General features: G+C 35.2%; 27 protein-coding genes and 1 long non-coding RNA gene across 71 annotated transcripts in view; 16 read left to right on the plus strand and 12 right to left on the minus strand.

Annotated features, from left to right (window-relative positions):
- LOC105229157 (ATPase inhibitor A, mitochondrial) overlaps positions 1-27,260 on the minus strand; it is a 443,346-nt gene extending 416,086 nt beyond the window's left edge. The window contains exon 1 of one of the 2 annotated variants that reach the window (XM_049453484.1): positions 27,256-27,260. The gene's annotated coding sequence lies outside the window, so the exon portion shown is untranslated. Of the gene's footprint in view, positions 1-8,544; positions 8,549-27,255 lie in introns of those variants that run through there. The other variant, XM_049453488.1, reaches the window with a different exon arrangement.
- Positions 1-60,685, plus strand: part of LOC105229164 (syndecan) — a 456,640-nt gene extending 395,955 nt beyond the window's left edge. For 3 of the 8 annotated variants that reach the window (XM_011209267.4, XM_029551479.2, XM_029551480.2), the window contains exons 4-7: positions 25,196-25,478; positions 25,917-26,600; positions 59,893-60,066; positions 60,171-60,685. In XM_011209267.4, the coding sequence (XP_011207569.2) occupies positions 25,196-25,478; positions 25,917-26,600; positions 59,893-60,066; positions 60,171-60,343 (1,314 nt within the window). In that variant the 3' untranslated portion in view covers positions 60,344-60,685. The remainder of the gene's footprint in view (positions 1-25,195; positions 25,479-25,916; positions 26,601-59,892; positions 60,067-60,170) is intronic. The other 5 variants (XM_011209271.4, XM_049453459.1, XM_011209272.4 and 2 more) reach the window with 4 other exon arrangements.
- An 8,732-nt stretch (positions 60,686-69,417) lies between these two features.
- LOC105229192 (probable peroxisomal acyl-coenzyme A oxidase 1) lies at positions 69,418-79,528 on the minus strand. Its single transcript, XM_049452070.1, has 8 exons — positions 79,243-79,528; positions 73,173-73,329; positions 72,771-73,063; positions 72,301-72,706; positions 71,732-72,238; positions 71,565-71,670; positions 69,883-70,035; positions 69,418-69,823 (listed from the first exon to the last, which is right to left on the minus strand). The coding sequence occupies exons 1-8, from the start codon at positions 79,367-79,369 to the stop codon at positions 69,563-69,565; spliced, it is 2,010 nt and encodes a 669-aa protein (XP_049308027.1). The 5' UTR covers positions 79,370-79,528; the 3' UTR covers positions 69,418-69,562.
- Positions 79,529-81,441: 1,913 nt separating this feature from the next.
- On the plus strand, positions 81,442-81,807 carry LOC105229165 (general transcription factor IIH subunit 5). Its single transcript, XM_049453951.1, has one exon. It carries the CDS (start codon positions 81,586-81,588, stop codon positions 81,805-81,807), a length of 222 nt encoding a protein of 73 aa, XP_049309908.1. The 5' UTR covers positions 81,442-81,585.
- A 76-nt stretch (positions 81,808-81,883) lies between these two features.
- LOC115065704 (zinc finger HIT domain-containing protein 1) lies at positions 81,884-155,138 on the plus strand. The gene is made up of 4 exons (XM_049453950.1): positions 81,884-82,465; positions 82,539-82,690; positions 123,973-124,057; positions 154,883-155,138. The coding sequence occupies exon 1, from the start codon at positions 81,884-81,886 to the stop codon at positions 82,346-82,348; it is 465 nt and encodes a 154-aa protein (XP_049309907.1). The 3' UTR covers positions 82,349-82,465; positions 82,539-82,690; positions 123,973-124,057; positions 154,883-155,138.
- LOC105229168 (probable peroxisomal acyl-coenzyme A oxidase 1) lies at positions 82,814-86,396 on the minus strand. The gene is made up of 8 exons (XM_011209276.4): positions 86,140-86,396; positions 85,342-85,498; positions 84,981-85,273; positions 84,512-84,917; positions 83,941-84,447; positions 83,478-83,583; positions 83,249-83,404; positions 82,814-83,190 (listed from the first exon to the last, which is right to left on the minus strand). The coding sequence occupies exons 1-8, from the start codon at positions 86,279-86,281 to the stop codon at positions 82,930-82,932; spliced, it is 2,028 nt and encodes a 675-aa protein (XP_011207578.2). The 5' UTR covers positions 86,282-86,396; the 3' UTR covers positions 82,814-82,929.
- On the minus strand, positions 89,193-93,501 carry LOC105229169 (probable peroxisomal acyl-coenzyme A oxidase 1). The gene is made up of 7 exons (XM_011209277.4): positions 93,201-93,501; positions 91,605-91,764; positions 91,251-91,543; positions 90,284-91,196; positions 90,118-90,223; positions 89,638-89,793; positions 89,193-89,574 (listed from the first exon to the last, which is right to left on the minus strand). Exons 1-7 carry the CDS (start codon positions 93,346-93,348, stop codon positions 89,314-89,316), a joined length of 2,037 nt encoding a protein of 678 aa, XP_011207579.2. The 5' UTR covers positions 93,349-93,501; the 3' UTR covers positions 89,193-89,313.
- A 138-nt stretch (positions 155,139-155,276) lies between the features above and the next one.
- On the plus strand, positions 155,277-175,784 carry LOC105229170 (diuretic hormone receptor). Of its 2 annotated transcripts, none has more exons than XM_049453949.1 (12): positions 155,277-155,799; positions 159,739-159,877; positions 164,438-164,639; positions 164,933-165,029; positions 165,176-165,269; positions 165,339-165,419; positions 167,838-167,917; positions 171,159-171,269; positions 171,600-171,788; positions 171,881-172,005; positions 172,073-172,123; positions 175,608-175,784. In XM_049453949.1, exons 1-12 carry the CDS (start codon positions 155,590-155,592, stop codon positions 175,639-175,641), a joined length of 1,413 nt encoding a protein of 470 aa, XP_049309906.1. In that variant the 5' UTR covers positions 155,277-155,589; the 3' UTR covers positions 175,642-175,784. The 2 variants fall into 2 exon arrangements, with proteins under 2 accessions (XP_049309906.1, XP_049309905.1); XM_049453948.1 differs by lacking the exon at positions 175,608-175,784 and adding an exon at positions 173,454-173,906.
- Positions 175,785-176,113: 329 nt separating this feature from the next.
- LOC105229171 (uncharacterized) lies at positions 176,114-177,463 on the minus strand. The gene is made up of 3 exons (XM_011209280.4): positions 177,308-177,463; positions 176,990-177,241; positions 176,114-176,403 (listed from the first exon to the last, which is right to left on the minus strand). The coding sequence occupies exons 1-3, from the start codon at positions 177,347-177,349 to the stop codon at positions 176,239-176,241; spliced, it is 459 nt and encodes a 152-aa protein (XP_011207582.1). The 5' UTR covers positions 177,350-177,463; the 3' UTR covers positions 176,114-176,238.
- Positions 177,464-179,028: 1,565 nt separating this feature from the next.
- Positions 179,029-180,179, plus strand: LOC125777325 (uncharacterized). Its single transcript, XM_049451839.1, has 3 exons — positions 179,029-179,175; positions 179,233-179,493; positions 179,869-180,179. The coding sequence occupies exons 1-3, from the start codon at positions 179,089-179,091 to the stop codon at positions 180,019-180,021; spliced, it is 501 nt and encodes a 166-aa protein (XP_049307796.1). The 5' UTR covers positions 179,029-179,088; the 3' UTR covers positions 180,022-180,179.
- Positions 180,180-187,066: 6,887 nt separating this feature from the next.
- LOC105229172 (probable beta-hexosaminidase fdl) lies at positions 187,067-232,820 on the minus strand. Of its 4 annotated transcripts, none has more exons than XM_011209286.4 (8): positions 232,188-232,820; positions 192,172-192,354; positions 191,343-192,103; positions 190,076-190,811; positions 189,792-190,015; positions 189,626-189,720; positions 189,127-189,221; positions 187,067-189,056 (listed from the first exon to the last, which is right to left on the minus strand). In XM_011209286.4, exons 2-8 carry the CDS (start codon positions 192,333-192,335, stop codon positions 188,897-188,899), a joined length of 2,235 nt encoding a protein of 744 aa, XP_011207588.2. In that variant the 5' UTR covers positions 192,336-192,354; positions 232,188-232,820; the 3' UTR covers positions 187,067-188,896. The 4 variants fall into 4 exon arrangements, with proteins under 4 accessions (XP_011207588.2, XP_049309005.1, XP_011207584.2 ...); XM_049453048.1 differs by lacking the exon at positions 232,188-232,820 and adding an exon at positions 231,342-231,365; XM_011209282.4 differs by lacking the exon at positions 232,188-232,820 and adding an exon at positions 227,327-228,445.
- LOC109579762 (transcription factor kayak) lies at positions 202,404-219,965 on the plus strand. 11 transcript variants are annotated; one of them, XM_049453060.1, is made up of 4 exons: positions 202,404-202,511; positions 207,895-208,419; positions 211,500-211,647; positions 218,206-219,965. In XM_049453060.1, exons 2-4 carry the CDS (start codon positions 207,926-207,928, stop codon positions 219,805-219,807), a joined length of 2,244 nt encoding a protein of 747 aa, XP_049309017.1. In that variant the 5' UTR covers positions 202,404-202,511; positions 207,895-207,925; the 3' UTR covers positions 219,808-219,965. The 11 variants fall into 11 exon arrangements, with proteins under 11 accessions (XP_049309017.1, XP_049309011.1, XP_049309014.1 ...); XM_049453054.1 differs by having other exon boundaries at positions 202,433-202,571; positions 207,774-208,419; XM_049453057.1 differs by having other exon boundaries at positions 202,434-202,571.
- Positions 232,821-233,711: 891 nt separating the features above from the next.
- On the plus strand, positions 233,712-237,131 carry LOC105229174 (cytochrome P450 4p1). Its single transcript, XM_011209288.4, has 8 exons — positions 233,712-234,092; positions 234,191-234,391; positions 234,543-234,624; positions 235,675-235,775; positions 235,886-236,150; positions 236,210-236,433; positions 236,507-236,821; positions 236,892-237,131. The coding sequence occupies exons 1-8, from the start codon at positions 233,894-233,896 to the stop codon at positions 237,056-237,058; spliced, it is 1,554 nt and encodes a 517-aa protein (XP_011207590.2). The 5' UTR covers positions 233,712-233,893; the 3' UTR covers positions 237,059-237,131.
- A 4,954-nt stretch (positions 237,132-242,085) lies between these two features.
- On the plus strand, positions 242,086-245,257 carry LOC105229193 (cytochrome P450 4p1). The gene is given in 8 exon segments (XM_049453063.1): positions 242,086-242,427; positions 242,560-242,754; positions 242,821-242,902; positions 243,263-243,363; positions 243,678-243,942; positions 244,014-244,231; positions 244,304-244,618; positions 244,673-245,257. Coding segments are annotated over 8 exon segments (1,536 nt in total). The 5' UTR covers positions 242,086-242,228; the 3' UTR covers positions 244,834-245,257.
- A 3,939-nt stretch (positions 245,258-249,196) lies between these two features.
- Positions 249,197-254,574, plus strand: LOC125777726 (cytochrome P450 4p1-like). The gene is made up of 8 exons (XM_049453061.1): positions 249,197-249,530; positions 250,928-251,125; positions 251,192-251,273; positions 251,352-251,452; positions 253,115-253,379; positions 253,448-253,665; positions 253,737-254,051; positions 254,120-254,574. Exons 1-8 carry the CDS (start codon positions 249,332-249,334, stop codon positions 254,278-254,280), a joined length of 1,539 nt encoding a protein of 512 aa, XP_049309018.1. The 5' UTR covers positions 249,197-249,331; the 3' UTR covers positions 254,281-254,574.
- Positions 254,575-257,937: 3,363 nt separating this feature from the next.
- Positions 257,938-262,211, plus strand: LOC125777727 (cytochrome P450 4p1-like). The gene is given in 9 exon segments (XM_049453062.1): positions 257,938-258,271; positions 259,843-260,040; positions 260,107-260,188; positions 260,267-260,367; positions 260,681-260,945; positions 261,014-261,023; positions 261,025-261,232; positions 261,304-261,618; positions 261,685-262,211. Coding segments are annotated over 9 exon segments (1,539 nt in total). The 5' UTR covers positions 257,938-258,072; the 3' UTR covers positions 261,846-262,211.
- On the minus strand, positions 262,036-264,841 carry LOC105229194 (uncharacterized). The gene is made up of 4 exons (XM_049453064.1): positions 264,483-264,841; positions 264,138-264,382; positions 262,476-262,586; positions 262,036-262,385 (listed from the first exon to the last, which is right to left on the minus strand). Exons 1-4 carry the CDS (start codon positions 264,621-264,623, stop codon positions 262,235-262,237), a joined length of 648 nt encoding a protein of 215 aa, XP_049309021.1. The 5' UTR covers positions 264,624-264,841; the 3' UTR covers positions 262,036-262,234.
- Positions 264,842-264,929: 88 nt separating this feature from the next.
- Positions 264,930-265,854, minus strand: LOC105229175 (uncharacterized). Its single transcript, XM_011209289.4, has one exon. The coding sequence runs from the start codon at positions 265,688-265,690 to the stop codon at positions 265,250-265,252; it is 441 nt and encodes a 146-aa protein (XP_011207591.2). The 5' UTR covers positions 265,691-265,854; the 3' UTR covers positions 264,930-265,249.
- Positions 265,855-266,103: 249 nt separating this feature from the next.
- Positions 266,104-269,178, minus strand: LOC105229176 (zinc finger protein ubi-d4 B). The gene is made up of 4 exons (XM_019991378.3): positions 269,109-269,178; positions 268,451-269,032; positions 267,972-268,244; positions 266,104-267,908 (listed from the first exon to the last, which is right to left on the minus strand). The coding sequence occupies exons 2-4, from the start codon at positions 268,839-268,841 to the stop codon at positions 267,061-267,063; spliced, it is 1,512 nt and encodes a 503-aa protein (XP_019846937.2). The 5' UTR covers positions 268,842-269,032; positions 269,109-269,178; the 3' UTR covers positions 266,104-267,060.
- Positions 269,179-269,354: 176 nt separating this feature from the next.
- LOC105229178 (uncharacterized) lies at positions 269,355-270,753 on the plus strand. The gene is made up of 2 exons (XM_011209293.4): positions 269,355-269,478; positions 269,544-270,753. Exon 2 carries the CDS (start codon positions 269,563-269,565, stop codon positions 270,355-270,357), a length of 795 nt encoding a protein of 264 aa, XP_011207595.2. The 5' UTR covers positions 269,355-269,478; positions 269,544-269,562; the 3' UTR covers positions 270,358-270,753.
- LOC105229177 (josephin-like protein) lies at positions 270,654-271,984 on the minus strand. Its single transcript, XM_011209292.4, has 3 exons — positions 271,705-271,984; positions 271,481-271,652; positions 270,654-271,408 (listed from the first exon to the last, which is right to left on the minus strand). The coding sequence occupies exons 1-3, from the start codon at positions 271,778-271,780 to the stop codon at positions 271,054-271,056; spliced, it is 603 nt and encodes a 200-aa protein (XP_011207594.1). The 5' UTR covers positions 271,781-271,984; the 3' UTR covers positions 270,654-271,053.
- A 290-nt stretch (positions 271,985-272,274) lies between these two features.
- On the plus strand, positions 272,275-273,454 carry LOC105229180 (ribonuclease kappa-B). Its single transcript, XM_011209295.4, has 3 exons — positions 272,275-272,538; positions 272,732-272,851; positions 273,029-273,454. The coding sequence occupies exons 1-3, from the start codon at positions 272,470-272,472 to the stop codon at positions 273,125-273,127; spliced, it is 288 nt and encodes a 95-aa protein (XP_011207597.1). The 5' UTR covers positions 272,275-272,469; the 3' UTR covers positions 273,128-273,454.
- Positions 273,455-277,542: 4,088 nt separating this feature from the next.
- LOC105229179 (guanine nucleotide exchange factor DBS) lies at positions 277,543-443,985 on the minus strand. Of its 12 annotated transcripts, none has more exons than XM_049453840.1 (19): positions 443,185-443,985; positions 394,658-395,209; positions 394,475-394,589; positions 394,325-394,415; positions 392,737-392,967; positions 392,494-392,643; positions 392,316-392,428; positions 389,388-389,616; positions 389,007-389,315; positions 388,733-388,942; positions 363,104-363,271; positions 296,322-296,447; positions 294,494-294,589; positions 290,682-290,867; positions 288,781-289,098; positions 288,504-288,701; positions 287,862-288,371; positions 280,475-280,601; positions 277,543-277,708 (listed from the first exon to the last, which is right to left on the minus strand). In XM_049453840.1, the coding sequence occupies exons 1-19, from the start codon at positions 443,519-443,521 to the stop codon at positions 277,593-277,595; spliced, it is 4,182 nt and encodes a 1,393-aa protein (XP_049309797.1). In that variant the 5' UTR covers positions 443,522-443,985; the 3' UTR covers positions 277,543-277,592. The 12 variants fall into 12 exon arrangements, 10 of the variants coding, with proteins under 10 accessions (XP_049309797.1, XP_049309798.1, XP_049309803.1 ...); XM_049453841.1 differs by having other exon boundaries at positions 389,388-389,508; positions 443,185-443,984; XM_049453846.1 differs by lacking the exon at positions 443,185-443,985 and adding an exon at positions 429,869-430,151.
- On the plus strand, positions 330,625-333,717 carry LOC105229196 (uncharacterized). Its single transcript, XM_011209310.4, has 11 exons — positions 330,625-330,810; positions 330,869-331,119; positions 331,220-331,376; positions 331,447-331,694; positions 331,771-331,906; positions 332,158-332,266; positions 332,321-332,398; positions 332,458-332,811; positions 332,870-332,972; positions 333,037-333,145; positions 333,209-333,717. The coding sequence occupies exons 1-11, from the start codon at positions 330,753-330,755 to the stop codon at positions 333,637-333,639; spliced, it is 2,034 nt and encodes a 677-aa protein (XP_011207612.3). The 5' UTR covers positions 330,625-330,752; the 3' UTR covers positions 333,640-333,717.
- LOC125777857 (uncharacterized) lies at positions 349,601-357,787 on the plus strand. Its single transcript, XR_007422426.1, has 2 exons — positions 349,601-349,767; positions 357,002-357,787. It is a non-coding gene; the product is annotated as an uncharacterized LOC125777857 (long non-coding RNA).
- On the minus strand, positions 416,214-420,165 carry LOC105231189 (uncharacterized). 4 transcript variants are annotated; one of them, XM_011212368.4, is made up of 6 exons: positions 419,900-420,165; positions 419,527-419,822; positions 419,258-419,461; positions 417,723-418,353; positions 417,467-417,660; positions 416,214-417,397 (listed from the first exon to the last, which is right to left on the minus strand). In XM_011212368.4, exons 2-6 carry the CDS (start codon positions 419,773-419,775, stop codon positions 416,693-416,695), a joined length of 1,983 nt encoding a protein of 660 aa, XP_011210670.2. In that variant the 5' UTR covers positions 419,776-419,822; positions 419,900-420,165; the 3' UTR covers positions 416,214-416,692. The 4 variants fall into 4 exon arrangements, with proteins under 4 accessions (XP_011210670.2, XP_019847941.2, XP_011210653.2 ...); XM_019992382.3 differs by having other exon boundaries at positions 419,527-419,827; XM_011212351.4 differs by having other exon boundaries at positions 419,894-420,165.
- A 4,294-nt stretch (positions 443,986-448,279) lies between the features above and the next one.
- LOC105231209 (glycogenin-1) lies at positions 448,280-484,893 on the plus strand. 8 transcript variants are annotated; one of them, XM_049452443.1, is made up of 8 exons: positions 448,280-448,432; positions 465,395-465,705; positions 465,780-466,069; positions 466,145-466,325; positions 473,977-474,849; positions 478,752-478,965; positions 483,215-484,020; positions 484,087-484,893. In XM_049452443.1, exons 1-8 carry the CDS (start codon positions 448,426-448,428, stop codon positions 484,399-484,401), a joined length of 2,997 nt encoding a protein of 998 aa, XP_049308400.1. In that variant the 5' UTR covers positions 448,280-448,425; the 3' UTR covers positions 484,402-484,893. The 8 variants fall into 8 exon arrangements, with proteins under 8 accessions (XP_049308400.1, XP_049308401.1, XP_049308402.1 ...); XM_049452444.1 differs by lacking the exon at positions 473,977-474,849 and adding an exon at positions 466,615-466,662 and having other exon boundaries at positions 483,215-484,893; XM_049452445.1 differs by lacking the exon at positions 473,977-474,849 and adding an exon at positions 466,615-466,662 and having other exon boundaries at positions 483,275-484,893.
- On the plus strand, positions 448,288-486,906 carry LOC109579193 (uncharacterized). The gene is made up of 3 exons (XM_011212389.4): positions 448,288-448,432; positions 484,951-486,174; positions 486,234-486,906. The coding sequence occupies exons 1-3, from the start codon at positions 448,426-448,428 to the stop codon at positions 486,299-486,301; spliced, it is 1,299 nt and encodes a 432-aa protein (XP_011210691.1). The 5' UTR covers positions 448,288-448,425; the 3' UTR covers positions 486,302-486,906.
- Positions 486,907-487,587: the final 681 nt, after the last annotated feature.

Genomic DNA, 487,587 nt, shown 5'->3' on the forward strand with positions numbered 1-487,587 from the left:
AAAAAATATATTTAGAGTTGCCACCTGCGTGAAAATATAATTTTATATAAAATATATTTGCTGTAATATAGTGCCAAAAAAATAAATTTTAAGTCACATGGAATAAATTTCAAGTTTTATAATTTTGTAACAAGGTTGCCACCTAATTGTTCTATGAAAAAATTGAATTCAAACTGTAATTTGTTATTTTGTGGCGCGAAAAAAATAATTTTTAAGTCACATAAAATTAATTTCAAATTTTATAAAAGTGTTGCCACCTTTTTGTTCTATCAAATAATTTTAATTAAAACTCATAAATATAAAAAAATAATGTGGGTGCAAATATTATGCAAACAATAAAAACAGTCATCATAGCCAAAATGTTATATTAACTAGCGCTAAGTAATATAAAACACGTAGGGTTGCCACTAGTTGTGTTAAAAAAGTTTTCTAAAACAAATATATATATTACAATAGAAATATATCTACAAAGATATGTACGTTATTCGAGAAATTATTTTAAATATTTTTTTAGGGTTGCCATATGGAATTTAAAAAAAAATTGAGATTTACTTTTAAACAATAAAATACAATAATTTTGTCTGAATCACAGAATCACATGTAATAAATTTCTAGTTTTATAATATTCCAACGGGGTTGCCACTTAATTGTTCCATAAAAAAGTTTTGTTTAATACAATAAAAATATTATGCAATCAATAAAACCAGTCATAATAGGCAACGTGTTTTCTCAGCATGAACTAAGCAATATAAAACACGTAGGGTTGCCACTAGCTTTATTAAAAAATAGTTTCTAAAACAAATATAAATGTATATGACAATAGAAAATTATGTGCAAAGACATGTATGTGGTTTGGGTAAAGCTTTTCAAATTCTTTCAGGGTTGCCACATGGATTAAAAAAAAAACAAATTTACTTTTGAACAATAAAATGCATTAATGTTATTAAAATCACAGAGAAAAAATATTTTTCTAATATTGTTTGTAGACAATGGCTCTCTATAAGGTTGCCAATGCGTTTCAAATTACATATCTAGTATACGCGAAAAAAATTAATTTAATTCAAGTTATACCGTAATTTCTTGACAAATTTCTCTTATACAAAAATAGTTTTATTTAGGAGTTGCCACCTAATTTTTTGTCAAAAAATGAGCAATGCCCCAAAAATTTTAAACACATTTTCTGCTGTCAATTCAACTGAACGAAGAACTATATATTGAGCAAAATTTAAATTAGCTCCTACTTACTGTAAATTAAACCGAAAGCTGTAGACAAGGGTATACCAGAAAGTTGTGCGAGTACAAAAAAAAAAACTCTTCCCATTTAACCTCCGTAAGCAAATTATCAGCTTTAAATTGTATTTCTTGCCAACGAGATTTTAATTGAATTTTTGATCATTGAATAAGCCCTGGTTTAAAATCGAAATAAACGCAAACGAAAAAGCCACAACCGTTGTTGGCCGATTGTTTGTGGCACATACGTAGCAAAATGCAATAAATATTTATGCCACTCGTATAAATATATTTATATAGCATGTGTATGTATGAGTTGAGTATTGTGAATTGTGAAATGTGAAATGAAAATAAACCGCAATAATTTTTATTGAATATGGTCGGAAGAGCAGTGAAGCAGAATGAGCAATAAAAATCCGATTTTTCCCCGCAAGCACAGCCAAAAGGAAATTAACCACAACAATATTAATGAAAACGTATGAAACGAAATAAATAAATTGAGCGAAGGGTGAATATAGTAAGGAAGCTGTTTTGCATAATAAAAAATGTCAGAATTCAAATAGCTGCACTCATATGTGGGCAGTAAAATGACCAGCCAAACAAAGTTGGCGTGGCGTATACGCAACCGGTTAGCAGGAAATTAATTGAGAGATGTATGTATCGAGGAAATTATAAAAAAATAAACAAAAATGGGGGATAAGTGATAAAAGAAAAGAAAAAAATTTATACACTTCACAGCTACATTTCTTATAGCATAAAATGTCATAAAAAGGTGTTTATCTACATTTTTATAAGTCCCTTTATATGGCGGCTATATGATATAGTCATCCGATTTGAACAAAATGTTCGCAGTTTGTAGCGTTGCTTTGAAGAATAATCTCTTTAAAATTTCGTAAAGATTTGTCTTCAAATAAAAAAGTTTTTCATATATGGACTTAATTTTGTTCGAGCAATTTATATGGCAGCTATAAGCCATAGAAGTCCCATGTAAATATTTTGTTCAGAGATTGTAGCATTTCCTAAGATAATAATATCCACAAAATTTTGTGATGATAAAAAGAAGCGATTTTTGATAAAAAGACAGTGTCCTCAATTTCGTATCGATATCTAAAGGACTGATTCGTTGCATTTGCGATATTTTAATAACATCTTTCACCCATTCAGTTAAAATAATTAAAATATTATCAGCTTCAAGCTTTCGTGTTATGAAATCATTTCTCTCTTACACCCTGTCTTTGTTTTGTTCTTTATTATTCGCTCATTCTAAGTGTTCACACTGCTCATCACTTCAATTCCCCTGTGTCTGCTTGAGTTATTCTCGGGTCTAAGTTCATATTTTTTTTCACGTCAACCGCTACTTACTAATTAGTCGCTGATACTTAAGGATTCTGGGAACTCGCGAAAGTTAATAAGTGCAATGCTTAGCACAAAGTGCGCGACATCATCGCCGAACTGGCACTTCAGCGGTGACAGTCAAGTTATTGCCATTGACTGCTCTTTGAAATTCTCCTTTGTTGTTGTTGCTGGTGAGTCACATTTGCGGCAGCTTTGTGAGGAAAATTCACGCTGGGAAATTAGATTATTTTTTTTTTTAATTTTATGCTCAACGTTTCTACAGAATTGCTGTCATTATATTTTTAGTATCATATTTCTTTCAAATTCTCATTTTTCAGCTGTTATATTCCGTATTTTTCCATGAAATGCATTAATTTACTGATAACCTGATGATATCCTTTTTCCTTTTATTTTAGAGTGTCTCATACCATTCGTTTTACCGCTCAACCGCGATTAGAAATGAAAGATTCAGCAGAAGACAAAACAATTAAAACAGAATTAACGCTTTTCTTTTATGTTAATTAACGTTCTTTCATTTTTATATTGCATGTTTGTCACCAGGCATTTTCAGGCAAGCCTTTTGAAGCCCCACCTGGCTTTTGCTGTTTGTTTGAAAAACATACTTTCAGGCGCTTAGTGGAATATATTTCGCTGAAGTTGTACTCAGCTTTTTATTTCCCACGCGTTTTGTTTTACAGCTATAAGCACATTTCTTCAGTGCGACCCTACTTAACATATTATATATGGCATTAATGAGCAGCTTGCGGCACGAAAACGCCTTAAAGTATGAAATTGTGCCCGGACGGGTGAAAAATATTTTTAATAATCTTTTGCATGCGTATCGTATGCATTTTTTTGTGCTCTTTCTTGGAAGCAATGCTCTTTTTATAAGCTTGTATTAAAATAATGTAATTCAAAAGAATTGTAAATGCGCGTAGGCGAAAAAGTCAAGCTCATAAAAGTATGCAATAAAAATTAAGCACCGAAAATTATGCTAAATACTTTTATTGCGCAAAAGTGAAAGGAAAATACAAAATTTTATTGCTTGGATTTTATTGCGTTGAAAAATGTATAATTTTTGGCAGCAGCTGCGCATTTAATTTGTTTTTCGCAAAAGGCAAAGAAAGTATTAAGTACGGTGGAATTTTTTGCCTATATACGAGTATAGGAGAAGCACAGTAGAAGAAAATGTAGTTAATTGAAGCTTTGACAGAAATTTTATAGCCTTTCGAAACAACACCAGGCATTTTTTTGTTTGAGAAGCATACTTCCAGGCGCTTCGTGGAATAAATTTTGCTGAAGCTTTGACAGAGAAGCTTCTAGTTCAGTATTGGAAGTAATTTATATTACTTTGAATACAAATATTCAAAATATAGGAAATTTGTGTATAAAATATTTCTTAAACATATAAACATTTTCCACAAACATTTTGTCCTTACTTTTTTTGAATATATTTTTTAATTTTACTTCTTACATTTTTTGCACTAAAGATTCGAGCTTTATTTTACTTAATAATTTTATCTACAAAATTTTGAGTTGAGTTCAGTTGAGTTGAGTTGAGTTAGGTTGAGTTGAGTTGAGTTGAATTGACTGGAGTCTACTTTTTTGAGTTGAGTCGACTTGAATCTTTTTTTTTTGGAGTTTAGTTGAGTTAAGTTGAGTTGAGTTGAGTTGAGTTGAATTGAATTAAGTTGAGTTGAATTGAGTTGAAAATCTGCTCAATTGGACAGAATTTCCTATATCAAAGCACTATATCATATACATAGCTGCCATACAAACTGACCCATGAATTGCATGTTTCCATGTATAGAAAACTTTTCTATTTAACAATTTTTCTTGACGAAATTGGGCACAGAATATTACCTCAAGTATATGTAGAATCTCCGAATATATTGTTCAGTTTGGCTTTGTATAACTTATAGCTGCCATACAAACCTAATCCAGCCACAATAAGACCTTGTATGGAAATTTTCTTTGTTTGACGAAATATCTCCAAGAAATTTGGCAAATAATGTTGTCCAAAGCAGAGCTACAATTTCTTAAAATATACCATCAGATCGCATTAATAGAAACATAGCTGTCATACAAAATTAACATCGATTAGAAGTAACATTGTTAACTAAGAAGGATATAATTAGTCTCTCAATGCCTTGTCATATGAGGCCCTGAAGTGATTATAAGCGAATTAAAAAATTAATTTTATAAAAGTGTAGTTAAAAAACCGCTACATGAGTATTTAATTATATACAAAATAATATCCAATTATGCTGCAATTTACCTTGAGCCATAACCTATTTACTCGACAGCGCTACTCTCTGAGGACACCACAAGCTCGCTGGCCCGCAGGGATTTAAGCTGCTGCAACTAGGCAGCGTCTACTACTCCAACCAACCACAACTGCGCACCAACAACAATAACAACACTTTTGTGAGTCATACAGCGCACATAAGCAAACAACAACCACTCATCGACCGCTGCCACTTCATTGTACTTTAGTACTTTAATGGCGCCTGCAGTACTTACAGAGTTGCCGAGAACAAAGCGAATCTTATGACGAAGATGCTTTTCGTTGGCAATTTGACATGCGCTGCTTATCCGCACTGCACGCAGCTCCACCGCACCACTCTACTCTCCTTATCACCGCTTCCCGCTGCTTTTGCCGCATTGTGTTTCATTCAGCTATTCTTCGCGGTTGCTTTTGCCTCAAATGTACGCACACACATGCATAGCTACAAAAGCGGTGATGGATGTATGTGTGTGTGTGTTGGTGCCGCAGCGTAATTGCGGTGCAGAAAACAATGGCATAACCGTTACGCAACGTTAATTGTTGTTGGCGGAGTTTGCTACGCCATTGTTGTTTCAACTCCTCCTCTTGCAAGTTCTACACTCTTCATTCCTTTTTCATCCGTTTTTCCTTTTTGTTAAACTTAATGTTGTCGCTTACACGCACACAGCCGCAACGCGCGCACAATACAATTGAGGTTAAGGTAAATATTCGCTAGTCATTGTTAGGGTTATCCAACTACTCACATTAACGGCGCCGGTTATTCAATGCATGTAGCATACTTTTGGGCTTAAGCTTGGAAAACACCTATTGTGCGGCTTAGCTGCAATGTTGGTGGTGCTTTTTTTCATTTATTTTTATTTGTTTTTTTCTTTTATTAATTTTTTTTGTTGGCCCACTACTTTGTGAGGCATTTTCTTATAACATCTGCAAAGCTAGGGCTGCTTATTGTTTGGTTTTTAAAGCAGAAAAGTAGGCTAAGTCTTTTCTTTTGAATTGTTTGTCGATGAGTTATCGTATTACTTAAACGTTTAAAGATTTTGTATGAATTGAATATGTACTTATTTAAAAGTGAAGAGGCGATTTAACAAACTGTGAGGGTTAAGTTTGGGCTCAGTTGAAAAGATTGTAGAGAAAGTCTTTCGAGTTGTCTGCAAAACTTTTGTCCACAAAATGTTGAGTTGAGTTGAGTTGAGTTGAGTTGAGTTGAATTGAGTTGAGTTGAGTTGAGTTGAGTTGAGTTGAGTTGAGTTGAGTTGAGTTGAGTTGAGTTGAGTTGAGTTGAGTTGAGTTGAGTTGAGTTGAGTTGAGTTGAGTTGAGTTGAGTTGAGTTAAGTTGAGTTGAATTAAGCTGAGTTGAGTTGAGTTGCGTTGAGTTGAGTTGACTTGACTTGACTTGACTTGACTTGACTTGACTTGACTTGACTTGACTTGACTTGACTTGACTTGACTTGACTCGACTCGACTTGACTTGACTTGACTTGACTTGACTTGACTCGATTATAATTCTCCCAACCAAATACTTAAAAAATAAACTAAAATCTCAAAAGACACCACAATAACTCAAAACAGCTCCTTATCTAAACTAAGCACATCAAACAAAAAGCTAAATATTTTAAATTCAAATATCCAATTACCAAAAAACGACTAAAAAAATTACTAAAGCAATTCATTTTCTCTCCACATTCCGTTTTGTACGAATTTTAAACTACCAAATCCCTAAAAGCCTTAATTCGATTGTAAATTCGTTGAGTTATATACTTGGTGGATGTATGTGTGTTCCTTGTGGAGATAACGTTATGTGTGTATAGCCAGCAGTTCAACTCCGCGCCTCTGGGCACTTTTAATTTCTTATTTAGCTGACGGCTGCTTAAGTATTTCGTTTAATAGCTTCATGCCCCGAACAATTGTAAGTAGCTTTTAGCCATCGCGAGCTACAGAAAGGATATGACGTTGATGATGATGATGCTGTTGAGGCCAGTACGTGCTAAGCGAAATTGTATACCAGGATATTAGCTCGCTATTTTCTCATTTATTTTCTTCGCTCGCCATCTATGGCGCTCACGACACTGTTGTGCAATAAAGGAGTGCTACAATTAGAGCAGCGGCCAGCGACAAGGACGAAAGATAAAAGGCAAAGACACAGGCAATGCAACTGAAATGAAGAAGCAGTCAATGAGAGAAACGACTCACAAGAAGAAGGCACTAAACGCAGCTGGATAAAAGACAAAAAAGCACACATTAAAATAGAGCCTTAAGGACAACGCTTGTATGTTGAGTTGCCTGCGCTGTTTGCGTCATTGTCTCCAGCGTGTGTGGCAATAGTGTGTAACGCTAGTAATCGACAAAATATTTATTGTCATGTCCTTTGCTCTAAGGCTCCGCACTAGCAGAAAGTCATGCACAAATACTATAAACGGCAAATAATTGCCAAAAGGGTGCTGGAGGGATTCAGCAGCCGGAGGAAAGCACCACTCAGCGTTATTAACTCGTATTGGCAATTTATTAAGCTTTGCCTTTTGTGTACGACAAGTATAAAATATTTCTATTTTCTGCCTTACTTTCTTCACTCGGTTAACGATTGTTGTGTTCTACCTCTCTTCCTCTCCAGCAACCTCCTCGTCGCACTGTGAGTATCTTTATTTGGCAATTTCTTTGCTGCCTTTGGCATTTGCGCTCGTCGACTCGTTTAAACATTTTCACGCTAAACAAGGATCACTTGGGATTAAATTAAGTGCCTTGTAATTTTAATTCCCCTGCTTAGTGCTGAAGCGTCAGCAAACACTTGGAGCGCATTTTGAAAGTGCTACTCACTGGTATAAGCACATTAAATATTTCGACTGAGTAGCGGAAGGGTGTGGAGGGTGCTTGCATTTATTTTTTATAAGCGGTTATTGCCCCAACTGTATGCTTTATGTTTGCATGGATTTAAAGTGAATGAAAACTTACTGATTTTTTCGAATTTCTGATATTTTTCTTAAATGAAAGATAGTTGAAGAAAAATATAGTTTTAATTCGACGAATATACATCTAGATGTGCTGTTGTTTAGAAACCTGACTATAAATATGTATCTTCTTTTTCCGGCATATCTTATTTCTTCATGAAATTATTAATATAAAAGCTTATAGTTGAATTTTATATAAAAAAAAGTATCGAGTTTAACTTTCTATGGATTTACTCTTCTTTTTACGTCTTCCTTCGAATTATTTTTATTTATAATACTTACAATATTTTTAAACAAGCTCTCAGTGGACTTATTCTTGTCACAGAAAAATACTTGGAAATAATATTGTTTTAAATTTTTTCCTATTGGCTCAAAAGCGAAAAACTACTCAATTACATAATATCACTTTATAATATTCATTATCAACGATGTCGACATTATATTACGGAAATGTGATATAATTTTGATGTTTTTTTGAGTATAACCTAAAGGAAGACTTCAACATATTCATCGTAAGGTCAGCTGGTCTTAAATACTTTTCTGAAATTGACATTTGGCAACTGATATTGCACTGTTACAAATTTTCAGTTGTCGATCTGCATGCGTAACATACAACATCTGTAAGTATGCCGTAAAGTTCTTATGACCCGATTACGTTTGGGGTCTAGCGTGAATAGCCATTAGACAACCGTACACAAAAATTGCTTCATGCAAGCAAACCGACTACTGAAAATTGGCAACGGTGTATTCTCACTTGTCAAGCTTCAGATTGAGACAATTTTTTAAGAACAGCTGTTTTTATGATTAATATATGTGGAAAGATTTCTTTAGGATATTCTTAAAAAATTTAATTTTCCAAATGTTTCAGAAAAATAAATTCGGTTTAAAAAATGTTACAAATTTCCAAAAAAATATTTGATATAACGTAACTCGATCTCACTTGAAAACATATTACTAAGCGCTATATGTTTGAAAAGTAATGGATTTGTCTCACCAGACATATTATTTGCTTTATTCCAGTATCCTCCTTATAACCACTTAATCCGGAAAAACGAGTCTTAGCGCGCCTGTTGTCACATATTTCAATCACAAAATTTCGTCTTTTCATATAATATATTTACGTGCCTCAAGCAGTCCAAACACACACATACTATATAAACACACATACTCAAAGCTTCTTTTCAATTTTGTCTATCGCCGGCTTTACCAGCTTTAACGCCAACAAATCATTTTCATGTTCACATTTCCTTCATATAAATTGCTTTCAATAACTCAAAATCTCTTGCAGTTACCCACTGGCCCAAATGGCCAATCACTTCTGCCCCTCTACTCAGTCGCCCATGCAGACGAGCACTCACCACAGTTGTGGTGAAAACTTTTGCTTAACGATGACATCAATAAATTTTGTGTGTGTGCCTTTGACAAGTTCGCCAACATGCGACGAACAAACACTTAAACGGCAACTAACTAAACGCGCAGCATGGCAAGTGGAGCGCTTTGGAGGGAGGGTGGGCAACTCAGAGAAGATGTGTGCTGTCGCTAATGGCCATGCACTGCTGCTGAGCGCCTTTGAATGCAATTTGTGACTGTGTGTGTGTGTGTTTCTTATGCGAACAATTCGCCAAGCTGGCTGTGTTAGCTTAGCTGGCGGGCTTATCCCAACTATTTACCCGTAGAGGCCTTTAAATTGTTTGCTTTGAGTAGGTGAGTGCCGAAACGGTCATTCGCAATCAACTAGCTTTCCAATAACAACATTTCGCAAGCAATTCACTAACGATTCTCAATCGATTTCAAAGTAATCTCCAGTGTGAGCGCATCTGATTGTAGTGGCACTTTTAAGTAGCCTTTGGCGAATTCACTGTCATCTCTTCCTGTCTTAAAACGCTGTGTCTGTGGCATTGCCCGCACGCAGCCCATAGCGACCTCATTTCAACAGAATCTAGATTGAACTGAGCGGAGTTTGTAGCTGGGTGTGTGCTCTGTGGTTTTTTCATCGCACAGCAGTTGTAGCCAATAACAAAGCATGCGGTTGGCTTTGTTAGTACCCTGTAGGAAATTGAACTTGTGAAGGGGGAGGAACGCTTCTAGTACAGAGGTCTTCAAACCTTATGTCATTATACATAAATAAGATCTCACTTACCTCAAGTGTATTGTTTATCACCTCTCTTATTGGCGTTGATATCGAAGATGTGGAAAAAGTAAAGAAATAATGGTTTGGAGATCTCTATAGAGACCAAAAAAGGAGACCTTTCGATTAAAAAGAACACAAAAGATATCGTAATTCATCCTTCTTATTTAATGGCAGGCAAATTTTATTTCCGAATTTTATTTTATATAATATAAATAAAATATAATTCGGAAATAAAATTTCCCAGGCATTAAAAAATTTCCCTCTTTTTTAATTTTTACTATCTCTTGGCATTACTTATTATACTATTTTCACGAAAATTTTAATGAAAAGTTCTTATTTTTTAAGTTTGAAAAAGGGAAATTTTTGTATGGCAGGGATATTTTCTTCCCGAATTTTTTTACATTATATTTCATTCATTTTATATAAAATAAGTTTCGGGAAGAAAATTTCCCTACCAAACAAAAATTTCCCTTTTTTAAACATTTCAAAAAAAGTGCTTTCCATTCAAAATGCTATAATAAATAATGCCAAAAGATAGTAAAAAATTATGTTTAAAAAACGATATAAATGTCCTTGCCAAAAAAGTTTAGGAAAAATCGTTTTAATTAATCTGATCAGCGCTTTAACGAAATATCCCCACTTTTCACATATACAAGTAAATATCCCTAATTAGCTTGCGATTTCCTACACGGCAACATAGTGCGTACGCATTTATACGCCTCAGCTGCGCCTTACAAACTGCTACATCTGCCGCTGTTCAGCCGCGTGAGTGAGTCCGTGGTTAAAAGCTTGTTGCGAACAATTTTCCTAATTTAACTTTGGCATTCACTGAATCGAGTCGAGTGATCTTGTCGATGTGCTTCTCGTCATCGCTGTCGGTCGCCGTTATCGCTGACGGCCCACTCAGCTTTTGTAGCCACAGTTACATAAGCATAGTGCACCGTTACAGAGTTGCATTGGCGGCAAATGCGCTGCTTGTTTGCTGCTGCCTTTGACTGCATTTGCAGGAAATGGAAAAAGTTTTTAATTTGGTTTGCTTGTAGAATGTTCACAGTTGCTCGCCGTGCACGGCCGCCGCAGCTGAGGCAAAGAGGCTTTTGCGAAGCGCGCATAAAACTGATGGACAAACTGCAGCAAATTGGCAAAAGCAGTGACGAGAGGGAGAAGGAGCGGGCAAGTGAAAGCGAGAAAGCAATAAGCAGCAGCGAATTGTACAGCGAAATCCCAACAAATATCGGCATTTGAACCGTTTGATTTCTTTCTTTCATTTTATCAGCAAATTGTTGGCTCAGTTGAAATGTATGCTCTCCTCCACAGCATCCTCCCTCTCCCAACCACTTTCATGATATACAAATGTATACATGGAAGCATGTTGAAAGCGAGGCTCAGCTGGCATTAAGGATATTCAATAAAAAGCGCATCTTTTATGCAACAGCGTATTTCACTTCGATTTCGATTGCGATTTCATTTTAACTACCAAATGTGCCGCTAGCCAACTTACTCAACCACTGTTGCCATTGAATGTGTGTCAGGCAAAGCAGTCAGGCAACAGTGGTGCGGCCGAATCCTCTTACAGGCCAGCCGCAACCGCAAAGTTGTGAAAATCAACCAACTAACTGCCATAGTTTCCAAATAGTGCCACCGAAATTGCATTATTTGCCAGGAACGCAAGGCAATGAGCAACAAAATCGAATATAAAAGCTGGCGAAAAATTGGAAAAATTGCGAAACAAAATAAAAAAGGAAATTATTTATTTAGTGAAATTGAATTTTTAACTCTGGTTTATTTTTAAACTTGTGGTATTTTCGTGCATTTACGGTTATGAGACTGCTCAACAGCCGCAGATGACAGGAAAAAATATTAAATTGGAAATTTATTGATTTTATGTCAAACGGAAGTGTTGAAATTCGGAGCAGAGATATGGGTTAGCAGGATATTTAGGTGTGTCGAAGAATATGAAGGGAAGAGAGTTTATTAAGACCTCATCTACGGTATTTGAGTAATGATGAGGAATGAAAAATAGTTATGGATTGAGAGAGAATAAAGTCAAGTAGTCGTGATTATATTCGTACTTAGCTAATACTTTTGCCTTGGACTTATGTGATGGCAACCCTGAATTACTTGAACTTACTCATCACCAAGCCTTTTGAAAATGCTTTAATTAAATGTTTTCTGCTCAAAATAGTTTCAAACTCAGCAAATACTTCAAATATTCGCTTCAAACACAAATGCAATACCAAATTATACTGGTTACTTTAACCAAAACAGCGTTGCCAGCCATTTAAAAATATTTACTGCACTGTATTATTGGATTTTGATGCTTAGACTCTGCAACTTAATGCATGCTTTCCACTGTAAAGCTATTATTTTGCAATTTTTCTAACGGCGTTGTCAGATGTTGGAAAATTTAAAGTTTTAAATATTATTATAACATTTAGAAAACATATTATTGGTAATTGCTAATCAAGTTGGGTGTTCAATATTTATCTGTAATCGATTTATAATAATTTTTTATATATGCAAGATTTAATACTTTAAAAAAAATGTTTAGGGTTGCCAACTGAAAATAAAAAATAATAGTTTCTACAATTTATATTGAAAACTTAATTAATTTTACTGTTATCCGTTAAAGTAATTATTGTTTTCATTTTTACAGAATTTATTGCCGTATGCGCCTTAAGAGTAGCCACTTCAGTATAAAAATTATTTAATTTGCAATATTTCTAAAATTTAAGTTCCCTAGCTTCATGAGTTTTGTAAAAGTGGCATGCCTTTTAGACATAAGCTATTTTTTTTTTAATTTTGAAGATAGTTTTTAGGGTTGCCAATTTAAAATAAATCATGGTTTCTATTACATTATTACAACATTACATTACATTATTATTGAGTTTCTCAGTACTCACACACATCCATTATAGTTCATAGTGATTTAGTTTAAAAAATTATATATGTAGTAGTATAGTTATTAGTTTTCTAAAATATATATAAATAATTTAATTTAGTTTTGAAGCACTTATGTACATTCGTGTAAGTTGTTTCCTTCTTTAATTTTTCTCTTTTCCAATTTAAGAGTTGCCACCATAAATTATAAAAATAATTTATTTAGTAACATTTTTTAAATCAATTTTACTAACTTAATTAGTTATACAGGAGTCGAGTGCTTTGAAATTATTAGTTTTTTGAATTTTTTAAAAAAAATTTTTAGGGTTGCCAATTTAAAATGAAAAAAAAATGGTTTCTAAAACTTATATCAGTAATTTATTTTAATTTTGAAAGGTTTAAATCCGCGTTAGGCATTTGCGTTTCTTATTTTTTAAATTTCTGTTATATCCATTTAAGAGTTGCCACCTTGAAAAATTAAAACAATTTACTTAGCTTACTTTTCCTATCCTAATTAGTTTGGCAGGCGTCACATTGGTTTTAGTTATTAATTTTATGATTTTTTAATAACATTTTTTATCAGAGTTGCCAATATAAAATATAAAATTAATTTTTAACTAACATTTTTTTTAAATTTTTGTCAACAACTAAAGTTGGTTTTGAGATTTTCACATCACTTTTATCATTTAGTTTTGGTTATTTAAAAAAAAAATAGGGTTGTCAACTTCAAACATAAAATATTTGTTTTATGAAAATTTCTAGAATTTAATTTCCAATAACTTATATTCTTTAGCTAAAACTTATAAAAAAAACTGATCTATGCATTGCTTATTAGCCTGTCAGAGTAATTTTTTTCCTTTTTTTGTTGTATTTGACATTTTTTCTTTTTGCATATCCACACAACCACAAATTTTAACCCAAACCTTAAAACTATTAATTTCCACCCTCATATATATTATAGCCTCTGGTAGTCTTTTAATTGCTTTAAACTATGATTTCCTTTGTGAAGCCACATTTTTTTAAAGTTTGCTCGAACCCTAACGGAACTCTGAATATCATAAAACAAAAAACTTAATTCAATATCCGCTTCAACAAAGCGAACCGCCGTATATACTTAATTACTTTTGCCGTTTGTACTATAAATGTGTAAATATATACAAACATATTCAAATAAATACATATGCCGGTCAACACACAACCGCTAACCGTTATTTAAAATTAATTAAAAAATATTTTAAATATTCAACTACACCACAACTCAACCAACTCCAAAGTGGAACAATTTAATAAAGATTTTCGCTGGCAGCTGGCAATAATTTAATTTGCGAAACAGTGATACACCCACACACACACACACACACATGTCTGACTTTAATAGAAAAGTAAGAAGGCTATGCAAAGGCAGCTGTCACAAAATGCCTGTGAAATGTGAGGGATGCTTGTGTGCATAAATTTCACATTTTATAATGAAACATTTTTGCAGCTAATTTTGTATGGACATGCGCATGCGCATATACATACATACATATATGTATATGTGTGTACTTAGATAGGCGCACTGCCCGGCCGAGTTGGAAAATTGCGAATTTTATCTGCGTCAGTTGCTTGCACTGCAGCTACCCACCGGCTTTTCATAAGCCACTCGCTCCAAGTTGCCAACTTCTTCTGTGAAATTTTGATTTTTGGGCCTTTGCCATTTGCCTGCGCACTCTTTTTAGTTGCTGCTGTTGTTATTGCTGTTGCTCATTTGCAAATCTGCCAGTGGTAAGGAAAACTTGTGCACTAGGCTTGCGCTCCAAATAGGTCATGTATGAATTTTAATGACGTCATTCAGGCGGCAACGCCATTAAGCTTGGCGAAGCAACCAATAAGCGGCGGCGACTGGTGGTGGCAAGAGGGGTCGGTAAAGCCAACTGGCAGATGCAGAGGGCGCAAACGTGGTGAAAGCCTACAGTGCCAAAGGCTTAGTGACATAGTTGATGGGAAAATTTTTTGGGCGAAGAAAAAAATTTGGTAAATGGTTTGACAGGCCAGCGGCAAAATGATTGAACCAAAGGGCAATAAACCAAATTTTTGCGAAAGTTCTTTTTCTACACGATTTTTGAGGCTGCATGCATGCTTAGGTGTGTGGTAGGGAGCTTTTTGGGTTAACAAATTTTCGACTTTTTTCTAAAGAAAAAATTTTTAATTTTGGTTTTGTGTGCTCAAAGCAGGTTTAAGCTCAGGCCGTGGACACAGTGGGTCAAAAAGTAGAAAAAGGGTTTCCAATATGTTCATGATAATTAAATCGAACATACTTAATGCTCTCTTGTCATCATAATTGGTTTTTTTTTCTGCTGTCAACGTTACAATGGCCCTAGTATGTGCCAAGCCTTAAGAAGTTAGTGAAAAATAATAAAGTAAATAAAATAATTTTTACAAGTTTTTCTTAAGACTTTATTGCTATTTCCCTACTTAGTGTTAATAAAAATATATTCACTTCAAATTTACGTCCCAATCTGGTAACTTTTACGCCTCCCAACTTTTCAATACCACAACATTTATCTTTACTCAAAACTTTACCTGAAACTTGAGTCACTTATTTTGACAGCTTTAAATAGCTTTGGCTTGTCAAATTCCGCGCTCAAATCTTAGAACTAAAACCAAAAAAAAATTTGAAATTTAACATAACGGCAACTTTTGGCACAGTCAACCCCAATCAGCACGTGACAGTTACGGCTTAGTCAGCCGACAAACGCCGCCACAGTGAACGTGTTCATATAAAATGTACAGTTATTTTTCCATTTTCTCGCTCGGTCGAGTTTGAGGCGGCATCATGACAGCAAAATACCACACCGTCGCGCCTCCACTCACCACTAATTTTATTTCTCTCATTCCATTTTTTTCAAGCACAGCCAGTCTCGCACTCCACTTCAACCCCTGCGCTTTCAATGGCTGTAGCTAAATTTGGCATATTTTAAGTGTTCGTCGTCGTTGCCAAATTAAATTTGCATGGAAGTTTCTATTTTCGGCGGAATATTCTCCGCACACCCCGGCGTTGTAAAACAAACATAAATATGGAGCATGCTCTGCTTTCAAGTTTTGCGCAATGCTTGCCAACAAAAAAGGGGAATTTTTGAAATGTTTGCCTCCCATAAAAGGTGCAAATTTCAAACTGCGTTAAATGTCACTCACGTTTTGGTTTCGCAAATTTACCCTCATTCATTCGCTCACTCACATTTTGCATAAATTTTGTTCTCGTTTGTATTTTGGTATATTTCTGAACATATTTTTGAGCCCTTGCCCGGTTTTGCACACTTTTTCTTTTCAATATATTCGTTTTAGTTTCTGCATTTCTGCTCACTTAAGTTTGTCGGTGTGGAAAGTTCAAATTTCTGGTTGAAAGTAAAAAATTTGCATCAAAATTCAAATGTTCTCCCTTCCTTTTAATGGAGGTTACTGTTTTGGTGTAGATTTTTAAGAAATTTTTTATTTTGCTGTGGTGACGCTCTGAGCATTATTGCTTGCTAAAAACTGTGTGAGACTTTTTTTCATAATTTTATTTCTTTCATAAATCGCAGTATTTTTTTAATTTTACTTAGTATTTTAGTTTGAGGAAAAAACCTTCAGTGCAATTCAATTTTTGGCACACTTTTTCTGAGAAGTGTTTTTGAAAGTTATCTACAAATAAGTGAGAGCATGTATCATTATCATTAATTCCTTATTTTTTGCCAAACAAAGATATCCAAAAACGTTTCTGGATAAACTATGTTAGTACATTATTAAAAAATTATATTCAACAGCTCTTTTTGAGGTGCTTTTCCTTATATATACATACCTTTATTACAGAAAATGTAATTGTGAACCGCATAAATTTTGTTTAAAAAAGACAGGAATCCAAAACAAAAAGCTTACAATATTAATTAGAACTATCTTGAGACATTTTTGCAAACCATTTCGGTACCAATCACTTTACAAATATAAAAATCTGTCAAAAATTCTATAAAAAACGTATGACTTTTATATTTTCATAATATTTTTACCATATTGCGTTTTATATTTTTTAAAGAGGAGTTTTGGAAAATTTTAGAATATTATTTTTCAGGCTAAGATGCCATAGAAATAATCCCATGAAATCAGGAGATTAAGAAGTGCAATTTTCTAGCATCAGTCAGAATATTTGTACTTTTAATTAAGCAAAGATGTGCTCAAAATCGCTTCAAAAGAGGGTATTTACTTTTCTAAGTGTGGATCTCAATATTTTTCTTTTTCTTTACTGGCGCAAACACCACTTATGCGGTTATAGCAGAAAGCAAATATTTGTATATTTTTGGGAAATGTTTTTGGACATTTTTTAGGATTTTTTTTTGTATAAAAAAATAACTTTTTTCATATTAAAATCATTCAATACAAACTTTTCAAATAAAAAAACCTGTGGGAAATTTTTTTTGTAGAAAGTTTTTACAACTTCGCAATATTATTGCATTTATTATTATTAAATCGCGTCATGAAACGAAACATACTTTTCTAAATGATATTTTAATTTGGAAGCTTGAACAAATTTTGGTACATTGTTTGGAACATTTTTTCATAATTTATAGAAAATTAGCATTGAAAGATACTTACATTTCAAGAAAAGATATTTTTCCTAAATGTAGAATTTTATAATACACATAACATAAATTACTTATAATAAATTGAAAAAAATATGGGAAATTTTTTAAGACTTTATTTTGCGAAATTTGTGTTAAAAAATATTAAATTTATAATGTTGTTGAATTTCCTGTTGTATAATTATTGAAACAGTTTTTATGCATTCCAAATTAAAATATTACCCTCCAAAGCCATTTGAATAAAAGATATTAACTTTACTAAGTGCGACTTTTAAAATTAAATATATATTAAATGATATACTTCGCAACTTGAAAAAATTTTGCGAATTTTTTAGGAATTTTTTGGGTCGTCTATTAGGATTTTTTTTAGGATATTTTTGGGGAAATTTTTGGGACATTTATTTGGGAAATTTTTTGTATGACTCATGGAAATTTTACTCCAAGTTTTACTACATTTTTAGACTTTATCGCAAGCATTTAATCAAAGGAGAAACCGAGTCCTAAAGTGATTTTAGAGAGTAAAAATACTTTTTTAATGCACAACAAATGCTACTCAAAACTTAAAGGTAATTTCGTAAGCATAGCTTAAATGAAATATTTCGAACAATTTAACGAACGGCTCTCTGGCATATGATATGACAAAAATCACGAAAAAATTCCTTTGTTGAATTTACTGTACTATGTTTGTATGTAAAGTGTGATTTTTGTTACCCGAAGCTTGCTTTCAATTATTAAATTATTTTTTCTGTTAAAGAATTAATATTTTTTAATTGGTAGAAGGTGTGCAGATATTTTATTTTCTTTTTTTTTGCTGAACAAAAGTATTTGCACCAAGCTCGTGTTAATTAATTGAAAATTAATGTTATACGAAGCGTTCTTCCTTTTTGGCTTGTTAGGCATATGTTTGACATGCAGTCATGTGAAAAATGATATGCTCTGATGACACTTCATATAAAAATATAAAAATTGCAATTTTATGAGGGCAAAATATAAATTTTTTTTTCGTATAAAATTCCAACATTTTTTATTAAAAAAAATTCTAACGCAAAATTTCAAAAATTTTTCAATAAAAAATATTTTTCTGACCTAAAATTTGATGCAGAGTTCGATATAAGCCGAAAACTGCTTGTAAAACTTTAAATGAGTATAATGTGAGCAAAAAAATTTCACGGAAAAAAGTTTACGGAAAATTTGAACGCAGTTGCAATTAGCGGTAAAACAATGTGGAAAACTGTAAATTTGGCTATAATAAATATCAGCTGTGAATTATAATGAAAGGTCAATAAAACGGCTATGTGGAAAAAAACTGAAGCAAACTTAGTTTTGGTTCAGCTGGCTTGCAGCGAAATTTATTAAATAAATTTTTGTCTTTTTTTGGAAAGAAATGGTTCTTCAAAGTGCGAACAAAACAGTTTTTCGGAAGAAAGCACTCTTTATTACAGATATTGAGACTAGAATACATTAAAATGGCATAGAAACCAAACAAGTAAAGAAAAAATTACAAAGAAAACACAACCAAAAATGAAGGAAGCCAAGCTCAACTCCAAACTAACGCAAATAAATCAAATCACGAAAATCAAAAATAAAATAAATAAACTTCAGCGCAATCTGGCATCCTTGTGTAAATCTTGTTAAGCACATAAACTCGTAAATATTTTTGTTCTTGTACATCTAATATTATTTAGACAGTTTGGTTTATGACCTGGCCTCGTTATTGCAAACATTTTGGACTTTCAAGTTGCCACCCGAGCGCCCTCGTTGCTCTTGCTGTTGCTCCTGCTGTGTGAGGTCCGTACAATTAATGTGATTTATACAGCAATTAAAGTTGGTTGTTCGACTTTCAGCGTCAAATATATTTCTTGTTGTTGTAATTAAACGATATTGTTGAGCTCTCCATAAAAAAATTATGTTGGCTGTAAAAATGTGATGACTGCCTTAAAGGCTGTGAGTTAAGCTGAGGCTAATTGTTTGGAAGCCATAGGTCATAAGTGACGATTCTGAGTCATAAGGCGATATTTAGCTGAATTAATATATATTTATGTTTATTTTTAACAGAATTGTAGGTTAGAGTTAAGAAATCAGGAACACTCAAAGCTAATTTAAAAATAACTCAAACATGTTAAGAACTATTGCGTTTTATTCAAGTTTTAAATACTATTATCGCTTAATTGTCAAAAGGAAACATACTCACTTAAACAAATTTATATACAAAATTCTTCCCAAGAAATAACTCAAGAAAAGAAAACTTCGAATAACTCATATGAACCTCCTTTGAATTCGGGAACTCATAAATATTAAAAACAAATTATTTTCACTCAAATTTTACTTAGAATAACTAATATCAGCTACCGAACTCAAAAAATAACTCAAAAAATTTTTCAAATAACTCAAAAATGTTAAAAACAGATTAGTTTCACTCAAATTTTACTTAAAAGCACTCACATGAGCCACCTAAATTAAAAGAAGAAACTAAAAAAATTTCAAGCTAGCTCTAAAAATAAAATTCTAACTCAAAAAATAACTCAAATTCAACTTAAAATTGAAACTCGTGCTTAAACTCAAACTCAACTCACACTGAAGTTGATGATACAGCCTTAATTCATCACTGAAGAAAAATCAGCATTTAAAATCAAACTCCAAGTTGAACTTAAACTCATATGTACTCAAATTCCGAAGCCAAAGGAACTCAAACTCAAACACAGCTTCTATTTGAATCAATATTCTAACTCACTCAAATGTTATCATCTGCTCACTCACTTTAAGACTCTCATTCACTTTAAAACTCTTACTCACTTTAAAGCTTAAATTAAAAATGAAAACCTTAACTCTAATTTGATTTCACATGCAAACTCCAACTAACACTCAAATTAGTACTCAAACTCGAACTCCCCTAAGCAACTTACTTGAACTCACTTTCGCACTCCAACAACAAAAGTGAAACTGCACAACTTTTTCTCGCATAAAAACTATTACAAACTAGTGCATATTTGTTGCCCTCTCTCTGGCCCTCAAAAGAAAAACTCTACATTGAGTGCGCCGTATTCAAACTCACTTCTAATTTTTTTTAGTTTTGCGCACATTCAAATATTAAAGCATGTGTATATGCTCACAAGTACGGCTGTTTGTACGTTCCGACACAAAACTTCTTCAAATAAAACTAAACTGTAAAAAATTGCTAATGAGCGCCGAGCAATTGGCCGCCACTTGGCCCATTGTGGCACGCAAAAACAGCAAGCACTTGAGCAATTGCCAACTCGCATGCAACTTGTGGTGCGGAAAAAATTTTCTAAATTCAAAAAATGAAGTAAAATGAATGCAAAATAGTTTCCTAAAAATATAAAACTAAAATGCGGCGGAAAGTGGGTTAGCCAGGGAGCTATGCGAGGCATACTCCTACTTATATGAAGCTGACACTTTTTTGCAGTTAATTTTAAATATTCACACACACACCGTCCACAGTTTTATTACTTGTTACATATACTTTGTATTATTATGTGCATATATTTATGTGTATATATATAAGCATGTACAGTTATGCACACATATATATTTCTTTTTTAAACAATTTTCTTTTTTCCCATCCACCAACTTTGCGAAATTGCTTTGTTCAAAATGCCTCCGGCGTAAGTCTCCGCTGGCACTTTGTAAGTAGCTGTTTATGGCGTGCAACAGCATGCACAATTGTTGCAAACAATAAATGTTGTGGAGAAATGAAAAAAATGCTTGTCAACATTCTTTCACTGCACGCGAGGGCTACCGGAAATTACGCTAAATTTTCTAAGTGGGCGCTAAAATGTAATATAAATATAACGGCATGTTGTTTCATGCCATATGTTGCAACATGCAATAAACACTTTTTTTAATTTTATTATAATATTTAGTTCTAAGTGAACGCCTAAGTGATTATTCAGTTCCTGGAAAAAACTAGAGACCTCGTGACGATTTAAGTTGAATTGGCCATGTTCATCTATCCCCTATTCATCACTGTATATACTCGTACGAGAACTAGTCCCTCAGTTTTTACGATATAGCATATATCTTTTTCTCCCCCCCATTTCGCATGCCTTATTGCCAAAGGCGACGCTATAATCTTCAAACACATATTTGTCATCTGACCACTATAGTGTATTCCCATAAGTAAAAAATAGTAAGATATTGTTTATAGTTTTGAAATTCTTAATTTTTTCCTCAAAATCTATGTCAACTCCCTGAAAGTAATCCCCTTTACCCCAATATCTTTACGTCAATGTTTTTTCCAAGCCCTGAAACAGTTGTGAAGTCCATTTCCGGAATAGCTTTCAATGGGATTCACATTTAACGTCTTAAATTAACTCAAAAAGGTTTCCTTGGAGCGGTCCTATGAGTTTGTTGACTATCCAGAAGTCGGACGGAGCTATATCAGGCGAACACGTTGGTTGTAGCACTATAGCTTCCCGCAAATGGCAGATAACACTCAAATAATGTTCCTTGTTAGTAGTTTGGGTAGTCGGAATCGAAGTGCATCAGACCTTGACAATCGAAGGAAACTGTCAATATAGTTATCTACCTTGATCTTTGACCTGCTTTGACGTGATTTTTTCGACTTCGGCTCAACTTTGCCAGGATATCCGCCTGATTGATTTCCGTGTCGTAAGAATGGATTCAAGACTTATTGGCAGAAGTAATACGTTTCATGACATCCTGTTAGTCGGAAAGCATTGTTTCACAGAAGTTAACGCGACACTGTTTTTCAAAAAAAAATTGTTTTAACTTTTCTTGAGCCCAAATGATCTTTCAAAATGATTTTCAGTCATCCTTCCAATATGCCAACGACATTTGCTCAAGACAAACAACTATCACCGAAGGCCTTTTTCAATTGTACATTTCGGCTCCATACATACAGAAGTATCAAGAAATATTTAGTAGCCCCCTAAAACGCCGAATACAGTCGAGCTTTGTCACATCGTCCGCAAGAGGGTTCCATTTCTTTTCTGAAAAGGATGTAAATCTATCAACTTTTACCAAAACTATTACGAGAACGAAGTACTATAAATCGATACCATATTAGTTGGAATATCTTTTGAGTAATTTGAGAGCAACTGGCGAACTACTCAATATCAATTATATTAAACGTTTGGAGGCCACCGATATTTTCCTGAATTTTAAAATTTAATTTTGGAATTCGAGTGCTATCCAGGTTATTAAAAAAGTATTGAAATATTGGAGGTTAGAAATTGAGTTTCGAAGCGTTTGTAGCTTAAGAATTTCTGTGCACCTTTGTCCGAAAAGACTTCGAAACCCAGCAATTATTGGAACATTATTCAATGAGAACACAGAAATTAAAAAAAAAAAAAATATACTTCCACTGTTCATAAGCACCCAAAGTATAGTATCCTCACTGAAATCGCTAAATAATATACTGCCAATAAAAATAAAAAATAAACAAAGTCTAGTATAATATTTCCGAAGTGATGCGGTTTAAAACTCCGCCAGCAAATTATGATCTCGATAGGAGATATCCGAAAAAAAAGTAGAAAAGTAGCTATCGTACAGACGCCTTAAAAAATTTTACATTCCTAAACTGCTTTCTATTCCTGTCATAAACTTGCTTTAATATTATCTTCTCTACTTTGTGTCTACTTAACTCCTGTTTCGACTTCTAATACACAACACTAAGCATATGCAATCGCTTCTAACTTAAGCCACTCCTTCCAATACTGCAATAAAACTGCATTAGACATTGCTTAATGCAAAATTGTAATTAAATTCAATTACATTCCATTTCCACGTACACTTCCTGCGTGCGAATGACACCGGATATGCGACGTACCCACCACAACTTAGACCAAAGTAAAGAAAAGCGCATAAAACTTTTGCAATTTTCTGCTGTAAGCGTAAAAGTTTTGCACGCGTCAACGGCATTGCCACGCACAAGAGCGCGCATAACGGACAACATAAATTTACTTTAACGCGCTGACGACCCAAACCATTTGCCGGGCATAAATTCATATATATAATGAACAAAGCCATGTATATACCGCATAAATATATATTAGCGATCGCATTATATTAGCGGCAGGGTAAAAGCTTCACGCGCAAATAGAAATGCGATTGCATTATTGCCACACAAACGCTTTGCGCCACGCACCAGCACAGTGACACAATGGCATACTGACACTTCGGGGACACATAAATTGCGGTTAGCCGGAGACGTGTCATGGATGCCGTTATTCGTTCAACTATTGCCTTGAAGCATTTGCGAAGCCTGTGGTAGCGTATTTTATCTAAGCAGCGTTTGTGTTGACCCTTTTCAGCGCTAGGATAAATATGTGCCACAAGGAGTTTGGCCAAACCGCAAGTGTTCTGCAGAGGTGGTGGCACAGTTAAGTTTGTGCTAAGAAGTTGGTGGGTTGAAACTTACTTGGTAACAGTTGTTGTTCAGTAAATGACTAGTGAAAATTAATTAATTAATTAATCATTTTACGCTTTAATACATTAAATATTTAGTTTACTGCTTTCCGAGAAAAAGCTTTTGTGTTTTTACAGTATCACAAAGCTATCGATTAATCGATAACAAAATTATATTCTATAATAGGTTTTAATCTACATGTTTTAAAAAATGCTTTTTGAAAAAAAATTTTAATATTTTTTCGATAATTTTTTGGCATCGGTTAATCGATATATTTTGTGCGTTTATAATTACACTTAAATTAAACTTTTTCAGTCTTTGACTCTTCAGCAGTTAATCCATAAAATGTGTGTGTAAACTACACATAAGTAATACCTATTATGCGCTTAGTATTAAACTCTGCAGAAGTTACCTTCCGAAGATTTAAAAATTTTTATATGTATATCGAAAAATCGTTAAAATTTGAATTCATATTTTTTTTGGTTTGCGAGAACAAACAATAGCTTGACACAAAAAATAGCTTGTTTAACAAAAATATCGATAATTTATTCGATTACACATTATCGGAACTTTACTTATCGATAAGCGGAGACAAATTCTGTAAATAAATAGTGAATAATTCACATATTAAATATTCCGCCTTTTCGATTTAATTTTTTTGCTACGATTTATCGATATCGCTTGTTTAAATATGTAATCATCTTCCTTTAAAAATCTGTGTAAGAAAACTCATTTTGTAAGCAACGACCGTTGCTACCTCTTTAACTGTATTATAAAACTTATCGATAAATTAATCGATTACAAGTTATCGAAATTTGATGTATCGATAGCAAAATTAAAATTTTAAAGAACTAATAGTTAATTATTAGTTGATTATTCCGTCTTTCCGATTTAAAATTGATGCCACGATTTATCGATATCACTTACTGAAATACAATATATGCGCAAATACATACATATTAATAATCTTCTTTTAAAAACTCGATGTATTATAACTCGTTTCTAAAACAGCGTGAGTTACTATCTATTTATTTGTATTTGAAAACTTATCGATAATATATTCGATTAAAAATTATCGATAATTTTTCGATTAATTTATATTTTGAACCATTTAAATGAGCAATGGTTATTTAATTCTTAATTACCCTACGTTTTCAACGAAAACTTCTACCGTTTTGTCGTAATGATTTATTTTATTTATTTAAATCACTTGCTTAACTAAACCTATCGATAACTCGAGCTTGACAAAGGAATTTCTATTACCGTAATACTATATTTGAAATTTCTTACCTACTTTTCTCTTTTTAATTGTCGATTTTAAAATATCGATAAATGTCATTTTATCGATTTAAATATATAAATCATTCAAAGTATTAATTATTTTTATATATTCTTCCTATCTTATTTTAGCTGCACGATGATTTAGACAAGGATCCCGATTATTCCGGTTCCGGTTTTGGTCCAGATGACGAAGACTCATCCACCGATCTACAGCCATCGCATCGCGGAAACAATATACACACACAATCGGGTAAACATAATACAGTTTTGACCACCGACGACAACGACGATCTCATCACCAGTAGAACTCATCATCAAACGAATAGTGGCACAATCATTGGCAGTAATAGCGGCAGCAATTCAGGCATCATCGGTGGCAATAGTGGTAGCAACACTGGCCTCAATACAATTGGTAAAGATCATTCGAGCATTTTCATATTCAATTCGTCTATATTCAACTACATATCATACATAAATCAATATCACTCATCATCGTCTTTATTTATCATCTGTTCATTCCAACGTATATCTTCTATGCGCTCACGCAAATTATCTCTCATATTCACTGTCATACTCACTCACTCACTCACTCACTCTCCACACAATTCACTATCAAAATTTCACCTACACACTTTTCTCACTCACACACTTTTGATTTTGAAATTTTTTTGTAACAAACCGTTCCGTTCCGTTAATGAGCGACAATACTTTCGGAATAAAAAAAACTGCACCACCTTTCCTTCTACTGAATAACGAAATTTTATCGAAATTCCCTAAATACATATGTACACACTTTAAAAAGACATTAATGCAATCAAATCAATATCATTGCCATCGTTCATATCAACAGCCACCACGACGAAACAAACGTCTCCATCCACCACCACCACAAATCAAAATACACCCACTCTCACCCACATCACCACCACCACAAGCTCTGCGACGGCGGGCAAAAATCGCGGCTCATACCTATATCCCAACCAAGTCCAACAAACCCACTTACCCGCAGCACCTCACTACCCTGCAGGCGGCGCTGCGCACACAGACGACGAAGACTTCGATCTCGGCGAAGGCGATGATGACGACGCCAAGCAACAGCTGGGCGGCGCTGGCTCATTTGCCGGCAGTGGTGATGGTGATCATGACGACGATGACGACGATCACACGGGCGATGTGGATGACGATGATGAGCACGAGGTGCTCATTGAGCGTCCACATCAACCCAAAAACGATTTCGGTTTGGGCAAAGAACCAACCGCTGCGGTGGAGAACGGCACCAGCACAAGCAGCACCACCGCAACGTCCACCACTACCACCACTGGCAGCAGCAGCGGCAGCAATGATCGTGATGGGGAGATCATTCGCTTGGATGAAGAGAATGAATTCGATGACACCTATGATGAGGATGACAAGGACGATGACGAGGATGATGAGGACGGTCGCGCGCATGAAGAGGATGACAATACCGAAGTGTATATTGACGGCACGGAGCCGAATACCAAGAGCGGCGGCAGCGTCGACCAGGACAATGAACGTCAGTGGCTTTTCTTTGTTTTCCAAATATTTTTGCTTTTACCTATTTTTAATTATTATTGGTTTTGTGCATTTTACCTAAAATTTGCTTAAGGGGTTTTGATTATTATTATTTTATGCTTTTGTTGTTGGTTTTGTGTTGGTTATCACTTAGTATTTGTTTTATGATTTTCCTGTGCGCTTTTTGTGATTTGTGTTTGCTCGTTTTTTTTTGCCTTCACTTTTGTTTTGTTTTGTTTTGTTTGTCACGCTAATGCAGCGCTCAGTTTGGTTGTCACATTGTCAATTAATTATTTATCCTTGCAGTAATTTAGTTTCTGTTCATCACATTTGTGTGCACATTTAAGCATTTTGGCCATGCTCTGGCGCATGCTGAACTTTTTCGTTTATTATTTAGTTGCAGTCATTATTTGTGAAATTTTTTGTCTTTGTAGTTTGTGTTGATTTTGTTTATTATTGAATACTTAAGTACTTATAAGTCTGATGAAAGAAGTAGAAGAGTAAAGAGAAGCAGCAACCGAGCAACAGGTTAAGGATTTCATATATTTTTTTCGAGAAATTTTTTAACACTTTTTTCATTAAAAAGGTCTGAGGTTGGAAAGGACCTATTATTATACTAAACTTTATTACGTAAAAATTATGTATTACCAGGCAAGTCACTTGTCAGGCTCTATTTACTCCGTATGTACAACAATCACAATCGATAAGCTAAGAGTATACAAAATATCCTATTCAAAAGAAAAAAAAAATTTTATTATGTAGGGAAATTTTTAATTTAATCAAGCCTTTCAAAGGTTCATTTTAAATACTATAATGTGATTTTAACCCTAGTACCGCAAAAATAGAAACACTTGAGCATCCTAAAGGTATACTTACGAAGAGTACATAACCTCCTAGAAATATGTTGAAAATTTCCAAACGAATTCATGTAAAGTCAAAACAGTTTCTCAAACAAAAAATAATAACACAAAAATATAAATTTTTGATCACTTTAAATCTAAATTTTCAAGGAGGATATAATCTCCTATAAGTATGCTAAAAACTTCTTTACGAATTCATTTAATTTCGGATTAGTCTCTTAAATAAAAAATAAATTTTAGTGCCTTATTCAACTAGAGTTATATTCAAAAACTCTCTTTTCTCTCTGGATGCCAATACATAGACAAAATAAAAAAACTGCCTGAAGGTATGCAACAATTTTTTATCATATCTCCTTCCTCTCTTGTACATTTAGGACCATTAACTCTCTACTTTTCTCGCAATTCTGGCACTTCTCGCACTTTCTTACGTCGAGCGAAAAATATTTCAAAAGACTAAGTTTTATCAAGAAGAATTAAAAAAAAATTATAATAATTTCCTTTAAAACCATTAAAAAGTTTAAGCTTTGAACCTTAATTGCGCAAAAATACAAATATTTGAGCACCCTAAGGCAATACATACAAAAATTATATAACCTCCTATAGATATGCTAAAAAGTCTTAACAACTTCACGAAATTTCAAACCAGCTGCTTAGCAAAAAAATCTGTTATATTGCTTTGTGTATTTAAAATCGTAACAAATAGCTGTCTTCTTTGCTTGTTGCCAAATCGCAACCAAAACAAAAAAACAGCCTAAAGGTATACTACAATTTTTTATATTAAGTAACTTGCCCGTTCGCATTTAAAATTTTTTTATTTACCATCTGCAATAGCTCTTAAACTTCTAAGCTGACCAAATATCTGCAAGTACTTTCGTCATACCTATAACTTTTACCAAAAACTTGGAGGCCAAGTATATAAGTTCCTAAATATATGCTAAGAATTACTTAACGAGCACGTGATATTTCAAACCAGTTGTAGTGCTCTGCTTATTTGAAATTGTATGGAAATTGCTCTTTTTCTCTCGACGCCAAATCACAGACCAAAGAAAAAACAGCCTAAATGTATACCACAATTTTTTTTGTCTGTAAGCAACTGTATATATCGGCATACGAATTCTTTTCATTATTAAAAATATTTATTTCTTCTACTCTCTTATACCTCTGAGCTCTTAAAATTTGTGTTGTATAACAATAGTTTTCAATATTGGCGCCTAAAACTATACTACTATATTCAATTACCTCCTTGTTTACAATAGGCCAAGCTCCATGTTGTGTATCATGCAACTCTGTAAAGAGTGCTTAGCACTTAGCTGTTTATATACACAACTTGTTTGCTTATACAACGAAGTAAATATTAGTCTGATAAACAATGCGCCTACAGCTATCATACAAATATGTATTTGCAGCTGCTCAGCTCTCAATATTTAGAAACAGAAGACAAACAGATTATGTTATGAGAGAGAGAATAGTTGAGGTAGAGAAAATTAATTATAAGTTGCGGAAGAAAAAATGTTTTTATTAAAGGAAATTAGAAAATATTTCATAAATTTTTTTAATTTTTTCTGAAAAAGTATATATTAGATAAACATTTTTGATATCGAAGGCAGCTTTGATTAGCAGTTGAGGCAAATATAAATTATGATTTTCTAAAAATATTTATTTCCCGCTATTTCTTATTCAAATTTAACTGTAAATAATTAAAATATAATTTTTATTATTTTTTTCTAATTTTTTGCACCTTGGTTATGACTATAAATCCATTTGAAAATTATATAAATAATTTTGAAACTGACAAACTGGCGTTCAAAAGTTACAACAAGATATAATACTCGCAAATGTACTGAAAAAAACTTCAAAATATCAAAAAAAAAAATACTCAAAAGCTAAGCTTCCTCTAAACGCGCGCAATTAAAACCAAAAAAAATTAAAAAAAAACTCTGTAAAACATCAGTCAACAGCTGCCTGCGCGCAGCTCAGCCAACTTCATGTGCCCTGGCTGCATGCCCTCATTTGCGCCTTGTCTAGCAAACTACCAAAAAAGCAGTGAATAGCTTCCTCTTTCACACTACTCACACTATAACAAGCAGTCACTCACACTCACCCAAAGCAAAGTGCTGAACAAAATATGCATAAAAGCAAAAAAAAAACAACAAAAACAAATTCATACTCACATTGACTAACTAAATATTTATGCCGCACATTAATCCCGTTGTCGATTTGTTTACACAATTACGCAGTCATTCATGCATTTGATTTACTCCACCATTGCAACACGGTCATTACAGTCGTTGCCAATAGTTGGTGTATATCAAACTATTTGTTTGCAATGTGTCCAGTTATTTGCATAAAAAGTATTTATATTCATAGCATTTATACACATACAAGCTCAAATTACTCAACTCATCAAACCGTTCATGCCGCCATTTTAGTCATACAAACAAACATTGCCTCATCTCATATATGCCTTCACCGGTCCGTTTTCGTTTCATATGTACATGTGTGTGCGTGTGTTCGTGTTTAGTGGTTCGTGTTTCCATTTCATTGACGCCAAATTATTTGCGGTTTCATGTAAAATCTCGCACTAAGTAGTCTCTCCATATTTGTGGTACATACTGTTGTGCGCACATTGTAGTTGTAGTTATAATACATGTAACAAATATTGTTGTAAAAGTAGTTGTTCTTATTGTAATTTGGTAATTGTAACACACACCGTATAAATTTGCTTGTCATACGCATCATTCGCAATTATTTGTAGCTAGTTAATTAGTGGTGTAGTTTTAATTTGTAATTTTTAGTGATTATTTGTGCATGGCAAATTAAAAATATTTGGATTTTTCAATACGAAATTTCAGCTGTTATAATATTAGTTATAATATTTCCACATCAATTGTTGTAATACGAAAATATTATTATGTTATGCTAATATTCATATTAATAGCGCATAAATTTTACTCATTAATAGTTTTGTTGCATACTTTTGGGCGCATTATCAGGCACCGTGGCTGTCATGATGTTGGCAATCAGTCACAACAATTTAATGTATTGCCGCGAAATTATTGCGCTCAATTAAAATAAGCCTATTTGCATTTAGCAATGCTAATGCAGCCTAAAAGTATGCTTTAAAATTACAATAATCATAGTTGTTAAGTGTTTAGGTGTAGTAATATGTTTACAACACTTATGATATGCAGCAAGAAGGTAAGTGGTTCATATTATCATGCGTTTTAACTATAATCCATATACATAAAGCTATATTTATATATAGTATACATATACATATATTTAGTATTAAGCTTATTAGCTGATTTGCTGACTTTTAAAGCAATTTTATACTCATATGTTAGTACGATTAAGATTTTTAAATTATTTTACGTCACTTAAACCATATTTACAATATTTTTTACAATACCGCCGCAAAATTATGAATAGCGCCTAAAGGTAGGCAATGCTTTCGAAATGATGTCTTATTCTCCGTAGAATAGTAAATCGGTTTCGATTAGTTTATTCAATGAAATCAATTAGATCTTTACAAAAGCGAAATGAGGTCATGAGAGCCTTATAAATTAAAATATCTTATTCTTCTTACTTGTTTGTCTATGCGTCAATTGAACCACTTGCATTTCTGAAAAAAAGATTTTATTGTTTTATTTTTCTAAAAGCGCATTTTATTTAAAAAATTAATTTCTAAATATACACTTACTGAATATAATGATTTCAATAATCGGTGGTTCATTTTGAAAATTTTGGATTCTCTTGATATTGTAGCATATCTTTAGGAGGATCATCAAAAAAGGCGGTGAAGAAGTTTTATACTGCCCAAAATTATTTTGTATTTAATCACCAAAGATTTGAAATATTTTTATAGATGAATAGAGGTTACTTTCGACAGACCAGGGAAAATTTTATTTAAGTTTTCCGCCAGGCTTCCCAAAAAAGTCGGTTTTGGTGGAAAAATTTACGTATTAAACTGATTTGGCGACTTCCCAAAAAGGTTTTTTTTACACGTATCTCATTCCTTCAATCATTACTTGCGAAGTAGGACTGATCAATCGAAAAGTCCCCGACCTATCATGCCGAAACATTTTTTTGATTTTTGACAAAATAATCATTTTTTTTTATTCAACATAGTTCCTTTCAAGGGTAATACACTGATTATACACTTTTCGATCCATTTTTGTAATAAGGTTTCTTCTTTTCATCAAAATAGGCCTCATTTTCGGCGATCAACAGAAAATTGTCGCTGGGATCTGGAAAATAACGTTGGCTGCGGAAGCAATTTGGAGGTTAATTCATGGATTTTTCCATCGTTTTCCCCGGCTTGTGAGAGAGTGTATTGTCTTGGTGAAACAGCGCTTTTTTCTTGTTGAAATGGAACCAAATTTCGCGATTTTGTGCTTCCACCGATCCACTAACACAATGTAATAGTCGCTGTTGTTGATCGTTCTCTTTTCAAGGTATTCAATAAAAATTATTCCATGCGCATGCCTTTTTCGACGACTGTTGCATTAAAGAAGAAGGAAAAAGTTCCCTCGGATGACTGTCGATTGGTCTTTTGGGTAAAATGATGGATGAAGATCCATTGTCACATTTCGCCGCATTAGCTTAGGTTTATTACGCTTGAACATCTCCAAATACTGCTGACTCGGATCAACTCATCGTTGTTTGTGACCAAAAGTGAGCCCGCGTGGCAGGGACTTTGCATAGAGCTTTCTCATACGCAAATGTTCATTCACAATATATTTACTACATATCTTTGATAACTTTAGAGTGTACTCTCGCTCAAGCAACTTAACTTTACGGGCATTCAAAATTGTTTTGGAAAGTTTTTTGATGTTTTCGTGGGTAACATCCTCTTTAGGGAGTTCACTACGTCATCCTCGGTGTTCATTTCGCTTCGTTCAAACTTAGCAAACTCCTTTTAACAGTTGATTTCCCTGATGTAGAGTCCAAATGATGTCGAGCAATGCAAACCTTGGCTTTTTTAGTATTTTTCCTCACAACTTGTCAAATCCAACCTAGCAGCAGAACACATCTCCAGTAATGCTCAGAAAACCTTTTCAATTCAATCTGAGTTCCTACGGTATGTTCCAAGTTTAAGAATAATAATGTCTTCTGTGTTATTTTAAACTTTATGAAGCTGTTAATATAACACACATTTCATTATCCCCACTATTTTCAGTAAAAGTTACACGAAAACAGATCAATATCCAACCCCTAGATGCTCAATAGCTGAAATTTTACCAATAATAACATTAATCACTCACTCGCTGTGCCACTCTCTTCTTAATTCTTTCCCTTTCGCCATTTCTTTTTATTATTGCCTGCAATTGTCAACAACTTGTCACCTTCACCTTTCGCCCTTGACTTCACTGACAGCCTTTGCTGTCGGCCGTTGTATGTAAGTGAGGCCATTTTTGACACAAAATTTAATCTGATTGTGTGCATATCAAAAGCATACTTATGGGCGCACAAGCGGAATATGAAATTACATATATGTACATAGATATATACAAATACACGGCATGTTGAGCCAATGCTGCTCATTATCAGGCGGCTGTACAAAGCAGAAGTCTCGAATGACGTTAGCGAAGCGCTGGAGTTGAGTGTAAGAAAGAGGAATGAAAGTAAAGTACACCGATACGTTTTATATGTATATTAGGGTGTGCGTTGTTTATCAAGTTGATTTTAAATTTTTGACAGACGCTGCTTGGAGTTGCAGTTTTAAAAAATCAAAAAGAAAAACATCAATTTCAATTTGTTTATTTTCAATGTAAGTCGCGCCTAGATCATATTCCCTTATTTATTTTTATTTGACATAAATTTTTTCGAATTTTTTAATAGATTTCATTAAACAAGTACACCGAAAACTTCGAAAATTGTATCTTCGTGCACATTTTTTGTCTAAATTTTTTTTTGAACATTTTTTAAGATTTTTTTTAAATCCTTTTTTCCAAATATATTTAAAATATTATATTATCTTCGGACACTTTTTTTAATTTTTCTTTAAATAATTTTTTTTTTCAAAATTATTTTTTTTAATTTTTTCTTTCAAAATTCTTTTTTTTTTTAATTTTTTTTTTTCAAAATTATTTTTTTTAATTTTTTCTTTCAAAATTCTTTTTTTTTTTAATTTTTTTTTTTTAATTTTTGTTTTATAAATTTTTTTTTTATAAAACCACTTCTTTAAAAGTTATGCAGAGTTAAACTTATACTTCAAATGTATTGAAGTAAATGTACAAGTCATTTACACAGAATGTGTTGCTCATACGACATGGTGTACCATTCACTTCAACTGTGCATAACGTTTAAAGGAAAGATTTTATGAAAAAAATTATTGAGACTTTTTTGTAAAGCAGAAAATTTAATATAAGATATCTTATTATTAAAGATATAGCTTCCTTGGTTTTGGGGATAAAAACTTTATTGAAAAAGTTAAAAAAATGCTAAGCAATATAAATGAGAAAAGTAAAATGATTTAGCCATTATTTAATAAGGAAATAAATGGCTTGTTCACTTTCAATACTGTTTTTGAGGGCAAAAGCTGAAAAAGAGGGGAGTTTGCTCAGAAAATTTCAACTTGGAAAATAAAGGACACCCTAATGTTTATATATGAAATGGAAAAGAGCAGACGCACACATAAATCTCGGCGCAAAATGAATTGCTCATTATAAACGCGCGCACACACACATGCGTTTCCATGAAATTATATCTGTGTGTGAATACTTATGTATGTATACACATATATGTATATATGTAAGCATATATCCATGTATGTATGTATTAGTATCTTCTACCGCCAGGCAAAAGCGCACATCATTAGTAATCAGCCACATCGATGAGTTGGAAAAATATATAACATACATACATACATACATAAAACTTCACTGAATATGCCTTTGAGTTGTTTGTGTGCGTTCGTAGCAGGCTTACAAGTGTATTTGTTATAAAAATTTCGCTTTAAGCGATGTGCAAACAATTGGCGACAATAACAATGCCATCAAACACATCATCAAGCAGCGATGAAATGAGTTAACAACAGTTGCAGCAGCAACACCTACGCTTTGTCGGCAACTTTTAGCAAACAAACACACACACAAAGTTATAAAAGTGTTTTTTTTTTCTTGTGTATGTGCTGGCAGCTGGCAGCAAGCATCACGACAAATAATCGATCAAAAGGAAAATGCGAGTAACTAACTGTGAAACAGGCTTATGCAAACACATATACACTTACAAAACACAAAGAAACTTATATATACATATATATTTGTACATATGTAAACAAAGACTTAACACAGAAGTATGAGTAAATAAATAAACGTCGCAGTCAGTTGCATGGAAAGGGTGCTAACAAAAGGTTACACAGCTGAATGTGCACGGAAAGGCTGTGAAAATGGATTTTCGCAGAACTAAGCGTAGGAAATGTGAAGAGACAGAGAAATGGAGCTGGCAAAGTTAGCGAAAGCTGACTTTTGTGCTTTGTTGGCGGCAACAATTGAAGGTTATGCAATGGGCAAACACTATGCACAATATGAATAAACAAAGTTGAAGTTCAGCTATTCAGCGAGTGTGGCGCACAATGGCTTCATAGACATATGACTGCTTTGTTGAAAGCTTTTGACGCCAGTCGTTGATGACTGCATTGCACACATGTATGGGTTTTTGTAATTGATGAAAAAAAACATATTTTTTTTAAATCAATAATAAAAGAAAAGAAAAAAATGTTAACTTCAGCTGCACCAAAGCTATAGCACCCTTCATAATGGCATTCTTCCTAACATAAAGGGTAAAGAAAATAAGAAAGTGTATGCTATCTGAACGAAATCTTCAGAGATTATAATGTTGTATTTGAAAATAGTTTTTGCCAAGTTTTGTGAAGATATATTGCCAAATATAAAAATTTCCATACAAGAACTGGATTTTCAATAGTCAGTTTCTACAGCAGCTGTGTGTTATTGTAGTCCGATCTGAAAGAAATCTTCAAAGATTGTTATGTTCCTTAAGATAATACTCGTAATCTGTGCAAATTTCTTGAAGATATGTTATAGTCGGCCGATACGAAAAAAATCTCCAGAGATTATAGCCCTTCTAAGAAAATAATTTTTCACTAAATTTTGAATAATGAAATTTTCATATATGACTTGATTGTTGACCGATATCAGCCATTCCGATAAATGAGCAGCTCCTTGAAGAGAACATAAAGTTCAAAAATATTTTTTTATGATTTTATTTATATATTATTTATTGATTTCTTGGAATAATTTGCCTCAAAAAAAGTAAACCTACTCATCGAGGAAATTTGTTTTAAAACCAAATAAACATTACTATATAAATCAGTGCAAAGGCATTAAACTATGACCAACTCTTTTTAAATACTTTCATACGTTATTTTCTGTCTCTATTGGCAATTTACAGCTTGTTTTGATTGACTTACACTCAATTTAGTTCAATTCACTTAATCTGATGGACATATGACAAACGCAATATATTACTCCAATAACTAATGTCCGAACAGCACACTAACACAAGATAAGTAATATCAAATACATAGCCACGAATGTTGCACAAAATCTCCACATACTTGTCAGAATACCAATAAATGTAGAGAAAAATCAAATTGAATTAACTGTTATGTACGCTATGAACCCCTTAAATTTTTGAGCACCTTTTACCATTAGATCATACAGCAAACATTCTTACCACAATATAACCTTGGGCTAAATGTAAAAGTAGCTAGCATTTCACAATCGACAATACTAAATGTTGGATTTGCTGCTTCCTCAACAACGCAGTTATAAAGAGAAGAGGGCTTAAAGGTTAAATTGTCGAAAAACGTCTGATAAATGACGGTGGACCACAAGAAAAATATTACAAAAGTCAATGAAAAACAGCGAAAGTAAATTTCAAACCCTTTTTATTGTTATTTTAAATTTTCGCTGAATCTTCACCCACACACTGACACCTACGCACACTCCCACACTCACATAATGGATGTAGTAAACGCTGACTTGACGCGTCTCTTCAAATCAAACCTGCCAAATCAAACATTTCAAATCAATCCTTTTCCTGATAAATGACTGAATGAATTTTGCCAGAGTGATGTGGATGAATGCTTGTGCGTATTGGTTTTGTTTTTGTACATCGTTTTCTACTTTGGTCGTATTTGCTCCGCTGTTAAAGTTACCTTATGCAGTGTAAACCATGGATGGTTTCTGGGTGTTAATGGTTAGAGTGGTATATTCATATAAAAGTATGTGTATACATATATATACATTTATAAGCATGTACATGTATCTGATATATGGTATCAATATAGAACAGACTTTTCGTAAGCTTCTTTGATTTTTCTCATTCGTTTGTTGCGAGCGAATAAATTGGAAGCGATTACTCAATCCATCCTTTTGTTTTTACCGCCAAAGTTAATAACTGTTATATGATACCATTCCGACGACAGCTTTCCGCTCAATTTGCTTCTTCAGAAGTCTTTTTGATTTTTTTGGCATTTTTTTGTTATCTTTTATATAAAATAGCTGTAATTTAAAAATTTTTATTATTAAAAGTCGATCGAAATACAGTTTTTGTAAGGAAAACTTTTTTATTTGTGGAGGTATCTTCAAGAAATTTGGAATGGATTATTATCTATGACAGTGTTATAATATCTAAAGAAATTTTCTTGATCGAACTACTATAGCATATAGCGGCCATACAACCTGAACGAACAAAATCCAGTTATTGTATGAAAAACATTTTTATTTGACGAGATATGTTCAAGAAATTCGGCATAGAATATTGTCTAAGACAGAGTTACAATATTTGAAGAAATTTTCTGGATCGAACTACTATAGCATATAGCTGTCATACGAACTGACTAAGTCCTTCGAGTCCTTGCTTATTCCGTCTTTACATATTTCTTAAGTTATTTTTTCGTTTATTATTTTTCTATTTAATTATAATTATTTTCTTCGTTACTGTATATTCTTTTATTTTCTTCTTATTTTTTAATTCGGAAATTTTTTCCAACATTGAAAATACTGCCATTATTTATTTTTTTTCGGTTTTTTTATATTTTTTTTCCTACACAATTCGTTACTTCGTTAAAATATTACACTTTCTACTTCCCCTCAGCGAACTCGCCATTAGCCACACTAAAACATTTTATGCCCACAAGCATAATGAGCCAACTCATCTTGTGGCTGCCGGCAACGCTTATTGCTTGTATGTCTCAGTTAGTCTCAGTTAGTTTGCCAGCGTGGTTCAACAGCCTTTCTATTTCCACTTCACCTTCACACTTTCATTCGGACTTTTGTTGTGCTGCCGCTGCTTAAAAGTGCTGATTACTACTTGTCGAGCGCTGCGCTGATGCCCTGGCTGCTACGTCACTTGCCTTAACCTTCGCTGATTATACGCGCACACAACTGTACAGCCATGTAAAAAGAGCGCTTTTCAAGCAACAGTGGGTTCAGCAACATTATCTGCTTGCGTCAGCTCGCATTTGACCCGACCTGCCTGCAAGGTAGCGTGCGCCAAAGCGCTGCGAGTCCTACTGAGTTGGCAGCTGAGTTTTGATGTGCCCGCCCGCGCGCAGCACCCTCGCTCTCGTTCGACTGCGCTGCCAAGGTCGTTACTGTCAGGCACTCAGCAGTGCAAAACGCTAGAGTGCACAAACACCGACCCCTTTCACGTCCCCGCATTCGCATTCCGGCACTTTGAGTTCCATGCGCGCCCTCCATAGCTGTTTCAACAACCTTAGACCTTCGACGCGTGCATTGCGGTAAACACAATTTTAAAGCACTTTATGCGGTTTTCTATTTCATTTTTGCAATATTCTCGTTGGTTTCTAGCAACTGCGCTTTTCGCTTATGAACCTTGACTCTTCAAAATGCATTAACGCGTTGCTACACCTAAAAGCATGCTATGATTTTTATTTCATTTGATTTTTCGCAGCGCAATGCAGTTTGCTAGCCGCAGCCTTTGGCGCTCAAATTGTCCACTATTAGTGAAATATTCCGGTTTTTACTCGGCAAAAGTGAGAAATATTTTTCAAAAAATTCGCACACCATCTGGCAATAACAAAACTATAGCGTGCATACTCGCTTTCGTGCATAAATTTACAGCTGCGCCAAAAAGCATGCTACAGCAATTATTTCAATGCACACACCGACACCCACACACACATGTGCACATAAATGAAAGAGTATTAATTGAGATATGTGTGAGTGCAAAAATTTACACTTCACCTGTGCCATGGCATCGGCACGCACATCCATTCCGTGCATGCCACACATACATATATTGGTTTAAGTGTGTGTTTGTGCCTGCAGAGCACTTACGTATGCATTATTCTGGTGTCTCTCTGCGTTATTGCGCGCATTTGTCGTTCTACATATTTGTGCCCCCTTCACTGCAGTTGCTTGCACTAAAATGCAGCCGCGCTGGCAAAACCAATACAAAAGCTCCTAAATTTATGCAATGCATAAATGCAAAAGTGCAGATAAAGGTATGCCAGCTGGTTGAGTGTTGGAAAAAATAACAATCCCCCTGCGTATTGTTTGAGATTTATGAGCGAAAATGCACATTTTTGTCGTTGGCATAAAGCTTTTCCTGCGAAATTCGTTTTAGCTTTGCTCTTTTCATTTATATCTGTTTGTTTGAGACTTTCGGCAGCGCCACGTTAGTAAGCATACTTAAAATATGTTGATTTGGAAGCATGTCCAAGCAAATGAGAATTTATGCAGACGTGATTTTTGGTTTTAATAGACATTCGGTTCGAAGTTTCTTATGACCAAAGTGTGTCGGTGCAAATTGATGTGGTGCAGGCGTTGCCATAATCGAATATTCATTTTAAATTTGCTGAGTTGTGCATTTGCATGAGCACGTAATTAACTGAGTTTGTGCTTCGACAGGGAAAGTTGGTTGATATTTTTCGAGTAAAATGAAAATTTTTAAGAATTCTTAACATTTTTTTAAATTCTGCAGGGTTTGGTGAATCATATAATACCGAATATTATATCAGAAGCACCTTAGATTTTTTCTACATTAAGTTCTGCATTAAAAACGTGCAAAAAAACCTAAACAAATAAACCAAAGCATACTTTTGGGCAAATTTTCATTTAAACATTCGAGTAAAATCGATTGAAGAAACTTTTTTAAGTTCTGCATAAAAGAATTTAAAATATATGTAGTATACCTTTAGGTGCATTTTCATTTAAAAAAGCATTCATTTAGGCGCATTTACATCCAACATTTATTAAAAATTAATAAAAATATATGTAGCATACCTTTAGGCGCATTAACCAGGAGCCACCGAGACTTGATAGCGAAGTTGTTTAAATAAAAAAAGACTACAACAAAATCCTCCTACAGATGGTTGCTGATGATTCAAAACATTGCCAAATAATGACTACTAAATGGCTTAGAAATTCTGTTAAGTCGTATATATTTCTAAAGTTTTTGCATGTATTCAAAATAATTAACAAAAAACGGTCAGCTCCCAATAATCGCCAGCAATTAGTTGGCTTAGTTAAAAGAATACATTTACAAAAGAGAATATATTTGTGATGGCGCCACAAATGAGTTTATTTCTTTTCAAAAATTGCCTTGACATGCCAACTACAAAGAACAGTAAGCATTTCATTTTCCTCTCAAATAAGTTTGTTTTACTAAGCCAAGCATACTTTCTCTCACCTTCCTGCTTTGTATTTCTTGTCTTTCCTGCTCTTCAAAGACATAATAGAAACCGAAAAAACTTCCTGAAGCTGTCATTAACGTACATTTTTCTATTTTTTACTTCTCCTTTTATTTTCCTACTATTGCGTGCATTTAATGCTAATGTCACTTTTGTCTGTCAGCTCGAATGTTGCTAACTCGTAATTACACTTGCTGTGGAAGAAACTTTTTCAATCATAATAAAAGTCAAATTGACTTTGACTTAAAGTAATTAAATGCGCGTGTGTGTCTATTTCCTAGAAATGGTTCAGTAGAGGGTGGAACATTTCAAAGCCAATATTGATATGCTTAAGGTCTTCCAGAAAATGTCGTCTAAAACGTAAGCAACATTTTTAAAAGATGTTGTTTTAATTTTCAAACATTTTTTATCCTATTCATGAATTTTCAAATATTTTAATATTATTAACGATAACACCATTCCATTATCACTCTACATCCTTTCCAAAATTTTTAGCAACATTTTCATCTATTCAAATGTTCGCTGGTATTTTAAATCAGTCCAGCGAGAGTCACACAACTTATTATTTTATAGTTATGCCTGTCATATGACTGTAAAAGTTTAATGGAGAAAAAAAATAAATGCTACAATATTGTGTTCCAGACAAAATGTATCGCAACATTTTTCAGACTTTAAATTTGTGTACAGCAGTGGATGATGATGACAACATTTCATTTTCTTCATTTTTTTCATTATTTTTGGAAATGTTAAAGTTTAAGGTGTTTAATTTATTTTTGCTAAAAAACTCATATTTTTCATGAAAACTTTTTAGCAACAATGCTGCGCAACAACGTATCTGCAACATGTTGCCAAGTTTTTTTTTACAAAAATTGTATTCTTAATTTATAAAAAATTAATTTTGCCTAATTACCTAATAAATATTGTTTAAAGATTGTGTATATGATAGTTTTTTTCTTTATTGGTGTTTCTGTTCAGCCATCATTTCTACTATACAATTTACGATAAAAATTTGTTGGCATTTAGAAGCCTGGAAGTTCAAAGTTTAACTTATTTTTTTTTTTTAATTCATATTCGCCGTGAATAATTTTTAGCAACAATGTTCCGCAACATTGGTATCTGCAACATGTTGCTAAGTTTTTTACAAAATTTCGTTTTTTCCATAAAAAAAGTATATTTAATCACATATCTATTAATATTTAAAGATAACTTATTCATAAATGTTTCTGTTGCAGCAACATTTGTACTATACAAGTAAAAATTAACAATTTTTTATGTACAATGTTTAACTGATTCTCGGGAAAAAATCATGCATTTTTAGAATACGTCTTAACAACAATGTTTCACAACATATGTATCTGCATCATGGAAAAATGCATACTTTCTTGAATACGGCAGCAATGATTCGCAACATTTGTATCTGCAACATGTTGCCAAGTTTTTCTCCAAAAATTTTGGCATTTAATTTATAAAAAAAATAGATTTTTATGATTTACGGCACTTTATGAAATAAATATTCTACCCAAAATCGGGCACTTCAAACCAATTGAAGCTCGTAATTCATCTAAGTGAAATGTCAACAATATGTCACCAGCTAAGAATTTCAGTTGCTAAAAACACAACAACAACAAACGTTTTTATGACGAAAAAAACCCTTACTTTTCCATCTTAACTGCCAGCAAAAGCAAGCAATGATTGCTTAAAAATTTTGCCCTCAGCAACAACATTACTGCAATTTGCGTTGTTGCACTGCATTTCAGTGTGAACTTCATCGTCACATTGCGCATACGTCACTCATTCATTCATTTTGTCGTTTCTTACACTGCATACGTCATATATGTCACAGAATTTGTTGCTGAAAGTTTCACTTGCAACCACATTCTTATGCCCTCAAACACATAGCCGACATGTAGCACTCTTGCTTGCGTCAGCAACATTAGAGCCACATTGTAGGTTAGCTGCGTCAGTTGCAGTAACAACGCGCCAACTTGGCACTTCAGCTGTCTGCACTGAACCGCACAGTCGAGCTGACTACTTCACTGCCAATCGTCAATGTGTGCTAAATCTTTGCTGTCACAATTGTCGTGCTATTTTGTTGTTGCAATTACCAAGTGAATGCAAAAAACGCACTCGATAAGATTTCAGTTGCCAGTGGTAGCTTTCGACGGCAATACATTTGTATTCATACAGCAACTTGCTGGCATTATTTGTTGCCTTCGATCGATTTTCATTATGTTGGCAGCGAGTTTTCTACGCGAATGGGACTTCTATGTGTTCCAAGATTGCTTGGTATTTAATAATATGTATTTTAGGAGCTATTATCGCTCTTGTAGTTGTTATTGTTAGCTATGTGGTTTAATTTGGAGATATTTACTTATTTCAGTTACTTTGTGAAACATATTACCGTATCTCAAATAAATTTTTTTGCCCTCCCTATTTTAGTTTTCGTATAAAATCCGGCTGAAATCGTTTCGAAACTGAATTTATTATATGAATTTTCACTTTACATAAGACATTTCAGCTTGTTTCTCAAAAAAATACCTTCAGTTGTATTAAAATATGTGCTCCGCGGCGTATACGTAATTCCAAATCAATATTCTTGCACTCTTTATCTTAATATTCTTATAAGATTCAGCTGAAATTGTGTTTTACTTATATTTATTGTCTTGATTCTCAGATTACATACGACATCTCAGCCTGTCATTCAACAAAGAAACCTTGTTGTTTTTAAATATGTGCTCCACGACGTATACGTAACCCCAAATCAATGCAAATCATGTTTGCGAGGTCAGGTATACGCCGTGCAGCTCACGTATACATACATACATATTATACCAGATAGTTACAGACAATCACTGTGCAATACTTCTGAAATTTCGAATTTTGAAGTTATGCACTTTTTATGAAACAACGAAGCTTTTGCTGGGAAATTATAAAAACCCAAAATTCGTAAAACTAGAAAAGAAGCGAAAAATAGATATGTATTCATTGTAATAGCATGACTTAAGAGCTTATAAAGGGTTGAGTTAATGATGAAATGTATACCAGTCAAAAATTTTATGATTGAAAGAGATATTTTACAAACTTTTGTCGAAAGCTTACGTCAACATATTGTACATACAAAAAAAAAAAAAAAAAAATTAAAAAAAATTTAATGTAATGAATTATAGTAAAAGTTTGTTAAATAAAATAATTAATCATTAAATTATAATAAAAAGTTTACTATTTCATAACTGAATTCTTGCAATTTCCGCAATTTCCCTTCTGTCGAAAACTTTAATGAACTCTTTATGAAATAATTTACTACATAGTTCTGCGCTTTTCCCTTGGTTTTTAGCTCTTAAACATTTAACGCTCTCTTACCAACACTTTTTTGTAATCTGCTGCATTTTATACACATTCTCGCCTTCAAAATACTTTTCTCACATTCTTTACTTTTAATAAGCGCGTTGATGCTAAAGTATAATTTATTGCATATCCCTGTTGATTTCGATGCTCCCTAAAGCAGCAATCGAAAAGTGACTAAACAAGATAAAACGAAAAAAAAATAGAAAAAAGTAATGGAAATTCTTGAATGAAGAAAATAAATACTTTTAGTTTGTGGAAAATTCAAGACAGCAAGCCGTATTATTTGTTTTAATATATGTGTGAATGCATGTTGATGCGTTGCTAAAACTTCTGTACAACTTTGACTTGCAACAAAAATAAGAAATATATAGTAGAAGTAAAAAAACCAAAAGAATAGTGAATAAAAATGGAATGAACTAAAAATAGAAATATATAAATTCAGTAATGCTCTCTTAAAAGCTGCGTTCGAAATTCTAAGAATGTTAATACAGCAATAACCACTGTTTTTATACACTATACAAACCTTTTGCTGAAAAGCATTATTTCTTATAGCCAACCAAATATCACTCATACGCCATGGATGCCCACAATAATAATTTTCCCACAAACTAATAAACCAACGAATTGTTTTTCTACAATTAGCAGCCATTTTGTCTTCTTCATAACGAAATTTTGCAATTTCCCCCATTTACTCATCATTGAATTCTATTATATTACTCATACGCCCCTCACTACCCTAGTAATAATCCCTTAAGCCATATATGTTATATCGAATTTCCTGGTAACTCGCAATTCCCTTTATGCTTTATTACGTTTTTGTGTTTTTGTTGTTTTCTCATTGTTATAGCCATTTTGTGCCGCAAACAATTATAAATATCCGCAGCGTTGAGCGGAACGAACCGCAATACAAAATTTATTGCGCAGCCAGTGGCGCTTGAAACCGCAGCGGAAACAGTAGCATGCGGTCAAAACAATTGTCCACGCTGCTTCCGGTAATAAAAAGATTTATATAATATTTTTCTCACATTCAATGCGTAACCTTTTGAAGTCGTTGGAGTAAAAAAAAAATTATTGCAAAAAAATATTTTCTTCAAATGTTTGTTTGTAAGGCACAAGAAGGCGTAGCTGTTTTGCCGGCATTGAAGTTTTTTCTTTTTTATTTCTTTTGTAGCTGCTGACCCACTTTATTACACCAGTTTTAATGTCTTTTCCATTTTTTTTGTATTCTTTTACAATATTCTGGCTCTGTATTTCTTTTCTTTCTATTTTTTCTTTCAAAATTTTTTTTGCTTTGTATTTTCTTCGTTTCACTTTCGCTTGTTAATTGAATGTCGCACCGGAAACCGGAACTCGTTCTGTATTTTTCGATTTCACTTAAAATTAAATTTTCATTTCCCCTTTGTTTTGCTTTCCGCAGAATGTACACTGCTTTAAGGTGAATTTAGCAAACTTAGTTTTCAAAAAAAGGTGTGCAGGTGTGAAGCTGCTGAGATGTGTTTAGGAAAGTCGTTGGAAATTAATCGCATTTTGGCTTGTATCTTATTATATTTTAAAAGTCGTTCTCAAGCGTTAAGCGTCAAGTGAAAAGTAAAGAATTTTTTTGCGGTTTCGAAGAAAATTTTGCAAAAAAGAACAGCCAAAAGCGTGAAGTAAAATTTTTTTATCTTAATTATAATTTTTTTTTTTAATTTTTATATATAATTTTTTATTTCTATATAATTTTTTTTTATTACAAATTTTTTCCTTATTTTTTTTAGTTTTTTTGTATTATTTTTTTCAGTTGAAAGCCGTGAAGTACAATTTTTGTCTTTTAACAAATTTTTATTTTTAATTTTTTCATTATTATAATTTTTTATTTAGTTTTGTTCGTGTTATTATTTTTTTTAATTATAATTTTTTTTTAAATTTTTGCATTTTTAACTTTTTTTTTATTTTTCATCATCATTTAGAATTGATTTCAATAATACTTTAATAAATTGTCAATAACAACTTGAAAGCCAAAAAAAAATTATTTCACAAAAAAATTTATTCAATTCATGAAAACTAATTTTTTAATTTGCTTTTTGATTTGCTTTCAAATTAAACACTTTTAATTGCCCACCTTTTGAAATCTCAATGACTTTTGCATTGCAATTTTGCCAAGGCCTTCAGCGCTAAATTGGTTTTATAATCAATGCAAATGCGATTTCACGACCTTCATTAACATATTGACGCACATTGCAACGGTACTTGCATACCGTCACTGCCACTGCGCTTTTCGCTCACCTACACAACCTTACATGACTCCAATATCGAATGCCGACGTGGGCGATGGTATGTGAAATAATTGCGTGTGTTTGTGTGTGTGTGCAGAATTGCATAAAATCAATGACGATTGGCAATTTCATTAAAATTGCTTTCCACACGGTTAGTTGAAAGTTTGCTGCCCACAGGCAATAAACACACACACACACATATTACATGTATGTAAGTGTTATACAATTGCAAAAATGTAATCCTGTTGGGGTTTATAGCTGTTATTCGCCTACTATATGTTGAAGGAACATATTTTTGATACTTAGATATTGTATGAGCTTATGTATTGATTATAATTATAAGCTTCATAAGTGAAAAACCAACCCCATATTCTATACAATTTTAAAGAGTTACGCCTTTTAACGACCGAAAAAATTTTATTTTCAGGAATTGTTTTTTTACAAAAAATTAATTAATTTATTACAAATTTTTAGCATATCAAAAATATATATATGTATGTATATTAGGGTGTTTTTTTTGAACTATTAACTTTTCAGTCCCGTCACGAAATTTTCCTGGAAATACCCTAAAAAAAATTCGCTGAAAATTTTAGCCCTTAATATTAACATTAAGAACTGGACCAAGGCCTGTAAAAATTTTCCATAGAAAATACACTACAATCGTGAGTTTTTATCTTTAAATTCTTGCAGATCAGACGTATTTTATGGCATCGCTTTGACTTTAGACTCATATTTCTCAGAATTGTTCACCCTACAAAAGTGCTCAGTGCAACAAAGTCATAACTCACACCGGCGAGGTATTACGGGACTCTAAGCCCGATTTTTCCAAGAATTTCGCATTTTTTTGTATATATCTCGCAAATGACAGGAGCTATAGAAAGAATTTAATTGACTAATTTGTAGGAAATTTTATTTGCTATAAAAAAGGTGGGAGGTCAAAATCACTATCATTAATACTTCTCGAGATATTTGGCTTTTTAAGTAAGGCTTTATAGAATTTTTATAGATAGTATGTATTAAAAAATCTATGAAAATTGCATACAGCCCTACTTAAAAAGTTGAACAACTCGAGAAGTTTTGAGCCCTTGAGCTGCTATAAGATGGTCAGTGGACTTTGAAAATACTATTTAGATATCACTTTAGTTGATATAGAAATGTGTGTAGCGGAATTTCTTACATTTTAGCGTGAATAAAACAAATGTGTCTCAATTGTGTTTATATCGAATAGATAGGTACAGAGTTGCCAACGTTTTGACATATTTTTTAATTTTTAGATTTTTGGTTTTCAATTTTCTCATAAATTGCCAGAAGTGGGAAGATATTTTTATAAAAAAAATTATGGCTTGGAAACGAAAAGTAACAAAAATTAAAGAAAAAGTAATTTTCGGGCGATTTGGTATCAACAAGAAGAAAATGGGGGGTGTGGTTAATTTTAAAGGTTAAAAACAGTTTATCTCAGTTTACGACAAGACTACGCGTACTATAAAAAAATTATATGATAAAGTTTTAGCTAATGAAAAGCTCTACAACTTTTGCGTTAGCACTCCTTTCACATGACCTCAAAATTTATAAGAAAATTTCAAATAACCCAGTTTTTATATTTTCAACTTTTATCTTAATTGAAAATTTATTTATTTGAGATTAAAAATATACGACGAAATTTTAGCAAAAATTCACAGAAATATCAGAGGGAAAAGTAAATTACCCCAATTTTTGTACATTAAACACACTTCAATAGCTCAAAAACGCCAAAGACAAAAAACACTCGGGGCATAGAAATCTATTTTATTTAAAGTCCAAACAAAAAGTTCTCCAATACAGCACTCAATTACAAAGTAGCAAAGTATTGAAGCATCTCTTGCAAGAACCGCTTGCACACATACATACAAGCACATACACAATTCAATATGCTACAAGCACATTCCTGCTGCTTGCGCTACGCTCCAACCGGAGTTAAAAGAAACACTATATATATGCCAGCTGCCAATATTCAATTGAGTTCAATTCAATTCGATTCATTTCATTTCATTACGACTCGTTTTGCGTAACTTTGAAATAATCTGAATTTACGAACTTGCATTAAGCAAGTACAAAGGCGTACCGAGCACGAGCAAGGAAGCAAGGATGCCACGAAGTGAGGAAGTGCAAACTTCAGGAAGCAAGAAAAGCAAGCAAACGAGTAAGCATTTGAAAATAGTTCGCAAAATTCGAGCGCTCTACTTGGACTTAAATAAGTTGTGATTCCAGTTAAATGCTTAGGAAATTCCAGAGTGATGCTTAAAGCAGCAGCAGCGTTGCTTTTGTTTCTTTTAGGGAGCATAGAATATGTGGCAGCGTCTTGTTTATCAAATATTTTATTTTTATTGTTTTAGTTTCAAATCTTTCTTAGTTTTTATTTTTTCCAGGATATAAAGATTGTTGCCAAGATTGATTTGTTGGAAAAGTAGAAAAAATTATTTCTCTTCAGCAATAATTTCTTATTTAGTTGCAAATATTATTGGAGATTTTATTATGCTTTCAGCTGCAAGCTGCTTAAAAGTTTAAATGATGCCAGAAAATATGCAAGTATTTTCTATTAGACGACAATTTGTGCTAATTGGTTGATGTTGCAGCAAATTGAAGTTATAAAAGGCGGTAAAAAGTAATTTTTACGGCCGTAGTAAATGACTTTTGTGTTTCGAAAACATGAATCAAGGCTTGAAATGTGAAAAAATTGCATTTAAAATTTTTGCTGCCTGAGGCTATAAGTTCAAGTTATGAACTGCAGAGTTAAGCTTGGATTGGAAACAGAATAGTTTAAATAGGCACCTATTTAACATAAACACAATTAAAACAAATATCTATTATTCACGCTAAATAATAAGTGCGTTATTGAGCATATTGCACTTTTTCATTTTCATAAATATAATTGACAACCCTATTTATTTTTTTATTTTAATTTTTTTATTGCTTTTTGGCTTAAAAATATTTTTTACGCTATAATTTTTTCTTAAAAATATATATTTTTGGAACTTTCATAAATATACATGGCAACTCTGTTTATTTTTATTTTTTAATTTCGCATTTCCTTTGGGCTTACATAAATTTTGTTTAAGTGGCAATTTTTTCCTAAAAATATATATTTTTGGAACTTCCATAAATATACATGGCAACTCTGTTTATTTTTCTTAAATTTAAAATTTTTTAATTTTGCATTTCTTTACATAAATTTTGTTTAAGTGGCAATTTTTTCATAAAAATATATATTTTTGGATCTTTCATAAACATACATGGCAACTCTGTTTAATTTTTTAAATTCGATTTTTTTTTATTTTTAGCATATCCTTTGGACTTATATAAATTTCTTTTAAGCGGCAATTTTTTCCTAAAATATATGTATATTTTTTAAACTTTTCTAAATATACATGGCAACTCTGCTTAACTTTGAAAATTGAAATATTTAAAAATATTTTATTGCGTTTTGGCTTATTTTAATATTTTGTTTAAGTGACATTTTTTAATTAAAAATTAATTTTTCGAATCCGTGCATCAAAAAGAGCTTGAAAAATTAAACTGAAAAAAATTAAAATAAAAAACGGTATGAACAAAAAACTTCAAAATTCAATATTTTCTGTGAGTACAGTTTTTTATTAATATTTTTTTAACGAAAAGTTTCTAATGGTTAATCTTGCTGCAGCTTCCAGTAAATATCTTTCTGAGCCACTTCAAAGCATTCAGTTAAATAAAGAAAGATCTTATCAAGGCCCTTGGATCAATATACCAGGACAGGGACCACAGCACCTCCATTGTACCCAGAAAGCTCCTGCAATTGTTCAGAGTGCTGGACCTTTGTGATCAAATTTGGTATAAGAGAAGGCACAATAGACCACAGGTCGCAGTGCAAAACCTCAATTGATTTCTAACAAGGATCGTTTGCTCTTTATTGTTGTTGTTTTTTCTCCATCATTAAATGACTTTATAGTTAAAAAATGTCTATGCTGATTATTAATTGAACTACATTTTACTTCCCAAGCACACCGTACCACACTCCACAATAATCTCAAAGAAGTCGAATGGTCTCCTAAAACTCGACCACATATCAAACAGTCAGTTGGTATAAGCATTCTTTTGAGCGCTCAAGTGATTTAGACCTACTAAACCAAACACGCAGGATAGTTTAGATAACTAACAACTCATCCAATATTAGTTTATAAAGTATTATATTTCAGGTATTTATAGGTATAATATTAAATTTATTAAAAAGAAAGAAAAGAAGAAAAAAAGAACAACAGTGTTTACTAGAAAAAAACTGATATAATAATTTAAATATTAAAATAAAAAATATAAAAATAAATATTACAAAATTTACTCGAAACCCACTTCGAATAACTAAAACTCCCTACACAACTTCCACATGAAAAATGTTCAAGAGAAACCTCCGTTGAACACTTAAATTTTCTTGCCTTTTGCTTGTTGGGCAGTCTATTCGGCATTATCTTTGCTGCTCTAATTGAAAACCGCAGCTCTCCAACCAAGCCTTGCTGGTGCACTTTCATGCCATAACTTCTCATTTAATTACCCAATCACTTTGCCTTAACTCGCGCGGTCAGCTCGGTCGCAAAGGAAAGCAAAGCAATGCCACCACCAACACAAACACATACATATAAATGCAAACATACATATATCCATCCATACATACATGCACTTGAGTATGTGTGGTTTTCTAAGGCTACGCTGGCACTTCAGCTGCCTGCTGATTATTGCCTTCTGACAGCCAGCGACTTCGCCATTTCGTTGATAATGCCGTGGTCACTTCATGGCCCGCATGTGTGTGCATCTCTGCTATCAATGTGTGTGTGGGTGCGTGTGTCCCAACCGACAAATGCAAATCAGGTGATTAACATGACAGGGGCATACAGGAGACTGAGTGGTGGCGGGAAGTGACCATAGTGTAGCCATAAGTTGTCTTTAGTATGTGTGTGTGTAGTTAGAGGTTCCTTTAGTGGTTGTGTGTGTAAGTGTATGTTGTTATTGTTGGCTATGTGTGTATAGTTCATTATCTATGAGTGCGCATGGAAATTTGCGCTGCGTCTCGCGCGTGCCTCAAAACGCAAGTTGTGCTGCATTGCGGCAGGTTATTAATTTGCAGCTGAAGCTGACAGAATTTGCTTTGCTGCGGCGGAGTTATGAATGAGCTATTGCTCATTGAATATTTGCAAATGTGCACAGCATATTGCTTGGGCCTCCAACTTCGTCTTGAAATATGTTTTACGAGGCTTGCTTGCAGAGTCGTACTATAAATCATTCTCACTGATGAATTTCGGCTATACTTTCTCTCATAATAATATTTGGTTTAAAATTTATGTTTTCCCGAAGCCTTTTTTCCAGTATCTTAACTTGAACTTAAGTCACAAAATTGAAATAATGCTTCTTAATCAATCTGCTATCCTCCAACTTCTTTGTCCTATATTACCATGTCCAAAAGCCCTTGGACCATGACTTTATAAAGTTTCCTTCCTTTATTTACACCATCTACAAGCTTCCACAATTTTCATCTGTCCGTAGTGTATATCCCTTAAAGACATATTTAGTGCCTTCAGAGCTTTCCAATTAAAAGACATCAAAACTCTCGGTATCTCTTGAGGTCTTAAACAATATTTTTCGCGGTTTGCTACTCTGGACAAGCTTACTCAAAAATCTCGCTCATGAGTCCCAATATGTTCTACCATATAAATTATTACCGCAGATACTCTCTGCCACCCAATTCTCTCACAATCTTTTTCTCTCTCACCACAGTGAGATCAACCTGACTCCGTAAAGCATTTCTCTTATTTTCTCAAAAGCGAATATATTCATTTCGAAAGTATGTAAGCATCAATCTGCTCTTCTAAAAAAGTGTTTCCTACTACAAAAATGAAATATAAAACCATCACACCTTCCTCTTGTACGCCTCTTCGCATGACACATTTTTCACATTTCTGCTTTCATTTTCACGAATTTCCCATTTCCACTTGATTTATTTTCGCAATTAAAATTATTTACATATTCGCTTTTAACTTTTATTGCCAAACAACTCATGCCCCGACACTTCTTCGTTGTAGCATTTTTGATTTATTTGTCTTTGTTTTTTGCTCCCTCTTGTATTTTTGTTGCTCACTTGAGTACGGTTGCGACGCACTCGAAGTTGAAGCAAAAGAGCAAAGCAAATTTTATATAAAATTCAATTAAAGCGGCATTTTTGTCCATCGGTGTGTCCTTGTTAGGACACACATAGATAGATGTATGTGTATGTGTGTGCATGTACACGTGGCTATAAGTGTATGTATGTCTATATTATGTGCTTGGAAAAAAGTATGCAAAAACGTTAGCTAGTAGTTAGGGAAATACAAACGAGAAAATATTTTGAAATAAATTCCTGTGATAAATGATACAACAAAGACCTACATACTTGCATATATATATTTGTATATAAATATGCGTACACTATATGTTATGTATAAACAAATCTGCTTACATAACTTTAGCAAAGCTTTGAAATATTTACCTAAATTAAGCTAACTTGAAATGGCAATGAAAAGTCAATTAGTTCAATTTTCATTTGGCTTAATTTAAGACACGTGATTGTCTATAACTACATGTGCATATTAGTATTTACATATATTGTTGAACTTATTTGTGATTTTTTGACTTTCATAAAATGCAATTTTGCTTATTTTCTTCACACAAGTTGCTTGATTTAGCAGTGCAATGAGTTAATATGCAAAGATATTTGGGATTTTGTTAATAATAATATCTCCAGAATATGTCAATTTCAGCGCGTTCTTACATTTTCACAACAACAAAAAAACTTTCTAGTCCTAAATTACCATTTAGGTATGCCAATAATGCACTACACAGCTCGTCTGTCCATAGTTAAATACTCTTAGTTAATTTAAATCGAGAATCGAGGAAGGAAGAGGTTTCTTCATAATTGGAAAAAATCTTTTTTTTTTGGAATTAATTCAAAAATTCTCAGTATTTCTATTCCAGTTTCCTACATTGACCCTGACCATGTCTCCTAAAATAATTATAGAACTTGATTAACAGATATCTAACTGGGTTTTTTACTTTTTACAGTACTCTCGTCACAATTTTAGTCAAAAGACTACACTACCTTCGCGAATGGATTTCGTTTGCTCGATTTCTAATGTCTACATGACTAGAAACATATCCAACAAAGGATTTTATCGAAAGCTTGTTGATTTGTGTGCTATCGAGCTTCGAACCCGGTCTCGTACCGACTCTTCACGTCCCGCAGTCAGCTTAAAAAGCATTTTCCCAAAAGTAGTGGTAACATTCAATCTCACCACGATTCTGATAAAACTACAAAAGATATTCAAAATCTATAAATCGATACTGATTCACAACAGATCTCATAACTTTTTGACATGAACTTGTTGGAACTATTTTTTTTTTTTTTATTTTTTAGTTTTTTAGCTTGAAAACATTTTCAAGAATGCATTTAGTAAACGTGGCATATTTAAGGAAGACTAAACGTATCATAACTGAGATTATAAAAATTAGTTGAAGTGTTTTTGCCTTGATCTGGTAAGAGCGGGATATTGGAGGAGGAAATATTGAGAAGATTCTATCTTATCTTCTTACAAATAGCAGATGGAACTGGCAACCGGTAAGATACTCAATCTTACAGCATGAATCCCGAGCGCACAATGTTCACTTCAAACTCCTTCTTCTATATTGACCTAGAAACCACTTACGCGGTAATAGCTGATATAACTCCAACAACCATTTAAACATGCAGCTTGCTGAGGCCGAAAATTAACTGAATCTTTTAAGATTTACCCTGGGTCAAAAGTCCTGCAACAGCACAGCTGCTGGTAGTTTACCAGCGCTTGCTGATTTGGTCTGAGGCCCTACAGTCCAGTACTGAACCGCATGACAGCAACAAAGCTTCTACCCATTTCTATTTTGCAGTTATTGAAACTGAAGTACCCGTCCAAGCAAGCTCATCGGCCTTAGAAATTCCTGTAGTACTACCGGACCAGGCACCCAAACCAGTCTAACCACATAAGAACTTGATGCCAAAGATAAGAAATCTGGGCACGTTTTTATTAATATTAAACGCAGAATCAGCAAACTCAAGGGTAATGTCGCTGCCCTACTATAGGGGTGGATAGTCATCGCTCTGAAGGAGGCTAAGCTCCAAAGCAGGAGATCTACTGCTACCTTTACAGCAGTCATCTCAGCTTTCAAGATGACACGGTGGTCATAATACTTAAAACTGGAGCTGTTGGAAAGTTCCTGACATTATACCCCTCTACCAACCATCCTCTCAAGCTTTGATCTATCCGTAAAAAACAGCTCCGCACCTCTTTTCCAGTAAGTCCTTTCCTTCATACGTCCATCGGAGTTATGTGAGAAGCGTCCACCAGGGCAAGGTTACCAAGTCGTCGAACCTAGCCGTGATAGTACTTAGTATTTTGAAATTAAATTATGTATACAAAGATTCCGGTGTGCCCACACTCGCAGTCATTCAAGTATCCAGATTCTCTTAGTTCGAGGCCAGCTTTGCGGTCATACATTTCGCAGCTGTGTCAACAGGTGCTAACTATTGCTGCAGAACATTCAGCGCCATATTTAGTGTGGTCCTTAGTACCCCACAAATAAAGTTTTTTTTTTGAATATGTAGTATTTTCCAGCGTACTCTACCAAACAAAAGTTTCGTACTAACTTTACTATGATTTAATAGAGCTGGAGAACTACCTTTGGTAATGGTCTCCACCTTTTGATAATGACTCTCCTTCAGCTGTATTGGATGTTTTTCTTATTTTTTCGCAAAGTGGGGCTTCCGCGAGTGCTTTCTGTCTCGGATGAGCGCTAAGTACTTAACTCTTTCAGCAGGTCAAAAACGTTTTCCTCCCACTGATGATATTCTGTACTTCCTAGTTTGGCTAGTATTTTTCCAGGCCATTTTCAGCAGTACATTTGCTTCCGATACTAAGGGTATCCCTGAGATAGCACGCACATGGTAATCAGAAAATTTTCCTCAAAGAGACCTTCTGGAGTGCACCTACTCACATTCCGTTATACCTGCGCATCCGCCACGATCTGTCCATTGCAGTTTGCAACCGAATATGAGTTGCTTAAAGTGTTCGATTCAACCCCAAGCCTTAATCATAGCTCACCACTACCCTGAAATAGTGAAATGCAATCATTTGTAAACATGTAAACATGCGACCTTGTAAACCAAAATATGAAATGATCACAAATCGAAGCGAAAACATATTCGGAGAAAGTTTAATTAATCTTCTTTTTATGGTGTTGTAATTAATGATAATATTCCCTATATATGAAATTGAATGATAAAGCTTACCAGCAATTGCGTGTGCCACATGTTTATACAATTTTTTGATAATAAAATCCCCTGCTTATAAGACTGTAATAATAAATCTGCGTGAATTGTGGCATTTCTACAAATTTCCCGTCATCAAATTGAGCCAAACTTGCCGCACAGCAAAAGCTTGCCAAAACAAAAACAAACAACAAAACTTCCACATTCCAAAATTGATAGATTCGACATGTCTTCCGCCAGTAATCAACACTGATATATCTTAAGCCACCGCAGCAAATCCATCATTAGTAATGAATATTTCGACTGCGTTGCTTCCTGTCTGCCATCTCACTCTCAGCCTTTTCTTCCTCTCTGCCTACTCACTCTCGACCAATACTTCCTCTCTGCTTTCTCACTCTCGACCAATACTTCCTCTTCGCCATCTCATTCATCTCACTCTGGACCAATACTTCCTGTCTGCCACTACACTCACAGCCACTCCTTCTGCATGCATGTCTATGCCTGTCAGCAATTCATCAATTTAGCGCTGTTAGTCTATTTGTTTGTTTGCCTGTCTGCCGGCGTCTTCTCATCCATTACAGCGCACGAAAGCAAATAAAGAAATTACAAGTTCCCCACCCACCACAACCTCACTCATCTCATGCATTTCCCAAAACAGCTAATGACACTGCTGATGATGACACTGATTGTGTGGTTTGTCTTTCAATGGCGGCGTATAAAAGTTTATGTGGCAAGTGGAAAAAAAAATTTGCTTCGAATTTTGCTTACTTCTCGCGAAGTAACAGCTGCAGTTGTACTTTTGATCTTGATAAAAAGTTTTTCCGTTGCTTAATGACCAAAAATGAGATACCGAAAGTGCTGACTGGAATGGTGGGTGTTTTGAGGTTAGGCAACCGGAAGTTGAATATTGTGCGCTTTTTTTTATTAATTTAAAAAGTGCTTTAAAATTAGTTGGGATTATTTGTATGCTAATTTTTGTAGCCGCAATCGACAGCTATTTACCCACTCTTCTTATGTCCCCATATATTCCTTTACGTTCTTCTCTCATTCTTAATATTATTCTTTATATTTTACTTTTTTCATTTTATTTCACCTTTTTCTTTATGTTTTATTTTTGATTTTTTTCTGTTCCTTATACTTGTGTTCTCATATCTTTTCTCGTTAAAACTTCTCACGATGCCATTGTATACGCATTTTGACCCTTTTTCGCGCATTTCGTAGGGATATCATCCCTACTGGTCTCTTAGCTACCCAGTTTTATTTTCCATAAAAGTACAGTTCTCTTATAAACTTTATCACGTTTTTAGTTTTACACTTCATGTTCACGATTTCACCTTTTCTCCTGTGGGACTTGCTTGCGTCAATAAACAAACAAAAATTGCATAAAATTCCTTTTGAATGACTATTACAACATTGAAAGAAGCACCTAGGCCCAGTAGGAAATTTGCTGGTATATGGTTAGTGCAAACTATATACATCATTTTCAGCTTCCGCAGTCAAATATAACCAATATATAACCAATATATAACCAGTATATAACCAGCATATAACCTATATATAACCATTTTATAACCAAAACTCAAGTTTTGTTTCAACACGAGCGGTTTCTATTACATCTTTTTTTTATTTCAAAATTTTTCCCAAAAATTTTTTTTAAAGTTATTAATCTCCTAATAACAAAAATAAAAAATTATTAATATTTTTTTAATTAAAACTCAAAAAAAGAACAATTTTTTCACCAAAACCTTCTTAATTAACTCACTAAACCACACAGCTATCACATTGCCATTTTCATATCAGCAGCAAAGTTTTCCTGCCGGGTATGCGAAAATAGTTGCCGTCAAACTGTGCTGCCAAGCTTTCATGGAATTTAACTTTACACGCTTTTGAACAAATTTTACACATTTATGTTTGTTTGTATGCCAAACACCTAGGACCTAGGAAACTGTTGTACATATAAAAATCGTGTCTAATGATGTGTAACTGCACACATACACGCACAAATACAAATATGAATAAACAAGTATGTGTAAATTGGGGAAACCATTAGAGGTGCCAGCAGCTTTTAACACGTGGCGTGTCTAGACAAAATTTACACGTGTCGTAAGCATTTTCGCCCGAGCTATTATTTGCCGATTGGACAAAGACAGTCAACGCTCGACCGAGTGTGAGCACGTGTCTAAACAACTGCACTGCCACACACACAAATTTCTATAGAATATATGCAAATGTGGTCTATGCTCTTCCAAAGCTTTGGTCATAATGGTCGCAGCAATAATTTTCAACATTTTTTTGTGTGCTTGCGTGGCTATTATGCGTCTGTTTACGTAATGCCGTTAACGCTTTATGCTTTGATAAGCTACAGATTGATTACCTAAGCAGTTGCAAGCGCAAATATTGCTTTTAAAGGCGTGTGTCCCAAATAGAAATTAGCTAAGAAGGCGTTTGCTATAATATTTACGTAAATGTTAATGCAATTTTGAACATTAGGGTGGTTTTTAAATATATTTTTGAGGCTAGTGTACTCTTGTGAAAGTTAAGAGGTCCATAAAAATATTATTTTAAAAGATATAAGCAGTTTAAGTTAGCATCAAAAGCACAGTGCATTCATGTTACGCATACGACATGGTGTACTATTGAAAACACATCAAAGTGACAAATTAAATTTAGACCAGACGTGTTACTTTCTGTTTATTGGAAGTCCACAAAGGGTTGAAGCCCAAAAGCATTGCCAAAATTCGTGAAATTTTGTTAGCTGACCAAAATGAATAAAATAAATTTTTCGTTGGGATTAATAGCGCTTGACATAAAAATTTAAGAATTTAAGAAAACTAGTGTTAACTAGTCCTTCACGTCTTTCAAGAAACAAAATATGTGTTCGATGGAAAAATATTTCATTCAAATGAGTTAAACAATATGAAAACCAAAGCCCGGCTTTAAGGTCATTAAGCTTCACTTTATCGAAGCCATATAAAAATGTTGGATCGCAAAAAGCTATAATTTTATTAGAAAAAATCCATCATTGTCAGCCACACTTTCCTATTTTTAAACTTTATATTGAAGCAGTCAACCCTTTTCATTCCCTCAGGAGCTACATTGAATATCTTCTTCTACATCTACATTGAATATACCTAGCGATAAATAGTTCTCATCCATATGCATGAGCTATCTGAACTTATAAAGCCATCGTGTTTTGATTCGTGTGTTAATTGAAAGCTTCTTTGACAATTTAAGCACAATTTCAGCTTTGTATAATTATGAATATAGAATTAACAGGCATATACAAGGAGTGTTTAGAAAATAACTCAAATTTTGAAATATAAAATTTCGAAGGTTTGGAGAGGCCACTATAATATTTTGCTAAGGTTAAGAGTCTTTTCATGAGCTTGGTATATGTTATTCTTTGTTCGATAGATCTCAATTGAACAGCTTTTGGTCCTGTATTAAATCTAAAAATTCCTAAAAAACTCAAAGCCGGTATAGCAGCCCAACTATCGAAGTGAGTGGGTCTGAAGGTGGAGGCACTTCAGAGTAGTATATCTACTACTAACTTCATGGCAGCCAACTCCAATTGAAAAATTGTATAGTAGTGTGGTAGCCTGAATTCAGAATTGATGGAGAGCTACCGAGGGAAGCTTCCGCCTTCTACTTGCTCTCTGAACTTCCATACCTCGGCCACTTATCTTTCGCCGGTGTTGGAGCACAGAACGAAACACCAGAAGAATATTTCGCGATGCACTGATCCACGTTGTCAGAATTTAACTGTGTCCCTGCTCGGTGCATCTCAAGTACCGATCTTCATATAAACATATATAAGAGTAAAAAAATATTTAAAAACATAAGTTTATGTTAAGTATATTTTTAAGTATGTTATTTTATAAAATTTTATTTTTATATTTTTTCGTTCTAATTTTGTTTTTATAAATATGTTTGTTGTAGATAACTATTTTAGTGTTTGTAGTCATTTTTAAGTAAACATATTTGAATTCACTTGTAGTTGTAGCTGTAGTTGTGTTGTAGAACTCGTGTTCTGAATGTGTGAAGCATCCTTAAGCATCTAACCAGCACTCATCACATTCGCATACCAAAACATCACCAATACTAACACAAATGACTGACAATGTGCTGTCAATGAGTTACAAAACTAATATTTAATTACAAAAAATTAATTTACTTTATTTTATTTTATTTAATAAAGTTTATTAAAATTAAAAATAAGATAAATTGGCATAATAAAAAAAATAATTAAAAAATATATTATTGGGTCTAAATTTTTTTGTTTATTTTATATTCATTTTTAATTTATTAATTTTTTTTTGATTTTTTTATTCTCTTTAATTAATTTATTTTTTTTTTGTTTTATATTTTTAGTTATTTTTATTTTGTATTTATTTTTTATTTCATTTTATTTTATTTTGTTTTTTGTTTTATTATATCCTTTTTATTTGTTTTGATTTTATTTTAATTTTATTTATTTTTAATTTAGTTTACATTATTTTATTTTATTTCATTTTATTTTATTTTAAATTTTTTGTTTTTTTTTATTTTTTTATATTTTTATTTTATATTTATTTCTTTTTATTTTATTTTGTTTTATTCTGTTTGATTTTATTTTTTTAATTTATTTTAAATTTTTTTATTTTCATTTATTTATTTTTATAATATTTTTTTATTTTTTTTATTATTTTTAACACATATGAAACCTATTAAAAGCAAAAACTTTTAGAAAATCTATAACAAATACAACAACAACTCTAAATAACACATCTCCCTCTCTCTTCTTCATCTCTTTGATACACGCTCTCGCATACACCTAACAGGAGGTACCACCAATCAAGGCAATACCATACACGAATTGGACACAAACAACGTAAATAGCCAACCGACAGACACTAAAGTGATCGAACACACAACCGGCAACGAAGTACTCATCATGAATACCAGCGACGACGATCGAACGGCGAGCTTCTTCGCACAACCCGGCATTTTAGCAGGTAAGTTCAATGAATTATCTAACACTGCCACTCACTCTCTCTCACTTTTGACACAAAAAAATTTTTTAAACTTATTTTTATTTTCTCTTTACTTTTTTTTATAGCTGTCATCGGTGGCGCTGTTGTCGGCCTGCTCTGCGCCATTCTCGTCGTCATGTTCATCGTTTACCGCATGCGGAAAAAGGACGAGGGCTCCTATGCGCTCGATGAACCCAAACGCTCGCCGGCTGTCAATTCCTATGCGAAAAACGCGAATAATCGCGAATTCTATGCCTGAGATAATTCCCAACGTTACTAGAGAGTAGACGCTGTGGCGCAGGCGGTGCGTGTAGGCGGCGTGAAGAGGGCGGCGAGCGCAGCAGCAGGAAGTATAGAGAAGAGTGTAGGCGATAGGTGCGCAGGAGGAGCAGTGAATGGGAAAAAAATAAAATAAAATTTAATAAAATGTAAGCGAATAAGTAAATAGTGAATAGTGAAACAAATTACAAAGAAACAAGAAAGAAGAGCGGAAGCAGCAGAACAACAAAACAGTATGAACGTGTGAAACGGAAGCGTAACGAAAACTGTAACAAGCAATTATTATTTTTGCAGAGAATTTGCGAATCTTTATTTTTTTTTTGATTGCTACACACAAAAAAGTTTGGAATTAAAACTCAGTTACACACACATACACAGCTAGACGCGCATTCGACATGCATACATATACGAAATTGTTGTTTTTGGTGTATAAAAGCGAAAATATTTTGGGAGAAGAAGCAGCAGAACTTGCTGAAAGCATAATAACGGTTATTTCGTGAGCAAAAAACAAAAATGAAAACAACTCGATAAAATGTAAAGTTTTTCTTGCTGAAATCGCCAGCAAAAAGTTTAGTTGCAAGTTTCTGTGTACGAAAAAGAATGTGAAACAAAGGCAAAAAAACAACAAAGCGTCAGCGAAAATGCGCTGCAGCAGAAGAGAAACTGAATTTTTTATTTGCAACAATTAAGTTATTTAAATTTAAGTAACACAAACAATAACAAAAACACAACAACGTAGAGCATATGTATGGCAAGCAAAAACAATTGCAACAACTGCAACAACAATTGTGTGTAAAGAGACGCTGGAAAGCGCGTGCAAGAAAATATCAAATTTAATTTAACGGGAATTTTGATTTCGAACGTTTGAAGAAAATTATGAAATTATATAAATTAATATATAAAGTAAACTGCATATAGACTTAGTAAACATAATTTAAAAAAATCAAAAAAAAAATATTAATATTAAAATAATATTAAATGGATAAAAGAAATACTTTATAAGGGCGGGACACTTTTCATAAATGTAGCAAAATTTATAAAAACAAAAGTGAAAACTTAACAAATACACACACACACACAGACACACATCTACAAAGAAAGCAACAAAAATGCAAGTAACACACGCCGTGCTAAACACACACACACACACAACTATTTAATAATTTAAGTAAATATATATGTGAATGTGTGTGTACGAGTCAGCACTCGCAAACATTAAAGAGAAATAAAGCAAAAACACTTGAAAATATAAATAAGCATAAATATGTATGTAAACTTTTAGTACCGAAAACATTTAAAAAACAACAACAAATAAATATATGAAATTGATAGTAAGTTAAACAAAAAATTAAAATAAATAATATTAATGTAGAAAAATATTATAAGTTTGCGAACGGCAAATATTATGATGTTTATAAAAAATAAATAAAAAAAATATGGCTAGAGTTATTGTTTGTAAGTAAAAGTTATAAATGTATTAACGGAAAATAATAAATGAGTTAAAAAAATTTAATAAACGAAATTTACAAAATAATGATAATAACAGCAAAGAAATAGTAAGGAAGGATAATATGTTGACTAAAAGAAAAAACTTTACGGTGAAAAATAATAGAAAATGGTAAAAAAATATATTTGCAATAACAAAATTTTAAAATAAAATAAATATATTTAAAATAAATTGAGATAACTCTAAAAAAATAATGTTAAATAAGTTTTTGAAATGAAAAAAATTAAAAATAAAAATAAAAATAAAAATAAAATAAACTAAAATTAAAATGAAAGAATTAATAAAAAAATTAAAGTAAAAATAAAAGAAAAACAGTTATGTTTGAAAAAAATATAAAATTGTAGTAAAATAAAAAAAAAAATATTTTTTTTAATTAATATAAATAATATTTTTGAAATGACAAACAAATAATATTAAAAATAACTATAAATTGAGATAAAAAAGTAAAATGTAAATTTAAAAAGTAATAATAAATGAAAATTAAATGAAAATTGCATAAAAAATATTTTTTTTTATTAATATAATTAATATTTTTGAAAAAATAAATTAATTAATTAAAATTGAAAAAATAAAATTGTAATGAAATTTAAGACATTTTTTTTGTAATTAATTTAAATAAAAAATTTGAAATGACGAAAAAATAAGTTAACTAAAATTGAAAAAACAAGGTAAATCAATATTTTTTTCGTTATTAATCAATCATATAATTATTTGTAAATGGCGAAAAGTAAAAATATATTTGTTTGTTTTTTTACTTTTTTTTATATTATAAAAAAAATATTGATATTTTTATATTTTTTTAACTATTATTTAAAAAATATTTTTGAATTGGCGAAAAAATAAATTAAAAAAGGAAATTAATTAAAAATGAAAGATGAAATTGAAATAATAATTAAAACAATTTTTTTGCAATTAATTTAAATAATAGTTTTGAAATTACGAAAAAATAAATTAAAAAGCAAATTAATTAAAATTAAAAAACTAAAATTGTAATAAAATTTAAAAAATTTGTTTGTAATTACTAAAAATAATAATTTGGAAATGATAAAAACAATAAATAAAAAATAAAATATATTGTAAATCAATGGTTTTTTGTAACTGAAACTCCAAAAAAATAATTATATTATTAATAATTAAATAATTTTAAAGTAATAAATATACAAAAACTTATAAAAAATATTATCATGTAACTAAATATTCGGATATATAATATAAAAAGTAAATAATAAATAAAAAAATAAAAGCTTAAAAATAAAAATATAATTAAAAAAATTTGTTTAAAGAAAAAAATTAATTTTTTTACAAATAATTATTTTTTTATAATAATATTAAATATGAAGAAAATAAAATAGTCTCATATAACTAGATATGCGCATTTATAATATAAAAGTAAATAGTAAAATAAAAAATATAAAATGAAAAATATAATTAAAAGAAAATTAAAAAAAAAATATTTCATTTAACAAATTATTTTTTTAATTTAATTTTTTTTTTTTTCAAAATAAACAAACCATAATAATATAAATAACCATAATTATGGAAGTGAAATAAATAAAACAAATAAAAGATACCTAAAGTTTTAGAAAAATAAGTTTAAATGTAAAAAAATTGATGAAAATTAAAGTAAAAGAAATTTTGTTTGAAAAAATATAATAAGAAGAATCAATAATAGTAACTCAACTATCAACAATTAATATATACTAAAATTAATAACAAAAAAAGAATAATAAAATAAAACTAAAAAATAAAAGTATGTTTAACTGCATAATTAAGCAAAATTATTGTAAAGAACAAAAAAAATTATGAACGAATATTTTCTTTATTACTATTTACTCTTAAATTTATGATTATTAAATACGCTATATATTAACAACAATTACGATTAACTAAATAGTTCGCTATTTAAGGATTTTTCTATTAACTTTTATACAATATTACGATTATTATGCATCTTATCATCATTTTTTGTTATTAAATTAAATATATTTTCTGCAATAATAAAAATAGTTTGAATTAAATGCAGTGTTCGTGGATTAAGAGAAGAGCAGAGTTGGGGAAATTATTATTAATAAAGCCGAAAATAGATGAATTGAAGATACTTTCAAGCAGTTGAGCGAGATTTATAAGCGATAGAGTTGCCATGTGAAAAATTGGAAAAAAAAATATCAAAAAAAAAACATTTTTGAAAACCCTAGTTAAATTTGATTGCAGCTTCATGCTAACATTGCATAAAAAATAGTAAAAATTATTATAGTTTATTTTTTTTTATAAAAATTTAATTTATAAAATGTAATAATATATTTTTTTATTAAAACAAATTTACTTGCTTCCATTCTAATGCACTGTGCTTCATAAAAAATGTTATATAGTTAAATATATACTGCATATTTTCATTGCTCACAATTTTTTTTTTAAATACTGTAATTAATTTTTTTTAACTTTTCGTATTAAAGTAAAAAAATCATTATTCTGTTAATATTATTATATTTAACAGCTTCAATCAAAATAGTTGTTATTTTTTAAAACACCTCTCTCTTTCTTATATTAATACACGTAATGAGCAAAATATTAAAATCAATAGAAAAACTGCGTTAACAGCTTAAATAGTTTGGTTATTTGCTTCGATTTATAACAGTTAATTCAAGTGCCCATTTATAGAATTTCTATGCCTTCTACTTATTTTTTTTATTTTTTTCAAGTACCTACATGCATTTAACTATAATTATTAAAAATATATATTAATTAAAAACTACAGTTGTTTCAGAAAAGTATATTTAATTAAAGTAATTAGTGCTAATTAATAATAAATTAATTTATAATTAAGTTGATTTTTTTTATTTTGAAAACAAAAATAAAAATTTTCCAAACATTATGCGGATTTATTTTCCCATATAGTCAGATTTTCTTAAAAATAATTATTTAAATATGCAAACTACATTTAAATAAAAATTGTATACAATTCTCCTCGACAAAAAGAATTACACAAAAATATTTTTTCTCTGTAAAATTTTTATTAGTTTTTTTGAAAAAAATATTTAAGTAAGTTTTAATTTTCCCCAAAAAGTAGAATTGCATAAGAAGGTTTTTCTCTTGCTCGAAGTATATAGACTAGTTTTCATCAAAAAAAGTTCAGTAATGTGTTCCAAAAATGCAATTTTCCATATCAAACCTTTTAAATATTGATTTTAATTTGTTTGTTGTTATTTTTTTGCATTTGAAACATTTATTTTGAACTGTTGTTGGACTAAATTTTCTTGTTTAAAAAAATTTTTTTGATAGATTTTTAAAAAATTTTCAGTATTTCAAAAAAGTCATTTCTTATTTTTTGAAAAATTTTCAGTATTTCAAATACGTAATTTTTTATTATTTTTTCAAAATTTTCGATACCTCAAAAACGTTATGTCTCATTTTTTCAAAATTCTTAATATTTCAAAAATGTCATTTCTTATTTTTCAATATTTCTAAAACGCCATTTCCTATTTTTTCAAAATTTCTCAATATTTCAAAAACGTCATTTTTTTATATTTTCAAAACTGTCAATATGTCAAAAACGTCATTTCTAATTTTTTCAATATTTCAAAAACGTCATTTCTTATTTTTCCAAAGTTTTTCAATATTTCAAAAAACGTCATTTCTTATTTTTTCAAAATTTTAGTATATTTTTGAAAATTGTTTTTTTTTTTTAACTATTTTTTATTGTCACTTTTTATACTTATTCTAAACAATTTTTTTATTACAAATTTTCAAAATTTATTTTTTAATTTTTTTTTCGCTAAAAAAAACCAAAAATATTTTTTTGTTAATTTTTCATTTAACTAAAAAAAAATTAAATATATTCTCCCATTATTTTTTTCAATCAACATAGTTGCCTTTACTTTGCAATACCCACACTACCACACATATACATGTTTTTGCATCTAGTTCTTTTAATTTAACTAGCAAACGAATCAACATATTTTTCTTACAAAAGCCTATAATTATTAAACCGTTAAGTGTCTCTTCTAATTGCTTAACTCGAAATAAAATATAAAAACGCAATCACAATGCTTCAAAGCAGTTAACAAAAACAAAACTAATGAAAATTTGACACGCGGAAAATTAAAAAAAAAACTAATAACTGTAAACTACTGCCGCTGACTTCGTAAGCTTTCGTGCGTCTAAAAATGCCGAAGAACATAGTTCGCAAAGAAACTGCATTTGAAAACCAGCGAAATCAATCAATTACGCAACGGAGCGTGCGGAAATCCTACGAAAGTGTTTATATTTAAATTGCAATATTGAGAACAACATACTTAAATACATACATATCGGTACGCCAGTTTGACATTTTACAAACAAACATACATACATATTTAAATTAAGCAATAATTTCTATAAAACAACAAAAAGCTAACATTAAATAAAGTTAAAAGCAACATTTAAGTTTTTCAAACAAAAAAGAAAAACTTTTTTACACTGAAAAAATTAATTTTGCTGAATTAAAATAATTTAAAATCATTAAATTGAAAAATTATTAGCCAAAACCAGCTTTATGCCATAGCAAACAAGCTACTCAACTGCGAGCTCGAAAAACAATAGCAACAACAACAACAAACACGCCACTCAGCCTAACATCTTCACTTTACAACTGCATACACTGTAAAAAAAATCGTGAATTATGCATAAATATTTTGTGTTTAGTCGCTAGCGTGAAGATTAATATAAAAATTATATACATATATACATATAATTAGTAGCAAAAAAATTAAAAAAAAAAAATATTATGTAGGCAAAAAAAAAATAAAGCATAAAAACATAACTGTAAAAGAAGCAAAAAATAATAATTAAATGTAAACAGTTAGAAAAGTGTCCTCTTCGAACGCATAACAACCGCAATTTGCATATGTTTATACACATACACACACACGCATACTTATAATTACATAATTCATACGAAATGCTTGTATAATTACATACATACATACATAGCGAAATATATACATAATGATGTACATTGTAAATTGTGTAACGAAAATCAGTCGCGCAAAGATAAGAATTTTCTTTTACCACACACACACACACACACACACACGAGATGGAAAAAATCTACAAGCTGCTCTTCTTCTTACAACAAGAAAAATTAAATATTATTAAATTGTGAAACATATTTACTTACGAAATCGTAACAATATATATATATATAAAAGCATATATATGTATATATATGTAAAACTTTATATATGTATATGTATAACTAGCAACTAATTTACAATTTTCTTTACAAATTTGTCTTTCCAATTTATGATTTTTTAGTTTAATATTAATAAATGAATTATCAATTTAATTTTCTTCTCAAAATATACATACATACATACATATGTTTATACATACATTGAACTATGGGTACACACAAAAATGTTTCTTTTTGCTTTTCACTTTTAAGCGTTTTCTAGTTTCATAGTTTGTAATGCTAAATGTACTGAGAGAAATTGGTTTTTCATTTGCAACAAATTAAGTATAACAATAAAAGTAATAAGAATTATAATAATAACAAAAACAACAACAAAGATTATGATAAACGTGAAAACAGTAAAGGCGTAAAGAAGAATAATTTCATTAATAAAATGGAAAAACTGTAACAAAAAACGCAAGGTGTTCTTATTTAACAATGGCTTATAGGGAAAGGAGGAGAAAGAGCTAGCGATGAGAGAGAAAGAGTGTATATTATGAGTTATACTATGTTGTAGCGACAGAAAATATTCCTGAAGAAAATTGGAAAACGCGTCTGCGTTAACCGGATAAAATTCGAATTTGTTCCTGTTACCTACCAATTTGTCCGGGGAACTTACTTGAGGTTTAGCAGTGGATTGGACATATCGAAAGAAAAAAACTGCAACAATACTGCTTAAGGGCAGATTGTCACCGGTAGGCAGAGTCAGTCATTGGAGTTTTGGACGATGGGCTGTTCGCAATATCGTGGCTTGTTTATGGACTGTGCTACTTATAGATCCGCTGTGGGTAGGAAGCAGCTACGACAGTCTCCTCCATACAGCTTTGTAAGATACTTGTCTATTTGCCTGTATGTCGCGTTGTCTCAACGGGTGCTATGCAGGTTTTGTTATATACAGCCCTCTCTTGATCTGATTCATACCGCGTACTGCTGTATTCCGATTAAGAAGGGACTGTGTCATTGCGAAATGCCTAGAATTTCGATGAAGGTGAGGAGAGGGTGGGAGTTCTATTGTGCAGAAGGCTTCTATATGATAGGGTCAAATGTAGGTGGCAAGACTGTTGGGACAATAATCCGGCTTGTTTAGGGTAACTTAGACTTCAGATTATGTCTGGGCTTTCTGCTTACGGTGTATGGGCCTCACAATGCATTTTTGCATCAGAGGTCCCTACTCGATAGGTCTGGGAGTTTTTGTGGGACGCTGATCGAGGACTATCTTCATGTAATTGCAGAATGCCCGATGTACACGGACATTAGTGATCTGGGTGGTACGAGTATTAACTGGACTGATGAGCGATGTTAACGATGTGATCTCCACTAGTCGGAATGCCGAACATTTAAGGTCGTTTGCGGACGGATTGTTTGGGCGCCGCAGGCGTTTAATTGGGAATTAGGGTTACCTGCTTATGTGAATGCTGTGTGTGTGTAATGTGCGTATCTAGAGGTTTCGGAAACGAAGTCCGACCGCAGACTTAATTCTGGAGCCACGGGAAGCAGGAGCTCTTGGAGTTCGCTCGGGAGTATCGTGGTGATTGTCATTAAAATCCGAAAGCGGGAGGAACCGACAATTTGTGAGTTGAATGTTGGTTTGAAATCGACCAAAGTACGGCAGAGGTTTTAGATGAGTTTCGAACTGTACCAAGGTGGTTAGTGTGCCCATTCCACACTGTCTATTGGTACTGAAAATACCTAGCATGTACAGGGTGCTGATCAACGCATTTATTTGATCCGCAGATACCCACATTAAACACACTGAACGTTGTCATGGGAACTCTAGATTCCCATTAAGTATCTGAATATCCCTCGAAAGGTTCACGTGATATGATATGTCAAAAATGACTAAGAGAAATTATAGATCTAAATTCGATTACTCCATTAGACATTTGTTTTAGTCGCTTCCATTAATCTTTGTGGGTTCTCCAATGTTATCTGGATAGAGTTTCGGTCATATTGCCAGTACTAAATCTTGAAATTTAAAACGGCAGATAAAACATTTTTTAAGGAAGAATTTTTTTGTGATTCCAAACATACCCTATGAATAAATTAAGAAGTTATCAATATTATATACGGCAGAAATTTTTAGTTTACTAGATTTTATAAGCTTAACCTAATAAAGTTGAAAAATAAAAGAAACATGTAAAAAAACCTAAGAAAACATTCTGGAAAATTCTCTTTTTTCGTCCTTCCAACCATATGTAACCCCTTAAGCTAAAGGTTCAACCAAAAGTGAAGTGAAAGTTCAACACAGACCCGCCCAATTCTCAAAAATACTACGTCCTCACACAAGGTGTGTGTCTTTGCTAAATTAACATTTTCTAAATAGTAATACAGAACTTTATTTCCTTATTTTTTTATTTTTTTCTTAGATATTTAATAACAAAATTGTACAATTAAATAATTAAATCGCCACACCAAATAACACCCACATCCACCCACACACCAGCTGAACTCATTCCCTTCCCCTGTTTGAAGTTCCACTTTTTTTATAAACTCGATCTCATGAATGGCTTCAGATGTTGCGCAAATGACGCCGGCACGTCTCTCTGGTTTAGTGGGCTCTTCTTAGCAGCCTCGAAGATACGTTCGTAGACGTTGCCATCATAGCAACCTAAAACGGAACTCAAAACTTTATCATGAAAATCGAAACCATCACAAATGGCAACGAGATTCGGGCGCAGCTCAGCGAGCACTGTTTCGAGGCGATCCTGCAGCGAGGTCAAATGTTCGTCTGTCAAATGAATAAACTGTAAATATTAAACAAGAAGTAAGAAAAAATTTGAGAATCAGAGTTTACAATAATAACCCGCAATATGTCAGCCATATGCCGTTGAACCGTATGCACCAGATACAGTTCGAGCAGCTGCTCCAACAAATTATTCAGTGATGCGGAACGGTTTTCACGGTTTTGGGTAACTTCTTCAAAGAAATTGTTGGCCACGAAGGCGCGCCCATGAAGCTGGAAAAATGTAGTAAAAAGTATGTAATTAGCAAATATAAGTTATGATTTTTTAAGAGCTTGATAACTTTTTTAAAAAAAAAAACGCATAAAATTTGCAAAATCTCATCGGTTCTTTATTTGAAACGTTAGATTGGTTCATGACATTTACTTTTTGAAGATAATTTCATTTAAATGTTGACCGCGGCTGCGTCTTAGGTGGTCCATTCGGAAAGTCCAATTTTGGGCAACTTTTTCGAGCATTTCGGCCGGAATAGCCCGAATTTCTTCGGAAATGTTGTCTTCCAAAGCTGGAATAGTTGCTGGCTTATTTCTGTAGACTTTAGACTTGACGTAGCCCCACAAAAAATAGTCTAAAGGCGTTAAATCGCATGATCTTGGTGGCCAACTTACGGGTCCATTTCTTGAGATGAATTGTTGTCCGAAGTTTTCCCTCAAAATGGCCATAGAATCGCGAGCTGTGTGGCATGTAGCGCCATCTTGTTGAAACCACATGTCAACCAAGTTCAGTTCTTCCATTTTTGGCAACAAAAAGTTTGTTAGCATCGAACGATAGCGATCGCCATTCACCGTAACGTTGCGTCCAACAGCATCTTTGAAAAAATACGGTCCAATGATTCCACCAGCGTACAAACCACACCAAACAGTGCATTTTTCGGGATGCATGGGCAGTTCTTGAACGGCTTCTGGTTGCTCTTCACCCCAAATGCGGCAATTTTGCTTATTTACGTAGCCATTCAACCAGAAATGAGCCTCATCGCTGAACAAAACACGCGCGCGAAACACATTTCGAACCGAACACTGATTTTGGTAATAAAATTCAATGATTTGCAAGCGTTGCTCGTTAGTAAGTCTATTCATGATGAAATGTCAAAGCATACTGAGCATCTTTCTCTTTGACACCATGTCTGAAATCCCACGTGATCTGTCAAATACTAATGCATGAAAATCCTAACCTCAAAAAAATCACCCGTTATAAGTTATGATGTGATGTCAGATGATGTCAGGTGATGTGATGAAAAGCACGGGTGGTTGATTGCATTAAAATAGTATTTAGAAATGTAAATTGCATTATGATATTAAAAATAAAAGATGTGATGTAATGTCACATGATGTAGGATCATGAGGAAGATGTTATGCGATTGAGGAAATGATTTGATGTGAATTAAAATTAAATAAATTTAGTTAAAAAAATAAATATTATGTAAAAAAGGGGACGTGATGTCTTATGGTTTGATGTCATGAGATGTGATCTTGTGATATGATTATGTGATGTGATCAAATGATGTGATCTAAAAATATGTAGTAAAATTTAAAAAAATTATAATAAGTGTTATAAAAAATACAAAAAATGAAATGAAGTTAAAATTTCTATTATAAAATCATTTATGATCAAATTATTTAAATTATATTAAAAATTACAGATTATTTGAAGTCCGATCACATAAACTAAATGAAGTCACAAGCATGAAATAGCAAATAATCGAATTTAAAGTGATTTAGTCCGTCTTAAGCCAATTTTCACCTACCTCAGCCGCTTGAGTCAACTCTATGCCAGTCACGTTGAACGCATCCGGTGGCGACAAGCCACTCTCCAAACGTCTGGTGTAACTTTTACTAGCGATTAGTGTCTTGCTAAGATAACAACATAACATTGGAGATATAGCAACTAAAGAAAATATAATAATAAGCTTACTTCGTAGCCGCATACTGCAGAGCCTGCACCAAGCATTGCCAATCGCCGGTCCATTCCGGAAACTCATGCCAACTGGCGCACACACCCAAATAAGCCATGGTAGGCATGAGCGGCTTCCCGCTCAACATATCGCCCCAGGTTTTCAACAAAATCTTACCCACTTGTAGATACAACACCGAATTCTCACCCTCATAGGTGCAAGCCGCTGTGGCCCAAGTGAAGATGTTTCCAAAATTGGCCGAGGCCAAGTAACCATGGCCGCCGCAGGCGAGCCGCAAGCGTTCAATGCCAAACGTTGAATCGTACGTGCAAGACGCTTTCAAGGTGCAGGCCAAGGCATGTAGCTCCGGTAGGCGCGAGTAATCACTGAGACCGACAGCCGAAGCGGTTTCTTCATACATTTTATTGAGCTTGACACCGGCCAAACGATACGCAATGGCTGTAACAATCTCCGGCACAATTTTCATCTGTTGCGTTACGTGATCCAGCACTTGCGGTTCCGGTTCACTTCAAGTAAAGAGTTTAAGGTTTAGTAATGTTAAAGTTGTATGGCAGCTACAGCCACTTACTCCGGTTTAATGGGACTCTGACGGCGCACAGCCGAGTAGCGTGTCGCTATGGTCGCCGCCATTGCATGAAAACCGCTGTTGACCAACACAATCATACAACGTACAAAGACCATGGGAAAGTAGGCCAACTGCGAGACTGGAGACTTAACAAAAGTGCCATCCGGCAGGACTTTGGCATTCTTCATCAACATATTTGTGCGCGGTATGCGCACGTTGGTCAAACCCAAATAGCCGTTATTCACGGCCTGCAAACCGATCTTTTTGCCAATATCGCCGATATCAATGCCCGGCAGTGCCTTGTGTGTTTGCTCATCGCGCACCTGCAAGAAAAATAACTGCAAACCCATTGGTTCGTCATCGATGTAGAGCTGTGCCACCACAATGCAATGGTTGACGGTGTTACCCACTGGTATAATGGCAAGTTGGCGGTAAGTATGCTTGGACTTGAGAGAAGGCTGTTTAATACTCACAACCACCGGGCCACCATTTGTACGAAGTCAGCTTTGGTGTGTTCAGCACAAATTCATCGGTTTGGCGATCGTAATCGGCGCGCGTTTCCAATCCCCGCAAATAGGTGCCGTGACCAAGCTCCGTTTGTACGTAAGTACCCAAAATCTCGCAGTTGTCTGCTCGACGTCCGAATTTCTCATACTGCTCGGGTGTACCTTGATTTTTAAGCGCACGTGTGAACATTAGAAAGTGCACACCCATCGGCGTGCCGCCGGGCATCAGAGTCGTACCCATTGGTCCAGTCATGAGAGTGCTTTTGAAGTATATTGAGATATACAAAATTACATATATTCGTAAGGCTCTTTTCGTAGAGTTTTCGTTAGTGTTTCGGGTACTTAACTTAGGTCGATATTTCTACTTACTGATAAACTTCTAAGCCGCCGGGATTCACGCGCTCTTGCATAGCTCTTACTTTAGTAATTGCGTTTACGCATTGCTCAACTGTACGATTGTAGTAATCTTCGTATGATAGATAATCCAATTCGACAGGATCGGGTAAGTCAGAAAATAGTTCCTCTTCTGCAAAGAAATAAAAGTTTAATAAAATAAAAATTATTACTTTGTCTTTCTATTCAACGAGTTCGCCGAAACCTCGGCACGAATTGAACTTAAAAATCGGGTTTTCATTTCAATTAGTCACCAGGTTCTATATAGTTTCGGAGAAATTTACAAGTTTTACGAAGTCTTTACTCACATGGAGCCGAAAATAATAATCTCTTCTAGATTGCATTGCTGAAATGAGGTTTCTAGGTGGAAATTATTATTTGATACTAGAAGTTATGACACCATATATAGTTGGCTTACTTTGGGCTCGTTCACTAAGGGACTCAACCTAAATCATAGAATTCAAAGAATAATCTAAATAGGAACAATTCCTCCCCCAGATTCATAATGTGTTTGACTAAACTAATGAACCTAAATTCGACTTAACGTATATTTTTAATGTCCGAAAATTACTCTTTGGATTATTGGGTGCATATTCCTAACTTATTCGATACCTCCAAAGATCATTCCGTCATAAGAAAGCTTTCGTCTAGTTGATTTGGCAGAAGATAGAGCCATGTGTAGAACTTCACGCAAGTGTGCAAAGCTCTCTAAACACCATTCACTTCGAAGTGGCCAGAAGCGATTCTTTTTCCTAAGGCCCAAGCAGCTCACGACCGATCTTAGACCAAGTATCCACTGGGTAGTCAAAAATCATCCCTTTGGAGGCGAGCTGAAGTGAGTAGGAGAGTCATCCTTCCCAGGGTTGTACGCTGAGTTTGAGACCCGCCACGTAAAAAAACACACCCAATGAAAAGATCAAAACAACCTCGGATGAGAGTTTTTATTCGACTATAACCTCGTAAGCGGTGTCTACGCCAATAAAGAAGAAGATTTGGCAGAGTTGATAATATCTATAACCATATTTCGATTGGTTTAGAAGAGATCTTCGGAGCTATTAGTTCTTTTCCATGACTGCAATTCAAATTTTTCGAGATACAAATGATTACAATTTGATAAATGCAATTTTGTTTTAACATCATTTAACAGCAAGAGTTTCTCTTACTCTATCTTTCTCTCCCGCTATATGGTAAGAACTTGCTGTCTGATTATCAGCAGCATTTAAAATGCATTGTTACTAGAGACGAGACTTGTTTTGACGCATACGATCCTGCAACCAACAACCAATCAAGCAAATATCGTACAAAAGGGTGAGCAAGACCGCAAAACTCACGGCAAGGTCAGTCTAAAATCAAGGTCACGTTGACAGTTTCCCTTTTTTACCATGGTGTGAGGCACTATTAATTTCTTCAGCCTTACACAGTAGTATTTTTAGAACAACAAGTTGTAATAGAATTAATGAAACAATTTAATGCTAGCAAAAATGTGGAATAAGAAAGCGAATCATCAAAACAAACGCCAAGCCTCATTTAAATTCGGAATAAACGGCACAAAGCCACTAAATTGCATGACTAGCGTTTTTTTTATATACTTACGTAGGTACTTTTTTGTAGCGTAGGCTCGAAAGTATTTCTTAATTAATTTATTTTATTTTTTTTGTTTAGTTAATTGAAGTTTGAGTTGTTGACTTTTGTCAAACCGTGTATGTACATATGTACATACATAGATATGGATATTTACGCGTGGCATTCACATGTATGTAAATATTTACCTCGTATCTAGAACTTTTTGAGTAAAGATTAAGAGTTCAATTGCTTAACCATGAAAACGCAAAAATCCAGGTGTAAACGCATATACATTTTTGTAATGGTAGCCTCATACGTAAAACAGAAGTTGACATATACACTATTACTCCCAAATACACTTTTTTTATGTAACGCAAACTCTTTCTCTCTTCTCATCTTTGACTACCGGGTTTTCGAATATGACATGATGTGATTTCTGAGTGCCTTTTGAGCCAAGTGTTGCTAAGGACCTCAATTTGTCGATTCCAAGACGTTTTTATGAATAGGGAATGTCTCAAACCACAAACTGTGGAATCTTGGGAGAATGTTTCTGTTTGCATCCGTATAAAATTATTCTCACTCAAGAACTGGAACCATTGGACCACCCTAAGTGACATGAAATTTTGCCTTGGAACAACTTGAAAATGATAACGATTTTTTAAGAAAATCATCTCCTCCGATGAAGCTCACTTTCATTTCAGTGGTGCGGTAAATAAACAAAACCGTCGATGCTGGTGCGAAGAAAATCCATATATTATTCATGCACAACCATTACATTCATCTAAATTGACAGTTTGGTGTGGTTTTTGGTCTGGTGAAATCATCGTTCTGAACTTCTTTGGAAATTAAGCTGGTGACACAGCTGTTAATGATCCGCTGAATAGATCGAAGATAACCAACTTTGTATGGCCACATTTGGAAGAAGTTGATCTTGACGACATCTGGTTCCAACAACTTGAGACTACATAGCACACAGTCCTGCTATAAGCGAATTATTGTGTGAAAAGTTTGAAGATTCGGTTATATCAAGAAATTCGTTTATGTCTTGGGGCGCTGATCAACGCATTGTATTGATCTACGTGCTTCTAGCAATAGAAAGCACCGTGAGGTATGCTGTCGACAGTAGGTACTCACATAAAACATAAGGATTCTCTGTATCAAGAAATTGTGACATTGAATGGCAACAAAGCAGTTGTGATTTAACACCATTAGACTACTTTTTGTGGAGTTATGTGAAGTCATTGGACTTTAGCAGTAAGTCTGGTTTTCTCTTCAAGCTTTAGAAGTCAATATTGAACGCTCTATTCATGACATATGACTAAATTTTATGTAAAAATTACTCGAAAATTGAGTTCATCGAATTCGTTCCTGCAAAAGAAGTCAAGGATACCAATTGAACAAGGTTATATTGTATCGATTGTACTTCCCAGTCAATAAAGAAACATTTGAATTTCCTTAACTAGTGAAAAGAAATCATATAACTTCTCTTGGAAAACCCTGTATAAGATATCAATTTGACCTAACTACCAAAAATTAACAACATTCATAATTTTATTTACAGAAGTAAGCAACTTCACTTTTTAAAAATTAATTATTTTTATAGCACGAGATCAGTTACAAAGTCAGCGCTATAAAAACTTTATACGTAAATGTAAAGTCTCAAAGTTCATTATTGCTAAAGCAGTTACTAATTACTTATTTTTTTAAATGTATCATAATCCTAAGCGCAGAGTGCAGAGTTGTATGTAAACAAGAAAGAAACGAACACAGAAATGTGATTACATTTTCAGTAATGAATCCGTGATTACAAAGCGCTCGTTGACTTGGTTGTTTTTCTAAATTCACTTAACTATGCACAGAGTCAAGCCCAACTATAAGAAACTTAGAGCACTTAACAGTTAAAACTTTAAACGGCAGTTAGTATTCGTGAGAGTTATGAGCACGTAAAGAACTTCTCTCATACTTATATGTATCTCTCTAATGACGTTTAGCAACGAGAAAGCAAAGTAGATCATCATGGCAGCTGTAAAAAAATTAAATTACCGCTACGTGTTTTCTGCGGGTCGACTTATTATATGTTGGTTTATAAAACAAGTTCCATAACACGAAAAGATTCGCGTTGTTTGCAGAAAAATCGTCGGATAGAGATCACGAAGGAGATATTGATCTAAACAAGCTAAAGCTGGGGTAGATTATGTGTCATATTTGGCTTTGAAGGCTAAAATAAAGTTGAGTTTTGTCTTAAAACAAAAATCAGTTAGAATGCCAGGCAACGTACGAGTATATACCATGTTATAAAATTTGATGCGGAACTGATCCATTTAAACCGAAGCAATATAGAATTTGTTCCTAGTTTAGTACAATATTTTCTTCATATGTCACTTAGCGTGTGTTAATTAGTTACTTGTTTTCGACGCCATAATTTTTTCTGGCGTTATTTACTATGGAAAAAGATTTGACAACGAGTTAGCTTGAAAAATTTTTGCTCCCAATGGCATCACGACTACAGAAGCGATGAAAATGTTGCTGAGGTGTTTGGAAGTAGAATCTACTTTATCACAAACACTAGTCTTTTATTGTCACCAAGCATTCAGTGAAGGCCGTAAAGTCATCGAAACCATGCCTCATGCGAGTTGTCCATCCATCTCTCTTAAAGGCGGTTACATCGAAAAAAGTTAAAGCAACAGTGCTTAAAATTCATTCTATTGACATCAGAGCGATAGCAGAGGATCTCAATATCTCTTATAGAACGATTTAACACATTTTGGTTATTGTTTTAGGTGTGAAGCGTGTCGAAGCTAGATTCATACCTAAAGTTCTGAATCTTTTGCAAAAACGATGTCGAGTAGAAGTCAGAAAAGAGATGCTTGACAAAGCAGTTAAGAGTTCCAATTTCATCAAACACATTATTACAGATGACGAAACGTGGATCTATGAATAGGATCCATTCTGTGGGCATCGGAAAGATAGCAGAGGATCTCTACATCTCTTATAGAACGACTCAATGCATTTTGGTTATTGTTTATTATTAGTGACGAAGCGTGGATCTATGAATAAGACATCCCAGCGGTCTAACAATCTAGCAACTGGAGCCCAAAAATGAGTTAAATTTGTAAAAACCACCTCGAAGTTGACCAATAATCAAAGTGATGCATTTCGTTTTTCAAACGGAATGTCTACATGAAGCGATACGACTTAAAAAACTGGCTTTCTGGGCCGAAAATGCATTGATTTTTCACGTTAATGTGCTTGATAAACTTTGCATGAATATAAAAAAAAATTGTCCGCGTCCAAACATAAATTAGTTATAAATTCGGTTTACGCGCGCAGTTTATAAATGGGCCTATCCGGGTCAAATTTGATCGAAGGCATCGGAAGGGTGATCCATTTCGAGATTTCCTACTTTTTTAAGAAAAAACACAGAAATTTTAAATTTAAGGAGAATGTTTATTATCATTCGATAGAACATTCTATGGCATTTTTTTTTTTTTTTTGAAGATTATCTCTTTCAAATGTTGTCCACGGCTACATGTCAGATAGTCCATACGTCGAGTCCAAATTTCGACGACTAGTTCGAGCATTTCGACTGGTAGCGTGTCTCCAAGGCCCGAATGCCAGCGGAATTGTCCGCATACACTTCTGACTTTACTTATTATATCCCCAAGGAAAAATATGTATGTGGTGATATTACACGATCTTGATGGCCAATCGACCGGCTAAAAACGTGAAATTATCTGCTCACCGAAGTGTTCTTTCAATAAATCTATTGATTAATTATATACAAATCTATTGGTTACTTTCTCAAACAAAAACATACCGTCATTCATGAAAAGAAAATTGGGTCCAGGTACATATTTAAGAAATCGTCATTATTCAACAGGGAACTGTTACCCAATTGTAAAATGTAAGCCCAAGTCGAAAAAACAAATTCAAGCCTTTGTATTATATGCAGGGATGTATTAAATTAAATACCGTTCGCAATTAACTAAGTACTGGCATAAATAAATAATGTAACCAAAGTCCATGAATACGTTTGCGAACTTATTACGGAAGTAAGTCAATTATTGTATAAAAAAAAGTTGTACATACTATATCTATTCCCTAATTAACCACTGATTATTATGTACTATAACACCCCGTAAGTAGTATTTGACCCAGTTATCACTTTTATAGAACCTTGTCAAGTATAATTTACGTACCATTGACAATACTTCAAAAAAATATTGTAGAATCTCGAACAACTTTGAGATGATTGCAATAATTAGAGCTTCACTTAGCAGAGGAGAAACAAACCAAAACAATGACAAGATTTGCATTGTAAGCCAAGCTTGTGTGCAACGGACAGTATCAACAAATACTAGACTAAGTGCATCTCTATACATATTTGTGTATATGTATGTATGTACTTGTATATATTTATCTAATGCTTAGTATAGTATTAAGAGCACATTGAACTCGCTATTTTGCTTTTCTAGCAACTCACCAGCTAATCTTTTCAATTGCAAGAAGCTTTCACCGTCATGAATAAAAGCGGTGAACTCCTCCACATCGAAAGTGGCCTTCTTGCGTTCATTCGCCAAATCGGGATTAACAGTTTTTGGTATAGTCATTTTGTTAACAAATTTTGCTGCACTACTTTTTTTGAAACAACAACAAAACTTCGAATCTTTTATTAAAATGATCACAAACAAAACACACGCAGAAAGTACTAAACACGCCGCGATCGAGCTCCAACAATCTACTACGGATAACAGCGTTCGACTGGCGGTAGCTGGCCGTGTTGAGATCGTTTATTGTGGCTGATGTTGCTCAAAGCCAGGAATATATGTGTGTACTTTTGTATTTTGTGTCGATATTTGGAGATACTTAAAATGCTCTTAGGTATTTTTGGAGCTTTACGAGCGTACTGCGAAGAGGCTGAATTGAGAGCAAAGCGTTGTGGCTTGTCTCCTAAACTTTTTATTTTATACATTTATGCATATGTGTTATATATATTATACTTGTATTAGAAAATTATTGATTTCAAGCGACTGCAGTTCTACTGGATGCCAGTTGTAAAGCAGTCGAGGGCAATGAGATAGATCAGTGATGAGATGGCCAAGTGTGCCGTACGACTGTCATTCAGAAACGTGACCGACGTTGGTAAACCCATGCATTGTCTATACGATGAACTGGACAAGACAACGGTAAGGAAGGTCAAAACGCAATGGCATGATCTAACGGTGTACAAACCTTCAACGACATTCGTATGATATAGAGGAAGATCCGAAATACGCGAAATTTCTCATGGCACTCGAAAGAAAATACTATACGACCATAACTCGAATAAGCACTGTAGGCCTGCAGAATAAGCTAAGAGTTCGAGATGACTGCAGGAAATATCAAGAGCAAGATACCAGAAAAACAATGGAACATCTCTTGTCCAGCGTTGGCAAAGCAACGCTTCAAACATTTGGGGACCCCTTACTTTAGGACACAGGGAGAGCTAGTGTTAGTAAAACCACAGAAACTGTTAAAATTCGCTCCAAGCGCTGACATTCTGAAAGATAACTACTCCTCTTGTACTTCGTGGCGGAATTCCATTTGGTATTGCTAAGGACCAAAACTAGTCTATACGTAACTGATAAGCCTATACTAACCTTATCATTCCATTTTCAAACACTCTTATATTTGGCGGCTAAAGAACAAAATATCTCTCAAAAGCTTGATGTTCCTAGTATGGAGAGGATATCTTCTCTCGAAGCAGTTAAGTCCTTTCACCAGTTTTTAGAGCTTACAAAGTCTGCACCAGGACCTGATGTAACTGCTTATTAATAAGCATAAGCCTTCTTGGCAAAGTTTCGAAGAGGATTTCGAATAACTAACATAAACTAACCTGTAACATAACCTATAACATAGGGTGGTGGAATGACCGACTTAATCAGACAGAAAAACTTTCATCAAAGCTACTAACCTTTCAAGCTTCCATCCATGGACTTATATCGGCAATTTAAACACTGGATACTTTTCTTTTTTTAAGCATTTCCATAAGCTGTAATGGCTCCAGATATACCATGATATGATGTTCATAAGATTTCTAAAAATAACAGCCGCTAAACAAAACTCTTAAATAAATCATGTCAACTGTCTTTCCATTTGCAGAGACGATATAGTGAAAGATATTGAAAGGAGGCGTCAGGAGGGCGCTGCCCTATCCCAAAATTGAAAAAAAACTAATAACTCGCATGTCACATCTACCGGAACTGCAACACATTGTGAAAATAAAAAACCCATAAATACCATTCAATTCATAACCCTATTTATAAGAATGGGAAAGACGATCATACGTTCACCGGAGTCTCGGTTAGACTCATGAATTCGGCACTAATAAAAAAAATCTTTAACAGAAGCCTCTGGTAGCGCTTTCAAGTAAATAACAAGTAATTTAATCGATAGTCGAGAACGTGTATCAAGAATATCTCGCAGACTGATCACCTACGTCATAGATTATCTGTTTATAACTACATGAATTTAACAGAGGGATGTCATTTGGGGTAACCAATCCACAACATTCGCTCCGTATTTCGGTACAAATGAAATAAATCGATTTTTTTTTTCAACGAGCTGGCAGCACAAAAATTACTGACAACTGTCAGTTGTGGATTACATGTGGAACGCAAGTAATTTGCGCTAATTTCCATTTTTTTCTGCAGACAATTGTAAACATTCGAGAAATTCCACAAATATAAAGCGAAACTGCAAGTAAATAACAAAAACTTCTACTGTGAAATACAAAAAACAATAAGCTAAGCAAATGTTCTAAAATCATTTTAATAATTTCGTAGCAATGGTGAATGTTATGAAAGGTGTATTTGTTGAATGTGATCCGGCTATGAAACAATTTCTTTTGCATCTGGACGAAACGCTCGCATTGGGACGCAAATTCATCATTCAAGATTTGGATGAAAATCATCTGTTCATTTCTACCGATATAGTGGAAACGTTGCAAGCACGTGTGGATGATTTAATGGACCGCATTAGTTTTCCGTTGCATGAAAAAGATCCTTAAATTTACACATACAATTTACTCTAAATATTAAAAACAAGTCTCACTATAAACCAATCTACTTTACAAAGCAACAATCATGACCGGACGCGAGTCCAATCGTATAAAGGATGCGGAGAAGAAGCGTGTACTTGATGAAGCTGCTCGACAACGGCGCGCACGCAAGGCGCTTGAAGCGCTCGAACAAGATAATTTTCACGAAGATCCACATGCAGATTTGGTGATGTCAAAGAAATTGCCGAAATTTCAAGATGGTATCAAAAACACTAAAGAAAAGAAGAGCAAACGTAAAGGTGCCGAATACTATAGGGCGAAGTATCGTAAAAATTTTCCACAGCTACTTGAAGAATGTAGGCAGAATTCTACGGATGCACCAAACTATTTGAATGCTTTGGCACCCGCACCAAATAAGCCTCCACGACGGTTTTGTGCTGTTTGCGGTAATTTTTCCAAATACACTTGCACTGCGTGTGGCACACACTACTGCTGCATTCGTTGTCTGGGCACACATCAGGATACACGTTGCCTCAAATGGACCGCTTGAAGCTTTCTTAATTTAATTGGATTATTATTTTAGAATTGTAAAGTATGATTTTATGATATTACCATGCGTTATGACAAGTTGTGAGTGCCCTAATAGTTACATTGGTCTTTTATAATGGTAAATATAATTAAGTTATAAATATAAAAACCGCATTTTTAATTATTTCGCAATTCTCCTGTTTATTTGGCAGCGCTTTAAAGTATGATATTGAACTATTAAATTATATGAAACCACAACCAAGTCTTCAAACAAAAATAAAGAAATTGCAAATATTAATTTTATATTCTGGCTACAACTGCAACAACAACATTAATTGTAGATTCAAGCGCTCCTGTGTGAAAGGTAAATTTTTGGTTACAACGAGAAATTGTAATAAAAATTGTAGGAGTTAGATTTGCTGAACCTCTTCTATGAAAATCTATTTTTGTACCCTGATGGGCTACGAAGTTTAGTTAACTAAAAGTATTTCCTAACTAGAAAGTTTGACCCAGAATCTGTACACCATTTTATTATTTACATAGATCACACAAAAAATTCGTTCAGACTAAATACAATTATTTACAAATATTACAAAAAAAATATTACAAGTTTGACTTCAGGAATGGTTTCAAAATCTTCTCAAAGGAGTCAGGCACCGGTTTTTGATTAAGTGGACTTTTCCTTGCCGCCTCCATCAAACGCTCATACACATTACCATCGTAGCAACCTAGAGTTGAGTTCAATACAAGATCATGGAAATCGAAACCATCACAGATACAGACAGCATCTGGGCGTAATTTCTTTAAAGATAATTCCAAACGATTTTGTAGCGATCGCAGATTGGCATCGCTGATTGCCGTGAACTGTGAAAGAAACAAGCAATTGGTATAAATTTGAAAATCCTTATACTAATCAATTTACCCTGAGAACATCGTGCATGTGACGCTGCACAGTTTGCACCAAATATAATTCCAAAATATTCTCTAACACGGAATTGAGCGCTTTTGAACGGTTTGCCGATTTTATGCCAGTAATTTGATCTAAAAACACTGAAGCGACGAATTGGCGTGCATGAAGCTGTTTTGAAGAAAAATTGGCAGGTTTGAAAAAAATACACGACTATAAAACGAAAAGCATTAAGATTTCTTACTTCGGCTGCCTGCGTCAATTCAATGCCTGTATTGTTGGCTGCCTCCTCTTGTGTTTGACCTTCAGCCACACGTTTGGTCAGATTCTCGAAAGCCACACGCGTTTTACTGTAATGGAAAAAAATATTGTTTTTATAACGATTTTTATAAACTGAACAAGATATGTACATATGTATGTATATTAAGTCTGCCACGAAGTAAATTTGCACTGTCGTACAAACTGAACGATAAAAATCAAGTTTTTGTAAGCAAAATGTTTTTATACGACGAGACATGTTCACGGAATTTCAGATAGATTATTGACCAAGGCAAGGCTATAATCTTAGACAAAATTTTTAGGTCCGACTACCAAAGCGACAACCGACCGCTAAAAATACAGCTCTTGTATTGAAACTTTATTAATTGTAAAGAGTATTCAAGCCTAGGTGTAACCGAAGTTAATGTTTTGTTTGTTGAATTACTTACTTGGTCGCCGTAAACTGCAACAACTTAACCATATACTCTAAACTGTCATTCCATGGTGTCATTTCACGTTTGCCATACATTTCCGCTAAATAGGCAGCCAACGGTGGCATTTGCTTGCCTTGTGTTAACTGTAACCAGGTCTTAACTAAATAGCGACCCACTTGCAACAACAACACTGTATTTTCGCCCTCATAAGTGTATGAAGCAACAATATTGCCATATATATTACTGAAATTTGTCGAGGTCAAATAGCCGTGACCACCACAAGCCAAACGTAGACGTTCAATACCGAAAGAGCCATCGGTACTTGAGAGCACTTTCAGACCACACGAAATGATATGCATGTCCGCCATACGCTTATAATCGCCATTGGCTATTTCTTTTTGTGTCAGATCATACATCTCCCACATATAGTGTACGCAAAGGCGATAAGCAATGCCGTTTGCTATTTCTGAGAAGAGTTTTTGTTGCTGCGTCACATGATCGATGATTTGCGGTTCTGGCTCACTGCAAAATATCTATTTATTAAGGAGAGGTCTGTCTCTAAAAACTATTTAAAAAATGCACTTACTTGGCATTAATCGGACTTTGGCGTCGCACCGCCGAATAACGGGTTGCTATGGTGGCCGCTAGCAACAGGGCTGTAGAGGAGATATCGACGATTAAACAGCGTGTATACACCATAGTCATATAGTTTAATCTGGACACAGGACTAGCGACGAAACTGCCATCCGGCAAGACTTTCGCATTACGCATTAGCATATTTGTACGCGGTATGCGTACGTTCTTGAAGCCCAGAAAACCTTGATTCACGCCGGCCATGCCGAGTTTCCTGCCAATCTCACCAATATCCACACCCGGCAACGGCATATGCGTCTCCAAGTCGCGCAGCTGCACTATGAACATTTGTATGCCATGATGTTCGCCATCGATGTAGAGTTGTGCCACCACCATGGCATGGTTAGCGGTGTGACCCACTGGAATATACAATTTCAACAACTTTATAAAAAATTACTATAGAGTTATTTGCATGCACTTACGCCCTCCCGGCCACCATTTGTAGGCCTGCAAATTGGGTGTGTTCAAGACGAATTCATCGGTTTTGCGATCATAATCGGCGCGTGTTTCAATGCCGCGCACATTGGTGCCATGCGCCAGTTCGGTTTGTGCATAAGTGCCGATTATATTACAATTGGCGGCTGGCTTGGCGAACTTTTCGATTTGCTCCGGCGTTCCTTGATTGAACAGTACATCAACAAACATGGTTATATGCGTCGCAAAGGGGTTGTTAGCGGGCATCATAGCCCACGAGACGTAGCTATAGAGTAGCTTGCTGTAAGCATAAATAATATTTAAATATAATGGTCATATTGGATGCACGGCTGGTTGTCTAGTGCTTACGGCCAAATGTCATTGCCCCCTGGATTGCGTATTTCTTGTAGCTTACGTAGCTTTACAGCTGCCTCCGTAACATCCTTTACAGCCAAGTGGTAGACATCTTCATGTGAGAGATAGTCGTGTAGGTGACCATCTCTGAGATCCTTGTAAAGGTAGGTTTCTATAATTAGATAATTGCATAAGTGAATTTGCCATAATTGTGCGTAACGTAGGCGTAAGTATTTTTTATTTAACGATATGATCTTACAAACTGGCCGATCAAAATCAAATTATTTGTTATTTGTGTGGGGTATTAGAACTTCGGTGTAGTCGAAATTAATATTTTTTTGGTTTTATTTAAGTTTCTATTATCTTTTGCCAGCAACTTTCTGAGTTACCCACGTACAAAAGTATGAAGGTACATTAAATTAATAAAAAAATGGCTTATCATTTTTCACCTTTGTAATTTAGAAATTATAAAAAAGCCACCTGTTTATGGTAATGATCAGCTGAGCCAATGTACAAACGCGTTAAATACAATTATTAATTTAAGCCGGCTTATTAAAAAACATTTAGAACGGAATATCGAAACATTAATCTACTTTTTTATGGTTCAAATTAATAAAAAAAGAAATAAGTTGTATTTATTTTCAATGGTTATTAATAATTAATTTAATTTTATTTTAATAATTATTAGTTATGCACTCATATTACGTTTTCGCTTATTCTAATTGATAATTTTCAAGCGACCGCTGTTACATTTCAACCACTCTACCCACCACCTGTTACACCTTTGACCCCGCAGCTTTCACTTTGACTTACCGATTTCCCGCTTATCTTTCAGTTTATCTGCGCCACCATACCACCAGTGCTGGAATTCTTCAACACTGAAGCTGGGCGACCTGCGTTCCTTCGCCAAATCGGGATTAACCCGTGCTGGTATGAGGCTCTTACTTGTCGGCATTTCTAATATTATATATATTAATCTATATTTTTATCGCAAATATTATATTTTATACTTGTTACTAAGATTCTACCACCATCACAGCGCATTCGCGCACAACAACTGCGGTCAGCGTTAAAATAGCCGCCAAGTTAAAGCAAAAATAAATTTTGAGTCAAAACTAGTTGAAGCTTTTCGAGGAGACCGCTCACTGGCGATAAAAACACGATCATTTGTTGCTCTTTGCTCAAATGAAGAGAAAGAGTGAAATGAGAGTGTGATGTCTTGTGCTCTTCTTTAAAGCTTTCTTATCACTGCATTATGGTTAAACAAATATTGTTTTGTATTCGGCGGGCCAAGGTTTATTTTTATACCCTGAACAGGGTATATTAAGTTTGTCACGAAGTTTGTAACACCCATAAGGAAGGGTCGTAGACCCTATAAAGTATATACTATATCAATGATCAGTGTGTTGAGCTGTGTGTCTGTATATATACGAACTAGTCCCTCAGTTTTTAAGATATTGTTTTGAAATTTTGCAAACGTCATTTTCTCTTCAAGCAGCTGCTCATTTGTCGGAACTGCCGATATCGGACCACTATAACATATAGCCTGTCATACAAACTGAATGATCGGAATCAAGTTCTTGTATGGTAAACTTTCACATTTCACAATATATTTTCAAAAAAGTTGGCACAGGTTATTTTCTAAAGCAACTATGTAATCTCCAAAAAAATTGTTCAGAACGAATTACTATAGCAGATAGCTTCCACATAAACTGAACACATAGTTACTAAAAAAAATGCACTTGTGAAGGGTATATAGCTTCGGTGCAACCGAAGTTAACGTTTTTTTCTTAATTTTTTTTTCGCTTTACCATGCGCTAGCGTTGCACTAATTTGTGATTTTGCAAGTCACCGTGCTTAAGAAAACATTATCATGTTGTTTTTGTGGTGGTTTTCTTGCAATAATGTTTATTTTTTGTATCTTCTTATTTAATTTATATTCTTTTGTTTTCATTCTCTATATATACATAAATACATTTATGTCTATTTTATGTACATATATATTAATTGCCATCGTTAGGGTTCTTAGATCTTATCTTGTACTTGGTTCTCATACAATTCTAATGAAAGGCCAAAGTTCCATTTCATTTGCTTTCTTGATAAGATTATATTACCCCATAACAAGAATCTGCCACAAAAACCAGTTTTTAATTTGTTTACCTTACCTTAAATGATATCTAAAGTTGTTGACACTGCTTTTAGTTACAAACCGACCGATATACTAAACTATTGTACCAACATGTACTATTATTAATAATATTATTATTGGAAAAGAAGTTATTTATAATGCTCTCATCCCAAAGAATTTGTGTCGCAAAAGTCTCTTCCAATTTTCTTGTACTCTCTAGTTTTTCTCTTTTAAAGTTCCTTTCAAAGATTTCCAGTCGAAGACTGACCGGTTTCGAAATGTATAAAAAAAACTGGATTATTTTAGTCCAGGTAATTGAAAAAATGTGCCGAGAACTTTAAGAAATTTATTGTCCACGTGACAGAGCTCATGAAGTATTATTAACAATAAAAAATGGCAAGGTTTTTCTATACAAAAAAAAAAACATTTCACAACAGAAACATTTATTATAAATTTGTCAGCTAAACTTTCTTTAGTTCTACTACTATAACATCAGTCTAATAATAGCTGGGTTATTATAAGCTACTGAATCTAATACCTCTTTAGAATTGCTCTGTTTTAATATGAGAAACGAACACACTTCAAAAATTCTATGAAATCTAACGATCCAAATTTTGCATTAATCAGCTGTTGTCAGTGTTAAGATCAGGTTAAGTTTACTGGTCGATCAAAAAAGAGGATTTCACTAGCACAACTTATAACACCGCTCCGTTGTGATGCCAAAAACGCTTATTAGAATTTATTATAACGACTGAGGCTATGTCAGCGCGTTCGCCGAAGATATGACTGCCGAGATGTTTCAGCCTTAGTCTCGCAAATGCTGCACAATGTAGGAGAAAGTGCCATTATGTTTCCACCTCACCTGTTATGTCAAACCTCCCGGAAGTCTCAAGTAAAATAAAATTTTCCGACAGAAGTCAATTGAGACATAAAGTTCATTAATAGGTAATAGCAACTTTTCAAGTAAACGATTTTCTGCTTACTCATAACCATATCGAACCGAGAAAGAGTTTCCGAGATACTCGTATTTGTAGGAATTTTTCTAACTTTGAAGGAGTTTCTCTCGAAGTGATGCTTTCAGAGTCGGTTAAGAAGGAGTTGTCGGCCCACACATTCGGTCGCTTTTTACGAAAAGCCTCATGCAAACCTTAACACTTAAGTAACCTTAATTTTTGACCGGCTTTGAGGTGGGTTTCTAAGTTTTGGCTCACCTTTGCCACGATATTCGGCCGATTGATCGTCTGTTTCCGCTTCGTTAGCATAGATCTAAGACTCATCGTCAGTAATAACACTTTTCATGACATTCCGGCAGTCGAAAAGCATTGTTTTACCCGTTAATGCGACGCTGTTTTTCGAAAAGATTTTGTGATTTTGGAACCAATCGTGCTCTCACTTTTCTTAGGCCCACATTATCTTTCAAAATAGTTTTCACTGGGCCTGCCAATGTCAGTAAGACCTGATCGTTAATCGTCGATTCCCAATCACCAATTCCTTTATTTTATAGACGTATTGATGGCCGTCCTGGACATGGTTCGTCGGCAACACGTTCTCTACCCTCTTTGAATATTTTAAAGACATTCCCTAGATCCTAATCGGTAAGATTTGAATACAATAGATTTCTCAGCCACTTCGCCACTATTCGATTTGAATACTTCTAGTTGCGTGAGTTCTAACTCATGATATTTTCAGGTGAAGCAAGCAACCTGTGGGAGCTAGACACCCACTTGTAGATAGAAAATATTTAATTTTATTTCTTTCAAGTACACACGATTTATTAAGAAAATTTTAAAGCTTTTTACAAAACACACTATATACAACCTAAACCATCTTCAACATCAATAATAATTACAAAAAATTGGTTATAAGTTAGACTTAAGAAAAGGTTTTAAAATTGTATGGAAAGACTTTGGCACGGGTTGTTGATTCAACGGACTCTGCTTGGCTAGTTCAAAGAGACTCTCGTATACATTACCAGCATAGGAGCCCAAGGTGGAACTCAAAAGGCGATCGTGATAGTCAAAGCCGTCGACAATCGCCACAGCATCGGGCCGCAATTTCTTCAACGCCGTTTCGAGACGCGTTTGCAGCGTACGCAAATCAGAGTCGCTTAAACTTATACACTAGAACGAGATAAGATCGTGTTAGTAAAAGAAAAATATGATGATAATTTGCTCTTCGCCCACCTGCATTATGGCACTCAAGTGACGTTGTGCTGTATGCACCAAATAGAGTTCGAGAAGATTCTGCAGCACACGATTAAATTCAGCAGAGCGCTCTGCAGCGGCAGGACCGGTTACATGAGCCAGGAATGTCGCGGCAATGAAGGAGCGGCCGTGGAGCTGTAAAAGTGGAAATTAAATTAAAGAAAATATATCTTATCTAAGTGCGAATATAGGAGTATAGTAAAAATAGAGGTTATAGTGCGGTATTCGACCACGAATGGAGATAGATATGAGTTTTATGCTGTCTAAAATGAACTAGTAGGATTATGTATTATGAGTAACATTTTCGGACAGAAGTAACTACATTGAATTTCCATTTGCAACGATTTAGTTCGAGCAGTATGTATTCTTCCCTCCAACTAAAACCCCGTTGGTTGCTTTCTTCTTAAATAAAGGGTACTGCCTTTCGCCAACATAAACCTTAATATCCTACGTACATACCTCTGCGGCTTGTGTCAACTCCAGGCCCGTATTGTTGGCCGCCTCTTCTCGGGTTTGACCCTGCTTCAGACGTTGCGCCATATTCTCAAAAGCCAAACGTACTTGGCTGCAAATATAAAACCATGTATTAGCCACGATCTGGAATTCCTTACCACCGCTGACTCACTTCGCTGCTGCATACTGTATTGCACTAACAATATTCGCCAAATCACCCGTCCATTTGCCGAACCCTTTGCCTTGCGCCGGCGCTGCTAAATAACTCGCTGTCGGTGCGAGTGGCTCAGCTTCTCTAGCAGCGCGCCATGATTTCATAAGAAAGCGACCGACCTGTAAGAGCAGCACGGTGTTCTCACCCTCATAGGTGCAAGCAGCCGCGGCAGACGCCACGAACATATGCAAATTGGCTGAGGACAAGTAACCATGACCACCGCAAGCTAAACGTAAGCGTTCGGCACCCGCATTTGCATCGGCTGTGCAGAGCGCCTTCAAAGAGCACGCCAAGTTGTGCAATTCCGGTAGACGTGTGTAATTACCACGCTCAATATCACCGTAAGTCTCATGGTATATTGACCACAACGACTTTGTGGCGAGTTGATGTGCGACTGCCGTAGCAATTTCGGGAAAGAGTTTCATTTGTTGTGTTACATGATCGATAATTTGTGGTTCGGGCTCATTCGGATTGATGGGACTTTGACGACGCACAGCTGAGTAGCGTGTTGCAATTGTAGCTGCTATAGCAAGCACCAATGCATTATCTGACGCAATCATACAACGCATCATCACCATGGTGAAGTAGGTGAGCACGGAAGCGGGACTCTTCACGAATGTGCCATCCGGTTGTACTTTAGCATTTCGCATCATCATATTCGTGCGTGGTATGCGTACATTTTTGAAACCCAAGAAACCGTTATTAGCGCCATGGAAACCCATTTTATGCCCGATCTCACCAATGTCGATGCCCGGCAGCGGCATATGTGTTTCTTCGTCGCGCACCTGCACGAAAAACATTTGTACGCCCTTCGGCTCATTGTCGATGTACAGCTGAGCCACCAACAAGCAATAATTACAGCAGTGACCCACTGAAGGTGAGAGATTAATAAACGAAAATTTAAATATTGAGTTTGTTTACTCACAGCCGCCCGGCCACCATTTATACGCGGACAGCGTCGGCGTATTCAGCACGAACTCCTGCGTAGTACGATCGTAGTCGGCACGTGTCTCTAGTCCACGCAAGAATGTGCCATGTCCTAATTCAGTTTGTGCATAAGTGGTTGTAATTTCGAAGTTCTCAACGCGTTTGCCAAAGCGTTCCCACTGCTCTTTGTTGCCTTGCATTTTGATCGCGTCCACCACCATCGCGAACTGAACGAGAAAGGGGTTGCCAGCCGGAGTGGCACCCCATACCAAAGTGGACGAAAAAAGCTTGCTGAAATTGTGAATGTTTTGAGCTCGCTAAGGAGACATAATTTAGTGATTTTTGGTCTTACGGCCATATATCATTGCCGCCAGGGTTGATGCGTTGCTGTATGGCGCGCAATTTTCGTGCCAACGTAAAGGATTGCTTTAACGCCAACTCGCAGATCTCTTCATATGATTTATAGTGTAGAAGTGTACTGTGCTCGGTCATATCGTTGAAGAGCTCTTGTTCTAGGTTTGAAAAAAATATAGAATAGTAAGAAAAATTACTTAACCGTAATTATTATAAAGGGTGTTTTGTAGACACGTGATTTTAAAGAAGAAATAAATGCATATAACTTAGTGTTATGGCTAAGATTTAGTAAGGAACTGCCGCGGCAGGCTCGTATAAATTCCAACCTTTTGAAGCAATTGTGTGGTCGTATGCCAGCAATAAGGCGCCGAATATTCTCTTCCTAGTCCTTGATGGTCTCAAATTTAACTGCGTAAACAAGCGTCATCTCATAACCCCACAAAAAATAGTCCAACGGTATTAAATCGCACGAAATTAGAGACCACGCCTAAAGTCCATGACGCAGCAACAGTTTTTCGTTTGATGTGCGCTATGTAGCGCCGTCTTGTTTGAACCAAAAGTCGCTCATATCAACATCTGCCGATTCAGCACGAAAAGTCAAAAATCATGGCGCTCTACTGGTCCCAACCGGTTGTTGTTGTAGCGGCCGAATTCTACCGAGTTGATAGTCGGACAGCCGGATAAAAAATCCGGGTCCGTTCCGGTTACTTAGACTCGGCTGTCGTGGGTACGGGATCCCAACTGGTCGTTGTGGTCGACTTTATTTTTATGAACCAATTATTTGATCCTCCCAAACAGTGCGGTTGTAACGAGGTTTCAACAATGGTTTGTGGATTATCATCACTTTATACGTTACGATTTATTTTATTAACCAACTAAAGATAAGCTTCATCATTGTACAAAATTTTCTTCGGGCTCGATGGTAATCTCCTTCCACGAAATGTTCCATAAAATACTCTTTGGTTACTTCCTCACTTCTTCCTCGAAGACCTAAGATGTCTGGCGGCGGTTTCGGATAAATTTTTGTCTTGAACGCGACAATGGTCCGAGGTTCACTCCTCACATTTTTCAATTACCCAACAAGAAGGAGTCAGATACCAGTAATCTGGTTAGCTAGTCAATACCTGTTCTTTTCGACATTCGGAATGACATGTCGTCTTTTTGAAATTAGTAACCGACCACATCTTTCACACACATATTCGGGAAGTCATATTACTGAGCCAACATCCATTAACAACGATTAAAAATTAAATTATTTGGACCTTTTTATGCCAATTCATGACGCTCATTGTAACAACAGTTAAACAAAAAACAACCAACGTATAATACGCAAGCACATAAACTAAAATTTTTATCCGATTCATTGAACTTTGGATTCATCCTCTGAGCTGTAGTTTTTTATTGTCTTTTTTGGTTTTTTACAATGACTTGCATCATTATCGATTAGCGGTTGCATTTCTTAATTGAAATATTATAATTTGCATACGCAGGTGAAAGTATATTCACACAGTCCAACAACATAGGTATAAATAACACATGTTGGAAATGCTCAAAGTTCAGCATTTCGAAATATGAAAACTAAAACACTCATTACCCAGTTCTCTCTTGAAGCGTAACTTCTCCGCCCCACCATGCCACCAACGCGCAAATTCGTCAACACGGAAGCTAGCTCCATCCCGTTCCTTTTGCAGATCTGGATTCACAACTTCCGATACTCGTACCAAATTCTGCTTGGCAGGCATTTTTCGCAATTATTTTTATAAAAATTAATTCAATTCAATGAAAAATATTTAACTGCAAACTATTTGTCACACTATTTATATTTGCTGAGTTCTTCCGCAATTTATAGTTTCGCTGGGCACGTTCGCGCACCAACTGATCGCCAAGCTCTTCAGTCAACCAACTCTTATGTACCTTCGACAGTTCTTTAGTGTGATTCGAGAAAAGCTCTTTTGCGGTACTAGTTGTAGTAGGTAAAGTGTGGTGTGGGCAGAGATGAAAGCAATCAGCTTGAGTACAAATGCAAAGAAGCGTGTTGGTAAACAAAAAGGAAAAAAGCACGATGATAAGCGAGAATATTGTGTATTCGATTTTTGTTTTGATTCATTAAATCTATAAAAATATACATATGTACATATAGTATTGTGAACTCAGTTCGATTTCAGAATGTGAGATCAAATGAATCCAAAGGGGAGGTCCAATGTGTAATATTTTTTAGGATTTTACTTTCTTAGCTATTGCTCAGCAGTTGGATAGCAATAAGTTATCATAAATCTCCAATCGAGAGAGGTGTAATAGTATAAAATAAGGAATTACCAACTAGACAAAGTTCTAGAGAAATATTTGCAAAGATTTTATTTCCCTACAACAACAACAATAATCATAACATTGCCGTGGACTTAACTGCCTATGTCTGTGCCGTGAATTCAGTATTTGGTAAATGCCTGTAAACGGATTATGAACCACGGACATTTTGTTTACTAAAATTTTGAATTATTTCTAATCTAATCCTTATCACTCGACCTCGCATGTCTCTCTTTTGTTTAGTGTAAATATGTATTGACAGAACATTTAAATGTGTTCATTTCCCAGCATTTATTTTCGGAATAAAGCCGGCATTCGGTGTGTTTTGCTGGCAAGTTCCACAAACAATGTTATGCGGAATGAGCATGAGTTTTTCACTCTCTTTAGATTAACAGTAAAAAAAAATGTAAGCGCGTCTCATAGCTTACCATAGCGATAAAATAAATATTTTAAGCAGTATTAACTACAAAAAAATTAAATTTTTAGAAAATTTTGCGGAATAAGTTTTACCAAAGCAACAATCAAGTTTTCTAAAATTGGAGAACTGCTAAAATTATCAACATACACATACATATAAACTCTTTTATATAAAACGTATTCTTAATTTATAGTATTTTTTTGTATCCAAGCTATGAAAAAATAATTTGTAATAAATTATTTTATGAACTTAAAGAGCCTAGAATCTTAAAAATTACTCCTGTAAATGTTTAGCATATCTTAACAGATATTTTGCGTTTAAATTTAAATAAGTTTACCGTAACATTTTTCAAATTTCATATGTAAACTAACTCTCATCTTCATATTAGCAGAATACATCGAAAATGCTTCTAACAGTAGATAATGTTAAACCAGAGCTGTTGATGAATTAATGTTAATGAATTCAACGACCTTCATTAACAGTCACTGACTTAGCAGTCAGCATAAACCACCCAGAAACAGCCACCACCCACTCAACAGCTGTCGCATCTAACAGCGATGGCTGTTAACGAATATGTAGTTTACAGCAACATGAACAACAGTATAGAATGTTATTCTCAGCCACTAACAGCGCTTAACACTATTAAAGAGTACACAGAAAAACGAATGGATTTGTAACATAGATAGCAGCGAAAGTGAAATTAATTTTAACAGTTGGTGTTGTTTAACAGTCGCTGGCTTGGCATGGAAAACTTTTGCACAGAAACAATTTGTATTCACTAATAGCGAATGTTGTGCCTACTTTTAACAGAAATATGTTAAGCAGCATAAAATTCGGATGTTATGTGCATACAAGAGTTTTAAATAATTTTACAAAATGAAAAAATTGAAAATAAATTGTAAAAATAATAATATTAAAATAATTTAAAAAATTGAAAATATTGAAAATAAATTATTATTTAAATATTGCAAATAAAATTCAAAATAAATAATACTTAAAAAATTATAAATATCAAAATATTGAAAAAAAAGTATAAAAAAATAATAATGCTAAAAATTAAAATTTAATATAAATTGCTGCTGAAAATAGCAGTTTTAATAAAAAATCGTATGTGAAAGTGTTTTGAAATGACAACTGATATGTAAAATTCTCTGAATTATTATTATTTTTTATTTTAACATTACTGCAAAACATTTACAGTATTTACTCTTATCGAAGGTTGTAGCAAAATATTTGCAGTTTCATTGCTTTTATTGAAGAATTCTATCAAATTATTTATATTTTATTTACATGCATCTGTATATGTTTATTACAAAATTTATATCTTATACTACAAAATTGTTTAATTTTATCAAAATAATTCCACTAACATCACTACTACATACTGCCAACAGTTATTTTAATTCTTACTATCTAATAATTGCTGCTCAAAGTCTCTCTCGTCTACTTGAAATGTTAAATGGAGCAACTCTTGATAACAGCAAAAAGCTTTTTCCGCTCCAATAAGCTAACATGCAGAGCCCACCACATCCACATTTACGCGCCACATACAATCCACCACCCACTATATTGGCTAATCTTTTTGTTTACACGCTTGTTATCATGCCGACGCCTGCCTGCCCGGCTGCCTACCCCAAGGCCGGCATGTGGATGCCGTCTACCAGCTGCTCGCCAGCTTTCAATTAAGTTCTCCACTGTCTGTATGTATGCACATGGATATTATCGCTTCACCTACTCGCGCTCAGCTGGTCGAATGAATGGTGACTTTCAGTAGCTGTTCGATATTCATTCTGTGCGGTTGCATTGGCGGTAATTGCAATAACGGTGCAGTATTTAAATGTTAAAACAAATACGTGTGTAGAAAAACTCAAACAAAACAGTGTCACGGTGTCGCTCATTGTTGACGTGTAAAAAAATCTCAAGTTAATCATTTTAACGCCAATTAATGTGCTTTGCATTACAACAATAAATGTCGCCGGCGTTGCATGCATAGCGGTTGTTTATCATAATATCTACATAAATGTGTGTTTGTATGGCAGTGATTTGTTAGCGAAATTTACGCGGGAATAAATAAATCTTTAATACAGTGTTTTACGAGTTTTGTAATTTTTTTACAAAAATGCATGTACAGTTATCTGCTAAAGGCATACATTGAGTAAGTGTGTGTTTTGTTCTACTTTATGTCAACTTTTTATTAAAAATTTCAAAACAAAAATATAATATGTGTTATTAGTAGGCGCTACTTAGTGTAGTTAAAGTTGAATATAAGTTACAGTTACTTGCCTCTTTATGCTTTCAACAACTTCTGTCGAATTTAATTAGAAACTTTTAATGAAAGCTTCAATGCTAATTTAAATTGACATGTGCCAAAGTGTGCTGAGGCAAAAAAATAAATAAAGAACAAAAAACTAAATAAATATACATATACGCAATATGTAAATAAATAAACATTTGTAAAAAATTTTAAGTGAACTGACAAAATAACCTGCAGCATAAAAACAAATTAATTGAGAAAAAACAATGCTTTCATTATTGAAATGCAAGCTTTAATTGTTTTTATATAGCTATCAATTAAATAAATTGATAAATTGCCAAACAAATTGATTCTAATTGACAGCGATTTTTATTACTTAATATATCCTTAATTGAATAATATATATTTTTAAACATGCATATTTTTCAGTATAAAAAAAAATCAAAAAAAACAAGAAGTTAACTTCGGTATAGAAAGAACTTTTTATTGTTTTTTATCGGTCATTTTGCATGGCAGCTATATGCTATGGTAGTTCGATCTGAACATTATTTTCAATAGACAAATGCTATAAGTTTTTGTCAGTCATTCATGCCCAATTTTGTGAAGATAACTTGTGAAATAACAAAGTTTTCCTTATAAGAGCTGCATTTTGATCGATCAGTTGTATGGCAACTATATGCTATAGTCGGCTGATCTAAAAAATTTACTCAGAAATTGCACTGATAATAATCTGTACCAAATTTTGTGGAGATATCTCGTCAAATACAAAAGTTTTCCATATAAAGACTTGATTTTAATGGAACAGTTTGTGTGACAGCTAAATGCTATGGTGTTTCGATTTCGGCGATCCCTACGTATTAACAACTTCCTGCGGAGAAATAAACTTACATATGTAAAATTTCAGATGGATATCTTAAAATTTGAGGAAACAGTACGGCTTGATTGTCTCAAGTCGTCACGCTGATCATTTATAATTCATATATAAAGGGTGATCCATTTCAAGCTTCCTTACTTTTATTTAAAGAAAAATCACAGAATCTTTAAATTTAATCGGGAATGTTTGTTATCATTCGAAAGTACATTCATTGGCATTTACTTTTTGAAGATTATCTCTTTCAATTGTTGGCCGTGGCGACGTCTCAGATGGTTTATCAGTTGTTTCTAATTTACAATGAGTCGTTCAAGCATTTCGACTGGTAACTGGCATATGACAAGCATGATGTTTTTCTTAAAGACTAAATCGAAGCGGGATTGTTCGCTTAGACTTTAGACTTTACATATCCCCACAGGAAAGAGTGTAACGGTGTAACAACACGTTCTTGGTGGTCAGTCGACCAGCCCAAAACGTGAATTTATCTGCTCACCAAAGTGTCCTCTCAAAAAAATGACTGATTACATATGCGGGCAGTGGGGCAGTGTTTTTGAAACTCAATGTCACCGAGATCACAAGCTTCAATTTCAAGCATAAAATATGTGATTATGGTGACGCGATAACGGTCGCCATTGACGGTTACGTCCAACCTACAAACCACATCACGTTGTTTATTTTTCTCGATGAAATGGCAGCTCTTAAATTTAGCAATTTTGCTTGTTTACACACTTATTGAGCCATAAATGATCCTCAACGCTGAACAAATTTGGCTTGAAATCATCGGATCTTCTTGGAACTTTTGGAACTCTTACAGAAGCTGTATTTTGTATGCTTTCAATTTAAGATCCCGACGTAAAAGTCGTTCCATACATCAGTCCGAGTTGCTACGAAGGGTACCGTATCGGCTCTTCACTGCCTTCGTGTACACTCTCAGCTACGGTTACTATATTTTCTTTACTGTGTGCTGGACGTGGTCTATTTCGTCGAATATTATCCAATAATGAATGCTGGGTCTCAAGGTTGGTGATGATGTTGCGAATAGTAAGCTCAGTAGGCCGATTATGTTGACCATAAGTTTAGCGAAGCGCGCGAAACTCATTCTTTACAGAATGTGAATTTTCGTAATAAAGTTGAACGATTTGTAAACGCTGTCGAGGCGCAAGTCTTCCATAATGAAATGCTTAACAATATTGAATAAAAATAGCATGACAGCTTGACAGCGTGAGTCGTCACGCGTTATCTTGCAAAAAATTCTATTGAAAAAAGTACTTGTTCAGGGTATAATTAATATTATAAACAATTCAATTAAATCTCCCATCAAACACAACTACATAAGCTACATACAAGCCTTAGATTGCGTGCGAAGTACAATAAAAAGGATTAAATTTCACTTAAACACAGTGTCTATCATCTTTTATGGCGGTTCGTAAACTTCGAATTATTTAATAAGAATTAATTACCTTTACCCACAGTTTTATTATCTTCATCCTTAAGAATTTATTTAAGTTAATATTTTTTATAAAAAAAAACATCTATCAGTTACTGCTTTTATTGGCCACTATAAAGCAAGCTTTCATATTGCTGCGTTTCCATTACTTCCATTATTTTTTTGATGAAAGCTGTAACTATGATTCCCTCATACATTTTGTGCCTTGACCTACCCAATGGCTTGAGAATTGCTCTCTTGAATTTTTTATTTCAAATAATCCCACAAAAAGAAGTTAACGAAATCAATTCTAGAGATCTGATCCAGACAATGTCACCGCTTTCTGACAACAGACAATTTGTCTCAGAAAGTGTATAATTTGATTGGCAGTGTGAGGCATTTTCCCGAAACTTGTAAGCAGAAAAATCTTGTCCATCTTCAGACCTCAAATGGCTTATCTGTTATCCAAAGAATGCTATTTTCCTTTTTGTCAAGGGTTTAAAATTATAATCAAATAAGTTTCCCAAAACATAAATAATCAATCCTGACTACTTGAACTATAGTTAGTAAAAGTGAAATTTAGTCATACCGTTATGGTAAAATGGTTGATATTAGATTACTATTCTACTGCGATTTCCACATAGAGGTAACATAGCACACAAAGAAAATTCGAAACAAGAAAATGTCATAAAGCGGACAAAACCTCTTAAGGACAGCGCAGAGCTCACAAGACTTCTTAGGATTCGTTTACTGGCCAAAAGGATCTTGCGACATCGCAAGAAATGATGATAGTCTTTAGTGCCTTCTGGTAGTTACATGCGATTCTCCTGTGGCCTGGCTACCTTGCTAGTCGTATAACGAAGTGATTCGATGTCGTTCATAGCGAGGTTAGGCATCCAGTAAGTGAATTCATGGTTATTGAACTCAAGACGTGTAACACTGCCATTTTATAAGAGTGGATAGTTATAACTCTGGCTATACTGGGTTTGTCTGGAAAGTAATAGGACTGGATTCGGTAGAGGACGTTCCTAGCTAACGAACGAGCGACTGGTCAGTTGTCTCCGAGCACCTGGAGAGTCAGGACAAACATTTTCGCATTTCTGTGAGTGGTGCAAACCGAAAATGCAGCGTTTGTTAGAGCTTAGGTACGCGATTAAATTCTGTGTGAAACTCGGTAAATCTGCGACAGAGACATAGTATGATATGATCAAGCAGGCTTACCCAGATGTTGCTTTAACAAGAAGTGGTGTGTTTCGGTGGCACCAGACCTTTTTGGAGGACCGGGAAGAGGTCGCTGATGTAGACCGTGCTGGGAAACCGTGTGGATTCCGGACTTTTTTTGTTTCCAGGCCAGAAAAGGTCGATGAAAGGAAAGCATTGAGCATTGAGACGACAGAGGGGATCCAAGCAATTGCCAAATATACAATTCCGTAACTTTTGTTAAAACAGCTTTATTTAAAACTGCTTTCAAGGACTAATATATATTACAATCTGACAATTAATGAATTATTACCGAAAAGCAAAAGATAATTTATCGAGTTGACAGCGATTAATCTCGATCATGTCTAAACTTTAATGAATCTGCCAATTTTGAATACCTACCTCAGACACACGTCATATTTGATCAAAAAAAATTTACAAAATCGTCTCACGAGCTCTATGACTCTAAGATTTTACGTTCACTCGTTGTTTTCACATCTTTTTGGCATTTACGGCAGTGGTTTAATTTAGTCAATTAACTAATAGTCTGTTTAGTAAAGTGATATATGTTAATTGACCCATTAGAGTCGCTATAAACTATTCGTTTGTTTTAACTACTGATTAAGTGAGGTTATGTTAGTTCAAATTAAAGAGAAAGTAGCTTGCTAAGAGTTTGATATTCGGAGATCTCGCAGAAGTCTTGTGAAATGGCTGCTTAAAAGCCAAAAATAAATTCAATCAAAACCGCTGAACTTCACTTTAGGTCTCTGCTTGCTATTTTCTTGAACCTTTTTGCTTTCAAGATTCCCGGTTCTTAATCTTTTTTTATGTAATCTAACTAGTCTAACTACAGCTACGCTTAACAATTTTTATTATTTTATTAAAAAAGCTTATAAATTACACAGCTTTTTACAAGCAAACAGTTACTCAAACAAGTGTTCACATGCTTTTACAACAGCGTCATTGTTCCTTATCTGATCTACAAAACACGTGAGTGCAAGGAAATAGGTATGAAGCAATAACAGTTGAAGTATTTTCTAACCTGATTGATATTTATTTATTTTTTTTGTTTAATAGTTGTTAAAGCTAAGCTTTAATAAAATACGCTTCCAACTCATTTGAACAGTTGTTTGGGATCAGTCCCTTTTGAGCACTTGATAGAACAAAGTGAAAAATTTATATAAAGATTTTTCTTATACTTCTTCACCGCCGTACTTGAATAGATCGGCCGGCAATCCACCGGCCCGCCGCTTTGTTACTCTTCAGACAGATAATTGCTATTCGAACTTCTTCATGGTCGGCTAATGGAACGTCTGGTCCATCGTCAAACACAGACGGGTGAGTATCTTCGCTGCAACAAGATAGTGGTTCGAGTCAATGTTAAAACCTCGGAGCGTACTCATGTCTAAAACACTGAAGACGTGTCTTTCGTCTATCACAACATAATCGGCTTCTCAATTAGCAGACAGCCAAGTAACTTGATGAATTTTCCTACGCTGGAACCTAGTACGACAGATAACCATATTTCGCCAGCGAAGTAGATCAGCCTCAACTGATTAAAGCTTCATACCAATTTTCCTGAAATCCTCTTTAGTTTAGTTTAAATGCAGTTCGACGAAACCACCTTGCAAACTTATTAACACTTGTTTGGATGACTATATTTCATTTGTCTACCTGCAGCCTGTTTTTTATTTCGTTCAAAGTTTAAAAGATATCAAAACAATTGAATATTTTTTATGATATTTACATATTTGCTTCTGAATTTGAATGCGCGTACCCTCGACTTATGATACGTAAACATAGTAGTAAAATAAAACTGTAAAATATTTCAACGTGAAATGCACATTGACAAACCACACACGGCCAATTAACGGTGAGGAACGAGTGAAAAACGAATGCGAGAGAAATGTTTTAGCTAGAAAGGCGAAGTGTTGATTTTATTACTGATTTATTGGCGGAACGCAGCTGGAAGTGCTAAGTCAAAAGGAAAAGAAAAAAACATTATATTATTTAATAAATATTTCATGTGTCCATAAAGAATGCGCATATTATAAACAGAAATGGACTGTCAACGGACAACGGCAACGGACGTAAAGCGCAGGTCACACATGCATATGTGTGTGTATGTATGTGTGCCAGGAAGTTTATGGCTTATAAAATATTTATTTAATTATAAATAGTTCGATAATTTATAAGGCGGGCACGGGATTATGATAGAGTGAGGCAAACTGATATTTAAAATTTAAATTTCAGTAAAAAAATGTTCACTGGTAATATGTCATGGGATTTGAAAGACCAGTGAATGAATTTAATTTTAAAATAATGACCTTTCTTCCGGAAGAAGATGAGAAAAATGGCCTTCACATCATCATTGTGTCGTCATTAAAACACTCTCCTCTAAGGAGTCTCACCCTTGGACCTTCTTCTCCTTCATCACCTGCATATAAGTCCAGTTTTTTAACCGTTTTCTGTGTAGTTCTTAAAGTTGTTTCTTGTTTTGAAACATGGTAGGTATAATATTGTCCACATTTAGGGGGCCGACCAAAGTGATCAGCCTACTTCCTAAAATATTCGTTCTCGTATCTGGCTGATCCATTCTTTTATGTTTTCGATTAACCCTCCGTCTATCTATCATGACGTCATTGCTCCTAACCAGCTTACCGTCTTTCCAAAGTATATTTATTTATGCCCTCTTTTGCGGTGGTGACATTTGTTCCTTGTTCTGTCAGCGTCCACATTTCCTTGGGCGTGCTTCCGCTTCGCCTGAACTTGTGCGGTATGTCGATACTAAGCTTAGATCAACTGTGGAATACACTTTTTCACGGCTTTACGTCGGTTATTTTTCCTTAATCAGTCTGTCCATAACTCTGCTTTGTAAGGCAAGACATTCAGTGTGATCTACATTACCAGCTTCTGTTTCTCCTGTGTCGGGCCTCCGACGTTGGCCAACACCCTGATAATTGGAAAGTTATTTTAAGCGTCTTTTCCGCTGTGGGTTGGATTCGTGCCCAGTAGGTAAGCCTGGTGTCTAGTTTTACATCCAGACAATTGACAATCTTTTGTGTGCTTGTAGTCACTGTTGTTGTCCGTATTTCAACTTTAATCGGAATATGCTTCTTTCTTAGCAATACAGCTCAGTTTTTTCGCTGGCAAATTTAAGGTTCCGCGTGTCAAGCTACATTTGGGTTCTAATTACAAACTGGTTTAACTTCCTGCGCTCATCTCGATATCGTCTGGGTAACCGTCAAAGTAAATCCCGTTATTACGAGGCTAAATATACTGACGTAGGTGACGTTTCAGAGATCTGGGACGAGGATTGATCCCTGCGTGGCACCTGAAATGACCTTTTATAATCGTGGTCCTTCAGATGTTGCATTACATTCTTATTTTGCTTGAGATCACTTCATGTTTTCATCCACCTTCCCTTACTTTGCAAAGCAATTTGAGGAATGTACTCAAAACAATCGTGTTTTAAACAGTTGTTAACTGGATCTTATTAGCCTTACACTTACACAGTCGTCGGAGCCAGGCGAAGGAGAAAGTAAAATAAGTGTTTGCGAATCACGACTAGATTGTATTATGTTCTGGAGATCAGATCTTAAAATTTCCGCATTGTCAAGCCTTCACTGCAGACCAGTTAGATATTTCACTGAGCATTTTAGAGTTAGAAATATAGACCCTAAATACCTTTGTTTGCCCTTTGCTTATCTAACACTAAGAAAAAAAAATCAGAGGCGCGTGTTTAACACTCAATGAGCCCTCACGTTTTATATATTTGCACTGCTATATAAATAAATAGCAAAAATAAATATATTCCAGTAAAGGGAGTAAATAACTGATATGTTAAAATATATTGAATTATAACGCAATCAACTCATTTACACTGCTCCTAGAAGTGCTAAGATTATTTACTCTTTATCTAGTAAATTTTGAAAAGCAAACATTAATTAAAAACTTACACCTTATAGCTACGAGAGTAGTTCGATAAATAAGTAACTTTTGAAGATACCACTGTGCTCTCTTAAAAGTAGTTAAAAAAGTCACGTTGACTACAAAAAGATTAAGTGAACTCTACAGAGACTCTGCTGTGTTGTACGGGAGTTTTCTGGAACTAAACTGAACTCTTTGTAGTGACATTTTTCTCTTGTTTAGTAGAAAAATGTTTTTTATTGCACCATCTTCACTTTTCACTCACTTATCAAACAAGCTCTATAGTTTTGTAATATAAATAATCACACGTAAATTTCGCCAGTCACCGCTTTGATCGTGTTTAGCAGATAAATAATGAAAAGTAGTGCTAATTACAAATCTCAAATTTTATAATTAACAACAGTTTAAAGTAACACCTGGTTTGAACATTAGTAAATAAATTGAAACATCGAGAAATTAATATCATAACAGTTAATTGGATAAGTAACACTTTAGTTTAAGTTTAGTGACAGTATAGTTTATGACGGGTGATCCAAGAAGAAGTCAATAGCCTTTTTTTGACAGATCACGCGTGAGTCATGCCAAACTGTCATGTTATCTTTGTTCATTGCGTGATGAGAGTGTACGAAGAGCGTGAGAGTCGACTCGGCGACGTTCGCAGCAATTCGTACTGACGTGTGGAATGACTTGGCGCATTTTACGTCGAGATCTTAAACTGAAAGCGTACAAAATACAGCTTGTGCAAGAACTGAAGCCGCTCACAAGAGCTGGGCTCTTTAAAGTTCCAAGAAGGTTCGACGTTTTCGAGAAAAAAATTGTTTGGCAATGAGGTCTATTTCTGGCTCAATGGGTATGTAAACAAACAAAATTGCCGAATTTGGGACGACAAAAAACCTGAAGAGATTCAATAGCTGTCATTTTACCTACAAAAAAAAAAAAACGGTTTGATATGGTTGGTGGGCCGGTGGAATCATCAGTCGATATTTCTTCCAAAATGATGCCGGAAAGTACATATGTACGTAAGCGTCAATGGCGATCGTTATCGCATTATGCAACGGTGCCACTTTTCTCACATCGCACCAATCAATAGACTTGTTGAGAGAAAACTTCAGTGAGCAGATAATTTCATGTCTTGCGCCAGTCAATTTGCCACCAAGATCGTATGTTATCACACCGTTAGACTTATTCCAGTAGAGGTATGTTAAGTCCAAAGCCTATGCGGAGTAAATGATATTTCAAACAAATTTGCTGATTTTGCTAAGTTGATAGGACTTTCCTTAACTACTAAGCCAAATATGAGCGCGAACTGTCAACCAGTTTGTTTACTGCAGCTGCTTAGGTCGGTACATCTCTGTAGTGTGTGTTGAGTACCGTAAATAGGTCTCTCTGGACATACTTGATCGAGTGAATTCCGATCTGACATGGATTTATGAGTTTGACATCCAAAGAAGTAAGCAATCATCGGGATGGAGGGAAAAAAATGAGCCAAAACTAAAAAAAAAACACCCCAAAACCGCTCAAAAATGAGGGTGATGCTCATTGCTTTTTTCGATATTCGTGGTTTGACGCATTATGAATTTGTTCCGGAAAAACAGAAGGTCAACTAGGAATTCTATTTGGCCGTATTAAGGCGTTTGCATGATACCATCGATTAACCCCCGTATTCACTAAATTTGGCTTCGTGTGAATTTTTCTTGTTCCGTACTCGTACAATGAAGTTGCCGTTACGTGGAACCCGTTTTCAATCGATCGAATAGATAAAACAAAGTTCGCTGAAGGAGTTGAAGGCCATCGCAAAAAGTGCTATGACAAGTGGCGAGAACTGGATTGTTGGCATAAGTGTCTTACATCTGGTGGGGATTGCATTGAAAGCAACAAAATAAATATTGATGAATAATTAAGTATTTTGTGTTGTATTTGCAATTTTCGGGTACTTTTTGTCACAATCTGTAGCTTGGTTAAAATCGCTAAGTATATTGCCATAAATTTTTTCGGAGTAGTTCATTCTTAGTCGAAATTACCAGAAGTGCCCTATTCGTACTAGTTATTTTTCAGACCAGAAGTTATAGTTGCAAACTAGTATAGTTTGGACTAGTTTCTCTATTTCTTTTAAGAACTCTGAGAATTTGCTGTCATAAAATCCGAAAGGATAGGCATTTTCGATTTTTCCTCTCATTCAACCTATCAAATCTGAAAGTTTATAAACAATTAGAAAATTTCCCTACCAAATTTGGCCATAATTGCTTTATCGCTTAAATTCCACAAAAATATTCAACGAACTTATATATATTATAGTTATTATTCCAGCACTGCCATGTAAACACCCACACTCGTAAAAATATTTAATAGCTTTTAATCGAGCAAAGAAGGCACTGTCGACACATTCAATTAACAGTATTTATGACTTAAAATCGGAATTTAAACAAAATTTAAATTTAACCCAAAAATCGAGTGAATAATATTTATGTACGTATTTACGCTTTATTATACGGTATTTACACACACAGTGAGTACTAAAAGTCTGCATACAAGTACACACTTGTGTTTATAAGTTGTCTGCATTGTTGTTGTTGACTCCGGATTATCGGCTTGAATGCAATATTTAATGGTAAACACTGTTTTGAATAAAAACGGAAGATGAAAACATGAAAAATCACTTAAACTAGCATTTAAGTAGCAAGCAATAGCGAACACGCACACACACATTAACATAGGAATATAGTAGGTAAAAAATCAGATATAAAATTATATATTATATTTATATTTAATGTGTGTGCACTTATAGCATGTTCTATTTTAATGCTAATTTATTTGTAAAATTTCTTCTTAATTGCCGGCATATAAATTTGGAGCACTTTCATAAATTGTTTATTTTTGTTTTTGCCAAGAATGTGCCAAACGATTTGCGCAAATATTTCTGTGTATTTTGATGGACTTCTGTCAGTGAACTGATTATCACACTCTGGTTTTGGCTGATTGTCAGTTGCTGTCCACTAAAAGCGCGAAATAAACACACTCGATGACATTGAGGCTCCAGCCGAGGGAAACAACCTGACATTTGTGAAGTCAATATCGTTTGTTTTCAAGGCGATCGCGTCTATAGATTGACTTAAGATTGGTTATTGACTCACCACTCATATTCCTACTATAGTGCCTTGGCTTAGATCTATGTATATTTTATGGAATAAATTCTAATATGAATTTTTTGTTATTTATTTGTGGAAATGATGAAACTGTTCTTAAAAAGATAAACCTAATGAAGCAACAGTTCCCAAGAAAGTCCAGTTCTTCTTTTCACTGAAGAAAGTTCATTTCAATTCTCATAAACCATGTGATCAAATTTTACCCAGACTGTAGGACCCTCAGCTACGTTGGCAATCAACTCTTTTGAGACCTTTACTCGTCGTTTTTTTTTTTGTAAAAGATTCTGGTATTTTGGTGCGATTCTAGGATTGATTCGTTTCGTATCTAAAACATTAAGTCGGTTGATAACAGATGTTGAGTTCCTCAGATATCTTCTCCGTGATAAAGTAGATTCCCCACAACACTTCTGTAACATTGGAAAATTTTTCAAACAACTCGTTGAAATATTTGTGAAGGATATTGTATGGGTTGATGCTTAGGTCCTGCTCAGTGGTGCGGTACGAGTTAGACATAAGGCACCTCTAAGTTGCCGGAGGACTGCAATGTATTTCAAGCAGAAGCCTTTGCCATTGGGAAAGCCGCGGAGCTAGGCTCTAATGTAGAAGCAGGCAACCTCTTAGTGAACATTTTTTTTAGAAATTGCTTTGGAAACTATCGCTAAGAACAAGCTATTTCACTTCTACTGAGGTTCAGATCACGTAGCTATCGATGGCTAAGAAATAGTGGACGAAACTGCAAGGGCGGTGTAGGGTTGTCTTCCAATAACGTGGCCGACATTGGTAAGTCCATGCATTGTCTTTACGGCGATCTGGACAATAGCATGGCAAGGAAGATTGAAATTCAATGGAAGATCTATCAGGAAGCAAAACTGCAAATGTCATGTGCAAAGTATTAGATCAAAGTACACAAAGTTCCTGCTCATACTTGATTTCAGCGGCTGCAGGAACATGATTGAAATACTCACTGGTCACAGAGTGGTATCCAGGAAACTCTACATCTCTTATGCGCTTCCCCTGCACTAGGCAATGCTTCAAGTACTTGTGTATCTGAAATACGCGCGAATCAGCGATATTTTGAAGAACCTCGCTTTGTTGCGAATTGTGGCTGAACGTTCATCCACCGGGGTGAATGCCAGGACTCGACGATGGAGTCTCTCTCCACTGTAGTAAATGCCACAAGGTCCTACTTGTTACACTTCTTGGACAGCGGTGATGTCAGCCTTTACTCTTACGAGGACATCAACCATCTGGGCAACGGCACCTTCCCAATTAAGGGATCGGACATTCCAGGTGCATGCCCTTAAATCGTAATCCTTAAAAAGTTTGCAGTAGTCGTCATCAAAAGGGTCCTAAACCCAGCGCACAACCCAGCAGAGGGATGTTACGCCTTCTCACTTTAGGTCACCTTCAAAGGGATGTTTTTTGGCTATGCAGAAAATTCTTGGTCTAAGACCGAAAATCGTGAGCTTCTTGAGTCACATGTAAAAGAATCGTTTCTGGCCATTCCCATGTGAATGGAATAAGGAGATTGCTTTTATTGATTAAAATTGTAGATTTCAATATTCTTCGGATAAAATCAAAACAAGGAGCTTGGTCAGTCATTTAAAAAAGGAAAGTCTGAACGGTAGTCAAATATATATATAAACTATCGCAATCAAACATTTCAATCCCAATCATGGCTAAATCTGAAAGTCGAATCGGGTACTGCTCGGGTTCATTAGAGACTCCAGTCTTTTACAAGGCTTGCTTAGTTCTTATTGTAAAGGCTTGACTCTCAGAATAACTCGTCGAATGATGTCTGCAATTGTTCTTAGAGGTTTGCACTTTTGTCCTATGTACTTCCTCCCTCCGAGTACATTTATAATATACACTCTCATTAACGAATCCAAAGACATCATACGATCGCATCTCTCATATACGAGTATCAAAATGCGCTCCGAGCATTTTTAGGTGCAAAACGAGCTTTTACTTCGTAAATCATTTATTTGCTCGCATTTGCAGTCATTTCACAAAATGCATTTGAATAAAAATATCATTTAATCCCTTCACCGAAATGCAAATATGCACCAAACAGATACAACAATTTCAATTGTTATTGCATATTTGCCGCTTTAGCGATACGACATTCAAAATAACGATAATATTAAATTAGGTAAATAAACGACAGTTAAATGGACTGTATTGAATTGAGGATTTACGGCGATGTCGAGCTGTCGTTAACAAAAGACGATGAAGTACCCGGCCATAATCCATTTAATTCCGCCAGCTGTATTCGATTTGTCAACGAGTATTAACTCGGCGGGAGAGCACAGAGAGCGCGAGCGGGGCAATGTGGGCGTCGTTTCGGTGATATGAAATTCAATAGTAAATTCGACGGGATTTCAACTAAAAGTGGTTATTGTAAAACTGTGTTCTGACTCATATAGATAAATATTTCAATTCAGTTGAATATTGCATATATTTGCACAGCCCAACATACACTCTCACATCCATATGTACTATACGCTCTCAGGCACCGGTGCAGATATAGGAAAACACGCTGCAGCTGGATAATTTATTTTTCACTCATCGGTTGTAACTTGCCGCTGGTTGTAATTGAAAAGTTTGCGGGCATTTTATCTGAACTATTTGCATATATGTACCAGAGGTAACTTTGTATGCGTATATGTGTGTGTAATAGTGATATATTTACTTCATTGGGTTAAGGAAAATATTGCATTTGCTGCGTGTGACCGATAACTCATTAATTTCCTGGCTGCAAACCATGTAAATCAATATAATTTAAAATTGGTTTCTGTTTTTCTTTTACTCCCCCACATTTAGCTATAAACTTTAGAAAGGCATGGTAATTTTAATAAATTTTTCTTCACTTTATTCTGGCAGATGAAATTTTATTTTCGAATTTATGAAGCCAAAAGGCTTTTAGTTAAGTTGAAAAATGTTTTCCTTATTTTACTGATAAAATATAATAACTCTAAGCTAGTAAGGAGAAAAGTGTATGGTTTTTTAGCTACTCAGACTTCCATTGCGTACAAAGCAAAAAGTTTAGTTTTTCCACTTAAGCAGAGTTTGGTAAACCTAAAAGTTGTTTGTAACGCCGTAAGGGGTTATATGGGTTTCCTCGCTGGAAAAACATTATTTTTTCAATAATTTTTTATAAAAAATAAATTTTATATAAAAAATGAAATATTTTATTAGAATTTTTTATTGTTACAAACTATTAATAAAGAAATTCTGAAATTTTGGAAAAACAATATTTTAAACTCTACCATTGCAACGCCATTTCCGATGATGGAAAAAAGATGCGCTCGCGTTGGCAAGATAACTCCTTACAGGATCATCTAAAGTAAAAAAATGCGTGCTTTAGTTAAAACCTTAACATATAACTTAGATGAAGCAAAAAAAATTGAGAATTGTATTTTTACAAAAAAATTAAAATTTCAGTGAAAATTTTGCGACATCTTTTTTGGAATAGTTGTAATCGAAAAAAATACTTCGTTCAAGTCTTTAAGAATTGTATCTCAAAAAACTCTTTGTGAAATTTCATGAAGATCGGCTGAGTTGCTCTCGAGACATATGTACCTTGTCAACCGATTTCAAAAACAGAGTTTCGAAAAAAACGCGTTTAAAACGGGGCACTTAGCCTAGCTGGCCTCGAGCGCTCAAGTTCTCAAGGCCATATCTCCGAAACTATTACTTGAATCTAGAGCTATTGTAGAATTTAACAACCCATGTAAACCCCATTAATCAAACGTTATATATATTAAACTGATCGTGATAGCAAGACAAATTGAATTTCGAGTCTGTCTGTCTCTCCGTTCGCTTGTCCGTTTCAGCGATAACTTGTCTAAGAGAATTGGCATAGAAATCGGTTTAAAACTTGTACAGAGAGCATTACGTTATTGAAATTTCTATAACATCAATTAATTAACTTAATTGAATCAATTTTTATATATATAGTACAATGCCTTTGAATATTTCAACCACAACCACGTCTACTTCCCATATGACAACGTCTGAAAGTACAGCATAATCTTGAGCTTTGCAATGGATAAACCAAATATCAGTGAACAGAAGAACACTTAATACAGCTAGTACTTCAAATCATTGTCAATTCACATCAGAAAATGGTCGAACTATACCTCTTCAAAAGCCCATATACCGAGTATGAGGAGCGGACTGCTTATACCGAAAATATCAGTTAATTTTCAAGATATCTTAGGCAACTAAGTAGAGAAAGTTTAATGATAATATTATAGTCAAGTGTTAAAAATTAATAAAATGGTCCCTTCACTACAGATGTCCTCTTGGAAGGAATATCACATCTACTCCCCAGTCTAGAAGCTTTAGTGTTGCTGCATAACTGCGCCATACTACTTACAGTAAGGGTACCTAAAGTAATGTCAAGGATCTTCCCTCTATTTCTTGTGACGAAAGTGGAATGCGAATTCTCTACTACATATAATACAATAGTAATAAATTCAAGAAGTGACTCAGACCTCTTGTTCCAGTCCGTTCTACCCCATTCTCTGTGGTGTGCTTTCGCATCACAACCTAGAATAAAGTGGAGCCTGATTCTCCTGCAGTCTTGAAAAATAGGAGAGCCGCTGCAGGAATGAAGTCAGACCCTTCCTTGTCTTTGGCCTGCACTGCGCTCAGATTCTGCGTTAGGAACTCTGAAATAAAAAAATTAACATCGTAACGAACCAAAATACAAGTCCGAAACTAGAGAGATCCCAGACACTTTGTTTGTTTCCGTTTTGAAGTCCTGAACCTCTCTGTAGCCCCATAGTTCCTGGATCAGTAAGATGCCCAGGTCGTTTGAGAGGAACCAGACGTCGCGCAGTGAAGGTTTACCTGGAAAACATCGATGTTTTTAACTATCACAGGATGGGTGTCATAAAGAACTGATCTTCACCATCTCCGTCTCCCGCATTGCTATTCTACATGAATAAAAGTTGCTCTAGAAACTCCTGCGTTGAAGGTAGCACCCTGTCTCTCCCCTCTTGTGTGTATGAAGGCTCGGTAAACGCTTTCCTTGTAGATACAGTGCTGCTTAGTGCCGCAATGAGTAGCGTCCTCGTCAATGCGGTATCTTGTCCACTATATATGGCACTATAGTGGTCCGATCCGATGTTGAAAACTTGTTCAAACATTATAGCATTGCCTTTGATAAAAATCCATGCCAAATTTTCAAAGATTTTTTCCATGCAAAGAACTGATTTGAATCGATCAGGTTGTATGGCATATACTTTATAGAGACGTCTCCTTCTTGGTGTTACAAACTCCGCTACAAACTACTGTTCTTACTACTAACTGTTAAGGGTATAGAAACTCTAATTAAGCCGTTCTTGGCGGTTAAACTTAATTTGATTTTGTCTCGATTCCAATTTAATCTCTAGTAACCTGTAATAGATTCATATGTTAGGCTTATTATTCAAATTGGCATATAAAATATTATCAACAAACAGTTCTAGAGCTGAATTCCTCAATATCAAATAGATATATGCAAATGGGGTGTAAAAATACTTCAGATAACTATTTGAAGCGTGCATATAAACTCTCTAATATCCACATAAATGCATAGAGAGCTTTTTATTGCTCACCACTAATTGCTAATTTAAATGCATTTGCACTTGGTACAGTAAATTATTCATGCCAAGCACACGCACACCGTACTTCCACTTGGCTTCCTGTGTTCTAATGCGAAGATACATATGTACAATTGCTAATGCATCCGCTGGCTCCCATTCAATCGGTACGTCGACTTTTTCCGTTGTTGTAAGACCATTCGTTTTATTAGTGTAATTGAAATTTAATAGTTTTAACTACTTTTGCGTTAGCGTTTATTGCTGCCGGTTCATTGAGAGATCGCCGCGAACATTTACTCACTCATTCATTCACTCACTACTCGGGCATCCGCACACCCTCAACACCCCGCGCCATCACATGCGCCAATGTCTACCTGCTCTTAAGCAGGTGTTCCCAACACTTCAACCACTGACGCACAAACACAAACATACATATATACAGATATCTCGACGCTGTGGGTGGTTTTCGCTTGATTGTTTAGTTTCGTTGATTGACTTCTTCAGTTGCCACTCTATGCCCCTATCTCTGAGTGTGCTACTTGCGGTACTATCGAAATGCTTTCATCTTCAGTATAGCGGCGTCATTAATGATGCTGCAGAAATCATTTAAAATGCATTAATTTTAAATTGAATCATTCGTTCGCTTGTAAGTGAAGTGAATTCGTAATTGAAAACGTAAGACAATCACTTGAGGTGCTGAGACAAGGTGTCGCCAAAGCATGCTGGCATTTTTACCAGTAGCCTAGATACTTACATATTCGGGAGCATTTATTTCTGCTTCAGTGATCGACTTGACAACTCTAACTTACTAATGTGCTTGACAGTTAGTGTGAACCAAGGTATGACATAATGTTGTCAATAATGAGAGCTAGAGTGCTGATATGTTTAGAGGAACTGCCAGCTAGATATCAACCTTCGTCTAACCCGTTGAAAACAAAACTATTAAACAAAGTTAATAGGTAAGGCCAAAAAATATCTCAAATTTGACAAGGACTGACTGTTAAAAACAACAACATTTTTACAAATTTTGAAACAAATATGTATTATCGCCTTCAAAATAAGTTCCTTTTGAGCGAATACAAGCAAGTCAATGTTTTATCGAATTTTCTGTGCACTTGTCTCAGCCTTCAGTGCCTCCAACGAATTTTTTTAGTGGCTTCAATGGACTCAGTGCGCTTTCCCCGAAGCATATTTTTGTATTTCGAACACAGAAATAAGTCACAGGAGCCAAATGTAGCAAATACGATGACTTTACAATGACTTTCGTATCAATCATGCATGAATTGTTTCACGTCGATGCCTCAAACTGACAAGTAAAGAATTTCTTGAACCACACCATATGAGCATCCCCTTGATTTTTGACCGACTTTCACGTGATTTTTTCGGTTTTAGCTCATTTTTGGAGCTCCATTTGTCAGATTGTTGGATAGTTTCGACGTTATAAGCCCATGTCTCATCACCAGTAATGATGTGTTAGCTAAATGTAAGATTCTCAGCTACGTAAAGCATCTCTTTTTCGACGTCGTTTTTGCAAAACATTCAGTTCTTTTGGTATGATTACAGCATTAGCACGCATCGTACGCAAAATATTAACCAAAATGTGTAGTCGATCCATAAGACATTTTGAGATCCTCAGCTTTCTCTCTGATGCCAACCAGACGATTTTCAAGTAGGAAATACTCGTATATGTTTAGAGGTTTAGAAGGTGAGCTTACTTCGAACTGATAATATACTGATTTCTCCTGAATTCCAGAAAATCGACCGACAAAACAATCTTTGGCTGATTTAGATTACGTCCGGTGGGTAAAGTCCACTGTTTTTTTGGTCTTTGACTTGTACCAATAGAGCCAATGTTTTCTCAACGGCCATGAAACGACTCAGAAAACGCGTCGGACTCTACTTGAAAATGTCAAATGCTGATGTTAAGTGGTTGTGCTTGTTGTTCGAAGTGAGCATACATTATCATCCATGGTAGACATTTTTGATATAACTGGACGTGAGTCATCAAAAACCGTTCGAGCTCAATAAACGAATTATTGAGATGACCATTGCTTTGAGTTGGTTTGCGGTATATATGTAGATATTGTAGTAATCTTGAATTTCGCGGCGTGATTTCCCTTCCAAAAAAGAGTGGTATGGCTGACAAATATTGATTAGGAAAAAGGAAGAGTCCAATTTGACTGAGTTCAGAGCAGGCGTTTATATTAAAATAGCTCTACAAAAACAAAAATGTTTCTTGTTGCCCTAGCAAATTATGACTTTATACATTAAAATATTGAATGCGATCTTGTTTTTAAAATGGCGGCATATCAGGTATTTTGATAATTCTCAGTTTGTTAGTAATATTAATTTAGGTTTCCAGTCATGATTAGTTCGCCTTTTTCGCTCATACAAACATCACCATCCTCAGGCTCCTTACGTATGATGAAACATCTATACCACATTTATTTTCTCAAGATAAATTTAATGATTTAATACGTTATCAAGTTAGGTAAGATAAAAAAATTTGTTAAAGTGTTGGACTTAAAAGGATATTGTTCTAGTGACATTTTCGAGCATTTACTGAAAGAAACAAATTGTATTAACCAGAATCTTAAAGTGATGGAAGAAAGGTATCAAGGTTGTTGAGACCGTTATACTACTATAAACAAAATAGTAAGACTTTGTTCATAACTTTAAAATTCTTAATCAATTCTTCAAAATCTATGTCGTTCCCCTCAAACTCATCCCTCCTTGGCACCAAAGTTTTTTCCAATCGTCCAGTTCTTAAAGTCAATTTCCGGAATAGCCTTTAATGCGCGTAGCGCTACACGTTTAATTTCTTCATTTGTCTCAAAACGGTTTCCCTGGGACGGTCCTTTGAGTTTGCTGAGCAGCCAGAAGTCTGACGGATCTAAATCAGGTGAATACGTTGGTTGTGGCGCGATATTGGTTGAAAATTTGTCGAAAATCTTACGAAGAATCAATAGTTGTCGGTCCATTCTTAGGCCCAAAAGATCTTTCAAAATGGTTTTCACTGATCCCTGCGATATTCCAACGATGCCAGTAAGATCTAAGACTGTTAATCATCAATTTTTAAACACCAATTCCTCATTTATTTCATTGATGTGTTGATCATCAGTTGTTGATGGACATCCTGAACGTGATTCGTCGTCAACGCGTTCTTGATCTTCTTCTAATAATTTGTGCCAGTCAAAAACACTTGCTCGCGACAAAAAATTATTACCGAAGACCTTTTCCAACATTCTAAGTAAATATGTTATTTGGTTTCAAGTTTTGCGATTTTTGTGGTGTAGAAAGGAAACAAAGATTTAAAAGTAAACGGAAGCAAATTTTACAAACCATTGATCGTTTCATCAGCTGTGGGCACAAATGTATCAAAAATTAATGATATACCTAGGGCAACAAAATCACTGTAGACCTATAAGCTATTCGGCATATGGAGTTTTTTTTTCGATACCAGTTGCGTTAGAAATTTCCAATGAATGTTTTACTGGAATTTATTAAGGCAAGTTTCAAGAAGAGTAAACCTATAATTTTATATAAGTAGAGTACTAGGTATATTTGAAACTGAGCCATCTCAGCATTCATAATTGAACATTAATGTAAAAATCCATACAGTGGAAGTGTCTTTAACCTTTGCACGCTCTAAATTGTAAGTAACGGCAAGCACAGTCACATTATTTTAGCTTTTAGGCATATTTTCGCGCTCGTCTCCCACTCCCGCGGTTTCCTTGACACTTTAGCTTTGTCAACCTATTTATTTGCTAGCAAATGAAATCCTCCATTACTCTTTATGAGTGCGGCACAATTTAATTTAAGCTCAATCGAGTTTTCCCCTACAAAAGCAAAGTGTAAAGCAATAACAACGAATGTGCTTTGATTTTATTAAATTCATTTAAGACATTTTTTGCCATAGATCAAACGTGAGAGTGAGTGGCTTTAAGATAGAAAAAAGAACAAAATTCTTGCTATATAGAATACAGAAGTATGCATGTGGCATGTACATATATGTATATGTATACCCGATTCAATACGGTATATGTATGTGTACCAATATACAAGTATGTGCATGTGTCTATCATTATATGTACTAACGTGTGTGTGTCGCCAATGGTAACATGGTGAGCCACAGCTTTGCAATTCAACGGAACTTCAACTGCCTGCAATGAAGTTTCCCGTTAACTTTTCATTAATTTTTTGCAATTTAATAAAACCGTACATTGTTGTTATTGTGCTTGTCTTAACTTTGATTACAGGCGTGCAAAGTGCAAGTTCAGTGCCAGCATTGTAATCATTACAGTTTGTCTTTTGTTTTTGCTGACTTTCATGTTGCCGCTGGCGCTACAGCACAGCCCGGCCACACACACACACACAGTCGCCGCTTTGCTAAGCTACACGCCAAGCTTCATGCTTTTGCTACGCTCTTCGATGCTCTTGCTTCTTTCGTGCCTTAAGTTACCTTCACCTCTCTCGCTTCTTTTGCTCCTCACGTTTCTCCCGCTTGGGTGCTTGTGGTTCGGTTTTGCCCGCAGGATAATGCGCATACAACTTCACTCAAGCGTCCTTACTTATCTCCGCCGTTCCTTATTCAATGAAGGCGCACAAGTTGCTCGGCTCGAGTTCTTTAGGTGTGTTTCTCCTGTTTTTCCTGTTGCAACGAGCATTGTGCGGCGACTGTCAGCATTTGTATGCGCATATTTTATTTATCTTCGACTGTTTTATTTATATTCTTTTACATATTCACCTTTAATAAATGTGTAATATATGCATTGGATTTGATTTGTTGCTTCTTCTTGGAATTTTTGTGTTTATTTCTGCTTGGCTTTGTTTAATTTCTACTCTGCTGGGCATTAATAAATGGTTTTAATGTTGGTAATTTTCGTGAATATTTCATTTGTTAGCGGGACTTGTGTCTTTTGCTTTGTTCCTTCAATTGAATTTCATCATATATACTCCTTATAATACAAAAATTAAGGCATACATACCTTCAAACACACATAAATGCTTGCATATCTAGAGAGCTTGACCAAGATAAGTTGGTATTAGCTACAGGCGCCTTTGCTACTTAGCAACTGAGCGCTGTGCGTCTGTGAGAAATGTAACAGAATTGTAGACAAATGTGTGACTCAGCATTAGACTAATGCCATTAACGTATTTATTTAATCTTAATGTCCTACAATAGTGTGGGCAGCTTTCTCTTTCTAAGTGTAGTTGAATCACCTCGTTTTCATTTATTAAAGCGCGAGTCGTAGGTGTCGAATTCCTTAATTACTTTTGATAACGCTCGAACATTCTTGAGAAAGATTTTGCGGTATTTGCGCTCACCTTACCAACCAGGTTTCTGTTAACTATGTGTTAGTTTGGGCCTACAACTGATACGTGAATTGAAGTTACTCATACGTCGTGGTGACCCTCTAAAGCATTTCAAACAAACAAATGCGTTTTGTTGGCAAAGATATCAGAAGATACATACATATGTACGAGTATAATTTGTAAGCTATTTTGAGGGGTGACTCGCTTTTACCTCAACAGCTTACAAATTAAAGCATCCGGAAATTGTAGTGCTTAAGTCGGTACACCTCAGTAGTGCGTTGCGATTTTTACAGTGGATAAAAATGTCGAACAAAGAATTTGTCTCAAATTTTGTATTTCTAACGAAATTTCGTATGTGAAATCGTTGCAAATGTTGGGAAAGGCTTACGGGGACTCAGTTTTATAAAAAAACATAAGCCTACTAGTGGTACAAAGCCTTCAGTCGAGAGATCGTTGCAACCATGACTGGTTCTGGACGACCTTCGACCCCTCAGCTGATTAAAATATTAAAAAAACTAAAGGATAGCGTGTTTCACAATCGTCAGGTTAGGGTTAGAGAGATGAAAAGAAAGCTCCGCATCTCTTGCGAGACCATTCGCATGAGTTTGGTGGATATTTTGGGTATGAAATGCGTTATTCCTTGACTTGTCCCAATACTTTTTTTTAAATTTTTTTCAAAAAGAGAAACGTAAACAGGTCTCTTTGAACCTGCATGTTCGTACGAATTCCGATCCCACATTCATGGAGAGCATTAGAACTGCCGATAAGACAAGGATTTATGTGTTTGACAAGCAAACAAGTTAACAGTCATCGGAATGGACCGCTCAGAAATCAATGTGATGATCAGTGGTTTTCTCGATACTCGTGGTTTGGTGCATCATGAATTCGTTTCGGTGGGACAGATATTTTAGTGAGAACATCCGTCGAAAACGTTCGCAATTATGGAAGAACAATTCATGAATTTTATTCTATGATAATGGGCCATCGCAACGAGCCACGATTGTGAGCGAATTTACCAACAGATTTGGCTCCCTGTGATTTTTGCTTGTTCTCAAACTAAAATTGCCGGTCCTTGAAACCTGTTTTCAGTCGATAGAAGAGATAAAACAAAATTCGCTGAAGTAGCTGAAGGCTGGCTTTTCATTTGTAGCATAAACAGTAAAATTCTTCACTCAAATATGACGAACTTTGTGCCTGAATAGTGTTTTGCCGTGAGTTCTTCTTCACTACTTTAAGAAGTTTATGTTGAACATGTACTAGCCAAGCGTATGTTCCAGAAGGAGCCTGTTTCTATGAAAGTGCTGATATTGGCTTGGAAGAACGTTGTGGGTTAGCACAGAGGTTTGAGAATAAAGAACTGGAAGCACTACTCGATGAAGATTTTTACCAAACACAATCAGAGCTCGTAGAATGATTGAGGATCACCCAATAACCATTTCAAAAGGTTTAAAAGCAGCCAAACACATTTAAAAGCAAGGAAATTGGGTGCGATAAAAATTGCAGCCACGAGACGTTGAAAGAAGATTTTGCATGTAAGAAATGCTGTTTGAACGCTATAAAAATAAGTTCTTTTTGCAACGAATTGTAACTGGTGATGAATGACTCAAATACAGCAAACCTAAATACAGAAAATTATATATGAAACCTATCCAACTAGCCAAATATACATATTAAGCAATCGATATCTGAACTGCGTGACAACATTAGCGACATAATTCTCTGTGCTTGGGGGCATCAGAAGACTTGCTGTAATAAGAGTTTCTAAATCTGTGTAAAACCATTAATAGGGAACGCTCATGACAACAAATCATAAAAAAATTTTCGGAGTTTCGGACTAGCCATGAGACAATCATTTTCCATCTTGAGAATGTGCGGAATTACGTTGAAATACCGGTTGAAAGCTATTTGGGAAACAGCGGACAGAAAATATTTTTTCAACTACCTTATAGCAGAGGCCTTTTTGCTTGTGACTACAATTTGTTTTGGTCAAAGCAGAAGTACCTCACTAGAATACGGTTCATATCAGACCATGCTCTCAAAACTTGGCTTGAGCAGGCGTAGTTCATTTTGGCTTTTCCGACCATTTTTATATGAAATTTTCTAACTACAGTTGCCAAGCTATCATTATTTTGGAAATATTGTTCAATAATGAAGACACGTTGTTCCAACATGTAACGCACAAGAAACGAAGCAAAGACGAAATATCTCCTGTCATGAAACAAACAGTCGTCGCACTCGCGACTTAGCTCCCAAGTCACTATTGAAAGTCAGGGCTTCGAATTCGTAGATAAATTCGTCTATCTTGGAACCATCTTTTATAACAACAACAACGTCAGACTCGAAATCCAACGCAGAATAACTCTTGCCAACAGGTACTACTTCGGACTGGGTAAAGTCCTCCCTCGACGAGCAGAGACCAAATTCCACAAACTATGGCATGGACGATGACAACATCTGAAGGATCGGCATTGCGAGTTTTGGAGAGAAAGAACGAAGAAGAAACTGTCAGCTGTCGATTTGTTTCTTTTTAGGGTTGTCAACATTTTACTACATAAATGGTGGTGAGCTTAATTCCGATCTTGCGTTAATTTTAGCACACAATTTATCTTCTATGAAGGTTATCGAAGAAGAATAAACATGAAACGGAAGCTTCCGTTTGGTGACAGCCTGACTGTCACCTAGTGAAAGCGAATATTGACAATATAATACAATAACTTCATAAGAGAAACCGAGAGATATACAAATTCACACTGAGGTTACACCTAAAGGCACATTTTGATGAAGTATTGGAGTATGGAGTGTACATATGCCATATGTGACTACATAAGCACCCTATTTATATCAAGTAAATGGCAATTGTACAACCTGTCTACTATTCACTTATAATAAGCACTTCTGGAGCTTTGTAAATCTGTTATATAAAAAAGCTGGCAGCTGTTCCTTCCTGCCGTCACATGCACGTAAACCCAAAGGTTGTCGGTATTTCTATTTTCACTTTCATTTTGAACATTTGAATGCACATTAACATCCAAAGTTTTCTATTGTGCTGCTTTTACCTTTGTGTCATGCTGTAGGGATATAGACATATACAGCACATACATACATACACATATCTGTTAAAGTATGTGTCTCTGTATCGAATGCTGTCAATTTTATTTATGCTGCTCTTTGCTCTGCACCTCACTGCATTGTCAAAAGTGAATAGACCAACGCATAATTCTCATTATCATTATGACTTTTTGTGCTGACTTTTGATCGACCGTTATAAAGCTCTTAGCATAACGCTCATTATTACGTACGCAGAATACTGACTGGAGTACCAGCTGTAACACATATTTGTTCACAAAATTATATTTGCAACTATATGTGTATAAACCTATGTAAAATTTGTAAGTATGTATGTGTGTATTGACACCCATCTCTATATTAAACGTGTCCGTTTTACGACAGTTGTCTTTGTCAATAAGACACTTGAATGAACGCATAATACAGAATAAACATTACTTGTTGTTGTTGTTTTGGAAAATTCACTTATTATCACGCTGCTGTTGTTGTTATTGTTGCTGAGCAAATAGTCACAGCAGCGATTCATTGAGCACATGCTTGTATGTAAACGTGACACTTATCACGTTGGGCGCCACTGAAGCTAGAGCGGTTAGACGGCCCTATTATCGCCTGTCTCTTACATGTGTCATCCAATAAATGGATTGGTCATAGACAATATACATACGTATGTATAATGCTTGCTTTATGGTATTTGTAGGTTGATGCCCGATAGATTTTCTAAGCATGTTTATGTGATACTAAAAATTTGCAGCATTAAACTTTTTATTTTGAACGCAGTGGCTTGCGGGAAATATCACTGACTATGAGGACCAAAAGCTCACTTAGATCTCCGTACATATGTACATACGTCCAGCGTGCAATGAGTCTCCACATGACACTAGCCACATCTTCGCATGCTCTGCTAACCCTACATATCTGACATCCTTCACCCTTTGGTCAGATCCCGAAGAAACAGCGCGTTTCCTTAGCCTACCATTGGATGATGTTGATGACAACTGATCTAATCCTTACCATCCTAACGGGGATTAGGTACCCATTACAACAATAACAACCAAAAGCTTCATCAGGATCGAAAAGGACTTCTCCGAGTCGTTTGATACCAAACGCGGTTTCAAAAAAGTGACTGCCTATCGTGCGAGTTCTTCAATCTCTTACATGCTACTGGAGAAAATAATTCGAGCTGCAGAACTTAATCGAGCAGGTACAATATTCTATATGAGTGTACTGCTGCTGGCGTATGCCGAAGACAACGATATCATTGGCCTCTACATCCCCGCCGTTAGTTCTACTTTCTCTAGACTGAATAAGTAAGCGAAGCAAATGAGTCTGGTAGTGAACGAGGGCAAGCCGAAATATGTATCTCCGGTCATGAAACAAACAGTCATCGCACTCGCTACTGGGCTCCCACGTCACTGTTGATGGATGAAAACACTTTAACGATGAGAGCATTCGACGCAGTACTCGCCGGGGGAAGCAGAAGGCGGGGAAGGCCTCATTCCACTGGAAAGATCAGGGAGAGAAGGCTGTAATAGGATTCTCCATTTGACGCTAAACAGCGAAAAAGAAAGAAGTCTGGCGCGCAGTTGTAAACTCGGCTGTAACCGCGTAAGTGGTGCCAATAAAGAAGAAAAAGATGAGGACACATATTTATATTAATTTTGTAGGTTTTTATGATATATACCGACAATTCGAAACAAGAATTCAAGTGCCGTTTTAATTGGTCAGCATTGAAGCTGATGAAATTCCTTTCCTTCAATTGCCACTTCTAGCTAAAGTCACGTCTATCATGCAACATGAAAAAGATCGTTTCAACGGTTCACAGATAATAATTTCGGTGTGCAAAATGAAGAACTTAGGTGACCAACAAAAAAGTTTGAAGACGCCGAACTGCAAGCAATATGGGATGAAGGTGAAACTTGGAATCAAAAGCATGACAGCTATTGTAAATATTGCACAATAAATCATTACAGACCGTTTGAAAGCTATGGGAAGGAGACAAAATTGTGGATATAGGTGCCTAACGAATTGAATGAAAGACAAATGGAAAACAGAAATATTTATGAAATTTTGCTTCAAAGACACGGTACAATGAAAAATTGATATATTTTAGGAGTATTATACAGAGAAAAGCATGGCTTATTCCGGTACAATCATCAACGTCGACTAGAAAAAACAGATCGTTTCGGTAATAAGGCAATGTCCTGTGTTTGGTGAATATGTTATATCATGATCTCCCAAAAGATGGTGAAACTGTTAATACTAATCGCTATAGATAACAAATGATCAATTGGAACTGTGCATTGATCGAAAAACGCCCAGAGTGGTTCAGAAGACACGGCACGGTAATTTTGTTATACTACAAGGCACCCGCAAAGAAGGCGTAATCTGTTTAGCATACAATCAAAGTGCTTGTCTTGGAACTGCTACCCCACCCGCTGTATTCACCGCACTTGGATTCTTCTTCGATTCCAATGCAGGAGTCACAAATTGGGTATCTGATTGGATTGCTTTAAAAAATATTTCTATTGACATGTAATCCACAAATTGCCAAACTTTTTATTTTTTTACTTTGCCATTCTTAATTAGTATTTCATTTTCCCATAAAACGCTTAGTTCGTACCGGCACACCTGTTCAGATCGGACTTCTACAGTATACAGTATAACTGTCATACAAATTGACCGGTCAAAATCAAGATAAATATCTTTTTGTACCCTTTAGGCTATAGAACACAATTGTGAAAAGTTTCGTAGTTTGTAAGCAGTCGAACTTTAAGGTTTTTCTTATTTTTTTTAGATATGGAAAACTTAATCCAGTTATTAATTAAACATTTTATTTTATATTTTTAGGTACATCTATTTATAAATAATCTGCAACGACCGCTACAACTCGCCTAAATTTGGTGAAAATTCTCTGAAAATTTATTTACTTTTGGTAAGTGAATTACTAAATTTAAAAGTATAATTTATATTTTAATAATTTTCATTTTTGACTTAAATGATTTATACATACCCTGAGATAACTAACCGAGCTTTCTAAAACTGGTTTATATTTTTCTGAATTTTTCTTCAACGAACATTGATGATCGAGCAGTACAATAATATTTGACTTTTGATTGATTTTTAGTGAGAACTACTTCATTCTAAAAGCTAACTTCTTCGTCAGTGGTGAAAGCCTCTACAGGTTATCATTCAACTGTTTGCCAGACGGTGCTGTAGTTTGCATATGATCCCATTATTAGATGATTAACCATAAGTCTATAATCTTCCTGCAGACATGATTTTAGGTAGGTTAGCTTATTTGGAATCACTGATGTCCTTCCTATCATGAACTTACTCCTCGAAAAGCTCTTTAAAATTTTGACAAAAATAAACCTGAAACTTTTACATAAACATTTTCTATTTTTAAAGATCCTAACAACACCTTAATCAGGCAGTAAATTTAACCACTAAATTCGGAATGTCAAGCATATAATATATTTTAATCAATCGATCAACTTCAGCAGAAGTCAATATCTCTTTACTTACTATTTCACAACTCTTAAGCATATTCATTATTAAAGGCAGTAATCATCTTCATAGTGAGTTCAACATCAATTTCAAAGAAATATTTTAAACAGTAGTTAGTCTGCTGAACCCCGTCATGACCGTTAAAAAAGTTAAACAACTACGTTGTCTCTTGATTTCCCCCTTTAATTTGCATATTATAAAAATATTAATTTACAAAGTCATTTCCTTCTCTTGCTTAATAAATGTATAAATATTTATATAGACCTTAAAATGTAACTGTAATTGTTTTGACTACGCGCCATCTGGCGCACGCGAGCAAACACTCGTAATAATTGTGGCTACATTTGTAATGGTCTCCCATGAATAAATTTTGTATTTACTTCAGTCGGAACGCAATTTCCTAACTTTCATGGCGGGAATATTAATATATGTACATAAATTAGAAACGAACAAACAGCTTTGCATTCCGGAATCGAAGACGTAAAACAGAATGTGATTATATTTAGCTTGAATAAAAATAATTAAGATGTCATAACGCGAAGATGGCTTGATGAGTCAACGACTTTTGATTGGAAATTGCCGTTTTTCCCTGTGCGAAGGATATAAAGTTTTTGTTGTGATTCATAAGCTGCTCGATTTTATTTCGAAGGTAGTCTGATTCTGACTACGAGGGTATTCAAACACCCACTGGGGCAGGCCTATTTTAAAATGCCGATTACCGACGCAATCCATGATTCCTGGAATAAAGACACGTCGTAGCCGCCCTGCTCTAAGTTGAAAAGAAGCTCGAAGAAGGCGATCTTACTTTTGTAGAGGACCCTCAGCTTCCAACGGCTTCATTTCCACTATTTTCCACCGCTCCCGTAACATTTATACTGCGGTCTATGAGTGCGACGGTCAAATGGCGTTTCGTAATTTCATTGTCTGCCGCTGCCTTGGACGTTGTCGGTTTGTCGTCTGCGTGCTTGACTTCTAGCTTCCCAGCTACGTCTTTGCAGTTCCTTCGACTCGCACTCCGTCGAACGCCACTTGTGGCCAGAATTGAAACACTCGGTAACCTGCTCGGGAAAGCAAAGAAGTTCTTCTTCCTTTTCTATGTTTATACTTACAGCGCTTGGTCTGAGTGTTCATGGACTATGGCAGTCATGCGCTGTAAAGCTGGTTTGGTAGTAGTACTACAACCACCACAAACCTGTTTCTGGTGCAATGGAGGTGTGGCCGCTTCCGATATATATACAGCAGTCCATCATAAAGGGATTATTGGGAAAATAAGTTAGCCTTCGCTAGGATCCGCCTGCTTGCAATGTATTGACTCTGACAGGAGGCAGCTTGAAACGAGGCGTTACAAACATCGTGGCAAAATTAATATATTCCGATTCTTAGACTGGGTGAATCCTTCCTATTAGTAGTCTGCAATAAAGGGTATTGTAAGATACCTAGCAAGTTCCTGTTCCTAACCGATACCACGGATCTTAGTGATCCTTTAAAAGTGAATTAATTTTCGGTCACCAATAATGGCAGAAAGGAGTAAGAGAGTGATATCTATACGGTTTAATACAAATACCAAAATGTATAATCGATTGGGAAGTGGTGTCTTTGCACCAAAACTAAATACCAGAATTGCCTTCCGACTGCCAGATCACTGCAGTGCCTTCCAAGTGGAGATCACAGCAATCAAAGAAAGTCTTGAGGGTGCTACTATAAGAAATATTGTATATTATATACATATATGTATATGCAGATAGCCAGGCAGCTTTAAAATCACTAAAGTTTCTTAGAGTTTCATTCAAGATTGTGATCTCTTAGAGGATCTGAAATCCTATATCCTAAAAGCAGAGTCGCGGAATATGTGCTGCATATGCCGACTATAAAAATTCGACTAACAACGGGTCACTGCCTAATTGGTGGGTATTATAGCAGACTGGTAATGCGAGGACCAATAACCTCTCCACCCATATTCTTGTCAAAATGTTTTCCAATGTGTTGGCTGCAAACATTTACATTTGTTCAATGAGTACTACAAAAATGATTACTTTACGATTCAGAATAAACAGTTATAAATTATATGCAAAAAATTTTCAACAAATCTTTAAATCAAACATTTTGAAGCACAATATACTCTCCAACGCCAAATTATCTTATAAACGTGTATACATACTTATACTATATATACAAACGCATATATCATGTGCAGTAATGAAATTCAGTCCGAATTGTTTATTGGCAAGGGGCATCTGCATTTGCGAATTATTTTATGCACTTCAATGCAAATCAAAGCTGATCGAATTTTAAATAACAAATATAAATGCATATGTATGTACTTGTGTGTATGTAGTGCTCGACTGGGTGCAATTCACATTTTGGCCACAATTGTTACGGAGCAAATATTTATCTCCACGCGCAAGACACAGGCGCCCATATACTTTCGTACATAATTACAACTGGAAGAGTTCTTAACGAAGCTATCCGCTGTATTTATTTTCGTATGCCAGCGTCAAAGCGCTCCTCCCAAATAAATATTGTATTAAGCTTGTTGATTTTCTTTATTTATTTTTGTTCATTTAATTTCCTTTCGTGTTTACTTTGGTTATCTGAAGGCAGGGAATTTTTGAACCAATTGATGGATATCGGAAAACGTGTCTTGCAATTGCATTTATATAAATAACGTAATTTTGAAGTAGTCTCTAGTATGTGTTCCATTTGAGGTATAAAGTCCATAGAGTTTATGGAAAAATGTTATAAAACGCTAAGCTTTTTAAGTAAATAGCAGTCAACCCATACTTTGTCGTTCGAACATAACCTCAAAGTCGAAAACGTGCACAAATTCCAATATTACAGCTTTTATACTCTTAGTGTCGATCTTATAGTGGCATCGATAGTTCACTTAAAAGACATTTCATTTATGCTTTCCTCTCTACAACGTTAGCACAGGGTATGCTCTATTTGTATAATCTGAAAATAAAAATGTTTTCCGTATAAAAACTTGATTTTGATTGCTCGGTTTGAGTGGCAGCTTTATCATAGGATGCCTTTCGGTTCCTTATCCTATAGTTTTACGGGGATCTTTGATCTCTCATCCGATGCCGTTGTACCCTATTCAGTGGGGGTGTCTTTTACGTGGCGGGTTCAAAGCCCAGCGCACAACCCTGGAAAAGTATGATTCGCCGTCTCATTTTAGCTAGCCTTCAAACAGATATTTTTTGACTATCCAGAGGATACTTGTTCTATGTTCTATTGTTATGTTGTTCGTGACTGCTGGATCCATATGTAAAATAATCGTTTCTGGCCATTTCCATGTGAATGGTGCTCAGAGAACTTTCCTCACTTGCGTGAACTTCTATACATCGCTGCATCTTCCTATTTCATGTAGTGGTCCAATATTTGGCGGTTCCTTTTTGAGTCATCTTCAAAGTTTCGAAGATGTTCAAAGATTCAATTGGAATCAATTCGAAGTACTTTAATTTAATCTACGTATTGAACAATCAGAAAATGAGCTGACGAGCTTTAGCTTATCTAACCGGGTTCTTAAATTTAAGTTCTTCTATAGCATTAAGACTGAACGGTCTAATAATGAGAGACTCCCATTATATTATAAAGAGCCTTGTTTCAGGAAATTTGATGGACTTTGCTAAAGACCAAGACAGTCTGCTTTTTCTTACTATAGTTGTGTTTTTTCGCTCTTGTTACCTAACAAATGCAAACTATTACAAACCTTACACTGAATCAAATATATTGATAGATTTTATTAGATCTATTTTTTGCAAAAAGTTCGATAGGGTGCTGAATATTATAATAAATAGTACTTTTTCTACCTTGTTAGACCTTAAAACTCAGCTACATCGACATCGCTGAATTCATGATTCATTATCGAAGTAATTGAGCTCAGACTCACTACATTTCTTAGAAATCTAAATACTGCTCTATGTTGGCGAAGATTGACTCTCCTTAAACGTTAACCCTTCTTAAGGGCCACACCGAGTGTGTCAGCCTAAAAACTACAATTTAACATACTTATTAGAATATATAGTAAAATTGATGAAGAAAAAAATTAAATTTTTGAGTGTAACTTCCTCACGATCCACGATGGCGCTAACAAAACAGATCTCTTACAATTGGAGCAAATTCCAGCATTCTACGTGGATAAAATGTAATAACAAGTCTCTCCTAGAAAATATTGTCCGTTCAATGACCTATGATAAAAAATTCAAAAAACTTACAAAATTGAAAAGAAAAGTTGAATTTTACCCAAAATTTAGATCGTTTTTGGATTTCGATGGAATTTCCGCTTTTTGATCAGATAAAAACTGGTAGGACAGTCTATGGAGTACTTTATAGTTATTGAACATGCAGAAAATTTCATAGTGACTGGATTTTGAGTTTGCAGCAAATTCGAAAAATGTTCTTGGGGAATAATGCGTTGAAAGATAAACCAATAGATCCCATTGAAGTGATTGAACTGAGCCGTTACAATTTAGAAGGCTGTGTTTCAAAAACTATTTGAGATACTGATTTAAAATTTTGGAATGAAAATGAATGAATGTAAAGGTGATACCTATGGAATCCAGATATGCATAAAAAAATATTTTTAAAAACATTCACACCACATGCGCTCTTACAAGAAAGTAAGGTAAAGGAACCCCTTCCAGACCCAGATATCTACAGCGCCATCTGTCGGAAAACTTACTTCTGCATGAAGTTGTTTATTAATCGTGACTTTCTGCTTATTTAAGTAGTTTTTTGTACAAGACTATATTTTGCACCAATAGCAACTAGTCCAAATGTAACCACTTACACACTAGTCCTTCTCGTAACCAAAAAAATTTTAAATATAATATTTGCAAAGGTATTAATGTTTATATATACAATATATAATATGTATCTATGTATATGTAGGTTAATTTTTCACACGTGCATAATTCTTCCACCAATTATATATTTCAATCAAAAGAAATGCCGCCAATAATACAATTAGTCCCCACATACCTGCATACAAATATATACTCAAGCTGGCACACTAACAAAAATAAATACAATTTTCGTTTATTTCCATTTAAATTCTTCAAATGTGGACTAATTTTAATTTCGCTCATATTTTTCGAAATATCGCTGCCAATTTTTTAATTGATTTATTTGCCTTGCTTTATCTGCATAATGTTGCTTGTATTTGAAATAAATTCAGTGAATTCAAAAGCAAAAAGAATTTATTTATATTTTTGTTAATTTTTTTTATTTTTACGATTTTCTTACAAATCATGTGAATCAGCGAGTTTTTAAAAAGTGAATCTGCCGCTGAGTTTTTGAGAAGAGACGAAGAGAAATATACTCTTAGACAGATATTTACGAAGAACAAAAGACTAGACGAATTTAATTATTTAAAACGTGAAAATTTTCCACAACGCTCGCAGATAAAGCGCACTGAACTTTAACTTTAAGTATATATATTTAGTCTTGCTACTTTTTCGGTGCTTATTCTAATACTCAAAAACATTTCTAGCATCTTAAATTTACCTGCTTACGGTACATTGATATCTCCATATGGCAGATGTGTGTGGCGCTCAAATGTCGACTTGTTGCCTTACGGCGTCGGCGCTTGTTGTTTATTTATGTATGTGTATGTATGCATGTATTTGTACATATGTATATGTATGTATGTATGTAAGTACTCTCTGCATATGTAAATTTTATTATGATTTATGCTTGTTTACATGCTTTATCTTCCACATTGCCGAATTGCCTCTGCATATCTTAATATGCCTTCTTCTTGTGTTTTTGTGCGTTCTTTTGCAAGCAAATAAAAAAGAAGACAGCAAAAAACTCTTTCTGTTTATCTCGTTTATCTTTCATGAGTGTCGCAATGCCAAAGAGCAGCTCATCCTTTTGTGATTATGCTCATAAACTTTTATAAATATGTATATAAATATTCATATTTACCTGAAACCAAATCTACATGATGTGCTTTTTCCAGCCCGTACCCAAGTTTAATGGGAAAATCTTAATGCCAACAATTTTGAGAGGTTTCTTTTTAAATGGCTGTAAGCGCTCTGTATTCGTTTAAATGGGCCGCCAATCACATACCGGGCGACATTTATGATTCACTCAGTTTTACCTTTTTTGTCTGTTTTTTTTTTAAGTGAAATTGTATTTGTTCAAGAGTTTAATGGGTTTAGGTTAAAAAAAGTAACGATTAACTTTCTGGTATTTTGTAATGCCAAAATATCACTGTACGTGTCCTCGACCTCGATCCATTACGAAAACGATATGAGAAGTTCTGATAATCCATCCTAAAAAACCATCACATCAAACTTGACCTATAAAGAGAGTGAAACCGAATCGATAAATTTTGGCTACAATTTTACAATATTTTGTATGTCAATTATTGTGTGTTTATCAGTGGTTTTTGTACGACGCGAAAAGTTGTCCGGTGATTTTTACTAAGGAAAATACAAACTGAACAGCGAGTTTGCTTGAAATTTTGTATTTCCAATAGAATCACGGCTTCAGAATCGTTAAAAATGTTGCAGCACTATTTTAAAGAGTTTACTGTATAACGAAGTGAAGTTTTATTCGAATAGCGCTAAGCATTTAGCAAAGATCGTGGAATCGACTTTTAATCGTGTCATCAACGTTACCTGAATGGCAAGACTTCTGCTAATAATGCCATAGAGAAATTTAAGAAAAAAGTGGTTGATGAACATGGCTTTGACATCAGAGATATAGTAAAAGATTTCAACATATTTTATTGATCGACTCAACTTAGTTTGGTTAATATTATGGGTACTTGTACCAAAAGACCTGAATCTATACAAAAACGACGTCAAGTGGAGGTTGCTATAGACATGATTGCCAACGTGGCTGAAAAATATTCTCAAGCACCTCTTGCAAACATCTATTCGACACTAAATTCATCCAACGCATTTTTACTGTCGAAACGGTCTAAGAATCTTGCAAATGACTCTAAAAAGAGCCAAAATCTAAAAATCCAAAAGTCACTGAAGACAAGTATACTTATTCATGGGCGAATCCAGAAATAGTTTTAAAATTATAAAAAAAAAATTTTTCATTATTTTATATTAAATATAGTAGTGTTTATACAGTTAAATATCATGGTGAAAAAAATTGAAATCGACCTTCTAATTTCAAATCTTGTCCATATTTTATTGCAATGTAAAATACTGTAGTCAGTTCGTGGAATAAGTAGAAAAAACGAAACGATTTGGGCCAAGTTTTGAGAATCTTTCGAAAACTTCTGTTGCAGTGAAGATAACTTCAATGTCATAGAGCGTGTGCAGCAATGCCAGGTCGATCAATCTATCTTGAAGCATGTTCATCCTCAGTCACGTTTTCATGAGACGAAGAGGCGAAAAAGAGCATTCAGAGCTCGCATTCGTCACAGGAAGTATGCAGAATATGCGAAGAAAACTATGAATTATGTAGGTCTACAACGTAGTTTTTCAACGTTTCCAATGCAGTAATCGGTAACTTACTGTATTTTAATTTTTTGCTTCAGCTCCTAATGACACTACCAGTGATCAAGTTCACCTTAGATCTTAAAACGTTTTCATTATCCAAAAGGCCTTTGAAAGGCCAGATTCTCGGTTTTTCTTCGTCAACTTTCAGTTCTGCCGCCATTTTCGGAACGTAACAAGCAGCGTATTTATCGTATTTGATGCCTATTATGGTGGAAAACTTGAAGGACAAATCACAGGAGAATGTATCAATCAAACAGATCCCATATAGAGCTGAAAGCAACATCTATTTTAAGTTCCCTATCAATCCGCGTCGTTTCAAATTTAGCACTTTCAGTTACGGATCTGATTGGATTTATTAGAAGACATTTTTGTAAATTTAAGAGAGCTAACTCTAGTAAGCAGTTGATTCGACGCTCTCAAAGTGTCTTCATCTTCCATAGTTTACGGTCCGCAGCTCAGACATTAGCATTCCCAGAAATGTAGCTGCATAAGAATCACTTAAGAGATTAAAGATTTGATCAGCCGATTAAAAAATATTTGATCATCCAATACAGGCAGCCAAACTTCAAATCCATCACAAGCTTACCATTCCACTTCGCTCTTTATTTATAATCATATAATCCTTCCAAGTTCCTTCTTTATAACCAGTGTTTTCAGTTCCACATTTCTTTTGTTCCAAGGTAATGTTTAATATCGAGCTTTCAGTGATCATTCTTGCAACTAGCTCGGTCATTGTCACTATGTACGAAAAAACCGAACGTGCGAATTCGCACATCGCCTACTTATTTAAGAGATCTTCCATTAATTTAAAAAGCCGGCTTAAGTTTAATACTATGAAAGAATAAAGCATACAATGTATTCTTTAGCAAGTAAGGAAGCAGAATATTCGGGCGAAGTCGAATACTTTAGAACTGAAATAGCAGTGTTTATGATCAATGTGGCTAAAGGGGCGAATCGATCAAACAGCTGGTGCTGGCCTGCACTAATACCACTTTAATAATCTAACGACATATTAGATAAGTCGATTTGTGTTTAAATTATTATCAAAAATCATATTCCCTTTATATTTACTTGACAAATATATCTAATATAACAAAAAAAAGAACTGCGTTTCGACAAAATCGCGTTTAAGGGGGTATTCTAGTCTAGAAATGCTATTTAACGGCATTTTTTAAAGTCCAATAAAAAAGAAACTAAGAACATTTTTACTATACAATTTTCTATCAGATATTTATTGATATTTTAAGAATGCAAAAAATAATAAAAAAAAAATTTTGTGATAATTTAATTAATTGCGGCGTGGTGGCGTGGCGGGGGTTGAAAATAAGGGGGCGACCTTCCCGACACGATTCCAACACTTTGGGTGATCCGAAAAAAAAAATAAAAAAATTTTTAATCAGTACAAATGCCGCTATCGTCTGAACTAGGATAAATAAAAAAAAAAAAAATTTTCAGTAAATGGCGACTGTTTGAATTTTTTGCCCGTTTTTTGGCAAAGATCAAAATTTTTTAAAAATAGTAAAAATGAAAAGTTTTTAATAATCCTAGTTCCAACCATAGAGAGATATATAAAGAAGGTCCACACCAAATTTCAAGTTAATTGGTTCATTAGAACTTGAGAAATCAAATCAGAAGTGTTGAAAATAGTGGTTCGAGAAAAACGCGATTAAAGTTTTACCTTATACGATATTCGCTTAACCGTTGCACGATATTCGCTCACTAAAATGGCTATAACTTTGAAAATAATTTGAGTTTTGAAAAATTCTTTTAGGGAGATATTTTTGAATATCAAAACTATCGAAATATGAAAAAAAACCGATTTTTTCAAATTTCTAGACTATAATACCCCATTAAAGTATTGGGAGCCAATTATACTCAATTAAAAAATTCTGGAAATATACTCATGTTTCAGAAACCTCAGTACAGCTGAAACTATTTGTCAGAGCAACTTCAAAATTTTGGAAAATATTCTCAAAAAAACTAAAAATACTTCTTTTTTAGCTTCACAAATGGATACAACTCATTAAAGAAGAAACCAAGCACTATATTGATAACATTCATAGTCCCATACTTGAATACATTTACTGTAGTCATTAGGGATTCCAACAAGAATCTCAAAATAACTTTGTGCAACAAGTAATGCTCGTGTATAAAATCAAGTTAAGCTCAAGTAAACTCATTTCGTGGGCTTAAATAAGTTACTTGTGTCGCCACGACACTATGTGCACGCCACCCACCCACCACATACAACGCTCGCACTCATATCCGTGCACTACTCGCCGGGGCCCGACACCTCAGTCGGTCAATAACTTAGCGAAAAAGCTGTCGCTTAGCAGATTGCTGTGGCGCAGATGTATGTAAATAACACTTAATCACTTAATAAATTTAATAGTACAAGTGTCATCATTACCAACGGGCGCAGTAACAACAACAACAACAGTAAAACAAACAGCAAGTGTGGCAGGTAATGAAAGCAGCACAGATTTGCATTTATCATACTTATATAGGATATACTATATAATATATGAATGTATGTATATATGTATAAAGTTGATATGCCGGCAAGCTTTTGGTTGTTGTTGTTGCTTTGGACACTTCGTCTGCTTTGTCTGCTTCCTACAAGTAAAATGCATTCAAGTACTTATCATCACACTTTAAATTACATGTAATTCAATTTGACGAATGCAAACAAAGTCTTGTGCGCACACACAGACTCGCAAATATAATATTAGGGTGGGACAAAAAAAAATTCTTCCTTAGCATGAAAATGTACATATACATATGTGTAATACGAAATACTTTCAACTATGTTATTATATTTTCAGTGTTTTTTGTCCCTTTTTTTCTATAATTCAATAATTTTCAATGTAAACTGCCTCCAAAATCAACTCGGGATTAAATTTAACTTCAGGCGGTAGAAAAGAACTGCTAACTGCTCCATTAAGGATTTTTCTTAAAATATAACATCAAGGATTTCTCTAAGACTCGTTAATGTAGGTAGACTTATAAATTTAAAACGACTAGTGTATGGAGCTAGACTTAACCTAGAGACCCATCGGAAATACCAAAAGGTAAAAATTAAAAATGATTGTGTACCGACTCTAACTCGTCAGATAACTAAGGTTCTATACAAAAGACCCATATTCCAATATAGGTTCAACTAAAGTTGTAAAAAGTGTTTTCGTAACATACATATCTCTAAATTCTGTAGACCAACGTTTAAAAAAAAACTGAAAAGACTTTTCACTTCCAAAACTATGATCAATATGAAGACTAAATTAAGCTCCCAAATAAACAAAGTTAAAAGCTTGCTCTGGTAAACATACTTTACATAAGGAGAGAGGAACGCAGATCTACGAGAAAGGCACATTTTCTTACGATTCTTGAGAATCAATGACAAATCATTTCTATCACACCAAGCAACCCAATTGTTTAAGTCTGTTTGCTACAGACACATTTCATTAATTGAACTACATGATTTAAAAGACTTAACGACGTCGGCATATAATAAAATATTTGAGAATTCTATGCCAGACGGGATATCGTTAATAAATAACAAGAACAGAATCGGGCCAAGTTGACTACCTTGTGGAATACCTGAAGAGACATTAATTGAATCTGAAAGAGTATCATTCGTTGTGTTCTATTATAAAGATAAGAAGAAACCCATTGAAGAAATCTTGTTTGAAAACCTAGAAAATCAAGTTTATGTACGAGAGTCGAGAGATTTACCCTTAAAATAAAAAAGATTTCATAGAAGAACTTGATTTCTATAGAGTACTTAGTTTGCATGACAGCTGTACGTTATAGTGCTTCGATCTGATGGATTTTTTCGGAGATTTTACCGTTGGTTTGGAAAATAATCCACGCCGAATTTCGTGAAGATATTTTGTCAAATAAAAAAGTTTTATCTACAAGGATTGGATTTTGATCGTTCAATTTGTATGACAGCTATATGATGTATTGCTACAAATCGGGGGTTGCAAAAAAATGGGTATTTATTATTCTTAAGGAGAAAAAAAATATATGCGGAACATTTCAGATCTATATCTCGTAAACTGTGGGACTAGTTCACGTATATACAAACAGCAGGCGGACATGGCTAAATCGACTCAATTTATCATGCCGATCATTTACACATAAAGAGTTCGCAAAGTTTCCTTCTGAATACTACAAACTTCGTGGCAAATTTAATATGCCCTTCATATTCAGATTTTATATCATTTATACATATATATTTTTTGTGAGATAAGGTGGAACATGTAAGGAAAGGCTAAGTTCGGGTTTTATACTCTTGTGACTTGGAAGAATCAAAGCCAGGGAAATACCTTAAGATGTAAAACGTTTATCAGAGGATCGGAATCTGAGCAATTGTGTATATTCATATACTATATTGAGCATGAGATTTGTTAAACAAGCGAAAATCATTATATGTATTAACATGTCACATCCTAAAAAAATGTTCCCTGGGTTTCATTAAGGTACCTCACATCAACACAATCAACAATCATATGGAGCAAAGTCAGCCGGATGTTCGAAAACCCTTATATTAGTTAAACGAGGGCTTGAACAAGTTTTTGACCAATTTTCGTATCTGTTATAGGCACAAAGATATAATGTTATGAGTAAAATGCGCCCTGTAATTTTCATTGAGATAACTCAAATATTTGTCGATATATGCAGCATAAGGTCACCAGGAAGTTCGAAAATCTTCGAAGTCGGAGGACTATTGTCTGGAAAGGATTCTATCTAAATTATTTTTTGTATATCATACACAATGACGTATATTTTCGAACTATAGATACGGGAGTCCACATATTCGTTACCTCGAAGAGTTTTGGTTGGATTTGGGCAATTTTTTTTTAAATGGCATACTTTAAGGGAACTATTATTTAAAAATTTTATCCCATTATATTAATCACTTCTTGATTTGTATACTGGTCAGTGAAAGAATCTTTCACCATTTCCAAGAAAAAAAGCATAAACGTTTTTTTTTTTACCCACCCTAATACATACTTACATTGTTGGCATTGTTTACAATTGGGGGCGTTCTGTTGTGTAAATATGCTAGTAAGTAAATAACTACAACAATGTAATTGTATTGTAATTCAACTAAGTTATATTTGTAAGTGGCAATATTGGCACTTGAAAATGGAACTGATAAGTGATCGCCCCAAAGCCTTTGATCGCCAGCGAATTAATATACTTGTGAACACCACATGTGCATACTCATACAAGTATTTGTTTGTCTGTAATTACATATGATTACCAACTATTTGATGGTGTGTAGTAATTTGTAATAGCGAAATTTCCTGTTCATAAATTATTTATACAATAAAAGTGGGCAAATATTATCAGTGAGATTTAAGTGTTAATTCCACATATTTATATAATTGTTGGCAGTCATTTATGTACTTGAAAGTAGCACATGCAATTACAAATACACATTCGCTATTGTAATTTCATTTATAGTTTCACCAGCAACAAAAGAATGACTGTAGAAAATACATAGCTATATTCAGCCATTATTTTTTGTTATCGAAGAGACAGACTGCAGACTGAAATTCTTCATACTATAGCTAATGAAATACTTAATCAGTTTAGTGTAATCATTTTAAGTCTTAATCAACTTGGAGACTTTGCACTTATCAGAAATTGTTTAAAAATAGTTATGATAACTTTATAAATATAGAGTCTCGTATTAAAGTGAATGTAGAATAAACTGATTCATTGACAGTTTTCATTTCAGTAGACATAATAACGATGTCTAAAAATATAAACGCTGAAACTTGCTATTTTAAGATAAGCACACTGATTCACTACGATTATACCGTCTGCGGTTTTGACTGTTTCTTGCATTCCAACGAGTATTTTGCTAATAATATGCGATGTGGTTTATCGTGAAAGTTTTGATTTCTAAGTTCTTACAAATTGCGCAATGGATCTTCTAAAGATTTAGGTCATTAGTCATCCACCCTAACGTCCATGTTCTTAGAAAGGGGAGACCTCATATAATCAGGTGGTCAATTTTCTGAGCCGTAAAGTGAAATAAGAAATTTCTCAGTCAAGTTGCATATATTCAAGTATAAATTCTTTTCTAGCAATTTTGTTAATTAATACTAACCGTCTTCGATCCGCCAACTCGCTTACCACCTTGAGAAAACTATGATATAAACGCTTGCTATTCTATCACTATTCGTATAGAACAGTCTTGTACCAGTTGTTAGTTCATTTCACTTTCTTAAAATTTTGGTCATAAAATACATATTCTGTAATTCATTTCAAATTAGTGACGAAAAATCTCCAATTTCTTCAGTTTGGGACGAGTCTGTGCTCCACTGTCCTCTGGTGCTCTTGCGTTAGATCTGCGAACCCTTCGTGAGCTTGTCAAGCCTTAGTCAGGAAATTGTCTGGCTACGAGTTCTTTCTAGCCTAAAGTAGCGATCCACTGAAGAACTTGTGTTTATCAAAGTTTATCTAGCTGCAATGGTAGAAATTCTGACAGGACACGGTTTACTATAGTCACATATGGTGAAGCTGAAGATATGCCGGATTCAAATTCCTAAAATTGTATGGATGAAGGTGAAGTAGAATTATTAAGACGCTTTCTTCTACAAAGTTTGCCATTTTTGCTGACTTATCATGGAAGGCACACCTTCGACTAACTATGCTGGTGAAGTAGCTGGGATTAATATTAGTCCTTTTATCTTATTTTTAATCTTAGAGGTCCAGCATACACTGCTGTAAAAGTAAGGTTCTCCGTTACCTTTGCTGAAAGGATCAGCTCAATGATGTAAGCTAAGCTGGGTACAATATGGATGATGTAGATTTTTCTTTCTTAAATTTTAATCACAGGTCAGACTTAGGAGAGTATTTCAGTCAAAAGAAAAGTTGGAGATCTCGCATGATGAACTGTGGTATATATGTATGTATACGTTTTCAGCGTGAGGTGTTGTAATTATTAAGCAATGTCCGTCTGTCTGTCTTCATATATTTTTATTTGTTTATATATCTTCACAAAATTTGGGATGAACTATTGTCAAACGTCACAATTTTCGAAGACATTTTTTTAGGTCGGACAACAGTACGTAACGTAGCATATAAAAGGTGATCCATTTCGGGGTTTCCTACTTTTTTAAAGGAAAGACACAGAAACTTCAAACTTAATAATTCGAAAAAATATTCTTTAGCATTTATTTTTTGAAGATCATCTCTTTCAAATCATGGCCGTGGCTATGTTTCAGATGGTCCGTCCGTTGAGTCCAATTTTCGATGGCGAATGACACGCGTGATGTTTTGATTCAAGGCCTGAATTGAATAGACCGTTCATCTCTCCACAGAAAAAAACGCTGTGATATCACACGATCTTGGCCCAAACCTGAAATCATATGCTCACCTAAGTTTTTTTTCAATGAATCCATTGATTGATGCGATGAGTGGGATGTGGTGACGTCTTGTTGAAACCAAATGTCACTGAGATTAGGAACTTCAATTTCAGGCACCAAATAGCCGGTTATCATGGCCCGATAATGGTCCCCATTGACGATCACATTCTGAACGGCATGACTTTTGAAGAAATATGGACCGATGATTGCATAGGGTCACAAGCCACACCAAACCAATGTTTTTTCTTCATTAAATGTCAGCACTTGAGTCTCTTAAGGTTGCTCATCGTCGCAGCAATTTTTCTTGTTTACATGCCTATTAAGCATGAAATGGGCTTTATCGTAGGACAAAATTTGGCTCGAAAGCGTCAGATCTTCTTGGAACTTTTCAAGAGGACATAGAGCAAAGCGATGTCGCTTGGAAAGTTCAAACGGCTTCAGTTCTCGCACAAGATGTATGTTGTACGCTTTCAATTTAAGATCTCGACGTAAAATGTGCCAAATCGTCCATACGTCAGTCCGAGCGACTTCGAACGTAGCCGAATTGACTCTCCACTCTCTACACTGCGTGCTGAACGTGACGTATTGGGTCGAGTACTATCCAATAATGAATGTTGGGTCTCACTATGGGTAAAGGTGTTGCGAATTGTACGCTCAGTAGACCTAATATGTTGACCATAAGTTGAGCGAAGCGCTTGAAACACGAACCTTACAGAATATGAATTTGTGTCATAAAGTTCAACGACTTGTAAACGTTGTTTAGACGTGTGTCCTTCCCTAATTAAATGCCCAGCAATACTGACAAAAAATAACAAGACAGTTTGAGACGACTCACGCGTGATCTTTCAAAAAACGATTGAAAAAGTAGCTCTAATTGGATCACCTGTATAACTATCAAATTTTACGGATTTTAATCCCTTTTAGACTATAAATCTGGCTAGCTGGCGCAAGTTAATATTTTTTCTTGCTTATGTGTAAAATCAAATCGCATCCTCACATCCGCTATTAAATCCTAAATGCAAATTTTCCTTTTCAAAAATTTACAACTTCCTTTCGAACTTTTTAATACAGCTTTGATTCTTTGCTTTGGCCGCACCACATCTAGCATTCAATATCTCAAACTCTAACAAACGATATAACATGTCTGCCTTAAAGTCATAAATTTATAAAACATTTCACATTTTGTGCTAATTTTAGACGATTTTTCGTTGGAAATCAAAAAAGTACAAAAATAAAAATAATTCTGGAATATCGCGTAACTAAAAAAGCGAGACCAAAGCAACGGATGCTGCGTTTTTTAAGTCACTAATGCATAAATATTTACATAAGCAGTTATTTTTGTTTCGAACTCTTTGCTTTTTCCCAGCAGCAACCACAATCAACCACAAAGGAAATATAAAAAATATATATAAGCATTTAAATTCGAAGCAAGTTGAAGATAATATATACGAAGTAATTCATTTTCGTTTACAAATGCCAAATGTATAAGCCACAAAAAACCACGCAAATATAAATAACCGGGCAGAGTAGTAATGCCTTTTAATTTGAAAAGTAAACCGAAGATAATATGGACACGCGAATTAGTGGTTTTTTGCTGCTGCTGCTGCTAGTTCGCTTGTTTGTGCTTTTCTTGCGCATTTCTGCACCTGTGTTATGCAAATAAGAGTCACGCCAATAAAAGCCTAAAATATACCCAATCACACATACATATGTATGTATATGCACTTACGTATGTGCACTTACGCACATACCAAAGATTAAAATATCCGTTGAATGTACATTAAAAGCGCAGAAAATCCATTGGCGAGCAAAAATAAATACACAAGCGGAATGAAATCAGGTGATCGTCACGCAAAAATTAACCACAAAATTACCAAAAAGTTGTACGGACGCAGCTTGATTGCTGTATTTTTATAAATATAAATTCACGAGTGAAAAAATTCTTTAATTCGTAAATGTTCTCACACATATTTAAAAATACATCTCTGGCTGCTCAACAAGCGAGACAAGCTGGTCATCAGCCAGTATCCGATTGCTTGAATAACAATGCAGACAAATGCCAGTACACCAACAGGTTACGTATACGCCCCGCATGCCGTCACTCTTTAATTTCATGCAAGCCGCTTACAAAGAGTTCTTTTCTTTGTATTTAAAAAGCAAAGCGTACTAATTTATATATGGTTCGTTGAGCCGACCCTTGGCAGTGCAATGCAATTTGTCCTCAGGACCATGACATTTGCTCACTTGCATGCCCATTGTCTGTTGCATTCGCTGAGTTGCATACCTGCACATGCTTTCCAACTGAGTTATAAGTGCTCACATGACTGTGTATACGTATATATACATATATATAAATATTCACAGTTCTGCTGTTGGCAGCTCTGTGTGCTGGCATGTTACAGGAAAAATCTCTGTCGAGCAGAGAAAAATCGTTTCCAGTCACAGCGCAGCGGAAATGTACAGGAATGAACAGACAGATTGAGGAGTGGTCCGTACAATGCTTAGAACTTCATATGCCACACACATATGCTAAGCATACTTCTCTTATTATATTTTGATTTATGTGTCCTTTGTGGTGTAATGTAACTGTCTGCAGCAAGCACCGAGCATTACACACAATCAGTTATCAGTTCATGTCATAATTCACTTCAGATTCGCATAGAACTCTGCACTTTTTAACTGGGTAAATGCATGCAATGCAAAAAAAGACTAAATGGAACAAAATTCAAGAAATAAAAAAGAAGTGTAGTAAAGAATTATAGTTAAAAAATACTCAATGCTAAAAAATAATATAACACATCATCTGATCAAATTTGACCCGGACTGGTCCCAAAGAGAGCTTAAAAAACAAATTTCAAGAAATACGAAAGTTAGTAGTATTCTTATTTGTAGTTAAAAAATACTCAATGCTATAAAATAAAATTATATCATCTGATCAAATTTGACCCGGACTGGTCCAATCCTAAAAAAAAGGAAATTTTCGGTCGCACCAAAGCTGTAATAATCTTCACAAATAAAACAGTGATTCCTTGCTCGATCTACTATTGAGAGGCAACACTATCCAGCGGTACACCGATGGCTCGAAAACACCGCAATTTGATGCTTGCCGAGCATCTTTCAAGCAAAAGTCTATAATTCAGTGTGCAGGAATCAATCTCCAACTTCAGCGATAGTTAAGCAGCACTAAAAAGGATCTCAACTAATGAAGTCAAATCGCTATAAGTGGAGGAGTGTATAAGAAGGCTGAACCGCTTATCAGCTTGCAACCGTGTATGCCTGATCTGGTCGCTGGGGCATAAGAGGGTAGCCGGCATTGAGTTGGCCGCCTAACTAGACCCAACATTTTGGATAAAGAATGAAATACACAATATATTATCGTCAATTTTATATACTATCGAGACCATCGGAATCCCAAAGCAAGTCCCATACTTTAACCTTGCACAAAGATAAAAGACTTAAAGCCTCTATCAAATTCCAGAATTGTTGCTCTCAGTAAATTGATGATCGAATTTAAATTTGAAAAACCAAACTACTATATTTTAAACACATATTTTTCTTTGTAAAACGACTTCAAAAATATTTTAAGAAAGTAGCAGTTCCTCCCTTCTGCTGAGAATTTTTTAATGAACTACGAATTCGTAAGCTGGGCTGAATGACTTCATAAAGCCATCGTCAAAAAATATTTAAATTAATTTTTATAGCACACAAATGTTGCCACTTTGTCTGTCTTGTCAACTTGTTGCTGCATTAATGTCTCTGCTACAGCTTTCTCTCCTGGACACATTACATTGTAGCAGACGTCTAGTGCAGCATGAATATTTGTTATTATGAAACGTCGTTAGATGTAACAGTAATACCTATTGTCGAGCAGGATGTATGTCCATTAGTCTACATATTTTTTTTACTCTTATGCAATATGTTTTACATACATAGATGTATAGCTGTAAAGGACAATATTGTTTTTGAAAAATGCATGTAATATTTTCTCATTTTTCTCCAAAGGCATATTTACATATGTATATTTCTCTAAGCAAATTTAGATATGCATAGAAGTGGTTTTAATACCAATTTATATGCATATTTTTCAAAGGGCGACTTAAAGTGCATCTATAGGAATATACATATATGTTTATTAGTGTAGTTTGCGAGGAAAAACATATTGTACACCGTATCACTATGCATCGTTCACATTACAGCAGAGCCGACTTCTCAAATGAGAAATCGAAAATGCTTGAAATCGATACAATGGCTGTCGTTACTCTAATTTATTTTATGTGGAATAAATCGGTTAGCTTCTGGCTTATTAAAGTAAAACAAGAAAAATCTTTCCGAAACACGAAATAAATCTAGACCCGTAGGTTAGGTTAGATGGTTGATCAAAAATCCCATGGACTACTTTTTGTAGTCCTTTGTGAAGCCATAAAAAATAAAAACTTCTGTGTTCTAAATTATACATCAGCAAAACGCTCCCAAGGCTGCCAAGGTGTTTAAGTCTTGACCTCCATAACAGGTGGAAAGTGAAGAAGGAAGTGGTGAGTTGTTTCCACCTCATCTTTTTCTATGCAGCTTCTGCAGATGGCGTCTGGTAAAACTTCTGGTAAAATTCCCAGCCCTATTGTGCGGACGCCAATATGGCACCAACTAGCGAAATGCTAGCCTTTCTGAGAGCAAAGAGATCACTAGATCTCTTGCGGTCGATCTTATCCCAAAAGTCTTTTACGACAGTGCATGTACCGATGGTGGCCCTGTTCTCCAACGGTCTATTTCCACCTACAACTCTTCCGCCAGTATATGAGCAGAGAAGGATCCGAAATAGTTCGGTTTGGCGACTCCATGATCCAAGTGATCCGGTATGAAGTCAAAGTGAATGAGGGTTTCTTTTGGGAATCCAGACTTTCTGAGTCTGATAGCAACTTTTGCAGCCATACACCTTCTGATAATATCTCCGTGCAGTGTGTGCAAGACGGCGTTAAGTGCTATGGTTGGAGTGGACCATTGAACGACTTCGAGAATCTCATGAAGACTCAGTACAACATAATGGACTTTACTATGGTGTAGTAAATCCAGAGGACCACTTTCGGTGAGAGAATTAACACAAAAAAACCTCATGTACCGGTGTCCATTTGTGCATCGTTGCTTAATCGCAAAAAAATCGATCCATTTCTAAAGCTGATAGTTACTAGCGCGATAAAGTGGATCACTTGCGACAACATCGAATGAAAACATTCGTGCTGGAATCGTGATGAGCCGGCATAAACGGTAGTCTAGCCGGTATTTATAGCTTCAAAGGACTTGCCGCATGTTTGGTAGGATTGGTAGGGAATCATCGACTATAAACTGCTTCCCTACAATCAAACTTTTTATTCGGACCGCTATTTTCATTAATTAGACCAATATGAATAGAATTTGTTCCATCACTACAACTCCAAGCCAAGTGACTCGTAAGAATAGGAGCTCAGTTGGAATGCTTTCATGCATCCACCTTATAGCTTGGATCTGGCATCAAGTGATTATTAATTGTTCCTACTTTTCGTGAATGGCTTTGCTGTTGAAAAATTCAGCACCAAAGAAGCTTATGAAAGTCGACACCTTCAGGTTTTTTGCTAATAGGACCCAGGATTTTTATGTCACTAAACACCTAAATTATAATATTCTTTTCCAAAAATCGGTTTTGTTATATTTCAAAATCCCTTGCCATCCTCCAAACTTCCTGTATGAGCACGTGATATCTACTCAGCTGATTAGAAAATATAAGAAAATCATCAATTTTTTATCGACTACACGACTCACTAACTTCCCACAGCCCTCGAGCAACTATTGACTTTTATCGTCTCTACATTTACCCCACTTATGGACATACTACGAGTATCTATGTCTGAAGCACTTGCTAAGAGCACTAAGGTCATGGCATAATAATTTCTTGATAAAAAACCGGCAAAAAGCGAGAGCAATGAGTGGAATTCAACTACGTAGTTGGTTTTTCTAAGAGCACAAAAGCAACAACAAATAGCAAGTGACATACTTCTACTATATATACATTTGTACATATGTATGTATGGATGTGTGAGCGTACTTGCGAGGTACAAAGGCGCTGCGTAAAAGAACACTCAGTTTAACGCAACACTTGACACTTTTACGGCGACACCCACTCATCAACTCCTCACGAGCTTCTGCTGCGACGCAGCAAAGAATAAAGTTGACACTTTCGGTTTTTGTTTTTGTTTTTGCACTACTTGTTTTTGTCTTTCTACCATGACACTTATTAGTCGCTGCGGTTGCACGAGTCTTGTCTTTTCACTACCTTACTTTGAGATCACATTGAAGAAATAATAGTTTAGATGAAGGTTGCGTGATGGCTGGTGACAGTGGAAGGGGTTTAATGGTGACTGATGAGATAAAAATGCTTATCAACTGGTAATGCTTGGCTGCTTGGTGTGCGGGTGGTGGTGGTGGTGCTGCAGTCATATTAGCACTTTGCAAATTTAGTAAAATGGCTGTCATCGAGCGAACTCACGACAATAATTACACATATGTACGCCCATACTAACGCACATGGTCCAACGTGCTAACCGCTCGCTAGTTGCTAAGGAAATAGGCGCGCTTAGTGTTGGCGCTCCAGCGGCCGCAGAGTAATCACACAAGTGCTAAGTTTGAATGCAGAAAAAAGTGTTGAGCGCGGGCGCGTGCCTAAACATAAATAAATCATATGTGCGAGCGCACTAGCTCTATGTACCTAGATAGTACTAGCATCGCATATATGTACATAAATGTTTTTATACGCATATGAAAATTATTTTTAGCCACTCGCTGTTGTGACAGACAACGTCGCGCTGTCACGCTAAACGGCGTGTAGCGAAAGTGCACGCTTCTATTTTCTTTTGGACACGCTTGGGCTTTTTATAAAAAAAGTATGGCAAGAAATATATGTATACTTAGAAATATGTATGAACGTTTAATATCAGCACAAAATCTGCACTGAACCAGCTGAAGACGATCAGTGTAAAGATAGAGGATGATAATGTTGATGTTTACCGTTAATGAATAGCTTAAGCAGAGGAAAGACATTCAAAAATTCATGAAATGATCTAGAAATATAGAAAATATAGAAGAATTAGTAATATGTATTATATTTTCTTAAATATCACGGCTTATCAACTTATATAATCGTCAGAAATCGCATTATGGGTCATCTTTATAAGTAGCCACAATGATAAATCTATTACATTAATCTATAAATATTGCTGAGGACCTCACTTTCAAAAACATACAGAAGTCATGAGGAATTAAAAGAACTACAAATTATTTCGAGATTATTTCTTTACAACTCAAATCAAAGTTGGATTCTTCAACATCTTGTTCACTCACAATCGCAAACAGTGAAGATCGTTGGTGTGACTAATGAGGCAGCAGAGAAAAGCGAAAGCAGCTTCTAAGCAATATAGCAATATTTCTGTAGAATTTTAAGGTGCTTCCTGATGCTACACAAAAAACGAATTAATCAATAATAAAATTTCTCGTTTGCTTAGAAATATACCTAAACTTCCGTGATTGCCCCTAAATTGCAGCAAAATTTCTTTCCATTTATTTTATTGACGGTTTAGAGCATTCAAATGCTATGCGAACCAGATCCCCAGTTGATTTTGAGTTCGTATACTCAAATATTCAAGAATTATCTTTCTAAAACAATATTTTGGTATATTTAGAGTGTCAACTACTTCTACTAATTAACTTATAGTCACACAAAATATTGTCTTTTTTGAGGTTTTCGTCTAACAGATCTTTTTGGACGTCGTTAGATTTATTGTCCGTTTGCAAATACTGAAGCTGTTGAAAAAAAAAACTCGTCTGGCAGTAGTTAGGATTGACTTAAATTATCTACAGGGTTTGTCCGGAAAGTAATAGCAGTAAATCGATCACTCAAGGAAACAAAAAAAAAGGTCCGGGGGTCACTCTGGGCTGTAGGGCGGCTGCGGAGCAATTGGGATGCCGGCCTTGGTTAGGTAGCTGGTAACAAGAAAGGTGATGTGAGCCGGGGCGTTGTCGTAATGCAACTGCGATACCTTATCGGACCCGGTTAACCCTTCGTTTCAATCTCTTGAGGATTTCCCAGTAAAACTTGGCGTTGACGGTTTGTCCAGAAAGAACAAGTTCATGATGGGCGATGTCTTTTATGTCAAAAAAGACAATGTTTTCACTTTGGATTTTCTCATTCTTCCATTTTTTGGACGAGGAGACATCGACGTGTGCCACTCGAAAGATTGCCTCTTTTTCTCGGAACCATACTCAAAGATCCGTGAAAATCAAATTTCTGGTGCCGGCGTTGGAGCCTTCGGTGATAATTGTTTGTTGCGAGCAAGTGTTTTCTACCAATCGAAAATAGTATTCAAAGAGGGTCGAGAACGCTTTGACAACGAACCACGTTCAGGACTGTCATATCGGAGAGATCTGTGAAACCTATCTTGAACGATTATTTTGTCGCAAGAAATGATTGGTTCCAAAATTACCAAACATTTTCGAAAAACCACGTCGAGTTAACTTGTGTCAAACAATGTTGTCCGACTATCAGTATATCATGATATATCTTATTAATGGCGATGAGTCTTGAATCTATGCTTACAACCCAGAATCGTGACAAAGGTGAAACGAACCCAAAACTAACGTTTTATCTTTACGGTATTCTTCGAGCTGTGGTGCACTTCGAATTGCTTTCTATAGACCAAACTGTCAACAAGGAATACTATTTGAGTATTATGCGTCGTTTGAAGCTATTCGTAAATAGGGACTGAAATTATGAGCCGACAACTCTTGGTTTTATTCGTATTCTCCCGATTAAGGTCCGCGTGGCTTCAGCAAACTCAAACGACTGCTCCGGGGAAACCGTTTAGAGTCAAGAGAAGAAATTAAACATGAATCGCTACACGCATTGAAGGCTATTCCGGAAATCGACTTTATCAACGGTTTCGAGGATTGGAAAAGACGTCGAATGAAATATATTGGAGCCAAAGGAGATTATTTTGAGAGGGGCGACAAAGATTTTCAAGAATAAATTAAGTATTTTAAAATTATATACAAAGTCTTACAATTTTTTGATCATAGTAGTAAATGATCAGCATGACGAGCAGAGTTTTGCCAACGTCCTTTTCACCGGAAACGCCGGTGTGAGACTACTACAGCTGCCATACAAGCTGAACGATCGGAATCAAGTGCTGGTAAGGAGCCTTGTTTTATTAATGAAGGCTTTTTTCATGGGTTCCTTCGCATCGTAGGGAGCTATTTGTGATCATTATGATTACCATGTAACCCCTATTCAACAGAAACTTATCTAACAGTGTCTCGGCGGTGCACCATTTGTTGACATGTTGAAGTGGGCTTGTCACTAGTATCTTTCCGATTTCGTGAAAAAAATTTTCGCTGTCAACAGCTCAAATATTTTGATGCACTCATTAAAATGACTAATATGTTTTATTTTTTTTTTTTGTTTTTTTTTACTTGCCAAAGTATAATGATCAGTTATCAAAAAACCAGCATTTTTTAATTGAACTCTTATTAGTCGCCTTACTGTTTGAACACCCCTCGGATGTGTACGTACGGTTGCTATCTAAGACCGCAGACAGCACGTTCCAGTAATACGCATTATAATAACCTCAAATTTACCAATTTATTTCTGTATGTCTTGTATTTTGGTACATATTCATATATTTTGTGCATACATATGTACATAATTAGAGCAAACTATTATCTGTGTAATCCTACTGGATATCTACATACGCATACTGAAATATATTTTCATATCTCTAAGAACAAAGTCGCATGCGATGGAATTTATGTTATGCAGCACTTAAAAAAATATATAGCATTTATAAGTATATACATATACACCTACATATTCATATATTTATGTATATGTATTTATATTTGCTGTGATTTACAAATTCCAGTACGCATTCAATAAAAACCTCTGGGTATTTCAGTCTAATTATAGACCACACTTACATACATACATACATACAAAGCATAATACCCACATAATGCCTTGTTAGCAGTTGGCGTACCTGTTGATAACAATTATAAGAATAGTTGTGTGTATATAACGGTAAACGTAACGAAAACTATAACTGAGATTGTTTTGATAAGATTGTACGCTTGTTTATAAATATTCTTCCGAAAACAACAAAACAATACGTAACCAAAACATAAACTCGCATGCGAGCAGTAAAACACGAACTACACACGGCGATATACGAGTGTATTTGCACAATAAAAAACTTATGAATGAAAAAATATTTTTTTATTGTTCTTCGAAATTTAGAATTACGTTTTTATTATTCTATTAAACACTTGCTTGTTTGTTAGCCAGTAAATAAATATGACTGTATATTAGGGTGGTTCATAAAAAGGTTATACTATATTGCTGAAAAACTTGGCAAAACTTTTTGGAAATTTTCGGTTATGACTGAAAATAGAATTAAATATGGTTTTTCAAAGCACCCTCATTGAAAAGAACACAAGAGTCTCGGATGAGAGACCCTCCTTTTGATACAATTGAAAAGAAAAGTACTTTTTCGATGAACAAAGACCAAACTGTACAGGTCCCTCGTCATTGCCGTCCAGCTAAGTATATAGTGTAGTATAGATAATGACATCATCTGATGAGTTAGTCTTAGGAGTGTTCGGGAGAATGATTTTGTTTTTTGCGAATTGATTACGACGACTACCGCAGTCGGTGGAACGATGAGCTATACGAGATATTTCAGTGAATTAAGAGACAGCAGCTACGATGACAAACAAATAGGATGACAACACTTCAGCTCTGAAATTATTCTACACAGTGCCCGCCAGGAGAAGCAGAGCAAGAGGAAAACCTCCCCTCCGTAAGAGAGACGAGGTGCAGAAGGACCTGGCTACACTTGGAATCTCCAATTGGCGCCAAACAGCAAAAGGACAAACGCCTGGCCCGCTGTTGTAATCTTGGCTATAACCGCGTAAGCGGTATCTACGCCAGTAAAGAAGAAGATTATTGCTCGGGGATGATTTTATATTATCTGCTTTCATTATACAAAAGAGTACTAAAATAGAAATTCAAATCGGTTTTCATTACTTTTTTTCCGAACTAAAAGATTTAACCGAACACGAAGGTTGCTGTAGGACTCTGAGAAGCTAGGTGTTTACTATATATAAAAGAGCCCAAACAGGAGCACTCTGAGATTGTCTTCCATTTCAACTGCATCCTTAATAACTTGGACCACTGTGTCGCAGAGTCTATTCCTGAGTAGCCGTAGACGTATTGTTCCAACCTGCAGCAACTTTCAGGAAGTTTTCCATTCAGCCCGACAGCAGGGCAGCAATGCTAGCGTTGAGCTCGCATCCTTAATAACTTGGACCACTGTGTCGCAGAGTCTATTCCTGAGTAGCCGTAGACGTATTGTTCCAACCTGCAGCAACTTTCAGGAAGTTTTCCATTCAGCCCGACAGCAGGGCAGCAATACGAGCGTTGAGCTCGTTCACTGCGCGCTCAAAATTAGTCAAAGCAGACACTCTTCGCCATGAATAGCATCAAGCTACTTTATTAACAGATTCGTTTGAATGTTTAGTCATAGCGGAATCCTCGGAAACTCTAAAGTCGATGAACTCGCCATAGAGACCCCGTTATCCCACTTACATGGCATTAGGTACGAGCAAGAATTAGGTACGAGCTCGGTCTCCGCTGTGATCTTGCTTTCTAGGCTATGAAACTCGCTGATACTTAGCAAACGGTTGACTAACCCCAACTCCTGGCTGACTACGATCCTCCCTTGTTCTATTTCGTTCTATCTTAGCAGCTCTTGGTCAACTACCACTTTCACTACGACTGTGAGATCCTTCTGACCTAGAGTAATGCGCAAGAGATCTTTTGAGCTACCTGCCCTTAGCAGGGTTCAACTTGCTGTAATCGTAGCAGATCTATTTCTGCGGTAAGACTAAACATTTATTGGACACAACATTTCAAAATTGTTTGAAGAATGGTAAGGTGGAGACATTCGTTGGTTTTCACCTTCCTCATACGAGTATACATAGCTTTTGCAAGAATGAGCTTGAAACAACTCGACAGACATACATATGGCGAACCAAGAGAGAGAATTCAAATGTTAAGATCAAAGCCATTTGTCGATTTTCGTAGGCTTTTATGATCAAAATATAGAAGTTTGAAACGGAACAGCGTGCTAAGCTGGTCAAACGAGACTCTTCTTAGAATTCGTAACAGGAATGAGCTTTTAACCTTTCCGGACTCGAAATCCCGATGTAGTTATTTTAGATGAAACATTTTAGTCACTAGGTATATGAAACGCCGAATTCCGTATGTCCTGTAAATCAAAATTTTTATAATAGAGAGAGTGTCATTGAAAATAGCTTCATAAGTTTACCATGTTAATTAATTGTCAAGGTCAAAAATTGTGAAATTTTCTTTAAAGCTAAACAATTAACGTCACTATCTATGAATGGTCGATTATTTGTGCTTTTTATTTGAGCAATCAAAACGTGATTATGTTTTTGGCCCGCCCAAATCGCATCAATCAAATAAATATTTATTTCATTGTATATTTTACTGCGAATTAATTATGGGATTTTCCTTGTCAAATTGTCAATGTCCATTTTCCCAAATTTGTTTGTCATTAATTTGTTCAATGGGGAATTTAAAGAACTTCAGACCGTTACGTGCCAATATGAAGGCAGGTTAGGTTCATTCTACGTATTATTCTGTCATGTTTTAGTTATCATTTGCGTTCTCAGAAAAATTCGCTTTAATTTAGGAGCACTTAAGGCGGCTCACATTTTTGCTGAATCATGCACGTATACCATATTTGTGGTAAAATATTACCCACGAGGTTGCTCCGATAAGTACAACATAAGTCCAAACGCTGATTTTTGGTTAAGAAAGCTTAACGCCTAGAGATTTCTATATCAAGTTTGGTTTCTTTCACTTTGAGCAAACGAGTTAAAAATAGTGTTACCAAATAGCTTCGCAAGATTTTCTTTTCATTTTATTTAAGCGTTTATCTCCATGGCCTCGTAATCGTGCACAGATTTTTAAGATGTTTATCAAAATAAAGATATCAAAGTTCAGATAACTTTTTTTCTTACTTTTCCTTAGAAAGTGTGTAATTTTTATTTGCGTTCCTGATATGAAACCAAGTTAATCTAATCATGCCTACTTAAAATTTTTAAATTTATGTCTGATTCGCAGATAATATACCATAATTCTTTATACACAGTATTTCACAATAGTAGGTATAGCGGCCGTTTGAGTTTGCTGAATAGCCAGAAGTCACACGGGGCTAAATAAGGCGAATACGGTGGTTGCGGCGCAATGTTAGACGAAATTTTAAAATTTGGCGAAAACTCGCGAAGAATCACTCACGTGGTGCAAAAACCAAGAGTTGTCGATCCATAATTCTGGCCAATAATACTCAACAAGTATTCCTTGTAGACAGTCGGAAGGAATACGAAGTGCACCGCCCCTCGAAAATCGAAGAAAACTGTCAACATATGTTTTTTCGGCTTCGGCTCACCTTTGATTGATAGTCTATTTCCGGATCGTAAGCATAGATTCAAGACTCATCACCAGTAATAACACGTTTCATGATATATGGGTAGTCAGATTGTTTTACAGATCTTAATGCGACGCTGTTTTCGAAAAAATATGTGATTTTAGAAACAGTCCAGCTTTTACTTTTCGTAGACCCAAATGTTCTTTCAAAATGGTTTCCACTGATCCTTCCGATAGTCCAAAGATGCAATTGAGATCTCTGACTGTTAACCGTCGATTCTCAAGTACCACTATCTGTATTTTATTGACGTGTTGATTATTATAAAAACAAAGTTGTGTAAAATGCTATGTACAGTCCTTTATTATGAAGCCAAACAAAAATTCTTGTAGTTGGATCTCTGCTATCGACAAAGCGCCTCGAACCTATTACAAATCTGCTTAGGTGCTCTTTTATTTCCATTATTTCATCTGGATGTTCAAAAATATGAGATTCGATGATGATAATTCGTAATCAGGCAAATACGAAACAAGAAGAAAGTGTCGATCCCAAGCAGGATATATTCGCGAATCCCAATCGGAAGTAAACTTTGCTAAGGCCAAAGCGCTCCCTAGACCACTTACGATTTACAGTCAGTCAGCTCAAAGCTTATATTGCTTTCCTACTATCGTTATAATTAGTCACCACTCTAAAGAAAGCTTCACCCCGTAAAAGTTGATCTACTACTACTTTATTGCAGCCACTTCCGCTAGGAAGAGGCTGTGATGTTCAGGAAGCCTAAAACTTGAATTGGTTCCCGACTATGTACTTAATCATCAATCCTCCCAGCAAGCTTTGATCCATCCGTAAAAAAGCACAACGTGACTCTCATCGAACAAACAGTCGTCGCAATCCCATCAGGGCTCCCACGTCACTGTTGACGATCATAATTTCGTTAATTTGGAATCAGTATTAACAGCAACAAAAATATCCACCTCGAAATCCAAATCAGAATAACTCTTGCCAACGAGTGCTCTTTCGGACTGAGTAGACAATTGAGAAGTAAAGTTCTCTCTCGATGAACGAAAACAAAACTCTATAAATCACTCATTAATCCCGTCCTGCGATGACAACATCCGATTAGAGAAATATTCTGCGAAAGATTTATGATCTTTTGCGCTTTTGCAACGGCGAATAACGCAATCGATGGAACGATGAGCTATGTGATGTCTATGACGACATTGTCATAGTGGCTCGGTGATGTCATCCGAATGGCTGAAAACACTTCAGCTCTGAAAGTATTCGAGGAAGTAGCCACCGAGGGAAGTAGAAAAAAGGAAGACATACACTCCGTTGGAAAGAGTAGGTGGAGAAGGACCTGGCCAATAATGAAGAAGAAGAAACGACAACCGGAAGTAGGCTCAACCTCTACCAACCCATGCAAGCTTTGATCCATCCATAAAGCAAAGTTCACCACAAGTCTCCTCCAGCCAGTCCCTCACTCCCTTAAGTCCCTTGAAGATATGTGAGCAAAGAAAAGACAGACTGGTGATCGTTAGTCATATAGGTAATACACCATATATAATGATGAGAACCGTTCATTGAAGACTCACCAGTTTCTTCACGATTGTGGTTTTTTTCTAACATGCAAAAATTTCGTTATAGGCTTGTCTATAGTTTGCCAGAGCTACTAGAGTTATTTCGAAATTTCCTTTGAATTATATTTTTTTGTAACCGCCCTTATCTGACCGACTGTATTCGTTCGTATATGAATGCATTAACCTCGTGGTTGCTACCGAGTGTTGTACTTTTGCTTACTCATATGCTTAAGACCTGTAAACTTTGTCTAATTGTATGTTTTTTTTTCTGTTTGCCACTTCTACTTTATTTACAGTTATTGTCCAGAGATAAGACGGAACGCAACGCCAGCTGCAAATAAAATTTCCTTTCGCTAATTTCACTTTCATTCGAATTTCGTGAGTGATATCGGTGGTGAGCAAACTGTTGCGGCTGGTTGTTAGCCACCACAAACATATTTACATACTGAGATACCGTTACATTAGAGTGTTACGAGATAACAACAAAAAAAAAACAAAAACAAATACGCGCATAAAGTCTAATTAACACAACACACCTTACCACCAGCAAAAACACGACAAACAAAGAAGAAGAAGAAGCGAGCAAAATACGCAAATAGTAAAGCACCAACAATGCGAATTATAAACGCACAATTTGCCGGGCAAATGGCTGCCACGCTCCAGAATTGTCGCCAATAAAGTCAGCGCTTGAGTCAACAGCGCTTACAACAACAACAATTAAACAACAGCTAACATAAGTAAATTGCAACAAAGTCAACAAACAACAACAAACAACTTAGTAATAGCAACTAATTGCCAACGGACTAAAGTTCAAAACAACAACAACAAGAAAATAAAAGCGGCGCCACAGCTGCGACACCAACAGCTCTTGTGGCTAGTAAGCCAAGCCAGGTGTACTGCACACGCAGACCACGAACATACATAACTGTATATCACACCTCAAATTATATACATATCGCCACGTAGATAGCGGCAAACACAGACTGGTTTGCCAAGGCCGAAAATGTCCAACACAGATCTGCGTGCATTGCTCGAGAGCTTGGATGATTCGGCAGCGGCGGCCGAGGCGCTCGATATCGAAAATATTATTGCCAATTTCTCAACGGAAATGCTGCGCATGAACAAAGATGTCCTTAATGCGACTGCAATGAACGAAATTTCCATAAACCAAACGTTGAAGGCGCTTTGCGAGCAGAGCGGCAGGCGCAACGCGGTGAGTACTATTTCACGTTTATACACATACATACATACAAACATAGTTATAAGTTCATAGTTAAGCCCGAAATTTATAGTGCTATTCCGGGCGCGTTGCGGCGTGCGCGTCGGTGTGTCGGCGCATGAAGTGGGCGACGCGTTTTAATAACACGAATGTGGAGTTATTTGCAAACACGCGTTCTTCATAGCTCTACTTGTGCTGAATATGAATTGTGTTGCTGAATTCGCGGAAAATTCCACAATTTCGTTCGAAGTGGGAAAATTTTGGTAATTATTATTTTTTGGCGGTATTTATTAACTGATTGGCGCGCAAAATATGAAATTGAAACACAATTCGGTCAATTTGCATGAACAAATTTCCAGAGCCCTCAGCCGCTGTGATGTTTTCAGCCTACTTTAGAGATAAAAGCGGTCAGCAAAACTATGAAATAATTTTGAGAACGAACAAATACTTAATAATTGATTAAATAAGTGATTTTCAGTAATTTATCCTCAAATTTTTAACAATTTATCAGACTGTAGGGGCAATTAATTAACTAATCGCCAAATTAAAATTGAAATTATATGAAAAACCTAAAACCACCTTGTGATGTTTAATGTGAAAAAAATCAAAACAAGTAAGGGAAGACCGAGTTTGGGTGTTACCGAACATTTTATACTGTTGCAACTGACAAGAATTAAAGACGGCGAAATATTTATATATATGGTAGTCGAAAAAGTCTTTTCGTATTTTGTCAATAGATGTCGTTGCAGTCGTATATCTCCAGTGCTACCTATCACATTGTGTGATACCATATAGTGTTGGAAAGCTGAGATTTAAGCTTCATTAAGCCAAAAAAGAATTAAATTAGCGGAAGTTGCAAAAAATTTACAGCTGTTAAAAATTACTGAAAATAATCAAGAAACTCGCTACATTTTGAAATTTTTGTGTAAAAGAGCGAAGAATGCCACGCAAGCCACCAATGAAATTTGTGTGGTTTTAAGAGACGATGCTGCATGAATTCATGTAGCACAACAATGGTTCGCTCGCTTTCGTTCTTAAAATTTCGATGTGAAAGATGCACCTCGCTATGGTCGACCTATCGTAGAAAAAGTCGATGAAATTATGGAAAATATTGATCAGGACCATCTCATAAGCAGCCATGACATCGCTAAGTAACTTAACATTCAACATTAAACGGTTTTGAATCATTTAAAAAAGGCTGGCTTCAATAAGAAGCTCGATGTTTGGGTACCACATGAATTATCTGTGAAAAATTTAATGGACTGAATTAACATCTGCGATTCTCTGCTGAAACGAAATGAAATCGAACCGCTTCTGAAGCTAATGGTAACAGGAGACGAAAAGTAGATCAAATATAATAATGCAATAATGTGGCAAAAAGATAAACTTTGTGAAGTTCAACAAATGGTCGTAAAACCAGGATTAACGCCTCGAAAGGTAATGCTGAGTATTCGGTGGGATTAGAAAGGAATCATCCACTACGATGAATGATTTATTCTGCATTTTACTGTCGAAAACTGATAAGGCTGTAGGAAGCAACCGAAAAAAACGGACAGAACTGATCAACAGAAAGGGGATCGTCTTCCATCAGGACAACGCTACACCACACACATCTTTGATCACTCGGCAAAAATTAGGAGAGCTTGGCTGGGAAGTTTGATGCATCCACCATATAGCTCTGACCTTGCCCCATCGGACTACCAGGGCATGTTTCGGTCAATGCAGAACTCCCTTGATGGAGTAAAGTTGGCTTCAAGAGAAGCTTGTTAAAATTACTTGTCGCAGTTTTTCGCCAAAAAACCAGAAAAGTCTTACACTGATGGAATAATGTATCTAGCGGACAATGGGCAAAAAGTGGTCGACCAAAATGGTACATATTTGGTTCATTAAAGTTCCTTACTTTATATATGTATAAAAAGTACGTGCCACGTTGTTTGTCCTCGATGGACTTCTAAACTACTGAACCGATTTTAGTAAAATTTAGCACACCATGTCCCGTTCGAACCAACTTAGAAGATAGGATAGTTAGAACAATTCAGAAATAAAGAATACAGTGCAAGCTCTCTTAAACTTACGCCCTATTAAGCGGACATCTCCTTTAACTATGCACACTGTTGATGTTTTTTAAGTACAATCTATTCAACGGACAACTCTATTAACTGGACAGAATGGCTGGTAACCAGACATTGAGAAGCTTTAAATTCGTTATTTTTTCGAATGAAATTTATTTGTATGAATATACTTATTCAAAATTAAACCTCAAGTGCAATTCCTTGGATTCTTCTACCTAAAAAAACGTGTTTGCCTTTATTCGTAACTAAATAATGTGTTATGGTATATGGGAAGCGTGGCGTGGTTGTCATCCGATTTCGCCTATTTTCGTACTGAAACTTAAAAATACAAGCATAATGTTATATGTATACCAAAAGTTGATCGAGTAGCTCCGGAGGTATGTGATTTCACAGAAATGTGAGCGGTGCTAACGCTCTTCGTCCAATTTTGACCTCGGCTCCTATAAAACCCTTCTGTATCATCGTGGGCTTAAAATTTAATGTTTCTGGCACATTTAATTATTTTTTTTTGTATATTTGATAAATATTTTCACTATTTGACAAATATTGTAGCTGATGATATCCCAAAAGTTAAATCAGGCTGAATTATATAAGATGATCTTCATGATGGCGTAACTACTTGTATAACAACCCAACTCCTGCAGAACGGCAAAGGACACCTCCAGACAATTTAGTAGGGTGATTTTAAAAAGCTTTAAAAATTATTGACTCGCCTGCAAAAAATAATCACTTATGTACTTCTGGCATATCTTCAACAATTTTAATGTCAATTTTCATCTTGATTTCTAATAAATTTCAATATCGTTTCAATGAAATTTTTAAATTTTATTCAATTAAAAACAATATTATAAACGATGCCTACAGTTTTAGTTAGTTTCATAAGCGGCGCGTGAACTCTACTTGGTAAATATACCATTAGATAACAAATTGTCTGCAATGTGCAATTTTATATACATATATACATATATGTATATACATATGTGGTGCATTATGTGTGTTCATGTATTTTCCGCAAGTGTATTAACCACTCTCAGCACTGCAAGTCAGCAAATTGCTACCACAAGCTAACGCAATAAAGTATACGCCACGGGTCACAAATTAATTAGTCCAATTCCCTGGTTGTGCTGTTTATAGCGATGCAGTACAGCATTTGCAGTAAATATTACTGCACATGTAGGCACACATAGGCGTTTATATGCATGAATACATACATGCATGGAGTGCATTAATACTTGAAAGCTACTGCAGTGCCTATATGAATATTGAAAGATTTTTTAAACAAAAACTAATAATAATTTTTTACATAACTCACTTGATGGACTCAGCGATCCAGTAATGTTTTGTGTAATAAGAACATATATTCTACTATATATTTTCTTCTACTGAACGGAATTGTTTGATAATAAACTCGCCTTTCTGACCTAGTCTCTTACTAGAAAATCAACTGAAGTAAATCTGGCAAAAATTCTGGCCACTCTGTCCACAGAACTGATTGTTATTCTGATTCATGACGATTTTATCTAATAATGTGTGTTGTTCTGATATATAATAATATATTTTTAATGATAAAAGGCGGTCGTTGCTAGTCTTCGCTCGGTAATAATGTTTCCACATATGGTTTGAAGTCAAGCTGACCACCTTCCGTTCCAAGTATTTTTTGTGACACCTTTACATTCCAAAACGAAATTTCCATTGACTGACAAAGTCAATAAAAGTTACTTGATTCGCTCGTTGCGTATTGCAAATATACTCAAGTCATGGGAAACCCGATGAAATCACGCTACTTAATTATTAATTTCCTCTCATCTGTATATATGTATATAAATTAATTTTATTTTTGTATTTATTTTAACTATTACAGCCACGCAATGACTCAGCCAACTACTTAACCTGCCCGCCCTCGTTTGACTCTGTGCTTTGTTGGCAAGAAACACTGGCCGGCACGACAGCCATACAACCCTGTTTTGATGAATTCAAGGGCATACATTACAACACAGCAGGTAAATATGAACTGAATGTAAATATTATTTTAGAACTCATAGCAATAATGAAATTGATTCCGAAGAGATCAAAGTATGATCTTCGAAAAAAATAAAGTTTTTATATTTCAATAAACTGGTCCACCTTTGAAGCGTTATCAAATTTTTACTATATTCTCGACCCGACTTCTTGCCATACTAAATACGAGGTATGACAATTAAGTAATGAGACTGATTCCATAAAAACCGTATATTGAAAAATTATTCTACAACTCTGCCATCCCCTTCAAAGTAGTTCCCTTGGGCAGCTATACAGCGATTCCAGCGCATTTTCCATGCTTCGTAACATTTCTGGAACGCTTCGAATGGGATGTCCGCGAGTACCCTCGTCACGGCCACCGATTTTGTTTTAAGAAACAAAAAAAGTCACAGGGTGACATGTCGGGCGAATAAGGCAGCTGTTGCAACATCCCTTTAGAGGCCAAATACTGGGACGCGCTGAGGGCGGTGTGGCACGGCGCGTTGTCGTGATGAAGGATCCAGTTACGAGCGATGTCTGGGCGCACCCTTTTGACTCGTTTTCGCAATCTTTCGAGTACTTGGCAATAGTAGACTTGATTCACAGTTTTCCCCGGTGGAACGAATTCTTTGTGGACGATTCCACGGCTATCAAAAAAGGCAATAATCATCGTTTTCACCTTCGACTTGCTCATGCGAGCTATTTTCGGGCGGGGGCGCGCGGAGACAACCATTGTGAGCTTTGGCGTTTGCTTTCACAACTAAGAGCACTGTCACCATACACTCTTACAATTTTAGCGTACGTTTCCGAAGCTGTTTCGCCCAATCTGGCGCAAAATTTTATCGCGACGCGTTGCTCTTGATTTCGTTTTTCCATTTTCGTGACGAGCACTACAAACACACGTCTACTCAACTTGACGCAGCAAAAGAACTAAACAAGCTAGAGCGATGGTACATATGTCAATGGAGAGGGGTATTTCAAGGTCACAGGTTTACCACAAGCCCGACAATAAAATAAGTCTCATTACTTAATTGTCAAACCTCGTACATATTTTTTTTATACGTAAAGTGCTTTGTTGGCTTTTGAAAATCTGAATGACATAAAAATAAGCGCTCATAGATTCAATACATATGATTTTTCATATAGAAAATTTATAGAAAATCAATGCTTCTTAATAGCAGCATTCACGCCCCTTTCATATTTGCCCGATTGGTGATCTGTCACTGTCATACTATTGTATATAAGTATGAATATATTTATGTGTTTCCTAAAGTCGTCTTGCCATTTATTGCTTCAATAAATCTATAAAGTCAACATGTTCTGATTTCGATGACAAATTGTTTGCTTCATAATAAAAACGGTAAATAAGCGTGCCAGTTTATATATTTTTTATTCTGATCGTGTACATGACACATTAGACTATTGAGCAGTGAAAATGACAAAGAAGAAAAAAATTCTTAGTTAAATGATACCCATCGGAAAGAAAAGGTAAAATAACAAACATTTAGGGAAAAATAGTTTAAGGGCGAACTGAAGTCGTGAAGAAGAAGGCGAGGGACGTAGCTGAATTTTTAATGGTTAAAAATGGTTTATCTGGGGTTTTGTTTGCATTTTCTAAAAAATGTATCATAGTACACTATTATATTTAATACCATCAGAGAGAGGAGATTGCAGCAATCAGAAGGCTTACTCACGTTAAAAAAAATACGAAATTTGGACTTTTTGGTTTTTTCCGATATTAGCTCAATATATATAAATAATTTATTACTACTTATTATACAACGAAGTAGTATCGAGTTGGAACTCCGCTATCCTCTTACGTTCATTGGAACTATGGACTTCACGTACACTTAGCAGTCGTTCCTATGGAACTGTGAAATACTGATGGTCTGGAATAAAACAAAAGAGATCTACTGGACTATTTGGCCTTAGTAAAGTTCTAACTAACGCAAATTGTCAAAATTGTATGAGAGAAGTTAAGGTAGAAACACATAGAATATTTCTTTTCCATTGTCCATCTCGGCAGTCATACCTTCTGCCAACCAACTCAAAACTGATCGGCGTTCTAAGCTGTCCATGTAAGTTGTGGCCGGACTCGACAATTTTCTTTGTTTTACCAATATTTTTGCATCGCCGATTGACTCTTATGGGATCAGGTACATAAACACTATTCATATATTAGCAACTTGACTTTCGTTTTCGACTTTTCGAAGAAAAACTGCAACATATGGCGTATTTTCTTCAAGTTGGTATCTATCTTTGACGCTTGCTTAAGTATTCAATATTGTCAAGGAATCACAAAGCTGTAGGAGAGGTCTTTTTGTACGAAATCTTATATTTTTAATGGTATGTAGGGTAACCCGTAAGATGAAATATCTCCTGTCATAAAAAAACGTCACTGTTGACAGTCGTAACTTCGAAATCGTAGATAATTTCGTCTATCTTGGAACCATTATCAACGCGACCAACATCAGCCTCGAAATTCAACGCAGAATAGCTGTTGCCAACAGGTGCTACTGGAGTCAGTAGGCACAACTATACGAAAGGCATTTCGAGTAATGAGAAGATGAAGAAAGAGCTTGTGAGGATTGTTTATAGAAATACATATTCTAGGCAAATTTCAAATTTTAAGACTTTGTTTTTGTAATGTCACTGTGTCATTCTGGTGGCCGAAAAGATCCCTCATAATAATTTTGTCAGCTCTGTTGGACTGTCTGTGATGGCAAATTGCATATGTCAATCAACTGCACATATACAATTATAAATTCATGCACTTGTGAGTTTATGTCATTTTCGGCGCGTCAGCTTAAAATTGACGTGCTGACTATGTTAAATATTGTCAAACTAAATCATTAAAATCCAGCTCGTTTGCGATGTCAACCGAAGTTGTGTCACAGCGCGGCGAGTGAGGCTGTCGTGTATATGATGAGCGCAAATATTTGCAAATGAAATTTTAATTACTTCACTATATTACTCAAACACCAATGTCAAAATATGTATGTATGTATACACACACACACACTCACTCACTTGTTAAGTAGACGGTATTTTATGCTTATGTGAAAATTACTGTTTCATTAGCGCTTTCACACGACTTCGTCACGCGTCTACCACACACTCACACACATTATGGCTCTACGTCAGTGAGTCAAATACTAACACTTTGGCAACATTATTTGCAAATATATGTACATGTATGGTGTATATTTAAGTAAAAGTCAGTGAAGTGCAGCGTGCAGCCTCGTGGGTGGTGTGATAAGTGGGAGTGTGAAGTGTGACATGCGAGATCAAATGAAGTGCTTGACAGTAAGTGGGGGAATAAGAAGAGCACCGGCACTGTGTCTAATTTGTAGATATGTATTCTAAATATATCAATACGTTAAAAAGTTATTAAGTTATTTTTTTTTGTGATTTAATGAAGGTTTAATTTGCACAAAGTAGTAGTAAAATGCCGTGGATGCGTCAAGCTGTGGATTTTATAAAAAGGAAAAAAATCAACTTTGGTTGCACTTGTAATTGCCCCTCACAATGATTACATTAGAAAGGCTAATCTGGTTAACATTTATTTCTCGATCCGATTATCCGTTTTCTATAGACAAATTCGTTTGTTTGCGAGAAGAGAGAGTAGTGATAAGTTGGAGATTAGGCATATGTACATATATAGATAGGACAACTAAATCTATGTAACTATAACTGATATGGATTTATGTCTCAACTTGAGCAAGATGTGTTGGTACTCGTACTGCGAAAACAACAACATTTTTGTTCAGTAGTATTGGAGAGTCATAGAGTACAATAAAATGTTAGGAATAAATAAACAATTAAGTAATATTGAAAAACCAGCAATAAAAAAGCTTTTTACAGATACATTTGAAAGAAATTGTTTTTATTTTTGTTTTCAAAAGTATAGTGCACAAACACCTGGAGCTTTATTAAGAACCTAAGAAAACTATTTTTTTCCTATTTAGAGGCATGGGTATCGAATCCCTAGCCCAACTAATTTTTAGTCTACATGCATTAGGGTCGGTAAAAAATCGATAATTTTGAATGGTGAAGATGACGAAGAAATATAAGAGACCAACATTTTTCATATGGTAGATACCGAGACATGAATTTTTCTTTCCGATAATAAGAATAGAATATGAAACGATAAAAATATCCTTGGATATATTTATACCCTGATAGTAATAGGTTTTTCACGAAGTTTGTAACACCCAAAAAGAAAAGTCGGAGATCCTTTTAAATGTATATATAATACCATATTATTGATCAGCATGACCTGCTTCGATTTTGCTATGTCCATCTGTCTGTCCGTCCGTCTGTATATAAATGTATACGCAAATTAGTCAGTTAGTTTTTGAGATATCGATCTGAAATTTCGCACACATCGTTTTTTCCCGAAGAAAGACATTCTGAACTATGGAAGTTTTTTTATAGAGTCTTTCGCATTTGTGAAGGGTATTATAGTCTACCAACCAGTGTTTCAGAGTATAAAGCAAAAAACATCGTCATTATTTTTGACCCACCCTAATATATATTTTTATATTTCTCTTGTTTTGCAGAAAATGTAACACGTCAGTGCCTAGCGGACGGCACGTGGGACAATTACACGGAGTATATGCGTTGTCAGCCGGCTACAATATTACCGCCACAATTGGCCGATCTTTCGCCCACAATCGAATTATCATCCTATATATATTTCATTGGATATTTCATTAGCTTAACATCGCTCATTTTAGCACTGATCGTTTTCTATTTCTTCAAGTGAGTAAACAATAAAACATTTACATATTTAACTTCACAGATTTTTTCACACACACATGCACACAAAGACACACATACAAATATATATATATATATATATATAGGTAATACATATATATACAAAACTGTTAATGTTGTTAAGCTAAACAAATGAAGGAAGTTTGCAGTAAATTTAATTTTGTTGAAATATTAAATAAATAATCAAAATTTAATTTTGTCTGCAATTAAAATTCTTCTGTTTTATTCATAAAACATCCGTTTATTTATTTGTCTTGTTTTTTATTTGGTTGCAGAGACTTGAAATGCCTGCGCAACACCATTCATGCGAATTTATTCCTCACCTACATACTCGCCGCGCTGCTGTGGATCCTCACGATGTGCCTGCATGTGGTAAGCCAAGCATTAGGCGAAATGGCATACGTCACTTGCTTTTGTTGTTTCTATTAAAAACGCTTCCATAATGCCTTAACCACAGGTGCTAACTAATGGCTGTTACTAATAATGGCTTTCTTCTGCTTTGCTCGTGCATTTTCCAGATGACGGAGCATCCCAGCGAGGCCGGCTGCATCACTTTGGTCATGATGTTTCACTATTTTAATTTAACAAACTTTTTCTGGATGTTTGTCGAAGGTATGCGGCATATACGACACTATTTTTAAATATCAACTAAATTATTGCTACGCGAATTTTTTCCTACAGGCCTCTATCTTTATACTCTGGTGGTGCAAACATTTTCCAGCGATAATATTCGTTTTATCATATACGCCTGCATTGGCTGGGGTGAGTTTTCTTTAAATAAAGAAAATACATTATAAAAATTCTTTCATTAAAATTTTTTTCAGTTTAAAAGTCAAATTTATTTGTTTGTTATAGTTATTAATGCCTTTTTATTTATAAAACTTCTCCAAACTGTTTTATAAAATACTTGTTAGAGGATAGTCCTTGACGAGTGAGGCAAAACTAAAAAACTGAAATACTTGTAGTTTTTAACTGGTATTTCGATAAGAGACCACGCGTTGTCTTGGTAGAAATTCATTGTCTTGTGTCTAGTCCCGAATTCCGCGCGTTTTTCCACAATCACTCTCTTCAATTTGATAAGTTGTTCTCGACAGCGTTCCCCGTCAATGGTTTCATTCAGTTTTAGATGCTCATAACACAACACGGTCTTCTGATACCGGGAGCTATCAGATATGTTTTTTGCATTTAGAATTGTCGTCATAGATCCATTTTTCATCAGCTGCAACAAACCGATGGAAAAAACGAAACCTTTTTGTAGCTCTCAAACAGCACTTCTGACATGAAAAATTGTCTTCCAACGTCTCTTGGATTCAATTCGTATGGCACCCAAGTTCCTTTCTCCTGAATGTGAAAGTTTTGAAATGGCTGCTTGAGTGACTCTCAAAGATTCTGCGAGCTCTTCTTGCCGGTTTACAACAGCGCCCCAATCGTTCTTTCTTTTTGCTGTTTGACACCAATATGAGCTTCCAAGTGAAGACATGTCCTTTCCACCTGATCGTTCCAACGTTCCCTTCCTCTGCTTCCCCTAGCAGGTCCTGCGCCCAGAGCGGGAGTGTTTTCAACCATTCGGACGAGATGACCTAGCCAGTGCAGCCGCTGTCCCTTGATTCGATGAACTATGTCAATGTCATTGTATATCTCGTTCAGCTCATCGTTTGATCAAATTCGGTACTCGCGGTTTCACGAAGGACTATATAGCTTCCCCAGAACCTTTCTTTCGAAAACTCGTAGAGCCGACTCATCAGGTGTTGTCATGGTCCAGGCCTCCACGCCATATAGCAGGACGGGGATGACGCTCAGCTAGAGCATGTCGATCATTAAGTTCCACCAAAATACTATTACTTTCGGCTGAGGTTTTCTTATTATTAGTCCCAAATAAAAGGGGAATATATCTATGTGAACATTCTTTGGCATTTATTTTTTGGAGATTAGCTCTTTCAAATGTTGACCGCGGCTAAGTCTCAGATGATTCATCCCTTGAGTCCAATTTTCAATGACTCGTTCGAGCATTTCGACTGATAAGTGGCGAATGACACGCACGATGTTTTGCTCCCAGGAGTGTTCGCATAGACTTTAGACTTTACACATCCTCACGGGAAAAAGTCTAACGGTGTGATATCACATGATCTTGGAGCTCAATCGACCGGCCCTGAACGTGATATTATCTGTCTACGTAAGTGTTCTCCCAGAAACCCAATTGATTGACGCGATGTGTGAGAAGAGATCACGAGCTTCAATTTCAGGCATCAAATAGTCGCTTATTATGGCGCGACACCAGTCGCCATTGACGGTTAAGTTCTCATCGGCATTATTTTTGAAGAAATATGGACCGATGGTTCCACCGGTCCACAAACCATACCAAAGCATTGTTTTTTTCTGAATGAAATGGCAGCTCTAGAATCTCTTCAGATTGTTTTTCGTCCCAATTGCTTGTCTACATACCCAATGATCCAGAAAAGGGACTCATCGCTGAACAAAATTTGGTTCGTAAACGTCGGATCTTCTCGGAACTTTTCAAGAGGCCACAGAGCAAAGCAATGCCGCTTGGGAAGATCGATTGGCTTCAGTTCTTGCACGAGCTGCATCTTGGTTGACCCGAATGCTTCGAACTTTTTTTTACTACTCTACAAGTTGAATAAAGCTTTTATAATCCTCAAGTGCACTTTAAGCATAAACGAAATTGTCTTTTTTTTTAATCCTAAACTGATCTAACCCCTTAAATGAAATATTTCCTTATTGACCATATTATTATTTAAAGATATTATTCATCTCTATTATTAGCTTAATACATTTATTTGCATTTTACTTAATTCAATTGCATTTATTTAAGCTTTTGTTTATTTTCTTTGAAATTAATTTTATATTTTCTTTCTTTTCCCCTCAATTTATCTCCTTATTACACCGAACTAACCACGAACACACACTACCTTTGCTTTTGAATTATTGTATTTACATTCGCATTGTATTTGTTTACTCAATTGTTGCAATTCTCTTCATATTTATTCAATGGTGCATTGTTAGTCTGTTTTGCATCTCCTTAAACCACAATCCATGCGCAAACATAGTTGCAACAAAAGCTATTAATTTATTAATAAACAAACACTTACGCACACACACCACACACATACACCAATACACATGCAGTTGCAATTATCTAAATGTTGCTGTTAATTTTTATAGGTTGCCCTGCTGTTATAACATTTATTTGGTCAATAGCAAAAATCTTCGCCACATCATTGGAGAGCGAGCATTTTAACGGTGTAAGTATAAATATTATTTCAGCATTTCCCAGATTTATTATTGTAATTAGCAATGTGCTGCGATAATGTAAATGCAATTTCCCCGCTTTTATTTCGGTTCATAATTGAAATTGCGCTCGTTTGCAGCTATCGTATTACCGATAGTTATGAGCATATGTACATATGTATGTATGTAGTATGCCGGACCGGATTTTTCACTTCAACGCTTTACGTCATTGCCGGACTATATTTATCTATCGTACTTTCTTTCAATATGGCCATATGGCACCAACTGATGAGTTGACCGAAATTTATCTAGCAGCGTTGGGGGCAGAGAGCGTATTTTGTTGTGGTCATATTTAACTTTTGAACAGATGTCACATGCTTTATACAGGGTGAGTCGCATTTTTTAGCGGCATGTTAGCATAGAAGTGCAGGCAGGTCCATCTCCACCTGATCTCTCCAACGGAGTGCGCTCTTTTTGTTTCCACCAGCGGGTACTGAATCGAAAACCTTCAAAGCTGGAGTTTTTTCTTTCGTTCGGACAACTTGACCGCTTAGCCTGCGCAGCCGCTGTCTCTTGATTCGCTGAACTAACGAACTAATCCCTCAGTTCAGACAGACGGACGAACAATCAGACAAACGGACATAGCTTAATCGACTCAACTCATCATGTAGATCATTTATGTACATATTTTATAGGCCTTAGATGTTTTTGGGTGTTACAAACATCGTGGTAAATTGTTCTGGGTATAAAAACGGATAAGGATAAGTAAGGATAGTTACTGGTTAGTTGTTTAGTTAAAACGGCAGCAGCTGGCGGCTGAAATTAGTTCATCATTAGGGCCATTGAACCCAGAAATGGTAACCAGTTTACTCAATTAACTTTGACAAAACATCTGAACTTTTTCCACCTCAGCTATCCAACGTCTTTATAGCAATGTTCGACTCATCAACCTCCGGGCCTCTACATTACGACGTTGACATGACGACTAAGTTTCTAAACATGGGATCCTAGAGGTAGGTGCCCTGTAGTTACCACTACAATGTTACTTAGTTCCCTTTTGTCTAAATGTAGAAATTTTTAGATCCGTCCACCATCAACACTACTCCAAAGTATATTTTTGATGTATGCTGTGTTGCTAGTGTTTCAAGACCCGAGGTTTTTCTTACAGTCCATTACCTCAAACAACTTTTTAAAGGAACTAAATGGTCTGTCTTTTCATTTTCTTCTATTGCTACGAGTATATGACTGGGCACTCAGATGACATTTACTAAGTATCCCACTAATGTAACCTGCTTGCATAACCTAACTCAGTAAGACTTAGTACGAGTATAGCCTTAGGTGGCGCTTGGCCTTAGTTGGTCAATGTAATTGCTGTTTACCGCAGAAACCTCCTTGGTGCTTTTTCTAATGTCAGCAATTTCAACCTGAAAGACTAAATGGTAATCGTTTACATCGAAGCTATCTTCTGCGTATAGATTGCTAAAGAAGAAGCCCTATAACGTTACTACTTCACCTTTTTATTTACCGTTGATTCGATTTTGTGATACATATACAATATTTCGCCGTTGAAACTGTCGCAGATCAAACCATTGGTCCATTCTTCACTATAGAGGCATGAAAACTTTCTGTTTACCTCCCGATGTATTCATGGCGGCATTGCCAATTCAAACCAAGTTCAGTAAAAAGGTCGAGTGTAGTGCCAGGTCTACAGTACGCCCATCGTATTGAAAACATATTTTTGTACACCGCATAAATGTAACGTACAATGAGTTGAGAAAATAACTTTGTCCAACACAAGTTGACCGTGTGAACGGAGTTCCCGATAAAATGCGAGAAAGTTTTCATGTATGAACGGGTTTTAGCATACTGACCTGAAGGAAGACTCACCCTGTATAATGCCAAGGGATAATTATATATTTACACTGTATGTAAATATATGTGCATTAAGAAACATTACACTTTAATAACCAACTATAATGTCGTAAATGAACTGATTAATGATTCAATTTGATAAACTGTTGTCGGTAGCGTTCCCCATTAATAGTTTTATCCGGATTTAGTAGTTCATAACACAACACGCCCTTCTAATACCACCAAATATAAAACTGGAATCATGTATGTATGTATATTTAGCATTGCCGTTCATTTGGCTGGTTAGGCCGTTTTCAGATACGACTTTTTGCTATTTTGTCGTAAGAGTTCCATTTTTCATGACCTGACACAATTCGATGCAAAAAACGACTCCTTTTTGTAGCTTTCAAGCAGCATTTCTGACATGAAAAATTGTCTTCTTATTGAATTGAAGTTAAAAACTACACAGACATCTCTCAAATCAATTTTTTTAGCTTTGAAGTTACCTTCCTACTCGCCATTTTCAGGAGTACCGTCTAATGATTATGACTATGGAACTATTGGAATCAATAAGGTAATCCTTACTACCAACAAAGCAACGATCTGTATTTCTCCGCGTGATAAAAAGCCAAGGACTTACGAACTTTATCGACCAGCTGGTCAATGGACTAAAAAAATTAATTTTGAGAGAGAGAGAGAGAGATAAAAATAAAAAGTCGAAGTGGGGCAAATATTTCTCAATTGTTTCGACTTTGTACCCTCAAACCCTTCGGCTTTATAAGCTTGACCAAAATATAAATCACTCAAATTCGAAATTCCAAAAAAAAATTACGATTATAGTGACTGACTTCGAAAAACGTTAGTCTAATTCTCTCGAAAACTAGTTTGGTCGAATATCAAGGAAAAGTCGATTTTGTCGCATAAGTTTATCAATACTAATGCCGCGAATAAAGAATTGAACTTAAATGCACCCAAAAAACGAATAAGCAAGGTGAAAGTGAAAAAGGAAAGCTACTGGCCATATTTGTATATTAGATCGAAGTGATCAATATTTCACGAAAATAATACCTTTAATGTATGTATGCGACCCGGCCTACTATACAACTGACTGTCAAAATCCCTTCAATAAAGTACACCACACATCGGTGGATTATAAAATATTTAATATTTTTTTAATCATTTCTGCGCAGTTCACGCAGATCCCAGCCATTTAAGTTTATGACTTGAAACCAATAATTCAGCTATATAGTATATATAATACCACACCGAATCCAGCTACATATAAGTATATAAATAAGCTGACTTAATGCGCAGTGCTTAATAATGTACCGATGGAAATTACTAAAATTAAGTTTTTATTCACACTTGCATTTAATTGAAAATATTTCTCGCTTTCCATTTCAGTTGTTCATTCAGTGCTCGTGGCTAAGGGAATCTCATATTGACTGGATATTTCAAGCGCCTACCTGCCTTGTATTAATACTCAATTTAATATTTCTCATACGCATCATGTGGGTGAGTATATGACTGCATTAAGAATTGATTTACATATATACTCTGAACATGCTTAGATAGTGTGAAAGTTAAATATGTTAGACAGGTGACCGGAACTGCCTTGGAAGCTGATCATAGCTCATTATTTACTTCCATCCATTTATATTTCTGCTTCTGCCCATAGATACAGATACAGAGTACCCTCAACCGATGTCAGGTGTAGCCGAAGTTAAAGTTTTTTCTTCTTTTTCTTATTTTCGTTAAAAATGGCTTAAAATTCCCTCAATCATAATTTAACCAAATTTTAAACCAACTCAGCTATAATGCCTATCACTTTTCTCTCTCACTCAGGTATTAATCACGAAATTGCGCTCGGCCAATACGCTAGAGACCCGACAGTATCACAAGGCTTCGAAGGCATTGCTTGTGCTCATACCGCTATTTGGCGTCACATATCTCATTGTACTATTTTGCCCTGGTGGCGAAGGTATTACACAAAACGTATTTGAAAATCTGCGCGTCTTTCTCATAAGTACACAGGCATGTATACCATACGTACTAGAGCCTCCATTAGTATTATATACACTTGTTATATATAAACTTATTAACTAAAAAAAATTGTAATTTTTTAGGGATTTTTCGTATCCTTATTTTTCTGCTTCCTCAATTCGGAAGTGCGTCAGGCACTACGTCATCGTTTCATGAGATGGCGGGACAATCGGAATTTACGAAATGGCAGCATACATCGTAATCGCCGGTTTGTTAATACAAATCTTAAAGTATTTAAAAATCTTTTACTAACAATATTAAGGTTTTTTTTTCAGAAATAGGCTATCCAAAGACTACTCACATCGTTCAAGAACGGAAAGTTTACGGTAAGTTATGACACGAAGTTGACTGGCTATTTTAAGAATATTTTATATGTATGTTTGTGTACACATTATATGCATTCACTATAAATATATAATTATAAATGGTGCATGTAACTGTACTAGTTTTTTTCAAATTTATTAATCTTCTCAATGGCCTACCTATACTCTAAAATTAGTCTTTTTCATTTTCTTTTGTATCGTTGAATCTCTTGCGATATATTCTTTTCTAAAAAATGAGGTCCACCTTACAAATATGTGAACAGTGCTTAGAATCCTTAAATAAATCGATAAATCAACCCTAATAGTCCTTTTTAAAGTCAAGTTTCGAAACATGCTCCAAGATTTATTAAATTTCCTCTTAAGTATTATGTTCCCTTGGTAGATAACAACAAACTTCAAAATGTCTATCATCAGCCACTATATGTGAGTTATTACTTGAATCTTAGCCTTTTTCCTTTCATCAATATATTTATTGAACTTAATCCTCCTAATCTAACTTGAAATATACCAAGGCACTCCAAGTACCAGTCGGTAAGAGTTTCAGATGTAACACAAATTGGTAATCTACAGATCAGAAAGTTGATTAACCTTCTAGTGGATAGACAAGCGGCTATTATGGCTATCCATAGTGCCAAAACTTAGTCTCACCGCGTTAGACTCACAGACTCTGTAAAAATTACTTGGGTACCCAATTATATAGGAATAGAAGGAAACGAAAAGACAAACGAGTTGACCGGTTCTTGAGCAGCCAGGAACGTAATTTCCCTAAGCTACCCTATACCCTTCAGCTTCGTTAAGAGTATTGCGATGATAAGACGCTGGAGGTATCCTATTCAATACTCCACCTTCAGCAAGTTAAAATGGTATATCTACCATAGCTCCCAATAGTCCAAAGTAAAATATGTTATCCACTGCTGGATAAGGCTTATTGGGATAGCCATCGGGAGCACATGGCCCCTAGTTCGATCTCCTGCCATCGGGTTCTGTCTTCACTGCTCATTCTTATACCAAAGTAAAGAGTAATTATTCTCCTTCTGAACAAAGTTAGTTCGGAGCATGTACGCTCTTACGAAAAATGAATCTCCTTTAAACATACGAGCATTGATTTAATGATATCGGAATACTTTAAACCATCCTGCAGTGACGATTTTGCAAATAGAGCCATAAATATTTGTGTTACCTTATCATATACACAGAAACTTCAGTATTTTGAACTTCCCGAATATTATTTACTTATGTGCATGTGTATGTATTTTTCTTTTTATATAATATTAATATTTTGTATTAATTAAATATTTTTTAAATTTTTGTTATCAATTATTTAAAAATTCAGGCTTACTTCAACGAGCCCGGTACCAAATGGATTCAATCATGACGAAAGCAAACTAAATCAACTGTAAACGAGTTGAAGGTCGTAGTTATTTGTTGTAGTTAGTGTTGTACTGACTATAAAAAAAATCTCCAAAGCACTGCTGCTAAGTGTCCACACATATTTCGGATGGTCCCGTTGGCTTGGCTTCAAATATTGTGGCCACGCATGCAGCTACCGTTATTATTTGCTATTGTTTTGCAAAGTGAACACAACTTCCGTTATTGAGATTGTTTAATCTTTAATTTTATTTATTTGTAATCTTGTTGTAGTCTTTTAAAGTAACTATTATATAATATTAAAGCTTAATGCTGACTTTATATCGTATAAGTTTGTATATATGTATGTGTGTAAATATTTTTTATATAAATATATGTATTTAAGTGACTGTGAAAACTTGTTTAAAATTTCGCTGTACTCGTTAGTTTTTTCTTTATCTTTATTAGTTTTTTAGTTTTACTGCAAATTGTTTAAATAAAATAAAAAATTAAAAGCCCAAAAAATTATAAAAAATAATTAATGTAAGGTGAAATAATATTATAAATAAAAAATAATAATAAATAAATACTAAAATTATAAAAAAAATATAAAATAGAAAGAATCAATAATAACTAAATAAAAATAGAAAAATGAGAAAATAGTTAAAAATATAAAAATAAAATAATAAAAAATAATTTAAAATATGGTAAATAATAAAAAAAAAATCTGATCAACAAAAAAATAATTAGTAAAATTTTTTAAAAGCTAAAAGAAAAAATATAAAAATTTATATAATAATAAAAAATAAAAAGAAACACTAATAATTGCAAAAATTAAAAAAAAATATAAATAATAATTAGAAAAGAGAAATTATAAAAATATTTTACTGTTTTTGATAAATAATAACAATAAGAAAAATATTTAAAAATAAAACAGAAAGTAATAACAAAAAATTAATATAAATATAAATAAAGGTTGCTCCATTTCGAGGTTCCCTACATTTTTAAAGAAAAACCACAGAAATTTTAAATTTAATAGAGGACTTTTTATTATCATTCGAAACAACATTCTTTGGCATTTATTCTTTGAAAACTATATCTCTAAAATGTTGACCGCGGCTACGTCTCAGATGGTCCATCCGTGGAGACCACTTTTCGAAGATTCGTTCGAGCATTTCAACTGGAAAATTGGGAATGACACGCGTGATATTTTGCTCCAAGATCTGAGTCGAAGCGCGATTGTCTGCATAGACTTTATCGTCTTATTGAAACCAAAAGTCAAATAGTCGGTTATCATTACTTTGGTTTTCAAAGCACATAATTTTTCTGGAAGCAGCAAACTCAGTTGAAATTCGTACAATACTTCTCTTTAAATTCGCCGAATGTGTCCAACAGAGGAATGTGCACTGAGACCCTTTAGTATTCTTCGCAAGTCCTCTCGCAGGAATTGTCGAATTTTGTTTGCCGGCCGCAGATTCTTGGTTTTCTTCGTCCACTTTCAGTTCTGCCGCTATTTTTTTCGTGTCTGAATAACAGGGAAATGTTCCTCAGCCTTTTTAGCCGATTAACAAATTAATAAATGAAGTTATGATATTCTACTTTAGAAACTCTTACCGGTTCAAATGCATATATCGTAAATAAATGTAAGATAACGTAACACCACTTTTCATAAGTTCATAGGCGAAGTAAAAACGATAACTATAATAGAAAGCACTCATAATGAAAAAAAATTGAGTTTTGGTTATAAAATGGTTATATATTGGTTATAAACTGGTTATATATTGGTTATAAAGTTGTTATATATTTCTTATAAAATGGTTATATACCGGTAATAAAGTGGTTATATATTGGTTATAAAATGGCTATGTAATGGTTATGTTTTCGAGCAGAAGCTGAAAATGTCTATGCTACATATACATACATACGTTACATCTTGTACTGAATCGTAAGCAATAAAGAACTCAATTTCATTTATTTTTTTTTGATGATAAACTGTTTTACATTTTAGGTGAAAATGTGCATGAGTTTATTTGTAAGGAATTCTTTGTTAAAGAACTGTATGTCTAGTGCCTCTATAGAAAAAATTACAAAACTCACGTTTCTTTCATTTCCTTTACATTTCACACATACATATGCACAGTACTGAGGAGTATATGATTTGTGTGCGGCCCTAGCACAGCCACAGTCACAGCTCCAGCTCAATGAAACGGCATCATCCACACTCAACACACGCACGCAGCGACTACGTTTGAAGATGCGCAACAACAGCTCGAACGTGCGAGGAACCGGAAAGACTTTCCCGAGTGCCATTTTGTCAAACTATCCAATGCTTGCTTTACACACAACGTTTGCTGAATCTATACTATTTACATGTACTGTATACATATATTTAGGCAAAAAATTGATATGCGGCAACAACCGCAGGCATTATGTACCTTAATATTTTTTAATGACTATGAAGATATAGAAATATTTTATTATATATGTATGTATAATGCAATGCAGCATTCACTCGTACATACGCCTATGTATGCATGTATGAGTGCATAAAAATGAAATCAATTTGCCATTTGACAACTACAAGTACTGTAATTATTTACAAATATTGCATAACAAATCAAATAAATATATATTGATTGTCCTAAACTAAACTTATTATTATTATTTTTTTTTAATTTAAGCTTATTTAAAAAACTTTATTAAACAAATCACATATTAATAAATTGAAAATTTAGAAAATCACTGTAATTTCACATATATATGTAACGGATTCAGTTTGAAAGTGGCTGGCTTATGGCTTTATTTATTATCTTCGTCAACGCTGTTCTCTTTTCTATGAGGCAGTTAAGAAAACTCACCTGGTCTGTCTTCATGTAGCACAGAGAAAAATCCACCTGATTGTAGAATTTCTGTCGTTCAATAAGATTTAGGGCATACTATATGCGTAAGGGAAGACATAATATAAATTTAAGCAGATAAATATGTGTGTATAATTATTATTTTTAGTTTCTGAAAATTTTATTGCAAATAAAGTACGCACAACCGTTTACTTCGGCTGCACCGAAAATCTAATGCTCCTTAATAGTGCGTTTCTTAAAGCAACCATTAGTATAGCTAAATCAGAAAACTTATATTCCATACTGATGCGATCTAAAGAATATGTTCCACGATTGTAGTATTGTGTCGGAAAGTAATTCATGTCAAATTTTAATAAGATATCTTGTCAAATAAAAAAGTTGACCATGCAAGCATATGAAATTGATCAATCGGTTTGTATGACAGCAATATGCTATAGTGATCCGTTAACGGTGGTTTCGACAAATGAGCAGCTAGCTTATTTGGAAGAAAAATCGTGAAATTTCAAACCGAACTTTCAAAAACCTTGCGACTAGCGTGTTCGATTCGTACTGTCTAACGCTACACCAGCAGTTCAAACAGACTGTAAGCACTTACGACGTACACTTGCGCCCTCTAAAGCCGGTGCAATTGTGCACAAAAAGCAAGAGCTTTAAGGATACTTACTTCGTTGTTCTCACATACTTTCTTTCCAGATTTTTTTGCCTCATAAGTTTGTATGGCTAAAGTAAATGCACGAAATGCTTGTGCTTCTTTTTTATACAAGCCGCGCAAATAAGGATTTTTCCAATATCTTAGACATTCTTCAGACAAGAAGTCAGACGTCATTGGGCTATAATACTCGGTAAGAGTATCATCAATAAGATCAAAATCACACGTATCAAATGGTGGTGTTTCATGAATGTTCACCGCAAGACTCTAAGAAAAAAACCATATAAATGTGTTTATAGGTATATCGGCTAGTACCACTATTCATTCGCTTACCCGCATGACAAATAAAATCAGTATGAGTGAGCAAATTTTCATCCTCAAAGACAACAAATAAAAATAAAATAATTGTTTTTTTGTGTTTTATGAAACAAAAATTGACAATGTAAATGAATTAATGAATGAAAAAAAAGATTAAGACATTAAACGCTTTTAAACTGAAAAACGAAAATAATTGCAGGAAATGATAAAAAATAAAATATTATTCGGGAGTTGCCAGATTAATATTTTTTTCGTTTTTGTTTGAGAAATTTATTGCACATAGTGGTTAGGGATATAAAAGCACATATGTTTTTGTTTTTTTTTTATTTTTTTATTTTTTTGGTAACTTATTTGGGTAAGGATTCCTACGGTAATCCGATTTTTAAGGATCCAAACATTTTGTGACTTTTGAGTACACATTTTACTCGGCTTCAATGCAAAGTGTTGCCACTGTATAAGTCGGTACGCCTGTCCGCGATAACTTGAGTAATAATTAGATATCTTAATGAATCTTAGTAGTTAGAGAGCAACGGAACATCTCTATAAAGTGGCATAACTAAGCCGATTTAGAATTTGGCACACCGAATCACATTAAAGAGGCGCACTTGTGGTTTGAAAATCTTTGAAAAATCGGCGAGGCTCCGCCCCCTAATAAGTTTAATGTATATAAGCTGTAGGCAAAAGAAGAGAGGGGCCGCAATGCGTGGGCATAAAGAGCTTGACAAGCTGGCCGACAGGGGTATTGCTCGAAAACTTTAGAATAGAACAGAAAGACCGGAGCTTGCACTAGTGGAACTCCCTGAGTTGATCTAGGTACTGATGCCCAGAGCATACTAAAATTATGGTGAGAACATTTCTACAGCCTGCTGAATTGCAGTGAAACGCCAGGAGAAGGTGGAGTAGATTCCCCAAACGATAACGCTTTAGCAGACGTTTCGTTGTCCGATCATGAAGAAGTTCGAATAGGAGTTATCCGACTGAAGAACAGCAAAGCGGCGGGGGCCGATGGATTGCCGCAAAACTATTAGGGCTTTGTTAACTGACGTTGATTGCTACCAAAATTATTAGTCCAAAAACGAGATTTCAAACAGCCCACTTATCGTGTGACTTCTTTAATCTACTGATGGAAAGAATAATTCGAGCTGCGGAACTTACTAGAGAAGGTCAATCTTCTACAACTGTTGTCGTTCGCCGATGACATACATAGATATCATTGACCTTAACAACTGCTCCGTTAGTTCTGCTTTCTCCAGGTTGGACAAAGAAGTGAAACAAATGGCTCTGGTAGTGAACGAGGGCAGACGAAATATCTCCTGTCATCAAACAAACAGTCGTCGCACTCGCGACTAGACTCCCACGCCACTGTTGAGAGTCATAACATCAAAGTCGTGGACAATTTTGTCTATCTTGGAATCAGTATCAACACCAGCAACAAATTCTGCCTGGAAATCGAACACAGAATAACTCTTGCCAACAGGTGCCACTTCGGGCTGAGTAGGCAGCTGAGATGTAAAGTCCTCTCTCGACGAACAAAAACGAAACTCTATAAGTCGCTCATTATTCCTGTGCTGCTATATGGTGCAGAGGCGTGTTTACGAGAGAAAGGTTTTGCGGAAGATTTTATTGATATCAATTAATTTCTGAGAAAACATTTATTAATCTGGCAACTCTCGAACAATTTTTAATTTTTTTAATATTTCGGACAATATTTTCGTTTCTCCGTTTAAAACCGGAAACAAAGCCAACTTCATTCATGTCTTAATATATTTTTCAGTTTCAATTGTTTCATAAAACACATGAAATTTTTTAATTTAAATTTTATTTATTTGTTGTCTTTGAGGATGAACATTTTTCCAGTCGTACTGATTTTATTTGCCGTGCGGGTAAGCGAATGGATAGCCGGTATACCTATAAACACACTAATATGATTTTTTTCCTAGTTTCTAGCAGTGCTCAGCGATGAAACACGATTATTTACGTGTGATTTTGATCTTGTTACCCCAGATGGTAAAGGATATACTAGCCCATTGTCGCCTCAATTCTTGAGCAGAAAATGTGTTGCTATCTACGACAAGAGGTTTACTGATAGGACTACGTACGATATGTATCTAGAAGAAGCCAGAGCATTTAAAGAATATCTGATGGCGATTGAAAGTTATGAGGCGAGAAAATCTGGAAAGGAACTGTGTGCGAACAAAGAAGTAAGTGTGATTGGAGTTGCTGTTTACTTATGGGCAATTACACCTGTTTTGGAGAGGGCAAGTGTACGTCGTACGAGCTTTCAGTCTGTTTGAACTGCTGGTCTAGCGTTCGACAGTACGAAGAGAACACGCCTCTCTGTCCGTCCGTGTTACATACATATGCGCGAGTTAGTCCCACAGTTTTTGAAAGTTTAATTTGAAATTGCACGGCACATTTTTTTTTTTGTATGGGGAGACCCTAAACCCAATTTTCGACAGTTTTCAAGCATAAAGCTTTTGAAGCTTCCCTATTGGAAAACCCATTATATCATATACATATAATACATTCATATTTATCTGTTTAAATTCACATTGTACCTTTCATTATGCATGTAGTATGCGCTCGATATCTGGGAACGACAGTTTTTCTACAAGCAAGTAGATTTGTGTGACTGCTACAAGAAGAACAATCAGGAAACTTTTCTGAAGTGCCTCACGGATAAACGACGTGAACTGGCGAATATAATAAATACTTCCGAATACTACTAAATTGGGTCATATTTGAAAAGCTTTATTATGATATAAACATGTATACAAATATTTTCGTACTGAATGCGATTTATATATGTGAAATTTTTAGTGAATGGTGTTTACAATATTTTTGAAATAAACTGTACCATTATACAAAATACAACATTTGAAGAGCGTTTCAGTGTGCACATAAGCACACAGGTATGTATATAAATGAATCCATTATACAATATAAGGTACAGGTGAGGACGTACAAGATCCCGTCGTGGAAACCCATAATGCTCAACGGAGTAAAGTTAACTACTAAGGATCATAACAAGAACCTTGTACTAGACTCAAGAAGTTTTAGAAGTAGCTATGGTCAACATGGAGCCTAACACACGTCCGTGGTGTTACTTACTTATACTCAAAACAATCTTGCATTACGGTGTTTTGGTGTGGTGGATTGCTTTCGGGGATATCTCGTGCAGGTGCCTATTGAAACGAATATAGCGGGAGCACTAAGAACCGCTCCAACGGCCGCAGTTAAAACGTTACTCCATCTACCTACAATTGACTCTGCAATGCACTATGGTCGGAAATTTCATTTCGTTGGCCAAAAGTCAAAATGTTTGCAGTCCCGAAATATGTTGTTGTTTCTGAAATCTAGTAGTCAACGCTCCAAAACAACCAAAAATGAATTTTGTTGTTGTAATATGCAATTCACCGTTATTCGGTGAGTCATCGAAGTTGAATTTGTTTGCTTCATTTGTAAACATAATTGCGTTCGGTGTTTTATAGTGCTTACTTCAATTGCTTGTTAAAGCTGAAAACAAAGCGTGTTAAATAAAAGTTTAAATGGAACTCGAAGGTGATGGTAAGTTTATTTATTTTGTAAAATATAATACTCAAAATTTGGATACTCTAAAAAATAAAATAACTTTTTCCAAAAGTCTTTAACATTTTGAAATTTATTTTATTTTTTAAGTTTGAGTAAGCTTAACACATTTTGTTTAGGAGTGTTAAGCATAAGATCAAAAACCAAAATTACTTAGAAGTGTTTAGTTTTTGAAAATGTTTATCTCAATTTGCGGTTTTTTGCGGTTTTTGAGTAAATTTTTTTTTCAGTCGTCATTTGTTTACAGAATTCAGCAGTTTTTGATATTTGGTTGACCAAGCAGAAGAAAGGAAAAAATAAGGACGCACTAATAAATTATTTTATACAAAAATGTGGAGCCGATAACATTTCAGATGAATGCTATAAGTATTTAACAAAAAAAAACACGCATGCTTAACAATAATTTGTCTGCAAAGTGGGAAAAGTATCATAGAAGATTAGATGATTTTAAAATTAAATATTCTGGCTGGCTTTGTTCAGAAACTGTAATAAACAGGCAAATAAATTTAGAAAACACTTCCACAGAGACTCAATGCACAGTAGAACTAAGCCCAGATGAAAAAATTGTATCACAAACTGGACGCCCGCAACTTAAGTACTCTGAGAAATCTAAACGAAGTAAGAGAAGACAAGCAGCAAACCTCTCGATGTCAGAACACAACGAAACAAATCTGTTAGTTCAAGCAGCATCAATTTCGGCTCGAAAAGAAGGACAAGTAGATTTGGCAGTTGTTTTAAAAGAAACCATCGAAAGTCCATCAAGACCATCCAAGATTAGGAAGCTATATGTCGATGATGTAAAAGCACCTATTGTAATGTCTGATGAGGAAGCGTTAGCATTTCTTCTCGAAAACAATTTTTCGAAGAGCCAATACTGTTCCATCCGGACTTCTAGCAAGGAACGTAACGCTAATATTTATCCACCCTATGATAATATATTAGCAATAAAAAGTAAGTGCAGACCCGATGGTGTACTTGTAGATGACAAATGTGCAAAGGTTCCTTTACAAATGCTTTTAAACCATACGGCTAAAAGAATTATAGATATGCAAAAGGAAGTATTTGCGACAATTACGGGTAACTTCATATCAACGGAAATGATATTTAGCTCCGGTTTTGACAGCAGCTCTGGTCAATCTCAATATAAGCAATCTTTCCTTGATCAAAGTACATCACGAAATGCTGATTCATGTCTTTTGGCCACAACAGTGATTCCCTTGAGACTCTTGAGTAGCGCGGGAGCCCCGATTTGGAATAATTGTTTTCCGCAGTCCACAAGATTTTGTCGGCCTTTAAAATTAGAATACACGAGTGAAACTAAGGAAGTGATAACAAGAGAAGCTGCTGACTTAAATAAACAAATTCAAGAGCTTGAAAACTTACGTGTTGAAATCGAAGCTGGTAAGATAATCGAAATAACGTTCAGAGTGTTTTTAACTGTTATAGATGGAAAAGTTTTGAATGATTTAACCGATACAAAATCAAATCAAAAGTGTCCAATATGCCATGGAACCCAAACTTTTCGCATTGATAATATTTTCGGTGAAATCGGTGAAACATGTGCGACTGAGAATTTAGAAAATATGGATGACGACGAGGGCGACGAGGACGATTATCCAGAAAAACTTCAACAGGAAAATACATTTCTGGATAATGAATTGTATTTAAATTAAAGAGTTTAATAAAATTTTAATATTTTCGTAAATACGTGTGTAAATTATTTTTTCAATTTCCAGAAACAACATATTTACTCGTAAGTATCGTATATTTTCTCATTTAGAACTAAAAAAAATAAAAACTCAGAAAGAAAAGAAACAAAAATTTTATGTAAACATTTTTTTTTTTAATTTTAATTCTAAATGTTGATAATTAAAAAAAAAATTAATTATTTTATATAAAAACACTTAAATTATACTGCAACATCAATTTCCAGTTAAAAATTCCGTTATTTTAAGTTTTAATAGTTTTGGCCAAGGAAAGTGATGTTTCCGACCATAGTGCAATAGCAAGCTCGGCAGTGAAATCAGCTGTATGATTGGCTGTGTTAGATGAATTTTCCACAAGAAGCTTCCGGCAGCGCTCTATAAGTAGGGAATCGTTGGATAAAATAAACCACATATTCGCACGTTACAGTAAAATAGTGTAGTTGCAGGCGACCTAATAGCGTATTTTCAACGTCTACACTGACGGATCAAAAATGGTTGATGTGCTTAAATGTATTGCGCAAAGCTAGATCTCAGGTGACCCTTAACGTTGCCGGAATACTGCACTATCTTTCAGGCAGAAGCCTTTGCGGTTAGAAAAGATGCTAAGATTGCTAAGAAAACATGAAATAATATAAAGATCAATATATACATATATCGATGGACAAACGGTAATTCAAGCAATAATCTCACATCACATACCGTTAGAGTGGGGAACAGTAGATGTAGTGGCTGACGAAATGTGACTCTATATATTCCGGGTTCTAGATGTAATGCCTTAAAGGTATGCAGAACGAGCGTACTCAGGACTCACTACTTACTGGCATCACATGCGAGCCGTATGGGGATTATTAAAGATAACACATGTGCTTTTATAAAGTAAAAAGAAGAAGACATGAGAGGACACTGAAAACCCGCCTCTGCTTCTGTACGGCCTTTTCTGTAGTCGCTTACCGACTTCGATATCTATGAGCTGCGCAGTTCAAGGGACTGGATGAAATATCAGAATTAGATATAAAATATCTATTAAGTTCAGCGAAAAGCATTGATGTCCTGTATAACGTAAGAATTGAGTATAAGTATAGTAGATCTATGCTTGGCGTAGTAGCCAGTATAACCTTATCTTACCTTACCTGTGTCCGAAGCTATAATACCCATTACAGGTTAAAGTTTCCCCTACAAGAACTTGCTTTTAAACGATTCGTTAATATGAAATCTAGATGCTGGTCCGGTATCGGCAGTTTCCACAAATAAGAAGCTTTAGCTTTTTGAGGATCATTTCAGATTCCAGCCCCATGGAACGCCCGGGTTTTACGTCATAACCATAAACTCATGATTTGTCACCAGTTAGCAACCTCTGGATCAGATTTGGGTCCTCGCGGACGAAGTACAACATCTCCAGGGTAATGTCAACGCGACGCTGGTTTTGGTCGAAAGTATGTAATTTTAGAAAAAATTTAAAGACGAGCCTAAACGCATCCAAGCAAAACCGCTGACAAAAATTAACTAAACATTAAAAATGAACGACCTTATCAGCATAAGCAAGAGATATGAGTACCAATATACCGAAAAAAAGGTGAAGTGTTCCACCAAAATAATACGAGACCTCACACAAGTTCGATGACTCGCCAAAAGTTATTGCAGCTTGAATGGGATGTGCTACTACACCCACCATATTCATCAGACTTGGCATCTTCGGCTTGTAACTTGTTACGGTTTCTGCAAAATTGTTTGGGAAAAACTTAACCTCAAAAATTTTACATAATAAAAAATCGTTTTTAAATTACAGAAAAAACAAAATTACTTAGCGAACAATAAGCTTAATTTGAGCTAGTTATGAAAGTTTTTAGAAATGCCTGAACCATCGACGGTAATATTTATTATAGTACTTCTATTCAGAATTATTTTAGTAAAACAAAAAGTCAATAAAAAGTCTGTACATTTTCAAAATTTAATGTTATTTAATAATCTGTGAATCACTTTGAAAAATTGTTGAACTCCTTTGTTTAGAAAAAAGCGGTATGAAATGGGGGTTAAGATACAAATGTGTTGGAAAGGAATATTTGTTGTGAACGAGCGTTAATTTTTTCTCTGTTTTTTAGCAGGTCATCTGTCAAACATATTCAATAACCATACAATCAATGAACAAACTACATCATACTATTATACATTTTCATAGTGTTGAAAATGTCTGTACCGAATTTGTGGAAAACTTTAATTTTTTGTTTTCATCGACTGCAAAAACAGAATAATTCGGTAAGAAGGCAATACTCTGTGTTTATTGGGAACGGTGTGGTATATCATGAGATTACAAAACCTGTCGAAACTATTAATACTAATCGCCACATACAAGAATTAATCAATTTTAACCATGCATAGATCGAAAAATTGCTAGAATGGGTTAGAAGATACGGTAAAATATTTTTTTTTATACGACTACGCACCTACATACAAAAGAAAATCAGTTCAGGATACAATCAAAGTACTTTGTTACAAACTGCTAGCCAACCAGCTGTTATCACCAGACTTGACTCTATCCGAGTATCATTTCTTTTCATCGAACACGCATTGGCTACCTACGCAATTCCTACGCAGAAGTCAAAAATTGGGTATCTGATCCACAAGTTGCCAGAAATGTGGTCAAAATGTGTAAAAATCAATGGGCAATAATTTGAATATTTTGGGCCTATTATTGGATGACCCTGATGACAACTTATCATCCTAGAGGGGATTAGCTACCCGTTACAACAACTCAGCTCATGCTTTTGCTTCGACAGTAGTAATATTTAACTTCAACTATAATTCCAAACTCGCATATTTCTCTTTTCAATAAGTACTTTATTTATCAACTACAATTACAATTTATCGCTTGTTAAAAAAAGAAAACAGTGTCACTGTATATCCGACTGCCTACGATTATACAATTCGCACATATTTTAAACGTACAAATTTTGTTTACATAAGTCAATTTGTATAACCAGTACTTAAATATTAAACTTATTTCTTATATATTATAAATATTTATAATTTAATCATTATACATTATGCAATTCATTATTTATGAGAATTCTATGCTGATTTTTTTTTAATTAATGTCATTACTTTCATTATGTATACGCAAAGCTACTGAAAACCATAATTTAGGTTATGTAGAAGCGCTAAAATGAATGCCAAATAAACACACGTCATATTTGTGGCACAGATGCCGCTTGAAACCTGTCTAAGAATATAAGGGACAGAACTGTTAGTACAAGCTTTCAAAGAACAAAAAAAAAATATTAATATGTGTATGTGCATTTGCGATTGCGAAAAATGATTGAACAGACATTTGACGGTAGAGCAATTCAGTTTTTTACAATATTAGCAAACATATTTTATGATTTTTTTTTTTATTTTTTGCCCGCTAAATATGCATAATTGGCTAAAATATCGGTGATATACCGGTAAAGTATCGGTTACATACCGGTAAAATATCGGTGATATACCGGTAAAGTATCGGTTACATACCGGTAAAATACCGGTAAACTATCGGTGATAGATAAGAAATCTGAGTTTGAATATGTTTTTGTAATTAAATAATAATTCTCATGACTTTCGAGTGAATTCGTTTTGATATGCGTAAAGCTATGTTTACAACTACAGTTGGTCTTTATAAACACAATTCAATTAGTTTATGCGTTTAATGTCGGTATTATGGTGTAATAATTTATTTAATTATGATTTTTGTTTTGTCATATTTTCACTTTTTCCAAATAAGGTCACATTGTATCACTAAAAATATCTTAAAACTAGTAGCTTTCCCCCTTTTCAATTTATGCTAATATTTATTATATTTAAATATATAAATTTTTTGCTTAGTTACAAGTCGTTATTCTCAGCATTTAAGAACGTGTCACTTACGCCTTAAGCGCGTAGATTAAATTAAAAAAACAAAAAAAAAACAAATGTGAGAACATTTGCTGTATTGGCCTAAAATGTATGTTTTAATTTTTTTTTTTTTGAGGTTATGTTCTCTTTTCTTTCATTTATATGCATCTAATAACTGTCATAGGGTTCTTAATTAAAAGACACATACATAATTATATAATAATAGCCGCTAGGCATATTTAAAATTTCGCTGGTAATTCGAAAATATACTTTTGTCACAGAAATCATAGTGTGAACACACTGTATGTTGCCAAAACGAAAAGCAATATTTTTTTAGCTCAAATAAGCGTAAGTCAAATACTTAGTTCACTTTGTTGAATACACTTTGGTATGTTGCTGTCATGTAATATGTCATGTAGGTATATACACACTTACATGTGTATTAGGGTGGGTAAAGAAATCGAATATTTTTTTTTAGCATGGTACTCTGAAAAATTGCTTCTTGGACACCTCTAAGAGCGAATGTTTTTATACACTGGTTCTTTAAAAAATTGGTCCTTAAACAATTCTAAGAAAGTCTCCCCAAGTGTAAGCTTTTAATTGTAACGGGAATGTCCTCCGCCTAACGGTTTTCAATTTTTCCTCTCTATCAGTTAGAAGTATTTATATCTCGCTGCCAACTACTTGAAAATATAACCATTTCATACATTTTTGTATTGAATGCTCTACCAAAAGCTCTCTAACGATTTTTGTGTAAACCTAACCCTTTAAAAGATATTAAAGATAAAAGTTTGTTTATTTTAAGGAAAATTAAAGCAATGAAAAAAATATATCTCTATTAAGCGATAAACTTATAGCTTGTAGGCAACTTATTGCCCTACAAAATGGTCTTTGTCTTTTTGCAGCGCGTTCAATTTCCAACAAAATCTATAAAACGCGATATTTTTGCAAGTAGCTGGAAGCGATATTAGAATTCTTCTTGGATAGACTTTTTAGATATGTATCTCTCAAAATCCGTTTTCAGGCTTTTTAAGAGATGCCTAAAACCTGTTTTTCATAACAAGCTAAAAAAAATATCAGATTTTTTTGACCCACCCTAATTTGTATGTTCCTTATCACAATCATTGCGTATGCATGCTTCAATATATAATATTTAAAAATATATACATATGTACTACACATAATAAAATAAAAAATATTAAAAATCCCCAACTTATACATATGTGCTACCAGGGTTGCAAATAACGTATTAGAAAAAATATAATTAAATTGATATTTTTATAGCAATTTAAAAAATTTAATTCCAAATACGCTATTAAAAAAACTTTAAACACCAAAACCGAATTTAAAATAAATTTTTAGTTTTAGATTTTCAATTATTAATCGCAAAATTTTTTATGTGGAAATTTTTTATTATTTATTTTTTTTCATTAAATGAAATTTTCAATTTTTAAACTCGAAATTTTTTTTTGTAAATTTCAATAATTTTAAAATTTGTTTAAATATAAAAAGTAATAAGAATTAAAAATTAATATTTTTTTAATTTTAGATTTTCAATTTTTAATCACAACATTTTGAATGTAGGGTTTTTTAATATTTATTTTAATCTTGAATTAAATTTTCAATTTTTAAAACCGTTTTTGAGATTAAATTGTGCTTTTTTTTGCAAATTTCAATAATTTTAGAATCTGTTTCAATAAAAAAAAAATTAAATTAATAAAAAAATTTAAAATCTAATTTTTCATAAAAAAATTTTTAATCAAAAAGTTGCAACCCTGCTGCTTACAAAACAGTTTGTCTTTCAACAGCTTAAAATACAGCAAATATTGAATTCGTTTTTAAAATTGTTGTATGTGCGTAAATATGTTACATAATATTCGATTGAATTCGAAAAACCAAATAATTTGCAGGCTTTTTCCTTAAACAGTTTGTAATAAAATGCTATAAATATAATTTATGTATGTATGTATGTATATTGGTTTAAATAAAAATACCTAAGTTAAATACAAAACAATTGCACTAATAGTTGTTAAAAACAAAACACGATACATATCTATAAATATCGCACAATTTGCTCAAAGGCGTCTCACTGCCTGCTAACAAAACTGCTGCACTTCGTCTTTCCTCTTCGTTTCCCAATGTTATGGTACTAGCTTCATACATGTCCAGCTTTACAGCAGATTTACATTGACTAATTTTATTAATCTTATGCTAGAACTAATATCAAGTGAGTAACTTTTTAACAAAAATTAAGCCGAAACCCGGACATAATAAAAAAAAACAAAAATCAAAAAGTAAAAATTCGACAACTCCGGCTTGAATATGAATTTTACACTGTTTAGGCACAAATCGATCCAAACTGAGTAATTCGAGATTTCTATATACCTGCGTATACGCGTACATACATATGTACAAATGCTGCTTAGGTCGGCATTTAGTAGTAATATCAAATGCATTCGCCGGGATGTTGCGCACAGAATTTAGGAAATATGGGCTCCGCCTCCAAGCCCAGCTCGACCAGCCGATTGCGAAACACGGACATGCGTTTGAAGACATCCTGTGGTACGGCATCGAACTCTCGATCATCTTCCAAATCGCTCCATAACCTAAAATTTATGCGTATTTTAAAAATCCAGTTACATTTTTATACTTAAGTAGTGTTAGTGGGAATTTTACCTTTCACCCAGCGCAGCAGCACGCGGCCATAATCGATTATCCAGTTGATACTCGTCGGTTTGCTCAGTCCACATGCAAACTTCGCCGCCCAAAACCTAAAAACAAACCATATTGGTAAATTGTGTCACTAAAACGTATTGAATATGTAGAAATATCTCCAAAACTACAAAAATATGTAGAAAAAAGGAAATTCCGTCATTGCGGACAAATTACCCCATTGATATTAAATTACCATATACTAAGGTATTTACTTAGTTCCACTGGGTTATTTAAATTTTTTTCAGTATGTTCGATTTATAGGATCCCGTGAGTAATACAGACCAATATCATCTATTTTGAGAAATTATATTAAACTATTTTACTAAGATGTCTCTCCTACCAAAACTAACAAATAGTGTGAAAATAATTACTTTCGGTAGAAGAAGGTAAGTTAAGAGACAATAGCGGTACTAAGCATATGTTCTCAAGTTATTGTTGTAGCGGTATATAAAAAGATTACCTGTTTTCGCTGCGCTTTAGTGAGACGCATGCGTTCCCATGGTCTGTGTTTGTAGACATTTTGCCAGGTGCGATACGGCGAGCAGGCGCCTTCGCCTGTGGATATAAATAATATATTTAATAATTAGCGACACACAATTATTTCACCACCGCACATGCATACTCACCAGTTGAACGCCAATTGCCAAAACCACAATCCAAATACCAGGCATCCACGTGCGAGAATATCACATTAAAGCCGTTATCAATGAGATCGTAATTCTCCTGCCACGTACTGCCACCCCATACTTGCACAGCAACACGGCTGCTTGGAAGACATTTGGTGTTGGTCAGACCGCTGGACCACACACTCACCACGCGCGGCTCCACATTATTATTGGCGATTTTCAAGCTGAAAACCAGTAGAAATATGAAAACTTCTATTTAAGTAAACATTAAGTGCACTACTCACCGCGCCATTGCATTTAGCATAAAATCGCACCACAAACCACGCAAATCGGTGTCATTGAAGTACTGATCCCAGCATTCCAAATTCACCTCATCGCCGCCGAGGTGAAAATAGTCCGTTGGACCGGTGGCATTTAATAATTCCTCATATAGGCGTTGCAGCACCAAATACGTGTTATTATTTTTAGGATTCAATTGCCCGCATGGCGGTTCACCACAGTAGAAACTCCACGGCTGTTGATTTATGCACAAACTCAACTCGCCAAGGCCACGTTTTGGTCCCCACTCCCAGCCGTTGCCAGCGTGCGCCGGCGCATCAATCTCCGGCAGCACCTGTATGCCGTGTACGCGCGCAAACGCCGCCACCTCTCGCACATCTTCGAATGTGTAGGTTTCATGCTCCGAGTAGGCGCCATGTATAGCCATTTCGGGGTAATTCTTCGACACATAGGGGAAACTCTGCGAATCGGTTATATGCCAATGGAAGCGATTGAGCTTCGCATGTGACATACCGACGATGGTACGTTTAATGGCCTCCACCGAGAAGTAGTGACGTGATGTGTCCAACATAAGACCGCGATAACGAAATCTGGGTGTATCTATGATTATGGCCTTCGATAGGATGTGCAACAGATTATCTTCATCGTCGTACCAAATCAATTGCTGTAGTGTAGAGAGCGCGTGACGTGCGCCGAAGAATGAATTTGCGGTGATGTGAATGTTAACGGTGCGACGCTCATCTGTATAAGATATGAAAAGGGAATCGTTAAGGTTTATTTGTTTAAAATATGTTTTTATACGATGAACAAGGTTTACTAAGTTTGTCAAGAAGTTTGAAATCCCCAAAGTAAAGGTCGGAGACCCAATAAAATAAATTTATAAATGATCATAGTCACATTCGACTGAGTTGATTTAGCTATATCGGTCTGTCTGTCCGTCTGTCTTTGAAATATTGATCTGAAGTTTTGCACGAGTTCTTTTCACACCAAGAAACTACACATAAGTCGGAACAAATTGACCGATCAAAATCGAATTTAGATCGAAACAGGACTCGAGGCCCTAGTCTAATAGTAGTAAGTCGAAATCGGAAAGAAAAAACCGTAATTCCTTCCCTTTGGCTCCCGAAAGTGTACATATGTATATATAGACTAAAAATAGGTTTAGTATACACCGTAGTAGGAGAAAAATATACGACAAATCAGGTGATTACGGGTATGCCATGTATCAAAAGAACTATAAGGCCTCCCGCCTTTATGCCCTTATTTACTTACGTGCAACAGATAGCTTGTAGCTCTCATCGGTATCCAAACTCAAATTGATTTCACCCGATTTATGCACTTCCACCTGCACGAGCAGCGTGTCCACATCACAGTGGCGACGTGTGTTGAAGACATTACTCAAAATAGCCGCCGGTGCCATATTGTCACCCAAAGTGTTGCCCAACGCTCTGCCAATGTCGATGTGACGACGCTTGTGCCGATGATGATAGGCGCCCGGCGACTCCGAATCCCCATTATCGGCCGCAGCAGCGCCGGCATGTGCGTGCGTATTGTGATGGCCAGCGTCAGCGGTGTCACGTCGTGCGCGACTACTATGATGTTGTTGCTGCTGCTTTTGTTGTTGCTGATTTTGATGACCACCCGAATTGACATCCGTAGCCTCTGCACGGTCAGCGCCACCTGCAACACCACCACCGACACTCTCAGTGCTCTCCTCCGCACTCGGTAGCCGTTGTATGCGTCGCAGATCGCTTAGGAAGTATGCGAACGCTTGCTTGAACTGCGTTTCTACTGCGCTGTGCGGTGTGTCCATACGCAATTGCACATCTTCCATGGTGAACTTCAACGATACCGAACTTATGGCAGTCTTTATTGTTGGATGTGGCCAAATGTTGACTTCACCGCAAGTCATGGCGCATGTCATGAATGGTATACGACGATTAGAGGCTGTGCCGCCACCATCATTCGTGGGATACGTATGCCGCACGCAGCGCTCATTTTCGCATTTGTAGGTCCAGAGTTTTTCGTCAGGTCTGCGGGGGAAGTAATTTAGTGGTGTTTTAGAATATTTTGTTATGTAAAAATTTCAAATTCAACTTACATTGGCGGCCGTTTATTAACATCAGCTCGGCGTTTCATTGATTTTTCAACTAAAAACGATTGTGGCTTCATGCCGTCCTGATTCCAGTACAAAACCATCAATATGAATATCGTTGCCATCAGCAGCAACAACAATACGCGCCGCAATGACACAGTTAAGGCCATTTTAAGGATGTGACGAAACCTGAAAAGAGTAAGAAGTTGAAATTTAGCAAAAATAAACAAAAAAAAATATACAAAATATGTATGTTTAATAATTAAGTAATAAAATATTATTAAGAAATTTACGAATATGTTGTGAGAATAAAAATGTTAGATATTGTTGGAGAGAATCTAAGATTAATTGTCAGAGATCTTACTGGCATCGTTGAAATATCGGTAGTATGAGTGGAAACCATTTTGAAAGATCATTTGGGCCTAAGAAAAGTGGAAAAAACGTTGGCACAAGTGTTTTGGTGGCAAAGGGGATTTCTTTGAGTGGTACGACATAGATTTTGAAGAATAAATTACGAATTTCAAAATTATGAAGAAAGTCTTACTATTTTTTGCCCATAATATATATTTTATAGGATCTACCTGTTCTTGGCATAAAAGTATGAATAATATTAGAGCGCACATCAATATGTACAGGCATACAAATAATCATGCAATATATAACCTATACCGTATACAAATATGTACATACATATGTGTGAATTCAGCTTCTTATTTGCAGTTCTATGCATAATTGTATATTATTATCTTCAAGCCGATCATTTAGAGCAGTGCAAAATTCAATGGAAATCAAAACTAAAAAACATATTATTGCAAACTGAAGCTGCTTCGTTCCATGCTGCGCTATCGCCTTAATTATGTGGGTGTATTTTCACATTTTGTTATTACTCATAGACTTCATATATACTTATGTATGTATGTATATATATCGATATATTTATTTTGCATATTTGTAGACTTTCTCAGAGGGAGATCTACTGTTGGAACAGAGTATTAGATTGGCATATATTTTTCGATTTTGGGGCACTCTTTTGAAAAATCGCAATTCTAAGAAATTTATATTACTCAACAAATAATATAAGCAAATAACAAGGTTTATTAAAACGAAAGGAAATTTCCAGAAAAACTGAACGACACCTGCTTTAATCCATCGCCCACAAACCTTTCAATCAACGAGGTATTTTTCTATAGCAAAATATATATGAACTCAAGGAAGGACTTCCCGTGGGTAAGCGACAGATGTTGTAAACAATTGGCCGCTTTATTGGCTGTTACCTTCAAGGTTCTCCTTGCGTCCGTGCATATGTTACAGAAATAATTAAAATGGCGGCATGTGAGCAAGGACAAGGCGACACTAATTACAGACGGTCTGAACTACATCAAATATGAATACAGTTGGAATTAAGTACATATAATATTAACGTAAGTAAATTTCTTAGGAAAATTAATTATATTTGAACTGGTGTCTGCACTACTGGAAGTTGTTATTTGACATTAATTTAACATATCACAAAGAAATAAACTATGTTCAAATTGGACTGGGTTCCCCTTTTTTAATATTCTTTAAGACACTGAATGCTTTAATATCACTGAATCTGGAATACGGGACTTTATATGCCCAGAATTTGTTCTTAATATTCTGACTATTTGTTCAATTGGTTCGCTTTAAAACATATTCACAGCACCACTGTGACCTTCGTGTTGATTTCATGCGATGAACTGAATTACGTGTCTCTGATCTGGCGTGGGAATAGCTGCCCTTTCTATATTGCGCTGAAAGTCAGTTAACAATTGTGTCAATATGTTTATTGAAACGACATTATTGTTTCTTTTTTTTACAAATAAGATATGATTGTTTATCTTGCGCATTTGTTTTATAAAACCATATATTTATAAATAAAATTATTTGAGAATTTTGGCATGAATTATATAAAAATTCAGTAAACTTTAAGAAGCAAATTAAACGCACACCTGTTTAGCCCTATCTTTTTTTACTAACAAGAACATTTCTTTCGAGACCAGTCTTAACTTGTCTACATATGTTATGTTAGAAAAACAACGGCAGTCCTAGGGAGGAATAAATTTTTAACAAGTAGCGTTGAGGTCTACACAAATGCTCTAATGTAAATTATATTGCTGTAATATCATCCAAATGCAATAATAAGTCATACTCTTAAGATTCATTGAATGCAGTTCCGATGGTTACAATGTCTATTGGTTGGTTATTTTGTCAGGTCAATGTGTGTTAACTATTTCGGCGATCATCCTTCAATGAAGAGAAAACATAGATAGTTTCAAAAATTTTCCCAACTAGGGGAGAGTTTCACGGATTTGCCTCTTCGTCTTATCAGAATCATACATATTACATATAGGTAGATGCAATTATTTTGACACCATCGCAAGAAACTCCAAGCATATTCTAGCCAATTTCGACGAAAATAACAACTACATTCAAAATCTATCGTTGTAATAGCTATCAGCACATATTTATGTTTCTGACAGCAATAACTCACGCTAATAGTAGAACAACCTTTTTAATGGCTTGCAACATCCAAAAGAACTCAAGATGGACTACAACTTAAGTATGAGAGAGACTCGAATTAATATATGCATTGCACAACTGACCTTATCGTCCATTTTCGAACCCTACGAGATGAGTTCAATGATCCTCTTTTTAAAAGTCGTACCGAGCCCATTTCTCGATTCCAGGTTATACTCCCTACATACAATGCTAATGATGTTAAAGATAAGATCGCCAGCAGCAATTTTTTATAAAATAAAATTTTGCGTCATATTTTACAAATGGATGTCAGTATTTTGGGAAGCGTATTCAGTAGTTTTTATTGACCACCTTGAAAGAGGAAGTACCATCACTAGCAATTGTTACATAGCATTATTAGACCGTTTGAAGGACGCGATCGCCGGCAAACCACCGCAATTTTAGAAAAGGAAAGTGCTCTTTCATCAAGACAATGCACCGTGTCACAAGTAGACGAAAACGCTGACAAAAATTCATGAACTGGACTTCGAATTGCTTCCGGGTCCACCGTATTCTGCAGATCTGGCCTTAGCGACTATTCCGTTTTCTCAGATCTCAAAATAATTCTCAATGCGAAGAAATTTTCGTTCAATGAAGAGGTGATCGGCGAAACGGAGGAGTATTTTGAAGCAAAGGGAAAGTCGTACTACAAAAAAGGTATCAAAAAGTTGGAGGGTAGCTATAATCAGTGTATCACTCTTGAAGGGGTGCATAATCAATTTTTAGTGTGCCCATAGTACTGGTTTGAAAAACACACACCTGAAACCTTTGCAGCACACTAAATGTTTTGGCTTATGAACAATAATATGCACAAAAATGAGTACGTGTATTCAGATATGTAAACATTGGGACAAAAAAGCGCCCGGAAATTGTAATTAAATTCACCGGGTAAATCATATTTCAGAATTTGATTTTGCTAAGTTGGTAGAACTGTTCTTAATTACTATACCAAATATGAGCGCGATCTGTCAATCAAGTGTTTACAGCAGCTGCTTAAATCGGTAGACCTCAGTAATGCGTTGCGATTTTAACAATAGATAACATTATCGAACAAAGAATTTGTCTAAAATTTTGTATTTCTAACCAAATTTCGTGTGCGGAATCGTTGCGATTGTTGGATGAGGCCTACGGTGACTCAGTTTTATCAAAAAAATAAGCCCACGAGTGGTATAAAGCCTTCAAAGACAGTCGAGAGAACATTGAAAACATGCAGGCATGTTCTGGACGACCTTCGACCTCTTCAGCTGATGAAAATATTTAAGAAGTGAAGGATATGGACTTGAAAATCGTCAGACAAGTGTTAGATAGATGGCAAGAGGACTTGAAATCTCTCGTGAGTTCATTCGAATGATTTCTGGATATTTTGAGTATAAAACGTGTTATTGCTCGACTCGTCCCGATTAAGGTTATTTTTTTTTCGACTCCTTACACATGCTTGATCGTGCGTATTCCGATTCCACATTAATGGAGTGCATTGTAACTGCCGATGAGACATGAGTTTATGTGTTTGACATACAAGCAAGTCAACATTTATCGGAACCCCGTCACCCGTTTTCAGTCGATCAAAGAAATAAAACGAAATTCGCTGAAGGAGCTGAAAGCCATCACAAAAAGTACTTATGAAAGATGTTTCGAGAACTGGAAAAATCGTTGGCACAAGTGTTTTATATCTGGTGGGGAAGGCGACAAAATAAATATTGTTGAATAATTAGATATTTTGCGCTTTAATTACCATTTTCGGGTACTTTTTTGTCATAATGTAAAGCATACATATGTATGTATAAGAGTATGGGTATTTTAATTAATTGTCGCTTAATGAATTTTAGGCACATATTTAATACATAATATATAATGAACATACATACATACATATATACATACATACATACATACACACAGACATACATACTGACATACAAACATAGAAATGCACATGCACCTTACCTTATATTGAAATTATACATATTTTCTAAATTTTTTTTTAATATTTATAATATTATTTTCAATAGTGAGAAGTATTGCTTGTATTGTTATTATTTATATTATTATTATTATTGTTAATAGTATTTATATTATTATTACTATTTTTATTTTTATTGTTGTTGTTGTTGTTTTTGTTTATTATTATTATTATTATTATTGTTATTATTAATTATTACAAAAATTGTTTTTGTTTTTTAGTTTTTTTTTCGTTTCTCAGCTGCACGCTCTTTTATTTCTGTCAGCGTCTATATAAATGATTTAAGCGCAATTTAAAGCTTTCGCTTCGCACATGATTTGGCATTATTAACACACTTTTAGTTTCACTTTTTTCCCTCCACAAAGCAGCTTCAGCTTCCTTTCAACACAACAGCAAAGGCATTAAAAAAATATCAGACATTTCTGGCGTTGCGTTTGTCTGTCACACACGCACACACACACACATACTAGCAAAAGGGAAAGCAGCTGCAACATTTCACTTTGCTGCTCCTGTTGCCACACTAGCGCCTGCCGCACTCAACAAACACTTTGTAACAGTAAAAACTAGGAGACTAGTGAAAAAAGCAACACTTCACTAGTGGCCCCTTCAGTCCAAACAGCAAAACGCACGAGGAATTTTCGCTCTTTTTTACAAACAAATGCGTGTATTCACTAACATCAACAACGCGTCTGCGGCACACATACGCACACATACAAATGTATAATAACGGTGCAAATGTTTAAATGTAGTGTGCTTCGACGAGTTTCGAGTCCTTGCCGCTGGTTGTGGTGCTAGCGAGTGCGCGCCTTATTTAACTTTGAGCACAACATCGACCCAACGGCGAAGCGATGCCAGCCAGTGCTTGTCAGACATCGCGTGCAACAAAATTACTAGCACAGCAAAACACCAAAAAACCGCACACAAACACACAGGCACAAAGCGGGACAATAAAAACATAAAAACACAGAGAAAAAAAACGAAAGCAAAACACACAAAAAAGCGAAAATTCTTGTGTTTTTCCTACAAGTGTATGCGAGTCAAAAGGCCAAATAAGATAAGTAAGTGTGCGTGTATGCATGTATTTAAGTATTTATATATATGTACATGTGTGCGTGTGCTTTTAAGTAAAAGGCGTAGCACCAAAACACAAGCAATAAACAAAGCTCCCAGTCACAATTGAAAGTTTTCGAGTGAGGCCCAAAACGTGGAACGCTGCAAAACCCCGGTAACAGGCTAGCAGCGGCGACATAGCAGCCGATGTCGTAATGCGAAAAGACAGCAGTAAGCGAATATAAGAATGTTGACCTCTGTGATTTGTACGTACTAGACCAGCTATAATGGTCTACCTTTGGGCAATTCTAATGGTGTTGCCAAGCCACTAAACTCATTTAGTCGGTAAGCCTTTCACCAGTACATTCTAATTTGTATGTATGTATTTAAAAAAAAATTTTAAGCGCACAAATCGGCTGCAGATTGACATAATTCAACAGTCACGGCTATGAAAGACATATTCTTATAGCCGAAACGCGCGAAATTGTTATACAAATATTTTTTCTTTACTAGCAATAAATTGTATTAAAGTTAAAAATTGTAAAAAAGTTTAAAAACAAGGAAAGCATGAACTTCGGCTACACTATAGTTATAATATCCTACACAGGTGCAATTCTTATAGCATTAAGGAGTATACAAAGACCTTTTTCTTGATTTTGATCGATCAGTTTGTATGGCGGCTATATGTTATAGTTATCCGATATGAACAATTTCTTCAGAGATTGTAAGATTACCTTATACAATAATTCACGCCAAATTTCTTGTAGATATCTCATCAAATGAAAAAGTTTTCCCTACAAACACGTGATTTTGTTCGATCAGTTTATATGTCAGCTATATGCTATAGTTGTCCGAACTGAACAATATCTTCAGAGATTGTAGCGTTGCCTTCTACAATACTCCATGCCAAATTTGGTCAAGATGTCTTGACAAATAAAAAAGTTTTCCATACAAGGACTTGATATTTTCGATCAATTTATATGACATCTATATGCTATAGTGGTCCGTTACCGAAAATTCCAACAAATTATAACATGTTCGGGGTAAAAAGGGCGTGTTCAAAATTTCAGATCGATATCTCGAAGACTGAGGGAACAACAAGACTATAAAATATTGCATCTATATAAATATAAACACATTGCAACCATGAGATATAGAGGTATATATTTTTATGCCTGCTAAATAGCACGCCAAGAACGCTCTTCACATCATTAAGTGTCCAGACTCATTTATACAACATTATTAAATATATTTCTGCTTAGTAATAATTTGATGAAGGGGCTTATAAGACATAAATGCTAAGCTAACATACAGATAACACCCTGCAGAAGGTATCGGCAATAAAAGTGTGTAATAAAAAACAACGCACAAGTCTAACTGTTGTCTTTCTTAATCTACGCTTATCGCGCCGACTAGATAGTCAGTATTCTTATATAATATTCTCAAGTGTTTCACAGTAACATTTTTTGATGTTTACAAACAAACAACTTTAAACTTTTAGTTCTAGGAAATTGTGGCGAGAAATAAACAAGATTAGTTTCTGGAAGATATAAAGAAGAAAGCGAACACTGTGAAACAATAATTGCCATCACAGTCACCATCCCGAAAGTCACAGTCACAGTCCCGAAATGTTTTTCGGATATATTACAATACTATTGCATGCTTCTAAGCGAAGATTAAACAAGTCGAATGTCTGTACTTATAAAGGCTGCGAATTATGTTTTGTGTAAAAACCAATAACAACTACAAAAAGCAGAAAGAGGGAGGACGTTTTTCAATAACGAGAAACACGCACATTGTACTTCATTTCGTAGAAGAGCGTCCGGATGGATCTGTTGAATAACACGGTATCTAGAACAACCCCTGGAAAAATTATTTAACATCCAATAAAATAATTGTTGTATAGACTAGACCAATATAGCACCCTGTAATAATTTAGAAATGGAAACTTTACCGAATTTTATATATCTTAAGGGGTTCCGGTGATCTAGAATTGGAATTTTTGGAAGGATATTCACATTATTTTAGTTTCTACAGCCGTTTTAGCAGGTAGAGCGCGGTCGAGGGGCTGGATGAATGGATGCTTTAAACTCATTTATCTCAAAACTATTTTTTTCGGCGTGCCGTTGATGAAAAAAAAACTATCCATCCGAAACACTTGAAATTTTAATATCATGTTTATAAGATCAATATCTATCGCTGGAAGTACGATCAAATTTTAATTTTAAGAACTTCGATTTTTTTCCGATTTAAAACTGCTCCAAAAATAGCTGTTTTCAGAATCTGAACTTCAAAAGCGCGAAATTAATTATCAATATTTTTTTTGTTTTGGTTGTAGTTCCAGCGATAGCTGCACTCCTACTGATTAATAATTTATTTGGTTTTTATGGTTCAGATGTTCAGAAAAGTCAAAATCAACAACGGCACCGGGAGTCTTTTTTTAAGATTGCTTTTTTGGACGCCATTTTTAATATTGTTAAAAAAAATGTTTATTAAAAAAAATATTTTTGTACTCTTAATAAGTGTATAAATAAACTGTAAAAATTTTAAATTGATTGCTATTTTTTTAAACCTAAAAAAAATCTAGAAAACACCCTTAATTTGAGCGTTCTAGACCACCCCTTAATAAGAAGCGGTCAATTTCGAAAAATTTTTCATTTCCTTGAACACATAGCCGAACTCCGGGTGACCTCCGAAAAAGGTGTCTGAACGTGAGGAAGATGTACACATACACAGATATACATGTAATCATCCAAGTTTCGATTTTTAACAGAAGGTCAATCCCTCACAGACTCTGAAATCTGCATTTCGAGAAAAATACATTTAAACTGGGGGAGGACCTAAATAAACCAACTTTTACAAATATGATCCTACTCCAAAACTACTTGTCATATTAACTTCAAATTGTCGAAGAATATTCCCAAATATACTATATACAAAAAATAGTATGACTCTGTTCATTATTTTAAACCGCGTCCTAAGCATAGATCCAAAGCTCATCGCCAGTAGTAATACGATTCATGACATCCTAGTAGTCAGAAAGCATTGTTTCACAGACGTTACGCGACGCTATTTTTCGAAGAACTTTGGTGATTTGGGAACCAATCGTGCTTTCACTTTTCTTAGGCCCAAATGATCTTTCAAAATGGTTTTCACTGATCCTTCCGGTATTCCAACGATGACAGGAAGATCTTTGACTGTTAGTCGCCGATTCTCAATCCCTAATTTCTTTATCTTATTGACGAGTTGATTATCAGTTATTGTTGACGGCCGTCACAGACGAGGCTTGTTTTGAACACGTTCTCGACCCTCGTTGAATAATTTTTTCCAATCAAAGACACTTTTTCGCGACAAACAATTATCACCGAAGGCCTCATCCAACATTCTGAGCTTTTCGGCATTAGAAATTTGATTCCGCACAAAAAGTTTAATGGAACTTCTTTGTTCCATAATTAATGAAATGATCGTAAAAATCGTCAAATGCACTTATGTACTTCAGAAAGACAAGCATATACATAAATCTAATGATAATTTTGATGTGACACTTGGCACAGATATCACTGATAGTCATACCAACCTATGTAGAAAAAAAAACATATTTCGACGAATGGCTTTTTGCGCGAAATTTAAATTAAAAAGTCTTACTATTTTTTGCCCACAGCAGTAACCCCTTAAAAGAATGGAGCAACTGAACATAAAACCTGCTGAGATTTACGATAAATTATGTTCTATGCAGGAAATTGATTTTTATTGGAAATTAAAAGGCTATTTGCGGAAAAACATAATAATAAAACATAAATACTTTAAATTAGCCTCATTATTATGAGCTTTTGTAGCGTAGGCCCTCGGAATTAATTCTTCTTTAACTGAGCGAAAATTGAAGAATTTTACTAAATATTTTTATAAGGATTTCATTACTCCGATGCATCACCTTAAATATTTACTAGAGAACAAATAGCATTTAAAACATTTTTATTACCGTTAAGGACACGAAATGTCCTTGTTTATATTTCAAGTGAACCAAATTTCTGACAGAAATCTTATGGCCAAATATATGCATAATATAGTTTGTTTGTGCACATGTCACAAACATGAAAACAAAATAGCTTATCAAGTAGTTAAATTTATGAGGAAAAACAATGGCAAATTGTGCTTGACGAAACTCTTTAACAGTCGCTTTGTGTGCCAACAAAAGAGAGCAGCTTAGCGTGTTTCTCTTTTGTTAGCCCAATTCGTACTAGCAAATAATCTGTCTGCTGTTACGGTACTTCCGAACCTACACTAAAATATGCTACTGTTATGCGGCAACAACAACAACAACAACAACAGCAAGCAAAAGCCGACACAGCAGTTTGTAAAAGCCGCAAGCGGCGGTGAGAGTGATTCGATTCGATACAGTTAAGTGTACGTAGTAGCCGATTGTTATCTGCAAGAGTTGCGTGTCCTTTGCGAATGAGCCGATTGCCGATGGGAAGGTCGTTGGGTGGCGGCCGGAAATGGGCGCCCTATGCATTTATGTTGTGTGCATATATTTTCAATGTAGTCGTGTTAGTAGAGCATATTTGCAAACTTATATGACGGAATGTGTGCGTGTGTGTGTGTGAGTGTATGTTGGGGTCTCTAGTATGCGCTGAAGGAATGTTTTTGTCTTTTCAGTATCGAAAAGCGTGGATCGTTCGCAATAATATTGTTGGCGGTCGGCAGTTTTCAGTCGAACAAATGGCGGCCAAGTGTCAAGTTGTACGAATTGATTTCGATAGGCTTCGATGTTCGTGCGAGTGAACTCTTTGTTATGACTGTGCGTGTTAATGCGAACGCTTAAGGTTACAGTGAGAAAAATTTTTGGGTGATTCACAAAGTTGGTGGCAAATTGATTTTACGGGATGTGTAAACAATTTTTTTAATTGTAACGGAATTAAAAAAGAAAATGTATGTTAAAGAGAAATTAAAAATTATAAAGAGAGAAATTGCAAAAAATATATAAAAATATTAAAAAAAAAATTATAAAAAAATTAAAAAAAAAAATTTAAAAAAAAATTAAAAAAATTAATAAAAAAATTAAAAACAAGTAAAAAACTTGCAAAACCAGATTAAAAAAAAATACAAACACATTTCAAGACTATAACACACAAAAATTCAAGGAACAAAAAACTAAATTTTTATATTACTACAATTTTTTTAAAAATCTATTGCTCAAAACAAGTTTTCTTAGAAACCATCTTCTCCCAAGTTCTTTTTGAATTTTTTTAACTCTTATTTACAGACAAATTTGCGCTTCAGTCATTGCAATATGTTGATTATTAGTAAAATGGCGGTGAAAATTTTATAAATTGAAGGGCTTTGCATGCTATTCAAGCATGCGCCTGATTGTAGGCAATTTTTTTAGAATAAATTTTAATAGCATAATAAATAATTTAGTAAATTTAAACCAAGCTGAATTATTACTAGGCAAAAATAATTTGATTTCTTGCGTAATTGCAAACCGCCATTGCTTAGAAATTGGTTTTCGGCAAAGCGCCTAATTGTATGCAATGTTTTGGTTTTTTATAATTTATTAAATAATTGCCGCTATAAAAATAAGAACTTTTTAAATTTATGTATACTTTTGTTTTAGTTCGGACCAAACTTTGCAAAAAAACGTTGCCTACATTTAGGATGAAGTTGAAAAAATTGCATAATCAAGTTAGAAGAACAGCTGGTTATCAAATTAGCGGACGATATACATATTTTTGGAAGATGACTCATGACATTTCGTCTGACCGCATTTCGCTGAGGTTTTCAAAAAAGCGCCTAATTGTATCTTTGTAAATTTATATTACTTTTATTTTAATTCTGCCATACTTTAAAAAAAAGTCGCATACATTTAGGATGAAACTGAAAAAGTTTCACAAACAACGCAGAAAAACAGCTGGTTATCAAATTAGCGAAAGATATGGGTATTTTTGGAAAAAATTATGACACGTGACGTTTAGTGTAGTCAAATCGTAGAAAAACGTTGCCTACAATTAGGACAAAGTTGAAAAAGTTTCACAATGAAGGTAAAACAACAGCAGGTTATCAAAATAGTGGAAGATATGGGTATTTTTGTAAGAATTATGACACATGACATATAGTATAGTCTAGCCGTACTCCACCGAGACTTTGAATAAAATATTCATATGTTAAAAAAATTAACCTAAAACGGATTTATTTTTAAATATGGAAAACCAATTGCTGTCATTCAAAAAATCTAAAAAATGTTTGACGTTGCATCTACGCCTTTATGAGGCCAATTGGGTCCCCTCTGCGGCATACCGTTCTTCCGATGAAGTTCATCGGTACAATTTATAAAAAAAAATAAAATAATTTCAAGCATGAGTAGCATTTTTAAGTGCATACAAATAAAGAAAGTGACGGCATAAATTTAAATTCAATTTAAAAAAGTTAAATTTGGAAAACTACTAATATATATCGTCTATTCATAAGTTAAACACGACATATTTAACTCAAACTCAACTTATTAAAAATTTAATTAGGGCATTCTGACGTCGAGTCCTGCATTAAATATTAATAACTACTCATTTTTGTTCTTCCCTAAATAGATTACTTTAACACGATATCAAATGCCATAAGTAGACCCCAAAGGTACAACAAAAAGTTACCATACAAAAAAGACATCACTTTACAAACTAAGCGTTAAATTGTGCAATTAACCGATGCATAGTATTATTTGTAATATTGGACCGTTATTTAGAACAGCGAAAGCGTCACACAAACGCCAAGTGGGAAAGTAGGAGTGTAAATGAAGCACGAACGCAATGCAGGTGGCAGGAGCCTTACGAATACAAACACACACATATGTATGCACACCTTCATTGCGTTGGTATTAGTTTCGTAACTGGCAATCGTGCTAGACTAGACTAGACTCGCTAGCACGTACTCTTTATCCTGTCCGACTAGTTCGGTAGATGTGAGCGAGCTGCGTAGTCGTGATGGACGACCGAAGCAAAATCGCAGGAAGAAAATCGTTATTTGAAAAGCATTTAATGCAATATAACTGTCAGTGAGCAAAGCAAGTGATTTTCAATTAACATTGTAATCTGTAATCACAGTTGAAGTCAGCGCTAAACAACGTCAAAAGAAGGAATAATAATTTTGATAAAAGAAAAAAATAAATAAATGAAATAAAGAAATAAATGATTTCTTTCAATTAAATTGCAACTAATAATCGTGAGTGTGTACTGTTAGATGGTGAATCGGTGAACTAATCGATGAATCTGACTTTTGTGTGTGTGGTTTAATTACCTAAAAGGGTTTTGTAATAATTCAGTGAAAGGATTTGTGGCATGTAAGGAATTTGCTTTGATTATATAAAAGGCTTTTTAATAATATTTATAAGAAAATCAAATTCAATTATCTACGAGACTTTAATTCTTTAATTGTAAACAAAAACTGTTAGAAAATTTTTCAAATATAAAATGTTATGTAATTTTGAATGAATACTAAAAGTGAAGCGTGTGCAAAATCGTTTTAAATATTATAAAAGATTATTTTTGCAGAATTTTTTATTTTCATTATTTTTTGTCCTCAAAATCGATTTTCAATCCTTGTTAGAAGGTAAAATTAATTTTTTTAGTTTAGAAGAATTTTTTTGTGCACTGAAAATCTCGGAATTATAGTATAACATTCGCATAACATAACCTAAAAAACGAAAATATTTTTTAAAATTTTAATATTTTTTTATTTCGAATAATTAAACACTTTTTGTGGGCATTGAAAATCGACATTAACTAGGAATTATACTATACTCGTACAACATAACCCAAAAAAAACCGAAAATTATTATTTTTTCAAATTTTTATATTTTTTTATTTCAAATAATTTAAGACTATTATTTTTTGCCTTGAAAATCAAATTTAACTCAGAATTATATTCGCACAAGACCTAAAAACCGCAAGTTACTATTTTTGAAAATGTTTTTTCAAACAATTTAGCACTTTTTATTCGCACAACTTAAACTAAAAAAAGCAAATTAATAATTTTAATTTTTTTTTACTTAAAAGGATTTTCTTGTTACCTTGAAAACCGAATTTAACTCGGAATTATATTTTATTCGCACTACATACCTAAAAAACGCAAAAAAAATTATTATATAATTTTCATATTTGTTTATTTATTTTTCAATTTATTTTAATGATTTACACAAGTGAAATATCGAATACTAGAGCAAATAAGCAGTAATCCTTTAGACCTTCACAATTTCATTCAAAGTCATCATAAATGTATGCTTCTACAATATTTATTTTTGTTTGACAATGAAGAGAAGAAAAAACATTGCCTACAAACAGGCGCATGGTAAAATTTTATATAGAGGATCAACTGCAAAGTTCGATAGCTTAAGTGTTATAAGAGTATATAGTTGTATTTTTTATTGCGTTTTCTCCACATTTATACTCTTGAGATTAATTCTTCCAAAATTCGTAAAGATCTGAGCATTAGAGCCAAAGTTACAGCTATCAACAGCGCTCTCCTCACATGAGCTTGGGTGCTCGTGCCAAAACTTTAAATGCTATTATCGCAAAATAATGTTCCTGAAAAAGTCGGGTTGCAGTGAGCACGGTTTCTCAAAGACCATATGACCTATCCATCTAATTTGTTGTCATACTTAAACGAAGAAAGAAGAAACTTATCATCAAAAAAATCTAAATTCACTTTTTATTGCTTACGATTCACTACATAAAATTTCAAGCATCACCAATATATAACTAATATATAACCATTTTATAACCAAAACTCAAAGTTTCGTTCAATAAGAGTGGTTCCATTATATCGTTTTTCCTTCGCCTGTAAGCTTATAAAAAGTGATGTTACGTTATTTTGCATTTTAGGTGACGATATGTACCTACGAATGCATACTTAGAAGTGAGAAACCCTTACAGAAATATAATAAAGTGACCAACGAGTCGTATGAGTAACATTAATTAATACTCACGACAATAAAAACGAACGAAGCTTCGAAAAACAAATGCTCATTACATACATATAATCAGTTAAAGATTCATTTTTGTAGCAACGTAAAAAATTCTTCAAACATATTTGTAGAATTTCTGCCGTGTCTATAGTTCTTTGCCTGATCTAAATCCAGATATGTTACGTTAAAGTGACAGTCGTGGAGACGTTATTTTAGCTATCATAGATTAACAATAACTTAAATTTTGAGCTTAGATATTATAAACTACACTTATCTATTGAAATTGTAGACTTTAGACTTAAAAGAAACCATTCTGTCTGTAGAGTTATTACAGGAATAATAATGAACAAATTCCCTCTACAGACAACCTTTCAATTATATAAAATCCAAATCCAAAACTGTGCCGGAAATATTGGAAAAATAAGAATTTAAAATGAAAGTTCTTTTTACTCCGAACAGGTTATATTAAGTCTGCCATGAAGTTTGCAACCACCGATAGAAATGTCGAATAGTTTGTAAGGAATATAAAAATGATCTGCGTGATGGGCTGAATCGATTTATCCAAGTCCGTCAGACTGTCTTTCGACACGTTTCCTATCTGCTTCTAATCTCTGCTCAAAATATTTCCTCAGTTTTTGAGATATTGATTTGAAATTTTGCATATGTCCGCTTCTTCAAAAGGAGTTGCTTATTTGTCTGAATATATCAATATCCGATCACTATAGCATATAGCTGCCACTCAAATGATCGACCAAAATTATGTCCTTGTATGGAAAACATTTTTAATTGACAAATCATCTTTACGAAATTTGGCACAAATTATTCTCCAAGGCAGCCTTACAATTACTGAAGGAATTGTTCAGATCCGACCAATATAGCATATAGCTACCATACAAGTGATCGAACAAAATTAAGATAATCATCTTTTTATTGCCCGTTAAGTCATAAAAATCCAACTGTTAAGGGTGTTAAGGGTATTATAGTTTCGATGCAATCGAAGTTAGCGTTTTGTTTTCAAGTTTTAGGTTATATTATGCGAAAAATTATATAGAAATACAACTATCATTAAAGTGGTTGCTTAAGTTATTTACTGTGCTTGAACTACCATAGGCAATTCATAACTACCTAACAACTCAACTAAAAGCAAACGTAAACAAAACGCGCAAATTCAGCCGATTTACGTCAGAAAAATATAATCACTTCTTGCAAAACAATTTTTCTGATTGTCTAGTGCGGCGTAGAGCCAATAACAAAGAGTCTCGATGATGTCCTTAAGACGTTTAGCAGTAATTGCACCGTTATCGCTCATGCACAATAAGCACAACAACACTTCAAATGTGGTTAATCTGACAACCACAACAACAGCAAGTGCAACAACAAATGTACAGCTGAAAAGTGCAAAAGACAGCACAGCAACAACAAATGTTGACTTTAAGCAAACACAAACAGCAGCAGAAACAACTACAACAATTGTTAACAACAAACACAATAATAAGCATCAAATTATCGACGATGTTAGTTACACCGATGATAGCGCCGCCGGCAATAGCAGCGATGACAGCAATGAGACATACACTAGTGTAATTAACACATACGCGGACGGCGGCAACGGATTGCAAACGATACGCGCCAGTTTCGGCGTGAGCGGTCTCTTCGGCCACAGTCCAGGTGGCATTAGCAGCGGCGGCAATATCGGCAGTGGCCATCAGTCGTATCCGCATACAATTAATGGAAATGCCAATTTACTGTTATGCGGGTGAGTTAGTGCAAATGCACAGTTATTAATCAGGCACACACATATGTATACACATACATACATAAGGCTGCACAAACGTGATTGCAAACAAAGAATGCTACACTAGCCCAGCCGAAGTATGTTATTTTAACAAATCATTATATTAACCGTCACTTAAGCGCTCATTCGATAATTTTCGAAATATGCCAATTTAAATAAAAAAAAATTTTAATTTTTATTATTTTAAATTATTTGTTTCCATAAAATATTTTAAATTTTTAAATAATTTATGTACATAATTTTCAATTTTTCGTACATTTGATTTTCTGTTTTCTGACAATTTTTTTAACTGTTATTTTTTTTTTGTTTTCTGAAAGTAAATAAAGTTTTATAAAATAATTTTGGATTTGAAATGTGAAACAGGGGCACTAAAAAAAATTTATAAAAAATAAAAAAATTTATTTTGTTCAGAAAGTTATCGAAAATAATCGAAAATATTTTTCTTGGCAGACGCAGGATTAAGTATTTTTTATTGTTTTAATAAACTGCAGCATTATACAATTTTTTTTATATGTATTTATTATTTTTTAATGAAGCTAATTATTAGTTTTGTACGTTTTAATAAGAATTTTAAAATTTATTTATTTGCTTCAATGACATCTCGTCATTTTTGACATCAAAATTTTGACAACCATAATTAATGAATAAATTTTCTAAACGAGCGATTAGTGGCTAACAATTAGAATATGAAATTTTTTTCAATCACACCTGCTCGATTTTTCAAATTTAAACTTATTTACCGCTTACCGCTATTTTGAAATTTATATACATTTTTTTGATAATTTTTAAGTCAACATTTTAATAATTTTTTTTCAATAAAATATTTTGTTGCGATAAAATATTTTTCCCGAATATTTTTCCATAAATTTTTGTATGCAATAATATTTTAAGAAATTTTTTAAATTTTTTTTTTCGCACACAAAACATTTTATCGAAAAAATTTATTAAAATAATTATTTTTGTTATCGAAAAAAAATTTTGAAAAAAAAAAATATTTATTTTAATAAATTTTACATGAAAAATAAAAATATTTATTTTAATAAATTTTTTTCGATACCTTCTTTTGCGATAACATTTTAATTATTTTTCCTTTCGATAAAATATTTTGTTTCCGATAAAATATTGCGATAAATATTGAATTAATTTTTTTCGTTGAAATATGCATTTTATTTTTACATAACTTTTTTGCGTTAACAACATTTTAATACATTTTTTTTTTGATAATTTTTTTATACCTACATTTTAATTATTTTTTTTTTATCAAATAAGTTGATTTTCGATAATTTTCTTGCGATAAAATAATTATTTTTTTCGATAAAATATTTTTTTCCATACATTTTTTGTGTGATAACAACATTTAATTATTTGTTCAATCAAATATATTGTTTTTCGATAAATTTTTGCGATAACAACGTTTTAATTATATTTTTTCGATAAAATATTTTGTTTGCGATAGTATGTCGTATCGATATCGATACAGTTTTTCGATAAAATTATTGCTATATTTTCTTATTGATCAAAATTAAAATGCACACATCTATTAAATTTCATTCGAATATCTCTAAAACTGCCGAGCACATTTTTATGATCCCTAAAAAACTTTGCCTTAAAAGTCGCTGACTCAAAATCAGTTTTAGACCCATAGCCTCTTATGCGCACTTATACAGAATGATTAGCATACCATTTCCCGCATATGCGATTTTTTCGTTTCTATGGCTACTTTAAAATTTTAAAATACTTGATGCCGTGTTTTTTAAATTCCCGGAAATCGTGCTTTTGGAATTGAGTTTTTTATTGCTTACGCTGTCAGATATAACCAATATATTGGGTAGTCGAAAAAGTATTTTCGTATTTTGCCAGTAGATAGCGTTGCAGTCGTGTATCTCCAGTACTATTAATTTTTTCATAGTGTTGGAAAGGTAAGATTTTAAGCTTCATTCAAACAAAAAAATGCGAAAAGACTTTTTCGACTACCAATATTATCGAAACATGTTATTTTAAGAGCAAATACGAAATATTGTCTGCGTTTGCATACACATTTACAAGTCTGTCAGTATGTTATGTTCAATTTAGTAAATTTTGCTGTAAATTGCAGAATTTTATGACCACAATAATAGTCCGCTAAACCAATAAGGATATTGGGACAATAGCAATATCTGCCCGTTTCAATTATATTAAATTACATGAGCGCACATATAGTACATACACTTATACTTGTACAAATGCATCACGTGTCTACCAAGCAAACGTAACTGTCATTTTAACAAAGCAATCACATTAATTTTTGGTATAATTTCGTTTGAAATGAAAAATGTAGCCAATATCTTTATACCAAAGTACAATTAATGCAATTTTTACTGAAATTGATAACTTGCAACTGTTACAACTCAGGCATTTCTCCACCTTATGCCCATACTCAAGAGTAATGACCGACTAATGACTGTTCGTTTGGACCATAAATATAAATGTAATTGTCCTAAATATTCAATAACTTTATTTACCGAAATTGGAAAGATACATGCGTTACGTATATAATTACATATACTATATATGTACATATACCTAAATGAGTTGCATGTTAAATGCGATTGACCCAAAGTGAAGCAGAAGTCACGCGAACACGCGCGCCGCTTTCACGTTGGCCACTCTATTGATTTTACGTTTATAATATTTATGAGAAACAAAAGAAGTGCATAAGTTTGAAACAATAAATATTATAAAACGTTAATCCAGAAACCATTTCAAATGCGAGTATAAATTTGCTCTTTTTCCGACACCCACGTTGTGGTTATTTATAGCAAACGAAACCCTCGTGGATATCAAAAATTTCTTCCAGCAAAAAAATCCATCACTTCACGTCACATCAAGTCTATGACGTCACTACTTGCATATTCGTTAGATTAACAGCTTTAACCCAAAATAAACGAAACAACTGTATTTCTTGCTTTAATATTAATGTAGCGCTCGTCTGCTTCTCCAATTTTCCCCATTTTTCGCCATTTTCTTATATTTATTTGTTTGTATTTGACCTTTTCTTGCAGCGCCATGCTGTCAGTGGTTACCACCATTTTATGCGTTGTTTGTTATTGTTGCCATCGCAACATAAAGAAGCGCACCGAAGCGGCATATCGCCAACAACACCAGTGGCTGGAAAGCGATCCCAACATGGAAATATATAGTGTGGAGCAGGTAAGTTGCCACTTAAACGCTTTAATGAGGGGCAGTGCTTTTTTTAATTGGGTATTAGGGGAGTTTGCAGTGTGTAATAGATAGTTTAACCTTTTGTAATCATTAGCAGCTGTGTTGGTTTAGTGGTTAGAGGTGCGTGCTGTCAGTTTGAAGCACCTGGTGGCGTTCCTAGTTCCGGTCAAAGCAAATTAGGTCGACTTAAGGCTTAATAGCTTAAATGATCTGATTTTATAGAAACTAATAAGTAAGTAAAAAGGTTATCCCTAAATTAAATAAGCTGGAAAATTTCACAAAAATTAAAAAAAAATTGGAACCCGGAGAAACTATTTAGAAATCTATGATTAGTTTGAACCAAAGCGTATTGTTTTATTAGCAGCTCTGCTTAAATTGAGTTTCAGTATTATCATTACCTACACTCTAGTCTTCGTTACTTTTCGTACCGAAACTGTTATTTAAAATATCGTAGAAAAGCCGAATGAATCATGGTGCACAACAAATTTCAATGAGCTGTGCCCATAGACCTTATAGAAAAGTTTTTTTGGAAGGATATTGGTTTGCGGGCTCACTAAATCCAACTCGTTCCACTTGAAGTCGAACGACCATCTAGCGCGAAAACGAGATGAAAACGAAAACTCACTCACTATTTGGTATAACCTATGGGCAAAGGGAATCATTGGTTCATATTTCTTAAAAAATTAACGATTAACGTGTTGGAAGAGAATATTCGACGCGTTATTGCTTACATACGACCCCAATTGTTACAAAGAGTGGGCGAAAATGAGGTCTTTCGGCTAGAGCAACTCCTGATCATTATATGCGTTTTATTTCTTCTTGAAAGCCATATGTCTAAATAAGCATATTTTATATCAAAATTTTCAATTAAAAAACAGTACAATAATTCTTGAACAAAATACTCAACTAGCTTTTCGAGGAAAGTATAGGTCATAAAGCAGATTTTTGAGAAAAGTATAGGTCACATAATAGATACCTGAGAAGCGGCTCATACTTTAAGAACCAAAAAACATACTCATTGTGATGTCAGGTAACTCCTGAAGTTCGATCTCAAGCAACGCCACAGTGCCTTGTACCGATCGCAAATATGCTTAGGCGGTAGTACAGTGCTTAGTTCCCCTGGATGGCCAGTGTCAGTTCCAAAGTGTTTTAACCAGGATTAAGACGAGTTTATCTCATCTTCTAAGAAAGTACTTGAACAAATGGCATCCCAAAAAAGAAACTCCTACAATCAAAGAACTTTGCTGAGAACCAGGAACACACTAGACTTCTAGCGAACTATCTAGAGTCAGAAGAAAATTGCCATTTCTAATTTTGAAGTGACAAATCTACAAAACGCCACGGATCGATCACCAATATGCTTAGACGATTTATTCCGATTCGCAAGTTTACCTGGATGGCGTCAAATCCATAATATTTCACCCTGTACTGCAAATTTCCCGAAAGCAGTTCGGCAACTGGTATCCAGTAATATTTTTAAACTTATCATGAGAATGTCAATTAGAAAATAACTGATGAAAACCCTTTTCAACTAGAAGAATTGAAATTTCGCTGAGAGCGCAGAACTCAATAGGCTTCTTGCGAATTGCCACTTGCGATTGTACTGTGACAGGACACCCACATTGGTTTTATCATGAAGTATGTATATCGATGCAAGAAAGCAGTATACCGAATAGTAATTATTTATTAAGTAAATCATATGCTTTATATACTCGTATATATACATAAAAGTGAAAATATTATCGATCCTTTGCGTATGTGCATATTTTTGTTTTGTGGCCACATATTTCATAAGAAGGCAACTAAATAGTTTATTTTTATAGCTCAAAGCTAAAGTAATCAATATTCGAATTTGGGATATCAAAATAATGAACATTGATGTGTGTGTAAGTGAGGCACTTAAGTAATTTGTTGGGCTAGTGCTCAGTGGAAAGGAAAAGGTGTTTCCTAAAATAGTTGACAATAGTTGTTACGAAGGCAGTGACAGTTGGATAAGTCATTTTATTTCCGATTTAATGACATAAGTTAATCACTAACGTACTAACGGTAAATACCATGAGTATCCAATAGGGAATCACAAATAATCATTTAGAGGGCTTTAAATGATTATTTTTTTGGTTAAGAAGTTACTTAATGGGTTACATGGGAGTCTCATGTAAAAGTAGCCTTTTTTCAAACGTTTTTTTTTTTATCATAAAAAAAAATAAATTCGAATATTTTATTGTTGTAAACATATTAACAAATTAAATTTTTGGAAAGAAATATTTTAAACTCTGTCATTGCGACGCCATTTCCGGTGACCCTTCGGAAAAAGATGCGTCAGCGTTGGTAGGATAACTCCTTAAAGGATCATCTAAAGTGAAAAATACGTGCTTTTAAAACCTTATCTTAGAACTTCGACGAAGGAAAAAAATTGAAAATTGGATTTTTGGCAGACATTTTTACAAAAAAAATTAAAATTTCAGTGAAAACTTTGCGACATTTTTCAAGATTCCAAGTTTTCAAGAATTGTAGATCTGCGTAAAATTTTAGGAAGACCGGTTGAGTAGTTCTCGAGAAATCGTTCCAATCGACTTCAAAAACACAGTTTCGAGAAAAACATATTTAAGAAGGTCGTGCAAAAATCTCAAAAATATTATTTTTGTTTGAGTGCTTCACTGACTTATCAAACTATTATCGTAGTTAGGCTGCAACTAGCCAGCTGAACCCCAAAACAAATGTTCATACATCCGCTCCACGAGTGTGTGCTGCTTAATAATAGTCATCCGCCATCAAAAAATATGTAATCAATACTCACTTCATATGCAGAAACTTAAGTATAGGATTTGACAGGACACTGGTCACTTACAAAATTAGGCGCGTGGATTAGAAGATAATGTCCGGCAGGTAATTAGTGGCAACTCGCCATAAATATTTTATATAGTTTACTCTACTTTTTAGACCATGTCTGCAGCTAATTGTAATTATATTTAAAGAAAGTAATAGGAAATTTAATGCAGTGATAATTAGTGCCAAGAAAAGTATAGGCGATCGCAACTAACAACAACTAATTACAGTGAATCATAACAAATAACATTTTCCACGCCACACCAATCCACACAGGCGTATATACTTTCCTTAATGTGACTTTACTACGGTCCGCCGTACTAACGTGTCACTATTTTTTACCGTTTCACTTTGGTCAGCGAAATTCGTCGAAATAGTGGTTCTTTACAAACCACACCACATTAAATCAAGCGCTTTTCTTGCAAGTTGAGCTGTCTTTCTTCGACTTTATTGATAGTACATATCTGCTAAGTAAACATAATTAAGTTTTATGCGACATTTCTGTTTGCCTTTGCCTTTGACTTTGCCTTTAAAGGCGGCGTCATGTCAACACCAGTTGCTGTGATAAGTTTTTGGGTTAAATCGGACATTTGCCATCATTAAATCAGTAAATTAATGGGACAAGCAAGTAAAGTGTAATATAGGACACTTGCTTTTTTGTTGTTTACTTAGCGCACGACAACTACAGTTACGCACATGCATTCATATAAATTGTAAGTTCCATATGTCAACACTAAATTGAAATCGATTAAGGTAGGACTATATATCCTTATTGATTAAAGTAGAACTGAGTGGGGAAATTATTAGTAAGTGGTGAGTTTGAGTAATTAATTGAAATGCTGAAATTTGTGGAGTTTCATATAAAAGAGACACTGTAATAACTTCTATAACCGAAATAAAAGAGGCGCAATAATTTTTTAAACCAAAAAAAAATAAACAAAAATGATAGTAGAAGGAAATCCATTGAAAAAGGAAGCGAGTATGGTAAAAGTTTAAAGAAAAAAACTAATATGCGGGCGATATGTAGTCGAGAAGTGGCATCTTTCAATCGTTTAGTGGTGTCTTTTTTGCATTTTCTGAGAAAACTTACATATTGTATGTATATGGTATACACCATATACTTTATTTAATTTCAATAAAAAAATGCTTGCTAATTTGAATTTTTCACGCAAATTATAGTGATCTATCGGCTGTAAATTATTTTTCATTTACTCTTTCCTATATTCGCTTCGCTAAATTTTCTACTTTTTACTATTTTTTAATGCTTCAGCTCTAGTCTAAAAGCCTTAGAAACTTGCTTATTGAAAATTTGTTAAAACTTTCATAGAAATATTACCAACGTATCATCAAAAAAATCAATATTGGGTTTTTATTGCTTACGATTCACTACAATATACTACATTTACACATGCAGCATAAAATTTTCAGCTTCTGCTCTCAGGCATAACCAATAACTAACCATTTTATAACCAATATGATAACCAACACATAACCACTTTATAGCCAAAACTCAAATTTTATTTCGCCTGTAAGCTTATGAAAAGTGATATTACGTTATTTTGAGTTTAAGGTGACGATTTGAACATTAGAACAACTAGTATACTAAAGTTTTAAATATCATAATTTCCATGCCATACCTGTTTTCAGCTCAGTTCAACCGAAGAAAAATCATACAATCTACTTTTATGCAACAAAAAATATTTACAGTTGCTGTATGTGAGTAAATATGTCAATATAAGGAAATGTTGATTGCTTCAAGTAGTTGGAAGAGCAACTAGGAAATAAATAACCAATATTCCTTAGCCAGTAGTTATAGGATACCAGGGCGTATGAGTAACGAAATTTGCTTATTCAAACAAAATTGTCCATTCCCACAACCGTTGCGCCGGAACGGACCCGGATTTTTAGCCGGCCAAGGACTCCGTAGATTTTTGCCGCTATAACAACAACAACAGTAACGAAATTTGCAACGATTTCTTATAAGAACTTACACCTTAGTTTTGCATATGATGTATGTAAATACATGTTTTTTAGTCATACATGTTTAGTTATGTATATACATATGTATGTGTGTGTATAAAAAAGTGTATACAAGTAAAATAATAATTTATTTCTTTGTAGGTATAATTATTTTGTTGATTGATGGTCATACTTCTGAGATTATGTGATAATTTAACGAGGTATTCCATACTTTCGGGTATTTAGGTTACTCAGGCATGATTAATAGCATACTAGTAGATTGGCTAATTTATGATAAATATTACAATTGGCATTAAATATGGTAATAAAATAAACTGCAGAAATATATGATTTATTGATAAGTCATATAAATAATAAAAGAAATGTATATAAAAGCCACATATTAAAAAATAATAATTAAATACATTGACTATTTCTATTTAAATTTATTTCATTTTCCATTTTTTTTTATATTAAGTATGTACTTATATTTATTAAATCAGCAACATAATTTTCCTGTTAAAAGTCATACCGTTATTTAAATTTACACATGTCGCATCAATAAGTAAAAATAATTTGAAAATATGGCAAAATAAACAACAACGTTAGACACCGCTTCAATTAAGTGTAAGTACCTTTTGAATATTTACCAACCCAGCACACTGCTAGTAATATTTACCCGTTCACAACCAATGAAGGCGTCGAGTTAGGTTTGTGTTTGTCAAATAATAACACACATAATCGTGCGAAGACAATATTTATCTATTTTTCATGAAATCAAATAATTTACTGTGTGCTTCCACACTTTTCGTTTGCTCAGTAAGTGTGTAGTAACAAGAAAAAGCTACAACTTCGGCTGCACGGAAGCAGTAATACACTTGGTGTACTTCTTATAGCATATACATAAGTGTAGAAAAAATCTTTATCGTTAAGATTTATTGTCAAATAAAAAAGTTTTCCATACCAACACTTGATTTTATTCGATCAGTTTATATGGCACCATGGTACAATTGTAGTCCGATCTGAAAAACTTCTTCAGAGATTGTAGTATGGGTTAAAACAGTAATCAGAGCCAAATTTCGAAAAGATATCTCATGAAATAAAAAAGTTTTCCTTACAAGGACTTTATTTTGATAGGTCGGTTTGTATAGCAGCTATATCCTATAGTGGTCAGATCTGAACTTTATGTTCGGAGATTGTAGCGTTGCCTTTTACAATTATCCATGACAAATTTTTTGTTGATATCTCTTCAAATGAAAAAGTTTTCCATACAAGAACTTGCTTTTGTTCGATCAGTTTGTATGGCAGCTATATGTTATTGTAGTCCGATCTGAACAATTTCTTCAGAGTTGCAAGCTGTATTATTTTTAGAGCCAAATATTAATTTAATTCCAAAAGAATGCGTATCATTTTAACTGGTTAAGAACTAGTCTTCAACAGACTGGTTGCATTTGGGTCAAAATGAAAGGAGTTCTATAACTAGTTTATAAAAATCTATGCGAGATATATATGCCATAACCCTAAATAACTTAATCCTTTTTAACTGGTTACGAACTAGTCTGTAAAAGACTAGTTGTTTTTAGGTCAAAATGAAAGCAGTTGTAAAACCAGTTTAGGAAAATCTATGCTAGGGAGATACATATGCCTCGAACTTAAATAACTTGCTTTTGGGTAAAACCGGTTTAGGAAAATCGATGCGAGCTATATATGCCTTAAACTAAGATAACTTAACTATATTACTTTCTTTTTGTTTCTTTACAGAGCTACGAAACCTCCGGGCTATTTTTGGGTGAATCCAGCGACGGTTTCACCACCTTGGCAACGTTGCATCACGAACCGCCACCTTCGTACGATGCCGTGGTGGCCATGCAAGAGCAACAATTGCTGCAACACCAACTCTACCAACAACAATGCCGCCTACAACAACAACAGCAGCAACATCAACAACAGCAAATGCATTTACAGCACAGTTCGCCGCCGCCCGGCTATCGCTCCACGCTCACCGTCAACGACATGCCAACACCGACCATATCCGCATCGGCCGCAACCAGCAACATGGCCATGGACACGCTGAACAACGACAGCAACGGCAATTTGAGCAGCAGCTGCAACATCAGCATCAGCGGCAACAGCATTGGCGGCAATAGCTGCAGCAATTTCTTCGCTTGCGGCAAGCCCACGGCGTCGGCTAATAGATATAACAGCAACAGTAACAGTGCGGCCTTTTTCAACATGAAGAAAGCGCTGAACGCACAATCATGCTGCTCGCTGCAGCGCGCCGAGGTCGAGAATATGTGGAACGCTGCCGCGGCTGCAGTGGCGGTGCGCGCCTCACATGCCACATCCTCGCCATGCGGTGCCGCCAGTCTGGCAGCGGCCAATGCAGCCGGCAGCAGCAATGGCAGTAACAACAACAACAACAGCCGCAGTCATATATCGCCCATGTTGCTGGCGCGCAAATCATTGCCGCTGCCATTGACGTTGCCCGCGAAATTCTCAGCAAAGTCGGGCGCACGTCGTTACCTCGCACATCAAAGCACTTATTATCGTCGCGGTTGCCCACTTTGCGGCAAATTTCGTTACGACGTCGATGATGCACTCACACTGTCAGTGGAGAGTGGATTGGACGTGCCCACAACCACTTCAACATCAACAGCGGCAGCGACAGCAGGGCGTGCGGTGGCGGCAGCAGCTGCTAATGACAATGAAACTGAGGGTGAAGCAAGCGTGTGCCGGGATTTGAGGTTAGGTGACAGCTGTCAGCAGCTAACTGCGTTAGACGATGTGGTTTTGAAGGACGGCAGGAGCGGATGTGAACGCCGAACGGCCGCAAGTGGAGCAGATACGTTGGGCCATGAACGGTTCGATAAATGTGCGTGCGTCGTCAATATTTTGGAATCCCCAACCACTGTAATTATTGATAGCGATAGCAATGGCAACAATAACAAAAGCAGCATCGTACGAATTAATGGCGCTAACAACCCAAATGCACAACCTAATGAGTTGCGCAACGAAACACCTGTTGAAAATCCCACAGAAACGATCGATCAAAATGCAAATGACCAGGCAGTGGCCGAGAATGAGAGCCTGGTCGCAGCTCAGTGCATGGAGTTGACCGAAAATGCGAATTCTGAAGCTGTTGCTTCAACCAACGCCAGGAGCGCGTCAAATCCTGACACCGAGGCAGCCACAAAGGTCGTTTCGGGTGATGTTTCGTTGCCTAATTCACCCGAGGATAATACTTTGGATGTTCTAAATGCCAATAGTGGCATCATCAGGGTCGACATGAGTAAGATCATCGATCAGACCGGGTTACCTACCTATGAAGCAGTCGCAAAGCTGGAATCTAGTGGCTATGTGTGAACGTACTGACGCTGCTTAATGAAAAGACAGATGTGCTTTATTAGTTTTAATTGAGAAAAAGTCAAAATATATTTTATAGTCACTAAAAGTGCATACGATTTATTGAATACACAGTACATATTTAACAAGAAAAATATCGTAAAAATAAAGAAAGAAATTATCTGCAACCAAAAAAATCGATAATTTTTATTTAAAATATTCAATTTAAGGCCAATACTGAGCAATTCGGGTCAAAATGTTTTTGTCTAAAATCCAGAGCAAGTATTCGAAAGCAATAGAGAGTACATGCTATTGGTATAAACTATCTAAAATCGATAACTAGTGCTACATATCGATAATATTATCGATAAATTTTCATATTTTAAGGCAATAAAGAGTACTTGCAATTGGTATAAAATATCTAAAACCGATAATGAGCTCTATAAATCGATATATTTTATCGATAAATTTTAAAACAATCGATAAATAGTATTTAGACTCAATGAGTTACCCTAAATCCATAAAGTGTGTTGTGTAAGTCTACAGCAACTATTTAAACCGCATAGTATCTAAGATAGATAAATTTTTCGATAAAAATATGCTCGTTACTTTTTGCCGAAAGGGTCATAGTAATGATTTTTTAAATGCAATCGATACAAATTATCTAAATTCGACGAATATTTGAAATCGATTAAACAAAGAGCACATACAATCACTGCAAGCAATCCGAGCTTCTAAAGTGAGTACCTGAAAACGATAAATTAGAACTTAGACTAATCGATAACCAATATTCAAATCGTGATAAGCAAAATTGAACAAGTGTAAGCATAAGTTCGGAAAAGTTAATGCAATCTGCACAAGTATCTAAAGCCCATAACGAATATGTAGAAACGATAATTTGTACTGCTAAAATTGGGATCGATTTGTCAAGAATCTATAATCGATAACAGGCAGCTTAAATCGTTAACTTGCACCGATGAATTGTTAATTATAATATATAAAAAACAATAGCTGAATATTAGAGATAGCGATATATGCTAATTAATCAATACTCTGTACTGCTAAAATTATTATCAATATATTTATCGAAAGAGGCACATACATCACGTACCCATTATAAAAATTCGATAACAACACAATCATTATCAAGAATCTACATATAATCGATAACATGCAGCTCAAATCGTTAAATTTCACCGATAAATTTTTAATAATAACATATAAAAACTATAGCTGCATATTAGATATCGATAAATGAAATATCGATACATGCCAATTAATCGATAAATTTTACTGAAAACAAATTGTCTTGATATAATTACCAAAAGAGGCACAAAGAACCGATACGAAGTATAAAAAATCGATAATAAATGATCGAAGTCGATAAAGAGCACATTTAGACAGTTACAAGAATCTATAAACGATAACAGGTACATGAAAACGATAAATTTTTAAATATAATATAGTAATTAGCTATAGCTGAATATTAAAGATAGCGATAATCGAAATATCGATGCACGACAGCTAATCGATAAACTATCAAAATACGAGTATCGATTGTTTTTATATCGTAGAGGTCTCCAGTTTATTACAATTGCTAAAAGAATGATATTTTGAGAAGCCTGAGCTCCAAATATATTGAAAATCTCAATTGATCGCCATCGAGATTATATAAGTAGATACAAAATTTAGGAAAACTTTTGAATGAGTAATCAGGGTGTCGATGCATAATTATAGAAATACTGAGACTCAGCGTAACTGGTCTATATACATATATATTCAACCATATATGTGTGAACATACATATGTATGTACATACTTCAGTATGTCATATCGATTTTGCTTAATGGCACCAAGCTTGAATGGCAGTCAATCGATAATGCCGCTATCTGCCACACTTTTTAAAATGGAAAAGTGCAACCCATAATTACCGTTTGCTTTTGATGTATTTATTCCCGTGTGCAGCGCCGCACAAGCGTTTATTTGTTAAGTGTAGCGTGTGTTGAGGATTAGCGCCGGCATATGAAGACTGTCAACTAATGATATTGAGTAAACAAATGGGAATATACTTACATCGACTTAAATATGTACATATGTGATGTTGTATTTAAGCAGAAAATTCGACAGTAATAACGGTAATTTTTGAAAACACTAAAGATCGGAAATTTTAATAACTGTTGAAGGGAAACATCTTGAGTTTGGTATTCGGTGTTGTATTGCAGCCAGAAATTCGACAATATGAATAAAAAAATATCGCGATGGTGTTATTGACCCACTCTAATGTAAAATTCACATGAACATATACATACATACATATGTGTGTGACGATGTAGCACGTGTTGGTTGTTGTTGGTCGGCTTTGCGTGGCAGGAGCCACACTGAGCGGCACAGTGGGTGGCATCGACTGAGAGGGACACTCGTCGAGTAATTGTAAGTGTACACATACGGAGATACAGGGTGATGCAGCTGAGCTAAACTGTCTAGCAAACAAAAGTTGCGATTATGGTGAGGGTGTGTTTGGTTATTAAGTGGATAAATTTTCACTGAACAATCAATAATTCTAACACACCAGTCAACATATAGATGGCGCCACCAGGGGGATTCTTGGTTACTTTGGAAAGCATCTTGTACAGAGGATAAATAATCTGCGTTTATAGCTTTCGCGGGAATGAACTTAATTGATATATTCTCTAGACGTGAAAATCGTACAATCGACGTACCGATAGCTGTCCCAAATCTCACAATATGTCACATTACGATCTTGCATTATTAGTTCGTGCACAGCAAGAATAGTTTCCCCAACACCGATTTTGACAACCTTCACGAAATCCGCTTGCGGTGTCCTGGATCATCATTCAACGTCAAAAATTGAACTAAGTTAATGGAAGCACTGTTGACATGGATTAAGTCGAAAGTTGTATAAAATAATAGCGCAAAAATATTCGCGATTTAATTCCATTTTTTGGCCGAGATGAATATTTTAAGTTACTGTAAACACCACAAGGAGCGCTCTTATGTCAAAACCTTCTGAGTAATTATACTTGTATATATTAAGTTGGAAAATCTCCCTTCCGCATTTTTGTCTCTTCAATTTCACGGCTATGTATAAAGCGCTACAGAGCCCGTAACTGGCAATATATGTATGATTAGTTTGGATATTGCGTTCAACACTTATAGACGCGTAAACATGGAGTTCACTAACGCCGAAATTCGCGCTATTTTAAAGTTTTCCTTCGTTAAAGGCAAATCGGCTAGAGAAACGTTCCGTGAGATTAATGGTGTTTTGAGGGATGGTACTCTATCACTGCGGAGGAATGGTTTCGACGATTCAGAGCGGGTGAAAACGACACCATGGATAAGCCAGCCGGAGGAAGACCTTTGACGACGAATACCGTTCAAATCATGGAAAACATCGAGTTAGACCGGCATGTGGCATCTCGTGACATCGCCCAGAAGATGGGAGTTAGTCACCAAACCATTTTAAGCCATCTGCAGAAGGCTGGAAACACAAAAAAAAACTTGATGTTTGGGTGCCGCATGATTTGACGCAAAAAAACCTTCTGGACCGAATCAACGCCTGCGATATGCTGCTGAAACGGAACGAACTCGACCCATTTTTGGAGCGGATGGTGACTGGCGACGAAAAATGGATCACATACGACAATATCAAGCGAAAACAGTCGTGGTCGAAGGTCGGTGAATCGTCCCAAACAGTGCCCAAGCCGGAATTGACAGCCAGGAAGGTTTTGCTGTGTGTTTAGTGGGATTGGAAACGAATATTCCACTATGAGCTGCTCCTATATGGCCAGACGCTTAATTCTGCCATCTACTGCGAACAACTGGATCACTTGAAGCTGGCGATCAACTAGAAGCATCTAGAGTTGGCCAACAGGAAGGGTGTAGTGTTCAACCAGGACAACACCTGGTCCACACACTTCGTTGATGGCTCGTCAGAAGCTACGGTAGCTCGGATGGGAGGTTTTATCGCATACACCATATAGCCCGGACATAGCGTCAAGTGATTACCACCTGTTCCTGTCCATGGCAAACGCCCTTGTTGGTGTAAAGTTGTACTCAAAAGAGGCTTGTGAAAAGTGGCTGTCCGAGTTCTTCGAAAATAAGGAGAGGAGCTTCTACGAGGGGGATATTATGAAAATCTCATCACGATGGAAACAGATTATCGGACGAAACGGCGCATATTTGAACTATAACTGTACGGTAACACTTTTTATAAAGCATTGAATAAAGAACAAAAAAGCGGAAGGGACATTTGACAACCTTATACATATATACAAAAGTATCGAATTTTCACAGGTGGATATAATTCCTTAAACAAATTGTTCTGGTTTAGATTCCAGGGTCACGAAACCATTTAAACATTAGCAAATTAATTTTATACACTTTCCAAAAAAAAAAAACTTAATAAAATTTCAGAAAAAGATTTTACAACCACATTAGAACACCCTGTATTCGAATTATAACATGTTAAGTTGGCCAAGGCGTGCGAAGCAGCCCCTTGCGTGTTTATGCGTTGTCCGACATAAAGCGACCATGATGTGTATATTTACATTTGTAGTGCTGTAAAAGAGACCACAAATCTAATTCGCTTCATTTGCATGCCATCTGCATATTCATTTGCATATTTCTGCGAGACGTTGGGCGCTGTCTAGTGGTTAATGGCAGCAAATCTGAAAAATATAAACACGAGTGTACAGAGCACAAGGCACAGTATTAGCGAGCGTGACACACACCCACACTCAAACACATGGAAGGCGAATACACGAGGGTCACATGACTTTTCTGTGCCAACACATATTGTCCAGTTTCTAATGAATCTGATTTGGCCGCATGCAAAGAAAATCATAACATACGAGCGGGTAAGTGTGCCAAGTGCAGGCGACGCCGGCAAACAGTGAGCACAGCCAAGCCGAGAGGACGGACGGACTTAGCTTAGCGGGTGTTGTTGTTGTTTGCAGACAATTAAATCGACGTTGCAGCGACGCTGGCCGACACAGGTGCTGCAACCTTGAAATGTAGGCCGTGCGCGCATGATTGCATGCCATCAAGTGCAAGCGCACTCACACACAAGCATATAAAGCTATCCCCCTATCCACCTAGGTACGTGATAAGGTGCAGCTGCTGCCGCGCACACGACAAATGTGACAAAAAGAAAAGCGGAAAAAAAAATTGAACACAATGCACATGCCAGCAATTTTAGTTATCCTTTCAAGGATAATAAGCCAATGCATAATGTGGCATACAATGCAGCCAACATACAAATATGTAGTGCCGTTAGCATTATAGCGGTTAATGCATGCAACATGCTTGTCAGCGCGCAGACGCTCAAGCGGATTTTCATTGTATTTGCTTTTATTTTATTACGATTATTATGTTTTTTTTTTTGCTGTTTGAGTGGCTGTGGAAAGGTACGCCATGGCGTATACATAACCTGCAGCTCACTCGTGTGTAATTTCGGCGCAATGACACAGCCAATCACTCATACCACGCGTACAACCCAATGGGTGCACCAAAAGCAAAAATAACAGTAAAAACAATGGGGCTGTGGCGTTGTGGCAGACGCGGTGCATACGATATCTTGCTGCAATCTGCATAATGCGGCTTAATGAAATATGCATGGTGGGTCATTTGACATACATATACATACATACATGCATAAGTACATATATGAAGTACTGTACATATGTGTATGCATTTTTTACCTACCTTTATATAGCAGCTCATAAGCAAAACATACATATGTATATGTATATATGGGACATCAAGAAATATAAGCTTAAACCTAAAATCGTTAAATATCATCTTTGCAATCATTGTTCAGACAAGTCAAGTTATTGGTGGGGTTGCCAAATAAAATTAAAAGATTTATTTGGGGGCTATTGTAAAAAATCATTTTTTTTATTTTCAAAGTTTAACTTTTCAAGAATATGTTTAAAAGAGGATTTTTCAAAAAAAAAAAAATAATAAAAAAAATTTTTACAACCTGCAAAATTACTTTAATTTTTTTTTTAATTAAAAATTATACTATTACTAAATAAATTATTATTGCGTCATAATTTAAAATTATAGTACAATTTATTTTCAAATTATTAATTAATTTATTTTAGGATATTATTATTTTTATTTTTATTTCTTATTATTTTTTATTGTTTTTCTTAATTCAAAAAATTTATATTTTCAGTTTTTTAAAGTAAAAATTCAATTTTATCAACTAATTCACTTTTTTTGTTGGTTGGTTTTGTTAATTAAAATAATTTTTCTAAATATAATATTGCTATTTTCGTTTATTAATATTTTTTTTTTATTTTTTTATTTTTTATATTATTATTTTTTCAAACAATATATTTTCAGCGGTATTTTTTTAGCAATAATTTAGCTGTATTGATATTAACAGCTAAATTATAATATGAAATAACTTATTTTAGGTGAACCGTTGTTTTTTATAATTAACTTTTAGTAAATATTTTTTTGAAATCTTCAGTTATCAATATTTTTTTATTTTTAAATTTATTATTTTTCTTATTTCGAAAAAATGTCATTTCAATGTTCTTTTTTTTAATGATTCAATACAAGAGTACAATTTGTTGTTAAATTATAAATAATTTATTTTAAAATATTTTTGTGGTTTTATTAATGAAATTTATTTTTGAAATGCGCATACTATATGTATATTTTTGATATTGTCAGGTATTAATATATACATATATGTATAATATGTATATTTTTTTGTTATTAACAGTATTTTTTATCTTTTTATTATTACTATTTTTTATTTATTATTATTATTTTATTTTTTTGTATTCTTTTTTATGGTTGTTCTTGCTCTTTATTAAAAAAAACTGTTTTTTAAGCAACAATTCAATTTTTTATGATACAAGTTTTGAAAATACATATATTTTTAACAGCTTCGGCTGCCAATATTTTTTTATTATTAAACTTCATTTGTTTTTCTTATTTTAAAAAAATATATGTATGTATTTCAGGACTGTTATTAAGTTTTATTCAGTAATAATTTAATATTATTAAGGAATTTAATTTATTTTATTTGTTATTTGAATTAATTAAATATATTTTTGACAGCTTCGGTTATTAATACTTTTTTTATCAAATATTTTTTTTTTGTAGAAGAAATATATGTATTAACAGTCGTATTATTATTATTATTTTTTTTTTGAGTAATGATTTAAAATTAAGTATTTTTTTTGTTTTTTATTTGTTGATTTACTAAGTTAAACTAATTTTCGTAAATCTATTTTGGACATTTTCGATTATCAATATTTTTAAATTTGTTTGTTTATTTGTTATTGTTAATATTTGTTTTCTTTTCTTAAGTTTTTCAGTAAATATATTGTAAGTGTATTTTTGACTTTTTCGATAAAAAATATTTTTATTTTCCGTTTTTCAAAAATATACACATTTTTATTTACATTTGTTCTATTTCCACATTTTCCACAGATTGATCACCTGTTTCATCACACAATTACAAAAACATGCAATGGGAAACTGTATATTTTCTGCCTACCTTCGCGCCAACAGCATTTTTCTCATCACTTCTTGCCGGTATTCGCCGAAAATTTCGCAAGCGCCCCCCAAAAAACAGCACGCACACACACACAAATAAACCAACGAACAATCGAACCCAAGTTAGCTGAAATTTAGCGACGTCATGCAGCAGCACAATAACTAGAACACGACAAAAGATGAATGCATGCGGTCGGCTCAGCAATGAGCTATCAATACACTAGCAAATCTACGACGAAGTGCCATTGTTGAGGAAGTAGTTACAACGACAATCACTACCAATTGGATTCGCACGTTAATTACAACTGAACTGAAACGTTGGCAAAATGATGCGGCACTAAAGCGGCCGATTCTATTAGTGCCACCAATGGCCGCAACACCTCAGTGCTAAAGTGGCGCAAAGTGAACGGACACAGCTGACGCGATGCTAACTTTGGCGCTGCCGCTGCCGTAAACACCAACAGCGACCGTGTCGTCATTGCAGCAGCCACTCACAAACGCCGCCACACAACGCCGTCTGGGGTGGGCAAATAAATACGCTCGAATAAGGTGAGCGGACGCGCGCACAATGTTGGTCACAACGGCGACAGCTGTTGTTGGCGCTAATAAATCCCCGAACGTACGGCTGCCGGCATGTTTTTTACACATTTTCATATACATATCACGTTTGTATATACATTCGAAACATATGTACATGCAAATTCACATAGAGATGTATGTACGTCGAATATCTAGTGCGGACAAGTGGGCTTAAATGTTGCGTCGTTGCAATCCATCGTATAATCACTACACACTAAGGCGCAAAGCTACACACACGCACATGCATTGTTTGTACATAGATATATGTATGCATGTATGTACAAGTCATACGTTTGTATGGGCGTCAAACTGGCACAATTTAAAAATAGCTGAACAAAGAAAAAAATGGATTAATAAATTTGCAATTGAAAAGTAAAAGATATATTGTGAAGGAAAAAATGAATATCGACTGAAATGAAAAACAAAAGCAGAAAGCATGTGAAGCAAAAGATCAATTAGTACATAATAATGAATGTATGTAGGTATGTTTGTGTGGGGAGTGAAAGTGGGTAGCTGATGAAAATAGATTAGCAAGAAAGCGAGCACATAACAGATGGGATTCTATACCGCACTCGCACAAAAGCGAAAAGGTGCTGAGTTGAAAGAAAATAAATTGAGGAATTTTGCAATAAGTCGGAATAACTCTTATGTATTGCAAATGAAAATAAAAAAATTCTAAAATTTGTATGTGCCTTTTATAACTTTCCAAGCATTACAATCTAATTTATGCTGCAATAAGGTTTTTAAAGCTCTCAACTGAACAATATGTTCGTAGATTGTGGCATTTTATTTGACAATAATAGATGACACGTTTCGCGAAGATATCGGGACAAAAAAAAAATACAAGGATTGGATTTTGATCGGTTGGTGAACTATAATTTTTACTTCACTGTCTGACATTTCATTGAAAACAACATAATATTTTCAAACCCAAACATAATTAAATTGTAGGTTTGTTTCTTAGCTGTTAAGTATTACTAGCTAGCCAAGTTTCTGCTGGTAAAGCGTGTCTTTACCTAAAAAACTAGCAATAGAGAGTAAAAGCAGAAGGAGCTATTGGTTTTAGCTACTTGTTGATTTTAGCTAGAGAAAAAGCAAATAGCTATAAGAAACAACTTTAAAACACATGGCACAAAATTGTTTAGTTTTCCATGTAATTTTTTTGTTTGGTTTTCCGTTTTTTTACTTTTTCGTTATTACGCACCGGAAGAAAGTTTTATTATGTTGCTGTTGTTGTAGCGGCAGAAAACATTGCTGAAGTATGTAGTTTCGAAGAATGGTACCCAGTTAACAGTACTAGGCTGGATAACAATCCGAGTCCGTTTCGATTTCTTAGATTGATTCCCTTTAACAGCTTGCAGCTACTTGCAGTTACGAAACAAACCTCAGAAAAGGTTATGTCAATAGCACAACAAAACCAATTGCATAAAATATTTTAGCTCATAATGGCAATATCAGCTGTTTTGCATGTTTAGTATACATTTTTTAAGCATTCCAGTCAATAAAAAATTGTTTTTTTTTTTAGAGAAAACAATATGTGTAGATTGTAAATCACACAAAATGATCAACATGTAAACAAAGAATTATAAAAAAACCTAAATTGTGCATACAAAAATGTTTGTAAGAATTACTAATTACTTTTGTTATTTTTGTAAGCATTACTTTTCATTTTTGTTATATAAATAAAATTCAAACAGTAAAAAAATATGAAAAATCTTAGCAGATAATAATTTCTTCTTTTGCCTTAAGCTCAATTTGTTCACATTTAAAAATATTAAAATTTAGAGCATTTGTTAAATCCCTTTTCATTCCGGTTGATAACGAATTTCCCTCATATTTAGATTTGCAATGTCCGACAGAGACATTGCAACAAAATTCCAAGAAATAAAAGCTTATCTGGAACAATATATGCAAGTATGCCTTCAGCAATATAAATAATCACATAATGTAAACATGAACGAATAAATTGCATTTATTTGTTGCAGAAATATGAATAATACGTACTTATTTAAATATTTAAATATTTAAAGATTTCTAAAATTATTAAAATATGAAAAAAGTATAATAAATGTATAATGTTTAATTTGCTATACTTTTTAACTCTTTTGTTCGTGTAGGGTATATGTGCTAAAGTATTTCAATATTAATAACAAAGCATGCAGTTGTGCATAACTACTGCAATTTTACCTGTGTGAGATAAAATGGCACGTGTAGAAACATTTTTTCTAATTTCGCTAAACAAAACAACTGGACTAATGACCTACTAACACACACAAGTAATATACATACATATATAAGAGAATAGACGACTAATATATTGTTTTATTAAAGTAAGCAGTTAAGTAGAATACAACTACAAAATATTAAGCAAATTGAGTGAATAACAATCAACACTTCATGTTGGTCCAATTTACTTACTATCGAACAAACAGAACGATTAAACATATTTATATAGAGTAATTAAATCACACGCAATGATTAGTCACATACAGACATTTGTGATAAATAAACACAATTCGCTTCAATTGGCGTTAAACGAAAAGGCACCAAATTTTTTTTGTTGCCTGTGATTTTTTTATGAGCGATTAGATACTATAAAGCCGCAATGTTATTATCTAAGCCGTCAACTTTATTAGCATTCCGCTGCGGTTGGGTTGAATGAACTACATACAATATGTATGTATGAAAAAAGCAGAAGAGGTAAACAAAAGCAAAGACAAAACCAAAAACTCAGTTAATACTTGTTTACTTTTTTTGTTTCTTGATTTGGTGATACAGGGTTGTTCAAATTAATGGCAACACCATTATTTAGGAAGTAAATAAAATTGATAAAGGCATATAAAATTAAGTACATATTTCAAGAGTAATCAGCATATGTTTTGTAGATTCTTATGAATGTATATTAAAGATTTTAAATATTCTTTATTTTCTGCTTTTTCGCTTGTTAGCTATTTTTACATTGTTTTGGCGGTTTTTTTTTTGGAGGTGCTTGTATAAGGAATACATCAGAATAGCTGATGAATGACAAAATAACCAAACACGCGACATTTTTAGAATGAATAATAATTGATAATTGTTAAGTCCGCTCGCATACAACATGAATTTTGGATTCAATAATGTTTATTTGTGCTCATTCCTATCCTTTGGCATATCACATTTGCAAGTGATTTTTCAAGTTTTTGAATTCTCTAATAGTATTCAGATCATAGAAGGAATTAAAAATAAAAATTATTTTAATAAAAATAAAGCTGTTTTAAATAAAATAAAAACCAGAGAGCTTTTCCCATGCGCCGTTTTTTTTGGAAGCAAAAAGTCACTAACAATTTAAACGCTTTTCAAGAGTTCTGCGTCATTCGAAGGTACAAATACTCGTATATATTTGTACTGTCTAAAACATCTTAAAATAATATAACTGTAGAACTATTCGAAATAATCACCAGCACTTAAACGCACGAACTCTTGTCATTTTTTCTTTTCTTATTTTTTGTTTTTGTAGGCTATAACATAATAAATTTTCTACTTTATTAAAAGAAACACATTTGGACTAATAGAAAAATAAGCCGGTGTGTTTTATATATGCTACTATATTATATCTATACATTCGCTATATATGCATGTATGTATGTATGTATATACATATGTATATTTGTATGGAAAATTCGAAGCGAAAAGGCACGTTGCAATCTAGTGAATAATAATGAAGTCAAAGCCTTTTACACATTATCAGCTAACCATTATTTTGCATAAGTAGCTATTCGTTAAAATGATTTATACTAATCGTAGGACCCGGTATGCATAAATTAGTTGAAAACTTACAAAATTAAAAATGCATAAATCACTTACTACTCAAAATTTTCAGTTATCTGAACTTTAAATTTTGCTAATTATCTCGATGTTACGGAATAACTGTAACTTCTATAATATAGACTTATGTATAAGAATTTTAAACATTATAAATTTATTTATTTTATTTTCTCTATCGAAGTAGATAACTAACTACATACTAATTCAATATTTTCTATGTATTTAATGTCATCTAGGGCTTAACTTGTACCATTAATTTATATGTAATACCCAACAACTGCAAAACTAATTGTAGATTTGTGCTTATAAAATATTAATTAAGAAGAAAACAGCTTTTCTTCCGCCGCATACATCTTTTTACTTCTATACATCTTCAAAAAATATTCCATTCCTCACACTTCTCATAGTTGCGGGCGTGATACAAAAATGACTAAGGTTTCGCATGCATATAAGCTATGTATACAATTTTGTATATTCACCTTAATGGAGTCAATTTGAGGCAGGCAATCAGAAGACGTTTTTCATAGCCTAAAATCTCACACTTTAAAGGCACTCTCCGCTGCTGGACTTCCCGTTTTTATTGCAATTATATCCTTGTGGCTTTGCTTTTTATTGCTGTCTAGGCAAAAACAAAGGCTGCTGTAATTTGGCACGAGATGAAATCTCCGTCACAGCGTTTGATCGAACTTTTTTATTACGTTTATAAATGATGGTTGTAAGGGTTTTCTATTTCGTTGGCTTGATTTGTAAAACTTGGTGCATTGTAAATTCTTAAATTGCTGCAAATGCAATTTTTTCACACTTCTTATTAAAACCGCATAGGAACGCCAACATTTAACAAATCGACACACCGGAGTAGATAACCGCGACAAACGTTGAATACACGATACACAGCATCTAAAACACTTGCAAACTCAGCACCAATTCACATATTAACGGAAGCATGCGTTTTCAGTTTTATATAAATTAATACATTTATTTCACTTCTGTGTCAAATTACTTAAACGCTAAACTATTACAAAAATTCCAACAGACACCACAATTCAGTTTTGCTTTACAGCAACTATTTGAGATTCTACAGTCGGGAGTTTGATATTTCGACAATTTGACAGTTCGCTTTGTGTTCACAATTCTTGTTATTGTTTTGAGTGAAATGACAGCTGCATTGCCGCTGCGTCGAGTGTTGCCACTTTTTATAAAAGTGAAACTGAAAGCACAACAACTTTTTGGGGTGGTTGAAAAATAGTGGGAATAGATACATAATGTTTTAATGGTTTTTGTTAGTTTTTTTTGTTCAATGTAGGCATTTGACTTGAATTGGTATATATATAAATTGCTAAAGAAAAAGTTTTTTATTTTTGTTTTTGGATAATAGAAATCGTATTTATCAAAACTTGAATGAACGATTTCGCGAGCTACATTTCCATACCCAGCTGTCAACTAGCCCAGTGATAAACCACTTCACAACCAGAACGCAAAAAGTATAGACTCTTTTCTCGTGTTTCTATGCCAACAACGTTCATTTTTTTCAATGTTAATATGATATGAGATGAAAATCGGCTCAGCTCTATATACTTTATAGGGTTTACGAAGTTTCCTTCTGGGTGTTACAAACTTTGTGAAAAACTTTATAAGTTTTCAGGGCATAAAAACTAGTTCTCTTTATTACTACATTAAAATAAATACAAAATTACAACAATAAACAGAAATTAAGTTAATATTTGCATATGTATTGTATGTATATCAATGCCAGTAATATTTACATACATACATATATACTTACATATGTACCTGTCTTCATATCCAACTGTCAGTCATAACTCATCTAATATTCAAATAGAGCAATCGCACCCCAGCCGCCCCATTCGCTCATAGTATACACACGCCAGCTTTTATTACCTGTAATATGTATATATACATACAGACATACAAACACACAGATGTACCTACTGTTACGAATTATCTCAAAATTCATGCAATACCGCAAAGCTTCTAAAACTAAGAGCTCAGTTATGTTTTGATCGCTCTGGCGCATAGTTAAATAAAATTGATACTCTCCTTAAAAAAAAGAAGAGATTTAATTGAAGCCAAACTCCGAAGCTTTGCTTGCGAGCTCGTAATACGTACCTGTGCTCATATATAGATACCTACATGTGCCAAGTAAGATAATTGTGGAGTTTGTGCAATGTGGCTCTACGTATTCATCATCGCTTTGGCTTTTCTTGCCGCCTGGTTCTACAAGCTAAATCGGGATTATTGTGTAATGGCATTTTTTGCCAAGCGCTTGAAGACCGTTGACGGCACACCGTTGGAGCATATTGTACCGCAGGCGAAGGCAGAGACAATATTCGCTAATGTTTTCGATTGTTTTGGCGCTGATAATGGTTAGAATACTAAACACATATACACACATACATAGCTACATATGTATGTATATGTAGAGAACAATAGATAATAATAATAATAATCAACAAAATTCCAGTTGTGCTCTTCGATAGCTGTCGCATCTCAGCGGCCACTCTGCGTAAAAGCTATGTGGAATACAATTTATTTACGACTTTCTACAATGTGATTACCGCCGAAGATGCGGAACTATTGCTGAATGATAAGAATCTGATTACGAAAGGTATTGCATACTACTTCCTCGAACCGTTCCTACACACGGGTCTATTGACATCAACAGGTAATTTGAAGGTCACTACTTGATAGCAGTGTGATTATAATGATAAAAAACGTCTGTATGACAAAATTTGAATTACAATGTTTATTTATCCGTTATCTGTTATTTTATTAAAAAAATTCTAAACTTTATCCAAAACAAATATTTTTTTTAGATAAAAAATGGCATACGCGCAGAAAAATGTTAACACCTGCCTTTCATTTCAATATACTTGGACAGTTTGAGGAGGTCTTCAAGTGAGTGATGACTAACAAGTCCATAAAACAGTTATATATTATAATCATTATCTACGTATAAATACATAAAACAATAATTACTGTAATCATTCATTTGCGATAAATCGGCGACAAAGTAAAATGAGTCAAATATTCCTTCTGCAGTTAAAGATAAAGTAATTATGATTCATTAAATATGCCTATACAATAGACCTTACAAAAGGTGATACATTTCGAGACTCCTTACTTTTTTTAAAGAAAAACCACAGAAACTTCAAATTTAATGGAGAATGTTTATTATCATTCCAAAGAACATAAGATCTCGTTAAAAATAAATCCACAATTTTTACATTAAAGTGAAGACTTTATTTAGCATATTTAGAAAGTAGGGTTAAGGTAAAAAGTGAACCGTTTTTGCTCAATAACTTGTTGCCATTTTGAAAGAAATTTCAAAATACCACTCTCATAGAAACCATCTTTACGATTGGTCAAAAACTTGGACAGCCATAAGCTTGTTCAAGAGCTTTTCTTAAGATGAATATTTGACCAGCAAAACCATTCGCCATAGACGAGAATAGGTGCTAATCACTAGGTGGCAGGTCCAGCTAAGGTCGCACATCTTTTGAAAAGCCACTTTCGAAGTGTATGGCGTGGCATTGGCCGGATAGAACACAATTCCGCTCCCATTGGCCAAAGCTCAGCAATTATTATACGTCTTTCAGACGACCGAATTGCTGACTGTACAGGCCTGAACTCGTAGTTTGGTCATTGGATAGCAGTTCATTGATTGGCAGAGTATCGCAAAATTTCACTGAACAAATACCAAAATCTTGCTTTTCACGAGCTCACCGTAATTCCAATATGTCCATAGATCGAGATACTTTTTGCATACAGCCTTTTTTGAATGGTTCAAAATGGGTTTTTGTGACTTCGATAAGATTATCCACTAACGTCCTTTAGTTTTTTTCTGTTAGAATTTATTTAGCTTTGTACTAAACCAGCCTAAAATTGAATATACAATAATAATTACGATTGGTTGATGTTACTTTTGTATTTCGTTAATATTTTTAGAGAGGAAAGCCAAAAATTCGTGGACCAACTGGAGGCCATAGATTGCGATTCAGTCACCGTAAATGAAATTATACCAAAATTTACTTTGAATAGCGTTTGTGGTTAGTCAGTATTTTATGTTTGACATATTGTGAAAGATCTAACAAATATTAAAAATCATATTTAATTCTTTTCTTCTGGTGGTTCTCGTAACACTCCTTTACACACGCAGAGGCCGCTTTGGGCGTCAAACTGGATGAACAACTCGATGATCAAGAATATCGCGCGAGTTTTAAAATGATTGAGGAAGCCTTTATTTTGCGTATCAGTAATCCCTTCTATATGATCGATACTATATATGATATTTTTATGGCACCTAAAATGAAGAAACATCTGGAAACCGTGCATGGTTTCTCCAGCAACATCATACACAAACGTCGACAGTTATTCAACGCAAAATTGGAGCAAAGTCCGGTTAAAGAGGCAAAGGATGAAGAGTAAACTTGCGCTTTTTCCTTTTATTTTTTTATAATAATTCTTACTTCAATATTAATAGCTTCGGCTTTACTAAAAAGAAGCGTTATGCCATGTTGGACACACTTTTGCACGCCGAACGTGATGGACTCATTGATCATGCGGGCATTTGTGAGGAAGTGGACACGTTTATGTTTGAAGGCTTCGACACCACTTCGATGGCGCTGATATTTGCACTGATGAACCTCTCGCTGTACCCAGAAATGCAGGAGTTGTGCTATCAAGAGTTAGTCGAGCGCATAGAAGGTTTGTTAGGCATTACATAGATCGAATATATGTACATGTATATGGATATGCTTTCTATATCTCTCACACGCAGATGATTTACATAAGCTTGACGTTAATGATCTTGGCAAACTGAAGTACCTGGAGTGTTTCATTAAGGAGACTTTACGTCTCTATCCTTCAGTGCCGGGCATAATGCGCAAAGTGATGCGTGATACCAGTCTTGCCAATAATGTCTTCTTGCCCGCAGACACACAAATCTCCATACACATTTTTGATATACAACGTGATCCCAAGTATTTTCCGGAACCAAATAAGTTCGACCCAACACGTTTTACACCGGAAAACTCGGAGGGCCGGCATCCCTACGCTTATATACCCTTTAGCGCCGGGCAACGTAATTGCATTGGTGTGTTTACTATTGTTTATTCGGTGATATCACATCAAGTACTATTTTGAGTTTTAATTTTTTTTTTCAGGACAAAAATTTGCAATGTTGGAGATAAAAACTTTGTTGGTCTATATGTTGAAGAAGTTTAAAATTTTGCCTTTAATGGATCCGAAAGATTTGCGATTTGAAACTGGCATTATTTTAAGGACACCAAACGCGATCAAAGTAAAATTGCAGAAGAGATCAAGTTCCTAATACCATCTTAGAATATATGAATGCGACAGAAATTAAATGAATTAATAAAAAAATGCAGTATTTGAAAATAGTATTATTTATTTATTCTTCTTTATTGGAATTGATATCGCTTACGCGGTCAAAGCCCTGTTTATAACAGCGCGCCAATCGTTCTTTCTTTTCACAGTTTGGCGCCAATTGGAGATTCCAAGTGCAGCCATTTTCCTCTCCCTTCTCTGCTTTCCACGCAGGGTTTTCATCCATTCGGACGACCTAGCCAACGAAGCTGCTGTCTCTTAATTCGTTGAACTATGCCAGTGTTGACGTATATCTCGTTTAAGTCATTATTTTATTGGCTGAGGTATTCACCGTTGCCAATGCGCAAAGGACCATAAATCTTCCGCAGAACCTTTCTCTCGAAAACTCGTAACCCCGAAGCATCAGCTGTTGTCATCATCCATGCCTCTTCATGCTCAGATCACGAGATATTAAATGGTTTTTATTGAGGTTAGAGAAATTCAGTCCCCAATATTGTGGAGGAATCCAGGGATAAGCATCTTTACGGATAGATCCAAATCAGATAACTGAGTGGGAGGTGGTGTCCAAGCGTAGGTCACAGCAAATAAAGAAATCCTTCTTGTTCTGAGAAGGGGTTTAGCTCACAACAAGGAATATTTTTTTATACAAGTACTCATATATATAGATAGACAAGAGGTTTTGAAATCACTTTGAAGTCTCTTAGGGTTTCGTCAAAGCTGATGAAATAATGCCTGGATCTACGTCCTATTTCACGATAAACCTGCAAGGAGTTCCAGGATATAGTGGTATTCCTGATTGATGACTATGAAGCAGACGAACTAGCCAAAACAGGCACCACTTCACATTGAGAATCCAGAAAAAAAGGAACTTGTATGTATCTGACTACTTGTATATACATACATATTTAAACGATGTTATGAATATAGCTGAGTCTCGTTGGATTTTTTGTCGAAGGCAAGTCTACCAAGAGCTAAAACATCCTCTATGCGACTGCAGGGCCTGGTTTATGAAAAGAATCGCAACTATCAGTAGAGAGCTTAGAAACCTATGTTTCGGAAGTTGCACAGATAAAACTGTTTGCACTGATTAGTTTCTTCGGAAGCACGAGGTGGTTCAGAGAGGAGACAATGGAGTAAAGAGATTTATCGGCAAACATTATATATCGTTATTATTAAAACATTCTTCGAAAAGTGAAATAAATGAAATGAACAAAATTCACCTTTCAATTTGATCACAGTAGCATATACAAGGGTTAAGCATATACAATCTATAAACTACTTAATTAGGAAGTAAATAAAGTTTACCGGCCGGCATTTGCACACATACTTATGTTTGTAATTGTACATATACAAGTATGTAGTAGTGTTAAATGTCTGAAATAGTAAATTCTCTGCTCGTTTTTATCACTCACTTACATATATTGTGTACCCGTTTGTTGACAAACACTTGTCACACTATTGATTATTACATTGTTTGTCTCCTTATCAACAAATATTTTATATACATTACACTATAAAATCAATTGTTTACTATTTAATCCCGTAAATACATACATATATATCAGTAACTGATTAATTTAATTACGTAGCGGCGTCATTCCCTATATTCTTGAACAGTTTCGATATCATATTCATAAACCCATGACACGACACCAGTAATGACGGGTTTGATGCATGTAAAGTCCTCAGCTATATTGTCAAGCATCACTTTTGCGACCTCTACTCGACGTTTGCAAACGATTTAGGACCATTGGTACCAGTCTAGCATTGACACGCTTCATAGCCAAAACATTTGTCAAAAGGTTGACAGTTCGATTGATAAGAGATATTCAGCCTCTCTGCTATCTTCCTGAAGCCAACAAGATGATTTTCAAGCAGTATTTCATTAACTTTTTCGATTTCATAGTCATTAACATAGTTGAATGGACAACTCACTTGAAGTAAGTTTTTGATGATTTCACGACCTTAGCAAATGCTTTGTACGACTCAAATGCTTGTAAATAAAAATATAATCTCCAAAACGGTACGGCAAAATGTTCAACGATTCTGAATACATACATAACTTAATAGAAAGCAATAAAATTCAAATTTACTCGTTAAATTCTTGTTTCATCATCCAAAATCGCCAGACAAATTTTTCGCTTCGTAAACACTCTAATTGACATGTAGAGAGCAAACATCATTCGACCATAAAAAAAATTTTACTAATTTAGAAACCATTTTCTTATAGATTCAATTTGCTTGCGCAACTTATATTGACCAGTCCGAATCAACTTTGATCATATGTTATATGTTATATGTTTCTGCGCCCTGCCAAGAGTTAAGTTAAGGCGTTCTGATGAAACAAGCTATTCAAATGAAGTTCAGCAGTAAAAAAAAATTTACTAATCGGCATTCATACCTGTATATTTATTCTACATATATACATATTAATAGCGCTATATATACATATGTATGTAATTGAAATGTTGAGTATAGTAAATAAAGCTCAGAATTAAATACTGAGTTATTGTCACGCTTTTGTGCACCCCTTGATTAACAAGTTTCAAAACAGTTTTTTACCTTGTATTTATTTTTGTTAACATATGTATGTTTTTATCATCGATAAATCTACGAATTACAAATTTCTGCAGGAGTTCCAGATTAGGAGGGCTTTGGAAGGGCTGTTCTCAGTGTGTTTTTTTTTCAGTAAAGTATTTTTTTAACTATGATAGTCCCAAGCTATTTGACAGAGCTCGAGAATACACTAGTTCTACACCTCGAAGAGGAGAAATTGAAATGCGAAATTTTGGTCTGTCTTAAGATATTTGTTTTCTCTGGATCGAAAGTTAGACGAGAATGACCACCCAGTTTGAAGAGTTGTCAAATGTCGATGCAATGAGCCTTGATAGGCGATTAAGATTCATTCCTATATATACAATCCTAAAGCCCTTCCTGTCGAGTAGAATTATTAATTCATTGTCTCCTTGTGGGTTTCCATCTGGTGAGCGATTTTTATACCTTCTCCATCGTATTTGGCTTGTCTATTGCTTAGCATATGACTTCACCAGGTCAGGAAATTCTGATTAATGTCATGTCATAGCCGCTAGGGTGACTTCTGGTCTCTTTCTGACGGTACCAACTTGGGTGAGTAGAACCACGGAAAACTAGTATATAAAGGGTGATTTTTTAAGAGCTTGATAACTTTTTTTTAAAAAAAAACGCATAAAATTTGCAAAATCTCATCGGTTCTTTATTTGAAACGTTAGATTGGTTCATGACATTTACTTTTTGAAGATAATTTCATTTAAATGTTGACCGCGGCTGCGTCTTAGGTGGTCCATTCGGAAAGTCCAATTTTGGGCAACTTTTTCGAGCATTTCGGCCGGAATAGCCCGAATTTCTTCGGAAATGTTGTCTTCCAAAGCTGGAATAGTTGCTGGCTTATTTCTGTAGACTTTAGACTTGACGTAGCCCCACAAAAAAATAGTCTAAAGGCGTTAAATCGCATGATCTTGGTGGCCAACTTACGGGTCCATTTCTTGAGATGAATTGTTGTCCGAAGTTTTCCCTCAAAATGGCCATAGAATCGCGAGCTGTGTGGCATGTAGCGCCATCTTGTTGAAACCACATGTCAACCAAGTTCAGTTCTTCCATTTTTGGCAACAAAAAGTTTGTTAGCATCGAACGATAGCGATCGCCATTCACCGTAACGTTGCGTCCAACAGCATCTTTGAAAAAATACGGTCCAATGATTCCACCAGCGTACAAACCACACCAAACAGTGCATTTTTCGGGATGCATGGGCAGTTCTTGAACGGCTTCTGGTTGCTCTTCACCCCAAATGCGGCAATTTTGCTTATTTACGTAGCCATTCAACCAGAAATGAGCCTCATCGCTGAACAAAATTTGTCGATAAACACATTTCGAACCGAACACTGATTTTGGTAATAAAATTCAATGATTTGCAAGCGTTGCTCGTTAGTAAGTCTATTCATGATGAAATGTCAAAGCATACTGAGCATCTTTCTCTTTGACACCATGTCTGAAATCCCACGTGATCTGTCAAATACTAATGCATGAAAATCCTAACCTCAAAAAAAATCACCCGTTAGTAATATTTTTTCAAATTCGTGATACCAAGTAGAACCAGGTCATTCTCTATCGGATCTGTCCAACGGTATTGAGGTCTTTCTGTTGAACATGACCTAGCCAACTTCAGCCAGCATTCGAATGTCATCGTATATCTCGTACAGCTCATCGCTCTATCGAACGCGATACTCGCCGTTGCCAACGCGCAAAGGCCACAAATCTTCGGCAAAGTTTTCTCTCGTACACTTCTAGGCCTGCTCTCCAGATGATGTTATTGTTCTCGCCTCTGCATAATAACGAACTTGTTGAGTTTGGTCTTTGTTCGTCGAGAGAGAACTTTATTTCTCAATTGTCTACTCAGTCCGAAATAGCACCTGTTGGCAAAAGTTATTCTGCGTTGGATTTCGAGGCTGACGTTGTTGTTTGTGTTAATGCTGGATTCCAAGATAGACGAAATTATCTACGACTTCAAAGTTACAACTGTCAGCAATGACGTGAGAGACAAGTCGCGAGTGCAAAGACTGTTTGTTTGATGACAGAAGATATTTCGTCTTGTCCTCCCTTACAACTAAACCCATGAACATCGCTTCCCTAGACAGTCTGAAGAAAGTAAAATTAACGGCGCGGTTGTTGAAGCTAACCAACGAACGCCTGGAGCTGTACACTCTAATAGAAGATTGTACCTTGTCTCTTTAGCTCTAAAGTTCGTTTTATTTTCTCCAGAAAATGATCGATCAAAATAAATTGTATGGAATCGTTTATATTTGTGAAGGGAAGGAATAGCATTACACGTGACTTTGAACTTTCGGCACTGACTAGATTAATAAGTATTAATATGTATTATACCAAATAAAAAAAAAAGTTTAGCAACATTATAAAATTGCATAAAAATGCAAATTTAGCACCACATTACATATATTTATACATTTTATGCAATATTATTAATATTGATTTTATTATTAGCGTTCATAAGATGTTATTAGTTCCGTACAATTTTAGTTACAATGTCGACTTTCTAACGAACACTTTATTTTTACTGATATTCATTTTGTCCTTCTAATTTGAATTGTAACTTATACGTCATGGTGTACTGGACGTTGGTGATTGGTGCGATCATAATCACTTGGCTCTACAAACTAAATAAGGATTATGTGTTGCTGACACTATTTGCTAAACGAGTGCGAACAGTTGACGGCACGCCTTTGGAGAATTCAGTGGCGCTGCCCAAAGGACGCACAATATTTGGCAATGTCTTCGATTTTGTATTAGCCTCTGACAATTGTGAGTTTGTGTGTTTATTTAGACATTATTTCAAGAATTGCTGTCTCATTAAAGAGAAATTGGAGAAATTGAAAATTATAATAAAAATTTAATTTCTACGGTGGATAAAATACATTTTTTATTTCTGCACAGTGTTCGACTTCGCGCGCCAACTTACTGGCGAATTGAAACGTAGTTATGTACTATATGGATTATTCAGGCCTTTTTACCAGATAATTACCGCTGAGGATGCTCAACTAGTGATGAACGATCAGAGTCTGATTAAAAAGAGTATTGTTTATAATTTTTTGGAGCCGTTCCTAAATAGAGGACTAGTGACCTCATCAGGTACAGCATTTATTTGGGAATATGTTATTTGGGCTAAATACTATGATAATTTCACCAATGTCTTAGGCAAAAAATGGCACTCTCGTAGAAAAATGCTGACTCCTGCCTTTCACTTTAATATACTTGGACAATACGAAGAGATTTTTAAGTGAGTTTTCTAATATATTTGGTATATATTGGGTCTATAAGTATACACGTGCGGTTTATCAAGAAATTGCGTAAATTAATTATTTTTTTATTGCTCCAATACTCGGAAAAAGCGTTGGAAAGCTGCTGTTTTTCGGTAAAGGTATGCCATTATTATTATTATAATTTTTTTTTAAATGTATGTACATTAAGAAAATAACATAAAAGAAACCGATTTTTCGAAAATGCTAACTGTATATAACCCCTTAAATAAAAGGCAGAATTAAAAAAAAAACGCACGAATATCGTATAGACAGAGCAACTGTAAATTAATAAATTTAAATAACAATTCAATAAATACATCTATGCACATTCCTTTCAGAGATGGGAGTAAAAAATTTGTGGAGAGCTTGGAAGCCGGCGATTTAAGTTCTGTGACTTTGAACGAAATCATACCGAAATTTACACTGAACGCCATTTGTGGTAAGCTTTAAAAAACAACATACATTTTTTCAAATATTTTTTAGTGATGAATTTTAATACCAGAAATTACCCGAAAGATACTTATTCTGTAATTTAAAGAACATACTCCAAATTAACCTCCAATAATTTTTATAATAGTTATGCTTTTCAATAAGCATACCTCGAAAGGTCCTAGAACTTGTTGTGGATTCATATTTTTAGAGCTTTGTATATCGAAACGTAGCTTAAAGTTCATCTTAAAAGAATCATTTCTGATTTAGGATTTACTGAGTGAAATGTGTAAATTTTTTACAATGCCTTACCTCGTTTTACAGAGACCGCATTGGGTGTCAAATTGGATGAGCAAATGAATGCTGATCAATACCGCGCCAGCTTCAAAATGATCGAGGAAGTATTCTTGATGCGTTTCCGTAATCCATTTTTTATGTTTGATCCCATTTATAAAGTATTCTTAGCGCCTAAAATTGCAAAACACATTTCAATTGTGCAGAATTTCTCCAGTGAGATAATTGACAAGCGTCGGAAACTATTCGCGGAAGAGTCTAAGCATAATGAAAACATCGGCCCGGACAATCAAGGGTAAGCGGTTTGAAACAAAATTTCAGAAACTGATAATAAAATAAAAACCATTTTACATATGCTTGCATTAGCATCTATACGAAAAAACGCTACGCCATGTTGGACACACTGCTGCGTGCCGAAAGCGATGGACTCATTGATCATGTGGGTATATGTGAGGAAGTGGACACATTTATGTATGAAGGCTACGACACCACATCGATGGCGCTTTTGTTTTTACTTATGAACCTTTCACTATATCCAGAAATGCAAGAGCGTTGCTATCAAGAAATACTTGAACATGTTGAAGGTTCGTACCCCCCCCTTTGCTTGGTTGTGTCTTTGCAATATGACATTACGTTTACTTATCATTCGCTAACAGATGATTTGAGCCAACTAAATGTTCAGCAGCTGGCTAAACTGAAGTACCTATAGTGTTTCATTAAGGAGACTTTACGGCTCTATCCCTCAGTGCCATTTATAGCGCGTGAGGCTGTGAGTGAAACACGCCTTGCCAATAACCTAATATTACCAAAAGGTACACAAATTTCCATATATATTTACGATATACATCGAAGTGCTAAGTACTATGAAAATCCGAACCAATTCGATCCGGAACGTTTCACGCCTGAAGCGTCAGCCGGACGACATCCTTTCGCGTACGTGCCATTCAGCGCAGGACAAAGAAATTGCATCGGTATGTATTCGCTGTTGTTCTTACGAATATGTATAACTGTATATCTTTTGGTAGGACAAAAATTCGTTTTGCTGGAATTGAAGACGATTTTAGTAAACATCTTGAAGACTTTTAAAGTTTTGCCTCTGATGAAGAATCATGATATAAAGCTCGAAGCGGGCATAGTTATAAGGACACCAAATGCCATTCGAGTTAAGTTAGAAAAAAGAGTTTGAAGTTTTATAAAAAGTAGATATGTTATGTTCTGTTTAGTTAAAGGAGTTGTTTGAAAAGGCCAATCTTCACAAGCAATTTTGAAAAATTGCTACTTAATTCTCTAAATTATTTAGTATTGTTTTTAAAAACTTGTAAGTTTTTGACAGCTGTTCAGGTGTCTTTTAAGGAATCATTCTTCTGGAAATAAGCTCGCTTTTTATAATGCTTCAAGTACATATTAGATGCTGTACATACTCGTATATTGTACATAATATATATAATACAATATTAATATTATAACAAATAATTTGGTTTTATTGTTTATATTGAAGTGTTCTGAAAAATATCTTTAATACTAAATATTATTTAATTCTGTCTAAAATGAAACTCGCCTGAAACCAGCTGAAAGAAGGTATATAACGGATGATCCAAGAGAAGTACTTTTTCATTAGTAGTTTGACATCTCATGCATGATTCGTGTCAAAATGTCATGTTATGTTTACTCAGTTTTGTTTGCCATTTTATCATGGAAAGACTTGCGACTGAACAACATTTACAAATCGTTCAACTTTATTACGAAAATTCACGTTCTGTAAAGCTCAACTTATGATCAACATAATCGGTCTAGTGAGCGTACTAATCACAACACCATCACCCATACTGAAACCCAGCATTCATTAATGGATAATATTCGACCTAATAGACGACGTCCAGCACACAGTGAAGAAAATGTAGCAGCTGTAGCTGAGAGTGTACACGAAGACAGTGGGGAGTCGTAAATGATGTCAGTGAGACCGACTATTTGATACCTAAAATTGAAACGCTTATTGCGTCATTCAATGGATTTTTTGAGGGAATACTTTGGGGAGCAGATAGTTAAACGTCTTGGGCCGATCGATTTGACACCAAGATCGAGTGATATAACACCGTTAGACTTTTTCCTGAGGGGATAGGTAATGTGTAAAGTCTATGTATCATTCGCCGGTTACTAGTCGAAATGCTTGAACGATTCATAGAAAATTGTACTCAACGGGTGGACCATCTGAGACGTAGCCGCGACCAATATTTGAAAAAGTTAATCTTCAAAAAATAAATACCAATTACTGTTCCCCATTAAATTTAAAATTTCTGTGCTGTTTTCTTTAAAAAAGTATGGAACCTCGATATGGATCACCCTTTATATTACTTCGGCCTAGCAAGGGTTAAGTGAATGCATTCTGATAAAACATGCTACAAAATAGAGTTGAAGAGTAAAAATTATACTAACCGGTTTTCAAGCATATATACAAATATATGAATGGCAGTGTACATATGCAATAAAATAAGTAAGGAGGGGCTTAGTAACGGGTGTAACCGAACATTTCATGTTCTTGCCACTTGCCAGGATCAATGTCGGAGAAATAGTTACTATATGGGGTCTAAGGTAAATTTTCGTACCGTTATAAAAAATACACGCACTCTCAATTTTATGAAAATAACTACCGGATTGGCCGATATTTTTTATATATATAGATATGTAGTATAAAGCCAACTGGTTCGAAATATTTTTTAGGATGTATTGATCGATTCAATCCAGTTTTGATTATTAGGAAACACATTTCTCGACTTTCGATAACATATCTCACAGATATACCGATATTTTCAACAAAAAGTTAGTCATATGCATTGGAGACTACATATTCGGGTCCAAATTGTGAGCTTGAACAGTTATGGTCCAAGTTGGCAATTGATTGCATTGGTACTTGACTTGTGACTAGAAAGGGAAAAATCATATAGAATTTAAATTGTGCTGTATGAAAAGTAGGTGTCGTGGGAATTCCCATTTTCACACTGTAACGTGGGTATGCCTAAATAGCTTTATGTACCGATTTTGAAATTGGTCGGTTGGTCAGGAGATATGTTATTTCACCTAAATAGAGGCGATGGCACTAGCTCCTATAAAGCCCTCATCAACATCATTTTCACGCGGTCGGTAAAAGTTCTTATATGATTTATTGTTTCCGAATTTCTTAATTCTAGCTTTAGTGGTTTAGTAGATATGTAGATTAAACCTACTAGAGGGTGGGGTCATGCCTCTTTTATGTATTTTTAGTTCACAGGCTATCCTTGCTACTGCAAGCCACTGTGCCAAATTACAGTTTTATATTTTAATTTCTATAGCAACATGTGGCCAGAGTATAAAAAATTTTTACAATAGCAAATCGTGTTCTTTGTTATCGGAATTTAATAATGAGTTAAAACCTGTTGTCACACTCTTCTGCACCTAATAATAACAAACTGTTACTTAACTACTAACTTTAGAGCTTTCTTATCAACTAGCATACCCTTCTACTTGTTTTTGTAAACATATGTTCTATACACCGACAAATGTATGAATTGAATACAACCAAGTCAACCAAATTGACAGATCTGATAAGGATTCGATCTTTAGCGGAACAATATCGTTTAGATATTATGAAAATGACCACGCCCACTTAACTATATAAATTCATTGTTACCATTATTGTTGTTCAACTGTTCATCCGTCCGTCCGCCCGTCTTCCGTAGGTCTGTCTGTGCAAACAATAACTTGAGCAAAAATTTATGAAACTTTGTGTTCCTTAATGAGGTTATTGGTATTGCATAAGGGTGGTATCGAACCAAGCCATCAAAATACGTTGGTCTCGCCTCCTTATAAGCTATTGTAACCTTATAACTTTCTGAGAAGAATTCTTTCTAACTTTTCTTTAAACACTGTAAAAATGTGAAAATAGGCGAAATCGGACTTGTAAGTTGAGTGCCATTCTCATCAGGTCTTAGATCAGGTATCCTCTGGGTTGCTAAAGACATCCGTCCGTCCAAGAAATGCGATAGACCGGCCAAGGACTGAGGCGAGTAGGTCCCTGTGGCATTTACTCCACTCCATATAAAGGAGCGTAAATTCGTTGTGGGATTCGTGGTTGGAGAGAACGTCTAGCCACAATCTGTTTCAAACTGAATATCTTTAACATATAGCTGATATGCGCCAATGCCGGAAGAGAAGGGCGATGTGACCAAAGATGTTTTGCCCAAAATCGTGCTTAGATACTGGGCAAAGAAGGTATTGGCACAACGGTCGGTGAATGCAGCCTCCAAGATAAAACATCCCCAAATGGGTTGAGGCTGTTTGACTTTTCCGGGGTCCGAAATATGGTTATCTGTAGTACTAAATTCCAGCATAAGAAAATTCATTAAGCCACCTGGCTGTCTCCGGATCGAAAAGCCACCAACCAGATCGATCACTTAGTGATAGACGGAATACATGTCTCCAGTGTTTTAGATGTGCGTACGCTCCAAGGTCCCAGCATTGATTCAGATCACTATCTCGTTGCAATTAAGATCCACACCCGCCTCTGTGAAGGAAAAAAACGCACGTCAACAAACACAAGAAAAAAGCTGAACGATTTCCTACTCGACTTTCCCTCCTGCTCTCCGCGATCACTCATCAGCAACTCGATATAAGTGAACAGTGGGTCCAATAGAGACTTAGTAAACGCGAGAATATGAAGAGTTTGACAAGCTGGCCGACAGCCATTGTGGTCGAAAACTCTACGAAAAGATGCGTAGACTAATAAAAGGTTTCAAGACCGGAGCATATTCTTGAAATCTCCAAATGGCGCCAAAAAGCGAAAAGGAAGAACGACTAGCGCGCTGAGTTAAACTCGACTATAACAGTGTAAGCTGTGTTTACGCCAATAAAGAAGAAGAAGAAGAGTAAACTCGTATAACTTAACCCTTCCTGACGGGTTTAAAAATGTTGTGTTTTGTATTTAAGAGGGTACTTGTTATAAATGGAATGTTCCACAAAAGAATTTCACATAAAATTTCGATTTTGTAATAAGCTACAAATAGCATTGCATTTCATAAATGCGTATATTTTGCTTCTATTTTTGGTTATGTTCATTGTTTCGAACAATCACGATGACCAGACAATTTTTCTATCACCAAATTTTCATCACGTTCATTTTAAAAATAAAATATGTATTATCTCCGGCTTAGCTTTTTATAGATTCTAAGAGACTTTGAACTAATGGCATAAAATATATGTATTATTGCTTTCAATCAAATAAATCAACGTGTTAAACGACTTCACAAAATTGCAACTCATCGCGCAGTCAATGTAACCGCCCGGCTGAGCAGTGGGTGAAAACAAATGAAACAGAACGCGAACACATATATATACACATATACATGTATATATCTACTCTGCAATATTTTGAGTTGCACACATATACATACTTGTATTTATATATATGCTTACACGCTTATCCATATCAAAGTAAGAACAAATGTTCTGGTTGCTGATAAACAATGGCACGCTCTTGATTTCATTGTTAGCGCTTACTAGACTTGATTAATTCTATGCGATATTTCAGTAGCAATTTTGCCTTCCAAGCGAGCACATATTATTTTTTTGGCTTTTCCTTAACTAATTTTGTTTATTGTCTTCTTCTTTGGACATTGTAAAATTGCATTAATTGGAATTGTAACGCATACGCCATGGTGTTCTGGACGTTAGTGATCGGTGCGATCATAATCGCTTGGCTCTACAAACTAAATAAGGATTATGTGGTGCTGACATTATTTACTAAGCGAGTGACAACAGTTGATGGCACGCCCTTGGAGAATTCAGTGGCGCTGCCCAAAGGACTCACAATATTTGGCAATGCCTTCGATTTGGCTGTATCCGGCGATGACAGTGAGTTTATGTGTTTATTTAATGTTTCAGAAATTGCTGTGTCATTAAGGAATGACTACACAAGCTGACTGCATTGTTAATCCATTAGGACTACCAATAGTTACTAAGTACCTGAGTTTTCATTGAACTTGAATGAAGATGAGTCGGCACTTTCAATTTTCATCAGCAAAGTCGCGGACTTTAACACCTAAAAAATACTCTTAAGGGTATACATATATATATATATTTCTGTGGATTAATGCGATTACATGAAGTAATCATCTAGTTTTATTGTTCATATTTTAATATTACAATTTGTAGTAATTGTGGTTGTCTTCATCACTGTTCAGCAATTGGATCAAAGTTCATACAGTTGATGTACATATGTATATAAATATGTAACTTTTAATTGAATCATTACGTCATCATCGATTTTGATATTTTTATTTTACTCGTTGATGACTGCTATTAAAAATGGCATTGTTTTGTGTTCGAAAAAAAAACAAGTTTGAAAAACTTAATTATCTAACCTGTTGACAAAGCTTGAAATTAAAAACTGTTGCGTAAGCCTACATTCATGACGAAACCGTTAATGACCTACAACAAAATTGGTAACTTATTCAAGTTATTAAGATTACCATATTCTTGACGTAGCCCCACAGGAACTAGTCTAACCGCGTCAAATCTCACGACCAAGGCGGCCAATTCACTGGACCATTTCGTGAGATAACACGTTCACCAAACTTGGTTTTCAATAAATCGATTGTGACATTCGCTATGTGGCTTGTGACACCATTCTGTTGAAACCACATGTAGTTCATGTCCATATCATCCAAATCGGGCCAAAAATATTCGATTGGCATTAAGCGGTAGCGATTCCCATTCACAGTAACGTGCCAGTCTTGATCATCACAGACAGTACAGAAGTACGACCCAGTGACGCCGCTGGCTCATAAACCGCACCAAACCGTAATTTTTTCGAGATGCAATAGTGACTCATGGAGTACGTGTGGATTGCTGCCTGACCAATAATTTTGCTTATTGTTGAAGCCACTCATCGCTGAAGATGGTTTTTCGATGAAAATCCAGATCATTTTCAAGTTGTTGCTCAGCCCAATTCACGAACATATGACGATTCTGGTAGTCAAGCGCCTTCAGTTCCTGCGTCAATTTGATCTTGTACGAGTAAATTCGTCACATTGACATTTTTTTGCAATGGACCGCTTCCTATCTGCAATACCAATTCTCTTGGATGCCAAGGAATACCTGTAATAATCTCTCATCTTTTTTTTTACTCATGTTATCACAGACAGACGAACGGACAGATAGACATATAATCACCTGGATCTCATCATCCTGATCATTTTTACATACTTTGTACATATATAACTCAGTACATGTTTTGAATTTCCGTACAGTCTTCGATTTCTCGCGCAAACTAGCTGTCGAAATGAAACGCAGTTATCTACAATATGGACTATTCACACCTTTTTACCACATAATCACCGCTGAGGATGCTGAACTAGTGATGAACGATCAAAACAATCTAACCACTAAGGGTATTATTTATAATTTTTTGGAGCCATTCCTAAATAGAGGACTGCTGACGTCATCGGGTACAGTATTTATTTGAGAATATGTTATTTGGGCTAAATGCTATGATAATTTCACTAATATCTTAGGCAAAAAATGGCACTCTCGTAGAAAAATGCTGACTCCTGCCTTCCATTTTAATATACTTGGACAATTTGAAGAGATTTTTAAGTGAGTTGTTGTTAGTGTGAATATATTTAATCTAAATAAATATATATTTATATATATATGTCTATACATTTGTTTCAGAGAAGAGAGTAAAAAATTTGTGGAGAGCTTGGAAGCCGGCGATTTAAGTTCTGTAACTTTGAACGAAATCATACCAAAATTTACACTGAACGCCATTTGTGGTAAGCTTTAAAACAACATACATATCTTCAAATATTTTTCAGTGATGAATTTTAATACCAGAAATTACCCGACAAGTAGCTATTTTCATATAACATGTTAAGTTTATGCCTGGGAAAATGAAAGAATGCAATGGATACATACATACATATACAGTCTGGCAAGTAAGTGCGTGGTCGACTTTACTGACAGAAGGAAACTTTGTCCTTGATGCATTATCAACAGAGGTTCAGTTGTCGTTGATCTTTTGAAAGAGAATCACGTTAAACGCCATGAGTGCTTAGTACGCGTCGCGCTACGAAGCTGTGTTCCTTTGCATCCACCCGAAAGGTTCAAAAATGTTGCAATCAGCGGCTGCTAAATATATGAGAAAGTCGAAGGCATTTGTACAGAAGTGGATACAGCGATATAAAATGGCTAAAAATGTCGATGATTTACCAGAACGTGGTTCGATAGGAAAAGTGAACAAAAAAGATGAAAAAAGAATAACGAATCTGTTTTCGCGGAATCCTGCTTTAACACTGCGGCAAGGACAAGCAAAATTAATGACAAAAGATTTAGATATATCCTACGAAACTATCCGAACCCTTCTTCATACTCATAATCTGAAATGGCGCAACACAATGAAGAAGCCTCTGTTGACTGCAAAACTTCTGACAAAGCGACTCGCTTGGGTGCATGAGAATATTGATAGAGATTTTGAAAATGTCATTTTTACTGATGAATGTTCTATATGGGCACGTTCTGTCCTCACGCAAGCCTGGTCAACTTCCACCAAAAAGCTTGCTCTGCGAACCGTAAAGCATAAAATAAAGTGAATCTTTGGGGCTGCTTCTAAAAGCAGGGATTGAGCAACCTAAATGCCGAGAAAATGATAAAAATCTACAAAAAGGCCTTACTGCTATCTGCCAAACGATAGTTCATCAGCAAAAATGATGAAAAAAATGGATTCTGCAGAAGGACAACGATCCTAAACACCACAGCAAGCTCTGTACTCAGTGGAAAACTCAATATAGACACATTGGATTGGCCGTCGCAGTCGCCCGATGCAAACCCTATTAAAAATGTGTGGGCACATATTAAACAGAAGCTTCGTGGAAGACGCACGTACACTTTGAAGCAGATCCTTGCCACTAGAATACGCCGTCAATTAGTAGAAAGCATGCCTCGGAGATGCCAGGCAATTATCGACGCCGGTGGTGACTGCACACATGTGTACAATGTATATATAAATATGAAAGTTTCATAAAATATTTGTTTTTTTAATTATCCCGACCACGCTCTTACTTGACAGACTGTAAGATAATGACGATACTTTGAAGCTTTCTTTATTGGCGTAGACACGGCTCATGCGGTTATAACCAATATTTCAAGTAGTCCGCGTCAAATTTGATTAGATCCAGGTAGAAAATCTATAATTCAAAGAACGAACTGCACATTAACTTCCAAGAATTTTAATAATAGTTAGGCTTTGAAATAGGAATTTCTCGAAAAATTATAGAACTTATTGTAGATTCATATTTTTAGAGTTATATCTATCGAAACGTTACTTAAAGTTATCAGGCCTTACAAATAACAGTTCATCTTAAAAGGATAATTTCTGATTTAGACTTTACTGAGTAATACGTTTACATTTTTTTTCAATCCTTTACCTCGCTTTGCAGAGACCGCATTGGGTGTCAAATTGGATGAGCAAATGAATGCCGATCAATATCGCGCCAGTTTCAAAATGATCGAGGAAGTATTCTTGATGCGTTTCCGTAATCCATTTTATATCCTCAATTCCGTATACAAAGTATTTTTAGCGCCTAAAGTTGCGAAACACATTTCAATTGTGCATAATTTCTCCAGTGAGATTATTGACAAGCGACGTCAAGTATTCGCGGAAAAGCCAGAGCATAGTGAAGACAAGGCGGATGACAACCAAAGGTATGTGGGTTTGAAACAAAATTTCACAAATTGCTAATAAAATAACAACAATTTTATACTCGCATTAGCTTCTATACGAAGAAACGCTACGCCATGTTGGATACACTCTTGCGCGCCGAACGCGATGGACTCATTGATCATGTGGGCATATGCGAAGAAGTGGACACATTTATGTTTGAAGGATTCGACACCACATCGATGGCGCTCTTATTTTCACTTATGAACCTTTCACTATATCCAGAAATGCAAGAACGCTGTTATCAAGAAATACTTGAAAATGTTGAAGGTTCGTATCCCCCCTTTGCTTTGTTGTGTCTTTGCAATATGACATTATGTTTATTTCTTATTCGCCAACAGATGATTTGAGCCATTTGGACATTCAGCAGCTGGCCAAACTAAAGTACCTGGAGTGTTTCATTAAGGAGACCCTACGTCTGTACCCCTCAGTGCCGATTATAGGGCGTGAGGTTACGAATGAAACCCGCCTTGCCAATAACCTAATATTGCCGAAAGGTTCTCAAATAATCATACATATATCAGATATACATCGAAATGCTAAGTACTTTGAGAATCCTGATAAATTCGATCCGGAACGCTTCACGCCTGAAGCGTCAGCCGGCCGACATCCTTTCGCGTACGTGCCATTCAGCGCAGGACAAAGAAATTGTATCGGTATGTATTGCAGGCTGCACTTTTCTTCCAATATGTATAAAAAATCATAATTGTATATCTTTTGGTAGGACAAAAATTCGCTATGCTCGAGCTCAAGACGGTTTTGGTTAACATCATAAAGAAATTTAAAATTTTACCTCTGATGAAGGATCAAGATATAAAGCTCGAAGCCGGCATAGTTATAAGGACACCAAATATAATTAAAGTGAAGTTAGAAAAAAGAGTTTAAAGTTTTATAAAAGGTATTAACATTGTGTTTAATTAAAGGAGTTATTTGAAAAGATCAATCTTCACAATCAATTTTGAAAAATTGTTGCTTAGTTCTCTAAATTATTGAGTATTGTTTTTAAAAACTTGTAAGGTTTTGACAACTGTCCAGGTGTCTTTTAAGGAATCGTTCTTCTGGAAATAAGCTCGATTTTGATAACGCTTCTAGTACACATTAAATGTTGTTCGTACCTCGCGTAATATTCATATATTGTATATAATATATATAATACAATATTAATATTATAACAAATAATTTGTTTTTATTGTTTATTTTGAAGTATTCTAAAGAATAAGTATATCAAATTGCTCCCAAAAAATGAAAAAAGTTCCATATCTTTATTACTAAATATTATTTAATTCTGTCTAAAATGAAACTCACCTGAAACCAGCTGAAAGAAGGTATATAACGGGTGATCCAAGAGAGGTACTTTTTTCATTAGTAGTTTGACAGATCATGCATGAGACGCGTCAAAATGTCATGTTATTTTTACTCAGTTTTGTTTGCCATTTTATCATGGAAAGACTTACGACTGAACAATATTTACAAATCGTTCAACTTTAAGTATTTCGAAAATTCACGTTCTGTAAAGCTCAACTTATGATCAACATAATCGGTCTAGTGAGCGTACTATTCACAACAGCATCACCCATTATGAAACCCAGCATTCATTAATGGATAATATTCGACCTAATAGACGACGTCCAGCACACAGTGAAGAATATGTAGCAGCTGTAGCTGAGAGTATACACGAAGACAGTGGGGAGTCGTAAATGATGTCAGTGAGACCGACTATTTGATACCTAAAATTGAAACGCTTATTGCATAATTCAATGGATTTATTGAGAGAATACTTTGGTGAGCAGATAATTAAACGTTTTGGGCCGATCGATTTGCCACCAAGATCGTGTGATATAACACCGTTAGACTTTTTCCTGCGGGGATAGGTAATGTGTAAAGTCTAAGCGGATCACGCGTGTCATTGGCCAGCTACAGGCGAAATGGCCGAACGAATCATAGAAAATTGTACTCAACGGGTGGACCATCTGGGACGTAGCAGCGGCCAATATTTGAAAGAGATAATCTTCAAAAAATTAATGCCAAAGAATGTTTTTTCGAATGATAATAAACCCTCTCCATTAAATTTAAAATTTCTGTGTGTTTTCTTTATAAAATTATGGAATCTCGAAGTGGATCACCCTTTATATTACTTCGGCCTAGCAAGGGTTAAGTGAATGCATTCTGATAAAACAAACTACATAAATAGAGTTGAAGAGTAAATATTATACTAACCGGTATTCATACATATATACAAATTATGAATGGCAGTGTACATATGTAATAAAATAAGTAAGGAGGGGCTTAGTTCGGGTGTAACTGAATATTTCATGTTCTTGCAACTTGCCAGGATCAATGCCGGGGAAATAGTTTTACCCGCTTAAGGTTTGTAAGTTACTATATGGGGTCTAGGGCGAATTTTCACCCGATTTTATTCACTCTAACGTTATTTCAATTTTAACAAAATATCTACCACGCCGATTACGCCCATTTATTAGATTTCATTAAAATATCTGAATTATTTCAAGTTATCGCTTTCATGGACAGACAAACAAACTGATCAACAGTCACTCGGTATTCAAATTGTCTCACCATCCTTATCATGTATATACTATATATAACTCCTTATCTATGTTGATTAGTTTTAGGTAATACAAACAACCGTTAGGCGAAAAAAACTATTATACTCTGTGTCAACATCTTGCAATAGTAAGAAAAAATTTATAAAATAGCAAATCGTGCTTTTGTTTTCGGAATTTAATAATGAGTTAAAACCTGTTGTCACACTCTTCTGCAGTAAACAAACTTTAGAGCTCTCTTATCAACTAGCATACCCTACTACTTATTTATGTAAACATATATTTTAATCACTGACAAATGTATGAATTAAATACAACCAAGTCAACCAAATTGACAGGTCTGATAAGTATTCGATCTTTAGCGGAATAATATCGTTTAGATATTATGAAAATGACCACGCCCACTTAACTATATAAATTTATTGTTGCCATTATTGTTGTTCACCTGTTCATCCGTCTTCGGTAGGTCTGTCTGTGCAACCAATAACTTGAGCAAAAATTGATGAAACTTTATGTTCCTTAATGGGGTTATTGGTATTGCATAAGTGTGGTATCGAACCAAGCCATCAAAATACTTTGGTCTCGCCTCCTTATAAGTTTAATGTGTATGTCTCACAAACCACTAAAGCTGTTACAACTTTATAATTTGCTGAGAAGAACGATTTCTAACTTTTCTTTAAACACTGTAAAAATGTGAAAATAGGCGAAATCGGACTTGTAAGTTGAGTGCCATTCTCATTTAGCTCAAGCAGCTCCCGACATCCGGTCTTACACCAGGTATCCTTTGGGTAGCTAAAAACATCCGTCCGTCCAAGAAATGCGATAGACCGGCCAAGGACTGAGGCGAGTAGGTCCCTGTGGCATTTACTCCACTCCATAAAAAGGAGCGTAAATTCGTTGTGGGATTCGTGGTTGGAGAGAACGTCTAGCCACAATCTGTTTCAAACTGAATATCTTTAACATATAGCTGATATGCGCCAATGCCGGAAGAGAAGGGCGATGTGACCAAAGATGTTTTGCCCAAAATCGTGCTTAGATACTGGGCAAAGAAGGTATTGGCACAACGGTCGGTGAATGCAGCCTCCAAGATAAAACATCCCCAAATGGGTTGAGGCTGTTTGACTTCGCCGTGGCTCGAAATATTGTTATCTGTAGTACTAGATTCAATCAAAAGAAAATTCATCAAGCTACCTGGATATCTCCGAATCGAAAAGCCATCAACCAGATCGATAATGTTGTGATAGACGGAATACACGTCTCCAGTTTTTAGATGTACGTACACTCCGAGGTCGTAGCATTGACTCGGACCACTATCTTGTTGCAACTAAGATACACAACCGCCTCTGTGAAGGATGAAACCGCACATCAACAAACACAAGGAAAAAGCTGAACGATTTCCTACTCGACTTTCGCTCCTGCTCTCTGCGATCACTCATCAGCAACTCGGTATAAGGGAACGGTGGGACGGCATTCCAAGAGAGACCTAAACCAGTGAATGTGAAGAGCTTAACAAGCTGGCCGACAGCCATAGTGTTCGAAAACTGAGAACTTCTGTAAGCATTATTTTAAAAAGAAAATACGTATTATCTTCGACTTAGCCTTTTATAGATTTTAAGAGATTTTGAACTAACGGCATAAAATGTACTCGTATTATTGCTTCCAATCAAATAAATCAACGTGTTAAACGACTTCACAAAATTGCAACTCATCGCGCAGTCAGTATAACCGGCCGGCTGAGCAGTGGGTGAAAACAAATGAAACATAAAGCGAACATATATTCATACACATATAAATGTATATATCTACTCTGCAATATTTTGAGCTGTATATTAGTCCCACTTACTTTACACACACACATATACATATATATGCTTGCACGCTTATCCATACCAAAGTAAAAACAAATGTTCTGGTTGCTGATAAACAATGGCACGCTCTTGATTTCATTGTCAGCGCTCACTAGACTTGATTAATTCTATGCGATATTTTAGTAGCAATTTTGTCTTCCAAGCGAGCACATATTCTTTGTTTTTGGTTTTCCTTGCGTATTTTGTTTATTGATATCTTTTGTTGGATATTGTAAAATTGAATTAATTGGAATTGTAACGCATACGCCATGGTCTTCTGGACGTTAGTGATCGGTGCGATCATAATCGCTTGGCTCTACAAACTAAATAAGGATTATGTGGTGCTGACATTATTTACCAAGCGAGTGAAAACAGTTGATGGTACGCCCTTGGAGAATTCAGTGGCGCTGTGCAAGGGACGCACAATATTTGGCAATGCCTTCGATTTCTCTGTATCCCCTGATAACAGTAAGTTTGTGTGTTTATTTAATGTTTCGGAAATTGCTGTGTCATTAAGGAATGAGCACATTATGATTATACAAGCTGACTGCATTGTTAATCCGTTACGACTACCAATAGTTACTAAGTACCTGAGTTGTTATTGAACTTGAATGAAGATGAGTCGGCACTTTCAACTTTTTTCAACTAATTCGCAGACTTTATTACCTAAAAAATTCTCTTAATACTCGTATACGTATATAGTATAAATATACTTTTTGTGGATCATTTGCTTTTATTGTTCACATTTTAATATTGTATTGAATTTACAATTTATAGTAATTGTGGGTGTCTTTATCACTATTCAGTAATTGGTTCAAAGTTCATACAGTTGATGTACATATGTATATAAATATGTAACTTTTAATTGAATCATTACATTGTCATCGATGTTGGTTTTTATAACTTTACACGCTGATGACTGTAATTAAAATTGGCATTGTTTTGTATTCGAAAAAACAAATTTGAAAACTAAATAATCTAACATGTTGACAAAGCTTGAAATTAAAAACTGTTGTGTAAGCCTACATTCATTATTTGACGAAACCGTTAATGGCTTACAATGAAATTTGGTGCCTTATTCACTATGTTAAGATCAGCGAAAAGTCTGAGCTTTTTGCATCGACCTTGCTCCAATATACTCGAGATTTTTAAGCAAACACGGTTTGAAATAATGATAACAAATGAAATTTTTTATTCCCGTCAAAGTACAATCGAGGTTTTTATGTATGAAAATCGATTTCTTTTGCATGCTGAACACAATTTTTGCCGGTTTTCAAGCATAAATCGGCAGACTTTTGGTATAGACCATAGACTTGATGTAGTCCTACAGGAAATACTCTAACGGTGCCAAATCGCTCGACCAAGGCGGCCAATTGACTGATTGACTGAACCATTTCGTGAAATATCACTTGTTTTTCAATAAATCGATTGTGACATTCGCTGTGTGGCTTGTGGCGCCATCGTATTGCAACCGCATATAGTTCATGTCCATATCATCCAAATCGGGCCAAAAATATTCGATTGCCATTAAGCGCTAGCGATTCCCATTCACAGTAACGTGCCAGTCTTGATCATCACAGACAGTACAGAAGTACGACCCAGTGACGCCGCTGGCTCATAAACCGCATCAAACCGTAATTTTTTCGAGATGCAATAGTGACTCATGGAGTACGTGTGGATTGCTGCCTGACCAATAATTTTGCTTATTGTTGAAGCCACTCATCGCTGAATCCGGATCATTTTCAAGTTGTTGCCAGCCCAATTCGCGAAGAAGACGATTCTGGTGGTCAAGCGAGCAAGATCTTGTAAATTCGTCACAATGACATTTTTTTGCAATAGACCGATTCATATTTGTAAAACCAATTATTCTAAGAGGTCAAGGAATACCTCTAATAAATTTCTTTAAAACATCATAATTTGTGCTCAAGTTATCACACACAGACGAACGGACTGATAGACAGACAGTCACGCGGCTCTGGTCATCTTCATAATTTGTATATATGCATAGAACTCATTATATGTTTTAAATTTCCCGACAGTGTTCGACTTCTCCCGCAAACTTGCTGCCGAAATGAAACGTAGTTATGTACTATATGGATTATTCACACCTTTTTACAACATTATTACCGCTGAGGATGCTGAACTAGTGATGAACGATCAAAACAATCTAACCACTAAGGGTATTATTTATAATTTTTTGGAGCCATTCCTAAATAGAGGACTGCTGACGTCATCGGGTACAGTATTTATTTGAGTATATGTTATTTGGGCTAAATGCTATGATAATTTCACTAATATCTTAGGTAAAAAATGGCACTCTCGTAGAAAAATGCTGACTCCTGCCTTCCATTTTAATATACTTGGACAATTTGAAGAAATTTTTAAGTGAGTTTTTGTTAGTGTGAATATATTTAATCTAAATAAATATATGTTTATATATATATGTCTATACATTTGTTTCAGAGAAGAGAGTAAAAAATTTGTGGAGAGTTTAGAAGCCGGCGATTTAAGCTCTGTAACTTTAAACGAAATCATACCAAAGTTTACACTGAACGCCATTTGTGGTAAGCTTTAAAAACAACATACATTTTTTCAAATATTTTTTGGTGATAAATTTGAATGCCAGAAATTACTCAAAAGATACTTATTCTGTAATTTAAAGAACATACTCCAAATTAACCTCCAATGATTTTAATAATAGTTATGCTTTTCAATAAGCATACCTTGAAAGCTCCTGGAACTTGTTGTAGATTCATATTTTTAGAGTTTTGTATATCGAAACGTAGCTTAAAGTTCATCTTAAAAGGATCATTTCTGATTTAGGCTTTATTGAGTGGAATGTGTAAATTTTTTACAATGCCTTACCTCGCTTTACAGAGACCGCATTGGGTGTCAAATTGGATGAGCAAATGAATGCCGATCAATATCGCGCCAGCTTCAAAATGATCGAGGAAGTGTTTTTGATGCGTATCCGTAATCCATTTTATATCCTCGATTCCGTATACAAAGTATTTTTAGCGCCTAAAGTTGCGAAACACATTTCAATTGTGCATAATTTCTCCAGTGAGATTATTGACAAGCGACGTCAAGTATTCGCGGAAGAGCCGGAGCATAGTGAAGACAAGGCGGATGACAACCAAAGGTAAGTGGGTTTGAAACAAAATTTCACAAATTGCTAATAAAATAGCAACTATTTTATATTTGCATTAGCTTCTATACGAAAAAAACGCCACGCCATGTTGGACACACTCTTGCGCGCCGAACGCGATGGACTCATTGATCATGTGGGCATATGCGAAGAAGTGGACACATTTATGTTTGAAGGATTCGACACCACATCGATGGCGCTCTTATTTTCACTTATGAACCTTTCACTATACCCAGAAATGCAAGAACGCTGTTATCAAGAAATACTTGAACATGTTGAAGGTTCGTACGCCCCCTTTGCTTAGTTGTGTCTTTGCAATATGACATTATGTTTATTTATTATTCGCCAACAGATGATTTGAGCCAATTGGACATTCAGCAGCTGGCCAAACTGAAGTATCTGGAGTGTTTCATTAAGGAGACCCTACGTCTATACCCCTCAGTGCCGGTTATAGGGCGTGAGGTTACGAATGAAACCCGCCTTGCCAATAACCTAATATTGCCGAAAGGTTCTCAAATAATCATACATATAATAGATATACATCGAAATGCTAAGTACTTTGAGAATCCTGATAAATTCGATCCGGAACGCTTCACGCCTGAGGCGTCAGCCGGTCGACATCCTTTCGCGTACGTGCCATTCAGCGCAGGACAAAGAAATTGTATCGGTATGTATTGCAGGCTGCACTTTTCTTCCAATATGTATGTACGTTAAATTATAAATCTTTTGGTAGGACAAAAATTCGCTATGCTCGAGCTCAAGACGGTTTTGGTTAACATCATGAAGAAATTTAAAATTTTACCTCTAATGAAGGATCAAGATATAAAGCTCCAATCCGGCATGGTTATAAGGACACCAAATATCATTAAAGTGAAATTGGAAAAAAGAGTTTGAAGAGTGAAGAAAGAGAGTTTTTAAATAGTCAAGCGACATCAGTGAATTTAGAAAAAATCAAACTTTATTTTATAAAATGTACAGTATTGTTTTTTGAAAATTTGTGTGAGTTTGACAGCTGTCAACTGATCAGCTGTCTGATAATCAATGCAACTCAGTGTTCATGTTTTCTGTTTTATATGTAAATATGTTTGTGTTTAATTTATTGTGGTTATTTCTTTATTTAAGTTTGCTCTGGAATTTGTTATACTTATACATATATCATTGTTTAAGAATTATATAATTTTTTAATGATGTTGAGACATGAATTTAATTAATATACTAATTTTAAAATATTCTTAATAAAATGTATGATTTTGAGCCAGATTTGAAATTAAATCTAAACATTTTCACGATTCCACTTTGAGCACACTTGATATCCAATCCAATATACTAATTTTACAGTTGTAAAAACTGCAATCGCCGGAACTTCTGCCGATCTTCTCTGCTTCTATATATTGTACACTTTGTGGCGTCGTTTGGTCAACGGAGCTGCTAGGACTAGATAAGCATTAAATTCAGTATTTTCTTATTATTATCTGTCTTAGTATTTAGCCAATGATAGTTATATAAAAACCGTAAGTTAAATACCTCAGCAAAATATGCACAATCTGTTCGAAGACACCATGAAGTCGTTGAAAACTCAGCGAGCTCGCTTCACATATCGCTTTAAGTACGCATTCAGTGCCGCTATAGCCGTAGCTTTAATAAAAAAAATAATATAAAATAAAATAAATAATAGATTTTTATATTACATATGGATCAGGTTTTAGAAATATGTTAGAGAAACTCTTATCAACCGAGCAATCAGATTTTTTAATTACGCCTTAAAAATCGCTGACCCAAAACCGGTTTCAGACTCATTGTCAATGAGGTAAAGTTGTTCAGAATGATCACAATTATGGTTCGTCGTTCCATCTTCTTCGATACTTATCGCTTACCCGGATGGCTCCAAAGGCTTTGCGATAAACACTTCCCTCGAGTACTCCAAATGAACTGAGATGTTCGTCATCGTCCACAAGAGACTTCTAGAGTTTAATTTTGGCTTTTCGAGATAAGGATCTTTTCAATTGCCTACCCATCCAAAAGTAGCACCAAGCTGTCTGATAATCAATTCAACTGAGTCACGAGTCATTCTGATCGCCTTGATCTACAGAGTTAGTTTTTTTTGTGAGACTTATGTTGGAATTTTGGTATGTAGCCTGCTGCTACTTTGTGTTACCCCCGTTCACCAATTGACCAACCTCTTTGACTTATTTATCTCGGCTGGAAAAGGTTGAGCTGACGGCTCAGTGTACGAAGTCAGTGTCAACTGCGCACTAAAATTGCATTGTCTTTTTAGGTTTAATAGTGCCACTGCGGTACAGATTAGCAACGCGTATTACTTATTTCAACATAATATTGAAGAAGCGCAAGGGGGGACCACACTGTCTAAAAACTCGTCTGGTATAAAATGGCTCGGAGAGGTCCTTCCCGAATTTGACCAAACCTATGGTTATGTTCAATTTTATTCTGCGTAGCCAGTTTTCGTAAGCAATCATCTGCTTAGAGTGCCACCGCCTATTAGCAGCATCAAGACATCCCTCCCTGATTACGTCGACGACAAAAAACCGAACAAACTACATACGCAACTAGCTTCAGTCATGTACTGAAGGCTTTGCATTGGAGCCGTTACAACCTTCGCCCACTCAATTCCAGTGAATAACGCATTTGGATACAAACCACCACCTATTGCAGGCGAAGAGCGGTTAACAGGTTAAACTTCAACACCGTCAGAGCCGACATTGACATACCAAACATACCTGCTCTTTTCATGGACAATAAATCCCACTCATCTAAAAATCCTCTGTATGTTTCGACTTCGTCGATGCAGCACTTTTCCTGGGATTCCCATCACCCCATTCCCTCAGTTTTTGAAATATCGATAATTGCTTAAAGTAGCATTACAAGCTCCAAAGATATTATGCAGATCGGACTACTATAGCATATAGCTGCCATATAAACTGACCCATAAAAATCGATCCTTATATGGAAAACTTTTTATTTGACGAAATATCATCACAAAATTTGGCACAGAGGCACGGTCCAAAGCAAGGCAACACCACAATCTCCGATGAATTTATTGAGATCGGCGCCATTTTTTACCACTTTATAGTACATTTATGACACGAAATGACCCTTCTGTGTGTTATAGCTTCGGTGTAACCGAAGTTTACTTTTTTTCTTGTTTTTATAAAATTTTTATAAAGTTACCTATCAAGTCGTTCAGCAATACACGAATACAAATTCCAACGCAGCTTCGATGATCGCGATTCCCAGCCATAATGATCATGATTACCATGATGTGTAGCATTGAATTCACTTTTATACTCCGGATAAAATGGATTCTCACGATAAGTAGTAGCGTTATAGGGCAGAAAAAATTGTGCCTTCAGGGTATAACCGACGGTAAGAGATTCATACTCCAGATCGGCTGGTACGCCAATGCCGGCAATAAACTAAATATATAAAATTTCATTAAAAAAGTGTAATATATACTAAAATTAATAATATTTGCTGCTCGTTAATGTCATTAAAAGGTGTGTGCTCATTACTTACAAGCAAACGCGTAGGCGCTTGTCGCGGATATATCAGCCACCGCTTACTCCTGAGTAATTTAGTGCTGTCAATCAGCATATTATTACTGTTGTTGAGTGCGACAAACACAAAAACCCAAAAGCTTAGAGAACAACCAACCATTGTAAAGAATTAAAGGCAACTGAAGCCACAGCTAAGCCAATCACAAATGTAGATTCTATGCAGCATTTCTTTCTGTACACATTTTATGCATAAACATACATAAATTTATGCTGAAATGGGGTGCAACATCACGCAGCCAAGGTGAGAATGCTAATTGCATGGAAATGACTTCACACCTGCGCACTAAACGACGCTTTTACTGCATTACTCACTGCTGGGCCAACACTTAAATTTAACGCTGCCTAAGTAAATGTTGATTAAAAAGCGTTAGGTTGTTGTTTTTTTTTTTTTTTTGTTTTTGTTACATTCATGCCACCATTTATTTTCGCGAGCATTCAAACTACTAGATTTTCACATACAGTATGCCCTGACGAGATGAAAACAGAAAAAAAGCTAGCTAAACAGCCGGTGAGTTTTTGAGCGCATGCGCAACTGCACACTTACATTGCAGACATTCTAGACATAGTGAGGAAAACATGCGTTATCTATTAATCATTAAAAAATATAGTACACTTAAGATTTGTTCACGCTCGAAAGGAAAAAAACATTGACCGATTACACATAAACGTTGTTGCACTAGCAGTTGCAAACCTTTACATCTGTGTGTGTGTGTAATTAACTACAATTTAATAGTTGCGCTGCAAGATGCGCCGTTTGGCCTGATCCTCCTCTGTTTTCAAACTGCTCTTTTTCACATGCAATTGCCAGGCGTCGCTCAATTGAAAGATGTCGACCAGCGTCTTGAAGGACACGCTCTTCTTCGGGTTATATTGACGATGATGTGCTTGGTTGTGACTGCGCTGTTGTGCATATGCTTGCTCATGCTGTTGTTGCAAGGCATCCGCTTCACTAACAAGGCTCTCTTGCTCATACTCTTCTTCTTGTACACACATATAGGTGGCAGAGTCGGCTTCCGTTACACGGTCTTCGTCGCTTAAAGTCTCTGCTGTTACAGTTTTCATAGCCTCTGTTTGTCCGTCGTCTTGTTGGTCATCATCTTGTGCTTGTTGCAATATCTGTTCTTCATGCCGTTGCAATTGTTGTTGTGTTTGCGTTTCGTCTTCCATAATAACTAAGCTGCTTAATATTTGTATTTCCGAATTTTTTGTTGATTTTATTTAAAAAAAAAGTGTAGGTTTAAACAACACAAATAATAATTGAGTTCATGAAAAGCAATTTTTTCAAATATAAAAAAAAATTGTTCGAGTTCAACGGTGAAAAGTATAAATAATACAACAAAAAGATTACGTGCTTGTTTGTGTGTATTCCCAATGGAAAATTGCGTTCAATCAAATTCTGAGTTTTGAAATTAAAATTTTTCGATTCAAATTTTTCATTAGAAACTTGCTTCAGGTAATGATTTGCTATTGTAATTGTTTCCAATTGAAGTAATATTGAGTATTGTATTACTATACCCTTAACAAAGTTTGCCACTCAAGTTGTAATAATTGATCAACAACCAAGCTTATTGTGTTGAAAGTAAGGATTTATTTTTATTAAGCTCATCATGACGATAATTGTGAGCGCATATTGCAATAAATATTAATGAGTTGCACTATATACCCATTTATGCGTACTTTCAAATATTTATACATATGTATTGGTAAATGGTTGTACAGCTGAATATTTATCATATTATAATTAAACTAATTTCAATAATTAAATTTGCAATTTTTGCCCAAAAATCGGAAGATATTTTGAATTGTAGCAAATTACAGTTATAAACTTATAAAATGTATATTTATTTATAATTGCGCATAGTTCACACATTACACTTACAAGTTTACTGAACTAAATACAAGTTGAGATTAATTGCAATACCATTTTCGTCATTACTTTTACTGTTCACATATAGATTTATCAGCCAAATTCAATATGATTTTAATTTATATGCACATAGAAACATATAAAAGCAAAATACTTGTATCGTGCCATTAATTGGGCTTTCCAGATACAATACTATTATATACTTCACGGTTAATAGTTGATTAAATTGCTTAGATTAGCGGCGGCATAATGGGCATTATATGACTAATTAATAATCTAAAACACAAAAAGTTGCCATTGTATGAATCTTTTGAACTTAAACTAAGTAAAAATAAGAAAAAATTACATGAAAGCTCTTAAAGATGTTGTGACGCTGTCAGTTGACATTTGAAAATTAAATTGAAAGAAAAATGTAATAAAAAAATGTAAACAATGCAATATGACGTTACTTCAAGTATTAATATGCGACAATACTGCACTTTTAACTTAAATCGAAAATATATATAAATGAGAAAACTTTATATATTTGTATAAGACCAAGTCGCAGTGCTGCGTTTTAAACAATTTCGTGCTCTTAATTCAACTCAGTCTATTTCCATTGTTGCTATTTACTGGAAGTGGTATTCATTATGTTTGTTTATATTTCGTTTTCCATTGCGTTTAAGCTTTATTATTTTTCATCCTTATGAAACTCATCCATACAAAGTTTGCAACTCCACGAACCCTCGGGCGGGGTTATTAATGGTGGTGACAAACAATACATATGATAGCCGCGATCACAATCGTCACAGAATAACAATTGATCATCATTGTCCGAAGTGCCACATATGGAACAATATTTGCATTCGATACATTGCCAGCGATAACGTTTCACCGAGATAATCATATTTGGCGTAAACTGTAGACAAGAGGGATGACCGGAACGTCCGCAATCCGAACATGACACTAATTCTTCGGGTAAATTTGTCTTTTTGTTCTCACGCTGATCACCCAAACAGAAATCGCAATAAGTTGATGGTGTGGCTACCTCGCGATCAGTGCGCAATTTATTTTTAAGATCTTTCTTTACGGCACCACCAGTTGCAATAACTGGCGCAGCAACACTTGCAGCCGCTGTCACAGGTGGTGTAACAGTTGGTGTGGCAGCGACGCTTGTAACACTAACAGCACTTGTACTGGGTAGCACAGGCGCAACAACATCAGTAGTGACAGCAGCGGTAGTAGCCACTACATTCGGTTCGCTTATGGTTTTATCGAAAGTTGTTCCCGCACTCGGTGCAGCAGTAGTTAGCATTACAATTGCCGATTGCGAAGTTTCATCATTGGTACCGATCGGCGAAGCTGAGTTCGAGTTGCTAATCTCCATGCTAGAAGCTACAGCACTAGCTGCTGCCGCCACAGCAGCAGCCGCGGCAGCTGCTGCCGCTGCGCTATTTGCATTGTTGTTGTTGGCATTATTGGCGCCACCACGTCGACGACCACCACCTTCACCATCTGCGTTATTGCGCCGACGACTGCCTATATAAGGAAATGTAAATATAAGCATTTGAAGTTTGTTCATCTTAAATTAATTTAACATACCGCCACCTTTACGGCCACGTTTTGGCGTGCCATCAGCAGTTGCTGTGCTTTTGCGAGCAGATCGTGAGCCGCGCTTACGTTTACCACGGCTGCTATACGCTATATCATCGTAGTCATTGTCTGATTCAAAATCTTCCTCGAAATCATCGACATGGTGATAGTGCGACATATCAATGTCCTCATGGAACCAATCCTTTTCTGGATTGGCATGCGAATCTTTGCTGTCATTATCACCTGAAGCACTCATAGAATTACCATCTGCTGCGACGATTGCTAACAAGTATACAAGTGATAACATAAATACAAAAACAATAAATATAATATTACTTAGATAAGTAGAAATTAAAGCGATTATTTACAAAACAAATACAGCAAGCACTTTTATTGGCAAGTTTCATTGATTCAGCTTTTTGCCATTGCAATGGGCTCAATATAACAACGCATTTCAAAAGTTATAAATATACCATAAATATGCCTACCTGCACTTTCTGTTTGATAATGATCGCGCCCAGAGGCATTGCCAGTGGATTGATGGTAGTGTGGTTCACGATACTGGTAGGCCCGGTAACTATGGTGATGATTAAGCAAATACTGACGTTTCGGTTTGCGCCAACGTGCTGATGGATAGGTGTATATTTGGCCGTCCCGAAAACCAGGCATACGTTGACGTTGTTTCATGAATAAAGCACAATGTGTCTGCGCAACACCAGTTTGCGGATCCAAAAATGGCATACGTAGACGACGTTCGATACACAATCGTGTATTGAAATTTTCACTATTTTCCAATATTTCCTTGTACGCTGAGTCATTTAGAAAATTCTGTATTTTCTCAAAGTTGTTGAGATTTACAACTTCAATTTCGGAAGCCATTATCCCTTTACTCTGCTTTTGAATTAATTCTCGACAAAGTTGAATGGACTACTTTTACGTATATTTGTATGCGTGTGAATCTGTGTGTTTGCACAAAACAGTCTGGCAGATATCGAAGGTTGTTTTATACCACCTTCGAAGTGTGTAATATTTCGAAACGATACCAGTAATTTGGTTTCGTTTTTTTAACTCTTTTAGTTACAATATACAAAAAGAACAATGTTTTTTTTATTAAAAATACATTTTTCACTTTTCACAAATGTATACCTTAAATAAAAGCAAAAACTTCAGGTGCGTCTCTAACAAAGCGAGTACACAAAGAAAACACAAAAACAAGATGCCATATGTTTGACAGAAATATAAAATATTTTGCGTGATTTTTGAGTTTCTTCATTTGATTTTTGGTGAGTGAGCGCCCAAAAGTATATGCACACAAAATATCCATACAATAAATATAAAATAAATCTAAAAAACTTTGTGGTCTGTTTAGTAAAAATATTGCACAAATAAAAACAAATACAGGAGAAAGGTTACATTTTCAAACATAAAACAGCTAATGTGGCAACTCTTGAAGCCAGTGTGTCATTCAATTTTTGATTTGGGCGTGGAAAAGGAACAAAAACAATTTTGTTTTCTAGTGAGATTTATATTTTCGTTAATAACTTTATTGTAGCATATTTAATTGGATTCTTTATTTTTAAGTTTGTGATATATAACCATCATGGGCGCCAGTAATCGCACAACACGCATAGCAGTTGGAATTTCGGCTATATCATTTATATTGTTTCTAATTGCATTCGTCACACCCTACTGGCTTATTACAGATGGTCGTATTGACAATCCTCGCTTTACAAATCTTGGACTATGGGAAGTGTGTTTCCGAAATTTCCAGGATATACACCGATTCTACGATACCGTCTTTACTGGATGCATGTGGGTATTCGAGGAAGAATATTACATTATACACGATTTTCTTCTACCAAGTTTCTATGTTGCTGTGCAAGTTTTTGCAACACTCTGCTTTGTGTTGTGTCTCATCGCTTTGCCGTTGACATTATCATTTTTGCGTACCTCTCGTGATGACGACCGTTATGTGTTCTTATTGTTAACTATTGGATCCTTCCAAGTACTAGCTTCGATATTCGGCTTTATCGCAGTTGTAATATTCGGTGCGAAAGGAGATTCCCGTGATTGGATGCCAGGATGGCAAAACAATGATATGGGTTGGTCATTTGCTTTAGCTGTGGTTGGTGGCGTCATGTTATTACCAGCCGGTGTATTATATATAGTGGAAGCACGTCGTGAACGTTATCGTCATTTAAATGAAATTAGTAATCGTGATATAAGTGAATATGGCGGTCCCACAGATGAGTTTTACCAACAACAGGCGCAACAATATTTTGCACCGGAACCAACTAGACCAAGGCGTCCACCACCCGGTCAGAGTACATCTGCCGCTGCTGCTGCAGCAGCTGCTGCACTACCCAAAGCAGGCGGAATACAAACCGACATCTGAAAAATATTTCAGTAAACTATAAAAACAGAAAATTTAAATTACGAACATGAATCTCGAAAATCCGTCCATTTTTTAGTGAGTTCAGCAAAATGGCCAATAATCATTCCATGTTACGTTTAGTTTTTAGTCAATTAGTATTTCTACTCCAGTACAAGTATCTACAAAGTTTATGTAATGTCTAAAAAATGTTTTTTAAACATCATACGTCCGTTTCGAATAAATATGTACATGAATATACATATCTTTTAATTTAAAAATCTAAGAAAATATATACATATATTGATTACACGATAAACTTTTGTCTTTTATACATTGTTATATTCGTAAATTATGTCTTTTATACATACATATATAATTTTTACAGAACTTTAATAAAGATTTTTACATACAAATTTATATATACAGTTATAGTTTTAATTCAATTAATTGAATAATACGAAATATTTGTATAGTTGACATTGCGCTTTTGTTCCACACTTGTACATTATTGGTTTCTGGGGTTTCGCAAAAGTTTGTTCGAGACTTATTATATTATCCTTAATCCTTAAGAATTACATGTAGAAAATAGTATCAAGCATTGAGAGAAAACATTTGAATTGCACGAAAGCCGTTGACATTTTAAGCTATCGCATTTTACTTAATACTTTTATAAGATGTAAACGACTAGAGAACACACAAAATTGTCTCAATCTTCCTTTAGGCTATATGGCCGGAGCCATTTCTGTCGCTTGGCGGTTTCGCTATTGTCTCAGATTTCAACCAATTCGCATTTTGTTGTTCGCTAGACGTTGACGTCTTCTCAACTATAACGAACAATTCCCGCTTGTTTGTTTCTAGTTGTGCTCTCAGATAGGCTAGTAAGTCAGTCTCGCCCCCAATGCATTCGGGCTCCCGCAATTTAGAGTCTAAATTGTAGTACTTGCCATCGATACGACGTACAGCTATCCAGTGACGTTTTTGCAATGGCAATGTGACGAATGCGAATTTGTAGTCCGAAGGCACGTTAAGAATGAAACCGACAATTGCATTCAAATCAATGCAGGACGGGTCTCTACACATGTGTAAATATAATGAAATAATGTCGTAAGCAAATAATTATGGTTAATTACTATTTTTCATTTACTTGCGTTTGTCAAACCAAACTGCTTCGCAGTTCCGTAATTGTAGTGCCGTCATAATAACATTAATGTCATAATTGCCTAAACCCAACGGCGAACGATGTGGATTGATCCAAACATTTGGACTTAGGTCGTTGCATATTTGATCCAATTGTTCTTTAGTGTAGGACTGTTCACCTATATTAGATGTTTCTAATATAAAATGTTGGAATAACAGAGAATATATTACCTTGAAAAAGATTATTGAGCGTATGAAGCGCGCATAGCTGACGCGTCTGTCTTTCGTGGTAAATATTTGTTGGCATTATCGGGCACTCACTGGCTACTTTATGATACTTAGCTGTCAATATCTCATTGATTAGTTTGCATTTATTTACAGTGCGTAAGTTTTTTGTGAACTTTGTTGTTCCCGTCGCCTTTATTTATATTTTTATTTATTTTCTTAATTGTATTGCACTTAAAAAGTCATTCATGATTTTTGTATAACTAATTGTGACTTACATACTATTAAAAAGAGGAAGCATGCGTTATTGTGAAACGAAAATTACAACAGTGATGGAAAACGCGTCGCGCGGAACAATTATTAATTAAAGCTGTTTTGAAAAATATTTATTTTATTGTGTATAAATTATTTTTTCATAACTGTTTTACCTACTCTTCATACTCACATTCACTACATTTTTCTTAAGCTTATGAAATATTAATCTTACATCTTATTTGGCTGTTTGCACAAAAATCCCTCAGTTCATTGCAGAAATCCATTAAAAATATTTTATGTCAATCGTTAAAGTCTGACAGCACTCGTCGCACTGGTCGAAGCTGTCATGTGATTATATTTTTCACCTGACTGACATTTTTCTTCGCGAATTTCTTCAACTTCAATTCGACGACGGCTGAAAATTTGTAAGTTTTCCTTGTGGAAAATTGTACGAGGTTCAAGAAGAAAAGTCACCGTATACCCTTCAGTGTAACATAAACAAATAAATCAGCAAAAATGAAAATTTGTGGTCCAAAATTGTCGCTCTGCGGTTTGATCATCTCCGTTTGGGGAATCATACAATTGGTGAGTAACCAGCACTTTGTGTAATATTAGTTATTGGCGATTTCCTCTACAATAGATAAGCCATACAAGATAAAAATGTGAAAATTAATGTAAAATATGTGACTACGTAATAGTTTAGCAAATTTGCATGTGCAGTTTGCATTATTTTCTTGAACTCCAAATAATTTGCAAAATTTTGTTTTCTTTGTTTCAGGTGTTGATGGGTGTTTTCTTCTTTATACACAGTGTTGCGCTAATTGAAGATTTGCCTATCAGTGAAGAATACACATCTGTAGAAGAATTCTATACTGCAGCCAATGCTGCGTATAACCAGGTATAGTGAAATAATTAATTGGACATACACGTACTTTCATTACTCGTGATATGTGTTCATGACCTTGATCACGCTACCATCACAGTCAAAACATTTTAGAATCTTTATTTAGCCTAATTTTTACTTACATTTTTAAATTTCGTTTACCTTCCACTAAATTTTAATTTTGTTTTTTAGAATGCCTACAATTGCTGGATTGCTGCCTGCATCTATGTGCTGACTCTATTGTTGTCCGCCCAACAATTCTATGTCAACAGCAGAGCAACTGCCAATTAATTTAAGAGACCGAGTAACATAAAACCTAACAAACCCAAAAAATCTACAACCACTTATTTAGTTCGTTGACGTATTATGTTCTAAATTTCGCCACCGTCATCTTATATTGTTGAAGTTGTAGCTAGCAGCCATCTCTAAATAAAAAAACGCAGCTCAGGTTGTGTCAAGCATTGCGTAGACATTAAGTGGGAGCAAATATGGAGTACTGCAACACAGTGTGTCACCTCAAGTTCATCAGCGTCGTCGTTATTGTTGATTTTTTTTTTAATTTTACTAAGCGGTGTCTGCAGTTATCATTGCAAGAATATAGTTTTACAAAACCATTGAGTAATTCTTTAACATTATTTGTGTACTTACATTTGATGTAAATAACGGAACATAATTTTGTTTTGTGGAAATTCCAGCAAACAAAATGTTCTTTGAATTCGAACCTTCAGCATGCTAAGTTTTTCGACAAGCATTAATAGACAATTTTCATCTTAAACTAAACACATTCCATAATCGTCCAAATCCTTTACGAAATTATTATTATTATTTCTTTCAAATTGATGTCTGCTATAATTCACTGTCTGGTATTGCTTCCACTTTGCTTTAGCAATGTGCGCAAAAGTATTCTTTTTATTTACTTGTATTCTGCGTTGAGTGTATTTCGCTGGACGTCACAATTTCACTTTACTTCAACACTTTGCACAAGCTTGCGCCACTTGTATAATAACTAAATATAAATATGCTACAATTTGCAAATTTCTTTTGACTGCTATTTGGATAAATGCACATCTTTTTACTTGGAAGAAAGCGTTTATAGTTCTACTTGTCTGCAATATCTTGCAAAATTCATCTACAAGCTACTTTCCGTAACTGTTTATAGTCTCCTCGATGTGTGTGTGTTTGCGTGTACACTGTACAGTAACGTGACGTTAAGTATTGCAATTTCTGCGTAAAAATTTGTGCATTTTTCTGTATTTTTCACATATTTGTTTTCTTGTAAATTTAAATAGTAACTTGTAAATTAAGTAAAAAATATAGAACTATATAGTAAATACTTGAAAAAGATTGATACATACTTACATACATATATAATCCGTATAAGGAGCACACCGCAAAAGCTGGTGAAAGTGTTGTATATCTTGAAAAGTTAAACTTCTATAAACAAAGTGTATATTGAATAAATATTATTTACATAATAAATAAAACTTAGAAAAAAACAAAAAAAGTTTCTAATGTGTGTTGTTACTGGTGGGCGTGTTTTTTTTTTCATTTTTAAAAGTTGTGGTTTTTTCAAATCTAAAATAAAACCGGGGTGAGCATCGGGTTTCATAACAACTGTCAATTCGGCAGCATTCTATTAAAAATGAGAATTATTTTATGCAACTACCACAACAACAAAGCAGTGTAGTTGCCTAAATGGTGCTCGCAGAAAGAGCATAAAAAGGAAAGGTGGGCCAATTGCTCCATCTACCGCCAGCCAGTAACCCCGGCGGGCCTGATGATGTTCGCAGCAAGGGGATGAGCGCTGCTAGCCTAAAGTGGTATCTGGATCGTCAGGCGAGGTAGCGAAAAGGAGCGTCTTCGACTATCCACACCCAAATAATACCACAGAAGCCTTCCAGCTCTAAATTTCAAAGGCTGAGGGTTCGCAGCGCACAGGTGGCCGGAGGCGTATGCGTATGTACATACATATGTGGATAATCTTATGACAAAACTGAGGAACTATTACGCTTATATGCAGTCAGATATAAAGACTGACAGATATAATAATTTACGAGTTAAATAATAAATTAAAAAATAAATAAAAAAATCGTTAAGTTTTAAATTTACGAGTTCTTAGTTCCATATTTAATAAAACAACAGCGCAATTGGATTTTGAACATATTTTATTTTAGACGCTTTTCGTTTATGATATTTTATATATATTATAATAGATGTTATTAACTTTAGAAATATTTATATTTAAGCAGGTATTTTTGCATACTTAATTCGATAAATTTTTCGCAGTTTTTACAATAAGTTAATAGTATATTTTATATATGCATTGTAGCTATATAATATACATACATATGTATGCCTGTCGAGACGTTTACTAGCGCTTTTATACATATTTATTGACTATAATTAATAATTTATATTTTTTAATATTTTTTTCCATAAATGTTTGTTTGTGTAATGTTATACCAACACTTCTTTACAATTATTTACTACTTACAAATAAAAAAACTTACACTTTAACCCTTGCAAACTGTTTTTAAGGTTATGTATGCATGTAGTAAACGCTCATATACATAAACGTACGTAAGTGCATGTTTGTATGCTTATATACATAAATAAATGAAACTAATGCTTTTCGTGCGCTAATTACAATAAGTACGTTAATGAAAATTATAAATATACATATGTTTATACAACTAAAAATTCAAAAGAAACGCACTTTCATATGCAATATTTTTTGCTTTTCAATAATTGTACAAAAATACTTAGCAATTTCAACTAATCTGCATAAATATGTATATATGTATGTATAAATATTTTATTTATATAATATTTAATTTTTCATTTTATTTTAAGTTTTTTTTATTTTTAATTTTGTATTTTTTGTTTTATCCAAATTTTTTTATTTTAATTTAATATTTTAGAATATTTTTTAAATTTCACTTACATTTTTTTAATTTAAACTTTTATAATTTAATTTTTTATAATTTAATTTTAACTTTTTTTCATAATTTTTTTTACTATTTTCTTGGTGTTATCAGTTTTTTTGTATGTAACTAGTTGTCTATGTATTATATAACTTTAGTTTTGCGAATAAATATGCTTAGAATTTAGCAATTGGTTGCTTATATAAATATTTTGATTAGAAGTTTGTTGGGCCTCCAAAGAAATTCAAGCAAATTGTATATACAACTGTGCTTATTTTAGTTATTTTTTATGCATAAAGTTTTATTTTTGTTTAGATACTTCACTTTTGCTTACATATTTATTAAAAAATTCTTTTTTTTTTACCAGCTGGTGTACATTTTTCATATTTTCCTAGTAAATTATTTCCAATGATATGTTAATAGGAAATTAAGGCGAAAAGTTATATAAAATAAATAAGGATTAACAGGGACTATAACTTTTTTACAATAATTAAGCTCATTGGTGTTTAAAATTTATAAAAAGAAAAAAAAATGCAATCAGAGTTAAAATAAAAATTGAAAAAACAATTAAAATTTAAATACATAGACATTCACTTTGGAAAAATCTAATTTACATAAAAATATGCTAAGAAACTCTGCATAAAAAAAATAATTTCATTTAGCATTTTTGGAAAAAAAACAAATTAAATAAAAATTTCTTTAAAACTAAAAAAAAAAAAAAAAAAATTAAAATAAATAAATAAATTTGATAATTAAAAAATAAAAGAATATTAATTAAATCAATTTTAATTTTCTTAAATTATTTATTAATTATTATTTTTTAATTTATTTAAATAAAAATAAATACATTATAAATTAAATACAAAAAAAATAGTTTTAAAATTTTAAATTAAAAATTATTTTTTTTTTAATTAATTATTTAATTGTTATTTTTTTAATTTATTTAATTAAAAATAATGAATTTATTTTCTTTTATTTTTTAATTATTAAATTTATTTATTTATACTATTATTTATTTATTTATTTTTTTTAACAATTTTTATTTAATTTTTTTTTATTAAAATTAAATTAAAAAAAATTACAAAAAAAATTAATTAAATAAATAATTAAAAAAACATTAATTCATAAATAATTTAAGACAATTAATTTAATTAATTTGTTTAATTTAATTATTTATTTATTTCAATAAATTAAATCATTTAAACAAATATAAAAAATAATTCAATAAATAATAAAAAAATTAATTAATAAATAATTTAAGAAAATGAAAAAAAGTAATTAAAATTAAAAAAATTTATATAGAAAATAAATAAAATTAATTTGAACAAATTAGTTTTTTTTTCAATATTCTCGTATGCACAGTTTATCTACTTTTTTGATTTCACCCCTGCAATGTTGAAGCTAAATATTGTTGAATTTAAATTTTTGTAGGTTATGGCGTTATTTTTTCTGCTCATGTACTATATATAAATGTAAAGCTTTAATATTGTATATAGTATATATTTTTGACTTCAATACAATTGTCCGCTCTAGCAAGCTATTTATGTACCTCGCATCCAAAAATCAAAAAGATTTCTTCAAAAGTGAAATTTGTATGTAAATTGTTTTGAATTGTTCCGTTAATTTCATTAATATCAATTGGATTCCTGTTTAGGTTTGCTTTGTTGTTTGTTAAATGTTAAATACTTATGTATGTATGTATATGTATAAATCTGTATGCGACTTCAATTCTAAGAATCTGCAAAAATTTCCAAAGGCCCGTTTTCTCCGCTTTTATCCTCGTACTTCGTACCGCTTAATAAATTTATGTTTTGTTTTTGTTGTTTGTTAATTTACTCAGCACATTTGGTTAAGTTTATTCGCTCCTGATTGCGGCTCGAGCTTCGAGAAGATTTTCGATTGAGCGGTTCCAAATATGCCGCTGGAGTCCAACCCTCTGCATTGGCTTCTGTGGGAATGAGAAAGGCGTTGAAGAAAAAAATAGTGAAAAATTAGATTTTATAAAAATTGTTTAATATTTATAGTAAATGCATGCTAAATTTAGTTTGTAATAAAATAGTTTAATATATTGCTTAAATATCTCACAATTTAAAATTAAAAAGTAATTATGTTTATTACACAAATATTATTAATATTTCACTGGCATCATATATCGAGCAAGTACGAATTAACAAGCTAAATGCAGTTTTTAATAAAATATTGTAATATATTTATTAAATATCTCACATTTTATAAAAAAAATATATTTGTATTAAAATTTCTTTTTAAATTTTTACTAATATCTGGCATCACCCCTGTTAAAGCAAGTGGCTAACTATCACTAAAAATCATAATCTTTAGCAGCATTATCAAGCAATAAATACGCCACATGTGCTATAAACACATCATCATTCTATCATATCAGGTTTTTCCTAATTATTAACCACACATTAATGTTTATTAGGGTGCAATTAAAAGTTAGGCAAGAGAAGACCGATATTTTCTTAAACAAGCTTTTAATATATATTATTGAAATTGCAGCAAACAATTTACTAGAAAACAAGAATTGTTGTCAAAATGTTGCTAAACATATATTTGTTGCTAGCAACATTGTTGCGCAACATTTACATAAAAATGCACCTATCTAAATTAAATCGTTTTGGCAACAAATAATTAATTATGTTAAAAAATTCTTCGGCAACATTGCTTAGCAACATTTCACGTTGAGATTTACAAATAGCGCCAATTTTAGACATTACTTGAATCACACACATGTTGCTAGTCACGGTTGGGAAATATGGAGTAAAGTTGTGACAGAAATGCTTCAAGAATTCGATGCCATATGCAGATGATGTTGCTCTGTATGGTTAAAGTAACATTTCTGGATACCGTTTACGAGTTAACACAAGAGTACCTCAATGTGGTACTTAGCTGTGCGGAAGAAAGCAGCCTGGCTGCCAATCCAAATAAACCTGAACTGGTTTTATTTACCAAGGTGTATAAAGCCACAGATGTACCTCTTCCTCCATTAGGAGGCTCTCGACTTATAATTTTGAAAAGCTGACTCTACCATGATAGAAATATAGATAACCAACATGAAAGCCCAATGTTGACGAAAGAATTGGTTACCTTATTATTGTTATAAAGGAGCTATTGGGAAGCGGTGGGATTGCTGAGAGATATGTGGCTATTGCGGAGCCACTGGAAAAGAGGTGCAGTGAGTTTTTTTTACGATTAGATTGAAGCTTAAGGAACAGGTTGGAAGGGTAATCTTCTGTCTTTAGCATTCAATCAACTCATGTTTCAGACTGCCAGACCGCTGTTTAGCCTTTCAAGCAGTTAACCGCTTCAATACATTTTTGACAGGCTCTATGCGTTTTGTCGATATGCTACGGTCTTTTTGATCCATACCTAGGAGTTCTGGGCATCACAACGGACAAGTGTCTCATGCAGTCCAAGTGGATTTGTGGCTTCACGAGAAATTAGCCTATTAACTAACCTAACCTAAAGATGTTGCGCAACATTTATGAGAGTAATTTGTATCTGGCAACATTTTTGTACCAATATTGTTGCTCGAAATGTTTTTAATATACATATTTCCAAAGCTACTTTTGCAACATTTGGGCATGAAAACAAATATATAATATGAAATAGAAGAACCTATCTTTAGTTAAGCTTACAAGTAACAGTTACGACTCAAAATTGATTTAACAACATTACTGTGGGGCAAATGCACAACTATTATTACAAATATATCACAACTACTTCCGCATAGGACGTTTTTAAGGGATCATTCGATTGAACAGAATAAAAAATTCTAGGTTTTTATACAAAATTACAACTCAAAACCTGTTGCTGGAATTAGAGGTCCTCGGAATATTTGCATACACATGATCAAAATTGACCCGAACTGTGCTTTTAAACTGCGTCCAAAAACTGAATGGACAAAGAAAAACCGTTTTTTAAGTTGGTACAACGTTTTTATGTTCGTTCGAAGTTTGCTCGGAAAACATAAAAGACTTTCTTTGGTGCTTTGGTTTGCTCTCCTTTTGTCAATAAGTGTTGGCTTGGCCAGCTGTTTCTTTACGAAGCGAAAACTTTGTTGGGCGATTTTTACTACAGTTCGCTTGGAATTTTGTGCTTAGGGCTACGGAATCGTTGAAAATGTTAGAGAAGAACTCATGGGAATTTCAGGAGCGTATTTTGGAAGTTATTTTGAACTTTTTTTGACAATCCGGTTCAAATTTGATCAGGTGGTATGTGAAAATGCAGAAGAATTAACGGCAGTTTCAGGAGCATGTTTTGAAGACTATTTTGAAAATCTTTTCGTCAATCCGGTTCAAATTTGATCAGAAATGAAAATGTTCCAGAAGAGTTTAGAAACATGTTTTGAAGGCTATTTTGAAAATTTTCGTCAATCCGGTTCAAATTTGATCAGATGCTACGTATATATGAACATATTTTCTTAGTATATATTTAAATATAAAATATCAATATATACATATAATACTATTAAAAAAGCGTAGAAGCACCAACACCACAACAAATATACATATATATACTGATATATCTATAATATTAACTATTCATACTTTCCATAAAACAGGTGCTTTGTTACAACATATTTACATATATGTATACTAAGCATTTACAAATTTACATAATTTATATATTGCATTATATACTTATTTTATGTATATACTGTACATATGGCACTAAAATACAATTGAATTACCTAAAACACGCACAAACCACCAGCCAGCACAGCCCACCTTCAACAATTCAATCGCATCACCTTCGCGCATTGAGACCTCCGAGTGTCCCATAGCCGCATAATCGGCAAGGGCAACAAATTTACTGCCCTAAAATTATATGATGAACTATTTTACAAAAATGCACGCCACAATTTAAGCGATATTTTATCAATAACTGTACTTAAACGCTACTTAAACTAAGCAACGTTGCATTTTTCAAATTTCTCAAATGTCGAATTTCTTGTGTTTTTGGTAAAATTTAGCATAAAATTGCTGATAAATTCTCTTAACCCTTTAGCTACGCGCTTTTTTGCGAATAATTTTCCACCAATGAAATAATTTTAAATTTTGTAGCGAAAGGATTGTGAGAAATGCGTTTGTGTCGTTAACAAGAAGCGTCACTGCAACAAGACAGCATTTACTATTTATTTATATATATGTATATACTTATGTGAAACGCTATGTAAATCAAAATGAAAAATGGCGTTGGCAATGCTTTGCACTAAATTAAGATTGCGTGGTGTTCGCAAGGCAAACGCGAAATGCAACAACTATGGAGAACTAGTAGAAATGAGCAACGAATGCCGCCGAGGCAAATACGATTTTATACATACATATATATGTAATATATAATTAATTATTGTTTATTGTTTAAATAAGCATTATTTATAAGCGCAAAACGTATATGTCAACACAACTTATTAATTATTTGAGCATTTTTATTTACTTTTTTAATTAATATTTTATAATTTGCAATAATTTTTATATTTTTTTTACATATCAACGTAAACGAAAATCAACGAAATTCAATTGAAATGAAACAAAATCTATAAGCAAAAATGTATGCACTTGAGGATATGCTGGTTTATGTATGTATATGTGTGTGGGGTGCGTGAACGCTTGACTTCTGTGCGTGGCTGTGAGGGTTTGTGCTGCTATGTGTGTGATTTTGTGGATGGGTGCGTATGTATGTATGTATAAAATGTGTATATACTGCATAATTATTTGGGTTGGTGATTGGTGATTGATTTATAACGGTATTATATTTGGTTTTATTGTTTGTGCATTTGGAGCAGTGCTTTTCTCGCTCAAACACTATTTTATATTGTGGATTTTCTAGTAATATATACACACATACATACATAGAATATAGATTGTCATATTGCTTAAAATATATTTAAAAATGTCGAATATGATTTTTTAAGGCTTTAAATTTTTCATGTATTTAAAAAACATTCCCAAATGATTGCTATTTCTTTATTTTCTAGGCTGATTAAATTTGAAAAATTTTAGAAATCAAACCGGAATAAAAAAATACACTTAAAAAAATACTTTAAAATTTCAAAAAATAAAAAAAATCTAGAAATCAAACCGGAATCGAAAAAAAATATTAAAAAAATGTTCTTCAAAAAGTCATCGCAAGCAGCTGTCAACAATAACGATATAAACAAAATTTTTGTATTAAAAATTATTTTTCGAAATTTTTGCGATATACTTTTGCCATTAACACCGTTGTGAAAACCCTAATTGCCTTCAATAAATATTATTTTCTGAACATTTTCTCTGAAACGTCATTTAAAAAGTAAAAAAATAATTAAAGTACACATTTTATAATTTTTTTTTTGTAAAAATATGAGTGTTAAACAGAATATGTTCTTTATCAAAAATTTAATATTACGTTAAAATAAAAATAATTTAACCGCAAAAATTAAGGTAAAATGTTTAACAAAAAATTATGTAAACCGATTTTTTTTTGTATAATAATAAATATGTAAATAATTATTATTTTTTTAATAATTGAAATATCTTTGGAGATTTTTTGCTTGCAAGCAATTATTGGTATATCTTTTCACACAAAGTTGATAAATGCTACTCATACGCATGGGCTACCCTGCATGGAGTATACGTATGAACAAAGGCATAAGACTTTCTGTCGTTTTGATGCCTTTGTTCAGTATGCTGTGGGTTTGAATGATCTCTTAATATATTATTTGAACAATTGAAGTAAAGTCGGTAAATTATACTAATATGTTTTCTTGCAATAAAAAACGAAAAAGCTTCATATCAGCAAGACCTCGTCCATACGTTAAGAATAAATGTTATTATAGAAAATATTTTATTAAACCGGGGAGCTTTTAATAACTGTAATCTTTTGACATTCTGTATGAGTACACAATATCCATCTTATCTCTGACTTAACTCAATATTATATTTTAAATACTAACGGGGTTTTTCAATAGGACGCCACATTTTTCCCCTTCTTTTGACATTTCTCTTCAGTAAGGTTTGCCATTTCTTCATGGAAAGATATACGATCCATCAACGAATAGAAATTATTAAAATCGGAGTCAGTGGCCTCAACTTTAAGAAAGCTACGTCTAATTTATGGTCGTTATAATCGTCCTGGCAGATCAATAATTGATCGGCTAGTGGAAAAATTTGAATTCAGTAAGACAAAGAAGTGCCCGTAGTGTCGAGAATAGTGTCAATTGAGGAAGACTCAAATCAGCCTCTCACACGTCGTTTTCAAGCGTTGAGCATTTCTGTGACGTCGTTGTGGCGAATTTTGGGAAAAGATCTTGACTTACGTCTTTACAACATCAAATTGACGCATGAACTGAAGCCGCAACAACTTGAAAATGATCCGGATTTTCATCAAAAAACCATCTTCAGCGATGAGGCTTATTTCTGGCTGAATGGCTCCGTCAATAAGCACACTATGCGTTATTGGTCAAGCAGCAATCCACGTACACTCCATGGGTCCCCATTGCGCCCCGAAAAAACCACGATCAAGGCCGGCACGTTACTGTGAATGGGAATCGCTACGCCTTAATGATAACCGAATATTTTTGGCCCGAATTGGTTGATATGGACTTGGACAATATGTGGTTCCAACAGAACGGCGCCACAAGCCACACAGTGAATGTCACAATCGATTTATTGAAAACCAAGTTTGGTGAACGCGTTATGGCCCAGTCAAATGGCTGCCTGGGACGTGCGATTTGACGCCGTTAGACTATTTTCTGTGAGACTCTGTCAAGTCTATGGTCTATGCCAACAAGCCAGCGACGATTGATGAACTTCGTACGAATATTGAAAGAGAAATTGCAGCAGTATCGGCCGATTTATGCTTGAAAACCGTCGAAAATTGGTTTCAGGGTCTGGACTTCTGCAAGCATGCCCGAGGTGCCCATGCACTTTTGTAGCGTTCTCATTGAAAAACTCGTTATACAATATAAAGGGTCTTTGAAGCTTTCTTTGTTTGTTTAGTGTCTTGCAGAATATACTTGCATGTAATTAAAATTTTCTAGAGTATGCTATATGACAATTTATATTCTATGTATGTATGGATGTGTAATACATTATAACTCCTCGACTTTTCTCTTTATCTTGTATATATGTACATATATTTTTAAATCTTGCTAAAATTCGTGCATTTTATATTTTTCTGTTTGAACTTAACCGCTGAACTTCAAAAACTCTACTAAAACACCTAAAAATACGCAGCTGCAGCCGATCGTAAAATTAAAAGAATTTCGAATGTGGAAAGCTGTCGGCATTCGCTCTAAAAATATTTCGCTTGTGAGAGGTTTTCTGATTTTCTTTGAGTATTTGAGCAGTGTGAGAGTGCGTAAGTTGTTGCGAGCGAATTTTTATGTTGTGAGTTGACAAAAATGCCCTGATATGGCAACATTTGTTAGTGGCATTCCTTTAAATATTTTATTTAGTTTGTGTAATTATAATTTAATTCTTTATGTCTTTATAAATTTTCATATTTTTCTGCAACAACAAATATTTGTGTATTTAAAAAACAACAACCGTTTGTTTTCAAACAACAATATAGCTAGTATTTAACTTAAACATACAGTTATTTAATCATTTGATTTAAAAACCAAAAAAACTTACGCAGAAATTAACTGACAGACTGCTTCCATTTTAGTTTTACATTTTGTTTTTGTAAACGGAGATTAGAATATATTTGATGATTTATAATGCATATAATGAAATAACGGTTGATGGCGACACGCAAACATGATGAACGATTGCGAATACGAATACGTTTACGAACACGATCGTTGGGTTGACGAGGTAGCAATAGAAAGAGAGCGATAGCGATATTGAGAGTGAGACAGAAGACGGGCAGGCATTCATTGAAGACGCTTGTACAACGAACAGTTCTATATGCGAACACACATACATACATACACATGTACATATAATATGAAGCGAGCGGGCGATTTTTGTAATACATACACACACGTGCGTGAAAGAGAGCAAATTATGTAGACACGCATGAGTTACGGGATTCGTACAAGCAGTGAGTATGAGTGAGAGAGTGTTGAAGAGCGTAAATACTTGTAGAGAAATGGCATATGTGTGTGAGTGAGAGAGAGAGATGTTACTGTATTGAATTTTTTCTAGTAAGCAGTGAAACGGTGTGTAAGTTGAGCTTTCGGAAATGAGCGGAATTTAAGTTTTGAACAATTTTTGTAGATTCTAACGGTTTTGCGATTTTCTATTTTTAATGCGTGCACTTTTATATAGTTTGTAGGCGATGTTTTATATAATGAGCTCACTTTTATTTAATGCATTTCTATTTTTACTTTCTTTACACCTTACTTTCTTACTTGTGGTACATATAAACACACTATGCAACAACACTATGATTTTTGGAAGTACTTTTTTCATAAGCAGTTTGTCGGAGGCACTAAATTATTTTGATTTTCTTCGCTGCTACACTATTTTTAGCGTTTTTATGGCATTTACTCATAGAACTAACTATTACTTTGTACTATAAATTAAGCGATTTTAATTTACAATTTTTGCTATTAATTTGCTGCGTTACTTTAAATTAGTTAGTTTAGTAAATATTTATTTACTTTATAGTTTTTTTTATTTTTGGTATTTCGTACTTTTTTCGTTTTGGTTTTGGTAATTTGTTGGTGCGCCATCCATTTTGTTGTTGTATGCTATTTTGTATTTTTCGGAATTCTCTGCTCTTGAACCTGGCTTACTCAGCTGCTCAGTGCTCGACGGAGACATAGAATTTGGAATTTGACTTACTGCTACGCGGATAAGAGCCACCACCATTACTATCGGCATTGTAGGTCCACTGAGACAGAAAATTCATAAAACGCTGTGGGGTTTGCAATTCGCAGGTTTCATTAAAGCACGGGTATGATTTTTTATTTTTATTTTATTTTTCAAATTTATTTTGTTTTATAAATTATTTTGATTTTTAATTTATGAAAATAGTATATAATTTAGTTTTATTTTATTTTTTTTTTTAAATATTATTATTTTTTTTTAATAAAAATATTGTTATTTTTAATATTAATTATTAGCATTATTTATTTATAGAATTTTTTTCATTTAATATGATATTTATTTGTATAAAGAAATTATTAAAAAAAGTTAATTATGAACAAACGAGATTAATTTTATTTTTTTGTTATAGTTAATTAATTCAATTTACGTTTTCAGCATATTTTTATTCAATTAATGGCATGTAATTATTTTTTATAAATTTATTAAATTATATCAATTTAAAAACAGATATTTTTATTATTTTGAATTTGTTATATCGTATTTTATTATTTTTTCCAAATTTATTTATTTTTTATATAATTTTTTATTATTATACATTTTTTTTTATTTTCGTTCATTAAAAAGTATCAGTTTAAAAATATTTTTTTTTTATTATTTTGAATTTTTTATGTTTTATTTTAAATTTGTTTCCAAATTTATTAATATTTTATTAATTTATTTATTGTTATATATTTTTTTTATTTTTATACATTAAAAATATCCATTGAAAAACATTTTTTTTTTAATATTTTGAATTTGTTACGATGTATTTTTAATTTTTTCCCAAACATATTTATTATGATTTTTTTCATACATTTAAAAATATCCATTTAAAAATATTTTTTTTTAATATTTTGAAATTGTTGTTGTATTTTTATTTTTTTTTGAAATTTATTTATTTATTATAAAATTATTTATAATTAATTTTTTTTATTTTTATACATTAAAAAATATTAGCATATAGTAAAAAAAAATTATTTATTTATTATAAATTTATTTATTGTTATAATTTTTTATTATTATTATTTATATAAGCAGAATATTTTATTTTATATTAGAAATATTTATGAAATATATAAAAATGTTCAAATCATTATTTTTTTATTTTTATTATTATTATTTTTTTTATTTTTTTATTAATATTTTTGTTTTCAGTAAATAACATTTATTTAATTAATTTAGTAAATAAAAATATATACATATATTTTATAGTTTCAGATAGTATTAGCATATTTCGAAATATCATAGTTTGCATAAATGAAAAAAAAAATCGTTAAATAAGTATTAATATTTTTTGTTATATTTTTTAAAATATTTTTCGCATTAAAATTAAAAAATAAAAAAAAATTAAAAAAATATAATTAAAAAATTAAAAAAAAATAATTAAAATATAAAAAAAGTCAATTAAAATTTTTATTAAAAAAAAATTAATTAAAAAATCAGAAAAAAAGTTGAATTTAAAAAAAAATTTCAAAAAAATTATTTAAAAAATTTAAATATTTTAAATTATTTTTTATGCATTTTTAATTTGTTATAATTTTATACATATTTATTATTATTTTTTTTTTTATAGTTTGTTATTATTTTTTTAATATTGTTTTTCAACCGAGTGCATTAAAAATTTAAATAATGTTTTTTTTTTTAATTCAGTTTTTATATACAAACATTTGTATAGACATTTTTTACAAGTTGCACGACACCATTTTTATGTTCATTTGTACAGGGTTGCATTTTGCAATTGCAGTTGTGGATATTATTATTGGAATATTTTAAGACAAAGTGTTTTGTGCATGAAAGTAAAAAAGAGAACCCAAAAAAATTAAATAAGACAAATAATATAAAACATATAGTAGAAGAAACTATGCAACATGATGGATGAATATGCGAAAAATAACAATAAAACAAACAGAAAGCGAGAAGAAAAATTAAAAAAAAAAAACAGAAATAAATTACAAAAATTACATAAATAAAGCAGTTAAATAATACAAAACCAAAACTAAAATAATAACTTTTAAATTAAATAACAAAATTTACATTGAAACCGAAACCAAAAATATACCAATATCTAAGATAATAAGAAAAACTTTGTATTTTTTTATAAAATTCGAACAAATAAATAAAAAATAACGGAAAAGTAACTTCGCTCCTTCCAAAAATGTATTTGCAAGTTTTTAAATTATCTGCTGTAGTATGTATAGAAATAGCAGAATTTACAAACATAAGTTGCGCACCTATGTATGTCGCCCCCCTTAAGCGTATAACGGAACATGACTAACTTACCGGCGCGCTGTTATCCTCAATGATCGACATTTCGTCCTCACTGTTCGAGTAGTCCGAGCTCCAGCCGCATGCTTCTTGCTGTTCCTTATCCACGCCGCTACCGCCGTTGGCATGCGCATGCGCGTGGCCATTGCCCGTCGTCGTGCTCAGTTGCGGTATGCCGTGCGGGTAAGCATCATCACCGCTACTGCTGCAGTTGGAATTGCGATTCGACGACTCCGAAGATGCATCGCAGCTGACGGCGCGCTGTGGCATGCCCAGCAGTATGTTGGGCGTGTCCCATGAGGTGGTCTGTCTGAGGCCATGATGATTCATGCTGTACTGTTTGATTTTCTCACCCTTCAGCTCTTCCAGCTGGTTCAGTAGCAGACGTTTGATTTCGGTGACCCACTTGTTTTTAACCTCTTCGCCGGGCGCTTGTATCGTGTGGACTTCTTGGCGTCCTTGCAGCCAGACTTCGAAGCGTGTGGAATCGCCGCGTACCGATTCGGTGAGCCCGATTTGTGACATCTGTGAGTGGTAGAGAGAGAAAGAAAATTTAAAAGTGAGAGAAAGAGTGTGAGTGAGAGAAAGAGAGTGAGAGTAATAAAAATACTCAATCAAAATACAACACTCAAATAATCATTAGATCCCTTTGCGTACCTTCAATTGATGCTTGAACTGATAAGTGCTCTTGTTGTGACCGGGCTTTGAGGTTTTCTTGCAGAAAATCATCGACTTTTGATAGAGAAATATGTGTCGCTGTTGCGGTTTCTTGCGCAGTCGCAAATCCTTTTTCGACTCGGTCCACACTTGAAAGGGATCCTGCAGCAGCAGTTCGCCTTGTTGCGAAAGATTGCTCTGTAAGGTACGGAATAAATAATGGTGGTAAGAAATTGTTACTCCACTCTCAAGCCAGCAGCTGTGCGCATTTACTTACCGGGAATCCCGTTATAGCCACTTGATGCATCGAGTCGTTCACACAACGCAACACAATCAACATGCAATCTAAGGCTTTTTGCAATTCTTTGGTACAGCTGCCGCTGTCGCTGGAGCTGAGCAAATTCTCGAGCAGTAATTTGTACTTGGTAATGCGCTGCACGGGCTTCAGCAGATAAGCGCCCAATGGCAGTTTGTGTCCCAAACGCTTTTGACATTCTTGCAGGAAGAGATGTGTATCGACGAGCGTCTCGCGCAATCGATCGGAGCGCGGTATATTTTGGCAGTAGAAAGAGTACAAACGATAGAAGGTGTCGCGCTGTAAATAGAGATGAGGATAAATGAGACTTGGAAGTAACAATGAAACTATAAAAAAGCAGAGGATAATGTCCCAAAAATCTAAAATTCACTCAAGCTTCTCTTTTCCCGAGATTTTCCACAGAATCATTTGTTATGAACAGGAAGAAGTAGTAACCACTTGGGGTCAGTTCGGGACTATAAGGTGTACGCATAAGAACCTCCCAACCAAACCTCCAGAGTTTCTGGCGAGTTGCTAATGATGTGTGTCGCCTGGCTTTGTCCTAATGGAACACACTTCCGCTGGAATTGGCCAAACCTGCCCGCTTCTGGGAGATATCTTCTTTCAGACGGTTCAATGTTGTCAGTATATGTAGGTCCGCATCAAGAATTTGATCGTAGGAGAGCAGTTCATAGTAGATGATCCCTACGAATCCTACCAAACATATAACAAAACCTTTCTGACCGTCAATCCTGGCTTGGCCACCGTTTACACCCCTCACCGCGATCCGGTCATGACCATTCATCAACAGTAAGCCTACGTTTCCCTTCCGAGACTGTGGTTTCATTATCATTGGAGCCATTTTTAACGTGGCGGGTCAAAACCCCAGCTCACAACCCTGGGGGGGATGGTTCGCCTTCTCTCTTTAGCTCGCCTTCAAACGGATGTTCTTTGGATACCCAGAGGATACTTGGTCTAAGACCGGAAGTCGTGAACTCATTGAGCCATATGTAATAGAATCGATTATGGTCACTTCCAAGTGAATGACAATCAGAGAACTATCCTCACTTGCGTGAACTTCTACATAGGACTCCATCCTATGACAGTGATGAAGAAAAACCATAGGCTTCAGAAATCGATCGATTTTGCAGCGATACAGATTTGAAAATGCGGTGATGAGATTTGTTTGCGTTAACTTCTGTGGTACTCAAAGTCGAGTTAGTTTTTATAGCCTGTCTTCTTGAAATGGATCCAAATGGTATTTTGTGCTATGTTTAGCTCGTGTCCGAAATAGTCAAACTCTACGGTTTCCATAATTAATTCATATTTTCAATAATTTATCTCCAGATAGTGGCGCCTCTTTGACTTCAAAATTACCCGAACGAAAGCGATTGCACCAAAACTACTTAGGATTGGCTGTTACAGTACCAGGATCATTAGTAACTTATACAACGCGAGATACAGATGAGTAAAGTCATGTAATGAAAAAATCTGCTATAAACTTAGGATACACTGATCGATTTTAGTTTCTGTAGTTGGGAGTTCTAAATAGATATTGTTTATATCCATGCTTAAGCAATCGAACCTAATTTCGAAAGATTGTCTCCCGGAAAGTTCTGGAAATATTAATTTTCAGATTTCAATTCATAAATACAAAAATTGCTTTCTCAGTAAAGCAAATTTCCTCAACTTATGGAACAGAAAGCTTGGTAAAGAACACCCCTTCAATAAAGAACAGACCATAAAAACACGTGATCTTAAGTATATATGTACCTCTAAGAGATATAACAGTTTCAATTGTTAATGGTTAACAACACCAATTTCGAAAAAAAGTTCGAAAGCGTTTCAGTTTTCAATAATATTTCAAACTCCTTTCTACTTACCCTCTGAACAAAACATAGCGCCACCAACTCTGTTGTTGATATACAATTTTCCAGATCCTTAAGGAAGATCTCATTATGAAACGTATATAATTCGTTTAAATTGCCGAACAGTATATCCTCTTTGCCTTGCAGGCTGGCGGGTACAAGATGCATCATTTCTTCAGATAGCATTTGATCACGATAGCCCTAAAAGAGAAGAAGAGAAATATATAAATTAAGGAAGGCTTGACTATACGAGTATCTAGTTTTTTTTGGAAACTATGAGTTTTTAAAATTTAAAAAGTATGCTAAAACAAAAATATATTGAAATATTTATATTCGAGTCTTTAATTTAAGAAAATTCTAAATTCGTTAATTAATTTTTTTAATTTTGTATACCATATTTCTATTCTCTTCCGCGTTGCAATTTTTATCCTCAACTATTCGATCGAATTCGGCGCTAAAGAATTGTCCGAATTTCGCCTCAACATATTCGTCAACATTCGTAAATCCCTGTGCACCGACGAATTCCCGCAAGACACGCTCGTAATTGGTTTGATCGAACTTCGTGTTCTTGTATTTTGGTAATTTGAAGCCCGACTTTCCTTGCAAACTCTCCGCGAAGAATTCTTGACAAAATTTCAAAGTCTCTTTGTAGGAATTGGCGAAAAAGTTTGGCTCGCCAAATTGCGCCTTAGCACCCTTTGGAGTTTTCTGCTTTTCAACGCCTTCATTTGTCGCATTATGCGATGTTGTGTTGCTGGTGGTTGCAGCACGCGACGTTGACCATTTAAGCGCCTCATTGCAGTCCACACTTGTGCGACAGGACTGACAAAGTTTTCCCTTGAATTGCCAGGTATCGCTGTCGGTGAAATGCAATGACTTCGGTGTGGCTAACAATTTGGTGCGACTCAATGTGTGCTTGCTCAACGCCGATTGAGCGCGTGCTACCGACGACGAGATCGACGTGAGACTTCGCGACTGCGCCTCATCTAGGTAATCCAGTATGTCGTTGTAGTTTTTACGCTGTAAATACTCCTTGAACTCCGCGTCGTTTTCAATCTCCGAGTACGTGTTGTACTCCAAGTAGTCTTTGACCAGGCGATATTCGAGTGATTCGTCGCAACTCGAGAGTTCGATGAGCTCTTTAAATATCGTCTTACGATCGTTCTTCAAACGCTGCAAACTATTCGACACGATCGCGCTATCGCTTAAGCTCTGTTGTGCTTCGAGCTCTTTAAAGGTGTTTATGATTTTGATTGTAGATTTACCGTTAAGCAGATTGTGCGTTGAGAAGTTACATAAATTCGTGCCGAAAATATAATTTTGCGGCGACTTATTGTCTGCCGAGTGGCTGTCGTCTGTAGCTGAAGAACGTGCGTAACGATAACGATTCGTACGCGGCTCAGTGGGCTTGTAACTGATGCTGTAGGTGCTGATTGTGGGCGTGGCACGATAACTGCCCGCACTGCCGTGTTGTTCGAAGAGTGAACCGCGAAAGGACACGGGCGACTCGCAGAAATTCGAATGCGTGCGCTGGCGTTGTAAAGCCTTCAGTGAATCGCTGATTTTCAAATTGAAGCGCCCGACTATGTTGCAGGCGGTGTTCTGTACTTTCTTCAGCCGCAAGGAGCCGTGCGATGAGGGCGATTTCGATTTTGATGCCTTACGTAGATCGTAACCGCCGTAACGCATATTTTTGCAAGGCGCCGCTGTATTTATCGAATGATTTCTACGACTTGTTTGCCAAAGTACTAAGCAAGAACTCTATAAATATTTAGAATCTAAAAACTTCCGACTCGGTACGACTGTTCGGCGCGATGCTTAAATGCGAAATAAAATACTTATGCTCATCAAAATTGCTTTAGATCTCAATAATATTGTGCGCTTAGCAATTTTTGCCGTAAACGAATTCTACTTTTGCAAATTGCCTGCCGGTGGCAAGTGGAAAATTATGCTCATATTTAATGCACTAATTGCAACCGCAGGCATTCAACTGTGGCCGAAACTGTTAACTGTAGGCGAAGCCGATAAAGTCGGCGAGAAAAAATAACCGCGTTGACTTAATTATTTTTTCTATGAGGTTTTTACCGTTATATTTTTGTTCTTTTTTCTGCCGGTCTGCTTGCAAACTGGTATATGCAGCAATGTTTTCGGCCGACCGGTTGCTGACCAACTTGCATTATGGCCACAAATATTGACTAATTAATTGCATGCGATATGGTCATGGTCATGATCATGGTTTCCTCTAGTTTGTTATGCTAACCGCCACATAATCGGTTATGAGCCTCGGCAAGTTCGTTTTCTTATATAAAAACAAGATACGAGGTTTAGCTATTGAACAACATTGCTGAAGAAGCTACAATAGGACCACGGTTTGCAGCATTTGTTTGGTTTAGGAAGTCTCTCCTTCTTCTTCACTCATTTAACAGCAAACGAATTGTCGAAACATAAAATATCTTGGTTATTTCAGAGAAGAATGCAAACCTTCAAAAAGGAGGTTTAATTTGTATCCAACATTACCGTCTCTTTAAATTCAGTTTGGATTGGCTTCAATTCGAGATTTTAAGTGTGACAAAATCTTTCTCCACCTGATCTTTCCAAAGGAGTGCTTCCTCTGGCGGGTATTGCGTCGAATACTCTCAGAGCTGGAGCGTTTTCATCCATTCGGACGACATGATCTAGTCAGTGAAGCCGCTGCCTCTTATTTCGCTGAACTATATCAATATCGTCGTATATCTCTTACAGCTTATCGTTAGATCGACTGCGGTACTGCCCGTTGCCAATGCGCAAAAGACCATATATCTTTCGCTGAACATTTATCTCGAAAACTCGTAATGCTGGCTCACCAGATGTTGACATCGTTCATGCCTCTGCACCATATAGTAGAGGATGATGAGTGACTTGTCAAATCTGATCTTTGTTCGTGGAGAGAAGAAATTACTTCTCAATTGTCTCGCAGTTAGAAGTACCACCATTTGCCAGGCTGACGTTGTTGTTAGTGTTGATGCTGGTTCCAAGATAGATAAAATTATCTTCGATTTCGAAGTTATGACTGTCAACAGTGACGTGGGATCGTAGTCGCGTGTACGATGACTCTTATTTGATGACAGGAGATATTTCGCCTTGGCCTCTTTCACTATCAGACCCATATGCTTCCCTTCCTTATCCAGCATCGGCATTCGTCAGCAGTTGTATACTCTTCCAGAAGATTGTAGCTTATCTATTCAGATCTGCAGCTCGAATAATTTTCTCCAGCAGTAGATTGAAGGAGTTGCATGATAGTCTGAAATCTCGTTTGGTATGGAACGGCTTGGAGAGGTCCTTCTCGATCCTGTCGGAGCTTTTGGTAGTAATCAACATCAGCTTAAAACATTGTATTTGGGATTATGATAAAAAATAAGTATAGACAATTGAATGTCTATAGAGTGGATCGTTCCTTATTTAGTTGTACATATTCCTTGGGGAAAAACAAAAATATTTTCGATCGAGCGCCCAGATCAACTAAACTTGCATGTAACTGGATATGTGAAAGACCTGAAAAATGGTTTTCAGAAACAGCTGGGAGTACTGGCATCCAGAATCGGTTATGAATATATACGATTCGCAAGATCAATTAAACGTAATGAGCTGTTCTGTGTATATACATTAGCTGTTTTCTTAAAGAATATATAAATAAATCCAATCACAAAAAATATTTTTTAGCATCAATCTAGTTATTCAATTACCACACCTTCTATTATTATCATCACACTGCTTTAAACAGTTTTATTAACGAAATAAGGCAGTAATTATAATACCAGTGTAAATATCTAAGTACAATAAGCGCATACCTTTAGAATAGAGGCCATTTCATTTACATAAATCCGTTCTGTTTCCAGTAGTTCGGTGAGTACATGACCTCGATGTACGCGTCGCGCTTCGGCGTCCTGGAAAAGGAATAGCAAATATTTAGTAATGGGTAGAATTTTGGTGAGCCGAATAAATTTAAGCTATGAGGACTATAACATTATGTGATTATAAAGATGATGGACAGTAATCTAAATTTTGGTTAACTTAGAAAACTCTTTTCGGCAGAAATTTCCACTTGACGCTTTAATTGGAAAGGTATCGATCGCCAAGAGCTTCACAAAAAATGTTGTAGATAGTTTTAGAAGTTCGAAAGATAAGTCAGAATACCTGCTGGATTATGGTTAATGCTCATGTAAATAATAATATATTTTAAGTGTAAAATTCCTTTTACTTTTATTATCTCAATCTGGTTGTGAATATCTAAACTTGATTAGCGAAGTTCTTTCTGGAAGCATACAATCTGAAGTGGTTTGGACAAGTAATTGTCTTCGCCAGGTCTACAAAATGCTATTGGCAGGCATACCTGGGCCACTACTGCTTCATTACCGTGCAATTGCAAGAAGAAGCAGGAAAGTTATCTGAACAATACATATCGAAGCTGTAAAGGCTTGCCTGTGTCTGCGCGTCAGGTGCAATGCCCAACCGCAGCACTTAAAGTTATGTAGGAGCTCACACTGCTACATTTTGTTATCAAGTAGGCAAAGAACCATACCATGCTACTCATGGCATCAGAGGGATTCGGCAAAAGGAAGTTAATGTCGTCTCAACAAATGAAGGCCTTAGGAAAATACATCACGGGTCCGTTTTTCAAGAGACGGTGTTACGAAGAGGGTAAACTTCAGAAAAAGTTAAAAGCTACACTCGGCAGTAAGGCGGAGTGCAGTGATTCTACGCCCGACATACTACTAGGGCTACTTTGCGGCTGAAAACTCGAAAACTATCCATATCCAATGGGATGTTTTCCAAGCATCTTTCAAGCAGAAGTCTTTGCTATAAGTCAGTGCGCAGAAATTAAATCTCCAATGCAACTTTTGCTATATTCAGTGATATTCAAGCGGCACTAAAAGCGATCTCAGCTTATGAAGTAAAATCGATATCACCGAGGGAGTGTGTAGGGTCTATCAGTTTCCAACCGGTACACCTGATCTGGGTCCGACCGACAATGAGCTAGCCGACGAATTAGACCACTCTGCGGCGGCTTCCACGATGATGGGAGCAGCACCATGCATTGCGGAGGATCCCACACCTTAAAGGAGTTGCTCCGCATAGAGGAGAGAGGGGGAAGAAAACGACACTGGCAACAGACAAGTTACTATTGGAAGGTTACAATATAGCACGGTTTAGAGATATGATCAACCTCCTACGAGGCCAATTCCATCTCCTTATTGCGCTCTATATTGGGCACTGCAGGCTGAAGAAATACTTGTCCACTTGTTTGGCATAGTCTCTTGCGCAAACTGCTGATTTTGAGACATGAAACCGGAAACTCCAGAGCACCTGATTCTAGATTGCCCAGCAATTTGAAGAAGCAGGCTCAAAGCTCTTGGATCCATCTGCGTGGACGGGGATCACATCACCTCCATCGCGCCCAGCAATCTCCTGAAATTGTTCAGAGTGCTGGACCTTTGTGATCATAGGTAATATAGGAGAGGGTACAATTGACTAAAGGTCGCAGTGCAAAACTTCAATTATTTTCTATAATTTAGAATTTACCAGTGGTTCAGATACAGTTCGGTAAATGAGGCAGACAAACAGTAAACACAAAATCTATGAATCGAACTATTTAGTTTTATATTTTTTGGGACTTACCTGCTGATTTTGTAAATGACTCGCACTATCTGGACTTGAACCGGTGGTATCACCATTTAATGAGCCCGAAGATGAGTCAATGACACCATCCATCGATCGTGGTCGAAATTCATGTATTAAATCAGCCTGAAAATAAAAAAAAAAACAATTATGTACAAAAATTGGTAAATTATATATTTTTTATGAAATTAATTAAACATTGTATATTTCAAGGACTAAAAATTAAAAAATTTTAAATCTTTGTTTTTACAAAATTTAATTTTTTTTGAAGAGACACTGAAATGTTCATGTATTGTTATCACCTATCGCTAGTAAATTTTCGAGAACAATATATTAAATATTAAAATATCTGCTATTAGCAAATGTAAGTTTCCGCTCTTGGATCGCTATTCAATAAAGATCAGCGCTGAATTTGGCACGCAGCAACTCTTTCTAAAAAATTTATTTAAAAATATAAAACATATAGAAAATCTTCCAGTTTCATTTCTTTGCTTTCTAAGAGCGCTTGAATACTGTTTTACAAGCATAAAAAAGTTAGAGAAAATCCCACAGAAATCTGAAACACAAAAAGAAACAACGGTTGACATAGATTCTTGGATTCTTCGCTCTGAACATTTGTAAAGAAGCAACAGACTGCTTCGATATAGTTGTGGAATGACTAGCCGGTGAATTGTTGAGTTTATGGCTGACCGACTGCGCATTTTGCTATTACTAAGCTTTCAAACAACAAAAACAACATTTAGTAACTGATAGCGCTGGTTGAGGGTTGCCTAAGTTGTTTCTTTGATTCAATAAGAACCGCGTTTCCGACACTTCTACTTCGCTGCTTCAATGTACAGTAATCTTCAATGACAAAATCTGAGTCTAGATATTTACAAGCACACATACTTTGGTATATAAATATCAACATATTCTTTATAATGATCAAGAAATTATATTTAAATTTTTATGTGAAAAACGGTTATTTTTGTAGTTGTTTTATTTTTGTTTTTTTTTTCGTTTTGTCGTTGTTTTTGTTGTTGTTTTGTGTTTTTTCCTTTGTTATGCAGAACACACTCGTACTATTATTATTATTATTGTTATTTTTATGTTTATATCTATCTTCAGTGTTTTTTGTGTGTGTTGTTGTTGTTCTTTCTGGACTCGTATTTCACTATTGCGTATTGCCGCAGCTGTTTTATCAAAGCGATATATTTATTTTTTTTGTGTTTCTTGTTGTCTGTTAGCCGTTTTGCTTTTACACATATACACTTATCTACAACAACAACAATTTACGCGTCGCTAACAGCAATGTTGCGATGGCACCACTTTCGCTTAATGACCACCGCGTAGAAAAGTCGAAACAAGCGATTTGCCGGCCTATACGCACACAAGCGCACAAAAGCCACTCTGCCTCACCTTTGTTATGCACACACACACACAAACACACACTGTAATTTTTATTTCTTAGAAATATTAGCAAAGTGAGATATGCTTTCAGCTTGTTGTTGCTTAAGAAGCGCACAGTTTTGTTTTTGTAATTTATGTTTTTTGTTGTTTTGTTGTTGTAGCATATGTTTTTTGTTGCCTTGTTTTTGTAAATTACGTTTTTTGTTGTTTTGTTGTTGTAATTTACACTTTTTGTTGTTTTTGTTGTTGTCGTGAATACCATATACTAGTGAGCATAAGCAAATCAGTAGGTGAGTAAGTCAGCCGTTCAAAAGCCTAACACCTTTTTTTATACCACCTCGTATCACCATGGGCAATACTAGAAATGTTTTCGTCTGGCTGTATTTATACTGTGAAATCACAGCTGCTAACAGTGGCGTCATTAACTTCGTTGCCGATGGCGTTGATGACTACTGACACCTCAGTGCTGCTCATGGCTATGACTACCAGCAATGTGGTCTGCATTATAGCAGTGAGATTATATGAATTATATACATATGTATGTATATTTATAATCATGTATATACCTTATACATACACATATTTATACCCAGCATGTAAATATGTATGCAAATAATTTCCTCAGCTGTGATTTTGAATTGCATGAAACTGACGTTGTTGTTATTTTTAGTCTTGTATGGTTTTTAAATGAGACCAACCAAATTGCAATAACAACAAAACCAACTAGGAAATGAAAACAAAAGCAACGTCAAATCATTAAACTAGTTGCTTACTCGCACGTTGTGGTGAGCGCGGCTTACAATGAAATAGAAAATCAAGAATGAAAAAAATATGCAACAGTCTGAAATAAGTTTGGAACGAAAAGCAAAGTGAACAAATTCACAAAAAACAAAATTCTAACTGTATTAACTGCTCTTATATATCAATAAGCCGGCGGTCACAGAAAAAGTAAGTTTTGCATAAACCAGCTGATCAAATTTGACACGGACTGGTCTATGTACTAAAAAACGCGCGCAAACCGAATATATGTATGTATGTTCGTGTGAAATTAGAACTCTACATCATAACATAAAATGCAAAATAACGTAACATCAGTTTTCCTAAGTTTACAGGCGTAGGAAGAATGTTATAATATAAACCAGTCACATTGAACAAAAAATTGAGTTTTGGTTATAAAATGGTTATATGTTGGTTAGATATTAGAAAACATTCATTTTGAAACAAAATTTGAATTTTGGTTATGAAATGGTTATATGTTGGTTATATATTGGTTATATATTGGTTATAAAATGGTTAGATATTTGAAGCCATTCATTTTGAAACAAAATTTGAATTTTGGTTATGAAATGGTTATATTTGGTTATGTTTGACAGCGGAAGCTGAAAATTTTATACTACATACTTATATAAATATACATATTTAAAAAAATATAATAAAAAACTAAAATTCGATTTTTTTCATTTTACGTTGTTTTGCATTTTATGATGATATATTATTATTCCAGTTAGCCGCGAGCTTTATTATAGCCGTACTTCTTTGGTGGCAGCTTGCAGCTAAATTTTGCAAATATTCCACAGGAAGCTGTCTCCAGGTATTGTAGAGTAGCCGAATGAAAAGTTTTAAATGTAACATAATTCAAATGGCCTCCACGACTTTTTTTGCAGGAATGAATTCCATGAACACAATTTTCGAGTACTTTTTCCCACTAAATCAAGTTGGATGCCATAGATAGCACATTGAATATTGACTTCTAAAGCTTGGCGAGAGTCTGGTTTAACGCTAAAGACCAATGATTTCAAATAACTCCAAAAGACGTAGTCTAATGGTTTTAAATCACAACATCTTTTAGCCCGTTCAATGGCACAATTTCTTGAAAAATCGAATCTACAAACTTTTCACGCAATAACTCGTTTTTTTGCACGTGCTGTGTGGTACGTAGCCTCGCCTTGTTGGAACCAGATGTTGACAAGATCAACTTCTTCCAATAGCGGTCATAAAAAGTTGGTTATCATCGATCTATACGGCTTTCCATTGACAGTAAACACTGTGATAACAGCTTTATTTCAAAAGAAGTACGGACCGATGATTCCACCAGACCAAAAACCACACCAAACTGTCAATTTAGGTGAAAGTAATGGTTGTTCATGAATAATTTGGAGAAGATAATTCTCGTAAAAAAATCATTATTTTCAAGTTGTTCCAGAGCAAAATCATCAATTTCACAAAGTTTACAGTGGTCTAATGGCTTGAGTGAGCACAATTTTAGAGGGATGCCAGCTCAAATCCTCTCTTCAAATCTGCCAGGTTGTGATTTGAGACAATCTCAATTCCTGAGAACGTGTGGGTATCGTAAAATTGCGATCTTCAGCTACACTTTTTCATTATTTCACACTTGAACATTATGTAAAGAAAATTGGCACTCGAAATTTTCAAAAATTCGACGAATAGCGAGCACACATAGACGACTATTACGACCATAAATGGCAAAAGCGCACAAAAAGGTTGCAATTGGAGAACGATTATATCATACTTAGAAGGTGAAACAAAACAAAACAATAATTTAAAATACTACAAGTCTAGTATGCTTCTTATAGTTATTATCATACTAATGGATTAAGTAGCGGGTATTTAAGGTGAACACAAAAGATAGCGATTTGGTGTAGATACATATGTATATTAATAATTAAAAAAAAGAATAATGCCTTTTTAAAATCAAATTCCTTTGATAAAAATAATTCTTTTTTGGCCTATCCTTTGCTAAGGTCTTTATCAGAAAGTAAGTTTTTTTTTTTCAAATTAACCGAAAAGTAGTAAATAGAAAACAATAGAAAGCATAAATACTGTATATTTATACCATATACTCATGCTCAATATACATATGCATATGTATGTCTGAAGCTTAGAGCTAATTACTTTTATTTAGCTTACTACCGAATAACAAATATAAGTCTGTAGCTTGAAAGCACATGCCTACATATCCAAGTACATAAATATATATCAAGATATACATGTATCTACATACATATGTATGTACTTATGAGCTAATTTAGTTGTTGCTAATGTTTTTGTTGACAGCCGATGCGTTAGTGAAAATCTTCAACTAGATGGGCGTACAATTAAAAGAAGATAAAGTGAAGAAGTGTTTATTGCCTCGCCAAGATCTAGCGGCGTAAGCTGAATGCCCACCAGAGTGTAACATAATAGGTTTATGGCTTTATTCCTTTAGACATACATATAAATATGTAGGAAGAAAAAATGTGGAAAGAAGTTGTATGTAAGTATGTGTGCATATATGTTTTCTTTCAGCAATTAGTGTGACAATTGAATTAACAACTTAGAATTAAGATGCTTACTATACCAGCTGAAAGGAAAAAATATAAATGATTAGAAAGTTGGAGTATTACTAACTCAATGGTGTCTGCAAAGCTGGCAATCAAATTTTAGAATGTGTTACGCTTGGCGTAGAAAAAAGATTTCATTGAGATACGAGTGTGAAATATTATAAACTCTCACTTTCAATAATTTTTTTTTGTTATAGAAAACGATGTTTTCAGAGGCGCTGAGCAAAAGTTCTGCGAAACGACGGAATTGATTGACTTTGAAATTTCAGTTTTATACCCTCGCAGTTTTTGAGATATCGATCTGAAATTTTGCTTACCTTCTTTTCTCCACAAGAAACTGCCCAAACTACTCGTTCTCTCGTTACTACTGTACATGTTTACAGTGTTTACAGTGCTTACAGTATTAATTAACATTATGTGTTTCCACGAATCTGTTCACACGATTAGTAAATCAGCCAAACTGCTTTTGTACTTTTTAAAAGCAAAAAAAAATCTCATACAAGTTATAAACAATTATTACGAAATATCATTCATATTCAACAATTGCTCCCAGGCAAAAAACAAAAACAAAACAGAAACAACAACACATTCGCCATGTGGTGCTGCGCTGACCAGCTGTTGAACAGCGAGATGCTCAGTGACTTAGCGCTTTTTAATTTCATTTTCTTAACCATACAATTGAGGAGTCAAGTACGTCACCATGGCTGGGGGCATAATGCACCCCAGGGTTCACTATAGTGTAAGTAATTAATTTCCATTACTTTGAGATTTAAAGGCGGCGAATGACAAAAATAAAATAAGAAAACATACAAAACAACAATAATAATAATTTTTGACTTACGCCACTATAAAAATAATAACTGAAAACAATCATAAAAAAATAATGAAAGTTGGCAATGTCACCCGCGCCTGGTCACGCGCGCCTTCACACTGGCGCGCAATGGTCAGTGGAGCAACCGCACACAACGACAGACAGGTGAAAAGGCGTACTTGAAGTCAGTCAAATCTCTTTTGGTCAGCGATTTTACATGCAAACAAAAATAAATAAATATTTCACTTGCATTTTTGTGTGATTTCATTTTCGTTTGCGATGCGACAGTCATTGCGCAGGCGCACAGTGCGCATGTGATCTATATAAATACATATTTATGTATGTGTCTGTCTGTGTAAATATATCTTTATGGTTTTGGGTAATAATAAATTATGCTAGTGTCACGCGGTCCATAATTGTGAGGGCAGGGCCCAACAGTGCGAGCACAGCATGGCGGTGTCAAGTATTCGGATATACATATACATATATTTATGCATTTATGTAGATAAGGTTTGTAAATATAAATAGGTGTAAAGCGTACTACTGTGCAATCACAACCTTAGTGATATTATAATAAGATTCTGCTTTGTCACTTGTTGGCAATATTTTATTTCTATTTTTTTAGTTTTTGCAATACTCTGTGCTGTTTGCCGATTTGTCACAGTTCAGAGGTATATTTCTACCCTGAACAGGTTACTATAAGTTTTCTAACAAGTTTGTAGCATCTATAAGAAAACGTCGGAGACTGTATAAAGTATATGTATAAATGATCGGCTTGATAAGCTGAGCCGATTTAGCCAAGTCCGCCTGTCTGTGCGTCTCAATATACTAGAACTAGTCGCTCAGTTTTTGAGATATTGATCTGAAATTTTGCACACATTCTTTTCTCATCAAGAAACTGCTTATTTGTTGAAATCGTCGATATCGGATCACTTTAGCATATAGCTGCCATACAAACTGAAGGGTTAAAATCAAGTTCTTGTATAGAAAACTTTTTTATTTGGCAAGATATCTGCATAAAATTTGGCGCAGATTATTGTCTAAAGGAAGACTACAATCTGCGAGCAAATTGTTCAGATCGGCTTACTTTATCATATATCTGTCATACAAACTGAACAAAAAAAATGAAGTCCCTGTATGAACAACTTTTTTGTTTGAAAAGATATCTTCACAAAATTTGGCAAAAAATATTATTTAAGGTAAGGCTATAATCTGTGAGAAAATTGTTCAGATCGAATTACTATATCACATAGCTGCCATACAAACTGCTTAAACAAAATTAAGTCCTTGCATGAACAACTTTTTTATTTGACGAGATAGCTGCACGAAACTTGGCATACATTATTGTCCAAGGCAAGGCTACAATTTGCAAGCGAATTGTTTAGATCGGGCCACTATAGCTTATAGCAGCCATACAAACAAATCGTTTAGATCGTGTTATTATAGCATATACATAGCTGCCATATGAACTGATTAATCAAATTCCAGATAAAAACCCTTTAAACGCTTTTATGCTATAAAAGTGCACCTATGAAGGGTATTAGAGCAGCCGAAGTTAACGTTTTTTCTTGTTTGGTCAAAAAATGTTATCTCATCGGAAGAAAAAATAAAAAAAAATCAGTTTATGTTTATCATAATTATATTAATTTTGTTTTGAAAGCATTACAAATATGTTTAACACTGTCAATCAGTAAATGCTTTTAACTAAAAAAACCCCAAAAAATTGATACACTAAATAGCGAAATTACAAATAAACAACAAAGTAACTGAGAAGGTGTGCATGCGTGTGTAAATATATATATATACATATATATAATAATATACCTGTATAATTTGAGCAATCAACCATATGATAAACTATTGTCAACGGCGACAACAATTGATCACTTTTGTATAGCTTTTGGTTTATTTTTTGCCTTATAATTCATATTTTCCTAGCGACGAATTGCAACAGCGAAAAAAGCACAACAAAAAATATTATACACGCACACAAACAAACGAATGCGTTGGAATTCGAACGACGCCAATAAAAGTGTGTGCTGATTTAATTTTGTTGACCGTTCCATCATATACAAATAAATGCCTACATAAATATATAGAAACATGTTTACATACATACATAGATATACATGTGCTTACTTGTATATTTTGCCTGAAAAACCGCACCGAAAACGACAAAAAGAAACTAATTTGCTGACTCAATGGGCCAAGCACAAAGTGGGTTTTCTGTCGTTGAACCGCTATTTATGTAAATATGTAAATGTGTGTGCTTGTATGGGTGTACGCAGTGTGTATTTGGTATCAACGTCGGCTGATATTGCATATTGGTAATGTGTAATCGGCATATGCAACAAACGGTTTTTAATGCGGTCAGTTTTTTTCATGGTTCGATGTGCATATGGCTTTAGAAAATAAAAAAAAAACATTTTTTCGTAATATTTGAATGACAATTTTACCACATTTCCTTACAGTTTTGGTGGTTGATATAGTATGAACAAAGTCTTACTATTATTTGCCCACAGTAGTATGTATTTGAAAATAGTGCTGTAATAGATGGCACAATTAAAAAATAAGGAAAAAAAAAGAAAAAAATGTACTCGTGTAGTGGAAAATTAAGCGATTGAAGGGACAAGAAACACCAATGAGTTGGGATTATGAAATAATAAAAATCATTATGGAAATATTACGGGTAATATTCATATACATACTTCAAAGGTAGAACAAATGAGATAGCAATAACTGCCTACATTTTGGCGAGATTAGAATTAGATGCTCAATATCAGCTCGAATAATTTAATTTTCCGATAGTTAGATATATCTAGTCGTTTCCAAAAGCAATCGATCCCAAACAAATAATTAATTTATGTTGTATGTAATAGAAATCCATACAAGAACCTAAAACAAGTACTTCAACATGAGCCTTAAGAAGCCACAGGTGTTGAATAGCAATCGATTCCTCCATTTCGATCCTCATATGAAAATTCTGAGCTCATTATTAGCTCGAACTACTTTAATTCTCGATTGTGTTTTTGAAATTTAGAAACTTTCAGAAATAATCGAAGTTTCTTGAGTTAGATGATTGTAGACTGTATAGCCGAAAATTTCTATGGGAACTGTTGCCTACATTTCAGCGTTAATATAAAATTTATAAGCTCCATTAGAATATTAATTTTTTATGCATAAATGTTATTGTGTGTATTGTTAAAATATTTTTAGATATTAGGGTGGGTCAAAAAAAATCTGGAAACGAGATATGAATTCTCCTACCTGATAATAAGAAAAAGATTAGAAACTTTCAAGGAAAGGGACCTTCCCGTTAAAATTAAGAGTTCATACTTGGTGAGAACTATTTTTAAGAGTAGAATGTAAAAAAATGACTATTAAAAAGTGAAAATTAAAAAAAAAAAATTAAAATGAATATTTCTTAAAAATTTTTAATAAATAAAAATTAAAAAATGAATATTAAAATTGTTTTTTATAAAATTAAAATTAAATAAAATAATTTTAAGAAATAAAAAATAAAATATAAAAATAAAAGTGAATATTAAAAAAAGTTTTAAAATTAAAATAAATTAAAAAATGAATATTAAAATTGTTTTTTATAAAATTAAAATTAAATAAAATAATTTTAAGAAATAAAAAATAAAATATACAAATTAAAGTTAAATATAAAAAAAAATTAAGAAAGAAAAATAAGAAAATAAAATTAAATATAAAAAAATATTTCAGAAATAAAAACTAAAAAATTAAATAAAAGTGAATATTAAAAAATTTTAAAAACTAAAATAAATAAAAATATGTTTAAAAACAAATTTAAATTAATATTAGAAAAAGTTTAAAAGTAAAAATTATAATAATATGAATATTAAAAAAAATTAAATTAAAATGAATGTTTAAAAATAAAAATTGTAAATAAAAATTAATATCAATATTAACACAAAAATATTTAAATAAAAATAAAGTGATTATTTAAAAATATGATTAAATTAAAAAATAAAAAATAAAAATTAAAACGAATATTTAAAAAAAATTTAAAAGAATAAAAATAAACAAAAACAATATTTCAAAATAAAATTTAAAAAATTAAAATTAATATTTACCAAAAAAAAAAATAATAATTAAAAAAATAAGAATTGAAATTAATATTAAAAAAAAATTAATGAAAATTATTATTAAAAAAGTTAAATAAAAATTAAAATGTTTAATTAAAAAAAAAATTAAAAAATGAGTATTTTAAAAGTAAAAATTAAAATATAAAAATTATTATTTTTTTTAATATTCATGTTTTGCACCCACTCTAGAAGACGTGCCTTACAATTCCAATAAAAATATATGCATTAGTTTTTTTGTCGTCAAACTTGGAAGGTAGCCTTAACAAACTATTTTTTTTAGCTATCTGGAAGTTCTTTAAGGCAGTTAAAGGTGGATTACATTGCATTAACACTTAGCTCGTTTTGCTATTGGTCTCTCAGCATTTACCTTATGGTCTTTCAGAATTGATCATAGCTTCTGCAGAGCTTTAAGCTTGGATAAAATTCTAAATTTTCATTCATAATATTTATAAAAAATATATATTTTTAAGAAAAATGTGAATTTTTTATAAATATAAATAAATGGTTATGGTAGAAATCCACCAAATTAAGTCCACACATATATATACATAATATATTTTATATGAAACTTATTTTTCGCGAAGAAACTTATTCATTAACACTTTGAGCTCCTCAGCTCCCCACTACTTCACAATATGTCTAGCACTATATTTTTAATCGCTCTAGCTGAGCCAAGGGTTCAACAGTTTATGATTTATGATTATTTAAATTAATATTAATTAACTTTTTGTATATTGATAAGTTTTTTACCTCGCTTTAATAACAGCAAATCAACTTATGTAGGAAAAAATAGAAAAAGTGCTACCATCCGCCTCTTTAGCCTTTCCTGAGAGATTTCACAGATTTCATAAGCCATGCGCGTCATCCTATTTTTCATGCATAGCGCACAGCAACAACTCTGCCACTTAATCCGACTGACTTATTTGTCAGGCCGTCAGACAGCGCGGCGTTGATGCGCTTGTGATTCGTGAAAGCAACATAGTTGTAAACTAGTTAAGCATAAAAATACGCAAATAGCTATAAAACACATAACTAACTCGAATGCAGGGGCAATAATTTATTAGCGCACGATTAGCATTTTTTGCAGACTTCCCGAAAAGTGGAAGGTAGCGTAATGCGAGCCGGGGAGTTTTTTTTTAATTTTGGCAAAACTTTTTATATTTTTAGCGGCGTCGTGTTTCTTATTTCTTATGCGTTATGTGTTTATATAAATATATTCGTTTTTTGTTTTTATTGTTATTTTTTTATTTTTATTTATTTGCTGAAGCATTGGTAATTTTGCACACTCTTCACATTCGCTTTCGTTATACTTTAAATTAGGCAGTTTTGTATTCACTGCATACTAAATTTGAATTTTGCTGATTTCCGGTTCAATTTTTTTTCTTACTTTGAAGCACATCCGAAAACTGCTTACGCTCTTGCTGTACTTCATTTGTTTTATTGCAGTAATTGAACTTACGTACTTTTACTTCTTTACTTTGTTGTTGTTTAATATTTACAACTTTCTACTATTTGTTTGGAAAGTGATGCTTATCTGTTGCATACGAATTCAGATGCTTTTCATCTTATGTAATTTTGAATATTTTTTTGTAATTTTTTTCTCAACTGTTCAAAATAGTAAGTACTATCATCACCATATATTGTTGTTGTTATGCCATGTTGCATAAAATTTCATAGCTGTTTTGCTTCATTTAATTTTGGTTCAATTATTTAAGTCACAGAGCGTAAATTTTTTGCCTGGGTATATGCTATACATTTTAAAACATATGATAGCACTTGTTATATAAGTGCTACAAATAATAGTTAGTTCCGGTAGATGTTGTGCGATATAAATTTAAATCGATGAAAAATAATTATTATTTTTATGGCAAGTGACATCTTTATTAGAATATATGTATGTATTAATTGAAGTCTTCAGGAGTAATTTTCTAAAACGCAAATTTTATATTTTGTATATTTGAGGTCGTTGTGGGGGCTTTTAACAGGCGCTATTGGCGTCCAAGCTGTTAGACTGGGAATCTTACCAGACGCCATTTGCAGAAGAAGAAGATGAGATAGAAACATCTCAACACCTTCTTTTAGACCGTACCGCGTTTGGGAGGTCAAGATTTAAATACTTGGGAGCGCATACCTTCAGACAACCCACCGAATCGATTACTAAGCGTTTTGTTAATTTATAAGTTCCAACACGGGATTTATTCTTTTCAATGGATTCACAAAGGACTACATATAGCAGTCTACGTACGATCTCTCTAGACCAGCCATCTTCTTACACGTATTTTCAAAAACGGTATACAAATACCTATACAGAGCACACATTTTGCCTAAGTGTCGAAACGGTAGTTTTGTTGATTGTTGTTTTGAAAATCTTGTTCCAGCAGTTTCGGCAGCTGTGGAATTAGTACAGTAACAGATCTTCGACTGCATTACTGCACCTAAAGTACTGACCATAACAACCAAATGACTAACTATAAGATTCAATAGATAAAAAGTTGATCTCAAATGCCTTATTATTTGCGAACTGTTGTACAAAAGTCAGAGGGTAGTTCGACCACAAAATTAATGTATGAAAAGTCTTTTACGATATGTATGCGTATGGTAGAACGAACCTGCGGCTTTTATCTAACATATGGAGAGTACTCACAGCTTTACGATCGACTCTGACACTAAGGGAACTCATGAGTACTTCGACTGGGAAGAAACGCAGACGGAGATCTGTTTTAGAGTTCAATAAGTTTATAAGTTCCCTTCGTGTCAGAGTCGATCGTAAAGCTCCATACACTAGATAAATGCCGCAGGTGCGTTCAACCAGAAAATTAATATATAAAATACTATTTAAGAAGATGTTCCATAAAGTTATATTACAGATCTCCGACTGAATTATTGTCCTGAAAAAACTTAACTTAAGTTTCAATGGTTTCAAAGTCGAACCGAAATGTTTGAGTACTCTTCAACTGTTGGATAAGAAAGAGATAAGAGGAGAGTTCAACCGGAAAATCAATATCTGGTATCCCATTAGCTTTGTTAATCTAGACTTGGAAGTATGCTAAGAAGATAGCCTTAGCGATCAATGAAAGCTCTCCAACTGAGTTCCTGTCCTCAAGACACTTCATATTATAATCATAAGATCCCATTGTGTCAGAGTGGATAGCAAATATGGGAGAACTCCAGACGGGAGTTCGACCAGAAAAATAGCATGAGGATGAGGTCGCTTAAATGTAAAATAATTAAACTTGAAGTAACTCCAAATCAATTGAATCCGAATTCATAACCATTGAACCTTAAGAAACGCGTGTTTTACTTCCTTTGAGAGAACTTTCATTAGTAAAATGTTAAATTTAAGAGGCTTTTGTAGCCGCAGCCATTCTAATCGGAAGGGTTTCTTTTTATATACAAATACGAGCTTCTAAAATAATTTTTAAGTTAAAACAACTATACAAGACACACATTTTGTTATTTGTCCAATTGAAATTGGCTTGAAGGGTGGCTCTATTTCCAAATAATAAATAAAAGTATAAATGACAGTATATACATATCGCTCATTTGCTGCAAGACCGGCATAAATCAAAAAACGTGATTTTTGAGTTAATGTTGCAGAATTGTTCGTTATATCATACTTCATGTTGAGTGAAAAATTCATATGAATACCTCTTATATGCTCCGCTTGAGAAGAGGTGTAAGGTTGGAGTCACCGTGTAAGGTTGTAGTCAGTTGAAAACTTTAAACGCGTTTTCTGGAGAATCGATTTTTTTGACTTATGCCGGTCTTGCAGCAAATGAGCGATATATTCGAGTTTAAAATTTCTAGAATAGTAATTTAGATATTTTGTAATAGTTTTGCTTTTGAAAATAAATATTTTAGAATTTTAGAGCCAAGGAAAGCAGTTTTTGGATATAACATTTGTGCTTTCTGTAGACCACATAAATACATAAGAACAATCAATGTATAGCTTAGATTAGATATATAGTACGAGTATATGTAGATGAGGATTGCACCGCGACCTTAGATCTATTGTGCCCTCTCCTAAATCACAAAGGTACACCTAGCACCACCATATTGATAAAGTCCAATAACTGCTGGATGTTAGTGAAGCAATGTGATTCCTATTTTTATATACGGATCCAAGGGCATTTAAATGCATATACAATATTTACTATATTTTTTCATCCATCATATAAGAAAGGGAGCAATATTTCTATTACTGTCGTCATAGCTGATCGATTTGCTAGCTCAGTTTCATACTCTTTTGACAAAAAATTATATGTGACAGCAAAAAAAAGTTCTTCGGTAGAAGAGTTCTTGCTTTTGCAGAATTAAAGTGATATAATCGCTTTCTATTCGCATTTTATTATACCAATTTATGTATTTTCTAGGTATAATTAATTGGTGCAAGAAGTGAAAAAGACAGTGGCAAATCCTCAAGGTAGACACTAATCTAGTAACGAAATTTGCATATTAAAGCAACAACAATGTTAGTGAATTGAAAATCTCTTATTTTTATCACTTTAAAGTGGTATAATCGCTTTCTATTCGACCTACATTTTATTATACCAGTTTAAGTATTTTCAACAATTTATTAGTTCGTAAAGTGAAGAAGTGTGTGGCGTATCCTCAAGGTTTGGAAAGAAGGTAGATACGAATCTTGACATGATATCTGTCTATTAAAGCAACGACAATGTTAGAAAAAGAAGAGCTCTTATTCTTGCCTCACTTAAGTGGTTCAAATTGTCAAAAAACATTTGTGTTACGGTATTATGCATGTCTGGTTGACTATTTTATTACGTTTATTTGGTGAATGTTTGAATACCGTGTTTTTACTTTTATCACTGATTGTGAAACATTTGTTCTTTTCCTCGATCGTTAAGAAACTAGTGTAATAATATTATTAAGTGGTTTTCTATATAAAAATTGATATTTCTACTTTCTAAAAAAGTCAGTCAAAAAAGCCGGAAAACAATTTTAACAATTAGTAGGAAGTTTAGAGGGTATAGCTCTTCTGTTAATGTATTTTATTGTGTATACATTTGTTAAACGAAAAATATTCCCAAACTAACCTCAAAGTTGCCTGAACTAATTTCATATTGTTATAGACTATTCTCTTAAGCAACGCTTAATTTCATAAACGACACTTGAAGAAAAATTTCTAAAAATTTGAAGGCTTCTCTTTCGGCGCCAACATTGCAAGTGCTTTGCTCATGACGCAATTCACAGTCTGTAAACGATATAATACTTATTGGCGCACCCTGTGCGTAGGTACGCATGCACATCTGAAGACATTTCAATGATGTTATGCAGACCTGTTGAAAAATATTATCTAATAGTCGCGTGGTGCGGCATCCCAAACTCATTCGCTCATGAATTTGTTGTACAAAAAACACGCAACCAAGTACAATTAATCGGAAAAAAGATTGGCATTTAGTAAAAGTAGTAAAACTGGCTCCAATGTGCAGGTTGATTTGCATATCTCAAGGTGATAAATAGTTTATCAAGTCAGCTCTTTGAGTGCCCGTTGGCTGAAAATGGCGGTTAATTATTGGCTTTGCGGCAAGTAGCAGGTGTGTATGTTAATAGTTGTTGGTTTTAATTGTAGAAAAGAATTTATGGAAATAACGGAGTGCCAACTGTGGGTACAAATGCAAAGGCAGGTGTATGATATAGGAGAATTATGTAGAACTAGTTTGCAACTTGCGGCAAAGAGGTGATGTTGAAGTTACATGGCTTCAACACAGCTTTAATTGAGTGCAATTTAAGTTTAAATGGAGGCGCATACATTTTTTCCTAGATCTTATAACAAACTTGATTTTAGCGCGTTATATAAAACTAATTACAAGTATCTGATGCATTTAATCTTCATTACAAAGTATATCTTAGACCAAACCAATCGAAAGCGTGCAGTTTTCGCACCAAAACACTTACCTTCCTCAACAGCTTTTTATTGCGTATCAGTATCTCCTCTGCGCTGCTGTTTCGTATGAATTGCATTTGCCGTTCGCGTTCGCGCATGCGTTGCCGCAGCCACTGCTGTTCCTGCTGTTGCTGTTGGCGCGCGGCATAGCGCTCACGCTCCCGCGCATGCTGCCGCTCCACCTCGAGCGCATATTTATCTTTTGCACTCGTTTTTTCCGCACAGTAATGACGCGCGTCACAATTACAAACGTTATTAGCAGCCACAACGCTTTTACTTTTATTGCCAGCTGCCGCTTTATAATCATCATTATTACTTTCACTATCGCCGCTCGGCGTATGCACGCTGGCGTGCACTTCGATGCGCGACACGCAATGATCATCATCCGTTTGCACACCGCCACCGCACTCATAGTAAGAACAATTGTCATCATCACAGCTAGTTAGACTGCAGCAGCAATGCTCGTTGTCATCGCTACTCGGTTCGCTGTGCTCAGCTGGCGCGCCGTCTGTTAAGGAGCGCTTTTTGTGTGGCACATTGCCAGCGTTCTCTAAAGTTGCATCAGCGTCTTGTTGAAAATATGTGTTATTCCAGAAGACGCCGTCAATAGGACCGTTGCTGCCTATGCTTTGACGGCTTTTTGCTTGCTGTTCGCGCTCATCGCCGCACGCAACGCAGCTAACCTCACTGAAGGTGCCCATTGAGGGCGTTGGTGAGGAGGCGCATGCACGCAACGTGTCGCTCTGTGTGCCGCGGCTACTTTTTGTACCGCCTGAGATGTGATTGTAAAAAATGCCTGCTTTATGCATGTGCTCTAGACTGCAATAGTAGTCGGTATCCTCGGATTCATCTGCTCGCTCGTCTAACTGATTTTTTGCCACCGCGTTGGCGTTACGCCGCGCTCGCTGACAATTACATTTGCCTTCACTACTCGAAGCGCTGCTCGAAATCGTTGTGTAGGAGCTGCCAGATGTTGACGCTTTGCTGGCGCTAGTGAGCGCAGAGGCTTCTGAATTCATCGAGCAGCCCGAGGTCTGCGAAGTGTATGAGCACATGGATACGGATGAGGCGCGCGCTGGATTGACGCCCACGCCGCCGCTGTTACTGGAGCTGCGCACGAAAATCTTTACACTGTGTTTATCGTTATCACCAATAGCGCTGTGTTTACCGTTGTTACTCGTGGCCTGTTGACGTGCGCTTGCCGCTTTGGAGGAGACGCGCAGCGGTGGCGATGGCGGCACCATCAACGAGTCCAAATCGCAGGTATTTTGTTGCGCGTGCAACCAATTATCATCGATTTTTATTGTTGTTGCACATAACGGTTGGCGTTCACTACCGTTCAGTTTGTTGCCACCACAACTGTGATTGCTGTTGTTGTTGCTGCTGCTGCAGCAACTCGTGTTATTGTAAATGCGCTGTTCGTTGATTTTGAGGTCATTTTCGATGTTGCACTGTTTGGTGTGGTTGGCGGCATGGCTGGCGCTTGCGGCCACAGTCCGGTTAGACAACTTATCAGCAGCGCCCACTTTGTTGCACATGTTGTTTTTCGCCACGGCCGCGGTTAATAGCTCATCCGTCGTGGCCTTTGTGAGATTTTTTTTTGCGAAATTTTGCAAATCGTTCGGATCGCCGCCGGGCGCTTTGCCGACGCGTATCTTAATTTGCCCCTCCTTCTGCAAGTCACCATCCAGTTCCTTCAGCTTTGGCACTGGCGCAGTTGTGGTTAGGTTCAGCTTGTGCTGCATTACGGTTGTGTCGGCGCTCGTTTGGTGTAGCAGTATTTTCACACAGTCCGCGCATTTCTCGATATTCTTCATGTTGTTCTCCTTGGTTTTGCGCTCCTTAATGTCGGTGGACGAGGAGACGCCAGAGTCTGAGCAGCAGCTCTCGAGCGACAGGCGCTTGCGCGTATTCAACTCCTCATCGGATTGCTGTGGCGTGCTCGTGCCGCTGCTGCCGCCAGCTGGCTTGCTCGCGGCCGACATGGGGCAGTTGGTGAAGGTGCAGTTCTTGTAGCCGCATGTGCGTCGGCTGGCGTCGTGCGTAGGCTTCGCAGCTGCTTCCTTCGTTGGCTTGTGTAACGCGTTGCATTTCGTTTCACGCATTTCGTGCGCGCTTTCCTCCAATGTTCTGTCGTTATTATCAGCTTTTGACTCATTGAGCTGATTAATTATAAGCAGCGGCTGGCGTTTCTTACGTATATGTACGCGCTCCATTTTGATCTTTTGAAAATTGGTCGCAACGTGCTGGCGCGTCTGCTTGGACAGGTGCTTATCGATCTTATCGAGCTCATCGCAGCTATCAGACTTACGCATATTACCGCGTTCAGGTTTATCTGCCGCTTCGAGTGCGTTCGATTTAGTGGCGCGCAGTTTTATTTTCTCACCCGCGCATTGCATGCGAAACTCGTCGGTAACTTGTCGCTGTAGCTGATGTGTGCGCGCCTGCTCATGATCGAACATTTGGCGTATGCGCCGTTGCAGTTGCTCATTTGCCTCATTGTAGAGCAGCGCGGAGTTGCTAGAGTGTCGCTGTTGTGGTTGTTGCTGTTGTGGTTGTTGCTGTTGTACTTGTTGTTTGTGTGTTTGTTGTTGTTGTTGTTCTTGTTGTTTTTGTGTTTGTTGCTGTTGCATTCGTTGCTGTTGTATTTGTTGCTGTGGCGCTTCACTTATGGGTTTCGGTATGCGCGACACTTGTTGCCGCTGTTCAGGTGACGAGCGCGGTAGGCGCGCTGCTTCAGCGTTAACGCGCACTTTTTGATCTTCGCTTGCGTTGTTATTACTTTCCAACATGCAATCATAGCAATCACCAGACGCGCTGGAGCGCTCGTCAATGCGCGGCAACATATCGCGCGCGCGCATGCGCATATTGGGTTCCTTTATGGGCGTTGGCGCCGCGCGTAATGGTTGCGTTACTGTAGTAGTTTGCGTTGCATTACTTGATTGCGGCGGTGCTGGCGCGCGATGTTGCTTTGTTGAACGCCTCTGTTCCGGTCGTTTTGCTTGCTCGAAGAGCCGATTAATTTGCGTTACAGCTGCCGGTATTGGCTTGCCGCCACCTTGCTGTGAAGCGGTTGGCACTGAGGCAGCTGCCGGTATTTGCTTGTTGCCGCAGTGTTGTTGCTGTGAAGCGGTCTGCGCTGTAGACTGCTTTTCACCAGCAACTAAACCAACCGTTGCGCTTTGCTGTTGTTGAGGCTCGGCGTCCGTTTTTTCAATACGCGCTATGCGGTCGGCGCGCGACTTTATACCAGCGCGCGCAATATCGCGGCGTATATCACAAGTAGAGATGCGCGCACGATAGTTCCAGCTATGTGATTTCTCGCAATCAGGATACACCGTAGAGGCGCCATCATCTAAATCTTCATCTGAGGAAGCTGAAGACAGCGTGGCAGATTCACAGGAGGAGTTGCAACACGACTGTACATCCACATAATCTTGATCGTCATCAGAGTGTGCGGCTTTGTTCGCGCTAGTAGTGGCATGTGTTGGCGCTTGCTGCGCCTGTAATTTGGAGGGAGGGGCAGTGCACGCCAACTTTTGTTGCTGTTGTTGCGGATATTGAGCTTTTGCTTGCGGCATTTGATGTTGCAAAAACTGCCACGACTCAATGGTGGGCGGCGGCAGCGGTTGCTTTGTGCGCGCTGACATATTGCTCTTAAGCGGTGCGACGCGTTGCGGTGCATTGAGCGCGCTCACATTTGAATTACATTGATGGTTTATATTTGCTTTGGCGCCAACAAACTGATTGTGACTACTGTCAATAGCCTCCTTGTAGCCTGGATATTTGGCGCCTACAGCCATGAGCGCGTGGCGCTTTTGTTGCGCCGTTGCAGCGGTGGGCCGCGGCATGCGCACTTCCTTGCACTGTTGCACATAGTTCACCTTGAGCAATTCCATTTGCGGTATTTCGGCGCTGGACATGCGCGAGTCCAGCGTACTATCCAATGCCATGCTGGCGAGCGTCTCGCTGGATGGCTTGCGCTGCAATTTGTTGTGTGGCATTTTTATTGCTCTGCACTAGTTTCTTGCACTTTGATATTCTTTATATTCTTTAATTGGCGCAGGCAATTTACATATTTATTTTCTCGCTTTGCACACTGTTGCAATTAATTGATTAATTTCATTGTATGGCAATTACACTTTGCACTTTGGCATGCGCCTGCGCGGCGCCGCATATAAATACACTTCGTACACTTTTTCGCTTTTCTATTATATATTTTATCGATTTCGTTTTCGTATTGGCTGATTTTTTTTCTTTGTCGTAGAATCGTAATATTTTTACTTATCACTTTAAACACAATAAACAAGTAATACGTTTATTTCAATATTTTCACAATTATATAAAACTCAATGAGACGGTTTGAAATTGGCTCGGCTTAATCAATAATAGAAACTAAGCATCATTGCGCCATAAAATTCAACACTAATAACACTACACACTTTTTTCTATTTGTTTTAGGATTTATTTATTTCATTTTATTATTTTTTTTAATCTTCCGATCACTGATTAGCCACTATTGCCCATTGTCGTTGGCGCAAGCGCATTCATCACTTATAGTTTACAATTAATTTGCTTTCATTTCTGCCCATCATTGTTGTTTTTGTTAGCTGTATACAACACTTTTTAGTTTCCACAATAACCAACACCATTTCAACCGCTCATCGTTGTTAACTCGTCAATGTTTCGGCTTAAACTGTTTGCTGCACTAAGCCGAGTTTGTGGTCACCAGCAGCTTTGGCTCTAAAGCGACGGAATAAACGAACAAACGGTCCGCATGTGTTTGATCGAACATGTACGAAGTATGAGTATGAGGGCGCTCAAACAGAGAATTGTTGCTTGTTCTCTGGCACAAGTTCGATTGCTGCAGAAGAAGTTGTCAAAGATTGAGCAAAGCATTGATTGCATGAAACTAGGATTTAATAAAAAATATGCTCTATAGTTATTTCCGTTGTTCTTCTTTTTTTCTTTTCAACTCAAGTAGGCTTTTCAATGGTCTTCTTTTTTTGCTTTGCGGTTCAAGTCAAGTAGGCCTTTCAATTCTCTTCTTCTTTCCTTTTGCGGTTTATGCCAAGTGGGCTTTTCAATTCTAACATAGTGTTAAGCTCTAGTCTAAGCCAATGTTTTATTAAACTGTTTCGTCTTCAACTCTTTCTTAACTTTATATTAGCAATTCACTGGGAGCAACATTTTGTGTCTATATTACTTTCCAAGTTCAAGGCGAGCTGCTAGTTTATTATTCTTGTTCGCTGAAAGTTTTATTAGTCTGAATTATCTAACTTCAGTCTAATGCAATAAAAGAGTTATAGAACCAGAAGTTTCTTTTCCAAAAAAATTTATTCTAATATGTATTCTTTCTTGGTTATACATTTAATTTTTTGTCTATTTTCTTCAAAAAAATAGTGCCGAGAATTTTCGATTCTGTCACCTCCACATTGAAATCAATAATTCAAGATTTCATGGCAAGTGGACGGGCGTACCATTCTCTACGTAACATACTTGCATCCCAGAATGTCAGCTGAAGATTTAGAGCTCCAGATGTCTCTGCTCATAAAACCGACTGTAACAAGAAATACTGCAGGCAACCATAAGCAAAGCACGACGCATTTTGCGGAGTGATTGAGGTATCCGACGTCATGCTGTTAGTGGCATATATCATGGCTGGCTTGTTTTTGACCAGTGGCACTTAGGATGCCACTATATGGTGTGTGTGAAGCAACCACGACAATGTCGGGGTGCCAAAAACTCTTCTCCATACAGCGTTGTACTTGTATGATGCTTGCCTGTTTGCCTGTATGACGACCCGTCTCAAATTTTGTTTGGTGCTCTTGACCTGATTATCATACAGCGTGCAGTTGCATTCAGGTTAAGTAGAAGCTTGAGTGTGTCATTCCTGCGGAATTTCTAGATTTCCAAAGATGATGTGGAGAGGGATGGATATCTAGGGTGAAGGAGGCTTCTAGATGATAGGGTCAGGTGTAGGTGGCAAGACCGTTGGAAACTGACTCTATCTGAGTCTGGGTTTTTTTGTTTACGGAGCATGTACCCTTGAATGCAGTTTTGCGTCAAAGGCACCTATCTGATAGGTAGGGCGGTTTTTGTGGGTCGCGAATCGAGGACTGGTTTTCATCTAGTTGCAGAATGCCCGATGTATTCGAATATGAGGGATCTGAGTGATGTGGGGATTAGCTGGACTGATGGACGTTTAGATGTTGGTGGTGTGATCTCACTAATCGAAATGCTGAATAGGTCGCTTGCGCGTAAATTGTTTAGGCTGCGAAGGCGTTTAACTGGGAATTAAGGCTAGCTTCTTGTGTGAATCGTGTGTGCGGGTAATGTGCGTAAGGGTTCCTATCCCTAGTCACCAGTCCAGAGCAGTTTCGTCTACTAAGTCCGACCGGAGACTTAATTCTGGTCCCACGGGAAGCAGGAGCCCTTGGAGTTCGCTCCAACCTGCTCATGTGGACTGGCCTTTGGGGAGTCTTGTGGTGGTTGTGGTTAAAACTGAAATACAGGAAGAACTGACACTTTGTCAGTTGAATGTGGAGTTGCATTGCAATCGGGTACCGGAGCAAAGTACGGCTGAAGTTGTAGATAGACCTCGAACCCTCTCAAGATGGTTAGTATGTATGTATATTTCACATTGCCAACTGGTACTGAAAATGCCTGACATTCTCATACATTGACCGATATTTGCGGCAAAGGGTCACTTATAGGTACTGTGGTCTAAATATTCTGTACTCTGCGTCAAATCATGGTTCTATACCTCATTCTGATCATTATACAAGTATGTATATATGTATATTTAACCCTATATCTATCACTATTCGTTTTATCAATATATTTCAAGAGTATAAAAATGGAGATGATTTTCTGGGTTAATTTCCAGATATTCCATAGTGTTTTGAAACGTTCATAAAAATGAATTTAAAAACTTCCGACCATAATATACGTATTTTCCAACATTCTCAGAATTAGTTGTTTTAGAAGTTGATATTATTTCTAGTATCTGTCTTGTTGAAGATTCCTTATACGAATACATTTGTTTTTAAAAACACCGAGTGCAAGCAGCTGAAGAATTGCATACCAGACATCCACGCGCTATCTTAAAATGTGATATAAATACTTCAGAGTGTGGAAACAGACTTATTTGTCATAGACAACTGTTGCGCTTTGCTTTTGCCTATGTATCATCGCTATCCTCTACTCGACCACTCCAAAATGCAGCTACAAGAATGTAACTGTTTTGCAAAACATAAAAATTATTGAGAGGAAAAGAAGAACAGCTGAAACAAGTGTTCTGTATTACCGATAAGTGATGACGCTGATCAAGGTATTTTTAAAAGTGGAAAAGAGAACAGCTGTTGATAGTGATCAAGATATTTTCGAAATCACAATCAAGCATTATGTAACGACTTGATAGATGACATAGCTCAAATATTTTTAAAATAGTGCCAGTTCCATAAGGTCAAGCTAAGATACCTGTGGGATTAACAACTCCACGCAGTAAAGCACGAACATTTTCTAGCATTTTCATGCTTCAAGTTAAGTGCTTGCACCACGACTTGTTTATTAGTTTTGCAATCAGGAAATTTTGCTAAGCAACTCTGTGAAGGATTAATCTCATCAAAGCATTTGACTGACACACATTAAAAATAAATAAATAAAGAAAGAAATTCATAAAAATTGCGTAGCTTCTCAACTTCATTCAAGCTTTTCACGATTATATTGCAATAGCAGGCAATAAAAGCAATAAGACATGACAAATGACGGCTTGTAACTAAAGAAAATATATACATACACATACTAAGCTAACTGCTAGCAAAAACAAAAAATGTGGAGAAAAACTTTCATTTTCGATTAGAAAACTTGTGTATTTACTGCAATTGCTACTTACAGCACAATAACAACACTTTTATACATATATATAAATTTAGGTAAGTATGTACCACATACATTTCCTCCTCAGCACGCTCACCAAGCTGACAGTGATGCACGTCACGCTTGACACCTCAACTGTCAACTGTGCTTAATTAAATAAACAATGGCATGCGTGCGGGTACCCAAGAGGAAATCGAGCACTTGACCAGTGAGTAAAGCGATAAGGAAGAGAGACGAAGAAAACTGTTCAAAGGCTTCATAGTAAGGGGTTTTTTGGAGTTTGATACAAATTATTATTTTTTTTTTGAGACATAAAAATGTAAGTTTAGTTTCCGGATACTTTTTTGTCACAATGTATATAATTTAAAATTTGCTTCGTATGTGATTCAAATTCACTTTCTTGAAGTAGTATTCATACATTTAGCGACAGCGAAGAATAGAATTCAACAATTGCAATTCCTGCTAACATTTCCTACAGGGTTTTTCTACTGGTACAATCAGCTCATAATATCACTTACTAAATTAAAGTTGCTACTGTGTATTTTTGATTGTAGAATTTATACAATTAATATCGTAGACAAGCAAATAAGATGACTTGAGCATCGATATAAATATACATACAGACATATATGTACATACATAAATATATAATAATAAATACAATTATCTATACATATATACTTATGTATGTATGCACATAAGTGTTGCTAGCAACTAGTCAATACTCAAATGAAAGTAATTTGTTGTGACTGCTAACTAACCACGCCAAGATAAGTAAACTCAGCCTCACAGCTAGACAGAGTAACTACTTCGCTTGACTGCAAGCAATGATCCACGAACTGTTGATCTCAACTATCAATTTGATGCCAAAAATTACTTATACTCGTAGCGTATACATAGTATGTATATATCACAAACATATGTATGTATATACATACATGCATTTATATATTGTTATGCTTCACTATTTGGCTCTACATTTAATTTTATATTTTACAGCAAAAGATCCAGCTGCCGATATGCTGAGCTTTTCACTGTGGGCTGTAGGTAATTGAAAAGTGCAGCAGCGACGCAGCTCTGCTGTCATTGCGCTGTTAATACCTTTATATATTTCATATATAGTTATCTGCTCTACAAAGTGGCATTGTAGCTTTGGTATTTTCTCCAACTTTTATAATTATAATTCCTCAGTTGAAATGTGATGAAAATCTTTTAAATTTACTATCAGTCGGTGATCACATTCATGCCTATAAAATACATACATACATACATATGTATACAACTTATGGGCTTGAACGATCAAAGCGTAAGTAGTATATATTTACATGTTCGCATATATACTTATGTATATGATTGGAAACTCCAACTATAGTTAAGTAAGTAGTCTGATTGCTTGATTTGCTCTTGGCTTTTGTAAATATGTTATATGTATATCTACCTGAATGGATATTGTGTTTGAATGGCAGAAAAATAAATGATTTTTAGTCATGATTTTTTGGAAAAATGTTAACCTCGGCGCCATCTCTGTAACATGTTATACACATTGTTTGGAGTGATGACTTTTAGGTGTGTAAGATAAAGAGTAGATTTAATTAGCAGACTATGCTGAGCTTTTCTTGCTAAAGAAGGAATGAATGTTGTAAGGCCTATGTTTAGGTACTTGTAAACTCAATGTTATTAGTGATAACAATCGAGACAGTATTTCGAATTATATTATTTCTTCGAAGATACAATTTTGCTTCCTCAACTATCATGAAAGTTTGATTGAAGGCAGTTATAAGTGAGTTAGGATAAAAATGTGGACAAATGACTTGGCAATAGTAGACTTGATTCACAGTTTTCCCCGGTGGAATGAATTCTTTGTGGACGCGTCCACGCGAGACAACCATTGTGAGCTTTTGCGTTTGGTTTCCGGGTCTAAGAGCACTATCACCATACACTCTTACAGTTTTAGCATACGTTTCCGAAGCTGTTTCGCCCAATCTGATGCACAATTTTATCGCGATGCGTTGCTCTTGATTTCGTTTTTCCATTTTCTCTGACGAGCACTACAAACACGCGTCTACTCAACTTGACACAGCAGGCGAACTAAACAAGCTATATCAAATATGATCCGGACTGGTATCAATGGAGAGGGGAAGGATGCCGGAAAAAGAGAGTCACAAGTTTACCACAAGCGCGGCAATAAAATCAGTCTCATTACTTAATTGTCAGACCTCGTATCGGCACCTAAAACTCAAAATAACGTAAGATCACTTTTCATAAGTTTACAGGCGAAGGAAAGATGACACAACAGCAAGCATTAATATTGAAAAACAAATTAGAGTTTTAGTTATAAAATGATAATTTATTGATTATTATATCTGACAACGATTTTACTTTTTTTTATGATACGTTGTTTTGCAATTTAGGTGATAATTATAAGCCTCATCTCGAACTTCGAAAGAAAATATATCGATTTCGGAGTATAATTTCGAAAAACTAAGAAATTACTTTTAACTGACAAAATCGGTTAGAAATTGAATAGCAAGCAATTAAACGAATTTAAAGAATGTTCCACATGAAAAACGAGGAATGCACCGCGATCTCAGGTCTATTGTGCCTTCATACTTATGTCATTTTCTTCGCGAAGGGCGAATCGAACAAACAATTGGCATAAAACACATATACTTAATAACCTCTTATATTGGAAACCTTTTTTTTAAATATATCTTTTTTAAATACAGAAAAATTAAATAAATAGAATTATTTTTTCCATAATACTCCGTTAATTAGTGGAAACGGGGGTTTTAAGGTACTACCAACTTCCCACTAGTTATTATCATCTGATCAAATTTGACCAGGACTGACAAAAAATTAATAGAGTTTCACGTATTTTATAACAAATTTTTATTTTTGACTTTAAAATAGGCACCTGAGCCAATGTAAGTATCTCAAAGCCAAATCCAATTTCCAGACACTTGTTATAACCATCAGCATGGATGGCCGTTAGTATTCACCGGAATTTCGCTTTTCGGTTTCGGCTCACTTTTGAAACGTTATTCGCGAGGCTGTGTGACAGTTCCGATGTTATATCAATCGAATTTCAAAATTTTATACTTTTTCATTGTAAAAATCGCCAGCCAAACCTTTGACGTTGTAAACAAACACTCTTTAATTGAGATAGGGTGAACTAACACCAGTCGAATATCAAAACAGATTGAACCAATTTAAAAAAAAATATTTAATGATGCGGTTGGCACAGTAGAAATGGATCAGTCCGGGTCATATTTGATCAGATGGTATACAATTTTCCAAAAGCGAACGCACTTAAAATATATATGTTGGCAGCAAAAATACACATTAAAGTGCATTTTACCAAAAATTTGTCCAGCGAAATTTCGCTCAGCGCCATAATGCTACGAGTAATAGGCCCGGTGAAATTGCGGCAAATGTGCATAATTGTTGTAGTTTTAAATTTTTCTTGCTGCCAAATTCATATTTTCGATTTTTTCTTAGCTCAAGTGTAGTTAATAATGAAAATAATTGGTTGAAACTGAAAGCCAAAAATAGCAGTAAATCTCATATTTTTAGTGCTTTATTTGCGGCCAAGCTGCTGCTTGCCAAGCATTGACCCTTTCCCTTTCTTTCGCTCTGCGCGCAAACAACGCAAATAACACGCTAGGCTATTTTGGTAGTTTCTAGTATTTAAAAATTAATTATTACGTCGATTTCGAAGATATGGAAGATATTAAACAAAGAAACAAAAATATTACAAACAACAACAAGACGCTTCATCAAATTGCAACGCAAATCGCTGTCTGCTGATTACTTCCGAAAATAGTGGTTGTGTATTTACTGTTGTTGTTGCAATTTGATACTCAAGACTACCTTGAATTGCTCTTGGTCGTAACTCAGCTTAATGCCGCAATGAATGGCGCATTCAGCGCTTTGTAAAGTGTCTGCGCGCTACCGCGCTACCGGCCGACAGCCACGTGACGCACTGGCCACAGCGTGTGAGTTGTTGCTCATAAATACTCGTATACGCGTATTTTATATTTTCATTTATGACTTAGGCAAACATTTGCGCTACAATGTGTTAAATGCATACAAAGCGGCAGCCTCTCCTCCAGCCAACCCTTTTTAAGTGGCGCAGCTTGTGCGCATGCGCATCTGTACCGCATACACAGCGCGGCAATTGTGTGCGCGCCAATTCAGCGAAAGTGCCCATAAATTCGAAATACGCAAATAAAGCCAAGTTTGTGTGTACTCGAATAATTTTAAGCTGTGAAGCTAGCGATTTTATTTTTTTTTTGTTTTAGTTTTCCTTCATCAACTTTGGAAGATGTTCGTCGGCAATATGCACAAACGTATACCAATCGGCGTTTGCGGAAAAATTTCAGCGAGATTTAGTTATTTTTTTGTTTTTATACTTATATTTAATACACTTTTACAACGTGTTTGTTTTGAGCAATTGCTGCTTTGGCCTGACAACTGTCTGTTTAATGACGAATTTATAATTGCCGACAATTAAGCATTTTAGTGTTGGGTTTACTGATTGCAAATTGCCGATTTCTTTTGAAGTAAATGTTACTATTTCTTTCTTGGCTGATTAGTTAATTGCGGCTTTCACAAACAAATTTTCGATGCTATTAAAATTTACGCATGTTATTTGCTCGGAATTTATAACTTTATTTATAAATAGTTTTTGGCTTCAAAGCAAGAAAAAATTATATGTAGAGTACATATAACTAAATCTCAAACGGTTTGTATCCAACGGAAAACACTTTGCTGGTTGCTAGTTGCTTCTAATTTTAGGTTGTTGTTGTTGTAACGGTTATCTAGTCCCCGTTAAGGTGGTAAGGTTCAGATAAGTTGTCCCCGAGGTCATCCAACGGTAGCCCCAGGAAACAGGGTCGGACTATAGGGAGAAGGGTGTCAGATGTGTAGGTTTAAATGGGCAGGCAAAGTGGTGGTTAGAGACATGCTGAACATTTGTTTGATATGTCGGGGTCGATTCTGGATAAAAGGAGTTTACGAGTTTAACCTACTATAGTATCCAGAACGAAGCTGCGCAAGAATCACTCTAGATTCTCGCGGTAACTCGAGCTCGTCGTCTGCAATGGCGGTCTGTGCATGTCTGAAGTTAGTTGCATCTGTAGTCTGGTCAGCGTGTTGTCTTTTGTCGTTGACTTAGTTGAGGAAAGACCTCTTGATTCTCCTAGAAGGCGGTTCCGCTTCAAGCAGACTGCAGACTGCAAACTGCAGAGATGAATTCTACGAAAACAATCCAGCAAAAACTGATGGAGAGGAGTTCATTATGCTCCTTAACTGGAAATATGCGGACCTCAGATCTCTGCAGATGTTCAATGGGAGACTTCAAAAGGCATCCCGTCTTTGTCCTGAGTGCAGCCTACTGACATGTCTGTAGTTTTCTCGTCTGGGTTTTACTGCGTTCAGGCGGTCATATTTGTGCCGTGTTGCCAACGAAGTTTGTTTCTCTTTTCCCCATGTGCTGCTGGCTAGAGACTTGAGAATTTTGTTGCGACTTTGTACTTTAGCTATAATCGCGGTCACACCTAAAATCGTATGGTTATTGACAATGAACCAATGAAATTTTTCTTCCTGATTAAGTAACTGTCCATAATAGTATCACAAACATCAATCAAAAAATACCTTCGACCGAAGTAGATCCTCATAAAGTGAGATCGAACTCTGATTATTATATACATCCCTTTTTGAAGATCAGATTTTATAAGCCGACAAATCATCTTGTGGCCTATGGAAATCTGTTTAGGTTTTTTATTTCTAATTCCGGTTCAACGGGATGTCTAAAAAAGTGACCTCTCAGATGTTTAAGTGCTGCGTTTCTACGACCCTTCGATTTATCTTCTCATCTTCTTTTAAACAGCTTCTAAAACCGGCATCAAGTAAGATTTTCAACCTTATCGTGTAGACACCGATAGTGCAATAAGTAGTTAGAATCTATACAATTAGGGAAAGGCTAGTCTTACTGAAGCTGAAGAGCTTATTCGATCACTTGCGATTCACTTTGAGCTAAAATAATCTTACAACAATCAATAATTAATGATAGCCTTGACCGAACTCATGCGATGTCCAGTTATGTCGTTCCCATTCTGTTGACAGTGGGTATAATATGCGATTCTGTTATGGTCTGGCACTTATATTAGTCCTATCACAAACCAACTTGATGCCGTTGATAGTGAAATTAGCTATAGTTTTACTAGCTTAGAAAGCAACGTCAGTATCGCTGCTCTGCTGTCAGAATAATCACTCTTCTCTGAAAAACGCTGAAGTATTTATGAAGTATACTTGTGGAATGGTCCAAACACGAATGGCCTACCCACTAAATCATGGTGGCTTCCAATTCATTTCATAACAAAAATGTATTAAATTTGACCCAGTATTACAACATTCTTAGAAAAGTTCATTCCAACATTGTCCGGCACTGAAAATCATCACTCAATAACTACGACTTCCTGGAAACAATTTAATAAATTAACAAGGGCTTTTAATTGCTATTCAAGTAAACGATCTCTTTAGTAAAAAGAAACTACCAACAATTCTTTTTCAGCACAAACATTTTTTGGGTTATGGCAAATAGCCCGAAGTGGAGTACTAAACTTACATCGAAGTTTAGTAGGTGCCCTATATACTTTACTATATATGTATGTATGTATATAGATACTATATGTTTGTATGTCACTAGGAAGTCTTATGCTAAAAAATATTTGTGAAATTCCACTAAATGCCCAATTATAATATGAAAGCATAAACAAACTACTTTTACTCAACAAAAATAATAAATCACTTTGAATGCCGAAATTATACCACTTAACAGTGTGTTTTGAACACAAAAGTATAATGAACTGAGAAATTATTGATTTTCTAATTTGCGTAATTTCTGCCTATGACTACAGATGGCCAATTTTTGCAGAAGAAACAAAAAAATGGTGAATATATAATTAAAATTATGCTTCAGCGCTCTGTTTAATTAGCTTTAGTGATATTCATATGTTTGTTTTGATACGAAGGTAACGTGATAAATGTATTTTTGAAAGAAAGAAATATTTTTCTACATTTGAGATGCCGAAATTCTTACCGTAAAGATAACAGTTTATACAGGGTGGGCCCAAATAACTGTCGCGCTTTATTTTTTGTAGAAAAAGTTTATTTTTTGATATTTTGAGTAATTAAACAATTTTATTTATTATAAAGACTGTTGGCTTACATTAGGACTACTTAAGTTCAAATCGTTCACCATTGATTTTTTTTACCAGCTTTAAACGTTTCTGAAAATTATTGCAGGCGGCATGCACCACATCATCTGAAATTTCGTCCCAAATTTTGATTAAAAGACGTTTGAATTGATCCAATCTTATGGTTTTCAAATTTTTTAATTTGTCAAGCATGTATCTCCATATACTGAAATCCAATGGATTCAGATCCGGAGAAGATGGAGCCCATTCATCAATCGGAATAAAACATGGCAAATTATCCTTGCACCAGCGCTGAACAATTCTTGCTTTATGAGCCGGAGCAGAGTCTTGCTGGAAGCAATATGGTTCGTTGCCGAAGATCTCAGATGCATGAGGGTAAAAGTGATTGACAAGAACTTCATCCAAATAATATTGTGCATTGATGATTTGACACCTTTCTCAATAAAAAGGAGCGGAAGCTTGCTTTTTTTGGATATGGCCCCCCATACCATGACAGACCTTGTGTTTTGATATCTCTGAACGGCTAATTTATCTGTTGGGATATCCTGCATACTTGTTTCATAAACGCGATTATTCTGGGGATTGTGACTTTTTTGCAATATGAATCGTTTTTCATCAGAGAACACAATATTGCAACTTGCATGCCGCTGAAGCAATAAACCACTTCTTTCCCGTCGCATTTTTTTCTGACGCTCCGTAAGGCCATGAATCCTCTTCCTTTTGTAAGGTTTATGTCCCAAGTCCTCTTTTAAAACATTTCGGATGGTTTTCCGGCTCACCTTCAGCTCTTTGGCTAGATTTCGAGCTGATCTAGCACAATTTCGCCTTATCCTTTCACGCACATTCTTCACCAGCTCAGGTGTTCTTATACTTCTTTTTCGTCCAGGTTTTTTGGATATTTTAACACTTCCAGTTCTCTTAAATCGAGCCACAGTGCGTTGGACAAATCTCCGGTTTACATCAATGTCTTTCAGCAATTTAACAATTTCGCCTGTCGTTTTGCCTTGCAAATGTAATTTTTGCACTAAGTATCTTTTTGCTTCCATCACTCACAAATTTTAAGAACTACTGATCAGGTCAAAAGAGTACTCAGTTATTTCACAATAAAATAAGGAACACAAAAATGTAACGGTAACAAAACTCTGTACACTTACGCGAACATAACGTTTCTTCGAAAAAGTGCGACAGTTATTCGGGCCCACGCTGTACATATGTAAAAGTTGCAAATATTATCGGTTTCTCAACAAATTATAAAACTTTGGCTTACAGACACAGACTTAGAAAGATATTAGTTCTGCCGTTAATGCCAAAAGTTAGCTTGGGGGGAGTGCAACACAGAAACCAAAACACACGTTTATTTTATAATTATTTTACAGTTTATAGTTTCTTATATATTTACTGTCAATACAATTTTATCACAAATTCTTCACTCACTTTTCTATGCGTTTTCTTTGTGTCGGAAATTGTTTTTACATAAACCATTAATAAAGAAACTTGATACATGACTAACTTAACTTCGAAAGAATGTTAGATAATTAGAGTAGACCAAAAGTTGCTCCAGCAATTCGTTTATCAGATGCGAAATCCAAACCTCATCTTAGGTAACACACACATACCTACTTATAAACAAACTAATGTGTTTGTATGTATTATTGTATGCGTGATTTTAAACTCATTTTATCTACCAATAAACATATTGCGACTACTGATAAAAAGTTCGCGTCCGTGATGTCATTAAGTAGGGTATTTAATATGTATACAAGGGTCGCTCAAAGAGTGATGGAAAACATGAATGCACTACGTAATGAAAATGGAATGGATATGTAATCGTAAAGCAAGGGGCTTCAGTAATAAGTAGTAAAATATGTATTTGTTTAATATATTATACTTTTATAATATTTTCATCATTTCAAGAGGTCTAAGGTCGTCCAGAATAAGGTATGTCTTCAACGATCTCTCCTCCGTCTTTGAAGGTTTTTACCACTCGTAGACTTGTGGTTTTGATAAACTGAATTACCGTAAGCTTTTCCTAACTTTGAAATATCATTTACTCGGAGAATCAAATTACCATTTCCGGGCGCTTTTTTGTCTCAAGATATACATAGTACATTCTACTGAAGTACGATAAAGGAGTCAGCTGTATTCGTTGCTTACTATGTCTGTAACAGCCGCTAAGAGTAGATGAGTTTTTATGACCTTGGTAAAATACGACGGTGAGAAGATCTAGTTGCAGAAGAGTCGGTTAGGTTGACAGGAGGGGTAAGTCATGGCTTTATTCCTGGATGTATTACACATTTCCAAAAAAGTTTTTGTAATATCGTTTGTATTTTCTTTTTTACTCTCTTTCAATTACTATCATCTATAGCAGCTAAAACTGCTCTTAGAGTTATGGGAGAGCTAAAAGGATTGATGGCTTTTTATTTTTGTATTTTCGTTTGCTTCTGGAGGCACAGAAAACTTCAATCATGGTCCATTATAAAGCTATTAAAAGCATTTCAACATTACCTGAATTGGATTACATAATATGGTTTCGCAGGATGATCCAAGTAGAGATACCTTTTTCAATAACCTTTCTTCCTCGACAAAGCACACGTGAGTCGTGTCAACCTGTCATGTTATTTTTGTTCATGTTCGAAATTTCATCATGGTCTGAACAGCGTTTAAAAATAGTTCAAATTTATTACGAAAATTCACGTTTTTGTTCAGGGAAGACACGCATATCTTGCTCAATAGGTATGTAAACAAGTAAAATGTCCGCATTTGGGACGAAGAGCAACCTGAATAGATTCAAAAGCTGTCATTTCATCCAGAAAAAACAATGATTTGAAGTGTTTTGTAGGCTAGCGGAATCATCGGTCCATATTTCTTTAAAAAGTTATGCCGGTCAGAACGTAACCGTCAATGGCGACCATTATCACGCCATGATAACCGACTATTGATGCCTGAAATTAAAGCTCGTGATCTCGGCGACATTTATTTTCAATAAAACGGCGGCACTTCCCACTCGTCGTATCAATCAATGGATCTATTGTGAAAATAATTCGGTGAGCAGATAATTTTACATTGTGGGTCGGTTGATTGGCCATCAAGATCGTGTGATATCACACCATTAGATATTTTCCTGTGGAGATATGTAAAGTTTTTAAACTTTGTGCGGACAATCCCGCTTCGATTCAGTGTCATTTGCCAGTTATCAGACGAAATGTTCGAACTTTACTCAACGGATGGAATATCTGAGACGTACTAGCTTCGGCCAACATTTGAGAGTGACAATCTACAAAAAATAAATGCCAAAAAATGTTCTTTCGAATGATAGTAAACATTCCCTATTAAAATTGCAGTTTTTCTGTTTTTTTTTTAGTAGCGAACCCCGAAATGGATAAAAAAAACGGGTTTAACAAATATTATTTTTTCTTTCAAACCTTGCCATCACATACTATTGGTAGAGTGTAATGCTCTTGTGCTTGTTTCATAGTCTGTGCCCACCATTATTACAAGCTAACCGTTTGTTTGCCCAGCAATTTGGCAATCATCAAAATTGCAAATTACTTTATTAGCGACAAATAATGCAGGACGCACAAGAATTTAGTAATTTTTCAGTAAATAAAAGACATTTTCGCCTACTACCATTCATATAAAAACAGGTATTTGGAGGAATTCAAGCAAAGAATAAGTTGGTATTTCAAAGGAGGATTTTAAATTTGTAACATGGGTGCTTTATAAAACATTTAAAAAAAGTGATAGATTCTTTTTCTAGGTTTTATTTTCGAAAATGTTGCCAGCTAATTTATTGAACAGTTTCTATTGGTCACGCATGTTTCATGTGATAAGTTAGTACTCAAATAAATGTGTTCAACATTCTCCTTATCAAAAAGTTATATTTCTCAGTGCAAAACTATCTCTTGTCCACCACAACTTGCATCATTTGGCCAGAGAATGCGGATTTTTCCATTAGCTGGCAGCACGCCAAACCGCCAGATGCCGCCATCATAAATATTCGGTTGCGTGATTTGAAGCAATCTTTCGCCAAAGACGTTGTAGACTTTGCAGCCAAGCGTGAGGAGCTGCTTAATGATTATGTGGTCTTGAATCCATTCGTGGAGAAATTGACTTTGTCAATAGAGAAGTCACATTGCCAGGTTTGTATAAACAAATAGAGCTCTCTGAGGCCCTATGTCCCAGTAAGAGATATAGAAAATTATGACATTGAGACCAAATAAATTTACAATTCTTCTACAGAACTTTATAGCCTTTCAATTGGATATACCGACTTTCATTGATGCCGTTATAAATGCCAGTCGTTTTTCAATTTGGCGTTCGTCAAATAATAAATTTTTGTTTGTCTACAACAAAGACGATTTGCATGACGAACTTTTCGAGCATCGCTTTTTCGAAGGTGGGTTTGGGTTAACTGACTAAATACATATATTTTTTACAAACAGCTGACCAATACTCTGTACACACAGATCAATCTGGCATACTAATAGTCGAAAGATCCATCACTGATCCGTCAATTTTCGATTTGAAAACAAATAAGTTTGTCGGCCCACGAGCTGAAAACCCAAAACAATTGTATCTACTCGATCAGTTCAGTGCTGAAAGTAATACATTTCTTCAGGGCAATGATCTCTTTCCGGATAAGCTCTCCAATTTACAGGGTCGTGAGGTAATTTTGGCTGCTTTTGATTATAGACCGGACGTGGTTTTGAAATATGTGAGTAGATTCTCTAATTGCGATTATTTGGTACTGTATGAACTTTTTTTATAATATTTATATACTCTATCTTTAGTACCCTGGTGCTCCATCTCGTGACAGAGCCTTTGCACCCAATGATACAAGTGGCGATGTGGAAATGGACGGCACAGAAGAAAGGATTTTAAAAACATTCTGCGAAAAGCATAACTGTTCGGTAGATATTGATACGTGTAAGTAAGAAGAACAAGAGGAAAGCTTAAAAAGAAAAGTTGAAATAGCTATCTTCAGCTGATATTTCGAAAAATTATATGGTCTCAAAAAATTGGATTTCAAGCTGGATTTTAGATGAGAACGAGGTGTTTTCTTGAGTTTCAAGAAAATTTAAAAAAACGGCAAATAATACAAATCTCACCAATATTTTGGCGTATTGGAACATAGTCTCTTCTCCTCCTCATTACCTCTCATTTACTCTTTATGACAGCTGAAGCCGATGACTGGGGCATTGCTTATCGAAATATGACTGGAGAGGCGGCCTTGGGTATGATAGCCAGGGGCAAGGCAGAGGTGGGCATGAGTGCCATGTATACATGGTTAGTATACCATACGAAATTCTTAAAAACAAATATTACTTGAAAGATCCATAGGTATGCCGATTATGTTGCGCTGGACATGTCGATGTATATTGGCCGTTCAGGTATAACCTGTGTGGTACCGGCGCCCAAGTAAATGCAATTCCTTGTAGAACGTATTTCCAATAATGTTCTGCATTTATTCCCAACAGGCGTTTGGCAAGCTTGTGGCTACCAATTGAACCCTTTCAGCCAGCACTTTGGGCTTTCGTGTTCGTTTGTTTGTGTGTGGAGATCATAGCGTTGCTCTTTATAGATCACGCGCGTCCGATAATTATAGCATTGAGTGAAAGGATGCGTGCTTCGGAGGAAAAGAAAAATAGTTGGGCTCGCAATTTCGAGTATGCCTTCTCGACGACAATGTTACTGTTCGTCTCGCAATCGAATAAGGGCACCATGGTGAATTTCACGCCACTGAGATTAATGCTCTTCGCGAGCTTCTTGAATGACATCGTCATAACGAGCATTTATGGCGGTGGACTGTCAAGCATACTCACCGTGCCAAGGTAACTTCTATTTATACTATAGCTTTGGGTACTATTTATTTAAAATATATGTGTATAGCTTCGGCCAAGCTGCCGATTCGGTGGAGCGACTCTACGCTTTTCAGCTCAAATGGGGCGCGGACTCTGAGGCCTGGGTGGCGGCTATACGTGACGATGAGAGCGTAAATTTTTGCTTGCGCGAAAGCAGATAGGTTTTTGATTTTCATTGAAATTCATTTTTTGCAGGAAATCATGAAGGGTCTTTTGCGCAATTTCGATATTTACAGCGCTGAACAGTTGTTGGTGTTGGCGCAGACGGAAGAGATGGGTTTTACCATCGAACGCCTGCCATTTGGTGAATTCAAATGGAGAATTTTAAAAGCTTAAGAGTATTATGTTATGGTATGTTCTCTTCCAGGTCACTTCGCCGTACAGGAGCACTTGACGCGTAGCGTTTTGAACAAAATGAAAATCATGGTGGAGGATATTTATTTCCAGTACACGGTTGCATTTACAGCGCGCATGTGGCCTTTGCTGGAGGGTTTCAATGAAATGGTAGTCATGTGGCATTCATCGGGATTGGACAAGTTTTGGGAGTGGCGCATTGTTGCCGACAATTTGGATGGCGCCATACAGAAGGAGCTGATGGCCTCGCAATATTCGAACTTGGATGACATTGGACCGGTTAAGTTGGGCATGTCGAATTTTGTGGGCATGTTGTTGCTGTGGTTGTTGGGTATAACTTGCGCCTTTTTGGCTTTCTTGGCCGAATTATTGTTGGATCATATGAAGCGTGCCAAGAAAGTGAATGAGATTGACGTTATTGAAATAAGAGAGGGAAGTCTTTAAAAAAATTGGTTTGGATTTGTTACTAGGTTATATAAGTTTGACTATTAGTAGTAATATATGGGTAGAAGCAATAAATTATATGCCACAGAACTTAGACTATTTTTTACTTGAGAAAAATATAAAATTGCTGCGCAGTTCTGCAAACTGAAGGAAATCTTTTAAGTTTCAGTGTTGTTTGCTTCTATTTGGAAGAGGAAGAAAACGTTTTCACTCCTCTGTTTTGTTTACATTTTCTTTCACAAATTAACACTGTAATCATTTAGTGCGCACCAAATTAAGCAACGGTTCATTATACCATGACTATTATTAAATTAAGACCAACGCGTAAAGCCAAATGGTTAGCTAGCTACAAACCAGAAATGAACTACTTGTGCGGTTATAAATCATGTTGAAATTTTTGTCAACCGCTGCTTTGTAGGCCATAAAGAAGAGCGAGTGATTTGACCCGTCTGCGATACAACTTTAGACTCCTCTGTCTTTCTGTTTTCGTCTGTGAAGTTAAAGGTACTAATTTAAAGAAAGTTCTTCATACTTTTAGTTGCAAATTGATTTATGAATTCACAAAGCGAAAGTGAAAAGAGATGATGGTTAAATAAAGGGTGATTTTTTTGAGGTTAGGATTTTCATGCATTAGTATTTGACAGATCACGTGGGATTTCAGACATGGTGTCAAAGAGAAAGATGCTCAGTATGCTTTGACATTTCATCATGAATAGACTTACTAACGAGCAACGCTTGCAAATCATTGAATTTTATTACCAAAATCAGTGTTCGGTTCGAAATGTGTTTCGCGCTTTAATTTTGTTCAGCGATGAGGCTCATTTCTGGTTGAATGGCTACGTAAATAAGCAAAATTGCCGCATTTGGGGTGAAGAGCAACCAGAAGCCGTTCAAGAACTGCCCATGCATCCCGAAAAATGCACTGTTTGGTGTGGTTTGTACGCTGGTGGAATCATTGGACCGTATTTTTTCAAAGATGCTGTTGGACGCAACGTTACGGTGAATGGCGATCGCTATCGTTCGATGCTAACAAACTTTTTGTTGCCAAAAATGGAAGAACTGAACTTGGTTGACATGTGGTTTCAACAAGATGGCGCTACATGCCACACAGCTCGCGATTCTATGGCCATTTTGAGGGAAAACTTCGGACAACAATTCATCTCAAGAAATGGACCCGTAAGTTGGCCACCAAGATCATGCGATTTAACGCCTTTAGACTATTTTTTGTGGGGCTACGTCAAGTCTAAAGTCTACAGAAATAAGCCAGCAACTATTCCAGCTTTGGAAGACAACATTTCCGAAGAAATTCGGGCTATTCCGGCCGAAATGCTCGAAAAAGTTGCCCAAAATTGGACTTTCCGAATGGACCACCTAAGACGCAGCCGCGGTAAACATTTAAATGAAATTATCTTCAAAAAGTAAATGTCATGAACCAATCTAACGTTTCAAATAAAGAACCGATGAGATTTTGCAAATTTTATGCGTTTTTTTTTTAAAAAAAAGTTATCAAGCTCTTAAAAAATCACCCGTTATTAAAAACATGATATTATGCGGCGGAAGCTCAGAAGAAGTCGCAGTAATTTAGTTTGTTCTGCCTTTTTGTTGTGATTTAATCTCCACACTTTAGTTGGAACTATTCTCTTATATTTTGTTGGAAAACTGAAGTTAAAATCACGCAGCGCTTAAAAAATAAGTTGATATGCTTTTTTACTGAAAATTTATTTGTTAAACACTTGAATGTTAAGTTCTAGTTCTTCAATTGTTAGTTATGAGCTTCGCCCTTTTGATATTTAGAGTTCAATTCTAAGACAGCTGTTCAGAAGCCGCATTTGTATTTTGGGTTTAGAAACTCCTGGTATACCTCAAAGAAAGGCTAATGAACTAGAGTTCATTTTGTGGTAAAAATAAGGCAATAGATGTAAAGAGGTGGGTGCCTTTACTAGACTGTGGGTTGGAATCCCAGCTACATCAACATCTTCTACGCTGTTTAGTAATGTTTTAGAAACATCAAGACAAAATAAGTACAGGATCAGGCAAAGAAATTTGAAAGCGGTTAGGAAAAATGTATTCTGGTCGGTCCAATTTCGTTATAACTGCTATGAGTATTGTTAAGATTAAAATCATTCATCCATGTGTTATTAGATGAAATATTGGTATAATACGATATGCTCACTCATTGTGACCTTACGTATTAATTGTAGCCGATTCTTGTTGAATGTAGACAAAGAATATATATACATTTTGATGAGATATGTGGAAAAGAACAATAAACAGAGGGAAGTTTAGAAAAATATAAGGAAAAAATTTGTTATGGAGAAAAGTAAATCTTTAGTTAGATCAAAGATTTGCATGGTGATTTTAAATGACGCATCTTGTTTTAGTTCGAAATGTCAAATGAAAAGCCTTCTATACAAGCACTTGATTCCGATCGTTCCGTTTGTATGTCTTTAAGCTATATAATATAGTTGTACGATATTTGCTGTTCCGAAAAATGAGAACCGGAGAAAAGAGCGTGTGCAAACTTACAGATCCGATATCTCAAAAACAGAGGGATTGGTTAACATATATGCAGGCAGATGAACATGGTTGATAACCAGATGTTATACACTTATTTGTCCAGTCCCCGAAAACTTTTCATAAGCACTTTTTGGGATGGCCATCAGCTCTTGCAGCGAATTTTGCTTTATCTATTCGATCGACCAAAAACGGGTTGCACGGAGCGGTAATTTCCGTTTGGGGAACAAGAAAAAAGCACACGGAGCCAAACCGGCTTTTTTGGTTTCGGCTCGTTTTTTCCCTCCATCCCGATGATTTTTGAGTTGTTTCATTGTCAAACTCATAAACCCTTCTCTTATCGATTCTTCATCAATTCGGAATTCGCACGATCAAGTGGTCCAAAGAGACTTGTTTACGGAACTCGTTTTGAAAAAAATTCAACTTTATCGGTACGAGTCAAGCAAGAACGCGTTTCATACCCAAAATATTCAACAATATCATTCGAACGGACTCCTAAGCGTTCCCGAGCTCTCTTCAGTTCTACCTACTTAGCAAAATACATTTGTTTTGAAATATTATTTCTTCAAGGAATTTAAATTACAATTTCCTTTTTTGTATTTTAGAGGTTATCCTATATTTTATACAGGATTTTAAAGCTAAAATAGCCCTTTTCAGGGTTTAAAAAAATAAATATAGAAGAAAATCTTCTGAAACATATTAGCAAACAAGCTATTGGAGGCCTTTCTCCTTACACTCTATATACAAGAGTGTGGGTTGATTTCCCACATAAATCAGAATTAAACGGATTCGAACACTACTTTGAACTTTTAGGGACAACTTTATGTATCTATAATTTAAGTGTAGTAGAATTCTTAGCAAAAGGACCCTAAATATATTTTTAAAATGTTATTTCTACAATTAAATTTTACTTTATTTGCTAAGTGTATGACTTTATTTTTGAGACGGCAGTGACGGCACTCACCAAATATTTGCATTTATTGTTATGATTGCCGTATACATACGTACATATACAAATGTATAGCATGTTGTAATATTAATAATGCATGTGCAAGTGTGTAGTAATACTTATTATGTACAAATTAGAGATTACGTACGAAAAGTACGTTAAAATTCATAAACAAATACAACAAAAACAAGTACGCAAGGCAGAATTGAAAGTGAAATTCAAGTATTCAACTCTCGAAAACGTCAACTGCTGCAAATGTTTTCGTAATTCACATAACCAACTTGGAGTTTGTTGTTATTATTGTTGTTATGTACATAGTAGCAGTAAAAAGCGTTTGCTACTAGCAAACGCCACGCAAGTACAACAACAAAATTTCCACATTTTTGCTCGAAAATAATTTCATATTATTACTAGAAATAACGGCAGATGGCATTCGCTGTCGTTGCGCTACAAACTAAATTATTAAAATAATTTTAATTCGAATGCTTCATGCACGCACACACACATATGCAGGTATGCATGTGGCTGGTGCAGGCAAAATTTCACGCAAGCGACTAACTAAGCAGGCAACTTAGTGACTGTGGGTAATTAAAAATTCAATGAGCGGTGCATACATAACTGGCGGCAAAAGCGACAGTGGTTCGGCGTGACGAAAGTGTCGCTGCACGAGTACTTACATATGTACGTATGTATGTACGTACTTACAATTGTGTATGTGTTGTTTTCATATGTAAGTGTGTGAGTATTTTGGAAAAACATATAATTTCGTTTGTATGTGTTTGTTTGTTTTCATTTTTGTGCGCGAACTTTGTATGGACCTGTGACGTGTTTTTTGCAGAAGCTTTGAAGGAAAGCATATGACGTGCTGCGCATAACAACAACTCCCATACATATCTGTAAATGTGGTATATGTATACATATTTTTCAGACAATTATTAAAACTATTATGCAAAAATACCTGCGTGTTTGTTACAACTCATATAAAATATATGTATATACCTAGTACTCGTGGAGGTATTTGCAGGCATATACGAGTGCAATCGAATAAGTCTATAAACAGTCATTTGAATTTACTGAGAATTTTTGTTGGTAACATTTTCATCATGGAAAGTTGTCCCTCTATAAGTTAAACGGGGTAATAACTTCGAAATACCCTCTGATCAAATTTGACCCGGACTGGTCCGTAATATTTGAACATTAAAATTTATCCCTCCATAAGTTAAACGGTGTAATAACTTCGAAATACCTTCTGATCAAATTTGATCCGGACTGGTCCTTAATATTTGAATATGAAAACTTGTCTCTTCATAAGTTAAACGGTGTAATAACTTCGAAATACCTTCTGATCAAATTTGACCCGGACTGGTCCGTAATATTTGAACATTAAAATTTATCCCTCCATAAGTTAAACGGTGTAATAACTTCGAAATACCTTCTCAAATTTGATCCAGACTGGACGATATACATACATACATAAACTGCACGTTCAAACCAAGTCGATAAATTTTTTTCCAAGTTTTGAACAACCAATATATTTTATGTTGGTATGAAATTTGAGCTCAATAAGTCAATAAGTGTTGATTTTCCATCCAACTCTGCCTAAAAAAGGTATAGAAGCAGACTTTCTGTCAATCCGGGTCAAATTTGATCACATGATCAAATAATGCAGATGAACTAAAAGATGCATGAAAAAGTAATAGAAGCAGTCAGTCCGGGTCAGAATATTATAAATTTTGAAAATCTCGAAAACATGATTGGTTGAAAACAACAACTGAAAAACTCACCATTTTTAAATATTGTATAAATATTTAAAAATTTATAAATGAAATGCTTTTCACCAAAAAAAGTTCACTAACATAACACACCGTCCTCGTACCAAGCAAGGCGTGCGCATATGACTCCAAAGGAATGCCACACCATAGTCACTAGCAAGCAGAGACACTTTTCTGTAGCGCTGTTTTGGTTTTTCTTGGGTCGGTGCAGACAATTGCCACCGAAACGCAATGAAAGTGTTACCTTTCTTGTAGAAAACATTAAAAAAAAATAGCAGCTCATAGACTAGACTACGTGCTGACTATGTATGTACCGTATATTTGTATGTATGCTCATTAACCTTTCAATCAAGTGCCAAGTGTTGGTCATCAGCACATCAGCTGCCGGCCAGTTGGACACGAGGCTAGTCGTTAAGGGGCTTTCTTATGCAAAAATTTCACCGTAATTACTTGAAGAGCGTTTAAGCTTCTTAGTTTGTATCTTACGCTCAGTTTTTTCTCTCCATTATTTTCTCCTTGCTAAATTTATTGTCGCCTTTTGCGCTTTTTCGCAACACACAAATGGCCATGACCCACTAAAAGAAAGTTGAAGCGAGCAGACACATTGGCATATTGGTGTTTATTGCTAATAACACCTTAACACCTTGGCGGCTAATTTTAATATTCCATAGCGCATACTAGAGCGTCTTATTGTTTAGTTACAAAACCAGAGTTAATATGATATTAACTATGTAACATGAATGAAATTTATGATATAAGACCTCATCCACTCACAAAAGTTTAAGTGAACCATTGGATAAGTAATATCGTCTATCGAAACTCTTAAGAGCCTATTGGTAAAACCAGATTTTAACGAATATTTAGCACAGAAAATTGCACATATTTTCAGACGAGTGCAGCTGTAAGAAGCTTTAAGCATTAATTCTTATATGTCACTCTTTCAGGAACCCTCGTCTTTATTGGCAAAAACTGGGACAGTCAATTTTCATAAATTGTTTCTTGAGGCGAATTTTTCTTCGAACATCGACATAGACAGGAGCAGGTAGTTATCGCTTGGTACCAGATCCAAACAATAAGATGAATGCATAAGATTAACTGAACCGACCATCTGAAACTTCTGGAGAGTTTCTGTCGAAGCGTGTGTTACTTGGTGTTGTCCTGTTAGAACACAACCCCCCCTCCAAAGCCAAAGGTGGCCACTTCTGGGCTATTTTTAACTTCAGAGTGGTTCAATAGGCCCAACAGACGTTGCTGTAAGTGATCCACTTTTCAATAACCATCCGCTATAAAAATGAATCGGTTTTCTTGCGGTTTAGCAGTGATTCGCAAATGAAAATTTCGTGCAGGAGAATTTGGACGATAACGACACTTATATCATTAAAAATATCTAATTATTTATTTAGTTCATTAATTATCATTTTAAAAGCAAAAAAAAATTGGTCGTTCTTTTATCGTATCTTTATCTACAACAGTATTTGCGATATTATCTTCGAGAATGGTGGTTCGAATAGTATGGTATAAAACTGGTATAAACCACATAACTTGGCATATTATAGTAGGAATACAGTAGCAAGAAATTACACTGCTTTAGTGAGTGTTCTAATGACCTTCAAAAGAAACGAATAGAACAAACCACTCGCATAATTTGTTAAAGAGCCGATAATCAATAAGAAATAGAACAGAAATATAATAGCAAGAAACGAGTGTTCAACACAGTCGTATTCTCTTCTATTAAATACAATTGTATAATTTTATTGCTGTTTTGTCATATACATAAATTTTGTGATAACAGACTACACTTCACACACAAAACTGGCATAAATTTATGCTTAACCCTAAAGATGAATTTCTCACGCCGGCAGAAAAGAATTTGTACTTTTACTTTATCGTAAAGCCAAATTTGTCTAAGCATATATATTTGCTCATTTGCTGAATGATCTCGCTTTCATTATAACTACAACAATGATTTTCCTTATCAGCTGTGTAAATGCAAATGCTTAGGTTAATTACCGCAGAACTGCGGCAAGCCCATTGCCCTCTTGCCCCTTTAGAGCGAACCGAACGGATTGTGAACTGCGAGCATAAAAATTTGCACTGCTTGTTGTTGTTGTTGTTGAGACAAACATAAAAACAAAAGTGAAAGACAGACGCCAAAGGAGCCTAACAAACTTTTGTTGGCGAAAATTTTCGCAATGAAAAGGGCAATGAATGTTGGCGAAACTCTTTTAAAACAAAAACAAATAAGCACGTTAACTTCGTTTGCACCGAAACTATAACACCCTGCACAAGTGAATTTTCTCTAGCATAGAATGGTATTAAAAGATCTTTGTACTGATTTTGATCGGTCAGTTTGTGTGGCAGATAAACGCTATAGTAGTCCGATCTGAACAATTTCTTCGGTGAATGTACCATGAAGATATCTTGTCAAATAACAAAATTTTCCATTGCAGGACGGGAATTTGATCGTCAGTTTGTATGGCAGCTTAATTCTATACAACTTATAGTGGTCAGATGTCGGCGGTTCCGACAAATAAGTAGCTTCTTAAGGGAAAAGAACGAGTACAAAATTTCAGACGATATTTAAAAAAAACTATTATACTCAAGAGTAAGAGTAAGAGCAAGAATATATAAACTGAGCCGATCATTTACATATATACTATAACAGGTCAATTGAAAAGTTTCCGTCTTAACATAGTAAAAACATTTTTTTTGCAAAAACTCGTTTTGTTTTATTCAACATAGTTTCCTTTAAGGGTGTAACACTGATAAGCCCGACCCTCTAACCTTATTAACCAGTTTCGGCGTTTACCTCTTCATTCTTCCTAGCGAGCATTCTTTTGAGACCCGAGAACAGGAAAGAGTTGCTGGAGACCAGATTTGAAAAAGACGGTGGATGCGGAAGCAATTCGAAACCCCATTCATGGATAATTTCCATTGCCCTGTGACATGGTGCATTGTCTTGGTGAAACAGTACAGTATACTCTCGAAAAGTAAATTCTCAGAAAGTAAATAATCGCGGAAAAGTAAATCACCTTTAAGATTACACATGCACCTCGAAAAAGTAAATTTTTTAATTTACTTTTCAGAGAGTGTGATAAAAAATTCGAAACGATGCAAGCACCGTTTTTTACGATGTTGCAAGAACACTTACTCTCTTGTTTATCGCGTCTGTTTAGTAAATAAACTTTGAGATATGTACATATGTAAATGGTCAGAAAATATATTGCAAAAGAAAAAAAAACAAAAGAATATTCAAAATTTTTTCTCTTCATAATAAATACATATGTTTTTCATGTAAATCCATATGTTTTATTGAAGCAAATAAATGAATGAATTTTTTAAGTTTAAAAATGCATTTAATATTATAAAAACAGATAATTTATGTATATATTTGGAAAAGTAAATTATTCGAAAAAGTAAATTACCCAAAATACCAATCGATTTACTTTTCGAGAGTATACTGTACTGTCTTTCTCTTCAAATGCGACCATTTTTTGACAGTCTCGTCCCTTAAACAGTGTAGTTTAATAGTTACCGTTGATTGACCTTCCTTTTACAAAGTATTCAATAAAGATTATTCCGTGCGCATCCCAAAATAACGCCATAACCTACCCAGTCGACTGTTTTCATGCTTTGGAGAGGGTTCGTCGCGTGTAGATCACTCGGATGACTGTCGTTTGGACTTTGGAGTGAAATGATGGAGCCAAAACTCCATATCGATGAAAAAACTCGGGTTTATTACGCTTGAACATCTTCAAACACCGCTCCGAATCATCAGCTCGTAGTTGTTAGTGAGCTAGCTGGTTAACCTTTTTTGCATAGAGCTTTCTCATACTCAAATTCTTGTATTTATGAGTGATATGATGAAAACGCTCTGTTGTTATCTTTAGAGTGGCTGCTATCTCGAACAACTTCACTTTACGGTCATCCAAAATTATTTTCTGGATTTTTTTGATGTTTTCGTCGGTCCTCTGCGTTGATGTTCTTGTAGTGGCAGAAAGTACTCTTGAAATAATTTGGAGGAATGGTGCCGAGTTGACAGTCCTTGGCTGGATAAAAATCCACGTCCGTTCCGGTTACTTAGTCCCGACTGTCATGGCATAACAATCCTTGATGACTGATTTTGCTGGATACTCGTCGTCAAGCCAAGTTTTTGCTTCAACTCTATTTTGTCCCTTCAAAAAGCAATATTTCACCAATGAAATACAATTTTATCAATTTTTCTAACAATAACAGAAGTTGCTTCACTCATAATGAAATAATTCACACACAAGTGATCTGACAGCTATCAAATTTATACACGTGCCTCTTAAAGGTTAGGGCTAACTAAAAATCATATAGATTAAATAGTACTAGCGCCATCTATGTGTGATCTGTTAAGGTCTCCAACATTTCCTTATGGGTATAACAAATTTTGTGGCAAACTAAATATACCCTGTGGGGGGTATAAAAACTAACACCACGTACATAAATATATACAATCGTAAATGGATAGAGAGAAGTGCAATAAATTCGCAACAACAGCGATTGAAAGTGGCGATGAGTCGACCACCATCGTGACAACAGCGAACTCGTAAAGCTAAAAAAGTGGATTATAAATATGCATTAATGTCTGTCAGTGTGTATGTGGGGGGTATATGTATGCATACAAAATTCCACACAAGCATAAATCTTAATTTATGAGCAGTAATTTTTTATTGCCGCACGGAGCACTGGACCAGCATGTCAAGAGTGCAACAAGTGCGCATTTCTGCGCTGCAAGTGCGAACGCTGTTGCCAAAACGAAACCGCAAATGCATTATGAAAGTGTGAATGCGCCGCAAACCCGCAAATCAAATGAAATAGAGACGAAAAGTAGTGAAAAAAAATGAACGCTGCTTTGTTATGCCGGCATTCAATTACGAATTTACGCGACTATTATGTTTGAGCGCTGAGAAAATTTTGCATTGACATGCCGCCGGCGTGTGTATGTACATATGTATGTATGTCTGAAAAATCATGTCAACCCGCAGCCGAGCAGACGAGCGCTGCAAAGCAAACACACAAACCGAAAAACAAGTGAATGCAATGCGGGCAGCGCGGCGTTGCGCCTCCCTATCGCCAATGTAAACAATGTTGCATGCAATTTGAAAGTTGCCAACAACAATAGCGCCACGCTGACAGCAAACAACTGTAACAATCGACGCTGCAACACGGTGACAATGTGTGAATTTGGCTTGCGCATGCGCGCACACAATACGTCAGTTGCCATACCTTTCTCTATCACACACATATACCACCATATAAGTATGTATGTACATGCATGTTGTTCGCTAAATTAGCGCTGATTGTTTGTTGATGGTGTCTCGAGTGTTGACTACTGTTTTTCTGCTGCGCTGCCCTCAGCACGCCGATTTGTCATTGGAGCGCGTATGCGTTGCGCATGCGTGGCTGCGCGCTTTGGCGTTGCATTTCTTTCGTGCGTCGATAAATTGAATTGTTTAGAGTTGTAAACAACGCAGGTGATGCACAACATAATGATTGCGATACAACAACATTAATAACAACACTAATATTGCTGTATTTGTGACAGTGATGGCAAGAGCAAATGGCTGTCGTACATTTTTTTACACACAACAACAAAAGACATAAAAGTTATTTACATTTTATGATGACTTTGTAAAATATTGCAGAAAAATTGAATGCAAAATATCTGCTTGAACATGCTTTGTACGACAATCAGCGCTTAAATCCCGAAAATTCGGTATAAAATTACTGATTTCGGGTTTGATATTGATCTTTCCGACAAATGAGTCGGACAAGAAACAGAAAAACTGTGAGAAAACCATTTGAAAACTTTCCTGATTGAGGGGTTTAAATGAGTTAAGCCTCATCCCACTCTACCTGGGAAAAACTGGCTCATCCTAGCAAGACAGAACAATACACCACAGCCGATGACACCATAACACAACACCAACTCAACTCACCACACCTGTACAACCCACTCAACAAAAAGGATAGACATCGGGATGGAATACACAATTCGTCATTTGCGGTTCGCCTATCAACAATTCGTCACATTCTCCGCGCTGATATTTTTTCGTTTTTTATGCATACGTTCGATCATACGCGGCGCCACGTATGTAAATCCCTCCTACGATCCACCAGCGGCCCGGTATTCAACTTACCCGCTCCGTACACCTACATGCTTTCGTCGTTCAAATAAAATTTATTATTTTTTACAAATTTAAGTACATTAAATGACTGTAAACCCATCAAACTACATTAAATGATTTTACATATAAAACGTCAGCATTTTTAATAAACCAGTGTTAAAGTGGTTAATACTTTGTGTCCAAATTTCAAGGGGATTGAGAATGGTATGCCATGTTGGGTCAGAAGAATGAGAATGCACAGTACAAGGACAGCTACGTGCCCTCTGAGAGCTCTTGCTGAACTCACTCTGTTTAAGACATTTTCAACAGTGAATTTCTTTTGTAAGAGATTGTATGACATGGATGATAGTTTGCCATATCACTGACCATATTTTCTAAGACCATAAATTCTGCAACGTTTTGAGTGAAACTACGGTTTAAAAATGTCGATGTGGTGAAGCTATGGCTATATGCTTTTGTTGAGGAACATAAATACAGTATCTTTTTACTCATTTCTATAAATATTCAACCTATTTCCATAGATAAAATATTGTTTGGTGGGCTACTATTCGTAGAATATATTTTTTGATATGTAAATATAGATCTCAGTTTAAGTAAAAACCAATACAAATGTTTTTACCAACCATATTCTAATTTTAAATCAGCTCATGGAACGGGTTTTTCTATAGAAATGCTAATCAGTAAGGTTTGCCATTTTATCATGGAAAGATATAGATTCCAACAACGAGTCGAAATTTTTAAAATTTACTACCGAAATTCGGAGTCTGTGGCCTCAACTTTAAGAGCGCTACGCTCTATTTATGGTCGTCATAATCTTCCTGACAGATCAACAATTCAGCGTCTAGTGGAAAAATGTGAATCCACAGACACAGTATAAAATGTTCTCGAGCCAGTGAGACAAAAAAGTGCCCATAGTGTTGAGAATATTGCTGCCGATAGATCATCAATTGAGGAAGACCCTAATCAGTCTTTCACACGTCGTTCTCAAGCGCTGAACACCTCTGTCATGGCCTACATCCTTGCAAGATCAAAATGACGTAAGAACTTAGGCAGCTTGGCTGCCATAATCGTCGTATGTTCGTGAATTGGGCTGAGCAACAACTTGAAAATGTTCCGAGTTTTCATTGAAAAATCGTCTTCAGCGATGAGGCTCATTTCTAGCTGAATGGCTTCTTCAGTAAGAAAAATATGCGTTATTGGTCAGGCAGCAAGCCACACGTACTCCATGAGTCACCATTGCGTCCCGAAAAAGTTACGGTTTGGTGCGCTTTATGGGCCGGCGGTGTCATGGGGCCGTACTTCTTCCGTGATGATCAAGACCGGCACGCTGAATGGGAAATGCTACCGCTCAATGATAACTGAATACTTTTGGCTCGATTTAGATGACATGGACTTGGACAATATGTGGTTCGAACAGGACGGCGCCACAAGTCACACAGTGAATGTCACAATCGATTTATTGAAAACCAAGTTTGGTGAACGTGCCATCTCACGAAATGGCGCAGTCAATTGGCCGATCGGTCGTGCGATTTGTCGCCGTAAGACTATTTCCTGTGAGTCTACGTCAGTCTATGGTCTATGCCAACAAGACAGTGACGATTGATGAACTTCGTACGAATATCGAACGTGAAGTTGGACCATTATCGGCCGATTAATGCTTGAAAACCGTCGAAAATTTAGTCTTCTGCAAGCGTGCTCGGGGTGGTCATGCAAAAGACATCGAGTTTCATACATAAATGGCAACAAATGTATTTTGCAGGAATAAAAAATTTCATTGATATCACAAACCTTTCTTGTATTATTTTGAAGCGATCTTATTGAAAAACTCTTTATTTGGATATGATATACATATATAGTTAAGTATCTACCAACAACTCGAATTTAGGTCAGTAAATTTTGTTTGGCATTGTGCAAAATATTATAAACACAAACACCTCCTCTAACGTTTCGCACTTACTCACAGTAATATATGCATTAGTTTTACCGTTAAAATGCAAAGTAATACAAATTGCGCAAAACTTACAGCAAATGACAATTATTTTGAACTTTTTTCACGGCGAAATTACATGACATTAGGCTTAAGTGTCAGCCGTTAGACAACAGCAAAAACAAACAGCGGCGATTAGTGGCCAGCGACAGCAACAACCACCACCAGCAAGCAACACCCCAACTGATCAACAGTGTTGGGGGGGAAATTTGTGCTATCTTTACAGCTACCAGCAGCAAAAGCTGTATTGATGTAAATACAACGCACAACAACAACAACAATGCAAGTAATAACACCATAATTGTCGTTATGTTGAGGGCCATCAAGCTGCTGGTGGCATGCTGGTGATATGGTGTGGTCATGCGAATGCCATTTCACACGCTTACCCACTAAGCGAATTACACAATTTCCGCTGGCAATTACATACACACACATATATACTTGTACACTTATATAAATATGGTACATACAGCGCGGAGTACTCGTACATCCTCCAAAATGAAAAAAATGCTGCGGTATGTGTGTGTGTGCATATATGCCATGGAGGTGTTTTGTTTTATGGCGCTGCGACTAAACTGTGGGGACACCGCGGTCAACAAATTGCTTTATTAAGTTACACTAAGGTGCCTCCTATTGAATTTTTGTTTTGGTTTTTGGTTTTGGTTTTTCATTTTCATGATTTTGCAAAGTTGGGACACATTGCGATTAAAAATGACAAATTGAATTTAATAGCATCACAACTGTGTGTTGGATGAGCCAAATATTTTTAAGGGACAACATTGAGGTATTACGTTCGATACAAAATTAAAAAAAAATACAAAAAAAGACGTTGCAACAAAGCTTAGAGGTTTTAGTTTGCAATACATGAAACTTGATTTTGATCGGCCAGTTTGAATAACACTTCCTCAATAGATAACGATGAAGCAGACGTTTTATTGCCCGACCATGAAAAAGTTCGTATTACAATTACCTGTCTGAAGAACAAAAAGCGGCGTGAGCCGATGGATTGCCGGTCGAGCCACGGTGGGGCATGCATAAGCTCCTTTGTCGATTAGGGTCGGTCGAAGCATACCCGACGTTTGGAATTAAAGTGGGCTCTGGCCAATCCACAAAAAGGCAGACCCAACAATCTGTGCCGACTACCGAGGGATAAGCCTCCTCAAGATCGCATTTAAGGTTCTATCGAGCGTAATGTGTGAAAGATTAAGGCCCACCGTCAACAAACTGAGTGGACTTTATCAGTGTTTTGGCTTGGAAAGTCAGCAACTAGACAGATATTCACCATGTACCAAATCTTGGAAAATATCTGTGAAAAGATGATCGACACACACGATCTCTTCGTCGATTTCACAGCTGCTTTTGACAACACGAAAAGGACCTTTATGCTGTAATGTTTGAATTTGGTGTCCCCGTAAAATTAGTACGGCTGTATAAACTGATGTTGAGCAATACCAAAGGCTCGGGGAAGTACCTCTCCGAGCCGTTCAATACCAAACAAGGTTTCAGACAAGGCGAATTCCTATAGTGCGATATCTTCAATCTACTGCTGGATAGAATAATTCGAAATGCAGTGCCGAATCGAGAAGGCAAAATCTTTATAGCTGCTGGCATACGCCGATGATATCACCGACCTCAACAATCGCGACGTTAGTTCTGTTTTTTTCAGACTAGATAAGGAAGCGAAGCAAATGGGTCTGGTAGTGAACGAGGACAAGACGATATGTCTCCTGTCATCTAACAAACAGTCGTCGTACACGCAACTTGGCTCCCACGTCACAGTTGACAGTCGTAGATAATTTTGTCTATCTTAGGATCTGATTAACACCAAAAAAAATGTCAGCCTCGAAAACGTCAGAATAACTCTTTCAGCTACTTCGGACTGAGAAAGCAATTGAGAATTCAAGCGCTCTCTCGATGAACAAAGACCAAACTCGAGAAGTCACTCATTGTCTCCCGTCCTGCTTTATGGTGCAGAGGCATGGACGATGATGTGTCGGTGTTATGAGTTTTCGAGAGAAAGGTATTCTGCTAAGATTTATGAACCTTTGCGCGTTGACCACGGCGAATATCGCGTTCGATGGCATGCTGAGCTTTACGAGATATACGGCAACATTGGCATAGTTCGGCAAATTAACAGACAATGGCTATGTCATGTCGTCCGAATGAAAACTCTCGAGGGTACAGAGCAGAAGAAAAGGAAAAGCCCCACTCCGTTGGAAAAACCGGGTGGAGAAGGACCTGGCTGCACTTGGAATCTCCAACTGGCGCCAATCAGCGAAAATGAGGAACGACTGGTCCGTTGTTGTAAACTCGTCAACGCCAATAAAGAAGAAGAAGAATTTTAAATTACCTATCCATAATTGCATATAATATTTTCAAAGTTTTTAAGGCGCATATCGTTACTTACATAAGTTAAAATTTTCAAATTCAGTGCTGGCATATCAAAGTCAAGTACACAAACTTGAGGAAGCCATGAAAATTGAAGCCAACATAGAAACCCAATAACATAAACAAAAAGTTTAAATTGGAAATAAAACTAACCATTAATAATAACAGTTAATAATGTTATTTGCAAACAATTTTGGTTGCAAGTAAAGGGTGATTTTTTAAGAGCTTGATAACTTTTTTAAAAAAAAAACGCATAAAATTTGCAAAATCTCATCGGTTCTTTATTTGAAACGTTAGATTGGTTCATGACATTTACTTTTTGAAGATAATTTCATTTAAATGTTGACCGCGGCTGCGTCTTAGGTGGTCCATTCGGAAAGTCCAATTTTGGGCAACTTTTTCGAGCATTTCGGCCGGAATAGCCCGAATTTCTTCAGAAATGTTGTCTTCCAAAGCTGGAATAGTTGCTGGCTTATTTCTGTAGACTTTAGACTTGACGTAGCCCCACAAAAAATAGTCTAAAGGCGTTAAATCGCATGATCTTGGTGGCCAACTTACGGGTCCATTTCTTGAGATGAATTGTTGTCCGAAGTTTTCCCTCAAAATGGCCATAGAATCGCGAGCTGTGTGGCATGTAGCGCCATCTTGTTGAAACCACATGTCAACCAAGTTCAGTTCTTCCATTTTTGGCAACAAAAAGTTTGTTAGCATCGAACGATAGCGATCGCCATTCACCGTAACGTTGCGTCCAACAGCATCTTTGAAAAAATACGGTCCAATGATTCCACCAGCGTACAAACCACACCAAACAGTGCATTTTTCGGGATGCATGGGCAGTTCTTGAACGGCTTCTGGTTGCTCTTCACCCCAAATGCGGCAATTTTGCTTATTTACGTAGCCATTCAACCAGAAATGAGCCTCATCGCTGAACAAAATTTGTCGATAAAACACATTTCGAACCGAACACTGATTTTGGTAATAAAATTCAATGATTTGTAAGCGTTGCTCGTTAGTAAGTCTATTCATGATGAAATGTCAAAGCATACTGAGCATCTTTCTCTTTGACACCATGTCTGAAATCCCACGTGATCTGTCAAATACTAATGCATGAAAATCCTAACCTCAAAAAAATCACCCGTTAAATATTTCTACAAAAAGTAATAGAAAAAGCAGTCATATACTCAAGCGCCATATAAAGGCAAAGCGCCGATTGATTTATGAAACCCGTTCAAACAGTTTTATTGTGTACGCTTGCGGCAATATGAACAATTAGCGTTATGTAAAGGTAAAATATATCCGCTTGTTGCACATGCAACAGTTGTGCGCACTTTGCGGTAAAGAATTTTCTTCCTGCTTGCAACCACGAGCCACACCTGATTGGACTTTGGCGGCCGCAGCTGTACTTAGTGGCATCAAAAGGCATACTTGAGTTGTATATATGTATGTATATTGAATATGGATGCCATGCACTTATGTTGCCACTTAAAACTGTACGCCACTGAACATGCAACACGTTCTACAAATCGGTTCCGGCGGCTTGCAACTTGCAACAACGCGATAGCAGTGCATTATCGACACCACACAGTTAAGGGCGACCATTAGTGGCACCGAAACGCACCGCTTTGGTCAATAAAAGAAAATTTTCATAAAAGAAAATGGAGAAAATGCCAACATGTAGAATAGTTAAGGCCCAAAGACCGCTTCTACTGTGTTAGCGTAACGGCGGTGCAGGAAATGCGAGGAAAACTGTGTTATGTGTGTAAATTGCTGCATAAATCATGCGGCCTGCCACAATTGGTTAGTGTGTCTAAGCGTTTGCTAACTGTATATTGCACTACTGCGGAAATTAATTTTTAATTTTTTATTTAAAGCCAATTGCGGCGGCCGCACACAAAGCAAGGAAGAGGTGTGAAAATTGAACAAACTGTGTGCGCAAGCATTCATACAAACATACATACATACATACACACATGCCATACATGGAACAGCAAAAGTGAGGTTATAATTAATTAATCAGTGCATATATAGTATATGTGGGGATGTGTGGCAACACACTCGCCTTTATTTTTCAATACTTACAGGTATTTGTGGAATATGTATAGACATATGTGTATGTATGTATGTATGTCTCTATGACTGTATGTAAATAAGTATTATGCTGTTATTACCTTCTTGCAGCATTACATAACGGCTTGTTAAAGTTATGATTTGCAACGGTGCCGCATCTGCCATTCAGCACATTTCCTAGACATGCAACACAACAGCAGATAAGCGAGCACGATACGAATATGCCGCGCTATATAGTATACACAACATATAGACCCATCTAATCTCGTGCGACCTAGTCAACGGTTATCAAAGCGGTTGCCTCTTCCGGTTTCCCTTTTCGCTGCAATTAATTGCGCCGCTCATTGTGTCATTATGACTTAAGGCAAACTTTTTCCTTTCACTGTCAACGCCGCATAAAGATGCAACTCGAAACATATATATACATGCTTCGCTACTTATGGAGGTAGCTCAATACATATAGATGTACTTTAATACTTAAGATGCACCTCAATACATTAAGATGCACCTTAATACATACAGACACACTTCGTTTCAAAAATATGTCTCTACGCCTCATTCATATGCATAGTTCGCTGCGGGCGTGGAAGTAAGTCAGTGGTGTTTCTTGTGCCGCTCTCAGCGCTGCTGTCAATCGTTGTTGCAATTATCTTAATCTTTGCTATCTTGCAACACTTATGCAATTTTAAAGCAACAAAAATTGGTGGTCTAACATACCATTGTCATCTGTTGATGAGGGATGTGTCCAAATTTTCGTATAAATAAGGAAATGAAAGGCGTTATCAGCAACATTTTTGACTGTTCTTCCGTCAACTGACGGAAATTCCACAAATATTTTTGATTTTACGTTGTTATTATGAACGCGGCTGGCGTGTCTTGTGTGTGATTATGACAGCTGATAGGCCAAAGTTTTTTCCAGCTGGGGAGAGAGCACATTTCGGTGGTCACTGGACGTAAAAAAAAATTCTAGAAAAAAAGTTGTGCTTTTTCTACATCGAACCCCGTAGACCTCTAAATCATTCAGATGGCCCTGGAATTATTCCAACTCGCTTAACATTTGGCTAATATAATCGGCCTACTGAGCATACTATATGCTCGACCTTCCCAAGTGACATCGTTTCGCTCTAAGGGCTCTTGAAAAATTCCCAGAAGATCAGACGTTTTCGAGCCAAATTTTGTTTAGCGATGCGGCCTACTTCTGGCTCAATAGGCATGTAAAAAAACAAAATTGCCGCACTTGGAACGAAGAGCAACGTGAAGAGATTCAAGAGCTGTCTTTTCATCCAGAAAAAACAACGGTTTGGTGTGGTTTGTGGGCTGGTGGAAGCATTGGTTCATATTTCTTCAAAAATGATGCCGATTAGAACGTAATCGTCAATGGCGACCGTTATTGCACCATGATAACCGAATATTTGACTATATTTGGTTTCAGCGAGAAGGCGCCACTTCCTACATATCGAATCAATCAATGGATTTATTGAGAGAACACTTCGGTGGACATATAATTTCTCGTTTTGATAGGTTAGAGATGTATTAAAAATGTTAGTCTATTTTAATTTATGATCGGCCTTATTGAAGAACCTTTCAGCCAATTGACAGGAAGATCGACGGATTATGGATTTAAGAATGATCTTTCAAATTAAAACCATTTAACAAACGTATAATGTTATTACAACAAAAAAATTACATCATCTTCGTTCACATAACGATGATGGATGTGTGGACGGAAGGAAGTCACTGGAGAAGAGGCGCAGTGAACTTTTTTACGGATGGATCAAAGCTGGGTGGAAGGTCTCTTCTTACTTTCAATTACATCAAGCTGTTTCATCGTCACACTCGTTTGGCTGTTTGGATAAAATGGAATCGACCGAACAGACCACGCAATATGATGCAATTTTTTCCCATTTTTTTGTTACATCGGATTGCGAAAGAGTTAACCCCCTTGTCTTTTTTCGTTCAAGCAGTGGATCAATGGACCTCGCGTGATGAAAGACCAAAATTGAAACAGCTCGGCTGTCTTACTTTCAGCGAACCAGGAGGTATAGTCGAAACAGAGATTACCCACCTCAACAAATTTTTGATAGGCTCAAAGAGCTTTGTCGATTTACGTGGGGTTTTATGATCAATATATAGGAGTTTTGGGTGCTACAACGGACCGGCGCGCTTAGAGATTCTTGTTAGGATCGACCTTCTAATGCAACCTAAGCGAACTTACATTAATCAGCCATGAAGCTTCCAACGGAGTTTGGCATGAAAGTTCGGAAATTATAAATAGCAAAATTTTAATTGATTTTTTAAGGTCTGATATTGAGTTTGGTGGCCCGTGGAGTGCTGTTGAACTTAAAATAGCTTGATGTATGAGTAATGTTAAAAAGATTTGTTTATGGTACAGATGTATATACTCAAGGAGGATGGAGTCATGTGTATAAGTTCACGTAAGTAAGTGAGGAAAGTTCTCTGAGCGCCATTTACTTGGGAGTGGCCAAAAACGATTCATTGACTTATGGCTCCAGCACACGATTTTCAGTCATAGACCAAGTATCCTTGGTGATGAAAAGTGAGAAGGCCAACCATCTCTCCCCAGGGTTTGGGACCTGCCGCATAAAAAACGCCCTAATGAAAAGAAAACAATAGTCTTGGATGAGAGTTTCACGGGTATAACCGCGTAAGCGCTGTCTACGCCAATAAAGAAGAAGAAGAGTATATATTCAAAACTATATTTGTTTGAATTTTCAAAACAGAAAGTGAGAGTGTTGCCAGAGTGCAGTGGGAAATTGTGTAGTATTATGTGCGTATGCGGGTATTTATGGTAAACAAGTAGGCTTAAGGTCCCAGCGGAAAAACAAAGAAAGTTCGTTAAAGATAGCCATATATAATACTAACACACATGCACATATTCACACACATTTGAATCACCACTGTTAGACGCAGCAGCAGTTAGTCGTAAATTTTAAATAAAACGAATTTATGTGCGAAGAAATATTTGCGTGAAACAATAAAGGGCAAACGAAGTCGTTGCAGGCTCGTGGTAACCCTCTGGCCGACAGACATTTGAACTCCACTAACTTAATCTCAAACTGAAATAATTTTTTTTCATTATTTGTCACCACACATTTTTCGCATCATTTGTTGTTGTTTTCTGTTTAGCTAAAATTGAGATACTTTAACATAGTAAAGGGCTCGATCACAGTGGTACTTAACGGTGAAATGTTACCGCAGTTGAAAGCGAAATTTATTTGTGAAAATTGAGGGATGCGCATAAAGTAATTTGTTATTTTGAAGAAGAGCAAATTTTGTTTGTTTTGTATATAATAATCGTGTATGTATAGTCACTGCTTCGAAGCAAGTGGGCGCATGCGTGTTTTCATTAGCACTTTTGAAAGCGCAAGTTTGGCATTGAATTTACGATTAGCATGCTGCTGATAAGCAGATATATATTACATACATATGTACTAGTGTTCATATATACATAATCTAAAGTCATCTGATAGAAGACATGATATTAAAGTGTGCTGCCAATTCTTTAAAATAAGTTGAACTCGGTAAATTAACTACAAGGGTGTAATGGGGTATAGTTATGCTTCTGTATCAGTAGTTACAGTCGTAGGGCTCTACTCAATTCCTACTTATGCGTCCTCGTTTGAAGCCTGACAAGAGAGGAAGTTTCAGCGGAGCTAAACCGATTTATTCAGTTTAAGGGTTCATTGTAGTGTAATTGCAGCGTCGGTTCACCAAAGGTGCGGCTGCGAGCGGGCGTCGGTGTGGAAACAAGCAATTTATACTATTCGCCTAGCGAGCTTGGCAGCTGGGTTTTGGTCATGCTACTTAGAAACCATTCACAATGGAAACAACAATCTTGAATAAAAGACCCGACTTTTGACGATGACCTCAGCAAACGTAATAAGGATTATGATTTAAGGGCATGTGATTGGAACGTTAAGTTTCTACATTAGAAAAGTGTCGCTGCTCAGACCGTTGGTGCCCTCGTAAAAGTAAATGCTGTCATTACCGACGCTTAAGAAATGCGGTGGACGGGACAAGAACGGAGACGAGAATGTCTTTGTGACATTTACTTCAGCGGCCATATAAAGGAAGCACAAATTTGGTGTGGGATTTGTGATGGGAGAACGACTCAGTCGTCATGCTTATGAGGATAGGGTGTGGAAAGAAGGCACCTTTGGTACAAAATTTGGAAAATGTGATTGTCTGTATTACTAGATACAAGCACAGGAAAATTCATCAAGCTACTTGACTATCTCTGGATCGAAAAGTTCAAAACTAGACCGATCATGTTGTGATAGATGGACGACGCGTTTCCAGTGTACTTGATGTGTATACGCTCTAAGGACCTAAGATCAACTCGGACCACAATCTTGTTGTAGCGGAGATACGCGCGCACCTCTGTAGAGAAAAACACGCACGACAACAAACAAAAAGAAGGTACGACGCCGAGAAGCTATAAGTACGGCCGGCTGTTTAACGGCTTTCTACTCGGCTTCCATTCCTGCTCTCTGAGAGCACTCATCTGCTACTTGGTATAAGGAAACTGTGGGATGGCATTTTAAGCTCCTTACGTATAGATGCATTGGTTTTCGCAAACGTCAAAGAACACTAACGATGAATACTATCGTGTTGCAGAAAGCCGACAGCCTAACTTGCAATGTTGCAATCGACCACATCACGAACGGGGTGGGGTAGATACCGAGAACTAAGGCGGTCCGAAATGTGTGACATTGAAGTGCTGGAGAGTCTGGCCGATAGGGGTAATGCAGGAAAGAATTTTTTGTTACAAATTTGAACTGTAAGAGGTGGATGCTACGAAATAGTTGAAAATGTTGTAAAACGATTTTGGGAAGTCTACTGGCACAAATCAGGCTGAGAAGGTCGTTAACCGATCGGATACTTTCCTTATGCTAGTCGTACATTCACTGCTATTTCAGGACTTGAAAATAATAGTGTTGACATTAGAGAGACAGCAGAGATCTCAACCTCACTTTTCAACCTTTCTGACGAAAGAAACAACATACTTTGGTTAATGTTTGGGTATGTTAGATTCATACCAAAATACCTCAATCTTTTGCAAAAACGACGAGATCGTAAAACGATGCCCCTACATTCATCAAACGCAACATTACTGGTGATGATATGTGGATGTATAAACCGAACGTCAAAACTGTCTTACAATCTAGTTCATAACACTTCAAAAAGGAGCGGAAACTGAAAAAACAAAAATTTTCTAAAAATACTGAAGGCCATTCCAGTCAAGGATTACCCTTCTTGTATGGAAAATTGGATATCACGTGCTTGTATTAGCTCAAAATGAGCTTATTTCGAAATATTTGTCGATTCAGGACAAATATTTTCAGATTGTAAAGGGTGATTTTTAAGAGCTTGATAACTTTTTTTAAAAAAAAAAACGCATAAAATTTGCAAAATCTCATCGGTTCTTTATTTGAAACGTTAGATTGGTTCATGACATTTACTTTTTGAAGATAATTTCATTTAAATGTTGACCGCGGCTGTGTCTTAGGTGGTCCATTCGGAAAGTCCAATTTTGGGCAACTTTTTCGAGCATTTCGGCCGGAATAGCCCGAATTTCTTCGGAAATGTTGTCTTCCAAAGCTGGAATAGTTGCTGGCTTATTTCTGTAGACTTTAGACTTGACGTAGCCCCACAAAAAATAGTCTAAAGGCGTTAAATCGCATGATCTTGGTGGCCAACTTACGGGTCCATTTCTTGAGATGAATTGTTGTCCGAAGTTTTCCCTCAAAATGGCCATAGAATCGCGAGCTGTGTGGCATGTAGCGCCATCTTGTTGAAACCACATGTCAACCAAGTTCAGTTCTTCCATTTTTGGCAACAAAAAGTTTGTTAGCATCGAACGATAGCGATCGCCATTCACCGTAACGTTGCGTCCAACAGCATCTTTGAAAAAATACGGTCCAATGATTCCACCAGCGTACAAACCACACCAAACAGTGCATTTTTCGGGATGCATGGGCAGTTCTTGAACGGCTTCTGGTTGCTCTTCACCCCAAATGCGGCAATTTTGCTTATTTACGTAGCCATTCAAGCAGAAATGAGCCTCATCGCTGAACAAAACACGCGCGCGAAACACATTTCGAACCGAACACTGATTTTGGTAATAAAATTCAATGATTTGCAAGCGTTGCTCGTTAGTAAGTCTATTCATGATGAAATGTCAAAGCATACTGAGCATCTTTCTCTTTGACACCATGTCTGAAATCCCACGTGATCTGTCAAATACTAATGCATGAAAATCCTAACCTCAAAAAAATCACCCGTTACATAGACGACTTTAAGGTGCCTTAGTACACTTTTTACACATCTGGGTTGAAGGCACTGTTGTATGTCTTCTTTTTAATTGGCATAGACACTGCCTACGCGGTTATAGCTGAGTTTACAACCGTGTTTGTATGCAGCTTCAGAGAAATTGGATCTGCGTTGAGAGTTCCTTTGTCATTTGTCTCCAACAAAGCTGCGCTCAGAATACTGCTCGGCAGCACAAACTGAAACCTTTTAAAGTTCTAGGTGTCTTAATTATTATATTAAAAACAAAATATCCCATTGGATGGCTTAACTCCACTCTTAAAGTGGTCTTCATCTTAAACACCTAAAATTTGCGTGAAATTTTTGAAATTGAGAAAAACAAAAGCTAGCAGCAGAAATGCTATTGTCCAACAAAATGCTTCACCTCCAAATCCTTCTTAAGTGTAACTTTAGGTTTGCATTCAATTACTTATCATTAATCTGCGTTAATTGCCAGATTTTCACACGCATACATCCATAGGTTATACCAACTCCTCCAGGCGAGAAATTTTACAGCTCATGTAAGAAAGCCGGAAAATGCCCACGCGCTGGTTGACGGCAGCTCTCATATAAGCTGGCTTATTTTACAAGCCATACTATATACATATATGTATGTATGAGTATGTCTGAGTGTTTGCATGACACTTGAAAGTTCAAGTTAACGAGTTACTCTTTCCATTGCAATGACTGGCAAATCCGAGTGAGTAAAATGAATAATAATGCCACTAAAATGATAATGATGTTAATGTTGACATGATATACGAAATCTGCGACGTCATAAATATACACACATACTATATACAAACTTACATATGTATATATACATAAAAATGCAGTTTGTGGGTAAATTATGAAAAATGAAAATCCCTTACTTTTTTTAAGACTAATTTGTGGCCAAATGACAAACATATGTAGAGGCATATATACATATATGCGTACGTATTTATATGTAAAGCATATGTTGATGTTGCAGCCGCTGGATGATGAAAGCAGCAATAATTGTTCAGTGTTGGTAAAAAAAAAATAATATACTAACTAGTCAAAGTGAAGACTAAAAATATGTACATATACATATGTATATATAAGCTCATATATATGTATTTAAATATACACACATACATATCTCTACATATACGAAGCATCTTCAAGCCTTTTATTCAACAACCACAAACATTTATTGACCAAATGACCGCCTTTGACAACTTTACTAAGCATGACAGACAGTCTCAGCAGCTTCTAAGCTTAAGTGCGGTAGTGTAGAATGTAGCCAAATAGTTCCCGCAGTACTCTTCACAGCTTAGCAATATCTCTCGGCTATTAATTTTTTTATTAAAACATCACTAAATGAGACCAAAAGCCGCTAACAAAGCGCAAACATTGAAATTGGGCTGTCATATTGTCCAGAAAAAAACAAAGAGAGAAACAAGAAAGCTGTATGTGAAAATGTGCAATGTCACTGACCGCCACAGCCACCGCCAGCATAATTGGCCTGGTCATTTTGTTTGACAGACATGATTGTTGTAAGCATATAAATTTCTCAAATCACATATGAGTCTACAAGATATGGCTACCACTACTAACGATTATTATTAACTGGGTCAACGGCGCACAGCATAAGTCACTGAAACCGTGAAAAAACGTCTAAAGTGGCCGCTGCGGTGCCGCGAGTATGAGTATCTTCGAGTTACGGTGACATAGTGCACAAAAAGAAATGAAGTTGCTTTTAAGAAGTAAACACTTTTTTCGCTCGTTCACACGCATATTTACCTAAGTAAGTGTGTAGCAGTTTGTAGAATGAATATAGAAATATAATTTGTAATAATAACAACAATTGAAGAATTTGTATTACTCATAAACCATAAAAATAAGAAGAAGAAGAAGTTATCGCGGTCAGTAATAGTTGTTGTTATGCGTCATGAATTTGAAAAAACTGCGTTGTTATTCTTATAAATGCATATCCATACATATATATTATTATACATACATACATATGCCATTTAAAAAGTGCTTACGTACTTTGTGGAAAGAGAAAATAAATAAAATTATTTTTAGTTTGATTTTAAGCTGACTAAGCGCTGAAGCTTTTTGTTAGAACTTGAATTTCTTTTGAGCTTTTAGGCGGTTCTTGCCTTTAAACCATTGGTTCTTAACATAAACATAAGAAACATTTTCACTCAAGTTTAGGAAACATAACCTTTAAATATGAAAGGCACTATTGGCCTTGACACCGATAAGGGAACCCATTTTCCTTACTAAAGGTTTACGTAGGCTTACGGGTTTCAAAAAATCGAATTATTTTTTATTGTTTTATGAAATTCTACAATACCTCTAGAATATTGTCCTAAATTTTCAAGTTGATCCGATTAATAGTTTCGGGGATTCAACCTTGCGAACTTGTGCGCTCGAGGCTTGCTAGGCTAACTGCGCCGTATTTAAATGCGTTTTTCTCAAATCTGTGTGTGGCAAGACTTCCCGAGAACTACTCTACCAGTCTTCAAGAAATTTTACACAGCTCTTTGAGATACAATTCTTAAAGACTTGGACGAAGAATTTTTTTCGATAAGAACTATAATAGTCGATTCGGCGCCGTACGCGGTAACTCGGACTGACGTATGTGATGATTTGGCGCTTTTTATGTCAAGATCTTAAATAAAAAGCAGACAAAAGACAGCTTCCCAAGCGACATCGCTTCGATCTATGGGCTCTTGAGAAGTTCAAGGCAGTTCCGATGTTTTCGAGCCAAATTTTGTTAGCGAGATGGGGCCCATTTCTGCCTCAATGGGTATGTAAAAAAGCAAAATGCCGCATTAGGAACGAAGAGCAACCTGAAGAGATTTAAGGGTGCCATTTCATCCAGAAAGGACAACGGCTTGGTGTGGTTTGCCGGTGGAATCATCAGTCCATATTCCTTCCAAAATGATGCCATGAGAAACTAACCGACAATAGCGACCGTTATCTCGCCACGATAACCGACTATTTGATACCTCAAATTGAAGCTTGTAATCTCGGCGACATTTGGTTTCTACAAGACCAATGCTACATATCGCATCAATTAATGGATATCTTAAAAGAAAACTTCGGTGAGCAGATAAATTCACGTGTTGGGCCGGTCGATTGGCCACCTAAATCGTGTGATATCACATCGTTGCACTTTTTCGTGCGGGATATGTAAAGTTTAAAGTCTATGTGGGCAAGCCCGCTTCCATTCAGGCCTTGGATTAAAACATCACGCGACTCATTCGCAAGATACCAGTCTAAATGCTCGAACGAGTCATCGAAAATTGTACTTAACGGATGGACCATCTGAGACGTGGACGCGGCCAACATTCGAAAGAGATAATCTTCAAAAAAATAAATGCCAAAGAATATTCTTTTGAGTGAGAATAAATATTTTCCATTAACTTTTAAGTTTATGTATTTTTTCTTTAAAAAATAAGTTAGGAACCTCGAAATCGATCATCCTCCAGTTGTAGAAAATATATTTTATCATTCAATCAATCTTAAATCTTGGATCTAAAATATTGATATGAAAAGAGTTTTTCCTTTATTAATTTTAGGTCATGAAGGATATATTTTCGAAGTCCTGATTTTATCCGTATCACAGCTATGACAATCAGAGATTCCGAGAGGATATAAATACTTTGTTTCTAACTAAGGAGTTCTAGGCTGACCCGTCTTAAACTCTACGAAATAATTTTCAATCCGCTGGTTCCGTGACATAGTTCTGAGTTAGAAGTTGATTAGATTTAGCATATTAAAGTTCTCTACTCTGGCTTTTGATGCTTCTTCTTTATTGGCGTAGACACCGCTTACGATATTATAGCCGAGTTTACAACAGCGCCCCAGTCGTTTCTTCTTTTCGCTACCTGGCACCAATTGAAGATTCCAAGCGAAGCCAGGCCCTTCTCCACCAGGTCTTTCCAACGGTATGCAGGTCTTCCTCTTCCTCTGCTTCCCCCGGCGGGTACTGAGTCGAATACTTTCCGAGCTGGAGTGTTTTCGTCCATTCGGACAACTAATCTAGCCAGTGTAGCCGCTGTCTTTTAATTCGCTGAACTATGTCAATGTCGTCGTATATCTCATACAGCTCATCGTTCCTTCGAATGCCATATTCGCCGTGGTCAATGCGCAAAGGACCATAAATCTTTCGCAGAAGTTTTCTCTCGAAAACTCGCAACGTCGACTCATCAGTTGTTGTCATCGCCTCTGCACCATATAGCAGGACGGGAATTATGAGTGACTTATAGAGTTTGGTTTTTGTTCGTCGAGAGAGGACTTTTGATGCTTCACCCTACTATAAAAACCGTCGGATGGATCAACCCGGAATTTGCTTGGTTCTTTATGCGGTCAAGAATTGTGTACACGGCGGCCAAACCTATTTGAAAAATATATGACGCCGTTACAAAAAAACTGCCTCATAAAAAATCGCGTAGGCTATGGTAATCGTGAATAATAAAATCTACTTCCGTTAGTCTTTATCTGTAATTTTTTTTTAACGAACATAAGTATACATTTCATGTTTATGTGTTTATGTAAATATAAGATATACATAAATACTTTTTCTTTTCAAATGAAACATACGCTCCAGTTTTCTTGCTTGCGCTGCTTACTGGGTCAGAATCTTAAATGTTTTTTATTACGCAGAAATTTTCATAACCAAATTTTTGTAAGTACTTACATATATACTAGCATGTGTATGTATGTCTGTTATATATTTCGATATGTGTACATATATGTATGTAAGTTACACGGAAATAGAACAACAATTTTATAGCCTTTCAAATAGTACAAGCTGCAGAGCCATATCTTCTCGCACGCATCTCAGTTAAAAATGTACCGAGAGCTTATGAATTTACAAAATTTTAATTTGACCAGTGCATAAATTTAATTATGCTTTTTGGTTGCATGAAGTAAACATTTATTTTGTGGAGGAAAGAAAGAACTGACTTTTGCCACCAGCGGCGTCCAGTGGCCGCACCGAAGCGTGGAAAGAGAACACACTGGCACAACGTATGTAAAAGTTGGTATGTGGTAAGCATGAGTGCGTGTGATTGTGGTCTACAATGTAGACTCTACATGTAACACGTGCTTTTTATGCGTTTTTTGTTACAACACACATATGCTTAAAGGCTAGTGACTACTAATTTATTATGTTCTTGCAGCTGTTCTGCATAATTTTAAATTAAATAAACAACTGTTTTTCTTAATATTAGAAAGTCATAGCTGGACTATACTATTACTCATTGTTGTTTTGTTGTTGTTGTTGTTTAAGTTTGTAACAATTTCCATTTGTTGTACTTACCTTATGTTTGCGCCGCAGCAGATGTGGTGCACCGCCTTGTGGTTGTAAGGGCACTGCCGGCTCTGGCGTAACGGTTTGTACCGGCCTTTGTGGCTTGACGGCCAACTTCTTGAGACTCGCAATGCGTTTGTCGCACATTAATGACACATCATCGATTCTTTGTAGAACCTGTGTGGAGTAGAGAAGGAGAAAAGGAGGGAAGAATTATTTATAAGTTGAGCATTTATTTATTAATAAAGAAATCACAATAATTCAAAAAATATTGTACAATATTTATTTAGTGAATAGAGAATAATTTTTCATACGTATATATTTGAATTTTTATAAATATAACATGACCATTAAAATGTAGTAAAAATATGTCAAGTTTGTTAGAACGAGCTCAGCGAGATAAGTACTTACAGCCATAACCCATTGGCGCCAGTGTCTCAAAATAACACAATCTTGCTGTATATTCTCCTAGACATTGGCTCTCCAAATTTCAGCCGAATCGAACTCGTAGCTTTGTTTTGAAGCAAATTTGTAAACGAATGTTTGAAGAATTGCTGACTGGGAACATCGTCATACTCGACGAGCAAGAAATAGTTAAAATAGTGAAATTCACCCGAGGAACCTGCTTCGAACAAGAGAAAAACTGTGCTATCGGTCGGCGAAGCGACACTGATTGTTCCGAGAAGTACAAAACGATAACAAGGTTCTATTATTCCGAGTTATTAAGGATCTTTAGGTGAAGTTTATCGAACTAAAATGATCTAGGCAAGAAGGTTATTCTTCTATGTTCATTTCAAAAATGCTTCATGCAAAGTTTAGGTAGGTTTATTTCGGGTAGACCAATCACGTTTGGACCAGTTTGCGATACGAGAGTTCAGTTCCCAAGGTCCAAGAAAAGTAGTAATCCATTTCTTGCAGTCTTTTCGATCTGTCTATCCAAAATAACTACAGTTTACTATCTTTTATATAAATTTATTTCCGTTTTGGTAAAGAGAAAGTTCTCTTAAAGCAATAAGTATTAGAAAATTAAGCTCAGCACTTAAAGCATGGAGTACTGTTAGCTCTTACTTGGCTATGCTATTTTGATTTCTAAAAGCTACGCATAGAATTCAATATGAAAAATCATATTTGACAGCCACTGAAAATTTTGATCGACATTCGAATTTAGAACTTAAAAAAAACGTCTAAAGAACAAGAACACGAAAGTGACCTCTATAGTTAATTGACACCAGCTTAGTCCGAGCTTCATTCATGTTTGTTTGGCTTCTTTAAAGCGTTTACGATACTTTGTTTACATTTTGATGTCGCAAACAAAGCAGCTATTGTATTTCAGCGTTTTTATCAACAACAAAAAGAATTTCGAGCGTTTTTTTGTGGTCTTTTCTTCTCACAGTGATCAATTTAGAATTTTTGTATTTTAAAGCAATTGTGTGATTTGCCATTCAAAAAAAGTGTAACGACAAAAGCTTTTCATTTTCATTACAGTTTCTTATGTTGCCGATAAAAATTCTTGACTTCAACAATATAATGCAAACAAGAGTAATATTCTACTAAGAACAGCTTAGGCAGCTCTTTGAGGCGCGCGTCGCGGAGAAAGCGAGTGAAAAGTTCAGCGCTTCACCTCGCCACCTCTGCACCTCGTTGAAAGCGTAGAGGTGTGAGTGTTGCTTGGCGCATGCGCGCAGTGCAAAGAGTTCAGAGTGAGTTTCAATCACAACAACAACAATTTGTATGTTGTTTCACTATAAAAGAATGAAATAAAATGTTCTACTTTCATTGCTTTTGTAAAGCACTTAATAGAATACTTACATATAAGATTATATATACATACATACATACATATGTGTGTATATATAGCTGAATAGTTGGTCAGTTTGTCTTTTAAATGGAAAATGTATAAATTATGCCGTGAAAAGCGTAGCATTTTGGAAGAGAACAATGCTTGTATTTTTAGAACCAATTTCCTACAAATGAATGTCTAGGTTCTTGAAGTGCAGAAATGGAGATTTTCACAGTATAAAACTTAAGTTAAGTCAGTGGCGATAGGAGGTTTGGTAGAGGGTTTTTTATTAGGAATTTTCAGAGGCAGAATTTGAAAAAAAGATAAGTATAAAATTTTTAGTAATATTATATATTTCTGAGCCGTAGACCTCAGTAAGGCCCAGTACACCTTTCAATATATAAAACTTTTCAAAGAAAATTACATAAATTTTTTTTTCCACCCTAGGTTAGGTTAGATGGCTGACCGATGATCACAAGTGGACTGGTCGATGTAGTCCACTCTTGGGTCAAAAGGCTTTTGCGACAGCGCAAGTACCGATGGTGCCCCAGCACTGGCCAAGTTTCCGCGATACTAGTCTTATCACAAAGACACTCGATGTTATCTGGGTGAATGGTCACTTCTTTGAAGGAGGCTGCACTCCGGGACAGCAGATCTACTGCTTCTTTAACGGCTGCAACCTCAGTTTGGAAGACACTACAATAGTCAGGAAGTCTAAAACTGGAGTTGATAGAGTGCTCCTGACAGCAACTTTCCCACCAAGCTTTGACCCATTCGTAAAGGAGCTCACTGCCTTTCTCCTGGATGCCTTCTTTTCGCCCTTAGCTTCCTCGTGGATATATGGGCAGAGAAGGAGCCTCAAGAGTTCGGTTTGTTGACTCCATGATCTGAGTGATTCGGTAGAGAGTCAAATTGTGTGAGGGTTTATAGTGCTCAGATACGCTTTCTTTTAAGAATCCAGAGTCTAGCCGCTTTCGCAGCTATACACCTTCCGGCGATGTTAAGTACCATGGTTGGATTGGATCTTAGTGCACCACATACAATTTGCATTAAAATTAGATATTCAATAATTCTGAAGCAGGGTTTAGAACCCCCATACTCCTTCTAACCACATTCCACAACGCCACTGCCTCCATATTATAGTTTAGAAAAGCAAAAGTGCGCATTCACCGTAAGTGTCTTTCATCTAATAATCCTATCTTTATTGAAATCTCAATTGTCTGCGCACATCCGTCAGAGTAAAAGTGACTGCCAATCAGCAGAATGAGAATGAAAACTATGAATGGTTTGAAAAGTCACCTTCATGTTGGCAATAAATTGCATTAGCTATCAATTTATTGAAAATTAATAAAACTTTTCCAGCGACTGTTGCAAGTTATTCATGTGGCATGCAACATGCGTGCCTCGTAAAAAAAACTATCAAAAGACACTCACCAAGATTGAAAAAAAATTAGCATTTGCTGTACAAAGAAAGCAGCTTGTTTATTTGATTTTGATTGAATACTCAAAAAAAGAAACTATAAATAAACAAATAAAAAGTAAAAATGAAAAAATAACAAAAAAATCGAAAGAAGGTTGTGCGCCGCTATGTTGGCAACATTTTGCTTGTCGGAGCGTGTTGCAAGCGTCGCACGGTGCGTCTCTGAGAAGAGATATTTACACAGCGATTATTTTCACTTTTATTGGCAATTAGTTGCACACACACACATGCAAATATATTTCTTTGTATTTGCTTGTATTTGGTCCCCTTCGCCTCAGCAGGCAATTAATCAAAATTTCATCCGACGTTTGACGTTTTGACAATTCGCCGCAGTTGCATCTTAACATTTTATTGCCACCGTTACGAGGCTGCAATCGGTTGCACACATTTCGTTGCGCTGCGGTCTGGCGCTGACAGCAGGCGTGAGATGTCAGCAATTAGCGATGCACACGAGTCTGCAAGACTAATCAATGCATACATATGTATATAGGTAAGTAAATACTCATGTAAAGGGTGATTTTTTAAGAGCTTGATAACTTTAAAAAAAAAAAAAAAACGCACAAAATTTGCAAAATCTCATCGGTTCTTTATTTGAAACGTTAGATTGGTTCATGACATTTACTTTTTGAAGATAATTTCATTTAAATGTTGACCGCGGCTGCGTCTTAGGTGGTCCATTCGGAAAGTCCAATTTTGGGCAACTTTTTCGAGCATTTCGGCCGGAATAGCCCGAATTTCTTCGGAAATGTTGTCTTCCAAAGCTGGAATAGTTGCTGGCTTATTTCTGTAGACTTTAGACTTGACGTAGCCCCACAAAAAATAGTCTAAAGGCGTTAAATCGCATGATCTTGGTGGCCAACTTACGGGTCCATTTCTTGATATGAATTGTTGTCCGAAGTTTTCCCTCAAAATGGCCATAGAATCGCGAGCTGTGTGGCATGTAGCGCCATCTTGTTGAAACCACATGTCAACCAAGTTCAGTTCTTCCATTTTTGGCAACAAAAAGTTTGTTAGCATCGAACGATAGCGATCGCCATTCACCGTAACGTTGCGTCCAACAGCATCTTTGAAAAAATACGGTCCAATGATTCCACCAGCGTACAAACCACACCAAACAGTGCATTTTTCGGGATGAATGGGCAGTTCTTGAACGGCTTCTGGTTGCTCTTCACCCCAAATGCGGCAATTTTGCTTATTTACGTAGCCATTCAACCAGAAATGAGCCTCATCGCTGAACAAAATTTGTCGATAAAAAAGCGGATTTTCTGCCAACTGATTTTGGTAATATAATTCAATGATTTGCAAGCGTTGCTCGTTAGTAAGTCTATTCATGATGAAATGTCAAAGCATACTGAGCATCTTTCTCTTTGACACCATGTCTGAAATCCCACGTGATCTGTCAAATACTAATGCATGAAAATCCTAAAAAAAATCACCCGTTATATCGGAAAGTATATAACGTGCTCGAAGTATTGCGCGCATGCGTGCTTATTCTCTATCGGCAAGGTTCATTGTTACTTTCGTTGTTGGAGAGGCGAAAAATGGGCGGTAGATGAAATAGTGCTGAGTCAGTTATGAGTAGTGATGAAGGCTCACTTTGATTCATTAATGAGGTATATTCAGGAGAGTAATTTTCGATTTCTTTTGGTTTATTTAAAGAATAGTGTAAGTAACTTTTGCATAAGTCTGCAGTTCGAGTTTCCTGATCGCAGTGGAGTGTGTAAGGAGAGGAGAAAAAAAATGTTCGAAAAATAATAAAACCAGGTGATATACGAGGTATGCACCGCGACCTTAGATCTATTGTGCCCCAATTAGTGAGGTGATGACTCCGCAAGATGATCGCTGCTGCTGCTGTTCATTTCAGTCTGGCTTGAAAAATTTTTTTAGCAAAAAAGTGCTTAAGGGATCGCAATTTTGATATTTAGCAACTGGTAAACCAGCATGAGGGGACGAAATGCGTAGAGCACCGCAAAGTTATGGACTCTGTTAAATCCCTGTTTAATGAACAAAACGGGCTTGAAATCCAGTTCGTTGTTCATGCCTCCTCCAGCTCGAAGAGAATCACGAATCACTTTAGTCGACAATTTATATTGCACTTTTCGACGGACAGTGGAAAGAGGCGTGTTCTCTGATGCCAAGCAACTCCTCATTCCTTGTTTTTTCTGACAAAGTGGTTCAAGGTGTCATCTATAAAACCAAATAATCAAAAATCAATGGCTCAGATGGGATAAACATGCTGCTGCTCAAGCATCTAAGCTCGACGGGAGTAAAGTTCGTCAGCCTGTCACCAATCTTCGCATACCCGTGTGTGGAAAATCGGAAGAGTAGTCTTATTAATAAAATCCTGGTAAGCCCGATAACCTGAGAAGCCTTGTCGCTCGTTAAGCTCATAGTACGGAAAACCCTTGAGGCTATTTGTTAGAGCGCTATTCTAGTAGCGTTGGTTTTTTCAAACACAGTAAATCACTGTAAATCAAGAGCGCTGCTAGAAGACACACCTCTTTCATGGTTGAAGAGATAGACCATGAATAATCTGAGCTGTCGTATTATTATGAGGTTCAAATAATAATCTTAAAATAATAAGGCAGGGAGTTTCGCAGGGTGGTGTACCTTTCTCGCTACTTTTTAACTTCTACGTATAGGAACTACAAGCCGAAACCTCCTCCTCCACCAGATGGAATTTCCAAACCGAGTCCAAGGCATGAAAGGACGCAAGGACGTTTTCGGTTGCGCATGGCTATTTAAAATAAAAGAGGAAATATCAGCCACAAACCTTGAAAAGAGGATCGACACTCACCACCTCTTCGTAGATTTCAAAGCTGCTTACGACTGCATGAAAAGAAACTGCCTTTATACAGCTGGGTCTGAATTTGGTATCTTCGCAAAAGAAAAAGGGTGTTTAAATTGACGTTAAGCAATACCAAAAGCTCCGGATTAACGGGAAGGACTCTTCGAGCCGTTTGATTCCAAACGAGGGAAGCGAAGCAAATGGTCTGGTAGTAAACGAGGGCAAGACGACAGGAGATAACTTTGAAGTCGTAGATAATTTCGTATATCTTGGTACCAGTATTAATATCAGAGAGGAAAACCTTCACTCCGTTGAAAAGTTCAGGTGGAGAAGAACCTGACTACACTTGGAATCTGTAATTGGCGCCAAACTGAGAAAAGGAAGACTGACGAGCTGTAAACTTATCTATGACAGCGTAAGCGGAAGAAGATCGATCGAAGTCAATATTAATTTGTATATTTATGAGGAGATTTTTCATTAGAAAAGATACTAAAAATTGCGGAAAAAACATAAATTGAATCCATAAACAGAAAGTGGGAATATCGAAAAATAAAATTTTTGCCGAAAAGATTACTATATAACGAAATATTGACCAAATAATCAGACGACCTTCTGCCATAAGATACCCGCACTCACTAACAAATGTCTTTTTATGGACTATAGTAAAAGCAGCAAAAGTTCGATTGTTGTTAATGGCACTGTGTCTCTTTATTACCCCAACATCTAAAGCTCATAAAGAGCTGATGTTAATAGGTTCGTAATTAAATTACAAATTCATCAACTACTAAAAATCATAAAGCATACATATTCATATACACCTCTCATATAGTGATTTGCAATAAAGCGCTGGTAATTTATTTTCCCATCAATGAGCTGTGTACTACGGGACTAAACGAGTCAAAAATATGCTGACGAAATGTTAAAGCGGGAGAAGAAATTTTCCCGCCGCGCTGATAATGCTTTATGGTTATGCAACATGCGACATGCTGCCTACAAAGTGTGTATTAAGTACAGATACTAAAATACTATTTATGTACTTTCTTTATAGGTTGCATAATCGTCGCTTCTCCAATGCCACCGCATATAAATATGAATATACTTCTTTATTTAATTTCTCAATTTATACGAAATTTTTTGATTATTTTCTTTTGAAATTTCATTACACGTTTTGTTACTTTCTTTGCGCCAAACGCGCGCTGCTCATCAGGCACGATATCACGAGTGTCCGTCCGCCATTGACATTACTTATGCAACTTGTTGCCTTTGAACTTTCGCTGCTGGCCACCTAATGGTTGCCCAAACAGCTGTGGCTGTGGTGGGTGCAGTGCAACCTGGTGTTAGCTTCGTGTCACGCAGCGCTTTCACTTCGCCAATGCCGCACACACACATACACGAATTGTTTAGGATGTTATTTATTATGATTTCGTATTTGTTTATTATCTGTTTTGTATTGCAACATTGTTATTGTTATTACTATTGTGGCATATGCATCCTTGCAATGTTGCTGATATTGCCAGTTATCTTTTGCTGCAAGTGTTTGTTGTTGTATTTTGGCATATTATTCGGTTAATGACAGATTTTGTATCTTGTTTTGCTGCAAGGCGCCGTCTTGTTACGAAATTTCCAAGGTGCGCTGGTTCATCGCCTGCTAAGATTTCAAAAAAAAACAATTTTCATGATAACTGATTACTTTGTGGCTGTCGTCAGGGTTGCCAACTTTGTGTAGAAAATAAGGATTATTTGGAATCCGGAGATTCTTCTATGAGAGGATGAGAACATCTGAGTAAAAGTTCGTCCAAATATTGCAAGTAGAAATCGCTAACACAGAACGTGAACTTCGAGAAATCCTCTGCGAAGTTCTGAGGAGAATAGCGTAACTTTCCCGGATTATTAATTCGTATACCTCTTTTATATTTCCTTAAAACCAACTATAGGTTTAACAATATTTTCTCAAGAGTGTCATCACAACATCATATTGGAGTACTGCTCAACGGATCTGTGTCCATAGAGCAAAGGGCAGAGATACCAGATCATATACGTAGGTTTACTTTTTTATTGCAGTTTTTGGCAACATTAGTGTTGCAATGTGGAAATTCACAATTTTATCGTAAGGCTTGACATTTTTGATGGTATGCATACTCAGAACATATTGACTTACGAGCGTAATTTGTGTTGTTTACAGTAATATTCTCCTCGACCACGAAGTGGAATTTACATAATCGCTGTGTTTACTGTAAAAAAAGTTGTTTACGTTGAAATAAAAAATATGCTTCGAAACAAGTCTATGACAACGAGCCAGATAATGAATTTATACAACATACATGCCGCAACCATACCTTTCGAACAACGCAGAACACTAAATTGTAGTAGTATATGTATGTACAACCATTTGTTCTTCCTATTGTCTTTCAAGAAATCAAGACGGATCACTCTTCACAATGACAAAGCGAGCTCTTACACAGTTCCCACGGCGGTCGGGCCTACGTAACCGCAACGGGCCCGAATTTTTTCCGGAAAAGGACTGTCAGGACAGCTCAAAACAGTCGCTGTGTAGACTGAAACAACTGCATTTTTGAGCACTTAAAACATCGATTTGTTGAGTCATCCTCCGAATCTATCCTCAAATTCCGAAATACAAAAGGCAACCTACGTACCCCTTGATTGCCCTGCAATCGCAAGAAGAAGGAGTCCGAACATTTGGGTTATAAATCTGGTAAAAGATAGGTGTTCTCTCATCCATTACCCCGGTTACGATTAAGCCAGGGTTTAACTAGGCCTCTTTGATTTGTCTTGTTTAAACGGAGTGTTGTGATAACAGGAGAGGACACAATATATAAACTTTGAATCTATATATCTATCTACGGTAAGTACTAGTATATCGAGAATGTTCATTGTCTACCCTGTAAGGTGATAGGTTTAGGATTTTCATGTATATCGAATTGTATAAAGTAACTTGTACATCTTACGAAAAGATTTTTACTTAGTCGCCTATGTAAAATTCTCTTCAGAACAAAGAAGCTAGCTGCTGTCAGAGATCTGTAGTTTCTTCTAAGTATATGTACCTAAAGAGGCAGGCATATTCTTACTGTGGAAAGCATTATGACTCGAACCAAGATTTTAGAGGATTATGAAACTGAAAGTTTACTCTGTTTTATCTGGCAAAAGGTTGTCGGCTCAGAGAGATTCTCGTAAAGTATTTGAGATATGTTTTTTGCGGAAAAGTGTTAAAGTAAAAATTTACCTGATCTTATATTATTACTTAAGGAGCACTTCTGTATGACTATTGCATATGAAACGACTGAGCGCTACCCGAAAATAGGCAACAGTGTAAGCAGTACTCAAGCAGTCTGCATATAAAAAAAAATTATGAAAAAATAAACGAATATTGTGCTCCTTTGCCTCCAGAGGTCAATAAGATATGACAAGAAGGTCCCATTAATATGAAAGAAGTGCCTTTTGCATTTCACACATTTTGCATTCCTTTCAAAATTTCTCAATAAGTAGAAGAAGATAAGAAAGAGAGATTCTGATAGGCAAACAAGTCACGTATAGACCAGATTGGTCCTTTGGACCAGATGGAGTTCAGTTCCTAGATTCATGAGAAGTAGTTATCTTTTAGGATCTCTGCTCTTGACGCTAATTTCAATAGATTCTGCGGTCTCACTATCGATACCTCCTCCGGTGTATCATACCGTGTGGACCCCAGATGCTTACAAAGTATTCTCCATTGTTTTCTGTACTAAATAAGGTTTTAGAATTGGGATGAGGTCATAAGAGTTATTAAAGAAAGAGGCATCTTCATAAGTTCATGAGTTGTGGACTGTTGTCTTTAAGTTATTATCAAAATGATATTCCTATTTTTTTAGCTTTAGAGGTGGGAAGTTTTGAGATTTGGTCAATATAGATTTGAGACCTTATTCTAATTTCAAAATATGCTCGCATATTCGATTCGTTGAAATGTGGTACCTTTCCTAGCCGTTTTCCTGCCAACTTCATTTCAACCCACTAAATGCTCGGCAACCCTATCCCGCAAATTGTTTAAAACTTCTCATGGAAAAAATTATTTTTCAATCGATCACTAAAGCACGATGTGCATTGGTAATGCGCAACATGCGACCGGAAGTGCAACAGTGTCGCATGACCGGTTCGGCGCATCTTCAGCAGTCGCAGCAACAAGTCGTTACATCGCCAACGGCATTATCAGTTAAGTGCAACAACTTAACTGCGAAAAAAACCTAAGCCTTACCGGCTGTATGCGAGGCAAAGTTTTCGATTATTAAAGCAATAAATTTCGGCGGTGTCATTATTTTAGCTAACGGAGCTTTAGGCACTTTACCTCCGCTCCTGCGCCACCATTCGCCGGCTGTTGTTGACACATTGTCAATGTCAACAAGAGTTAAGCACTTGCAGCAGCAACAACACAGCATTGTTGACGCCGCAACGGTTCAATAAACGCAAACATTGTCGGTGGCAGTTGGCAGTGGGCGAGGCCAAGCACATGCGAGGGCGTGCAACAGCTGCTGGCAATTGCCAAAAAGTGTTGTTGTTGCCATTGCGTTAAGCAGGAAATCGCGATGAACCTTTTGGCATCACTCTGCCACCGGCTAGCAACTGACGCTGATGGCTGAGTGCTGGCAGACATGTTGCATGCAAGCGCACGTTGCAAGTTCGTAAGTATTCGCATGCAATGGAAGATGCGCGCCACTTTGGCCTTTGCCCAAGCGTGTTGGCGTTCACGTTAAGTGTTTTTCGTCTGTTTTCCTCTATGATTTATTTCGGAGCGGGCTGAGGTCTGCTGGAACACGGCGTGTGGTCGTTTGTTTTGCAGATTTTTTTTGTGCCTTCAGTGGCTTAATGCTTACTGGTTCTGTCTGTATTATCGGTGAAATTAAGTGCCACACTCCGGAGCGTGTTCAATGTGTACTTTTTGCAACAATTGAAGTTAGCGTCATTTGCATTTTACCTGTGGCAGGATGTGTGATGGGAAGATTGGCGTGTAATGCTTTTTAGTGAAAACGAAAATGTGCCATTAGTGCCTGGGATTTTTGGACATGGAAAAGAGAAATTTATTCGTTTGAACCAAGAAGTGGATTTTTCTTGCACTCGTCGCACTGTTCGGTAGACACAGATGTTTTATGGAAGAGGTACATACTCGTAAAAGTATGCAAGATGTGTTCCTATTCTTAAAATATGTCTTGAAAGAATGCTTATAATAAGAGAATCCAATGTCCTCCATCAAAGACAATATTGGTTAACGGCCTTACCAAGCCTTCTAAATCATTCTCCTGGTGCACCTTTGCAACTGAATTTAAGGCAAGACTAAGTATTTACATATCCTCGGGTCTTCAACCTGTTGATAAGGTAAAGTATCTGGGGCCTATCCATGATAGAAACTGTATCTAGTCAGTAATGTTTTATGGTGTATTCGTCTAGTGGAGGACTTTCGAAAGGCTACACTTGCTAAGAATCTTGAACGCGTACAAAAAGTGGTTCTTGTCGAGCCACACCAACTTAGATGCAGGGTACCGATCTTCTGTCGTGGTTTTCAAGCAGAAGTGGTTGCCATTCAGGTATCAGTAAACTTAAAGCTCCCAAGTGCAGCTTCTTTCAGTGTGGTGAGCATTTACTCCGATAGCAGAGTGACGATATTACCGTTAAGCTTGCAACCTGTGCTCGCTTGGATGCCTGGTTTTAGCGGAAATGCTCACATCGGAGTGGGCGCGAGTCGGATCTCCGTTGCCATCTTGTGCTCTAGTTCTGGACCTGTGAACCTCACGTTCTCTTAGCAGGCGTTGGTCGGTGGCCGATTCCTGTGCGACTGCGAAATTCTCTGGTCTAGAGTAGAACTTAGGTGATTTACCGAACTTCTTGCCCTAAGCAAAGTTCATATTGCTTACTGATCATTAACTAATAGGCATTCATGCTGTATGACTAAAAAGCCAGTCTGATGCTAATTGCCATAGCTTTATAGAAAAGGTGAGATGGAAACTTTAAATATGAGTCGAACACAAATTTATTCAAATTTATTTATAATGTCAGTTTCTGCTTTGTTTCCTGGTTCACCGAAAACATTACTGTCGTGATGTTTCAAGCTCAGTCTTGCAAATGCTGAACAACGAAGAAGAAACTTGTATCGATGAAGGGGCGATGGAAACTGGATATTTCCAGCGCTTTGTCGATTTTCGTGGGTCTTTATGACCAGGTTTTTATAGACGTTCTAAGTCCCACGCTGGCGTTATACGCTCTTCAAGTGATATCCTTATTTGGATTCACCATTTGACCTAACCCCTTTGACATTTGGCTTTATCACTAAATAAGTATTTTCTTCAGATCTTTAAATGCACCAAACCTTACCAGTTATCCGTAACATATAATTGGTTAAATGGTACATTGTATGTTAATTGAGTACAGTAAGGAAATACTGAGTCATTCCACGGGTCTTGGTTGATATTTCTTGTCAATTGGATGCAAATTTGTTCATTTGTTAATTGATCAATTATAAGTTTAATTGAGTACAATTAGAGGAAAATTTATGAATTTTTTTCTTCGGATTAATTACTTAAAACTCTACTCTGGAGCTAAATGACTACAATTAAATAAAACTCTCTAATGCGGAGGCTATTAGGATCAGATTGAGAAGAGAAAGGAGTGCCTCATTTTTCGCATTTCAAGCAATAGACCCATGACATAACTTCAAACTGAGTTGTTACTAATAAAACTGATTTTAGTTAATGTCTGCAATTATGTAGTGAAAATCGTAATGAGACCATAAATTTGCTTTCAATTACACTACATCGCATATAAAATGGTTAAAAAACTGTTGGCGATTAAATACGTCCAAAGTGTAAAATTAACTTAATATCAGAAGTGTAAAGCTATTTACTTTCACTGCCAGAATCTGACTAAAATATAACAATCAACTTAATCACTCGTAGAACTTTCTCAATTCAAGAAAAAACAATAGTATATCCAAATCATTCATTACTCTTTGTTTCAGAACTTCTAACCACACACCACACTGACAAGCAAGAGACCCACTCCAGTGGCGCTGCAGCAGCTCGTAGGCAGCCAGTCAAGTATCAAATGGTGATTAACGCGTTCACCACGAGCGACCATTAAAATGCCGTAAATTTTGTGGCCGACAATGCATGATTTAGATTTTAGTAGTCGGCAATTTATTTATTTGCCCACTAACGGTATTTGTTTTGTGGCTCGAAGGAAAGATAAACACGCTGCTTACAGAATGAAAGAGAAGAAAGCTGGTAAAAAGAGCCGCCAGAGTAGACAGTTAAAAGTGAAACCGACAATAAAACTACAATTGGCACGAGCGCAGACATTAGGTGTTGCAACAAAGCGGCAGTAAATTTTCATGGCTTTATTCGCCGCACCTGTAAGCGGGCGGCAAATCTCGAGGTGTTGGTGATTTTGTGCGCGAAAATTGCCGCACAGCTGCACGCAATGTGATTTACGGTGCGTGGTGATGCGATGTCGGCTTGTGTGTGCGTTCAGGTTTGTGGGATTTTTCGGCACTTTGTGGCAAGTGGAGGTGAAGTCGTAAGCGTCGGTATTAAGGAAGTGACAGTGGCAATGATGTTTGGGAGATTTACGAGATTATATTGAAAAATGTTGCTACTTTATGAAATCTCGTATGTATACGAGGGCGGTTCGATGAGTACTCAGACTCGCTAAGCGATGGTGTCACGTATCGCAAGAGGAGATATCGTAGATGGCTATACTTTCAAGTAAACGAATTGGAAGAAAAATCTTAAAAGATCAGCCTCAAAATTTTATTCAACGAGCTTCAACTTGATCGCTTGTCGGAGGAGCTATGCACAGGTGGGCTGCTGACGTACGTCGCTGATGTTGATATCATCGGACTTAACTACCGCGCCCTTAATTCAGATTTCTCCGGCTTGGATGGGGAAGCGAAACAAATGGGCGAACGAGAGCAAGACGAAATATCTCCTGCCATCAAACAAACAGTCGTCGCACTTGCGACTTGGCTTCCACGGTATTGTTGGCAGCCAAAACTTTGAAATCGTAGATAATTTCTTCTATCTGGAACCAGCATTAACATCAACAACAACGTGAGTCTCGAAATTCAACGCAGAATAACTCTTGCCAACAGGTGCTACTTTGGACCTAGTAGCAAATTGAGAAGTAAAGTGCTCTCTCGACTAACAAAGACCTAACACTATATGTCCAGTACTGCTATATAGTGCAGAGGCATAGACGATGACAACATCTGACGAGTCGAAGTTACGAGTTTTCGAGAGAACGGGGAATACCGTAGTCAATGGAGTGAAAAGACTCTAGCTATGAGAGTATTCGACGCAGTATGCCCCGGAGGGAAGCAGATGGAAGGAAAGGCCTCGACTCCGTTGGAAAGACGAGGTGGAGAAGAAGAAAAGGACTTGGCTGGAATCTTCCATTGGCGCTAAATATCGAAAAGGAAGAACGATAGGCACGCTGTTGTAAACTCGGCTATATATCTCAAGATAAAGAAGAAGAAAAAGATGCACAGGTGGTCTGAAAACGGATGCGATAGAGGAAACAAGGTTAACGATCTCAGATCTATTGGCAGATGCCTAATTGAAGGTAAGCGAGATATTTGACATAATAGGCATCTAAAAAGATGGTCAGGGTTATATTCCACCACGAAGTTCCGCGTTGTCACACTCCGGTTAGAAAGCGCAAACGTGAGATCAATACGAAGCTGTTTCTATGAATATCGAAGAAACGTGAATGAACTGGTACACACCAGAGCCCTCTTCGCCCGCCGAAACAGAAGACTTTATTTGATCTGAACGTCGGAACTACATCGAAGTTTGATCCACATCCACTACCAGGCAAAAGCCAAAGTGAGCACAGGCCTATCCGACACAACGGCAATAATTAGCTTAGTAATCGTAATCGGCTTGTATGCAATCTGATAAGTCACTGCCCTAGCATTCCTTCAGTATCACTCCACACATTTGATAAACACGTTTTATTTATACAATTTTACCCCCATTTGATCGGAAAACTTCTAAAATTGAAAAACTGGTTAGAAAAAGTGCATTCTAACACATTGTAAAGAATTGTTGGCCTCACTTGACCTCACAAACCGATTGTTGACAGACCCGCAGTGCAATTTCGCAGAACATGCGTTGACACTCACGAACTTGTTCACATACATTTTAGGCCGCAATGCTCAAAATGTATATTTCGTACATTGGCACAGGTCAGGTAAGAAATATAAATATTTGTCTTCATACATATACTGCAGAACCAGAAGCTTGTTCTCTCGCTTCAAGTGGGTCAACTGCGTTGCTTCATTAATCAAGTGGTTTGCATTGACCAAATTATGACAAACAAATATTTCTGCAACATCCAACAGGAGCCTATACAATTTCTATATACATTTGGACATACAAATACATATATGTATGTATAGTATGTATGCATGGAAGAATCACGGAATGCAGCAATTGTTGGCGGTTTTAATAGAAGAGAAGTTTTTCCAATGGGAGAATGGTATGTAAATATATTTATAGTTGCAACAAAATATATGCTTTATGAAAGATGTGTAAGAATATACATAAACACATTTCGATTAGTGCTGCCGAGAGCTGCAACGAATCCGCTTGGTGACCCATTTCAAGCCAGTCAAATAGTTTAGCCATTTGAATGAGTGGTCAAAGAATAAGTGGGGGATGGAGGGTATGGTATAGAGGCACTAAATGGAGACGAGTAAATGCGGCCACAAAACTATTATATAATAGAAAAAGTCTTTCAAAAGGACCGAAATTACTTTTAGAATATAAAGCGATTCAAGAGCTGCCATTTTATCGAAAAAAAAAACATTGGTTTGGTGTAGTTTGTGAGCCGGTGGAATCATCGGTCCATATTTCTGCAAAAATAATGACAGTAAGAAGGTAACCATCAATGGTGACTGTTATTCCGCCATAATAATCGACTATTTGAGGCCTGAAATTGAAGCTCGAAACCTCGGCGACACTTTGTTTCAATAAGACGGTGCCACTTTCCACACATCGCAACAGTCATTGGATTTATTGAGAGAACACTTCGATGAGCAGATAATTTCATGTTTTGGGCTGGTTGATTGGCTACCAAGATCGTATGATATGACAACGTTAGACTTTTTCCTGTGGAGATATGTAAAGTCTAAAATCGGTGCGGACAATGCCGCTTAGATTGAGGCCTCGGTGCAAAACAACACGCATGTCAATCGCCAGTTAATAGTCGAAATGCTTGAACGACTAATTGAAAATTGGTCTCAACGGATGGACCATCTGAGGCGTAGCCGCGGCCAACATTAGAAAGAGATAGTCTTCAAAAAATAAATGTCGAAGAATGTTCTTTCGAATGATAATAAACATACCCTTAAAATTTGAAGTTTCTGTGTTTTTTCTTTAAAAAAAAATAGGAAACCTCGAAATACATAGATCACTCTTTACTTAGTTTTTCTAAATATCGGGTAAAACTATAATGTTGTATTAGGTTAGGTTAAGATAAGAGGCTATTGCTATCACGGATCTCATTTGGCCAGCTTAGAACTCCTGTCCTTTGTGGTACCTAAAACTGGCGATTCCGCTACAACCAGATATTTAAACAAGTTGCTTGTCATAACTTTTTCAAAGTTTTTTAGAAATACATTAGGCAACCAAGGGGAGAAGTTAGCCCTTACAGTTCGTGCCAATTTGTTTATTAGGTTTGCACCTTTGGGGACATCACGGTTGCTGTGGTTTCAACCTAAAAGCACCTGGAATTGAAAAATCAATTCAGTGAGGAGTCGCTCTGCGGTCGAGTGTTGGACCTACAGCACGGCAGAGGTTTTGTATCGGCCTCGAACCCGACCAAGGTGGAAAAGGTGTCGCTTCCGAACGATCAATTGGAACCAATTTGTTTTGTTTTGATCTATGTGCTTTTCAGTTCTGTGAGGTTAGGATATCAACGGCTCCTTTATTTATATGTATTCGGATAATTAATTGTCGAAATAACTGTTACAATTGTGTACAAAAAAAGTACAAAGAAATCATGATCGACCAAAAGATACCGATCACCAGCAGATAATGGCAATTGTTACCATAATTCCATGCATGAATATACATATGTACTAGATGTCCACGTAACCTCAACCTCAACGCTTGTTCTGTTCAAAGAGAGCAGTTTGCAAATTGAAATTGTGTAATCCGACCGGTAATTTCAGGTTTCATGTATTTACTTAGAATTCTGCACGTCAACACAGCGTCGTTGCAACTTCTTATGTTGCAATAAAATCCTGTTCTGCAACAAACTGTGGCCAGGCAACGTGGTGGTGGCAATGGAATGCAAGACTCTTTCAAGTTTAACTTATAACTGATTTGAACCGATACTGTCATGGCACGAGGCCGGTTTGTTTGGCGCTTTGCTTTAGTGGTAATTGTAGAGTTGGTGGATATGGATGGCTGGTTCCAATGCTGTGTGCTTGCCGTTTGTCGACTTGGTGGCCGCTTTGTGTTGTGTCCATCGACCGTGGCGAGGTCAGCTCAAGTGTGCGCGGCCTGACAAAGTATTTAGAATTTATGCAATGAAATGTCACGTTCAAAAAGTTATGGCCACATTTATAATAATATTGCAACGTAACGACATGCAACATGTTCGACAAGCAACACTGTGTTATGCAACATTGAAGTATGTTGTTGCAACATGTTGCAGTTGGAGTGGGAGAAATATTGTCGCAAATGAAGTAGAGGATAGGAAAGAGAATAGGAATTTCCGAAGATTTTATTCCATTGTTCCGAATAGACTTATTTTCAACCGGATTTCTTATTTAAAAACCACTTATTTTATTAATATCCGCTGTGACTTCGACGACAAAGGTTCGGAGAATATTTACAATGGAAAAGAAGAATTGTAAATGATTCTCAATACTTTAAGAACTATATATAGTACACCATATGCATATCCATGTATACAGGTTAGGTCAGTTGGCGAGGTGTTTTTGCCTTAATCTGGCAAAAGACAAGCATTCCAGTAGGAAGTGTTGAGTTGGTTCTAAATCATCTTCTTCCTAACAGCTGATGCAGTTGGCATTCGAAAAATGTAAGGATTCCAACAACCATTGAAAGTTGAACCTTGTTAAGAGCGAATAGCTCCCTAGACCTTTTCCGATTGACGCCGAGCCAAAAGGACCTTGCGACTGCACAGCTTACCAGTAACGCCTGCTGAGCTGGTCTGCCGCCCAACAGTCCAATACATAGCAAACCACAAGAAGACAACGGTGCTCCCAGTTCCACTCCGCAGTATACATCGCTTCATATACTTATGTACATATATACATAGGTAAGAATATTTTTTATTGACAATCTCAATTCAAACCATTCTAAATATGGCAATGGCATTTAGTGTTTTTTCTTGGATTGTGCTCAATTAGCCGTCTTCAAGTGAACGTGATTACGTACAATCGTAGTAATTTGTATGTCGTTGTTGTAAAAATAAGTGTTCTCACATATTTTCATACGCTGATCGCAAGAACTTGTTTGTGTAATTCGATAGCAGTTATGTAACCGTTAGTCACAGTGGCAACGCTTAATCAGAAAGTAAGGAATGCAGCGCCATATAGACACATCTCTATAGATACAGACATAATAATAAAGAATCGCTTGGAAAGCAAAGCATTCAAAGAATCAAGATAAAATTCCAGGAGCGTGGCGACTAACAGTTGCAACTACTCGTTATTGCATAAGGCTCGTAAAAATATTTATTGTTGGCAGTTATTTTTATACAAAAGTACGATAGGTGGCGAAGGGTACTATGGTTTGGTGCGTAATATGGATCACTTAACGTTCGGGTGAAATAATAGTAAAGGACAAAATAAGACTGGAGCGTGCTACAGATTACTTTTCAGTAATCGTGATGAGTTGATAGCTTTTGGCCGAATAAAAATCTGGATACGTTTCTATCATGCAGACCCAAATTCATAGTAACATCCAGAGTAATGTGTCGGAGACCGTAAAAATATTATATGTATGTCTATGCAGTAGTATGATGGACAGGCGGTACGGAAATCCACCTACCGGCAGCCAATGAAAAGGGTTAAGAGGCTCGCTGCCCTGTGCTGGGAGCTTTAAGAACAACTCGAACGGCGGTTCTTGAACTGGTACTAAGCCTATAGACCTCTTTGCTAAAAACTCCGCATCAAAATCGGCGAGACGACTACTGACTGCAGAAGAATTTACATATAGAACCTTCGACTATATGATTCTACTTTCGAACTGGGAAAGAAGGTTTAAAGTAAATATAGAAATATAGATGGCTCGAAATTGGACGATGAAATTGGTGCGGGAATATACTGTCTGGTGTTAGGCATAAGAAAATTATTAAGTTGCCAGACCACTGAAGTATATTTCAAGCTAAAGTTTTATGGTAATGCGAGAGTCGCGGAGCTGGCCTCTAATGCACCTGCAGGCAATTGCAAAGTCAACATCCAAGCAGCAATCAAGGCAGTAATCTCGTATCGCACATAAGCCAGAAGTTTCGCTTCTACTGGGAACCAGGCCGCAGACGTATCGAGGGCAGTGAAATAGTGGACGAGATTGCGAAGAATGGTAAAGAAAATCGAAACCCAATGGAACGACCTATCTGGTTGCAAAACTGCATATCGGTCGATCGGAAGTACACAAAATTCCTATTGACAGTTGACAAAAGAGACTGTAGGACCATGATGGGAATACTAACAGATCACTGTCTAGTGGCTACACACGCCCAGAGGATGGGGCTCACAGATCGTGAAGACTGCAGGAAACGTCGAGAGCAGAACTAAGGAAACAATCGAGCACCTATGTTGCATCTGTCTCGCATTGAAAAGCCTACGCCATAAACATCCACGGTATGATTCACTTAGGAGGTATTGATAGCGAGGCCACAGAGTTTTTTAAAACTCCCATCAAACGCAGATAACCTAAAGGAATACTATTTCTCTTGAGCTTAGCCAAATGAATTCCATCATTCCGTTCTATCCAGCGATTGGTCACTAAGATCGTGTGATATCTTACCGTTAGGCTTTTTCCTGTGGGGATATGTACAGTCTAAAGTCTCTGCGGACAATTCCGCTTCGATTCAGGCCTTGGAGAAAAAACATCAAGCGTGAAAGAAATTCTCGAATGAGTCACCGAAAATAGACTGAACCGATCATCTGAGACGTAGCCGCGGCCAACATATGAATGAGATAATAAATTCTAAGATTGTCTCGTGTCTAGAATGCGGTTCTGCGCGATTTCAACCTGCTCTTACTGCTTTGTTATGGCTTTTGTTATTATTGCTCAGGCAATTAAAGCCGTTGCTGATGCTGCTGAGTATATTAAATCAGTCAAGCTGTCGATAAGTAGCAATTGTGGTCCTCATAAACTAGTAGATACACATATACATTCATACTGCGGTCTGTGGTAAGCAACAATCCTTACAGGAAATCTCTGCGATTTGAAAATGTGCAATCAAAACAAAATCACTGATTATGCGGAGTTCAGTAGCCGTTCAAAGATATGTACAAGTGTTGACAGAAAAGCAAAAACAACAAAAACTGGTTACAATAGTGAACAAAAAAACAAGTTAGCCGATGACGCTGCAACAAGATGTGCAACATTTAACATTGCCAAAGCAAACACGCGCCAATTAGACAAAAAACAACAATAACAAGCATTACAACGATGACAATAACCAAATACAACAATAGTAAGAGAGCATATAACAATAATAGTAGCCAATACAAGAACAACAACAAACATATGCAACAATAATAACTGAAAATACAAGCATAACAACAAACATTACAACAAATACAACAACTGGCAATACAACTAAACAACAATCATTGCAGCAAATATAACAATAATAACAGGCAATACAACCATTGCAATGATAACAACAACCACTCATTCAACTGATTTATGCCGCTGCTGCGCTATTTCAACGTCCGATTGTGTTAATTGCAACTTGCGCGCATCGAGCTTAAACGCCGCCACAACAACAAGAACAACATGCACACTTTGTGGGCGCCAAACTGGCCGAGCAGGTATTGCGCATGCGCATGCACAGCCACAATTGACGGCCACCATTAAAGGCCAGCCAAGGTAGGTGAATTGGCGTTGAAGGAAATAACCGTTTTTTTAGTCTCACACACATACACACATACACTATATACATATATACAAGTATTTATGCAAACGCCTGCAATTTCATGCAACACATGCTGCAACATGCCACATTTAACAGCTAACGCCGCAGAGGCGTGCATTTGGGCGCCAAATATGGGTTAAGTGTTCGACGACAGCAGAATTTCGGTCGCTCAGTCGCTTAAGTGTAACGGCGCAAATGTTGCTGGCATGTTGCGGCAATCACAGTTAACACTTTTGACGATTATTCGGATTTTTTGATTTGCTTGGGCGTGTGTGCGTTGCAAACACTTGTGTAAGAGTTAAAAAAATGCTTAATTTTTGCACTGTTTAATCACTTATGGCAAGGATGTCCAAATGTGTTAGACAAGCAACATGTTGCAGGTAAAATGAGGAAAAATAAAATGCAAAAAATTAAAATGAAACAAAAACGGCATTTGAGCGCCGCCGCGCTGCATTACTCACTGACAACGTCTCGGCGGCCGCCTCGCTGTTGTTGCTTTTGTTGTAATCGCGTATGCTTTCCTGCATGCTTTCTTCATGCGCCTCATTATTGCAAATATTATTGCCACAAGCACTGCATTTATTAGTGTTGTTATTGTGATTAGCGGTCGTATCATTGTTGGAATTATTTTCATCGGAACCCGTCGTCGCACTGTTACACAATCGCGCTGCGCGGCCGGCCATTGCCATAGACGAACTGGACCAGCGCCTGAAAAAGCACACATCGCTCGCGATGACGGACATTTGTTGTTTTTGTTGTTACTATTGTTGTTGTTGTCTTTTAGTATTACTATTATGGCAATAATTTTGCGTTTTGGTGCGAATTGCCGACGCGATTCTAACGAAAATTCATGCAAATGAACTTCGCTGTGCTGGAATTTGTTATTGTAATGCCTCACACATCTTAGCAGTAATAATAATCGGCACGATGGCGATACGAGAAACATTTAAAAATAAAACGATAAACATTAAAAAACATAATTCGGCAGCAAAAACAACAATTTTGCACAGAAAAAATAGAAGCTGAACCACTTAGTCGCCCTTTGAAACGGCGTATGTGCGAAAACTAAGCGTTTGATTTGCTTTGTGTGCGCCACGGAGCGCTCAGCGCGCTTACAATCAAGCAAAACAGATTTACAATTGTATGTGGAAGTATATCAGTAACTTGTGGGACCGTGATTCACAATGCATTGCTAACGCACAGGGCAAATAGACGTGGTGCTACAGTGTTGCGATGATATATGGGAGTGCTAGAATGGACATGAGTATTTCAAAGCCGATGGTAGCATGATTAGGAAGGATACAAACTATAAGTTTTTTCACCTAACTGTTGTTTGAAATCAATGTTTTTCGATAAATGAAAACCAAAACAAGCAAAAAGTGTTAACTTCAGCATAATCTTAGAAAATAATCCATGCCAAATTTCACGTATATATCTTGTAAAATAAAAAAGTTTTTCATAAAAGATCTTGATTTTGATGGTTAGTTTGTGTGGGAGCTATATGCTCTAAGGGTCCGGTATCGACGTTTCCGACAAAAGAGCAGCTTCCTGAGGAGGAAAAGACGTGTGCAGTATTTTAGAACGATATCTCTAAAACTGAGACTGAGCTCGTTCGTAGATCAAGGTATAATGATGATAGTATGTAGTATAGTTTAGAGTCCAACGAAAACACTCCCCAAGTTACACTACAACACTAACACTACAGCTGACTAATTTTACTGAATAAAGTTTTAAATTTAATCTTCAGATATAATTTGAAGTTAAAAATTTTATTGTTACATATTTTTAAAGCGTACCCTTTCATTGAGTGTTGTGAAAGTAAATGCCTAGGAAGGAGCTACAAATTTCTAATTGAAGGTTAAGTTAGATTTGGTTTGATGTAAAATCGATGGACCTCACTTGGACAGATATCTGTCTCTTATGTGTCCCATAACCTCATAAAAGAAGATCACCATATCCCCACAGATTGACGACTCGTTTTGATCCCAGCAACTTCTCTACGTTCACCAGCGAAATGTCTAACGGGGTATTTAAATCTCAGTCTATCTTCTGCCTTTAGGAAAGAGCGTGTGGAACACTAAAATTGTGGTGAGATCAGTTCGGAGTTTACTCAACTCTTGCTGAGCTAACAGCTAACCCAAAAAGACATCGAAAAACCTACGCGCTTCCAATCGGATGAAATTGGGGAAACGTGCTCTTCTTAGCAAACTCATTAGCTTTGTAGTTTCCGGCTATTCAGTTGCGACCAATATTAGTCTAAGATGGTAGAAGCTGGTAGCTAGTGCTAATGAGGTTTAATCCTTGACTAGTATTGTGTTCACAGTCACCGAGGTCAAAGCCATTACAGCTGCTCTGCTATTGAAGTGAATGAACACCTCTCTGAAGGAAGATACACTTCGGAGTAGTAGATCTACTGCTACCTTGATGGCAGCCATCTCCGATTGAAAGACTTTACAATGGTCTGGTATCCTCAACTTAGAATTAATGGAGAACTCCCGATAAAAGACTCCAACCCTTATTCTAACTTTTAACATCGATCCATTCGTGAAAATAATTGAAGGTAACCTTATATGTTGGAAGGACAGTATGATTTCAGAGATTTAAGGGGAAGTTCTTCTTAAAACTGCTACATAAACTCTTTCCCTTCAATATTAATACTTTTTTACATTAATAACACTTTAAACTTTCAGACCACGGTGGGTTAGGCTTAATATTTGAGAGCGACTATGATTTAGCAGGCAGTTCAATGGTTCTATCAAATATCTCTTCCATATTCTGCGTTCTCATTTAGAGGTAAGGATTAGCTTTCTTTCTCAAAAGCTAAAAAAATTAAGTTTCTGCGAACATAAATTCAAATCAATTGGATATCTTGTAATATTTTTAGTTTCTTTAAATGTATCTCTTTGACTTTTGAATAGTATACTCGTATGAATAGTTATTATTTTTTTTTTGAAATAGTTGAAGCCGTAAGTAGTTCAATTAATATTTTTTAAGGTCACATGAAATTTTCTATTATTTTGTCAATTCCCACTTGACTAGTATTAAGTCACTTTGGAACTTTTCTTTTTTTGACACACTGTAGCATTTTAGCTATCCCTACTGTACTTGAAGAGTCAGCATTGCACATTAGCATTGATAATTTTTGAACTCATACATAAGTAGTAAGTTGGAAAATATTAAATGCATGTGCAAGAGCAACTCAACATATTAGGGTGGATCCAAAAAAAATGTTTAATAATAAATACATTTACGTTCTTTTAATTAAAATTTAAATATTATGTGAATGCCTCTTTTTTCAAAAATATTTATTTTTATTTCTGGAAAAATGTGTGTAAGCAGATAAAGAATTATCAACAAATATCTTCTTCCTCTTAATTGGCGTAGACACCGCTTACACCAAATATACCATCAGAAATTTTATAATAAATATTAATAATATATACTACATATTATATTTTTAAAATTTCAAGAGAATTTATAACGATTTATATTATATGTAAATTTCAACCTTGAATATTTTCTTTAATAAATATTTAATCACAATTGTTACTCTTTTTGCTAGCATGTGGCGCGTTGACACCACTTTCAGTGTTATAGTTTTGTTGTTTTTATCGTATTATCAGGCAATTCGAGAGTTTAAAATTTCATGTGGTATTTGGGCTTCCCCTGAAACATTTTATATGCCGCATTCACAACATAAAATAACTTTTTGCATAAGTGGTAGACTGTAATGTGGAAGTATATATGTATGAATCATAATTTTACGATAAAAAATGGAAGTTCATCTATACATAGTAAATACTTGCATGTAGATATACCATACATTTTGTGATTTGCAGTTAATCCTCAGAACAATTGCACTGAATAAAATTTATGCTGATAATACAACAATGCTTACATAAGGCTTTGTATGCAACATATGCACATACTGCATTGATATGTATTTACATATGTAAATGGGTATATAAGAACTGCGACTTTTATGTGGGTTAACTAATAGCAGCTACATACATGTATTTGCAAGCTTCGTTTGTTGTGAGGGTGGCAAAAAATTATTGAAATTAAAAAAAAAAATATTTCCAATTATTTTTTTTATAAAAAACAATGATATTATTTAAATAATTTATGATTTTCATAAATAAAATGCATTTTAAAAAGTTTTGCTGGATTTTTTTTATCTAAAAGCGGAACTTAATTATTTACTTTGTATTTAGCTCCCAAATGTAGCCAACGTTTTTCGTAAAATTTGAAATTGATGAAATGGAAAGCGTCGAATGTTTTCTTTTACCTTAAACTAATATTTATATACATATATAGCCTTTAGCGAAGAATATATGTATAAGGAAAATACCGTTATTTCTTCAACCTCTTTTCTCATTTGAGTAAGCATAGTCATTCTAATGCTATATTCCTTTCAATATTTGTACTTACTTGCGATACAAGTGCTTTGGTTTCGGGTGTTGTACTCTCCAGAAAAATCTTTTTAAATTCGCTTGGACTAGATAATTTAAATTCCGCCGCCGATGCGATGAAAGCTTGTATTTCTTGTAAACTTTGTTCGGCAATTTCCGGCGATGCCGAACATTTCTCTATGCGCTGCGAAGCTAACAGCTCAACGCCATTGGCACACCATTGATTAGCCTAAGTAAACATTAAAAAATATTATTTTTTCTTCACAATAAAATATTTTAATATAATTTCTTGCCTTTTCTACTCTCTCCATGAGTTCGCGATTCTTGCTAAGTATCTCCAGACGCTTGACCAAACGCTCCGATATTATATCGCACACTCGCTGCAATTCGTCACACTTCGGCTGCACGATCTCCCACGGATAAACGCCGCGTACGCCGAGCAATTGCTGTCCGGCGCTGATAACCTCACCGGCACGTTCGATATCCACACGACTAAGCTCCTGATAGTGCTTCGTGTCGGCCATTAGGGTGTCAACACGTTCAACACTCTCGCCGATCTCGGTCATCTCGGCGACGCACTTCAGATGGGCGTCGAAAATTGTCTGCAACGAAAGGTTGGAAAAGTGAGAAGATGAATGTCGGTCTCTGTTCGTGGGTTTTCAAGCAAAACTTACCTGCAGCTCGCGGAAATCCTGTTCGAAGCGCCGCAGCTCTAGGCACTGTTGCAGCCGATTCCGATGTGTGCGCCAGAATTCGTCGAAGCGTCGCTCGGTCTCCTCCAGCTGCACCAGGAGTCTACGATAATCGCGACAATCATCAAAATGTTGTGGTTTTTTGAATTTATATTGTTGATGATAGATTATTTGATGAGGTGGACGATTGCTAGCGTTCCCTGCACTGGCTCTGCTTGTGAGTTCACCAAGCCAAAGAAGGCGTGGCATTGCAAAATTTCGGCAAATGTGAACCGAAATTGTGTTTTTTTGAAAGAAAATCATAATTTATTTTTGTTTTTGGTTTTTGAAATGCAATGTTACACATTTGATGTTTTTGTAATTGCGGTAAGTTTTTCGTGAAGAATCGGATTTATTGAAGACGCGTTAGAATGTGTGTTTTTTGTTTTGTGGCGAATAGAGTGAAAAAGAGAGACAAGAGAATACAATATGCTGATGAGCGCAATGACAGACTAATGAAGCGGTGCGTGGTTTCGCTGAAGTTGTTGTAACGAGTAACGAGTGTTCTTTTGTGGGTGGTTAGGTGTGGGTAAGTTTGTTTTGAAGTGTTTGCCGTGTGCGTGCGGGTGTTCAAGAAGGCCCAATTGAGGGTGGTGGCCAGTTTTGGAAATTTTTATTTAAGACAAAACATGTTTGAAACATAAAAAGTACCGTTTAATTGTTGTTGGGTGTTGGAGTGTATAAACAATGGAATATTCTTCGAATAAGAGTGTTCACAATATATTGTATTTATGGAATTTTGTCAGATTAAAAATTTTGCGAATTATAAACTTTTTTGTTGGATATGAATTTTTTTTCATAAAAAAATTAAAAAAAAAATTATTAAAAAAAAATTAAAAAAAAATTAAGAAAAAATAAAAAAAAAATTACAAAAAAATTAAAAAAAAAATATTTTATTTTCAGTTTTGAAAAAATAAGGAAAATAATAATAAATGAAATTAATTCGGAAATAATGAAAATAATTAAATTTTAATAAATGTTTATATACAAGTGTAGTTAAATTGTTTATGTACATATTTGAATCTTTAATATCCTTAAGCTGGAGCGCACCATTTGACTTGTATTATACTGCTCAATAATATATTTAATATCATAATAATTTTTCAACGTAAAAAATTTTTTTTTAAATAAGTAAATATTATAGTTTTAAACAACAACTTTTAAAAATACAATTTCATTTTTATATTTACTTTTAATTTTAACTTTACTTCTTTATGAACATGCAACATTTAAATTTACTAAATCACTTTTGGAAAAAAATAATTTCAAGTGTATGTTTACTTAAAAACAACAACGACAACAACAATATTAACAACTAAGCGTTTGATTTTTAACCGGCTTTAAATTTATTGAGAAATAAATATATATATTTTTACATGTTGGCAACCATGACTGCAAGTGTAAGTCTATAGAGATTGTATGAAGCTAAACTCATGTGTTTGGGCATGCGTTTACGAAGAACTAAAGAAAAAACATTAGAAACAAAAAAAAAACAAAAAGAGATACAAAAAGTTATCTTTCGGTGGATAATACCCTTCACAAGTACACAAGTTTTCTTACAAGTGCTTAATTTTAAACGTTTAGGTTGTATGGCAGCTATACGCTATAGTTGCCTGATCTCAACAATTTCTTCAGAGATTATAGCCCGGTCTTTGTTAATAATACCTGCCTAATTTCGTGAAGATGTCTGTACAAATAAAAAAGCTCTCCATACAAGTACTTGCATTTGATCAGTCAGCTTGTATGGCAACTGTAGTGGTCTGGTTTGAATAATTTCTTCTTAGATTATACCGTTGCTTTGGACAAGAATCCGTGCCAAATCTTTTGAGATATCTTCAAACTAAACTAAAAAAGTTTCCCATATAAGAACTAAATTTTGATTGATCAGTTTGTATGGCAACTATATGCTACAGTGATCCAATTTGAACAATTTGTTCGGTTCCGTTGTCTTGGAAAATAATTCGAGCCAAATTTCGTGATGATATCTCTTCAAAATAAAAACTTTCCTTCCCGTCCAAGAACTTGAATTTGAACATTAAATTTGAACGCTCTGCAAATGAAGAGTATAAACATCCATTTAGGAGACTTAAATGGTTGACATAATTACATTAAAGAAAAAAGGCTTTTTTAAGTGTTCTCAAAAACTTAAATTCTTTTAAAAAAATTCTCTTACTAATGAAAATGAAATCTATATATATACACTTTTTCTTATAAACTCAATATAAATATTTTTGTAATTAATAAGTTAAGTAATTTTTAAAAAAGAAGAAAAATAAGCATAATTTTTCACAGTGTATTCTGAGGCAAATTTTGTAGTCTTTTTTAGAACACTCTACCTATTTATATTTTTAAAAATTTATAACTGCAAAAGCTTATAAAAAATATATATTCTTGTAACCTTTACTCAAAACAAATAATTTATGATTTTCTGTTTAACAAATTACCAACAACAATATATCGTATAATCGTAGGTCATTTACAATTACATATAAAATTGAAAATCACTTTACAAAACCAGTGCAGAGCTATAAATGTTACGCAAATTAATTATGTACCATAGAGAAAAGTTAATAAAGTGAATAATACAGAAGTAAGAATAATATACAATGTTAGGAATGCCACTACCAAAGGATATATAAGGAAGGATATTCTCAGGAAAAATACCAAAAGATACATAAGGAAGGATATCCACAGGGAATAGTTTGACAAAAGGTGGTTGGTAGTTTTTAGTATAGAAAGAGAGTTAAAAAATCAAAGGCAGCTGAAAATATGCTATGTACTCAATTGAAAGCAAATTAAAGCACGAAAGATTAAGTTAGAGAACAGACAGGCGTTAAGTGAGTAAAGAAAGAGAGTGAGTAGAAAATTTACCGCTCAATGGCGCTGACATTGCCGGTGCGTTCGGAGAACTCCTTAATCTCCTCATTGCCTTTGATATTATTCAACAGAGTTTCGCCGTGTTTGGCAGCGGCCAAAATCTCCTCCTGTACGCAAAAAAAAGAAGAATATTAATACCTTTTAAAATCACAAATTATTTTATAAAAGAAACCTTTAAGCGCTCATAATCGCCGCCTTGCACATCAATCAGCTTTTGCGTGGCCTCCACGGAGTTGGGAAATTCCGTATCGTGTATGGTTTGTATGAATATATCCAATTCGGTTGACACTTGATGTGTGAGACTAGAAAACTTCTCAAGTGACTGTGGAGAGAGTGTAGTTAATATTAAAATTAATTAAAAAATTAATTAAATTTGATGATTCCTGAAATACAGTTAGGACGGCTATTGACTTACTATGCGCTGCTGTATCCACTCGTGGTGAGAATATATTAACGTTCCGCCCATATCCACTGTCAATTGAGATTTGTCTATGTACTCGTGCAGATCCGTGAGCGCCGAACATACTACGAGCCGAAAGCGATACTCATCTTTTGAGAATTTTGTGCTTACTTCGGATATGGCTTTTTGGAATAGTCCAGATGGCCGCAGCACGTATACCACGTGTATTATGCCGGGGAAGTAGATCTGTGGAAGAAAATGAATTAATTACATAAATGTTTGTCTATGAAAAGACGGGGGTTTTTGTTTCAATTTACTGATTTTTACTTTATTGTTCGGAACTTGTTGAAATTTTAAATACCATGAAGCCATTCAACACCTGGATCAGGTACTTTCGATGAGTCTAAGGGCCCAAAGTATGGATATATAGCCATCCATGGACTATCATCTAATAAGTTGAATTCACACAACAGCCGGTTCTAAGTTACCGGAATTATCCCGGATTTTATTCAACCAAGCTCGGTATTTACGGAGATCTAATCTCTTTTTGATCGGTAAGTTTTAGAAACGAAAAAGTCGGGTCTCGAAATAGGAACCCGGAATTGTACCTAGAAAAAGATTATAAACTCGGGAGCATTCTTCTAAACTAATAGTTGACAACAACTTCCAAACATTACTCCTCAAAATCCTAGAAGATTTTTCTCCGAAATTGGGACGAACATACGTAATCGGAATGGCCTTGGAATTTTATTCGGTTAAAAAATTTCACCTCGGTAGTATTTCTCAAAATTAACAGGGAGAATGTTTTGGATCGCTACAACAACAATAATGTGCAGGAAATGTCCAATGTAAGGGGTCAAGGTCTGACATTACCACCCTTAGCATACAAAGATCGCGAGTTGCATTGAGAATCTAGAGTGACCCTTGCATCAGTTCCCACAATAGCAGGTTCTACGTACCGGTATTGACCCGGATATTGTCCGGCAAGGGAGATCTAACCCCGCTTAGATCGGTAACTCTTAGATCAGTTACCCTTGCATAACTGTGTTCCAGTTATTATAGCCGGTAAAGCTCCTACCTATCCATATTCGACCTCGACATACCAAATATATGTTCTGCGTGGTGTGAGTTGCAACCTCTTTACATGCTTAAATAATCCCACTAATCTAACCCCTTTCCCTATGGCCCGAATCTGTCGAAACAGCTTATTTCTTGGACCTTCTGTTAGCTGATTACGATGATAACCAACCTGGACCTTACCATCTAAGCGGGGATTTGGCACACGCTACAACAACATACAGATCTGACATATCAAAGGATGTAGGTCTTTCGATCAGAGGTACATATATCTGGTCAAGAATGTTCTCTTCTCCATTAGGCTTGCTATTATTACTATAATCACAGAAGAGGAATATCTGTTAAAAAAATATAAGTATTCTGTCACCTATCGGTCTAAAGTATTTAGGTATTTATATCATCCGTTCGGAGAATATAATCGCATATTTCTTCAGATTTTAATACTTCAAAAGCTTATATCATAACTCCTGATTGGCTATAGAAATGTTCTAATTTCTACTTCAGTCTGAAAACTCAAATAAATTACCGATATTCGTTGCAGCGCTGTCTTCACCGACGTCCATTTGTCTTTCCGTCGATCGATGATCAGCTGAAAGCCCAAATCGGTATCTTGCAGCCTGGAAATTTTAAAAGTAATTAATCAAAATAATAAATAAACGTGTTAATGCTTGCTTACGATGGCACTGATGTGAGATATAAAATTAATTTCTGATAATCGGCCTCCTCCAATAAATTGAAATTGTTATTATCCGGGAATATGATCAGCGGGCAGCCGCCATGTGAGCGCCCACCTAAAAAATGAAGCACAAAGTAATTAAGCACAGTGTAATTGTGATTACATTGTATTGCAACCCGTTACCCGTTATGATCGCATGCTGCGGATGTAGCAGATCAGCAACATCGGCGATATTTAGCACACCTTCCCCGCTCATCGCAGCTGCGGCCGCCGCTGGGCTGATGTGTTCCAACAGCGAGTTGATGCACTCAGCTGCGGGCAGTTGTTGTTGTTGGGGTGTTTGTGCCTGCGGTCGCAATGTTACCAGCGCTTCTGTGGCATATGACACACTCTGTGCTGTTGCTGGATTGCTGTTAATGCCGCCGTTACTGTTATTACTTGATGCAATTTGCTGTTGTGTTTTTGTTGGTGTTGCTGCTCTGTGTGCCGGCGTTGTATTGTTGCTTGATATGCTGCCGGTACGTTGTATATGTTGTTGTTGCTGCTGTTGTGTACTACTATTGCTGGTGGTGCTCGCGAGCATTGACTGATGCAACACCGTTTGTATTGAGGCGCCACTACTCACCGATGTTTGCGACTCTAGCATATGTTGATTAATTAACAGTTGTTGGCGTTGTTGTGCGGCACTCAAAACAATTGCCTGCGATTCGGCGAGTACGCTCTCAACGTCATTATCTGTGAAGAGAGTGTGGGAGAGAGAGAGAGCGCGTGGTGAGAAAAGTAAATGTAAATGAGAATCGTAAACAAATTCAAAGTTGTGATAAGAAAGCTTTCTGTGGTAAACATTTTAATAGTATGATTAACAGAGTTGTTAGTGAAGTTGAGATTTACCACTTTGCTAGTGGGCATAATTTGGTATCACAGAATATGTGTGCCTTATTTCTGAAGCTTTCGATTTTATCGACAAGTTTTGAAGCCAAAAGTTATAATTCCAATAGGTTCTATTTTTACTTCTTAGTATGGTCTCTCAAATATATGTTAAGTTACATAGATTGAATATTCTCTACATGAGAAAACGTGTATGAGGAAAAAATATAGGGATTGGACTGCTAGATAGGGTTACGACTATCGATCAGAGTTCTAAGTTCTATCTGTTAGGCAAAAAACGAAAAACGAAAATTCTTTCGATTGATAACAAACATTCTCCATTAAATTTTAAATTTCTTTGGTGTTTCGGCAATAACCGCATAAGCGATATTTACGCCATTAAAGAAGAAGAAGAAGTGGTTTTTCTTTAAAAAAGCAGGGAACCCCGAAATGGATCACACTTTAAGTACAAAAATATTTTCCTGGAATAAGCGACATTGGCAAAAGTGAACTTGAGTAATTGCATGTTGAGTAATGCACTTAGTCAACAAGAATTTGTGGTTAAAGTGTCAAAATGATAAGCCATAAGTAGTCGAATTAAAAGAAAAATATACATACTTTTTGAACAAATTTAATTTTTTCATTGGTTATTTTTCCGAAATCAAGAATTGAAACTCCACTAGAGGTCGAAAATATAGACGCGATCACTATATTAGATTAGCGAAGTGTTTAGAGTATTTTGAGAAACGATGCCTGATTTACGGAACGAAAACGCTGTTTATTAAGTGTGCTTTAAAATTATCTTTTTTGAATGAATTAAATAAAGCTTTACTTATTAAAATAAAAAATGAGGTTTATTTTGTTTGTTAATAAGGGGGAAAGAATTGAGCTTCTTCGAAAGAGATTAGTCATTAAAACACCTGTTACGTTTGCTCTACAAGTAATTAACGCGGCGCCAGAACATTGAAAACAGTCGATGTATAAAGGTTTTGGTATATTAAAGTGAGGTTACAATACGCTGTTCTCTACTTCTCCACTCGTAATGCTGGCTGTGAATAGCCTTCCACGAAGCGGTCATTAGGAGTTTGCTGAATATCCAGAAGTCAAGCGAAGTGGTTGTGGCACGATATTGGTTGGAAATTTGTCGAAAAACTCTCGAAGGATCAATGGAGTACGCATGAACGTGTTCGGCGGACGATAAAAAAATCGGAGTGCACCGCATCTTGATAATCGAAGAAAGCTGTCAATATAACCTTGATTTGTGAACTGCTTTGAGTATTTTTTTCAACTTCAGCTCAGTTGTGCCACAATATTCGGCCGATTGATCATCTGTTTCCGTGTCGTAAGCATAGATTGAAGACTTATCGCCAGTAGTAAAACGTTTCATGACATGAAAGTATTGTTTTGCAGACGTTAACGCAACGTTGATTTTCAATTTAAATTAAAAAGTCTTACTATTTTTTGCTCACAGTATTTTTGGTTATGAAAAATGGAATACAGAAAAATGTAAACAATTTCCAATTTCTCTTTCAACTTTGTTTATTGACTTTTATATATTTGTTTTTTTTTGCAATGCTTTGTTGGCTTTCATCGCCAATTTGGCAAATAAAAATAAAGCTTTGCTGTCTGGCCAACTGCTGAAAGCTTAACGGCAATATAAAAATAAACAAATATTGTAAAAAAAAAAACATTTTTATTATTTCTGTTTATGATTATTTCATTTTATTATTATTTTGTTATTTTTCTTTTGCAATAAACGCACTTTTATTGAGCCTAATTGATTGCAATTGCAATGAATTATGGAGTGTCCCATATAACTTCATTTGTGGTTGAAAAAGTCTACAACTTGAAATAACTTTAAATGCTGACAATTGGCAAATAAACTGTTAGTTATTAAAAAGTAAAGAATAAATAGCAGTAAAAGTAAATAATAGTACAGAGATTGCTAAAAAAGTCAGACGTTAGAAGTCAGAAGCTAAGAAAAAGAGGAAGGCAGTACCAAAGCATGCAGCTGGTGCTCTCAGCTGAATTTGCTGACTGCCACTGTTGACTAGGGTAATTAAGTAGTAATGTAAGTAATGACAAATGTCTCACATTTAATTAAATCATTTTTAACTGCGATTACAAATTACGGAAAGTTTATATTTCTAAGCCCACACTGGCATTTATGCAATGAATACCTACCAAATTGCCTATGAAACTAACTAAAAGTTTCTAATTAAATTCATGAAATTATAGTTTACCGATATTTGATATTCTCTTTTGTAATTTATTTGTAAGCGTTTTCCGCACTTTAATTAACAGTTTGTAACACACACATTGACACATATTTATTAACCTGCCCACCGCCTACTGCCCACAAGCATTCTACACAGAATAAATTTTGATCGAGAAAGGCAACAATTAACTGACCTTCTCTATCTCTGACTATAATTTAGAATTTGCTGGGTTCACAATGGAGACTTCACATTTGTAACATTTGACAGTGAATTACACACATACGCACATACACACACTTGTTTAGAAAAGTACCCACGATCATTTGTACTTTCAATTAGAAAGGTAATAACTAGCTAACACGATGCAAAACATGGTATAAACACAGATGAAAATAACAAAAGAGAAGCACAAAAACTATAAATAAAAGTGGGAAGGCACACACGATGAAATAAAACGCAGGTTAATTGCTTTGGAGCAAAACAAAACGAAAAAAAAATTAATAAATTTTCAAAGCAAAAATTGCTGAAAAACGAAAAATTCAAAAAGATAAGTAAAAAAAAGTAAATAAATAAAAACCATATGAATGAAAATGCATAAAACAATAAGGAAACAGCTTTTCGTGATTTTTTTTTTAAAGGTCATAGAATAAAGCAGAAATTATAGACTCACTAAAATAATGTACAAACAATAGAGACCGTTGCGGTTGATGACACACAGATTCGCTTTACCATATAGTGTATAAGCTATATATAAATGCATTACACCAAAATTATAAAAATAAATATAAAGAAGGTTTTCTATATTTTATATTCCAATAAAAATAAAAGAGATGGAAAAGTGGGATATAGCACAGTAGGGCAATTTCGTAATGTGGCTGCATAAAAAAAAAATTAATATATTTATATATAATAACTCAAAAATTTAATACAAATAAGAAGAACGTGAGAATTTTGGATCTAAAATTAGGATTTTTTTTCGATATTTAGCAAAAAATAAGGTGGAAAAACAAATATTTAATCAGAAAAAGTTGCAGAATATTAGGGACTTAGGGTTAGTTTACTTAAAATTTCGTGAAAGACAAAACAAAAAAAAACAAATAAATTGTAAAAGTAAAAAATAAAACTGCAAAACTTGTTTTCATATACATTTTGAGGTTATGTGAAAAAGTTGCTAATACAAAAGTTATATTTCTTTTCATTACCGACAAATGTGCAAAGTAACTTCTTTCTATAGCACTCGTAATGTTACCGGAAATCGATAAAAACTATTTAAACCTTAAATACAATATTTTTTGTTATAATTTTTTCGCTGTTTCAATTCATCGCTAGGAAAATATGAATTAGAACGCAAAAAAATAAACCAAAAGCATTCATAATTCTGCCACACTCTCCCTTCCCGACCACAAATCATCCGTAAATTATTCCTCCTTTTACTTTTGTTATTGCATCTTTCCTTTCAAATGGGTTTCCTCCTTTTGGGTTTGTTTTTTAAAAAATTATCTAAAACCGGCCCACTGTGCATTTAGCTGAGATTTTAGAATTTTTTTTTGTGCAAATAATATTTTTAATTTTCTTGTTTTAGTTATGTTAGTGTTTCCACAGAAAATCGGAATATTCTATGCATTTTTATTTTGAATCACATTTCGCCTTGCATAGTCAATAATCCCAGAAGGGCGTTCCCTCAACGTTTGTCACATAAAATATGTATGAACAAATGCATATAGTATGATTACTGTAATTTCAATTACAACTCACGCAATATGTACATATGTATATGCAAGTATATGTGTACATATATATAAATTTCAACAAGGAAAAAATATTATTTACCAACAAAAAATGCACTAAATTGCGCCCTGCAGGAAAAATATGACTTGGTTAAATGAGTTGGGGAAATTTTAGAAGTTAATTCACTGAAATATTATACTATACATCTACTTATTATACTTTTATATATTGGACCTATAACTATATGTCTCCGTCTCTTCGAAATTCGAATGTTTATTTAAGAAAAACTATTGTAAAGTATTATTCGAGACATTGCCTATCTAAATCCATAACATTTTTTTATCTTTCTGGAATTTTTGGGAATTCCTTCCCAAAGAAAGTTCAGCGGCTTGGCATCCCAAGGCGATATTTTCAACATAAACTTCCACCAAAATACAATGACTTTTTTTCAGATTAAAGTTATGAAGAAGACTTCCGCAGAACTAGTATTTTAGGGGCAAGATTTTACATATTTGGGTAAAGAAATTATTTGTTGCTTACGCCTGAAAGAATTACTCATCAAGAAGCAAAAAGGCTAAAGCTTTCCAACTCATATTCGGAATATTGGAGCAATGGAATAAAAACTTAGTTACAGCAGCTCTATTGGCTAATCGAACGTATATAGTTATTGAGCCAATATTAAGAATCAATAAACTACGTTTTTTTGAAAATACCGAAATTTTATTATAAGGCATTCAAATTTATTGTAAAAAACTTTTCCTGCGTTGAAAAAATTACAAATAATTTCGATTTATTAACGAAAAGCTTCAAAATAATCAATGCCAATGACATTTTATTTAATCAAGAGCAAGTGAAAATAATTTCAGTCACATACAAATTTAAAATTTTTCTTTATTTAATAAATAACTTCCTCTGATGATTTGAAAACCCTAAACTCCTATCACTTTCAAGACAGAAAATTTCTAATGCAAAACATATAATTTTTCCTATAGGGATTATAGGCACGTAATTCGTGTAATTGTGGGAAAATAAGTAAATACCAAAATTACATGAAATACAAATTTAATAAAAATGCCGTCACAAGCAAATATTATAATAATGGTTTTGTTTGTGTACATATGTGTATACAAACAGAGGTAAACAGAGAAATCTTTTAGTAGCAGAAAATTCTAAATATGTGCATGAGCTCATATATAATTAATGTCAGATGTTTGCTGAAAGCGTCGTGATTCTTTAATACAAGTACATATTACTTACATAAAAATTAAATACAGAGAGAAGAAGAAGAGCTGACACACATAAACATTAATTTCTATTCATAAAGTGACAATCAGATTGAGATTCCATTAAATTCTCTAGCGAACTTTGAAAATTATACGCAAGAAAAATTTTTTCGTAATCAAACAGCTGATTTTAGGTTTGTGATATTAACATGTATCTAAGATACTGGTATATGGTATACAGTTAAAAGACACGAAACAATTTTCTGTCGGTGAATTCACAAGTTATTAGAAATTCGATTCTCAACCATGTAGAAAAAAAATTAAATTGCATCATTTTCTCTATTTAAATTCTCTAATTTTCTTAAATCTATAACTTCCTTACTTTGTTCTCGCTCAACATATTCTGAACAATTAAAGCTTTCGTTACAAAAGCAATAACGAGTGAATTAAAAAATGCGGAATGTTTCAATTATCGACTCGTGACATTTGCTAATCGTTTAGTGGTTGAGATAATTACACTTTACAACACTTTTCATTATATAACACTGAGAATGCAAGCAAGATTGATGAAAAAATGTGATTATTGGAAATTTTTTGTTATTCGAAATATTGTAGTTACATTTGGTACTAGGAAGCCTCTAAAGAGGCCTCATTATAACACAAAATTTTTCCAAGAATTTTCCGAAAATAATTTTGTTTTATAAAAACTTAGACTGACGTCTATCCAAATGTTCCATTGGAAAAGGCAAGAAGGCAAGTTCTCGCTGCTTTTTTTTAATGAAAATGCAATTTTATTGTACGAAAATGGTCACATATGAATCGTTCGCAGCATTGCCTATCGTTGGCGATAACTTTTTCAATCTTTCTAGCACAGCTCGAATAATGGAAAACTTGTCATCTTGTGAGCAGATCTACTTCTGAGCCAGACCATGTGTCATCGAACAGAACTAATAATTATCGGATGGTGCAATGTCTGGAGAATATAGCGGGTGGGATAGGATTTCAAAACTAAGGATTTCACGGTAAGTTGGTAGGTTTGAACAGGTTTGATAACGGGAGGCCGAAGGTTGTAGTGCAGTAGAACACCTTTTTGGGGCCTCTCCTGGTATTGAACTAAGGTACGGACGCAGTTTCTTGTTCAAATGTCTTGGTTAAGTTTATAACGTTTTGAATATGTATATCAAAATCGATCATCACCTAATGCTGAAACTATCTATGACAAGCAGCGTGAACTTAGTTGTGCATCTAATAAGTTGGTATAGTTAGTCATGAAATTAACTTTGATTTATATTTTACGTCAACGACGAAACTTCTTCTCAACGAACAATAAAATTTTATTAGCAATATGATACTAGTAAAACAATACTACTTCAGGATATTGAAACTGATTTTTGTTTGGGTGTGAAGCTGTTGGCGAATCTCAAAAGTAGATGAGATTTGGTATTAAAGTTTATTTAATTTTTATTTTTTTCTTTACATTTTTATTTTATCGGATCCTTAGAGTGTTCCTTATATATTATTTGTGAAAGACTTGTTTCAAACTATTTTTCGCTCTTTGTAATATTTTGAGGAATGATAATCTTTTATGCGGTATTCCAGTGTTTTGTTATAAATCCGTTGATAAAACAGAGACGATATATGTTGATATACTATATACCCATACATATTTTAAATAATCGATCGATTATTAACTTATTGATGAAGGTAAGAGCTGTTTTCTAAAAGCGGTGAGAAATTAAACCATAAGCTCCAACTTACAAGCCATTCGTCAAACGTAATATTTTCTAATAAGAATTACACATTCTGATAGACCAAGTTGGCTTTATAAGCTCTCGAAAGAACACAAGAATATTTGGAGTTGAGAAAAGGTGTTATGTGAAACTGGTGACTTCTCCTAAATGTGGCATTTAATTTTTGGTCTTTCTTCCCTAACCTTTTGGTACCTGTGATTTCAAAGTTTCAATCCACTCTGGAACGCCAATTGTGGAAAATATCGCTAATATAATAGAAATCTTCGAGTCCAACCCTCATGGCAGTAAACTTTCGATTACCAAGGACCAAAACGTAGCACAAAAATAATGAGTTAACAAAAAAAAAAGCATTCATGAAGCAAATTTCTATTTGCGAAACGCTGCTTAATCGAACAAAATCAATCCATTTCTGTATTTGATGGTAATTGGTGATGAGAAGTGGGTAATTTATGACAATTTCAGGTGTGATTGAATATCGGCGAGGCCTCGTAAATTGTGGCAAAGCCCGTCAGAAAGGTTTTGTTTGGTGTTTGCTGGGTTTCGCAGGAAATTACTATGTTCCCTATGGTTTAGAACGGCATGGCCAGAAGTTGGAGCATATGACGGAAGCAACCGCCCACACTGCGGCCTCATAAGTCAATAAGAGAAGAGTTGATCAATTAGGTACTTTTCAGATTCTCATTGAGCTTGTTTCGGAGATGTTTATGCATCTACTTATATCATATACTTACATCCACCTCTTTCGGTCTAAAGCTTGCGAGAATTGAACGCCGGTTTTTTTTCCAATAGGCACGAGGACTTCTGTGAGAGCATTAGCATTAGCATTACGAATTACTACCTTCAAAATGTGGAAAAATTGTTATCGAACAAAGCCCTACACATTTGACACAAAACGGCTTATTCTAACAATACCAACAAACTAGATGAAACCTTCAATTTAAAGCTTTTTGCTTTTTTACTAAACCTTACAGACAAAATAAAAGTCAAGATACAGCACTTAAATGTTCATACAGACAAACGTACGACAAAAACTACAAATATAATATTATTTTATAAAAAGTGTTCAGACTTCACAAATATCCAACAACAAATACAAACATATTTTTTTACAAAAAAGTGCTCAGTCGTCAAAAATGTGTCTGCGAAGTGTAATTTGCTTCTATTATTATTAAATTTATAGCAATTCAACATGAGCACTTACAAAAGTCTGTAGACGACGAACAAAAAATCGAACAATAAAACGAAAAACCAACAACAACAACAATAAAATACTGCCACACAGCAAACAGACAAAAATACGCAAAGTTAGCAAAAATATGATTTTTACAAAGAATTGGAAAAAATTAAAAGTTTTTTGTTGTGGAAAAAAGGTAAAATTTGGAATTTCATACCGCCAACGGGTGTGCTGGTGCCGATTCCCATGCTGACTGAGTGTAGAATGCAATAAATTGACTTTGTGGGAAGTTTTCGTGCGCGTTCACGTTCGCCGGCTGCCCTCACCTGGCTGACAACGTCAATAATTCAACGAAACTTTTTGCCAAACTCCTCAATTTCAGTTTATATACATATGTACATATGTACACGTGTAAGTATATTTGCTTGTTTGTTTGTGAGGTAAGCACGTTTTTTGTTACACTTTTATTTGGCTCTCGGCTGAGGGTCGCGCGCGTGTTTTCCAGTTTCCACCATAATTCTGCATATGTTTTTGCGCTTTCTGCTTTTACACTGAATTTTCGTTGATTTTTTGTTGGTTTTGCACTATTTACACTAACAAAATATATGCTTGGACAGAAACAGCTGCTGAAGTGGAGAAATAAAGACGTAAGAATCAAAACACACACACACTGTCAAACACATCTACAGCATCAGCTGTTTTGCCACTTAAGCCACCGAACAACAACAAATTATTGCAGATCACTTCAGTTAATACGCGATAACGTGCTAACTAGCAAACTAATGGCAGTAGTTACAACAAACACAGCATGTTCTATAAATATTATTACAAAAACAACAACGTGAAGCGATATGTTATGCGACTACCGTGATCCACCAACCGACATGCGCTGCCACAGTGTTGGGCGCAATTGAAACTGTCGCGCAAAATATTGACTCCGCCGGCTGCAAGTCGGGAGCAAAACAAAATCAAACACAGCTCGGCATCGTCAACGACAAAGCAACTCCGCGAGTAAATGTTGCAGCAGCGCGGTGCAGCGAGTGGCGAGTGAAAAGGTAAACAAGAGCTACCTGGAAGTCTCGGTAGAAAACAAGCGCCAAAATCGCAGAAAACTTGCTGGGCAACAATAATGCAACAACACACCTACATACTCATGTAGAACAACTGCAACAACTACAATGACTGCATCGACTACAATGACTGCAGCGCCAGACGTCGGCGTCAGCGTCGGCAACACCTCCAAGCGCTGATCGTGACGTTTTAGCATTGTCAACAGATCGTTCCAATAATGGCGTATTACCGAACACACACACACACTCTACTGAGAACCAAGTAGGGGGGTAGGAGAAGAATCCCAGCAACAACGATGCCAACCGTGTTGATGACATTGCCGATTGTGTGGCCGTGGGGTTCGTTCTGTGCGCTCCGATGACGTTTGCTGCAAAACGAGTTTTTTTTCTGGCTTGTCATGGCACAAAAAATAATATTCGTAAATAAAAGCACATAAAAAGTTTAACTGAAACGAACAGTGCAATTAAATTTGTCGAGCGGAAAGATGCTTGGTGCTTTGTTGTCCACTCAGATTAGCACTTTAATGTTTGATGAGTCAAACTAATAAACGGCAAGGTAATGAACAAGTCGTTAACAGCTGTAAGTGGAACTAGTCGGAGGACTACATTCTAAAATTTAAAAATACGCTGTTTTGATTGAGTTAGGCTGGGTTAAGTCGTAAGGTTGTTTCAAAAACCGATGCCCGTTGGATAGATATTTCACCAGATCCTAATAGATCGATGAAGTATTTTAAGCTTACGATATTTTTATTAAGACGGTTAATATCAATCTTATCAACTTCGCTAAATTCACCAAAGTTGCGTCTACCGTAATATTTCAATCTCAGGCTGGCAATAGAGGAGGAAGTGACAAGTAGATTTCACCTTGTCTTTCGCCAAACAGCTTTTTCTAAGAGAGTCCGACGAAATATTTAGGCGTACCGCATGAGAACCTATTGTCCAGTCAGAATATCATTACCGCAATATTGACTTTGCCGTGATCCAATAGTTGGAATATCTCTTACGGCTCACTCTGGGTCAGAAGGATTCCACAGTCGTTCAATTTCTGAACAGAACGAAAGGAGACATCGAAAAACCGACTCGCTTTCAACTGGATAAAATTTGGGGATTACTCTGCCTAGCAAGCTCATCGGCTTTGCAGTTTTCTGCGATTTCGTGCTAATAAAACTTTAATACGGAAGAAGTTTAAAAGTATTGCTAAAGATGTCATACACTCCTTGATAAGTTTTGAGCAGACAGTCAGCTCAAAGTCAGTATAGCCACTCAGCTCTAAGAGTGAATGGGTTACAAGCTTCTAAGGTTCGTTTTTCTCAAAACCATTTTTTTTTTTCAAATTTAATTGAGTGATTACTCCGGGATAAATGACCCGATGAGCCGAATGATGATTATCAAGTTTTTCAGTTTTAAACTTTTTTTCTCATCCGTTGGTCATTACCTTAGCCTACCTTAGAGTGTTTTTTTTTTACATTTTATCCACTGAGAAGTCCGAGGAATATAGAACATAACTCGGTAAAACTTGTTGAAACAAGTCAGCAATGGAAAGTGTTGCCAGAAGCCAGCAACTTCACTTTTACTGGTTGCCAGGTCACAAAGGTCTCGAGGGCAATGAAATACTGGAAAAGATTGTCAAGAACGGTGTAAGGCTAACAGCCGAAAACGTGATCAACATTGGGACGCTCATGCATTGTCTATACGACGACTTGGACGGAAGCATGGTAAGGAAAATCAAAACTCAATGAAACAAGCTACCTGTATGCAAAACTGCAAAAGTCATGTGCAAAAAGGATCGGAAGTACATAAAATTGGAATACTAACTGGTCACTGCCTAGTGGCGACATTCGCCCACCGAATGGAGCCGACAGATCGAGAAACTGCAGGAAATGTCTAAGCAAGGCACCAGGCGAAGAATGGAGCATCTCTTATATACTTGTCCTACATTGGCAGGTGAAAGAGGTAGCGATAGTGAGGCCACAGAGTCTGTTAAATTTTGCGTGAAGCACTACTCCTCATGAAACTGGACTACATCTGCTATCGCATCAAACGGATCAAAACTGGTCTACGCGTGGCTCATTGGTCTACCAGCTTAACCTAACTTAACCTAACTTACTTCCAAGGAGGTTCCCTTGGATATCATTTTGTTATTCAAGCAATAATTTCCAAGGAAGTTTGCTTTTTCAGGAACCGACTTAAGAAAACTTTGTTGAAAGGTGGCTCATGAAATAATGATTTTATGCGGTCTTTGCATTTAGGTCTTCAAGAGTCACTGTATACTATGTTCTGAAGTTGACTAAGACTACGTACTCGTAGTTTATTAATAAAAACTATAGTAAGAAGCTTACGCTGAGTAGAGTTAAGAATAATAATTGGAAGCGCTTTATGAGCAGAGAATGAGTGGAATACTGCTTAAACTTTATTTGTATCTTCTTCTTAATTTGTGCGTGTCACTTCTTTGTTTGGAAAGTGAAAGCGGAACTCCCTGTTATAATCTGCTGACACTCTTTTTCCATCATTGTGTTCTTACCAAGATCTCATCATCGACTTTTATTTGCTTTCTTGGCAATTTCGTGCGATCTTCTTTTACATCATTTCACTTTGGTTAACACTTCATAACAAAAAGCTATAAGAAACCATAAAAAGAACTGCTGTGGAATGTGATAATATATGCAACAATAACAACAAAAAAAATCATCAAAACACAAGAAAGATTGTCACACCAAAGACAACAAAAAAGAGGCGCTGAAGAGTGAATGAATTGAAAAAAAGGAAAATAAATGCCTGTAACATATTAAAAAAAATTAAAAACTTTGGACAAAATGCAAAAAGAAACGCAAAGTTAAATTTAAGCGAAATTAAAAAAAATTACTGTCTTTTCTGCAACGCCCGCTCTGTAAGCCGCTGTTTGTAGGAACTCTCCAATACAAAAAAAAAATTCTCACACTCTTTCCTTTGTGGCTTCAAAGACAGTTAAGTTTCAGAACGATTATAATATAAACCGTTGTAAATACAGACAAAGATCAATTAATTTAATGAACAACGAGCAGTACTCGCTTGAACTGTCTCGGAGCGATGGATGGCCGCGTCGAAGTCGAAGCTCGCGCCAATGAATGACTGGTTTTAGTGCTTGCAGCGTCAGGCGATCGCAGCTCCGAGCAACAAAGCGGAGATCATCCACCAGACTGCAGTTTTACAGTCATTACAAGCATTGTTCTTGGCGTTGTTGTAGTTTAGCGTTTTAAAAACTTTGTGCTGCTCGTTAATAAATAAATATGTTTTTACTTGCAAAGCATTTAATCCGAAGTTGCAACAATTCTTTACAGCTAGCAACTGCAATTAATCGCTGTTATATGGCACATGGCACATGGAGTTTTTTTTACTCAGTATACATGTATTGTTTGTGGTTTTTCTGTACGCTTTATTGCTGTAATTTAGCATATCATCAAAGCAACAACAAACATATGTATATGTTAATCATGCAGATATTTCTTTAGCGTTTTCAAGTTCACTAACATTTTATCAGCGTTTTTGTTTTGTTGCTTTCTTGATTTGCTTGGCGGTTCGCGCTTCTTAATTGTGGAGGCGTTGAAGCTGACGCTTTCATATTTATGATTTTTTCTTCTTTTTCCACGTATGTATATTTCTGGTTATGAAGACATATATATGTTTTATGTGCCTTATAAGTTCATGAAAGTTTCGTATTTACAAGACTGTTAAGCCTTATAAGAAAAGGTCATTTGAGGGCACTCTTTTAACTCGCAAAAATCACTTTAAATATTACAATGTCAGCTAACAGAATTGATTTGTAGAAATAAATCTTATTTTTAAGATCTAACGCTAATCAAACCGGTTAGTTTGTCCATTCTCGAATTCTCTATGATATTTTTTTTAGTGGGAGTTGCTTTCGCCAAATCAACAAAATATTCCTTACTGATCAGTCAGTATATGCAGCTATACATATGCTATGGCGGTCCGATTTGAACCATTTCTTTAAAGATTGTGCAAAATTTCAAATCAATGACCCCAAAACTAAGGGACCAGTTCGGGTATATACAGATGATCGGAATGAAAGACAGACGGCCATCGACTCAGCTCCTCTCGCTGATCAGTTATTAAAATATTTGTAATACCCAGAAGGAAGCGTCTTGGGGCTAAAAGACTTTCGCGAAGCCCAGCTGGTATAAACACAAAACGATACGGGAGCACTAGGATGTCTTTTCTTGATAGCTCATCAGCTTTACAGTTTCCTGCGATTCCACTATGATCTGGCACTCATAAAAGTTTTATCACAAAGGCACTCGATGCTATTAATAGCGATGCTAGGCACTTTTCGACCCGTCCTGAACGAGCTGTTAATGATTTCAAGACTAGTATCGAAACTCTGCTATCTGAGTGGATGGTAATTTCCTTGTAGGAGGCTGCACTCCGGAGCAGTAAGTCTACTGCTAACTTAATGACTGCAACCTCGGCCTGGAAGACACAGCAATAGTAAGGAAATCTGAAACTGGACTGGACCCCTTCACCAGCATTCTCACCAAGCTTTGAGCCATCTGTATAAAAGCTCACTCCCACTCTCCTCCGACGGCTTCTTCCCGCCTACAATCCCCTTTGCCGGCAGAGTTCGGTTTGGCGACTCCATGATCTAAGTGTTCCGGTATGAAGTCAAAGTGATTGAGGATTTCTGAAGGTTCAGACGTTTTCTGTTCTTTTAGGAACCCATACCTTCTGAGTCTGTTGGCAACTTTCGTAGCCTTACACCATTCGGCGATGTCTACAGGCAATATGTGCAGGATGGCATTAAGTGCCATGGTTGGAGTGGACCTTAGTGCACCACAGATCTCTCGAGTTTCTTTGCAAATGTGGTCTTTCCTAGAGCCCTCCACCACATTAAGACTCCATAGAACATAGTGGGCTTGACTATGGTGTCGTATTTGTGTGAACCAGAATCATGAAATATTTCCAAATTACAGCTATTTATACTCGTATTATATAAATAAAACAAAAAAACAAAATTAAAAACTTTCTGTCTATACTTCTGTGTCTATTTCTATACGTAATCATCAGCGCAATAATATAACGGTCAGCTATTTTATTGCTCTTTAATTGGTGCGGGTCTCTTTCATTGATTGCTCGCAATGAAGACGATTTGCGCAAATTGAAATCAAATAACGTCAATTTGCATATTAAATTGAAATTAATTAGACATAAAATTTGCAAGCTCAATTATTTGGTTCACCACCTGCACATTTTTTATAACGAAGAAAGTGAAATAGAAGAAGCTTTTTGAAAACTTCATAGAAAAGTATATAAATAAATATGCATGAAGAGAACCAAATATCAATAGCTGCGTGGCAGCGTAAGTAATTTCACTTTCAAATGGTTTGCCAGAAATATTATGTATGAAAATCAATCGGAAGAAAAACGAAGAAAGGAACAAAGAGTATAGGAAGAAAATCGCTGTAAAGGAAATTTGCAAATCGAAAGTGTGTAGTTTGCAGAATACTTTTACTTCAGTTTAAATATTGTGTATTTCACTAAAAATCATCAGAAATTTGCAAAAGTGATATTATAAAAAAATCATTTCGAGATTTAAAAATTATAAAACACAAAAAATTGCATCTAAACCACTAAAACTTTTCGTTTTTAAAACCTTTTAAATCTCTCTCTACTAACAATTTCTATTTCATTCATTTCCCATACAATTACGCACATTTCTACGTTTTCAATTTTTTCATTTTTGCTTTTCACCACAAATTAAAGCGGCTTAACTTCAATTGCCGCCAAAACAACACCACAAATAGAAAATTTCGAAAATTAATTGCTGTTTTATTTTATCTTCTGTTGTTGTTGTTTTTATCTTTGTAATTTCTTATGATTTTTTTTGTAGTTTCTCATGGTTTCTTCATTTCTAAGGTGCAGTGCGTTGTCGTTGCCGCTGCTTTATTTTTTTGTTGTAGTCGATTGCTGTCAGTGTCTGTTATTTCCCATCTCTGTACGTCGCACTGTCAGTTTGTTGATTTATTTTTGGATACCAATACCCACAACATGCACAGAAAGCGAAAATAATAAAAACACCAAAAAATAACAAAAAAAAACGAAAAAATAACATAAAGACCAAAAGAAATAACAAAACCATCAAAAAGCATAAAAAGAGTTGAAGCAAAGAATAAAAGCCAAGTTAACAGCAAGGAGGCAATGCGAAGCGATAAAAATAATAGAATTTCGCAAAGACGCAGTAGATTGACAAATTTCGTTCTGTACAGCGGTAAAAGGCGTGTACATGATGATGGAAAACACATGGTACAATTTATGTGAAAATGCAAATTTTCAATTCGAACACAATTTTTCAAAAGTTTTTTTGGTTGGAATGTTTTGTTTTTTAAATTTTTTTTTTAAATATTTTTTTTCAAAAAAATTTCAAATAATTTTTGCTTAAAATGTTTTTTTTTTCAATTTTTTTTTAATATTTTAAAAACTTTTTTCAAAAACATACATTTTCAATACGAAAACACTTTTTAATTTTTTTCTAATTTGCTTTTCAAAAAGGAAGTTTTTCAATACAAGTTTTTAATTTTTTTAATTTTAATTTTTTTTCCAAGTGTTTTTCTTACATTTTCAATACGAACACAGTTTGTTATTTTTTTTCAAAAGTTTTGTTTGCTTAAACAATTTTTGAAATATAGTTTTTTTTCAAAAACGAGATTTTCAATAAAAACGCACGTTTTTTAATTTTTTTCGAAATTTTTCTGTTGTAACATTTTTTTATTTTATATAATGAAACATGGTACACTTAATGGAAAAAAGTAAAATTTTTTATTATACTATTTTCAAAAACACACAGTTTTCAATACTGTTTTTGCTTAAAATATTTTGTTTTTCAAAATTTTTTTGTTACATATTTTTAAAAGTTATTCTTAAAACACACCATATTTCATTTCGAACACAATTTTTTAATTTTTTTTTCAAAAATTTTGTTTGCTTAAAATACATTCATTTTTTCTTTTAATTTTTCGAAAACCAAATTTTTCAATACCTGTGTTTGTTTTTTTTTTCTAATCTCGATCATTCATCTTCAGCCAAAAACTCGATTTGTACAGGTATAATGAAAACTACTTTCAGTATAAAGATTGGAGCTGAATATGGTGTGTGTATAGTATATGTATGTACATATATACCTAGGACATTGAGACCTTATAAATCTCTCATGTATGGTATATACAACATAGTCTCTGACTCTGAAAATTCAATCAGTTGTCTATGGAGAAGAAGAGATAGAGAAACCATACTGAATATTTGAACTGAACTTGAAACTGCTGGATATTTGGTACGACGTTCCTTATAGTCTGATTCTATTTAAGACAAAACTTCGTATTCCAAATTCGAGTACAAAGCATTTCAATGCAAATGAGATGAAACATTCTATTATTCAACCTTTATGAAAATTCTAGTTTTTTTAACAAAGCGATACCTGAACATAGTTCCCTACTAATGTTCTACAGTTTCCTTATAAAGAAACGCAATTGAGCACATGAATGATGATGAGAAATGCACTGCAACCTTTGGTCTATTGTGCCCCCTCTTCACTCACTTTGACCCGCCTAGACCCAGCCCATTAATTAAGTCCAGTAGACTTCCTGGCGGTAGCAAGGCAATGCGATTCCTATCCGGAAACAATACTCCAAGGGCCTTAGATCTGCGTCTACAGACTGCTGCACATAGAGAGGTTCTGGTATCTCAAAATCAACAAGCAAAACATCAAAGCATTCAAAATATTGCGTACAAAGCCAGGAAATGACTTCCATAACACTACCCAAAACATCTGAAAAAAAATTTGCAACTGATGTACCAAGAGCTCTGAAGGGCATTTGAGGTGTACTGATCACGAATTTGAGTTCAAAAATTTTCAATCAACAACCTGTAATATTACAGTCGCAAAATTAGTAACTAGTGCAATTTTAGTCTCTCATTTAGTGAAGAAAAACCCACGTTATCTTGAGTGTTATTTATCGAAATACTGAAATATAACTCTATGAAATCATATTGTAGACACATTCCACTTCAAAACAGCTTTAAGATCCAAAATTAATTTTTTTTGCTTAATGCGCCAAAATGTAGGCAATATTTATTGATTTAAGTGGCATTTACACAAAATAGAACTCAGCGAAAACTTGTGTACTGATAACGAAAGATTTGATCAGCTAATTTTCACATATGCATATCTGACTATGTATAGCTTTATATACACAATATATAATGTAATTAATGGCATCGATTTCGCAGAGTAATTTGATTAATAGAGTATTAAGTCTCCACTTTAGTGACACAGCCGCACAAAAACTTTGCATTTATAATATTTTTTCAGCATTATCACGCACTCACTTGTTTGTATGTATTTACACTTGTGTATATATGTATATATGTGGTTAAAGCATAGCTAAATATAAGCGTAAAGCATGTCAGCCAGACAACACGGCTAATGCAATTAGAAGTCAACGCTCGTGTACGTCATTAACCTGCGACAGATAGGCATTCTTAAAAAAAAAGAGCAAAAAAGCTAAAAGCGAACGCATGACGAAAACACGCACGGAAATGTGACAGCGGCAGAACAGGCGAACTAGTATATACTAATGGCAGTACGTAAGTACCGACCTATGTACAAATGTGCAGGCGATTTTGCTTAACAATTTTACACAAGCTCTTTTACATACATTATTTACTAGCTGAATGATACGCGCACTGTTCCAATACTTTTTAGGTATTTTCGCTCGGGATGCTTAGCTCTACACACACAGACACTTTCGTTAACACGATCACTGCAAGCTCGTACAGGTAGTTAGAATCACTAATAGTGAACTTTTTCAACACAGAACACTTTTTAGCTTGCTTGAGCAGCTTGGCAATCACTAAGCTTGAATTTGAAATTCATTAAAAATATGCACTTTCGTTCGAAAAAAATTGCTTTCACGAGTATAGACGTTTTTAAAAATTGCTTACGGCCTTCGCATTTAGCACTGAACTCACGCGCTCCGACATTAGCCAACACTGGACTGTCGCAAACGCGTTGGATGCTTTCTAAGTGGCATTTCTCTCAGCTGAGATGGGCGCTGTGTGGAGCGTTTGCCGCGGAGATCGCACCAAAATTGGCTCACCAACAATGTAGCGAGCTGGGAGCCGCGGCATTTGTTGTATTTTGATTACTCTCACGTTTGGTTTCAACGCTCGCGCTCAGATTGCTCAACGGCAGATTTATTTAATGTCAGGGTTGCCAGTTACTGTTCATAAAATTCTTATGTGATTTTGTGAAGATTTTTTGGAATACGGAAAAATTTGTGTTTGAATTAGGAACATAATGTTTTATATTTTAATTTAAAGTTCTCAACGATTAATTTTTTTTAATAATGTATAATAAATTTAAATATATCTTTCTTTATAATTTGTTGATTTCAGATTTATTAAATAGTTATACAAGTTACTTCAAGTTTGACTTTGAAGGCGAATTTTTGGGTCAAAGAGTACTTAATGGCTTATTATTGTGGATCCATCATATAGGATAGTCGAAAAAGGCTTTTCGTATTAGGAAACTTCAACTTATTATACGCTGAACAGGGTATATTATATTAAGTTTGTCACAAAGTTTGCAACACCCAGAAGGAAGCGTCGAAGACCCTGCAAAGTATATATTTAAATAATCAGTTTGTTGAGCTGATTCGATTTAGCCATGTCCGTGAGTCTGCCTGTCCATCCGTCTGTCTGTCTGTCTGTTTGTCTGTACGTCTGTATGTTCGTCTTCATATATACGAACTTGCTCCTCAGTTTTTAAGATATCATTTTGAAATTTTGCAAATATTTATTGACATGATACAGGAAAGTCTTTATAATTAAAACTAAAAAAAAAACTGAAATTTCCAACAAATGAAAAATCCGCCAAAAAATCCGGCATTCCTTCGCAGTTGACATCCCTGCTTGCCACTAAAATGTTAAATGAATTTATTCTAGCGAGCGTGAGAGTCGCTAACAGCGTTATGCTACGAGCGAGTGCCAATAAATTAAAGCTTTATCGCCGAGTTGCTTATCAAGCGCATGCCACTCTTTTGTTTACAGCAATATTTAATGTTGCTGATATTGATAAGATATGTAAATAATTTTTTTTTTGTATAAATGTATGTATGTGGGTAATTGTTGTGGAGTCCAATGTTGAAGGTATAAAGTTGAGAATGCTTGTATAGTTTAAGGCAAATATTGGCATACTACAAACTCTGTATAATCGAACTGAAATGATCCATGATCCATATTGAAAGAGTAAATATTTTCGATTATAGTATTTATAGAGTTATTACAATAAACATAAGTATATAGGTGGAAATACTTGTCTTAATTACAGCACCCAAATATACAAGGTTATTGAAATCACTAATTTCCCGAACAAAATCCGAATCGGTTTCAAATTTGTGCTCAACATGGAGAAAAAAAATCAACTCGGACACCAAGTTGCTAGAAGACCAATAGAAAGGTAAGCTTGCTATCGAGTAGGCTTCCCAATAAATTCGACCAAGAAGAGTCTCTGCAAACTCCTTCAACTAATCTTTATTTCTGATTAATGATAATTTTTTTTTGCTATAAATTCGATCAACAGGAATGTATAACCGCCCTAGACGCTTCTTTCGCTTACATCATATTTTTATACCTTGAGGAGAGCATACTAACGTTGCTATGAAGTTTGTAGCACCCTAAAGGCAAGGTCGGCAAACCTACAAAATATATCTGTGGTATATAAAAGATCAGCATGATGAGCTGAGTTGATTTCATCATGTCCATTTTTCTGTATATACATGGACAAGTTCCTCAGTATATGAGATATCGATATGAAATTTTGCACACGTTCTTTCCTCTTTAAGAAGCTGCTCATTTGCCGGAACCGCCTATATCAGACTTCTTTATCATTAAGCTGTAATCGACTGATCGACCAAAACCTGGTTCTTCTATCAGAAAACTCTTTTATTTGAAGAGATATCTTCACAAAATCTGACAGTCGCTGCAGTCTCCAAAGAAATTATTCACATTGAACCACTATAGCATATAGCTGTCATACGAAATGACCGATCACAATAAAGTTTTTGTGTGGAAAATTTTTGTATTTGAGAAAGGTATTCAGTGCAATCGAAGATAAAGTGGTTCCTTGTTTATTTCCAAGTTAGTCCGAGGATCTCAGAAAATTCAGAAAAGACATGGACTTATTTTTACAACAAAAAGAAAGCGACTTCCGTCGGTATCAATTGGTGATAAGTTCTGAATACAACCCAAGCTTGGCCCAAAATGATCTTTTTAGACCAACCTCGGAGTGACATATATATGTTCTGCAGACTACAATACAGTTTGAACCAAAATTTACGAGACACAAAAGAGATTTCACCGATTTTAATATCCTATTAAGGGCAGAACCAGAGCAATTCTTCGTAGCAACTAGAAAACTGGATAAATCTGTAATGACAGAAGTATTGAGTAAATATATTTTCCAAGTTTTGTCCTCCTTAACAAAATCGCGAGATCTTAAAATATTAAAAGAAAGCGACTCCTCTTTGTTCAACGGCAGATCAGATCAAGAACTTTGTGTTTCTCAGCAACTTTTCATAAAAAAATATCATCCCAACAACTTTCTTTGAAGAATATTAAGACACATACCACAGTTTCCATGCAAATTTTGACATTTTATTATACATACATATATTTTAAGGTTATGTATGCTTTACTAACATTTTCAATTATACGAATACAAATACAAATACTAAGCTAGTTTATTTTCATTTACTTTATCAGCAGCCTCGCACTTTGTTTGCGATTGAAGATTTCGCTCGCATTCCTTGTATGACACGCCCAAGCCGAAGCTGCTGCCCAAGATCGGTGGCCACATGCGTCGTATAAACAAAAGTGTAACGAGAAATCCGATGCCGAAACCGGCGCCACCTTTAATTAAACAGTCCGTCCAGCACTTACCCATGAGTTTGTCGAGCTTCTCCTCGGGGTAAGTATCGAACGAAACATGTGACTTTAAAGTGGCGGCCGTTTGCGAATTCGTAGCGTTGCTGGAGTCCGTGGTGTTGCGTTTATTTTGAGACATTTTATGTTGAAAAAATTTCAGTCGAATGTATTGAAGTTTAAAAAAATTATTATTGCTTGTGAGTTGACGTTCATTCGTCAAAACTTTTTCAAATTATTGCTCGAAGCTTCGTCGAATGTTTCTCCAAGGAGGAACGGCATTGGAGGCAGCGGCGGCGGCGGCGACGGCAGAGGTAGTAAAGGAAATGGACTTAATAATTCCATATAGACCTTTAGACTCTCTAACCTAACGTAAAAGATATCGTGCGGTAATTCGATATGCATAAAGTAATAACGTACGAATTGCCAGAAACTCGCACACGCCGGTGGATACTTCAACTTGAAGAGCAAGTACAGCTGTATGGCGGCGAGTAAGGCTTCACCTAGCGGCAATTCGTAACGCATATCGCGCCAAGCCACAATGTACCGATTGCTTCCCGGCGTTTCCCCCAACAAGACAAATATGCATGGATGCCACTCGTTATAGCTGTCCACCTCACTTTCCTTCTCCACAATACGCATGCTTGCGCGCTCTGATTCGGCGGTGCTGTAAGGTCGCGAGTTCTCTGTCGTGTTATAACAGCTTTGCGGGTGCATGATGTCGTGCATCATGTGAAGGTATGTGAAAGTTTGATCCTTATTAAAGGCTACCATTTCACTTCTGTACTGTTCAAAGAACTTCAGAAATTTTCCATCTTTTAAATGTACCGCCATATATGTGAAGATATGTGCATTGAAATAATACAAATGCTTGTTATAGTATTCTATTTTGCCGGGGTACATTTGTTCGAAGTCGTAGTTCAGCTGCAAAGTGCAAAGAGTACAAAAATAATTAAATTGCTTTCAAAAATTAAGTAATATAATGTTGTTTACCAATTGTCGGCTATTGGTGCCCTTGAAATCTGCCCATTCGGCGAGGTAAGCTTCGAGTTGCTTCGTGTCGCCTGGTTTTAGTTGTTCGAGCTGTTCTCTCCGAAACATCCATTTGTCCTTCCACATGTCGATCGCGTTTATGTCATTTCCACATTTGACGACATCTTCCAGCCAAAGCTGTACGCGTCGCATGCCTGGAGATAAGAATTTTGGCAGTCAAAGTAGCCATTTTATTTGTTTATTTTGTAATATGTACCATTATCAAAGCGTTCTAAGCGATCTTCTTTTTTTGGACGATTACGACCATCGGCAAATTGAAAGTATCCTCCGTGCTCCAACGATTCTTTGTCCTCCTCACCTTGGCCGTCTGGTTTTGGAGCATTGTGTTCATCATCGCATTTTGTAATCCAATCTGGATCGAACGGTACTTTGCCATCCTCACCGTGGGCGTCTGGATATGGACAACCGGGTCCGCCATCGCATTTTATAAACCCATGCGAATCTAACGATTTTTTGTCGTCCATACATTGGTCGTCTGGTTTTGGACTATCGTGTCCATCATCGCACCCTTCTGGATCTAACGGCACTTTGCCATCCTCACCGTGGGCGTCTGGATATGGACAACCGGGTCCGCCATCGCATTTTATAAACCCTTGCGAATCTAACGATTTTTTGTCGTCCATACATTGGTCGTCTGGTTTTGGACCATCGTGTTCATCATCGCATTTTGCGAACTCGTTTGGATCTAACGCTTTTTCATCCTGCAACCACGGGCGGTGTGGTATCGGTAAATTAAATATTTTAATTTGTTTACGACGAAGGTAATTGTAGTACCTTCTATGTAAGAAGCCACGACTTGTGCTGTCCTTATGCTTATACCAGTCGCGCTGTAAAATTATGAATCGAGTGTTTGGTTAATGAAGCTGAAATAATTCAAATATACCGAAGCTGCCTTAACATGGACCAAAAATGCTAACACACAGTTTTTTGTTTTAATCTAAAAGGCAACGATATGTGTTGCGGGGTCTTCGACTAGACCGCTCATACTAAACTCTGGCACATAGTGTCTTATTACTATATATAGTATACGGTTAGAGCAGTCTGCATCATCTCAAACTCAGGACTCATTCTGCGTGATGTCTTAGAACATCTTTCTACATCAATATAACTAGATTATACTTTAATTAGATATCGAAATCCACTAAATATAATTACAAGTTGCTTCGATGGACTTGTCCAGCAAACAAACGGAGTCTAGAAACGTGGAACCGACTGCTGCGACGGGAGGGAGTTGTATGATCGGAATATTTCACGACTGTCAGACTTTTAAATAAACTCTTGAGTTAAAGGTCAGATGAACTATTTATTTGACCCTTGCAGGGTGTTCAAAACCAGAATTAAAAAATAGGGTTCATTATTTGAAAATGGAACTTTAAAAGCGCGCAAATATTCATTATTTCTATATATAGATCTTTATAGATCTTAAATCTTTATACACTTTCTATACGAGCACTCAAGAATTTTAAGGCATCGAGCATACCCGATGAGTGGAGTTCGAATTCAAACTGCCTTCTATCAACAAGAACGAGAACCGCTAGATCCTAACTCTAATTGTAAAGTTCGACTTCACAATACAAAGATTCAATACTGGTTTCTAGATCACTTTCTTTCTAAGGGATTCCTTGGATATCACAATTTGCGTCGTCTCTATCGTAATATTTAGTAATATGAAACAAGAAGCCTGCTATGATAACTCCTTACTTACACAGATTTTAACCTCAATTGGCATACCTTTTTTTCTGTAGGAAAATGCCGCTTTATCTGTTTGGCCAGATCAGTAGCTATTTCCGGTTTAAAAAGTATTTTATTAAGTCGAAAGTACTTAATTATGGCACCAGTAAGTTTTCGACGCTCCGTTTTCGTCATAACATTGCCATTCTCTTCATACGCTTTTTTACAATCAGCCAGACAAGTGGGTATCATAGTGGTCAAAAGCTTACAGGATTGAAAAAGAAAAGTCGTTACTACTTAAGAACAAACGATTCATAAAACTCGCATACATATTTGGGACAATTTTGGGTATTTTCAGACTTATTCAAAGGGCGTTCATCAATATCCGAAAAGCCATCATCGCGATCTGGGTCCATTGTGTTACGGTTCATGACGTCGACATTATCTTTCAACTCAGGTGTTGTTGTTGTCACTGCTACTGGTATTACAGGCTCACTTTCTGGTTTTGTTGTAATTTTTATTGGTGTTGCAGGCTCACTTTTTGCGGACATCGTTGTTTCCGTTCGTGGAGACTCCATTGTTTTTGTACTCAGTTATATGAGTGAAATAGGGCTGAGTTTACCGTCTATTCTAAGGAGTTTGCGAAAATGAAATTAAAATCCTTACTTTGCTTATAACAGTAAAAAATAACAGTACCCTTACAGAGCCGAAAAAGGTACTGGCCTTTCTCTTTGTCGATTTGGAATAGATTCCTCTGTTTGATTTAATAGTTCAATGACACTTTCTTATTTTCATTATAGTCCTTCTTTTTTAAAAACACAATTTTTTATTAACAAAACGGTACATTTTTAAGAACACAGTTACTAAATTTAATAAGCAGAGTTCGATGGAATCACTTTGTCAAGCACTTTTTCTTCACAGCTAAACCATGATTGTTCAGCAAAACATTCTGTAATCAACTGACGCATGCGTTAGCGAGCCGGCAAAATAACAGAGACCAAAAAATAACAGAGTATTTACCGGGACTTATATACATATGTATATATATGTATATATGTATGTGTGAGTGTAATTTATAAACATTTAGCTTAGAACCTAAGTCTTAGATGAACAGAGAGCTTCGAGTATTTTGTAAAGAATAAAACACTCTTTACTTGTCTCTTTGTTTCTAGTTGTGTTGTGCTTGCTATACAGAGAATTATAGAGATGGCAATCCCGGAATAACATAGTTTTAATACAGTGTATAATTTTTGTTCGAATTATAATATATCATAATAGTCCCATAAAGAAAATGTAGAAATAAAGACACTTATTACTTTTGTTTTTTAAAATATACTCAGATTTACATTTTACTACTCTACTGAGCAAATTGATTAATATTTGGTGGAATTTTCAAGTTTATCAAACATAGTGGTTGAAATAGTCGAGAGAGAGATTCATGAATCAGAATCCCGATGAAATAATTTATATAATGTAAAAAGAATAAAGTTTAGTCTACGTAGGATTTTCCCGACCTAACAGCCATCACTTCAGAGACCTTAATACTTTTTAAGTGATTTGGTGTCAGTTGTTTGGGTTTTGGGAGCCCAACCTTTAGGCGCTTTTTATAGATTAGAAAATAGCTAATAAGACGATCTATAAATGCCTCTACTGTATAGAAGATCTATGCATATAGTTAATACTGAAATTAATCTAGTTCTGTATTAAGAAAAAGAGTTTCCGCCAAACACCGAGTAAATTAAAATTTCTCTGTTTGTGAAAACCTTGATAATTTGGATTTCATTCGGTCTTCTTGTTTGTCAGATATATAAGAAAAGCGTCCACATAGTTCTTCCTGTTTCTTTCTCATAGTTTTCTCTTTTCTTTCCATACTTCTTTTAGTGAAAGTTTAAAAATTATGTTCTAACCAAGTTTGTTGAAGAGAATTAAGAATAGCACATGTATTAATCGGTAAAATATTCCATGAAATCCAATTGCTATGAAAAATGTGGAGTCATAAACTGACTATGCAATAGAAAAGCGGACTTCAATCCATCGATTAATTCAATTTTCTAATCACCTATAATAAATCTTAGCTGGATTATCATAGGGAGCCAAATCTAAACAATACGATGGCTGAGTGACGACTCGTGTCATGTTAGATCAAAAATTAGTTCATGTAGAAACGGTCATGTGGTATTCCTTGTAGACCGTTTGACCTTACGGTACGAACTCATGAGGAACCACACCAAATTAATCAAAGAAAACGATGAGCATCTTCTTGGTTTATGACCGACTTTACGGGCTCTTTTCGGTTTCGGCTCATTTTTGGAGTGTCATGCACAAGGTTGTAAGCTGGTTGTGACGTCATATTCATAAACTCACGTCTCGTCAATGTTACGTGTGATGAATATTGCGTTTTCACACATCTCCTTTGCGGCCTTTACTCGACGTTTTTGAAAAAGAATCACATTAATCAAAATGTGTAGAATTGATCCATACGCAATATTTAGAACCTTTCCCTGATGTTAACACGATGATGCTCAGGCACTTTGTCTGTAACTTTTCGACATTATCGTCATTAACAGAGGTGGATGAACGACTCTCATTACGCAAGTTTTTGGCGACTTCATGGCCTTTATTGAATACTTTGTTTCATTCAAGTACTTGTGTTCTTGATTAAGTAGACTTCCCAAATCATTTCTGCATCAACGATTCTGTAGCTATGATTCTAAAGTTCCGGAGACTCATTGTGAAGTAGTTTTTTAATGGTAAAAATCTCCAGACAAACCTTTCGTGTCGTAAAAGGCTGGCAAACTCACGCTAATTGACATATGAAGATCAAACTTCATACGAGCATAAAAAGTAAGACCAATTTAAAAGGAAAATATTATCGATTCAGTTTGTACGCGCAGTTAAATGAATCAGTCCGAGTCATATTTGATTAGATATACGTGACTTTTTATGTGTTCGAAAAAAAAATCTGGATTAGTTTGATGTGTAGTTATGTAATTATATTGGGTTCTACTGTTTTGGTTATGCTGGAGTTGACACTTTAGGGAAAAATGCCTGATAAATGGCATAGAGCTCGATTATCACCAGGAATGATATTGCTAATTTGGTAGGACTATTCTTAATTACTATGCCAAATATGAGCGCGAACTATCGACTAGGTAGTTTTTTTACAGGAGCTTAAGTCGGTACACTTCAGTAGGACCATGGGATTTTTACACTGGAAAAAAATATCGATCAAAGAATTTGTCTGAAATTTTGAAATTCTAACCAAATTTCGTGTGAGAAATCATTGCGAATTTTGGAAAAGGTTTACGGTGATTCAGTTTTATCAGAAACACAACCCTATGAGTAGTACAACACCTTCAAAGATGGTCGTGAAATCGTTGAAGACATACCTTACCTACCACTTTCGACCACTTCAACTGATGAAAATATTAAAAAAAGGGAAGGACTAATGCTTTAAATTCATCAGGCAAGTGTTAGAGAGAGATAGCTCGACATCTCTAGCGAATCCCTTTGAATGATTTTGTTGGATATTTTGGGTATGAAAAGCGTTCTTGCTAAATTTTTTTCAAAAGACATACCGTAAACAGGTCTCATTGGACTTGTTTGATCGTGCGAATTCCGATCGATCGTGCAGTAGGATCGATAACTGTCGATGGAATGGACTTATGAGTTTGACATACAAGTAAACCAACAATTTTCGGAATAAATGAAAAAATTGAGCCGAAGCCAAAAACCTACGCCTAAGCCGCTCATTTCTGTTTTCGATATTCGTAATTTGGTGCATCATGAATTTGTTCCGCAGAGGCAGACGGTCAATAAGGAGTTCGTATTGAGACGTTTGCCTAAGAACATCCGTCGAAAATGGCCAGATTTGTTTTTTGTCACAATGTATATACACAAATAGCTGAAAGTCTAAGCTTGGAAGCGGTGAAAGACGGTTTGCAAATATGATGTTCAGCTTAACTATTTTTTTTAGACATTATTCCATGCTTGTGTCAGAGTTTTGTGTTTCGGGTACGTATATTGTTTATTCTTCCTCTTACGCCAGTATGCAAACGGATCTGGTTACAACTTTTTTACTCAATTGTTTGCAGTTAAGCTTGTGGCGATCAAGTCATAGTAAACTATTACGGTTTGTGTGTGGCTACATATGATATACAGAGAACTACGATGCGTCAAAAAACATACAATTTTAGTAGACCAGCAAGCTGCTTGGCGCTAATGTTGTCATAGCTTCTCACATAAACGGCAGCTGCCAGTTACTGTTATCGGCGCATAAAGCATTCTACTAAGGTATTCAAATTGTGTTGATGTTCAGGGAGCATCACACAAATACTTGTACATATCTACGCGGTGCATTGTAGCACTTGACAGCAGTCAAGCTTGAAGTGTTGCAACAGTAGTGGCAGCAGCAGCAGCAGCAGCGGTGAATGCGATGACAGACGACAGCCTGGATAGGCTTTCAGTCAGTTATTCATTCATTCCGCCATTCATTCACTGGTGGGCAATCACTGCAACAATGCTGTCACCCATTTCCCGATTACACAGCACCCTTACATACATATACACACATAAAATATATATATGTACGTTTGTGTCACACACAACATGGGTCCCTTACAAAGTTAGTGGCATGTCAACGCTGGTGTCATGTACTGTTATGCGTGGTAATCATAACTGACTTATGCAATATTCGTACACAAGCACACACACAAAGGAGTGTAGAGTCAAAATACGCATACATATGCAGATACTCTAAAATGGAGTGAGTGTGTAACGTGACAGTTTCTGATGCATCTCGTTGACATTTCGAGGATTGGGTAAGTGGGTAACAGGCATTGTAAGTATGTATATATGTGTGGTATGCTTCCAAGCGTATAAAAATGTATGAAAATATCTCCTCTGCTTGCACATTAAATGAAATGGCTTGTAAAAGCTATTAACATAAAGGCTCATAAAGACCTGCATTCATTGTGAAAAATCGAGGTATACATATGTGTGTGAGAATGTGTGCGTAAAGCTGCATTTTATGACTTTATTACACGTAAAAATTTGATTTTGTTGAAGATTTTCGCTACAATAAATATTATAGCTGATATTGGAGTAATATAGCATTCTATATTTTATATCAAAGAAATTCATAGTATGCATCCAGGCGCAAGTAAAATTGAAAATCAAATTTAATTTTTTTTTCAGATCAAGCAGCATAACTTTCCTAAAAGAAATTAAACATTTGCTTGAAATTTTATATTATCAAAACCATTGAAAATGTTGCAGAATGTTTTGGGGACACAGAGCATTGATTGAAGGTCGTGAAGTCATTGCAAACTTGTCTCATGCAAGTCTCTTAATGACGATAACATCGAAAAAGTTAAAAAAAACACTGGTTGAATATTATGGTGCTGGCAACAGAATGATAGCAGAGGATCTGAACATCTCTTTAGAGAAAGAAAGACTCAACTCATTTTGGTTAATGTTTTGGATATGAAGCGTGCCAATGCTAGACTCGTACCAAAATATGTAAGTCTTTTGCAAAAACGACGGCGAGTAGAGATCACAAAGGATATGATTCACAATGTGGCTGAGGATCCCACATTCATGAAGTTCCTCATTATAGGTGACGAAACAAGAGTATATGAACATAACGTTGAAAATTTCCAAGAATTTCTAGTGAATGGCGGGAAAAATTTTAGCCGAAAATGAAAAAACCGAAGACACTGATCGTCTAAGCGAAGGTTTTTAATAAATATGTGGAAAATTGGATTATGCGTTGGATTGATTACCTTGGCTCAGAAGCCAATTTTGAAGGCGATAATAATGTGTTGTGAAAAAAAATTTTTTTCGTCAGTCCGGGTGAAATTTGATCACACGGTATTTCATGTAATTGCGTATTTTTACTTAAAGAAAACAATAGGATTTTAGTAAAACAATCGGAGGATTAGGAAGCAAGTTCAGAGAAAGGAAACGACGGTTTTTAATATTTAATATAAGAGAATTTTTCATAAAAGTGAAGACACTAGAATACGATAAGTGCGCTGAAGATAAGTGAAATTATCCATGATCAACATGTCGATAAAAGAAAGGAATTAGTGCTTGAGGTTCGACGACTAACAGTTAGATATCTTACTGGCATTGTTGGAATAACAGAATGGCTCGTGAAAACAATTTTGAAAGATCATTTGGGCTTAAGAAAAGTGAAAGTACAATGTTCTAAAATAACTTAATTAAAAAACAGCGTCGCGTTAACGTCTGTGAAATAATGCTTTCCGACTACCAGGATGTCATGAAACGTATTATTACTAGTGATGAGTCTTGAATCTATGTTAACGACTCGGAAATAGAGGAGCAATCGGTCAAATACCGCCGAAAAAACACGTTAAAGTAGTCAAAAATCAAGGCTATGTTGACAGTTTTCTTCGGTTATCAAGTTGTGGTGTACCCCGAATTCCTTTTAACCGTCCAAGCTGTCAACATGGAATACTTTTTGAGTGTTGTTCGTCGTTTTCACGAAGCTATTCGGTGTTGGTTTTTGATCCACGATAATGTAGCGTCGGATTCTTTGTGAGTTTTTTGCCAAATTTTCAACCAATATCGTACCACAACTATCATATTCGCCTGATTTAGCTCCGTGCGACTTCTGGCTATTCAGCAGTCTCGAAACGATTGCTGCGTGGAAATCGTTTTCAGTCAGTTGAAGACATTAAACTTGAATCGCAATGAAGGCTTTTGACTTTAACAACTGTTTCGAGGATTGGAAAAACGTTAGCGCAAGTGTATTAGGGCCAAGAGGCATTACTTTAAGGGGACGACATAGATTTGGAAGAATAAATAAAATTTTAATATTATGAACAAATTTTTTGCTCATAGTAGTAGGTATATAGTAGGATAGATCATGACTTTTATGTTGTTAAACGATGATGGTAGTGAGCTTTATACAAATTTAATTTTCTCTTTTTCAAAATTATAAAAGAAATACTCAGATAATGTCTGAAATTATGCTGCTATTACCAAAAACTATTAAATATTTTATTGTAATTCATATTATAATTTTTTCAGTACTGGGTATCTAAGATTTTACGGTTTTAAAAGCAATTAGCATTTTCTCAACTTACTTTTGCAGCCATTCTTTCGTTTGCCGCTGAACGGGTTAAAGCATTTAACATTTTTTATAAACAAGCGTTTATTTTTTCCCATATTTCTTATTTTTTTTGTTTTCACTCACAATTTAAAACTCAAAATTGTATTCTGAATACTTTAGCTTCATAAGCTTCTTTAAATTGACTTGAATTGTTGTCTTGGAATTTCGAAGCACTCTTGACATTAAATTTTTGACATAGACATGAATTTTTGTAGCACTGTGAACCAAATTTGATAAACCCGATGATGCATTAAAATATTATTCACCACTTATTACTGTAATCGTATAATGTTTGCACCACACTTCGAGCTCAACCTTGCAAGCCGTTTCAAATCGGAAATGCGACTGTTTCGGCTGCGTTGAAAAATTGCGGCAAATGTGCCAGTTAAATGTGCAATTGTTTTATAATCGTTAAATCGTAAGAAAAGGAAATTAAAAAGTAATGAAAAAAGAGTTATAAAACACCTGCAAAATATGGCAGAGCCAACGACTTCATTGCAAAAAACAATTAATAATATACCTTTCAAATAATAAGCGCTTTAATAATAAGAAAAAACTATTTCCCTGCATACGAAGAAAGCCGCCGACGATCGGTTGTGACAAAATTAATATGCGAGTCACATAAATTGCACATTTGGCGTTCGAACACTTGAGTCATTGCGACGCCACTTAATGGAGGCACACAAACACACTTTCGTGCGTAAGTAAGGCATATATTATATGCGAGTATGTGTGTATATATGTATGTAAATATTAATAATAATAAGTAAATAAAAAGTACGTACATATATATGTAATATCTTGCCTCATGACGTACTCGTCAATTTATAGGTTCATTATTTAAAAATGTTTTTTTTTTTTTTTTATTTATGTCAATTATCAGCTGTTTCGAGATATCGACTTAATTTTAGAGGATTCGCTGTTATTTGTTAGGCAAGCATCTATTATACGAGCAAGCTCATTATGTTATGTTAAAGATCATGTTATACAGTCTGTTAAGCTACATCATTTATGAATTATATACATATGTATTCTGTCTTTGTAATGAACAGGCTTTGATCTAAAGATCTCAAATAGACTGAAATCGATATGATTATGTTATTTTTGATAACAGTTACCAATAGATAGCTAATGTTTATGTACAGTAAGATATTTTTTATATGTCTACGACATTGTTCTAACAGGAATAAGGGAAACTCAAGCTCAAGATCTATAAATGTTGAACAATCGCTCAAACAGAAGTAAGTAAGTTTCCTAAGTTGGTTCTTTCACATCTGAAAGAAGTTTGTCGGTGCGTAGGCGTTAGCCAGCTCCTTTTTCCTTTCAAAAATATTTGTTCTTTTTAAAAATATAGTTTGGTAAAGTGTCTGGAGGTTTTTATCTTAGAAGATAATGTTAGTATTCGAGTAATTTAAAGTAGTCAGTGTTGGATAAGAGATCTGGTTTAATTAAAATTAGCGATTTTAACTATCAGGGTGACAAAGATTAAGGGAAATGTATACAAAAATCGTCGTATTAGCATTAGGAAGGGAGTAAAGTTTGTCAGAAATTTTCTTCAAGGTTCAACATATGTATATATGTCATTGGTTTATGTTCTGAATGTGAAGCTCTTCAGCTGACTTGTAGCTTTTGATAAAGTAGGCGTGATACCGTGCTCTATGAAGTTTAATGTACATATCTCTCAAACTATTCAACCCTACCGACAGTGTGAAAACTCTCCATATAACAGTACTGTTAAAAAGTTCAATAAATCAATAACTAAATACAATGGAGACATAAAATTTTATATAATGAACGATGGTCGTGGCACCCCCCACTTTGAGGTAAAGTCACATATCTCGGAACCCGCCCGACTGTTTTTAACCAAATTTGGTACGTTAAAAATATTTAAATCCAACTGTTTAGGCTTCTAGATGCCAAATATTGATCAATGTGTGAGATGTGATGATTGAAATTCGGGGATAATCCTTCCCTGACAATGGTATGTCTGTATGTCAAAAATGGGTGGAATCGGATCAATAATTCCCTTAGCTCCCATATACCCAAAACAACAATTTTCGAACTTCCTGGTGACGTTATACCACATAAATCGGCCAACATGTGAGTTGTCTAAATGAAAATGAGCAGCGTGTTTTACTGCTAACAGTTTTATTTTCTACTTAAAATGGATAAATTTGGGTAAAAACTTGGCCGTGCCTCCATATAATATCCGGGTGACTTTACGTCATATGATTCGTGATGGTATATAAGACACTTTAATGAGTCTCAGGGAACATTTTAGCGACAAAGCTTCTTACACAAATTTTCAGACATTAAAAAATGGTTTAGAATCTGGTGAATCCCTCTATTTCTTGAAGAACAACCACTTAGCACTAACCGAATAAGAAGATTGGCCAATTATAAATCATAAAACAAAATTTTTATTTTTGAAAAAACGGTGGCTTCCCAAAAAACATTAGACTTGTAGAAATATACACTTCAGAGGGTCTTAAAATAAAAAAAACGATACTATTGTCAGAAACCTTAGTCCTTCGATATCTACTTGAAAAATATATCTAAGAAGGCCGATTAAAACTTTTAAGTCCATCGGCTTAGCGATTTTTGAAAATTTTTCTTCGACTCTAAAAACCGTTTTTCGAGCAAACCGCGTTTAAAGTATTGAGCGCTGATTACAGAGAATTCTTTCAAGTACGTTCATATTTCCGAACTTATTTGCCGTATCATAGAATATTTTCAAAAAATGTACATTCAATATATTAGTAGGTATATTAAAAAAAATTCAAAATTCAATTTTTGAAAATTCACAAGTGTAAATAACGTTTCAATACATAATATATAGTAAAAAATTCATACATAAATATTTTTTAATTATTAATACTTAAAAGCACTAAACTCACTTGCAATTGTAACAAAAGTCAAACAGCACTTCTTATCAGAAATTTTCATGAACTTGAACTTCAACACACAGAAATTTTGCTTTCGGTGGTTTGAAGACTCCACAAATGTACAAACAATGTTAGTTTAGTAATCGATATTATTTATAAGTGTGTACATAAGTACCACTTCTATTATGATTATTGCTTTCAAATGCGGTTGAGGTTATTGCCTGCTGCTGAAGATAAACACAATCACTTAAACAGCGGGGTTACAGACGCCCGGCTGATGCTGCACCCTCATATGTCCACATTTATATGTACATATATGTACGTATGTAAGAATATAAGAATTCTAGTAAGAGCAGCCAGCAAAATCAATAACGCGATAAACGCTCGCAAGCGGAACTATTATAACTACAGCAACAACCACTTCTACAACAAGCGATATCTGCGAGTTCAATTTACGGCCGCTGAACCGGCAGCCTCCGCCACAGCAGCTCCTTCAACCGAACTGCACTAATGAGATTACAATTCACACGATATATTTACTATGTATAAAATGTCACAAAACAAAATAAAAAAAATCACTGGTGAAACATGCAACAAATGCACAAATGAAGGCGGAATAATAATTTTGGTCAGATAATCGCTACTTACTCGTAAAACTTCCAGAATTATGTTTGCTTGTAAGTATGTATGAGTGTAATTCGTTCTATCACTGTGGCTTGCTTGCTAAGGAGGAATCTTTGGTGTTTATTTATTTGTTATAGGAACTTCCGTTTTCACTTAATTTTATTCCATTTACACACATGCACACACACTCACTTATTGGCACAATAATTCACTTGAATATAATGTTTAATTAGCGCATAAAGAAAGCAATTGAATTTGATGAAAATTTGGAAAAAATTTCAGTTGTCACAGCCGCAAAATTCATTTTACTTATGGCAGTGCAGCGGTCGGCCGCAGCATCAATTTTGACATTTCGCCTGCTCAGCTGCTGTTTATGCGCTCTCTCTCCAGCTGCGCTCTTGCTCTGCGGTAGCGTGCAGTGTGCGCTCTCATGCTGGCATTGAAATGGCAAATACAAGCAGCCCCCAGAAGTGTACGCGGGTGTATGTGTGTGTCAACATAAATATTTATATTTTTTGCTTTTATAGCCAATTAATTTTGCTGCTGTTGATAAGGCTCTGCTATGTTATGTTGTTAACAGTTGACAGAATAATTGTTATATGGTTGCTGTTAATGTGTTAAAATATTGTAATAGATTTTAAGGAAGTGCTATGTTATCATTTATGTTGTTATGTTTAATGTAGTAACAGTCGCATTTACTATGTACGACTTAACATAAAAATTGTGGGTGGTTGTTTACAGTAGAGTTATACATATTTACATACATATTTTACTATAGGGTAAGTAATTCTTAATTATTTAATTTTTATGAGACATGAGGGCGGTATATTAAATTTTTATGCTATTTGTAAGGCAATGATTTCTAAAAACATATAGAAGCGAAAAATAGGGTAGTCGAAAATGTCCTATTTCTAATCAAACTTCAACTTATTTTTTTTTATAACATATACACATTATTATATTCGACCACATTTTTGACATTTATCCGCTAGATAGCTAGATACATTATTCCATCGATGTAAGACTTTTCTGGTTTCTCGGCGAAAAACTGCGCTAAATAGTTTTGACAGGCGTCCTCTTGAAGCCAATATTACTCCATTAATTAAGTTATGTATTTACTGAAACAAATGGTAGTCCGATGGTGCAAGGTCAGGGCAATATGGTGGATAAATCAAAACTTCCCAGCCAAGCTCTCCCAGTTTTTGCCGAGTCATCAAAGATGTGTGTGGTCTAGCGTTGCCTTGATGGAAGAAAAAGCCCTTACTGTTGATTAGTTCTGGCCAATCCCACCAAACACTCAGCATAACCTTTGCAGACGTCAATCCTGGCTTTGCGACCATTTGTTGAGTTTCACCACGCTTCGACAATGATGGTTATCGCACATTATTGCCGTATTTGATTCACTTTTCGTCGCCTGTTACCATTCGCTTCAGAAATGTTTCGATTTCATTTTGTTTCAGCAAATAATCGCAAATGTTAATTCAGTCTATTAAATTTTTCACAGACAATACCCGTTTGATGATGATTGTTGAGTTCCTTAGCGTTGTCATGGTTGCTTATGTGACAGTCCTGGTTAATCTTTTCCATAATTTCATCGACTTTTTCTACGATATGTCGACCAGAGCGCGGTGCATCTTTCATATAGCGAATTTCTTCATTATTTTCACTAATTTTTGAACAGCTGTAACTTTTTTTCAACTTCCCCAAATTTTTTTTTTTTTGGTGAAATGAAGCTTAAGATCCTATCAACAACAATATGTGGTATGATACAATGTGATTGGTATCACTGGAGATATACGACTCCAACGACATCTATTAACAAAATACGGAAAGACTTTTTAGACTACTTGTTGTCCAAGTCTTCCTCTTCAATTTGCTTGAAGAAAAATTCGGTTAACATTGTGTGATATCGCTCACCATTGATGGTTACGGTTCCTTCTTCATTTTCGAAGAAAAATGGCCGATGATTCCACCAAACCAAAATCCGCACCATACAGTGATTCGTGCTGGGTGCATTGGCTTCTCGACGATTACCTGCGGGTTTTCTATGCCCCAAATACGACAATTCTGCTTGTTAACGTAACAATCGAGGTGGAAATGAGCCTCGTCCGAAAGATGATTTTTCGGTTTGACCATCCTCGGTCAAACGATCTTCTGCCTAATCTGCGAACTGTAGAATAGTGAATAGCGACCCATTTCGTAAATTTTAGACTTTTTACTGAATATCTGTCACGCTCCGAATGGTATTTGACGATTTCCAATGACGAAATAGAGATAATTCAAATATAAAACGTTAGATGGCCCACCCGTTATTTAAACAAAAGCATTTATTTCATGAATTGAGTATATCTGCCTTTCCTTAAGCAAATAAAGATAATAGCAATATCTTCACACACACTTTGTTCCACGCTAACTCGCATTTATTTACAGATGTATGAGTTCGTTTGAAAAAAGGAGCACAAAAGGTCACTTATGACGATAAGGAACTTCAAAGTGGGAACATAAAATGTTTGCATTCCTCGTCCAACTGCACTGGCAATCGGAAAATGCGCGATTGCAGCCATTGTGGCACCACTTGTGGCATGATATAGTAAATAGCATATGTGCTTTTGTTGTGCCCCAGTTAGCAGCAAAAAATTTTATCGTCATTGCATTTTGTGATTTTTTTTTGCCGTTAGAGCTGCTATCCTAGAAGAATTGCAAAAACAAAAACTATTAAAGATATGAGCTGAAGTCAAATGAAGCACGCTTAGCTGGCGCATATTCACAAATAGAGTATACAAATATATGTATGTATATAGTATGTCATCAATACAATAGCAGTTGGTAGCTCCCACTTATATATACATATATATATATGTATAAGTATGATTTTGTATTCCTTTTAGGTGCATTTAGATGCAATGACACATTTCTTCTGTTAGACTTTTCCACTTTTTTGTTTGCATTCTCCCTTTTCCTTCCTTTCTCGGTGACAGCTTAGACTGAGTGGCGTCGCCGAAAAGGGCAAAGCACTATGTAGCACATGGCTTGTGCGGGAGCGGCACGCGGGCGCCTGTGTTGCATGTTTACCATGCACGAGTGGGTGGCGTCTCTTAGCCGCCAAGGAGTAAACTTGCGTCCATATTTTTATGTTCGTATGTTGCAAAAATGCAAATGATTCATGCTTTCTTAGGCTTATGTGGCGGCATAGAAATATTTCTCTCCCACTTAAGCTCTCTCGGCCCACCTGTGCTCACTGACTTTCAAAGTCATTCATGAATGAGACCACTTATGCTTTTATGCTGCCACCCACATGGGATGGAGGATGGGCTGGACTTTACTTATGACTCATGCAGGGAAGCATCATTATGTAGACATACAGGTACATTGTTGTTTTTGTTTGCATGAGTAATTGCGTGCTAGATTACCATCGTCCATCTCATTCGCAACAGATTCGCTTCGTAAGACTTTATTAGGGATCTAAGTGGGCGCCGCTAAGTGGACTTCTGCTGATTATACGGCATTCAAATTCACTAAGCGGTAGATTGAAGTGTTTTACAGAGATTACGGAATATGCATAGCAAGCTTTGGAGTATTTCTTCTAAGGACAGAGGAGAGACATCGGTTTAGAATAGCAGTAGTGGTGAGTTACATACTTTTCTTTTTCATAGTATGTATTATACGAGTATATAAGATCATAACTAAATCTCAAGGTTTCATAAGATGATATCCATGATCAGAAGTTTGGACTGGACGTAGAACCCGCAGAAAACAAGTATTTAAACAGTGACCACAGCTCAAAGGAAATGTGAAAGCGGACGAACTGATGTGGTCCGGAATGGAATTTTTATAAACTGCGCAAGTTGGTTAAGATCCTTCATAGGCTTCTTGAATGGACGTTAGACCTTAGGCTGAAGAACATCACTAATATAATGCGTATCACAGAACTACTTTGAAGTAAAGTGGAGAGTGAGGAAGCAAAAAATTATTTACTAACCCATGAGATCTCAACTTTAGAAACGTGGGACAGTGGAACTGGCGTAATTCCAAACAAGATCGGAGAATGATGAAACGATAGAACATTATGCTGATGAGTGCCAGGTTTGTGATTGGATATCTTCCGGGACTCCCAAGGTTCCAACATAAAGGATACCTTAGGATACCAACATAGCGAAGTGTTGAATGGTGCTTAATTGGGACTCACTTGATAGTACAGTAAGTCCAATGATTGGATCCGGAGAAGATATGTATAACTTACAAAGTTGTAAATAACAGAAGAGTAGGTCAATGGTGAACCTAGATACTTGATAACTTATTAAAAGTCAATGTAGTCATTGCTATTACTAAAAAGCCTACTTTGCCTGTCAATTCGCAGCTTTATTCCACATAACTTCAGAGACATTTTCGGCTCCTACAAAAACAACTAAAAAGCCTTTGACGCAACTAATTTGAGGCAGATTAGTCGAGTGCGACAACTGTTTGTTTGAGGAGAGGTCCTTCCCGACCCTAATGATATGTGGTCAGTTGTTTATTTTTCAGTCCTGAAGCCAGACTGATAAGGTGCAATTTGCTTGTAGACGGTGCGCTTTTATCTTTCACACAGTACACTTAATAAAACCCACGGAAGTTGCCACAGATAGTAGGGTCTCCCTTTTTCTTGGTAGACCAGAGCGAACTTAAATTTCAATCGCCGGGCATGCTTCAGAAAAGAAGTTTTTAACAATTTTTTGGTCAGGTATTTGAATAGCTCGGCCGGCAATCCATCAGACCAAGCCGCTTTGTTGTTCTTCAGACGCGTTATTGCTATTCGAACTTCGTCTTGGTCGGGCATTGGAACGTCTGCTCTATCGTCACCGATTGAGGAATTGGGTTCACCATCTCCTAGTGATATGCTTTCGCTACCATTCAGCAGGCTGGAGAAGAGTTCCCTCCATAATTTCAGTATGCTTTGGGCATCATTCACTAGATCACCTCTGGTGGTTCTACAATAGAACGCTACGGTCTCGAAGCCACCAGTTAGTCGCCGCATCTTTTCGTAGAATTTTCGAGCATTATACCTGTCAGCCAGCCTGTCAAAATGCCCGAACATCATTTGACAGAAATATTTGAAAAAATTCGAAGGAAAAGGGGACTTTTGGAGTTAATCATAGGCAAAGATTTCTATACCTTTAACTATTTTTTGCAAATATCTTAAAAGTTGGAGGCTTCTCGCCACTCAATATAAAAATCAAAACAAATTGCTTAAGTGTAGATGCGTTCCGTCTTACCGTCTTACAACAATCTATTTCTTCATCCGGAAAACCAAAAATAAAATTTCAAACGAGTGCCATTTCCATCGTCAACAAACGAATTTTCTATTTTCAGGCATGAAAAGTTCAAACGGAACACCTGCATTGCCCAAACTGCAGGCCAACTAAACTTTATGGAACCATTAATATTTGCGCAATGCTTCTAATTAAGTGTGTACATAATTTGCCAAGCGTTGCGTCAATGATGACTTCACCTCCCAGAATACTTCGCCCAAACAAACTAAATTTACTTCGATAACTAAGGAGCTATCCAAAAATGGCCTGACTGGTGGGCTAAAAGAGTTGTTTTCGAAGAACTTTGACAACTGCGAAGCCGAAGTATGTGAGCGGTAAATAGCGCGTAACTAAACGAAGATATTTGGATTGAAATCGGGAAAATGAAGATATTCAGAACTTTCAGAAGAATTGGGCAAGAACCAACATGCGACTGTTGCTGCTAAAAATATGCCTCCAACTTGCGGCTATTTGCAGACGCGGAAATGCGCTTCGCGCACGCAATCTTTCGTGTAAACATAGTCTGGACCTCGTGGCGCGTCTGCTCGTATCTGCTGAGCAGCCGAAATGCAGGCAGGCGGAAAATATTTGGCAGCAAATGCCAACTTTATGAACTGAAAGCGATGAGAAATGTGCCGCTTTGCAGTGTGTTGCTGAGTGCGGCACGTGAAGGAAATGGTGGGAAGAGAGGTGTTTAAGTAAGTAGTGCGGCAGTGTAAGGACAGATGAAGTAATGCAGTGGATTTATGCTCGCTTCATTTCGTGAGTGTCTTTTGGCCCATAAATTTCGGACAACATGAACTGGTTTTGCCATATTGCTGCTGATAATTTCGAAACTATTACATAAGTAATAGGAAAAAATATTTTAGAACATTAACTAGAGCGCAAGATAAATACGAGGAAGGAACAATGCCCAAATTAATTGGGGTTAATGTGCAATGACATGAAGTCATTTTAGTGAGTGCTCAGAAGGTATTAGTCAAAGAGAGTGAAAAAGGAAAATACATATTACTATGTAGGGGAAATACTACATAATACCTTACAATAATGATAACGATTATAACGGGTGTTCCAAGTAGAGGTACCTAATTCAATAGCCTTTATTGACAGATAGCCCGTGTGGCGTCTCAAGCTGTCATGATCTCGACCGGAAATCTCGAGCTGTTTGAACCATTCATATCAACTTAGTCTGAGTAGTATTAAGGCTTGGTTGTTAGCATGCATATTTAATAACGCCTAAATATCCACCATGCCGCTAGAAGGATCATACATATTGAGGAGTTATGATGAAACTTTCCATCCTTAGCCCCTGAACGCAATCTAGGGCTGCTTATTAGTTATTTGCAGCTAACCCTTGTATATAAAGGCCTTTCACTCTCTGCAACCTGTGCCTCCAGCTGGGGACTTCTAGATTTCCCAAAATGCGGAAAGCTAATGGATAAAGATTTACTAGGTTCTACTTAATAGTCTCTTAGTAGTAAATTCACCGCGATCTATGCTTGAAGTGTCTGCAGATACCGTTAAGCTCGTCAGAATCTGAATACGAGTATGGACAGCTGGCTGTATTAGGATAAGGTCTGCCTCAAGTGGTATGTGCCTTGAATAAGTTGATTTTCTTTCAACCGGGAATATAAGGTGTTTCAGATATATGTTAAGAGAAATACCACGAAGTCTCTCTTTCAGCAAAAAACAATTTGAGTTTTTATTGTCTATGACTGTCGTTACCGAGTTAAGGACATCTTGGCTGAGTTGTGTTTTATGAAAAGATTTGATAATAGAAAATGTAACCAGTTGAACGATGGTAAGAGAGTGTTGCCTCTGAATGACCATGACAAATGCGTCGCTTGTTTAACAAGTTATTATTTGAAAAGTTAGTTTGACAGCTTCATTTACCAACAAGTCCGCTTTGCTGGGCAAACTCAAGGTCGTTTTGTAAATTACGCACAAACAAAAGCGCTGCAAGTGCTGCACTTCAAAGACAGCAAAATGTGAAAATTGTTGAACGAAGTGGAAAGGAAAGAAAAATTATATGGGAGATATTGTAAAAAAGAAAAGAAAAGCCCGCTGGGCAGCAAACCGAAACGGAAACATTTGGAAAATTGTTGCAAAAAGTCAGTGCAACATGCCACAACCGCAGCACAGAGAGCGCGAGCTCATAACAAGTGGGAGGAGGGGGAGAGAAAGACACCAACTATGTGTATATGATACTTTGCTATGAAGGCACGTCAATTAAGAACAGCGGGGTGTGACGGCAAAAGAAAACTGCAAGACTAAGCCGAATGAAGCACGAAAGTGGCGGGCGAGTGGAAAAAGTGATGGAAAACTGCATGTGGACAGACACAAATGAAAATATTGGAGACATCTCAGCCAACTGCGGGTAAATATATTTTTGTTTGTATGTGTGTGTGTGTGTGAGACTCAGTGCGCCCATTGAAGTGCAACTACGACGCTTCGGCACACATACACGCACACAGCGGCACAAAAAGGCATACAATTTAATTGCACATTTCCACAAGCATATAACGGTTGTGAAGACTATAAAAGTATGCTTTGTTGCACACACACACACATACACACACCAATGTGCGCCAGCAAAAAAGTAGCTCTCGAGAAATTATGTTCGCCTTCTTGTTTGTCAGATGATTTGCATTTAGTACCGAAAAGCATGCGGCAAGTGCAGTCATAAAACCAAAACAACAACTACAAAAACAATAAAAAATACACATTTGGAAAACTTAGAATGCAGTTAAAAGCACTAAAGCGTACAATGAATGAAAATGAGCAAATGTAACACAAATACGAGCGTCTGATTTCTGAATTGCATTTGCGAGCAGCTTACGCACTCATACGCCCCGGCGGCCCAAATAATGTGTTATACCATGTGTATATGTGTATGTGTTAGAAGAGAGTGGTTTGACATGTCGGACTTTTGGAGGAATTTGCTTTTTTCTACGTGAAAAAAAATATTTTTGCAGATTTATATGAAGAAAACCGGCGGGACCTTAGAGTCAGATAGAACGCTATGACCACCTTTGAATCCGATCGATAGAGGAGGACTTTGATTTCATTATTTCTTGCAACTTTGGTTATTGTTGTTTGATTTTCGTCAAATACTTAATCGAAATGTTGAGTCAACCTTGGATATAAGTCTATACTTGGAAAGACCAGAGACCAGATCACAAAATATATTTTTCATTCCACATAAGATTTGGGTAGTCATACCCTTACAAAGTACAGTTGAAGCAAAAACTTTGCTTGATAACGAGTTTTCGAACACCGTATCAGGAGAATTAAGTATTAAGAATTGCTATACTAAGTTTAGTCATAGTGAAATGAGCACTGGAGACGGTGAGTGCAGTGGACGCCCAAAAGTGGTTAGTACCGAAGAAAACATCAAAACAATCCATAAAATAATTTTTGATGACCGTAAAATGAAGTTGTTCGAGATAGTAGACACGCTAACGATATCAATGTATACATCATAATGTTTACGAATACTTGGATATCAGAAAGCTTTGTGTAAAGTGAGTCACTCGCGAGCTCACTTCTTACCAAAAACAACGTCGGGTTGATGATTCAGAACATCGTTTAGAGATGTTCAACCTTAACGAACCCGAGTTTTTACGCCAATATATGACAATGGATGAAACATGGCTCCATAATTTCACTCTGAAGTCCAATCGATAGTAATCCGAGTGATCTGTACATAATGAACACACTCCAAAGCGAGGAAAAATGTAATAGTCACCAAAAACGGTCGCATTTAATGAAAAAAGAAAGAAAAAGAGAAGTCAGAGAAAACAATAGCAAAAATCCATGATTTGGGCTGCAATATGCTTCGGCATCCAACGTATTCTCCACATCAGGCCCCAGCGACTATCTCAAAAGAATGCTCGTTAGAATTTAATTTTCGTCGAATTAAAAGATGATGTCCGCAAATCTAATACGACTGTGTTAACTGACGTTGAGCAACGCCAAAATGCTCGTCAGGTTTGAGCAAGACCTATCCAAGTCGTTTGACACCAAACGAGGTTGCAGACAAAATGACACTCTTTTGTTGTTTTTTCTGGATAAGCATTTGATAGTTAATGAAGACATATCGACATCAGGTATCTCCTGACATCAGACAAACAGTCACCGTATTCGCTACATCGCTTGCACGGTATTGTTGACAGTCATATATTTGAAGTCCAACACAGAATCACTCTTTCTAACAGATGTTACTTTGGACTGAATGTGGAATTAAAAAGTAAAGTCCTCTTTCGATGTACAGAGCCCAAACTCTATAAGTCTCTTAACGTTCACGTCCTGCTATATGGTGCGGAGGTAAGGAAAAGTCAGCATTAGGAGTTTTCGAGAGAAAGGTGAAGAGAAGAAAGACCTGCCTGCACTTGGTATCTTCAATTGGCGCCAAACATATAAAAGAAGAAACGGCTGGTGCGCTATAGTCAACACAACTATAATAGCGTAAGCGGTTAAAAAGACACTCAAAATCTTTAAAGTCTACCGACTTAACTAGCTGACCTCGTGGTATAACTCTGATTGTATGTGTGCAACCACCCGCGTTGCGAGCAAATAAAACCATGTCAAGCAATAAAACTGAAAAAGTAGCGCATCTTTTTATGACTTTTGTGTCTCTGCTGCTCACATAAACACATAAACTACAAATAGCTACATACAAATCTCTACTTGTTTCTTAGCCGTGTATAAATATTATATTTCACCCTCAGCAGAAGTCAAACACCTTTGAGTGCGTTCGAGCAAACCACTGCTAAATGTGCTTAATTACAGCCACTAAAGGCCAATAACTCGTTGTCAATGACACACCTCATCTTCGAGTCGCTGAACCGAACGGTAGAGTGATGATTATTCTGCTTAAGCATTTTGGCGCGCCTTCAGGGAGTTGCTTTTATACTTTTCTCTGCAAAAATTCCTTCGTTTTGTGTGACTTCAAGTTCTTACCGCTCCATGACAACTATAGGAAGAACAAAATCAATACGAAAGGCCACCCACTCACATGTAATGGAGGCATTTACGCCCTTAACGGCAGTCATTGTCGCTCGCTGAGTGCTTGGCGTCTTATTGGCGGTCTCGAATGACATATAAAAAGAAAGCGGAGGAAGTATGTGATATGACATACACAAAAAAGGCAACACAAAGAATGCAAAAAAAGAAAACGCTGACAGTGCGACTTTAGCGTTTAAGGCAGACAATCGTCTTCAAGCTGTTTCCGGTATCCTTTATGCTTATTATGCGTCCTTAACTGTGGTTATGCAGCTGCAACATGGGTACCCTGTCGGAAAATGCTTACAGGAGATGGAATGTATAGCAATTGAAAATATTAATAGTAATCAATTAAAGCTTTATTTTAAAATTTAAAAACGTCTTGGCGCTTCTATTTGATAGAATTATATCGGGTATAAACCCAGGCCGTTTTGAGGCCAGTATTTTTTAAGTTATTCAAAATCGGCCTAAATGTAGGCAAGGATAGTGAAGTTTGACCTTACCACCAGCCGTGGTTGTTGTTGTAGTCGAAGGGGAACAGCATCAAAAATATTATATATTTGTTTATTTTTTTGTTTTATTCAACAGGAAGTATGTTCAAAGATGATCGGATGATTATAGCCACTTCCCAGCTTTTCGATACCGTTTCTCTAGTATGATTTGTTCGTTGCCTCAAAATAGGTCTCAGTTTCGGCGATCATACTTTCATTGGACTAAACTTCTTTCCCAGTGAGAGTTCTTTTGAGATCTGAGAGCAGAAAATAATCGACACGTCACTTAAAACACGATTTAAAGATCTTTCAATAATAAATTCTGAGCTCCTACTATTGTATCTTATTATGAAATATTGTTACTGCCAATATTTATTTATAAATTTTTGCAAAAAATTCTCTTTGTTCCTACAGGGAACACTCTTACAAGTAATTTTTGCGAGTGTAAGTGCAAAAGGGTTAAGATGCTTCAGCGCTATGACAAGACGTGTTCCTTTGCGAATGTCCCTTAGTAACTTATACAAAACACTTACATATATATGTATATATATGAATGAAAATGCATAATAATTTAGCTCGGAAGCCACTGAGCAATGAAAACAGTGGCCCTCCTGAAGAAGCCATTGACTTTTAATGATTTACTGCGTTGCTTTAGTGCAGTATTCTTAAAGTGTTTCAAACATTTAAGGAAAGTTAAGGACTTAAAGAAAACTATTTAAGTTACAATAAAATTTTGGATACTGAAGATATATTCGTAGTATGTAGAGCTAAACTTCAAATCACTCGATAAATATAAGTTCACGAAATTATTTTGTGCAAGCAATGCATAAAGCAAGAAAAAAGCTATCTTTGACCGAAGCTACAATACCCTTCCTAATATTTTTATGGCATATATAGGGCATACAACTTATCTTGAATGGAATCTAAATGTTTAAATCATCTGATCTAAACAATATGTCCGGAGATTGTCGTGATCCCTTGGATACCAAATTTCGCGTACATACTTTGTTAAATAAAAAAGGGTTTCTTACAAGGGTTAAAGTTTAGTCGGTCAGCTTGTTGCTGTCAATTGTAAGCTGCATTAGTCTGATGCTCAAGTTGCCGATAAATGAGTTTCTTCCTACAAAGAACACTATATGTTTAAAGTTTCAGATATATATCTAAAAATCTGGACTACTTCGCGTATATACAAACTGTGCGTCAGTCAGAATGACCTTAACGACTCATTCTGATATCGAAGTTACCGTTATAATATTTAGCCCTTATCTTACCACTGTGTAATTTCGAAAGAGAATCAGAAGATGTTTACTGACTTAACCTAAAAGGCTCAAAATATTCTATATTACGAGTGATCCAAATAGAGCCTTTTTGACAGATTACGTTATTTCATCATGAAAAGCCTTAGGTCCAAGCAATGTTTACAAACCGTTCAACTTTATTATGAAATTTTACGTTCAAAAAATAATGTGTTTCGTGCGCTTCGCTCAACTTATGGTCAACATAATCGGTCTACTAAGCGTACTATTCTCAACATCAACAACAATCTTCAGAACCAGAATTCATTATTGGATAATCACTGAATAGACCACGTCCAGCACGTAGTGAAGAAAATATGTCAGCTGTAGCTGAGTGCGCACACGAAGTCGACTCGAAGCCGTTCGCAGCAAATCGGACGTAGGGACGGATCGTACTGAACGACGTGTAACGTTTTACGTCGAGATCTTAAATTAAAAACGTATAAAATACAGCTTCTGCAAGAGCTGAAGCCGTTCGCCCTTCCCAAGCGACATCGTTTCGCTCTATGGGCTCTTGGAAAGTTCCAAGAAGATCCGACATTTTCGACCCCAGTTTTGTTCAGCGATGAGGCCCATTTCTGGCTCAATTGGTATGTAAACAAGTAAAATGTCCGCATTTGGGACGAAAAGCAACCTGAAGAGATTCAAGAGCTGCCATTTCATTCAGAAAAAATAACGGTTTGGTATTTTTTGTGGACCTTCTTCAAAAATGATGCCAGTGAGAACCTATCAATGAATTTATTGAGAGAACACTTCGTTCAGCACCACCAAGATAGTCTGATATCTCAGCGTTAGACTTTTTTCTGTGAGGACATGTAAAGTCTCAAGTCTCAGCAGACAATCCTGCTTCAATTCAAGCCTTGAATTGCTCGAACGAGTCATCGAAAATTGGACTCAATGGATGGACCAAGAGATAATCTTTTAAAAAGCAATGTTCTTTCGAAAGGATAATAAACATTCCGCATTAAATGGGAAGTTTCTGTATCTTTCTCTTTAAAAAAGTAAGGAACCTCGAAATGGATCGCCATTTATATACCTAAATACATTTGCATAAGCATTAACAGTGTACCGTTATTATTATTTCCCTCAAACCATGTTGCACATACATACATATATACAATCTAAAAGTCAATAAATAACTTAGCCACAAAAAAGTTTCCTAACTACCAAATGCAATTAGCGCCACCCTCGACTACTTGTCGTAATACCGCACACTAACTCTTGGATACATACACATACATACGTATATAAGCATATAAGCTCACCTGATAAATCGGATATATCCAAACAACTCGAACGGCTTTTGGTGCGTTGCAAGAGTGGATGTTGTAGTGGCTGTTGTTGTTGGGGCTGTGGATGATTTATCGGCGACTGATTGACAGCGCTGCCATTTGCGGTGATGCCACCGAAAATATTATTACAAAGGCTATCAGCGCCCGCATTCAAAGGCAAGCCGCCACCACCGCCGACGCCACCGCCATTGCTGGAGCCCGAGCCGCTGCTGCACCAGTCCGCCTCCATGGCTTTGGATGCGCTGCGCTTGAAGTGTTCCAGGAAATTATCAATTTGCTTTTCAATCGAGTTCGATGGTGAATTTTCCATAATTGCGCTTATGCATAATTGGAACGAACGTCGAAAAGAGTACTTGGCTTGATTTGTTTGCTTTCTTTTACTTTTTTGCTTTTCTTTTGAGTATTCTTATGTACTTATGGGCTGCTTGCTGGCATTTGAAGGCAGTTAGAGACGAATATCGCGTAACTATGTCACAAATGCTGCTTCTTCTACAGTTGAAGGTCAATTAACTTCCACTGCGTGAACTTTTCGCATGCGAACGACGCATAATAGACGCCCACTTGGCGGTGCCACTCGTACCGAGAGGGTGGGTGGTTAAGGCGCTGGCGAGCGCAGCAGATTTAACTTGGTCTACGCTGTGGCAAGTAGTTGCTGTTGTTGCTTTTGCTACTTGGCCAGTTTCGGAAAGACCTTGAAGTGAGTATTTATAATGAAATTTGAATTTTTCTATTTTATTTCACAATTTCCATAGACTCTTCTTATATGTTATGAACTTCTGAAACACATTAAACTGGCAATCACTTTTTATGAACTTCTGAAACGCACTCACTTGGCACTCACTTTTATATGATTTATTTTTTCATTTAACGTATCTTTTCCTATTACATCTTCTAGATAATTACTGCGCACATATTTTTACACGCTTTTGCACTCTTGTAATTGCTTTCAAATTCAATTACTTTAGGGTTATACTTCTTCACATTTTCAACGACACTTTTCTTCTAACTTTTTCACAAATTTTGTTATAAATTTTCTTCGACGTATGTATTTTCCGCAATTGCGACCTATTGACTCGTATGAACTTAACCCTCGTACCACACACGTCCTTTTACATATACCGAATACACACTCACGACACACCGCACTTCAGTTAGGCCTTGTCGCGTCGGCTTGCATATCCTTCATATATCCACTTTTAGGCGCGAGCACTCGTTTCACTATTTTCTCTGCGCGAATTTCGGCTTGCTAATCCATACTTTTCCAAGGCCCAACCGTTTGTGAGCGTAGCTAGCGTAGAACTGAAGTCACGGCGCGGCGAATCCATAACGCTGAGTGGCGAGCGATGTAGCATGCAACGGCGCACTGCAGACGCCGTCGACTTTTTGCACACCCCATAACCCCCGCCTATTGGTTTTCCAAATATTCTATAGATTTTATTGTTGCAATGGAAATTTATGCCGCGCCACCGCCGCTGCTGCTGCTGTTGCTGCATGGCTGGGTAAATACGGAACCGGCGTTGAGATGCCAACGCTACACGTGACTCTAACATTGCTGTGGGCAGCGGGGTGAGTACAGCAGCAGCGTCGTATGGCGTCGACAGTTCAGTCAGAGCGCATCGCATTTCTTCGTTGATTTGCGGTTTGTTGTCTGCGTTGCTTCGGTTTTCATATTTTCTTTGTTTTTTTAGTTTTCTTTCTCAAGACGCTTCGCCTGTGTAATTGTTATATTTGTTGCTGTCATTGTTGTGGGTGGCCGAAGCGTAGTCATGCGCAGTGCTTGTGTTCGGCGGGCGAAAATTATCAGCTGTGCGGCGAGTTTCATATGAATTTGTAATAGATTGTGAATACAGAGGGAATTTTACAATGATGTCGTTACCAGTCGGTCCCACTTTTCTTTAGCTCGGCCTTTTAATTTTCCAATCCCAGTTATAGTTGAGTAGCTTATAATCGGGTTCTAATTCTGACTAAATGGCTCCGCTTGGGCTCAGACTATAAGTCAAATATCATTTCATCATACATTTTTCGACATTCATAAAAAGCAAGAGTATTATAGCAGGGTGGGGTATTTTCCCTGCCTCCTGTTTTGGATCTTGGTAGTTAACGACCTTTCAGTAGATCCAAAGCGAGACTTCCGGGAGTCAGCCTAAGTTGACGACGTTGTCCTTCTGATTAAAGGAAATAAAATGGCTTTATTTACCTGGAGGTATAAGATCCCAGACGAGAGATCTCATCTGGAGGCTAACGTCTTCAACTTGTAGATATGGAGAAATATCAAAGGCTCATTCTTGATAGAAAGCTTTGATGGAGGCTAAACATTGAGGAGAGTTTAAGGAAGACATCCGCTGCCTTATATAAAAAGCTCGGGACTGCCTTCGAAGTTGGTGTGATGGCTATGTGAAATCCTTGTTAAGCCAATAATGTTTTAAGATGTTTTCGCCGGTGGATCGTTCAGAAAGCCTGTACTCATTAAGGAAACGTGTTCAAAGAGCGGTTATATTAGGCATCACTGATGCACTGCGGACTACACCCGCAATAGCATTCATTGCCATAGCATCAGTGCATCAACAGGTGTTTTACAATATTACTACAAAGTGTGCTCTTAGGCTCAGGAACGATGTGTATATGAAGGGGTCCGAAAAAGGACGTGCCGAAATTCACACCTCTTTCAAATACACTCCTGAGAACTTAGATCACTGCGTGACAGAAAGCACTCCGGGTGGCTTTTTCGAGGGATATGGAGGATTGGGAGAAGTGGATGGAGAAGAGCTGCAGTGAGCTTTCTCACGGACGGGTTAAAGCTGGGAGGATACTTTTTCTATAAGGAACTCTACATCTATCTTAACGTTAAGCTACATGACTCAAAACTCTTCCAGGAAGGCGAGCATTCACTCCAACTGCAGGGTGAGCTAGCTAACTGTGCGTTCAAAGCTATTAGGGGAATATCTGTCTTCTCTAGAAATACTATTAAACAACTGATCATCAGAATCCTTTGAATGTCTGTTCATAGCGGAATAGCTGGCAACTGCAAAGCCACCAAACTAAACAGATAGTGCAATCTTGCCACGCTTATATCGAAATGGGAATGAGTTGGATCTCCATTGGCATCTTGCGTTCTAATACTGTACCACGCTCGCTCAGTAGGCGCTGGTTGCTGATCCGCATCTGTGCGATTGCAAGATCCGTTTAGCCTAGGATGGAACGCAAGAGATTATCTGAATTATTCGCTCTTCGCAAAGTTCATCTTGCCGCAATAATTGGGGTTCTTACTGGACATTGTCTGATAGGCGTTAATGCAGTGAACTTAAAAGCATTGACGGACAGAAGTTTTCAAAGTTATATGGGGGAAGGTGAGGTGGAAACATTCAGTCACTTTCTTCTCCTTTGTCCAGCTATTGCAAGGCTGAGAATGAAATCACTCGGCAGTCTGGGCAGGCGAACCTAGGGGCATAGCCGAAACAGAAATTAGCCGCCACAATAAATGTGTGATCTATTAGATAGCGTTTTAAGCTGTCCAACTGAGATCCCCGTCAGGATCGATCTCTTAATTCTAAACTAAGAGTATTCTAAAAGTAATTGTAATCTCGAAGGGATCTTACAGTATTTTCTTTCGAACTTGTCTTATCTATCCTCGAAAAGGAGAAAAGGATTGAAGTAATTATTTTTCAAATACCTATCAAAATCAAAAATTCAGATCAAACCTGACCGACGAAAATTTTTTGTCTTTCCTGGACTTCGTTTAAGTCTGGTATAACTTGTTTTGAATTGGATGACATTATCTCTCTTGAAAATGCAATATATCTGACAATTTGATTTCGATTAAGAACGAGTTTACATATGTTATTCGAAATTTGTGCGAATCTGGGTCTCGTCAGACGTATGTAGATCTTAAAGTCGTTCTTGTTGTTGATGTAGCGGCAGAAAAAATGATGATATGCTGTCGGGTTGACAGTACTTGGCTCGAAAAAAAATCCGGGTTCGTTCCGGTTACGTAGACCCGACTGTATGTCACTACTTCCAGTTGTAGAAAATACTTATCCGCAATCTAGAGGCCTCAATCAACCGAGGCCGACTGATCGCGCATTGGAAGAGTTCGATGTTCCATATATTTCTGTTTCAAAAGCTAATTCAAAATTATTTCCTATTTATCACTTTTTATCGAAATGATTTAACTATATTTTTAAGAATTTTAGTGATACTTTTTAATAAATTTTTTATATGTTTTTAACAGCTGTTTACAATTATATATCACTTATTCTTTATAGAACTCTCCAGAGCAGAATATACAACCATTTCAATTGCTTTCTCTTTCTTCAGTTCTCTTAAACCACTCTCTTTGTACTAACGACTACCTTTGGGGGCCGCGCTCATTCCAAACTAAAAAAATAATTGAGTGCATTCGGCTGCGCTAACTCGTCGCTAGAAAGTCATCAGCAACAGCATCCATCAAAGATCTTCAACACACATCTCTTGGCGATATGTTGCATAGGCAGAGGCGCCTACTGAGTGACTAAAAATCATGCAAAACATACCCCCACAAGTGATGGCTGCCGTACCGAGACTACAACAACAAGAAGACAGAGTAGCAGCGACAGCGTTAGCAATGACAAAAATGCAAAATCAACAACAAAATAACCAAATAAGCAGCAACAAACAAATGTACGCTTTTAGAATTCGACTCACTTTCGGCCATAAGCGAGGAGACACAGCGCGCTCACAGCGCCGAAAACCAATACAAGTGCGCTGACACATACATGTTCGCCAGTGTGGATATATGTATAGTGAAAGCATGCAAAATGTCTATAAAAATACAACAAAAGCATTTGCTCGCTACGCCAAAGGGGAGGTCTAATCGCGAGATGGCTGGCTGTACGCGCTTTGCTGCAGTCGAACGGCACAATGCGAAATCAGTTTCTCGCCGCTCGTGTACGGAACAACAACGTAGCTAAAAAGCAAAAGCACAAGTGAAAAGCGCCACAAGCAAAACGCTGAGTAGAAGACTGAGTAGAACGGGTCATAAAGACAGGCAGACAGTATAGTCAGTCAGTCAGTTGGGCAAACGCCAGCCACCCCAAAACACGTCGTGTGAATTTTTTACAAAAAATACGAAAAAATAGTGCTGAAGAAAAGTGAAAAATTTGTTCAAATAAAAAACAAATAAATAAATAAAATTAAATTTTTATACAATTTAACAACAACGACAACAGTTTAAACAAAATGAGCAGTAAGTTCCAGCCAAAGTTGTTGAAGAACTAAAAGCAAAAAATTTACTAGAAATTTAAAAAAGATTAAAATCTAATAAGAAACGCACGCACGTTGCAAGCTTTAATTTATTTTTATATATTTTTTTATTAATTTACAACTGCAAATATCAGCAGCGCATAAGAGTAAGCGAGAAAATTGCCAAAAAGAAATAATAGAAAAATCTCGCAAGCGAAATGTTCAGCAGCGCAAAAATAAAATATAATAAAAATTAACAGTTAATAAATAAATAAGAATTCGCTGAGTAGAAATCTGAGTTGTATAGTAGTTAGCAATAATGAAATATGAGTACAAAGAAATAAGAGTAACAATAACAAAAACGTTGTTGCCGGCTGTGGCTTAGTTGTCGGCGAAGGCTTTGGGGCACACCTGCACATAGATGCAGTTGCTTGCTTAACGAATTCCAAGACAAAACAAATTGCGAGTCGAAGCTGCGCCTTATCAGCCATTCAGCCGTGTCCCTACTACCTGCGCCACCTTATTAATATAGTTATTAGTGACAATTATATCACCATAAATATTTTTTGCGCACACCCTTAGCACGAGTCACCTCCCAAAAAATTTTAGGCACATTTAAAAAAATCCAAGGAAAAATTTTGTAAAAAAAATGAAAATAATTTTATTAAAAAACAATAACAGTTTCATGAAAAAAAGTATAAACAAATTTTGAAAATTGTTTCAAAAAATGTATGAAAAATTTTATTAAAAAATTTTTAATGAACAATTTTATGAACAAAAAAAATTTTCTCCGAAAAAAAATTTTTATGAAAAAAAAAAAAATTTTTGCTTTGAAAAGTGCAAGCGTGTAACCCTTTATCACACGTCCTTTTCTCCTTTTCCTCCACCAATCGCCTTTGTAGCCATGCGACGCCACTTAAATGCCAAAGCAGCTGCCTGTAAAAGCATTGAAACCGCCAAACCGCAAGCAAATTAATTTATAAACTTCATTCCCTTTTGCATTTGTTGTTGTAATATTTTTTCCACATCAAACAGTAACTCCAACGTGGAGTCAGTGCCGCTGTTATCAGCGTGTTGTCTGCATTTTTTTCTTCGAAACGCATATGTTCTTTGCATTGGTAGCAATAGCGGCGACCTTAAGTGACCTTCAGCATGTATGCCGCCTGCAAGTCGCAGCGCCAACTACAATTTGAGAACAAAAACAACAAACAATTTCCTGTCTCTTCTGCTCTCCATTTGTGTCGGTTTGCGCTCGCTCTTAAGCTACAACAACAGCAACACTACACTATACACAACAACTACTCACACTATAAGTTTTCTAATTTTATACGAAATTTTTCTAAATTCACATGCGATTATTTTTCGCGAGCATATGCATTCGAGTGTTCTTATTGTTGTTGTTGCTATACGTCGTGTGTTGGGTTTGCGAAAACTTGTAGAAATGGACGTCATTGACATGATTTATATTTATGTTTTGCACATATTTCTCACACACGCACACACACATGCAACTACAGCGTATAATGTGTGGCCAACGCATGTGCCTTGTTGTTGTTGTAACTATTTTTAATTTAGAAATTGTTCATTATTGGCTTTAATTTTGAGGATTTTTCCCGTTTGACACCCTTCAAATCTGTCACTCACGTCATGTCAGCTTGATTTTTGACAATCAATGCGGTCAAGTGTCAAATGTGTCGTCTCACACACTTTTTTGATGCATGTAACTCTCTCGCGCTTTAACTCTCTCATGCCGATGCGCATTACTCTTTGTTTTTTGCTCCATGCATTCGCATGTGCTCTCCGTTGGCTTGCCTCCGCTCCATGCCTTTGCATATCACGTTTCATATTTCCATTGATGATTCGAATTATTGAGGTGCTGAATTTTAAATGTTTTAAATAAGCGTTCCGGCTTCAGCATTGTCTATTCACAATCTTTCATACATATAGAAATATATAAATGTGAAGGTCTTTCGTATTTTTTCACTGATAAGCGGTGATACGCACGTAGGGGGCGCCACTTTCTGATTAGCTGCTGGTTTTGTAACTCGAAAGATTGCTGCAAGTGCATCTGAGTATTTTATTCTGAAATTTTATAATTATGTTCTACTGATTTTTTAAATTTAAAGCGTCGCATTCCTCAATTTACTCAAGCAAGGAACTGAGCGATATTATACTGTTATTATAAATTGAAGATTTTTATCACTTTCACGAAATTTTTTCCTAATTTCGAAACATTTCTCTAAGTGTCTACTCGCTGTGAAAAAAAGCAGAAATTCATTTTCTCGAGATTTTCTTAAAACAGGCTCGAGTATGGACGAAAGTCATAACTAAATTTCGGAAAGGAAGTCTACTTTTATGGTTAGATCGATCGGCATTTTGTTTTTTGAAAATATAGATCTGATTTTTACGTGGCGGGTCCCAAACTCTGGGTACAACCCGGGGGAGGAATGTTTCGCCTTCTCACTTTAGCTTGCTTTCAAAATGTTGTTTTGTTTGGCTACCCAGAGAGCTTGAGCTATATATAAAATAGTCGTTTTTGGACACTCCCAAGTGAATGGCTTCATCCTCTTGAAAACTTGTTAGTTTTGAAAATGTTCAGTTCTTTATTCCGAATCGGTGACCTAAGTTGCAAAATGTCATCTCTCAATTCGATTCATTTGCCAGTATCTGGCATCTAAAATCTTAATACCACTTTTCTTTCAATTCAGTTGATTCGATCTTAAGCTTATCACAAGTTAAATTGTCTTCGGAACTAAATAAGAGAATTATACTAACTCTAAGATTTCTTTCCTTTTATTCTTTTGTTTATAAAATATTATATAATTCGAAAACTAGCTGAAAAAAATATTTATTTTCCTTTGATTCAGTTTTAGTCAGACCTGAGTATTTACAACCAGAGAATATTGATAAATTATAAAGAAACTACAGCGGATCTCCGGTAGTTTCTTTCAAAAACGACTTTAGCGGTGATCACTATAACTTTAAACATGATCCTCTGATATTGAAAAACTAAACAGATCTCGTTAAAGTAATATTAAATTTTGCAATTGGTAGAAGGAATAAGAAAAATAAAATTTCTAAAAACAAAAATCGATTTTGACCAAAATTTCGGCTTTCATTAAAAAAAATTTTTGTCGGTGAGAAAAACTCTTTGATTAGGTACTAAAAAAAATATATAGGCAGCTCGTGTTAAAATTTGAGACTAATCGGCTTAGCCATTTTCCATCAAACGGATGATTGGTCATCGACTTTGAAAGCACCATTTTGAGAAAAACGCGTTTAAAGTTTGGTCTTGTACTTCCAAGAACTCTGAAACGTATTTTCAAGTTTGTGTGTAACTTCGAAAATATTCACCGGAACGATATGAAATTTTCTGTGTATATTCCTAAATATACATATGTATGTACATTAAGAAAATAGAATAATAGAAATAGATTTTTTGAAAATTCTAACTGTATATAACCCCTTAAGACAGAACTTTATATTTGGAGCAAATACTCAGTATTTTGAGTCGCCTTTTCTATATTTTATCGCATGATTTCCAAAAGTAATAATATTTTCATAGTATACAAATATTGGAATCTTTTTTTTCAAAAATAATATTTTTTCATATGCTAAAAATAAATTTCAAAAATGAAAAGCAAAAAAAAAATGCATTAAAACGTAAAAACAAAATCACCTGCCATGAGTATTTGATGGCAATTTATATGTATATACAAGTATGTGCTCGGCATTTTCCATGCAAATGTCAGAAGACATCTGTTTGTAGTTAATTTCACAATTTGGAAAATCTGCGCTGTGTTTTCAAAATCGCTGCGCCACATTCTCATTAGGTGGTATTAAAGGTGATTTCCACTGCTTTATGGGTAACTAAATTTAGCAGCGAAAATGAATTGTAGTTTTGAGCTTTTGAGTATGACTACATACCATAGATATACCTGCTTATAACAGATGAATATATACACATACACATATATGTATGGAATATATACGTACCTCACCTCATATTCACATAATCTATGAACATTTATACTTGTTTTGAAAATAAAGCACCGTCTTTATAAACATGAGAAAATTCTGTATTTTCGGTTTATTACTCATGATATAAATTAAAACAACAGTTGAAGGAAATTTTTTATAAAAAAAAAATGAAATATATAATTTGTATCTAAATGCAGCTGACGGTGTTGAAATTCGAAAGAAAAGCGATTTTTGCTGCAATATTTTTCTTGGCGAGCGGTTAACTTATGACCGCTTATTTTCGGGAATTTTTCACTAATTTTCGCTTTTGTTTGAAATACGCCCACTGTCAGCGTTTCGTGTCGTAGAGTGTGTTGAGCATTTGTATAAAAATATATAGCATATTAGAAGTGGATATTAATATGTATAGATCTTATATACAAACACTTACTATATGCTTTAATATCTAATAGAAGTCTTCAATCGAAAATATAGGTGCGATACCTTAGCTATTCGCTTAAATTTTGTTATTTTTTAATTTCCTTACAACAATAATAATAACCGAATGATTACCATACTCCCGCCCAACCGAAGGGATACATTATGAGTAACGTGTGATCCATTTTAAAGTTCCCCAATTTTTAAAGAAAAACTTCAAATTTAATGTGGAATATTTATTATCGTTCGAAAGACATTTCTTGGTGTTGTTTTTGACGGCGGTTACGTCTCAGGTGGTCCATGCGTTGAGTCTAATTTTCGATGACTCGTTCGAGCATTTCGACTGGCAACGGGCGAATGACACGCGTGATGCTTCATTCCAAAGCCTGAATCAAAGCGGGATTGGCCGCATAGACTTTAAACTTTACATTTTCCCACAGGAAAAAGCCTATCGGTGTGATATCATACGATCTTGATGGCCAATCGATCGGTCCAACACGTGAAATTATCTGCTCACCGAAGTCTAAGTCATCTAAAAAATGAAAGAACTTATTGAAAAATACCAACCCATACAATTACCTCATGCATATATTCTTAAAATGTCGAAAAACTGATAGCAAAATCAAAAATAGTGCCACTTAAATGGCGCCCACTGTACTTGCAACTGGAAATGACACACAATGACTAAAGAGTTACAAACGCTTCTGAATTGCGTACCCACTTATATACATAACGGTGTATATAAGCATGCACTGTCGCGCTGATTCACATTCTCTACAAAACACACTCACTTGCCACCGTTGCCACACCACACGGACGGGCAGCGCGGTGCAGCGCAGCGATTGCACTCGAACTACTGGTGAAATGTGGCACAGTGCACAAGTGCCTACAACGCAGTTCAGAAGACATTGTTTCTGGTATTTTTAGCGATCACCTCCGCCGCACTCCCGACTTCGGCCGCCCGCGCCACGCCAATCGCATAGCGACGAAGATCGAAGACCGCTGCAGCGAGCACAACCATGCAAGCGTGGCGAATCAGTGAGGCGCGGAAGATAGGCAGACACAAGGCAAAAAAGTAATCGAAAAGTGAGAAAAAATTTTAGAAAAACTGCAGGAGGACGCAACGACATTCCACCACATGCAGTTAATGGGAACCCGTTTGGTCCCTAGACTTTTGTGCGCAGACAACCAAACAGATCGACAAATGAATGCGCCACATAAATCTCAGCTTTGGTGTGCGTTCGTATGTAGGTGTTGTTGTGCTGCCGGCGAAATTGCCCTCGCCGGCGAATATAACAACAATAAGAACAGCAGCGACAACATTTACCAGCGTGGTGACAGTGGACTACGTAGCTGGTGCAACAGTTGCCACTGCCACAGCAATGCCGGTTTCAGACGTTGCCGGCAATGACGCACAATTTTATGGCCTCGCAGCCTGATCGCGCGGTCGTGGCGGTTCATTGCAATTTTGCAAAGCCGCTTCCACTCGCCGGTGCCGGCTAAATTTACTGCCACATACTTGTGTTTGAGTGTGTGTGTGTATGCATTTCTTTACTGGTGTTGCAACAGGCATGTACGCTGCCTTAATTAGCGGCAGACATTTTTGTTTTATTTTTAATTGCAAAAAATTACAATTTTCTTCTGCCTTCATCGATCATTGCACACATGTGGCAAGTACGCTGATCTGAGGGCGTTGGCGTTGCCGCGCGCATTTTCTTTTCGACAAATCAAGTTTGCCCACATGCATTGCATTTCAAATGGCCAACTGTCAGTTCTGGTCTGAGCATAAAAATATTTTTTTGTTTTTTTGTAATAAAAACACACACATGTATGAATGCATACACATATGAATAGGGGAATCGTTATACATAAATATATATTCCAACACAGCGTAAAATGCCTAATTGACTTTCCTGACGCATGCAAAATGTTTAACACTTTTATTTGAAATTTTGTAGAATGTTCTTAAAATGTTTCTCGACACAAAATTTGACATGAAAAATGCGCGAGCAAATTATTGCTTGGAGCCATTTAATTTGGTTTGCCGTTGCTCATGCGATTTTTCATATAAAACTAAAAATAAATCAGCGCTTTTTAATAAATTGCCGTTTTGTTGTTGTCTCGTTGACATACTAACGAGCTGCAAAATTATAAAATTCAAGGATAAAGCCATTTGGCGGCGAAATAGTCACACTTGGAGACAGTAAAAATATTTTAGTCGCACATTTCTTCAAAAAAATTCTCTTGGCCAATTTTAGAGTGCATTAAATTGAAAAATTTTGATATTTAAAGGGGTGAGATATTTTTCTAGAATTTTGCAATTAAATTGAAATGATTTATGAAAAAATAATAGTTTTTAAATTTATTATTAATGGACGTATTGTATTTTTATAATTTTTCTAAAGTTAAATTTGCGATGCATTTTGGTGTATTGTGTAGGAGCATATATGTAGACAGGAGACCATTTTTGTAGATAATCAATTTCTAGGAGGATATTTTTTTGTTTTTATAATATTTAGAGATTTCAATTTCCAGAAGGATATGTTTCCCGAAAAATATATTATTCCAATATCCGAGAATATAAATTTTTTTCAAAAATTTTTGTAAAGATTTTTATTTTTAGTAGAATATGCTTTTTTCAAATAATTTTTCAATATACTAGAAGATTTTTTTTTTTCAAAAATATTTTGTAGAGATTTCAATTTCCAAAGAGAAGGTTTGTTTCAAAAATTATAATATTTAGAGATTTCAATTTCCAGAAGGATATGTTTCTTGAAAAATATATTATTCCAATATCCCGGAATATAAATTTGTCTCAAAAAGTTTTTGTAGAGATTTTAATTTCTTGAAGAATATGCTTTTTTTCAAATAATTTTTGTGGAGATTTCAGTTTCCAAAGAGGAGATATTTTTTCAAATAGTTTTTGTAGAGATTTTAATTTCTACGGGATTTTTTTAGAGATTTTAATTTTCGAGAAGATATATTTTTTCAAATACTTTAATTTTCGAAAAGATATATTTTTTCCAAATATGTTCTGTAGGGATTTTCGTTTACAAGTGTAATGTTTTGTAGAGATTTCAGTTTCCAAGAGGATATGTTTTTTTCAAATAGTTTTTGTACATATTTTAATTTCCAAGAGGATATATATTTTTTTCTTCAAGTAGTTTCTTTAGAGATTTTCATTTTCAAGAGGAGAGATTTTTTCAAATAGTTTTTTTGTAGATTTCCGGGGAGACATATATTTTTTTCAAATAATTTTTATTGAGGTTATAATATCCAAGAGGGGATATTTTTTTCAAATATATTTATAGAGATTTCAAATAGTTTTTATAGAGTTTCAATTTCCAAAGAAAAATATTTTTTTAATTCACCTCATTCATTCAGGCTTAACCGTCCTCTGTAATTGTCATAGAATGCCTAAGTTATCAAAACTAATTCTCACGTTTTATAAATTTTATTGTTTCTCTTCAAAACCAAAAGCAAAACGTAGAAAACGTTAATTTCTTTCGTTGAAAAGACAAGCGCTCAGTAGTCAGCGTTTGGGTAATGTGCTTTTGACTAATTTATAAACCCTTTAGTAAAATGTGAGGCCACACGATGAGTTTCTACTATCGAATGGGAACTATTTCACCATTTGATTATTTAAATATCTTTTTTATTTTCTCTTTCTCTGGTACTATTACTATAACAGACTCTAGAACCCTTTCCAACCTACAAACTTTAGATGATACCTTTAGTTATAAGGTCTTCTCTGAAATTGTGATATTGTTTCTGTAAATTTTTCTAGGAATTATGTCGTTCTACTTCTAAATTAACTGCAGATATTCATGTCACTAAATTCTTGAATTACAGCCTAGTGTCTCAGTAATACTATTACTATTACAGAATGTTTACTACTACGAAGAAAAGTTCAGTCTCCCTTGGACACAAGGTGTGTACAAGACAATTGTTTCAATTTAACTATATATACTATACATTTTTTTATTTATAAAATGAACTTTAAGTTTTATGATTATATATGAGTGACCGTGTTTGGGAGAGATTCGAGATCATATTTTTCAAGTGCCTTTTTTGTTAAAAAAATAACATCCATATACGTTCTCTAATTATGCTGATTATCCAGAGGATATCTCTACATTACCTTGCGAATGTATTTCTTGGTAGAATATATCCATACAAATTAAAATATCTAGACATTTTCGTCTTGAGAGTCCAATTTATGTATATTGAGGTTGAAACATACTAGTTATTATACTATCACTATATTATAGTCCACTTACAGAAATAGCTGGAATCGACATTAATCGACAAATCAATCGCCTCAAAGGTTCTCGCTGAAAAAAAGTGCTTTGATTCATTCCCAACAGTCTTTAAAATCCCAAAGTACCACTGTTTTAACTCCCGTGCGACCGGTGATCAACCCTGAGGCCTAACAATTTGTTAAACTTTTCTCCTTGTAACCTCCAAGCGGCAACATTAAACCACTCTACAAAACCAAAAAGATGTATACATACTTCATTATATCTTATTTAAATATTTATAAAATACGAATGAAAGTGAGCGTTAATTTATTTAGTTAGTTAGTACGAGTATACGAGTAATTTACCACTTTGTTCGCATTTATATTTTCTATTTTCTTTTGTTTTTTGCCACTCCCGCTTCAATTGCGTCAATTTCACTTCAGCTACTCATAGCTCAAGTTCATTTAAATAGATAAATGACTAACTGCTGATAAAGTCAATACGTTCCTCTGCCCTCAAGAAACGTATTTGCCTCCAACTGTGTCAACAAGCCGTTAAGTGCTCGCACTTTAGAACATTACCCGCTCCAGATTTTGGCGCTTAAAGCTATCAAGCTAGAGTCACAGTGGGTCAAGTGCGGCGAATGCTTCAATCATATTATTATATAATACGTAATCTACTACATATAAGTATGTATGTATGTATATGTACTTAAGTGTGTTTGTAAATTATAACCGATTAACGTTGTGTATGACTTAGCGCATATTTCACGCTTGAGTTGTTCTCTAAACACAAGTGCTTACTGTGGTTTGCATTGAACTTGAAAGACTTGTTCGCATTACATTTGCGAACGTTTTGTACTGCGAGTTGTAGTTATGCACTGCTATCACCATACATAGTAATTTAGCGTTATATGTAGAAATGTATATCGGCTTCAGCAGTCATAAATGCCGCTCAGCTAAGAAATTCATGCTCTTATAACGGTTTCTCTTGGCATGAACTTGCCTGAATTTCTCTTTGTGAACGAGTTGGTTGCTCACTCTGCGCAAACGCCGGTAGAAAGGGTGTTTATACTAGATATAACGCGACAGAGACTGGCATATCAGCTGTTTGGCTTAATTGTGACATGAATTGTGCATAAAAACGTCACATTATTTTATATTGTGATTTTATTGGCGTAATTTAATATTTATTGCGAAGGTTGTGGAGAGAAAACCTTTTGGAAACGTTTACTTTTCAAGCATTGAGTGATCCAATTTCATTAGCGGCACTTCTAATGCAATTTGAGAGTGGTTGGTGTGCACTGGGAAAATTTTGTGGGTGAAAATTTTTGTGGTAAAATTTTTTTTGTTTGTTTTTTAATATTTTTCAAACGATAAGTATTTGTGCATAAAAAAATGGAAATGAAATGAATGGATATAGGAAAAAATTCGATAAACAAAACAGTTAAAGAAAAAAAATTCCTTAAAGTAACAAAAAAAAATAATAATAAAAATTATTGAAACCAAATAAAAAAAAGATTGAGATTTAGAAAATAATTAAAAAAACGATTAAAAATTATAAGATCCGATCAATATATTATAAAAACCATTATTTTTAATGTGATGAAGCGTTAAAGCGCTTATAAACATTTAATTTGTGCTGCATTATTATCTTGTTCTTTAAGAAAAATCCCGTAATTTTTTTCATTGTAAATATTTTTTCCACATTTTTCTTGAAATATACATTTCTTAACCAATTCTCTTATACTTTTAATTATTTTTCGTAAACAAATTCGTCATCCGACCTTCGCCTCGGATAAACATGCATTATCGTCTTAGCCAATTTATTAGCCAAGTGGGCGAACACGATTTTTTAATATAATATCAAAGAAAAACATTTACTCTGAGTAATATTTTATGGACAATTGACATTTGTCTGTTGACTTATGGCAGCTCTGCAAGCAGCTGGCTATGAAATGTTGTGTTGTTTTAAGGATTGTTTGAGTTTGGTTGTATATATATGTATGTATATATAACTTAACTTATATATACATATATGTGTATATATGTACAAATATATTATATGCTCATATATAAAGTATATATCGGCAGCTGTTGTTATGTTTATTTTGGCGGTATATTATTCTGGTTAAAAAAAAAATATTGACATGTAAACCAGGTGCCCATATGTACATATTTCCTTTATTAAAAAATTAAAATATATATTTTAATATTAAAAAGTTAAAAATTAAATATTTTTTTTATAATATTAAAATTTTTTGTTATTGCTTTTTTCAATAAATTAAAAATATTTCTTATAAAAAATTTTAAAAAGTATTTTATTAAAAAAAATTGCTGTTAGTTATTATTATTATTATTTACAATTTTTAAATATATTTTTGTTGAAAGTTTTTAAAGAAAATTTTTTTAGTATTTAAAAGAGATTTTTGATTTTCCAAAATATAAATTTAAATATTTTAATTTTTAATTTGTTTGAATTATAAACATAAATGTTTTATAATAAAATATAATTCATTATAATTAATAACAATTTTTTTTTAATATAATAATTACAACATTTTTTGTTTATACAAGATATGTATAGTTTATTGAAAAAATTATAACATACAAAAATTAAATATTAAAAAAAAATATTAATGACATATTTAAATATTTATGAAAAAAAAATTAAAACAAAAAATTTTAAATATTAGAAAACGGTAAAAATAAAAAAACTTTATACTTATACTTTTTTTATTTTTTTTTTCTAAAATATAAATTTAAATTTATAAAAAAACATAAAAAAAATGTTTCCTTATATAAAAGTTTATTTAATATATTTTTTTGTTATATATTAAATTTATGCTTTAGAAAAAAATTAATTTAAAATTATTTTTAAAATATTTGCGTTTTATTTTAATATTTACGAATTTTTAATATATTTTTGTAATATTTTCCCTTTCGGTTCCAAAACCTTTAATATACTTTATGTTATCAAACATTTACCCTTACCTCCTCATAAGCAGACATTCATGCTTTATTTATGGTTATTTAAAATTTTGAAGTTCAATGTTAAAAGTGAAAAAATACTTACGTGTCTAAATATATGTATGTATATAGTATAAAAACAAAAATAAACACGGTAAGTTAGCAAAGTTTTCCCACTAAACAAGTCAAAATAAATTATCTCATTTTTATTTTAGGCCATTGTGATAATCATTTGCGCGAACTCACAAACTCAGACACATTAATTACGAACACACACCACTACACACCCACACATAAGCACATACGAAAAATTTATAACAAGCCCACACACCTTTCCCGAAAATTGAAAATTCCCTAGAAATAGCAAAATGCCGCAAGCGCCTAGAAAATTTGCAAAAGACACCCACACACATACCAAAAATTCACACATACACGACGGCATAAATGCGAAGAATCCTCAAAGCATTCAAGCGCTAAAAAAGTTGAAAGTCGAAGGCACATACGCACATACCAAAGCGCAGTTTTCGGCGCTGTTGGGCATAGCGAAGTTGCGACTGCCACCAACACCACTGCACACGCACACACAAACAACTGCCTGCCGTAGCAGTAGCGCTGAGTACAGCCAAGCTAAGCAAGATTATTTGTATTTGATTGATTGATTGATTGGTGCATTCGCTGATTTGTTGCGCACACCCACACCCCCACATACACCACTCCACTCATACATATGTACATGTAGTGGCAGCGATTGACGCTCGCGGATTGCGAATTGAATGCATTTTGTAAACATACAAAGGTAGATCGATGTCTTATTTCTCAATTATATTCACTTTTTTTAAATAACTTTCCAATTATTATTATTTTTTTAACTCAATTTTAATAATTTAACTTTCTCCATTAATATTTAATACTTTTGCTGTTTGCCTTTTATGTATTTAATACTAAATCGTTTTGATTACAATCAATTTTATAGTACCGATTAACTTAACTGTTTGTGAAACTTAATTAACGAACTTAATTGACTTAATTATCATACACACAGACACTAATCTCCGCTCAACCTACTTATGTATGTATTGATGTTGTTGGAGTTGTCTTATGCAGCCATATAATTAATTTTATTAATTTGTTATTAATTTATATTGAACGATTCTGTAAATATCGAAATTGAAAGTAAATAAATTTTCATATTTTTTATTAATGATAATTTATTAAATGTTTGTTTTAATTTGGCTAATCATTAGAGTGTAGTTTTATATTATAAATATTTGTATTTTTTTTAACAATCTTCAGAAGATAATTACTCATTATAGAAACTTGAAGTATTGAAGATAATACCCAGCTGTTTTGATTTTCAAAATTAATTTTTAAAACGTATTTTTTCTGATGATCAAAATTTAATAATTTAATATTTTAAACAAAAATATAATTTAATATTTTAAACAAAAATATATAATTTTTAAATTATTTTTTTTAATATTAAAATTTTTTTTTAAATTATTTTTGTAATTTTTTTTTTTAATTTTGATATTTAAAATTATATATTTTGCACTTTCAAGTTGTATGATATTATTCTCTCCTAGCCGTTTTAAAGTAATCGAGAGTTGAGAAGTAAAAAAAAATATGTCATTATAGAAAATATTTATTTTTGCTTAACTGAGACATAAATTTTTATATATTTTGTTTTTTAATTTGTGATAATTAATATTCTATATTTTCCACTTTCACATTGTATGATACTGTTTTCTCGTAGACGTCCTGAAGCAATAGAGGGTTGTGAAGTAAAAAAAAATATATCATGCTAGAAAATATTTATTTTTGCTTAACTGAGAGTACTGTTGAAGCGAAGAAAACGTAAATGGAATTTCTAACAGGGCACACAGGTGCAATATATGCTTTAAATAGTATATTAATCTTGAATTTGGGTTATAAAAAAGTGTTCTTAATTATTATGGGAACTTACTCTTTAATCAGCTTAGTTCTTTCATTATAATCGAGATATGATATATCGGCTCGCGCCTTGTTGCGGCTTACTACTCACATCTATCTCAAAATAAATTTGTAAGGCGTTATAAATGATCTAATTTCATTAAAAGATAATACACAGCTTTTGAACCATCTAAATATTGTTTCTCGTTTGGTTTTTACAAGCATTTTTTCAAACCCTTGAAAAACTGTGAAATTCGGCCGGCTTTTTTCGCATAGGCATCTCTTTTTCGCCCGGCACTAAAAGGGTTAATAAAGCAAAAACTAATTTCTAGATATAAAAATTATAAACTGAGTATGTTTTTTCAAATAATTTACCTTTTTATTAGTGATAGATCCCTGAAGCTTACCTCTAAAAGCCGTACCATAGGTACAGATATTGAAAACACTCCACTAAAAAAATGTATGAAAATACTGAAATCGTATATTAATGAAATATGTATTTAAATTTGTGGATTTTGCCAGAAATATTTAAAATTTATAAATTTTTGACAAAAATAATATAAACAGCGGATATGACAATTTCGTTTCGCTACTTTTTTTAGCGAGCGGTTGACTAAAAGTTTGGCTCGTGACGTCATTAAAATAAGCGAAGGAGTGTGTTTTACTTTATAACTTTACTATAAAATGTGGGAATTTTCTACTCAATACTTAGTTTGCTCACCATCATTTTTGAAGTTCTGTTATTCGATTTATTTTGTTTTGATACAAATATTTCAGAAAAATAAACCTCTAATTTTCTTTACTTTGTTAAAACCTGCAAAAAATTTAATTTAAGATTTTATTTCTGGCAATTGAATTTAAAATATCATCAACAAAATTTACAAAACGCTAAATATATATGCAGATGCATATTATATGTGTGAGAATAAAGCAAAATAAATAAATAAAATAAAAAAAATTATATGCAATTAAATGACACTAATTAATGTGCTGAAGTATAATTTTATTTCTTTGCTGTCAGCTGCTTAGCGAACAAAGAAATTGTGGCGAAATTTAAATATAATTTAAGGTAAAAGCAATTTGTATTAAAAATTTATAATATTTTTTTAAATATTTGAGTATAAATAAAGTGTGGTACTTAATTTCTTTGAAATTAAAAATATATGCTAATTTTGGTTCAATATATTTTTTGAGTTTCAGTAAAGTAGATATTTAAATTTATTATATCATTATTTTTTTAAAGCTGGATCAGAATTTTTATGAAATTTTAAATATTAAAATTAAAAAAAAAATATGTTAAATTCGGATTTCTGTGATTTGAATATTGTTATTTCTTCACATATAAATAAAATGAAAATGTTGTGTATTTATTTTTTTGAGCTGCAATTTAGTAAATTTTATACCTATATAAAGGGTGATTTTTTAAGAGCTTGATAACTTTTTTTAAAAAAAAAACGCATAAAATTTGCAAAATCTCATCGGTTCTTTATTTGAAACGTTAGATTGGTTCATGACATTTACTTTTTGAAGATAATTTCATTTAAATGTTGACCGCGGCTGCGTCTTAGGTGGTCCATTCGGAAAGTCCAATTTTGGGCAACTTTTTCGAGCATTTCGGCCGGAATAGCCCGAATTTCTTCGGAAATGTTGTCTTCCAAAGCTGGAATAGTTGCTGGCTTATTTCTGTAGACTTTAGACTTGACGTAGCCCCACAAAAAATAGTCTTCTTCTTCTTCTTTACTGGCGTAGACACCGCTTACGCGATTATAGCCGAGTCGATAGTCTAAAGGCGTTAAATCGCATGATCTTGGTGGCCAACTTACGGGTCCATTTCTTGAGATGAATTGTTGTCCGAAGTTTTCCCTCAAAATGGCCATAGAATCGCGAGCTGTGTGGCATGTAGCGCCATCTTGTTGAAACCACATGTCAACCAAGTTCAGTTCTTCCATTTTTGGCAACAAAAAGTTTGTTAGCATCGAACGATAGCGATCGCCATTCACCGTAACGTTGCGTCCAACAGCATCTTTGAAAAAATACGGTCCAATGATTCCACCAGCGTACAAACCACACCAAACAGTGCATTTTTTGGGATGCATGGGCAGTTCTTGAACGGCTTCTGGTTGCTCTTCACCCCAAATGCGGCAATTTTGCTTATTTACGTAGCCATTCAACCAGAAATGAGCCTCATCGCTGAACAAAATTTGTCGATAAAAAAGCGGATTTTCACATTTCGAACCGAACACTGATTTTGGTAATAAAATTCAATGATTTGCAAGCGTTGCTCGTTAGTAAGTCTATTCATGATGAAATGTCAAAGCATACTGAGCATCTTTCTCTTTGACACCATGTCTGAAATCCCACGTGATCTGTCAAATACTAATGCATGAAAATCCTAACCTCAAAAAAATCACCCTTTACTTTGTAGAATTAAAAACAAAAAATTAATTCAAAAAATTTTTTTTTTGCAAAATCGAAATTAATTTCTGCTATATGCTCTATCCTTAATTTTTTTTAACGAATATTAATGTTTGTTTTTGAGTTTCTTAAAAAAAAATTGAAAATTCAAATTTAATTTGTTTTAATAATTTCTTATACTACATATATTTCTGTAATACATATATAATATCATATAAATTCTTATACAATTTATTTTATGCAGTTAAAATTTATGTTTTCTACAAAATTTTGTTAAGATTGGTTTATACGTATGTATTAATGCGCTATATTTTATTCGACACCGCCTTTAAAAAAATTATATGCACTGCTTTGCTTCAAAATAATAAAAAAAAATTGAAATAGAAAACATTTCATAACACTTATTTTAACAAAAAATAAAATAAATACAAAAAATTATAGGACAAACACTAAAAATGCATTTAAAGCAAATATTCGGCCAACTAATGGCATCCCGCCCACATGCTGAGCATATTTCACACAATAACATTAAGAAAAAAATTAAACACCTAACAAAAATAAAGAAAATTTTACTTTGAAATTAAAAATAAATCTAATAAATTGCGCTTGAAGCACGCAGCTGTCGCTTATGCTGTGTCCAACCGCTGCCGCCGCCAACGCCGCACCGACCGCTACCACTACTACCACACTAGCAGCCACATACCAAAGCCCAACGCACAACGCCGTCGCCAACCGCCAGCGGAAATGAACCGTCAAACAAAAAATATAATAATTTTTGTACATATTTTCATATTATGCGCGCTCATAATTTATTTTATGAGGCAAGAAATGGCTACAAATTAAAACTCACTGAAGCTTGAAAGAACTATGAACATTTTATTGGTATTTTATTTCAAAAATTTTATTAATTTAGTTTCTTTTATATTTTTCCTCCTTAAAATATATTTTTATAATGCGAATTTAGTCTAATATTTTTATTGTTGTTCTTTCTTTCAACTTTTCTGTTCGCTTTAGAATTTGCGTGGGTGACGCTAACAACGAATGACACGTACTCGCTGGGCGCTTTGGTGTTGGCGCACTCGCTACGCCGCACCGGCACCGCCCATCAGCTGGCCGTCTTGGTGACGCCTGCCGTGTCGGCGGCCATGCGCCAGCGCCTACAAGATGTCTACAATGTCGTGCAGGAGGTGAATGTTTTGGACTCACAGGATGCCGCCAATTTGGCACTGCTCGCACGCCCCGAACTCGGTGTTACATTCACAAAACTGCACTGCTGGCGCCTCGTGCAATTCGAGAAGTGCGTCTTCCTCGATGCCGACACACTGGTGCGTATGAGCGCGCGATCACGCAGACATTAACATTAACATTTTTTTTATTCTTTGCTTTGTCTCCCTTGTAGGTGCTGCAAAACAGCGATGAGCTGTTCGAGCGCGAGGAACTGTCGGCCGCACCCGATGTCAGCTGGCCCGACTGCTTCAACTCCGGTGTGTTCGTCTATCGTCCCAGCTTGGAGACGTTCGCCAAAATCACACAGTTCGCCATAGAGCATGGCAGTTTCGATGGCGGCGATCAGGGTTTGCTCAACTTGTACTTCGGCGATTGGGCGCAAAGCGACATTAAGAAGCACTTGCCATTCATCTACAATGTGGCCGCATTCGCTTCGTACTGCTACTTGCCCGCATTCAAACAGTGGGTGGCGTGTTCTTTTGCAAACGATTTTTTCGAAAATTTTTGATTTTCATGCATTTCATTTGCGTTTTGTAGGTTCAGAGATAAGATTAAGATTTTGCATTTTGCGGGCAAATTGAAGCCATGGCTCATACAATTCAATTCCGAGAACCGCACAGCACTGACGCCCACAGAGTATGCGCACGCCGCCGACTTGATACAGCTCTGGTGGAGCATCTTCTGCGACAATGTGCACCAGCAGTTGTCCGATGATATGGTGAGTGTTTTTTAAATCTCAAAAATTAAAAAAAAATATGTATTTCATTATTATTATATTTTACTTACCTACTCATTATTTTATTTTTGAAATTATTTTTATTTATTTTTAATTTGTTTGGAATTTATTTTTGCTAAACGCAAGCATAATTTCAACTGTTTTTGCTAGTTTATTTACCGTTTTATTACACTAATTACTTAATAATATTAATTTCTTGAATTTTCGTGTTCGAATTTGTTCGATGAAACTAAATTGTTGCAAAATGCCTTTTTCCAAATTCCTTTACAAGTCTGCGCAAGGATTTAGTAGTGAATGTGAAGCTGTGGTGGTAAGATATGTAAGTCGAAGCGCTCTCTTAAACTACAACAATTATAACCTGCCCACATACATGCCTATATTTAGTAAACTTTAGCAATTTCACAGTTCCGCTATGTTAACTGAATGTTGTACAGCATCAATATATATATATACTTGCATACATACATGTATAAGTATGTATAAACACCTTTAAATACTCTTGAAAGCAAAGGTAGCGGGTATGCATTTTTTTGTTGTAAATAATTGATTTCGAAGTCACCATTCATAAGCGTGTGTAAATATTTATATTTAGTGCGATGATAGATGTCATATAATACATATACATATACAATATAAAAAATTGATTTTTTAAGTTTTTTTAAATTAAAAAAAAAATTGAAAAATATATATTGAATATAAAATTAAGAGTTTAGTCACTTTCCAATCGAATTTCACCAATAAAATATATTTATCAAACTTTTTTTCTCCCTTTCAAATTCGGCCCTAACCTCACAATTTGTTCAGGCAGTATACATAAAACGTGGCGTTGGTTAATAGTAGGGTTTAGATTGGTTCATTTGTGGAGAGGTTTATTAAAATTTTTATCTTTTATTTTTTTTCTTATTTTCTTAACTACGCTAATCTAAAATTTTTTTCTAACCTCTAACAGACAATAGGTGTAAGATTTCGAAAAAACTTTTAATTAGTACTATTGATTTTACCATAATGTTCATTAAAATTAGCCCTGACTGTATTCAATTACTTGATTGGTTTAATTTCAAAATAGTGTTAAAGTCACGATTTTTTTCGAAAATTTATTACGAATATTCAAGTATGCGTTGAGCACTATTAAGGCTAATCTAGTTACATAGATCGAAATACAGCTCTGATGTGAATGATTTATAGTAAAGCTTTACGTAAGAGCTTGATAACTTTTTTTAAAAAAAACGCATAAAATTTGCAAAATCTCATCGGTTCTTTATTTGAAACGTTAGATTGGTTCATGACATTTACTTTTTGAAGATAATTTCATTTAAATGTTGACCGCGGCTGCGTCTTAGGTGGTCCATTCGGAAAGTCCAATTTTGGGCAACTTTTTCGAGCATTTCGGCCGGAATAGCCCGAATTTCTTCGGAAATGTTGTCTTCCAAAGCTGGAATAGTTGCTGGCTTATTTCTGTAGACTTTAGACTTGACGTAGCCCCACAAAAAATAGTCTAAAGGCGTTAAATCGCATGATCTTGGTGGCCAACTTACGGGTCCATTTCTTGAGATGAATTGTTGTCCGAAGTTTTCCCTCAAAATGGCCATAGAATCGCGAGCTGTGTGGCATGTAGCGCCATCTTGTTGAAACCACATGTCAACCAAGTTCAGTTCTTCCATTTTTGGCAACAAAAAGTTTGTTAGCATCGAACGATAGCGATCGCCATTCACCGTAACGTTGCGTCCAACAGCATCTTTGAAAAAATACGGTCCAATGATTCCACCAGCGTACAAACCACACCAAACAGTGCATTTTTCGGGATGCATGGGCAGTTCTTGAACGGCTTCTGGTTGCTCTTCACCCCAAATGCGGCAATTTTGCTTATTTACTTAGCCATTCAACCAGAAATGAGCCTCATCGCTGAACAAAATTTGTCGATAAACACATTTCGAACCGAACACTGATTTTGGTAATAAAATTCAATGATTTGCAAGCGTTGCTCGTTAGTAAGTCTATTCATGATGAAATGTCAAAGCATACTGAGCATCTTTCTCTTTGACACCATGTCTGAAATCCCACGTGATCTGTCAAATACTAATGCATGAAAATCCTAACCTCAAAAAAATCACCCGTTAGTAAAGATCTACGTTGACTGGAGACTTTATATGGAAGTTCGAAAACGAGTTTTTCAATATTTTTGAACTATCAAACATTTAAATATATAACAATTTCAAAAAATATGTTATTAGAACTCAAACTGTTTTCAAAACCTATTTCGAGTTTTCGAACATTGAAAAATTAAGTTTTCAAAAATTCAAAATTTTTTTTCGGAACTGAGGAACATAAGTAAATATAGTCTTCAAATGTTTTGTTCCATAAAGCTTAACGATTGACCTATGTACATCCTTTTTTCGAGAAATAAAAAAATCGAATTTCGAAAAATTCAAATTTTTAACCTCTTTTTTTCAAATTTGAGGTAACAAACGAAATATGGTTTTAAATAATAATAATAATATAAATTTTTTCGAGAAATGAAAAAAACCGAATATCGAAAAATGGAAATTTCGAACATAATTTTACAAATTTCGGCTATTAAGCTAAATATGGTTTTAAATAATAATAATATAATTTCAAAAGAAGTCATCCACTTTTCAAAAAATTCAACAATCGAATATTTAAAAATGGAAATTTCGAACTTTAATTTCGAAATTTTAGGAATAAAGCTATGTACATATGGCTTTAAATAACAATAATACTATAAATCCAAAAAAAATCAATAGCATTTTTCAATTACGAAAAATCGAATAACTCGAACTTTATTTTTCTAATTTGAGAAAATATTAAGCAGTAAACATCAAAATACATTCTATAACGAATTTTCGAACATTGAGAAAAATAAAAATTCGGAAAATCGAACAATTTAAATGAGGAAACTGTATTTAAACTATGCAAACTGCATAAGTGTTAACAGTTTCTGAACATTCTATATACAATTTTCGAATAATGAAAATATCGAATTTCGAAAATGCTACTTTCTTGAACTATTTTGTTATTAGAGATTAATAGTTTTTGGACAATTAATTTTAATTAATAATTTAAACTTAATAAAAAATTCTATAGCAAATTTCCAACTTCGAGTCGAATGCATCGAACTTTTCTTTATCATTTGGGGAACTTAAGCAAATTTGAAACAGTAAAGATTGAAAAAAATTCAAAAAATCGAATTACTTTAGTGAGGAAATTAAGAATATTATTAATATGCAAACCGCTTAAGTACCAAAGGTTTCTGTCCACACTATATAAAATTTTGGGGTAATCAAAAATATCGAATTTCGAAAATGGGAACTTCCCCATTTTTATACTTTTTTATTTGAAGTATATATATTTTAAATCGTATAAAAGTAAATGCATTAAATCATAAATACTAAGAAAATTTTTATCTTCGAAAAATCGAATTCGTGGAACTTCTTTTTATCACTTGAGCGTTTTAAACAAGTACAAATTTTAAACAGTACGCATCGAAAAAGTTCGAATAATTGGTATTTCGAATTTTCGAACATTGATAAATTCGAGATTCGAAAAAAAAAATTTAATTAAGAGCAAAAAGGAGATGGAGAATGAAAATATTTAAAATTTTCAAACCGTGCTAACAAAATATTTAGGTACAAAACAAAATTAAATATTTTTAACAAATAAAAGCTTTCACAATCTCAATTAAAGCAAGTTATTCTTCTTTTCCCCCAACTTACATATTTTTTGAACATATTAAAAAATAAATTCTAAAATCCAAGGATAATATTTTCGAAAGGACACTTTTAAATAAATAATTTTACAGGACAGATAGGTGAGAAACATTGAAAGAACTAGAGGCTATCTCAAAAATTTAGTTTTAGAGTTTGTGCAGTATTTCGATGATTGGAAAAAGCGCTGGCATTAGTGTAAAGTACTAAATGTGCACTATTTTAAAAGCAACAGCAATAAGTTGACAAATGAATATATATTTTTTTGTTTCAATAAACAAAAATTCACGTCTCTTTCGAACGCACCTCGTATGCAACTAATTAAGCTTTGCAAATAGACGATAATCAACGCAAACATTTCAAAAACGCATTGCGTTCAAATAGTTTTCAACACTTAACTAAAACATTAGACTCGACGTTGTTAAAGGCGCACACACACTTGGGCAAATATTTTTGTTTTCGTTCTAAGCGTGTCGCTCTAAAAATACACACATTTGTACACTGAAATACATACACAAGCAATGAGGTCAAAAGCTTTGTATACTTCTGCAATTAAAATATTTGTTTATTTACAATTTTTGGTTATTTCGAATTTATTCTTTCAATTGCAAAATATCTATTGGCTGTTAATATTGTTTGGCAAATATTGTGAACTCATTTCTTATGCATTAAAGCCTTATTTATTAGCACAACCCCCACTAGTTTGGCTATTTTTGGCAACCACTGTACAAACTGCCGCTGTTTGATGGATTAATGGATAAATAGTGCGGACTTTTGTGGCCAAAGTGTTTTGATTAAATATTTAATTTCGAAATTTCAATAATATTTTTTTGCCACAAACATGTCACTAGTTGGGTAAATAAGTCAAAATAGTGCTAAAATATTTCTTGTGTGTTTTGATATTCTGATTTTCATCTTTAATCCATTTGCGCTAAATTGTGGCAGCTGAGAGCCTCAACAAGAAAAATAGATACGTACACATTTTGCGTTTATTTCGCTTATGAATATGTGTATATAAACATATATATTATATATATATACAATTATATGTATGTATAACCAATTTTGCGCATCTGCAGTTGACTTTTCGTTGCCAACACCCCGAAATCAAGTCATGGCCGCCACACCCAAATCACTTTCCACGCATAATTGGCGCAATCGCCTCTGTTTCATTTCAAATTTTTCGATGAAATCTGCGCAAATTTTCCCACGTACATATGTATGTGCCTGTGTTTATGCATAATTCACTGTTATTCTGAAGTGTGATTAGCGCAGCAACAAATTGGCATTTGGCCAGCGAGAGCGGCATAAACAAATTGTTCATAGTTTATTTATACAATGACAGAGAAAATAGATTAAGGATATATTATATATACCTATGTACGAGTTTATACCTATAATGTGTAGATATATTGCGTTTTGAGAAAAAATTTTGATATTTTAAAACAAATTAAATATTCAACAAAATTGGATTAAAAATAAAATTTATTTCCGTTAAAGAAAATTTTCAATTCTAGAAAAAGTGAAGAGTTCTGCAGTATAGGGAATATTGAATGTAGTTGTTTTCTGACCTCGATGCAATGCGAATGCTTCTAGAATAGATTATTTCATCCAGAATGCCAAATTCTAGGCCACTTTGAAGCGAATTTTTTTAATTCTCATATATCGAAAAAAGGTATAGGAACATTTTTTGGTAAAAATAATATGATTTTTTTATTATTTTTGAGGCTAAAAAATTATGTATAATATTTTTCATAGAGAACATTATATTTTAGACCCCCACCATAGAATAGCATTCGTTCATTGTCGAGCCTTTACCAAACTAATGCATTTCTAAAAATTCCTACATAAAAACATATCGAGTGGGAGGTTCTATCATAACATTTTTTTCTGCGAATTATATCAGGTTTAAGCTTGGTTGATGTTTTTGTTTTTTACCATTAACTATCTTAATTCCACCTGAACTATCTCTTGTACCAGTTTTAGAAATATTTTCGAAGCCTCCTTGTAGGAACTATATACCATCTTAATTTTCATCAGCTTGGACTAAGAAATGATGACTAATGACTAATATATAATATCCATCATCTTTAGGGAGTTTCTAGCTCATTTCAAATGTATTTTTGTGAGCCTATTAGCCTATAGCCTATAGCTGTGATTTAAATATGTATACCATGTATCAAAATGCCCAAATATACGTAAGAGATGTCAAATTCATAAACTAATTTAGACCATAGGCATATTTCGGAGGCACATAGTTATGTGCTTAAAGACGAGAGAACTTTAAGAGCTTCTACAGCGTGTCTTAGATTTGATAACACAGCGTTTTCCAATAAGTGTGATATGATTTCTACAAAAAAAGACATTAATTGTTAAGGAAATAATGTGAAGTAGAATTGATACAGTAAGGTTCTGAATATAACATCATTCAAATGGCCTCCACGACTTCTTTTACAGAACGAGTTCGATGAACTCAATTTCTGACTACTTTTTCTACTAAATCAAGTCGGATGTCATGAATAGCATGTTCAACATTCACTCCTAAAACTTAAAAGTCTGGTTTATTGCTAAAGACTAATGAACCTCACAAGAAATAGTCTAATGGCGTTAAATCCCAACTTATTGACGACCATTCAGTGTCACAATTTCTTGAAACAATTGAATCTTCAAACTTTTATTGCAATAACAAATACTCTGTGGAACGTAGCCCCATATTGTTGGAACCAGATATTGTAAAGATCAAATTCTTTCGTTTGTGACCATAAAAAGGTGGTTATCATCGATCTATAGTATACTGCTCTGCATTTACTGTAACGTTGTCGACAGCTTCTTTCAAAAGAAGTACCAAACTGCCAGTTTAGATAAAAAAAATGGTTGTTCATGAATAATTTGTTGATTTTCTCTTCGATAGTTTTGTTTGTTTATCTCACCAATAAGGTGATAAGGAGCCTCATCCGAGCAGATGATTTTCTTAAAATAATTGTCATGGTTCTAGGGAAAATCAGCAATTTAACCATGTTTACGGTGTTCCAATGGCTTCAGTACTTCAGTGAGAAAAACTTTATGCGGATGCAAGCCCGCCAGGTTGTGGTTTGAGACAGTTCCGTTTCCTGAGAACGGCTTGGAATCAACAAATTGCGATCTTCAGAAACACTTGCTTGAACGGCAGCAATATTTTCTTTACTTCGAGCTGTACTTTGTCATGACGTACTCAAATGGCCGAAATGAACTTAAAAATCATATAATCTCTATTGGAAAACCCTATATCTGAAAACAAATGATGTTTTTCGGAAACTGACCTTAGGCAAACAGGTGAACATTACACAGAGTACTTATATATTATATATCCTTCAAAAATGTTGAAACAAGATGAGAACTCCAAATTATTTTGAAACAAAAAACTACTGTTACCCAACAAAGACCTTACACAAATAAATACAGCTTCAAATTCAGGTTATAATTACTCCTTTGCGCCATTTATTCAATTCGAAATATTTTTTTTTTAGAAAACTTTAAGCGTTTAAAGCATTTCTGCATGCTGTTACTAGTTCTAATAGCTAAATATAACTACCGTTATGCATATATGATTTCTTATTTTACACCAATTATTACTAACAACTGCTAAAAGTTATATATATTTTTATATTTTTCTAATACTTAACATGCCAAATGAAATAATAAAACCCAACTAAATTTTCCAAAAAACCAAAATTCAAAAACAAAAATCATAATTTGTATTCGAAACGCATTTATGCCTTAACTCATATGAATGTGCTATCTCCAAATTATGCTAAAAACATACCAAAAACACTATTGGCCTGCTTTGTGATTGAAACGAAACGAAAACCGATACGAAACCCGACAACGAATCGCTAAATTGTACGAAACGAACAAATGTCCTTGGCACGCAGTGTGGCGCCATTGTTCATTATTACTATCACTATCGACCCGAACCACCAGCACAACAACAACACGATCATTACTATCATCATTACGAACATGAGCAACACCATCATCATCAACAGCAGCAACACGAACATTCACCGTCGCCGAATTATTACGAGTTCGAAGAAATTAAAGAGTTTCGCGATCCTTGGGAAGATTACTATGAGAATTTAGCCAGAGAGAGTGAGCAGCACCATGAACAACATTATGAACCCGAACAACACCATCACGAACAACATTATGAGCAAGAGCAACACCATCACGAGCAACACTATGAACCAGAACAACACCATCACGAACAGCATCAGCACGAAGAACATCACCAACACGAATGGCAACAGCCAGCCGCAGAGCCAACACACGAGTGGCAAAACAGAGAGCAAGAACAATCAAGACAAGCGCATAGTGAGGCTAATTATGAGCGAGAACAAGCTGCCGCTGTTGAAACCCCACAATCACAGCAGCAACAACAAGAGTACCATGAACAAAAAGACAAGCCAATAGAACAATATCAGGCACCTGCATCCCATGAGTCCCATGGAACGCATGTTAGTCCTGTTAGCCATGAATCCCATGAGCAAAGTACAAAACCTTCAACAAGCAAAAGTGTTGAAGCCACTGCCACTGAGCAACGAGTTTATGAAGCTGATATTCATAAAGAGAGCACTGCCCAAAAACAACAAGACTCCTCATCTGTAAAGCAAAAATCACAGAGTACAGATGGGACAAAGAAAAAAACCGTTAGCACTAGGTCTAGTACAGATAAGCAAGCATTCCGTAGTGAAGATGTGAATGAAATTGAAAGAGAAAACAAAAACAAAACTAATGAAAAGAATGAGGTAAAGTGACATGTCACGATCATATGACACACTCATGACATACTCAAGTGCTAAATAGTTGAACTTCATTTATCTAGTATTATTTATAAAGCACTCCATACGATTTCGGGTATAGAAATGTATATTATTACGGGCCTAGTTGGTGTTGCATAGAGGCATATTTAGTAAAAACAAACATTTTTAAAGTGAAATTGTCTGTAAATATTTGGGAGTTGCCAGATTTGTTGAAACTATCAGTTTGGTATTATATATACTAGTTGTATCACTAGTTGTATTCGATGGTATTACTAGCGCATGTCATTATTTTTGGCCTAGGCGGGCTTTTGTTATACTATTCAAGGTGCATACCCTTCGCTTTCAATAAAAAATTAAAAAAATATTTTGTGGTCTAACGTTAAAACTTTGTTGAGAATACACTGCCTTTTCAGACACTACTCATTGCTTCATTAAATTTTCATTTGCAAACTTTAATACTTTTTCAATCATTTTGTCAAAAACCATTTTGACTCGCCATGTCAAAAATCATGTCATGCTATCGCTAGTTCTGTCAGCCATCTTGTGTCAAAGTAAAATTATATTTGCCATTCCATCGTTTGAAGTAAAGTATTTTCATGTCATTATGATCGTGTAAGTCATTACATTTATCATTTCTAATTTCATTAGTTTGCTTAGTTAGGCATATAAAATGCTGTCATTTGTATTGTCAACAGTCATGTCATGAGTTGAGCCCATTGTCATGTCATGAGTTAAACTAGCTGTCATCTTATAAGTCTCGTTGATAGTTTTGCTAAAATCACGTTATGAGTCAAGCCGTCAAATCATGGATTTAATGTTGTATTAAGTCCCATGTGTCATCTGTCATATGTCATGAGTCACGTCAATTGTCTTGTTTCTAGTAATAGTCAAAAAATATTTAATATAAAATGTAGATTTATCAAGTCAATTGTCTTTATGCTATATAATTCATATATCGTCATATTTATATTCATTCGTACCGTCTTTCGTCATAATTTTGCTGTCAGTTCGTGTGCTTGTCATTTTACTCATTCATTTGTTTATGTTTTCTAATCAAATATTCATTCATTCACCATCAACGCACGAATTGCTTACTGCGATATCTTAATCCTAAGAAAAGGAATACATAAAATAATTAAAAAAAAAATTGACAAAAATTAAAATATTTAAATATATTGAGAAAGGACCTATATTGAGGGTAAGAAAGAAGGTCAGCAAATAATGTGTTTTCAAGTTATTTTCTGCAGCATATTTAAGGGTTCGGTGTTCATACAGTTCTCATTGTTTATAAATAAAAATTAGCGTTATAAAGATAAATCAGCTGTTACCAGTAATAAATGTGAAAACAATAGCTAAAAGATGTTTAAGTTCTCACTTCAGATCGCCTTAGATATTTTATTCCAATGACTCTTTTATCTTATCTAACAAATTTTCTTTTGACTTGGGTCCAAACATGTCTAGGTTATGTCTTTTCCAAAGTTGTATCCCAGCAGTAATAACTGAATATCTTAAAATCGGAGTTTATTACATAAATTGAGTTTCTTTGTAGAAGAGCAGGATTACTGACCATATAAAGCAGTTCTTCCGTAAGCTGGGAATACATATGATACTTCATGGAATGAAACTTTAGTCTTCATTAATGAGGGATGAGTTCAAAATTTAAGTTATTTTTGATACATCGAAGAAAAATGTATAATATTGAGGAGTTCTTAATATAACCACTTTGAAAATTTGGTGTTTGAGTTTGGGTCTCAATCTTAAATATTTTGATATGGTTGCTTTTTGACATAGTTCTTCAAAGATATTTGGTTGTTAGACTCCTAAAAATAATTTTGCGGTCAATGGATGACTATATTTTTTTGCAGCAATAAGAGCGATGCCTTACATTTTCTCATAAATACATTGCAATATATTATAAGCATCATTTCATAAAAAAATATCTTAATTATTTTTTGTAAAACCGAAATCATCTCATTGGAAAACGGTGTACAGTTACGTGTAAACCTTGAAGCACATTTTAGTTTTATCATAAAAAATCATATAAAATATATTCATATATCTCAGAAATTACTAAAGCTAAGACCTGCACTACGTGACACAAACTGAAATTATTCTCAGAATAATCGCGTACTTTGGTAACCCTAGTAATCTTCCCGAAGGTGAATGAACGAATATTTTGGCGTTTGGTTGCTGCTTCATACTAACAAATGTAAAGTCTGGTTTAACGAAAATTTCTATAATGAACATTTTTTATATATATACACATATTATGTAAATATGTCACTTATATATTAGTTTTAAGTGCAAAATTAAATGTTCTCTGTTACATAATAACAACTAATCCAGCTTAAGAGTATATGCTTTGGTATGCACAATGTTTTATGTTTTTACACATCCACACACATATTTATGTATATTATGGTGTTATTATTAAATATGGGTTTGGTTAAAAAATATTTGCTGATAAGGAAACTAAAAATTTTTCAAAAAATATAATATAAAAAAAGTTTTAAAAAAATATTTCAAACAAATTTTTAAAACAAAAATTTTGATTAATTAATATAAAAGAAGGAAAAACAATATATTTTTCAAAAAATATAGTAATTAAAAAAAATCGAAAAATATCATAATTCTTAAAAATATTTTCTAAAAAAATTAAAAAAAAATAAAAAAATTTAAAAAAAGGAAAAAATAATATATTTTTCAAAAAATATAGTGATTTAAAAAAAAACTTAAAAAAAAAAATTCCAAAAAAATTTCTAAAATTATTATAAAAAAATTACATTGAGAAAACAAAATTTGGAAAGCAATTTTAAAGTTGGGTCATTAAATGTTAAATTAAATGTTTATAGTTTCGCATATAATTTTAGTTCTAAGCTTTAAAGCTTTAAGTTGAATTTTAAAGGTATGCTTATTTTATAATCATGGGTGTACTTACTTAACTGAAAACAATTTTAAAGAGCTTATTTTGAATCAAATTCAGTTTATTTATACTCCAAAATATATATTTTTTTTAAATAAAAGAGTTTTCACAAAAAATAAAAAAATTAAAAAAAAATAAAAAAAAAATTTTTGAAAAAAAAAATTAAAAAAAAAGAAAATAATAAAAATTTAATAATTTAATTTAAAAAAATTAAAAACAAATTTTTTTACAATCTAATGAAATAAATTTTAATTATTATTATTTTTTTAATACAAGGGTTTTCACAAAAATTAAAAACAGAAATTATAAAAATTAAAAAAAAAAATATTTTACAATCTAATGAAATAAACTTTAATTATTACTACATTTTTTTGTCAATATTAAGTATTGAGACTCTAAAAAGTTAAGGTACGTAAGCCATTTGAGCGCCAGTATTTTTGAACAATGAAAAAATCTATCCAACTTCATTAAAATGGTGGTCTTCTTTGATTTATTGTTCTTTAATTTTTTGAAGTCCGTTCTATTTTTAAATGCTTTTATATAAAAAGCAACCACAAAGTTACTCAGTTGATATATTTCCCATAGAACCCATTTCAGCTTCCTACTTTTTCTGATTTATACCAATTGCTTGTTCGATTCACCGCTCACTTAGACCTCGGTGTCTGATTTTTTAGAGATTTTCTCTTAGTTTCTTGAACTATTAATAAATTCGTAAAAAATGTACTAAAATTTGTAAACTTTTTCAATAAGCTATATCACTATAAGTTATGACTTTAAAATGAATAGATCATAACTTCCAGTCCGCAAATATTTTTTGACCAATTTAAGCACCAAAAACCTGTATATAAACACATTTCATGTAATTTCTATGTGGCTTACCATAAAAATTAATATTAAAAAAAAATTTCTAACTGATAAATATTTTCTCTTTACTCTCTTCCATTCCCACACCCAACCTTCATAGGCTGGTTTGGCTGGCGCTTTGTCTCAGCTGCGTCTCGGCGAGCAACGCACACCCGAACAGGAGGCCTACGAACAGCTGATGCGTCGCCAATGCTGGGAGGCCGGACAAATCGATTACACCGGCCGAGATGCCTTCGATAATATTTGGAAGAAAATCACGCAAACCTTGGAATCGAAGCCCGGCGCCACGCCGCCACAGGAGGAGGATAAGTCTGGTACTTCATAAAAAAAAAATGTTTTAATAAAAAAAAAACAATAACTTCTTAACAAATATGAAGTGAAACATTTTCAAGCACATGAAAGAGAAGAGACGTCCTTCACAGTTATACCTACATAAATACTAAAAAAAATATATACATATATAAATAATGAAAAAGTAATACAAAATTGCACAAAAAAAAGAGAACAAAATTACAACAAACATTTTACATTTACAATAAAGCGAAAAATGTTTGCTACAAACAAAGCACAATGAACAAATTTTTTATATTACGCACACGAAAATACACACACACAGGCACACATGCATATTCACAGGCAGGCACACATGCTTACTCGCCCACAGGCACAGTATGCGACAATAAAGTATGCACGAGGTGAAGGCACACTATTTGACTGACATTGGTTGACAATTTTTTTTTCGAAATTTTTGCTCGATTTTGAGTCAAAATTTTTGAGTCGTGCCAAATGCCAAAAATTTCGCACTTTTATTTTCGAAAACTGAAAATCACTTTTAGTAAATACTCATACTTGCCATATCATAGCACCCACTCACATCATTGCAATTGTTAATTATCTACACTAATTTAATTAATTTTCGTTCAAACAATTCATTATTTAGGTAAATCAGTTACGCATTTTCTCTACAATTTGTTTCGAACATTTAGTTTTTGTAGTCATTTCGATAACTTTTGTAAATTGTTGTTCACAAAAATCATATTTTAAATTACAAACTGAAACAATTTTGAATATTTTGTAAGGCTCATTTTGTATTTAATAAACTTTTGCAAATTTCGTTCAATTTGTTTGTTTCGCATTCGTTGGATTTCGTGTGTGTTTGAGGCGTAAATATATTCCTCCCTTACTTACTTAAATATTAATAATGATAACAAGCATATCTTCATCCTAGTTCCTTGTGTATTTTCAAATGGTAAATTATTGAAAACTTTTCGAAAAATAAAAAAAATGCAAATTAAAAAAAAAAAAAAAATAAATAAAAAATAAAATTATAAAAATTAATAAAAAAAAGTTAAAAGCAGACAATTTTGCATTATTTCGAATATGCGTATGCAAAACACCGTTATATCAATAATAATATTTCCTAAATAACAAATGTTATATATTTTTCGAATGAAACTTATTTGTACTACACAATAAAAACAAAAATTATTGAACATATTTGTATTTTTATTTCAATTTTCATTCAATATTTTTAATGTTTTCCTTACAGCACTTTATATGTTTGTATGGATGTATGATATATTTGTATATTTATTGATTAATTAATTTATTATTACTAATGAGTCAATTTTTATTTGCAGCATATTTAAAAGTTCCGGTATTTTGTGGTTAATATCTGTATGATGTGGGTACATAGAAATTTTTGTTGATAATCCTCTCTCCCTTTCGTGTATCACATACAGTACTTCGTTTAACTCTGTGTTTCCTATTGCCTGTTTACGGTGCAGTTGCACGATCAGGATTTTGGTTTCAAGTTGACCATAAAAACTACTTGTAAAATTAGTTTCAAAGAGTGTGTGTTTACAGACTTGAAAGCAATTTCCTGATCGTATAACCTTTGGGTTATTTGTGTGGTGAAGCTCACGCGTATGAGTGAAGAGTGAGTCAAAAATTATACGATAAAATATAATTTTTTTTCATGGCATGGAATAAGTGTATAACTGCAAAGAATAAGCTTGTTACAATGAGAGTATTTTTAAATTTGAGCATTTCGAAAATCAGATATCCTTATCTTAATATATAAAAATCACGTGTCACGTTGTTTGTCCGCGATGGACGCCTAAACTACTGAACCGATTTTAGTAAAATTTAGTGTTCAGTTCGAACTAACTTAGAAGATAGCATAGCTAAAACAATTCATAAATAAAGACTACAGTGAGAGCTTTCTTAAATGGACGCCCTATTAAGCACACCTCTTTGTCGATCTTTACTAAGTACAATCTATAAAGCGAACAACTCTATTAACTGGACAGAAACGCTGTTAACCAGACATTGAGAAAGCAGCCTTAAATTCGTTATTTTTTGCAATGAAATTATTTTGCATGAACATTCAAAATTGAGCCTCAAGTACAATCCCTTGGATTGTTATACCGACAAAAACGTTTTCGCCTTTATTCGTAAAAAAATTTTTACTGTATTGAATAGTTTTTATATGAATAATACTTGTATTATAAAATGTATACCGCAGCAACTCGTGGTCGGATCCCCCAGCAATACTATATATTTGTTCCATTTTTTAATAGTCTACATGCCTGAAATTATTTTCTAAGTTTTCGAAATGATGAAAAATTGGAGTACTCAAAATGACAACTTTCAATAAATATGAAAATAATCAAATAAAAGTCCTTAAGTTTTTCAATACCAACTACAATTTAGTTTAGCACCAGTTAGCATTTGCAAAGCTTTCGGGTTTTACTATATAACCAATTTTTATATAAAAAAATACAGGACTAATATGTTCAAAAATATCTAAGCGCGTTAGTACGCCTACAGCGGTATTGAAAACACACCGATACTTAACATCAAAAAGCTTTTATCAGCGATTCCTGTATAAATATTACAAGGGCATATAATTTTATAATTATTCGTGCTATCATGATGGCCGCTCATGCAGTAATACGTAATACGTCGAACGAAAAAGGTACTCATTTACTCTTTTTTTCATAAATTGATATCATTGAGAGCAGAATTTGAAATACAATTAAAAGAAGTATTTAAAAAATCGGTACTCAAAAATTTTACCATATAATTATCATAAACATATACTTAATGGAAATTTCGTACTTTTCCACAAAAATCGTTTCCGTAAAGCATCATGTTCTCACTACAGAAAAACAAAATTTACCATAAATTCATGGAAATTCGCTTTTATTTTATTTTAAAGCAAATTAGAATCTCTTACAAAATTGTTGTTAAAAACATTTTTACATCAAAAATTTAGCCACTTAGTGTTGAAAACTAATGTTGATGGTTTTAAAGTTGTCACGTCAATTTTAGTTGCTTCAAAAGGTGCGATAATTCTGCCATCTAATGGCATTTTAAAATATGCTTGTTATTGGAATTCTGCTTTTACCTTTTCTTGCAATATTTACGAAAGTAGCCTAGTTTCATTTAGTGCTCGATCGAAGTAACGTCTTCTTATAGACTCCATAAGCTGTTAATTCCTCTTTAATTTTGCTCTGAACCTCTTTCATTCAAACATTTTTTTCTGTTGAATGGAATCCTTTACTATCGAGGTGGTTTTTCGAGTTCAGCAGCTAAGAAAATTTGCTGGGTAACTGATATGCAATAAAACGAAACACCTTTTCACGAAGTTCGCTGTCACTTAACGTTATTAATCTCTTAAAAACAAAATAATGAACAGTTTTTTTCGTTAAACCGAACCCCTTATCAACGAGGGAGTTTTTCAAGTGTGGAAGCAAAAAAAGGTTGCTGCGGACTAATGTGCAATAATGCAAAACGAATAAACTAATATTCTGCGGTTTCCAGGAGACTCGAGACACCTTTTGGTGGAATTTTTTACGACCAAGTTAAGTTCTTCAACTTTTCCCGCATCTCTGGTATGTTATTCGTGGATAATCGTAGGGTTGTAGGAGAACGATTTGGTGCCATCATTATTGACTACTGCCGCAAACTGCTTTAATAATTTGAAGAAATAATTTTGAACGACTTAAATAGGAGAGCTACCCTATGAGATTCTCCAAAATAAGAGAAATCAGATCTGCTGTTAACTGAATTAGTGTTTTCTTGTTGACTATCGATCCGTTATCTGTTATATATACATAGATGTATGTATGTACATTGGCAATAAACTTGTATAATCTACATTTTTTTTTTGTTTTCTGTTTCAATTGGCTCAAGTGGTTCTCTTTATGTTGCTCGATTGGTTACAGTGTTACCTTTATAATACTAACCTTTAATTTACAATTCTTGTTTCATCAAAAATATGTTCATATATTGGTTCTTGCTTTGAGTTGTAGATGGAAAATGTTTAAAAATCTTCATTTTCGAAATTCGAAAAATTTGTTTTTCCTTGTTTCATCATCAACGATCTCACCAACGCCATCAGTTCAGCAATCACTCCATCAATCATCGGTTCATCAGTAAAACGAACATCATTCGTCAAATGAAAAGAGAATAAAAAAAAATGTCCTTTGTAGCACTGAAAAAAATGGCACTTCTCAGTTTTAATACCGTTAGTTGTCATTTATTTCTTATTTGCAGCAGAACACCATTACATAGAAAATCCAATGCCTCCTAACAACTTTATCCCTTTACACATAGGTGGCAATGCGGCAGCGGAGGCTGCTGAATCGGAACGCTTAGAACGCATTAACCGCATGTTGCAAGAGAGCGCTGAGAAACTGGAAGAGCTGAAGGTGGAGGACGTGTTCACACGTCCGCTGCTGGCGGCGCCGACTAACACCGCAGCGACGCGCAGCCGATCGCCAGCGCGACAACAAAATACCAACACTAACAATAACAATACTAATCTTAAGATAAGCAATAACAATAACAACAACGATACTAATACACAACGTAGTCTGAAACGAACGGCCTCTCCGAGACCGGTACAACAACAGCAACAACAAAGACAAGTACAGACACAGCAGCAGTTGCTGCAGTTGCAAGAGCAACAACAACAACAGCAAGCTATACAACGAGAACTACAACAACAACAAGAGTTGCAACGACAATTGCTGCAACAACAGCAACAAGAGTTGAAAAGACAATTACAACAGCAAGAACATGAACGGGCGCTACAAAGGCAATTACAACAACAAGAACACGAACGAGCGATACAAAGACAATTACAACAACAAGAACATGAACGGGCAATACAGAGGCAATTACAACAGCAGCAGCAAGTAACAGTACAAAGACAAGTACAACAACAACAGCAGGTGACGGTACAAAAACAAGCACAACAAGTGACAGTGCAAAGACAAGTACAACAACAACAAGTGACAGTACAAAGTCAAGGACAACAACAACAGGTGATAGTGCAGAGACAATTACAACAACAGCAGGTGACAGTACAAAGACAAGCACAACAACAAGAGGTAATAGCACAAAGGCACCTACAACAACAACAGGTGACGGTACAAAGACAAGCACAACAACAACAGGTGACAGCACCGAGAGAAGCGCCACAACCGGTGCCACTAAGCAGCAAAATACCGCCACCACTGCTATCACCACCCATACAACAACAACCATTACCGCAGACACAACAACTACTACGGCCACAACAACAACAACCGACCACACAACAACCACAACGTCCACCAAGACAGAACCAGCATCATCAACAACAACAGCAACAACTACCGCAGACATCACAACAAGCGCAGGCCCAAGGCGCTTCCGCCAAGCAGCTTGCCAACAAATCCAATCGCAAATCCAAATAACAGTTACTGAAATTGGTGGCCCGCTACGGTTGCCTGTTGCCCACGTGCATCCTTGAGGAGCTCGCGGGCGCACGACTACCGAACCCAGTACATGTATGAGTAAAAAAGAAGACAGTTGAATCCTCGAATTCGAAGTTGTTGTTGTAGTTGTAGTTGTTTTTCACAAAAGACCCCAGACATTGTACATACTTACATACACACGCACACAAACACTCATAAAATTTTACGAAAAATTTTATAAAGGAGAGAGCTTACTCTCAAAGTGATAACTCGTTGCAGGAGAGAGGGAAAGCTGCGCGCAGGCGTAGCGGTTAAGTGCTTTATTGAATGAAAATCAAGTCGAAGTTGTTAAAATTAGTTGCTTAAAATGCTTAAAATACTAAAAAAGAATATTAACTAAAACCAACAAACTAACACAAGAGCAAACGATCCACCGAATATTACTTATTCACACACACACCTCTTTTCTTTATAAAAAAAAAAACAATAAACGCACCACTCCACAAAACCGACGGCAACCCTACACCAACTCCGCACACATACACACAGAACTCTTGACATCCGCTGACATTGAAGACGGCAAAGTCGAGGTCGACCCTGTCACCAAGGCACGCACCGAATACAAAGTTATCGATGGCGGTTATGAGGTACGCACCGTCACCCCTCAGCCAAATGGCACCTTGAAGACCTCCGTACGCACTTTCTGGGATCCCAAACCCGTCAGCGAAGAGGATGCGAAGCGTGAGGCCCAAAATAAGCTGGAGATCCGTAAGCGCTTCGGCAAGGAGGTACGCATCGACAAAAATACAACTATGTTGACACGCGAAATTGAAGGTGGTTACGAAGAGGTCTACACCACCATCAATGATGATGGCTCACGCAGCATGCGTACTAAGACTTTCTTCGATTCAATACCAGCTGAGTTGCCTGACGACTACAAGGTGCCTGCCGTCGACAAGAATAAGAAGAAGGCGGCTTTGGTGAAGAAATCTTCGGTGGACTCGACCGATTCAACTGAATCGCGTCGTATTGTACAACGTACCGACCAACAACAGGGTAACTTCAAGCAACACACCACTGTGGAGGAGTCACGTCGTTTCTCGCAAAGCACTGAGATCACCGAAAACAATCGTACTGTACGCAAGAACTCCGTACAAGAACAAAATATCAAACAAATTTCCTCTTCGACTGGCAGTGCTGCTGATACTAAGGACAAGAAGAAGACCAAGAAGACTAAGTCTAACATACCACCACCACCACCAGATTTCATTGAGAACGATACCACCACTGTCAGCTCCAAGCGCGTGCCACATGGCGTTGAGTACACCTACTCTACTAAATTGGAATCGGGCAAAACTATCACCACTTCGAAGACGGTGTACGAAGAAGAAGAGGCCGAATTGACTGAAGAAGAGATACGCGCTTATAAGAAGACCTTGAAAGATGCTGAGAAGCATAAGAATGTTACATCCACAAAGAAACTCCGCTCCGAATCGGGTACCAAGAAGGTTGTACCATCTGAGAATCCCGGTGATGTAACTACCGTTGAGACTATCAAGATTGAAGGTGGCACAGAATATCATTACACCACTGTCACCGCTGAGGGTATCGTCAAGAAGGCCGTCAAGACAGTTTACGATCCAGTGGCCAGCAATGGTGGCGAAGAGAGCGAGGAAGAGATCGTGGAGGAGTACGAAGAGGAGATCATTGAGCCCGGTGAGAAGAACGTGCGCACCATTGAGACCGTGAAGCAATTACCAAAGAAGTTTGAAGGTTTGTACAACATTTTATTTGTCTTATGTGTTGAAAGTTAATTTTTCCTTTGTCCACAGAGGAGGTCACCGTCACCCATGAGAAGACCGAGAAAAAGGTAAAGAAGTCGATGATGATCAGCCACTAAACTGCTAAACGCTGTAGAGCTTCGCTGCAAGAGCGGATGAATGTGTGGAGCGCAAATTTGCTAATTATCAATTCTAATTATACAGGGTGCCTAAACCATTTTTTATAAAAAGCAACAACAACTCATTTTCAAATTACATAAAACACACATAAAAACACACGCTCGCATATCGACACCATACTCATGCACTTGTTTGCAACGGCACAATAATACAATTGCAATGCAAAAAAAAAATATAAAAATAAAAAAAAATTAGATAAATAATGTTGAAAGGAAAATCAAAATCAGTTACATTTAAAATTAAGCAATTTTTCTAAAACAATTTTTGGTTTGATTCAAAATTATACGTTTCTCGCCTCACTTCTCCATTTCACATTTCAGAGTCCAGTTGTATCAATTGTTGCCGGTTTTATACCAATTTTCGTAAGCCTTGTTCTAAATTATTTCACTAGTTATCTCGTTCCTTGATCGAATTTGCTGAAAATGCACAAAATCATATATTTTGTACTGAATTAATTAAATATTATTGTAATTTTACTTTTACTTTTGTGAAACGCAGATAAATTCATTTGTATTAATAAAGAGTTATTGAATTTTGAAGAAAAAGATAAAGAAATGCATAAAAAATATCTTTTTTGACTTTTATATACAGGGTGACTAGCATTAAGTGAGTGTATTGCATAGAAAACGTGGCACTGAGAGATATCTATGTTAACTGACAACTGTCAAAATAGTACATAATAGTGAAGTGAGAGAGCAACCCAGCTCTCAGCTACTCGGAGGAGAAATATTTATTATTTTTAGTCGTGGTTTAAGTAAATAATATGCATTCGATTACCATTCTTCGACATAATAGAAGATCAATTTCGAAATTTCATTAAAGCTCTACGTTATTAGCTTTAGTTTACCGGACCACTGTAGTGTTTTTCATGAAGAAGTAGCTACCATCAAGGTGGCGGTAGACGTACTGCTACGAAGTGCAGCTTCTTTCAGTGTGCTCAAAGCTAATCAAGAAATATCTGTCCTCATCAAACTCGTTTAGGTGCCTGGTCACAGCGGAATCGTAAAGGCGATCAGCCACCCTTGCTCCGCTCGCATGAGAATGGTGGAAGACCTGCTCCTGCGCGCTTGCGATATAATTTGGTCTAGAGTAGAACACGGGAGATCTACTGAACTATTTGCCTTGAGCAAAGTTCTTCTTGCCGCAATCGTTCACCTTTGCACGAAACTGACATTAGTCGTCTTAAAAATTTGTGATGGGCTCAATGTACATACTTTGTCGATTT

Source organism: Bactrocera dorsalis, chromosome 3 (assembly GCF_023373825.1).
Source record: "Bactrocera dorsalis isolate Fly_Bdor chromosome 3, ASM2337382v1, whole genome shotgun sequence".
Classification (NCBI taxonomy): Eukaryota; Metazoa; Arthropoda; class Insecta; order Diptera; family Tephritidae; genus Bactrocera; species Bactrocera dorsalis.

Coding starts and splice junctions, on each gene's coding strand:
- LOC105229192 (XM_049452070.1), bottom strand. CDS start 79,369: ATGACTATACCAAAAACTGTTAATCCCGATTTGGCGAATGAACGCAAG. Junction 73,064..73,172: donor GGCGGCTTAGAAGTTTATCA/GTAAGTAGAAAT, acceptor ATACTTCAAAAG/CACTCTCATGACTGGACCAA. Junction 69,824..69,882: donor ATATGGCTGACATATTGCGG/GTTATTATTGTA, acceptor TAATATTTACAG/TTTATTCATTTGACAGACGA.
- LOC105229175 (XM_011209289.4), bottom strand. CDS start 265,690: ATGGAAGACGAAACGCAAACACAACAACAATTGCAACGGCATGAAGAA.
- LOC105229194 (XM_049453064.1), bottom strand. CDS start 264,623: ATGGTTGGTTGTTCTCTAAGCTTTTGGGTTTTTGTGTTTGTCGCACTC. Junction 264,383..264,482: donor AAGCGCCTACGCGTTTGCTT/GTAAGTAATGAG, acceptor TTATATATTTAG/TTTATTGCCGGCATTGGCGT. Junction 262,386..262,475: donor ATTGTGCATATTTTGCTGAG/GTATTTAACTTA, acceptor ATGCTTATCTAG/TCCTAGCAGCTCCGTTGACC.
- LOC105229177 (XM_011209292.4), bottom strand. CDS start 271,780: ATGCCAACAAATATTTACCACGAAAGACAGACGCGTCAGCTATGCGCG. Junction 271,653..271,704: donor GCTCAATAATCTTTTTCAAG/GTAATATATTCT, acceptor CATCTAATATAG/GTGAACAGTCCTACACTAAA. Junction 271,409..271,480: donor GTTTGGTTTGACAAACGCAA/GTAAATGAAAAA, acceptor ACACATGTGTAG/AGACCCGTCCTGCATTGATT.
- LOC109579193 (XM_011212389.4), top strand. Junction 486,175..486,233: donor ATTACCAAAGAAGTTTGAAG/GTTTGTACAACA, acceptor CTTTGTCCACAG/AGGAGGTCACCGTCACCCAT.
- LOC105229168 (XM_011209276.4), bottom strand. CDS start 86,281: ATGCCGACAAGTAAGAGCCTCATACCAGCACGGGTTAATCCCGATTTG. Junction 84,918..84,980: donor CAAATGGTGGCCGGGAGGGC/GTAAGTGCATGC, acceptor TGTATATTCCAG/TGGGTCACACCGCTAACCAT. Junction 83,405..83,477: donor AATTGACGCAGGCAGCCGAA/GTAAGAAATCTT, acceptor TCTTCAAAACAG/CTTCATGCACGCCAATTCGT.
- LOC105229176 (XM_019991378.3), bottom strand. CDS start 268,841: ATGGCTTCCGAAATTGAAGTTGTAAATCTCAACAACTTTGAGAAAATA. Junction 268,245..268,450: donor TTATCAAACAGAAAGTGCAG/GTAGGCATATTT, acceptor TATACTTGTTAG/CAATCGTCGCAGCAGATGGT. Junction 267,909..267,971: donor ACGTGGCCGTAAAGGTGGCG/GTATGTTAAATT, acceptor TTCCTTATATAG/GCAGTCGTCGGCGCAATAAC.
- LOC105229178 (XM_011209293.4), top strand. CDS start 269,563: ATGGGCGCCAGTAATCGCACAACACGCATAGCAGTTGGAATTTCGGCT.
- LOC105229169 (XM_011209277.4), bottom strand. CDS start 93,348: ATGCCTGCCAAGCAGAATTTGGTACGAGTATCGGAAGTTGTGAATCCA. Junction 91,765..93,200: donor ACGCTTCAAGAGAGAACTGG/GTAATGAGTGTT, acceptor TTTCAAACCTAG/AACAAGAGCTCTTCAACGAT. Junction 91,544..91,604: donor GGCGGCAATGATATATGGCC/GTAAGACCAAAA, acceptor TCACAATTTCAG/CAAGCTTTTTTCGTCCACTT.
- LOC125777726 (XM_049453061.1), top strand. CDS start 249,332: ATGGTGTTCTGGACGTTAGTGATCGGTGCGATCATAATCGCTTGGCTC. Junction 251,274..251,351: donor CAATTTGAAGAGATTTTTAA/GTGAGTTGTTGT, acceptor CATTTGTTTCAG/AGAAGAGAGTAAAAAATTTG. Junction 253,380..253,447: donor AAGGCGGATGACAACCAAAG/GTATGTGGGTTT, acceptor TACTCGCATTAG/CTTCTATACGAAGAAACGCT.
- LOC105229170 (XM_049453948.1), top strand. CDS start 155,590: ATGTCCAACACAGATCTGCGTGCATTGCTCGAGAGCTTGGATGATTCG. Junction 165,270..165,338: donor TTTCTGGATGTTTGTCGAAG/GTATGCGGCATA, acceptor TTTTTCCTACAG/GCCTCTATCTTTATACTCTG. Junction 167,918..171,158: donor AGAGCGAGCATTTTAACGGT/GTAAGTATAAAT, acceptor TTTCCATTTCAG/TTGTTCATTCAGTGCTCGTG.
- LOC115065704 (XM_049453950.1), top strand. CDS start 81,884: ATGACCGGACGCGAGTCCAATCGTATAAAGGATGCGGAGAAGAAGCGT.
- LOC105229172 (XM_011209282.4), bottom strand. CDS start 227,352: ATGAGAAAAATGCTGTTGGCGCGAAG. Junction 192,104..192,171: donor GTTAATAAACGGCCGCCAAT/GTAAGTTGAATT, acceptor CTTCCCCCGCAG/ACCTGACGAAAAACTCTGGA. Junction 189,057..189,126: donor GCTGCTGCGCTGGGTGAAAG/GTAAAATTCCCA, acceptor CATAAATTTTAG/GTTATGGAGCGATTTGGAAG.
- LOC105229180 (XM_011209295.4), top strand. CDS start 272,470: ATGAAAATTTGTGGTCCAAAATTGTCGCTCTGCGGTTTGATCATCTCC. Junction 272,539..272,731: donor TTTGGGGAATCATACAATTG/GTGAGTAACCAG, acceptor TCTTTGTTTCAG/GTGTTGATGGGTGTTTTCTT. Junction 272,852..273,028: donor CCAATGCTGCGTATAACCAG/GTATAGTGAAAT, acceptor TTTGTTTTTTAG/AATGCCTACAATTGCTGGAT.
- LOC105229179 (XM_049453838.1), bottom strand. CDS start 315,883: ATGCCACACAACAAATTGCAGCGCAAGCCATCCAGCGAGACGCTCGCC. Junction 296,448..311,890: donor ATAAAAAGCTGTTGAGGAAG/GTAAGTGTTTTG, acceptor TTTTATTTTCAG/GCTGATTTAATACATGAATT. Junction 290,868..294,493: donor AAATGGCCTCTATTCTAAAG/GTATGCGCTTAT, acceptor CTTCTCTTTTAG/GGCTATCGTGATCAAATGCT.
- LOC109579762 (XM_049453060.1), top strand. CDS start 207,926: ATGATGTCCTTAAGACGTTTAGCAGTAATTGCACCGTTATCGCTCATG. Junction 208,420..211,499: donor GCCAATTTACTGTTATGCGG/GTGAGTTAGTGC, acceptor CTTTTCTTGCAG/CGCCATGCTGTCAGTGGTTA. Junction 211,648..218,205: donor AAATATATAGTGTGGAGCAG/GTAAGTTGCCAC, acceptor GTTTCTTTACAG/AGCTACGAAACCTCCGGGCT.
- LOC125777325 (XM_049451839.1), top strand. CDS start 179,089: ATGAAATTTTTTAATTTAAATTTTATTTATTTGTTGTCTTTGAGGATG. Junction 179,176..179,232: donor TGATTTTATTTGCCGTGCGG/GTAAGCGAATGG, acceptor TTTTTTTCCTAG/TTTCTAGCAGTGCTCAGCGA. Junction 179,494..179,868: donor AACTGTGTGCGAACAAAGAA/GTAAGTGTGATT, acceptor TTATGCATGTAG/TATGCGCTCGATATCTGGGA.
- LOC105229171 (XM_011209280.4), bottom strand. CDS start 177,349: ATGAAAATTTGCTCACTCATACTGATTTTATTTGTCATGCGG. Junction 177,242..177,307: donor TGATTTTATTTGTCATGCGG/GTAAGCGAATGA, acceptor TTTTTTTCTTAG/AGTCTTGCGGTGAACATTCA. Junction 176,404..176,989: donor AAGTATGTGAGAACAACGAA/GTAAGTATCCTT, acceptor TTACGCATATAG/TATGCCCTAAATCTTATTGA.
- LOC105229196 (XM_011209310.4), top strand. CDS start 330,753: ATGTTGCCAGCTAATTTATTGAACAGTTTCTATTGGTCACGCATGTTT. Junction 331,695..331,770: donor CGGACGTGGTTTTGAAATAT/GTGAGTAGATTC, acceptor CTCTATCTTTAG/TACCCTGGTGCTCCATCTCG. Junction 332,973..333,036: donor CTATACGTGACGATGAGAGC/GTAAATTTTTGC, acceptor CATTTTTTGCAG/GAAATCATGAAGGGTCTTTT.
- LOC105231189 (XM_011212368.4), bottom strand. CDS start 419,775: ATGGAGTCTCCACGAACGGAAACAACGATGTCCGCAAAAAGTGAGCCT. Junction 419,462..419,526: donor CCCAAAATTGTCCCAAATAT/GTATGCGAGTTT, acceptor CAATCCTGTAAG/CTTTTGACCACTATGATACC. Junction 417,398..417,466: donor GCACCAATAGCCGACAATTG/GTAAACAACATT, acceptor TGCACTTTGCAG/CTGAACTACGACTTCGAACA.
- LOC105231209 (XM_049452441.1), top strand. Junction 466,070..466,144: donor TACTTGCCCGCATTCAAACA/GTGGGTGGCGTG, acceptor TGCGTTTTGTAG/GTTCAGAGATAAGATTAAGA. Junction 478,966..483,214: donor ACAGGAGGAGGATAAGTCTG/GTACTTCATAAA, acceptor TCTTATTTGCAG/CAGAACACCATTACATAGAA.
- LOC105229174 (XM_011209288.4), top strand. CDS start 233,894: ATGTGGCTCTACGTATTCATCATCGCTTTGGCTTTTCTTGCCGCCTGG. Junction 234,392..234,542: donor GGGTCTATTGACATCAACAG/GTAATTTGAAGG, acceptor TATTTTTTTTAG/ATAAAAAATGGCATACGCGC. Junction 236,151..236,209: donor AAAGAGGCAAAGGATGAAGA/GTAAACTTGCGC, acceptor CAATATTAATAG/CTTCGGCTTTACTAAAAAGA.
- LOC105229165 (XM_049453951.1), top strand. CDS start 81,586: ATGGTGAATGTTATGAAAGGTGTATTTGTTGAATGTGATCCGGCTATG.